We start from the raw sequence: 562,341 nt of genomic DNA on the forward strand, positions 1-562,341 counted from the left end.
CAGCAGCGGCGCAGGAACCAGCCCTGGAGGTCCCAGCAGGGCTGTTGGGTGACCCCATAGCTGGGAGCACAGGGAGACACAAGGACAGGCAAGCTCATAGGCAGCAGGCTTGGTGGCCACCCCAAACTGCCCCTGCCCAGGCAGCGAGATGGGGCAGAGGCAGCTGCCGTGCTCCCCAGGAGGTCCTCATGTGGCAAACATTAGTGTCAGCATCCCACAGGACTCACAGCATTTAGTGCTGATACAGCAGGTGGTGGTGATAGCAGTGCCCCAGCCCCGTGGCCGTGGGTCTCGGATCCCCATCCTGCATCACTCACAGCACGGGGCAGCAGGCTTTGGCTGGGGCAGCCCCACAACGCTCCAACAGCAGATCCCTGAACCAGCACTCACCTCCACAGTTGTGCCACCGAGTGCAGCAAAGGCAGGGGGGTGCCTTCGGGAAGCCCCCACCAGCCACCTTCCCGCTGAGCATCTCTTCTCTTCCACTCCCTGCACAGCAGGACCCGCAGCATCATCCTGCCCTGTGCACCACTGGACACGCACAGAGGTTCTAACCCCATCCATCTCTGCCCCCCACCCCGGCTCCCTTTTCTGCCCCCCACCACAAGCCAGCGGGTTGAGGGGGCCACACGTGTGCTTGATGCCTCCTCTGGGAAAACCAGATGATAAAGGGCACGGGAAGAACAAGGCCCCAGTGGGTGCCTTCCAACGGGGTGAGGACGTGAGATGTGCGGAAGAGGGGATGCGCAAAAGAGAGCTGAACGTGGGTCTCCAGCCCCGGGGACACGGCTGGCGTGGCGTGGCGTGGCACGGCGTGGCGTGGCACAGCGTGGCAGCCCCCTCCCTCCCGCCCCATCCCCTCTGCCCCTGCGCTAAGCGATCTCTTTGATTCTGCGGATGTAGTTGTGAAGCTCTTCAGGGTCTTGCAGCCCCATGTCCTGGCAGACCCACTCCAAGTCCTCCTCATCAGCGATGGGGATGGAGTTGTAGGCCAGCTCGTCGGAGGGCAGCGTGGCGAAGGTGGTGAACTTCACCCGCTTCCGTTTGGAGGTGGGGGAGTTGAGCGGGTCCTCGCTCTGGTCCCGTGTGGAGCCCCCCGAGGAGCCGTCCCCACGGCCATGGACCTGGCTCTGCACGCTGGTCTGTGAGCTCCCGCTGCTGTGGTGGTCCCCGTGGCAGCAGGTCTGGACGTTTTCCAGCGGGTTCCCAGGGCTTTCGGGCTGGGGGGAGAGGTCATTGTGAGCCCGCAAGGGCTGCCCGTTGCCCAGGAAGACCCAGTGGTGGGAATGGTCCATGTTGGTCTGGCCTTCAGGCGGGATACGTTTGTGCCGGTATTTCAGCACAAAGACAATGCAGTTGATGAGGAAGACCAAGATGGCCAGGCAGAAGACACCCAGGAGGGCGTACATGCCTATCTCCAGGTCTGTGAGCCCCCTGGTCACCTGGACAAAGCCCGTGGGGATGGTGGGGAAGTCCTCGGTGGGATGGGATGCGCTGGACATCCTACTGTCCTCGCTCGGCTCCGCTTTCCTCTCCACCTCTGCCCGCAGGGGTGGTGCTTGCCCCCGTCTCCGCCAGCCCTGGCTTGCTGGGGACGTGGTCATAGTCATAGGTTGGGTCCTCCTCGGACCCAAAGTGGACCCGCACGTTGGCCAAGGCTGTGAAGAGGACGCTCTTGCGCTTGGTCTTCTGGCAGCTCTCGCAGATGACCAGCTCAACCCGCAGCAGCTCCCCTGCGCCCTCGCTCTGTGCCACCACCAAAGGGAACGCGCGGTCCTGGGTCACCGAGACCACCTTCTCATCCAGGCTGCTCACCACCAGGTTGTAGTCCTTGGGGTCGTAGAGGGACAGGGGGGCCGTGGTGCCGTCGCTGTAGGAAATCCACAGGCTCAGGAGCGCTTCCTGCGGGACCAACACAGGCACCGGTTGCCCAGCAGGATGCCAGTCCCACCTGCACCCATTTGTCCATCCCTCCATCAATCTCTCCTCCTTTTCATCCTTCTCCCGGTCCAATTCACCCTTTATCCCTCCATCATCCATCTTATTCCTACCAAACATCACCTAGGTTTCCCTTTTTACATCTTCTTTCCTCAGTGTTCCCCATGTTTGCCCAGGCTCACTCCAAATCCCAGCCCCGGAGGTGCCAGATGTGGCTACCGAAGCTATAGGATTTGTTCCAAGCCCCTTTGTCCCCACGGTTGCATCCTGCCCTTGGGGCAGGGTTGGTTCACAAGTGTGTGAAGGTTTCTGGGGTGCTCTGAGGGTCCGGGATGACCGTGAGCAGGATTTGGGAGGGGAGGTTTACAGGTGGAGCCCTCACCCAACCCAAGCTCCCCACCAAGCCCACGTGCACCCTCCTGGCCTCACCTGCTTGAAGAAGCTGAGGTTCTGCTGCACGGACGTCCGGGCAATGATGGTGTGGCTATTGCCAGGGCTGGGGTGGAGGGACAGCGAGAGGCTGGAGACCACCTGGGCCTTCAGGTCCGTGATGCTCACCTTCTCCTCCGCCACCGTCACCAGCGTCTCACCCAGCACCGCTTCCATGAGCGGGGACACAACCTGCAGGGGACCAGGGTACCCATCACCTCCTGCCACCCCAAGCCAAGCTGGCAGAGGTGGGGAGATGGGGTACCTTGAAGAGCGTGGTGCCGGGCTCCCTGCCGGCCAGCGTGAAGCTGTCCACCATGTGGGCCACCCGTGGGTCATCCACACGCATGAAGTCGCTGACCAGGTCGGTGACCTCCACCAGCCAGTCGGGCCCTAGCATGGTGACCACTTGCTCCGTGCCCTCCGCCGCCGTGGTGTGGAACTGGGTGAAGACCTGCAGCGTGGTGTGCTGGTACTGCAGGGCACAGCCCCGGCTCTGCCTCCGCTCCTCCTCATCCTCCTCGTGTTCGCTGTCCCGCACCAACCTGCGGGATGGGGCAGTGGTGGTGGGCAGTGCTACCGAGCTCCTCATTGCCCTCACAGGAAGGGAGAAGGGGGGCCAGGCAGGGACAAACACCAGGTCACCAAAAGATGCCTGTTGCCCATAAGGTTTTAGCAGCACATGGTAACAGGGTCACCAGCATCTCTGCCCCCTAACCAGCTGAGAGGAGCAGACATCTCATCTGGAGGGCAACGAGGATGCTCGGGGGCTGGAGCACCCTATGGAGACAGGCTGAGAAAGTTGGGGCTGTTCAGCCTGGAGAAGAGAAGCTGCGTGGAGACCTCAGAGCAGCTTCCAGTGTCTGAAGGGGGCCTATAGGGATGCTGGGGAGGGACTCTTCATTAGGGACTGTGGTGACAGGACAAGGGGTAACGGGTTAAAACTTAAACAGGGGAAGTTTAGATTGGATATAAGGAGGAAATTCTTTCCTGTTAGGGTGGTGAGGCACTGGAATGGGTTGCCCAGGGAGGTTGTGAATGCTCCATCCCTGGCAGTGTTCAAGGCCAGGTTGGACAGAGCCTTGGGTGAAATGGTTTAGTGTGAGGTGTCCCTGCCCATGGCAGGGGGGTTGGAACTGGATGATCTCAAGGTCCTTTCCAACCCAAACCATTCTGATTCTATGATCTCAAGTTGGGATGGGCAACTGGAGGTCTCTAGACCTCAAAGCAGGGCTAACTTTGGAGCTTGGTTGTTCCTGGCCTCCTCCAGGGACGTTTTGACCATTGCCAAGGATGGATGCTCCCAACCAGCTCCAGCTGTTGTGCTGGTCCCTGGGTGTTATAATTCTCCCAATATAATGTATTTATTGGTCAATATAATTGACCAACCTCACTGTGAGGTTTTCCTCCTTCCATACAAACACGCAACCTGTAGCCACGCTCTCTCACCACTTCATAGGGCTCCTGAGACAACGCTGGCCCCATCACCCTCAACCCCCCCTCATTAAAGATCCAAACAAGGCAACTCGACCACTACCACCACCTTCACTGTGCCTCCTTCAGGCTGGACAGACCCCCCGGCACGGTGACTCCGCAGCACCCACCTCCTGTCCGGCAGGATGGGCACCCTCCAGCCCTTCACTTGGCTCAAGCGGGCGTCTGAGAGCTCGATGTGCAGCGGCAGCTTGGGCACCCACACTGTCATCTCCAGCGGGGCAGAGAGGTGCTCGTAGGTGAAGGTGACCCGGGCGCTCATGGAGCCCCGCGACTCCTTCCCACTGACAAAGACGTAGTCACAGCTGCTGGAGACCTGGGGGAGAAGGGAGGATGGAGGGTTACAGCAGCCCTACAGACACACCGGAGATCCCGGAAGGAGCCTGCCCAGAGGATGGGAAGTGCTGAAACAAGAGAATTTCACCACCATGTACCCAGAAAAAGGTGGCCCCGGGAGCAAAGATGCTCTCTGCTCCTGGAGATCCTTGCTCAGAAGCACGGACCCACACACACCATGTCCATAATGCAAATTTCCCTCTTGCCCCCTCAACCAGACACCATCATTTGATGCCTCAGTCTCTTTGGCACTGAATTGTATCCTTATTCTGCTCTCAAGCTGGAGGCACCCATGGGTGCTTCACAGGGGTTACACGTTGCTCATGCTGGACATCTGCCCCAAAGTCTCCTCCACCCATACCCAGAGGGCACAGGCAGCAAGCACAGACCCACTGCGTGTCCATGTGCAGGTACCCCCCAGTGCCTTGTCCCCGTCCCTCCTGCTAACACCACAGAGAGCTTCCTGCAGCTCATCTGAATCCTCATCTTCATCTTCTCGCCCTTTCTCTTTTAATTCCCATCTATGCAAATGCCATTGGTTAAATTTGCTATAAAACAAATACATGCCACAGGGGACCACTTATTACTGATCAACCTGACCCGCTGAGAGGATGCCAATGCAGCATCACCTGTGTTTCAGCTTAGGCAATCAGAGTCAACAGCTCCTTCCCAGCAAGGCAGACTACAACCGGGCCAAGGGAACTCCAACCTCTCATCTGCAGTGGCCCCATGGCTCAATACTGACTCCCTTTTTCCCCTCCTACACCATCAGGAATTGCATCCAAGTCGTTTGCTGCTGGAGAAGATTAAAACCCATTGGCCCAGCCAGCAGCGCAGATGCACCAAGCATCTCACAACAGCACAGAAGGACTTATTTCCAACAAGCCGTTCTCCCACGTGGATTCTCCGATGGCTGATAAGGGGCTGAGTCTGTGCTGCACGGTAGCTGACAGCAGAGGTGCAAGCGTCGCTGCCACTCTCCCCACCTTATCTTTGGGCACCTGTGGTCATTCAGCTGCAGGAGCTTTGCATCTCCAAGCCAGCAAGCCTGACTCCTGCAGAGGCTCCACGTGTTGGCTGCAGGAGCCTCCTGCAAGGTGCCTGTGCTCCCCAGGCAGAGCCCAGGACCCAAAGCCTTGGGAAGCTCCTGCTCCGCGGGCACGGGAGGGAAGTGCAATGCAGGAGGGGCTGTTCCTTGTCTTCCTATCGGATACCAGCTCAGCACGTCCGAAAAGACAATCTCATCTCTGTCGGGGCAGCGTCTGAATAAAGATGAGCTCCTGGGTGAACCCTCCAGCAAAGGAGGGCTCTGGATATTGTGCCATTTATCACAATACATACGGTGGGTTGCTGCTTGCGTTACCTTAGCTAATAAACCCTCCCCCTGCAACTTCTGGGGGACCGCTTGCTTTGCAATTGGGAAAGGCGGGGAGGGTTACAGCTATGACAACAAAATATCCCAGCCCATCAGGGCTGTCCTGACGATGGAGTGACTGCAGATGAGGTTCTAAATGAAGCGCACGCTTGTTCAGAGAAACTTCCCGGATCTGCAGCGCGGCGTCGGGAAGCGAGAGGCTGAGGTCTGCCTGGGCTCCGAGCCAAGGCACTGCTGGCTCCGCTTCTGTGGCCAGGAGCTTCCCCCTTGGCACAGCCTCAGGCATGCAATCAAGCTGCAATATCTGCTCCAAGGGCCTGGGGAGTGGGAAGAGGCACCACAGCTGATGGCGCCCAGGGGGTCCTGGTGGTGGCTGTGGGTCACGGAGGCTCAGTCCCACTTGCTCCTAGTGCGTCCTCAAGCAGGTGTGGATGGTGGGCTCCCGAGAAAAGTTCACAGAGCAAATGATGGTGAGCATCTCCCATTGAGCATTGCTGGCAACAGAGGTGGGCTTGTGGCTTGTGCATCCCTTAGCGCATACAGAGCCCCCAAGGCCGCCGCATGGGCAGGCAACGGGGGCTATTTCTACACTACCGCAAGTGACGAGGTCCTCCTCTATGGGCCGAGCACGGGCATTCACCCTGTGTCATCACAGAGGGGGTGAGGATGACAACTGCCACCCACGCTCACCCACCGCCCTTCGTGAGCAGCCCTGCCAACTTCACAGCCACATCCAGAACACGTTCCCTCCACGTTCCACATGAGAGCGAGCGGCACCAAGCCACAGGCAGCGTGGGGAGAAGCGTCTCCCCAGCCCTCATTCATGCTAAATTATTTACGGTAACAGATAGCACATCCCACTATGTAAGCTCTGATTTATGTAACAGGTTTATAGCCCTGACACCGCAATCATACTCCCCGATCTCAGCAGGTAACCGAGAGCTCCCTCAGAAGCGAAGCTCCAGCACAAACACAAAATAACTCAGCAAGCAATTGCACGGGGCTCCGAGCAGCGAGCGGGAGGCGAGCCGGGGCCGGAGGGCTGCTCCATGCATTATTCATCCCGGCTCGTGTGCATGTGTCTGCTCCCCCCCCCACACCCTGGGCTGGGGACAGTGCGTAAATAGATTTATGAGTAGAAAGGCAGCACATTAAACAGTTTAAGTGTCTTGGAGTCCATCCTGAAGTGTATTATTGCTCCAGTGTTTTATCACACTGCAGAGGAGCGGGCTCCATAAATTAGGGCCGGGGCTGTAAATCGCACAGATTGGAGTTTCAGTCAAGAACTTGGGTAAACACTTTGTGACACTGCCTGTCACCCAGCCAGGGACCAACAGGGAGAGAAAGTCCCAATGGAGCTGGGGTTCTGCTCATCACCCCTGGCTTGGCCACTGGCTGCTGGCGAACAAGGGGAGAAGGGGCTATGAACCCCCAGCACGGCTCTCTGCCCAGTCCAGCAGAGACATGGAGAGGGTGGGCTGGGAGGGTGCGTGCAGGGAGAGGGGCAGGAGGTGTTTGGGAGAAGGTAATGATGTCTAGGGGTGGATGGGTGGGGGGAAATGGTGACAGAATAATGCAGGCAGGTGGAGAGATGGATACATACAAGGGAAGGAAAATGCATATGGATGGATGGGTCTGGTGATGGAAAAATCATGGCTGGATTTGAGGACAGTGCTGCCTCAGCTGCTGCTGCAACAGCGAGCCCTTTGCACTCACCTGATCAGCATCTCTCCCATGCAGCCCATGGTGCTCCTCTCTCTCAGCCCCCCTTTTCCCTCCATCCTCCCCAACTGCCCAGCTCATTCCCACATCCCTCTCTGGGGCCAGCCTGGTACCCAATCCGAACATGAGATAAACGTCACCTGGAGGCACGAGTGAAGCTGCTGATGGAAACCTGCAGCTTACACCGCGAGGTGACAATATTTCACCTTATCAGCACTAAGTGCTCTGATAACCCGTAGTTATTGCTGCTGCCTGGTGCCAGCCTGCACAGTGCCAGCATCCCACAGCCTCTCTGGAGACAGTGACAAAGCATCTTGTCCTTCTCCCAGCAGATCCCAGGGAGAGGCACGCATGGACTGAAGCCACTGCGGGGATGATGTTTTGGATGCTGTGGGGTTGTGCAGCCCGTCAGCTCAGCCGCCAGTCCCAGTTAGCATCACTATTGGGCTCAGCACCCCTGGAAGAGGCTCAGCCCCTCATGAGGGTCACAGGAGCCCCCAACCCACACCCACCTTGATGATGTCTTCGTTGTTGGACTTGCACTCAACCATAGCAGAGACATCCACGATGACACCGCTCAGCTCAATGGCGATGACCTTCACGGGGATGGCCACCGTCCGCCCCGTCAGGATGGCCGTGTTGATGATTTCCGTGTCCTGGGGTGCAAAGGGGACTGTCACGTTAGAGGGCAGCCTCAACATCCTGGCTGGCCCCTCTCCTGCTCCAGCCCTGGGGCAGAGAAGGACCTGTGGGTGGGAGGCGGGGTGGGATGTACGGATGTATAGGTGCTAGGGGGCAGATGGGCTGAGGGAGGTCCCTCAGGGGGGATGCAACCCATCCCCAGCATAAGCTCAGCAGAGGACCTGGACCCGCTCACCATGGCCAGGGGCACGATGGCCCTGATGTCCCTCTGGATGACCGTCAGCTCCGTCACCACCTTCTCCAGGTCGGGCGGCGGGTTGCGGCCCCGGTAGTCGATGTGCCACATGATGCGGCGCGTCACCGACTGGCTGGTGAAGTTCTCCATCTCGAAATCCAGCTGCATGATCTCCGAGGAGTCCCCGTCCCTGGGCAGGAGACAGGAGGGGACACAGTGAGCCGGGTGCCCCAGGTCCCATAGGCTCCCGGGGACCAGGACCCTCTATGGATGCAGAGCATGCAAGGCTGCTGGGTGATAGCTTATCACGGGGTGAGTGTGTGGCCATGGCCCTGGGGACAGTGGGTGGCTGCAGGTGCTTCCCTGCCTCTCCAGCTCCATCTTCCCAGCAGCAGAGCTGTATTTCCCATCAGCAGAACTGGATTTACCACCCCACACTGCTCCTGCCTCCATGCTCATCTCTGCAGGGGCCCCCTGCACCCAGGAGGGCAGCATGCTCAAGGACACGACATAAAGTCTCTATACAAGAGCCCAGTCCAAGCCACTGACTTTACAGCACTTTCCAAGGGGATCATATGGGGAAACTGAGGCACGGGAGAAAGAGATTCAATCACAGACAGCAGGTGAGAGAACACCAAGCTGTGACACGGTGCAGGGCTGTCCCTCAGCCTGTATGGACAGCCGTGGGGATGCAGAGGGCAGATGGGCAGGGGATGGGTGAGGTAAGACAGGAGCAGCAGGTGGTAACAGCTCCAGTACCATCAGCTCATCAAACCCCCCCACATTTAATGGACAGGGAATGAACTGTGGGGCAATCCCAAGGCAGGACGGGCTGGAGAGGCTGGGTGCTGCCAAACCCAGCACATAGTGCCTAAGGGGACAGGGAACTCAGGAGCTGGTGTCCCTTGTCCTCTGCATCCTAGCTTGGACACGGTCTGACAGCAGCATAAATCATCACTCTCACACCTCACCCCTATGAGCAAACATCCCCAGATGCGACCCTGCCCTCCTATCTCTTGTGTCCAACCTGCAAATCCCTTAAGGGGACCCAGGGATCAACCCCTCCCCAGGTTAAACTTCTCCACTGCTCCCCCAAACCAGAGCATCCTCAGGGGACACCCCAGAGCCCCCACAAACTGCAGAGCCAACAAAAGCCCTCCCAGAGCTGGAGGAGGGAGTGGGGTGAGGAAAGGTGAAATCCCTATGGATTGGGAAGCCGGGATCGGCTCCGCTCTCATCTCACAGCACAGCAGCCGTTAAGGAGGTCCCAGCGATCCGGGGATGCAGGATGCACTTGCGTTTCTCTCTGATAAATATCTAATGAGTGAAAGGGAGCAGAGATAGAGGAGGGCAAAACTACTGGGCTGCCCCAGGGCACGGCAAGCCCTGCTCTGTGCTCCCACAGCAGGGACAATGGGCTTTGCATTGGCTGGTGAGGTCCTGATGGGACTTTGTGCCCCTAGGGTTGTCACCCTATGGGAGTGCAAGGGAATCGCCAAAGGCCACCCAGTCTGGAGAAGGGGATTGGGCTGCTCTCTACCTCTTTCAGTGCATAAGTATTAAGTACAGCCAGGAAGAGCCAGGTTCAAAGGCAAACCAGAGCTGCAGCTGCATGTCAGAGGTGACTCCTTGACATGGGGTGCCCACGGGATGCCACCATCTTCTGCCCTCCCCGAGCATCATCTGCCCTCAGCCACGGCAGAGACAAGAGCAGGGCTGCTCAGGCTGGTGGAATAACTTAGGATGCAGCCGGGGTGCAACAGAACACCCCAAATTAGCTATTATCACCCCAAAGCTCAGGGCTTTCTCTGCACAGCCAAAAGCCCCCAGAGCCCCAGCAAGGCAACCTCCTCCGGCAGCGCAGCCCGCAGGGCAACACGGCTTCGAGTCATTCCTACTTGCCATTGCGTTAATATTTGATGGAGTTGTTTGTCTGAAAGGTGATTGTAATCACTTTAAATTCATCCTCCGTCTCTAACCTTTCCTGCCTGATGTGAAGCAGCGGTGGCAGGCAGGGAGAGGGGGAAGGGACAGGGGAGAGGAGCTCGCTGCTGGCAGCATGCATAGGGCTGGCCATGCAGAGGAGGGGGGGGCTCATGGCTCTGGGGACACTCTGGTGTCCGTCATCATCCCCCAGAGGACATCACATCCCGGAGCTGCGGGCTGGGATGCTGCGGCTGCGTTTTGGAAGCAATGGAAAATCCACCCTCCGGGTAAGCCCTTTGGAGGGGGGCCTGCAGATGGGTTTTGAGCTCACGTTCAAAGCGGTCAGAGCTGAGCTTCTCCTTTCTGCAGGAGGTCAGCCCCTGCTTCCCTCAGTGTGGGGCAGATATCAGGAGATTCCCTATGCAGAGAGCGGGGATCACATCAACTCACTTAACCCAGCTCCCGGAGGTACTTGCCTCCCTTTTCCCATAGGCACAGTGATGGAGAACTATTGCTTTCCAGCACTTCAGAGACTCCTGTTAATGGTTTTGACACTGCGCCCATCCCCTGCCCTTGCTCACCGCGTCCTACCCACATGGATGCAAGGAGCAAAGCTGCCCCTTGCTCTTGCAGCCTCCACAGCCTCCCCTTCTCCAGACTGAACAACCTCTGGGTTTTCACCTTGGCTTTGTGGGTCCTTGCTCCTTTGGACCATCTCATTTCTCTTCCCCGGACTCTACTCAAACGACCCGAGCCTTTCCTGGTGCCCCATCAATGAGCATCATCCTTGTGTTAAGCAGGGCAGAACTTGCTCTGCCCATCTCAGGTGCTGCCTTGGTTCAAGCTCCCCCTCTGACACTCATCCATCATCCAGAGAGACGTTGACTGGGGACTGCTCCTCTTCCTTCCCAGAGGAGACACCAGGATAGTCAACAAAGAGCTGCTGCCTCTCATGGTATTAGACCTTCTTTTAAACCCACAACACTTCCACTCCAAACTGGGGATGCTCCATGGCTTCACAATTCAGCCTCCAAATCCACCGCCTATATCCTCCAGCATCCAGGTAATCCCAGCTCAGAGCCAGGGATGCAGCTGCTCAATGGTACCCATGACTTAGGAGCACTTGCTTGAGCCCCAGCTTGGCTCCCTGTGTTGACCATGGAGCAGATCCCACCTGAATGCACCACCAGCCCTTGGGCAGCTGCCTGCCTGACCGCAAACCTGCCCACCTTGGGCCATGAATCCCACCTTCACCTTCCCCCTAGCCTGCTACATGGTGCCGGATGGTTAAAAACCACACACGACATCAAGCCCCTTCCCAAACCAGTGCAAGGCCTGCCCCAACCTCAGCTGGCTTTGAGGGCTTGACCTCAACACTGCTCACAGTCCAAGCCGTGCCTCAGTTTCCCCTACCAGCACCCACTTGGCACTGCAGCCAGCCGGACACCCGGCGCGAGGGCAAAGGGAGACCCGCTCCATGTCAAACCCCAGCCATTTCCCCCCAGTCCCCTGGTTATGGGGGGCAGGCACAGGGGGGCCCTTACCTGGGCCCAGCACCGTCCACCCTGGAGACATCCACAGTGGCAGTGGAGTGCTTGCCACCCGTCAGCAGCTCCGAGCTCACCAGCCACTGCCCACTCCTTGACTTGGTGCTGAGCAGGTTGACACCCTTCTTGGCCTTCACCCTGTGGAGAGCGATGGTCAGGGATGGATCCTCACCCCCGGCACCCCTGGACCCTCCCCTAGGGGGATTTTTGCCCTTGATCCCTCCTGGCTGTAGGAAACACCATCCAGGCTGTCAGCAGCAGCCATGGGGCTCAGCCCACCCCAGCCCCTCGTTCCCATAGGATTTTGCCTCACACCATCCAGCAGTTTTGTCCCCCATCCCAGTGCTGCCCCACAGAACAGTAGCAGCAGCCCCCTTGTCATTCCACACCTTGTTCCCAAAGTGCCTGTGAACAAACCCACATCTGTTGGTGGGGCCCTAATCCCAGTGCAACTGGGCAAAGGCAGCAGTCCATAGTGGCAACGCAGAGATGGAAACCCTGGACGGACAGCCCTTCCCTTCAACAAGGTCCTACTGCAAAGCCCCAGAACATTGCTGGGTGCATCTCTGGCCTCCCTCAGCTTCCCAAAGCCCTGCCAGCAGGTTCCATACACGCAATATGCCGTTCCATCCCCTCCTTCCTGCCCGCAGCTGCCTTTGCACAGCACTGCCAAAACAACCCCATCATTGAAAGGATGGAGTGGGGACAGCCCCAGCACCTTACCTGAGGGTGAAGTGCTCCACGGTGGAGTTGGACATCAGGTAGAGGAGGATGCTGAGCACCTCGCCTGGCTTGAGGGGCTTGTCGGGCAGGCGGATGAAGACGTTGCCATCCAGCCGATGCTCCTGCATGGGCTGCCCCGGGCCGGGCTGCAGGAGGCTGACGCTGCCGATGCGCAGCAGCGGGTGCTGGGTGGGACCCTCAGTCCTGGCTCCCCCAGCCCCACGGCGGGGAACCATCTCCCCAAGGCACTGTCCGGCCCCATCGGGGGCATGCAGGGTGTAGTAGAGCTCGGCTTGCTGGCTCTCACCCGGCACCTCCAGGCTCTCGGGGCTCTTCCGCCTGCCCAGCGGCACAGCCGGGGGTCCGAACCAGGCGTGGGGCAGCTCTGCCTGCACCAGGCACATGGCCAGGCTGCCCCGCAGGCGACACGAGCTCTTGATCTCACGGGCATCCCGGAAAGCGTGGAGCCGCACGCAGGGCAGCCGGTCCGTGACATCGAAATCGTCCCAATCCCGGCCGGAGACGTAGAAGAGCACTTGGACCACGGGCTGGCTGGCCACCAGCCGGGGCTGGACGATGAAGGCGCGCACCTTCCAGTTGACGGTGAGGCGGTCGGGGACCTCCAAGGTGCTGGAGGGCTGCAACTGCTCCTTGGGCAGCACCAGCCCCGTGCTGAAGGGCCCCAGGGTGACGTTGAGGACGGGCAGCTCCTTGGTCTGGAAGACGACGAAGGGCTCTGCCCGTTGCAGCGGGGTGCTGCTGTTGCCCACCGGGCTGGCTCCCAGCTCCTTGAGGAAGAAGGCCAAGCGGGTGTTGGACAGGCGGTAGCTCACGGGCAGTGTGATAGCACCGGGGGGCTCGGCGGGCTCCGGGCTGGGGGGTGGCCCCTTGGCGTGGGCTGTGAAGGGAATGGAGAGTGCGGGTTAGTGTGGGGCATCCACCTCCAGAGCATCTCCTGAGCCCCAGAGCAGGGAGAGTGGACCCAGGCAGTGGTCCAGGCCTGCAGCAAGGAGTGGGGGCTTCAGCCCCCAGACCCATCACAAAGGCAGCAAGAGCCCTTCTCCCCTGCAACCCAAAGCCTCACAAGATGTTCCCAGGACCTCAGGCATCATTGTGCTTCCCGGGGGGTGGCTTCAGCCTCACCGAACCCACCCTGAGCATGGAATGCGGTGTCCAGCGAGGAGGGATGCTCAGGGGCTGCCCGAGGCTGGGTCAGGCTGTGTTGAAGCTGCATCCAACCTCAGTGTTGCCACTGGGGTGCCCACAGCACTGGTCTCCCACCCCACATCCATGCCAAGGTACCAGTTTGAAACAGCACAAACACACTCACAGAAATAAGGCATAACCAGCTACATCCCTGCTTCCAGCTGTGCAGGGAAAAGGATGCTGAGCTTCTCCAGAGGCTCACTACCAAAAATTAGGCAGGTCCAGGCTAATTTCTGGCTGGCAGTTCCCATGAAGTATCTATGATCAAGGCTTTCCTCCTGCTTTGAGCTCCCAGATCACACAAGCAAGGTGGCTAAATCAGTTCCTTCACCCCAGACCCACTCCATCCCCACGGGATCCTTGTAAGGGTGGTGTCATGGCCAGTCTGTCACCCATCATCCAACCAGGGGTGCAGTTGGGTAACATCCCTGGGTGCCAAAGCTGGCCTAGCCCCAAATTTTCCAGGCATGGACATGACCTGGTGGAAAAGTGCCGAAGATGACGTTGGTGCCACCTTGCACTAACCCCAGTAGCACCCAGACCTCATTTTGGTCCTTCTTTTTGACCGTTTTGCCTTAAAACCAAAGCAGAACAACCAGCAGGCAGGCGGAGCAGGCAGCCACTGCCAGCCACTGCCTCCCGAGGGATGGAGCTGCCCAAGCCCCTCGGAGGGAGCCGCTTATCCCTATGCCACAGGCAGCAAGAGGACAGAAACCCACGAGCATCTTCCTGCTGAAGCAGATGCTGCGGAAGGCGGCCGGAGCGGAGCCGAGCCGACGGCACGCACTGTGCCAGCAGCTGCGGGAGCCTGGAAGACATCTCAAGGTCTTTGCATCCACCAGCGGCTGCCAGCAATTCCCAGGAGCCCCGGGTCCCCCCCCCCGCCCTCCGCCAGCCCCATTCCCTGCACTGATTGTAATCGTTCCCAAGCGGCTCCCGAGCAGGAGAGCCCAAATTACCCGTGTCAAACAGCGGTGAAAGGTGCAGATGTGATGGCTCGGCTCCTGGGAACGGCTCAGCCCCATTCCCAGCCAGGGATGAGTATGTCGGGACAGCAAGGCTTTCCCCAGCAAGGACCATAGCCCGGGGCTGACGGAGAAGCAGGACCCCGCAGCCCACCCAGGGAACTCTGCTGCGGGGAGTTAAGCAGCTTAAAGGGCTCATAAAAGGATTAGCACTCGATAAGGAGCGGGGGGGCAGCATCCGCTGCTGAGCTGCCTGGGATGGAACTTGTCTGCGAGCCAGGCACAGAATTCCCTGGGGCAGGATGGATGCTGGGGATGCACGGCCAGCATCACCGGCACCACCGTGGGCACCGCTCCGGTGCCTGCCACGCTAACCCTGCCTGCTGCTGAGCGCATCCTGCTCTCCCGCTGTTTTCCCACCTCCTGGGGAGCCGGGAGCTGTAGGAGAGATGCCGAGCCTCAGGAAGCTCCCATGGGTGCCTCTCTGCTCAGAAATAACCATCAGCAAGGGGCTTTCTGCTCCTCTGGCTCGTGGAGGGTGTTTTCTGCTGCGGCATGTGAAGGTTCGCATCCTCCCTGCATCCCGGCTGGCACGGGCACGGCTGCTCCCGCCGTCCCTATCCATTAGAGAAGGATTTTTCCCAAGGCACCACGTTATTTGTGGAGTAAGATTTACCACCTGGAGCAACGCGAACCTGACCCCTTCATGAGGTACCGGCAGGACCGGAGGAGGCGGCGGCAGCCGGGGAAAGAGGCTTTGAAATAGCACCAGGTTTTAACCCTTAGAACCAGACCTGCAGCCATCAGCTCTTTCCTCCTTGCCGTGAGGATTCTCTGATGGCAAATAAGGGTTGTGCACCAGGAGGGGCAAGGAAAGGGACTCTCAGCTGGGGACCCTGTTCAACTCAGATAAAGCACCGCGGTGCCATGGGGAAACCCGGGTGGCTCCATCACCTAGCCCATGCACAGACCTGCACCCTGGCCATGCCAGACAGGGAAAAGCAGCAGGGACAAGCTGGGACGGAGATTAATGTGATGGTCATCATGAGTTCAGTGCAGGAGGATCGCTGGCACCCAGAGAAGCTATTTCGTTCCACAGACAAAATGCATTTAAACGATGCTATAATCTGTCGCCAGAAGGGGGACAGGACCGGCGCCTCCGTTCCTTGGCCATAAACTAATCCTGCCAGGAGAAGGGCCAATCCAGCCGCATCCAGCCCAGGGGGGATGCCAGGATCACAGCCCAGCCCGAGCCTCTGCGCCACAATGGGACAGAGGGAGGAGAGGGAGGGAGAAGGAAGGAGATGCACACATGTATGGATGCATGGCTGCTGCCTAGGTAGCAAGGAAGAAGGGTGGATAAGGATATTTGAACCAGCAGAGAGAACAGAGTATGTGTGGATGGATGGATGGATGGAAGGAGACAGGCAGATCAGGAATGGCTGGACAGCAAGAGAATAGCTCTAGGAAGAGGGAGAAGAAGGGATGGATAGGAGGACGGATGGAAGGTTATCACAATGGCTCAGGAGGTGGATGGATGGATGAACAGATGAATGGACAGTACAACAGTTTAGGAGATGGAAGGAAAATGAATGGAAGGAGAAGGATAGATGGAAATATGGGCAGACAAGCAAAACAGCTCAGGGGACTCCAGTGCCCACACCACTGTCCCCAGCCCCTGCCCTGGTTTCTAGCAGCCCCCAGGAGGGAACATGGCCCTCATTGCCCCCACTTCTGGGTGGATGTGGGGGACAGAAGGGTTAAACCCTGATCTCTGGCTCCAGTTAATGGGATTTGCAGTGCCTGACCTGCATCCCGTGTTTATTAGACCGGCGCAGACAGGACCATATGGTCCTTCCACCCTCGTAGCTTGGTACTGCAAGCAACAAAGCAGATCTCCATCCTGGGCCAGGCTCTGACCAGCCCGGGGCTGCCTGGATCCCCCTGGGGCTAAGGGACCACCCCAGCCCCATGGTGGGATGGGACCCATGTGTGTCCCCTCCTTCCCACCCCACAGCAGCACACTGGGGAGCTGGGATGACCTACAAGCCATTGTGGGAAGTGGGGAGAAGAGAGATGGAAACACGCAACTGCTGTGACCCCCTCACCAAGCCCCACATCTGCCCGGCCAGATGTGCCCCGTGCTGGCCACAGCCATGTGGCCAGATGTGCCAAACTGCTCTCCCTGGCCATGAGGGCACATGGAGACAGCAGCAGCACCTTCCTGCCCTGCCTTCAAATCAAGACCACCCTCCCCAGGCCAAGGGGTCCTGCTTGGCAAGGGCCCCACCATGGGGTTGTGGTCCCCAGCGGTCACCAGTGACCACCCCGGCCTGGAGATGCTGGGGTCGGACAGACTGATGGACACAAGGGAAGAGAGGCTGATGGACAGACTGGACATAGCTATGGCTGGTGGGAGGCACCAGCTCATTCGCTTGTCCCCTCCATCCTGCCCCTGCTGCAGCCTCACCAGCCCCATCCCTGCTCCCACCTACTGCTCCAAGGCCAAAGAGCCTCCTCCCCTTTCCCTTATCCATCATGGATAGCCAGTGCTGAGCTCCAGCTTAGCCCCAGCCCCAGCTGTCTGCCATAGGGATCACTTTAGCGATGCTCTGGGGGTGGATATTTATCCCAGCTTATCCCTTGGGACACAGCAGGGGATTCCCAGCACATATATCCCCACTTAGCAGAGGAAAAGCATATAGGAAAAGCACTGGAGAAGAGGGAAAGGAGGTTTGAGGTTGTGCCAGGAAGGTTAAAACTTCTCATGATGTTAGCAGGCAGCACTGGGGCTTGTGCATCAATGGACCAAACACAGCTCTGAGGGAGATACTGAAACACTGATGATGCAAGACCCCAGCCCCTTGTCTCCATAGATAACACCATAGATAACACCAGCCCATCTCCGCTGGGCTTCCAGGGTGGTTCCTCCTTGGAGCAAGCCAGGAAAGTTGTCCCTAAAGCAATGGTTGCATAGAATCCGAGATGGGTTGGAAGGGACCTTAAAGCTCATCCAGTTCCAGGGACCCCTCCCACTGGAGCAGCTTGCTCCAAGCCCCTGTGTCCAACCTGGCCTTGAACACTGCCAGGGATGGGGCAGCCACAGCTTCTCTGGGCACCCTGTGCCAGCGCCTCAGCACCCTCACAGGGAAGAGCTTCTGCCTAAGAGCTCATCTCAGTCTCCCCTCTGGCAGGTTAAAGCCATTCCCATTGTCCTGTCCCTACATCCCTTGTCCAAAGCCCCTCTCCAGGTTTCCTGTTCAAACCCAGCTCCTGAACAGAGTGACCAGGTGAAGATCCTGCCCTGAATCAGGGACATGAGGGCAGGACGTGCTGCTGCCTGTTTACCCGCATTGGTCAGCACCCAAATGAGACAATGGGGGGATGGATTCATCCGAAACACTCAGAGCCCCACAGCCCCTAAGAAGCAGGCCCACCCTGCTATTCCCCACCAAGCCACCGGCACAGATGTCCCAGTTGCCACTTCATTTCAAGCCTGCATAAAATCACCATGCTCTCCTGAGCATCCCACAGATTTTTGCCCCACAGCCACCAGGTCCCAGAGCGAAGGAGAAACACGGGCAGCAACAGTCCCAGATTCCAGGGATGTGGCACATCTGCAGCTCCCAGGGATGCTCCCAACATCTGGATGACCCAACAGCTGGCTGCTCCAGCTTGAGGCAGCCCCAGACTCACTCAGCATCTCCCCACTCAAACCAGAAGCAGGCCCCACACCCATCCCTTTCCCTCCCCACCACATTACACTCCCAGCAACGGGGTCAGCACCTCCAAACACCTTAAAAGCCAACAGAAAGGGGAAACAGAGGCCTCCATCCCTCCACGCAGAATTCAGTCAGTCCCAACGTGAGCCCCCCTCTGTTCTTCCACACGGAAAAGAAGCAGCCAGTAATAAAACCCAGGCCAAAATTAGAACACAGCCGGGCCCCTTGTGGAACCTCCAAAACGCTTCCCAGCAGCCAGAGCCTGGAAAACTCTTTGCAGCGCCATAAAAGACAAGCAGCTCTCCCTGCCCTCCCATGCGCCCAGAGCCTCTGTCTCCAATCCCAGCTAATTGGAACTCAATTAAGTGAATAATTGTTACAAATGTAAAATTACCTTCCCCCAGTGCACAGCAGGGAGATGCCCTGGCTGTGACCGCAGGGAAGGGAGGGACATCGGGATGCTCCCGGCTCCCAGCTCTGCTCATGGCCACAGCCATGAAGCCCCATGGTGCCAAGGACCACAGCACTCAACCAGGAGGTTAAACTGGTCCAAGGCTTCCCAAAACCAGCCTAGGGCAGGAACCGAGTGGGTGCTGGCAAGGAAAAGCGGATCAAGCCTTCCCCTGAGCAGCAGTGCAGGCTCGAAAGTGGATTCTCTAGTGTCTAATACAGGGCTGTGCTTATGCCTGGTGGGCCATTGCTAGATTCTCTTTTCTTTTAGGTCCTTAAGACTTCTCCCCATCCAAAAGGTCCAGCCTGGCTTCATCAGTAGAAGAAATATGATAAGAACTCCTAGTGGCACTCAGCCCCGGGCTAGCACACAGCCTGTATTGCAGCGCCAGCAGCAAAAGCAAAAGGGACCCATCCCAGCTCCACAACAGGCTGTGGTGCTGAGGTCTGCATTTCCTCCAGGAAATTATTAAAAGGAGGGGAAGCAAGGAACCTAAAAGAATAAATAAATATGGCCTAAATGGGATGTGCTGTGCAGAGGCACAGCCTGCCATAAATTCCTGGAGCCGGGAAGGCTTTTACGTGGCAGCTACTTTAGAGCAATTTCCACAAATCACAGCAAGGGACAGGCTGGGGGACAGGGAGGAGAAGGCCTTTATGGAGGAGGAAGAAAAATGAAGGAATTAATTAAAGGGAGAAGAAGGAGGACAAGGAAGGGCCTGACTGTGAATGTCCATAGGGATGCCCGGGGGCTCAGAAAGGCAGCAAGGGGGGAGCTGCCCTGGGATAAAGTGGTTCCCCCAGCACATGCTGCGGTGGGTCACCCCACATGCCAGCAGCAAGTAGGCATAGATGGTTACCAAATACATACCCTGGGGAGCCAAAACTGGGGGGAAAGGCAGCAAAGGAGAGCCCTGGGGAAGCAGAGACAGGGAGAAGCCGCCAGAAGAGACCCAGTGATGCTCCCAAAGCCAAGTGTCCCACTTGGATCCTCCTTGTGCCCTCTCCATCCCCTCCCAGGAACATCCTCCCAGCACCCTTTCATGTGAACACCAACCGTGCCCCCCCCGCTGCCACAGCCTGGGCTGTGCAGAGCCACACGTCTCAGCCTGATTAGATCCTGGTTAATTTTCACCCCTGGTGACGTGTGTCAGGCTGCGTTCAGCGCCACAGCGGGATTCGATCCCAAAGGCACCCGAGGAGCTGTGGATAAACCCAAGCAACTGGGGCAGCATCACCCCCAGAGCTCACCCAGCACCCCCAGCATCAGGGCTGGGGACAGGCATTGAGCCAAGGACTTCACCAGCTCAGGACTTTGCCACCCAGCATTAAACACACACAGCTCGAATGCATCCCCTTCCTTTCTTTGATTTACCTGGTACCCAGAGAGGAGCACATCCAGCAGCTGCACCGAGCTGGCAGCAGAGGGTATTGCATTTTCAATCTGATTTATGTTCTAGGTGGAAAACTCAGGTTTTCCTCGAGGAAAAATGGATTAAAAGTGAATTCATTCTCAACTTTTGGCAGTCCTGGGGAAGAGCCCAACATGCCAGAGCCCGTTTAACCAGGGCAAAACCTGCCCCCTTAATTCTTGAATCAGGGAGATGAAGGCAGGACCCAGATGAGACAACGGGGTGATGGGTTCATTGCAGGGGCCCTGAGGTGGCAGCGCCTGCAAGCAGGGGTAAAGCCACGCCAGCACCTTTAGCAGAGCTAGTGGAACATCAAGGGCAGCAAACATTGTGTAAGTGATGGGGAAACGCTCTCCAGCAGGAGATGGCAGCTTCAGAACATTGGGAATTGCCTTCATTATGGTATCCTTCTGGAAGGCCAGAGCTGCAAGCGAGGGGCTCAGCACCCAGCCAGCATCAAGGGACGTATGATCCTGTGCAACAGGTCAGGCAACAGCCTAAGGAAAATGAAGGGAATGGTCCCCAGCAGAGCCACATCCCAAGGAGCAGCCTCTGCATCCCAACCCCAGGGTGTCTGCAGGAGAGGTGACAGCCCATGAACCCCCCAGCCTGGCTGGTGCCTCCCCCAGGGTGGGAACCACTGAGCCACCATCAGTTGTGGCTGGAGGACCCCATGTCTCCCAGTTTGCATGGAAGCAGTGAGCTCCAACCTCCTCTTCCCTTGGCGAGGAGCACCAGGAGCTGCCTCACTTCACACCATTGAACTATTTCTCTTTCTGGCATCACACATGGACAAACTCCCTGTCCCCAAAGGCACTGCTGGGGTCCCCATCACAGCGCATCCCACCCCAAGGAGCAGCCACCTCCCTCCCTTCCCGGAGGCTGTTCGTTAGCAGAGCCATGTATTTAATAATAGGAGACTCTGATTAGATTAGCAAGAGTGACCTTTTCCAGATGGATGGGATGCAACCACGGGCACTACGCAGGAGGGGATCACACCGGAACATTCCTCCATGCACATCAGGGGCTATTTTGGACAAGGAATTGCAGGAGGCAAATAAAATCAGGTTGTGCCATGTAAGGACCCTTTCCCTCACCCATCATCTCCTGGGATCAGGCCATGTCCAGCTGCCCACCCCCCTGTTAGTGTCTGGGGGGCTACAGGAGGGCATGGAGCTGGGATGTGCCAGTGCAATGTTAGGGATGCTCTGCAGGGACCCCACAGCTTGGTTGGTTTTTTGCTTTCCTGCTCTGTTTAAGATGCAGAGAAGCTGGGTGAGGAGGGACCTCAGCAGCCAGACTTGGTGAGGGCAGTTCATAGCAGCACTTAGAGTAAGAGACAAAAAGGCAGGTTTCCAAAAATCCCTGTGCAATCCCAAGCCAGGGGGTTGCTGCCATCCAATTCCCTGCCTCAGTTTCCCCAGTGATGCAGCAGGGCTGAGCCTGGGGTGCAGCATCATGACACAGAGAAGTGCACACACAAAAGGATGGTTCTGGCCAAGAGTATCGAGGCACTTAATGCATCTTGAAATCCCCCAAAGCCAAAGCCTGCAACAGATGCTCACCAAAATCATCACTCAGAGGATTTCCATCATGCCACTGACAGCATCCCTCATCCTCTTCTCTTCCCTCAGCAACACCAAGAGGACAAAAGGGGTAGAAGAAGCATCACCACATCCCAGCATGAGCATCCTGCTGGGATTGCAAGGTATCAGGGTTGGGGGACAGAGTGGGCCCTGTGGGACATGCAAGGACACCCCAGAGCTGAAAGCCTTTTCTGTGGCACCAAAGGCAGAACTTGTGCCAGGTTTTACCCAGCTCAGAAGCTGGATCCTGTCCTCTCACCTGCCCATCAGGATGAGCAATGATCCTATTGCCCCTTCTGTGCTCCTGGCTGGAGCTGAGGCTGCTCGGCTGCTCTGACCCCACCAGCACGGCCGGGATGGGGGCTGTTAAATGAGCAAACGCCAGGTGCACGGTCCCGATTCAGGCATTAAAAGAGCAAAGGCTGGGTGCACGTTCCGGGCTCAGCAGCGAGTTATTGCACATCTCCACCTGCTGGCCTGAGAACCGCGGAGCTGGGAGATGCTCTGCGCCGGAACAAGGGATGGGGATGGTCCATATCTGTCCATATCCCCCGCTCCTTGCTGGGGTTGGGATGCGCTGGCTGGAGCCCTCCACCAGGGATGGAGCCATGGCCACAGCATCATCCTTCACCCCCACCCCAGGGCCTGCGACTTGCCCATGGTGGGAGATACGGGGAGAGCAGCACAGCCCCATCCCCGCCAGCAGCAGGATGGAGGTGCCGGGACCAGCACAGGACCCAAAGCCTGGCTTTTACACTGGGACAGACGCTGAACAACCCCAGCACCCCTGGACCACTGCCTCTGGGCAAGAGCTGCCTCTGGGAGAGGGTAGAATGAGGCACGCTGTGGGGACAAGGCTCAGCAGGCAGCAGAGGGAAGGTGCAGGAATCCAGGCTCAGCCCCATGGGCAGCACAAGGTATTTTGCAAGTGGGTGGCTAAATCCCCCTGTGCCACATCCCAACACGTCCCTCGCAGATTTGCAGTACAAGCACACGAAGCACATCCCATCACACCCCAGCCACAGGGCCCAGCCATCCATCCCGCAATCCCTGCGAGCATCCCACTCTGGAGATGCTGAAAAAGCCCCTTTCTGGAAGCAGCTGATCCAGGGCCGATGGCAAAGTGGCTCCCGGTGCAGGCAAAGCAGTGCAACAGGGGCAAGGCTGGGGCTGAGGGCTGCTCTTGGATAAAACACAAGGGAAAAGGGAGTGAAACACCCCAGACAGGCAGGAGAGGAGGGCGCTGCTTTGCCGCCGTTTGATCCCCACCACCATCCCAAGTGGTTTGTCAGAAGCACTGGGAGAACAATCTGTTCCCACTCTCTGCTTCCCTCCAAGACTTTCATTTGCCCAGGGAAGGCCACAGAGGCAGCTGCACATCCTAAAGGAGCCTAAAAACTCCTGGCAGAGGCTTCTCTCTCCACCAGCACAAGAATCCTCCCCAGCAGCACAGCGAGCCCCAGCCCCGCACCCAGCACAGTCACCCCATTGCCTGCTTCATGCCGGCATCGCCACCATGGGGACTCCCAAACCCATCACACTCCCATTCAAGGGGCCAGATCCTGCCCTGGCACAAACCCGAGGCCTGACCCACAGGGGTGTTCGTGTCCCAGCAGCAACAGGGGGTCTAAGAAATGCGCGGGGAGGAGATGGGGAGCAGGGGCCGCAGCCAGCCCCTGCACCAGAGGCGATTCCCGATGGATCGCTTGCACAGGGATGTTTCCCGTCGCCCGCCAGCGCAGCCGCCAGCCGCCGTGGGGAAGCGCCGACCCAGACGGCTGAATCTCATGCAGGCAAACTGAGGAGAGGAAGGAGATGGCAATCCCTTACCGGCTCCAGTCTCCCGGACCTGGTGGTCCCAAGGAGAGCTCTGCAGCAATCCCTGCCCGGGCAGCACCCCAGGAAACACCCAGTGCTGGGGTACCGGGGGGGCAGCATTTGCATCCCCAAAGGATGCTGTGTGAAGTTGCAGTGCTCACCAGTCTGGAGCATCTCTACTCCTGCTCCTCTGTTGAGGTCAGAGGCTCTGAAGGGTGGACCCCCTCACCAGCTCCCTGCAAGGCCCCCAATGTCCCCCTCCTCTTCATTTCATCGCTGTGGGTGAGCAGCTTCCCAAGCTCCTCAAAGAACTTGGGGGGCTGCAGATGCCTGAGAAAGCCCTGCTTGAACCCCAGAGTGCTTTAGCCATGGGCTGCTGGGGTGAAATGGAGCTGGGCACGGTCCAGAGACCGTGGCTTCTGGGGGGGGGGGTCTCAGTTGAGCTGGGCACCCCAGCCCTCAGCCCCCAGGACATTCCGAACCCACAGCCAGAGCTGGGCTGGCAGGAGGAATCCGGATGGTCCCCCCCAAACTGGAAGCAGCCCCCGCTTTCTGCCCAGCCAAGCAGCTCTGACGGGGCATTGTGGTTTGACAATGAACCCACCCGAACACAACGCCCGTGGAATCCAGCCCCTTGTCCCCCAGGCTGTGCGGCCCCTCTTGCCGGTAAGACTCCCCCCAGCAGCAGGTGCCGGTGCCCCCAGGGCTGGATGTCACCGCAGCTCGCCCATGGCACGGCAGTGATTTGGATGCAACTCAGGGCAAGTGAAGCGCAGGCAGCGGGGGCCCTCCCTGCCCAGGCCGCGGGCAGGGGCAGCACCACCAGCCCCAAACCCTCACCCTAAAACCCATGGTGAGGGGGGATCAGGAAGCAGCAGAGGGATGGCAGGGGCTGCACCCGCATCCCCGCACCCCAAAGTGATGCTCCCTCGTAACTCAGCGCAGGCTGGGAAAGTGCCTGGGTGCGGGTCTGGGGGATCAGCGAGTGGATAATAGCGGATAAAGCCCCTGATCCTCCTGCTAAAGCAGCTCTGCATTAAGGCGACAAGGGGCAGGGGGGAGGACGACCGCATCCTCCTCACCCCATGTTCCCCCCCGCCCCGCCGCCGCTCCCTGCTCGGGAAACAGCCCCCGGCAAGCGCTCGCATAGCACAAGCTGTCATTTTATTAAGCCAGGAATAAACTCTAATCTTCACCCATTTCACTGGGGGGGGGCACAGAAAACCGGCTGCGGGAGGATGGGGGGATCCCAGGCAGGCACAACGGGGCAGCGGCTGGCCCTGGATGGGGGGTAGATGGGGCTGGAAGGGGAATATGGGTGCAAGTCCCCCCAAGTATTGCAGACACACACACACAGAGCACACAGATCGGCCCCCCCCTCCCGGTGCCGGCGGCACTTACCGGGGAGCAGCAGGGAGCAGAGGCAGCAGAGCAGGGCGGCCGGCCCTGGGTGCATCTTCTCCGGAGAGGCCATTGCGAAGTGGGGGGGGGGAAGGGAGCGGGGCGAACCCCGAGACACCCCCGTAACCAAAAATAGTTAAAAATAATAGAAGAAATCCAAACCAAGCACCAAAAAGCCGCAGAAATCCCTAAATCCAACCACGTGCGAGACAGGAGCAGCAGCCAACGGCGGCGGGGGGGGGGGGAAGGAGAAGCCGGATCGGGTTGGGGGGCTCTCGGCTTTGCTCCCCCAGCTCAGCGAGCAGAGCACCCTATCTCCGGCCCCCCACCCGCACCCCAAACCTGCCGCAATTCCCCCCCCCCCCCCCCCAGGTGCCTGCAGGGCGACCGGGGAGCGCCCAGCCGGTGGGGGTGGGTCCCCCTCCTCTTCCTCCTCCTCAAAGCGGGGTGGGAAAGGGGGAGCAGAGCACGTGTAACCCCTCCCGGGGTAGAACCCCGATGTGCTGCTGGAGGATGATGCTGCAGGGCGCCGGCCCCCCTCGCACGGGGATGAGCATCAGATTTCCAAGAGCGGTTCTTCAGGAAGAAATCAGACTAAAAACCCGAATTAAAGCGCTCCCCCCCCCCCACCCCCTCCAGGAAAACACAAACAACCGTAACGAAAACCACAACCCGAAGCAGGCGGGTGAATAATTAATCCCAGGCAGATGCAATTAATCAGCGGCTGGAGCAGCTCAACGGCGGAGTCCCCGCATCCGAAGGCAAAGTTTGGGGGGAGCGGGGCCTCGGCTCAGCCGCTGCCTCCCTGCGACGGCTGGAAGCGGGGGGATCGGGCCATAAGCAAGCAAAGGAAGGGGGTCCCCGCTTCCTCTGCTCCCTCCGTCGGATTAAAGCCGGGGGTGCACCCCCTTCTGCTCGCAAAGGGAATTAAGGAGGGGGTGCAGGAGGCTTGAGGGAAGCTGCAGGGTTGGGGGGCTCTGCTCCTTGCCCCCTATCCGGGCCGCCCCCCCCCCCGCCTGCCGCCGGGGGGGCCCCGCAGCCGGGCGCTCCCGTGGCCGCTCTCCCGGCCGGAGCCGCATCGGGCTCCGGTGGGTGCCAGCGAGGGGAGGGCGGCAGAGGGAGGCGCCTTCCTCCTCCTCCTCTTCCTCCTCCTCCTCCTTCTGCCCCCCCTCCTCTTCGGGAGAGGAGATGGAAGCGGAGCAGAGCCCCGCTCCCCTCCGGTGCTGTGCGATGTGATGCGATGGCAATGGATGCTGTGCAATGCAGTGCAGCCCCGGACCGCCCTCCCTGCCCAAGCAGATTCCCAGTTGATCCCCCCCCAACCCAGCACCCCTGGGGTGCGGCGGGGGGGTTACACTGCCGGCCCTGCCCTCCCCTGCGTGCCGTGTGCCACCAGCAGCACTGCAATGTAAGGGGGTAAAAAAAATGGGGGTTGAGGGCCCCCCAGGGTGGCTGGGGGGAGCTGAGAGGTGAGGAGCATGGGGAGCACACCCTTTGTCCCCCCCGGGATGAAGACATCCAGCTGGGATTGGTCACTTCTCACCATCCGGGGGGGCTTGGGTCCTTCCCCCATCCCCACTGCAGCCAGGGTGCCCCTTGTCTCCCTGGCCCCCTCTGCAAGTGCCACCCAGGGGGTTCAGCCTTGTCACCCCACTCCCTGCAGCACTGTGCATACAAGGCTGCAGCCCCCACACATGGCTGCAGGTGGCTGGGGACCCCCTGTGTCCTCACTGGGAATGGGGGATCAGCCACTGCATTGCCCCTGTCCCTTATGGGCTGCCCGGTCCCCTCCACACCACACATCCAGGGACCCTGTAGCAGGGCTGCGCAGGGATTTTCTTTGTCCTGGCTTCTCACTGACCATACGGAGCCATGGGAGAGATGGGGTTTGGGGAGCAGCACCGACTTCACACCCTGGGAATGAGGGGAATACTCCCCTCAACTGCACGGCGCACAGTGGAGATGCCAGTATTTGGGGACCGAGTCCCCGTTGCACCCATTCCCTACATGGTTCACACATCCCTGTGAACACGCTCTGGGGTCTGGTGCCCAAGCCCAAGGGTGGGTTTTCCTGCCCCCACCAGCCCCAGGAGCACCCTGGGTGCCTTCACCCTTCTTGCTCTCCTGCTGTATATTCCCCCATCTCCCTTCACCAGGAAATATTGGCCAGCACGTTCATCCTGGCAGCCTCATTTACAGTGGAAGTGCATAAGACATCTCCATTAATGCCAAAATAATTCACAGCAATTAATGGGATTGACCTTGAGCAGTGACAGGAGCTGAAGATACCCCAAGAAGCTGCAGCCTGGTAGTGCTGAGGAGGGGGAACAGACCCTGGACTGAGCCCCTGTGTATCCCCAACACCTTTGGGTGCTGCTGGGAGGTCTTTGCAAATGATGCTGGAGGGTGGCAGAGGCCAAGATGAGGAGGGAGATGGGGTCTGCCCCAAAACCCACCTCCCGGAGCCCTGTGGGAAGGGCAGAGCATCATTTTAGGCAGACAGAAAAGGTCCATTTGCAGCAGGAGCAGCCCTGTGCCACCACCCAGTGACCGCCGCCTGTGTACATAAACCCCCATGATTTATAAGCCAATTTCCCGATTGCTTTGGGGACGGGAGGGCTGACTCACGGGCCTGAATCCCCAGGGATGCTGGAGCAGCAAACAGAGGGAAGCAGCGGCCGGGCCGTGATTCATTCCTCCCCAGAGAGCAAAGGCGCAGAGCCTCAGTTTCCCCACTCCAAAACAGGGATTTGGATGACGTTGGGACCATGCTGCATCCTGCCCTGTCATGGGAGCCTTTTCCTGCTGATGGATGAGGGCTTTTAAAGCCGGGTGTTTGGGTGCCATCCCTCCCGCCTTCCCGTACCGCCGCTGGCAGGTTCTTGGCACCACTGTTGGGATATTTTTCAACTCTTACAGAAATAAGTATTTTTACCCCAGTTGGATTTTATTTATGGCTCCTGCTTTGGCAGACAGAGGGGCTGGGGTGGGAAGGAAGCTGTAATCTCTCTTTCTCAAGCGAGGACCGAAGCTGGGGTTGCCGCTTGTACTGGGGAGATGCCGGAGACAAATCCTGTTGTTGCAGTGGGAGCCTGGGCAGGGAAGGTCAAAATGTGACTCCAGGGAAGGGTCCTGTCTGTCTTTGCGGGGACCCACCTGAGCATCTCCTGCTGTTTCAGACGTACAAAGCACTGGAAAACCCAAGGACGGATTTCCCACTACACATCCTGCTCATCCCCAACGGCACTGGATTCACTCTCAGTGGCATTGCGTCCACTCCCATCACATCCACTTCCATCACAACATCACCCTACATGGGGAAGGATTCTGGGGTGCAAACCCTATGGGCTGGGGGCACTTTGAAGGCATCAACCTCCATGTGGGTAAATCCTGGCTGTGGGAGCAAACCCCAATCAACAGCACTTGTGAGGAAAGCATCCACAGTGCCGGGACAGCCCGGCCTCCCCTCGTAATCCCTGGCCTGCATTTCACCTGCCTGTAATCCCGGGGCAGCACTAATCACTGGGATAACAGTGCCTGGTAGGTGGTAATCACCAAATCCAGCCCTAATCCCTGCGGGAGCCTTTATGGAGGTGTCATGGGGGAGACGAGCTGCTGAGGCAGAGGGCGCAGGGGCTGCTGTGAAGGGACCACAAGTGATGGACAAGGGGTCCAGGGGGGTGCATCTTTCCCCTCACACTGGGGAAACTGAGGCACCCACAAGGATGATGCCCACCACGGCTCATCAAAGCTTTCCCCAGCTCCACTGCATCTCCCACTGTGATGACGATGGAGCCATGAAAGGCATGGAGCACCCGTGGGGTGCAACGGGGAATGGGGCATGGGAAAACACAGCACCGAATCCCACATTTTGGGGGGGTTTAAAGCCAAGAGCCAGGGGGTTGCACCAGGAAGGGACAACCTGGGCTGTTATTTTTCACTCCATAACCTCCAAAGACAATAAACAGCCTATAAACCAGCAGGAAACAAACTGTAAAAGGCCTGGGAACGCCCCAGGACAGTGAAACCCTCAGCCCAAGCCTCCGGCTTTCCCATTATTTTCCAATAAGGATTAATACAGGCAAGGAAGTTCCTTGCCCACAAGCAGCTCTCTCCGACAGCAGCTGCCTTGTTAGCGACTGGAGCACTCACACCCTGGCCCCACAGCTAATTCTGCTTGGACTGGCTGATCCTGGAACGTGATTAAATATATATATATCAATTCCCTCCCCTTCAAAGCAGCACCCGAAATACATTTGTATCATCTGCCTTTCCTTACAGAGCTCGGATAATGACACAAATATAGAAATCCTATAATTGCCATCAATTAATATTATATTATTATAAAATAAGGGGGGGGGGAAGCCTGTTATTGCAATTAATTGTCCAGCTGGTTTCTTCGTGAGGCTCATGGCTTGTTATGTGGCTCCATGGTTCTGTCCTGCTCTTCCCTTCTATCTCGACCCACTTGGGGACTGTCCCTACCCCAGGGCCTCCCCATGGGTCTTTTCTCCTCCTGGGGTGATGCTGGCAGAGGGCAACGGGTGGGAGAAGCAAGAAGCAGGCTGATATCTCAGCGCTGAGATGCTGGAGGTCCAGAGCACACCCCACGACACCCGTGACCACAAATTGTTTTGACTTTCCAGTGCCCCAAACAGTGTAATGGTGCATTAGATATCGAATGCAATATTTATAATATTAAAATGAATATTTTAATAGCGTATAAAAGTAATGGAAGGGTGAATCAAAGCAGTAGCACCAAAGCCCTTTCCTGCTTGCGAGATAAAAACGTTTCATTTCAATTTTACTGTTTGGATTCGTCTTTGCCTCGAATTTTACATTCTATTAAAATATTAATTCCAGGCTATATCATAGGCCTTTAATATTTTATCTGCTATAACAAGTCAACATTATCAAAGTTGTTGGGGCTCAGCATGGGGGAATGGGGGAATGAAAGGGTCCCCTGAGCAGGAAACCCTGCAGGCCCAGCGGTTCAGAGGGGAACATCTCAATAGAGCAGCAGTGATTTTCTTTTCCCCTTTTCCTTACAAAAAAATCTCTACTCCATGAGGAAATTTCTCCATTTCCATCTTTTCCCCCTGTATTTCCAAGCCAAAAAGGAAAAGATGCTGATGCCAAAGCTCTGCTGCGGCCGGGTACCAGGCTGTGCTCCGGGCGCAGGGTGGGAGCATCCATCGCACACTGGCACATCCCGCGTTACAACGGAGCATCCCAGCATCCCCACAGAAACGTGACGAACGCATTCCCCCAGCGCTGGGGATTCAAAGCAGCTAATTACAGCAGCTCGTTAGGAGGGGGCGGTTATCTTGGCAGCCAGGGATGCCAGCAATAGCGTTTCCTTTCTCGCCTTGCTGTTTGCTTGCTGGGTGGGTTTTTTGTGTGTGTGTGTCCCCAAAAATACAAAGCCCGGTGGAGATTCGGGGGAGGATTTAGCCCTTTGGATGAGCTCACAAAGCAGCTTCTTCGAAATCAGCAGTGGGCTGACGGCAGCACTGAGGCCACGAGCAGCTGATGCTGGGTGCTGTTAGATGCGGGGAGCAGCATGGGGAGGGCCAGCCTGTCGTTTTGTTGTTCTTTTGGAGGGGATGAGAGGATTTGCAGCACTTAAATGCCAAACCATTGAGCGAGGCATCATCAGACGCCGGGAAATCAAAGGCAACAGGTTCTGCCTTAAGCAAAAGCACATTTAGCATCCCCAGCCTTGGGATTTTGGTGACGGCTGGATCCTGACCTGCACATCTCCAAAGCCCCTGTGGTGCCTGGAGGTGCAGGAATGCTGATGGGAAAGGTGGGAGCACTGGTAGGCTCAGTGCCCACAGCCCTATAGCCCCTATGCATACATACCCATATGGGGCAGGCTGGAGGGCAGCAAGGAGGTGAGGGGTAGGTGTCTGCAAGCCCCTGCCTGCAAAGGGACTCTGCTCTTGGAGGAGTTACCTCCACCCAGACCTCACCAACACCTCTGCCTATATACAAGACATATGAAAAGAGCAGAATTGCTTCTTTTCCTGCCTCACTGCACATACTGTGGCTTTCTGAGTCCTAGCAAGGGTGCAGGAGAGCCCACAGGGATCATGTCCCCAGGATGGGTCCCCATCAGCATCCCTGCCCTCTCACCAGGGGACACTGAACTGCCCGGGTGCATCTTTCCACCCCTGTCTCCACCCTCTTCCCTGTCTCTCTGGCCAAGATGGAAAGACAGGGAAAAGCACTTAGGTGAATGAGAACAGCCCCTTTGCTTTGGTTTCCCAGTCACCCCCTCTCAGGCAGTTAAGGGACCACTGTTGCAGGGAGGATTTGGGGCTGCAGAGCCCTTCATGGTGCTGCAGGGATGAGCTCACTGTGGGGCACAGCACTGGTGTGGGCTCATGCCTGGCCCAAGGTTGACAGCCTGGCAGTGGCCAAGCAGGATGAGATCCCACCAGCTCTCTGCAGCTGGGGAACTTACCAGGGGAGCATGAAAATGGCCAGTTCAGATGAGAGCAAAGGTCTGTTTGAATCTGGTTGCTGGGACGGTCAGCTCTTACCTGTCTAGCCAGCAGCCATTCCCTCCTGTATATCCTCTCTCTGTCCCTCCATCTACCTACCCATCCATCCATGCATCCATCCCTATGTACCATCGTTTTGTCTGCCCATCCATCCATCCATCCATCCCTTTCCATCCTTTTCCTGCCTGTCCACCCCTATCCCTTCATCCTTCCATCTCTCCATCCCACACCCTGTCCCTCCACACATCTCTTCACCCATGTCTTCATCCCCTTCTCCCCCTATTCATCCATCCATCCATCCATCCATCCATCCATCCATCCATCCATCCATCCATCCATCCATCTATCCATCCATCCATTCATCCATCCATCCATCCATCCATCCATCCATCCATCCATCCATCCACCCATCCATCCATCCATCCATCCATCCATCCATCCATCCATCCATCCATCTATCCATCCATCCATTCATCCATCCATCCATCCATCCATCCATCCATCCATCCATCCATCCACCCATCCATCCATCCATCCATCCATCCATCCATCCATCCATCCATCCATCCATCCATCCATCCTTCCATCCATCCATCCACCCCAGCCAAGCAGCAGCCAGGCCTCCCTTTCCCCTTTACTGGACCTGTCACAACAGCACCCATGAGGATGGAGATGGCTCCAGGGGGAGGTGCTGGGAGAAGGGCTGATGCCAGCTGAACATCCCACAGCCTGTCTTGGTTTTGGAGGCACTGCAGTGCATTGGGATGAGTTTACTCCCGGGCATGGGGTGATGGCACCTCCAGGGTCTCACCCCCACCAGCATCTCCTACAGGACCCCCATTGCAGAATGGCCCCAAGCTGGGCAATCACTGCAGCCCAAAAGGCACCTGAACATCTCCAGAGTGTCAGACCCCAGCAGCAGGAGGGGGGGGTTCCCCCATGCCCCCTCCATGCCTCCTCCCATGGGATATGGTTCAACACCAGCAGACACTTCCCTGGGGGATCTCCCTTCAAGTGCTGGAGCACTAATTGCAAGCAAGGAGACATCAGCACAGCCCTCATTTCCCCCAGAGGCTCGCTACTGGGGCTCTGCTATGGGTAGATGGGCATCTGCCCACCCCAACTAATGGAAACCACCCCTGGCCACCACGCTGGGAGGCGAAACTGGAGCCAGGCTTTTACCCCGCAGCTCGGAGCCTCATTCCCGGCTGGCGTGTTCAGTGGGATAATGATGGAGCAGCTGCTAATTCATCTGGGTCAGCCCCAGCTCTGCTAATGGCCATCCCAGTAATGGCCAAGGTGTCCTGGGGTTACAGATTCCATCTGGAGCAAGGCCCACTGAAGCTCTTTCCTTCCTGCCATTAGTAGCTCCCAGCTGGGATTTGGGCTGCTCCCATCCCTCCTGGGGTAGGAGAACCCCCTGGAAGACCATTTAGGGCCATGAATTTTTCAGGAGCTCATTTAGCAGCAAATGTTTTCCCATCTGGTTTTGTGCCAAGGGGATTAACCCCTTCCAGAGCCCCGGGTGAGGATGGAGGAGGCAGAGCCCGAGTGGGAATGGGCTGCTGTGATTTGGGGGGTGGTACAGGGGGAAGGCAGAGGTAGGAGCTCTTGGGTTCAGCTCCTCACTTTGCTCTCTGGGACCTACAGCAACATGCTGCCTGCATCAGCGTGGACTCAAGCTGGCAGGGAGCAGGCAGCAGCAATTTGGTTTCACCTTAAATATGCCCCAAACCAGCAGGAAAATCATTCATTTTGCATCGGGGCATTCACAGGGTGCAAAAACCTACCACGAAACCCATGCAAAGGCCTTTGCCTGCATCCCCCATCACCCACGCTGAGCCTTTGGGACAGCAGGCTATCCTGTATCCAACAGAAAGCATCTGCAGGCCAGGGCTGGGAAGCATCAACAGCATTTGAACCCTATGCATTGTTGGAGCCTGAATAATTATAGAGCTGGGGTCAAAAGAGCTTCCTTCAACGTCATTTCTCTGCTCACTATGCAGCAGCCGTTCCAAATAGAATAAAGCCCCTAGAAAGTCCACACGTGGAAGGGAAGGATGGGGAATGGTCAGGGGAGAGGGATGATCTTCCAGTGGGATAGCTGCTGGGCTGCCTCCGAAGCAGGCAGGGAAAGGGTCACAATTCTGTGGCAAAAACCAGTGTCTGAGGCTTCTAGCAATCATTTCTATCAGCTCAGCACTATTTTGAACAAAACACTCCTGACCTTGATGGTATCTGGCCAAAGATGATGCAGTATTTGGCTACAGGTGGTCACATCTCAATTAAAGCCCTTGATGTCTTCAGTGACTTCTCTAATGCATCTTCGACATCGACCTTGCTAATGGGGCTGGATGGGGGGGGGGTGTTTTTTATGACACCTGCAGCCCTTTTTGAGCCTTCTTGGGGTGTCCGAGAGATGATCACATCCCACCACAGTGGGGTGTGGAGGGTGAGCAACCAGGCTGCTTGCTCCCATGGGAAAGCATTTCTCCATCCTCAATGAGGGCAGATGCTCAAGTGCCCCTGTATCACGGAGCACAGATGCATGAGAGGCTGAACCCTATTTGCAGGCTTCTCTCTGCCTTCCCTCTGGCATCCCCCAGGGTTTTGGTGATGCCATTTTACCACCACAGCATCCTTTTAGCACAGATCTCAGCCATCAGGAGAGCTGTGCTCATCCTTAGAAGAGTGCCCATGAGGGGAACCCCAGGCTGGCCCATGGGATGCCACAACACTGCTGCTGCCCAGGTTTCCTCTCTATCATCAGGCATCATTCTGGCACACACGGAACCCTCCCAAACCAGGCAGTGAGAAAAACAGGAGTTGCAAAGGCAAAGGGAGGCAGCGGGTTTCTGCTTGTCTGCACAAACAGCATCGCTCCCATCTCTCTGTACCAGTGACATTAAAAGGAGTTGAAAAAACCCTCATTTTCTTCACCCAGAATAGAAAAAAAACTAAAAAGACATTTGCAGCCTTGAAAGATTTATGGTCCCCCTCCAGAAACCAGTGTGGGCTCCCTGGAGGTGCTCAACGCCAGCCCTCCCAGTGGCTTGATTCCCATGGGAAAAGCCAGGCCAGTGGGTATGTGAGCACCTGCCCAATCCTGCTCCATCCATTAGTGATCTTAATTAGTTCTTGCACTACCTGCACTTAGTTATAAGCCTCTGAGACCCATAAGCAGCAGCAAGGGCTGCAGCTGAGCAGAGGGACCCCAATATGAGTTTGTCTGCACTGCAGAGCTGTGATTTGAGCACTGGCTCCCTGTGGATGCGCTGGTCCTGGATGAACCCAGAGGAAAGCCCTTCCTAAACCCCAAAAGCAGAGCTCAGCGAGAGTGGAAAGGACCCAACCACCCCTCAGCCCCCATCCTCCTTATGGGCTATAGGACCCCCAGACCAGGACCAGGACCAGCCCAGCATCTCTAGTAGTAATTAGTGGTGACCCCTGATCAGTTCTGGTCCTGGGCCCGAGGCTCACCTCTCCATTGTGGTGAGCTCTGCTTCCTTCAGGACCACAAGGCTCGCTGTCTCCCCATCTGCCTCCCCAGAGCTCTCTGGAAAACACACCGGCGCCAGCGTTATCAGCCCAGCCGCGAGCCAGATCTGCCGGAGCGTTAGTGCCATCCCAGGAGCCCGCTCTCTGTTTTTAATCCCACTAAAAAGCAGGCAATTTGTTACTGAAGTCTCCATCCCAGACTCCCACTTACCCGGGCAGGAGGTGAACAGCAGATCCGGCAGCATCCCCTGCATATGCAGCCCTAAAACCTGCCTATGAGGAGGATGCTTTCCTGTTCAGGATGGTCCCAGTCCATGGGGCTGGGATAGGACCCTGTTCTAGTCCTCATCCCTTATTCCTTATTCCTCATCCCTTATTCCTCAACCCTTATTCTTTATTCCTTATTCTTTATTCCTTATCCCTTATTCCTCATTCTTTATTCCTTATTCCTCATTCCTTATTCTTTATTCCTTATATTCCTCATCCCTTATTCCTTATCCCTTATTCCTTATTTCTAATTTCTCATTCTTCATTCCTTATTGATTTTCTCATTTCTCCTCATGTCCATCAGGCCATAATTTGAGGAAGGGGGGACAAGCAGTGATTTCCAACCATCCCAAAGCAGATTTTTCCTCTCCCTTTTCTAACACTGGCAAAAACTTGGGCAAGAAACCCCATTTCCCATCACTCTGCTGTTGGCCCATCTCAGGGGTGCAGCTTGGACCCCTCTAAAGCTGCTGGAACCACCTCCAAAACACATCGGGTTTCCTTAGCAAACCCAATCTGATCACGGTGCAGCCTGTCCAGGCGGGCAATGGCAGATAAGGGCCCGGTGCTGCAGAGAAGGGGAAGCTCTCCAGAAGGAATATTAAACCTCAGGACGGATGCATTGCAGGTTTATCAGCGGCTTTTGATGGTAATAGATTTTTGTAATAACCCAGCTTTATTACTGGAAGCAATGTGAGGATGCAGAGTTGCTTTAAGGCTTTGCTAAAATCATTTTCCAGCCACTTTAACTCCCTTCACCCATCTCTAGTGCTTCATCTGAGGATGTTGAAAGGGCTGGGCAGAGGATGGGGAGGTGAAGAAATCCCAGCCCAGTAAAGCCATTGCTTCAGTGGACTGGGATGCACTGGTGAAGGAATGTGTCCCCAAGCAGCGGGTACACATTTGGGTGGCACAGGGACAGGATGGGTGCATCCCACTGGGGCAGCTTTTGGACCCTGCCCTCACACGGCACTGCGAGTATCAGGGAATACGCTCTGACAAATAACTGGATGCCCTTTCCTCTTGTCCACATCCCAGGTTATGTGCTTGACAGGAGGCATTTGTCCTCTTTTAGTCAGTAAACTGCAGCCTCCAGCCATCCCCAAGGGATGCTCCATCCCGCAGCACCCTCAGACCCGCCTCAATCCTTGTGATGGAGGAGGGAAGAGGAGGCTCGAGAGCAGCACTGCAGAGCGGGGCAACAGCCAAAATACTGGAAACTGGGAATGGGGTGAGAAAAAAGAGCAGAAAGCCAGGCAAGAGCCAAGCAGTGAGTGTGGGGCATCAGAGTCCCGCAGGAACATGTGGCTCCGTGACTGCAACCGGCTTCTGGCTCTGGGTTTGGGCAAAGAGATGAAAGAAAATCCCCCTCTGGGACCATGAGGTTGGATGATTTTAATCACCCACATAGGGTTGTTTTTCTGGGTTTTTGGCTAAAGCCCCTGGAGCTTGACCTTGAACCAGTGTCTTGTTTCCAACCCAAAACTGCAGGTTTTCAGCAAAACAGAAATAGCAGCCGGATGAGTGCTGTTCTTCTCCAGTACTGGAGCAAAGGCAGCTTTACTGGTACCCAAAGCACTCTAAATTGCCTCTATGGCCCCAGACTTGGGGGGAGATTCGCGTGTGCCACATCTGGCTGGGGACACCCAGGAGCAGTGGAAGCAGAGCACCCACACCCATTCCATCACCACCAATGTCCCACATCCATCCCTTTAACGCTGACACCGCATTTGGAGCCTAATCATGATGGGGAATGAGGAATCAAGGACCCCCTTTGGTGTGTCCCAAGTGGCTCCAAGCGGTCCAAGCCTGGCTCCAGCACAGCAGCATCACATAAGTGCTATTGACTTTTTTCCCCACCGTTTCTGGGAATTGCCAGTTAAGGCTCTTAGATAGTGCACACACAGCCCCTAATCTTATTCACCTGCCATTTACCCTGGGAGCAGAGCATGAAGCAGCAGCCCTTCCGGGGTGTACACATATGGGGTATCACATTGTTAGTGAGAGGGAATAATTCATATTAATAAGAGGCGCTGCAAAGGGGAAAATGCGTCTTTGCACCCCAAAGTAACTCAAAGGAAAGGGAAAAGCAGAAGCCGAGCTGTGTTGTGCACAAGGATCAATCTGCTGCCTGGCTTGTAAACATCATTCCCCAGACACCCATTCAAGCACCAAAATACCTGTCTGGCACCTGGGAGGTGATGTGTCTCCTGGAGATAACACTGAGGTGAAATATTCCCTGTTCCCCAGTATTTCTGGCCCCAAAAGACAGATCTGGTGACACCAGAAGCATCCCCACACTTGACTGAACTTCTCCGAGTTGCTTGTGAAAGTAAGTAAGAAGGGAGGAAAGCTCAGATTTGGGTTTTGCATCAGCAGAGAGAGATGCTCTGCCTTGCAATCACTTCTTCTCTTTGAAGTGGCCTTCAGGGATGCTGGAAATACCCTGAAATCCAAGCAGCCCCCACCAAAGGGTTTCCTTTCAGCCCCTAAAAAGTTATCATTTAATTAAATCCAAACCAAAATGCTTTGATTAGAGCCCAAGACAGAAGATTCTCTTTCTTTTAAAACCTTCCTATTAACAAAAAAACCCAAAGGGCATGGGGGTGTGGGAGCTCCTGCTGGGTTCCAGGCAGAACAGTGATGAAGCAGCATCAGCGATGGATTGATGTGGTACCCAGCCGGGCATCATCCTCCAGGGGCAGATGGAGGAGAGGTTTGTAAGTGAAATCCTCTCTGCCACATTCTACCTTTTGCTAACTTTCCTTTCTTTTTTGGCTGGAAAGCTTCAAACACAGACCCAGGTCCTGTCATTCCCATCCATCTCCTTTCGGTGGGGGTGGCAACCCTCTGTGGGCCGCGCTCTGCCCACACGGATGGCAAACCAGGGCTGTAGATCCCTGCAGTAATAGCAGGGAAGGTGCTGACACCCACTTCACAACTTCTCCTGACCCCAGCTCCTGGGTTTTCCCTATTGATACGATTTTCCTCCTGGCTCATTTCAAGCCTGAGTTCCCCAGACGCTCCCTGACATCTGCTGATATCCCTGAAACTGGAGCCCGAAGCAGCTGGGAGGCTCTGAAACCACAAATGATGCTATTTTCAGGCCATGATGGGATCAGGAGGGGTTTTCCCACCCTGAGCTCGACGCCTCACAGCGGGATGCTCGCAGCAACCCAAGGGATCCGGAGCATCATCCGGGTGAGTTTCCCACTTCCATTTTGTACAGGGACAGCACGGTCCCATCACAGGCTTAGGGCTGGCAGGATCCCCTCCAATCCATGTACCCAATGAATCTAGGCTTGTGTTTGCAGGCAGGAGAGAAGCTCCTGAAACAGGGTTTGTGGGTGAAACACACCTTATCCCAAACTGCAGGGCTGGCCTGTGCTAGATGAAACCAGTGGTCCCATGCCTCACCATTCAGAGATGCAGCCAATGAGGGGAAGAGGAGACACCGGCACCCAGCACATCCCACAGGTCTGCCACCTTCTCCACTTGCCTCCTCACCCTGCTAATTTCAATCATGGAAAACTCCACCCAGGTAAAACAGAAAGTCAGCAATAATATTAAATAATATTAGTTTTTGGTTTCCCCTTTTTTTCCCCTCCCTGTGTGCATGTTGAGTGTGCAGTGGATGTAAACTGCGTTACGTGGATGGCTTGCTGGCTTAGCACAGCCTGCGTTTCACCGTACTAATGACTTTTTACACTCCAGGTAAAATCAGAACAAGACAAGAAGGTTTTAGAAAGCTCGTTCTGACAAATTCCTCACTGTAATTACTGGAGCAGAAAGAACTCATCAGCAGTACATGCCATTGCTCCGGGCACTGAAAGTCTCGAGTGGTGAATGGCCCAGATATGGAAACTGCAGCCGCCGCATCGCCGCGCGGCACAGGGCCCGGCAGGTCTCTACGCCGAGGCAGCGAGCGGAGCTCATCCCGGCTTTCCCTGCTGACAGGCTCCTCCATGGACCAGGAGCAATTTTATACATGAGTGATCCGGCGTAATCCCCGTCCTCCCGGGGCCAGGGAATGCTGGGCGGTGTGCAGGGGTGTCGGGTCCCACGCTGGCTTTGTTGGTGGTTAAAGACACCGAGATGGGCTTGGGGAGGATGGTTTTATTCTCTGGGTACCACTCATTGCTGCAGGGGATGGAGAATGGGGACCCCCCGTGCCTGCTCCCACTGCTCACCCAGGCTCCAGCTCTGCTGCAGAGGGGAGGAAAGGCATGGAGGGCTTTTGCTGCAAATACATCACAAACAAGAGGGAGGGGAACAGATAAATTCCCCTTCTGGCTGGCGGGAAAGTGTCTGGCAAAGCAGTTTGATGGCTGCAGGTTGCCAGCAGCCATCAGCAGGCATGAAATGCCCTCCCGGGTTCACAGCATCCCTGGCTCGGGAGGTGCTGGAGGACCAGGTTGGCCACAAAACCTTGGCTGGGAGGGTAAAGCCACTCGGATGTCCCTGGCTGCAAGAGGACAGGGCACACCACAGCTCGTCGGCCTGCTGGCATAGGCTGTTGGGATGGAGAGAGGGGATGAAGCAGTGCAGGGCATCCCTGGCATCACGCCCAACCCCAGCATCGCATCCTCACCTCCAAGACCTGATCCAGACCCAGTGGCCACATCCAGACAGCAGATCCAGCACAAGCAATAGTTTGCCTGAGGAAGGGGTCAGGAGGCGTTTTGGGGGGCTGCGAACATACTGCAAATGTGCCTGTCCCGCACCCCCCAGGTCCTGCCAGCGCCTGGCCCAGCAGGCGAGGAAAACCCATCACGGCTTGGCATTTACCGCCCTCTCCAGTCCCCCTCCAGCTAATGCAGCCCCCAGAGAGGGAAAGAACCTCAAAGCACGGTAAAGAGGGGCTCAAAGCCCAGGGCTGAGCTGTGCTGGGACCCCCAGCTCTGTCTCCAGCCCCAGGGATGGCCAAGACGAGCCCTCCCCATCCTTACCCTCTCCCCGCGCCCATCCCCGTGCTGGGGACCGCGGTGGCAAAGGATGAGCCTTGCACAAAGGGTGGGAGCCGTGTGGTCAGGCTGGAGGCTGGGGATGTCCCCCAGCACAGGGGACATGGGGACATGGTCTAGGAGTGGACCACAGTGGCACACGAGTGCCCATCCCCTCCCCTCCTGCCACCCCTGGCCATTGCTGTCACCTGGAAGTCATTGGGGATTAATAGTGGATTAAACTCTCAGGCACATGTGGCTTTAAACACCGAGGGTGAAGCATTAGCACACAGAGCCCCACATATTAGAGCAGTGTGGGGCAGGTCCGGGGGGAGGTCGGGGGCAGGCAGGCAGCTTTCTGCCCCACTGCCTGCAGCCAAGAGGGTTTCACAGGCACCAGGGCAGGAGGGCGATTTCCAGCCCAGAGGAGGGCGAGCATGGACCAAAAGCTGGATGGATGCGGGGCTCCGTTTGCTGCCCTCGGTGGCCAATTCATCAGAACGTGGTGGGGAGGCCGCGGTGCTAATGGGCAAAGATGCTCTTTTTGGAGCATCCTGAATCTCCAGAAAGAATTTCTTGGAGATTCTCTTGGATCGCTGGTTTGGAGATGCAGCCCTTGGGCCAAGCACAAGTTATCCCTCCCCTCTCCCTCCCAGCTCCACAGCAGAGGGATAGGGAAGCAGAGCCTCTCCTTTCAGGGGGTTCCTTCCCTTCTTTCAGTGTCCCAGCACCCCAGTCTTGGTACTGAGCCCTGCTGCAGGCAGCACCGTGCCCCCCACGAGCCCCCATGTACCCACAGCGCAGCGCTGGAGCCCACGTGGAGGATGGATCCCTTTGCTCTTAATCTCTCTCTATCTGCTAATTAAATATTGATGGCACTTAAATATTCATAGAACATTTTGGCTCCGGGTTTTTATCTGTCTTCAGGCATACGCGAGGTCTTTGATGTGTTATTTTTCTGGTCACCCCAGGTCCCCAAAGCCTCCAGACAAGTCAACACTCTCTTGACGTTCCCCCCACCCTCGTTCCACGTGTGGCTGATAAGAGTTTCAGTTCTTTCACGCCCAGCTTCTTTTCCCTCTGTATCCCCTCTTCTATTCTGTTTTCCCCCAGCATGGAGCATCTCGTCTCCCCTCGAGGGATGCTGGCGCCAGGAGAGCTGCTCTTCATCCCCTGCACACCACGGCGATGGAGAGGATGGCCAGTGGCAGTGATGGTGGTGCTATAGGATGTGGGGAATGGATCTGATCCCCCTCCGTCTTCCTCTCCCATCTGGATTTCTCCCCAGATGACTCCTATGCGGCTGGGGGTGTCTTGAGAGCATTGTGGGGTCTCCAAAGGAGAAGGACCCGAGGCCATGGGGCTGGCTGAGCCCTGCTGCTCTTGGTGCATCTCCATGGTAGGTCCCTGACAGCGATGCGGGCACGTCCGGACCCCGAGAGCACCCCGGCAGCCCCCCATGCTGGGGACCCCGAGGTGATGGAGCCGGAGCACCCATGCACTGGGACGGCACCGGCTGCTGTTCCTTGTGCAGCACTGACATCTTGCGCCAACCGGAGGAAAAACATCACCAAGGCTCGGAGGGATGCGGGAGCCCTTCCAGCGATGCTGTGCTCCAGGCCAGCCCCGCAAACCCTGCTCTGCCCTCCCATGCCCAGCCCGGCAGAGCCAGCACATCCATCCGGCAGGAGCATGGGCTGGAGCCTCACCCAGACCATGGTCAGGCCGCTGGTGGAGCCGAACCTCACACAGCCAATGCTCATCTCCATCACCGCTGTCACATCCAGTGCTCCTCGCTTTCAGTTTCCCTCAGCTCCCCCAGCTCAGGGATGCGCAAGGGAAATACCCCAGCCTGGTCCCAAGGGAAATGAGTTCATCTTCCACTGAGTGTCTTTTCCTCCCCCGGGAGGTGGTTTCACAACGTATATGTGTGAAAATACCAGCCACCAACACCACAGATTGAAGCTGCTGATAGCTGCAGCCCACGGAGCTGGGGCTGGGTCATGATTGGAACTGGGGTGCTGCAGCAGAGCCCTCACGTCCTGGTGATGCTGATTCCATTGCCCATCACCACCTCCCCACATCCCACCAGCACTGCCCAGCCTTCAGCCTTGTGCCTGCAGAGAACCCAGAGCTCAACAGGTCCCTAACCTGATTTCTTATTGGTTTTGCCTCCAGCTCCTGGGTGCAGATGATTTTATGAGCATTTACTTGCTCTTTTAGGGTTTCTTTTCTTTTTTTTTCCACCATTAAATGCCACTTCTTGCCTTTCAGGCTGTTGGGGAATGGTGAGGCGTGTGCAGCCTGCAGAGTGGTGCTTTGGGTTTATTTCAGTTTTACCCTTTGGGTTTCAAAGGCCAAGGTTGGGAGCAGGGGAAGGGATCGCTCACACCGAGCAGCGCGGCCCCGACCGCAATGGCAAGCAGAGGAGTTTGGTGTGAAATCAGCTTTCCAGCCAGGGCTGCTCCTGGTGCGGAGGCAGCAGCCAGGATACCAGGGCCAAAGCCACAGGAAATGAGTCAGGCAGCACACGGGGGATGCTGAGGAAGGGGGAAAGTTCAGCTTGGGACACCCAAGTGATGATGGAACATGATGATGGAACGCCGGGAGATGAGCCTCGTGACCGGTACCACAGGGCTCCTTCCTCCCATGATGTGGACAGGAACCATTGTCCCAAATGAAAGCTTTTAGTCCTTGGGATCAGCCCTGCCATGGATGCTCTGAGCCCCTCATCCACTGCTTTAGGTTAAAAACTTCACCTTTGGGGCTGCTATCCCCATTATGGGGCTGTTGGGACATAGGACAACCTGGCACCGTCAGGAAAGGGCGGCTGCCCCAGCACAGCCACCACATTCCAAACTCAAGAGAGGGCTCCAAAACCCCAGAGATCTACGTCATAGCCACACAATCCCACTGGGTTCACTGGGTTCCTGCAGCCATTGAACATCATAGCCTTTCCTCCTGCCCGGGTGAGGCAGGAGAGCTTCTTCCAGCAGTGCCTGCTCCTAAGGGATTCATGTGTCTGAAATCGGTGCTTGGCCCTGATTTTCCTGGTGAAACCTCTCCTGCACAAGGATGCAGCATCCCATTCACCTTATTTCTATAGCCTGCATCTTCTGACAGCAGGAGATGGGCCCATCCCCGCAGCCCCAGGGCAGCCAGGTACCAGGTGATGCCTCAGCACAACCCACTCCATCCCAGCGAGCAGCTCTGGGGGTGAGATGCAGATTCCCAGCCTGAGGCACACAAATAAAACCCCAAAGCCCTCTGCTGCTTTCTGGGGAAGGTGATGGCACCTGGGCAGGATCCAGCTCCACAGGGGTAGGAGGTGGTGGCAGGGGAGGACATTGAGCCACCTCTTCCTGGGGCCAGATGAGGGCAGACCCATCACCCATCGCAGCATGAACCGTCTCTGCAAGCAGCTGGGGCCAGGCAAGGACCTTACAGAGGGAAACAGCACACATGGGGTGTGTATTTAGTGATTACCTCACCATCAGCCCCCGCGAGGTAATGGAAAGGCTGATCTGACAGAGACATAAACCAAACAATCCTGCCTGGAAAGCAGACCTGACCTGGAAAAGCTGCTTTGATCCTGTTCATGGCTTTGGCTGCCCCAGCGGCAGCAACCGTCCCGTCATGAGGATGCTGCACTTCGGTCTTCACACCCGCCCCGGGGTTATCGATCAGCTGAAGTGCCCCAGAACCAACAACACACCTGCACATCCATCTGGAAGTGCAGCTCTCACCCAAGGCAAGCGGCATTCCCATGGGAGCTGTGCCACCAGGCGGGTATCCTGGAGTTTCCAGCAGCTGCCCCTGGCAGCCCCAGCAGTGCCCTGTGAGATGGGGCTGGTTGTGAGCACGGAGGGTGGTTAATCACTGAGAGGCTCCTGGAGGAGGTGGTGGTCATCCCAGGAGCTGCTTTTGCTTTCCGTTCAGGAGTGCAGAGGAGCCGTGTGGAGCAGCAGCCATGTGGGGTGCCCATGCGAGGCTGGGGCCACAGCATCCACCAGCGCCCAGTGGGGTCAAGGGCCCAGTCAGGGCTGAAAATCCCCTGTGCTCCAAAATCCCCTGTCCACAGGGTTCACCTGCCCTATGGGACAGATGCTGGTGCCTGGGAGCAGGTCAGAGGGATGCTGCAGGTGCTTGGGAAGTCATCCCTGGACTTCCCCAGCCCGATGCATCCCAGCATTTTGCCTGGGAGTCTTTAACAAGGGCCTTTCCCAGTCCAATGGAACCTTTTTGCTTGAGCTCCTGTTTCATTTTCTTATTGCAGGGAATATTTGCTGCCCTTAAAGGGACACATTTATCCCAGTCGGGCCAGGACCTCCTCTGTGCAAGGGGATGAGAAAGGGGGTAAGAGGAAAGAATGGATCCAGGAAGAGAAAGACGAGCCAGGCAGCTGCGCCAGACCATGACCAGAGTCATCCACATTCCTCCACTTCCTACAGTCTCCCCAGGGAGAGATTAAATGGGATTTGGGATGATGACGTGTCTGTGCTTCGCTCCACCAGCCAAGCATGGAAACACAACCTCGTCTGCACCCCCAAGCCCTGGGGAATCACCCAGCCCCACTTGCTCTATCCCACTGTTATCCCACGTGCGCCCAAACAGAAAGAGAGGCTGATTTCTGGGAAGTGGCTTTGGAGAGCAACACATGGAAGCACACTCATGACCCCACCATTCCCACCTTTCCCTGCTTGGACCAGCACCCCATGCCCTCCCCAGCCAAGTCTCTACAATAGGGGTGCACTGCAGCCCAGGGTACCTACAAGGCCATCGGGATGCCAGCAGCATCCCCATCCTCATGCAGCACAGCCGGGCTGGCGGGGATGCATATCTGCATCTTCCCATTGCTTCCCACCACTCACCAGCTGCCGGCAGCTGGGATGCGCTTGGGATTTGCCGGGGCTGGGGGGGAGAGGGGGCTCTGTGGACAGCTGCAGCCAGGCCAAATCCACTGAGGAAGCCCCAGCCTGGCCCCTGCCTTTCCCAGCTCAGCGTGGCCAAGAACATGAGCTGCTGCTTCGGCGCCGGGGGGAGAGAAGAGGAACCACCTGCACGGCCTCTCCCAGCCCTGCCAAACAGCCCCAAACCCAGCACGGAGCTGTGTACATGCCTGCTGCAACCAGGCAGGAACTGGTTTCTATGAGGTTTTTTTTGGGGGGGATATTTAGGTGTTTGTCCCAGGGCCAGAGTGCAAAGCAATCGGATGTAAACCTTTGTGGTGCAAGGGGAGGACATGGACCATTGTGGGGGGGGTGTGGCTGCTGGGGACCCTGCAGGATGCTGAATCTGGCCTGGCCCCATCCAAAAGGAGATCTCTGTACCCTCTGCCCATCCTGGGGCTCCTACCATGGGGCATTCAGCCTGGCAAGGGAACGGGGATGTGGAGCCAAACCTTGGGAGCAGCCTGGTCACCAGCCTGCACACTGCTAAGGGAAAATCCCACTCGGGGGGGGGGGGAAAGCATGGTCTGGGAGCAGATTCCCCCCTTCTTGGGGCTGTGCAGGGAGGGGATGAACGTTGCTCACCCTCTGTGCTTTGGGACGTGGCCGGGGACCAGGTCCTCCCCCTGCACACGTAACTGCGGGCCCTGGGGGAAGCCGGCCCCGCTGTTGCTCCATAAAGGCAGCCCCTTGGCCCTGACCCCGCTCACAGCAGCCTCCCGCAGCCCAGCATGGCGAAGGCAGCCGCGGGGCTCTGCGCCCTCCTCCTCCTCCTCCTCCTCGCTTGTCTCTGCTGCCAGAGCCCGGCACAGAGTGAGCGCTCTGGGGACGTGGGTTTGCTTTGTGCATGGGGGACGGGGGGGTCTCCCTAAGGAGCTGCAGTGGGGATTGGAGGGATGAGATGGAGAGGGGGGTGTCTGAGCTAAGCTGAGCTTGTGCTGTGTCCCCAGGAGCCCCGGCCGTGCCGGACAAGTGCTGCTTCAACTTCCAGATGAGAAGGATCAAGAGGGACAACATTGTCGCTTGCTACCCCACCAGCCCCGAGTGCCCGCACAAGGCAGTGATGTGAGTACCCTAAACCCAGCCCAGGGGGTGAAACGCCTCTAGACCCGGTGCCTTGCTTTGGGGGGTTCAATCCTGAGCCCCTCAGAGACTCAGTGCTGGGGTCCCTGTACCAGCACCCTGCTAACCGCGTCTTCTCTCTGCCCCAGCTTCAGGGTGAGGAGTGGGAAGGAGATCTGCACCCAGGCGAGCAGGGCCTGGGTAAAGAAGTACCAGCAGAGCTTCCCGGTCAGCTCCTTCTCCATTCCCAGCTAGCGGGGCGGCCGGAGGCAGCACAAGGAGTCCCCTCCATGGGGAACAGGACACTGCAAAGGTCACCCCTTAGCAGAGGTGGCTGCAGGGACCCCATGTTTGGGTATAGCAGCTCATCGGGGATATCCTTCCCATCACGTTATGACAACCACCGCCACCTTCCCAAAGGCAAAGGGCAGCATCGCACTGGGATGAGGTGTGCTGGCCCCATGGGGCGCTGGGGTCCAGCCCTGCTGTCAGCCCCATGCTTTCAGCCTTGCTTTCCATGCAGGCAGCTGCCTGCACCTCTCACAGGCAGCAGTGGCATGTCAAGGCTGTGCTCGCTGGCCTGGCAGCAGCAGGGGGGTTAAGGGGAAGCAGCTCCATGGTTCTCTGTTGTACAACACACAGAAGGGAATTAAATGTCATCTCATGCATGCAAACATCTGGCTGTGCAAGTGTCTTGGGAGCAGGCAGGTCCTGCTGCTGGGTTTCCTACCTGGTATTAAGCCATATATGTAAAGTGCTGGAGTCAGTAAGGAGCTGGGAAGAGCTGAAGTGAGGGAAATGGGGGGGTGCATGGAGCCAAATCACATCCACGTGGGCTCTGGGGAAGCCACCAGTGAGAGGGGCAAGAGGCACAGCCCATGCTCCTTGTCAGGCACCTTAATGAGTACAGACTCCTCTACCAGGATTGCCTGCTTGGTCCCCAGTGAGAGCTCCTGGGATGCCACAAGGAGATGTGATGGGCGCTGACACTGTGATGGGTGCCATCATGATGGGCACAGCCACCACAATGGGGAGACAGCGATGGGTCTCACGGTGAGCTGGGCTAAAGCCCAGCCATTGCCAAGCCATTCACCCAGTGTAGAATTACAGTAGAGGCATTGCAGTCGAGCTGACAAGGGCTGCGTTGGAAACATGAACTCACCCGGGGCTTTGGCAGGCATGAGCATCATCCTGTGTGGTTTAACCAACCCCAAAATAGACTGCTGGCCCCGGCGCATCACCCACTGCTGCTGCTGCTCATCGCACTTTGCAGCAGCCCTCAGGTACCGCGGGGATGGAGGCGCTGGGACAAGGAATTTCCATTCACTGCTTGCCCTTTATCAATACCTCGGGGCGGTTCTTTCCCCAGGGAGAGTCCAGAGCTGTCATGGAAAGCCAGGCCGGGGGTATATCATGTCGAAGCGCAGGCAGCAGAGGCAGGTAGCTCTCGGTGGCCCTGAGTCAGCAAGAGCTGCTAGCTTGTTGGAGCTGACCGAGCCCCGGGTTGAACATGAAGCTCTCCTCCTTGGCCCTGCTCTCCCTGCTGCTGGCAGCTCTCTGGACTGGAAGCCTGGGTGTATCCTGTAAGTAGGGATGTTGAACCGTTCCCCACGGGTGCCCCAGCATCATTCCTGACTCCTCCACTGATGTGGGGCTGGGACTTCAGGGAGGGGGATGAGAGCTTCAGCTCCTGCTTCTGCCATGGGTCTGGGGGGGCTGAGGGGCCTCACCAGTGACTCAAGCACAGGGGTGACCTGGTCTTGTTCCAAATGAGCAAAACCAGGCTTGGGGATGGCTTCAGACCCAGCACCCAGGCTGGGGAGATCAGTAATAAGCCCTCCATGGGCAGGGAAACAGGAGGGTCCTACCCTGGAGCAAAGCAGCACTGCCAGGGATGTGAGAGGGGACCCCTTGTAGCAGAAGGGAGCAAGAGAGTCCCAGGGGGACCCCCCCATCCCTTGTGCAAAGGGTGGGAAAGCATCAACCCCTTTCGCCTCCTCTCAGTCCGCAGCTCCTATAGCACTTGCTGCTACAAGGACATGTTCATCTGGAAGAAAATCCCTGCCCTCCTCATCAAGAGCTACCAGGAGACACCTACCCACTGCTCCCACAGGGCTGTGCGGTGAGTGCCCCAACCCAGCCTTCCTCCCTGGCTCCCCGCTCCTCACCCTCACTCACCCACCTTCCCTATTGCTTGCGCTGCGTTTGAGGATGCCCCAAGACAAGCAACCCCCAAAGGGTGCCATGCTGGGAGGACTGCTTTGGCTCTTCCCATGCACTTCCCTTCTCACCGCTCTATCCCAAATACCCCCAAAATTCCCCATTTCAGCTGTCAGCAAGAAAAGCAGGAAGGAAGCCAAGGCTCCAGACTGCTTAAAGTCAGACCTTTGGGGGGATGTGGGGAAAGGATGCTGCAGGGAACCCCAGGGCATGGCTGGACCCCACATTCCCCCATCTAACGCAGCCCCTCTCTCCCCACAGCGTGGAGCTGCGGAATGGGAAGAGGTTCTGCATGGACCAGCACTGGTTCCAGCAGCACCAGCGGCAGCAGCAGTCAACCCAGACCTCCAAGTGAAGCTCTCTTCCCCATAAGCTCTATTTATTTGCATCCCAAGGTTAGCTCTATGTTCTTGTGAAATTATGGAGCTGGCTCTGTTCCCTTCCCTGCTCACACCCACTGCACACTACTGTACATTGCTCAATAGGTTTAATAAAACATCTCATGCACATCTGCTGCTGGAGTGAGACTGGATAAATCCTGTGGGATAAATGGGTCACATCAGCGTTTGTTATCACCACGGGGACCCAGGAATAGTCCAGGAGCCCCTGGAAGGGCAGGGAAACCCAAAGGGCCACGGCTGATCCCCTCCAAGGTGAAGCAGGCCGTGCCCAGGTGAGGTTCACCAAGGCTCAGGGCTGATGCTGCACCTGGGTCACAGCAACACCGTGCAGCAGGGAAAAGAGCCTGGTGGAAATGACTTGGGGTGGTGGTCAAAAGGCAGCTAAAGCCGAGCCAAGTCTGGGCCCAGGTGGCCAAGAAGGCCAATGGGATCCTGGTTTGTATCAGCAAGAGTGCAGCAGCAGGGCCAGGGAAGTGATCATCCCCCTGTGCTGCTGGGTCCGGTGCCGGTGGGTCCAGCGCTGGGGCTGGCTGCAATGCGGGCACTGCGAGGGGCAGGGGGATGATGAACACAGCCAGCCCGTGCCACGCTCCCTCCCTCCCTCCCTGTACCACATCCCTGCGCCTGTCCCCGCATTCCAGATGCCCCTTGCGGAACCGTCGTGCGGTGCCGCGTCGCAAACCCCACACACTGCAAGGGTTCCCCACCAACAGCCCCAGAGCAGGAGGGTCTTTGAGCGAACCAACATCCCCAGGCGCAGCCATCTCCTTGGCTGCAGCCACTTGCACAGCACCCTGCCAGAGGGCATTGTGGATGCAAGCGCCGTAGGAAGGCGGTGGGGTGTCCGCCCCATCCCGCTCCCAGCATTACGCTGGGACCCTGTCACAGGGCAGGGGTGATGCTGCTGTCCCCCTGCAGCGTGCGGGTTCTGCCAGCGGGCAGATTGCAGCCCCGAGGTGCTGGGGCAGCTTTGCCGTCAGGGTGGGCTCTGCGCCCATGAGAACTGCCTGGTGAGTGCCTGCTCCTGGCACCCGCCGCTCCCCGGCCCCGCACTGCCGGCAGCCCCTGGCACATCCCCTCTTCTCCCCTCTTGCAGTACCACGCCAGCAGGCCGAGCCAGAGAGGGGCCGATGAAGAGGGCTTCTATGGCTTCCTCTGCCCTGACAGCCAGAACAAGCTGAAGTGGGTGGCACAGAAGGTGAGGCCTGAAAGCATCACGGTCCCCGTTCCCTATGTCCAGCACTGCACAGGTCAGCAATCCCCCAGGGATGCTCTGGCAGCTGCCTGCAAGCAACCACCCAGATGGCACTTCATCCAAAAAGTCTTGTTTTCTGGAAATGGGCACTGGGAGAGACAAAGTGGATTTATCAGTGCTCCGGTGTCACTGGAACGTGGTGGGGTTGTGCTGGATGAGGGCAAACAGGAGCCCCCAGCTGCACGGGTCCAGAAAGGGCAATTGTTGGAAAGATTGGACTGGGTGAGCTTAAAGGGCTTTCCCAAGCTGGTTGATTCCAGGCTCTATGGTTCTATGCGGCACTGACACCATTCAGCTCCTGTTATCCCCAGAGGTGCTGCATCTGCCGATGGGGTCACCGGCAGAGCCCGGTGCTGTCCCAGCGCCTTCCACTCCCCCTGCGGCAGCGAGCGGGGCTGCGTCTCCCAGTTGTGGGGAGTTCAAGTGAGTGCCCCCGCCCCGGGGCACCAGAGCCAGGGCCGGGATGGAGGAGAGCTGGGGCTGAAGCATCACCTCCGTCCGCAGGTCCTCCTGCGGGCAGCACCGGCCGGTGCAGCAGGACCAGACCCTGTGCCTCACCTACCAGGAGGCGGTGGCGGACACCCTGCTCTGTCCCACCTGCACCAGCGCCTGCTTCCACCGCCGCTGTATTCAGGGAGGCAGCAGCACCCGCGGTCCCCAATGTCATCACCCCCGCGGTCACCCCGGCACCAAGCTGCGGGGGGGTGAACGGGACCCATTGCCTCCCCCCCAGGCATGGCGACTGCTGCTTTGCCACTCCTGTGGCTCCCGCAGGACCCACCAGCGCTGCTCCAACCTGGGAGAAGAGGTGCATTCCTGGGAATGTTGTGGCTGCAGCGACACGGGCACTGGTGAGGGCTGCAGTTGTCCCGGTGGTGGGGGACACACACACAAGGTCCCAAGGGCCATGCGGCCACCACCGCTATTTGGGACACGGGGACAGGCTCAGGGCTGTGATCCAGGGATGGAGGGAGGGAGCGCGGCACGGGCTGGCTGTGCTCATCATCCCCCTGCCCCTTGCAGCCAGCCCAGGAGCTGGACCCACTGGCACAGGGACCCTCGTACAGTGTCCCAGCTCCTGACGCCTGCCCTGGGGACGAAGAGGCCAGGATCCCTGCAGGACACCCCAATACCAACCTGCCCTCCCAGGCCCTGCCCTAGAGATGGGCAGGTTCTCGCTAAGAAAACTTGGAGCTTCACAGACGTGGCTTTTCTGGTTGTGCCTGAGCACTGCAGGGCAAGAGCCGCTGCCGTGGCCCCAACCTCCTCCTGGCATCACAGGGGATGCCGGGCTGCTTCCCAAACAGGAGCTGAAACTGGTCACCCAGTTGAGATGCTGGTGGCACCCCATGGGTGGCACCGCAGCTGAACCCAGGCTGGGCAGGGGGAGGCACCGTGGGGGATGCTGTGGGGCTGAGGCTGCTCTGTTCCAGAGAGAGCAGTGACCCCAGGATGCATGGAGAGCAATGGGGTCACCATGGCTCTTGTCTCTCGTGTCGGGGCTCCAGCAGGGACTTCAGAGACACACAAAGGGGTTGATAACACAAACACTTTATTCAGGCATTGAAACTCCTGACTCCTTATTAACAAGCAAATTGATCTGGTTTAAATTATTTTCAGTTTAAATTAGGACTTTGATATAATTTATTTTGGGGATTTTTTCCCTTTTTTAGCAAAAAATACTTTGTTTAAATAAGTTAAATAGAATAAGTTTTCCCACTGAGAAAGGCTGCAGTCCAAGTGCTCTCTTGTGTACCCAGGGCTGCGGAAGCACCAGGGACATCACGGGTGGCAGTGGGGAGGGATCAGTTCTTCAGGCTCTGGAAGTGCTGCAGATGTGCCTGCACCCAGGCCGCCCGGGGGTCTGTGCACAGCTCCTTCTTCTTGGTGACCATGCTGCCAGGACAAGTCCCACGTTAGAGTGCTCAGCCGGGGCAGCAGGGTGCCCGCAATAGGTCCCCAGCCACGTCCCCATCCCTCTGCCCCAGCCATCGCCCCCTTAGTCCCCAGTGGTACTCACATCACTCCTGGCTGGCTGCAGCTGCTGCTGGTGATATAGGCAGAGGTGATGAGGCGCCGTGGGATGGGGCGTTGGTGGTAGGTGAAGCAGCACGTGGTGGGGACACCATCTGTGAGGGCAGAGACAGAGAGCCTTGGTGAGAGCCCAGGCACACAGGTTCCCGGGGGATTTGCCATCTCCTCTCCTGTGTCCTGTTCCCTGGGTGCCAGCGTTGGCCTCCTGCTCCCAGCCCTCCCCCTGCTGATGGGGTTGGAGCTCCCAGTCTGCCCCGGCAGCTCCTACGGCACAGTGAGCCCCAGGGAGGATGCAGCGGTGCCGGACTCACCAAGATGGGCCTCGGATGGGGAGCAGGCGGCCACGAGGAGGAGAGCGACCAGAGCAGCTGCAGAGAACTTCATGGTGCTGTTGAGCTGAGGGATCTGCGAGCAGGGCTGGAGCTGGGCTCTGCAGGGCTCTGCACTGTGCTCGGCCCTGTGGCCGTGCCCTCCTTTTATCCCCGGCCGCGGGGCGGGCGCAGGGTTTCAAGGAAGGAAAATGAGTCCATGGTAGCAGGGAAATGCTGTCAGAGCACCCAGATTTGCTGAGCTGGAGATGGAAACCGCAAAGAGGGAAGCTGCAACTTTCAGATTCTATTTGGGTGCCCCAAACCCCACAGCACCAACGCTGCCACTGCCGCAAGGATGCCCCAGCAGCCATGAGCCAGGCTGGGGCACAAAGCTCCATGGCCAGAGCCCCAGTGGCACTCCCAAGCAGGCAGCAAGCACCAGGCAGGGATTTGCTTTGCAGCATCGCTGCACTGGGGGGCTGAGGAGCTAACTCTGTGCATGGACACCCCCAGGCTCTGCTGCTGGTGCTGGCAGAAAACCACTGCCAGGAGAAAGCTCCCAGCTTAGGCCCCATTTTGGCACAAACAGCCCTTCTCACCCTGCTCCCAGCAGGGATACAGAGTTAGCTCCATAGTGATGCATTGCACACACAGTTATTTCCCCTGAAAGCCCTCATGCTTGGTTGGACACATGTGCAAGGGAAGATCACGTAGGACTGAGGTTGTGTTGACCTGGAAGTCATTGGAGGTGGGGGGGTGTCTCACATTTACCCCCTTTTTTGCTGGTAATATGGTCAAAAGCTTTATCCTCAGGCTGCAGAGGTTGCAGAGACATGGAGGATCAGATGACCTGTAGGGAATGGGCTCAGGCCCCACTCCAGGGCTGGAGCAGTAGGCTCAGGCTGCAGCCTAGCCTGCCACCCTCTGTCCCCAGGTTGAACAGAGGATTTACACCTCCCTAGGCATCTCAGTTTTAGGCTGCAGTCTGCAACCGCCTGACAGTCAAGTTATTGCAGTTACTGCTTGCCCACGTCCTCCCATGCAGGAGAATTTCCTCCAATTTAAGCTCTCTCTAGTGGCTTAGCCCCCCACAAAGCAGATACATGTGTGTCAGGAGACAGGGAGTTAAAACCAGGAGCTGGAGGAGAGGATCCTGGTGGTGCCCCCTGAGATCAGCTCATTGCAGCCTTGCAGATGAAACCTCCAGGAGATCGCAGCATGACTGAAAAGGGGCAGCATTTGCAATCCCGGAGGATAATTCCCAAGCATCCCACTGGTGCGCATCCAGAAAGAGCTGCTCAACTTGTTCCTTCCTCCTTTTTCCCCCCCTCTTTACTGGCTTTGTCCTGATGCTGCTCTGTGGTGCCACAAAGGGTTTGCTGCCCAGCTCCCAGGCAAACCCCTGCCTCCTGACCCTTGCTCTGGCATGATTAGTTCCTGATGCCCTGACTCAGTGGAAAAGTCTAACTCCTGGAGATGCTGAGCAATAGTTGTACCCATCCTCTCATCCTCACTCCATGGCAGCGACAATGCTCCCTGTTCACGTGCAGGGATAAACTTCCTGCTTTCAGAGGGTCTCTGTCTGAAGAATGCATCATGCTGAGCATCTCTTGTATGAGAGGAGGTGTAGGATTAGGTTTTCTCCTAATCATGATTGCTTCTTTTAGGCAAGATGAATCAGAGATGAGAATGGGTGTAAATCATCTCACTGGAGACCTTCAGGAGGAGGTGGGCAGTGGAAGGAACAGAAACAACCCCTCCAGCTCCCTTCTCCAACTGGCCATGTTTCAGCTCTTTCTGCTTAAGCCACCCTGTACCTAGGGCTACAAATGAATAAATCCTTTGGTGACCTGTGTCTTCACCTGAGGCATTTGAGAAGGGCTTGCAGGAGAGGTAGTACCTGCTGTAAATACGTCTGCTTGTCAAATGCCGCTGGATACACAAGAGCAGAAGGAAAAGGCTCAGTTTCTCAGAGGACTGAAGATCTGCATGAGTTTTTCTAGTTTAATGCCACTGCATTAAATTAATGCCCTTTTGTCTCCCACAGAGACCTGCCCCAGACCTCTGCCCTCCAACCACCCCATTCTGGCATCAATCCTGCACTCACCAGAGCCAGCTTTGCTTTGTTTAACAAGGAGAAGTGTGAGGGAGAACATCAGCATGCAACAGGCTGTTACAATGAAGGCAACCAGCAATTGCTGTCTGGGTCCACTGTAGGAACAAGGTGCTGAGCTACCCAAACCCCATGGGATACTACTGGGGAGAGCAGCCCTGAGGCAGGGGTGAGCTGGGCTTGGGCAGGAGAACCAAGTCACAGGGTCACAGGCAGGGATGAGCTATGACAGTAGGCAATGCTTGGTGGGAGCCCCTTTGCCTGCCCAAGCAGAGAGAAAAGGGCTGGGATGGGATATGCAAGAGAGTAGCAATGGGAAACAACAAATGCCAGGATGTAAGGAATATCTCACACCCTGAGATCACTGCAATGACAAGGAGAAGCGTGATGACCTGTGGGCATCAGCTTTAGCAGTTACCAGAGGAAAGTCTGTCATCCGGTAGGAACCACAGATGAAACCTCACAATTGCACAGATTATTTCTGCTGGAAATGACAGAAATATTTCCTTTTTGGTGCAGAAGTGGTTGGTCAAGCTTTCAGTTCTCCATTTAGATGAGAGCCGGATGGGACTTCTTCCTAGATGCTGATGAAATACTTTTCATTGTAACTGGAATCCAGGATATTTCAACAAATTCTACGAAATTGCAGTTCAGCAAAAGCAGACAGTTTGCATTTGAGTGTGTTTAAGGAATTAAATATAAGGAACTGATGTAAAGGGAGAGTGAAGAAATGACTTACGGTTTTTATTTCTCCTGCCATGGAAGATCTCTGTAAGGAGATGACTTTCTAATCCAGCAGAGAACCACAAGAGAGGAGGAAACCCAGGAGACCAGAAACCCCAGCTTTGAAAACCAGAAGAAAGTAAAAACCCAGTAGCTAGGAAGGGGAGCAAGCAGTCAAAGATGCCAACTCTTTTGGGCTTGTCTTTGAATGAACAAAACAACAGATTATGGTCAAGTACTCAACACAATAAACTGTGCACACAGGTGAGAAAAGGTAAAAGAACAAGTAAGGAAGGAAGGGGTGGATAAGGCAGGGGTAGTCAAACATAAAGACCCCAAAGACTCCCCTAACTTTCTCCCAAGCCAGGCTGTGGCCATCTCTGAATCACTGGTGATTAGTAGGGCAAACTCACGTGGAGCGGGAGAGGTACCAGAAAGCCAGTGATAATCAAACACGGCACTAGACTTGCATTATCAGGTGCTTTTGGCACTGCCTTACATGGGTCTCCTTAAGATGAGGGAATTAAAGTCTAAAAACCACATTACCTCAGGGGCTGCGAGCATGATTAAAAGAGCAGAGTGGTCACAGAGCTGCTGGCAAGGCAGAGGGGGACAAGCTGAGGCATGGTAACATGTGAAGGGCTGCACTGAGAGCGCAGCCGGGAACAGCATGGACAGTGTGTAATCACACACCCAGATTTGCTCAGTCTTGGGGTGGGGAACTCGCCTCTTAGGGCCTCTCATTTCAAGAAGTAAGTGATACAAGAGTGAGAAGAGAGCAGCAAGAAAGTCCTGTGTCCAGACAGGGCAGCCAGCCAATGTCACAAGATTCATTTGGACCAGAGGAGAAGACAAAGGCCAATCTCTACCATTGGAAGAGGGAGCATTGCTTCTGGCCCCCAGGCCTAAGGAAAGCTGAGACAACTGCCTCAGTCTGCAGCCTCCCTTAGGAAAGCCTCCCCAGCTCTGCAGAGGGTTTACCCTCAGGCCAAAGCCCTGTTAGCTGGCAGAAGCAGGCTGATTTCTGCCCCTGGGTCAGGGCAGAGGGATGCTGTCCGCATCTCCTCAGGAGAGGCTGCCAGACACGTGGGGCCCTGCGCTGTGCAGCACTAAAAGGATCACAGCAGCCCTTCTGCCTTCACCATGCACCAGCAGGAAGGAAACCACAGGCAGAAAGAAGCTGCCAACAACACAGTCCTAAGCAAGGGTAGAGAAAACCACAGGGCATTATGCAACCCCAGTCTGGGAAGTGACACTCACCACTGATAAAAATTATGCAAAGGAATCCCATGGCTAAAGGTTACAGGGAAAGCACAGATGAGCCACCAGCCTCACCCTGCAGTGAGCTGGCACTGACCCTTGTTTTATGAGAGTAAGTCCGCACTCAAAGTGGAATTCCTAAATCAGTCCCTGCTGATAGCTTGCCATTCAAATTCCTGAACATCCCTTGCCCTTCAGAGGATCCTGCACAAAGACCCACAGGCTGGGACAGGGATGTTTCTATGGCATCAAAGACAGAGTTCTTCTTCCCCCAGCTTGATTGGCTTCTACCCTAGGAAAGAGAGTGGCAAGTGCAAAACTAGATGATCTTTAAGGTCCCTTCCAACTCAAACCATCCTGTGGAAAAGAAACTCTCCCCAAGAAAGAGGTTGCAGAAAAACATCAGGGAATTAGCGAGGTCCAACAAAAGGAGGGCAACTTGACACTGCAGGTCCTGCAGCCACCCAGCACAGCTCTACCAAACCTCAAGGACCCTCAGCTCTATAGCTGAGAGCTTAGAGACCAGCCCAGGGGATGTACTTCACCCAGAGATAGCTGCAGCCTCTGCTTCTCTCACCTTCTCCACACTCCCCATATTAACTCCAAGGCCTCAAGCACCCCTTGCTCCTTAAGGCAAGATTTTGTGGTCTCTGTGAAGAAAACCAGGGAAGAGAAATACTGTATGAGCTGAGCAGGACTCGGGGCTCAAGGCTAATTCTCACTAGGGCTGGGTCTGGTTTTGCAAGAGCACATGGACTTACCTCCAGAGGTACTGACCTACAGCCCACCTGTGCAATCTGGTAGAGCCAGTGGCTCTGCCTCTGCAGAGATCTGTGCTTGCCCACATGTACACATTGATGGGGCTTTAAAAAGATGTTGTGTGACTGCAAGAAGTGATTTCAGTTTTGAGTTTGCAGACACCAGCTCTCATTACCTCCTGCACCCAGACAGCAGATTGCATAACACTTATTTCCATGAAAACAGGCTAAAAATAAAAGAATTATCTAAACTCACATATCTGGGGTTATCTCATAGCAATTACTTCTTTCTTCTCCACTTTTTGCCCTTCATGAGACCTTATGGCAGAGAGTTTCACATGTTGATTATGCCTCTTGTCAAAACATTGCTCTCTATTAATATTTCTCTCTTTAAATGGAGATGTGCCCTTCTTCTGCATGAAAGGGTAAAATATCAATATTGAATGCTTATTTTTAAGTTCCCTTCATCTATTTGCCCCACTCTTATCAATCTTTCACCTCCACATCACTTAATGCTTTCATCATCTCACTCGAAGCCTCCTGTGTCAGTTCTATCCACTTCTGACTCAGAATTAGCAGAGCTGACTGTGGCATTTCAGATCATCATGATGGTTTCTACAACATTTAGGCATTTGGAGAATTAGCTTCCATTCCATCCTTCGTGCACTCCAATACTCTGCTTAATCCATGGCATTCCATGGCATTGCAGCACCAAAAATCAACTCTAGAACATAAGATGGTAAGTCTCATTTTCTGAAGAAAATGACACTGGGGGACCTGAATGTGATTGAAGAGGAACAGAACAGAGACTTCTCATCACATAGGCAAAATACTCGGGACCCAAGTACCTTTAAAATCTGGCCTTAAACTCAGAAACATTAGCACAGGTCTTCTTCTACCCCAAGTAGCTGCAGTTTCTTTGATCTTAGAAACAGAAATGGGTATTTCACGTTACTCCTGAAGGAATATCATCCACTAGCATGTTGTTCCATCAACCCACTCTGTTAAACCCCTGTCGCCTCCAACCCCCATTAATGTAAATAACCTCACATTTTGCAGAGACATGCCTCCCACTGATGTCCCCTCTCCTGATCCTCAGGTATCACACAAGATACAGCATCACATAGTGGTCCTGACACACACCAACGCAAACCTAATAGCTTCCTTTCATAATTTCACAGATATTTGCAGTGAAGGAAATGCAGTAGTTCTCACTCGTCTGGGCTTCAGTAAGACATTTGAAATGGTGCCACACAGTAAATTATTAGCTAAGACACAGAAGACATGAAGATGTGCCTGGCATATGAAATGTAAAGTGGGTAAAGAGCTGCCTGAAAGGGGCATGGTAATTGCTTTAGCTGAAGTGGGGGGGGGGGAGTGTAGACTGAAGGGGTTTTACCAGTCCAGTTCCTTGAGTTTCTGCCTCAAAAACTATCCTGCTTAACATCTGCATTAACGGTCTTGGCACAAGAAGCAGGAGAATGCGAAGGGAATTTGCTGATGAGGCAAAATGAGATGCTGTCATCAATCTAGAAGAGGCCAGGATATCACACAGAAGAATTATCATGACCTTGAGGACTGGAGTAATGGAGAAGGGATTTGATTCAGCAGTGCAGACTGTGCTATCATGCTGCTGGGGACAAGTGAAAACAGGAGCAGTCATTCCAGTTTGGGAGGCTGTCAGCTGGAAACAGCTGGGGCAGGGAAAGACCCATGCAACAAAACACAAGACTGTTGACAAGACCTTGGTGTTATACAACATGAGAAGAGTTAGAAGCAAAGAGTTTGGGTTGACGGGTTAGGAAAATGAAGGAGTGATGTGTGTGAATGTATCAGAGCCAACACCAGGGGTGGAAAAGAGTGGACTCTGCTGGTATAATGGCTAGAAACTGGCTGGGAATACAAGTTAAACGGGAAATGACATTTCTGTATGAAAGGAAAGTTTCTTGTGCAGGTTTCTGACACAAGCAGGGCAGATAAAACACAACCATCACTCAGGTGTGTCTCAGTCCTCTTGTGCAAACAGCATGTTTGAGAAGTCAGATGAGAGGTGCAAGCTTCCTTCTGAATTTGAACTGGTTTGTCTTTACAGGAGCCAATTCCCAGAGGCATTTCAGTCCAGTTTAAAAGGTGTCACTAACCACAATGCTGTTTTGGGATTAAATGCTCTACAAGGCTGGACAAACACCTTCAGCCCGGGTGGGTGGCAGCTGCCTGCTCTCTTATTCCCAGGACAAATGCTGGATTCACTTGTTCCCCTCCAGGACTGAAAGTGATCTCAGCAGTTGTGGGGTTTGGTACATGATTAACTGCTTCACTCTGAACCCCTCAGCCTGCTCAGCTCAAGCATTCAGTCTGCAATCACTGAGTAACAGCACTGCTTACCAATTTCCTTGAGTATCCTTTCTGGATGTGTCCTTGCTGCCACATCCCAGGAACATGGTCACCTTAAGCGTAGTATTTAAGCACATCCAATCTCCTTTGGGATTATCATGAGTTTCCATTTCTTTTTTCAGTTTCCTCTGTGTCCTGGGCTCTGATCACTGCTTCCTGGGCTGCCTCTGCTGAGTCAAAAGATTTTTATAATGCTATTTTAAGTTTCCAGGCTTTATCTATTACTTCCTCTTTCTCTGGAATCTCCCTTTCGAATTTACTGGCACCAGCCTATTTCTGGGATCAGCTTGTATCCCTTTTGCCTTGCTCCTTTCAGCTACAGGACATAGGACTGAATCATAGAATAGTTAAGAGTTGGAAAGGACCTTAAAATCATTTGGTTCCAACCCCCCTGCCATGGGCAGGGATGCCTCACTTTAGACCATGTCACCCAAGTCTCTGTCCAGCCTGGCCTTGAACACTGCCAGGGATGGAGCATTCACAGCTTCTCTAGGCAACCTGTTCCAGGGCCTCAGCACCCTCACAGTAAAGAATTTCTTCCTTATATCCAACCGGAACTTCCCCTGTTTAAACCCCTTACCCTTTATCCTACCACTACAGTCGATGATGAAGAGGAATCACACTCTAGGCAGGATTTTGAAGGGTCCCTCCAGACCTCTCATTTCTATTCTATCATATCTTGGCTTTGCTTTTAGGACCAAGCCTGGAGTAATGGCAACCATTAATTAGCCCTTCACCATCCTTCTAAGAGATGGCTCTTTCCTGCAGACTCCACATATGACAAAGCCTTCTCCCAGGAGAGGTACCACTCCTGATTCAAATCGCTCTTTGGTGTGAAAACGATTTTCTACCCCATTCTAAATGCCTCAGTGCAATCCCAAGGGTGGGCTCCCTTGTGTGCTCAGAGCCCCTCCACAAAACTGACCCTGCTAGCCCTGAAAATGCCTTGCAGGAAGGTGGAAAGAAGTTCAAAGAGCACAGAGAACCAGAAATAACAACCCAGAGCCAAGTCTTGCATCTGAGTCTGTCTTTTGCCCATAATACTGAGTAAAAACAGTTTGACTGGTGATGTTTGCCAACAAGGATTTATCAGAGCTATCCCCATCCTAGGACTGTGTCCCATCACCATGAGCAGCAGGCTGGGAGCACATGTAACAGTGACCCTCCCAAGGTTTGAGCACAAGTGCCAGGGATGCTCTGGGAAGGACACAGGAAGCTGGCAGCTGCCACCAGTAACAGAGAACAAGTATCTTGGCACAAGAGACAACAGCAGACCTTGCTGGTTCAGACTACATGAGGCTACAGAGAAGTGAGGCAGTGACACAGAGAGATGCAGGGATGACACCCTGCTTCCAAAGAAGAAGAGGAAGAAGCTTGCTTGTGGGTAATTCTGCAACAGCAGTCCATGAAGGCAAGATGTGAACCCATCATGCTGCTGGTGACTGGACTCCTTAACAGCAAGCAGTGCAGGGAGGAACAGGTCAAGAGCAGCTGTCTTGGGGATGAGCCACATGCACTGCAGTGCCTGCCTTCCAGGGCCAGGTTAACCCTGGATCCAGGCTTGGTGAATATCAAGTGGCTGGTCTCTAAGAGACAGGTCCCTGGAGAGGACATGCTGCCTCTAAGGCCTCAACAGCATCTGCCCACTCCCACAGCTCAGCTCAGGAGCACCTTGCTGAGCAAGGTTTGTATGAGGGCAAAGAGAGCCCCTTGGGGCAAGTAGGTTTTCAGAGAAACACAGAAAATAGGGCTGGGGAGAGTCACCAACTTCCACATGGAAGCTCAGCACTCACTGTTTCACGCCAGGAACTTATTTCCTTGCTCTCCAGGTGATCCATTAGCACTTCCTCATGGCTGCAGTATTTTTCCTTCTGTTCCTTGCTGTAGTTTGAGACCAGAACACTGTGTCTTACCCAGCATGAAAACAAAGGATGAATTTGTTCTTTCCTCCTTGCAACGACCCTTGCAGACTGTTCTCAGGCCTCTCCCACCCTCTTTACACTGACACACCACAATTCTTCCATGCTCTGCAAATTTAACAAGCCTATGCTTGTTTCAAATAGCATTAAGGAAAATATCACATAGCACTGGACCTGTGGGGTCCCACATGCTTTTGGCAGTCACGGATGAAATCCACTCAAGCAGCCATTGGCCATTTTCACAGTCTGATGGTGACAATGACGTGTCAGAACTATTACAGGATTGTTGCTGTAATACAGGGAGCCAGCTCATTCCCATGGGATTAAGCTGTTCGTGCAGTAATCACTTCCCAGAGCATGCTGCTTGCACATTCTGAATCCCCCATCAAAAATCCTGTCAGTTTAAACACCAGGAAGAGAATACGAGCAAGTTCAGGCTAGTGTGGGAACTTACAAATTGGCAGAGATTCCCAAGGAGCGATGCAGGGTTTCCAAGCCAGGTCTTTCCGCTCTGTGGTAGAGGCAGTTTAAACTGTGCTGCAGAACGGCATTGCAGCACCATCTGCTGACTGCTGGTCCACAGCTCTTCACCGCAGTCAGCTCTCTGTTTGGCTTCGAATGTTCTAATGTGCTAACAGCGTCATCAGGTAAATAAATCGCTCTTTAGGGTGACAAACCTTGCAGTTACTGATTAGAACAAGCTATCTGAGTTCTCTTCCCTACTCTGGGGCAACCAGGGTTCACACTTCTCATGCTTGGTTCAACTGAAAGACAATCTTACATCATCCTCAGCACATCTGTAGCTGCCTGTTGTAAGTGGTCAATTCTGCAACTGAGTATGAGCATCAGAAGCACTAACATATAAAGTTTAATTGTAGCAAATATTTCTTTAGGTTTTAAGCAAACTAATACCCAGGTGGCACTTCTCTTTGCCTCCCAGCAACAGCCCAGTACATCTGACTTCACCTGTGGCTGTAACAAGCAACCTTCCAGTAGATACCAGCTCTTTCAAACACGCATCCACGTATGCAGGAACATGGTGCACATGAGCAATGCACAGCAAGAAGGGCTGGGAGCCAGCAGGCTGAGAACAGCTTGTGCACATAGACTTAATTTTTAAGCTTTCAGTGTGACCTTGTCCTTTCTTTCATTGTGGTATACTGGACCAAGTCCAAAGAAATAAATCGTCCTGCTTGTGGGGCAGTTCTCTTTCTCTGTGCCCGATGCCATGATGCAGCTCAGCTACAACAGCAAAAGAAAGCCCCAGCATATATGGCTGAAGAAAGGTACAAGTTTAGTTACCGGTGGCAAGACACCCACACACACAAAAAGGAAACAGGAAAATAAGGACCAGGGAAATTCCAGCGCTCCTCCCCAACCCCAGATCTAAGAATGCCATGTTCAGAGTTGGTTTGTACTGGTTTCCTCTAGGACCATTTCCTATCTCATCACTTTCCAGAGTCTGGCTAATGTTACCTACCCAACCCCCGAGACCTTGACCGGATCTGCCTCTTCAGCCTGACACCTCTGACAGCTTCTCCACCTCACACACAAGGCTTTTCCCAGATGGATCTGAAGATGTATATGTAATAGCCAATAGTCTGCAAACATCTCGCATCAGACAGAGCTGTGAAGAGAATTAACACACCCCACACCCCACCAGCAACTACTCTCAGGGCTGAGAAAATTGACAACAGGACACCACTGCAGTTGGATGTTATGTGCATCCTGCCATGTAACTGTCACAACTGGCAGAGGTCTGAGAACAGAGCAGGCTACAGATACTATCCCCCACCGTGCTCTCAGTCTGTTGCAGATGTGTACATGGGAGATTTGTGTGTTTGTTCTTGGAACTTGCCTTGTTAATGCTGTTGCAATAGTGACACAACATTTACCTCAAAGCTCTTACTAGCAGGTGGAAATGGGAGCTTTTTATTGAATGTATTTTTTTAATCTTAGCTTTTAGAACAAGCTATTTAACAACATTACCATTCATTTTTACAACACATGCTCAACAGTGCTACTACTTCAGCTACAGCTGCTTACTGTCTGCTTCCCCAGGCTGAAGATTTATGGTGAAACAGACAGTTAAACACACACAAAACCAGAAAATGCAAGTAGGTTTTACTAATGAGGCAGACATTTTGCTGCATGCACCTCTCCATCAGAGACAAGTCCAACTTTAGCAGACACCAAGAGCATCTTTTGTCTCTGTCTAATTTGCAAGCTGCGTTACACAGAACTGGGGAAACAAGTTAATGTATGCAAAGTTTGCTGGAGCGGCAAAAGCAACAGCAAGTGCTTGATGGAGTCAGAAACCGTAGAGAGAAGAGAAGCTTTGCATTTCAAACAAAGGATTCCCCCAGGAATGAGAGGTATTTGAAGATGTCCACCTCTACATCTGGAACTGAAAGCTGAGATTTCTCACAGAGAAATGCAAATCAATTAAGTAAACCAAGAAGTGTTTGGGGAGGAAAAGAAAGGATTTGGCAGGCAGACACCAACATGCTGAGCAGCTCTGTGGGACTCCTGTCCCATGGACCTGACTGAAAACATAATTAGTCTATTGTGTAGGTAAACACCAAGCTCGTGGACAATTTTCTTCTCATCCCAAACATCTCCTGGCCACTTGCTGCCTAGCATCCTTTCTACATAAGTACAGTACCATACTGGGAAGTCAGGGCGCAAAAACACCTGGGGGAGGAAGGTTTACTGAAGTATAAAGTGTTTCTTCAAAGTGCATAAGTAGTAAACAACACTCCTCTGGGTTTGTATGTTTACCATTGTACCCAAAGACTCCATGTTACACTGGCAGTTTCAGTGCTCCCAGCTTACATTACCTGCTTGGAAGCTGAATGGCACCTCTCTAGCTAAAGTACCGTGTCTCTTAAGCTGCTGCCTGTCAGGAGACAGAGCTGTGCAAGTGTCCTCATATAGGTGCAGTTTGCAGCAGCCAAAAAAGATGGCCACAATGCCCTACCAGCCTGGTAAGGAAATGAGAGGCTTCAAATGTAGATCACATCCGAGTCGTGCTGCTGAACCTACAGACAAATCAAATAGGAAGAATTAGTTCCATCTTGAACTCCTGCGTAAAACAAAGTAATTCCCTTTGGTCCTGTACTTGCTTTACCTCCAACCCTGAAGCCTTTTGCAAGATGCCCTGCAATAACTTTTTCTTCTTTCTCAAAACCAAGCACCCCTACTATTGGATAGGTTAGGCTTAAAAAGTTGCTTGTAACTTGCATTAGAAAGAGCTGCTTCCTAATCTGTTGCTACACTCAGTTGCTCCTAGTTCTAAGCACACAACCCTGAAGATTCAGGTCTTGAAGGTTATACACTAGAGCCTCTAAATAATCCTAAAACCCCTCAGTTTTGTTAATATAGAACAACAACAAAATACATCAAGCTTTCCTTATTGCCAACACCTTGCACAATTAGCTATTGCCAAGAGAAAGGTGACTTCCTTCCCACTGTTCCAAGACTGCATGTCCTTACAGTTCTTTTCATTCATTAGTGCTTCAGTACTCTTTGACAGGGAACACATTGGAAGAGAACTGAACTTTTGGAAGTCTAGGCACTTACCGGTATCTTATTCCCTGTGCTTAAAAGAGGGATTACCTGGTTTAAGATACCAATAAACCTGATATACAGGCACAATATGTTTTAAGCTCTCTGTACCTTGGAGTGTATTCTCATTTCCAAGCCTGGATGATACAAATAAAATTTAACACAGATCTTTGTACTATGGAGTAGGGCATTTCTGGTTCAGTTACCAACACAGCTTTGCATTCCATCTTAGATCATGCAAAAAACCAGATGGCCTTAAGTTATCAACAGTCCCAAATGGTGCACACCAGTGCAGGGTCTCCAAACTCATTCAACAGCCATGCCTTGACACATCATTTCAGAGGCTGTGACAAAACAGGTCCCTAAAGCCAGGCATTATTGACCTCTCTGAACAATACACTTTCAGTGAGCATTTGGGAATTTACTTACAAAGCTGATTACCTTTATAATCTGTTTTCTAGTTCCTGTGCCCACACTGCTGGCAACCAAGGAATTGGCTTGGAAAGAGGACTTTTCCACTGGCACCGTGTGCTGAATTTTGTTGGTACAAGGCCAGCTGCTTGTAGTATTTAACAAGTAAGCAGGGAAAGGTCTTCGAAGATTTATATCCAATGAATCTCCAGTTTCAAAGGTTTTCATCCACAATGGGGTCTTTAAAAGAGCACATAGAAATTTAATACCCTCTCTATCTCAACTCTTATTAAGCCCAAAAGAACATCAGATACAGAGAGAAAATAAAGGCCATCTTCCCTCATTTTTCCAAGCCTCCATTCTCTCCCTAAAACCACTGACTTGGAGCCATTTTGCTACATGTGGAACAATCTGGAAAGACAAATCCAGCCCTATTCTTGCACTGGCTCAGGAAGAGGCTGGAATGTTTATATAAATAACAAGAAACTTCCAACAGAAATCTGGGTTTAGTTCCTCACTGCCTTGAGAAAAAAAAAAACCACACACCAAGACTCATGACTTTGAGCAACCACAAAGCACGTGAATGAGAATGTGATGCAAACGATGAGGAAACACACCTAAATGTGTTATTAAGTTACAACAATTTAGGCTGCTCCAAGACCTTAAGCCCTTACTGTGATTGCATAATCTGTAAAATAAGGTATTTCTTGCTTATGGTACTGGTATCCTGCCCAGGAAAAACTTCTTGGATGTTTTGACATGAAATTTTCCTTGTCTTTGTTCACACTTTTACTACTTTACTATCAAGGGTACTACAGCATCTGCCTTGAACTGAAACACAGCAATTATATTTGGCACACACATACTATTCTCTTTAATGGCTCATGCTGAAAAGGTGGCAGGTATTTGGGGTATACATACATTTCCTAAGGAGCGATCCAATGATCCCAGGACTTCATTCCAGTGAGAGCAAAGCCCAGACTGTTTTTCTTCTAGTTTCAAAGCATGAATTTCAGATTTCAGTTCTTTCAGTCGATCTTCAAACTTTCTGCTCTTTTCTAAGTAGTCTAGCCTGCAGTCCACATGTTAGAGACAAAAAGCTTATTGGCATGACATAGCTCAAGAACTGGTGTATGTGGAAGGAGGACAGAGGAAGGTCTTAGTTACATTTTGGGGCTTTGATAGGCAGCCCCCTGAACCAGGGAGAAGGGGGTTCACTTCCACCCTTCAGCATTCACACACTTACTTTTTATCAAGCATGTCCTTCCAGACCAAAAGAGGGAAAACAACCTCCATGTATGAGATCAAAGCAATACCATATTTTAACACTAGAGGGAAACTTCTGTCCTCTAACGTGCTGTTAAACGAGCAAAGTTTGCCCCTGACATGAAGCTCTCCAAGCCAGAAGGGTTCTGGACTTAGGGCTTGATGCCACCAGAACACTCTTTGTCTGTGTAAACAGCTAGTCTTACACAGACATGATCCACACCAGCCCAGTGAAAGGCTCCAGACGTATGTGCAAGTAGGAGGCCATCCTGAAACATTAAAAGGGTGAACTGTGATTCCCAGATACTACTTTTTTTTTCCTTTCTGTACTTTCCATGATGAGCATACTCCTTTATTTACACCACAAGCATAATGATACCTTTCTCTCTCTATCTCAAAGGATAGTCTCTTGAGGTCAATGTCCTTCAAATCCAGCTTTATGGATCCTTTGTCAAAGTTGGCATCTCTGGTGTCAACTGGCGAGTATTGTGGGTACTTGACCATGTGCTGAAAGAGGTGACACAATCACTGTCAATGAAATCTGATTGCTCAATTTGGGGTTTATCTCCCCAGTTTCCGCAAGAATGCCATGCTGAGCTACTCCATAAGTTACCTATAGATTCTGAGACACACGGATGCTCCTGCAGCCCTTCCCCTCTACCTGAGTGGCCCCAGATGAACTGCTGAAGTCCGTAACACACAGATACAAGGGCTGAGAAGTATCCTGACTGCAGTGTTCTTATGTATTTCAGCAGACAATGGAAACCCATTCTCAGCAACACTGGAGCAGAGGAGGGAGTTGGGGCATGCAGCTGCCTTCTTGCTGGTGACAGCTTCATCTGCTTTGCCTAAAGACACTCATGGGCTATGTCCAAGCCAGGACAGCTGGCTCAGAACAACAACCTCCACAAGGTATTGCCCAACTGAGGTGGCACAAAGTCAATACTGGGTATGAATGAAGGCAAGACAATCTCTGCTCCCTGAGTCCAAACAGCAGTCCTGCATCTAACTTTTGTCTTGCCTTTCTTCTCATCCTGACTCACTGCCCTGAACAAATACAATTTCCATCCTAGCTACACTGTGTTTAAGTACCACTTGGTCCTTTAGGTCTTTGTCCCCCAGCCGGATGCAGACATGCCACTACTCAGCTTGATGGGGGCTATAAAAATGCAATCTCTGAAGATGAAGTGGTACCCAATAGAGCAGGAACTTACAGGATAATTAATCCTGGTTATGTCTAAGAGTTTCTGCTTTGCTTTCCGTTCAGCCTCTCTGGCTTCATGCAGATCTTGTTTCAGATGCTCTGCTTCCTTGGCTCTGTAAAACAAATACCCTGTCATGAAAGGTTGATGATTTCCAGTATAAAGCAAGACATGGATTTCAGAGCTAGGCACCTCACTAGCTTCCAGAGAACAAGATCCATTATTGTGAGTTATTCCTTTACCCAAACATACTTGCAGTGGGTTGCTCAGATGGAGAACTAAGTGGACACAGCAGGATTGCTTTCAAAGACAATCCTGCTCAAACTGGCTGAAGGAACATGTTTTTCCTACTCCTAATTTCCATGGGCTCAGTTATGACCTGCTGATACAGATGCTCCAGGGTGTCAGAAATCCTTCCCAAGGTGGGGAGAGGTGCAACATAATCTGCTCTTTATTTTGGCAAACTTTTTGGCAGTATCCTAAAAACAAGCAGAAGGCCTTTAATAGCAAGTTAAACATCCTCTGTCAACAGGAGTCTGCTCTGAATCATCAGGCATTATATGGAACACACAAACTCCAAGTGGTTTATGTTCCACAGGAATTTACCTGATTTACAGTTCTCAGAGATCTTAAAAGGATATAAGAGACCACCACTTGGTACTAATAAATGAGAACAGCCTCCTAACTCACAGAGTATACAGACTGGTAAAGGCAGATAGCTAGGCAGCCAGTGCTCTTTTGATAACACTCCACAGCAAATGCATCTGCATTCTGGACCTGTAATACTAAACATCTCTAAAGCTTTGTATCTGATCCTCTGGAAGCTTCTCAATCTGCACCACAACCACCCTGTACCAGGTAAAACAAATAAGATGCAGGAAGGCTTAGTCACTCTTCCTCCAAGGCTTAGCTGAGAAAAGCAGCACATTCTCCACCCAAGCATCCCTGTACAGCCACACAACCTCACTCAAGCAAACCTAACCTCCGGTCAGACTCCTTCACCAGCTTCACTGCTATCAGCTCTGCCTCCCGCATCTTTTGCTCCATCAGGCGTTTCTCCTCCTTGGTTTTCAGAGCTGTGATCTCCAGCCTCTGTCGCTCTTGCTCAGCTTCTGCAGCATTCTGGGCCAGCAATTTTGCCTCTTCTTCTGCAATCTGAGCTTTCTCAGCCAGCAACTCTGCTGCCTCCTGGGATCGGAGCTAAGAAGAAACCATTTTTCTTAGTCACCCTGTCTAGCATCTACAAAACCAGCCCTGAAACAGTCAGAAGAGGATATCCTTTCCCAAAAGATCAAGTGATAAAAATATTATTCCTTAAAACTATAGTAAACATAACTATAGGGTCTGGTGTTCCTCCTCCCATCCAGAATTGCCTCACTTCCTTCCTGCTGCTCACCTCTACAAAGCAAGGAGCTGGACAACGACATCAACCAAAAACTGAAGTTGGCCCCTTCAGTTGCCAGTACACCATGCCCCTTTCTCATAATTTCAGCTTCAAGGTTGCTTCCTTTCTTCCCTCTTTGCATGAAGAAAGCACTCTGAACCAAATACAGGGAGCAAATGGCTCCCAGCAAATGGAGATTATGGCAGATCAAGACTTCCCAGGAATTCCAGCATGCCTTCTCCACCAGCGGTCAGAAACTCTCCAGCCTTGTCCGAGCCATAATTCCTGGTGTCTCACAGGAATCATAAGGAAAAGAAGCTCCTAAACCAAGAAAGGCTGTCAAGCATGAGAATATTCAGACTAATGTGCTACTCACCAGGGCCTCATTGGCCTGCCTGGCTTCATCTTCCAGCTGGAAAAGACGCCTTTCCAGCTCTTCTTTGGCTCGCTCAGCTTCTTCTCGGAGCTGCTTCTCCCTGGCCAGCCTTTGATTCTCCATCTGGAAATAGAATGAGCAATACCACGTCTGTGGGTTCGCAGCAGAATCTCATCTTGGCCAGAGGCAGCACAGCAAATGAATCTAATGAAGAAGGGGCTGCTCTCTAGCTGGTGGACTGATACTCACCAGAGATGCAGTGCTGAAGCTGCTTGCACTTTGCAGCACTGAACTCCTTTAACAGGTAATACTGGTTATTTCAGACCTCTGGAAGAGCACCTGGATCAATCTGTTACATACCCCACATCTTTGCGATCACCGATTCGGTTTCACAAACATCACTTACATCCTCAGATGTTGTATACACACCAGAGCTGTTCCCACATCCAATCCTGCTGCACTTGCTAACCTCCCACACATATTGATGCAGTGCATGGACAGAAAGGGCACCAGCTGGAAAAATAATCAGTATTTTCAACAATAGAGGAGGAGAAAGAACCTACCTTTTTCCTAGCTTTTTCTTCCCTGGCTTGTGCTTTCATTTGCTGGATCTCTATTGAGTCCACTTTTCTTCTCCTCATAAACAGATCATGGTTTCCAATGCACAACTGCAAAATCTGAATATGAAAAGCAAAGCAAATGTGATTTTGACGTACTTGTGCCCCAGCCAGAGATATGAAGAGCCCCACATTGGCCTCACAGGACAGAAGCTCCCTATTCTGACTTCAGCCCTAGTACTGGCAGTTGCTTCCCTTCAAAGCAAATCAGCACGCAGGGCACGCATACCCACGTACATAACAGCTCAGAAAAGTTCATAACAGGAGGTAGAGTTCCTTCTGTCCTTCTTCCATTTCCTGAATAAGAACAGGCAATAGATCTAGGCCATAAGTACAAAAGATGTAGCTGTGGGAACAGTCACCTGCAATGGCCCCTCCACAAGCTCACTGAGAAGTGCCCCAGCCCCTGTGGTTGTGTTAGGAAGCAATCAGTGCTGATGCCAGCTGATTAGGTCCCTTCCTTGTTGCAGCAAAGGAGAAGCAGTAGCTGATTAAGAACCTACAGCAGCCAGACAGGCAGATGCTAGAGTGGCTTTGCACCTTTCCATATGCTACACCCTGTGCTTACAGTATCTGGATTTCCTTTTGTGATTTGGACCTTCTTCCACATCTTGCTTTCCACCCATCATCTCTCCTTCCCAGAGAAGACAAATGTATGCACCCTGACTTCCTGGACAAAACAATCCTCAGGAAAAAAATGCTGAAGCTCAATAGATTTTACAAACACTATTTCTTACTCAGATATCAGTCAGTATTACCAGACTCAGTTTTAAAGAAGGAAAGCAGGACACTTACCAATTTGTTTACTTTGAGTTGAGAGGAAAAGAACTTGAAGACTTCTGCTTTTTTGTCAAGAGGTTTAATAGTTAACTATACAGGCAAAAGAGAAAAAGAAAACACAGTGAGGAGGAAGAAAAACAAAGCTGAAACTATTAATACTAAAGCAAACTTTAGGCCATCTCCACTTCTCTCCAGGGAAGCAGTGATTTATGGCACAAGTGTGGAGAGAGTGATGCAGAAATGTTTTTGCTCAAAAGAATCAGAACCTGGGCTGCTGTTACCCAGGTTCCTTATCTCCTCACACAGCTGGCTATGTTAGAAGATACAGCCTCCCACAGACCCACCCTGGTGCCAGTTTGGATGGTGGTTTTCATAATAAACCCACCTGCACACTTGCACTCTATACTGAGAACATTGGAACAAGCACAGGTTATCAGGAAAACAGAATACATTTAAACCCCAGAAGCAGTCATACACTTAAAAGGGAGAAAACAAACATCTCTGAATAGCAATCACTGCAGGTGTAAACAAATGTATCAAGGCCTGAAGGATGACTTCTTCTGACCGTAACAGTCCTGGAGCTCCTGCTTCCTCACATTTCAGCCCTATCTCCCAAGCTGTTTCCAGAGGACATGAAGAGCTTTCACGCTGCCAGGTCAGCACACAGTTTCACTGATAGATGTGCACAGTTTGGCTGCATAACAAATACAGCTCCATACTTTAAGATCCTGTTTGCCGTGACTCATGGGTTAGCTAGCACTCGATTCCTACAATTCATTTACAATGCAATGTATAATTTCAGGCCAGCTGAGTCACCAAGATCATAATGTCCTACAGCTTGTTTCACCTCGTAGGTAACAACTGGTTGAATATGTTGCCTGGTGAGGAACAGGCTGTGAATGTGTCACCGAGTATAGTGGAGCTTTGATATAGGGCTGTGCAACTTCCCAGCAGTAGGGAGCTAAAGCAGTTCATTTAAAGACCAGAGGGGAAGTTTAATGTCATGTATGGATCAAACTTTTTGGAGGCAGAACTCCTGCCTGATTTAATGTGTGCACATCTAACTCCAGACAGCAAACCTCATCCTCACTGTTTTTCGAAAGGCCTGCAGAAAATGGAACAGGCTGTGCTGTCCTTAGGCTGATGAATTCCAGTACCAGTGTAGTTTTCCTGGCTTTGTTTTTCTGATTATAGCCTTCCATGTAGCCACATGATTTGCAATGAGCCTAAATTTCACCCGCTCCCCACAGTACTTCCTACAAGTAAAAGACAGACTCTGAAATGACAGTGGAATTGCAATGGTAGGGTTGTGCTGACGACCGAAATCATTCACTGACAATCTGACAGAATTCAGGCAGGAAAACATGTGGATCTCCCTGCATGTCTCCTCTTGCCACTGTGCTTCAAAAACCTCATCTACAAGGACAGCTTCTGCATGTGAAAATGGCATTAAGTTTTAACAGATCATCTCATTCCTGCTGAGATAACTGAGGAAGGTGGCATTCATAACATCTATCTTTTTTTAGACAGCAACACACTTGTTTTCAAAGGACAAGCAGCAGGGAGGGAACCAGAACAGAGGGCTCTGCAAGTTTGGAAAGCTCAGAGAAGCCTCTGTCTCCTGGGGGAGCAGAGGATAAACACAGCACATCAGAAAGGCAGGTCTGTTATTTCTAGTGTTGTAACAAAGCTCCCCAGGCTTTCCCCCTTCTCTCCCAGTTTCTTTAAACAGAGACAGCTTTCAGCCTGTTCCAAGAATCCCAGTCCACACCCATGCCCATATAAAAAGAATAATATATCAAAGCCATCATACCTCTTTCTCACTATAGGAAATGTTTCTGATAGCACTCCACTCAAACGACTTATTTGGAGAGAACCTGTTATTAATGCTGTAGATATGAATACCTTTGGCATCAACTCCAAGTAAGAGATCTGTGTGATTTTTATTTTGCTAAAAAAAGCAACAGATACCAGTAAATGCCATTTACAGTGACATTAAACAACCACACACAAGAACCACACTCTAATACACTGAGATTTATCAGGATTTTTAGGAAATTATGTTTCCACAGACTATTGTGAATAATGTCACTGCTAGCTAATAAACCCAGTCTTCCAGGTTGCCTAAAGCAGCTCAAACTTTTAGTCTGCTTCTCCTTCTTCCCCTTTACATACCCAGAGCTACTCAAGACCTCTGTCAGATTGTAAAACATTAACTGGTTTATTCACCTCCTCACTTAGCAGGCAAGTCAACCAAGCCAGGACAATCAGTAGACAACCCACTATCACCACAGAAAACCAGAAGTCAGAATCCCAGATCCAAACTCACTGGAGGGTTTTCACAGGACAGTACCATCATCTACAGCAATTGAAAACTGCTAAAATAAAGCACTTACAGCAATTGGGAAATAATTGACCCCATACATTTCCAAGTCTTGGGCAATTTTCAGGTAGTTCATCTCAGCTTCATCCCTAGCGAATAAGGTCATGGTTATACTTGGAGATTCCTTTCCAACCTTCCTCTCCTAGCTGACTCTAGGTTTCCCATTTAGAAAAGAAGAGGCAATCTGCTCCTTTGTACTTTCTTTAGTTTTCCCATTTTACTTTCAATAATAGAAAAAAGGATAATAAAATGAGCATCGCTAAGGAATACAGTCAAGCTGTACCTATTTTGAATATATATATATATATATGGTGTAATCTTTATTAAAATGCAAGTCCAGTCTTATCCTCATGTTAATGTTGCCACTCCATCATTATTATATCTTGGAAACCTACCCTACCATTGTTTTCCATGACGTGAGGGTATTTCTTTCAGGAAATAGAGTTCATTGAGAAATGAGTCTTGAACAAACTCTAAACAGAGCTTTGGGCAGAGGCCAAAGAAGGGTGAGAATCTCTCCACCCACCGTTCTTCTCCCTTTGAGGTGAGGCATCAGTAAGTCTTGAGGAAAATATTCAATGAAAACAGTGCTAAGAAGTATCTAGAACAGCCAAAGAGAAACTGAACCGAAATGCTAGGAAAGGCTGTCTCTGGGAGCCAGCAGTTCCTACTTCTTGTTTAATTGAATTTCCAGACATGCTGAATGTCTCAAAGTAGCTGTATGTCCACACGGAGTAGCACTAAAACTCAGTCCTGGAACTATGATGCTGTGTCTTTACTGTTTTGATTCCCTGCTAAGTACACTTCCAACTTTTGAGCCACAGTTTTCACAAGGTATAAAATATATCAGATTCATTCTTTTTATCCTAAGGGAAGACTGGTGTGATAAGGCTCCAGAAAGGCAGCTGCTGCATAGGACAGACACACCAGCAACTCCAGGCAGCTAATGGCCTTAAATGAAACTCTTAGGGCTAATTGCAAATTCAACACAACTCGGACCTTCTGCAGGAACTTCCCTCTGCTGGCATACATGGACTCTGATGAGACAGGACTCTTGGTTTCGGTATGTTAGGTCATGAAGCTCTGCAAGAGCCCTCAGCTTCTCTGTTCACTTCAAAGCAAACCCAGTTTACAAGCATCTGGAGCCCTACACAAGATACTTTTTACACCAGATGATGTAAAGATGCTTTTTACCCCAGAATGGTGCGGGTTTTCATCCTTAGTTATAAATTAACCTATTAATATCACAGCTTTGAAACCACAATGCCTTCGCTCATTCTACAAAAGCCAATCTTCACTGAAGACAGCAAGTAACCAGTTACTGAAATGCATGGGATTTACAAAGAGTGAAATAATTTCAGTACCTGGCGATACCCCTGTGCTCAGCATACCAAGCAGTAATCTTTTCTTCCCACATCTCTGCTGTCAGCTGATACTGCCTGAGGACCTACATAGAAAAAGAGGAGTTTGGTTTCCTTTGAAGATACATATACATGTGGTGCCTCTCCCAAGCAACATGAATGCAGCAATGCAGTTCACAGCGTGGTCATTTTACCAAGCTCGGGGCAGATGCAAACATTTTCTAATGCTCTGGTTAATTCCACAGCAATAGCTGTGTTGCAAAGAGTAGACTTAAAGATTTGGCTTTATAAAGAATAAAGACTTACCCTTTTGGGTAAAAGCTCATCATGGGCTAGAAAGCCTGGCTCATGAAAATTTGGGTCATAGTCACCATACTGTCCCAAGAAAAGAAAACATACTTTAGTTTGTCAGATTGAGAATGCTGAAGAACTTGTCACTTGCACAGTTTAATGCAATTCCTTGAGACAAATTTTGATTTATTTCTTTTGTAGACAGGGTAACACCTAATAAACAGGTCCATGGAAGTTCCTTCCAAACTTTGTGTTGTGCATGTGGCTCCATGCATAGGTGGTCTGTAACCTTAGACTTCAGCCTTAGATTGCTGCTCTTGGTAACTGCAGATACGAAGGAATCTTCCATGACTTCATACCCTCCTCTGAACTACAGGCTACGTTCAGGAGTGTAAATTCCCCTACTCATTCTTATAGCTACTCTACATAGATTGGGATGCTAAGAATTTGTGTTCACCTCCTGTCACTGTGCAAGTTTGGCTCTCGGTGGCACGAAGTGAGCTATGTACTGAGAGATCCTAAATCCTTCTATATTGAGATCTGATGTCAGCACCTGCTGTATCCATGGACAGTTTTTAAACCAACAGGAAATAATTCTAGCTGAGAGAAAGATTACTTCACACCATTAGGTCCAAAGAAATCCCTTAAGTTGCAAAAGCATAGTATATATTAGCAAAATCCTTGTAGTGGCATCTAATGCTTATTTTTCTAGCTGAGCCGGTGCCTCCCAGGATGACCAACTTCTTTAACAGCAAATTTTAGCACTGTTGTGTTTTACACACCACCATGTAAATGTGCTGATTAAAAAAGGACAAAAAAAATCTATTTTAAAAAGAGCACTTCTATGCACAAACCTTGGCCTGAACAGCATAAGAAGCCAGCAAAACTGTTGCTTCCGGAGAACAATAGATTTCCTCATCCAGTATTTGTTTCTTAACCTGAATCAAGAGAAAAAGGGAGCAAGTTAAAGAAGCTCAAAGTTGGAACTTAATGTGAGGCTTGAAATGAAACTGGACATGCCCAGACTATAACTTGGCAAACATCACCATTATAAATTAATAACAGTAACAAAATGGCATTCAGAAACACAGGAAGCTTTTATTTAGTATTGCATTTAATGGGGAAAAAAAATCCCACCTTCTGAAAAAGAATGGATTATAAAATTGTTAATTATTATTAATTTAAGTCACTTCAACGATTCTTTCTCTTCCTGCTTTGAAAAAGTTACCTGTACCACATGTAAAACATCAGCTTCTAGACTGGAAGGGACCATCTAGTCAAAGCAGGTCCAACTAGACCAGATTATCCAGGGCCGTCCACCTGACTAATGCTGCCAAGGCCAGAGACATACTGAAAACCATAACCATAGAAAGGTTTGGGTTGGAGGGGCCTTAAGATCATCAGTTCCAACCCACCTGCCATGGACAGGGACACCTCACCCTAGACCATGGCACCCAAGGCTCTGTCCAACCTGGCCTTAAACACTGCCAGGGAGGGAGCATTTACCACTTCTCTGAGCAACCTGTTGCAGTGCCTCAGCATCGTCATAGTAAAGAGCTTTTACTTATCTCCAACCTGAATTTCCCCTGTTTAAGTTTAAACCCATTCCCCCTTGTCATATCACTACAGTTTTCAGTATGTCATATGTTCTCAAGCTTTTCAGATTGAGAGAATAAAGGAGACCCCACAACAGACCAGTTACAGTGGCCTAAGCACAACAAAAACATATGGGCTTAAAACCAAAAGCCCAGTATAAATGGTGGAGTCTATTAACATTCATTTCATTTTAATACACCATGGTGCTACCAAGATCAGAGGTGTAAAAGCTTGGAAGATCCTGCTTGATTTTAAATCAGCTGTGTAATATTTACTTGAAAACCTAGAGGGGAAGGAGAAATTAATCTTCACAAATCCTCCTCTCAGGTGTGATGTATTCAGCCTACTAACAAGCACAAGACTAGGAAATTCTGCATAATACACAGTCTTAAACATTTCCAAGAAGAAAAATCACTTGCGATAGCACGGAGCTCTCTTTACAAATGCACTTTGGCACTGTAGGTATTGTGAACCGAAATGAACCATCAAGAAAGCTTTTCTTTTAAATGTAGTCTCTTGTGAGCACAGTATATGAACCTGAGTAATAGTACAGGGAAAATTCTTTGTAAGCTGTTAAAATGGAAAGAATGAAAAGATTGAAACAAGTTTTCTTCCAAATTGGAAAGCTCCAACTTTCATACTCCATGGTGCAAATCATACTTTGAGAATTCAGAACAACTTCAGATAAATCAGTTCTTACAAGGGCATTTTGTTACGCTTCTTTATGAAGAAGCAAATTACCTGATGTAGAGACAGACAATGTTTAGCTTTAGTCATTTACATTTATTCACACCTTTTTGCAAAAAGCTGTTATGCCACATTAATTTGTAAAGGTCTCAATAGTCAGGAAGAGCCAAAATGTGGAGGCATCCAGATGTCTGTACATGTTTTTCCTATTAGCATCCAGGTGTGATCTGAAGTTCTTATAGTCAGGAAACGCTGCAAGTTCAAATTTGTTTCGGTCTTGTTTTCCTCCTTTGGAATGAGAGGAATTTGCTAATTGCATATCTGCTAGTCAAGGCAGGTTTGAGGAGAAGAAAGTGAACAAAATCAGGATTAAAAGGCTAGGAAAAGAGTTCTGCCCCTCATTCTTTTCCAAAATTAGCTTTAGAAGCAAACTTCCAAGTGGTTAAGGGCTCTGGATGAAGTTCTAGATAGTATAGAACAACAGCATTTTCCCATTACTTCATTAACACATCCTCCTCAGGGAAGAAGTGTGTTTACTGTGTTTATTTACAGATGCAAACCGATTTTACACTCCATCTACTTGCACAAGCACATACTGCTGAAAGCTATCAGAATAAAGCAACACACCAGGAGGCTGTAACTGGCAGAGGGACCACAGCAACTCAGCAGAGAAGCTGGATGTCACAGACATGGGAACAAACAGCTAACCAAGAGGTGACCATCCAAAACTCAATGCCTGGTTATCTATTGCTACAGATACAGCCTCTTTCTGCAGCTATAGAGCCACAGCATGGCTTTTTGTCATTGATGCATCTTAATTCTGATAACAAAGCACCACACACCAAGAATTTGCTCCTTCATCTGCTTTTTAAATGGAGATCCCTAACAGTTTCTGGCACAAAAGAAAACAAGTGGCAAATAAAAAAGCTGCCTCTGCAAAGCTACTACCATCAATGCATGTGTGGGGTTAATTACTGGTTTTACTGGCTTTCATCTTGTGCAAATTTGTAAGAACCACCACAGCCTACAGACCAAGCTGTGTTCACACAGCAGCAGCTCTGCTCTTGAGGACAACACTGTTGTCATGCAGCTCCCCAGTAGATGCCCCTATGGCAGAGCTGAAATGGGTTATCTGTAATGAGGATTTCTCAGAGCTAGGGATTTATCTTGCTAGCATGGGTAGCATGCATCCAGTTCAATGGGGTAGGGAGGACAACTCAAACTGGCTAATGTCACTGACAACAACTAAGTGTGTGCAAGTCTGGATGTTCAGAATACCAACCCTATACCCCTATACCAAGGGAAGAGCATTTCTCATCCAGGGGCTATCAGACAATATGATGATGCCTCCGTACTTTGTCTTTCAAAGGATCACACACTATGGTCAGTCTTGTGGTTTGAGTCCTAGCTGTGTGTGCTGCTTCACTCCTTTTGAAACTTGCTACATGAATCTGCATTTCAGAATGGCTATCAAATTCTATGCTCTTTTTTCCCCCCAGTCCTAAATGAAAGTTGGAGGACAGGTGAGGAGTTCTTGTTTTCTAGTGATTGTGCCGTCTACAGTCATACACAAGATCTCCCAGTAATCCCCTGGGCTATTTTTAGGAACTGGCAAGTTTTATTTTCAGGGATAGGCTGTAGTCACAGGTCTTGCTCTATCTGCAGCTGATATGGGTGAAAAAGTTTCTCACGCCCAACTGCTTACCACCATTCCTTCCCCCTGCTCCACCTTCACATCTGCCACCATGACTGCTTGTGTAGTCACCCCCCCACACTGTGTACATCTAATAACAGGTCTCTTCTAATCCTGCTCATTTTGAAAGAACTAGGTTAGGGAATGGTTTCATGAGAGGTTATACCAGCAGGGCTAAGGCAACAATGACAGGGAGCTGTTGAGACTCTCTTCATCCAATTTAGCTGCAGCCAGAGCAGACCAGATGACACAGTCTTCAAGATAACTTCTGGAGCTGATAAAAATGATGGCTTCATCCTTTCCCAGCACTGACCAGTTAGTGCAGAAGCCACACAGCTCTTCAGAGCCAACCTTGCATGGCTTTTCTTTTTAAATATATACTACAGGAGCAAAACAAGTCTGGAATGTCCATCTGGGGAATTATCACCCAAAAAGCAACGTGTAAAAGTCATTTTACATGAAACTACAGGTCTCGGCAATTTAACTCCCATTCCTAGTACAAACAGTAAGAGAAGCCATCAAGAGAACAAAAACCTGAAGAAGGAGAGCAACATTCAGCTTTACCAGGACACAACAGCACAGCAGTCAGGAGAGATGTTTGTATTCATAAAAACAAGATCTTTACAGAGACACTGATACCGCTGAAGCCAGCAAAATCGTTGAGACTACAGCTGCCGACAAGACCAAAGACCATACAAAAGCATTGGGGTAAATACAGAAGGAATTCATGTTTAAAAATTGTTTCTGACCTGAAGGAAGAACAAATGCTGGGTAATTTCCTGTAATAGTTCCTCTTCTACCTTCTCTGGGTAGAATTTAGCCAAAAAATGAAAGCTAATGGGATCTTCCTTGGGGATTTCTTGATCTAAAACCTGTTTACAGATAAAATAAAATCAGCAGCAAAAATAGTACATAAGTGTCTCAAAATAATATTCCAGTGGAAAATCAGAAAGCAGACAATAACCCACTCAATGCAACCTTTACATATTTTAGAAGAGAGGGCAATGCTGAGCTTTAATCTACTAGCAATCAGAACATCTAATGGTGATTGCTCTGTGATCCTTCAGGTCACATATAACAAAAGCAATCAGACCAGAACAAACTTCACTCTTAAAATAATGATACCATCTAAAATGGAGCTTTCGTGTAACACATTCCCCTTCAGCTCCTGTGCTTAAATAAGTAAATCTTTTTATAAGAAGAAAACTGCTACGTTGATATTTTGTTTCCTATACCTTTTTGTCCATCTTTAACCAGGTGCACATTCCTTTTATTGTGTACTGCAAGCCAAAGAACCACGTCTCCCTTAAACCAAGTGCTCGGCACACCAGGTCAAACAAGTCCTTTCCCTTCCACTTCATCTAAAAGAGAAAAGAAAATTCAGAAAAACAGGTATGTCTTGAATTTGCTTCATTTTAGTCAGGCCAAATAGGCTACCATTTGCCTTTCTCCTATGAACTCTTATTTGACCTTTAGCTTTTCAATGAAATATGCCTACTGCTGTCTACAAAGATGCAACAGCTACCACGCTCCACCTCTCCTCTTCCTCTCCTCCACAGAAACATTCATAGAGCAGCTATAGTCCTTTAACCACAGCATCAAGGACTTTCCGAGCATGGGGAATGACAACTGTACTACTGATGTCCTAGGACATGGCAAGGCTTCATTAGTATTTGTAAAATCTCATTCAATAGTTTATACAAATTGGAGAGACTGAGAGGGGGCCAGGGGAAATCAAAGGAGTGTCAGGGCACAGGGAAGAAATGCCAAACAGTGAAAGAAAATCCACCTTTCACATACCTTAGTTATTTCTGTGGCACCAAGCCAAGCCTTTATGCTACTCTGATTTAAATGAACAGAAGTCTCTCTTCTAGAGTAATTTAGTAGCCAGGCTCCACCCACAGCAAACTTTGCTTAAAGGCTCCAGAATTCACACATGGATGAGGCCTCATTTTTGCACTGAGGAGGCTGCACATCTGTTTCTTCTATTTGGCTACATGTTAAAAAGATGATTTTGTCTATTTGCTTTGGTCCACCATGAAAACTTGGGGGGGGGGGAACGGGACAGGACAATTTTTAGGTAATATCTGGATGGAAAGCAGAAAATCATCCCAGAAGAACAATACTTGGGGAGAAGGGAGAGATAGCAAAGGAAGGAATACATTAAGCTGGATTTGTTAACAAGAACTTTGATCTCTAAATCAAGTTTTCCAAACCCTTTATTTTCACTGATCTAGAATACTTGCAGGGAGAGCTGTAGGTCACATCAGTGAGCTGCTTGTGAGTAATCTGTTCTGTCTCTGAGGGACATAGTAAATGAAAATACTAAATGCCCCACAAGACAGTCAAGTGTCTTACTAGAATTGCCAGTCCCATTGGACCTCAGTTTTCAAAATCCTCTTCTCCCAGTAACTGTGTGTCTTCTTGCTTTTGCTGGATGATTAGGAATTAATCAGGCACAGTTCTGTCTCCTCAACAGCGCAGCCCAATTCATTTAGCAATTCCTCACTTGCTGCATTTATTTTCTTCCGTATTTTCCTGCAGTCATGGTTTGTCTATCCAATTTACTAGGGTGCCATAACTACCAGAAGAAAAGCTAGCTTTTTCATTTGATCATTTTTGCCTTCTGCCCAGAGATACAAAACAGCCATAGTAGTTAAATAAACTGGAGTTTACAAATGGGAAATTTGAAGAGAACATCCCATATCAGCTGAGTGTAAAAGTACCATTTTATAACTTACTTTACAAGCAACATCTTAGGTTCAGCTCTGACCAGAGTTCTCTGTCAAAGCTGCTCAAGGATGCTGTGAATGCTCCATCCCTGGCAGTGTTCAAGGCCACGCTGGACGGAGTCTTGGGTGACACGGTTTAATGTGAGGTGTCCCTGTCCATGGCAGGGGGGTTGGAACTGGGTGATCTTAAGGTCCTTTCCAACCCAAACCATTCTATGATTCAAAGTATATACACAAAGTATATACACAAACAAGTCCTGCATCATGTGCTGGAACGCTTATGAAGAAAGCGGGCTTACTGCTAACTTAGCAGTGTCACAGTCAAATGAATTTCATGGAACTGCTTTAAATCCTGACCAGTGCTGTTTAAAAGAATGCATCTCAGCCTGAGTAATCCATTGCTTCTAAAAATAACAGATCAGTTTTAAGGCCATCCAGAACTGATAACCTGAACATTTCAAATGTATGTCTTGCTCATACAAAGGTCAGTTTCCATCTTTCTGGCATACTGCTGAGGACTCTTACCTCACAGCTGAACTCCATTTCAGCATCCACTGTTACAACTTTGACTTTAAAAGTCTTTGGTTGTTTCTTCTTCAGGCCTCGGATGGACATATTTTTTAGTTTATGAGGACAGCCACACCTGAAATCAAACATGCATTACCTTTAGGGCTGGAAATCCAGTAACATTTTCTTGGCTAGATTCCACAGCAGGACAAATCCAAACTTGCAGAATAAAGTCACCTCTAAATATGCATTTAAAATTCAGTTTGATCTTTAAATTTAGCTTGCACCTGAAAATAAATTGCTCCAAAATGTCATTCCAGCCTTTCCTCAGACCCTGGCAAACACTGGGTTCCTACAGTACTAGAAAGAACATCATTCAGACCTCATATTGCAAGATCCAGGGGCTTGCCTCTCATTACGGCTGAAGACATCTAGGGAACCTTCAGTCCAGTCCTCATGCTCCATGCAAGCACCCCCATCCATGCAATTCAGCAGTCTCTTACAACAAGACTCTGCAATGGATACAATACTTGGCTTTTGAATAATGCCAACAGAAATATGACATTCCTCATCCCTTTTATGTATCTAAGCACAATTTCCTTTCTCAAAGGTCTGTGTGGCATGTACCAGCGGAAGCTCCACTTGTAAAACAGTAAAGTGCTACATCACACAGCAAAACCTTATGATGCCAAACCCAACTCAGTCCTTTTCCATTAGTTATGGCACCTTGAGCCACTAACCTACTGAGTTTCTTTACAATATGAGATCTTCACTCCCCGACATGATACAAATGCCAAGAATAACTGCAGTGACATTAAGCTGAATTTACCATGTTCTCTTGAGCATACTAACTCATTGTGACAAAAGTTAATTTTCCCAGTGGGCTTCTAGTGAAATGAATTTAATTTTGCAGAAGCCTACAGAATATGCCTTCACAAATCTAATATTCTAAGAGCTACTGACTGCATGCCATCAAGAAAACTGATATGTGCTATTTCCACAGCCACAAGGGTTTTGTGGATACCATTCAAACCAAATGTTAAAAGCTGAGGTTAAATGACAGTGACAATCTGCACTATGCAGGTCTCAGGTGTTTATTTCTGAGCACATGAAATCAGCCTGCAAAGTTTTCTTCTTTTTACTTTATAAAAAGAACAGCTCAGACTTGCACAACCCAGTTAATATCTGTGAACTATATAGGTCAAGAAGAGGCTGAGGCATTCTTGGTTTCCTACAATGTAAGACTATTACCCTGTGGCAGACTTCCAGTCTCTCCTTAAGGAATTCCAAAATAAAGTTCTAGCTTAAACTGAAAGGTTCCATTTGTCTGAACCTGTCAGGATTTTATACATTATCTTGTCCCCTTCTTTGCTTCTGCTGATCTCAAAACTGGATTCCAAATGTACCGATTATTTTCAGCTTACCCTTGTATGTGCCCCTCAACCAGGAATTTGAAGTAGCTAAAGAGGAGGTAAAAGGTATATGGAAGTTTTTCTTTTCAAATTGTAAGGAAGCTGAGGCAGAGAACAGATGAGTCAGTTACCAAATCATATGGACATCCGCAGTAGAGTTCAGAACAAGTACTGGAGACAACTCAGAGCAGGGAAGAAAGGCTCAGGTGGAAATCCATCTTCCTGACACCACTGAGACCAGTTGAGGAGTCCTCTCCCTCCAGTCAGCTGTGGTAAAGCTTCTGCTGAAGTCTTGTCCAGCTGTGGGGCAACACACTTGGGAAAGATAATGGGTGAACTGGAGAAAATCCAAAGGAGAGGTCCAAGGGCTACAAAATAATCTGTGGTAAAATGAAAGTCGTGGTTAGTAGAGAGCAAAGGGAAAGGCGTGATAAAACACTGTAACATCTGCTCTTCCTGACCACAATGGTTAGAACAAGGAATAATAGGCTTAATTAAGTTGCAGACAGGTTGAGGGAAATTCACTAATAACAGTATGATGATGCTGGGAAAGCGTAGGATGGAATTTCTATCTTTCTGAACTTCTATCCAAACAGTATGACAGTATCTGCTCCCCACCTCAAGATGCAGGCAACCACATGCCCCTAAAGCACTCTCCCCAACTTCAAGTGTTCTCAATTAAGGGAAAAGGAATATTTAAAACCCAGAAAATTACCATGGTAGAATGGTGTGATGTGGCCACAGTAATATTAACAAGGAGAGCATCACGTGAAGGCACCCAAAAGCAGTAATTATTCCAGTAATGTCATTTGATCTCTGATCTGCAAGCTGCAGCACAGCTACCAGGAAAAATCCATGTTAACCTGTGACATTCCAAAGGTCTTTCCTGACCAGTTTTCCTCAAAACCAGGGATTTACTGTAAATAACTGTACCACTGGATACAGCAGTTGAAGCACGAGAACGACAAACTACAACGCTGGAAACAACTCCTTCTGTGAGTTCTAGAAGAAACACTAATGGATGATGACAAAGAAGAAAAAAGCTTCACAATTCATTATTAAGATGTAATTTGAAACAGGATTTAAACAGGAACTTAGGTTTAGGGCCAGTACAGAACATTCTCAAAGAGTTTCATATGGAAAATGCTGAACCGATAAAATTGAACTGCAAAAGAATGTACTCATTTTCTCAAAATATGACAAAAATACTGGAGCCCTTCACTTTCCCTTTGAAGTACTTCCTTTTTCTTCTATAACCTGGTTGAAATGACAATATAATTTGTTCAACATTTCCAATAGCTTTTTTTTTTCCTTTCCAGAATTTTTATTCCATGGAAAAGTACATTCTGACTCACAGTGAAAAGACATTTTTGAATATCAAATTTTCCCAAGAAATGTAAACTGCATTTTAATCAATAGCACTGGTAAAGAAATAGAAAATGTTTTCACACTGAATAGCTTAAATGAGCGTCAGATACTGTCAACATAAGCAAAAGCACTTAAAAGTCAAGTTTTTTTGGAAAATAACTTTTTCCTAAGTTACTTCCTAAGATTCCAAGTAAGAGGAATCTTGCCGAATAAGACAATCTGGGTATGCAATCTTTTGTTAAAGTGCAAAAGCAATCTACCCTCTAGATCCCTGCTAATAACAACACTTAACTGTGAATCATGTGCAACGTGTTTTCAAGATAGAGTTTCTGTCACTGAGCTCCAAGTGATTTATTTCTGCAGTTGCCTCAGGGACCTAAGCTCAAGACCCAGAAGCAGTGAAATGCGATAGATCAGAGCGTGCCATAACCTTACCAAGTAACACATTAATCCAAAATAGGGTGGGATGATAAAAAGATTCCTGTCCAGCCAGAATCTGGGAACAGTTCAGAAGCTGTGAACGTCCACAGCTTCTCCTGCACCTCATGAAAACCAGCAGAAAGATGATAAAAGCTTTGCTTGATGAGGGGAACAGAAGTGCAGTGCTGAGGAATATAATTTGCAGGAGCTAAACAGTCCTGACTCTGCCTTTTAGGGTGTTCATATCAAGATGAAAGAGCTGCCATCCACCAGCTCTGACTCGATTACAGTCTTCTTCAGTCTTGACGATGACAAACTAATGCCTGAGCAAAACATGGGGGTGCAAGGGAAACTGGGAACAGCAGGCAATAGCTGGAAGAACTGGCAAGGCGACTCTTGCAAGGACTGATGCTTATCTATCACAGCACTAGATGGGCAGTGGTATTACATCACTGTGCTGCATTCTATCAATATGGGCAATAACCCACACATCAGCTGCCACTTCCAGTATTAAAATGACAAAGAAGGAAAAAAATAAATCAGCACATGCACACACAGAGGCCAAGCTCAATGAATTCACCAGAATTCAGTACATTAGAGACAGGTAAATACACCAGTGAGCAAGCTGCAATTAACCTTCCCAAGAGTAAAAGTACTATTTACTTTCAGTTTAACATTCCCAAGGATGCTTTCCAGGGCTCTCTATAGGGTATAAACATTTCCCTTCACATGGCACTTGCTGTCAGTGACAACAGTGAGCTATTACCATCCAATCACACTTGGGTCAGCCACACTCTGTTCCCACACCAACAGAAAAGCCAACCACACTTTTTAAGGTGAGACCTCCTTAGTCTCAGCTGCAGACATGTTAAGAATTAATAGCAATTGTGAAACCCCTCTGTTACCCCCTCCAAAAGCAGTCTGCCCTTAAAGACCAGTACTGCACAGGGGCAGCAACTGTACCAGCTGCTAGCAAAGTCCTTACACAAGCTAGAAATACAAAAAAACCCTTTGGAGTGCAGCATGGTTTAGAGAAACAAGGTTTGAGAAGTGTTTTAAGAGGCACCAACAGAAGATGCTTGAAGCCTCAACTGCAAAAGTACATTAACACAGCTCCTACTACAATTTGGAAGTCTCCTGTCATCGCTGAGGTGTTTACTGCTCCTCTTCATCCCAAATTCCCCTGACTCACTCTCCCAGCTCCTGAATTTTGATACTTAAGCTCAGAAATTAATGCAAGCCATTTGAATGCAGACAATACAGGAAAGCTCTGTGGGCTTTTTACCATTGTTGACTCACACTTCTGCCTGCGCTCCCTGCCCTGCCCAAGTAGCAATTTAAGCAAAGAATTTGCTGCTTTAAAATGGGTCAACGACATAAAGGTTTTTCCTTAGTTCCCAATCTACAAAAGAAGTTATCTGAAGTCACCAGCTGGAATCAGAACTTACCTCACAGATCATTTTCGGAAAGCAGATAAGGAAAAATCAGTTCTTTTGAATCCAAATGTCCATCTTTTCCAGCAGGCATCAGTATCCAGCCCTCACAAGTTCTGCCACTGAAAATAAAACCCAGGAATAACTTTTATACTTGATCCCCTTTCCTTTGTTTCCTATGAACTGCAGCATGTTAGCGCCCTCTGAAAAATCAAAGGATTGCTTTCCCAGGTGATATGAAAGGCTCTTAACCATTTCCTGCCTGGGCCAGCAAGACTCCTCCCAACTTCTCGCCACTGCAATTCACCCAGTAAGGCACTAAAATAAGAGAAACCCACGAGTCTTGCCTTGGAGAGCTGCAAGAACTGATAATGAGCTTCCAAATAACTCCTTTGAGCGTATCTGAACAAAGGATTTCAGCAGTGTCTCCCCCCATACAAAGAACAGCCTGGTCGCACCATACCCAACCACCTTAAAAAGGGAAGGAAGCCGCACAGTGCTGTCCTGCGAAGTAAACACGCTTCCCTACCTGCCCTCTTCTATGGTGAGTGCTGATGGGACAGTACCACCCAAGGAACCTGAAAAGTGAGGGGCGAAGTACTTGCCCGAAGGGATGGTCGTAGCCTGAAGTCACAGGAAGAGAAACCACCAGCCCCATGAGCTGCCAGGGCACATTACCTCAAATGCAACAGCAGAGTAAAGACCTTTTCTTTGCCATTATTTAGTTTGTAAGGTGGGGGGGGTGTTCCCTTATTTAGTGATTTTTTTGGTGGGTTTTTCCCCCCTTCCATTTTTAGATACAGACGCTGAATTGGGTACACATGATCAAGGACAGCAGGCCAGCTGTCCCTTCATAGAGGCTACAATCATTCTGTATTTACATGGCAAAACCTCAAGATTTGGCTCATCTATGTAACAGCAGGGGGAGGAGCACAAATCTGCCTCCTGAGGTGCCTGTTGGCACCTCCACACAGGGACTGTGCTGGGGACCAGCTTCACCCTGAGGGTGAACAACAGCACCTCAGCTCTCACAGCTCAGCCTCCTCTCCTCCTCCTTCCACCACCCCCAGTCCTGCTGCAAGCTGTGTCCGGCCCTGCAGCACAACCGCTGCTGAACGTACACCCACATCAGTCATTTATAGCAGAAACCAGGCTGGATTGAGCTGTGCGAACCCAAAGACCAGGTGCAGGGCAAGTCTCTCTACAGGCAGCAGCTGCCTAAGGCAGCAGAGCCCGCAGCCAGCACCCTCTACAGCGGTCTCCCCTAGCTATAAGCTCAGGCAGGTTCCCCTCTGCCTAGGGCATGATAAAGCCCTCGTTTCTATCATCTTTAAGCTCCCACTGATCGATCACACAGCCCCACTCACACACAGCCCCACTCACACACAGCCCCACTCACACACAGCCCCACTCACACACAGCCCCACTCACACACAGCCCCACTCACACACAGCCCCACTCACACACAGCCCCACTCACACACAGCCCCACTCACACACAGCCCCACTCACACACAGCCCCACTCACACACAGCCCCACTCACACACAGCCCCACTCACACACAGCCCCACTCACACACAGCCCCACTCACACACAGCCACCTCAGTCCCTATCACTCCACTGATGAGGCCCGCTGCCGCCTGCGCCTTTAAATGCTCCCAGGAGGCCCCGCCCCTTCCTTCCGCTGGCCCCGCCCCGCTGCCGCGCGGCTCTTCCGGGTCTGCCGCTTCCGGCTCCGGTTCCGTAGGGCCTCTGAGGCGCAGCGGCGGCGGTGAGGGGTTGTGTGGTGCCGGGCTATGGGGTGCCGTGGTGTGGGGCGGTCGTCGGGCTGGAGCCGCGCTCTAGAGGGTGCTGAGGCACAGCCCGGCATCCGCGGGACAGCGCCGGTCTCTCAGCCGTGATGGCGGGGGGTAGCTGAGGCAGGGCCTGGTGCGGAGCGCTGTGGAGAGCCGGGGGGCGGAACGCTCCAGACCTGTTCGAACTCCCTCTGCTGTGGAGATGTTGTCTGTCTCTTGGCGGCCCGGCAGCTCCCTTGTGTTCTGAGGGTGTTGTATAGGGCTTTGCCTCTCCCCGGCCTGGCCACTGTGACTGGGGGTGCTTAGCCCTGTTGTACAGGAGGGCCTCTCACTCCCTGCTCCAGCCCTGTGAGTCACACAACTGAGTCAAGGATGATAAAAGTTACCCTGAGTGTTGCTGCTTGTAGCATTTCATTCTATGCGAGTGTTTTTGTGTCCCTAAACTTTGCTTTTGATGTGTTGTGACATCAAAGCAAGTGTCATATAATCTTAGAAATTGGATAGAAGGAGATTGAACAGGTCAGTTGTGTTTAACAGGACACAGCTGGGTGGGTCATTAGTCTCTGTCAGTTTTAATATTGGTTCTAGTCTTATAATGTTTAGCAATCTATTTTGCCCATGACTCTTGCAAAAGTGATATAGAAAGCTCACCCTAATTAAATCAAATAAGGTAATGGAGTGTAATTACTTAGAGGAGTGAACTAGCTCAAAAGTGGTTACACTTACTGTAGGTCAGGCAACTCTTTGATATGTCATTTATGCCTTGAGAAGCTTATTAACTTCCTTAGGTTTCATCAGCTCAGATAATAGTGAGACACACAGGAGCAAATTGCTTGCTGGACCAGAATTGCAGAGTGTTCCCTGTTTGGGTTAACTTTGGTTATACCCAGACCTGATACATAGGTCTCCAGCAAAAACAGCTGCTGGAGTGAGAGTTAAATTCCTAGCTTCCCCAGCTACACATTTCTGTATTGTGCATGTGGCAATTGGCACATTCCGAAGGAGTTCTGTGGAATCTGTGGGATAAGATCCATCTTTATGTTACATCCATTTTTACTGTCATCCTGAAGTAATTTTCCCTGGTAATGGAAACATATTGATAACCCTTCTTATACTGTAAAGGCAGAGGTAGTGCAATATATGAAGTTTTGAGCTGCATGTATCTATCCTGGTTTTCCAACAAAATGACCTAATTAAGCTGTTAGTCTGAAATGGAAATCATAATTTTGATATTGATCAGAAACTGATTTTGGGGAGGATTTTGGCTAAAATAACACGTCTGCTTGCTTGTTGCCAGGCGCTGGATGACCATACCTAAACAATGTCTGTACCACGTGGAGCTGTCCATGCAAAATGGATAGTAGGGAGAGTAATAGGAACTAAAATGCAGAAAACTGCCAAAGTGAGAGTGACAAGGCTTGTGCTAGATCCGTACTTCCTGAAGGTAAAAGATGGTTAACAACTTGTCTTGCATGTTAATATTTGTTCTGTCTGGAGGAATGTTTCATTGATTTTGATGTGGATTTTTGATAGCTCTTTACAAGGCAAACTCCTTAAGGAACATGCCTAATGATTGTCAGTTGTGGGGATGACTGCAAACGGTGACAAGCAGTGTGTTGTGAGGGCACTTCCTTACAAATTACTGCTAAATGTATTTATTTGAAGTGCTTTGTTAATGCACTTCATTTGATCTCAGTTGAGAAGGTAAGTTTTTGTTGTTTCACACTTTGATTTAATTTTTCATATTGGAGCATGCTTTGATTTGGAAAGTTGACATTAGTCACTTTTACAGTGAATTTTGTAGCAGTTTTCCTTGTATGCATAATCCTAGGCATAGCTACTATTTGAATCTATACTGTGATGTGTTATGTCAGCTTTGTGTTTATCACTTCTTGTTAATGCATTTCAAACAGGGAGGTTAAAATTATTATTTTCTCCATTTTTAGATACAGAAACCTTGGTACATGTGGGTGGAATAAGTTGCCTTTGCTGACCAGAAGGTTAAGGGTAGAGTCAGGATTAGATAATCAGCCTGCTACTTTATGCAGCAGAAGAACCTGTTAATTTCTTTCTTAAAAGAAAGGTTCTGAATTCTGCCACTCCAGTAAGAATAAATACTGAATTTTTATATGAAAGAAAACTAACTGAACAAAAAAACTCAAATGACAAACATCAGAATACTGATTTCAGGACTGGTGAACTTTAAACATAGTAGGATGAATAAAAATTAACATTACTTCTTGAATTGTGGACTGCACAGGGAAATCATTCAGCTTGGAAGAGCCAAGGCAACTGTCTTGCTGAAGCAGTGCTGATGTGAAGTGTCCTTAGGAGAGGAAGAGTTAACACAGCAGAACAAGAGAGCATCTAATTTTAAAAACTATATAAAGCTTTACTCCTTAGTGAAATATAGTTTGTTTTATATTAACTATATATTTGCCAATTGCTTAATTTTGAAATCTAATGCCACTGTTTCTTTTTTTCCTTCTACAGTTCTTTAACAAACGAAAAACCTATTTTGCCCATGATCCGTTGCAGCAGTGTGTTGTTGGAGACATTGTTCTTCTGAAGGCTTTGCCTGAGCGAAGGAGCAAACACGTGAAACATGAACTGGCTGAAATTGTTTTCAAGGTTGGAAAAGTCATAGATCCAATAACAGGGAAACCCTGTGCAGGAACGAGATTCCTTGAAAATCTGTCAGATTCAGAAAATCTGACCGAGGCAGATACTACGTATCTCAGTGAAAAACTTCAGGAACTTAAAGTTTGCTCAACAGACAAATAGGGGAGAAGTATTTAAACCGAGAGCCCTGCTGTTGTATGTTACATGTTTCAGTGAGATCTGTAGCCCAAATAAATAGTAAACATAGTTGCTTATAACAAGAGATATCAATCTTAGACAGATTGATAGGCACCTCAAATCTTTAAATTAAAATAAGAGAAAACAGTTTAGTGTTAACAGTTCATTTTGTTGCATGTAGTTTTTCCCCAAGCCTTGACAGGTCTAAAAGCCAACTGCTCACCTGGAATGACTCTTCTGTATGGAGAAAGACAAGAATATAACTGTATAATGTTTAGGTTTGGTGGGAGGGTTATACTATTTGATCTGTATTTCAGACAGTTTTTTGTGGTTTCTGGGATTACTTAAGATAATGCTATTAAACCTTTTAAAAGGAAGTGTAGAATTATAAAACAAGCTACCTGCATGTGTCCTCATTTCCTCTTACAGTTGCTCATACCACGTAGCAGTATCTTCTGCATTCCAAAATCTCTGACTCTCAGGATCACTGTCATTTGCCTTTATAATGGCAGTAAGGTGAGAATAAAAACTTTGAATAGCTTAGCATGCTTACCTTTGTAACCTGCCCAAAGCAAGTATTTAGTTCTGCAAGAGATTGGTCTCTTTGAGCTGCCATCAGGAAAGAGAAGCTGATGGGAATACAAAGCCGAAAAAGCAGACGTAAAGATGGTTAGATTTAGTCTTGCCAGAAAAGCTAATTGAAACAACACATTTTGGGAGAGGTACAGGTGCTGATTTGTTGCATACTTTAACATAAAACTAGAAGGCCTTAGCAGTTAATGATTAAAGATAACTTTATCCTGCTACAGTTCAGGGAGTCTTGTGTCCCGTCTTCCAGGTCCTAAAGCAAACCAAGAGTGTGTGTCTGTTCCAGCAGCTTTGTGTTGCCAGCTCTTTGTTCAGATCTAAAGGGGCATCTGCCTCAAAATGCAGCACTGTGGGGACAGCATTCCATGTCCCTCTATGGAGGGGAGAGTGGTATATCAAAGCTATGAGAAAGCCTTTTTGAAGCATCTGGCTGTGGAATTGGTCTTTGTTTAAGATCAGAAGCTAAACAAGGTTTATCTGAACAGACTTCCTCTGACCTAAAATAATCTTTCTTTAAGAAACTGAGCCATATTATGCTGGTAATTGTGTTCTCTTTTATTATTTGCCCTTCAGTTTCTTTCACCTGTATGAAATCAGTTTCAGCTGCCTGCAGTCTGCTACCAAAGTCCAGTTGAACTCAGCAGATTATCTGGGCCAAAAACTTGCATTTCCTTCAGTGCTTCAAACCAGAAAGTCCCACTCTTTGAATGCCAGTCCTCACATCCTGTCCCAGGATGACAAGACACTTCAAATTAAGTAAATCAATAATGTGAACATGGTCTCTGACTTTGAAGAAGTGTCTTAAACATATGGCTGTAGGTTATTCTTGTTGGTATGTATGTTGAAGTGGTTTAGGTTGATGCAAATGACTCAGTAACTGTAGCTGGCTGATTAAGGTGCTTGTGGAAGTGGAAGGAAATCTGGGCTCTGACTTCAGCTCCAGCGAATGTAAAATGTGAAACTCCATCCCTAGCAGAGATTGAGAGAAATGTGAGCCAGGCTGGAGGGCAGCCCTGGGCTGTGGGAAATACACTGAAGTTGTATCTGAGCAGGCAGTAAAGGCACTTAAAACCCTCAGAACTTGGGATGTGACTGTTCTAATAGCTAGATGTGTAATGCTTGTAAGAAATAGAAATAGTTTCCTGTTTAGTTTATGAGTTACATTTACATATAGTTGGGGAAGTAAATCTTTCCCTGTATCTCCTGTGATTTTTCTTCATTAGCTGTTGAAATACTACTCTTTTGTTTGAAGATTGCTCAATCACAGAAGGTTGCATGTGGTTTCCACTTTACAGGTGGGCTCTTGGAGGGCTGCTCTGGAGCTCAACGTGTGGTTAAATGTACTTAGCCTTAACTTGTTTTTTAAAAGAATGATGGCAACTGTCGGTTAAACTGGCTTTTAAAGTCACCACAAGCATTGTATGTCACTGATGTTAAAGGACATCACAGGTGCCTCTGAGTGCTGATAATGGAAACAGTGATGTGATTGATGTGGGTGCTCTGCAGGAAGGCAAGGTTTGCTCATTAACTTTTCGGTGTTTATTGGCTAGTTACTTTTAGAACTGACCTTTATTAGCCTAATTACAAGTTTGTGTTTAAAGCTATTTAAAGGTTTGAGCTAGTACCAATTTACGCGCCACCAATTTAACCAGGTGAAACACGGCTGTGGCTGAGCACAGGGCAAGGACAACACTTCAGCCGCACCCGGGTGAAAGACGCGTTTGGTGCGTCATATGAATCTAACTCATATGGAAGCGTTTCCATATGATTCTAAACCCGTTTTATCGGGACGCATCCCGAACGCCGCCCTCCGCTCACCCCAACGCGGGGTCCTGCGCTGGGGCGGCCCGCGCATGCGCGCAGGCGGGTGGTGCGCCCCTCGCGTCCGGCGGCGGCGCTGCAGCGCCCAGACCCCCAAACCACCCCCCCCCACCCCGGCGCAGGAGGGAGGCGGCCGGAGCAAGATGGCGGCGAGAGTGCTGCTGCGGCGGAGCCTGGCGGGAGCCAGCGCCGTGCCGTGCCTCCCGCCCAGCGGCGGCCTGGCCCTCAGGTGAGCCTGAGGGGGTGAGGCGGGCGGGAGCGGGCCGCCGAGGGAGGATGGAGACGGAGCTGACACCGCCCGCGCCTCCCCTCGCCCCGCCGCGTAGGCTTCCCCCCACCCCCTTTCCTGACTGGAAATGGCGCCCCGCTCGCCAGGGCAGCTGACGGGCCGGGCCCGCGGCCCTCCCGTGGGGCGGGGAGTGCGGTCCGCTCGGGGTGTCCTTCAAGGTCATGGGCCCCAGGGCCAGCCCCTTCTCCTCCCGAGTCCGCCCCTGTCCCGCCCCACTCCACCCGTGCCCCCCGTTCTGGCTGCACCGGCACCGCGCCCCTGCAAGGGATGGGGTGCACCCTGCGGCCGCGTATGGCCGGGTGTCGGGGGCCGTAGCACCCTGCCCACATGTGTTCCTGGTGCTCAGGTGTAGGGATGCTCTGCACCCAGACATCCCTCCAGGGTCAGGGTGTGCACCTACTCTGCATCCCAGCTCCAGAAAGTAACAGGGTGCGTGGGCACCCTGCATCTCATGTCCTCTGGTGTTGGGGTGCATGGCCACACTCAACAACAAAACCCCTCGGTGCTGGCATGCACAGCTGCTGCACATGGTGCCAGGCTGCACCCCTGCCCAACAGTCATGTTTCCCCCAGTGTCAGGGTGCATGGCACCAGAATCTTGCCTTGACCACAGCTACACAAGGACTTCTGCATGTGTGTGTGTACCCCTTGGGTGTGAGGGAACGTGTGTTCATACTGCCCTTAGGAGCTGGGCTGTGTGTGCAGGTGCATACACCCCGCAGGTGCCAGGGCACACACGCAGACACATCATCATGTTTGGGGTGCAGATATTTGCATGCCCACGTGCCTGCTGTGTGCAGGGTCAGACACATGCGCACCTCCTGGGTGGCAGGGGTACACACAGAGCTCTCAGGGCACAGATGTGCACACGTGTTGGGTGTAGGATGCAGACACACATGCTCCCTGGGCACCGGAGGCAGAAGCGCCAAAGCTGGGATGGATCTACATGCATTCTCCCTCCCTGCTGTCTCAAACCTCAGTATGGGCAGCAGCCCCTGTGCAAGGCTAAAGGCATCACTGCAAGCAGCTGTTTATAACAAGAACGGGGAGAATTGTGGAGTGTGTATGTGGTGAGGTGTTACATGCATGTCTTAGTTTCAAATAAACATTGTGTAGACCACAGATCAAAACCTGCCAATTACAGACAAGTTGTTTTCTCTTCCAGGCAGACATGGGTTATTACAAAATCTAAGTAATTCTCCAGATACCTCCCACCCAGTTTGTGCTAAAGCAGAAGCTAAGGGGGATAGAAGTGTTTTCACCGTTGTTTTTAATCTAAGCAAGTTATCCAGCATTACCCTTTTGTGTTCACAGCCCCAGATCTTTGTAGCAAAAAAGCTAAGCCCATAGTTGACATTTGTAGGGTAAGAACATGTTAGCAAGTCAAGCAGTGCCTTTAATCAGTATTGTTCCCAGAAAGTAAAACAACTGTGAAGTGTGATGGTAATTCCATATAGAGTCTCTACATGCATTCTGTGTGTATATTCACATTTTCAATAGTGGTTTTTGGGTTTTGGAAAACAATTTGATTCTAATATCTGTTTATTTGGTACAGGTATTATAATACTGTGGGGCATAATATGTTGACTAAAAGTAGATCTTTTGGATGATGGATTAGTTTTGAACTCATCTGTGGTTGATGCTTACAACTAGGAGTCCAGTTGCTAATCTTGGGTACATGCTGCCCACACAAATGAATCAGCAGTCAGTGCAGGACTTCTTGATTTGTGGGTGTCTAGAAGGAGGCTGGTAGTGTAGGACTTCTCTAGGGATATGCATTAAAAATAGAGCCCTAGCATCTCAGGTTGGATGCAGTGAATATTTCATAAATATAATAAACTGAATAAATTTATATATCTATAAATACCATTCTTTATTGTAAATAAAGTGTATATTTAGGTGGGTAGTCATGATTTGTTAGTCCTTGTTCATCAGGAACTTTACAGTTGCTAGGTGAAAGATTTTATATAAATGTAAAGTATTACTTCATAGTATTGAAAATTAAATATACCTCTAGATTTAGGTTCAGTTGGACATCCAAGACATGAGACTCTCCCAGTTTCCGTATTATCCCCATAAGTCCAGCTTATTCTTGCTGCTGCTGAAGGTGGTTCACAAAAGGAAGCATCATGATTATTTGTCTCTTTCATCCTCAAAGGTTGCTGCAAACAATAATCCTCGTAGAAGAGCATTCTAAATCTTAGTCTGCTAATTCTGTTTAATCAAGGGGAGGAAATGGTGATCATTTACAGATCTGAGTTGGAAAAAACCAAACACTGCAGGACTGGGATTGAGTTCTGTCTCTGAGAGCCCTGTTTGCTATCCAGTGAGCACTAATGCTTACTGTAAGGAAGATTGGATTTATTGGGTAGGGTTTGCCCCCCATCATCTGGGACAGCTTGTGTTCCTGTGACACCTGTGACAACACTACTGCAGGCAACAGCCTTATCATGGAATGCCCTTTTAAATGCTTGTACTAGGGAATAGCTGCTCAGCTTTCAGCACGGTAACATGTTTGTGTGTTTGCCTAGGGCCAAACATTTTCAATAAGTGCACCAATAAGGTATCTACCCATTATTTCTTAGCATTGAAGGTCAGCTCAGCTGCAGTTGTTCTGACTGTTACGGTTTCTCTGCTATGAAATAGCTTGTTTCCTCCATCCTGCACCCACAGGGTGAACCAGTTCTTCATGTTCTTTTCAGGCATTGAGACTAAAAGGTTGATTGTTGAAAAACAGGGCTCTTGTGAGCTATTCCTATGTAATACAGACAAGCAGGTTCATGAAGGTTTTTTTCCTAAAGGAAGTTGAGATTTTCTTTCCCTATATTTTACACCCCCCTCAAATGATTGTCACAAGCTTTTGCTATCTGGAAGACAGTTTTACAGCTGAAGATTGAATTGATAGCTACCTTCTGGAGCTATTAGTAATTAACAGTGAAACAGTGAGGTGGGAAGAGGTTTAAATTTCCAGCTGTGGTGCTACGGTTTTAGTATGTCAGAGAAATATTTCAGCATTTCAGGAGAAACCCCATATCCAAAAGAGGCAAATTGAAGGAGGTGCTTCTTATGAAAAGCAGAGAAGACATTTGAGCTTGGGGTCCCCTGTCATACATTGTAGAGAAGCAGTTGAATACATCAGCTTTCTTGTCCTCCTGCACACAGGTTTTGGTGAATGAGGGTTTTTCTGTCAGCTGGAAAAAAGCGTAATTCCGTTAACACGTTATTTAGAAAAAGCACAGTTAATGGTAATGTTTTGTGTACTGTGGTGTGAAGAAAAGTGGTGCTATTTTGGAGGTGAATAGAAACTGCATAAAGTGTATGTAGAAAAAGAGTGAAATTTTGCTTCAAAGGATGGGAAATTGTAAATGTTGCACAAAGAATGGGATGTGTACCCCTACATAGTACATACACTTGCCAAGATTTGGAATTGGAATATTTGCAGGCTGTTTCCTGCCACTTGTAATTTTTCCCAAATTAAACTTGCATTAGATTTTTTGTCTTGAAAGATGTGCTATTCAACTCTTCATTTTTGGAGCTATGTTTAAAGAACATATGGCAGTTACTTTCCTATTTACACTGTACGCATTCTCCCTTACGTACACTGTCTTCTTGCTCTTTTTCACTTTTGTCTGTGTACATCAGAGCAGACCCAGCCTTCTTGAGTAAAGACGTGGGATTAAAAAGAAGATGAATAGGCAGCAAAAGCAGCCATCCACCCATTCCCTGCTGCACACACAGAGAATAATTGTGGATGGTGGATGGTTAACTGTTTGGCTCTTCCTCTACTAAAATGGTGTGAAAGAGGGTGAATCTCAGCAGGGAAAGAGCTGCCCTTACCTTTATAGGAAGTGGCTCCATGGCAAGTTTTAGTAACAGATGTATGTAACTGTGTGTTATGATCCTGTTTGCATTAAACTTGATTGTGGGCATTTTCAGTGACAGTCTCATGTACTTGTTAACATGTAGGGGGCTGGCATCTTCAGCTAGCAGACCTCGTGAAGACAGTTGGTTAAAGTCGCTATTTGTTCGCAAAGTCGATCCAAGGAAAGATGCTCACTCCAACCTTCTAGCCAAAAGAGAGACCAGCAGTCTGTATAAACTACAGAGTGAGTGATACCTTTGTATTTCCCATTCCCATTTCTTCATTCTGTTCCTGCATTCCTCACGTAATGTTGTTGTTTCAGTTCACAATGTAAAACCAGAATATCTAGACGCCTACAACAAGCTTTGGTAAGTGTGTGTGTTATGTTTTCATGGTTTAGACACGTTGATTTGATCATAAACTGTATTGGCAAATATAATTATTTAGAGGGGAGGTGGAAGAATTCTGCTTTTACTTTCAGGGTGTGGGGTTAAATAGATCATATTTTTCTTGGCGAGAAATGGCAATAGATACTTTACTCATTTCACCCCCTGCCTTCCCTCTTGGAGGTATCATTTTCTAAGCTGCAATTTAGGATGATGCCTGTTGTGAGCACACTGGTGGCATTTGTTGGAACAGCTCTGCCCCTTCCCTTAGTTGTCTTACAGTTGCTGGTCCATGCAGGTAGATCCTGATATGTTAGGATGTCCCACTCCAGCTGCCATGTAGGAATGTGTTCAGAGTGGTTGTCTGCATACAGGAAGGAAAGGGAGAGGTCAGTGGTAAGTAAAACTACATGCTAGTATGAAACTGAAGTATAACTTTGAGGAGATTTTAAAAACCATGGGGCTGACTTTTTCTCAGCTCATCTATGTCCTTTTATAAAAGTAGTGCTGCTGAGATCTGCTCCTAAAGAGCTATGCAAATCCTTGAATAGGATCTTGGTATTGGGGTCATATCTTCAAAGGGAGCAGTAGTTAATGGCTTTTCCAGAAAGCTACAGCTTTATTTTAGTAAAATTTTAAATTCACTATTCAAGGATGAAAGCGCAGAAATCTTGGTCCTGTTCTGCCTTTATAATCACTGCTCTGGAGCCAGCACAACTGCCTGTTCAAGAGCTGTGTGTTTAGATTTGGAAATGCAGTGAGCCTCATGTTTCTAAACAGCAGTGCTGTCTCACTGACAGGGATCATCTTGTCAGTTAAACAAAACATTCTTACCATAATGATACCCTACTGCAACCAATGTTTTTAAGTGTGCTATATCAGTGAGAACACCATCTGGGCTGGAGGGTGGGGAAGGAGTTCACAACTCCTAGTTTAGGTCCTTTACTCTGTTACTGGTTGGCTGTACTAGCCTTTGGCTAGATAACCCAAAACTCTTTTCCTTCCTATACAAACATAGAAATCCACTAGAATAACACTCAGTCATAAGGTATATTTAGCTTTTTTGTTTAAAAACAAAATACAGAGAGAAACGAAATTAGCATTCAGCCAGCTTTCTGTCTAAAAGCTTAATATAAACATGTCCAGTTACACAGGATGGAACCATTTCTCTGTGTTATCTCATGAGCTACCTAAATAATGAGTGAAAGCAGAGGCTTTTATTTTCAAGGAAAGAGACAGTAGCAAAGAAGGAAGTTACTGACAGCAATCAGATGAAGTACATGTGGTTAGATTCATCCTAATCCAGAGCAAATTTAAGTATTCCAGGGAAGGAGAAAAGAATAGAGGAATAAAAAACCCAAAGCCTGTCCGAACTTCCCTCCCTCCTCTCCCTAAAGGAAAGATGAACAGATTACTTCTTTATAGCAAATCAGAATACAGATTGGTCATTATGTTTTAATAAAGAAATAATTTAATGAAGACAGTTATGAGAGTGCTGGATGAATGACTGTGAGTAAGGACCCCTCCAGAAAAATGAAGAACAGTTATTTTTAAAAAAGAAAAAGGTGGCATCTTTTTTAAAAAAGTTTTAAGGTATTATGTGGTGGGTTTTTTTCCTATAATTTGCAATAAAATATATTTTAGGGTTATTGTAATAATCTAACATTGCTGTTGAAAGCTGCCTTTCTAGGACCTCACTATGCTTTGCAAAAATGAACCGATGGTGAAACAGCCTTGGAGAGTCATTCTATCTTATTTACACTGTGTAGTGAAAAATGGTGAGGTACAAATTGATATGAGAGTTGCTCAAGGTTGTCTAAAAAGTCAGTGCCAGAATCAAGAGGAAAACTCCTATCTAATACTCTCAGCCCAAGGCCAGCCTTTTATTTGATATTGTGCAGAGACTCATTGCCTATGAGCCAAACTGAGTAAGAGGGGTAATTATTCAGGGGAAAATAGGAAAAGGTGAAGTTCAACCAGGCTAATTGCCTTATTCATCAAAGTACAGTGCAAGGAAAGCTGTCTTCAGTGAGTCAGCAATCAGTGAAGCTTCTCCTGAAGCTAATGTAGGTCACTTTTAAAGTTTGAAAAAGCCATTAGGAATACTGGCAATAGTCAAACAGAAATGTTGCGTGGGGGTATTTGGAAGGCAGTTCCACCGGATGCTTCAACGGGTGAGTTGCCTCAAATGAAAACCACTTTCTGAAATGGTAGAAAGGAGCAAGGCGGTATACTATGAAGTACAATAGTTATTTGATCTGTCAAAATACTTGGTTTTATTCATTCACCTCCACAGTTAATAGCATTGTAACTGATACAGAAGACTGTCCTTTGCTATTGTTGTGTGTTCTGCCTCCCTTGATAAAGGAAAGCTTTTCCCAAAGCATATCACCCATGTAGTTAATCTGTGTTTTCTGTAACTGAGACATCCTGATATTTATTTTCCTAATGTTGGATAACCTTTTAGGTGACAGACATAATGTATTGCATCGAAAGAATTCTACTATGTTGTGTATGTGTCATACAGTCTTAAGAAATGGTAACATTTCCCTTAATTTTCCATAGTGTTGTAGCTGTCTTTCCCCTGTGTAGCAGATCTTTGTATTTCAGCTTTCTCTTCTGAAAAGTAGAGCTTATGAATTTTCATACCATAATATAAACATGTGGTGATTTGTTATACATATCAACTGTAGCCTCCCTGAAGGAAATGCAATATAGTGTCTGTATTCCTTGTTTTCAAGTCAAGAGGTGCTGCCAAAGATTCATGAAGAAAAACACTACCCATGTGCACTGGTGGGGACTTGGAACACGTGGTACGGAGAGCAAGATCAGGCTGGTAGGAGATAGAAGTACAACAGAATGTAAAACCATACAAGTGAAACGTGTGCTTGGCAGGTTTCTTCTCTTTAAATCATCTCTGTTGACAGTAAACCTTTAGCAATGTATACAGCAAGGGTGTGTGTGCATCACTTATCAATAGTCATAACATTTACAGTGCTTGCTTTTTGTCTTGTTGAGTTTGACAGTAAAGCATTAATTCCTAAAATTTGTTCTATCGTTAATACACTTTCATGTTTTCCAGGTGGTAGATTAACAGATCTGGGGAATGCTTGTGAAATGTGGTCCTCTAATATGTTGTGGGCACAGATCATGTTCCTGAATATTTAGGGTAAAGGCAAAGGCTTACAAGGACAGAGTTTATCATGCACTGGCCAGCATGAAAAGCTTTACTCTGACTTTCATACTGTAATTGCTGTATGATACCAAAGTACAAATCATTCACGTCATCTGAAAAAGAAATGATTGCATTGTAGATTCAACAATAAGCTAGGCCTTTACTGGTAGAAAGTAAGAATATTTCTGTTCATGCTCATAGAAGGATACTGCCTAAGTGTGCAGACTGAAAGTATGTTGGAACTATTAATGACTGAAGAGCTGCTACAGAGGTAAATACAAAGAGTCTAGTGTAAAGAGAAAACCTGAAAAACTCCCTAGGCTCTTGGAAATGGAAGGAATGGGAAACCACAGAGTGGTATACTGATATTTGTTACCTAGTTTGTTATGTAGCTCCATTGTTAGAGCTATGCTAATATCGATGTAATTGCTTCGTTATTAAAACTACACTCATGTACACATGAATTCGTCCTGCATTCACAGCATATTGCAATATTGGCACTGAACAAATGCAAAGAAGTAGCAGTAGATAAACCAACCAATGTCTGAGAAACAAGGCTAAAAGTTGAGGGGAAATTGGGGAATAAAGACAGTTGAAATGAGAATATTTTAGCCAAGTCTCATCTGTTGCTTCTGTAACATATTAACACTGACTGTATCTGTAATTGCATCCATAGCTTGCCTTGAAAATGTTATTGCAGCAGTTCTAGCGGTGTAATGAAGCAGAGTATTGGGTTTTGATTTGTTCAGTATTTGTGCCCAGGCTATGTTAGTATTAGGTGGATAAATCAAATTTGCCCTGGGGATGAGACAGCAGAAGCAGACGCACTGCATGAATCTGCTATCATAGTGAAGTGCCTTACATTAGTCTCCAGTTTGCTCTCCTGGAGAGAACAGGCACAGGACTGCTTTAGAGGAGAGAAAACAGCTTTTGTGACTCTTTGAGGTGAAATATTGTTGCCTTGCTATATTAAGTGCTTGTAAATACATCTTGTTATAATTTATTAAAGACATCTATTATGATTTATTAAAGAGAGAATGCTTTGAAAAAAACATAAATGTGGATATGTGTTCTCAATATGTTTTTATGGGGAAGATCCTAGCAAATGTAACAATTCTGGCATGTTCAGATACCTTCTGCCTTTTTTAATGTAATGTTTACTGCAAAACCATCATTTGCATCATTTTTCGTGTCCTACAGAAAGTGTATTGCTTTTTGTGCTTACTGAATTAACAAGTCTACCCCTCTATTGCTCTGAGATGAAATTGGTATAAAGCACATTTCTGAACTTAAATTATCTTCTGAAATTGAGGATACTTGAAACTCCAGTCACATAAAGTTATCCCAAAGCATGGCAACAAAAAGCCCTTTCAGAAATTGCCCTGTTATCTTCGGAGTAGATGGCAAAATTTGCCAAGAGAACCTTTTTCCAAAAGCAGATGATTCCAATATTCTTAAAATGCTCCCAATTCACAAAGAAAGCATGTGTAGTGCTTTCTTTAATGCCATTTACTTTGAAACATGTTACCTGATTTCTGGGTTTTGTATAATTCTGTAGTATGAACAGCATTTTATACTGTGACATTCCATAACATTTAGCACAGGTCTGTGACATCCCGGAAAAAGCTTCCTTTTGTCTGTTTCAGTTCATCTGTGGAGATATGAGGGAGGGTATCCAGCTCTCAATGAGGTCATGAATAAACTTCGTCAAAATAAGGTAAAATGTGTTCATTTTGTTAAAGTTGGTTATTTTACTCAGAAGAGAACAAATAATAGTTAAAGCGAGAAGCTGCACATTTGGGTACCTGCGTTTGCTTCAGTATCTCATCCCTTCCTGAAAGAAACCTCTTTGGAAAAGGGTCTATTCTCATATTTAGGAATACTGAGGTTTAATGCCTGAATACTTTCTGAAACAAGTTCACCTAGTGCTATGGAAACATACCAGTTGAAATCTTCAAATATGCCAGGGGAATTTAGATGCCTTTGCAATTTAAAGGATTTCCATGTCCCAGAATCCCAAGACAGCATTAAAAACCCCTATGCCACCACATGGTAGACTGCTTTTTGTTGTTGAAACAGAACACACACGTTGACAGTGATCCCATTGGTTTTTAGGAATTCACAGAGTTCCGCAAAGAAAGAGGTAACATGCTCCTGTCCCGCAAGAACCAGTTGTTGTTGGAGTTTAGTTTCTGGAATGAACCTGTTCCCAGAGCGGGGCCTAATATTTATGAACTGAGATCCTATCAACTTAGAGTAAGTTTAATTGTTTTCTGTTTCTTTTTTAAGCTCTATGCTATTGCAAAAGGTTCAAAGCATGTTTATACAATATAGATGGAATACAGACCTCATCTTAGAAATGTGGTTCTTATCAAAGCTGGTGTCTGAGTTGGTCTCAAAGTGGGGGGTCCAAAATGAAGGCAGGCTCCAACAAGATACTAATATCTGCAGGGCTGAAACCCCTGTGTTTTCATTTGAAGGAAACTTCAGGCAGAAGGAAGTAATACAGTAAGTAAACAGAATAATTACAGATGATTATACTATGTTTATCACTCGAAGTGATTTTGTTAATACATAGTGTTTTCCATATGTAAATGTTGTGAAAACTGTCCAAGTATTCTAACTTTCTTTCAACTACAGTTTAACAGTTTGTTTTGGTTTTTGTAGCCTGGAACAATGATTGAGTGGGGAAATTACTGGTAAGTGTCACTTTAGCGCTTGTTTTCTCCTATTTGGGAGCCTTATGTTAAAAAATCATGAAGTGGAGGTGGCAGGATGGTACCAGTGCATTTCAGTCACCCAGTTAATGGCCTGCTTCTGTACTTAAGCAACTTGTAGGACAGTTCTTTGACCCTTAATTTATCCTTCAAGGAAAGAAAGGGGAATTCTGTGTGCAAACAACACTAAGGGCTTTATAGTTTAGCTTTCCTTCATATAACCCTTTTAGTTTGCTGTAACATAGCAGAAACCATTTATTTTCATCAAAAAGCATAGTGAAGGTTGCAGTTAACTCCTTAAGACAGTGTTGATCTTTCACAAACCACAAGAAGCTGACATACTTTTGGTTTGAATGGGCTAAATCTTTGCTCTTTTAATCTTTAAAAGTCAAGTTGCTTCTTGAAAAGCTGATGGGCAGCACATTTCCATTTTAATATCTAGGTTAAAATCATTTGAGACAGCCTTCTGTTGAGTATATGCTGCTGATTTTGTCTTACTGAAAACCAATGTAAGTTTTGTTCAGTTTGCATTCACTGTCCTTGCAATTCTAATGGTTGATAGAGACACCATTTGAAGTATTTTCAAGTAGTTTGACAAAGGTGAGGACTTGGATTTTCAGACGTGTCATTGTAATTGATGCAATTTATGTCTATAGTAGTAGCCAGTCTGTTTCAGAAGTTGCAGCAGATTAATACTTAAGTATTGATCTTACTTACACAACAAATGGAGTGTTGCATAGGACAGCTGCATTCAAAGGTCTGTGTGAATTAAAGAGTTGTATTTCACTTCCCCAAAATCTGTGGTAAATGAGGGTGATATGACTGAAACTCAAGGATTTTGTTTTAGAAGAACCTGCTATAACAATGACATGCCACTTTCTGCTGGCCCAGCAGTTATCTTCATACTGAATCTAACCTTGAAGAATGACTAATGCACAGTCTAGTAAAACCATGGGCCTGCAATTTTCACTCATTGTAACAAGATACTTAGGTATACTTTAAATACTTAGTGCTGAGGAGCAGTGTATTGCAGAGGTTTTTCTTATTTTTAATTGTGGATACTGCAGATGCTGTTTAACACCTCACGTGCTTTTCAATGCTGTTTTCCTTTTGGCTATCGCCTATTTCCTACCCAGATCTGCTGGTTTTAATGGCTGCTTTGCTCTTCTCTAGGGCTCGTGCAATTCGTTTCCGACAGGATAATAATGAAGCAGTTGGAGGCTTTTTCTCACAAATTGGACAGCTGTATATGGTTCATCACCTCTGGGGTAAATCTGTGTTCTCTGCTTTTATCTCACTGAATCAGCCCCCAGCAGACTGTTGCCTTTGCCCAGAAGACAAGGTTTTTACAAAAGGCAAAGGAGTATCTTTAAAGGTTGTTGGGATTTTTTTGTTTTGCATTGACAGTGCTGATGGTTTTGTGTAGGTAACTTTATTCTTCAAACAAGCAAGCAGAAGCGAACATTTCGTGTTTCATTGTCTTTCCATCCACAGTTTCTCATGGCCCTTTCTTATTAGGGACTTACTTGTTTGCTTTCAATAACATAAGCATGACAAGCAATATCCTGCCATCTCTTCTCCATCCCCGTTCATGCTGAAGTCAGGTTTTTACAGTTTAGTTTCAAGCATCACATATACCACACCTACAAAAAGGAAAGTCAAGCGTTTATTTACATTACTACATCAAGGTGTTTTGGCTTTCTCTGTATGTCAGTCTCCACAAATGCTTTACCTGCTTCTACCATTGTTTGAACTTGAAGAAACTCATCATCTAATATTTAGTTTAGGAAATACACAGTATTATCTTCACATCTCAACAATTCAGAGTATTATATTCCAGCATTAGAAATCTGACAGCACTCGTGTAAGCTCTAGCTTTATCTGTCTTACCTGTGTCTAAGGCATTCCCTCCTTTCCCCAGTTCCTTCTGTTTGTGTGACTTTGGGAGCTCTTCGTTTTTGTGGAGAAGAACTTCTGGCTTTATTCCTTCCCAGTGTTTGCAGCCTCCTACTTATGCACTAGAATACTTTTAAGGGAGCTATTCATGTGTAGACAGAAAAAGAGTTACTTCTAAGCTTTGTGCTTGTTGTTTTCCCTCACCAGCTTACAAAGATCTCCAAACCAGAGAAGATATAAGGAATGCTGCATGGCATAAACCAGGCTGGGATGAGCTAGTCTACTACACAGGTAACCTATTAACTTCACTGGAATGCTGGAGGTAGACTTTTGTGCATGCCATCGTTTTTCTTCTTTAGTGCATTGCACAGTGCTAACTTTTGCATCTCTGGTGCTTGTGTCTGTGTCCAAAATGCAGGGAGCCCCTAGTGAAATTTATATTGAATTATTCTTTATAATATTTATGCAGTACAGGAGCCTTGTTAAAGGCATTCCTTTGAAAGGGGAATTTCAACTTTGGAACTAGAAGCCAGGAGATCTTTGAGATCAAAGATAGCTTTCATAACAAACCTCACCAAAGTGTGCTCAGCACCACACATTTGGGTACCACAGGGTGCATTTCAAAGGAAGTATACCAGAAAAATATAAGCTAACTTTCATTATGGTGAAAGGGACTAGAACTGAAATGCTTCAGTTACAGGAATGTCAGTGGCTGCTGATGACTTGGCATGCACTAGCTAGGAGAGTAACTTGAGGGTAACAATAGCAGTTCAAACCGAGTGTGCAGAGCTGCTCATGATCTTTGTTAGTGACGTTCAACCCTGTCTCCCTTTTTTTTCAGTGCCCCTTATTCAGGAAATGGAGTCCAGAATCATGATACCATTGAAGATATCTCCGCTTCAGTAAAGTCACTGATTTACTTGTGCCTACATAGATAAAGTGACAAGTATTTGTCTTAAATTAATTTATGGTATACATTGTATATCATAGTCTGAAATATAAAAGTACTGTATTAAGCTTATAAAAGAGACCTCTTTTCTTCAGAATCTAATGACTTTTTGCCCTTAGGATTGTACCAAGAAAGCAAGAAATACAGGACTGGAATTAAGTGTTGGTTAATTGAAAACAAGTACAAAGACATACATGAGTTCCTCTGTGAGACAGCTCCTCAGGTTAAGTATGGCATACAGTATTTAATATCTTCTGTTACATAGACAATGCCCAGTGTTCACTAACAGCAACAGAGTTAAGTGTTACAGTTGTTGTGGCCTTTGTCTAGCATTATGTGACTGCAGATTCTAAAAGCAAACGTGGAAGTTCTGAGACTTGAAGCTCTGAAGCCCTCGGGCAGCTCTGAAATACACCTTCACTGTTCTAGCAGGCCTGAGTCAGTAAGTAGCTCTAAGTTTACCAATAGGCAGTCATGAACTGAGGATAGTACTCTCTGCCAGGTGATAGCTTATGGACAGAGAACAGGGCATTCTGTTTTGCCAGGGCTCTGAAGCCTGTTGACAATAACCACAGCTTTGTGTAGATCTCTACACCCGCAATGAATCTAGTGAAGTGTAACCCACGGTTTTCAAAGAGATACTGGCCAGGCGTAGTTGTCTGAGTGTTCTGCAGGGAATCAAGTTCAGTTAAACACATTTGTCTCTGCAGCTAAGGTGGAAGTCTAGGAAAAGGGGTTTAATTTAATAAGCAATCATGACTTCAGACATTTGCTTGGTCGGGTGTTTCACTAAGTGTACAGTAGGTACTTAACAAATCGATGTGTGAAACTGCCGCATGTTGAGTCAATAGGATTGGCATATAGCGGTGTACCATTATGTCCAGTTCTATTTTGGTTTCACTTTTAGACTAGAATGTATCAACCTTTTTGGTGTCTGCAATGATGTGAACATCCTGTAAGTGAAAATAATATTCTCTCTTTCAAGTGGCTGCAAGAATCAGTGTAACTTACAGAATGTACAAATCAGTTACTCGATGTCCAGTTTGTACATTTCAATGAGTTTTCAGGAAGAACATACCAGTCAATAAAATCCTTTTACTTTTCACATTTTACTGGCACCTTGTATGTATTGCACCACCCATGTCTCCTCTCATCTTGCAGTGCTAATTATGGAAAATGTGAATAATTGTGGAGAATATTCCAGCTCAGTTAGCCACTGTCACTTCTCTGGGTTAGGGACAGCATTTCCCAGTATCCTGCTCTCTTTCCCCAAAACAAACGTACAAGATCTCCATTGCTGTTTTGCTGAGGTTCTAGAGATCGTAAGTGCTGTGGTGTTAAATACAAAATAGGTTTTCCTTTTGATTTGTCTCCACAAATTATACTTCATATTTCAGGTCTGATTTCTTCTGTATTCCCATGTGAATTTCTCTGCACTCTTGCCTATGCTTGAATTTCATCTTGTACAAAGTCAATATTTGATGTGATTCTTGCCTGTTTTCCGGTTTTCCTCCTGCTGCCAACTGATGATGGGATTTTACTGACTCAAATTCTGTACTAAATTAGCTTCCAGTTCTCAGCTTGGCTTACACATGGGCCACGTACATCAATGCAGCTGTTCCCTCTTGTAAATCAGCCCTGAGCAGTACTATCATCTGGGGCTATCATTTTTCCAGGCTTTTGGGTCTACTGTTTAGCTGCAAAAGGAAAAAGAGATGACAATATCAGCTTCCAGTCCTGGTTATTTCTCCCCTTGTCCTCCTGTTTCTAGTTCCTAGAGAATTCCTTGTAACTTACCCCTCACAACCAGCAATCTCAGTCAGAGACAAAAGGTGAAGACCATTTTTGGAGTTAAAGGATTTTGTGGGTTCTGATGCAATCCATGTTTCTTACCTTCAGCTGGGAGCACTAGGAATTCCAGTCAGGTAGAGCTCTTGTTGTTTGAGGATCACCAAGTTTTTCATGAATAAGGAATCCAAGGAATAACTGGATGTTCTGCAGGGTAACATCACACAAGTCTCTTCAGTCTTTATACACTCTAAGATCTGAATTCCCACTAGTGGTATTGTTATGTATTATGGAAGTGCCTCCTGTCATTCTGAGCTCTAAACTCGTGCTCTGGCTGTCATCAGAGAGAGACTGGTTCCTGTTATTTAGTTACAGATAACTATGTAAACTGGAATGTACCACAGTAGATAAATAAGTAATGCTGATCTTTCTTGCTTCCCTTTGCCTGAGCCCTCTCTGAAGTTGGGTTTTGCCCTGTTGTAAACACTATGGTGATTTTCCCTTCTTAATTTCATGGCTGATTCTGCCTTTTTCCTTTGTGAGCAATATGTCAGCATTTCTTAGAGCAGAGTTTGTAGAGTGCGGAACTGAAGTCACTTTCTAGTGCTTAGGGAGTAGGGGACGATGCCTGGAAGGGTCTCTTGTTCCACTGTAACAAAGACACAGTTAAAACTCAGGTTTAGTTGTGCTGTAGTCTTCCTAGAAAAGCTGCAAATTACAAGTCCCCTCATACAAATTGAATATATAATTTAAAGCTGGATAATAAATAAATGAAAGGCTTTATATGAAGTGGTGTGTCAGGAGACCCACCTGCAGACTAGGTACTACTGGCCTGACATGTGCTGCTCTCCTCATGTTCAGGTGAATCAGTAGCTTGGATGTAGCATTGGAATTTCCCTCATGCTGCTTTATTCCCCCCTCGTTTTTCCCAGTGTTTTACAGACAAAAGAGCTCAGCCACTCAAAGCCAAGTAATCCTTGTGGTGCCTCCTGCTCTAGAGGTCAGGCTTGATATTTGCCCAGTGGAAGGGGGGTGGTATTCTTTTCAAGCCAGTCAGACCTAAAGAGCTCTTGTGAAATCACTGGCACGACACCATGTTTCCATAGCACTCCGACTGGCAGAAGATCCCGCTGTGAATGTTAACATCTCTGTGGCACAGAGCCTGGGCACGGTCTTCTGCCTGTGCCATTAGTGAAATGACACACCAAAGTACGTCGGGGTGTTTGTCAGAGCAGGGCCGGTAGCTATAGCTGACGGGCTGGATGTTAGCTTGTTTTATTTGCAGCTAACAGACCCCACTTGTGCTTCCTAACTGTGGAATTGCAGAGGAGCACACTGAGTGAGAGCCAAAGGAGTTGATACTTGTTCTACTCATGCAGTCTTGACTAAACAAAAGCATGATTGTACATGAGCTGCCCTCGAAGCTGGCTGAGGGTTTTCTCAGGAAGAATTCAAAAGAGATCATGGTTGATACTCCCAGCAGCATTCTGTGAGCTGCCTGCCAGCTATTGTCTGCCTTGGCTTTGTGGAGTTCTTTACACTTGGAATACTCAGTACTGCTCTTGATATGTCTGTCTGCCTCCAAAAAGCAGTGTGTTCCTGGATTTGCTTCTTTTAACCCTTCCACTTCTCTCATATGTAAGTGCTGTTGTAACTTCAAGGGGTTATTGCTTCATACTTGTCACCAAAAATGTTAGGTGACATCACTAATAGCTGCCATTCCTCACTCCCTGGGGCTCTGTTGATGCTGCTTTCAACTATATCCATCCTAATGATGGTGCAGAATGGACAGAATTGGGATTTGGTTTAACTGTTGGTGATGCTCAGACAAGGAGCTCTCACTACACCTTGATTTGACCTTATTAATGAAGGAAATCTAGTGCAAGTTGTGCAAACCTGGGATTATCTTGTGGAGACAGTGTGAGATTTTGAAAGGCAGGCACAGCACTTGTTTCTCATCTATGAAATATGTGGTGGGATGAAAGAGAATTGGCACACTCAGCCTAATCTTCAGTTCCCAGAAAAATCCTGGCACTATTTGTAAGCACCCAGAAGATTGGAGCATGCATAGATATATTTTTTCCAGCACAAATTTTGTCATATCTACCGATCTTTCTCCTGTGATGGTATTAGGTAAATGAAGGACGTGGGAGATGTGACATACATTTTAACATTAGTAAAGCTTTTCACATTATCTGAGGTGAGATTCGTCTAAGTCAGGGAAATAAAAGTGCCACATCATCTCAGCCAAGCTGCTTATAAAGGCATACGCAGAAGAGCTGTAGGGAACTTGCTGGAAAAAAGCATTTATTAAGTCTGCTCTGTGTAAGGATGCTCTTGGATCAGACAGTGCAGCCACAAAGGGCAAATCCTTAAGAAACTGGGATTTGTTAGGTGAAGCTCAGATGGTACCTACTTAGAACAGGTGAGACTTCCTTCTAGCACAAGCAGTTCAAGCGTGGTCGATCCACGTTGAGGCAGAGGAAGAGGGTAAGTGTCACAGTGTTTTCTGAATCAGTAGACCATGTTTTTAAAGGTTGATGAATTAGCTTCCACCCAGTTACAGGCTGATGGGGATGGGTTGTTAAATTAATAAAACAGTGAAGTAAATGGTGTGTGTCCATGTTAACAAGATCACCCTTTTGAAGTTTAGTGATGTTGAGTCACAGATGACATCTCACGTTCTCCCGTAGGTGTATTTTAATGAAATCAGAGATACTTAGTAATGTTTCCTATCTGTCTGTTCACTGTTCAGCCTAGTTCTGAAAGCCTTTGGAATGGAAAGTACTATTTTGTTTTCCTTTTAGACTGTATTACTGTTAATTATTTAAACTTCTTGTTTGTGGCCCCTCTTCTGTGAGGGTGGTGAGGTGCTGGAACAGGGTGCCCAAAGAAGTGGTAGATGCTCCATCCAGTGTTCAAGGGCAGGCTGGACAGAGCCTTGGGTGACATGGTCTAGTGTGAGGCATCCCTGATGAGTTTCTACCTTTGCTTTCACTCTGAGTGAATAATCAACTGAATTCTTTCACCTTGGAAAAGATACTTCAAAAATCTGACCATTTTCATGACAAAAGATTTGAGTAGAATGGTGCCAATTGCAACACAAGTTTCAGGGCAGAGATGAGGGTACCCAAACCCCAGAATCATTACAAAATCCAGAACAAAACTTTGCAAACAAATAAATGTTTAATTGCATTGTATAATGGATGTAGATTGGTTAAATATATTATTTTACTGTATAATTTATCGCTCTTCCAGTTCCTTTAGCAGTTCGTCAAAGTGAGTGATGTACCATTTAGCTTTCTCCTTTACTTGCTTTCTGATTACGTTTCCTCCAAATCCAATGAAACAGTCCTGGCAAAACAGAAAGAAAAGGCACATAAATCACTGCAGTCCCGTGTACTGGGAATGGAATGGAGCTTCTCAGCAATTCAGTTTGATTTTAAAATGCCACTGTTCCTCCCTGCCTCTTCTCCTGCTTTACTCTGCATATTCATTTTTCAAATTCATTAACAAGAACTTCATTACATTTGATTTTGCACCACGTTGGTTACTGCAGTTTTGTTCCAGTAGGAAAGTTGTGTTTCAGTGGCTTCAAGATTGTTCAGATTTGAGATTTTACTGAAGATCTGATGTGAACCGTGATGCAGCATAAGGCCTTACTACTCAAGAATGAGTTAACATCCCAACATGCATGCAGCATCTCACAATTATCCTTATACTGTTTACCTTAACTCTGTTTACCTCATTTGATAGATACCCAGAGTACACATTAACCATGGCTTCAATCATTAACCAGGAGCAATCATCATTTCTACATCTTAGAAAACCATCTGCAGTGAAAGTGGGGTGTGTAAAATTTCCACTGCTGCTGGTTTGTCCTTAGGTAGAAAGCATGAAGCACACACTGAGAAGCTTTGGTCATGCTCATGTTTAACAGTAAGGGACCAGCTGTCATGACTTGCAGCAGCAGCAGCTCTCTCAGAGTTTGCCCCTGTGCATTTCCATGCACTGGGGGATCTGTCCCTCAGAAGGGGTGTCAGGGTGCTTTTACACAGAAAAAGGCACTAGAGGGGAGATGGAATTAAGATCTCTTCTGCAAAATGATCATTTATAAAAGTTGTCTATTGATTTTGTTGTTATTTCACCCTGTTAGGGCTGTCATCCTGTCAAAGGTGTCATCACTATACAGTGACATGAACTCACTTGCTAAGCCAGTGTTGGGTAAATGTGCACCAGATCTGTGCCAGACCTTCATGCTAAGCACCGTTAATCAGTGTTCAGAACTAGGACCTTGGCAGGGTATGACCTCTGCACCAAAGTGAGCACTTGCTGTGGAGACACAGGGGAGAAGGAGAACGTGATAATATCACCTTGATTTAGGATAGGTTGCTTGGCTACTAAACAGTCCTGCTAGACCCAGGAGCATCCTGCCTTAGAGGGTAATACTTACTGAGATTATCTGAATGGAGAGAAATGAACCATTGCATGATGCAGGCTTTCTAGAGGAAAACTACCTACACAGGTCACTTTTAGGTTGTGGGATGTGCTAAAGATCTTCCCTGAAGTCCTGTAAAGAATTCAAACCACAGTTTTCATCTGCCTCTGTGTGTGTGTGTGTGTGTGTGTGTGTGTCCCGCAAAGGATTTGCTCAGAAGGAATTTAGAATTCTAGTTCTTTAATACTTACAGCAGGGGGACAGGCTTCCATGTCTGTAGCTCCATCTCCAATCATAACTACTTTCTTAAAGTGGAACTGTTCCTTCAGATGAGAAATAACCTTTCCTTTCCCCCCTGATTCAGCTGTTGGTTGTGTTTCATCAAACCCTGCGTATTCTCCTAGAGCACAGTAGAAGAACAAGTTAGAGACACAGCAGTTTCTCTTGTAAGTGAAGAAAGATTAAATCCCTATGGTCTTTACTTCAGAAAATGGCCAGTTACATGCAGTTGTGTAAGCCTCACAATATCAGCATCCCAAAAAAGTAATTAGAAGGTAAGCTGGTAAAATCCTAGTGAAGACGAGGATTTTACTCCAGTCTTCAGTGGGGATATTTTTAAAGACCCAAAATGCTAAGACAAAAGTAGAAACCCTGTATGGGTGCTGTTACAAATTCACTCCCGGTCACCATGGTGTAAACATTCCAAAAGCAGCATCTAGTATGATGTATAGATTGTATGAAACACTGAGTAAGAAACAAGCCACTAACTATAGCTCTGCTTGATTACACTAGCTTAAAGACCAGAGCAGCTCTACTAAAGTGCATCGGTCTCCACACGTACCTCAAAGTCACCAAAAGTGAAGTTTGCCTCTGAAAGCAGGTAAGTGGAAAAGACTCTTTTAACTTGAAGGAGCAAGAGAAAATGAAACTCTGCTGTCAGCAAATGTAAGGTTCTTTACCTTTGGCACAGCTTGCAATTAAAAAGTTAACTACAGCTCTGTTTTATATGACTGGAAAGTGGCCTAACTCATGTTTTTGGTAAGGTCTTGAAGTTTTCCTACTTGAAGCTACTGGATTGGTAGCAAGTAGGTCTAGGCTGGGCAGTATCTATAGCCCAATATCTGGCAGTTTGAACCAAAAAAGTGGCATTAATGAGCAGAGAAAAGAGACTTTATGGGAATCTCACCATTAAAGTAAAACTTCAGCCTGTTGGCAAAGACGTTTGCTGTAGGAATGTTCAGCTGCAAGGCCACGTGCTCCACGATGCTCTGAAACCCTCCAGAGACCAGGAATACCTGGACCCCTCGTTGATGAAGCCTGCTTACCAGCTCCCTGGACAGAAAGAGCATCACAAGTGTGAGTGCCTGGCAGCATGTAGGGATAACAGGAAAGGTAAAATACATCTGTCCTAAACAAGGTTGTCCTTACGTAGTGTTATTCCAGTTTAGTTCAGATGTGTGCTGCTTCCATCTCTGCTGCCCAAAGCTTTTCCTTTTTTCCCTCGGCTTTGTGCATAGACTTGCTTGAAAAGAGTTAAACAAACCCATCTCATCTAGAGACATATAGATGTTAGTTGCTCAGAAACAAGCACTTCCTAGAAGTGGTCTCTTTACACTTTCATGCTGTTTGCCTTTGTTCAAATGAGTGTGGATCCAATTTACGGTATTTTTTGCTGAAGTAAAACAACACCAAGACAATGAATCTACAATGCAGGAAAAAGATAGGGAATGGGGAGAGAAAGCCACTGCATCACAGTGCTGAAGTGGGCTGAGAAGTGTGCAGAACGCACACCCTGGAGTTGGTTCCCCAGACACTGGACATTGGTGCCATCTTTAGAAGAGGGCACCAGCAACACAAAAGGAATCAGAAAAAGAAGCTTTTGGACCAAGTTAATGTCAACAGGGCTTGAAGGTGGTTAAAAGTTTTATGGGCTTTGGCTCATAAGCAGGAGGATCAGCATGCAGCTGTGCTGAGCTGGAGAAGCAGCAGGAACAGCAGAAATGCTGAATGCTATAAAGCAAAGTGAAGGCTTAAAGCAGGCTCCACAGAAAAGGAGGAAGAAAGGGAAGGAATGAAAAGGGAAATCATGTGATTCCAAACAAGCAATCAATGTTCTCTTTGTAGTTGCATTCTAGCTATGCCTTCTACAGAAAAAGCTGAGCATGTGCTTAATTTCAAGGAGAAAATACAAGCACATTATCACCTCAAACTACTGTATGTGCTAACTGTGTTTTAGACTCAGAGCTTTGGGCAGGCTTTGTAGTGAAGAAATCCTTTTCAATTGTTTGAAACAATTTGAATAGGAAAAAAAACCCCAAACTTTTCAGTTTAAATAGTTAATTCCAAACCCAAAGATGGATGAATATGCACATATATGTCTATTTCCCCTTAATGACTGTTTAATAGTTTTTAGGGACTTCAGTGCATGGGTAGCTCTGAACAGTGGATCTCCTAAGCTGAGTCCAGAGATGTGACTGCACATGGAAGTGTAAGAAAGAGGTAATGCAATTGCAGAACAGACCAAACCAGTAGTTCATACTGGGTATTAAATCTCCATCACCTGTCAAAAAACAGACCTGACTGAACAGATTGTTTTCCATACTGTTTAATCCTCAAGCCAGCATTTGAGCTTGCTAGCCAAAATGATAGTTAATACAGAAAACAGTTTTCTTTTTACATGGATGCTCAGCCACTTGACATGGACTCAAGCCATTATAAGCTCCTGATACAAGTTTTGGACACAAACAACATGGAAATGGAGCAGGAAGTGAACCTAAACCAGCTCTGTGGTCTTACAGCCTCACCAGTGTCACTGAATTTTACTGATTTATGCCCTTTTGTGCTTTTGGAAGTGAGCTCATTTGAAATTCTCCTTACCGTATTCCTGGTGTTAGCTGAGGTGGGTTGTCCGATATTAGTTTCTGCACTTGCTCATAGGAGGGACGTATGAGACCGAGTCGTGCTGTTAAAGCTGCTTTGAATGTCACAGTGCCACCCATAGCTCTGCGGGTCCTATGTCGTGAGCCAGAAGAAGCAAGATCAACACTTAAGTTGAGCTTTCTCCCAAGAACAGTTAGTTAAAGCATGACAAGGAACAAGGTCAGAGACCATAGGTTCTAGGTTATACTGTACAGAACATTGGTACACTGAAAAGACTGGTAGCAACCACAGGGGGAAGGTCTCCACAGATCTGAGCTCTTGTGAGAACCAGAGAGGCAAGGGAAAACTGCTTCATTCTCTAAGTGCATATGAGCCACTGGGACCAGTATTCCTGAACTGCAGCTGAGGTGCCTTTCTCTGAATTTAACAGAACTTTTGCTAAAAGCATCAATAGAAACGACATCAGTCTCAGGGAAATCATAAGAGAGTTGTCCCCTCTCCACTGTCTCATATTACAGTTCCCTAGGGCTTACAAAGTTTAATGGTGAGAGCTGATCTTAAGTCTGTCAAAGAAATATACATTAGAGAGTTTCTCAATATAGTTTTGTTGAGTGGCTTCACAGTTCCAAAAGAAGTTATTCCATTTTATGCATTCATTCCACTTACTATTCCTAAAATCCTTTTTAAACTATGATAATCTATGACAGAATTAATCCCTATTGTAAACTCGTTGTCACAGATTACCCTTACCCATGCTCATTTTTTACCACTACTTTGAAGTTAACAGCAAACACACATACATCTCTGCGACGGCATCTCCGACTCCACAGAACTTCGCGAGCTCATCGATGCCTTCTTCCCTGATGACTGTACTGTCCACATCAAAGCAGACTGCGTCAGCATTCCGGAAGATCTCTTTCATCTCCAAGAGGGATGCCATCCTTTTAGGAACCTTCTTACTGTGAGGGGACAAGATAAAGTCTTTCTCTGAGTGGCAGCACTGCACTCCGTCTTGAGCCATTGGTGCAACTGCTCTGGTTCTTGCGAGAAGGGACGAGCACAGCCTGGTGGGCAACTTATATCAAAGGGGGAGCAGTGGTGGAGGTCTGGCTCAGTTGCTGATTTGCTCTCTGCTGTTGCTGCCTACTGATGTTCAAATTACGTTACAGATGGGCCGTGGAGCTTTGGTCAGTTGCTGATTTGCTCTCTGCAGGCTCGGCCCATTGATGTTCACATGGGGTTCAAGGTTGTAATACTTGGCATTTGCTGAACCATCTGACTGCCAACTGCTGTGTGGGACATGCAATTGTCTGTCTCATCTTGCCCTTATCGCTCAATTTGATCTTGATTTCTCATCAGACCCAGTCTAGTCCGTCAAATTAGTTTCCCCAGGAGACAGTAAAAGACACCCAGCCCTTAAGGATTTGCTTGATCACAACAGACATAATTATCTTAAACCTATCAGTGTGTGGTTGTCCCTAAATCATGAAGGTTTAGATTCTTTTATCTGTCCTTATTAATGCAAACTAAATATTTTCATCATCCATGAATGCATTTGGCCATTAGCATTGGGAATTAGTCTAAAATCCATTAAAGTCTTGGGCTTTGGTAATTTCACTCAACCCACTCAGACACCACATCATCATGCCAACTTTTTCCATTACAATGCCTGACAGAAGTTTATGTTCTTCCTTTTTTTATCTGTCCTCTCAAATATGTTGAGCACTTCTGCAGATCAGAAGCATGAGGTGTTAATCAACTATTTCCTTATTCTACCCCGCTCATCTTGTGCTTCCCTCTTTTCACGAGGGAATTCAGTGCGGACTTCACTATTTATCAGGGTGTACATTTAGAGAGAAAGCTGTTATTTATCTCACTTCCCAGATGTTTGTGTAAGTTTTTGGTTGTTTCTTCTACTCTCTTAGATGTCCCTCAGGACACATCTTGTGTAACTGATCTGGGTAGCAGATTCTCTCCTTTTCTGGGATAGGGGAAAAATACCATCTATCAGCATGTTATCTACCTTCCTTGTGCTCTATACCTTCATCTTTTGTTTCACCTTACTGAGCTCATATATTTTCCTCCTACATGTCACATGAATTCTGATGGTGAGAAGTCTTATACACACAAGTTCCCCCAAAACCACCAATTTTTTGCCTTTTTTGGAAAACTTTACAGTTCATGGCCAGGCAGGAGTCATCCAGGGATCCATATGGTAAGCACCAGCGCTGCTTCCTGAGGTGAATTCTGTGTGCTCACTGAGAGATCACAGCTAAATAGTTACTGCTCAAAGCAGGAATAGGAACCTTTGGGTTTATTGTAATGGCTAGTAACTGGTGAATATTGGGAGACAAAAGGCTTTCTGAAAAATTACCATAATCACTGCAAAAAATGGATAGAACACAAGAACACACACTCATCTTTGATCTGTTCAGGTACAGAATAAAAGAGACTACTCCAGTCCTTCACTGAAAACTAAAAGTTTATAAATGAAGCCACCAAACCTAAGCGGTGAAACCTGTTGTGAACAGCTAAGAGCCATATTTGTAAGAGATAATCTCTGTTTCACAAATGGGTGATATGAAATAGCAAGAAACAGAGAGAGCAAGTCACATTAAAGGCAAAGCTATCCAACAGCAGCCATGAAACTGCCCTCAGAGGGTCATTCTAGCTATTCTTGAGTTTTTGGTGTGAACATATTACTGTAATAACCAAAGTGGGCTCATGGCTTTTGCACAAGGCTGAGGTGCCAAAGTAGCTTCCTCAGTGCTCATTTGTATTGCAGGTGTGAGGATGGGCGAGCAGGTATCACCCAGCCCACACTTTTCTCCTGTGCATTCAGTTTAGGTGTGGGAAGGTAGGACAGAGCCTGGGCTCAACCTCCCCACTGTGCCAGCAAGGAAAGGTGAGTGGCTATGCAGCAAATAGGAGATACTCCAGGAAAGGGCTTTTACAACCCCAGGCTCTGGGAAGGGCAGGCACAAGGACTGAACCAGAGTTTGACAGGTCTCTGCTCTTCGTACATCAGGGCTGTTCTGTGCATGGATATAGTATAAAGATCTGTTCCAGCCTTAGAAGCATCACTAAAGAATTATTTGCTGCAGAGAGCATCTTGGGTTTTATGCTTTTCTATAAAGACTGCACTATACATGTAAGAATCACGGTTATAGGCCAGCAGCATGGCACGTCACAGAAACCTCTCTCTCTGAAGTGGCCATGGACATAAAGAGACTGGTTGTGAGCTAAGAGTTGGCAGTGAGTGGACAGGTGACATGTGAATTCAAGTATGCTTTGTGTTAGCCTTGACTTGACATTGGCTCCATGGCACTGTGTCTGTATTTGAAGTGGCAGGTTTTGACTTCTGAGCAGGAGGGCTTTGACTTCAGGGCAAGACTTGGCAGCATTTGCTAGATATATTTGTGCAGTGGGATCAAAAAGAAACCAAACACCCACTAACATATTTTAAGTGGCAGGGCATTAATTTTTTCCAGCCTCTTGGACATTGTAACATCCACCAAAACTTCAGCCATTGGTTTGGAGCCAGTTACAGAGATTTGCTCTACTGGACAAACTTGTTGCATCACTGTGGTGTAACATCTGCGTCACAGTGTTCCAACACTGACTCCTTATTATGCAAAGCCATCACATTGCCTCATACTAACCTGAGGCTGCACTGCAACAGTGCCACATTATGATGCAATGTCACTGTGTGGGGACACTGCACTGGGATTGTTTTTTCTTGGGAAAAAACTGAAATGTATTTCTGGATACATCAGAATTTTAATCACTCTCAGAAAAATGTTATCACTGGAAACACACAATGGGAACAGGAAGGAAGAGACATTCACTTTTCCTTCTCTCTGGTATCCGCATTTCCCATACTCCTTTTGCTTCTGCATACTCCTTACAATGACTAGGCCACTGTTGTGGTGGACTTTGATGGACAAATAGAGAAGTTAATGGAAGAACTATGGATCCCAGTTGTGGAATGGTTGGAATTAACCCTGTCCTCTCTTTCTTCCGTGCGGTAACTCTTTCAGAAGAGTTTCAAGCTGTGGTTTATGGTGCCTAAAAATGACAAGTTGGAAAGGTTGTGTTTTGAAATGCAGCAACCATCAGTAGCTCCTGATCTCCCTTGGCCTGTGACCTGCTAAAATCTTTCCACTTTCTCCTACAGCTGGGCACTGGGTCCTGGAAAACAGACCTGGGTTTGGCTAAGGTACCGTCACACCTGTGATGAACTGTGAAGTAGGGAAGCTCACGCAGGAGCAAAGAGAAGAACCTATGAAGGAAGCTTCAACTATTGTAGGGAATCTTGATGGTGGGAAAATCAAATCTTAGGAGTTCAAGGTGGCTCACTTGGAGTGAAATAAAGTTCTTCTGTCCTTGATGGCAGAGCTCCAGTAGTCACCAGCAGCTCCACAGGCTGGCAGATGCCATTCCAAATGGTAACATGCCAATTTCAGTCACTTGTGATTTATTTTTTCCCAGCCCTAAATCTAGATGAGAACAACTTTCACTTGGAAATATACTTCAATGTTTTAATGAACTGGTAAGAAAAAAGAAATTCCCACAAATAAGGAGCTCTGTCTCCATGAGAAAAACATGGGTAGAAAATTTCTCATCTTTCTGCCACTGAATTTCAGGTAAATAATCTATTCCTATCCTATTTCCGTGCTGGAAAAGCATCCGAGCAGCAGACATTTTGACAGGTTTGATAATCAAATATTCTGGGGAAAAGCTGAAAATAAGAAAATGGGGAAAAGAAGAAACAGTGGCCAAAGAAGTGACTACAGAAAGCATAAGAAGAGACTGACAGAAGGGAGAAACAGGATGAAACTTGAGCTAAGGATGGGGAAAAAGGAAATCACGAGAGAAAAGTGGAATTCCCATGAGATCTGCTTGCCTCCAGGCTATGAAGTACTTCATTAGGGTACTCAGGAAAAACCCTAACCCTGTCCTTTCTACAAGAAATAGTTCTATTTCGTAACAGAGAGGGAGGAGTCACAGAAGCAAGCACAGGAATTATGTAAGGCCACATGTCAAAGGAAAACAACTGAAATCTTCTCTGTTTGCTGAGAAGGGCACTTGCTGCACTGTGAAAAACTGAAACATCCACAGCATCTGCTACCTATAATGCAAAAGAAACAAGCAAATGGTACTTGGATCTCCAGGTGTTCTGGGCTGGTGTATTTTGATGAGATCTTGATGAGATCTCAAAATCCTCACTGTGGCTAGACTTCACGTGGTGGTGTGTTTCAGCTCCCAGAAGTGCTGCCACACTGCTATTTTGCATTATGTTGAGGTTTATTGCTGTGTAAAAATGAAGATTAAGTGAATCTTAATGAAATATTAACTATTTTTTGAAATAGATCACTCAGGACTATCCTGGTTTGCAAACAGTTTCTGGTGTTCCTGATTGACTTTCCCATTTAGCAAGGTGAGGGTGAGCACTGAGATACACTCTGAGATAGAGAGTAACGCTGTGCTGAACGTGTGTGAGGTTAACAAAAACACAACCACGTTAAAGGGTTTCTGTTGCATTGAAGGGAAACTGCTGCTTAGAGTAAGGGATTTGGAGAAAACAGTTCTTCAAACCTTTCTCAGGACCTGTTCCCCCTCCAGGAGTGATCCTGCTTGTAAGATGCTCTCAGAAGTGCTCCCATGGTGTTAAACAAACCACTTAATCCTCGTTGGTTTTAGTTCTATGTCTGTAAAATGGGAGTAATACAGATACAGCTTTTCTGTGCTGAGGTTTAATTCAGTATTAGCAATATGTTTTGTAAGCTTTAGAGGAAAGAGGATATGTTTAAACAGACTAGTTATATTTAAGCAAATTGTGACTGATGTTCATATCCCTGCAAGTAGTACTACTACTCTTTACAAGTTTAACCCAACCAATTATAATTGTGAGTTTCTGTGGGTTTCAGCGTGAGAATGGAACAATTCAGTCCTTAACCTCACTGAGGTTGCTTCACACTTCCTGGTTTTCTGTTCAGTTTTTAAAGGTAGTAATTCAAACCTATATGCAAGCCAAGAGATGAACTGTTTGCAGCTATACACTAATACCTGAACAGCAGTGCCTACCTGAACTTATTTAAGCGCCTTTTAAAAAGTACTTGGAAAGGGACAGAAGGAACCTGATGGATGTTGACATACGCCTCCCAACTCTCCAATCCCCTCTTGCCTGTGCTGACAAAATGATGATGCTTCCCCCCTGCACGATTGCATCATTCATTCATGCTGCTGCTATAAAACAGGCACCACACCACTGCTGCATCTCGCAGGGCAGCACATTCACAGCCCCAGCAGAAGTTATTCTGTGTTTTCTATGCTAGAAACATAGAGTGTTACACCAAACACCAACCCCTTCGAAACTGAGAGAAGAAAACGTTCCCGGTGACTTACAGTATTGTACTGGCCGTGGCTGCTGCTGCTGCTGCTCCTCACTGCACAAGAAAAGAAGGGATGAGCTGAGACCTTCAGTCACATAAACACAACGGCACGGGCTGATCTGGAAGGAAGCCGCATTTTGTCAATCACTCTTTTATAATGTGCTGAGTAAGCCAGGCTGCGTGTTTTTTAAAGGGCTGCACACATGTAACCAGAGAAGTCCAGCTGTGCGCTGACAGGCGCACGGACGAGAGGTGTAACCTTGCCTGGTAAGGGGAGGAGCCGCTCGGGCCCCGTTTGGGGCGCTCCCGGCTTGGCCCCGCGGAACGCGAGGGACGGGAGCCTGCCCGCCTGCAGCCAGCCTGTGCCACAGGCGTGAGGAGCAGGACGGGGCTTGGCAAACTCACCTCGCTCTGTGCCAGCAGAGCAGGGCTGACCATCAGGGGGTTCTCCGGGAGAGCAGGCAGGGACACTTGTTTCCTTTCTCTGGGTTTGAGATGAAAGGGTTTGTGAGTTAAGATTGCATTATTGCATTTTGGCTTACGCTGTCGGTGCATCAGAGTGTGTTACACACACACAAAATCAACATTCAGCATAAGTTTTGAGGGTAAAATTAAGCTTGTGCCTATGGGAAGGCTCAGGTTTGCTTCCCCAAAGGCAATGGGAAAACTGCAAAACCTGTCCGTGCTGTGTTTTGGTATCCCACAGAAGAGCTTCCCTCGGACATTACTGTGGACATTGGTTAGGAAATGGGAGACTGCCAACCCAGACCTATGAAGCTGGTTGGTTGGTTCAAGGTCAAGAAAGCCTGATTTAGCTGATTTAGCGTCTTTCATTCACTTGTGATGGGAGTCTTATGACTGCTGCTCATCGTGAAAGATTGTCTTGCACCACTGGGTGCACCAGTCACATTCTGTGCATGATCTCTTTTGCCATTCTGGCAGTATCACCCCTCAAAACTGCATGCATTAGTTAAAATCAATAGCTTCACGTGCCTCTCCTCCCATGTCTTCCTTTCTGTTTTTTCAGACGGTCTCACTACATGACCATTTGTCACCACGAGCATCTATTAGTAACTTCTTTTGTTGGGATAGATGGTACAGAGCCCCTTTGCTGCAAAGCTGGTGACACAGTTCCCTGCTCAGCCTGGTCCTGTTTGTTAGTTTTATCATGGCAGGGGAGGATGTTTTTAAAGAGGATTTAGAAATCATTTCTGTGAATAAGGTTGAATGGAAACAGATCTTGATAAAGATGAAAGAAAACAGCTTTTACTGAGAATCTCAGAGGGGTTTTTTTGCCAAGATAAGCAGTGCATGATTTGACTGAGAGAGTCGCTGCTGAATATTTCATGACGGATATTCCCTTTACTTGGCTTAGTTTAACAGACACGTTGCTTTTAATTCAGTTAAATATTTTGATCCTAGTCTGGTGTAATTTGTTGTAAATCCATTGATTTCAAGGGACAATTCAGGCCTGGTAAGCATCTGCTCTGTGTTTTTACTAAGCGTTAAAAACAAATATGCAGAACAGTTTAACAACTACAGCTACGACTGAAAATGGAGGAAAGCTTGTCCTGATGTCTGAAAAATGCTGCAAAATGGGGATTTCATGTGAAAACACCAATGAGAAATATCACTTTACCATAAAATAACTATTCTCGGATCCAGCAAAGAAACACAGAGAAGTCTTCCTGGAAGCTTTAAGAGGATGTTTAAGAGTGAAAAGCACGGCTCATGTGGATGTGTGATAGCTGATACAAGCACAGACCTAACTCTTGTACATCACTACACATCCTCTCTGTTTGTACAAAAAGCAGAGGACTAGAATATCTTTGAAAATGGCTTTTTCCTCACAAAAAAAAACATCTCAAAGTAAATTTTCCCAGAACTTCTATTTTGCTACAGTAATAATTGCCCTCACAAACCTGAATGTGCTGGGGCAATGGCCATAGCACTGTCAGCAGCCAGCTCCAAGCATCGCAGGTGTTTAGGATGGGTAATTCCACAGGACATCACCCACACAGGTCACAACAGCAGCAAGGAAAACATACAAGGTGCCCGCTGGTGTGCGGATGGGTTTGACAAGGCTGCCCTCTACTGAGAACAGCCCCGAGAGAGAGCATCGAGGTAGAACCATTACAAAGCAGGGAATCAAGATCAGCAAAGTATTTCTGTGTGACTTTGGGGCTATGGAATCGAGGGTAGAGCTGGGGATTCTGCTGTTTTAACCAGGCATTGCATCTAGGAACCTCAGATATTAGCACTGCAGCCTCTTGGGGCTGGGTTGGTGTTATGGTTTCAGCAGGTTGGAAGCATCACAACAAGAGTGAAGACTAAACCTTAACAGGGTTTCAGAGGCAATTTTGAAAGGCCAAGCGTAATTTCCTGCATTTTGCAATGCTTAATGTATACTTCTAATGATTACAGTAACAGAACAGAAAGCCCAGCCACTACACTAACAGTATTTCACACAGCAGATGCACTGCTCAGCTAAACAAAAGGCCTCCAAACTTGTGTCATGTTCAAACACCGACTCCATCTAAAACGTTTCAAACCAGAAACCCAAGTGTATTGGCAGCTATCTGAGTCACTCTGCCTGGCCATGCAGGGCAGTCCTCCTGCACAGCATGGTGTTTTGCCCAGAAACCTGAGCTCCTCACCCAATTCCCTCACTGGATTCCCAGCCTATAGCCAAAACCTGCCCTAACAGTTGTTTCAGTCAGGCTCTTCCAAAACAACGTTGTACCCACAGCACGCTTAGGCTTTGCTACTGGAAGAGGCACGAAAACATTTTCATCTCTCTGCATCGCTGCTCAGTGCCAAACCCAGCATCCAGGGCTGCATCCAGAGCTCCCTGCTGCAACAAGCGGGATGAGATTTACCCTGCTCCATCCCCATGCCTGGTGGATGAGGATGGACCGAATCCTGGGTACCAGTCGCTCCTATTTGCGGGGGGTTAGCACGCCCTCGAGCTGATAGAGGTTTTTAACACCAACAAACGCTTAGCCTGGATGTCCGTGGCACACCCCTGCTACCACAGGCCATGGTTACTGCGGGAGCAGGCACTTTCTTTATGCAATACCTGAAATAAGCAGCAGGCTGTGCCACACCTTATACTGCCACTTGCTCAGAGGTAGCAGATGGCTGTCTGGGGATACAAGCCCAAGTTCGCAGCCAAACTCGGAGCACTCTGTGCCTGCGGGGTGTGTTAGGAGCCAGGGCCGGAGCTCCCTTCCCAAGGGAAAATCCACTTCGGAGCCCAAATCCAGTAAGACATAAATGGGCTGCGCCCTGGCAGACCAAATGCCAAATGCTTCCAGCACCCGTCAAAGTTGCACTGATCTCCACATTTTCATTAACGTCAACTCTGAATCTTTCCAAGAATCATTTTGATTATTAATCCGGGCCGCTTAACTATTAATTCTATCCCTCTAACGTTAAATCCCCGGGTTTAATTATTTATTCTCACAGTTCCGCGAACCTGCCGGCGGGGGGGGGGGGGGGTGTCTCCAGTCACATTAAGGCTCGGATCCCCGACCGACCATGCCCGCTCCAAGGCCCCGCCTCACGGCGCTCAGCGCCGGCCCCTCCGCCTGCGGCCGCCCCGCCTCAGGAGTCCCGTCAGGCACCGCGCCCGCCTCCCGACTGGCTCAGCGACGGGGCGGGCCGGGCCAGCGCTGGAGCGACAGGAGCTGCAGCCAATAGGAACGCGGCTGTCGTGCCGGCGGGCCAATGGGCGTGAGCGCGCCTCGGAGTGTTCTAGAAGGGGCGGGGAGGGAGGCCAGGTCTGCCCCGCCCGGCTTGGCCCATAGCGGAGCCGTGTGGTGTGGTGACTATGGCGGTGAAGAGCCTTAACCCCAAGGCGGAGGTGGCCCGCGCCCAGGCAGCGCTGGCGGTGAACATCAGCGCGGCCCGCGGTCTCCAGGATGTGCTGAGGACCAACCTGGGCCCTAAGGGCACCATAAAGATGTGAGGGGACCCCCCCTCCCCCGCGCCTCCTTCTGGGGTCTGGGGGGAAGGTTCCTCCGAGCGGCCCTTAGGGCGTGAGGGGAGAGGCAGGGGGAGCCCGGGCGCCGCTGCCGCATGGCGGGGGACAAAGGAGGAGGCCGCGGGGCTGGTGGAGCGGGATGAATGGAGGGGGAGCGGTGCGGGCCCTGGGGCAGGCACGGGTGGTGGGGCCGGGGCCGGGGCGCTGCTCACCCGCCTCGTGTCGCCCACAGGCTGGTGTCGGCCTCGGGGGACATCAAACTGACCAAAGATGGCAACGTGCTGCTGCAGGAAATGGTGAGCTGGAGCTGGTGCTCGAGGGGGAGGGAGCCTTGGGGTGCCTGGGGCTGAGGGGGGACCTCGTCCTGCATAGCCCCCGGTCCGCGTTTCCGTGGTGGTCGCTGAGGGCTTAGTGCTCCTTGGGCGGAAGATAAGGGCAGCGTGATAGGCGTTGAATGGAGTTTGTGTGCTAATTTGGCAGGTTAAAAGCAAACGTGAGCTGTTAAAATAATGAAATTGGCACTTATGTGTCTTCCGTTTTGCTTACAGAAAGCATACTTTGGTGCTGCTTGAGCAGCTTTAAGACAGCAGAGTTTGCCATGGTGTTTAAAACTGAGTGATAGATGCAGCCCATAGCTCTTGCATGTTGAGACCATAGGGGTGATGCCCCCCTGCCACTCACTGCACTGGGTCTCAAGCTGGGGGCCTCATGTTGAGCCCATGGTGGGTCCTGGTGCTGTTAGGGTGCGGTGTGCTGCCAGCTGAGCGGCGCCTGTAAGTGCCTGTGGAGTATTGCACTCTATTAGCTATTGTAATTCAGCGTGAAGTGTTGAAGTTAATGTACACAGTGATCTGGGAGACAGGAAAAACATTGTTAAATCACTTCTTTCATACTAGAGGTAGTACTTTAAAGATAATAATAAAAAGCTAAATGACAGAATAAATGGTCCCATTGAATTCTGTCTACTCACCCACCTGGACTGCTGTGTTCAGCTCTAGGGCCCCAACGTAAGAAGCATGTGGACCTGCTTGAGCGAGTCCAGAGGAGGCCACAAAGATGCTCAGAGGCCGGAGGACTTCTGCTACGGGGAAACGGGCTGAGTTGGGCTTGTTCACCCTGCAGATGAGAAGGCTCTGGGAGACCTTTGAGCAGGTTCCAGTGCCTGAAGGGGCCAACAAGAAACTTGGAGAGGGGCTTTTTATAAGGGCAAGTAGGGACAGGACAAGGGAGAACAGCTTTAAACAGAGGGGATATTTAGATTAGATATTAGGAAAAAGCTTTTCACAATGAGGGTGCTGAGGCACTAGCACAGGCTGCCCAGTGACTCTGTGGCTGCCCCATCCCTGGCACTGTTTAAGGCCAGGTTGGACGGGGCTTGGAGCTTCCTGTGGAAGGTGTCCCTGCCTGTGCAGGGGGTTGAAACTGGATGAGCTTTAAGGTCCTTTCCAACCCAGGACTCTAGTACAGTTACGGAGCACCAATCTTTTCAGCTGTAGGTACCTTTCTGTAGGTTCATAGGCTCCAACCTATGTTAAGATACACTTCAGGCAACCATTGGAGATGCTAAGTGATGTTTGTGTTCTCTGTAAGTAACGCAAGGTCACATATGGTGGTTGTGAAGTCTGGCTGGGCAGGCATGATGCTCATAACTGGAACACCAAGTGTACTGTTTAGCAGAGCAACTGGCAAGAAACAAAGTATTTGAATGTTCTTTAGTTTCATAAGTAAACTGCCAAAGGAATAGCAAACCAGTGAGAGCATGTACACCACTGGTCATGCAGAGATTCCTGAATTAGCTCTAAACATGCTGGGTTTAGTGCCAGCAGCAGTCCAGTTGTGATGGTGCATCCTTTGCCTAAAGGAGAGAGGGGCTTTGCCAAGCTAATTGGGAATGGTTGACTAGTTTGGCCCTTAGCACTCAAAGTTTTTGTGTATAGATGCATAATCTGAGGGGGGATTAATGTTACACGGGTTAATTCCATCCACTTATTGTCAAAGTTATTGGTGTTAACTTGTTGAAACCTGCTGAATAGACATGAATCATGAAAACATCAACTAGTTCTTACAGATTTTGTTTAGCTGGTTGCAAATTACTTGCTTCCTGTACCAGTACAGGAAGACTTAAGGTCAGCTTCTTGTTTTTGTTTAGCAAATACAACACCCTACAGCCTCTTTGATAGCAAAAGCAGCAACAGCACAAGATGACATCACTGGAGATGGCACCACTTCGAATGTCTTGATCATTGGTGAGCTCCTAAAGCAGGCAGACCTGTATATCTCTGAGGTATGTATGCCATGTTTCTTTGGTAGGTGGACAAGTTAGACGCTTCATCTGAGACCATTCAGCTTGTTTTGTTTGATGCTTAATACTCTTAAGTCAAACATGAAAGTGAATCTGTGTTTCTGCTTTTAAAATGAGTGACTTGTTCAAAACTAAACCCACTGATTACTGATACTGTAGCTTTTGATAAGGTTTTGTCTGATACCTGCCGTTACTTCTGTCTGTGTTGTGTGAGTTAAAATGCTTTTACTTCCATGTTAACAAGGAGAACTTCCCTGATAGTAGGTATTTTAGATGTTGTAGTTACAGAACACGCATTTGTACTGCACAGTGAACACCCAAGTGTGCTTTGTAGTTCCCTTGGTTTCAATTCTGTGCTAGAAGAATCTGTACTTTTCCTCTGCATTGGAAGGATTTGCATTCCTTTTACATGTATTCAGAAGGACAGTACATTTTCTTGGTTTTGTAGGATGTTTTGACATGGAGTGTTGAAACTGCAGGTTCTATTTCAGGAAAAAATACTACTTTGTCTACTGATTTCATTTCTTTCCTTGTTCTAGGGTTTGCACCCTAGAATAGTAGCAGAAGGGTTTGAGTTCGCAAAGGAAAAAGCACTCGAAGTTTTGGAGCAGGTGAAAGTAACCAAGGAAATGGACAGGGAGACCCTCATAGATGTTGCCAGAACATCCCTCCGTACTAAAGTTCATGCAGAGCTTGCTGACATCCTAACGGAGGTAGGTCTGTGTGTGTCTTCTGCCTCTTTTTAGTGTGAAGAGGTTTTACAGAGCTGTGATTATTACTTGAGTGAAAGGTGGATGGAAAGATGTGAACTTGTACTTTGGAAGACTTAATAGTTGTTTTGTGTTTGTTTTTTTTTTTTTTTACCCCCTTCCCTCATTTCCAGGCTATAGTAGATTCTGTTTTGATAATTAGAAAACCAAATGAGCCTATTGACCTCCACATGGTAGAGATTATGGAGATGAAGCACAAATCAGAAACTGACACAACGTAAGTAATAATTATCTTTGAGCTTCAGTTTAATGGTGCCCTGATCTTAGTTTGTGGAGTTTTGTTTTCTTTTTAGGAGAGTTTGGATTTTTGAATAGCAAAGAGTAACACTGGCTCAGGCTTTTACACAACAGCTTGAATAAATACTTTTTCTCAGTAATAGTGTCTGTAGTTCTGTTATGCTTTAGGCTCATATGTGTCCAAGTACAAAATAGCATTTGATGAATGGAAACTGGATTGTAGTCATCTAGTTGGAAATTCCATAGGCATGGATGAATTCTGCACTAGCTTTCCTAAGTAGCTAATGCAGTCAGACGCTATGCCAGAATAAATTCCTTTTTCACACTGCCTGGTATGCTTTTTACATGAGTGGGCATGCCTTTGGAAGTGGAATACATGGTTGTTAACTCCCAACACAGGCAGTTTGTATTTGACAGTGCAGCTGGTCAATTTTCTGACTTGCCTGCACTTCCATGAAATACATGTCTCCTGTATGTGTATGTTGACACACAAAATGCTTTCTAATCTTTCAGGCTGATTAGGGGGCTGGTTTTGGACCATGGTGCTCGTCATCCTGACATGAAGAAAAGAATGGAAGATGCTTATGTTCTTACTTGCAATGTATCTCTAGAATATGAGAAAACGTAAGTACACAGCAGCAAGGTAAGGAGCAGAAAATGCTCCTGTCTTTTAAGACTTGTTTAAGGTGTGCTTAAATAAGAACCTGAAAGACTGCATAGGCTTTTCCACAGCAAGGCGGGTAGTGTAGAAGGTGGAATAGAAGAGGTAGTGCTCCTGCTGTCCCCTTTTGGGAAGGGGAAGCTGGTGGCTGAGAAAATGCCTTTGAGGGGCAGAGCTTCGTAGTGGGGTTTGGTTTCATTATTTCGTTGGAGAAAAAAAGGATGGAAGTTCTTCCTTTCTTGAGTATAATTTTATATTCTAAAGAAACATCTGAATACATAATCTGGAGTTTGCTCAGTTTCAGGTGTGTGCCTTATTTCTTGCAATGGAGAAGCTCTGAAGCAGAGAACAGAACAGCTGTATTCTGCATGCTGGTCTGGGGCAGGGGAGTGGCTTGGTTGTTCTATTTTGATTTCTTTAAAATGTTGCTGAAAGGACTGATATTTATTTCTACAGCATAGAGGAGAGGGTTTTTTACTGCTTTTTCATTATCGTTGTGGGGTGTTTTCCTCCTTTAGAGAGGTGAGCTCTGGATTCTTCTATAAAAGTGCTGAAGAGAGAGAGAAGCTTGTGAAAGCAGAAAGAAAATTCATTGAAGACAGAGTGAAAAAAATCACAGACTTCAAAAGAAGAGTCTGTGGCAATTCAGATAAAGGATTTATTGTGATCAACCAGAAGGTGAGATGAAGGCTATAACTAACTAGAAAAATGAATTTGTAATGCTGGCTCTCTTGGCCAGCCGTGTGCTATTTGACTCCCTTTGTGTACCATTCTGCAGACAGAAATAGCTGAATTTAGGCTGATGTACTTTTGCATATATGCATACGTTTCTTATTTGAGATCTTTGAGCCCTGGGGGAGAACTTACTCATTAGTGTCAGATTGAGAGAGGGTGTGTTTAGCTTTTTCTTTATCCTGATGGTCTCTTCCTTTATTTCTAGGGAATTGACCCAGTTTCCTTGGATGCACTTGCAAAAGAAGGAATAGTTGCTTTGCGGAGAGCTAAAAGGAGGAACATGGAAAGGTCAGTTTCTGTGGAGAGGAGAAGGTTAAATAACATGCTTTTCCAAATCTGAGCAGTGAGCCAAGTCTGGTTTGAATCCACTTTTAAAGGACTTGCACTAAAAAGTCCATTTCAGTCTCACCAGCTTTTGCTGCTGTTACTTAGGATAGTTTGTATAAACTGCAGGAATATCAGTTTGGCACACAGGGTGATGCAGGAATTGCAGCTGTCTGACTCTTCACTTCTAGATGCCTGTAGAGGAGACTTGATTCTACAAGCTTATTTTTGTGAAGAGTTCTTTTCATGAATAGAAGCAAACTGCTCCTGTGTGTGGTGTTCTGCATGCTGAAATACTGCTGTTACATTAGTGACTTCAGATAGTGCTTAACACAAAGCAAGTGCTAAGCTGTACACATTCTTTCTCAGATTGACCCTTGCATGTGGTGGTACTGCCATGAATTCCTTGGACGATCTCACTGTTGACTGTCTGGGACACGCAGGGCTTGTCTATGAATATACATTGGTGAGTATGACACAGCCTTCAGCTGAAGGCAGGTTGGATACACCTAATTTGGTGCCACCTTTTCTTTTGTCTTGATATATCTGTGCATGGATTTTTCTTAAGTGTTTTAACAGCTTCAGTGGGATGCGGGTAGAGGCTGCTGGCATTTCACATCCCAGTGTCCCACTTGTATGTGAACACCTACCTGGATGTTTACTGTTATTGTAGTGTACTTTCCTGTTATTTGCATATTATGCTTTTAATATCTGTAGAGTTCAAAAAACCGAAATAAGGTTCTTGTGCTTCTCATCACTTTCTGAAACGCTTTGAGTGCAGAACTGAATGTGAAAGTGTTCAATTTTTCTGACTAGGTGTATACATTGAGCAAATAATGACATGAGTATGTAACCCTATGGTTTTTCACAGGGTGAAGAGAAATACACCTTTATTGAGAAATGTGACAACCCCCGCTCTGTCACCCTGTTGATCAGGGGACCAAATAAGCATACACTCACACAGATCAAGGATGCAGTAAGAGATGGGCTGCGTGCTGTTAAAAATGCTATTGAGGATGGTAAGGCTCTGCTCTGTTTAGGGATATTAAGGATCTTCTGTTGAAACCTTGAAATCAGTAAATTTTATATCGGTTTCATTGGTATGCCATGCAGTCAGACACCAAGCTTGGTGTATTTCAGTGTGAAGTGCTTTCAGTTACCATTACTGTTCTTATCCCTTGTATTTACAAGTAGTTAACCATGTAAGTATTCACCTGATCAGACACAAGCTGTCTTTCAAAAGATAAAGGAAGAGGTCAAACTACACTGAAAATTAGCTGTTCAAACTGGGATAGGTACTGATTGTAAAGTCTCACCATCGAGTTTTCCCTTGCAGGATGTGTGGTTCCAGGAGCAGGTGCCCTGGAAGTGGCAGTAGCTAGTGCTCTTCTTAAGCATAAACCTAATGTAAAAGGAAGAGTGCAGCTTGGAGTTCAGGCTTTTGCTGATGCTCTGCTCATCGTTCCTAAGGTACGAGGAACTCTGAATAAAGCGGCTTTAAAGCATGCCAAGACCCATTGCTTTGCCTGCTGAAGATCTCTTTTAATTAATACGAACTAATATCTCTGTTCTCTTGCAGGTTCTCGCTCAGAACGCTGGTTATGATCCCCAGGAAACGCTAGTGAAGGTTCAGACAGAGCATGCAGAGTCGGGGCAGCTCACTGGGGTTGATCTGAACACTGGTAAGAACTGCCTCAAATAATGCTCTAGTAGGAACTTGTCATGGCTGAGCTGCAGGAAGAGTAAAGTTGCTCTGAGTGCAGACAGGTATCCCTCTTTCCATAAATAGCTCTGCAGGTTTCCTGGTGCTTCAGGCTTGGTGCAGTGGGGTATTTCATTGCATTCTGTTAAGCTCCTTGTGAAGATAAAGCACATGGTAACACTGTTGAATGTACCAATATCACATATTAGACAGTGGAAAGTCTTTGAATTCTATGAGTCGGTTATTTAAAAACCATTATACATCTTTCACAGGTGAGCCAATGGTCGCTGCAGCAGCTGGAATCTGGGATAATTACAATGTCAAAAAGCAACTGCTTCATTCATGGTAAATGTTAACACTATTTTCACTTCAAATAGTTAACGTTTTGTTTTATCATTGCAATTGATAATGTGGAATGGAGCCATCTGTTGTAGGGGAAGCTGTCTGGAAAGGCAGAAATGAAGCTGAGTTGTCTTTGAACTCTGTCAGGTGGCTCTTCTAACACTGTTTGTCCTATGTCCAGCACGGAGATCGCTAGCAACATTCTCTTGGTGGATGAGATCATGCGCGCCGGACTCTCTTCTCTTAAAGGCTGACTTGGATCTGTTGTTGCGGGTGGTGGTCAGCTCCAGAAGTGCCCCATGGAATGTTTGTAAGAAATCCACCCAAAGATGCGTTTTCCTTGGCTGTGGTGGATTGTCCTAGCAACAGAAGCTCCTCTGCTGTCACAAGCAGCCCCTCTTTGGTAAACATGTGGCCAGTCAAAATAATAGCAACTTGATCAGACATTTGGCTCTAAAACTCAGTTATTTATTTTTCATTTCACTGATGTGTACAACTGAAGTTGCTTTTCTTTTTACCCAATAAACTCTTACATTCTGTGCTTTAGCCTTTTGCTTATTTAAAACTTCACCTCCTGGTTCCAGTGGGCTGCAGGCCTTGACTTGTGCTGTCTGGCTCTCAAGGGCAGTGTTAAAACCAGTAAATTTCCACTACATGTATTGTGTACGTTTGACTTCATCTGTATCTATAGATGCATTCCCAGCCTCTGGCCTACAATAGATCATCTCTGCAGTGGCTGATTCCCTCAGATAACTGAATGCCTTTCTCTCTTGTGCTCCAGTTGGCCAAATGACTCAAAACATCATCCCTGTACAAAAACCTTTCTTTCACAGCTGCCCAAAAAGCCTGCAGCAGCTAGGATTCCCAGGCGGTCTCCTATCCAGGTACTAACTGAGCCTGACCCTGCTTAGCTTCCATCAATCAGACCAGATCGGTGTTCTCAGGGTGGTTACACCGTAGGCAAAACATGGAAAAAGGAGGCTCTGCTGCTGGGGGAGCCTGGGCTCAGAGCTGGAGTCTGCTCTCTTTATGTTGTAAAACTGGGTTGCATTGATCACTTCATGGCTTTGTACTTCCTTACAAATGGAACTGAGCGAGTTAACTTGTTTGGAGGAGTGGTGAAAGACCCAGTATGTGTCATCAGCCTTGTTACACAACATGGTGGCTGGTTTTTAACACTACTACATTAAAGTATTAATGGACAACTAGGGCTATAAACTGGCTTAGGGCAGAGCTGCAGCTCCAGCTCAAGCCTGTGCAGGCAAGCTGCTGGGGTAAAAAGGAGGAGTGGGTTCCTACCCTCCTAAATGATCTTTCTTAACCCCTGTTTTGCTTTGTTAGCAGCCACGCTTCCCTGCTCACGTGCAGCTGCTATACCACCATGAAAACATCCTTAAACAACAACCACTAACCCTAACCCCTCTAACACCCCCTTTAGCCGGTGCCACGCCGGTGGCTCGGGATGGCGGTGGCTGTGTTGGTGTCCCCAGCACCAGGAAGGGGGTCGGTACCCGCTTCTCACACCCGACCACGCGGTCCCTATCCCGGAAGCCCCGCGGGCTCCCGCCGTGGGGCAGGTCCCGGAAGCGCTTCCCGACTCCCGTAGCTCTTCCGTGTCATTGCGGTTGGATCGCGGTGCGATGGCCGCTGCGGCGCTGGCGCTGCTGGCGTGCGGCTGGGCGCTGCGCGGTGAGCCCGGGGACCACAGCGCTCCTTTAAAGGTGCTGCCGGGGTGATTGCACCCGGTTGGAGCCATTCCCTGCCCCGAGACACATGGAAAATGTGGCTTGAAGCGTTCTAAAGCTTGTTACCAAATACAAATCGTAGTCGCTAACGTATCCCTACAGTTACGTGTGTAGGAGACAACCCGATCTCCAGTACATCAAGGGCTTTTACTGCAAATACTTCTTGCTGTCCTGTGTGGTCGTGTTTAGCAATGAAAGTTCTCACCCCGAGTTTCTTCCCTTTTCAGCGTTTGCCCAGGATGACAGCATGGTGCAGCTGCCTGGTGGGAAGTTCCAGATGGGATCCAGCTCTCTGGAGAAGAGGAATGAAGAGGGGCCCGTCAGGGAGGTGACAGTGAAGCCGTTTGCTGTTGACAGATACCCAGTCACAAACAAGGATTTCAGGTAAGGGTGAAGGGTTGCAGAGGTTTGGCTCTGTGTGGGTTACAGGGTCCTGGTAGCCTGGAGGGCGCTGGGTCTTCTGGGGCTGATTCCCAGGTCTGAGAACCAGCCCTGGGATGCTGCCACAAGGACAAAAGAATGTGTTTGTCAGTAGTAAATCATCTCTAGAGGTGAAAGCTGAAGCATCTTACCAGTATAGCTCACGAAAATGCTTCCTTTCCCCCTCTGTTTCTCCTTCTTTTTCTTCGCTTCTTCTTTTCCTTTTCTCCTTCTTCTCATCCCTTTTTTCTTATCCCTTTCTTTTTTCTTTTCCCTTTCTTTTTTCTTTTCCCTTTCTTTTTTCCTTTCCCTTGCAAACACACTTGTGTGTGTGTGTGTTCTTATGTACAGGGCTGTGCTGCTTCAGATTGTAGGTTCCTATAAGTTCCATTTCCATTCTCAAACACCGGATCACTCCACGTATTTTACAGGAGCCCTTGTACAGAGCACTAATAAATGCACTGGGGGAAATGCCTTTATTTGCCTGGCTGAGCCCTTGTTGCTTAAGAAGAGCCAATGCTTCCATGCACCACTGAGCACTCAGCAACACTTAGTAATGGCTGTTACTGCAACTTAGGCAGTGAGGAAGTAAATGGGGCAGAAGCAGGGTGAGATTATTCAGCAGCATGTGACATATGTTTCTGCATTGTAGGGCTGCTTCATTAACAGCAGCTGTGGGTTTAGTGGCCTTTAAGGGATTTTTGGTCTGTGAAGTCATTATCTTTTATGGAAGAGCAGAGTGCAGGGTGAGTTTACCTGCACAGGTAACAGAAACGCCTGTCACATCTGGGAACAGATGTAATTGGGCTGCTTTATCTGTTCAGTCTGTATCAAACTGGCCTGAGCTGTGCTGGGGAGGAGGCGGGATGCTCTGCAGATGGGGTGTCTGTAGGTTGGGTATGTTTTGCCTTGCTCTGATCTTGCTGCGTGTGCAGGTGGCTCTATTTGGTGGTGTGACTCTTGAAGAGCTCTCCCCCAGCCACCTGAGTGTGTTGTGTTTGTGCCAGGGAGTTTGTTAGAGAAAAGAAGTACAAAACAGAAGCAGAAGCGTTTGGCTGGAGCTTTGTCTTTGAGGATTTCGTACCCGAAGAGCTGAAGAAAAAGGTCACCCAAAAACTAGAGGTAAACCTAAACCCCATGGGGATGAGTTTCAGTGATGGGGATGGAGGTGGCATTCCTGATCTCTCTGGTTTAAGTGGAATAAAACCACAGGAGGGGACACCCTTGCTGGTATTGCTTTTCCATTGAGTAGCAGCTGCCTCTCAGTGCAGAGCCTGGCCATTCTCAGTGGTTTGTCTTCAGGTTTGGGTTGTTTTGCTTCTGAACCTAACAGCAGGGTTGAGCCTGAGTAGATTTATGGTGCTTCTGTGTTCACATCCTCTCCAAACACTGTCAAATTGGGCTCATGATTTGCTCCAGTGAGCTGGGAGAAAAGAACGTTTCAAAGTACTTTATTAATCAAACCTTGAAATAGAAACTGTAACCAGCATGGGCTTCTTCATCTGGTTTCCCTTTTGAAAGCAGACACCTCTCTTGGAAAGCACGATCAAAATGCCTGTGATAACCCAGCTCCAACTGCAGCATTGAACCATTTCCAGGCTAAACCAAGTGCTCTTGTTAACATCCACACTGCGGGGTGGTGGTCACCAGCTCAGCTTTCATCCGGTGTCATTTCTTTTCCCAGTCTGCCCCTTGGTGGCTGCCCATTGAGAAGGCGTTTTGGCGACAAGTAAGTAAAGACCTGGGGTGCTGAGTCTTCTCCATGCTGGAAGCATGCATGTATTAGTGTGTGCTGAACCTTGCTGGCCAAAGCCAGGGAAACAGTAGCATCTCTGGATGCTGCATGTTCCATGCCCTGTTCTGTCCTTTGTTCCCTTTTGAATTGAAAAATGTAGAAAATCAATTAAAATCTGTTTGATGCAATTCTTGCCAGCCCTCAGGTCCTGGCTCCAGCATAAAGGACAGGCTGCACTACCCGGTGCTGCATGTGAGCTGGAATGATGCGCAAGTGTACTGTGCCTGGAAAGGGAAGAGGCTCCTGGCAGAGGAGGAATGGGAATTTGCTGCCAGGGGAGGACTGGAGCGTACGTACCCCAGGCTCTGTTCCCAAACTGAGGCATTGAGCAGTGTTCATTGTGTCAGATCCAAACCTCCATCAGGGGTGCTTCCGGAGGTTAATCTGTGGGGCTGAACCACCTCTTCTGGCCTGGGAGTCAAATTGTTTTATGGAAGAAGTGGCTTATATATGGTCTTAATATATGTTCCTAAACAAAGGAATGGGGCAAGGAGTGAGCCACCTGCCCCCACACACTGAGGGTGGCATAAAGCAGCCACTGGGATTGCTTGAGGGGATTGCAGGACTCCCTGATGCAAGTGATGGTTTGTGAATGGGAAGCTGTTGCTGATTCCCATCTCTCCTTGGCACTGTCTGGAGGGATGACACTGACAAGCCCCATCCAGAAAACCCTTCTCCATGTCCCAAGCTGAGCAGGAAATGGTGGACATGAAAGCCTGGTTAAAAACAGGCAGATAGAGATGTTGGCATGGCCCGGGGTAACGCATGGCTCTTCCTCCTTGCAGAAAGGGTGTATCCCTGGGGAAACAAGTTTCAGCCGAACCGTACAAATCTGTGGCAGGTAAGAGCTTTAAAATCATCCCATCTACACTGAGCTCATCTGAGGGGGGTGTTTAACTTGAGCAGACTCTGCGTGGCTGCCTAAAGTGGCTGCATGGTCCTGGGAAGCAATGCAGGGTACCAGAATTGAGCTCCGGATGGGGTATCCAAAATACCATTGGAGGGGGCAGGCTCAGCCCAGCTTCCCTGGAAAACCAGGATTCCAGGTTCCAAAAATCCATACATGGATTTGTTTGGAAAGGGGGTTGTCCTGGGAGAAGCTGAGTGAACTCTCTCAGCCAGAAATGCTGTGTAGAGTTAATTTGCAATGGGGAGTTACTTCCATGGTTCAGGTGTAACACAGTCCTGTGAAGAGTGGAGCAATGGTAGTCTTTGGAATGATCTCTCTTCCCACAGGGAGATTTCCCAAGGGTCGACACGGCTGAAGATGGTTATCACGGCGTCTCGCCGGTGACGGCGTTCCCTCCTCAGAACAGCTATGGTACGGAACAGGCATCCCTGCTTTGGGGAATGGCACCTGCTTCCTAAATTAACTCTGCTTACAAAATCCTGTAGTTGTGGCAGAGTTTCAGGTATGATGCGGGACCACATCAGCATCTTGATAGAGTAACCAAGCCCAGCAGAAGCAGTGATGCCACGTCCTCACACAGATGGGACACGTTAAGGGTCCAGATGTAACCTGGGACCAGTTTGAAGTACAGTGAAGAGCTGCTGCTTTCCAGTCTCACCATTAACTCGTGCTCTTGCAGCAACGATGGGCCCACTTCTGTGCACCAAAGGGCTTTTGCAGCCCATACAGATGGGCTCTCAGAATTCAAACCCTCCCATGTCTCACTCAGGGCTCTATGACCTGCTGGGGAACACCTGGGAGTGGACCGCATCCGAGTACCTGACTCCGGGGCTGGCATCAAGGCAGCGCGCTCAGAACATGCGGGTCCTGAGAGGAGCCTCCTGGATTGACACCGCCGATGGGTCTGCAAACCATAAAGCTCGTGTTACTACCAGGTAGGTCTGGGCAGTGCCCCAGGATGGAAGCGTTCACTAGGAAGGATCCCTGATTTCGGTCTCTTCTTTTTCCCTGGGAGAATGGGGAACACACCAGACTCAGCCTCTGACAACCTCAGCTTCCGATGCGCTGCCGATGTTCCGCCTCTCGTGGCCAAGGAAAGCTGGACCAAACCTGAGCTCTGAGCAGGTCACTCACTCAGGAAGAGCTGAGGGCATTTTCTCCTGTGGAGATGAACAGCAACCCCCAGCAGTCGCTTTTATTAAACCCCAGTTTAAAACATTAAATACTTCCAGCTAGAACTGCTTTCCGCACCGGGATGCTGGGGCACCAGCAGGGATTGGGAATGGCAGGCTGGGTGCTTCGTCTGTAACATCCTTTTGGTGTGGTTGATATTACAGCTCTCCTCTTGGTGTCCGTTCTAAGCGAGCTGAGGGGTGCATGTGTGCAGGACCAAGGTCTGCTCCACCCTGGGCATGGGGCTGTCCTGAGGGGCTGCTGACGGGGTAAACCAATGGGGGCACATCTCTGGAAGGGGGACATCTCAGGAATTCCCAGCTCTGTACCATCTGCAGAGCCATCCCAGGAACAGAACAAGGCACCTTTACTGACTGTTGAGCAATGGCAAAATGATGCCTGTGCTCATTTCTAAGTGCACAGAGCAGTGACCTACCTCTCCTAGGTCTTGCAACCAGCACAAACTCTGCCACCAAACCTGATGGCACCAGGAGCCCTGAGCACATTGGTGGGTGAAGACAGTGCCCAGGGCACTGCTCATCCCTCCTCTACCTACGAGTGTCCCACAGTGGTCCCACTTCAGTGCCCATGGCTGAGCCTTCCCCATCAGGAGCTGATTACAGCTCTGTTAGAGCATCTCCTCCAAACCCATCCCTGGGGCACCCACCCGCCCCCCAGGGGCAAATCACTGCACCTGATTTGAGGCCGGTGCAAAGAGCAAAAGCAAAAGCCATCACCCTTTGGCTTTCAAAGGTTTTATTCCTTGTGAGGAAGCTCGCTGCTCACAGCGTGATCAGAACAGCTCCTCCTCGGCCGCCAGGGTCAGCAGGATGGCCTTGCAGGTGTTCTCGAAGAGGGCAGCTCTGTTCTGCGCCTCCCCCTTCTTCACCCAGTGCCGGTAGGTCCTGAAGGCGCAGGCGTCGATCAGCTTGCGGACGGGCTTCAGGGCGTACGGGTCCCGCACCACCAGCTCCCTGGTGACGGCCTTGACGAGCCGGTACTGGTAGTAGATGCGGACCGATGCCAGGACGGTCAGGCAGATCACCTGCGGCACAGCGGGCACAGGCGGGGGGGTGAGCACAGTCCTACAGCAGGACCAGATCAGTCCCCATACATCCCATGTGGCTGCTGCCTGTGTGGAGGAGTCGGGAGGCAGCCTGGCTCCCGGCACAGGTTTAGTCCCGTGTGTGTGGAGTGAGCTTTTTCCTTAATGGCAAAACTACAGCTCAGTCCTAAACGTGTCACCTAATGCCCTTCTGGGTGCCTTAGCACTGCCCTATCGACTGGCTGTAAGGAAGTGAAAGGATTCCTCTCTTCTGTCAGCTTCTGCATCATTTGATGCACCCGTGGGATGTCAGCTTCATTGATTCTCCTTTAGAACTGATCTTGTGCACCTGTGGGATGTCAGCTTCATCGATTCCCCCTTAGAACTGATCTTATTTCTTCATAGAACCCTATGGTAGCGGGAGCCAGGTTTATCCCTTCTCTTATTCCCTTCTGTGAAAAAGCCCTTAGGAAGTACCACAAAGCAAGCACAATAGTGCTGGGGAGAAGCATCTCCTCCCAGACCGCCGCATCCTGCCAAAGCCCAGGTCCATCAGCCGTCCTGACTCCCAGTTTCCTGCAGCTCAGCTGGGAAATCCATCCCACCTCTTGGCTCCAGGTCACCGCATCCCCATCCTCACCTTGAACTTGCGGAAGGGGCTGAAGTGCCGGACCTCCTCTGTATCGTACTGCTGGAAGAAGGGGTGTGCGAGCGCCTCTTCGGCCGTGTACCGCTGCCGCGGGTCCACCACCAGGAACCGGGAGATCTGCAGCAGCACAATGGCTCCATCCGGGCTATCCCAGGTGTCCACAACTTCCCCACACCAAGGCTTTCCCATCCCCAAGCTCCTACCAGGTCCTTGACGGTGTCCGAGCGGTCGTCCCACTCCGGGGAGCCGAACTGGTAATCCCCATTCATGATCATCCGCAGCATCAGCATCTGCTTGCGGTGCCAGAAGGGAGGCGAGCCGGCCAGCAAGGTGTACATGATCACCCCGGTGCTCCACCTGCAGGTAACCCACATGGATCCCAAAGCCCTCCCTGGCGCCCATGGGGCACCCAGCAGCATAGCTCAGGCTCCCCTCAACGTGGCTTTGCCTCCCTGGGACACCAGGAGGAGCCTGCCCTGCCTGGTGCGTGCTGCTGGGGCTCATCAGCCCTGATGGGTAATGGGGAGCAGGGGCTGCCCCACTTCTGGGGAGGGATTTGGGGTTTCCGAGCTGAGCTGATGTGGAGCTGCTGCCCCGGATGCTGCAGGAGGAAACTGGAGGTCGAAGGTATTTGTCTTGTGTTTTATAGGGTAGGGAGAGGGTGCAGGAGGGTGGGATGTGATGGGACACAATGGCACAGCAAGGCTGGAAGCTCTGGCGCTGTCTCAGCTCAGGCTGTGGTGTGTTAAGTGTCCTGTTTAAGCTGAAAAGGGGCTGTAATGCTCCAGTGTGTTTTGAGTGCATGGTTACACCTCTGACCCCTGCACACCTGAGCCTGAAGCCACCAGAGATGGTGGCAAAGTCCTTGCAGGGCCCTGAGCTGGCTGCTCTCTCCGGTCTTACTATGGGGGATATTTAAAAGGCCCCTGTGTCTTGGAGCCAATCCTGAGCTGATTGTTATGAACACAAAGTGTTGCTTTCAACCCTACCTGAGAGGGTAAAGCAGGGGGACAGGCTTGACCCCAGCCTGCTTCTCCCCCAGCCCTGTAACAGAGCCTCCTAGTCACCAGCACAGCCCCTCGCAACCCCTGAGGTTGCCTTTTGATGCCTCATTTAACTCTTTCTGACACTCAAATGGGAGTCCATGTGCCCAGTGTCACTCTGCTCTGGGGACTGGGGTCTCACTCACATATCCACCTCCTTCCCGTAGCCTTGGTGCTCGTCGTCCATGGAGCACTGCAGGATCTCAGGGGCCAGGTAGCCAGGAGTGCCACAGATCTCTGTCAGGACAGGACACAGCATCCACATGAGCCACCCCGGAGGGATTGTGCCATTCCCACCCAGGATGGGTGCTCAGGGGCTGGATCCCAGCTGGGATCAGTGATGGGGCTCGTGTGAATCTCACTGGTGACCCTTCTTGGTGTGCTACAATGGCTTAAAGCAAGTGAAGAGAGCAATGGGGAAGGCAGTGGAGGGGATGCCCATTGTTGGATAGCTGGCTCTATGCAGGGTGGGAGCTGGGGGGAAAAAGCCTTGCTGTTGGGCAGTAAATGGATGGTGTGATGAGGATTGACTGGAGGGGAAGAGAAGTGGAAAGAACAGGATGGGTTTGTACCTCCTCGTGGCAAGGAGTGTGGCGTGGGGGCCGTGTGCGGGCAGAGCCAGGCTCGTGTGTGAGCAGGAGCGCACCCTAAGCCGAGAGGCACCAATCTGCACCCATGGCAGCGAGACTGGCTCCAAGGGGAGAGTGGGGCTGGAGAGACCACACTGACTTAGTGGTGGCCTTGGCAGTGCTGGGGGAAAGGCTGGACTTGATGATCTTAAAGGTCTTTTCCAGTCTGGTTGATTCTATGACTTGTGGTGGCATCATCCCTACCTCCCCGTCCTCCTACCTTTGAGCTTCTCATTCTCCTGCAGCTGGCAGGAGAAGCCGAAGTCCGTCAGCTTGATGTTCATGTCGTCATCCAGGAGGATGTTCTCCGGCTTCAGGTCCCGGTGGACGATGTTGATGGAGTGCAGGTACTGGATCACCTCCAGCAGCGCGTGCATGATCTTCCTGGGGATGGGTGACAGCAGCTCTCCCAGCTCGAATGCCCACGAGCACCGTGCTCCCGGGGGTGGGAACAGGGAGCGCTCAGCCCCGGGGCCGGTTTTGCCCATGGGTGCTTTGAACGCACCCTCTGCTTCTGCAAAGGGGTTTTCAGCATCTGGCCCTACCTCGTCTCCTTCTCGCTCAAGGTGACTTTCTCAGTGAGGTAGTCAAAGAGCTCCCCTCTCCTCATCCTGCGGGAGGGAGGGAGGGAAAAGGGAGACAGTGGCTGAGCTGCAATGGAAAACTGGCCCCTGGGGAGGGTCAGTGCCCCTTAGCAACCCATGGCACAACAGGACAAGCTGGCTCCTTAATAAGAAGGGGGCAAAAATGCCTTTATATGCTGCGAAACATCAGGCAGCAGGGGAAAGGCTGTCCCTGGAGAGGGCAGGTTTGGGATGGGGCTCTCCCAGTGTCATCATCCTCCACTGATGTCCCTCCTGCTGCCCTGGCATCAGGGGTTGTGGTGTCACATACACCCTAGTGCCACTGAGCATATAAATAACCTGTGGGGATGCACAGCAGCTCCCACCAAAGGTTACAGGGAAACCTGAGCAGCGCTGACAGAAGGGAAACACTGCTCGGAGCAATCGAGGCTCCTTTCTACCCTAGCAAGAGCTAGTTGTCCCTCCACTGAGCACTGTTTGGGCCATAAGAAGCTGGTCCAGTGCTGGCTGTCTACAGAGTGGGAATGGACTTGGGGTGATGGCGAGCTGGTACTTACAGGTCAAACACCAAGAAGAAGAAGGTGCTGGATTCGTAGCTGTCCTTCAGCTGGACTGCAATAAAGCACAGGGAGGATGAGCACGGTGTAGAGCATCTTCCTGCCCATTAAGAGACTAAAACCTGGTGATCTAATTGCTAATTCAATTAATGAGGAGTTGATTTGGTGGGGAGACAACCTGGGCACTGCTGGTCTGTGTGCAGGGGCAGAGCAGACGCTGCTCAGAGCAGGTGCCCCGCATCACTTCAGGACCATCAGTCTGACCCTCAAGGATTTCATCCCAAAACCCCTTCCTGGGCTAAATGGGGCAGACACCCCCCCTTGCCCTGATGCTCGGAGCCAGACTTACTGACATTGGGGTGGCCCGAGACCTTCCGGAGGATGTCGATCTCTTTGGTGGTGGCCTCTCGCAGCTCCTGCACCTCCTTGGGGGAGATGTTCCCCGCGGTGATGTCGATGATCTTCACAGCGTACTCCTGCCGCGTGGTCTTGTGGATGCACCGACGGACCACGCTGCTCACCCCCCTGCCAGGGACAGCACCAATGGGGGCTCCCATTGCCCCCCCCGCCAGCCCATTGCCACCGGGGCTGGTCGGTGTTTTCAAGCCCAAGAGGTTTCCCTCCCTTGGGATGGAAGATTTCGAGCCGATGGAAAATGCTGCTTCATGCTATTTTTAACCCCCTGCTGCCACGGGCCCTGTTCCTATCGGATTCCCAGGGAACACTGTACTGGGGCACACAGGAAAACAAACCCAAGCTTTACCTGCCCAAAACCTCCTTCGGCTCATATTTTTCATAGAACTCCTTGGATGAGTTCCAGTCGGGCAGATCTTCTTCCTTGGTCATCTCTGGCTCCTGTCCGGTGGCACTCTGGGCTTTGCTGGTGGAAAGGAGCTGCAAGGAGAAAAGAGCAAGGATGGGCACTCGCTGCATTGAGGCAGAGCCCCTTGATCCCCTCCGGAGGAGAAAAGACTGAGGATCAGATCCCGGACCAGAAACCAAAGGAAGATCTCACTGGGGACAGAAGCAGCCTGGCTGGGACCAAGGCTTCGGGAAGCGCTGCAGCACCTCAAAACCCCATCCCTTCCTGTGGAGCATCCGCACCCAGCTCACGGGGCATCATCCTCCGGCTCCTACCGTGTGCCAAGGGCTTTGCCACGCTCCTCCTGGTTCCTCCAACCCGGCAAAAGGACTGAGGAGGGAAATGGGTGCGAGGGGCGGTGAAGCAGCGTGAGGAGCTGAGGGGGGGGGGGGGGGGGTGAGGTGCTGCTGGGGGCAGGGTGCCTGGGGACAGCCGGTGCTGCGGGGTCAGCTGGGGCCGAGGGCAGGGCTGGGTGAGGAGACAAGCCAGAATCAGTGAGCTCCCTCGCATGCTCAGCTGCCAGCAGCCAACAGGGCTCCCGACGGGCTCCTGTCCCATTCCTTCTTCCCGGAGGAGGAATGCCGTGACAGTGCTTTGGCAGAGGAGGGGGAATAACCAGTCCTCCCCATCCCTGGTGTTCACTGCCGTTCCCCTTTAAACCCTGGGAACAGCTTCTTCCTGTGCCCAGCATTGCTGAAATCCCAATTGTCCAGGTCCAGCTGCTCCGCAAGCACACGGAGACCAAGCAGTGCGCGTGGGAAGCAGCAAAACTGCCCCCTTGGGGTGACAGCAGGAGGGCAAAGAGCCCCAGTAGCGCAGGTTTCCCTTTGCCTTCATCTCCGAGGGGGGGGAAAGCTCTGCCAGGAGGCAGCCAGGCAGGTTCGCACCTCTGAGTTCAAATCTTCTTATCGGTGCCCTGACCCGGTTAAGGACCGAAGCTATGGACGATGCCTAACGCGGGCTGGAGCGTTTCTGAACAGCCCGGGGTTTGCTCTAATAACGTTTTAGGTGCTGGTAGCAACGCCAGAGCAATCGGGGCTAAAACCAACAGGGTTTAGGCAGGAGCCGGGAGAAGAAAAGATCTCCGAGGTGGGGGGAAAACATCAGCTTCGATTGGGTTTGAAGCTGAAAACTCCAAGTCCTGGAGTTGGTGTTTGGGGAAGGGCTGGAGGCTGGGGAGCACCTGCGGGTGCTGCCGGATGGGAGGAGAGAGCCAGGAGCTTGTTTATAATACCCTGATATTATATATATCCCGATATATATACCCTGATAGGAGAGCAGCTGCTCCGGGCGCTACCAGGATAAGCCGGTTCTATTATCAGAGCTTTCGAGCTCCATGGGAGTGGAAAGGGGGAATAAAGGAGGTTGGGGGGGGCACAGAGAGGTTTCTCTCTTAAGGCGGTGATGGAGGAACGCAAATGGAGGCGGCGCTGGCCATGCCCGCCCCGCTGCTGTGGATTCGCGTCTTTGCCTCGGTGAATCCTCAATAACACACAAATACCCATTGGGATCCCGCCGGAGAGCTCGGGCTAAGGCAGGGTTTAGGCCGGAACGGGAGTGCCTCCCCCCCCACCCCGACCCCTTCATTTCCCCCTCCAGATCCCCCCCAGCACCGGGCCCCGGAACCGGCCGGAGCTCAGCAAACACGGGCAGAAAGCGCTCAAGGTAACGCCGGGATCCACGTCCCCGGGCTCCCCCCGGGCCCCCGCCCCGCCGCCGCTGCGCTCACCTCGCCGCGGGCAGCCCGGGTCCGCCGCCGCCGCGGAGCGCCCCGTTCCCGGCCCCGTTCCGCGGGCGGGCGAAGGGCAGCGGCCGGGGCGGGCCGAGGAGCGGCCGCCGAGCCAAAAATACAGCGGGGGGGGGGGGACGGGGACCGGGCCGGGCACCAGCGGCGGCGCCGCGGATGGGGCTCCCCCCCCCCCGCCGGCCCGGGGTCTAAACCCCGCGTTGAGCCGGCCCCGAGCCGCTCCTCGGCGGTGCAAGGGAAGCCTCGGCTCGCCCGGCACCTGCGTGTCCGGGTGCCTCCTCCCCGCTGTCCGCCGCGGGCGCTCCTGCTCTTCGCTTTCCCCTTCCCTTCTTTTCCTCAGCGCGGTGAACACCGAGCAGCCGGGGTGGGAGCTTGAGCAGCGGGAGGCAAGCGGCTCCTGCCGCAGGGAAAGGTGGGTTTGTCCTTATCCCCCTTCCCAACACTGATGTTATTCTTCCAGGAACGGCAGATCCGAGATGGAGGAAGGTTTTCAGGAGCAGCTCGGGAAGACCAGGCCACGCCGTTTTAAGTGTTTTTAGCAGGAATCTCAAGGTCATTCCCCCCGCACTCCCCAGCGAGGGTCCCTCCTCCGTGCACCTTCCAGCCCAGCTGAGGTACTGGAGTGTTTTACTCCATAGGTTGCAGGGGCTCAGCAGGGCATGAGCTGCCTGCTCCCTCCGACGGGAAAAGGAGGGCTCGCACCCTGCATCGATAAATACCCTTTATGTGGAGATGGTTTGTTCTCTTCCTGCAGCAGCTTTGTTGCCTACACGAGGAGCAAAGAGAAGGCTGGAGCACCCCGTCGTGTTTCAGGCTCCTATCACAACATGGAGGAAGAGAAAACCTCAGCTGGTATCATCAGGAACTGCAGCTCTTGGAGCATACAGCTGCATGGCAGCCTATGGGCTACCTAGGTAATCCTACCAGGGATCTTGGCCAAGGGGAGGGATTTGTCAGAACCTCTTGAATGGAGGAGCAACAGGAGGCTACTGGGGAGTCAAGGCCCACCACATGAGGAACAACATACGTGGGGCCACACGTCACCTCCCTGTCACTACACATTTTAAGCAGTAGAAGCTGCCTGCGGGGTTCAAGTGTTCACAGCAGAACAAAGAGCAGTTTATTTACACACGGTGTCACATTCAACACAACAATCAGCAAACCAGTAACACAAATCAGCTCATTCCACTTTATTCATTCTTCCATTTTGTGCTAAATCAATTTGCAGCTGTAAGTCGTAGCACATCTGTAGCGGCTATGGCAGGAATCAAGCCACAAGGAGGACAAGAGTGTGAATACATCAACTAGTAAAGTTTCAACTTTAGGCTTTATTACTGAAGCTTTTTCTTCATTCACAGATCAGTTCTTGCAAGATGACATTCAGCAGCCTTGTTCTGAAGGCTTAGGCTAAACCTGAAAGGTAAGGAGTTGGCAAAGTTAACAGTAGTAAGGTTTGGATCCCTGAGAGATCTGTTGGGGTGTTCCTTCTCCCTCATGCTAAGCTGGCCACACACCAGCAGTGCCAATTCTCCCCCAAGTGTGCTGCCACCGCTCTCTCACACTGTCAACTTCAGTCCATGCATAAAAGCTTTGGGAATTCATCTTCCCCACACCACCCCACCTCCAACTATATGGATGGGACCAAAACAGGACAGCAGCTTGCTGTAACAGACTCCACTGTACATGTACTCTAAGTATTCCCACTGTGTACTGCATGGACTGAAAAAAAACAGGACATTATTCCCACATTCATTTTACTGATCAACTCCTTCAGTAGTTGCCTGGAGCACTGCTCGCTTACCATTAGCAAACCTGCATTGCTTCAGCACCTCACTGAAGCCCTCACACAGCTTGAGGTCAGTCTGGTTCTGGGCACACTCCAGGAATTGCTTCATTTCATACTGGCAAGGAGCAAACTGCTGCTGCTGCTGGTAGGCAGGCTGGGCTGCCTGCGGCTCCTGAAACAGCAGAGACCCCCATAAGCACCCTTCAACAGCTCCAGCCTCCGAGGCCAAACTACCCTGGTGCTGCTGGGTGTTTCTTCCCTGCATTTCAGTCAAAATGCTGTGTTGCCTTTTAAATGGAAAACAGATAATGGGGTGAAGGACAAAACAGGCTTCCAGCAGTGGCTTGGCACATTCTGAACAGTTTCCTACATTACAGACACTCGGGTAACTTTGGATACACTCGGGTAACATCATTATCTTAATGACTGAGCAGCACAAGACGATCTCACATTAGATCTTGCCATTGTAAGATCTGGTACATTAAAGTCCTGCTTGAATCAGAATACTACAGCAGAAAACAACTGTTAACACCCTGCCACAAGCATGTTATCACCCCTGGATCCCTTGGGGCTAGTTTTAGGAGATGGTGATTGTAGCAACCACCTTGGAGAGTTGAGTCTCCATGGAAAGATATGACTTGTGTAGGCTTTATGTCTACAGCAGTTCCCTGAGCCTATATGTAACTGCTTTGCCAAGTTACCTGCACTTCATTAGTGGGTGTCCCGTTGTGCTTTCTCTTACCTGATAAGTAATATCAGGCCGCGCAGCTTCAGAGCTGCTTCCTCCACCAAATCCTCCTGTCAGCGCATGGCCTATGGTATGGCCCACAGCAGAGCCCACGGCCACTCCAGCAGCAGTTGTAGCCATCTGTGCCATCAGACCAGGCTGCTTCGGCGCGGGAGCAGCCACAGCAGAAGCCGGAGCCGCTGCGGGGACAGGCGCCTGTGCCGGAGCTGGAGCTCTCATCTGTGGCGCTCGACTGCAAGGACATGAAGAGAAAGCTCAGCTCATGGCTCCAAACACAGCGGGCAGAGGCACAAGCTCCTCCTCATCACACCCTGCACACTGACGGCAAGAACTCAGTGTCCTGGCGAGTGATTTATGCACATCAAAGTCAGGCTTTCGAGCTTCTTTTTGCGTGTTTTAAAGGCCACCAGCACCCCGCCACCCAGAGCGCTGCGCTATTCTGCGGTTAACGAGATACAACCCGAAAGGAGCCGATTAAATCGGGCCTTAACGCCCAGGCCCCGCGCCGAGCGGCCGCTGAGGAGCTCCACATCCACCCCCGTGCCCCGCTAACCGAGCCCAGAGCGCCCGGGGCCCGCTCCCCGCCCAACCCCGCAATGGCGGAGAGGCCTTCGCCGCCCGCGGCCTACACGAGGGGGCGGCTGAGGAGGAAACGGGCCCAGCGGGCCTCACCTGGCGGGGGGCGCCACGCGGGACGTGCGGCTGCGGCCGCCCCTCGGCATCGCGGCGGTGCGGGGAGGGCTGAGGCGAGGAACGGAGCGCGGAGGACAGGAGAGGAGAGGAGCGGGACCGGACCGCGTCCAACCGCCGCTGAAGGTCACCCGGCACTGCCCGTGCGTGCTTACGTCACGCCGCAACGCCGCGCGGGGAGGTGGGGCTTGCGCAGGCCACGCCCCCTTCCCCGATGGGTTGGCGGGAAACGGAGCAGTGGCGGTGAACGGTTAAACGGTGTCAGAACGGTTTCTGAAGGGTTAAACGGCGTCTGAACGGTTTCTGGACCGTTAAATGGTGTCTGAACGGTTTCTGGACCGTTAAACGGCGTCTGAACGGTTTCTGGACCGTTAAATGGTGTCTGAACGGTTTCTGGACCGTTAAACGGCGTCTGAACGGTTTCTGAACGGTTAAACGGCGTCTGAACAGTTTCTGGACCGTTAAACGGTGTCTGAACGGTTTCTGAAGGGTTAAACGGTGTCTGGACGGTTTCTGAAGGGTTAAACGGTGTCTGGACGGTTTCTGAAGGGTTAAACGGCGTCTGAACGGTTTCTGGACCGTTAAACGGTGTCTGAACGGTTTCTGAAGGGTTAAACGGTGTCTGGACGGTTTCTGAAGGGTTAAACGGTGTCTGGACGGTTTCTGAAGGGTTAAACGGTGTCTGAACGGTTTCTGGACCGTTAAACGGTGTCTGAACGGTTTCTGAATGGTTAAACGGTGTCTGAACGGTTTCTGGACCGTTAAACAGCGTCTGAACGGTTTCTGAAGGGTTAAACAGCGTCTGAACGGTTTCTGGACCGTTAAACGGTGTCTGAACGGTTTCTGGACCATTAAACGGTGTCTGAACGGTTTCTGGACCGTTAAACGGTGTCTGAACGGTTTCTGAATGGTTAAACGGCGTCTGAACGGTTTCTGAAGGGTTAAACGGCGTCTGAACAGTTTCTGGACCGTTAAACAGCATCTCAGTGTGTGCCTATGGAGGATCGGTCCCTATGGAGAAACCCGGGGACACCGGGAAGGAGCTCGTAGAAATAAGAGGTCTTCCTTCCACAGTGTAGCCATGGAGTTAGATCCCGAGCTGCTAACACTGAGGTAAACACTGCACTCCCTTAAATGGAGTCAATGGAACGCTGCTTAGATGGAGTTCTCTAGACAAAACACGATGGGGTTTGGAACCCGGTGTTAATGATGGGCCTGAGAGATTTATAAAGGAGTGAGTTATTTAATAAGGGTAGGGGGAAAATGCAAGTTATGCCCTATAACTTGCAATACAATCAAGTTACATTCCAGGCAGGGTTCACTGCCTCAATCCCCAGGTAAAATTGATCTGAATAGCTGCTTATTCAGTTAATATAGCACACAAGTTTGGTTTCTCATGATCTAAACCTCATTGAAAAGATATACATAGGATTAGACCCAATTAGTTAATAATCTCACCAATAGATTGGAACTGGGTGATCTTACAGTCCTTTCCAACCCAAAGCTTTCTGTGATTCTAAGACATGGAACAAGTCTGTTTCCTGTTATAAGCAAGCGTTTTGCTTCTTGTTCTGGGAGCACATATAGACACGTTCATCCACAAAATGACACTATAATGTTGTCACTCGGTTATAAAGCCGTTACCGTGATAAAACATCTCTTGTTCATCATCTCTTCAGCTGTAAGGGTGTTGTGCAAGACCAGCCGTTTCAACCTCATTCAACAGGCAGTAGTTACATCCCCTTACACGAATGAAGCATTAATACTGTGAGTTTATATAGCAATGGCAATTTGCAAGCATGGAAAAGCAGTTGCTGTTAATGCCAAAATTATTAGGAGATAAATATAAATCAATCATGAACAGCAGTATCCACCAGTTCCAGCTGCTGGTGCCAACGCAGGAGCTCATCTCTGCATGCATCCCCTCTCTGGTTCTGTCACTCTTGGCCTCTCTCCATCCTGGCTGTTCCCCGGGCAGCTCTGCCTCTGGGCGTTGGTCAGATGCCCTGAGGCTCTGTGAGCTTTGCGCTCCACTCCAGTCATTAATTCACTTCAGACCTAGCGCTTCCAGACATCCCATGGTGTCCGGTTGGTGTCCAGAGAGGGAAATGTGGCAGTGTTCAGGGCCAGGTTGGACAGAGCCTTGGGCTGACATGGTCTATTGCGAGGCATCCCTGCCAATGGCAGGGGGATTGGAGATCGATGATCTTAAGGTCCTTTCCAACTCCAACTCTTCTATGATTTTATGCCCAGACCTCATCTTATTTAAGGCCCAAGCCACAAACATCTGAGATTGGGTGATTGATTTCCCTGCTGCTTTAGCGCATCTCTTGGTTGCCCCCTTCTATGTCGGTCGTCTGCTCCTTCCTGTTGTCCCCCTCCTTGGCTTGCACAGGTATCAGCACACAGTGTAGCGAGCAGGTTTTTACTGTAGTTTATACATCAGCTAGAGTTCAAACAACTCATTTCTTAATGAGTGGTTTTCTCAGCTCCTTTTTATTAATATTTATTAATATTTATAATTATTAACTCCTTTTTAATGAATAGTTTTCATTTTCCCTTTGCTGGCAGAGGGATTCTTGTGGCTTGAAGTGATTTTGCAACTGTCTCTCTCTGAATGGGTTTTGTTTGGGAGAACAATGCATGCAGGGATGGCGTGACGGGCAGTGTGAATGCTGCCATTGTGTTTCCTCCTCTTGCCTTCCTTGGGAAAAGGAGCAGAGCTTCTGTCTGAACTTGCTCTGGGATCTGCTGATGCCCAGCAATACAATGGAAACAGGGAAGGGATGGAGTGCAAGGAGCCACCCCAAAGTAAAACCATAACAGTGGTGATGGGGGGTCAGAGCAAGCAAAGATCCGTTTCCATCCACTTTTGTGTTGGTAGACCAGAGACACTCGCTGGTTCTTAAACTACAGGCAGACGGGTGTTGGTGCTAGTGCTGATAGAGAGGTATAAAGGAAAGAAGATCCAGCCTGATTGCTGTTGGTTGTATCCATCTAATTCCAAGCAGCACTATTGGGTCTGCTGGCTGCATTTAGAGGTGGGATACCTGGATGATCCTAGGTCTGTGAAACAGATGATGAAATCTTTTTGCTCAACGATGGAGCATATTCTTCCCAAGACAAGGCCTGGGAGGATGCATTGACACCTGCTCCAGAGCCAGGCAGAGCACGAGGCTGTGGTGTACGCTGAGAAAACCAAACTTCGTGTGCTTTGGATGCTTCTTGCCCAAATTCCATGTCCCAGGAAGCGTCCTGGTAAACTCTGGGACCACAACAGGCCCTCAGCAAGGTCCCTCTGCACCGGGGGCACCAGATGGGCATTGTCTGTCTGCAGGCTGTGAGGTTTGGCTTATTGTCTCTCGAGTCACGGCCAAACCCTGTGGCTCAGAGACCGACCCCGCCTTGCTTAGAGGGAATGGGACATCACCCCCTCAGCCGTGCGGGGTTTGCGCTGCCCGGAACGGCCCAGACCTAAGGAAAAAGGGTGGAAACCCTCCTTTTCCTGCTCAAACGCAAAGGAGAGGGGAGCCGCCGGGGCTCTCTGCAGGGCGCCCTGCAGTGCTGCCTGACGGCCGCCAGGCGGCGCCACACCCCCCCTCTCCCCCCCCCCCCGCCCCCGGGGCTGACGTGACGTCGTCGCGGAGCGCCACGTCCGGCGCGAGCGAGTGTGGGCGGGGCGAGAGGGGCGCGCCCGCCCATCTGAGCCAATCGGGTGCGTGCGCGCGTGCGCGGCTGGCCGGCGCCGGAGGGAGGGGGTAAGATGGCGGCGCCCGTCCTGCTGCGAGTGTCGGTGCCGCGCTGGGAGCGGGTGGCCCGCTCCGCCGTGTGCGCGGCCGGCATCCTGCTCTCCCTGTACGCCTGCCACCTGGAGCGGGAGAAGGGCCACGACATCCACTACCAGGCGCTGTGCGACTTCAGCGAGCGGGTCCGCTGCTCCGCCGCCATCACCTCCAGGTGAGGCGGGCATGGGACCCGTGGCCGCCTCATGCTGCCCCGCGGGGAAAGGGCTGGGAGCGGCGGGAGCGCTGCCTCCGGAACCCTGCGGGCTATGGCCTGGGGGGTGCTGGGAGGCCGGGTCGGCTCTGTGAGGGGCGGCTGGAGCGGGCGGCAGGAGCCGGCGGCTGCGGGCCGGGACCCGTCATTGGAAGCGCTTCCCTGAGGCGTTGAGGGGCGGGCGGGCGGCTGGGCCTGTGCTGGGGACCGCAGGGCGGGCAGGCCGAGGAGGAGGGTGTCGGGGCTGCGGGTTCAGGCAGCGCCTTCGCTGGAGGGCTGGTGTGGGAGCGGCGTTTTGTCGGGATCCCCGCGGGCCGGAGGGCGAGGCGCCCGCAATTCGCGTGTTGTAATGACCGGTGATTAGCCGGAGCGACGGGCGGTTTGGTGGTGAGCCTGTGCACCAGTGAAGTGCTGCAGGTGTGGCTGGCGGGTAAGGCCCACGTAAACGCGGGCGGCTGTCGATGGTTGGGTTTGTGTTGCTTTAATTGAAGTACCTGAATGCGGGTTTGATGGGAGTGTCGCCCGGCAGCACTGAAGATTGGCTGTGTGATGCCGAGGAAGTGTTAACTGGTAGAGCTGCAAAAGGCCAGTCCAAACCCTGGTTTATTTGACAGGCTTCCTGTCAATAATTACTTCAGCACTTGCTTTCTAAAGGCCAGTGGCTCTTATTTCTATTAGGAGAGTCAATGTATAAGTTCTGATATGCTGGTGGCTTGGCCTGTTGTCAGGTCACTAGTTGGGTGAGTTGCAGTAATGAAAAGACTTAACCTGCTGTATAGCTACAAGTGCTACCAGGGTGAACGTGGTACAGGAAATACGTTCAGATGTAATTTGGCCAAGAAACAGCGTATCCTAACAGCATATTCTCAAGTATTTCAACTAAAGAAGATGAGTTGTTCAGCAATATCGGCGCTGCTCTGTGCATATATATGTGTATATATATATATAGGCATATAAAGACATACACAAAGGCATCTACAGGTAGGGAGCTGGGAAGGGGAGGGGTTTGGTTCTTCAACAAATGCTTCATTTTTTTAATTAGAATTTAGTTATTATCATGTTTGATGCTTTCAGCTGAATGAGTGCTTCAGATGCTTCCCCCTTGTGTCGTGTCCCCCCCCCCAGTGTAACCTGCATCAAATCTGTCACTGCTTTTATAGAGGTACTTGCTGTATCATCATAACAAGGCAGTGAGGGGGGACATGCCCCTTGTCCATCAAGGTGGGGGCCAGTTAAATTGTTTAGGTAAAACATACAGGGAACTCTTATTAAAACCATTTCTGTGGTGGCAGAAATGGGGTTGTGTTACGCTACAAAGAGATGTGTGTGTCTGAATGCCTGAAAGGAGGCTCTTGTGATTGAATAAGGGCCTTAACTCTGCTTTTCTCTCTGCCATCAGGTAATCAGTTTGTGAAGGTGCTTGTTCATGGCTCTATATGAGAAGTGTCCTGAAATGGGAAGTTTCAATCTAAACAGGAAGAAGACTTCAGTTAGCTTGCCAGATAACTTAAAAGTTAAAATTGAGCATAGATTACTGAGATTAAACCAAGTGAGTACCATCAGTAAGTTGTAAATGAGTAAATTTTACCACAGCTATCAAGGTAAAAAGAGAGTAACAGGGATTTAAGCACCTAAGTAGTCTCTATAGTTGCCTGTTCTTGTGTAAGTTGTTTCTTCATTAGCTTTGTATTGTTATTGTAATGCTACTATTGAGATAGGGAATTTGAAGTAATAGTTTTAACGGCTGTTTACTGAATGCTTTGAAGAAGTGAAACAATTCCAATTGTATCTTTAGATTTTTAATTATGGAATGCTGCTTGGTAATTATAGTGTTCATTAGTGACACTGCAGCTGAGATGTTGAGTATGCCATGGTAAGACCTGTAAAATCTTTACTGTAGGAATTCTGTGTAGTAATACGAACAGTGAGGGATAAAATCAGCTAAAACCTCGCTAGCTGTTGCTAGGAGAGTCATGCTTAAAGACTGAAGTATTGCAGCTTGTGATAACTACAGCGAGTGGGAAAAGGACTGTGTGGAAAAGGAGCGTGCGAGTTCTGTTCAGTCAAACCTTATTTGGAGAGGAAGAACGTGCTCTCAGTGCTCTACAGGCCAGACAGAAAAGGATTATTGCTGTAAAAGTAAGTCAAAGGGGCAAGCTATGAAACTTTGAAGCAAGAATAACACTGAAAGAAATGAATCTTACTTTCCACGTTGCCACAGCTCCCCATCCATCAGTCATTCTGTCTCCAACAGAGTATTCCTGGTTACCACGTCACTGGAGTTTCTCTGAAACTCAGTTACTGACAGGAACTTGTAACTGCAGTGTAGTAGAGTTGCAAATACTGTGTTCCAGCATTTTCACATGTAATGCAGATTTAACTTTCATCTGTTTCTTTTCTCATTAAACTATTACACTGGCAGTCAGAAATCAGTTGGTTTTTGATTGGCAGGGTTAACTACAGACTTCAATGGGTGACAGACTTGGACTTTGTGGCTTTTACCAGGCTTCTAGAGCGTTCTTCTGGTTGTGGGACTTTTTAAGCTAGACTTGGTGATGGAACTTGTAATATAACAGTGTTATTTTGCATGTTGACTCCAACAGCGGAACTTTAAAAAGCACCTCATGGTGTTGGAACTAATTTTAACTGTATAGAATAATTAGGATAAATTAGTGTACTCCTGCCTGGGCTGAGTTACTTTGGAATCAAGTTCTGGCCTTTAGGGAGGGCTTTTTTTTTTTCCACTAATAAACTGTTAACATTTCCAAATCTTGCTTTTAAGCCAAATCTGGTATTGGCACAACAACAAGAACAGAAATGTTGTAAAGATTACCAGCATGCAAAGGGAGGAGCGCAGAAAAATCTTGTAGGAGAGTCTGACTCATGCAGAAGATTGTGTTGGAGAGATACCTCCCTAGTATTCCTTATTCAAAATACTCAGGGTCAGCATATTTCAAGCTGTTATCATGGAGAAAGTTCATGAAATGGTTTAAAACCAGCTAAGGGCTGTATATAAAGGAAGGTATGAGGGAAACACGTATCTTCATTTGGCAGTTGTGTAGCTCTTTTAAGTGAGTTGCTGTCTCATAATTGGGAGTGATGAAGTGGCAAGCATGGCTTTATTTGTAATGAAACTGGCTAACAGCAGTTCATGACAGATAAATACCCTTGGTCTTGTTGTTAACAATAGTTTCACAGAGGGAATTAAGCTAATAGACAAGTTTCAAGTAATATGGATAGCGGTGTGGCTTGAAAGAAAACGTGACATTGAAGTAGTAATGGAGAGACCCAGAGCTAGGGAGACTTTTAGGCCTTCTGCTATGTTTCTGCTTTCTGTCCTGATTAATTTCAGGTTCCTGCAGAGCAGTTTAGTGAATGGCTCTGTTTGAAGCAAGTTTTGTAGCGTGGCATGTGTTAATGCTGTAACAACTTCAGTGCAGACTGAAGACAGATGGCATGAATGAGCAAAGGGCACAAGCCACTGTCTATCTTCGGCAATACTGGGAGCTGTGTAAGGGAAGAGGTTTGGAAACGGTCAGTACTGCTCTAGGTTAGCATCTTTAGCTGACTTACTGAAGAAGTTCTAGAGTCTGTTAAGGTTCTGTGTTCATCTGGGTATAATGTGGTAGATGATGTATTTTAGGGGTTCCTTCTTCTGAACTTTAGGCTAACGTGCAGGGTCTTGGATTGCCATTGTGCACTTGAGCCACTCTGAAACGCCTGTTTTGAAAGTCTGATATGCATGTTTGCATTATGTCTTCCAGGGGGTGCACCAAAATAATCATCTGGTGCTTCTTGGAAATGCCTCTCTGTAACATTTTGCATGCATCGGGGACTGCTCTGTGCAGACGTGCACTCGTTCTGCTGGTTTCGCCCTGCGCAGCCTGTGTCAACTGTAGCATTACTGTATTGTTCTGCTCACCGTCATCAATCACTTCAAGCAGTGAGTTTAGACCTGAGTGTAAATGATGTATTTGAACTGCTTGTCCTTGCAACACCGTACTTCAGTGCTATGTTGTGTGAGTAGAAGTACGCTGGGGTGGAGATCACTTCTCTACACCATGGGCATGGAATATACGATGTTTATATCCCCTTCAGTTCTGTTGTGGGGCAGTTCCTGTAAACTTTGTCATGTAAAGTTTGCTTGATTCCAGGTTAAGAACAGTATTTAGTGGTTATCTTTTGTATTAATGGTAAGTTCCCAGCTGTTTTTTATTGCTGTACCTGCAAGCCAGCATTCAGATTCATTTGAGGTTGACAACTACAATTGTTAGTGACTGGGGAGAAAGGTGAGAAAGGGTGAAAGTAGCTTTATGCAGGAAGTGGGAAAAGCATGTGTAGTCACTTTTTGTGAACCAGTGGGCACAAATGAGACCTGTGTGCTTTTTAAGCTTCCCTGGTTTTGCAAGTCTCTGCTCTTTTTTAGTCAGCATTGTCTTTAACCTGAGCCAGGTTGTTTTTGTTGGGCATCTTCCATTAGGAAAAGGTAGAAGTTTGATTAAACTGCTGAAGGGCAGCATGTGGAGCAGCTGGTGTTACATTCAACAGGAATCGTATTTGTGGTTCTTAGGCTACTGAAATAGTTTACATGAAAATGTGGCCTCCTGAGACTCAGCTATAATCTGTCCTGTCATATAAAATGAGGATTGCAGTGGTTAGAGAGCAGCTGTAATGATGCTGCTTCAGTTATTCTGGAGCAAGGGTTCATTGTCTGTGCTGTCTGAGGGAAGGTTTGAAGATCTCTAGCTTGTTGCTTGGGCAGAGGGAAATCAGTGTAGGCAGAATCCATCTAGGATGTCAGGCCTTTGTTTCAGCAGCATTTGTTTCATCACCATTCAGGGTGATGGTGAACTGGTATAGCTGATACAAATTTTACAGCTAAGGATGGTGAGCCAAATAGTGCAAACAACTTGAGGCCAAGGTAGGCTGTGTTATTCTGCTTTTTTTAGCCTGGTTTCCAGAGGAGGTTTTACCTTTGCACTGTATTAATAATTTATTGTTTATTTTTTAATCTTTTAATGGCAAAACTTAAAGGAGATATTGAAAAGATGTGCAGGTGAGGCACTTAATGACGTGGTTTAGTGGTGGACTTGGCAGTGCTGGGTTAACGGTTGCACTCAATCATAAAGGTCTTTTTCCAACCTAAATGATTCTCAGTTAGTAAAGTTTCATAGAAACAGATTCAGTGCTAAAAGGGCAGGGGGAGAGACTCAAAGTAGTAACTTTGGAGGGAAAACCCTGCCATGAACTGAGGCTGGCTGTCCCATTTGGTCTGCCAGCCAGGCAGGCAGCACATGTGCAAACAGGACTGGGACAGAGCTGATAGCTGATGGACTTGATTGTGGAGGATGTGAGCTGGGAGGGATCCAGAGGTTATTCCATGTGCTGGGGGGGAGGAAGGCGTTTCAGGAACTCTTACAGAAAACCAGTTTCATTGGCTCTAAAGGAGGCTGTTCCCAAAGCAGCAGGAGCTGATGGTTCAAGTGAGTTTTGCCTTATCTTTTTAACAGGAAATTGATAACTTAACACTTCAGGCTGCTGGAATGCATAGTGGCTGAGGTCCAGGTTTTATATAATACAGCAGTACCCTCACTACCCGTCTTTCCAACCTTACAGTGTCTACATGAACTTGTGTATTCTGGCTTTTCATCAATCCATCATTTCCAGCTTGACTGGAATTTGCAGTAGGGCTGAGAATTATTTTGCCTGTTGCAAAGTAAATTTAACAAAGTGCCTATAGTTCAAATTCAGGCTTCATTTATGATAGCTTAATAGATGAGGTTATGTAGAACAGTGCTGTTGGCTTGCAGCTTGAGTAACCAGTGTGTCTATGAAAACTGCTATAAAATAATTAACCACTTTCTGCTTGAGACTTCCTGATCTAGACACTGAGAGGTTTTTGGTCTGTTTCTGAGGTAGAGCTGGAAGAGATACAGAGCAAAATCCTATTTGTTTAGGGTAAATCCTGTGCATAGATTGAAACATGAAATGGACCACAACTTTTCAGCACTCTTGGCAAGTTTACAAGTGGGAGTTCTTAATCTCCTTTCTTTCTTATGGTTCTAATCGAAGGCTTTTACTTAATTTATTAAAACTCTTAGAATGGCCTGAGCAACCCCGTAACCGTGATCTAGGTTTAAGCCACAAGCCTCTAATGAAGTTGTAAAGAAGCTGCAGCCAGTTTCTTAACATTGCTCCAGCTCCTTTGACCTTTATATGAGCCTTTCACTGAGTGTGATGATGTGTGAGTATAGGCCAGCTCTACTTCCCTCCTGAGAGCTTCCATTCTGTGCTGTAACTTATCTCAGAAGTCAAATGACACTTCAGGAAATGGGCACATCGCTTGCCAGATGTAGGCTTATTTTAGGAAATGATATTTATTGTTTCCTCAGGGTTACAAAGTGGTAAATGGTGCTTGCTGTCGATAACAAAAGAATTCTAATGGGATGAAAAGCAATCTTGAAATGAGGGGCTTTAAGTAATGTTACTGTGAAAACAAAACTTGAGTTCTTTAGTTCTTTTGAATCATCCATGCCATTTAATAACCTGGTCTCCTGAAGGACTTGAGAGCATTTTCAACTAGATGTTCAGGAGACTAGAATGTGAACTGGGAAGTGCGTGTGCTTTGTTCAAGGCATCTGCTGCTGGCTGGTGTCAGGGACGTGGTTCTGAAGCTGGCTGGCCTCAACCTGATCCAGTATGGTTATTTTCATGTTAAAATGAATATACAGTGGTTAGTTCTTTTCTTGACAGGAGAGCTATGGACTGCCAAGTGAAACTGAGCTGATGTGATCCTGGCATCACTGGAGGTTGTTGCGGAGGTCAAGTGGGTGTTCAGAAAGCGTCGAGGTGCACTCAGGAAAGCTTCAGCATAGGCATGACAAAAAGTCACTGTAGTATTTGATTTTGGGCGTTAGGAAATTACATGAACAGTTCTAAACACTTTGTCTTGGATTTCTTGAATCACTGTTCTGAAAATGTTTGTAAAGAGCATTCAGAGTTGTACCTGCAGATGAGGAGTGAATGAGTAGGGGAAACCCCAGTGCAGAAGTTTCTTAAGCTGATTCTTAATGATGATTGAGGTTAAGAAGAGCATCTTGGGGAATGATCTCTTTGTAAAAGCCCTTAAAAACACCTCCTGCAGGTAAGTGTAAGCACTGAAGTGGTTGGCTAGAGCAAACAGTATAGCATTTCTTACAGAGACAGGATGAAACAATAATCTGACTCATGGCTACATGCATACTTTGTTTGTTTGACTTGCTGTGTTCGGCAGGCTTGGAATTCTGTTGCTTTCTGAGCTAAGACTGATAACTAACAGCTTTTAACATAAAGATGGAGCTTGTTTACTTAGTCTTTAAAATGACCAAGAGACTGTGTGCTTCATGTGGTTCTCTTGGTTGCCTTTCTGCAGTTACAGTAACATGTTTAGAGTTTAAGTGTACTCCCACAATCCGTTGTTCTGGAACATGGAGGATGTTCATAATTGTTCAGAGGAGGTGAAGATTTAACAGAGTAGGATTTTATTTGAGAGATGTCACTTGTGGACCAAAATGACCTCAGTTCTTCCTGTTAACAGGTGTCAAGTGCATGCAAATGCTGCTTGAAACTTCTGAGAACGCAATGCTTCTGATTGTGGTTAAATAGCACAGCCCAAAAGGGACACTGTTTAGTGCCTGGGTGATCATTTTCAGTGCATTTCCTCCTCTTGATAGAGTGAGATGCACACTGGACTAGAAGTCACTGACTGCAGTATAGCGAATAGTACAGTGAATAGTATTTGATTTTAGGCATTGGAAAACTGCATGAACACTTTGCCTTGGATTTCTTGAAGCGTTTGTAAAGCACTTTCCAAGCTGTACCTGCACACGGGGAGCGTCATCTTGAACAGACAGGAATGGAGTTACTTCAGCCATGCAGGAAGATGGCTCAAAGGTTTACTTTAAAACTTCCTTGTAGTTAGTTTGCTTTTTTCTCACTAGGAGTGAGATTGGGGTGCGGCAGAATTAGTCTTGCCACTTGTGTTGTCATAGTGCTCTGAATCACGCAAGGGTGGCTTCAGCAAGAGTTTCACAACAGAGCACTTGAAAGGGACAGGGAGCCAAAGTCAGTACCAGGAAAGAGCGGTGTTGGGCTAAGCTTTCATCGTGCTGCAGAGGCAGCTCTTGAATTGGTGCAGCTCGTTTTACTTAGCGTTCTGTGGCCAGCAAACTGATCCCAGTTAACAATAGGTCTTGTAAATCATAATCCTTATGAGACACACAAGAACTTCTGAGCTGTTTCTAGTCCTTTTTACTAATCTGTTACTTGGAATTCGTGGTTAGGACTGCAGTCTTCTCGCTATTTCTTTCCATATGTTTAGACTTTCAGTTACAACTTGGGTGTGATTTGCATGATTCAGGTGGGAGAAGGAAGATTCCTGTACTCGGTGTTCTACCTTCTTTCAATTGCTTGCAAAGTACTTGGCTTGTTGTGCCAAGTGGGTTTTGGGACCTCCTTGACAGAATTAGGAGATGATTTAGCCTCTTCAGGAAAGAAATTAGATAGAAATGGAAATACACAAAGTCTAAATATTTTGCTTTTCAGATTGATGCAGAAAACTTCCACTTCAAACCTTGCAAGGTTGGAAAAAGTGCTTCCTCTCAAACCCCAGGCTTCTCGACTGTCTTCAAGTGTGTGGAATAAGATGCGAGATCAGAGCTGTTGTACTCCATGGACTGAAATTTAATACTCCGTGTTCTTAACACTGCTGCAAAGCCAAGGAGATATTTAATGAACTATTGTATGTGGAGAAAGCTTTCACCTTCTCGCAGCTGTGAGCAGTTCACCTGGGGACCCTGACCACAGGAAGGGCTCAGACTCATTATCTTTCCATTAGCAGCATTTTATTCACTTGTAGAATAACTGAAGGCTCAGATTCTGCAGTCTGAAGTTTCTGATGTTTTAAGCTTGAGTTTGCTCTGGAGCATGACAGGATCTTAGGAGCACACAGTAGAGGTGAGAGCACACAGCTAGAGCAGGGAGAGGGTAGGAATTCTGCATCCTGCAGTTACTTTGAGCTTGGCTAATGTGAACCACAGACTTAGGCACACTTAGAATCATAGAATAGTTAGGGTTGGAAAGGACCTTAAGATCATCCAGTTCCAACCCCTGCCATGAGCAAGGACACCTCACACTAAACCATGTCACCCAAGGCTCTGTCCAGCCTGGCCTTGAACACCGCCAGGGATGGAGCATTCACAACCTTCCTGGGCAACCCATCCCAGTGCCTCACCATCCTAACAGTAAAGAACTTATTCCTTATATCCAGTCTAAACTTCCCCTGTTTAAGTTTTAACCCGTTACCCCTTGTCCTGTCACTACAGTCCCTAATGAAGAGTCCCTCCCCGGCATCCCTATAGCCCCCCTTCAGATACTGGAAGGCTGCTATGAGGTCTCCATGCAGCCTTCTCTTCTCCAGGCTGAACAGCCCCAACTTCCTCAGCCTGTCTTCATACAGGAGGTGCTCCAGCCCCTGATCATCCTCGTGGCCTCCTCTGGACTTGTTCCAACAGTTCCATGTCCTTTTTATGTTAAGGACACCAGAACTGCACACGATGCTCCAGGTGAGGTCTCACGAGAGCAGAGCAGAGGGGCAGGATCACCTCCTTCGACCTGCTGGTCACACTCCTTTTGATGCAGCCCAGGATATGGTTGGTTTCTGGGCTGCAAGCGCACACTGAAGCTGGCTCACGTTCATTTTCTCATGGACCAGCACCCCCAAGTCCTTCTCCACAGGGCTGCTCTGTATCTCTCTTCTCTGCCCAACCTGTAGCTGTGCCTGGGACCTTGCACTTGACATGGTTGTCAAAGAACACTTTGTGTTCTGCTGTTTAGTCTCTCAGTAGGGAAGGCCTGAGTGTGTTCAAATAGAGTTTAAAGTCACCCTGCAGAGAAGTCTCACTTGGAGACAAGAAGAAATTGCACCTGTGGATAGTAACCTGAAGCACCTATAAATGTGGTAATAGAGAACAGTAAAAACAATGCAAAATGATGATGCCTTTAATGTATTTGGCTCCTTAATACTGCATTTGGTAGCTGGACAGATGATGCAGTTGTCATGTGCTGTGGCCATCTTACCAAAGTTCTCACTGAAGATCCAGATAACCTCCAGTGTGTGCGAGGAAAGTCTTGTCATAGCGAAGATTCTTTGGAACTTGCATATTTCTTTATGATGTTTGCTTATCTGTTGTTGCATGGTGTTTGGTCTGCTTTGAAATCCCTCCCTCTTGGAAGCATGGCTTCCTTAGCTGTCAAGTGCTGCACTCGCATCTCTACAGCTGCTTTCCCAGATCTTTGATGCTGCTTCACTCACAAACTACACTGGATGCTAAGCGGGACTGTTTGCCATCGTATACTGGAGGGAGGATGTGCACTCAGCCTTGTGCAGCCCCAGACTTCCACTGGGATGGCTGCAGGGAGCGAGGCCACACAACACTGCTCACCCCAGCAATTGACTTGGTGCCTTTCTGAGCCTTTGAGGCTCCGGGATACAAGACGTTGTCCTGTGGTAAAGCAGTGTCAGTCTTCTCTGTGCTGGCTTAAAGCTTTATATTCGCACCGAGGTTTCACTTCAGTCAGTTATGAGATTTGAGACCAAACTGGTTGAAAGCAGGTTTGGTTTTTTACTGTTTATGCAGTAAACGTGCTTTGTAGGGGCAAAGTTTCTGCTCAGTTTCTAGGTGAGAAGAGCACAAGACTTGGGTGTCATAGTTAAATCCAGGCAGTTACTAAGGTTGAACTAAAATGATCGATTTGAAGACGTTTTGAAAATACTCTGCTAATGGCTGTGAGATCATGAAGTGTTTTGGAGACCATCTTAAACTGGACTAATTGGTACCTTTCTCACGTGAGGAAACTGCTTGTAATGTGGTGGTAGCCTTTCACTGGTCTCAGATGTATGGCAAAGTATATCAGCAATGTTCCTGTAGCACACAGAGCAAACCTGTGCAGTGCCTTGGTTTAGCGCTGTTGCCTCTAACTAGTACAAGAAGCTCTTTGGGAATGGCACTTGTGTGAGCATACATGGAGCACGCAGGTGTTCACTACTCCAACAGCAGGGAGGGATTGTGCTTTTATTTACATAGATACATGACAGTTCACCTGATAATGTGAACCTAGCCTTTTATGCAGTACTTAACTTGGTGCTCCAGAGACGTGTTGGCGGATATCCTAACGTTCAGTTGCATGTTGAAGCACTAATAGATACAGTCCTCTTTGCTTCTAACAAATAATGGCATGATCTGCCTTATGGCATTGAATTAATGGTTTCTTGCACATTTGCTCATTTAATCTCTTATCCCCTTCCTGCTGCAGCAGTTTCATAGGGCTTGTGTCACTTTCTGTCTTATCACTAAAAAGTTGAAAGTCACTCTGTGGTTAAGGTACTGGTTCAAGATGTCACACTGTGCCAGGGCTCTGACAAATGAGGTCTGTGAATCCTGTATGGTACCATCTCCAGCTTGTCTGCTTGACGGATTTGGGTTCCTCCTAAGGTGTTAGGCTGATCAGGAACAGCTAAATGCAAACACATACTCTGCTTTTCTTGGTCTGGGGCCAGTTAGAGGAGTGCTGGTAGAGTGGTAACAACCAGTTACCAAGTACTGTTTTCCCTCAGCTGTATGGTGAGCAGTGTCCAACTTACTATGCTGGTATGAACTGCTAAGGCTGTTGTTGGAGGAAGCAAGTGTTTATTTGATGAAAGAGCTTTAAACTCCAACCCCAGGCAGCAGACGTGGCATTCGGTGAAGTCGCAACCATATGATTTGGGTAGTTTCTGGTGTGTCAAATAACTTCGGCCAGCAGCGTGCAGGATGAAGTTCTACGTAGTGCACCCCATGTTGCAAGCTGCTTGGTTTTCCAGGATAACTGAACCTCGCATAGGACTGTGGTTGTCATGTCAGAATATATGGTGTGTGTGAGGGGTGGGTTTTCTTGATTCCTCAACAGTGCTGAACTGAAAATACTGATGTAAAGCAACAGGTACCCGAATACGAGTTAATTAGTTTCACTGTTTTACAGATGGGGTCGAGGATTCGGTCTGTTGGGTTCCATCTTTGGAAAGGACAGTGCAATAAATCAGTCAAACAGTGTTTTTGGACTCGTGTTTTATATACTACAAATGCTGCTTGGTAAGTATTAATTCAGTTTTGAGGCTAAAGTGAAGCTCTGTGGCCATGAGTGTATTACACATTGTGTAATCTGCAGGAGACCAGACAAATGCATGTGATTTTTATCTATTTTAGCACCAGTCTAATGACACATCTCTCCAAAGGGCTTAAAACCCCAACTGATAACCAAAGCAATTGCATTTTTCTCCTGTTATACTATTATTATAAGCATCAAGAGAGTTGCTGCACTGGTATTCTCACTTCAGTGTATTTAGCGTTGTCTTGCATGACAGAAAAGAGAGGAAATAAAAATGGAATTCACGAGTTTTGTAGGAGTAATAGGGATAGGAAAAAAGTGCATGAAATTAATAACTTGCATACTTCTTTGTGACTATATGGTCTGCTATAAAGCTGTTGACAGACATAACTTGACCAACCTGTAACTTTCCCATAACTCAGGAATACAGAAGATGGTTAATACACATACTTCTTATCAAAGGACTGTCGTACAGAACCTAGAAGCTCCCCTCCAAATAGCAATTTGGGAGCTCATGGTATTTTAAACAGGCTTCTATGTAATACCAACTTGCTGAGTAGCCTTCCGTTCGAATTAGAGTGCTTAGGCTTTTTGCTCTGTGTGGAAGGGGGGGAATGAGAGCAACGGTAGTAACTTTCTCTCTCTTGTTGCAGGTATGACAGCAAGTGCAGTAGCAGCTCTAATCCTCATGACATCCTCCATAGTGTCTGTAGTAGGGTCATTGTACTTGGCATACATTCTGTACTTCGTGCTGAAGGAATTTTGCATTGTCTGCGTCATCACATATTTGCTGAACTTCATTCTCTTTATCATCAACTACAAACGACTAGTTTATTTGAACGAGGCCTGGAAACGGCAACTCCAACCCAAACAGGACTAAGGCCTGTTTGAACTCTTGACTGACAGTCTGAAGACCCAACTTCCATTAAGTTTATTTTGCAGTAATTTTTTATTCTCCATATCAGACACTTTCCCAGAGAATCATAACAGAATTTTTAATTATCAATTTGAAGGGGCCCTAGATAATTGCTTTTTCCTTTGTGCTAATCTTCAATGTGGTTATGAAAGAAAGCTCTAATACAATCAAAGACAAGCTTTAACTTTACTTTGAAGGAGTTTTAGCCACAGCAAAACCTAGACTCTCTTCCCCCCTCCACTTGTGAAGTGGGTAACACTTGCTATAAAATATCCTGTATATAAATTCAGGTATAACAAGATGTGATCATGACATTAAATATTCTAGACTAGGATTTACCATATTTAATGTTGCCATGTTTACAGTATGTGTATTACTTTTCTTTTTTTAGCTGATGGACTTAGATTTGACTAGGACTTATGCTGTAAATAAAACTAGAGATTCTGGTTTCATCCCTGGAGAACTCACTGTACAATCAGTTTTGCTAGCCTAGGAGCTGTCAGTGTTCAGCTAATACTCGACTGACGTGATGGAAGAAGTGACCTGTGTAGAACACTGAGTTGCTGCACTCGCTGCTAGTGCTGTCGTGAGAATGATGGTTGGGTTTTGTTCCATTCCTTTTTGTCCGTGTCTTCAGTAACAAGCAATGGAATTAAAGCTGAAACCTGAAGTACGTTTGTTAAACCACAACGTCATTAATTTCTGTACAGAATGAAATAGCTTAATGTGGTCAATAGAAAGCTGCCACTGGGATATTACATGGAGATTGGGGGTTGGTGTACCAGAGTTCTTTGGAAGGACTTAATTTCCATGCAAAGCTGTTTCATTTTTAACCTGTGGTCAGCCAGCCAGTGTTACTAATGCTTGATGTTATATGAATGCTGCAGTATAGAATTGCAATTTGCAGTGGAAACCACTGACTGAATAGGATAACCAAGAAGCAGTTCCTTAATTGATCTTCGTCGGGATCTTTGGTTTGTGCTATATTAGGAAATGAACTTTAGGCCTGACATACATAAGATCCCTTGGAAGGGCACGCTGTTTAGTGAGATAAGTAAGTAAATGTGCTCCTGAAAATGAAATGTGATCCAGTGCTATCATTGCTCTTTCTAATAACTAACTGGGAATAAAACAAAATTAAACTGCAGATTTAAACAGAGGAACAAAATCGTAAATATTGTTTCTGCACTCAGTATTCTAAGGCTGAATGTTAAAAGTGCCTTCTGTCTTAAAATCCTAAACCAAATACTTTGTGTTGAACTTGGCAGGCAGAAGTGTCCTTGCTTTAAAAATGAACAAACCAACCAATTCCCAGGCAAACTTGCTGGGGATAGAAGAGTATTAAGAGATCTGTTTTAGTTTTTAGACTGAGAAGTGGTAGCAATATTGTTTCAGTTAAATCAATGCGATTGAAGGTTGATGATGCAATTTGGGAAAGTAAAGTACTTGTGTTTCAGACTCTGTGACACCAAAATGTATTGGTTCAGCTACTTTCTGTAATTGGTGCTGTGCTGCTTTTTGCCCTTGTCAGCTTCTAAATATGAAGAACTCCAACTGCGTACCCATTTATTTAAAGAATGAGCTTAACTAATTTTAGGATGTTTTTGCTTAAACATGAAAGAGAGACACTTATGTTGTCTGGCTAGGTGGATTCTAAACACTAAGTTGTTGAGGATAAACTTGACTGTGAAACATGCAGTGTTCCATAGAGAAAAGTAGACTTTTTAGATTGAATTCACAAAATACTATTTAAATTACTAAAGTAATTTTCTGGTTTGTATCAAGGATGTAGGTGGAAACTGCTTTTATGTATAGAGTTCTGTGGTATGAGTAACATCTGTTGCATGTAACACTAAACTACTTGTCCCTCTTGTCTAACAGTTTTAGACAATTCATTAAATGCGTTTTGTATTGACCAGAGTATAGTTAAAGCTTGTCTTGATGTTTAGTTCTGTCTCTCAAATGCCTTGAGCTTTGCTATGAGGGGAGTGAATGATGTTAAACTGATCAAACTGATCCTTCAAGGCTTTACTTCGTTCTCTTACAAGCCTTGAGGCTCTATCACTGTTTAATACATTGTATAGATTTATTTTGATGCAGTCCTGTGATCTACTCTAAGGCATCTTTTTCATCCGAGGAAGAGGTGAACATGTGCTGCCTGCAGTGCTTAGTCGCAGCGCTGATCCCTCAGAACAAGCAGCAGTGGAGACAAGTATTACCAGTGATTACTTGGTCCAATTTCTGGGTGTAGTGCACACCAAAAACAAAGGAGAAAAGCCCCATCAGCTGAAAGTATAGGTGTTGACTAACTTCACTGTGTCTTGTGCTTGTCTGTGTGGGCATAGTCTGTTGATTCAGTTTGCTTAGTAAACTTGTTTAGGGCCAGATTTTGTGCAGTCGTGTCTGCAGTCCTTGTGTGTGTGTGGCCATAGGGATCAAATGGAAACCGAGTTTGGTCTCTGGAAGAATTTGCAGCTACACTTTGTGCACAAACTTGCCAGTCTGATCCTCAATTGTGAACTCTTGTCTTGTGTTCTCTTGCAGTTACTTTTTACTGGAAGTGATTTGCTAGAAATGGCCCTAACTCTTCTACTTCCTCCCTTGTGCTTCGGAAATGCAGTTGGCCTGAATAAAGGGCAAAATAATGTTAGCAGTAGAAATCTGGACCTTTCTGCTTCCAGTTCTTTGACTCTTTCCTTGTTGCTCCCAACGATAGGACCAGCATATTTCTTCCAGTAAAATGGCTCAGGTTATGATTAGTTAATGTGATGGAAATCAGAGGAGTGCTTCATGCAACTCCCCCCCCACCTGCCCCCAGCCAAAACTAATGCTGTGGCAAATATTTAACATGTAGTTGATATTAATTTGACCCTTACAAATCTGAAGGCAAATTCTTGAGGAATCTTGGGGATACTATGGGGAAAAGCCAGTAACTTAATACCTGGTCTGGCAGGACAGGGGGGCATTACACAGATTCTGGTTATGTTTCAACACTCAAAGAGAATGGGGGGGTTAAGGGGGGGGGAGAGAAATCATAATATACAAACAGTGGTTCTGAATTTGGGCTTCTCCTCACCCTCATTGGCTCTTAGAAGTTCTATGGTGGGGTGGAGGATTGGAAAGGCAAAAAACCCAAAAACTTCTTAGGAATTGAACATTCCTGAAATCCTCTTACTGTAAGGTACTTGCTACTCTGAAGGCCAACGAAGCATTCAAGTCTCGTTTCAGAAATGAATGTTCTTGGAAGTTTCCTACTGTCAAGTGTTTGCAATGCTAAGGCCAATGAAACATTCCCTACCACCTTCGCTATCTAAAGTGACAACAAATCTCTTTCTTAGGTTTCTGCATACCATAGGATGCGTTTGTCTCTGCTGTACAGATCTCTCAATGGTTCCAAAAGATTGGTGAGGTGCTTCGGGCAGCACTTGATGCTCCTAATTTATATGGGCTAAAGTTAAAGAGATCTACTAGCTTTGGTTCTGCCAACTTCGTTTAAATGTGATCTAGACAAAACTGGTCCAGAAAAGATGAAGTATTCTGCTACCATAAAACTGTATTAAGCATGGCCTAAATACTAGGTGTTTGTTCTGTATAGTATGTTCCATCGACTATTTATTACTAGTGCTTTAAGCTCCAAATTAAACATCCCTTGAAATGGAGTCATTGGGCAGATGTTCCTTTTATCAATATAGGTTGAGAGATTCTCTATTGGAGGTTTAGGATCCAATTTTGCTAACAGGTAAACCAATGTAAATATGTATGAATTCTATTTGTTGCACATAACTTTTTTTGGTATAAAAAAAGAATAAATGTAGAAATTACCTGTGGATGTCTTGCTGCAATCATTCTTATGCTGCATTCATTCCAAACATAAGAGCTTGAATGAACCCAATTGGAGGCCTTTTTGGACTCAGTCTGAGCCTTAGAAACTGTTTTTAAAGTCAGTACTGTAATTCTGTTTGTAGACATGTACTAAGCTGTGATTGTTTTCGGAGATACTGTCTCTTAGCAGCAGAACATTTAAAGCACTCGGGTGCCCAGTGATACCAGTTCAGAGCATTTCTGCAGCTTCATCGTGTCTTGCTGACTGTTGTGTGCACACGGGTGTGTAAAGGGTGAGCAGCATTGACTTGAGGCTTTAACTGTTTATAGTTCTTTAAGCATTGTGCAAACCCCCCCGTGTTCAGTGTGTTATTGTTATCCCTTCCTGCTTTCCTTGGTTCTGTAGTTCTGCTTTACCTCTGCCCCAGCAAGATGACCAAGTATCTGAACAGTGCTGTGTTCTTCTGGACTTGGGGAGGGAGGAGCTGCTGGGAAGGGTTAGATAGGCGGCTTGGGCTTCCGATTGCACTGAGTTCTTGAGCACAAGCAGGAGCTAAGACTGAAATGTGTGCTTACTGTACGTGTGGGTATTAAACTTTGCATCCGTTGTGTTGGACTGAAAGTATAATAGAGTTCCTTCTGCAACCGCAAGCCCTGTGTGTAACCACAGCGATCTGGGCCCTAGTTTGTAATGAGTTAACAGTGTCAGACCTTTATCTGTGTTCTGATGTGGCAGTTGTTGGTGTGTCACGTCTGTTGAAATGGGGAAGAAAATGATTTAAAGGAAATTATGTCTAGAGAGCGAAAAGTCACAATGACTTTCATTGTTGGCTGAAGTATGGTATTTGCTCTTTTCCCATGGTACCTTTTGAGCAAGTTTCTTTACACTGTGGATGGACTTCTATATTCTGGAGTTTTAGTTATATAGAAAATGTGTAGACCTAACACAGTAGAGAGTGCTGATATTATGCTGCTGCTTTTCCCTTAAAAGCAAAATTGTTCTGAAGTCTGCAGTAAACATGTACATCCTTATTCTGCCTGTAGCAGTGTGGACAGTGGAGCTGGTATCTAACGTACTGCATCTAAAGGAAAGAGAATATGGGAGAAGAGCCAGTTGCAGGAACAGTCATAGCAACAGTTTCACAAAGTATCTGTGCTTCAGAATAAAACAACTACATAATTGTACCAGCTTCCAAAGCGCAGCAGGCAGCCTCCAGTCTGGCATTCTGCTGTGGGTGACACTGCTCTTGGGACAGCCCTGGCATGTTGCAATAAGAAGTTTGCAGAATGTTCTGAGCTTTTCTGAGTGTTGGCATCATCTATTGCAGTCTGAAGCCTGGTCTTTAGGGTCCTCTAAGCCTGTTGGGCAGTGTGAAAGAGATGGTTCTACACTGCGTCACTGTCTAATGTAGCATGTGCACATTAATTTACACATCGCCCTACCCCACAAGGCTTCAGGCTACTATCAAAAAGGTTTAGAACAAACTTACCCTCTAGACTACTATTACTGTAACACGTAGTGACAATTTAACATGAAGGACCTCCTTCCAAGCTGGAAGATAAAACACATCTACTAATGGCTGTTCTGGTACTGTGAGTAAAAGAAATAGCTTTAGGCAAAGTTCAGTTGATGTAGTACCTATCTAACATATTCCACCTTGCTGCTGTAGTGTGAATTCTGTACTGTTTTGGAGTATGTTGGGTATCCTCACAGTAGTACTTTCTACAATGCCTGAATGCTGTGAACTCTCAGAATTTCTCAGCCAGCTGCGTATGTTCTGTTCCACAAGGGAAACTAATATATATATATAAAATATATATATATATAATATATATGTATGTATATATATATAGTGCTCTTTGGTAATCCTGCAGACAGCCTGCTGTGATCTGAGTAGTGTAACTGTTAGGGGAGTATAACTGGAGACCCTCATTTCCGTTGGAGGGATGTGATGTTCATTTATAGTAACTTGGATTTAAGTCCTCAGCATTGACTTGTATCATTTAATACATGTAATGCTTTTTTTTTGCCATAACCAGATACCTCAGTCAGGATCTCTAACTTCAGCTCCTTGAAACTCCGAATAATCATTTTACTACCTGGAAAGAAGAAGCCTACAGACATGGTTAAAGCATAGGAAACTAGTGTTTCTGATCTGCTTTGTAGCACAGTAACTACTTCAGGTGGACTAGAAATTGCTTTAGACTTGCAAGACTTGAGTCAGGCATAAATATTACTTAAACAGAAGTTTAATGAACAAGTTCAGCATAGTACTCAGCCACTATACCTTTTGATGTCATTCTAGAAAGAGAGTATGTGATTTTATTACAGGAGGAAGACAGCTTGATTCATTTGCAATCTTCCAGTATCTTTCTCTAAGAACAAATGCAGCTGATTTGGGCTGTCTTTGGCGGGTAAATATTCCTTTTTTGTTCCCCAAAACACGTGTGGTCCCTGTAGAGAAGTTATAAAATTAAGCAAGTGTACATAAAATACTCTTATCCCCTACTGTGAACTGTTACAGTGTATGTACTAAATCAGGTTAAATGGAAGAGATGTATGCACTTTCTTCCACACAGTCAGGTACAACAGGGAACCTGGCAGATGTAACTTGTGTTATCTTGGCAAGAGTAATGGTGTAACTGAGCAATGCAGCTGCAGTTTATTGTAGTTACAACTGGTAAGTCGATGACAGTTAATTCAGGTGTACCCATTAACTTGATCAGTGTTGTATTTACAGCAGATACTCCTTCTGCCATTGGTTCCACCTTGAATTTGACAGTGAAAATGTTGAGTGCTGTTTGACTGTGCTGTCTTTAGTAGTGTTTGTGTCCTTTTTGCCTCTTTTTTTCATGGGAAACTAGAAAATACAACTGCAACATGCAGAAAGCCTGGAACTGCCTATGTGTATGTGAACTTGTCTGTGTTTTCTCCACCCTGTTTGAAACAGCACTTTTCTAATTGCTGCTCTGTGCTGATTGAGCTTTCTAATATCTACATTGGTGCTCTACAGGTTGTTATGAATGGCGTTTCTCTGCCTGAAATTAACACTGACTGTTCACCACCCTAACTCAGTGCAGGTGGCATATGCATAACTAGTTCCTTCTTACTAGGTCTCCTTCTGAGCTGTAATTGTTTAATTTCTCTGTGTCTGCACTGTAATGCCCCATACTTTGTGAATGCACATTAATAGTGGGATGGAGAATCATGATAGACAGTTGTCTACCAGAATGGCATCTGGTCCTCTAGTGCTAAACCTCTACCAAGTTAATAATACATTATTTAAGGTGCTCTGTTACCAAGGGCAGTTGTAGATGAAATATGAAGCAAGTGAGGCATATCCCTAACAGCTGACTGAAGTTCTGAATTGAGGATAGCCAAGAAATAGCAGTAATCTGGGTCTGCTCACAAGCTTCCTTGGCATTCTGCCCTAGCATGTTGTCTCTTGTTTTGGGGAGCATCTCTGCAGAGGGAACACCTAAGAGCTTGAGATGTGGAGGGAGGATGCATTAAGTACAGGCAGGACCTTCCCTCTTGGCTTTGTCACAGAAACCAGCTTGATAAGCAGAGGGCCCTTTTGTCCTACCCTACAGCACAATATTCTTTGTGTGTCATAAACCATTTTAAGCTTGCATGGAGGCTGGAGAGTTGGTTAGAATATAAATACAAGCTTACCTTGATTGGTCATGAAGTCTGCAAAGTTCCAGATGAGCTCCCCAATCACATACTCTTTCCTCTTCTTGTCAAAAACTGAATGGTACTCCCTTAGCATTGCTTTCTGGTACTCCTCACTGAACATCAGAGGTGGATCCTACAGCCAGGGAAAAGAGGTGGCCTTGAATGAAGTGACAGTTAATCTCAGCAAAAGCTCTGTATGTTTACTCCCTGTTTGTTTGGGACCTGCTTCCTCAAGACAACCTTAACAACTGCTTGGCCTTTCCATTGCAGCTGCATTAACTGTGACAATTAGCAACTACTGAAATCACTAGGGGAAGCACAGTACAAACATAATGTCAGGGATGCCTGGGGGGGAAGTTGTGGTTTTACTTGGTGCTTTGTGATAGGTGTAGGAGTGCCACCCCTTCACAGTGGGACAGCCTCATGAAGTGAATGTCCACTCTCCAGTGTCCTGTTTTCCAAGTAAGCATTTTCTGTGAATGCTGAAGTGCAGATTTTGGTGCTCAGTGCTTTTAGTCAAAGCTAAAAACTTTTCTCTAGGTAGAATCTAATCTTTGCTAGTAGCACAGTGGAGCAGTGATTTCAGTGGAGCAGGATTACAATCCTGGAGTCTTTCAAACGCTTGTGAACTCTCAAAGCTAAGTCAGGCTCAGTGGTACCCACCTCTTCTAATTAAACTTTGCTGCCCCTGTAAGAAGAGCAGTGCTTTTTTCCATCTTGAGCATCTATAACACTTACACTGTGAAGTCCAGGGACTGAGTCTGCTCCATATTCACTCTGGATAATGGGTTTTTGGTAGGTTTTATACCAGTTCTCAAACTGTGCTGTGAGTTGTAGTGGAATAACCTCCAGATGGCCTGGGTCATGATACCAGGAGAAGTAGCTATTTACACAAATGACATCCACATAAGGAGCCTATAAAAAAGAAAAGGGTGAGAGTGTTTTATCACAGAGCTCAAAGTAGACAACCTTCACTTGTAAAGCTAAATCCTCCTTTTGGTTCATTTAGTGGAATCCAGTTTTATTACATGTAGAATAAAGTCTTCCCCCCATCACTCAGGCCTTCTCGACATAAAACCTTTCCCTGGAAAAAAGCAGTTATTAAATTTAATAATAGCATACTAATTTGGCATTTTTCTTACAGCACAGCAAAAAGTTAGACAAGATCAACCCATTTCATCCTCAGGTTTGTTAGAAGTTTTTGAGTTTCCAAGATGTCTCTGGCTTGCTGGTACATTTAGATGTACTTCTTGAGTATTGGAATGTGATTATCAAGTTAGTGGTCAAATATTTTGACTAGCAACTAAATCTGTGCATCAATGGTGCAATACTAGGACTAAGCATTCTGCAAGTTATATGCCATTTCTACCACATGGACAGTACGATAAAAAGGGCACGAAGCCCACTAAAGATAAAGTGATGTTGTATGTAACTTGTTCAATGTTCTCTTAACATGTTTTGTAATAAAAGCAAAAAAGTTCTAATATCACATCAGTGTATGAGATCTATTCTTTGCTTTTGTTTTCCTGTGTCCTTAAGCTATTCAGAACACGGTCCTGGGGATGGGATGTCAGGAATTGGCACGTGTGTGCCTGATGCAGCAGCAATATCCAAGAGCAGATCCCTGCTGGGCTCCTTCAATACTAAGGCCACCAGGTTTTATCCTGGGGTGGGGAGGAAGAGAGCTCTTGGCTCTACAGGAGGCCATGTCAGGACAGCCTGAAAGAAATACAGTGTGTAACCTGTAGCAGGGATGTGGTGGAATCACATCCCTACAGACTTGCCTGCTAGAAGCGTTCATTGTACAGTAGTGACAAGTAGTATAAAGCCATCTTAAAAATGACATGGGAATGACCCCAGAAACAAACTGATGAGTGTTAAAGATCCTTGGTTCATGTTGTGGCCAGCTTAAGGCACAGACATCCAAGAAAAGTGCCTTTTGGATATTTATACAGCTCTAAGACTTTTATAATGAAGCTGGAAGAGCTTATAGATCATTCAATGTTAATAGATATCTGCCAAAGAAGATCTAGAGCAGTTTAAAGCAGGAATTAAGGCAAAGCTGCCTTCCTTTAGGCTTCCACAAGGCCTGTTAAGCATTTTAAAGAGGTTTAAGCTTTGGTTTAATTGCAAGTGAATGCAATAAATGGAATAGCAAAGCATGACAATGTTAATGGAATCCAGGGGTCTGATCATGCACACTTCACTCAAGACAAAGATCTGTTCTTTCTTACAGATTTCTTTTTCCCCAGCTGGACTACACCTACAGGATAAGGTGCTTTATACTAGAAACAAAAAATGTAAGTTCTCATCTGCCTCTCCCTATTAAGTATCTCCAGTAAACTTGGGGAGGAAGGGGGGGAAAGGAGAGTAATAGAAATGACAAGAGGAGGAAATTTAATACATCAATTAAAAAAAAGGCTAGAAAATAAAGGGAACTTACACCATGATCGAGAGCGTAATGAGCTTCTGTCACATAGGTTACTGGTCTGGAGGGATCGAGAGCTTTAGTGTGAGCTATCACTGTCCTGTTTGCAAACAGTAAAGCAAGAGTTCAGCAACAGCATGGAGAAGCACAGCCCCATTTCCCCAAGCTCTCTGTCCTTCCACTCTCACAGATGTTTGGAGCTGGGTCTGACTTAGCAGACAGAGTATTGTTAATTCAATACCAGAGGATACTTAGTGATCATCTATCAAGTGCCTGTAATGTAGCCCATTCTATAGGAGCATAAACCTCATGTCACAAAGCTGGCTGCCATCCCACCTGAAAAAAGACCAGAGTGGAAGTGTACCAGGCACGGGTAGCTCTGGAGTTGGAGATGGGACAGTGAGTTTGAAGACAAAACCGTAAGAAGGGTAATGGGAAGATCCTCAACAGCTCTGCTCCTGCTAAAGCACAAGGCCACAGCAGACACAGCAGTTAAAGGTTGGCAGCCTTTGAGGAAACCCTGAGTGAGGGAAATAGAGGAATGGGGAGATGACAATGAATGGGAGGGTCAAGCTCTGCTGCTGCCTTGCTATTGCAGGAGGGTGGTGTGTCATTGCGAAGAATGAAACTTCATGGTTACTTCTTAAAGCACTTAACACTACTAGGGACAGTCTGCTGTCCCATTAGAGAGGTGACTCTTGGCTAGCCAAAGCTTAAATCTCTGCAAAGGGGGGAGGAGGAGGAGGAGGGAAAAGCTGTAGGGACTCAATGCAGTGGCTTTGAAGGGGGTATCATGATCCCCAGCAGAACAAATAACCAGCACTAACTGAAGAACCTTTAGAATTAAAGGCTAATTATTTTACAGCTCTTCTGTAATCCTCTAAGAATTCAGCACATGTCTTCCACTGGTATTAAGGAATATGCTGTTCCCAGCAGGTTTGCTTTAGCTTAAACCAAATGGACCCTTCTTAATTCTGCAGAGCCTTACGTTTTCCACAGCAGCAGGCTGACTGTTATGTCGTGCTGAACATCAGTTCAGCACATGCAGCAGTTACACTGTCAACTTGTGGGTACTGCTTCGGGGTTGCCAAGAAATGCTTGTCCTCTCTTTACTACTTCTCTGTGCCACCCCAAAGGAAGAAGATGCACCATGTGCCAAGAGCCAAGCCTCACCTCTCTGTACAAGCAGATGCACTTACTTAAAGTAATACGCTGCTGGGGCCAGCTCTGACGCTGGCTCGTTGGCTACTGACCACATCACAACGGATGGCCTGTTCTTATCCCTGCGGATCAGCTCCTCCATCACAACCAGATGATGCTGCAAGGACTTGTTCCCAAAGCTCTCACTGAAAGACAAAAGGAAGCAAGACCTGGTGAGGTGAGGCTGCAAAATCCATCCCTTCCGCCCTTCCCTGTGGAAACTCGAGCTCCTGGGATGTACAAGCACAACCGAGCCTTGATGTTGGGTATGGCTTCTGCCCTATCTCCCCAAAGCCCGTTGCACGGTTCAGGGCCGTGGTTTGGGCTCATTCATGCAGGTGACGTGCTGGCCGTGTGGCAGAACGCCCTCCGCTTGCCCAACCCCACCGGGCACACGTGGCACAAGGGGCTGATTGCTACACAGAGCAAAGTACTTCCATTATCAGGCCAACGGGCGCTGTGGGACGGGAGGGGGGTGCTTTTGAAGGCACACACACAACCAACCAAGGGGAAGGGTCTCCGGAGCACACTCTTACGGCAGTTTAATGCCCACGGCCGGGCACTCGTCGATGACCACGATGCCGTAGGCATCGCACAGGTCCATGATCTCCTCGGCGTAGGGGTAGTGGCTGGTGCGGAAGGAGTTTGCCCCCAGCCAGCGCAGCAGGTTGAAGTCCTTCACAACCAGCGGCCAGTCCAGCCCTTTGCCACGGATCTGCGGGAGGGAGAGAAGACATCGCGGCCCATCGCACTGCTGCTGCCGTGTCCGCCAGGCCCCGCTGCTCGCTCCCAGAGCGCCTCCAGCGCCGGGTGCCGTTTGCAGCTGCCCGCCCCGCCGGCTCCTTCCCTCCCCGCCGCGGGTCTCACCCCTGAGGCGGGCCCGGCAGGGCGGGAAGAGCGCTCCTGAGGGGAGCGGCGAGGGCGGGAGCGGAGCCTCCGGCGCTGCTGTGGCGCCATCCCGTGGCCGGGCCGCGCCTCGCAGCCCCTTGCTCCCGCCGTTATCCCGGCGCTCCAGCCATGGGGAACCGCTGCTCGTGACTGGAAGCCGTGGCCGGGACCTGGTTTCGCTTCCCTGCCAGCGCAGAGCGGTGTCACAGCCATGGCGTCGCCTCACCCACGGCCTGCGCGCAGGCTGTGAGGACGCGGCCCCTTTGAGCAGCCAGGGGAGGCGAGGGCGGCCGCCGGCTCAGCAGCACGACGCGAGGTGCCCACGGCCCACACTTACATCGGCGTCTTCGTGCTTGTTCACGCCGTGGAAGTAGAAGGGCCGGCCGTTGATGAGGAACCGCGTGCCGGTGACGTGCACCGTGCGGATGCCGACCGGGAGCGGGTACACGTCCTCCAGCATCGCCCCGTTCACCTGCGCCTGCATTTTCACCTGGAGTTCAGAGGAGACGACACAAGTGACGTGGTGGGCTCCGCAGGGATGCCCCGTCCTCCCTGCCCTTCACTATCAGCGCTACCTCGACCTCCCGTCCTTTCCTTTCTCCCATCCTGCTCCTCGCTGCTGCTTCAGCCACCTCTTGTGGTCCTCAGCGATGGAGCAAGGTCTGACTAAACAGACAACAGAAATCCAACCTGGGGAAGCTGAAGGATGAACCCTGGATGATCCTCCTGGGGCTTGTTCACTCCAAGAGATTCAGTTCCTTTTCCCCTTACCCATCTGGCCTGTTTTGTCCCCCAAGGCAAGGCAGCAGCAGCACTAGGGCAGCACTGCAGCTCCTCTGTCCTCACACTTTGACGCCAGGCAGTGACTGAAGTGTCATCTGCTCACAAGAGATACGGACCTGAGCCCCTGGAAACTCATCTGCCCCAGTTCCTGTACCTCAATGTCACTACTGATCCTTGTGCTGTTGAAACTGAACTCTTGTCTTGCAGAGCGGAAAGAAAGCTCATTGCATGGCAAAGCATGGGGAAGAGGTCAGCAGCCTGCTCCTCACACACTCAGCTTTCACAGTATCTCAAGCATCCCTGTTGCAATGAATGGACTGGGCCCTAAATGTGAAGGGCAAGTATCTCAGAGTGCACACATGCCCTTCTCACCAACAGACCTTTCACTTCAGCATCCAGAAGCTGGCAGAGCTTGATTTGATTACTGCATAATCAGCAACGCCACTCTGGCTACATGAACAGCACCCGTGTGAGAAGATGGGTGCAGAAGATGGGCCACGTGGCAGTTTTTAACCCTATGAGGCAGTCAGAGTGAATGCACGTGGAAAGGAGGACACATCACGTTACCTCTAAGGAGTAGCGGTATCCAGGGGTCTCGTGCATCAGGTAAGGCCACCAAAGGTTTGGGTTCAGGACTTTTAGCTCTCCAGCTGGCCCATCGCCTGTAGCAACCACTTTCCCCTCTTGGTCATATAAACTCAGGGATAAGGAATAGAGGGTGCTGCCAACAACAGACACCTGATACTGCACCATTGCTGGTTCAAAGGAAACAAAAGACAATCAGAAACTGCCATAAAAGGAAAAATACATGCAGCAAATGTTGGAGGGGTTTCACACAGAGCAGCATTAAAAGAGGGAGGTGCAGAGCAACAACAGAGTGACATGAATTGGCTGTAAAGTCTCAAGACTGTCTGTCTTGAGGTCCCCAATCCAGCAAGATTTGTGTATCACACAATTCTGTCAGTGATAATCCTGCTTTAACAGCAGGAAGCCTGCCCCTACAGAGAAATTCCACTTCAAGAAACACCCGACCATCCTTTCACTTTAACAGTTGTCTCTTGCAAGTAATTCTTTTCTTACTGTTTCTGAACTCTTTACCATATCCTTGCAGCTGCTGAGCTGTGCAATGGATGACCTCAGCTTCAAGAGAAAGCCACTATGAAACAAACTGAATCGAACTTTTGCAGGGTATTTTCTTCTGCTGCCCCTGTCATGTCCATTTGGAGCCTCAGGTAGCTGCTGTAATTGTTTTGGACCTACCAACACTGTCTGATGAAGTAGTTGTCACAGTAATATCATCTATGTAGACAGAAGGAGTGGTGTAAAGCACAACTGGGCGATGGATTCCAGCGTAATTAAAGAAATCAAACCTGGTGTTCTGTACAAAATAGTTCTTGGGATACCTGAGTGAGGAAGACAGGAGAAATGGCTACATTATGTTTCATTACAGGAACTGAAGGCAGCCTATGGATGCTAGCAATGTAAATTGTCATGTAATAACAAATGCTAGCTGGTAAAATAGTCTTTACAGCAGGATGGATCTATCTTTCAGTAGTGCTGCTGCTGCACTGAAGGGGACTCCCAGGTAACAAGTATCCAATGCACTGAACAAGTTTGGTCCTTCAGGATAGCTGGTACTTGTATATTCCAGCTGAATTCAAGCTTCTCAAATCTGCCATTTATTCAACTTGGCAAATCACTTTATCTCAGTTCCTTGTGTATAAAACAGGTGCAAAAACTCACTGCAGATTCCTCGTAACAGCAAAGCTTTAAACGCCTCCCTGCTCAACTGATGAATTTCGGCATAAATACAATCCCATGCTTTCCTAAGGTGCTTGGAAGGTCTTGTGAACCAGCAGCTGAATCAAGTCCCATTCTCTCAGTCCTGGGATAAGCTCAGCAGTACAGTAAGTAACTCACCTTGTTGTGTCATTCATGTACAGAATTGACCCTGGAGGCAGAGTATGGGGTGTGAGAGTGTTGTTGAGTGCAACAGTGATGCGGCAGGGGATCCCTGGGCTATCCTGGATGATGCTGCTTATATCTGCTTCAAAAGGGAGGTGGCCCCCTTCATGCTCCACCACTTGCACTCCATTGACCCACTGCAAGAGAAGACACCCATGAGCCCAAGAAGCAGGTTATTGGGTTTTTGTGGCAAGTGTAGAAGGGCAAAGGGAAGGAGCCCAGCAAAAGGCAGTTGGGATTCCCAGTAACACTGAACCTTGTTCTGGGCTCATACTCCTTAAGGGATCAGTTTAGCAGCCCTTCGTTTGGTGGGTGCTAGGCCTGGGTCATGTACAAGCAAGGGTCACTGAGATGACAGTGGCTGATCCTGTAGCAAGGAAATAGTTTAATTACTACTCCTGATACTGGAGAATCAGAGAAGAGGGACGTGGAAACAGGGCCAAGTTCTCAGCTGGAGGAAAACAGGCCAGAGTTAAGATATAAAATCTAGGCAGAGGTGTAGCTGCTGAACAAGCCATGAGACAGGTTTTAGTGCAGCATAATTCTGGAAACACAGGGACCATCTCCCATGCAACGTACCACAATGGAGTAGTAATGGGCACTGCCGAAGCGGAGCACCACCCTGGTGTTGAGGTCGTCCTGAAGCCAGCGGAGAGGGAGCAGCACCTCTTTCTCATACCAAACCCAGCCAATGTAGTTCTCCAAGCTGGGGTCTTGAGTGATATCGTTGAAGCTGGCAGGCACTGGCATGTCAATCACAGGGCCAGTCTGGCAGGAATGGAACAGAAAGGGAGGAAACAGATCAGTTAAAGAAATTTTACCCCTTGGGTGTCCAACCTGTACTGCTGCAGGTGTCCCCTTCCACTGACAGCCTTACAATCCCTTTGTCCAGTGGAAATACTTGGGAAGACCTGTTTAGAAACTGGTGTGCTCTGTCACAGGTCCTATACAAGTCCTACTTAGTACCAGGCCCAGGTACCTGCTTGTTCCTAAAGGAAGAAGCTGCTCATATCTCTTCCCCTGATGATATATAATGAAATGCTTTCATTAATGACTCTGGTATTGCAGAATCAGAGAAGTGAGGGGAAAAAGAACACCCAGGTCACTGTTTCAGCTTGAAACTTGGCACAAGCAGTAGTTTCTCTTGCACAGCTCTGGGTGTTTGGTGAGCAAGGCTGGTAGCGTGGTCCAGGTCACTGGTGTAGGTTGCTGCTTGTTGGGCTAAGAGTTGTTGTAGAAGGGTGACAAGAGGATATTGTGAGTCAGATTCCCCATGGAAGGTTTGTGGAGACTGGTATGAGTCCAGCCTTTCTCATTCCCTGAAAGCAAAATAGATTCCTTGGGATTACAATGGAGTGAATTCACTCATTATACTTCATGTAAGGATCACAGGCAGGCAGTGTTGGAATACATTTAACATTGAGGTAACCAGATGCTATTGTGACATAGAGCTGTTAATTTTTAGCACCTGCTGTGCTCATGATGTTGCACAGAAGAGTGCTGCTGCAGCAGCTTCCCCTTTCCTCAGGAAGCCCTTCCATGGAGAACAGAACAAGGAAGGTCTGGTTGCCCAGGGGTGAGCATCATGTGTGCAGCTGACTCAGCACTGAACCGTACCAGCGCTGCAGAGAAACTCAGCGCCCTTATCAGCCATCAGAAAATCCTAGCAGGAGAATCCCTGGATGGTGAAGTGGATTTTCCTGTATGATACAGGAAATCCTTTGACTGGAATGGCCATAATGTGCATCTCCTTCAGGGAGAGTCTCTGCTGTCTCAGGCAGGTTGACCGTACATGGCTAAGCCTCCCTCTGGGGCAGGGTCACAGTAAAGGATCCCTCTCCTCTGGCTGCCTCGTTTCACTGTGCTTCCAGCAGCACAGTGCCTTTCAGCTCCTCTTTCCACCACTGGGTAAAAAGGCTGGCCAAAGGGCTAAAAGAGAAATGATGGACATGCACATTTTACACATAGACTACTTATTCCTTTTAGGTCATGGTGTTAATTCCATACCTGATTTCAGTTACACTGGAATTGTTATCAGCACTCGGGTACTTTGGAATAAAATCACTCGAGTGCCCTTTCCAGGCGTTTTTGTTTATCCGATGCTGTTGATCATAGATAAACGTTGTGCAAGGCAGCGCTAAGGGTGCCTATAGTTCATTCAAATGCTTTCTGGCCTCTGAGCCGAAGCGGGGTAATCAGAGGCGGTCGGTTATTAGCAGGTCTATGAAGAGAACCCTCTGCACAGCGGCAAGGCGCCCGCACAGAGCAGCCGCTCCGCAGGTCCGCTGGGGAGGGAAAGAGGAACCGGCGCTCCCGGCGGAGCAGCTGGCCCTGCCCTGCGGATTGCCCCGGGGCAGCCCCCGCCCGCACCCCGCGGTACCTGCCGGAGCGGCTGCCGGTACCAGCGCTGCACGAAGCCGGCGTCCCTGCTCGGCGAGAGGTCGGCGCGGAAGCTCCAGAGGCCGCCGAGCTCCTTCCGCTCGCGGGACGGGGTGTCCCGGGGGTACAACATGCCGCGGGGCAGCGCGGCCGCCCGCCACACCGCCAGCAGCAGCAGCAGGCGGCGGCAGCCCCCCGCTAGCCCGGCTCCAGCACCACCGCCGCACGCTGCTGCAGCCGCCGCCATCTCCGCTATGGGCAGGGCCCGGCCGCGGGGCGGTACCAGCGGATGCAGGCGGGCCTGCTGAGGAGCCCGAGCGCATCCCCCGAGCCGTCGGTCGGGGCTGCAGCCGCCTGTAGGCAAAGCGTGGCGTTAAAACGCTGGGGTGCGGGCAGGCTCTCTGGGTTCCCGCGGGGAGGATGGTTTTGTGCCTTTATTGATGTGCTGCCAGCCTCCCTCTGTTCTCAGAGTCGCTTTATTTTCGGAGTCACTTTTCTTTATTCTCAGAGTCACTTGTTGAAGCGGGAGGGCAAGAAGTTGTTGGAAACGGCACAGAAGAGCGCTGATGACCGGATGGAATCGTGGGGACAGGCGGGAGGATGATCGCTGCGTTAGAAAACCACGTCAGGGCTCGGCTGTGAAGCACGGTAACACTTCCCTATTCAGACCAGGACCCCCAGAACTTCATTAGGAATAAAGAGAAAAGTATAGGGGCAAGGGAGGGAGGCAATGCCATCAGATTGGTTTTAGTTTTGTAGGATATTTATTTGTAGCCTGTGTTTGCTTCCTGGATGACAACATGTACCTCCATGCACAGTAAGCAGCCGTCGGTCATGCTGTATTTGGTTCAGTTACAGAAGCACAAACATCTTCGTTTATTGCAGATCAAAGAACGGTTTGGTGACACATAAGAGTATCAGAAAGGTGGATGGTCAAATGGGAGTACCAGTGGTGATGAACTGTTAATTTAAGCAATAGATCGAGGTGTGATAATCTGCTAAAATCACCTCCTTTTTTTTCAAACAGCACTGCCCCTCAAGGTGCTGAACAGTGGCAGCTGGGAACAAGGGAAAGCTGAGTTGGCTGAGACATGTGAAATGAAACAATGAGGAGAAAGCTTAATTTTAATTGTCATTGCCCTAAAATGATACTCACTTGGGTGGCTTCCTACATGTGAGAAAGGGAAAGAACCATGAGCTGGGAAGGAGGAGATAATCCCTCTTCTGAGTCTTGGTGTTGGCTGTTGCTGTCACCTTTCCACCTGACTTAAACATATATAATCGATTTCCCTGCCACAGCTAACTTAGCTGGAAGGTGAAACACGTACTAAATCAGAGAGAAGTGTCAGTAAGCAGGAGAGGACCTGGGGATGTCCTGGCAGTTCATACCTCAAGTAAGGCTGTTCCTGCTCTTAGTTCTGGTTTTACTTCTGTAAGGGCAAAAGGTGTTAAATGACCTCAGTAAGAGGCAACAGCAATGCAATGCCAGGGATTATTTAAATTTCTTTTTAAAGCACTCTGTCCCAATTTAGCTCGAAGGCAAATTCGGGCATGTGGCACACACAGAAAAGAAGTACAGGTAGTTCTGTGATGGGCTGAGATGACCTGGGGGTTGGCACAACCTGCCTAAGGCCATACAAGCTCTAGTGCCAGGGGGTGAGGAGATTTTATTTTCCTGCCAGAACGAAGGCAGGGGAACATAATCCTAGCAGGAGAGCAGAGATAGCTGGAGATGAGGTGGGTGTTGCAGATGTTACACCAAGCATCCCTCTTTGTGGACACACACAGTCCACCTGCAAAACATGTGCTGACACTCCTGCTACTCTCTGCCTATCAGAAGCCCAACTCAGTCATACTTCTAAGAAGGAAGACACAAGACAGGAGTCTCAGTGAACGACAATACAGCACAGTGTTTATTAACTCCAGGTTAGTGATACAGGCACAACGTTACATCCATGGGATCCCTACCCACACTCTAAGCCTGTTCCTTCAGCCTCTTGAGCTGCTCCCTCAGGTGATCGATCTGGGCACTCACGCTGCTCTTGGCAGTGCCACCCATGGCCGTGTACTGCTCCACACTGTTGAGGAAGTTGAAGACCTGGGAGACATCGCTGCCAAACAGGGGGCTGAGGAGGCAAAGAGAAGAGTGTCAATGGAGAGCACTGGGTGCTGGTGCCTGCTTTAAGTGCTCAGTGCCTGTGGAGATGGTGAAGGAGTGGACATGGAGCCTTTTTGGCAGGGGAAAGGCTTCCTGCAGCCCAGGCACTTCTGCACTTCTGGTGCCTGACAGTAGCTGCTTGTGGGAGACCCAAGAGTCAGCTCCACAGGCAGAAGTCTGGAGCCAAAGTCTTCTGGAGGGCTGGTGCCTCCATGTCAGGGCATGAGTTTCATCCAGTCCCTCTCAGTAGCTGCTGCCCATGGCCTGCTGGAGCAGAGTGGTAGTCATGTTGTCCCCATTCTCCCAGCAGTATTTGGGGTGCTGTCTGGCCCAGGTGATTTGGAGGAGGGCACCCTGTTGAGGGAATTCAAGGTAAAAGTGATACAAACCTGATGGTCTTCAGCTCATCAAGGTTGAGTTTATTGATGGGGATGCCTTTAGTCTCAGCAAGGTGGACAGCCTTTCCAGAGGCAATGTGGGCTTGTCTGAATGGCATCTGCAGTGAGAAGTAGAGGCTGCAATCAGTGACCAGGCAATGGGGATGTTTTCCAAAGGACACAAAAGACATGTTTTCTGTTTTGCTTGGCTTGTTTTCATCTAGTAAAATGCCATGTGAATCCAGGTTTGTTCATCGCCTCAGAACAGAACACAAGGCCTCATCTCAGGCCCTCGCTAAGCAGTATTCTGCATCCAAAGGAATTGGAGTTCTGAGTTTCCCCTGATACTTACCCCTTTACGGACCAAGTAGAGAGCCAGGTCAGTAGACAGCATGTCAGGGCTCAGAGCCCTCTCCATGTTCTCCTTGTTGATCTGCAGAAAGGGCAAGAGGGAGGCATCATCACCTCTTCCTTAGGGATGTCAGTGGTCACATTGAGGGGACTTTATCTGGAAGGGACCTTGCTCTAAAAGAACCCTCTGATCCTTGAGCAGCTGACAGTGGTGGCCATAGTGAGCCATATGGGTGAGCTACTGAAGAGCCTTCATCTTAGGACACATATAGAGCTCATTTACCCATGTTATCTGTGTGATGTTCACCCCAAACATGTTCAGTAGTGAGAGCCTGAAGCCTTACCTGGAGGGTAGAAATCACTCCAGTGGCCACCTGGAGCACAGCGTTCAGGGTTTCCACAACATCAAAGACAGCCTCCTTGTCCTCCTGCATTAGAACAAGGATGAAAACTGCTGTGAGTCAACACGGTGTGGCCCAAAAGCCCAACCAAGAGCCTGAGCAGCCAGGCCAGCAGAGCAGGGGCTCCTCTATGGCCGTGGTGCCAAGTGCATTGTGCTGAGCCTCAGCCCCTTCCTCACCCCCTACACACAACCAGGGCCTGTGCAGGGACAGGGACTGGCAAAGTACTCCAGAATAGAAGAGATCTGTGTGTTTGAGAGACCCTGTGAAAGCCAACATGTGTTTTACCTGCAGATCCTTGTTGTAGGTGCTTGGAAGGCCTTTGAGAACCATGAGAATGGCAGCCAGCTGCAGAGAGAAGCAGGCGAGGTGGTTAGGTACAAGAGGAGAAGCACATTGTCCCAGCAGAGGTGAAGAGCCCAGACTGGGCACATCTCTTTAAGCAGAGATAAGAAGGAGGAACATTCCTCAGCCCTGGATGAGCAGTTTCCCCATCCCCTTCCCTCCGGAGCCCGCTCACCCGTCCGAACACTCGTCCAGCTTTGCTGCGGATCAGTTCCAGGCTATCAGGGTTCTTCTTCTGAGGCATCAGGCTGCTGCCAGTGCTGGAACAAAGGTGTGTGGAGTGTAATGGTGAGCAGGACCCCAGCCCATACAGACACAGGTCATGCAGCAACCTGTTAGCCCTCGAAAAGCAACACATCTGTCCCTTTTTCTTTCTAGGCTTCAGGAAAGCAGTGAACTGAGTGTGCCAACTTTCTCATGTTTCCCACAGCAAAGCCTTCGGTTTTGCAGTCCTGCCTGGAGCTACCATGCAGTTCCACCTCTCAAAGAGGCAGCAAACAGGAGATTTGTCCACAAGCCCCCCCATGGCTGCTATCACCAGGTCAGCTCTCCTGTGACAACAGAGAGGGAGGGCTGTGTTGTGCTGCCCCAAGAGGCAGGAAATCCGTTAGGATTGCAAAGCCGGCCAGGCAGGGAAGGCTTTGGCAGGCAGTGGCAGCAGAGGAGGAAGTTGTGTGTGCCAGCAGTTGCTGGGGAGGAGCGAGTGCTGCATGCAGACTTAGTGGAGTTGCCAGAATCAGAAAGAAGTGTCCAGTACTGAGGGGTATTCACCCTACGGCTGCCTTTCTGCCAGCCTTTTCATGCTGGGGCAGCAGGGAGACCCCAAACACTGTCTTACTCTTTCAGGTGAGGATAGCTGAGGAGGAGAGGCTGAGGGATTGGTTCTTTGTACAGAGACCTACCTATAAGCATCAGAGAGGGTCACAAAGCCAAACTCGCTGGTGCTGTAGATGATGAGATCTTCAGCCATCTTGCTCAGGTGGATCATCAGCAGGGTGGCAAAAGAGAGGAATTCCACTGCAGAGAAGGCAGGAAATCAGGACATGAAAAAGGTGCTTGTTTGCTTGATAACCCAGGGAACCCCTACTGGAATTTAAACACTATCAAACACGTCTTCTGTATAATTACTTCCTAGTGGAGGATTTCAGTCCTTTATGAAGGGAAGTTGACTAGAAAGGTCCCAGGAGGCTACTTCTAGAATGGTGTTGGGAAGAAGTGATTGAGTTGTGCTTACCCACAAAGTCTCTCTCACTAATGGCATCCATGCTGTTCAGGCTGATGGAGGCAAAGTCCAGCTCTGTGAGGAAGGTGATGGACAAAGGAAGTCAGTTTTGATATGAATGGAGCTAGAACATAGCAGTTTGCCCCAGCATGCAGGTAACTGTGAGCCCTTGAGAAGTCCCAGAAACACAAACATGCTTTGTTATTAGCCCAGGCAGGCAGCGTGCAGCAGAGTTGGTTCTGTTTATGGCCCTACCTTACAAACACCTGCTGCCTCACTGCAGTAAAAAGTCTTCTGTCTTACCGAGTCAATAGGAGCTGCCTCCCTCCTCTTTCACTGAGCATCAGATAACACTTATTTCTTTTTAGTTAACACTCTCCATGTCCATGTTTAAGATATTGCAACTTCAGGACAATGTGTCAAAGCTTCCCCATCTCCCAGGGATTATGAGCAAACCTGTGCTCTCAGTCATATGGAGACATTTACCATTACGTAGAAGCTCTCTGTCAATGTCCAGTGGGTGACCAGCCAGAGCACCACTGCCAGGGGAGAAAGAAACAGAAGTCATGTATGACATCCTGCACGCTCAAACCAAAGCTGAGCTCTGGCACCCAGGGGTGACACCTCTCTGAATATTTCCCTCTCACAGTTCATTTTGGTGTCATACAATGTGGCCTGAACCTTGGCAAACTTTGACCTCTGGAATTAGAGGAAGGTTTATTTGATAAAAGATTGTATTTCCTAATTTTGGAAAGTGAGAAGAACAGTCTGTGGTGACAATCTTCTATTTGGCAAGAGAAGCAAGGATTGCAGCCTTGCAGATCTTTAGTGAATAGATTATACAAACCCCAGTGGTTCAGGGATGCAAAGATCTGCCTCAGCCATTTCACAGAGCAAAGTGAGACCCAAGGACTACACACGAAGTAAACTTTATACCTTCCCAAAGGCAAGACATTCATCCTCCTCTTCACATCTCCCAGGCGCTCAGAGTCACGGGTCAGAGCAACAGCGTGGCTGGGAAAGGACACGAGAGGTGAAGCACCTGATGTCAGAAAGTGTCACACAACCCAAGAGGTGAGAGTGGCCAAAGGATGGAGCATGCAGGAGCCAGCCTCCACTGCCCCCTCAGTGCTTGGATCAGAGCCACATGGGGAGCTCCTCTTCCAGTCTGCAAGGTTATCTGTGGTTTGTCACCAGCCCTGTCTGCCCCCTCAGAGGATGATGCCCTTCTAGGCTCCAGCTGAGCATGGCCCCAAGGGTGGAGAAGGGTCCCTGCAGCCAAGTGTAAAGGTGGTTACCTGAGCAAGAACTGGCTCCATCTGATGGGCTGAGCTTTCTGCAGGTGGGTGTAGCCAGGCAAGATAACATCAATTTCTCTGCATGTGAAAGGAGAGAAAGAGGTGAGCAGCAGCTGTGAGGATACCAGCAGTGGCAGGTACACTCCAGGGTTTCTGGCAAGAGAAAATCTTTAGCTTGTGCTGAAGCTGGTCTATCTCCCTGTTACCTGCTACCTAAGCACGTGGGGTTTAGATTTCCCAGTCTTCCAGAGTGGTGCATCTGCCATAGGCCTTTCTGTTAAAACTGCCTGGTACACTAATCCCTCTGGCAGGCAAATGTTCCCCCTTGTACCGCTGGCTTGCAGTGTGGTGTGTAAGAAGGAGTTAGACTTGGAGTACATACAGCTGAGCTTTTCTCATATTTAGCAACCTGAAACAAGTTCCCCACTCCTTCAGATGGATTTGGTCCTTCTGAAGTCTTGTCTGCACTTCCCACCTCAATTCCTTTGCCTGGATACACTGTGAACTATGGGGAAAGAGGGTCCATTACCTTTCCCTGTGCTACCACACAGTGCATGTCTGTCTGTAACTTCCTCTGCAGGAGACCCTCCTGCTGCCCTCATGGGGGCCAGCCAAAGAGCAAGCCTGGAAGTCTCCTGGTCCTGCAAGGCAAAGGTCATGGGTTTGGAAAGGACTTACATGGCAGCACGTTCCACCAGGGTCTTAATGAGCTGCAGGAGGTGACTGGAAATGACAGAGAGGGAATTCCTCATGAACAGCTTCAAGTCAGTCACAACCTGTATGAGATTGGCCACAGTCAGACAAAGCAGAATGTGACATAAGAGGAAATACTGTTCAGCAGGAGTCCCTGGCAGAGTTATCCCCTCCTTGTTCTGTGTGATGGGAAGGGATCACTGATTTGTGAAAAACACTGCATCTTGCTTTCCATAAACAGAACCAAAGCCCATTCTTTTCAGTAGCTCCTCGGGTATTGTCAACTTTGACTAAGAAAATCCCAAACCAAGTCAGTATTCATTAGAAGGACTGATCCTGCAAGTTGCACCCAGCCAGTAACATCATGGTTTCTGCAGGCTTTCAAAGCAATGTCAGTGGAAGTCTGTGGGCTTTTACCACCAGGAAGCAACTCTGCAGTGCCCATTCTCCTATGCAGATGAGTCACTAGTTTAAAGCCTTAGGGAGTACATGCTGGAGAGTGTCAGGTCATGTAAAAGATAGCATAGAGAAATATGATTAAGGAACTGAGGTGGGGGAGGAATACAGAAGGAGAAAAAACAACCAGCTCTGTACAAACCTGATCATTCCTGCTTCTTCCAGTGTGCAGCTTTCCAGCTATGTCTCCAATCAGCTCCTGAAAACAAGAAGAGGATTTCTATCAGTATCTTTGTACTCTAAGCAGGCGACTCCACATGAGCACACCTCATCCCTGCCTGGAAGGGGTTCTGGAGGATCCTGTGAGTAGCCATGGGATCCCTTCTGGGGAAGGGCACGTTTGGGTTCTATACTTATACAGTGCCTCTTCCACAAAAGGGTTCTTGGAGCCACTTGATTGTGCAGCAGGGATCTAGTGGAATTTCCCAGTGGAACAGAGGTACAAGCACTTCAGGTCAGGCAGATCCAGCTCCAGAGGAGCAGGAGCAAGAGGTGAGAGGACCCAAACCTTTAGTCTGCGTTCGTTGGCAGTGTGGATATCCTCATCGGTGTGTTTCACCACAAAGGCTCCTTTAGACCATTCCTCAGAGATCTATAAACATCAGCAGAAACACCAGTCAGCCTCTACAGTTACCCTGATGCTGTGCATGGGTGTCCTCAGGAAATACCAATTTCTGCCATCCCAGTGGATATCAAAGTGTTAAGTCTCACATGAGCTCTGCATTCCTGTTCTTTCAGGCCAAGGCTGGCTGCTTGCTCTCTCCCACTATTCTATACTGCGCTTGGTGGGATTCCTCTCCCTCCCCATGATGATTCTGCAGTGTTATGGCTATAGGAGGATTTAAGCTTTGCAGCAAAAAGGGAGCTCATTGTCCACCAGGATTTTCCTATACAAACATTGTATAGAGTCACCATTGTCCATGGTGGGTGAGCAAGAACAATGGGATATTTTCTATGCAGGCTATGCATTGCCTGCTTCTGACTCGGGCAGCCAGACTCAGTGGGATCCCAACTGCCAGCAGCAAAATAATATTCCTAGTTCATAGGGAACAATTCCTGGTGACTGCAGTGTGAAGAGGCTGGGCAGGTCACACTGAGCACACCTCACTGTGGCACTGGGGCTGTCACGATGAGCATTGGCAATGTGCTCCTCAGGGCTTCAGGCTCTCACTGGGGGCTTCTCAGCTGGTTCACATCCCACTGTTGGGCTTTGGTGCATTTAGTGGGATGCAGTTTGGGCATCCATCTCCTGCCCAGAATGTGTCCAAGAGACCTGAGTGCAGTACACATGGGCCCGTCATGTCTGTGACTTAGGGCAGCATTCCCTTTCAGGAAAGCATTTCAGCACATGCCTAGCTCCAAGGAATAGAACACGAGAACATGCAAAGGTTCTCTTTAGAACAGCAGCTCAGGGATGCTACTAGAGATGCTGTCAGAGAAGGAGCCATTCATTCCAGCACACAGGACAGTGAGGGAAATAAATACCTTTTCCAGGCCACTCAGGATCTTCTCCATCTCACTTTTAGGTAGGATTCCAGTCTTCTCCAAGGCTTTGGCATAAGCTATGCTTCCCTGGATATCAACTTCAGCCAGTCTCTGATCATAGCTGATGGAAGCATTGAGCATCTCCATGACTGGATCTGTGCTCCCACTGAATCTTCCTCCCCAAAGTTTATCTCCCTGAGACAAAGGAAGCAGCATATTAAAGAGGCCAAATAACTTCAGTGAAGGTCCTATGCACCATGTAACATCCAGTGATCTGTTCATGCAGTATGAGGCCATGCTCATCTATATTCTTGCAGGGTGGCAGCCCTGACCAGGAACATCCTGGACTTCAGGATCTTTGGCAAAGCAATGGAGAACATGTCATTGTCACTAGTGTTTAGCTCCCAGGCTGTGAGGCCTGGCTCAGGAATCCTCTAGGACATTTTGTCTCTGCAGGGAGTCCATGAAATTATTATCATGGCATATGGTGCAAGATCAGCATGGATTTCTCTTTTAAGGCAGCTGCAGGTCAACAACACTCTTACAGCCTTTTAAAGGGGGAAAAAAGGAAAGCAGTGACTAACAAATAGAGTGAAAGCCAGTGTCATCAAAGGCCTTTTTGTTCTGTTGAGCTAACAGATATGTTTCTTTGATTGACAAAGAGCTGGAGGCCAGCACAAACCACATTATGACGTGTTTGGGGCATCTCCAGAGTCCACGATGTGCTTGCAAGCTTTGGCCTAGAATTAGCATAAAACTGGTTGAGGTCCAGACTCCAGAAAGGGAGTCAAGCATCAGGGATGTTCAGGAAAATCAATCAAGAAGAAGGTTTGAAAATGCATAGAAATGAAAGTTGGTTTTCTACCCATAACCAAGAGTCATAGAGTAACCTGACACACTTGAACGTGTCATCTACCTAACTACTGCACTGGGTGACCAAAGACAGGTACATAATTCTATCTATGCAGCACAGCTGGTTGTGTGTAAGCTTTTTCACCAGTGAATCAGCAACTGAAGGGATTCACCAGCTAAGAGACATATATGTCACTTTTTGCTTGCCTGGGTAGGACCCCCCAAAACTCTAGCAAACTTACACTGAAATGGAATTTCACTTGTGCAGAGGCCTTACAAATTATCCAAGATTTCAGAAGCAACTCTCTACTGCTAACAGGCACAAAAAAGAAACTGGAGTCATTTAAAGGAAGGGCTGAAATCCAGTCACCACCACAGAGCAGGTAATAATTACTGATCTATCTGATTTTCTTTCAGACACCCCTGTCCAGTCTCTTCTCACACTGTAACTACCATGGACAGCAAGAAGCTGGTGGGACAGTTGCAAGCTAGTCTGTGTCAGGGCTTTATCAGTCAAAGCACTGTTGAGTAACCTCAGAAACTTGATTCCTAGTGATTGTCTCCATGTCTCTGCTGATTCCTGCTGAAACAACGTGACTGAGAGGGCAGCAGCAGAAAGCCTACACAGGTAAGGGTGTAAGCATCTTGAAGGCAGGTTTGTCAGAAAGCTGAGGGAAGGCAGATGGGGAATCAGAATTAAGCAAGAAAAGTGTTAGAGACCTCAGTGTGCATCTGGTGCCCACAGGAGCATGGCACAGGGGGTGCTGAATTAAAGGCCAGTATCAGAGGCCGAGTGCTTCAGTAGGGAACAGGACTGCTCAGATATAACTTCAGTATTATGGGTTTCCATCAAAGTGAGAAGTGGGTCAGCAGAAGCATTGCAACACATACATTTGCAATCAGGAAATTAAAACTGAAAGATTAACTTTAGCTGGCTGCAGGACTCTGATTTGAGAGGTGGCTATTACAGTCCAAGAATTGACAGACACTCATCTGCAACCCAGAGCAGAGGAGGCCAGGGCTGTAGTAGCCATTTGAAGGTAGAGTGTGACTCACGGAGATGACTGCTCCCGTCTCACCTACCAAGCACAGAAACTGAAAACGCAGCTATTGTACAGAGAAACGTTTGCAGGACCTGCCGTGCAGTACCTCCTGCCTCAACACAAGTCATCAGGAATGAACTGCACGGGTTATTAGTCCTTCCCTGCGAGAAGGAAGAACCTGCAGGCAATGGCAGGCTGCTCGGCCTGCGACTTACACTTTAACTCAGCTGAATTTGTGTTTGCCAGAGCACCCCGAGACCACCCCGCCAGAGAAGCAAAGTTCACCCTCACCTCGCCAGCCATTGCGGACGATGTTCTGCTTGTTCCTGCAGCGATCCCGCAACTGGTGCGACCTGTGGGACAGCGCGGTGAGGTGAGGGACCCAGTCCTGGTACTGGTACTGGTACTGCTCCCAGTGGCCGGTCCCGACGCTGGCCCCGCTCACCTGCTCCACAGCTCAGCCCCGATCGCTCGCTGTCCCCCGGCCCCGCCGCCCGCTTTTACCCGCTTGTGCGCGGGGCTGGCGGCTCGTCCCGCCCCGGCGGGGCGGGGTGTCCCCGGGGCCGGCCTCGCTCCGGTCCCCCCTCCCTTCGTACCACCCCGCGGCACCGGGGGGCTCGGCTTTGTCTGTGCTGCTATGGCATTTTCTCCCCTGTGTCCGCTGCCGGAGGCCTCGGAGGGTTGCAGGAAGTGCATCCCACTTTTCTTGTCCCCTTTTGGGTTTCCTGCCCTTTATCCAGCCCTGTTGGCACAGGGCCGTAGGATAATTCAGGTAGGAAGGGACCGGTCCAGCTGTCTTTCCTATGTTCTTCTCTGTCCTACTGTTCATCCCCTTTCTGAGCTGAAGTCTAGGGCACAGTAGGATTGCTTGACTGGGGGGTGCTGCATTCTGTAGCAGAGAGGGCACGGTCAGAGTGACATGGCTACCACCAGGCTGCCTCTGGCTACCAGATCGGAATGAGCAAGTACCTTTTGCAGCTGGATTTCCAGTGTGCCACCTTCAGTATCAGTCCAGAACATGCTCGAAGTCTGGATCTGGATCAAAGTATTAATTCACTGCTTCTCAAACATTTCCACTTATATTTTTGGGAATGGGGGGATGACCCTGTTCCCTTTCAGACTTCCAGGCTTGTGGCAGCACAGAGCATCACACTGACTACACGGAGGGAACCTCTTTAGACCATTTTGTTGTCAGGTTCCTTCCTCTTCTGAGGTCCCTCATTTTTAATGCTTCTCTTGTAATGCTCCTCTATTAAGAATGTCTGAGTCCTTATTCTGAGCTTTGACAAGAGGTTGCTGAGGATTTGGAAAACCAGTAAGCACTAGAGTTACATCTAGAATGAAGCATGTACAGGGAGAGGCTTTACCTCGGGGTGTTTGTGATCTGGGCTCAGGGCTGGCTATATGGAACATGTACAACCTGTTCAAAGACTGGTCTCCAGAGACCAGTTGTGACCCCCAGAGCTAAGAAATGGAAGATGGAATCTCTGTGGCACTTTCAGAGTTGCCCTGTATCTATTCTGAGAGTTGTGTTTTCACATTATTAACCCTTTGTATGTTTGCTACATGATAGCTTTGATTTCTAAATGCTACCTGTATTTAAGCAGTTCCATGGTTAAATATACCAGTGAAAGCTCCACTTTCGGTTCTATTAGTTCCAGGCCTCTGTGTCATTTCTTCCACGTATGTGTATGTGCATCCCTCTGTAATGCAAGGAGTAGAAATGGTTGAAGAATCCCAATGAAACTAGTTTGTGTTGCCTGGCAAAGAGGAGTCCAGTGTAGATGGACACGTTTGGATGTTGCTGTCTCAAATTCACCCATGGTGCCTGCAGGGGACGTTGCTGTCACGCAGTGCATCTGTTCTCACAGTTCTCTTGTTGTGGCAGGGAAATATGGCTAGCTCAGCTTCTTCCATAGAGAGCTAGGGGACAAAAGGACCAGGCATAGGAATTTGTTTAGGAGACAAAATATTCAGCAGGGTTTTTCCCAAGTGTAAAAGCAGGTTAGAGCTCTTTTCCTTGGGGGGCGGGAGGAGGCAGAGAAGAGTTCACTACTTCTTGGAATGTCTCAAGAGCCCTTCTGTAGGTTTGTTATCTACTTGGGTGTCAGATCAGAGTTACATAGCCATCTGCTGAGAGTTTCAGTACTTCATGATCAGCCTACGTGAATTCTTGGTTTAAGTGCCTTCCTGTGGTCTGTAATGGAGCAGACCAGAGCAAGTCCAAAGTAGTGTCCAAGCTGCTGAGCCTTCTGTCTATACAGATCTTCCTGTGGTAAGGGTCAGGGCTTTAAAAACCCAAATCACAATGGGTTGTAATAGGATGACGGTGAAAGTCTGAAGACATTGTGGGCCAAACACTCCTGTAATCATAGGATCCCAGACTGTTTTGGGTTGGAAGGGACCTTGAAGCTCATCCAGTTCCAACCCCTGCCACGGGCAGGGACACCTTCCACTGGAGCAGCTTGCTCCAAGCCCCTGTGTGCAACCTGGCCTTGAACACTGCCAGGGATGGGGCAGCCACAGCTTCTCTGGGCACCCTGTGCCAGTGCCTCAGCACCCTTACAGGGAAGAATTTCCTCCTAAAAGCTCATTTCAGTCTCCCCTCTTTTAACTTAAAGCCATTCCCCCTTGTCTTGTCCCTACAGGCCCTTGTAAAAAGGGCTTCGGAGCCCTCCACAGGTCCCTTCCAACCTAAATTATTTCACAGTCTTAAGGAAAAGGTGGATGGGTGGGAAGTGCCAGTGATTGTGAGCTGCTCATTTAAGTAGGAAACCGAGATGTGATAATCTGCTGATACCTCCCTTTCTCTTTCAGTTTGGCAGAACTCTGCGTCACTCAGCACTGGCCCTGAGGAGCAATGCCAGACGTTTGCTGCTGTGAGCAAATGAAAATCTATTCAGCTGAGGCTTCTGAAGGTTTTGAGAAAGAGGTAGAAGGTACAAATAGGGACAAAGAGTGGGGGATGGCACAGGTCAAGAAAACTTATGGGAGGGAAAAGAACTATGAAGTGGAAATGAGGAGATACCCCTTCTTCTGCCTCTGTCGGTGTCCCGTGTTGGTGTCACCTCTCCCTTTGTTGCTCCTTTCCTCTATCAGCTAAGAGGGCATAAGTGATTTCCTGGCCACAGCTAGCCTATCTGGGGAGTGAAACACAAGTGCAGAAACAGAAACACAGCAGGAAGTAACAGAGCAAACACAAGGGAATTTTATGGAGTGGTGGTTGAAATGTGCTGTTCTTTAAATGCCAGGAGAACAGATCAGGTTCAGGATCAGAATAAGGGGACACTGAGGGTGAAGTGTTGAAGAAAGGGAAGTTTTCAGGTGCTGGTTTTTCCCTTTAAGCACAAGGGAGAAGAATGTCCTGGGGTACTTCGTTAATGGCAGGAGGTTTAGCTCGTGGCAGTTTGTAGTGTTTGTGCTGTAGCCCTTAACCTAAATATGGTGAGGCAATGCTTGCATTACTGCCATTACCTGTTTGTGCTACAGTCTTGCAGTCCTAATGCATTGCTGCATCAGCAGAGTGCAGGGTGCTGAGCAAAACACCTTTAAAATGCTGTGACAGCAAAGAAATTGTCCATGACAAAACTGATACTACTGTGCTGTGGGTCCCAGGTTCAGGTTGGTTTAGTGTTTAAAGAAAACTGCACCACTTTCCCTCTAGACAGCTGTTCTTTCTCTGCCTTTCAAGTCAAGTTGCAGGCATATTTCTTCCAGAAATCACTGCAGAACAATAGTGGGGAATGATGTTTCAGGTGTTTAATCAAATATTTAATTCCCCAAGTAAGGCTTTTCCTGGCCTTTATTCTGATCATGTTTCTATAAGGACAGAAGGAAAATAGCATTAAGATTCTTAAGAGGCAGCCAGCCATGCCAGTGTCTTTCCAAGCACTCTGCCACAGATAGCTTGGCCAAGTCACACAGAAAAAAAGCTTGACCTGGGCCCATGCAACCCCCGTGATTTAGAGGAAACTGGGGCCAAAGGAGGCTTTGCGTTGGGCTGGAATGACCTCTGTGTTGATGTGCTGGCCACGTCCTACCTAACACTATGCAAGTTTGGCCCCAGGTGGTGAGAAGACTTCTTTTGGCCACTTCATCTCCCCTGTTGGCAGGCAGGCAGAACGCATAGTCCTGTGAGGAGGGCAGTGACAGCTGGAGCTGTGGCATGTGTTATAAATGCAGTATCAGGTGCACGTTGTGCACACCACAAACCTCCCTCAGCACATTATGTGGCCTGCTCTGGACTGCTGGGTCCAGCCTTGTGCTGCATAGAATCATGGAATCATTTAGGTTGGAAATGACCTTTAATATCATTGAGCCTTAACCATGAGCCTAACACTGCCAAGTTGGCCAGTAAACCATGTCCCTAAGCATCACACCTATATGTCTGTCAGATACCTCCAGGGGCTCCACCACTTTTCAAGTCTTATGAGGAATGGCTGAGGGACCTGGGGGGTTTAGTCTGGAGAAGAGAAGGGTCAGGGGGAACCTTATCGCTTCCTACAACTGCCTGACAGGAGATTGTAGTGAGATGGGGTCAGTCTCTTCTCTCAAGTAACAAGCAATAGGACAAGAGGAAATGGCCTCAAGCTGCACAAGGGGGGGGTTAAACTGGATATTAGGAACAATGTATTCACAGAGAGGGTGCTCAGGCATTGGAACAGGCTGCCCAGGGTGTAATCTCCATCCCTGGAAGTGTTCATAAACCGTGCAGATGGGGCCCTCAGTGCCATGGGTTAGTGGTGGCCTTGGCAGTGCTGGGGCAATGGTTGGACTTGATGATCTTCAAGATCTTTTACGGCCCAGCTGAATCTATGTTCCTATGATTCCCTGAGCAGCCTTGTCATGGTTTAAACACAGCCAGTAACTAAATACCAGCAGCCCCTCACTCACCCCCCTTATCCCCACACTGGGTGGGATGGGGAAGAGAATGGAAAGAATGAAAACCTCATGGGCTGAGATAAGAACAATTTAATAACTAAAGTACAGTTTAATACTACTACGACTAATAGTTATAATGATAAAGGAAATAACAAGGGGAGAGGATATAAAACTAAAAGGGAAAAGTTAAAACAACAATAAACACAAGTGATACACAATACAATTGCTCACCACCTGCTGACCCATACCCAGCCCGACCCAAGCAGCTACCTGGGCCTTCTGGGTGACTCCCCCCAGTTTCTATCCTGGGCATGACATGCTGAGGTATGGAATATCCCTTTGGGTAGTTTGGGTCTGGTGCCGTCTCTGCTCCGTCCCGGCTCCTTGTGCCCCTCCTCACTTGCAGAGCAGGAGAAACTGAAAAGTCCTTTATTGGGGTAAGCATTACTTAGCAACAACTAAAACATCGGTGTGTTACCAGCATTGTTCTCAGACTAGAGCTGAAACGCAGCTCTCTACCAGCTACTAGGAAGGAAATTAACCCCATCCCAGCTGAAACCAGGACAGGCCTGCTTGACAGCTCTTCTGGTGAAGAGATTTTTCCCAGTACCCTCCCCTAGTGCAGCTTGAGACCATTTCCTTTTGTTCTATCGCTTGTTACTTGCGAGAAGAGTCCAACCCCCACCTCACTACAACCTCCTGTCAGGCAGTTGTAGGGAGCGGTGAGGTCCCCCCTGAGCCTCCTCTTCTCCACACTGAACCCCCCCAGGTCCCTCAGCCATTCCCCATCACACTTGTGCTCCAGGGCTTGCACCAGCTCCATTGCCTTTCTCTGGCCCCCCTCCAGCACCTCAATGTCTCTCTTGCAGTGAGGAGCCCAGAACTGAACACAGGATTCGAGGTGCAGCATCACCAATGTCAGGTGCAAAGGAACAACAGATTCCCTAGTTCACCACCCTCCATTCCAGGAGACTTCAGGTCTCGGGACACTCCTGCTGCTCCCAACATACCAGACCCTGACATACTGAACACCCCATACCCAGCTCCACTGCCAGGGGGGAGGGCACAAGCCCATGTTCTTTCACACCAGGCCTCACACAAGCTAAGAAAGCCCAACTCAGTCATGCCTCTAAGAAGGAAGACACAAGACAGGAGTTTCAGTGAGCTACATACACCACAGTGTTTATTAACTCCAGGTTAGTGATACAGGCACAACGTTACATCCATGGGATCTCTCCCCACACTCTAAGCCTGTTCCTTCAGCCTCTTGAGCTGCTCCCTCAGGTGATCGATCTGGGCACTCACGCTGCTCTTGGCAGTGCCACCCATGGCCGTGTACTGCTCCACACTGTTGAGGAAGTTGAAGACCTGGGAGACATCGCTGCCAAACAGGGGGCTGAGGAGGCAAAGAGAAGAGTGTCAATGGAGAGCACTGGGTGCTGGTGCCTGCTTTAAGTGCTCAGTGCCTGTGGAGATGGTGAAGGAGTGGACATGGAGCCTTTTTGGCAGGGGAAAGGCTTCCTGCAGCCCAGGCACTTCTGCACTTCTGGTGCCTGACAGTAGCTGCTTGTGGGAGACCCAAGAGTCAGCTCCACAGGCAGAAGTCTGGAGCCAAAGTCTTCTGGAGGGCTGGTGCCTCCATGTCAGGGCATGAGTTTCATCCAGTCCCTCTCAGTAGCTGCTGCCCATGGCCTGCTGGAGCTGAGTGGTTGTCATGTTGTCCCCATTCTGTGTTGTGAGGGCATTGGTTTTGTGGTATTGTCTGGCACAGGTGATTTGGGAAAGGGCATCATAAGGAAGCCCATATGACGAGAGGCTGATACCTGCCTGTTGAGGGAAGTCAAGCGATACAAACCTGATACTCTTCAGGTCATCCAGGCTGAGATTATTGATAGGGATGCCTTTAGACTCAGCAAGGTGGACGGCCTTTCCAGTGTCAATGTGGGCTTGTCTGAATGGCATCTGCAGTGAGAAGCAGAGGCCACAGTCAGTGACCAGGCAATGGGGGTGTTTTCCAATGGAAAAAAAATGGATGTGCTCTGTTTTGGTTGGCTTGTTTTCACCTAGGGCAATGCAATCTCAGTCCGGGTTTTCTGGGGTGTGAAGAGGGAAGGAGTTAGTAGGTAAAACTCCACCTGTAAATTACTATCAAGTCCACCCGGCAGCAGTTCCACTACTCGGGATACATGTAAAGAATAGGTTTCCAGCTTTCGTTTTTGTTCACCCAGACTGACCATCACCTGGGAACAGAACACAAGGCCTCATCTCAGGCCTTCGCTGAGCAGTATTCTGCATCCCAAGAAATCACAGCTTCCAGTCTCCCCCTGACACTTACTCCTTTATGAACCAAGTAGAGGGCCAGGTCAGAAGACAGGATCTCGGGGCTCAGAGCCTTCTCCATGTTCTCCTTGTTGATCTGCAGAAGGAGGGTCAGAAGGAGACATTACCATTAACTCTTCCTTGGGGCCATAATTAGCTGACAGTGGTGGCCACAGTGAGCCATATGGGTGAGTTACTGAAGAGCCTTCATCTTAGGACACATATAGAGCTCATTTACCCATGTTATCTGTGTGATGTTCACCCCAAACATGTTCAGTAGTGAGAGCCTGAAGCCTTACCTGGAGGGTAGAAATCACTCCAGTGGCCACCTGGAGCACAGCGTTCAGGGTGTCCACAACATCAAAGACAGCCTCCTTGTCCTCCTGCATTAGAACAAGGATGAAAACTGCTGTGAGTCAACGCGGTGTGGCCCAAAAGCCCAACCAAGAGCCTGAGCAGCCAGGCCAGCAGAGCAGGGGCTCCTCTATGGCCGTGGTGCCAAGTGCATTGTGCTGAGCCTCAGCCCCTTCCTCACCCCCTACACACAAGCAGGGCCTGTGCAGGGACAGGGACTGGCAAAGTACTCCAGAATAGAAGAGATCTGTGTGTTTGAGAGGCTCTCTGAAAGCCAACATGTGTTTTACCTGCAGATCCTTGTTGTAGGTGCTTGGAAGGCCTTTGAGAACCATGAGAATGGCAGCCAGCTGCAGAGAGAAGCAGGCGAGGTGGTTAGGTACAAGAGGAGAAGCACATTGTCCCAGCAGAGGTGAAGAGCCCAGACTGGGCACATCTCTTTAAGCAGAGATAAGAAGGAGGAACATTCCTCAGCCCTGGATGAGCAGTTTCCCCATCCCCTTCCCTCCGGAGCCCGCTCACCCGTCCGAACACTCGTCCAGCTTTGCTGCGGATCAGTTCCAGGCTATCAGGGTTCTTCTTCTGAGGCATCAGGCTGCTGCCAGTGCTGGAACAAAGGTGTGTGGAGTGTAATGGTGAGCAGGACCCCAGCCCATACAGACACAGGTCATGCAGCAACCTGTTAGCCCTCGAAAAGCAACACATCTGTCCCTTTTTCTTTCTAGACTTCAGGAAAGCAGTGAACTGAGTGTGCCAACTTTCTCATGTTTCCCACAGCCAAGCCTTCGGTTTTGCAGTCCTGCCTGGAGCTACCATGCAGTTCCACCTCTCAAAGAGGCAGCAAAGAGGAGATTTGTCCACAAGCCCCCCCATGGCTGCTATCACCAGGTCAGCTCTCCTGTGACAACAGAGAGGGAGGGCTGTGTTGTGCTGCCCCAAGAGGCAGGAAATCCGTTAGGATTGCAAAGCCGGCCAGGCAGGGAAGGCTTTGGCAGGCAGTGGCAGCAGAGGAGGAAGTTGTGTGTGCCAGCAGTTGCTGGGGAGGAGCGAGTGCTGCATGCAGACTTAGTGGAGTTGCCAGAATCAGAAAGAAGTGTTCAGTACTGAGGGGTATTCACCCTACGGCTGCCTTTCTGCCAGCCTTTTCATGCTGGGGCAGCAGGGAGACCCCAAACACTGTCTTACTCTTTCAGGTGAGGATAGAAGAAGAGAATTATTCTCCAGAGACCAAAAACTTACCAGTAGGTATCAGAGAGGGTCACAAAGCCAAACTCGCTGGTGCTGTAGATGATGAGATCTTCAGCCATCTTGCTCAGGTGGATCATCAGCAGGGTGGCAAAAGAGAGGAATTCCACTGCAGAGAAGGCAGGAAATCAGGACATGAAAAAGGTGCTTGTTTGCTTGATAACCCAGGGAACCCCTACTGGAATTTAAACACTATCAAACACGTCTTCTGTATAATTACTTCCTAGTGGAGGATTTCAGTCCTTTATGAAGGGAAGTTGACTGGAAAGGTCTCAGGAGGCTACTTCTAGAATGGTGTTGGGAAGAAGTGATTGAGTTGTGCTTACCCACAAAGTCTCTCTCACTAACAGCATCCATACTGTTCAGGCTGATGGAGGCAAAGTCCAGCTCTGTGAGGAAGGTGATGGACAAAGGAAGTCAGTTTTGATATGAATGGAGCTAGAACATAGCAGTTTGCCCCAGCATGCAGGTAACTGTGAGCCCTTGAGAAGTCCCAGAAACAGACATTTTAAACTCTTCACTGACTGGGGTCTTTGTTATTAGCCCAGGCAGCCAGTGTGCAGCAGAGTTAGCTCTTCCTGCTCTCAGCTAACAGGCATTGTCTCTCTTTGCAGTAAAAAGCCTTATGAAAGAAAAGCTTTGGCTCCAACACAGTGTATTATGGTCCCATTGTAAGCCATACATCAATGCTTCCCTCCCTTCTAGACATTATAGGTAGGCAAGTGTCACTCAGCCATATGGAGACATTTACCACTACGCAGTAGCTCTCTATCGATTTCCAGTGGGTTGCCAGCCAAAGCACCGCTGCCAGGGAAGAAAGAAACAGAAGTCATGCAAGGTATTCAACCAAAACTGAGCTCTAGGAAGCAGAGAAGGCAGAGCAAAGCAATGCGCAGTGAGAACACAAACTTACCTTCCCAAAGGCAAGACATTCATCCTCCTCTTCACATCTCCCAGGCGCTCAGAGTCACGGGTCAGAGCAACAGCGTGGCTGGGAAAGGACACAAGAGGTGAAGCACCTGATGTCAGAAAGTGTCACACAACCCAAGAGGTGAGAGTGGCCAACGGATGGAGCATGCAGGAGTCAGCCACCACTGCCCCCTCAGTGCTTGGATCAGAGCCACATGGGGAGCTCCTCTTCCAGTCTGCAAGGCTATCTGTGGTTTGTCACCAGCCCTGTCTGCCCCCTCAGAGGATGATGCCCTTCTAGGCTCCAGCTGAGCATGCCCCCAAGGGTGGAGAAGGGTCCCTGCAGCCAAGTGTAAAGGTGGTTACCTGAGCAAGAACTGGCTCCATCTGATGGGCTGAGCTTTCTGCAGGTGGGTGTAGCCAGGCAAGATAACATCAATTTCTCTGCATGTGAAAGGAGAGAAAGAGGTGAGCAGCAGCTGTGAGGATACCAGCAGTGGCAGGTACACTCCAGGGTTTCTGGCAAGAGAAAATCTTTAGCTTGTGCTGAAGCTGGTCTATCTCCCTGTTACCTGCTACCTAAGCACGTGGGGTTTAGATTTCCCAGTCTTCCAGAATGGTCAATCTGCCATAGACCTCTCTGGAAAACTACAGACACAGATTCCCCAGTCCACCACCAGTTTGGAACGTGGTGTGTAAGGAGCAGAGTTAAACAGGGAGTTTACACAGCTGAGCTTTTCTCCTGTTTAGCAACCTGAAACATGTTCCCCACTCCTTCAGATGGATTTGGTCCTTCTAAAGTCTTGTCTACACTTCCCACTTCAATTCCTTTGCCTGGATACAGTGGGGGAGGAGGAAAGTCTTTGTGACATGAACTGTGGGGAAAGAGTGCCCGTTGCCTTTCCCTGTGCTACCACAGAGTGCCGGTCTGTAACTTCCTCTGCAGGAGACCCTCCTGCTGCCCTCATGGGGGCCAGCCAAAGAGCAAGCCTGGAAGTCTCCTGATCCTGCAAGGCAAACGTCATGGGTTTGGAAAGGACTTACATGGCAGCACGTTCCACCAGGGTCTTAATGAGCTGCAGGAGGTGACTGGAGATGACAGAGAGGGAATTCCTCATGAACAGCTTCAAGTCAGTCACAACCTGTATGAGATTGGCCACAGTCAGACAAAGCAGAATGTGACATATATAGTGACCAGCCACTTTTACAGCAATCCCCTCCTTGTTCTGTGTGATGGGCAGGTTCATCTTCCTGTCATCATTTGATCATTTTGATGTGGTAATGTCAGGATACCTTGCTCCTCAGGAAAAGAACCAAAAGCAGTTCTGGTCTCAGGTCTCCTGAAGTGATGTTGGGAAGGAGAAGAAAGGATTCAAAATAGATTCTGTACAAACCTGATCATTCCTGCTTCTTCCAGTGTGCAGCTTTCCAGCTATGTCTCCAATCAGCTCCTGAAGACAAGAAGAGGATTTCTATCAGTATCTTTGTACTCTAAGCAGGAGACTCCACATGAGCACACCTCATCCCTGCCTGGAAGAGGTTCTGGAGGATCCTGTGAGTAGCCATGGGATCCCTTCTGGGGAAGGGCACGTTTGGGTTCTATAATTATACAGTGCCTCTTCCACAAAAGGGTTCTTGGAGCCACTTGATTGTGCAGCAGGGATCTAGTGGAATTTCCCAGTGGAAGTGGAACAGAGGTACAAGCACTTCAGGTCAGGCAGATCCAGCTCCAGAGGAGCAGGAGCAAGAGGTGAGAGGACCCAAACCTTTAGTCTGCGTTCGTTGGCAGTGTGGATATCCTCATCGGTGTGTTTCACCACAAAGGCTCCTTTAGACCATTCCTCAGAGATCTACAAACATCAGCAGAAACACCAGTCAGCCTCTACAGTTACCCTGATGCTGTGCATGGGTGTCCTCAGGAAATACCAATTTCTGCCATCCCAGTGGATATCAAAGTGTTAAGTCTCACATGAGCTCTGCATTCCTGTTCTTTTAGGCCAAGGCTGGCTGCTTGCTCTCTCCCACTATTCTATACTGCGCTTGGTGGGATTCCTCTCCCTCCCCATGATGATTCTGCAGTGTTATGGCTATAGGAGGATTTAAGCTTTGCAGCAAAAAGGGAGCTCATTGTCCACCAGGATTTTCCTATACAAACATTGTATAGAGTCACCATTGTCCATGGTGGGTGAGCAAGAACAATGGGATATTTTCTATGCAGGCTATGCATTGCCTGCTTCTGACTCGGGCAGCCAGACTCAGTGGGATCCCAACTGCCAGCAGCAAAATAATATTCCTAGTTCATAGGGAACAATTCCTGGTGACTGCAGTGTGAAGAGGCTGGGCAGGTCACACTGAGCACACCTCACTGTGGCACTGGGGCTGTCACGATGAGCATTGGCAATGTGCTCCTCAGGGCTTCAGGCTCTCACTGGGGGCTTCTCAGCTGGTTCACATCCCACTGTTGGGCTTTGGTGCATTTAGTGGGATGCAGTTTGGGCATCCATCTCCTGCCCAGAATGTGTCCAAGAGACCTGAGTGCAGTACATATCGGCCCGTCATGGCTGTGATTTAGGGCAGCATTCCCTTTCAGGAAAGCATTTCAGCACACGCCTAGCCCCAAGAAATAGAACACGAGAACATGCAAAGATTCTCTTTAGAACAGCAGCTCAGGGATGCTACTAGAGATGCTGTCAGAGAAGGAGCCATTAATTCCAGCACACAGGACAGTGAGGGAAATAAATACCTTTTCCAGGCCACTCAGGATCTTCTCCATCTCACTTTTAGGTAGGATTCCAGTCTTCTCCAAGGCTTTGGCATAAGCTATGCTCCCCTGGATATCAACTTCAGCCAGTCTCTGATCATAGGTAATGGAAGCGCTGAGCATCTCCATGACTGGATCTCTGCTTCCAACAAACCTTCCTGCCATCATTTTATCCCCCTAGAAGTAATAGTTCAGAGACATTTTTAGTATACTTTCTGATCTATCCCCTATAAATTGGTCAATGTCCATGCTACTCCTTTTCCAGCTATAACTGAGGACATACTCAGGAATGTTTTCAGTTTGTACCATTAACCAGAAAAGTCCTAGACTTTATGACCTATCAGGTCTGGCTCAGGAATCCTCCCAGTTGCTTTACTTCTGTAGGAGTCTGGAGAGAGTGTATCCTGTCCATGATCCTATGAAGAAGAGTATCAGGGCATATATTGCAGCACCAGCAGGGATCTCTTTTAAGGCAGCTGCTGATCACTGACCCTTTGATAGTCTCCTGACACAGAATAAAGTATGGCATCCAGGGATATAGTGAAAGCTGTATAGTGAAACCTACTGTTACTTGAAATAATAATTCTTAAACCCCTACTCTTTGAGAGAGACTATAACGAAACAGTTGACAAAGAGCTGTGGGCCAGCACAAGCCACATCCTCTAAAACACTCCTGTATCTATGAGGTGCTTGAAGTTATCGTCTGAAGCATCTCCAGTCTCCATGAGGTGCTTGCAAACTTTGGCATAAAATTAACAGCAGACTGGTTAAGGTGCAGACTGCAGAAAGGGAGGTCTGGGTCCCTTTTGGTGTTAGAAATGTTCGAGGAAAGAGGAAAGAACCGCCCACCCTCCAGCCCCAATACCCTGCATAAGCTCTGTGGAGCAGGGCGGAGCTGTGCTACCATGGACAGCGGCGGAGGCGGGGACCGGAGCCCCGAGCAGCCCCTTCCCCAGGGACTGAGCCAAGGACGGGAGGAGAACCCGAGAGGAGAGCAGGAGAGAGCCCGTGGGTGTCAGGGCTCAGGCATAGGGTGCTGATGATCCCGGTTTTGAAGCGGCTTTGTCAGTAGGAGCTGTGAGGAACTGGAATTCGGTTGGAATTGAAAAAGCAAAGTTCTGCAGTTCCTAGCTGAGAAACCAGCCCCTGGGGTGAATGGCAGAGGGGATGGGGTGTGAAAGACGAGTGCTGGGAGCTGAGTGCTGTATGGGGAAGAGGTACCCAAGTATATCCCAACTACTGTGGGTTGTCGCCGGAATCAGAGGTGAATCATTGCAGCTATAGCAACAAATACGTTTGCTGTCCCCTTCTCCGTTTAAAACCCAGGAAAACAAATCAAGAAGAGAATCACCCAGGTCAGCAGGGCAGGTTGCAGTGCTGGGGTTATCATGCAGCTGAGCCTGTTTGCCAGAGCACCCCGAGACCACCCCGCCAGAGAAGCAAAGTTCACCCTTACCTCGCCAGCCATTGCGGACGATGTTCTGCTTGTTCCTGCAGCGATCCCGCAACTGGTGCGACCTGTGGGACAGCGCGGTGAGGTGAGGTGAGATGGGGGACCCGGTGCCCGGTCTCCGTGCCGGTGCCGGTGCCAGTCCTGGTCCCGGTGCCCGACGCTGACCCCGCTCACCTGCTCCGCAGCTCAGCCCCGGTCGCTCGCTGTTCCCTGTCCCCGCCGCCCGCTTTTACCCGCTTGTGCGCGGGGCTGGCGGCTCGTCCCGCCCCGGCGGGGCGGGGTGTCCCCCGGGCCGGCCCCACTCTGGTCCCCCCCCGAGGCCCCTTTCGCCCTTCCTACCCCCTCGTTGCCTCCGGCCCCTGTTCGGTGATGAGCGAGTCAGGGAGAGAAGCGTCTTTGGAGGCAGGGTGGCCGCAAGGAGAAGGGTTGGGAGAGATGCTTTCATATTGCTTGTTACTGACGTTACTGGTGTATCTTGAGGCAGTGCTCTGGCAGTGCCAGAGTGTCTTGTACATGGATAGGTCGGCTCCTTTTCTGTGAATATCATTAACCTGAAGGAATCACATCACTCCTTGTCATAGCCCTCTCATGAGCAGCCTTTGACAGGAATTGATATGATGGTGGATCATTGTTGCTCTATCCCCATTGCCACCTCAGCAAACACAGAAGAACAGAATAGTTGGGAGCTAGTTTCTCTTTCCCATTTTCATGCAGATGAGGCTTTTCACCCCACCTGCAAGGATGCTGCAGCTCCAGCTGTGGGACTCCCCTTGCTGTCACTAGTTGCATGGGGTCACTCTTGCCAAGAGGTTCCTGTGAGCCTCAGGCTGTAGCTGTGGGGGTGTAAGGTTCTGCTCTGAAGCCTTGGCAAGCAGCCTGTCTCTTAAACTCATCAAACCTCAACTATCATGGAAGTAAAGAACTAGTTTAAAGTACAACAGAGCTTTGGGAGCAGCAACTTGCAAAGCTACGGCTCAGCACCATTTCCTCATGAGCACCTCTCACACTGAGCACTGTTTTGCTTGCAGGTTTGCCATACTGAGTACACTAATATGGTATAGTATTTTTTCATCTGCGTGCTCCAAACCTTTCACAGAGCTCAGGAAACATATTCCAGCTTTCTCATCCACGTTTTATTGGGTTCTTTTCATTCCTTTAACTCACCCTCTTGTCCTTTTCTGCTGTTCTCAGTTTTGCAACTCACCTGCTTTTCCTTTTTCACACTTGGATCCTTCATCATTAGGAAAGATCATTTGTGACTGTGTTCCTTGAAACCCCCCATTTTTACCACTTTTCTTGCCTTATTCACCCTTTAGGAGTGTCCTCGTACTTTCTCTGGGCATTGACAAGAGATTGCTGATGTGTTGGGAGAATAGTAACACTGTATTTGTAACCAGAGCACATCAATGTCAGTAAGATCTTATTAATCTGTGTCTGATATTACATGTGGCAAGGACGTGTGCTTTCACATGGGATCTGTCAGCACTATCCCAGTGTGTTCAGCAAACTTCAGAGGGATTAGTTTGCTTATAGTATGCTGCTTAACTCCTGTCCTAGTTTGTAGCTAGGAGATTATTCAGTCTCCCTTTTCCCATTTTTAGATGAAACAGGCAATAACTATCCTTTCTGTAAAATAAGCAATGTAGAATACAGAGGAATGTATTTTTATAATAAGAATGGAAATGAAACTTCCAAGCAGAAGTCATTAATGTAAATTGAACACTGAAGAAATAGCACTTCTTAAAGATGCTTGGAACTGGAGAGCTGGACTTTTTTGCGGGTCAGACAGTGAAATGGCATTGCAAAATAGGTTTTCTAATGCACACTGGAATGGACTCTCGTTACTGACTTCTCAATTTGATTTGGTTTGGATGGCTCTCCACTTCCCATCATCTTCTTTCAACATTTGATTTAGTGAAATAGGAAGATTAACCCCCAAATCTCCACCCCATGGTTCAAAACCGAGGAAGGCCGGAGAGAAAGGTTTTCCACTTATTTTCCCTTGTGGCGCATCATTCATACATCAATATTCCCAGCTACAATATTCCTTTTCTAATCTGAGATACAATGAGGTAGCACTAGAGAGTAAAATGCCCATTTTGCAGCATGAAGAAGTTTAATTAAATGTATTTGAGTGTCCTCAAAGTTTTGAACTTTATTTGTGCCTGCTTTTATCATCAGTCACAGCCTTACTATTCCTTTCCGAGTGCACTTGTTGCTGGAAGAGCACTATGCCTGGGGAGTGCAGCTCCAAAGAGCGCTTTGGTGGTTTCTAGAAGTGCATTTTTCATATTAGGACTCATTTCCATAACTGAGTCCAGGGAAGAAAAAGGATGCAGACCCTGCTGCAGTGCACCTGCTTTAAAAACCTTCCTTTTTTTAATTGTCTTTTTGGTTTAGGACAAGAATAAAAGCTCTGTGGGCTGAAAGCGCTGCTCAAACGCACCGTCAGCTGCACTGGTGTGGAGCAGTGCTGACATTTTCTGTTGGGAAAAAAAACCCAACTTTTTTTAATGAATTTTGAATGTAAAAGAAAAAAAAAAGACACTAAATGGTGCTCAGCGAAATGCTGAATCCAGTAAACATCTTTCATGACAAAGAACACAAATACCCCGCAGATCTGCTTTCAATAGCAATTACTAGGCCCCCTGCTTTCAATAGTTAATACCGAGGCCCCTCTCTCACCAAGCCTTAGTGGTAACAATCACAAGCCAATGCTTAAAATGTTGACATGCTAAGCACATTTAGTAAAACCTATGTCTGCATTCCCTATGGATGGTGTAGCATAACTGTCTAACACCTAAAATGCAGCAATTCAAAACAAAGGGAACTGAGCTCATTGCCATCTCCTGAAAAGTTGTGTGTAAAGATAATGAGTTCTCTCTTAGATATTCCCCTTCTCCCTCGCATGGACCTGTAGCTGCTCCATATATATATATTTGCACCCTAACATATATGTCTCCATTGGAAAATACTTGGGAAGAATATCTCTATTTAAATACCTAGCTGTGGAGAGAGGCATTTGTGGTTTGCTGATTTATTCCAGCTGCTGGGTTCAGGCATCATCATCATCATGGATTGTAAAACACTACAGCAGCAAAGGTCTGGAATGAAACTTTTGGAGAAACAGTTAAAATAAAGATGATAAATCGGTAATGGGGGAGAGCTATAAAGAGGGGATGCAAAAGAAAAATGAAAGTCATATGCTGAAGATTCTGAAGCTGTATCTAGGGAGAGTGATGAGAGGCAGGCAAGGATTAGCAGATTTCTGGAACAAAACTCTGAAATTTGATAATCTTGGAAAATGCCATCTTTTCAAATGAAAGCTGACATCCTTTATTCCCTTTAGCCTGGCTGGGAGCTGGTGTGCAGGCAGTTTCACGTGTGGGGTTTGAAACATGGCAGAGAAGTTACAGAGCATTTGCTGTGCAGGTTTTGGCCAATTTACAATGTTGGTTAATCCTGACATGGAAAAGGTCAGCATCTGTTACATCCTGTCCACTGAGTCAGACCAACAGCTTTCAGTCTGCAGTTTGAAGACCTTCCCGTGGCTCTTTTTTCCGTAGGACTCCATGACAAATGATTCTGGAGTGTAGCTGATTTCTACCTGTACCACAGTCTGTGCATGATGGGGTCCACATGTCCACTGAAGCCTTTTTAAGGCTCTTCAGCAGAAAAGGGCTAAAAAAGCTTTGCAGGAGGCTTTCAGACTTTGCCTAGCACTTAGGGATTTGATGACAATGGTTCCTGCAGAGCTCGGAGTAGTTTGTTACCTGCTGTCCTGCCTGTTTCTGAAGCACTGCAGTTTGTTCACATTAATCAGAATTGATTTAGGATTTGCAACATCCCAAGGAGAAGTCAAATCCCAAAAGCGGGAGTGGACTTTCTTGTGGTGTGACTGGAGAGAATTAGATGGCTGGTGGATTTTGTGCGGGTATTGCAAGAGGGAGGTTGTGACCACAAGTCTAACCCACTTGGTTCCCTAGTTTGCTCTTACAGCCCAGCTGCAAACAAGTGAATGGGACTCCTTAGGCAGTGTTTCTGGCATTGCAAATAAACTTGAAACTGAGAGATAATGGCAAAATTAAGTAATTAATTAAGTAATTAATTAATTCTGGCTCTCAATTGCTGTAGCCAATTGGATTTTCAGCTATTTGCATTGAATGAAGTATCTTCAGTTTTCTTGAGAATGAAAAGGGCTCTTGAATAACTTAACAGCACCTAAATTGAATGTGGAAGAAGCGATGGTAGGAAAAGGCATATGACACTGATGCCCTTAATAAGGTTATGTACAGGTGCTTTAAAAGATGATGGGAGCATTCTACACCTAGTTCAGCCTTACTGTATTGCGCATGGCTAGATTTGATTCGGAAGGGCCTCTTAGGATACTGTTTCCCCCTTGTCATACTTGGGGGGTAATTGCCAGGATCGGGGTGTTTTAACAGAGCTCACGTCTGTCCGCGCTAGGTACAAGTTATGGCGTGCACACCTTTCTCCCATCACCGGCATTGGTGGTTCAGTGGTAGAATTCTCGCCTGCCACGCGGGAGGCCCGGGTTCGATTCCCGGCCAATGCAGTTGAGGGTTTTTTTTTCCCTCCCCTCGCACCCTTTATTTCTCCTTCCTTTTCCGCTTCCGTTCCGGCAGCCAAAACTTCCTGCAGCTCACCCCGGTTTCTCCCGCACTCCCCTCGCCGTCTCCGGGCGGGCTCCGGGTGTCTGTGGCAGCGCAAGGGGAAGTCCTCAGCGCGGCGGCCGGGCCCGACAAGATGGAGGTGTAAGGAGCGGCGGGGGAGGGCGAGGGGCCGGGCCGCCGTCTGTCGTGGCGGCAGCGGGGACCCCAGGGCTGGGGTTGTGTGTGGGTACATCCATATGGGCCTGCCTGTGCTGTGTGAGGGTTATACATATGTATATATATGTGCTTGCCTTGATGTGCGTGTTGGGGTGCATGTGTATATACTGCCTGTGGGGTGTGTGGTATCGCTGGATCATAGAACCCCAGACTGGTTTGGGTTCAAGGCACCTTAAAGCTCATCCACTTACAATCCCCTGCCACGGGCAGGGACCCCTTCCACTAGAGCAGCTTGCTCCAAGCCCCTGTGTCCAACCTGGCCTTGAACACTGCCAGGGATGGGGCAGCCACAGCTTCTCTGGGCACCCTGTGCCAGCGCCTCAGCGCCCTCCCAGGGAGCAACTTCCTAATGTCAAACCAAAATCTCTCCTCTGCCAGTTGGAAACGATTCCCCCGTGTCCCGCCGCTACATGCCCTTGTAAAAAGTCACTCCGTGTAGCAGTATGGACGTACCAGCAGTGTGTTTGTGTGTGGGTGTTTCTATGGGCCTGCCTGTGGTGTTACAGGGCCTCTAACACCCCCGTGTTATTGGTGTTATTGGGCCTCTAACACCCCCGTGAGCAGCAGTGTGTTCAGGCGTCCTGCTGAGAAACTGAGGGGGTTTCACCCTAAATAGGGTGCCGAAGCACCTGTTTGTTGGGGCAAAAGGCACCTTGGCTCAGCTTGACCCCTGCTCTCAGTTCCTGTCTCCCTTCCCCTCCTGTCTCCTTGTGCTCCCTTCTCTGCCCTGCTCTGGAGAGGTGAAACGTGGATCCTCAGCTTTGGGGAGAGCGTTATTCCTGTGAGCATTGGGTGAACAGCTTGATGTGGGAGCTGAATATGCTGGGGAAGGAGAAAACCTAATGGGGGGGGGGTGATAAGATGATCTCCAAAGGTCACTTCCAACCTCATGATGTGGTTGTGTGTGCATCAGCAGACAAGAGAGGCGAGTCAAAGTGTTGGCTAGCTGATAGTTGAGGTAGTTACCCCAGCCAGAGGCATATGCAGAAGCATAGAAACTCACGAGTTCTGTGGAGCTCGTTACATTGTGTGGTTCTATATGCATACGTGGTACTTGTTTCTAATGAATAGGAGCACAGAGGGTATGAGTCCCAAGGGATGTCTGTCAGCATCCACCAAAGTCAGCTGAGCTGTTGCAGTTCGTGTTATCCACGGGTGTTTCATTATCATTAAATCTTGTGTATTATTATAATCAAATCTTTACATAAAATGCAGAAATAGATAAAAAATAGGAAATACCAATTGAAATACAGGTTCGTATTATGTTAGTCTTAGCATGAGGAACAGCCTGCAGGGAAATGAGCTGTTCTTGTCGTTGCATACTGAAAAATGCGGTGAAACATGGACAGGCCAGAAGTTGCTTTTGCATGTGAAGAAGGGTAGGATTTGCCCTGCTCAGAAAGACGCTCTTGATACGCTGATGTTTATACATCCATTTGTGTTTTATTACCTTGAGTAGCCCAACTTATTTTACTGGTGCAGCTTCTTTTAGTACCAATAAGAAGGCTCATCAGAGTAGAAGACATGGGGGCTGTATTCCTGAGCTTTGGGTGAATGTCCCTTGCATTGGAATGGAACAGTTTAGTCCATTTTGCACTTGAGTTACTTTTGGCATTTAATCTTCCTAATCTTTTGCCTCCTTCCTGATGGCCCTCATAGAGAGAAGCCTTGCAACTAAGGAAACCTCTCTTAAGTTCATACCATGTCAGAAGCATCTGCTACTAGAGGAAAGAACCCTCCAAAAAACATTGTGATTTAAATGTGCAGCGTATTTTCCGTAGTAGATTTAAAACCATGAAGGGGCAGTGATGCTTGAGAGGTGTGATGCCATATTCTGGGATACTTTTCCTAGCATTTTTACCTTCTCAGCAATATCTTGGTTTGGACTCGGATTTGGGCAAATATTACTTAGTTAAAGATTCTGTAAAGAGTTTATACATTTGGTATTAACATGACTTTTTTTCCCTTCTGCTTTATATTAAGTCTTATATTTATTATTGCTTAATGTTAAGTCTTATGTTTATTATAGCTTAATAGTAAGGCTTAATATCATAAAAATGAAGCAGACTGCTTAGCTGACTATTTAAAAACACACACTAGAATGCATCATTTATAATTTCTCATTTTCTGAATGGATAAAACTGGCAGCTGCTTCAGCGGAGTTAGCACTGAAGAAAAGGGTGTTTCTACTTGTAAGTCCTGCAGACGTTTTGGAAGCTGAATGCAAGGTCTTGTTGACCAGTTTATAACTGCGGTAATGCAGCACAAGAAAAAGATTTGAGACTGATTCACTTGCTGTCCATTGTTAGAAGAAAAAATAAGTGGGTTTCTCTATGATAATGATTTTGGATTAAAAAGGAAGCAATTGTCTGAATTACTTACCTTCAGATAGCTTTCACAGCCTCACTGGTATACTAATGTATTTATATGGCCCTTTCAGTTAACTGAGTAATTCCCTATATCATCCTTCTATGGCGTTATTTTTTCTAACAAAGAATGTCTTTGATCCATAGGGATTTCTGTAGTGATAGCCTGAATGCAGACATTCTGGAGGACTGCATTTACCTAACAACAAAAGCTATATGGTTTGTAAAACATGAATGAAAGCTAATGCGTGTGTGAGCTCACTGGCTGAAGTTTCACTCGAGTCAGCGGAATGGAAGTTGAACTTCATCTCAGCGTATTTCAGAAGGTCCTTTTCATTTAAAAACAATGATGGAACCTGTGGAAGTTTGTGGATGCATTGAACTCGTTTGAAAGTGATGAACGTGACAGTTCTATTCAAACAGTTGATGGTGCTTAACAATACATGGTACCTTTTTTTTTTCAGAAGCTGCTGCACAGACCTGAGAAAGGCCTTTTTTTCCTTTTGTATGGAGGCTGTCTGTTGTTGTGACTGCTGACTGCTCAGCAGAACGGGTTGTTCGGGGAATATAGGATGTTCTGGGGCCGGTGTTCTCCCTTTTATTGAGTTTAAAAATATAAAATTACAAGGTGCAGTAGTAATTGAGGCACGATGAGTCTAAATACGTGCTTGACTCGGTGCAGGCAGCCTACCAGCAGTGGATAAGGATTCTTGCTTAACTGGGACAGAATTAGTGGGGAATTGTTTGGCTGGTGGAAAATAGGAAACTCTCAGCATTGCCTAATGCTAATAAAGGAGTAGGCACAAGAGGAAACAGCCTCAAGCTGCACCAGCGGACATTTAGATTGGATATTAGGAACAATTCCTTCCTAGGTTGGATATTAGGAGCAATTCCTTCCCCAAAGGATGCTCAGGCATTGGAACAGGCTGCCCAGGGCAGTGCTGGAGTCACCAGCCCTGCAAGTGTTCACACAGTGTGTAGATGAGGCCCTCAGTGCCATGGGTTAGTGGTGGCCTTGGCAGTGCTGGGGAACAGTTGGACTGGATGAGCTTAAAGGGCTTTTCCAACCTGGTTGATTCTGTGGTTCTATAATAAAGAGGAAACAGAGTGAGTTTTTTTTTACTCAAAGCAATATGTTGTAAGTACAGTGCCGTATTTATACACACACATATGTCTGTGTTACTAAAATAGTAAGTATCTGTGTTCTTGACAGATAAATAGCATGTTTAATCTGGATTATATTTTCCATTAGTCTTTATTCAAATAAAACTAGAGGCCTTTGGGTTTTTTTGTAAGGAAGAAGCAAGGCAGTTTGGTTTTAGTGTGTAAAACTGGGCGAGTGAACAAAATAGAGTGACTGAGTAAACAGATTATGTTGTACAAGTGTATTATGATTTAGGGGGCATAGTGTGCAAAATATATTTATGCAATATGTATGGAAAACTATTTTCAGAGAGGGCACCACTTCATGGAAACAGCATCTGTTCTTTTAGAATGTGTGACTAGCCAAGAAAACCTTTAAACAGTTTCATTTGGAATATAAGTAATTGTTTTTATTATTCCTTTTAGGAAGGATGCAAATGCCGCATTGCTCAGTAACTTTGAGGTAAGTTTGGCTGCGTTCTGGGTTTGAACCAACACTTTAAAGCTGTCATCAGTCACTTGGATACTCCTGTAGTAGCTGAAAGTTGCCAGTGGCAGTCAGCGAGACTGGTGTGTGATTTCCACCCCCCTGCATTTGATCTGGTTTTAAGAAAAAAAGCTTTTTAAAGAAGATCTGGAAATGTATTTACCAGTAATAAGCTGTATTATTATTAGTTTGGTCCCAAGTCTATAAAACCAGATATAAACATGGATGAGAAGCATATATGTAGAATGTCAGTAGCTTGAACTTCAGCCTTGTTGTGTTTACACAGTTGCTGTGTGGTTACTTTGCTGAATCCTCTTGTTTATGGTAGGTTGTCATTTAGAATTTGATTCTCCACATCTTTAAACAGTTGCACAGTTGGGCAAGTGCGCTAGATTCAGTGGTTCCCAAATGGGGCGTGTTGACCCTCATGTGACTGAGCAGCAATATCCAAGTTCTCTTTTAGTTTTTAGTTTAATCTTATGCCAAAGCAGCATAGCACCGAGTGAGTGACACACTGATGACTGGAGTGTCTTTAACATTGCAAATAAAAACTCTTGCAGAAAACTTTTCACAGATGGCTGCTGATAGAATCACTGTTTCGTATTTAACTTTAAGCTTGTGATGTGCAGCATCATCCAAGAGCCTGCAACTTATTAATGCATAGTTGTATGAAAGCCAGTGCTACTCGAAATGCAGTCTTACAGCCCTGAATGCTTGTAGTCTTGTAAAGGTCTTCCAAAGCAGGTTAGATTATAGGAAGGGTGAAGCAGTTGGCTCATCTGACATGTGTTATTCAGGATAAACACTCCTAAGAGCCAGTGATGTCCCTTAGTCCCTGTTGTAACAAACAATGTATATTGGCATACATGAAACAAATAGCAGTGTAGTGTTCTTGCTGGTTTAACCTCAGTCAGGTATTGGAGAGCTTTCAGTGCTTTGTTCATGAATGTAATTTTTTGGCATGGTTTTCATAAGCCAAGTGCTTTGTATTATTTTGTTACTGAAGCTTGAGTGTTGCACAGCTCTTTCCATCTCTTCTGAAATAAATCTTGAAATGTGTTATCGTGAGCTGCATCTGTCTGTGTACAGCAGAGCAACCATCTGGGGACTGTTAGAAGGGCTTTAATGACTCACTTGGAAAGAACTGTCTTGCCTGAGAAACAGATGATATTTTGTCAGCCAAACTAGTATTAGGTGGCTGTTTGTTAAAAACAACTACTATTGAAGGAAAATAGCAAGTATTTCAGAGATTATTTACTGCAAAATCTTCTCTGCCTCCTTCTTCATGTGCTGGGATATTGTTGGAATATAGATATTATTGTCTGCTGAGGTTCAAGTGATGGCAGCTACTTTATGTAAAATCTATATGTGTCCTAAAGGTATGGTCCAGAACAGAGAGAACTGCAGAATCCATTCTTCATGCTCTTCAGTCAGAACTTTCTTCAGCTGAGTCCTTTTGTTGGTGAATGTATCATGTGTGTTGGAAAAGAGCAAAAGGAAGTGGAAAATGAAGTTATACTGATGAGAGTGCTTATTTCTCATTTCCCTTTCACAGCAGAGTTGTCACATATGCAGCTTTTCATTCTTTACGGGAAGGGATTTGCAGTGTCTGCAGCTATAGGCTTTTGGGGCATGGCTTTTCACTGCTCTTCAAAGTACTGATTCCCCTGAAACTAGTGATATCTTTCTGTTTGCTCCTCTTTTCAGTTGCAATTTGACTGGCATACCTAACATTCTCTGTATCGAGGTAATATTTTGCTCAGAAGGTGATGTTTGAAAGAAGTATTCAGGATTGACATGTTTTATGTTCCATGCCTACATTTCTTGTGTGACTTTTGAGGTGTTATGTTGTGTTTTGGTGTCACAGGCTACATTTTCTTCAAATATATATTAGGTAAAAGTTCCTCACTTGAGTTTTGGCTTTCAAGTCAGGATCGATGGGTGTTGCTGTTTCACAGAAGATGCAGTATGAAGGGATTGCAGGTTATGTTCTTATTTCTCACTGTCTAGAAATGTTTGTGTTCTTATTTCTATGGACTTGTCAGTTTATCATGGATCTTGATATGATCAAGATATCTTATATGATCCAGAGATCTTATCCTGATCTTGAATGAAGCTAGTTAAAAGTTAAGGGATGAACAGAAAGAAGTGGTCTGTTACTTTGCTGTGGGTATCGGCTCCTGATATGCTGTAAAGCCTGAAGCAAAACATCTGAAGAAATTTCAACCTAACGTGATTTAATATGGGAATAAAAGAATAATTGTGATGCTGTCTCAACATGTTACTGTGGATGTAGCTATGATGAGTAAAGATGTTGTGGTGTTGCAACGAAGTTGACAAAGGACAGTTGCAAAAATCAGAACATCTTCCTTGCCTTCAGACTTTGAATCTCGTTCCTACGTTAATAATCACTGTATCATAAATGTGAAGATAACTTTATTACATTCTTTTCAGGAATGTCTGCTTATATTACATTGCTATGATGAAATGGGGAGCTAATTTAATCTTTGTGGCTTAACATACCATAACACTGTGCTGGTCACTGTAACGTTTACTGTTATGAATAACTCCGCTAGAATTTACAATGGGATCACTAATCTCTGGAGCATCTATAGGTCAAGCCTTTAGTTGGTTCCTGGCAGTTTGACAGTTGTAGAGTTTACTTTTTTTGCAGATAAAGTAAAATTGCATCTCTGTGAGACGGGATACATATCCCTTTTAATATTATAGGTTCATCTCTTGTAACAAATCCAGTAAGGCTGTAAACTTGTGTGACATTTTGCTTCAAGCATCACTCACATTTAAATGGGAGCTCTGTGCCAGTACAGCAGGGTTCAGAACATAAGATAAGCAAGTAGGGTGGATTCATCCTGGCAACTTTTCCTTTGGAGCTCTTGGATAACACTTAAAAAGTGCTGAAAATCTGTTATTAAAAATCAGTTTACATACCTTTTCATCGTGCCGTAACATTTTTCACTTCAGTTGCTGGTGCATTCTTCACCAAAGAAGCCACATTACTTTTGTTTGGTTGACAGGATTTTGCATTGTTCATTTCTGTTTTCCTGGGAAAATGCTCTCAAATGGTCTAAAATACTTTAATTTTTTCCCTCAGGTGTTCCAGTTACTCACTGATCTTAAGCAGCAGCGCAAAGAGAGTGGGAAAAACAAGCAGAGCTCTGGTCAGCAGAATCTGAACACGATCATGTATGAAGTGAGTAGCACTGTGACATTCCTTTGCAAAATGACCTGACTGGAGTAGGTCACATCCTTAGGTCTGTATATTAATAATTTTGTATCAGATCTCCCCTGTAAAAACCACAGTTAAATGCTGTATTTGCCACTTTTCTGTGGTCACTTTGCTCAGGTTGTGGCTGCCTGCACTATCGGAGCAGACACTGCTCTTACTAAAATCTGTCACAACAGTTTTTTAACAGTTTTAGTTTTGTGACTTCTTTTCTTATTCCAAGTATTCTCTCCTTTTAAGACGCAAAGCAGAACTTTCTTTCATCTGATGAATTGGTGGTACCATGTAATCATGATTCCAAAGCTGAGGCACAGATCACATATGGTATTTTCTGTATTAACAGAAATATACCGCTGATTTCCAACTATTTTTCTTCTTTTTATCAAAAGAATAACCAAATCATTTATTCAGATGGCAACATGAGTTGGATGTCAGACTGGTAATGAGTGTTTAATCTGTTGCTAGGAAGAACTTCTAAAATTCTATGATACAAGTAGGAACATTTGAAATCTCAAATGAGCAACTTCAATACAGACTTGCAGTGTGACCTGTTCTGTCTGTGTTGGGGAATTGCGTGAGTAGCACCATGATTAGCAGCGAGTTGAAAGCAGTTTGCCTTGCTTGTATGAGTAATCCTGTTGAGCAGCAAAACTACTCATGTGAATAAGATTTGGCCTCGGCTTTGTTTTGTTTTAGTTCTGCCTTTGTTTGAAAAGGTACAGGGTTGTAATTCCTAAGCCTCATATTCAACAAAATAGGGGCTTACATAAAGTCTAATTTAAATCTTCATGGAGACAAACAGTCTCTTCCTGTACTGCTTTGAAACAGCTGAGAAAGACCCTGTAAGTATATGCTGTCAGAAGGTACCTTAAAGCTTTAATCGCTTTGTTACATTGCTATGTGTTAAGTACCTATAGGAAGCTTGCTTTTGTGCATGGAGTGAAGCTGGTGTACACTCTAGGTATATTTGCTTTATATCTGACTGAAAGAAAACCAGAATTTGATTGTCTTTGTTCATGCTGAGTATGTCTTCATGAGCTGTGGACAGGCTTGTATCCCCTGGTAGTGAAATAACTAGGTGAAGCTTGCTAAACTGGAGCTCTGTTTTGCTGTATGCCCAGCACTTTAATTGATTTGAAATTGCTAAAGAAAGACTAAACTGGAAAAGAAAATGACTCCTATTAAGCAATTTTATTACATGACAATATGATGATTTAGTGTCGGTCATTATTGATGAGTAACAGCTTCATTTTGTCTGAAAAGGTCAGGCAGGGCTTGTAGAAAGGAGGGGTATCTAACACCTTATTGTGCTTTTAAATATATTTTTTTAACAGTCCAATGAACCTTGTGCTTAAGAATACCAGTGATTCATATTTCATCAGTTCTCTACCTGTATAATAGGATGATTTATCCTGTGATGTTGAAGTCTGTTTTCTTTTACCTAGCATTTTAAAATGATAACGGATTTGAATGGAAATACACTGGAAATACATTTACCTATTTTCTGATTTGCCTTAGTTGATCTTATAGCTCACTTTTAACCAGTGTCTGTTGTTTTCTGCTTTCAGAATACTGATGCTGCTTTTTTGGCCTCTGACTTTCCAATATAAATATATAACATTTTCTAAGAAAGAAACTCAGATTACCATGTAGAATTGTAGAGGGTTTTATTATTGTTATAGACAATCTGTGCATGTGGTGTCCTACTACACATGTCTCTCTATTTGCCATCCAGTAAGTGCACCAGGAGTCAGTTGTATTGGTACTTTTAAGCTTTATGTATAGCTATGTGGTATCAACAGGTGAAGATTTTCTTCCTTAATGCAAACCAAACATTGACAATAGTCTTAAATCCTTCAGTTGCTGATGCACACAATGCAGACAATGCAAGGATTTCCTTGCCTTTGCCATTGATGGGCATTATTTTCAACTTTCATTTTGGGGTCTAATCCCAGCAACAAGCAACATTCAGCAAGATTCTAAGCTATTTCCACTGAAAAGACAGCTGTGAATTGGAATTTCTGTGGGGTTTTTATCAACAGATGTTTGGTTCTTACTCCTGTCACGTTACATTATGTATTATCTGTCTGCTGCGTGTCCCGTTGTTTTAAACAAAGCAAGCAGATGTAACATCTGCTGCAACAGTTAGCTGAGGTTGGTGGGTGTTACATGCAAAAGGTGGAGCAAAGATAAATTGTCTTGTCACATAAGCATTTCTCATAGTTCTTGCAGATGTTCATGACAACCCATCTAACCTGCTTCGATGAACTTTCGCAAAGTATTGCCAAATAGCATATGAAGGATGAAAACAGCCATAGATTGGAGAGCTTACTGAGTTGTTTATGGGTTGGCAGTGAGAGTATCCCTGGCAATGAGCATGTGAAAGCTTGGCAGAGGATAACATGGTTTTAAGGATGAATAGTATCAAACTTGTCTGAAGTGTTACTGCCTGAAAACAAGAACCCCTCGCACCCCCAAACCAACAACAAAGAAATAAACACCACAAAACTGGTAACTTTTTAATCTAGGTTTGACAGTAAATGTTTGTTGGTTTTAAAAGAAGTAAATGTGAGTGATACTATTCAGCACAGCTGTAAGTATGTCTTGATCACAGTCTTAGCCAAGAAAGCAAGTGTCTGCTGTCACCACAGCAGGTGGGTTTTTAGTAGACAGAGCTAAAACTTGATCCTTTCCTGTGGTCTTCTTCAACATGTGACTTTGGGCTTTGAAGAGATGAGAGGAATGGCCTCCAGGGCCACGGAGGGAATAGTCAAAGCTGTAGTCCTCACCTGGATGTGTAATGAGCTGGTTGGTTCATGTCATTACAGAATAAATTCACTGGGGCTTTCTGGATAAGTACTAATGTCATTTCCATCACGTAAAGTTGTAGTTAGGTGTTGCCTGTTTCTTACTCCCTCAGCACATATCAGTATAGGCTTATTGAAGGTAAAATGTGAGTGATCTGTGTCATCTATGACAGCGCTTCCCACTGTTAAATAAGAAACCAAACCCCAAGCACTGGAATCAACTTTTCCAGTTTTTCTCAGTAACACTGAGGAGACTTTCCAAAATCAACTTGTTCCATACACAGCCGGTAAACCAAAGAGTAACTGTGATATAACAAATTCTTTCTGTCTGTTGCAGACCCTGAAGTACATTTCCAAAACACCCTGTAGATACCAGAGTCCTGAGACGGTGAGAAATTTCCTCATAGCAATGAAAGGCCATAAGCTAACCAAGTAAGTTGTGCCTTTGATTAGAAGTGTAAACTCATGGTAATGTTGAAAAACTGATCCCCAAGTGTACAGTATGATAACCTGTCGGGTTTTGATCAACCTATATTCTACCATTATTTAAATACTCATTCAAACATCTTTTCCTTCAGTCATTAACACCTACATGGATGAATATTTCCTTAAGTGGGCCTGTGGTTACCACTGTATATCTCAGGCAGGTTCTTCTCAGTGTGCTGGGTTTTTGCATGTTTTCACATGGTCCAAGTGCAAAATAGAGTCCACAAAATGTTTTCTGAGGATGAAGTTGTAAGTTGTAAATGGGTTTTGAACACAGAGAACTGCAAAGAACCCCCCAACCCAACTCCCCCTCTATTTTTATGAACTTTCTAAAGGAAAAATGCTTTCATTCTAAAGAGGTGATTAAAAAAAAGGTGACTGTGCTGCAGGGAGGTAATAAGTAAATAAATTTCTAATATAAATGTAAGGGGAAAATGTTATTCTGAAGTTAATTTTCAGATGAATCTGTCAAACCCAGCTGCTACAGAGCAGGGTTATGCTCTCTACTTACCGTAGAGCAAACTAAGATGTTCAGCTTCTCTTTTTGTGCTGTGTCCACCAGGATTTCTGAGATGTACATTTCAGTTACCTAAATACTGTGTCAGTCAGCCTCCCTCCCCTGCAGTTTCCAGTAAAGCTGAACCTGGAGTTCATTCTTTTTATTTTGGGAAGTCCTGTGTAGAAAAGAAAATACTTCCTTTGTAGTTACAAGAAGACTCAAAAGGGCATTTTTCCTCTTTGGCAGTGATGCAAATACCTGTTCACAGTGCTTGGAATGCATAATCCTCTTGAACCTCTCTGCAGAGTGTGAGCAAAGCCCGTTGTAAATAGTCAGATCCAGAAAGAAATTGCATCAGTTGGCTACTTGCTTGGATAGCTCTAATCAGTCATCTGATTCTTAAAGCAGAGAGAACAAAGATTTGGTTGCTTCTAAATGCCTCCTCCTTCACCACGAAGGGGTAGTTTATGCTGTATAGACACTGACTGCATTCTTTTTCCCTGCTGGAAGGACTCCCAGAGAGTTCATGTTCTGGGAAGGAGAGCTACTAATAATTTGGTTGTGTCACAAAAAGAAATGCAAAGTGAAAGCATCCTGGAGAGAGCAGTGCTACGAGGCAAGTTTTTACCCTGTCCAAAGCACAGTAAGTTGTGTAGAAAGCAGATTGTCAGCTATTTTGTTGGCTTTCAGTGCCCCCTCTCTACAAACAGTCATGCTCACATCCAGTCTGTCAGCAGCTCTGATCACAGTATTGCTGTCTCTGCAGACACAGGGGTGCTAGTACTTGGAAGCTTTGTCATGGGTATTGTAACTTTGCTTGTAGTGCTTTCTTTTGTGGAACTAAAGTTGCAAGGTCAGTACGTCAGTGTCCTGCCATAGCTCATTTTATATAGTGGGATGCTAGTTTATATAGTGGGCTTGTTGAAGCATGGAGAAAATACTCTTGACTATAAAGACCTGGTAGTATGGAAACAAAGTGTATTAAATTGGCAGCAAACTATTTCTTGAGTAAATGATGAACATCCTCTTCATTTCTGGTAGTGTGAAACAGTCATCCTTTTTGAAGAGAAATAAGCTGGCTCAGTGTGTACAGGACGCCAGTTTAGGAAAGCACGAGGAGAATGCTACATCACAGCAAAAAGCCAGTGGGAGTTAAAAAGGCAGAAGAGTATTTTTCAGAAGTAACTGAATGAGTCCCATTAAAAGCCAAGGGTTTTGGTTTTTTTTTTGTTGTTGTTGCCTTAAAGCTCATTTTTAAACTTCTTTCAGGTAGAATTTGACCAGGACCTCATGATTACCTCTTACAAAAAAGGCAGGGCACATATGACGTTAGATGACTTGATTGCATCTGCTCCCCTGTATGGGGTCTCCAAGAGTGAAACTAAGTCATGTTGAGTCGTAAGGATGAAAATTCTTCCTAGAATCTCTTGGTCTCCCATAGTGCCTACCTGTTTTGTGAAGATCTACCCAAATATTCCCCTTCTCATACCTGCCTGTTCTGTGAGCTTGAATATAGCACTACTGCAAAAGTTGAAGTAATTGCAAGCTTGAAATGAGATTTCTGACTATTTCTTATGGATGCTAGGAAGTGCCTTTGGTTTTATGTGTCATCCTCTCTGTCCTTTTTTTCTGAATCAGTCTATGAGGTAATCAAGAGAATTATTCCAAAGTCGTTTCCTTCTGCTTTGTGGCAGAAGGATGGGAGTGTGAACAGCCAACCACTAATTTAGGTTCCAAATTTACTGCATTTATGCCTTATCTTAACCCAGATTGGACTGTGACGCCTTAGTTTCTTGAGCATCCTGCACAACTTTGTTAATATCTTTGTCACCTGGTAAAGAGCGTGGCAGCTCTGCATTTGCCACATACTTCACAAAAGAAGAAACAGAATTATTTAGTGTGATCTTGGCAGTTCTTCTTTCTTCTAATCTTTTCCATTCAGACACTTGAAGCTAGAAGTGTCAAAGCCCATCTGGCAGCCTCTTCACAGCAAAACACAGAAAGCATGTGGTGTGCAATTACTATATAATGCATTTTATGTTAAACCACTTAAAATAGTAATGCCTCCAAGGAAATTCTGAACTACCCTTTGGTTCATAACCAGGATCATTTCAACACTGCTCTGTTGTTAAATAAATGAGAAACTGAAGGCTTTAATCGTTTCCATTCTGTGGTATTTGTATAAAAGACTCCACTAGAGATTTTGTTCTGGTTACCTGTGTAACATTATCTAGGTGTTCCTGCTCCGGCAGGGGGATTGGACTAGATGATCTTTCGAGGTCCCTTCCAATCTCTAACATACTGTGATACTGTGATACTGTGATACCTGGTAGAGAGCTTTCTCCCCCTTTGGGAGGAAGGATGTTTGCTTCAATGCTTCGATGTTTGCTGTCCCAGGACCTTGCTTACATGATTTTGCTGTAATGACCTTTCCTCCCACGAAGGGTAATAAACTTCAGAGTCTGTCTTTGCCACTTCTTTTCTGGGCAAGGCTTTCAAAGATGTGCTGTCTCCCTTAATTCCATAGCTGGTCATATGCTGTCTCTGCTGGTAACAGCTTTCTGAAAGTAGGTGATTTGATTTAAGGTATGTGTTAGTTGGTGTCTGTCCTCGGTGAGGGCACAGCAGTGTTTTCTGTTTTCCTGTTGCAAGGGGGTTAGAGGATCTGGTTAAAAGATTGGTCGCAAACACCCCATCATCTTAGACTGCTTCCTCTGCTCTTTCAGTTCCTTGTTACGACTCTGCCTCTTCCTCAGGGAGGAAACACTTAAGCAGTGCATTTGTGCTGTTAGGCTCAGCATCTTTTCTAATACAGGGGCTTCAGGGCTTTGAATGGAAGGATTTGCAGCTGTATCTAAAAACCTGATGGAGGTAGGTAGTGTGCTGAGCTCGCTGTCTCTGCTCAGCATGTTATTGCAGCACTCAAGCACTAGGTTGTGCTACTGCATGTGAGAATTTCAAGGTAGCGAGGAAGGAGCCGGCAAGAATTGAAGCGCCATTCATTTAAAGAGCGGAGCTCTTCATCAAGTGAATTTTCATTTCTCCTGCACTCTTTCCACAAACCTGAAGGCTCTGAAACGTTCTGGCTCCAGTTTGCTGATAGCCTTGTGTTGGCACATGGTGTGGTTCCTGTAAAATCACCCTAAGCCTTTCCTGTCTGTTACTGCTGCTATTTACTACTCAGGCTACCAGACCAGCATATCTTTTCTGCTGACAGCATCAGTTTTCTGGGATTTTCTCATTTAAAATACACTAACGTGTACAAACAACCCATTCCAAGTCATCTCAGATAGCTGCCTTGCTAAATGGAGCAAATTCAATGACATCTAAAGGTAGATTTCACTCATATTGTCAGTAACATGTGGTTAAGCACAGTTTTTAACTTGTCATCAATTATTTTGGTAGAATCCAAACTGTAGAACTGAGCTTTTTATACAATGAAAAGCTCTGAACTGATCTCGTACTGAGGTTTATTATTACCTTGTGGAGGCCTCAAGCTTTGGCTAATGCATTACAGTAAGCCATGTTGTACTTGGAAATACACTATGCCACTGGCAGCTAATTTTCCAGTTTTAGTCCCTGGAATGGCTTCATATTTTCTAAGGTGGTGTGAATGGCACTGCCTGAAAAGAGCATTTATTAAACTTGCGCTCTGTAATCGCCATCAAACGAAAGTTGGCTCTGCTTGTACTTCTTCCTGTTCCTGATAGCCTATCTTGGATTGAATTTTGGAATAATCACATTTCCAATCACTGCTTATTATTATACATCTTTCAAAAATGGACATAAACATTGCCCTTTTTGTCCTTATGTTAACACATCCAAGGAAGGGTTGAGCTGAAAATCAGCAGTACTTCTAGAAAGTATTTTCCCTCATTATTGCCAAAAACTACAACAGATATAAGCCTCTGCAATATTAAACACTGAATGATTTCCTTTGTAATTTTTGTCTCCTCCAGAGCTTTGAAATGAATATTCAACACTAAAGCCAGTTTAACAATAGCATCATTGAATAATCTTTAAAAAGGCTGTTGTGTTTCCCTCTAAATGGGTTAGAAATTAACCCTTCAGTTTGTAGCAGTGTTGCTCAATTCTTCGTATTCAGATGCCATTATCAGCCCTCAGATTTCATCCTAGACAAATGTCCTGACACTGAAGTCCAGTGGTAACCCCACAGGAGAATACAGCCCATGGGCAGACTGGTACTGTGATTTCACAGGCCACAGCTCATCCCTAAGCCAGATCTTGTGTGACCTTGATTCAGACAATTTGTGCAAGTTGCTGTGGCTGACTCAAGACCACAGCATTTGACTCTTAAGTATTTTCAGCTAGTAATGAAAGCCGTGGTTGTCTGATGTTAGTTTATGGTTTTCCTAGCAACTAAAAAGCATATATTCCTGAGGATAAATTTGCCTCTGCACAGTCACAGATGTTTTGGAGGATTTTTTTTTAGCTCTGTATGCTATATCTTGGCACTGATACCATTCTTACCCATGCCTATAGATCTCTTGCTAGAGAAACAAAATGTGCATACATATATATTTGCATACAGTCTAGGAGTTCAGTAGCTAAAAACATACAATACCAAGTTTTGCTTCAAACAAAATGCTGTAAATATTTGGCTCACTGCTGACAGAATATGATACATTTTGTCTTAATTTACACAACAGTATGTGACTGGTTTTATTCCTATTTTTAATCTGTGAATTGATTATCATAGAATCATAGAATGGTTTGGGTTGGAAAGGACCTTGAGATCATCCAGTTCCAACCCCCTGCCATGGGCAGGGACACCTCACCCTCGACCATGTTGCCCAAGGCTCTGTCCAGCCTGGCCTTGAACACTGCCAGGGATGGAGCATTTACCACTTCTTTGGGCAGCCTGTTCCAGGGCCTCAGCACCCTCACAGTAAAGAACTTCTTCCTTATATCTAACCCAACTTCCCCTGTTTAAGTTTGAACCCATCACCCCTTGTCCTATCACTACAGTCCATGATGAAAAGCAATGCACTAAGTACTACAGCAGTGTACAGTCCGTTTTGCTACCCAGATATAGTGTGATCTTGAACACCAGACAGTGCTTTTTTTGTCTTCTAGAAGAACTTAGTTTTTACTGTAAAGGATTCCAGCACTGTAATCTCCATCCTCACCTCCTACATTCTCCCCTCAAACAGACCTCAGACCCGTTTTCTTCTCCCATAACTGCGCACATTTTTGTCTCCCGCAGCCTGAGCTTTGTATGTCCTGACGCCATCTCCACATCATTTTGCCCTCAGCTGGAAATGCTGATCTTGGCTCTAGCTGAGTCTCAGCTGCTGCTGGATGTGGCCTAGAAGTGGGAAATTGTCATTTTGGGATTTCTCCCTAGGCAGGTCCCATAAGAGTCTGCACAACGGCCAATTAACTCTGATTAGTGGAATCTTGCTTTTATGTGAGAAAATGGCTTGCAGCCGTCACTCATCTTTTGTGTGCATTCTCTTGAATGAGCAGCTTTCATGTCCCAAACAGTGTTAATGCAAATCCAGGCAGTCTAGAGAAAATACAAATACAGACTTTGGGGTGGTCAATTAAGCTGAAAATGTTCTTCACCCTCTGTTTAGACGAATGGGGCAGTTATCCTTTTTATTTAATGAGCACAAGGATAAGCACACATGCTGTAGAAGTGTGAAGATGTTTTTTTCTGAGTTGGCAGAAGTTTGGTTTATTTCTTAGATGTAATGGAGCATGAACTAAATTCAGGCTTATTGCGTCTTGTGCCCAAGCAAAATACTGCAGTCAACAGTGATATTGATGCGTGTTGAGGCTTGCAGCATTTGCCTGCCTTAATGCTTATTTTTGGCAGAATTGTGGGTATTCAGGTTCTACTTTGTGTATGTGCTTGCAAGAAATACCAGGTACAGAGAGATTCTGATGCTAATAGCCAGTTTGTGTATCGGTGTTGGAAAAAGTCAGTGCAGTTGGTACTAAGCTCCAGCTTAAAGTGCATGCAGTGCTACACTGCTATTGTTGAGGGCTGAATAATCCACTTCTCTATTGCAGCATTGAACTTCAGCAGCATTTTTGTATTTGCCTCAAGGGGATGCCAGGAGCAGTAACCTTCTCATCACCCCTCTTGTTAAGAGTAAGAAGGTTAGAAATTACACACAGGAGGAAGAGGTGGGATAAAGACATCAAAAGGGTCCCCTGAGCTGGTCTCAGTTCACTTGGGGTAAGTCACTTACAAGAAGCAGGAAGAGCTGCTAAGGTGGCCCTCCGTGTAAGCAGGGGTAACTCTTCATGTCTTGCAGACACACATGCTTGGTATTTCTTGATTAATCTTAGCAGCTGGCTATTTACTAAACAGAAAAGAGAAAAGGTTACTGTTCTCTATTGCAGGAGAAGCATATCTACCCATACTAGTACTCATTGCACCCACACTACTGTCAGCGTGTCTGTCCAGTTGTCTTCAGTTATAGTCAGTTATCCCTTTCCCATCTTGCAGTATTTTGCCAAAATACAGTAACTTTCATCTTCATTATCAAAATGATCTTTAGGTTGATCAGCAAATAACTGGATAGGTACCAATTTTCAGATGCCAGTTACTGAATAGTTGGTCACTTCTCAGTGTCTTTGGATCCCAGCTCTATGTAAATAAAACAAATGCATTGCTTAAGTCATACTTCTATAATGTTAACATGTCTAAAGATTATTATTTTTCAGTGTTAATTGGTGTTTATGATTTCTAAACCCCTGTAACACTACACAAGCACCTTCAGAGGAAGTATGTCATTTATGCAGCTTTTGTTTTCTTGCACCCTGGTGCTAATTCCTTTTTGATGTTCTGAGTCATTTTTCCAGTAGGGAGCTTGGCAGATCAAAACCAGGCATGAAATGTTTCAGCTAACACATTCTAATTACTTACTTGCAAATTATCTCTCATTCTTCTTCTTTTACACATTTTAGGAACAGCAAACACTGTGAAGGATATGATCTTTGCTGAAATAATGCTTCAGCATTATTCCTTTTGTCCCATCTGTAACACTTCTGTCTGTTCCCTAATGAGTTACAGAAATGCTAATGGCTTTATAAGCAAAAAGTATTTGACAGGTGACCTTTATTGTGTCCTGTATTTCTTGTCTTAAGCAAACATGAACAGTTGCGCTGATTGGTTGGTTTATTGGTTGGTTTAAACCCAATGACACATCATGTGTGTCATTTGGTTTAACTTATTTCTGTTATTTACTGCTCTGCCAGTAGTCTTTCAGCGCTAAACATGATGGAGTTCTATGTGTTGTAAAATAGCTGTGCATAAGTAAGATTTGCATTCTTCAGCAGAGGCATGATATGGCTCTTTGAGCCTGTTTATTTGGCTCTGAAGTTTTGTTGGAAATAAACTTCAAAGGTACTGCTTTGGAAAACAAGAATAAGAGAATCTCTCTCTTATGTGTGGTTCAGTAAAAGTCAAATAATATGTTTTATCTGGAGAGGCAGTGGAGCTATAGGATAGGATTGGGATATGGCTTGCTGCAGAAGTGAAGAATGACTTGTTTGAAAAGGCTCTGATGTGAGAAGTGGCATGTGAGTGTGCAGTGCAGTGAGAAACTTGTATACAGTTATGAATTCATTAAACAGTGGATGTGAAAGTCTATAAATAGGGCTTTGGGAGGAGGGGGAGGTGTTTTACAAGGAGATATCTTCCTGGCTCTCCTGTGAGAGCTGAAAATAGTGTCTCTGTTTTAGCTGTCTGGAAACTGAGGCATGGACATATGCCTGGCCAGGGACCATAAAACAAATAACATTGAAAGCCAGCACCTGAGAGGCAGCTTCTGTGCCTCTGTCAAGTGCTCCAGGCACAGAACCAGGCAGTTTCCAAGCTCTTGGGGAAAAAACATTAAACCTTTCATGCCTTCATTCAGATGAATTGGCCAGGAGATCTTTAATAGTCTTCACCCAGCTCTATTAGGACTTCTGCTTTTATGGCAGTGATGTCTTTTGCTACAGTTTCACAAAGGTGTGTTTCTTTCTCTCATTAATTCCTTAAATGACCTCTCAATTTTAGTTCTAGTGTAAAGGATTTCAGTACTTTGTCTCCTGTCAACATTAAGGTTTTCTTTCTGTCCTTCATTACTTCTGACAGTAGGAAATGGCAGCAGTTACCCATACCTTATCTTTCCGACAATAAACCAGCCAACAGTGGTGCTCTTGGTTCAGTGTTAAACTCAGCCATGCTTTTAGTAGTGTCTTGCTGTAATGGTCAAGCTGCCGAATAGATAGAAGTGGTTAGCATGAGAAAACAGAGGAGGTGTATTCGCTGCTTCCTACCAATGGAAACATATTTGGCATTCATGCTTGATTCTCCAGATCCAAAGCAATCTAATAAATTTGGCTCTCCGAGCTAATTCTGATTCCTTTGTGATGTCTGTAAAATCACAGGATTCAGAAGTTAAGACCGAACCCTGTGTTGCCAGGGGGCTGTTAACAGGAGGGTGAGGAAAATGTAAACAGTTTCTCAGGAGGGAATAGAGAATGTAGTCACTACAGTCACTGCCTTTAAATACTGGTTTATACTATAATTGACACAAAGAACCTTCTCCCCGGCATCTTCCTGTATTTTTGCACCTTACAGTTCATGAGTGCAAGGACAGATCCTTTTTGGGGTACTGCAAGATCCCCAAGATGAAGGAGGAGGTCTGGAGAGAGGCCATGAGCATGCATTCCTTCACAGCATGAGTTAGTGGAGGCCTCAAAGAACATAGAAACATCTGGCGCCCTGTACTCTCTTAAGGGGCTTCCTTTTCCTTCTCCCACACCACATTTCTTCTCCGCTCTTACACCTCCAAAACCCAACACCTTTAAAGCACTTACCACTTAATTGTTCTCCCTTAGTCTTACTGTCAGTAAAATGGGGATAAATGGGAATCATGATCCTTCCTACTTTGTACAATGCACACAAGTAAATGAGGGCAAACTCAATGTCCAAGTAGTCTTTTAACTGTGAAATCTGAAATTGAGGTGAAATCTGCATTTATCCACATGCCAGATGTCACTTCACTGCAGGCTTTTTATGAAGACTGAGAAACATCTTCTGTTGTGGTTCTGTAGAAGCAGGAAAGAAGATTCAAAGGATCGGGTGGTACCCAGAATATTAGAGCTCATTTTTAAACAGGCATTTTGAACTGTTCTGTGGTTTATCACAATGGAGGTTTTCTCCCTTTTTCCCTCCTTTGTGCAAGTTTTAATTCTTTACCCCCCTCTCCAGTTTTGAAATGTAGAGAGTAAAAATATAGGTACATTTGTAAAGTAAATGTAAATCGAAGATGTTCAATTATGTACACTTTTTAATGGCAAGTGAATATATAGGGGGAATCCTTGGAGCTCTCTCTTCTGAGTTGTTAATATTTCACAAATGTTGCATTAAAAAATGACAAGCTTTTCTTTTGAAGCTGAACATCACGATCAAAATGATTTCCCAGCATTTATACAAATGGTGGCAATGGCTCAGGGATTAGGTGGAACAATTACAAACTCTTCTTTTATTAGGATTTTGGGTTTGTTACCCGCAGGCTGGATCTAAAACCAAGTCATCTCTTTGGAGCTGTTTCCTGTTCTTAAGGGCTCTGAATACACATCACAAAACCCTCTGGTGTAACAAAGCCCATCAGCAGAGCAGTTGTCTTCCCTGAGCCACAGTCCCCCATAGTCCTGTTCCCATCACTTGAAATCATGGACATTTTAGCTGAAGAGGGCCTGTTAAATCATCCAGTCTGTGGTAATACAGGATTTTTCCTTCAGGAGACATCAGCCAGGAAAATGTGAGTGCTGCTCGTTCAGTGTGGTGAGTGGATAAATGAAGGGCCTTATTCTTTGGGTGTCAGCCTGGTGCCTTCTGAAGTATTACGTTCGGTCTCAACACGTACACGTGTGCTTGGCAAAGGCCTCTCCTGAGGAGTGCAAGCACCTTGGTCTTTGAGCATGCACCACTGTGCATACATGAATGATAAAGCATTGATGTGCCTGACGGCGTTACAAGCTGTGAGCTGGAATTAGGTTTCAAGGGCAGCCAGTGTCGGAGGCCACATGAGATGGGACAGTACGTCTGAAGTGTCTCCAGACACACAGGCATTGACCTGTGGGTTGTAAACGCCTGCGTGGGAGAGATCTGTGTTCTCTTGAAAGCTGTGCAGTTTCCTTTCTAAACCACCCACAGGTCCAATAAACCAGGGTAATGCTCTTCAGAAACAGTTTAAATGTGCATTAAAGATGCCCTTTAAATAATAATAAATTCCAAGCTTTAGTTCTTCAGAATGGTAACTTACTACTGTACCAGAGACAGTTCAGGCATGCTGTCTGTCACTTCTCACTTCAACGTGTGAATGTGTGCAATAAAGATGTGCTGCATAAAAAATAGATGACTGCTAGGAAAGGCTGTATATCAAGTAATAATAATTCAAGATTCCCTATCCCCCAGTATCCTTTCAAGTTTCCTCTTACCTCTTCTTATTGTACTTTAATTGTATGTTTTTATTATAAGACTGCATTTCTTACTGTTTCATACACCCTTTTACACATCTGTTGTAGCTTTAGCAGTGTTGTATTGTGCTTCTCTGTACTGAAACACAAAGATCAGCTTCCAGCATTAGACATGCTGCTATTATGTGGTCAGTGTTTTGAGCTTCTGAACTGAATGAAATATGCATTACTGGCATATGACAGCTGGTTTTTTACTTTGGTTTTAGACTTATTTGTATTTAAGTAGGGTTTAAGATTAATAATTCAGAGCTATTGCCTGAATGTTGTGGTTTGAATTTAATGAACATACTTGTTTGATCATGTCTTCAAAATAAAAATGAAAAAAGAAGAGAGCTTTTTAAATGTCAATGAAATATTTTCTCTCATACCCATTCTTTTAATTTCTTTGAATGATCAAAGTGTTTAAATGGACTTGTGAGTCATGATTTCTTGATGAGAAAGTAGAGCTAATAGCTGCTTGGTTAAAATGAATCCAGTAAAACAGTGAGGATGGGTGAGCTTAATGATGGTTCTGAATGTACCAGGAGTTTTGCCACTGGCTTCAGCGGTGCTACCCTGTCTGTCTCTCTGGAGTATTGGAATGTTTTGTGTTTTAACTACCAAAGTCAGACAAGTTTTACTGACTTCTCCCCCTTGCAGGCAGAGGAGAATGGAATTTGAGCTATTAAAAAGAGATGCGACATGGTTCATACCTAAGTCAAAACAAAAGTTAATATTGATTGAAAGGCTTTTGTGCTAAAGGCACGGGACTGCAAATCTGAATTGCTTTTCGTCTGCCTTAGGGTATGGACAGGAGATCAGAAGTGTCTGAGTTACTGTAAATGGACAGGTAAAGAGAAGTGTTTGAATTATTGTCAATCAATGAATTGTCACTTGTATGTTAAACCAGCAAAAGAGTGTGACATTTTAACAAGTTGTTTAGTGTTTCCATACAGCTTTTAACAAAGCAACAGTGCATGTTAGTTAATGCTCGTACAGTAATGATCTTGCCACCTTAGACTAGAGGCAGAAGTAGCAGTATGTCTAAACACATAAGAAAGTAGTGTATTTAAAATACCCAAATTATCATGGCAATGAAACCACACTGCAAACCCAGTCAGAATTATTCTTGGCAGTGGTGTTTCACCCCTAAGTTATCAGGAATGTGTTTGCATCTTCCCAGTCATTTGAGGGGATCCTCAAATTACATAGTAATGCGGATTGTTTTACGCTTTGCTTTTAAACAGGGCAGAAAAGCTCCAGTTGCTTAACCACAGGCCTGTGACAGCAGTTGAAATACAGCTGGTAAGTAACAATGCTCCTGACTGTTCAGAGCTTAAATGAAAGCAGCTTTAACCTTGAAGATCAATTGAATAATTACTTTCTTACGGTCAGTGATTGAATGTATCCCTTTATGCACATCTTTACATTCATGGCTGCAAATCCACTCTGCCTCTTCTCAGAGACCTCCTTAGAGACTTGCCCATCTTTCTCTCAGACAGATTCTCCACCTCTGTTTGCTTTAGTGTCACATAGTGAAAATGCCCAGTGCAGTCATTAAAGGTTAGTTAGGGTATTATAACTAAGAATGTATTTAGCCTGAGTCTTTTTGCTGCTGCTCTGTAATCAAGTACTTGATTTTTTGACAACTGTGATAACCTGATTGTTTTGATGGCAGGCTTTTATGTTACAGTAAAACCAAATGCACTAAAAAGGATCAAATAATGACTGATATGGAGCTTTGAGCAGTGGTGCAGATTGAGAAATGGATATAAACAGACTTTTGGATGGAAAATAGCCATTGTCAATCTGTTAAGCACAATTCTGATGTAAAGAGGGATTGTTGCTAGATAAAAATAGCTGATTATATTTTCTGAAGTATCTCCTTAGGAAAACAAAATCCTGTGGTAATAGGTTATTATAATAAGGATATTCTTTTAGTAAATATCTCTTCCATTAAGACCATCTGTTTACAATCTTATTCTGAAACCAAACTGTGTAGCAACAGGATCAAATTTTGCTGCAAAAAAGGGAAGGATTAAAGCGGTACCAGTAGGACTATTTTTCTTTCATAGCCAGGGAGTAGAAATTATAATGCTGAAGGCATCTCATAAAAGAATGCTTCTAGCTGAGGAGTTAATACTGTGTTTTGTGATTGAGGAGATCAGTGTCAATCATCAGCCCAACCAAGAGCATTAAGGCTTCATGAGTTTTGCTTAGGAAGTTAGTCAAGAGCGATGATCGAGAGCCTGTCTCATACCTTTGTATATGCTGAGACAAATTTATTACGTTCCCATATAGGCCATATATGGTCTATTTTCCCCTTCTTTCAATTCAGTGGTCTTTAGCTGCTTTCAGGTGACTCTGTGGTTTTGTCTGTCTTTTCCCTCCTCTCCTCATCATCCTGCCTTGTTCCTGATAATCTTACCTAGCCATAAAATACTGAAAGTAGTTTTGTTCTTGTGTCACATTTGGAGTCCAGGAAGCAAGCGTAAGAAAATTTGGGCCTTTATGTTGGAAATCAGGTTTCCGTGGAGTGTCGTACTTCAGATATTCCAAGGTTTGTAATGTCAAGCAAGGTTAGATAAAATTCATTGCTGAAAACCTGCAGGATACAGATAAGAGATTTAAGTTTGATGTCCGTTACTTATATGTAACCCTTCTCTAAAGATCAGAAGCAGCTTATAATATTCATACATTTGAGGACCAACCTGAATTTGTATCGTCATGGAAGTATTAGGGATGCAGTTACTTCTGTTCCATTGTGATGCCCCTGTAATTGCCATGGCAACTTTCTCCAGAACTAGTGTTACAGTAATCTCGGTTGACTGGACTGTTAGCACTGTGTTAAATGAAGCCTCCCCAGAAGTGCTGTACGTTTACTCTTTCATCAAAGCACATCAAAGTCTTTTGAGTGCAGTAACTGCTAGGAAACTGCAGGCCATTTTTGTTAGTGAAATACAGAGACTAGGAGCAAGGAAATGGTTTTGCTGTTTGATTGCTGCCTTGAATGATTTTGGGGTTTGGTAAGGACTGAGGAAAGAGATTATAGCAGTGCAGCTTCTTTTGAACACACAAACCCTGTCTTCTCTGAGCATCTTTGAGTATAAAATAATGCAGAGCACTGGAGGCTACCAGTGTTTTCTTCTTTGGTGTCAATAGAGAGAAGATTACCCATTCACATATTTCATGCAGGCAAGTCAATTCACTGCAGTTGATGAATGAGAGACAGCTTACAGAGAAGTGAATACTAGGTCTCAAATCACCTTGATTCTCTTTTGATCAAACTTTCCCCTGCCACTGAAAAGCTTTGAGTCGCTCCTGGGATTGAATCAGAAATACATGATGATGAAGGCTTCTGACCACTTCATCTAATGTAGGCAAATCAGTCTTAAAAGCTTTAAACAAAATGCTACACAAGCTGTATCTCTGTCTCTCACTTACTTTAATAGTTTTGATGTCTCAAACTTTTACTCAGTGCTGCCTGTCCATGGAACGGAGTCAGGTTTATCTCATGGGCTTTTAATAGCTGATGTGAGAGGATAGTTATATTTACTACTGCTTGTTGCTTTTTTGCCTTTCCAGCTATTTGTGGTTTTATTCCCTTCTATAAAATTCTCTGTCTTTTGTTGCATGCAAACTATAAATCAGTTTTGATAAAATTGTATTTGAGTTAAAAGGCAAATTTATGTTGTGATCTTTTGATCTCAAGTTCCTTTGTAAATCTTTATGCATAAATCGCTGTAATTGCTCATATTTGTCTTTTCTGGACTGTGTGTGAGGATTTATTTTCAAACAACAATAGCAACAAAAGGAGCATGAAATTCTAATTCATACCCCACAGGGTAAAACACTGTACACATTGCAGCTATCTTGACCTCCTGTTTTAATCTTCAACATATGTTGTTCCCAGCGCAGTGATTCAATTCACAAAGGAGGAACAACAAACGAAACAGTGGCGCTCATCTAACCATGACAGTGGGCCAGCTTTACTTAATGCTGAACCGTGATGGGTTTGAAGATTAAACATCATCTTTTCTAATGAACAAATTGCTCCACATTCTCCTCTCTGAATGGAAAAGTGGATTTCAATTCTGTGCTTTTGAAAACTCGATTTCCATCTCGGAGAGCTTGGTACCACATCTTACGTGCTCTGCATAACCAGCCTGACAAATGGTCTTTTATTGTTGAATGAAAAATAAGAATGTAAAGTATCCTTGTGGAAACGAAAGACGTTAAGGGGATTTAATCATTTTACGTTCTCGACAATATATTTTGCTCCCCACTTTGCATACTTGGTTAATTATCTCTGAGGGACATTAATCCAATCATTCAGTCTTTAACTTGAGTTCTTTTTTTCTGTGCCTTTTTTTCTACGAGCATGTTCCTGCTGAACAATTTCAAATTACTGCTCAAAGGAGGAAATAGCAGTCATTTTCTCATAAAATACCTATCTCCTACACTGGAGTTCAATTATGTGCTTGATAGCTTTGGAAGGGATCAGAACCCTCTTTTTCACCGATTATTTTTTGAATAGAGCTTTTAGCTTAGCATTCAAATAAACAATAGCTCTTAACCCACAGGTTGTTCTCTTCTGTAATGCTGAGGTTTGTTACCCATCAAATATTACTTATCCTTGAGACAGTTTCTCAGTTCTGAAAGAACTTTGCAGGGTTCTTTAGTGTGGCTTTATTTATGCTTCTTAATTAGCAGTGCATTGTCATGTCTCAAGAGACTAAAAGTTAGCAATGAAAGCTGAAAAGGAGCACAGGGAGGATGGGGGAGTCTTTTTGCTTGTATTTGGGTAAGCAGAAAAGACAAGGGATGGCTATAATTAGTGAAAGCATGTTCCTAAGATGATTGTCCTTGTTTCACTGGTAAAAAAGGAGCAAGTATGCATGGTTGTCTGTCTGTGTTCATGTTTTGTGCTTACATATGTACAGGGCACTACTAACATGCAGATTTGCACATTTATTTTAGGAACAAACATTTTAATGTTTGGAATTAGCTTGGTAGTCAGGCGAGCTGGGCTTTTCTGATTTACCTGCTCCATAAATGAAGTCTTCCAAAGCTTCTGAGAACTAGCAGAGAATGTATCAGCAGGTTTTAATGGGACTTACTGCTTAATGGAATTCTATTACTGCGTTCTGATTTGGTAATTATGGTTGTTTTGTTCCTCTGAGAAACTCATACATAGTGCTCCATTAAAAAAAGCTACTCTTAAAATGTGCAGCTGGGAAAGGCTGTGTGGTACTAAAATATTCCACATACACATTTCTTTAATAAGCCCAGCTCTGGTTCCCAGTAGCGGTTATGTTACTGTGCAAGGCATCTGCCAGTGTTTAATTCCACACTTGGCAAGTGATTTGTCTTTTCATTCTCATGTAGCAACATTCAGTGATGGATGTTGGATGCGTGTTTCATTTTGCTGTGTTAGGAAGCCCATCCGTAGATGACTGTGGAGAGAACAGAATTGGCATCGTTTTCTTGCTGTATTCTCCATTTAATAAATGTTTGCCTGATTTTAAGCTTTAAGTCCAGTGAAGTTAGTTGGACTTCCTGAATACTTGAAATTAAATCAATACATAAGCTATGGCTTAACACTTGTAGCTATGAGGTGCTTAAGCAGGTGGAAAATTGGTTATTAGACTTTTAAATACAGGTATCATTGCTCTCAAAGGTGAGCAGTACTGGGGCTTCAGCTGCCTTATGAGTGTGTTGTGTATATTCCACAGTTCTGAAGATCTGGCTGTTTTTGTCAATACATTCATTGATAAAGAAGCAACTTTAGGTACTCAGGCTTGAGAAGTGTGTCTTAGCTGCAGGGGGATGTGCCTCCCTTTTTTAGCTGTAAGGATTGTGTGCCAATTACTAGCAAAGCTTTCCTGTTTCCTTCTGTAGTTGTCTTGTCGATTATATTGTTTAGAGCATTAGCTGGAGGGGAAATGAAATGGGAAAATTGCGTAGTGTAGTAATACATTGCAGTGATAGCTTAATAACTGTTACAAGTTTGAGTGAAATAAGAAGTCATGGAGGTCTCACTTGACTGAGTTGATCTTGACCACATAGTTCCATTTCCTAGCAAACACTGTGTATATGTATGAATGGCATTGGTATGCTATAGCATTCGCTACAAAAACACTGCAGTTATTTTGGGATAGTATAGACTTGAATGCTGAAAAGCTGTAACAGCTCAGGAATTATTTATTACAAGCAGCAGCATAGCTGACATGGCTTACTGCCTGTCTCTTGTGATCATTTCAAGCAAATCCTTGCTCTCAGCCATGAGGAGACACGCTTGTCTTGCAGCACCTCATGCTGCAAGACAAGCATTTATCTATAATAAGTGCTTTTTATCTATCAACTGTGTTACTATAACACTGTCCAATTCTGCTACTTGCACAAATCCCTGCATCTTGCAAACTCACAGTTCGGTGGAGCTTTGGTTGACGATACCCTACACTTAGCACATGGCATCATCTGTGAGGATAATCTGTTTCCATTTGGTGCCTGTGGCACTGCCAATATAAACATCTTATGTCATACACTTACTAAAAACATTAGCATTTTTGTTTTCCTTAGTATAAACTTTGCATTCCTGACTGCTCATGGTTTGAAGCTGTTGCTTGAGCGCTGTCAGCCAATTGCAAGTTAGAGCTCAGCAAGGCTTTTTGATAGATTTTTTTTCCTCTGCTGGTTAAGATTCTTGCTGGAAAAGCAGGTACTTGAATACAGTTGTTTCTTTTTGCCTCCTAGGCTTTTTTATACACTTAATTTCTCTTCTGAGTATCATTATTTCCTAGTACTATCAATAGGAAAGGTATTTTGTCTTATAAATCAGAAGACTGAATATCTGTTGAATCTAGAATAAGCTTCTGAGTGACCTTCTTTTTCCCTTGATCTGTTTTCCTTTTGGGCAGTTTCATTTGCCCCTATCTACGTGCTCTTTGTGCTTAACTTTGTGTTTTTCCTTTTGGCATCTTGCTTTGCTGCTTCCTAATTGCTCAAGTTTCATAAATCACTGCTCAGGCTGTTTCCCTGAGGAGTGAAAGAAATTGATTTTTATAGCTTATGCGTTTGATCCTTTGAACTCTTGACTAGTATCACAGCAGAATAGTGCTGAAGCATCAACTGGAATAATAAGTTGTCCATCCTGCCTAATACAGAGTTTTGACTATTGGTAGTTCCTGGTGTGGGAGCTGGTAGTGAGGATGCGTGGCTCGGAGGCCCCGAGAGGTGAGCCCCTGATGAGTTTGCTGCAGTAGTTTAAGGAATTACCACTTCCCTCTGGCAGAGGCTGTGGATCTGTCAACAGAAGGAAATTTGGAGCTACATTACCCACTCCTCAGTGCAATATCTGGCATCTTTCTTTAAAGATGCTTTTCACAACAGTTTAATGAGACATCAGCGTCAAAGCATCTGAAACATGTGAGACTGTTTCCTTTCATCAACTTTCTGGTAAAGTATGGTTTCTTAAATTGTCACAGCAACCACCAGAGCTCATCTGTTGATGTCCTGAGTCGTATCCGCTGTTTGTCAGTCTTGCAGGCTTCTGTGTTCAGCCAGTACAAATGACACCAACATGGTTGTTCATACTGGGAGCTGGGGTATTACTCATTTGGCACTGAGGAGCACATCAGAAGCAGTTATTAGACACTCATATAAGTGTCCTTAAATGCAGGAGTTGAGAGAGTTGATGCTGATCTAGAAATCACTCTCTATTCTCAATCTGAGTTCTGATTAAGTTCCTTGTGGCTACTAGGTACCTGAAGCAAGCACCTAAAGGAGAAAGTGTTTGGAGGAGAAATGGGAAGGAGATATATAGGGAAGGATAAAATTTAAATGGGGAAGAGGGTCTGACTTCATGTGATCCAATAAATCAAACCTAAACCAGGCAAAGGGCCATTTTTCTGAAGATCAGAAACCAGTGGGACGGTAATAAATGTGGGAGACATTGGCCACTAAGAGAAAAAGCATCCTGCCTTAAGTGATATTGCCTGTCCAAAGGATGTGGGCTTTTTCCTTGTATGGCTCCTGCTGCTATGGGACTGTGACCTTTCAAATTCAATGGAACAATAATTAATAACCCAGTCCAAAAATCAGGCTGATAATCCTTTACAGAACTTAATAGCATGGATCATCTACAGAGTAGAGGCTTTGTCAGCAGTGCTGGCAACGGGGAGTGTATGCACACACTGCAGCGTACTGGATTGTATATTGTTGATGCTCCAAGGTATGCTAGTCAAGCTGCTGAGATGACCACTTCTGAAATGCAGCCTAGCAGGCAATTACCTGATAGCACTTCAGTAGCTGCAGCAGTTGCTTACACAGAAGGGTAATACTAGGAGGATTTTTAGTATATTCTAATGCACAATGTATAGTATAGCAGCTGGTGGTAATGAGAGCCAGGGCTGCTTTTCAAGCCAGGGTCCTACAGTAGTTCTTGAACTAACAGTACTTGGAAAGCCACTCCACAGAGAATTTCATCCTTTGATCGGGATAGACCCCAGAAACAGTCATTTGCAAATGGATATTCACTCTCTGCCTGTGCTACATGAGTGGATTCTAGTATCTGTGGATAATGGCTGATGAAAGATGATCAGATTGTGCAAAGAGGGCTCATAGGACATTGAAGAGGAAAAAAAAAAGTTAATTGAATATACCACTCTGCTTTTTACAAGGCAAAGATGTGTCTGAATAGCTGACAATTTATAGCTAGAACTGATTAAAACTGCATTGACTTAGAATCATAATTTAATATAAATCACTGTGCTTCAAAGGACATTCTAAAGGACTTTGTATAAAAAAGAAAATCTCAAACCCCACAATCCTAATTGGTTTCATTTGCGTTTGAAGAGTTCTTTTGGCTTGCTTTTCCAGGCCTCTGACAAGCTTTTCCTTTTAACAGCTGCCTATAAATTAGGGCACTTGTTTTAACTGGTAGCAGTGATATAAGAGTTCCCACAGCTCCACAGTGAGAGTAGGGCCCTAATTAATTGTAGGGAATTTCACTGTTGATTCGTGACAGCATGTTTTGTGTTTCTCAGAGCTTTTCTATGCCTTTATCTTCAGGAATCTCACAATCTAAGCACATTCCAATAAAGCATAGCTGCTTAGGATGAGGTGGTTTCTTTTATGGCCTGATTGCTTATAGTCTAGGTGCAGGATAAGATAGAAAGGTTCAGTTAACCACTCTCTGTCATCTCCTTTCAGTTCATACATGAAAGCACAGGAACTTAGGAGAATCAGCCTGGAAGGTAGGTTTGCACATGAGCTAAATGAAAAGCCTGACTCAAGGTATGGATGTGTATGGATGAGAGAAGCTTTAGAAGAAACCAGGGAGGAAAGTCTGTTCTCAGTGTGTCATTCTGCTTGCTGTAAAGCCAGCAGGGTCTCATTATGGAGTGCCAATTGTAGCAGTTTACAATGGAGCTCTTCCGTCTTTATTTTTGAATATTGTAAGAGTTCCACTTTGTAAAATGCTTTGGCAATGAGTTCAGACTATGTCTTGCATCCATTGAGAAGTCTCTTTCCCAATTAGTTGAATCCTTCTGTTTGGATTCAGAACAAGGAAGGAAGTATGGATTTAATGATTACAATACATTGCTTTTTTTAACCTGCAGATGGTAGAAGAAAGCGAGGAAAGGCTCACAGAAGAGCAGATTGAGTCACTTCTGCAGACAGTCACCAGTATTCTTCCAGGGGATCCTGAAGAACAGCAGAGAGACTCAGCAATGGCAACTGAAGACAAAAGTGACCAAGCTTAGGAGGCATCTAGACCAAAGCTGGCAGGAATTTCAGCAAAAGAAAATCAGCTAATATTTTTCTGGTTTTTACTTGATACCAGTTTCATCTTGTATTGGACATCATTATAAAATATGTTACAATTTTTATGACTCGGAGGTGATGAGGGAACCAATTGTTTACCAGAAAGCATGGAAAAGGACACTATTGTTTTGGCGTTCTGTCATAAACAGGGGTGGTAATAACGGAGTTTGTAACGTCTGAGAAATTATGGGGCACAGAATCTGAAGCTTTTGTATTTTTTCCATTACCCGTGTAACAGCTGTACATTTGAATAGGCTCATGTACAGCTGGCACTGTTTTAATTATCGCAGCAGTGCTAAAATTATAATTGCTTTCATATGTTTTTGAATTGCCCAACTGGTTTTCAGAATGCATTCTACAATACAAAGCCAACTTGTGGAGCTGTTTGTGAAGAGGGCTCTTTTCAGTGACCAGAACAGAGAATAATGTACAAAAACTGCTTGGTATCTAGCCAGACAATTTCATGTAGGCTGTTGGCGTCGTGCAAGTGAGAAGATCTGTTGGAAGGGTAGCTGTTCTCAAGTATGTCTGGCATTTCTTGATAAAAGAATTACCCAGATCATCAGCTAAATCAGCGTATTGCCACCATAATCAGCTGCATTGGACCAGTTTACAGCAGCTGAGGCTCTGGACTCAGATGTTAAGGCTCTTAGAAGAGCATTTAGGTGAGGTGTGTATTTTCCCTTCAAACGTTTGTTTCAGTAGTTATATATAGACAAGTCACAGTCTTGTGAACATGCTCGTGACCATGGAATAAATGAATGAGTCAACACTGGAGTCCTAAGCTGGTTTGGAAGAATGGGAATCAGTCCTGGTTAAAGCAGAATTTTCTGTGTACTGAGCTTTTGTCTGACTGAAGGTTTCAGGATCAAGTATTTAATGTTGAAAGCATAGATGATTATAATAAATCATTTGGGTAGTATACATATATATACATAAAGTCATGAGTTATACATGGCACTGGTTTTATACGATGACTGCAGACCATTCTTTTATAATTATAACGTACTGGAAATAGAAATAAAGCTTAAAGTGTATCCTGGGAATTTTAAATCTTATAGACAAGATATAAGAGTTTGGATCAGGATATCTCACTTCTTTGCTTCTGTCATGGTTTTATTTTGTGGTTTTAGACAAAGAATTTATGCTTTCTGAGCTGTGTGTGAAAGGGAGAGATAACTTCCAGTGTCTGGGGGATTTGTGATACACATTTCCACGGTATTTTAAGCTGCTTTGATGTTTGGAGAGGAGAGTAAATAATTGGAAAATATATTTGTTACCTCTTAAAGATAATTTATCTGAAATGCATTCCAAGGCTGGAGACTAAAGCTGTGTTTTCACTGGGGAAGTGTATTAGTATTAGAGGGAGAAGTCCTTGCTGAGTTTTATGATACATCATTATGCGTTTTTCTCTCTAAATGTGCAGCAAAACAAAAGAGATAAGTAGATCAGAGCACAGACTGACGTGCAATTAATTCCAAAAGTAGCATTTTTACCCATAGCAGTCATGGTTTGACATGCTCTGGCCTTGGGCTGCATGTATTTACATTTTTTGCTGTCTTCTTCTAAAATGAAGTTACTGAAGCACATTCTAAGCTTACAAAAAGCAGATGGACCCAGATTGCAAGTGCCTTTAGCCAGCAAGAATATTTTAACAGATCTCTGAAGCTGGATGTTCCATCTTGGGAGTTGCTGATTTGTTATCGGGATGGATTTTTGCCAGCATCCATGTTGTCCTCTGCTCTGTGTGTGTGTTGTATAAGATACAAGAACTTGCTGTTGTATTTAACCTTGTCATCAAAATCAGTTCCAGATGGATACGTGTATTAAACTTGTGCAAACGCATGGGCAGCTCGTTCAGGCTCAGTTCAGGGACGTAAACTCTAAGTTCCCTATAAATGCAATTCTAAGGAACATTTAAAGGGTTCTGGGATTTTGACATCTGCATTACATCAAGAAATCATTTTTAAACGTGCTGTCTGTGCTCTCTGCTCCTGTAAGCGCAGGTGAGGAATTGCTGTGGTGCTGAGAGGGGGTTCATGTTGTGCTGCTTACCCTAAGGTGTGTTTTTTGGAAAGCCAAGACTCAAAAATGGTTTATGGGAAGCAAATGTCTCATCTTGCTTATGTGATGCCATCTTTCCAGTGTCCTGGGTCTTACATGACAGATCTGCCTCTCTCCAGGGCTGCTTTCTGTTAACTAATCAGTTACCTAACACAGTAAATATACTCTTCTAATTCTCTTGAAGGAGAGAAGATGACATGAAGAGATGGTGGCCTTCTGATGTGTCATGGGTACAAGAAAGCATACGTGTGTATTGGGCGCTTCAAAGGTTGGTCCCTAGTATCAAGAACAGAGGGGCAGAGTACTCCTCCCTTTCTGATATTTAAGAAGCTTATATTGCTTTTAGCTTATTTCTTACGTGTTCCTCATGTTTGTTCTCTATTGCATGTTTGGCTCTTGGCTCATTGACAGCTCTGCTTAGGGCAGCTCCTGTGCTCTCAGCACTGCTCTGAGAGAAAGAGGGAATGAGCTGCCAGAATTCCTCTCCTGTTTTGATACTTCTAAATACCCAGGGTTCCTCTTCTCATAAATTCAAGCCCAAGAAGGGCAGCTTGCCCTAGGCTTTGTTTGGCAGCCCTTGCTGGAGAAGTTTTATTACAGCATTTGTTTTATGGGAGGAGAAGGAGCTCCTACCTGGCTGTGCTCCGGAGCTGGGAAATGGATATACTGGGAACAGAAATGTCCATGGGGAATCTTGTAGAAGATCCAGGAAATCCCTACCAATGAGCCAAGCAGCTTTGGTGGTGGTCAGACCATGTCAGGGCTGCACAGGGGCTGCTGCCCGCCATTGAAGTGCAGAATTTGACAAGCTCTCCTTGTCTCACAGGGAGCAAAAGGCATTTTGTTTCTATCTGTGTGGTGTGTTCACTAGGTAAGGGTGTGTGGTCTTCTTTAGAAAAAGCAAACCCCCAACATTTGGAGGTTTGGCTTGCTTCTGAAGCAGGTTTTCTTCTGAAGCATGCCTTTAAACAACATTAAAGCAGGACATTGGAGCGGCATTCAAGCCGAACGTCTCAGTGTGCTGAAGGGGTTAAGCAACATCTACAGAGTGTCTAAAAGTGTTTATACAAATGTTTTTAAGGAGGTTCTGTCATAAACAGCTCCGTAGATAACTTTACTTACTAAAGGCTCTACTGGTCATAGACAAGCTCTTGTTTTAGAGGTCGACCAAGCCAGGCTGGTTTGCACCGTTTGAGAATCATGCCCTAAAATGATAAACCAGCCACATCCGAGTCCATGAGGGGTGGATGGCTGCACTGCTGTAATCCTGGCAGACCCTGACACAGGGCGAATAACCAATCTGGACATGGTTTTGAAGCTATTACACCATAGAAGAAATAAGAAATGTAACTAGAGCACAGCTGAGTTGTAGCAGAGCAGTCAGCACATGTCCTGGAGCAAATTCCTGCTGGTCCCAGACCTGTCTTGGAGGCTGCTTGGGGAGAGCTGCAGGCTGCTTGAGTCATACTTTGCTCTTCATCCTGCTGGAAATGTGTTTCTTCCACCTGATGGTTGAAGGGGAAAGACCTGGTTGACCCTGTGTGAGCGGGGAGGTTGAACTGGGTGATCTCCAACTTCAGTGTTGCTGGCTGGCTGGTTTCCCTGCCCCTGTGCACTTGGAATGTTTTCGGTTGCTTGCTCAGCACAGAGGCAAAGGCTGCTCTCCTTAAGATCTGAAAGGCAGCAAGTTGGGGGTTTCTCCCTTGTCCCCTTTTCCAGTGGCCTCTTTGCTGGTGGGTGCTTTGGGGCTCTGGCACGGTGCAAATACTTCATTTCTGGGACGTGGCAAAGGGAAAGGGACAGTCTTGCCAGGATGGCAGCAGGGTTTTATGTCGTGCCTGTCATTTCATCCGTTGCTGGAGCCTGAAATCGGAGTTTCTGAAGTTGCTCTGTGTTAGGGGTGCATCCTGCACATTGCAGCTATGGCAGTGAGTTGAGTCTGTTCCAAACGAGGGTCGTGTAGTGTAAAGGATGCGTCCCAGGATGCTGCTGGGATAAGGTGGTCTTTCAGTGTGATCTTAATAACAGTTTTCTCTTGAGTTTTGCTTAATGCTGTTCCACAGGCCAAATTAATCCACAGAGCCTCTTCACTGCCTTACATTTGACCTGAGATACAGAACCATTCGCTCACTCATGCTGGCTGTGCTCGGCCCCTCGAGTCAAGCCACGGGTGAGTTAACCCAACCGCAGCTGAGGTTATCCTGGTTTTGAAATGCACAAATCTCCCTGTACTGCATTGTCTATGACTAAATATTTTACTGCCTCTGCCTCCCTGGGGTGGCAGCTCTGCCATGGCAATGCACAAACAGCACGTTCTGCATCCCAGAAAATGCTTTGCTTCTAGGCATGAAGGCTGCTTCTCTGCGCTTGGACACCGGCTTTGAAAGCATCAGTCTTGACAGGGAAGCTACTGTTGTTGAGTGACTTCTGAAATGCTTTGGGCTTTGACAGGGGAAGGGGAGGTGGGGGAACCTGTGTGCACCTCAGCCTGGCTGAGATGGGGCTTTTCCCACTTTTCTTACTTCATTTTCCATCTGCTACCCATAACCAGCCTATTCCAGCCTGTTCCTGCTACCGGTTCCCAGAGCAAGGGGATGCCAGGCTCTTCCAAAAGACAGACTGCAGAAGATCTTTCATGCCTGAAAACTTGTTGGATTATTTGCTTGTAGCACTTGGTCTAAATAACAGAGAGCCTCTTCCCCCGTGAGCTTTGCCTCACTGATACACTGAGCATGTGTGGTTATGAAATGCTCCTGTAATCAAGAAGGACTTATGCTCACAGGGTAACCACCCCACAGAAATACAGCCTTACATTAAATGTGAGCGACAGCCATTGTCCTTTCTGGGTGACACAGTGACCAGGCAGGCAGTAACACTCAGCTCCTGCTGTTCCCAAAGGTCAGTTCTTTGTCCTTAATGAAGTATTTCCTTCCCTGCAGATGGGCAGTGCTGGGGTGGAAGATGCAGAGCGAGGAGCTGGTGTGGCAGGATGGACGGTGTCTGTCTGGAGGGTTACATAGTGCCTTTGGAGCTGGGATCAGTCAGCAAATGCCAGCTCTGCCACTGTCCTCTGGCCTTAGGGAGGTTGTTTCTCTTCTTTCTTCTCTCTTTCTCAGGGCTTGCAGCCAGGCTGACACCAGGAGCAGTGCCCAAGGCCTTGTTCAGTCCTTTTGTGCATCCTGACAGGTAAAGGAGTCTTTTTACTAGGCTGCAGCCCTCAGCTTTCCCTGTGCTTTGAGACCAGCGTGTGGGTGCCCATAACACTGCTGTGATGTGCTCCTGTCCCACTGGACTTGCGTGTGTCCACCATGCTCACAGGCTCTGCTCCCAGCCCCGACAGGACCATGTGCTTGTATATCTGTGAATGCTTGGAGCTTGTTACACAGAGTCAAGTGAGGAATTCCACAGGACGAGTTGCCAGACATCACAGCCTTGCACCCCTGGGAGTTACCCCACCACGAAGGCATGTCCTGCATACACTGCACATCCTTCCCATCGCTTGCAGCAGAGGTAAGGGGGAGCTGAGCTGTGAGGAGGTGACTTTCTAATGAAAACATCTGTGCTCGTGAATTGGGCGCAAGATCAAATCTGAGGATGGGGCCGAGCCATGGAGCCAAAGGGAAGTGTTCCCTTGTGGGTGGGCTGCCAAGCACCGGCATGCCGGCATCCCTTCAGCAGGGACAGGTCATGCTTTGCAGAGCAGCAGTTTAAGTTATTTAATGGCAATCAGAGGGTCATGTTTGTAAGGAAATCTGAACTACACAGGTTCCTCTTGAGTTTAAAACACAATGGTGGGAGCAGATCCTGAACTGGCATACATGGGTATTGCTCTCCTGACAGGCACATGTGGTGGGAGCATCCTGTGGCTCAAGGGAAACATGGAGAGGGCAGCGCCTGGTGCTATCCCAGTGCGAGCGTGCAAAGGGCAACATGGGGACACCAAACCCAGCCTTTCTGCATCAGTAAGGTGTTAGTGTCATTAGGCAAGACCCAAGTTGTGTTCCAAAGTGAATGCCATGGTAGAGCTGATGTTGGGGACATGGGAGGAGTGGGACAGGGAGCAGGCAGCTGGAAAGCCATCAAGAGATGAATGAGCTTTGAGCGTCAAGATGAGCATCGCACCTCTTCCTCACCCATGAGAGCGATGTCTTCAGCTGGGTGGTGACATCCTGCCCTAAGGGCACTGCTTCCTCACCACCGATTTGATAACCCAGTGCTGCAGTGTGAAATCAGGGATTGGGATCCCTGTTCCCGGGTGCTATCCTGTAAAAGGGGAGGAGGCTTGGGTCAAGGCAAGCAGGGAACTAGTTCTCCTTGGGATGTTAAAGATCTTTAAAATACTCCAACAGCAGCTTGGATGCATCCAGCCCCCTCACACTCCCCCAGACGAGCCCAGGGGATCTCTATAAAGAAGCCCAAAGTACCCTTTAAAACCATGATATTTTATAACCTTCCCAGAGAGAGGAAGGTCACATTACCCCCCTTTCCAAAGGGCTGCTCTATGGAGGCGCAGATTGGGATCCAGCCAGCATCCTGGAGGGAGGCGATGGCAGCGTTGTTTAGGTTGGAGCTGCTGAAGACGTTGACAGAGAAAATGTTTTGTGTTCCCACAGAAAGAATCCTGCTGCAAAGCTTTTATTGAGCAAAAAGAAAGGCTTGTGCTGAAAAAAAAGACGGGGCTGCAGCCAAAGCACAACTGAAATGCAGCGAGCAGTTAGGAAACAGTTCAAGGCCCAAGAACTTTTGCTTGCCACAGGCAGGAGTCTCCGTGCACATGTTGCTTGAATTCATTTCCTTCTGCATTAAGGATCTTTATTTTATTAACTTTAATGTTTATAGAAACAACCATCAAAGGTAGCGGGGAGGCTGTTCAACTTTAAAGATAATTAGAATGAAGCTGGCCTGAGAACCAGCCAAGTGGGGTGAGAGAACGTCTGAGAAGAGATGGGGAAGCCAGGAGTCATGGGGAAGGATTTGGTGTGCATAGTGAAGCTGGGAAGGGAGCTGCAGGGAGCGCTCAGGGATGCTGCAAACAGTCCCAACAGGACCAAGTGCTTTCAGGAGCTGTGGCTGGTGTTAAGGAGCATCCTCTGGCCAGCTCTTCACCAGCATCTCAGCCTGGGGAGGCAGAAGGGTGATGCTTCATAGGAGCATGGGAGGGTGGCAGAGGTGGCACCAGTGCCCTCGGTCCCCTCAGCTGAGCTTCAGCACCGAGCACAAAGGCTCGCTGTGGTTTAAAGCCCTTATTTGTGTCTTGCACCCCTTCTGCTCCTCCTAAGGAGCAGCTTCACTGCCCGACTGCTGCTTGCAATTAGTGCTCAGCCCTGCGGGGCTCCTGCTTGGTGCCTGCTGGGCTGTGAGAGAGGAGCTGGCAAGAACCACCCGGCCTCTGCTTTATGTGGCCAGGCAGAAACTTCATTGCTCATTTACAACAGAACAACCCCCAAAAGCTGCACTCAAACCCCCTCAACCCCGCTGTGTGCCGAGCCCTCCACCTCTCACCCCTAAATGGGTGCCCCATCGCTTCCCAGCCGCAGGGTGGTGATGTTTAACGTGAGCGGGGGCAGCCATGGAGCAGGGCTTTAACCTGGAGTATCAGTGCAGGAGGAAGGGGATGAGCTCAAACCGTCAGTCCCAGCTGGAAACGAGTAACCAAGCACCTTCACGCTGCTCCCAGCAGAGGCTCACCTTGCCCCGTGCTGGTCCCTGGGGGCTCCTGTGTCGCTGGATGTCAGTTTGGGGAGGCAAATCCCTTTTGTTACAGACCAGATGCTGGCAAGTAAAAGACATCCCAAAATAGAAAGCCTGAGCAGTTGAAATTACCCAGCTCAGTGGTGAGCATGGGAGGGGGTTCTGCTTCCCCACCCCTTCCCACAGTTTATACATGCATGTATTTTTATATCTAGTGGAAGTTAACCCCTGGGGCCATGCCAAAGGCTTTACAAGCGTGCTCTGTTGGACTAGAGGGATTCTTGCCCTGTCTAAAAGGGCTTTCAAGGGCTTTGCCAAAGCAACAACTGTGCTGTCTGTCCAGAGGAGAGCATCAGCTGAGGTGAACCTGGGGTCTTCTATCAGCAGCAGGGCTGAGAGGGTTCATCACCTGATTCAGATTGCTGTTTCTTTGTTATTTAGATGTGTTCAGCTATCTGACGGGCTCGGGATGGACAGGGATACACAGCAGGACATGGTGAGCTCTGAAATGCCCCAGTGGGCAGAAAGGAGGTGGGGTTCGGGGGAAACCAGCAGCACGAACACCTTGATGCCTCCCCAGTCCCCATCCTGATGTGCTGGGCACCTGGTGTCCCTTGTCCCATGGGGAAAGTGGTTGGGGCTACCACAGTGGGGCTCCCATCACGGGGTACTTGGCTGAAGTACCTCCATCCCAGGCCAGCTCCATCCCAGCCCCTTCCCAGCCTCACCGGCTGCAGCTTTAAATGTCCATCCTCTACTTAACATCTCAAGACGTGGTTGAGGGGTTTTATACTCTTCAGCTTCATCTGCAAAGACTTTGTTTTCCCCTTTTGAATTGCTGATGGGTTTCCTTAGAGGAGACTGTGGCCAAAGGCTTCCAGGGATGCAGCAGCCAGAGGGCGGCTGTGAGGGAGGGAAAAGGAAGCGCTGAAAACACCCACTCGAAACCTACTGGGATCCAAGTGCTTCCTCCCAGCAGGTTTGCTCCTTCATCGCCTATCAAAGCCCATAGAACCCCCCAGACGCTGCTGCTCTGAGCTGCCCACACCTCAGCATCCGTGAGTGGGAAATGGGCCGTTTCAGGCCAATTTAAACATCTTCCCTTTTCCTGTGCAACGCCCTGTCCCCGGGTGTGGGCTCCGCACAAAGTTGCCTCTTTCCCAAGCCCTGTGGGGCTGCTCTGAGTGGGGCAGGACACCCTGCCCGTGTGTCACCACCTCACCAGAACACTGCAGCGTTGAGCTGGAAATGGCCCTAAAATGTTCCTTGTGCATCCACATGGAACTCATCCCCACGTGGGGCTGTCCCATCCGTGCCGGGTGTCCGCAGTGAGATGGTTGCTGCCCATCTTGGAAACCAGCAGGTTTGGTGGGATGAGATGGGGTGAGCAGCATATGAGTGGTCAATGTTATGCTGGTAGAATACAACTGATCCTGTTTGGGCTTGTTGCATGGGGCTGATGTGCTTTGGGTGGCTTGGGAAGGGGTCTTGGGTGATAAGGACCACTGGGATAGTGAGGACAAGCAATTGCTGCTGGTTTATGCACTTTCCTTGTGCGCAGATGCTGGGAGTAGCTCCAAAGGTGAATCCAGTCCTGGATTGTGCTGCTGCTGGATTGAGAAGTGGGAATGTGTGTGAGGAAATGCCCAGGGCAAGGAATGCACTAACCCTGACTTCTGTCTCAGGTAACCTGCGGCATCTTGCTGGGATTCATCAGGGCAATGGAGAGTGAGGTCAGACCATGGGTCCCAGCCCATCTCTAGCACCAGTGTACTGAGAAAGCCTGCGATTCAGCCCCCAAACCTACAATTTATTCTACAAACGCTGCCTCTTCATGATTTAACCTCTCAAAGCTACTGCTGCTGCTCCGGGTGCTGGGTTTTGGGCTTTTCCCAGCCTTTTTCCTGGCCTTTTGCAGCTCCAGGAGCCGGAGCCTTCCCTCCAGTGCCAGCTGAGCTGGTTGTATCAGGACAGGAGCAGAGGCTCTAAGGAAAGCCATAAATATTGTGGGGCTGGTGATGAAGCAGGGAGCTGGCAGGAGCGGAAGGACAGGCAGAGGGAGGCTGCGGATCCTGCATATTTGCTGGGGCCTCAGCAGAGCCCAATAGTTAATCATTAAAATATGCTTATATGTAACTAATCTCTGCAGGACAATGAACTGAGGAATTATTTAATGCTGTTTAAATGGGTCATAGTAGTCACTATAATAAGTGTGCCTCGAGCCAATGGGAGCTATCAGGCTCCTATAAAAGCGGGTGGGGAAGAAATAGCAGCTGGTAGGAAGAGATTGCGGAAGATCCCATGCGTGTCCTGAGCTGCATCTCGGAGCCCTCCCGACCTGCCTGAAACCAGGCTCCGGGCTGAGCCCTTCTTCAAACACTGCTGATCCCACTGGGGTCAGTGGCTGCGGTGGGAGGGACGGGGTCCGCCTGGAGCCAGCACTCTCTGCCACTCAGCACGGCCCATAGGGACCAGCATCGCCTATTTAAGGCTAAAAAGGTGAAGTTCAGCAGTGCTGTGAGTTGGGGGTTGCACCGCTGGGGCAGGGGTGAGAGGGATGCTCTTCCATGGGGCTGGTTTTGGTGAAACCCCATTTGGGTTTGCACGTTTGGAGCTGTGGTGGTGGTAGCAGCGTTATCGGGGTGTTATCCTGTGGGGACAGGGACACGCAGCAGCGGGGGGTGCTGCTGCCAGGGTTTTGCAGTAGCTTTGTAAAGGAATGGGATGGGGGGAATGAATGGAAATGGGTTTTAGTGGACTTTGATCGGCTTGTGAGAAGGATTCTATCAGCAGGGTGCTCTGTGAGCTGCTCCCAATGGCTTCTCAAGTCCTGTTCTTCAAGCACAGTGCTTGGCTCCCAGCATTCCCACTGGGATGTTTTGGCTTTATCCCTGGTATGGTTCGCAGCCCCCCAGGACCGATGCATCAGGTGCTGTTGGTGAGCACAGCTCAGACCCTCCAGCATAGCACTGACCACGGCTGGGTGAGGATGTACCTGCTGGAGGGAGAAGTGACACTGAGCTCTCTGCAGCCTTGTTGCCTGCCTTGCAATACCCAGAGAGGTGTGAGCTGCAGTGATTTGTAGCCCCACAGTACAGGCATTTACCCCTGTGGCGATGCACGCCGCTGCCCTGGCTGCCAGCCCTTGGATAAGCAGTAAATCCCAGCATCTCCAGACATCAGTTTCATCACTTTGGGGCTGGACCAAGTGACCTTTGAAGGTCCCTTCCAACCCAAACTATTCTCTGATTCTATGATACTTGGTTTTTCTCCCTTCTTTTAGTTTCATCATATTTCATCTGCCTCTTTCAGGGAATTTTCTGTCCTTTGTCCAATTTGAAGTCATGTACAGTTGATTTACACCAAACCTCACATTACATGAAACTAGCTTTCAGCTGCCTTTTCCCTGCTTGCAAGTAACCAAATGGGTGCAAAGAGTTTCAGAGGTAATCTTGGCTGCTCCAGCTGCTCTCCCATCCAGAAAATAAGGAGCACAGCCTGTTTCCTGTTAAATTTTGCTGGTCACATTGATTTACATTGTTTGTCTCGTGTTTTATGGCTTCCAAACTGATGTTGTGTTAAGCTGGCTGGAGTTTAGGCAAGAAATCAAATGCAGGCACTGGCAGGCTTCCTCACATGCGTTCATGAGGGTTGATCACATCATAGTCACATTTTCTTAGTCACTGGAGGACAAACAGCAGTGCTGCCTCGCTTGTGTCCTTTCTGGTTTGTATCGGGGCAGTGCTGGTAAAAGGAGCTTGGCATTCAAACTATGGGGCAATGCAGGCTGCAGAGGGGCTGCATCCCCCCTGTGCCATGGCTGGGTGCTCCTCTGGTGCTGGTTTGATGCCATGGGGTGTCCCCTGCCTTTATCTTAGCCCATGAGCTGTATCTTATATTCTGCCTGTTGAGGAGGGGAGTGAGTGTGGCTGATGGGCACCCAGCAGCCAGCCAAGTCCATCACACCAAACCTATGCTTTGGGGCATTAATTCATATATATGTCTATATCTATCTATATATATCTCTGTGTGTGTGTGTAGGATAACAGAATACCTCAAGTTGGAAGAGACCCATAGAATCATCAAGTCCAACTCCCTGCTCCTCACAGGGCTACCTAAAACTAAACCATATGACTAAGAGCATCATCCAGATGCTCCTTGAACTCTGACAGGCTTGGTGCCATCAGTTCCAGTGTATGTATCTGCATACTATGCATATGTGCAAATGCATTTCAAGCAAAGCAGGATGAGTTTCTTCTTGCACAGGGTGAGCTGTTGGGACTCTGTGCAGGTGAATGGGACTGTGTATTGCTGCTGCTGGTGGTGCAGGTCAGTGCATGGATGGCTTTCACCCCAGGCTGGCATGGGGAGGTTGTTCACACAGACACAGCTGATCTGAGGGGATCTGGATCCCCAGTGGGTCGCTAGCATCGTCCTTGCTGCCTCTCAGCAAGTCTGTGGAATGGGCTGTGGATGTGGCCACAAGGAACCCCGACAAAACCAACTGCTCCATCTGCTGCGGGTCAGTCAGAGGCTGTCTGCAGAGCAAGGCAGGGATTTCAGCCCAAAGGAGCCCAAAGTGTTTGGAATCCGAAGGACTGGATCTAAGGGAAAAAGCTTCTCACTGTTCACATGAGTGAGGAAAGGTTCTTGTTTCGTTTTACAAGTGTCAGCAGCACGTTGGATTGGGAATTCTGCCGTTTCTGCACCATTTTTGGCAGAGGAAGTCTCACTCTTTTCCTTAGGAAAACAAGAAATAGAATATTCCTGTCGGATGGAATGTGAGAGAATGTGCAGGAGTTAAGATTAGGGAAGGCATCCACAGAAATCCGCAGGTTCCTATGGCGATAGGTCGGACAGCATTCAGCATTAACTAGAAATCATCTCTGTATGTGTGTGTATTTGGGAATAGCGGAGGAGCCACATGGGGGGTGTTGGAGCTGGAGGGGTTGAGCGAGTCCTGATTTTGCCATTTCTATTCCCTGTCTCTCCATTGCAGCTGGAAAACCCCTGTATTGACGCTGCTCTCTGATTGACTTACAAGTGCTGCTGCAGGGACACAGGTACATTATTTGCCTTTGCTGGTGCACATTTGGGTTTCCTAAGGCAAACCGAAGGGGTTGTTTCTTGTTGTGCTCTGGGGTTTTCACACCAAGGGGCAGAGCTTCAGGAGGTCATTTCTTTGGTGCGTTTCACTCTTCTCTGTGCTGCTTTTTGAATGTAACATCTGGTTTATGGTTGAGGGGGATGTTATCCGGTGGCTCGAGCTGGGAACAGGGAGAAAGGAGGTCTGAGTTTCATAGCTTGTCTACAGTGAATTTACAGTCCCATGCAGTGGGTGAAGGTTTCAGATGTCTTCGTGCCTTCAGGTTCTCTGCTCGGCTCTCCTGGCTCCCGTCACCTCTCTGATGAAGGTGCCACCTCTGTTTTTTACGGGGGCTATTTCCCTCCTTGTAGCAAACGCAGCAGCACCTGAGCGAGCCCAGAGGGAGCGTTCAATGCCGAGTTCCCCTTTTGAAAGGCCACCGTAAAAATCAATGATTGATGGAAACCAAACAAGAGTGAGCTCTGCACGAGGGCCTCCCTCCCTATTGACTGCTCTCCCAGACTTTGGCCTGGGGGCTCCATTTCACAACGTGCCTCGGGATGCAGCCTTGGGAATGAAAAATGGGGCTAAACCAGGATGTTTTCAAGCAACATCACGGTTCTGAGCTGTTCAGCCACTGCAAACAGGGGGGTCCACGGCCAGGGTAGGGTTCTGGATCCAGGAAATGAGCCTGCCCCCAAGAGCAAAGGGGTTTTATTTATCCTATTTTTAGGGTGTTGTGTTTCCCTCCTTGTGTGCCCCCAGGAAAGGAGCCAAACTGGGGTTGCTGGACTGATGCTGCCTGGTGAAGAGCCTGAGAGCAGCCCTTGTGGAGGGAGACTTGGGGTTTGATTCAGTTTGGTTTAGCTGACAAATCCAGCCCACCCATAGAGGGGTGATGGAAACAACTGCACGTCCAGAACAGCCAGCCATGGTGGGGATGGGATTTACATGGAATCATAGAATGGTTTGGGTTGGAAAGGACCTTAAGATCATCCAGTTCCAACCCCCTGCTGTGGGCAGGGACACCTCACACTAAACCATGTAACCCAAGGCTCTGTCCAACCTGGTCTTGAACACCACCAGGGATGGAGCATTCACAACCTCCCTGGGCAACCCATTCCAGTGCCTCAGCACCCTTACAGTAAAGAACTTCCTTATATCTAAATTATGCAAATATATATATATAATATGGATATATATATATAATTTGGAGATATATATATCCAAATTACACACTGTGCTTTGTCTCATCTTTAATAGTCTCACCTTTAAAAGAAAAAGGCTGCTCCGTGCCTGGTTTCACTGGCAGCATTAACAGTGTTCTTTATGCAGTTTAAAAGCTGCTTACACTTCCATATCCCATTGCAAGCTCCCCAGACAGTGAAGGGACGAGTGACAGACTCGCTGCTTTCCCCTCAAGCACTCACTGCTCTCAAAAGGCCCGTGCCTTGCACTGGATGGAGATGCCAATGTATTTAGGTGATGGGATGGTTTTGCTTCCAGACCTAGTGGCTGCAAGAGCCAAGTCCTGCGAGAGCAGCCAAGCTGGCTGCACTGCACTCATTGCAGACTGCAGCCAACGGCCTGGGCATGGAGTGTTGTGGCCAAGGTGAATTCACTGATGTCTCACTGCCACCATCACAACCAGAGGTTGTGAAAGGCTTTGAGCGGATGCAAGCGGAGCTGTGTCTGTGGCAGTGGGGTTTTAGGGGGGTTTAGGGCTTTTGGGGTTGGTTTTGTTTAGATGTTGGGGGTTGTGAGCTGCTCTTTCACTTCCTTGTGCTGTTCTCCAGACACAGATGAGATCATTTCTTGTATCACTGGCATTATAAATAAGCTAATGGGTATTTAGCTCATTAAGTCAGCACCACATTTGCTACTGCTTTACAAACTCAGGACTTAAGCCTGCAAGCTGCTGAGCATCTCAGCCATTCAGACTTCATGGGACAAGAAATAGCTTATCCCTCTTCTGTTGAGGCCTGCCGTGCTGCTAGCGGTGCTTTCCCAGGCAGACACCAGTGGATGGGATGGATGAAGGTGCTGTGCTGAGGATGGGCTATGCAGGCACAGTGGGGCTGTGAGGAGCATCCCTCCTCTCTAGTAGATGAAAGCCCAGTGCTTTGCTCCCTGCCTCCTTGTCCAGCCATGCAGAGCAGCTCGGCGATAGCCACCAAGAGCATCGCACGTCACTCAAAGCAAACACCTTCAGCAGCGTGGGAGGGCTCATGTGAGACTCTAAGAGCTCCAGCTTAGTGAATCCCTGTGATGCTGGATTCCACCCCCCCCTTTTTTAGGGAAACCTGAAGAAAGGGAAGGAATTGGGCTTGTTCTCGGATGTTCCCGTGCCGGAGACAAGCGCTCTGCCTGCGCACGTCCATTGTGCCACATAGGCAACTGTCTGCAAGCCAAGGACAGGGGGAGATGCCTAGAAATGTAAGGGAGGAGAGCATTCACTGCTGCTCTGTGAGTGGAAAAACAGCTCCTTCTGTATTTACTGGATAGCGAGGACTGCCTGGAAAATCCCAGGAACTCTGCACCTCCAGAGGCTCCTGCAGCTGGGGAAAAACAGTCTCCCCATGAAATAATACATCTGATGCCTAAACCGCCTGTGAGAGCAGGGGTGAGCACTGCGTGGAGGTGTTCCCAGCTCCAGAATCGTTTCTCCAGGCACATGGAAAGAACAGTTCTCAGCTGCCTCATTTAGAAAGCAGCAGACACGAGATCAGACAGAGGTGGGGGAATATGGAGCCATTCATCACAAAGCGCCGCTTTATGGGGTCAGAGCGGAAACCACCTTGCTCCTCTCTGAGCCACAAGCGGGTTGCAGTTGGGTCACAGCTACTTGATAGGAAGTCCCTGTTCTCCTGACTTTGATAATGGCAGTTTAAATCCTCCTGAACTGGTGCTTGCAGCAGAAAAGCCAGCCCTGCTTGATGATGAGCGCGGCCCTGCTGAGGTTATGCACAAGGGTGATGCTGTGTGTGCAGGTTGATGGATCCCTGCGCTGATCCAGAGGCTTTTTGTGGGTGAACACTGAGAATGGGACCTTCCAGGTCCTGCAGTGATCCCCAGGGCTTGGTTTTGCTGGGTTTGGCTGTGCAACAAAATTGTATGGCTATCAAAAGTGCCCCAGCCCCTGAGCCCATACTCCATGTCCGCTCCTCCATCCCCCGGGGCAAACCTTGCACTGCCAACATGATCGATACAGGAGGCAGGCAGGCCAGGAAAATAATACCAGTAGCAGAGAAAAGCAATAAAGATGAGTGTGCCCCTGGGAACCACAGACAGACACCAGCATCCTTCCAAGTTAAACTGCATCCTCACTGGGCTCGCAGCTGACAGCTCTGCTCTGCTCCTAAGACAGACTGTGGTAGGGGCAAGGCATGATTCTAGGTGGAGAAACATCTATTCAGCAGAAACATCTTCTTCTCCTGCTGTGAAGGGATGCGGAGGAATGTCATCAGCTTAATGGCTTGTGGGACCTGTTTTCCCTGTACTTGTGAACACAGTCCTTGGATGCTCTCCTCCTCTAGGGATCATGAGTCTTCCCTGGTTGGGTCGTTTTGGGTCTGTCTGCAGTTACAGACACTGCTGTGATCCATCTGCAGTGGTGGGTGCCAGCTGCCCCCATTGCTCCCCATCCTGCCATGGTGTGCAGCCAGGAGTGGGGTATTCCCATCCCTTGCCCCTGCTTCTGGGGGCTGGAGTAACCCTCAGCCCAAGATCAATTTAGGGCATCACAGAGGCTGGGATGTGGGGGATGCAGCCCCGTGGTCCTCTCCTGGCCAAGGACCCCACTGAGGACTTGAAGGTTGTGCTGATTTAAGAGCTGGCAGTTTACTTTGTCGGTGAGGTGTTACATCCATCCTTTCGCCCCTACCAGAGGGCAGTTTGTCCATATTCATAAAGACAGTGATAACAGGATTGACTTAAGCATGGCTTTGACACAGAGCCAACTAAGCACTTAGGGAAGAATGGATGCTCAGTTGTGCTCTGGGCTGTGAGACAGCACAGGCACACGTGGGGCTTGGGAGTTCTGAACTACCTCTACCTAAAGCCGGATGAATTTCCCAGAGGCACAGGACAAGCTGAAATCCAACCCCCTTGCGCTGTGCTTCATCGTATCAGCTTCCTCCTCCAAATCCCTCTTTCCCCTCAGTTCACTCTAGAATGGATCTATCCATAGAAAACCTTCTATAACAGAGGTAACGGAGATGTTTTGAGGCAGAAGCAACAGCTGAGCCTCTCTCCTGGCTTTCCAAACTCCTTTAGTGAGTGTGGGGCTGAAAGCCATGAGCCTGCTCCATCTGCCTCTCACTGTGACAGCCAGCCAGCAATGAGCAGGGTTGTGCAATCCCTGCCGAGGCATTCAAGGAAAAGGAATAATATTTAACAGTCCTGGCAGGAACATGCCCAAGGCAGAAAGTGCAGCTGGGCAGGGCCAGAGGGAAATTCTTTGCCTTCTTAAGGTTGGGAAGGTGGAATTAAGGTAAAATACTCTTGCATGAGGTCCAAGATACCGAAATGAGCAAACTTCCTCTTGCTTTTAAACATCTCACCTGAGCTGAGTTCAGGAATACTCTTGGGATGGAATTGGTGTGAGGAAAAGCATTGGAAGTTCAGGGAGGAAAAAGGAAAGAGACCTGGTTCTGACTCTGAATGTGCTAGACCTCCAGCTAGCGGAGGTCAGGGCAGCGCTGCTGGGGACTGCGCTCGCTCAGGCGCTGGTCCAGCAGTGACTTGGATGCTGTGTTTGGAAAGATGCTGCTCATCAGGCAGCCCTTGGTACCGGTGTACCTTGGTACCAGCAGCACAGTCTGTCACTGCTGATGGAGCTGTGACAGTCTGCATTGCCCAAGGCTCTGCCACCAGGCACCGCACCCCTGTGTGTCCTGGACCCAACAAGTGGAGGGAGCAGGGATGCAGCCGCCAGGCTCTGTCCCTCCAGGCAGTGATGTCCAGCTGGTCTCTGATTTGAAGCTGTTGCTCACATTTGGAACTAACATGAAAAAAAGGCTTAATGGGAAGCTCCTAAATGGCTCCAGCTTTCAGGAGTCGGGACTACTCTTCATTCCTCCTCCTCCCACCAGCAGTCCCAGAGCCGCTGGGTAGCACTGCTTTAAAGCATGGGAACAATGGGAAACCATGCCACTGCTAAAGGAAAATTGGACACAAAGCAGGAGCAGCCACCAGGACCCACTCCTGTTCCTGGTAGAGCTCAGCAGACCCTGAATGTGGCCCTGCAGCATCGCCCAAGCTCCCCCTGACTGAAGCTGCAGCTTCACTCCTGGGCTCATCCTTCATCCCGTGCGTGCAGCTGAGCCCCAGCAACGAGGAATTATTCCTGAGCTTCAAGGAACAAACCAGGAGCAAGGCAGCAAGGAGCAGCCAATGGAAGTGTCAAACAAACCATGAGCAATTAAGTGCTATAGCTTCTTGTTTATCCACCTGCAACAGCAGCTTCATGGCTGGGACTTCAGCTCTGTCTCCAGTGAGACTCCACATGATGCAGTATTTGATGGGTTATTTGATCCATGGCTCCCTGGGTGAGTGATGATTAAAGGGCCCAGCATGGGGCACCCTCTACTTACAGTAGCTCTGTCTGCTTTGTGCATCCTTTCCCTTGGAGAATGGCATTTTTTCCTCCCTGGAGGCCCTGTTTGATTGCCACAGATTGGAAGCCTTTAAAAGGGACTATCTGTGTGAGTCACAGTTAAAGCCACAAAAGAAAAACCAATAAAGCAATCTGAAAAGTGCTGTTTAATGGATTGAGGCAAACTGACTGGAAACAGGATACAGACTTTCATCTTTAAATGGTTAGCTCAAATCCAGCTGCATTCGGGAGCAAACGACATTTATTCCTTATCAACAGCTCAGAGAAAAGACATTTGAAAGGAATTTTACCACCTGAAAGGAGCTGCTGCTCTCTCTGTGCTCCCAGCACCTCCCTGAACACGTCTGAAAGCCTTACGGGTGTTAGGTACCCTTGAAACTCAGTCTTTACAGGGCAGAGCTTTTCCCACCATGAAAATACAGTCCTGAATGTAGGTATCTGCTCATACATCTGCCTTTGCTTCATTTTCATAGCAAATAAGTGCATTCACCCCTCTCAATAGCGATGCTTCTCCATCACCTCAGTGAAGCAGGAGCCATGGACTAAGTGCTCATCCATATCAGCTCTCCGGGCAGCACTGGCAGCGAGTGTTGGCTCATCAGTATCAGTGAAAACCACATCTTGACAGGCTCATAAAAGCCTTATGACACTGCAGGGGCTGTGAGACACGGGGTAATGGGCTGTGATTAATTCTCTCATCCTGATGGCATCGCTGTCAGCTCAGGGCTGGGATGATGGCAAAGCCCAGCTGGTTATCTCCCCAGCTGCGCAGGATCCGTCCCGTCTCTCCGGGAGATGGGTCAATGAGTCAGACCTGACCCTAGAGCTTTCGGGATGAAAAGGGATCTCTTCCTGTACAGTGGTTTCCATCAAGGCCTCACTGCTGGTGCTGTCTCCCAGCCCTGGTGTCCCCAGCCAGCCAAGCCCTCACTGAGTCTTGTGGCTCCCATGCTTCACTGTCCTGCTGCAGTGACACAGAGATGGCTTTTCCCAGGCTGAACTTTGGGCTGGCATCATGTTAAATCCCTTTGGCTGACTTTCTTCCCCTATTTGGCAAGCAGAACAGATCTGGGGAATATCCCATGGGATTGTTCCCTTTGATCGACCCTGCAGCTGCCCTGACTTCTCTGCAGGGTGTTTGTCTGCATGCAGTGATGGCAGCTGGGCCAGGGCTCCTGTGTGTAAAGAAGAAATATGTTTTCTGTTTAATTCAGCCTTTACATATCACTATGTTAATGTTAACAAGTCAAATTCAACCTATTTTCCCACTTTTTAGGGGAAAAAGGAATAAAAGGTCTCTTTCTGCATAGAGCACTGAGAAGGAAGGAGTTAGGCTGACCTAAGGCCAGTGTTCATTAGAGGTGAGTTAATGTGTAGATGAGTCTCTTCATATGGCTACACCTCCAGGGGCAAAGTGCTGGTGTGAATCATCCCCCCCCTTGCCTGGCTGCTCACCCAGCTGTGGGGCAGGGGAGTTGTGAGATGTGCTGCAGCTGGCTCAAGCTTGTGCTCCGGCCTGATGCTTTTCCAGATGTGTGTGCAGCTGTGCACGTGGTTGGCACATGGCTGGCGCTTCCCCACTGCTGCAGAACAGGTGTGTAACAGCAGAGGAGACCTGAGCTGCGGGCCAGGCAGTGCTCCCTGCCGTCCTGCACTGCCTCGTGCCTGTTAAAATGTGTAACTGTGGCTTTTCTCCATTTCTGGGACATTTGTAGTGCTGCACTTAACACCCAGGACAGAGGGATCATGGGGTTTGGATGGTTTCCAGGCAGCCAAGAAAGCCGATGCCATCCTGGCCTGTACCAGCACCAGTGTGACCAGCAGGGCCAGGGCGGTGATCATCCCCCTGTACTGGGCACTGGTGAGGCTGCATCTTGAATTCTGTGTTCTGGGTCCCTCACCACAAGAGAGACATTGAAGTGCTGGAGTGGGGCCAGAGAAGGGCACAGAGCCGGTGCAGGGCCTGGAGCACAAGTGTGATGGGGAACGGCTGAGGGACCTGGGGGGGGTTCAGTCTGGAGAAGAGGAGGCTCAGGGGGGACCTTATTGCTCCCTACAAGTGCCTGACAGGAGGATGGAGCCAGGAGGGGCTGGGCTCTGCTCCCAAGGAACAAGGGATGGGACAAGAGGAAACGGCCTCAAGCTGCACCAGGGCAGGTTTAGATGGAGCTGAGGAACAATTCCTGCCCCAGAGGGTGCTCAGGCATTGGAACAGGCTGCCCAGGACAGGGCTGCAGTCACCGACCCTGCAAGTGGAGACGAGGCCTCAGTGCCATGGGTCAGTGGTGGCCTTGGCAGTGCTGGGGAGCGGTTGGACGGGATGAGCTTACAGGGCTTTCCCAACCCGGTTCCAGACCGGGCTCTGCAGCCCCTGCCCGCGGGCAGCGCTGGGGGAGGGAGGCGTTTCCCTGTCCCAGCTCTCCGACGTTCAAACCTTCGCTGTCCCCCCCCCCCAGCTGTTCCCCGCTGTGCACATCTGCCCGGCACCGCTCCGCGCCCGCGGGGCTCCTCCAGATGCTCACGTGGCGCCACCGCCCAGATGTGCGCCCCGCCCGCCCCAGCTGTGCGACACAGCTGTTTCCCGCCACGCCCCGCCCCCGCCGATAGGCCCCGCCCCCTCACCTGTCAATCTTCTGCTCGGGCCCAACCGCGTCCCGCGACATATCGAGGCCCTCGACCAATCAGGGCGTGGTTGTGATTTCCATGGCAGCCGCAGCCGCGCGGCTCAGGGCAGGCGGCGGTGCGGCCGCTCCGGGTCTGGGTCCCCGGTCCCCGTCTCCCGTCCCCTGCGATGGTGCCCGAGCGGAGCCACGGCGGAGGACGGGCGGCAGCGCCGCTGCTGCTGCGCGGCTCTATCCCGGCCCTGGCAGCGCGGGGCCGGCGGCAGCGCAGGTGAGGAGCCGCTGCCCGCAGCGCACCTGAGGCGGGAGGCTCCGACGGGGCAGGCCCCGGGCACGGCCGTTCCCCCCCCCCCCCAACCTCGCAGCCCCGACGGCAGCCGCCGTGCTCCGCCCTGCCCCGCCCGGCGCTGGGGCGGCCCCGGTGCCGCCGGAGCCGTTGCCTTTGTCGGCCGGGGTTGGACGGCCGCGGCCTGAGGCGGCGGTTGCGAGCGGGTCGGCGCTGTGGCCGTGTCCCTTCAGCGGCCCGAGTGGCGGGGACCGGAGCGGGGCGCTCCGCTGTGCGGGCATCGCAGCCGGGAGCGCCCGAGGATGCGCGGCGGGGTCGGGGAGCTGCTTCCCGCCGGTGCCGTGGCGGGGTTCAGTGCGGATCCGAGCCGGGTAAAGGGGAAAGTTTCCGTGCGGGCGGGAGAACCCGCGCGGCTCACGGCTTTGTTCGGCGGCGGGGGAGGCTGTAGGCACCGCGGCGGGGCAGGGGGGGCACGGAAATAGACCCACAGCGCTGCGTGTGTATCTGCGAACAGCGGAGAGCGGTCGTAGTGTGCGAGCGGCTCAGCGGCAGATCTAACGTCTGAGCTGGAAGGGGTTTTCCTGGTGCTGTCGCTGGAAGAAGCCATTTGCATGTGATGGTGTGAGCGCCGTTTTGTAGGTCTGTATCTTTACCGTTAAGCAGTTTGATTCAGTGGAGTACCCTGTATAATAATAGAGTGCTGGAATCCGCCTGAGGAGGCACAGTACAGGTAAAAGTGCACGGAAGAGGAGCTCATCTGTTCATCAGTGCGTGCTACTCTCTGGTTTTCCCCTCTTTTAGTTAAAACCCAGTCCATCCCTTTAAAGAGCTATAAGCCTGTGTGTTGCCAATAAAATTCCTCTTGTTGAATTGTTCTCCAGTAGTAACTGTAGTGCTTAACAGATACTGTGTATTCTTGCGTAACTGGGAGCATGTTGGTAACTCTCTTTTGACCATTCAATATGCAAATCCAGATCATTTACTGGAGGTATTATATATGCGGCTGCAGTAGAATGTTCTTTGTTTTAATTAGCTGTACTTTTAAACTCGTTTTAGATGGCTTAAATGTTGAAAAACCTGAAAGTGCTGAATTTTGAGTCAGCTTGGCATCAATTTCGGGTCTGCTATGGTTTCCTTCTCTGTAAAGCTTATGAGTGTTAGTAGGTCCAGAGAAAGCACAAGTGCTTCTGACTTTCTTTACACACACACGTACATATATACGTGTGTATGTCTGTATATCTAGTGGAAGATCATGAAGAAAGCGTCTTTTGGGGGGTGTAACTGGTAAATGGAAGGGTTACAGCTTGCTGCATCTTTTACTATTGATTATATGAGAGAAAGGCATAAATGTGAGCACTTGTTTTTTTACTCCTTGTAATATGATTGCACTTGAAACTGTGGGGTTATTACACCGTTGTATGTGGTCTCCCCCAGTACGGAAACTTGGGATTCATCAAGCTTGAGGTTAAAAAACAACCCCCCAAAGTAGGTTCAAGGGGAATGCAAATCTGTGAACAGCATTCCTACTTATGAACGGTAAGGGAATGTTGTTCACACATCTGCATTCCCCTACACTAATTCTGTCCAACTTTGTCCTATCTGCTTGTTGAACTACTCTGCGTGAAGACGGGCTTCACGAGGTCGAGTTGGCTCTTTCATCTCAGCTGCTTTCTGGCAGATGACTTACTGCTTAGTCCTTTGTGGAAATGAGTGAAAGCTGCTGGTTCTGTTTTATCAGCCTTTTCTACCGTATAACTGATGGGAGAAGAAACCTAGAGAAAACAAATGCAGGGCTTGATAGCCATGATGGTTGAAAAGCTAAAGATGGACTTGGTACTCAAGGCTGCTTGATTTTTATTTCTAGCTTTGCTGTTTTGCTTGGGGTTTGCTTTCTTGTGCTGTAATCTGGCATTCCTCTCAGATGCTGTTATGGGACTGGCAGTAACATATGATATCCGGTCTTGGGGAAGTCATTAAGGTGATTGTGCAAACACCACTTTAAAGGCGTAAAAGTGCTTCCTGGATACTTAAATGACTTTTGGAACAATGTTCTAGATGAGCCTGCGACGGCTTGGATAGCTTCTTGAAGTGGTATGCAGTGAATATTTCAGTCGTGTTCCTTGGTGGTGTGCTATACCATTATCATGTAACTGTCAGCTTTCCTATGCAATCTTCTTTGTGGTGAGCAAACACCAACGACCAGAAACAAACCAGTTCAGTGAAGGAAAGGCTTTATGGAATTCCTTGCTGTCAGTTTTATTTAGGAATGTTGAAAGAATGACGTTGTATGCAAGGGCTTCTTACTGGGACTGTTTAATACAGAACTTTCTCGAAGAAATATATTGTCTCCACTTTTCTGAATGTACATTGTTTTGAAGGTGATTCCTGAGAATTCTCAGTACCTGCTGCCTCTCCAGTATTCAGGTTTATAGAGGGAAAGTGAAGGTGCAAGGAGAGGCAAGGAAGGTACTGATGTGAGTGACAGTTGCTTCTTTTAAGTCCTGGTAGCATTTTCATTTCTCTTTCTACTTTCACGAGCAGAGAACAGAGTGACCATAGAGAACGACAGGCTAGGATTTTTTTCCCATTCACTTTAGCAATCTTGCCACTGTAAAATGAATATCCTCTGCAGATTTATACCATGAGCCTTGGGTGGAGTAGTCAGGCTGTGGCTGTGCATCTGAAAGCGTTTCTGACTTGTGAGGATCTTCTGGTTCTAAAGTCTATAAAGCCTCGTGGGGGGAATCATAGCCCCAGAGACTAAGGGATGGAATAAACCTCCTGAGTAGGAAAAGAAAATCGTATGAACACGATAGGAGGACAAGGGTAAACTGTAGAGGGAATGTGAGGGGGATCACAACTTTCCAGCAGTGTGAACTCCAGCATTCCTGCTCCTGCTTTCCAGCAGAGGTGGGAGGGCACAGCATTTTGGGAAGGATGCCCATGAAGCACGATAGCCCATTGACACATAGCTGAGTGTGATCTTTCCTCCCAGCAAAGCTCTCCAGGTGTGTTGAGGGCAAACACGGTGGTGAACACTTGGGCAGATGCAGGGACAAGATACACTCACAAAACTCCAAGCAGTACTGCTGTATTTGCTCTTCCTAGAAAGAGATCTGGGTGCCAGAGTCTGAGCCAGAAGTCCAAGAGGTGGAAGCAGAGCCCAAGGGCAAGCTAATCACTGAGAAATGCTTTCATTGGCGGGGTTGGCAGGGGTTTGGTTGGGTTTTTGCTTGTTGATATTGATAGTTCCAGTGTTGCTTTGCTTCAGTTTAGCCTTGGAAGAAGCTGCCTGCTTGAACATGAGAAGTGAGGTGGTCATCACTCTTTCCAGCCTCGAAAGTGCAAGTCTGAGCTCTAGAGCTTATGAGGCTTGTTTATTACTGGGTGGTAGTTAGTGGATCATCTTTTTTCCTGCTGGCAGGGAATGCTTTCAACAACACCAGACCCCAAACCGTTCTAACATCACACACGAATGAATGATTTGCCTCTTGACTATGCTAAAAATCTGCAATGCTTTTTGGGTGAACTTGAGGAAAAAGGTCTTGACCTGCTGCATGCAGGGAGAGGGATTAGTGCGTGCAGAAGGAGGAAACAAAGCAGGCATTTTTGCTTTGCTAACATCATCTTGTGGCTGACTCATAGGCCTGACTTTTCTGGGAATAAAATTCAGCTACATACGCTTCTGCTTAGCTGCACTTTCTCATAGTGAAACGTGGAGATCTTTTTTTCTTGGTGTTACACTTATTTTCCTCGGAATTGGGTTTAGTCTCTCGTTTGAAATTGAAGGCTAAAGGCCTTCCCTACCGTTGTAGCCATCTTCAGCTTCCTCAGTGTATGACTGTGTTGGGTGTGTTGTTTTGGGTGCTTTGTTTCTCTCAGTTCTTTTGGGGTATCTTTATTAACATGTGCTTTTAGGTGGAGCTTCGCTTGGCTTTCCTCAGCTCACGGTGGGTAGAAATGCCGCAGTTTCCAAAGCTCTGCTTAAATGCTGACAAGGGATTGCTTTTGCCTCCTTGTGATTTTTAAATGCTCTCAGTTGAGTGTCTGTTAGCAGCAGGACATTGAAGACTTGTAATAATCCTTCAGGCTGGCAGATGCGATCCAGAGCCCTTCCTCATGCAGAGGAGGGAGAAGGTGGGGTTTATTTGCAAGCTGCTAGCAGGGCAGTAACTTCCATACGTCATACTTTGTCCCAGAGAGCCTTCTGTGTAACATCAGGCCCAGAAGGGAGGTTGCTGGCTTGGAGGGTAGCTTAGCTTGCTGAGAGGTGCTGTTTCTGACTGCTCTTCTGTTGGTTTCCTGACATACAAAGTCCTGGTCTTGCCGCAGTTCACGGCAGTTGCACACAGCAGGTATTGCTTCCAGGCAGAACAACCCCGTTTGTGCAGAAGCTCTTTATGGTCTTCCAGCCTTTGGCATCTTTGAACTTACCAAGAAAAGTTCCTGCATCAAATGGAAGTATTTGTGGTTGACTGGTATGGGGGTTCTTTGTCGTGTGGATGGGGTTTTGTTTCGTGGGCGAGTGGGCAATACTTGGAGTAGGTTTAGGGAACCTACTGGCAGACCACAAGGCTTGTTTGCCTTCCCAGCTGGAATTACATTGAGAGTCATCATTCTGCTTTACCCAGCCTGTGAGATGAGGATTTCAGCCTTCCGTCAAAAGGCTTCTGCTTGTTGGTTCTGAAAGCTGATGCTGGTTTTCTGTTGTTTGATTTAAGTGATATATATCCTCTTATAAATGGGCAGAGGAAAACAGTTGATGCACTCAGTCTTGACGTGTTTTTCTTGTAGTAATCAGCTACCTACCTGCTGCATTTAGGGAATGTTTGTGTCATCTTCTTTTTTTTCTTTGAGGAAATGAGGTTTATGGGATTTATTCGAACTTGAATAATGTCAGGGATTGTGTGAACTATAAATATTTGCAGGTCTGGTGTGCTCTGTGGCAAAATACTGTTCCTGTTGTGGTAACTCTTCTCTCAGATGAGTACTGACTTTGAACTAAATCTTTACTGCATCTAAAGCATTTAAAGATACTCTATGTACTTTTTGCTAGTGTTAAGCAGAACAGTTTCCCCTTCCCTCATTGAAGGTTGGGTGCACCTACTGAATCTGTTCTGATTTGTCTTTCTTTCTTTCTGAGTACTGTACTGAGCTGACCTCCACTTACGTTTTGGGAGTGTGTTTCTTTTAATGGCCAGATTTTTAAGGTGCAGTTGAAGCCAGCTCTTTAGCAAGGAGAGGTATGTAAAGGAGAATTAAACCTCTGATGGAGGATGGATTGATTATGAGAGTGATGTTCTGGCAAGAGAGTGTGGGAGAGCTCCATGGCCATTTCATATAGGAAGAAGCGAGTTAATCCTTAAGCTATGATTCCAGTTTAATTTTGGTAAGAAAGACTGAACTTTGAGTGTAATCATAATCATTGATTGGAACAAGCTTTGTTAGTGTGAAGAAGCAAGACGTTCTCTCACAGCTTGGCAACTGGCTCTCCTGGATGCACTGCAAGAGGAAAAATATACTGTGACAGATGCCTGCATGAGGAATTCCCTTCCTTCCTCCCTTCTTCTGCCCCTGCACTGCTATGGTGTGAAGTGGGAGTTCTGTCCTCTGCCTATTGCCATCTGGTTGCACAGCCTCATAGAGCAGGGGCTGCAGAGTGCAAGGTGCTTACCTGTTAAAAGCTGCAGCAGCATCTGCAAGGCTGCTTGCCTGCTGCTGCTGACCATGAGGGCAGTGGTCTGGTGGGGAGCAGCTCTCCAGTCTTGCTCAGGTGGTGACTTCAGAACCTCTTGAGTTAATGGCTGGGTTGGTGTGGAAGAAAAGGTGACTTGGGTGATGTTTTGGAGAGAGGGCAGAGTAGGCATATGGATGTTCTTCATTCAGGGCTGTGTCGTGCCTTGCTGCCAGAGATGGAAAAGCCTTGAGGAAGCCAGTCATTGAAAATGTTGGCGGTACCTCAGTACTTGGAGGTCCTCACAATTAGGAGCATCTGTGATTCATACTGTGCAGTGAGTTATTTAGAGTACTGATTTCATTTGGGTTTTGAGAGGAAGAGTCAGTTTTCAGCCTACCTTCTCTGAAAATCCAAAGCTGATGAACTGCAGACTACAGGTGAAACATCTGTCTGTGTATTAGCTGTTATGAACAGAAAAAATAGAGATGCAGTGTACAGATTGTCACGAACAGATCTAGTCATCCGGGCAGCAGAGTACCAGTTTTATCTCAGCTAGTTGGATATAACCCACTGCTATTCATTTTAAGACGTGGAATAATCTTAGTCCTTCTTGTGTCTGTATTGGAATTCAGCAGACAGGTCTTTTAAGTCTTTTGTTTTTATCTAAAAGCTTTGTTCAGACCCATGCTTGTCCAGGCATCATCTCGCACAGCCTTTGTTTTCATCTCATCTGTGAAAATGAAAATTGCTTTTAAATAATGCAGTATTAAAAATCCTACATGAAAAGGGGGGGAAAAGGAAAACCTTGGGTTTATTTGGTGTCTCTTGGGGTTTCAGCCTTCATCTCCTTGGAAAAATAACTTTTAGAATTTCAAAAAGGGGCTATATAGTATATTTAGTAATAGGTGTGCTGGCTGTGCAAACCCTGAATTCCAGTGCAAGTCTAACTTGTTTTTGAATACTGGGCTCTACTGTCACTGTAGAGAACAGTACCATTCCTATTTGAAGAAAACTTGCAGGAGAAAAGCAGTGGCTTTTGGTGTGGTAAAATTGACTTGATTCTAAGAAGTCATATAATAGTCATATTGAGAAATGGCTCTGTCACAGACAGAGCTATTCTTCATTGCCTAAAGGCCTCCATCGAAAATTGGACACTGTCAGTGTTGGTAGGTAACTGTGCAATGGCTTTTGCTAACTTCTTGTATCCAGTGAAGGAAATGGAGTATTTCAAGCAAAACAGGAGATCATGTAGTTATGTGAAAATGTGATGATGAGCAGGATACTGCTACCATCCGTGCAGCAAGCCAGAGGTATTCTAATACTTACATTTGTCTATCGTTTCTCATGTGATCTGTGTGGGGTATCTTGTTCTTTTTGGTTATATCTTGGTGACTGGCTTCTTTAATGTGTAGAGTCCCATATAAATGATGTCTTTTCTTGACTGTTAGCGGTGGCTATCCAGTAGAAGAATCCTTTCAAGTCCGTTAAGATGTGCCAGAGAACTTGCATGTAAATGGTAACTGTAGTCCTGAATCCTATGCTTTGTGTTGGGTCTATGGGTTAACAAAAAAGCTTTTTATTATGGGGTGGTCATGATTAGACTTTGCATTTACTGGTCTTAGTGCAACACCAGGAAATAATAGATTTATTGGACAGAGCCTTGGGTGACGTGGTTTGGTGTGAGGTGTCTCTGCCCATGGCAGGGGGGTTGGAACGGGATGATCTTAAGGTCCTTTGCAACCCAAACCGTTCTATGATTCTGTGATTTCTGTTGTTGATTCATCACAGTAGATCTTAACAAAGTTCTAAATACGTATTTTCTTTTTCCCCTCTCACCAGACCTTAATTTATTTTGGATTAGGATTCCCATGGCATGTGAACTAGAAGATACTTTGAAGTAGAAGCTTTCTTTCTTTTGAAGTGACAGTCTTTTATCAAAATGGTTGGGAAACTCAAACAGAACTTGCTACTGGCATGTCTGGTGATCAGTTCGGTGACGGTGTTTTATTTGGGCCAACACGCCATGGAGTGTCACCATCGAATAGAAGAACGCAGCCAGCCTGTGAGGGTGGAGAGTGTGAGAAGCACAGTAAGAACTGCTTCCAATGTGAATGCAAACAAAACCTTTGCTTACAACAAAGACATGCCTTTAATATTTATTGGAGGAGTCCCTCGAAGTGGCACTACCTTAATGCGTGCTATGCTTGATGCCCATCCGGATATTCGATGTGGAGAAGAGACAAGGGTGATCCCAAGAATTCTGGCAGTTAAGCAGATGTGGGCTAGGTCAAGCAAAGAGAAGATCCGACTGGATGAAGCTGGAGTGACAGATGAGGTTCTGGACTCAGCCATGCAAGCGTTTTTGTTGGAAATCATTGTGAAACATGGGGAGCCTGCTCCGTATTTGTGTAACAAAGATCCCTTTGCTTTAAAATCCTTAACTTATCTTGCCAGAATTTTCCCCAATGCCAAATTTCTTCTGATGGTACGGGATGGTCGTGCATCTGTGCATTCCATGATATCTAGAAAAGTCACAATAGCTGGATTTGACCTTAACAGCTACAGGGACTGCTTGACCAAATGGAATCGTGCTATAGAAACTATGTATAACCAGTGTATGGAGGTTGGTTTTGAAAGGTGTATGCTCGTGCATTATGAACAACTCGTATTGCATCCTGAAAGATGGATGAGAACTCTCTTAAAGTTTCTTCGCATCCCATGGAACCAAGCTGTGCTGCACCATGAAGAAATGATTGGAAAAGCAGGGGGTGTTTCTCTTTCAAAGTGAGTATGAGCATTCCTCCTTTACCTTGTATTGTTCTAAGAGCTAAAATAGTACATTTTGCATAGAAAAGACTAGTCATAACTTGGATTCAGTTTTTAAGTAGCTAATGATGTTTTGGGAAACTGGTTTATGATGCATGTTAGCTGGGAAGTAAGAATCCCTGTTACCTAATGATTTGCAGTCTCTGATTGCTCCCATTAAACAACTGTCCCACTAATGTGTATGGAGCATGTGAGTGAATTTTTAACTAATGATCAGTCTAACTTGAATTTAGATGTCTCGTGCCGGCCTTACCTCCAGTATAACTTTGCTTTTCTCCATGCCCCAAAATGAAGCTGGCTTATTTTATCTAGGCTGGTGTTACTTACCCTGGCGAGATCACCCCTTTGATTTCAGGAACTTAAGGCCTGTCAATGCCAGAATGGCTGTTGAGTTACGTTTGCCAAGGACATACTCTTCCAGGAAACTTGAGAAAGTGTTCCAACAAAATAGAGAGCAGAATTGGCGTGCTGTTCTGTTGGCATGTGCTCCAAAAAGAGCAAGCATTTTGAATAAAATTAACCTTGTTGTGAGCAAATCTCTCAGTATTACTGCCGTGCCATCTGTGCACCTGATTTAGCCTCTTTCAGAAACCAATCTCCTGAGAAAACCTAGATGGGTGTTGTGAAGAGGAAAAAGGGTAGATAATTCTCCAGTTAAACTACTCTGGTTTCTTTGCCACTATTTACAGCTGAACATCCAAAATGCTGCTAGGCTTGCCATTGAAGGGGGAGGATGTGAGTGTTTGAATCTCTCTTCCTATTTTTGCAATGGCAGATACATCTCCCAGGTTGTCTTAAGTTTCTAAAATATTGATTAAGAAGCCCTGTTCCAGCAGCAAGGCATGCCCAGTTTAATTCCTTGGCTTCTGGTTATAGAATATTCATCACTAGCCAAATGCTTCTGAGTAACAGAGGCCTTGCCCAGCCTGGAGTGTGGGCTGAGTAGAGACATGTCAGGCTGTTGGATACTGAGTGATTCCAGTGTCTGTAAAAACTACAGGCTTGAGAAATAAATATTGGGAGATTTGGTTTATTTAATGCCTGGGGAAGGGGCTGTGTGGGTTTTCTAACACTTTGTAGGGGAAGAAGATTTAGAGCAAATCATACCATTATTAGTCAGTGGCTACAAAGAGAGCTTGAAACTCGGATAATGGTCATATATTTACAGCCTGGAGGTTTTGCATCACTGTTCCCACCGAAGAAACACAGCCACCACCACTGTTCACTGTTCATTCTCAGGGCATCTCAACCCCCTTTTTTTGCTGTATTGTTTGTTGTTAACAGATTGAAGACATCTGATAATGTTAACCTGAAGCAGGGCACTGTTGTATGTCTCTGCAAGCTGGATCTGCGTGTGAACTCTTCAGTTGCCTGCATCATGTTACTGCTTCACAGTGGCAGCTGAGGGGGGGAGTAAAACTGAGTGATATAAATAGGTGGTTGCCAAGTTCTGTTAAGTGTCCTGTAAAACTAACTATGCAGAATGTCATTCCTTCTAAATTAGCACTACCTTACAGCTTCCAGATCAGCATTTTTGGAAGTTAATGGACCTCTATGTTATACAACTGTAGTAGTCTTACCGAATTCACACAGTTTCAAGTGATATTTCTGGTTAAATCTGGTGGAATGGGATGTGAGGAGCTGAGAACACTTGTTCGTGTCTCTAAAAATTAAGGCACTGGATTGTTGGAAGTAGAATGTTTACTCTCATGTTTATTTTTGACTCAAACTTTCAAATTCAGGATTGGCAAGTATGAACATGTTCTTTTGAGCTTCAGTTCAATCTGTTCATGGACTTCTGCATGGTTTTATCAGCTCTCATCTGATATGGGAAAGTGATCTGTTATTTTAGAAGGCTCTGGCAGTAGTGGAAAAAGAAAGGGTTTTATTAGTGTTATGTCTGATGTTTTTCATCTAATCAATTACCCTTGAAATAGGTGATGAGATTTGTTTTTCAGTTGCAAGAGACCTCTATAATCTGATAATGATTATATTATTATATATTATATATTATTTATTAAATAATAGTAGAATATTAATTAAATGATATAATAATATTATATGACTCAGGCTTTTGAAGGCTGCAAGAAAAACAGTGAATATGACATTCTCTTCAATGTCTGTTTTGTGTATTTAAATGATTCTAATTGAAATTATGGAGGAGGAGCTTGAGATTCCCAGTTTGATTTCTTTGTACCAGTTAAAACTGCCTGCTTTTAGCATCCCAGCTTCCCACTGCCCTCCTGTGTGCAGCCAGGTGCTGTGAACAGGGACTGCTGCCTGTGTAGGGCTTCCTTGCCCAGAGCAGGGGGTGACTGCCCAGAAGAAATTACCCTTTGAGGAGCAGCTTGCCAGGGATTTCACTCCGACCTTTAGAGTCTGCCACAGCTGAACAAGCTTTGACAGCTGAACAAAACACACCTTGCATATTAGACTTAGTTTTCCCTCTATCAAGTTGCATTTAGCTTGTTCCCAGCTGCAGCTGAGTTCTTCATGGCCTTGGGTGTGCATGGCTACCTTCTGGGGCAGGTTTTAAGCAGCATTGTTCTCTTATGACTTTGACTTTCTCTCTGAGCTTGCTTGGGGAGTGCTCTTTGCTTCAGTGTGAATACCGTAATCTCTCAGCTGAAAGAATCAGGACCAGCAGAGCTCTGTATTCTGATGGCTTTCTCCCACCTGATTTTCCAAAGGGATGATGCTGAAGATCACTTCAGACGTGATTTAAGGAAATTTGAAACACTGCTGCCTATTGCAACTCTGTCTTCTACTCTGCTTTCTTACAGAGCTTTAATTTGCCACATGCCTGCTGCCAAGTGCTTCAGGCTGGTTCATAGTAGTATATTAAAATCGGAACACTCAAATGATATTACAGTTTTTACTGGCAGAAGGAGAATATCACAAGTACTAAATCATCTGTGTTGAAATCTCTTGTAGAAGAGATTCAGAGCAGCCCTGCGGAGAAGGGCTTGGGGGTGTTGGTTGATGAGAAAATGAACATGAGCCGGCTTCAGTGTGTGCTCGCAGCCCAGAAACCAACCGTGTCCTGGGCTGCATCAAAAGGAGCGTGACCAGCAGGTCGAAGGAGGTGATCCTGCCCCTTTGCTCTGCTCTTGTGAGACCTCACCTGGAGCATTGTGTGCAGTTCTGGTGTCCTCAACATAAAAAGGACATGGAACTGTTGGAACAAGTCCAGAGAAGGGCCATGAGGATGATCAGGGACTGGAGCACCTCCTGCATGAAGACAGGTTGAGGAAGTTGGGGCTGTTCAGCCTGGAGAAGAGAAGGCTGCATGGAGACCTCAGAGCAGCCTTCCAGTATCTGAAGGGGGGCTATAGGGATGCTGGGGAGGGACTCTTCATTAGGGACTGTAGTGACAGGACAAGGGGTAACGGGTTAAAACTTAAACAGGGGAAGTTTAGATTGGATCTAAGGAAGAAGTTCTTTACTGTAAGGGTGGTGAGGCACTGGGATGGGTTGCCCAGGGAGGTTGTGAATGCTCCATCGCTGGTGGTGTTCAAGGCCAGGTTGGACAGAGCCTTGAGTGGCATGGTTTAGTGTGAGGTGGGGGGCTGGAACTGGATGATCTTAAGGTCCTTTCCAACCCTAACTATTCTATGATTCTGTGATTCTATGAAATGTGATGTTCATTTTAAAGATCCCACCACATAAGCTTAGCCTGCCTAGTGTGGCAGGGACAGTATGAAGATAAAATCAGTTCCCTGGTTGTCAGCAAGGTAGAAAACCTCAAAGTGAGAGAATGATCTACTACTACAATCTGCAAAGGCTGTGATACTGTGTAAAGAAAAGGAGCAGAGAAGCCTGCCTTAATCACCTTCCACTCACTCTAAAGGCTTTCAGACCTTTCACACAGGCTCAGCATCTGCATGGATACCTGGGGGTGGCTTAACTGTTGGAGGGTTTTTGAAAAGAAATCTGACAAGAATTTGTTGTCTTGAAATGTTAAAAAGAAAAAAAGAAGATAGCAGTGTTTTTAAAAGCCCTTTATAATGACGATAATCCCTGGTGACAGAACGTACATGTCTGAGAATATGGTTTTCACTCATCCGCAATCCAACGCTGTCAAATGAAATCTGTATCAGATGGAATGAGGCTCTACGGGCACTGTAAGATGTTTTATGTGCAGCTGTGTGTAGAATCAGATTGTGCATGCAGGTTGTTTCTGTGCCAGGGATGAGCCAGCCACCTGGCTTGTGGAATTCTTCAGGCACTGAGCTGACTCTGTTCTTCTCTTCTTGCAAACTCAAGCTCTTATGCAACAGTCTGTTAACAGCAATATTAGGTACCAGACAGCCTGTGTTTAAGATTCTGACTTCATCTGTTCCCCTGGCTGCTTGGTTTGAGGAAACTCTTGGCTGCCTTACTCTCTTTTCCTGCATTTGCTTAGTAATCCCTGTTACTGATGCAGCCCTAGTCTCACTGTTCTGTTTTACTTAGTGTTTTTGCTTCTTGTTTTGGTTTTATCCAGCTGCAAGGAGAAACACGGCAAGGGTTTTAAGGATGTGCACTGCAGCATTTGTAGTAGTGGGAAGCCTTCTGTGGTTTGAAGTAATTGCCAGCGTGGCTGTTGAAGGAATGTACTATGGCTGGACTACATGCTATAACTAGCATTGTTAATATAGCTCTGGCATTTGCCTCCTAACTGAAACCAGCTGTGGTGACCACGGACGTGAAGAAATGTCAACCCTTTTATAGCGATTTTTTATTAGGCTGGTTATGAAAATAGCTGTCTAAGCAAAATTACTTCAGAATATACTATTTTTAATGCATACCTTTCAGTTGATTCTAGTATGGATGTGGAAGTGTTTGGGGTTACTCGTGTCTTCCACGCTACCAGCTGCTTTCAAAGCTGAAACCGTGCCTGTGTTTTTGCAGTGGAGCCTGGCAGCACTTGCCATAAGCATGCATAATCAAATTTGTCAAGACCTGCAATGTTTCCTTGTTTTGATCTGTTTGATGCATTTTTGGGGGGGGGGGGGGTGTGGGGTGTGGTGTGTGTGCTTCTTTCCTCTTGTCCCCAGTCTGTCTTCCCCCATGCTCCTCAGGTGTTCTTTGCTCTTGAAGAATCTTTCCCCCAAACTGTGTTTTACTTTTCTTCCCACCTTAACTAAAAGGGCAGAAAAGGATTCATGCTGAAGACCAAATGTGGTACAGTGTATTTTTGAATCCGTGCCTCGGAGGAGCTAAATGTAGCTCCCTGCTTATCTCTCGCCAGTGATTAATCACCAGGAAGTGTTTCATGCTGAGCTTATGTTTACCAAAGACTAAAATGAGAGTGGGGCAAAACATACACGTTTTAAATGTGCTCTTACTTCAGGGCGAGTTAGCCACATGCGTACCAATTTAGGTCCTAACTGATGTATAACACCCATTGGTTTGGGGTTTCAGTAAGCTCTTAGCCAAGGCTGTTGCCTGGTTCTCACAGTATCACCCTTATTTTAAATGGTCCAATCAATCTACAGCTTTGGTGATGGGCTCTGAGAGGGAAAGGTCTGTAAATCAAAGCCTCTTCACAGACCTAGGGATATATTTTTCTTGACAGTCCCAATCAGCATGGTTCTGAGGACTCCTGACTTGTGGTGCCTTGTCCTCTGCCAGGCCACTTTGACCTTCAGAAACTCAGCTCCTAACAGCTATTTTCTTGCTAATGTGATGTGAAGTTAGAAGCTCATCTTCTAATTAGAAGGCTCAAAAAAGCAATGCCCAGGCTTTTTACTTTGCTCTACAGGCTTGTGACCTCAGGGCAATAGCCTTCAGGAGGGCTGAAATTAGGTTGTGACTCCCCGGTCCCAAAATCCCATTCTGACTTCCTGCCTTTGGTTTGAGCTCCTGGTTGAAGAGAGCAAGGCTGAATGTTCTGGGAGCTGTCTTGCATCGTTTTGGTCATCAGGTGCTTACTCATCAGCTTCCATTAAACACCTTTTGCAGCCATCTGTGAAGGCTCAGCTTGCCAAGATGCTTTCCCCATACGTGACCATTTCCCTGTCTGGTTTGTTCTGTGTTGATTGTGTTTAAAGTACGTCAGGTACTGACCTTCCAGCATTGTATGGTTAACTTCCTTCCTCTGTCCTGGAAACACTCGAACTATGATGACAAGTGAAAAAGAGCAACACGGTAAAGACTGATGACTGGAAGACGTGCATGCATGGGTTATAAGGCTTTCGTTGCACAGTCCAGGGTGCATCTAAATGGGATGCTTCTTGCTATTGATTTAATGTTTGTCTGCTCTGCAACAATTCTTTAGCCTCTTCGTGGAGGTTGATTAGGTAACTGTAATCAAACTCGTTCCTCTTGCAAGTTGAGTGATGTCAGTCTTGAGAGCAATCCGACTTTAACTCAGGCTTCTGAGTTCTGAAACTGTCAGGAGCATTTCTGGATATTCCATTTATTTTTTGTAGAAGATACTTTCTCATCTCCTGCCTGCTGTAGAACTGGAGCATTGGCTGCTTGAGAAATAACTCGATCTCAGCTTTCTCATTCTTTATCATGAGTAGAAAAGCTACTGCTGTTATACTTCATACTGTTACTTTCACATATATCACTTCCATTTCTGAGCAGTAGAGCTTTTTGAGATGGAAAACTCCTCATGGTGTAAATAAGGCATGGGAAGAATGGTAGTTGCAAGTGGATGTGAGAGCTGTATGCTTAGCATCAGGTTTGAGGCAGGTATAGCCATCCAGCAGGAATTACTGATACTGTGGCATACCTAGGGTCTTACTTGCAATGCAGATGCAAATATTCCTTTGGGCAACTTGTATATACAGACCTGATTATTAATCTGCCTCAGAAGAAAGATAAACCTTGACCTCCAAAACACTTGTGCACTTTTACTCCTCAGCCTGTTCCGAGTCCTGCTGGCCTGTTTCAGAAGTAACATGGTAAAGGTGTATGTTTGCTAACCTAAAAGAAGCAAGGAATGTGGGGGAAAACAAAGTGATGACAGATTTCTTCCCTTGGAAAAAACCCAACCCAACAAGCACACAGCAAAACTAGGGTGCAAGAACAAACATGGGGCCTTAGGAGTGTTGACTAAATAAGCAGCAAATCAACTGTCTTCTAAACACAGTACATAAGACACTATGGTTATTCACTTGCCTTAAGGAACTGTGTAATGGCCAAGCAATCAGTAAAAGGAATGGTTATGAATAATATTATTGAAGTCCATGGATTTCTGTCATTCCCATAGAGATGTCCTACTGGAAAAGTCACAGTATGTAGGGGGGAAGAAATGGCACCTGGACTTTAAACTTCGAATACGACTTCCAAGAGCATTTAAGACAATGAAAGAGCAAGTGTGGGAATATGCCAGCGGGAAAACAGCTTTATATGTAGGTGTGTGCATACTTTTCACTTAACAGCTCTTTGGCTTTCACTGCTGTCTTTAGGCAAAGAACTTGCCTCAGGACATTCTGTATGAAAGCCTAAGCCATGAATGTTGTGCTTGTTATTCTCGTTTTAGCCTCCTGTAGTAAAACTTCACTTCCCATCAGCTCTGTAGAAACATGACATTTGGAAAGGGGAAGATGAAAACCCAGACAAAGCAAGCGAAAGGCCTTAATGCCAGTGAAGAAGCAGGTATTGGTTGGGATGCAAAATGTAATCTGTCTTTCTTCCTCCACAGGGTTGAAAGATCTACTGACCAAGTAATCAAGCCAGTCAATGTGGAAGCACTGTCAAAGTGGGTTGGGAAGATACCTGCTGATGTTCTGCAAGATATGCCTGTGATTGCACCCATGCTAGCAAAACTGGGCTACGATCCGTATGCCAATCCACCAAATTATGGAAAGCCAGATCAAAAAGTTGTGGAAAACACAAGGAGGGTAAGGCGTTTTTGTGTGTTTAGTGACTGACTAAATGGATGTGAGCTGTGGAGCTGAAGAGTCTCGTGTTTCATTTGTTGGGGGATTTTAAAGTCTGTTTCTAATACCTTTTGAAACTTAGCAATGTGGTTTCCTTGCCATGGGGATGAAAAGGAAGAATTCTATGGGACCTTGAGCACCGAAAGTCTTTCTCCTGCTGTTTGTCTTCAATTTGGTTTATGTTCCTTTACCCCAACCCCAGGCTTGAGCTGTGTTCTTTGGTGTAGGTAACTAAACCTCTTGAGAGCTGTCCAGATAGTTGGGGAACTAGTTAGTAGTGGAAAAAGCAGCTTTCTCACCCGAGCATCAAACTTGCCTGATGAGCTCAGCTTTTTATACATGAGGGCTGGCAGAAGCTCTTTCACAAAATTACACCCCAAATACTTGGTAGAATTGGAAAAGTGACCCATGGAAAATGGCTCAAGATGATCAAAATGGCACATTTTTCCAATTCTTTGCTGTCCTTTGTAGAAGCAAACGAAAGATGGAGGGAAGTCTGGTGCTGATTAACCTAAACTTGAGGATTTGAGCCTGAACTTAATCTTGGAATGTGAGTAGTTAGGCTATAGAGCTGTTTATCCCCGGAGGTATCCATTGGAAAGCTCGTTACCATTGTTTGAAATAAAAGTAATTAATTCCTATGTTCTTTGGAGAATGTATACTTGATTAAAAGAAGGTGCCTTTTGCTGCTGCGGCAAAGTAATCATTGGAAAAATTGAATTAAACCATTAAAAAGGACTGTCTTCCACTAGCCTCCAGTATTAAACCCCCCTGGTTCGTATGCTGCTGAGCTAAATACTGATGGAGGGGGGGAAAAAAGGCTTTTGGGGAAGTCTCCAAACACTTTTGCATGCTTTCTTCTTAGAAGCCTGAGTACCCGATTGTGCGTATTAAGGGAAGACAGGTCGGCTGTTTTAATAGTTGTTAGCTCAGCATGGAAAAGGTAACCCACCTTTTCTGGCAGGGGTAGTGGTTAGCATTGTGTGGGTTTCCTGATGCTACTTCTTTTAAAGAAGCTCACAAACTAACTTTTCTGTACCCAATTCAACCCCCTTAAAACAAAAAAAAGAAGTCTTCAGTGCTACTTCATGGAGCCTTGAAAATGAAATCCTCGTGCACCTACCTGTATGTGGTATAGAACAGTGACAGGGTCCAGATTTGTATTCTGTTGCAGTGGTTTAAGGTTGGTTATCTCTTCCTGACACAATTAAAGTACATTTCTGCAGTAGGGTGACCTTTCTTATGCCTCTAATGCCATGCCTTCTATGCATGGCAAGCTCAGTCTGAGGTGTAAAAGTCTGGATCTCAGTTGCTTACTGTTGGGTGGCTTCTTGAAACCTGTTTCAGTTCAAAAATGCAAGAGAGAAATTCAGGTAATAAAGCCACAAACACCTTTAAACAAGTTGAAACCTAATTTGGAAGGCTAAAGTGCATCGTTTGCATTGAAGCATGATCAGTTTATTTACTCATGTTAAACCAGCTGTGGAAAAACTGGAGGTTACTGTTACGATAGCTGGTCCAAATAGTGCAATGCTTCCTTTGACTGATATTCTAATTCAATAGTTTTACAGCCCAAGGTAGCATTTTAATTTTGGTATTTATTTTTACCCAGTATGTATTTTCCTGGTCTCTTGTTTCTTTACAAAATTCCTTTTGCATATATGGTTTGTAGAGCTAAAGTGAGGGTGATGTCCTGAATTAAGACTAAAACCCAAAACTCCCAAAGGACTAAGGATGGCTAACCTTCAAAACTGGCACTCTTACTTTTGAAAATGGAGAAACAAGATGTCATGTACCCCAAGGAGCCTGTGACAGCTTGAATTAGTGTTGGAGCTTTCATTTGGATGGCTTGAATTCCCCCCCCAAGTCACTTTGCTTTGTTTCCTCCCAGCTGGTTCCCAGCAAATCCCTGCTCAGACCATCCTCTTTCCCTGTGACTACGGAAACGCTGATGGCCTCACTTCCTAGGGTTTCAAGATTTAAGGCTTCCCAGCTCCCAGAGCAGTTTGTTGCTTAGGTTACTTAATAGGGCAGCAGGCTCATCACCCTCTCTACAAGTGCCAGGCTCTCTGGCCAGCATGCAGCTCACGTAGTCAATGGCCAAAATGCTGGCTGCTGAGCTTGATCTCAGACCAAGTGCGTTTTGACATAACTGATCCTCTGGCTGGTGATCAGTGGGAGCTGACTCGTGTCTCAAACACACTTTGGTTTGTTTTCCCCACAGCTTTATTTGGTTTTATCTGCCCCCCATTCCCAAATGTTTCAAAACACTTTAAGGTGTTTGGGGTAAAGGGGGGTGAGAGGGAAGGGAGAAGAGGGCGAGAGGGAACTGGGATGTGTTGGTTTTGCCTATCAGGGATAGCATGTGCTGCATGTGGATTTGCCCCTTTTTGTTCATGAATCCATACTGGTTTATTGCTTGCTGCTGCCTCTTGATGAAGAGGGCATTTACTTTAAGGTTTTTCAGCATTTATTGGTCTGGATTTTTCCAGCCTTTATGAAGTGGCACTTGGGAAGTGCGTTACTGCATGCTCTGAGCTGGTGACTTTGTGCATTAATATAGCCCTACTTTTGTTCTTGCTTTCTTCTTACATTTCTTCACCTTGGATAGTCTTGCACAGAGTTTTGTGCAGAGTTTGTGGTATGTTGAAGATGAAGCTGTCCAAATAAAATCTTTCCAAAGTTCCTCTTCAGTGCATAATAAGTACATATAAACCTTGCTTGTAAGCATTTATTGCTTCACTTTGTGTTTGGAAGCTGTCCTGTTGTATTCTTGTTTGTGGTCTCGGAGAACTTTTAAATTTAACACAGAACTTGAATTTTATGCATTGAAAACAGAGAAAGTTTCAACTTCTGAAACTGAGCTGTATTGTGGTAGCACAGTAACCCTTGCAGTGACTCACGGGGGATAACATTGAGTTATCTGACACTTGCTGCTCTGATACCATCATAGTTTCTTAGTCCCTTTCAAATGGCTTGAGCTAGCACTTCAGATGATCAGGGGACTGGAGCACCTCCTGTATGAAGACAGGCTGAGGAAGTTGGGGCTGTTCAGCCTGGAGAAGAGAAGGCTGCGTGGAGACCTCAGAGCAGCTTCCAGTATCTGAAGGGGGCCTATAGGGATGCTGGGGAGGGACTCTTCATTAGGGACTGTAGTGACAGGACAAGGGGTAACGGGTTAAAACTGAAACAGGGGAAGTTTAGATTGGATATAAGGAAAAAGTTTTTTCCTGTTAGGGTGGTGAGGCACTGGAATGGGCTGCCCAGGGAGGTTGTGAATGCTCCATCCCTGGTGGTGTTCACGGCCAGGTTATATGAAGCCTTAGGTGGCATGGTTTAGTGTGAGGTGTCCCTGCCCATGGCAGGGGGGTTGGAAGTGGGTGAACTTAAGGTCGTTTCCAACCCAAACCATTCTGTGATTCTGTGAAGGGAATTGGTTTTGTCTGGCACACAAAGTAGCTTTAAGGGGGAAAGACTGATGGGTTGGTTTGGTGTGTGTGGGGGGTGTTCAGTTTTGTGGGGGTTACGTAAATGCTGGCTTAAATTGATTGTGGAAGTTGCAACAACAGGGTGGAAGGCCAGCACCACTGAAATTACTGGCAAGGGAGATTCCGGCTCCACCTAAAGATGGAACAACGTTGTGTCATCTAGTGCATTGCATAAAGATAAGGAGAACATGAAATTCATTTTCAGGCTGCAAAACAGATTCTATTGAGTGCAGAGGGGTCAGTATTTTATGAGCAGAAGCCTGTGCATTGCCCAGTTGTAGAAGATAACTTAAGAAAATTACAAGCTTTAAACTGCCCCATGTCTGTTCTGAAATGTGCTTAAATGCTGTGTCTAGAGCTGCACCGACTGCACTGAGCAAAGTCGATGGCTTCTTTGTAAAGACTGCAAATCAGACTTAACAGTGAAAATACTGCTCAGCAATGACAAGAGGCTGCTGTTAGTCCTGAAGTTAAGAACTGACAATGTAAAGGTGCCTAAATCAAGGGCTAATAATGAAGAAAACCAGAAAGGAATGGCTACTGTGATGCAGAACATTAGCTTCCCCATACCTTTCCAAGCAGTTCAGTCCCGTTCTTGTTTCTTCTTCTTTTCTCCTTTGCTGTCCCTCTGCTGGTGACTGTACAGGTTAATGTACAGGTTATGTATGGGTTAAACAATCCTTTTTGTTCAGTCTGGAAGCAAAATGACGATCCTCACCAGCTCCAGTACAGGGCTTGAGTTAGAATTTCTATGTGCTCCTAGGTAATGCAATGAAAACAGTGCTCTCTGCTAAGTTTTGGGTTTTTCACTTGAGTGCTACCTGCCTGGGGCACCGGAATGGTTAGGTTGGGTTTCCATGCCACTGTAGCACAGCACAGAAAAAGATGCAACCACTGTGTGTGTTTCTGTCACCTTAGTTCTGCTTTTGTTTCAGGAAATACCAGTGTTTGAAGCTAACCTCATCTCTTCTTACACTGCTCTCCAAGTGCTGTGTGGTGTTATGAAATAAGACTCTGGCAGTATCTGCACTGGTGGAGTACAAATCCAACATGAGTATAACAGAATTTCCTGATGTTTTCAATAACAAAGCCATTAACTTCTTGTTTATCTGCTTTATGTTAACCCTGGCAATATCCTCTTTTATGGCATGTAACTTTATCTTGTCTCGGTTTAAGGAACGCAGAGCAGAGAGAACAAGGTCTGAATAGTATTGCACGATGCAGCAGATCTCTGCATGCAACCTCCTCAAGAGGCAACTTTTAGTTATTCAATGACTGCAGAATCGGGTCATCTTGTGTTTTCCTTCTAAGCCTGTTGCTGGTCTCTTCATTGTATTGTAGTGATTGCAGGAGTCCCTTCCTTACAGATACACAACTGACCACTTTTCTTCCTCCCCTAGAGTTTTAACATATTCTACATCCTGAACATAAAGGAGAACACCATCCTGTAACTACGGCGTTTCCATCTGCAAGTGATGCAGAAAATTATTAAGCTTTCTGCACTGGTAGCCCCATCACTATATGATGAATTACATAAGTAGAATCACTCCCATGTTAGACGTGCCCGATATGTCCTTATCAATATTGTGAGTCAGTAAAAGCGTATGTCAGCAGTTTAACAGCATGTACCAAAAGTGGAGAACAGCTCATAACTGGAAGACTCTGACTTATGCCCAGTAGAAACTGGCTTATTGTTATGTTATGATTGGCTAAGTGGTTTCCTCTCACATCTGTAACATATTACATCAGATTTTCTTTGGCGCGTACTTCCCCCACTAAATGAATTTGTATGCCTGGAATACGTATTCTAGTCATTTCTTTTAACTTCTTCATGAAGTTCCTTGCCCTGGAGAGGTTGAGGGACGGAAGTGTATAGAACCGTGTAGAAAAAGCTATGGTTTTCATCATGACTGTTTAAATATGTGTGGCTGCTTCTAATCACATCCAAAAGCTGTTCTCTATCTCTGGTTATAGTCTGTTGATGGTATCCTCTGCAGTAACATCCAGAGGAATAAACCAGCTCTACTGACTCCTGTTCCGTGCCTGTTTTAAATTGTGAGGAAATGTCTCCTGCTGTTAAGACTAGAGACATCCATGACAGTCCTGATGTCGGGATTTTATATTTGGGGTTTTGGAGACAGAAACAATCTATGGTAAAGAGTGTGAAGTATATTTATACCGATGCATGAGAATCATTACTTGCGCTGTCAAAGATGCATAATTGAGGTATGCTGTAATGACAGGCTGCTCGAGGCCGTGCATCTCTGCTTACACTGCATAAGTTAAGCATAAAAGCATTGGGCTTCATGGGCATTTTCTGATATTGCAGGGTTTATTTCGTCTCTGTCATTTCCACCAACAGCACAGACTTCCTCAGTGTCCTTTAGATTTGTTTAACACCCTCTTCAGTGGGCTTTTCATATACGATCAATGTGGCAAATAGGATTATTAACAAACAAAACACAAAGGTATGGTTGCAAGCTGCCTTTTGGCGGACATTCATAGCCCAGTCTAAAATCTTGCTGTCTGTGTTAGATTTACATCTCAGAAGTCCCCTTGCTTGGCAGTTACAACAAAGAGGTGAGGAATCGTGTAAGCCTTGTGAGCTGCCTTAAAAGCCAAGGGAAGTCTGAAAGAGCAGGATGTACCTGCAGGTACTGTGTGGTAAAGGGCTGTTTCTAGAAGGGGCTCTGCTCTCTTTTTGCCAGTGTTCCCTTTCTTTCCCTTTAACAATTAAACACTTCTGGCCTTGTACTCTGCCATTTGATGTTTTGAAAGTCTGCCAAGCCCACGTACCTGCAAGAAAACTTGCAGACAAAAAGACCCATAATCTCCACATACTACAACTGACCCAGTATGATGTGACCCTATCTAAACCAGGCTTGAAAGTGGGTGAAAAGGAGTGCTTTGATCTTCTATGAAGCTGAATTCTAGGTTACACTTCTGAGTTACACTTTTGCTCCAAAGTTTTCCTTGAGAAACCCCTTTAGAAGGGTTTTCTCAGCCAGCTGCATGTGGGACTTGTTTTCTGATCTCTCTCTGCAAATACTATGCGTTTAGTTTGGCTTATACGAATGTGCTTTGTTGTTTGAATAGAACACTGCCAGCACTGAACAACAAACTGACACAGGCTTAAGATTCCTCCTCCCTCTAGAAATCCCTTTGGACTCGCAAAATAATTCCCTTAGCAATGGTAAACACCATTTCTGCTCTATTTTAACGAATTCTTGCTTAGACTGGAAATCATTCCAATGTCCTGCTTCTGCCTCTGCTCCTGCTCTCTGGATAACGGGGTTTCGACTTAGGAATTGGTCAGGAAAGAATTCTGAATCTGAAACCTCTCAATTGCTTTGGCTGCTGCTGGAGTCATTGTTTTTGGAATTTCTGGATTGCAGTTGATGGCTGGGTTTTGATTCCAAAGGACCACTTGCTGGGTTTGGAACTGCTTTAAGCCAGTTTGCATGCAGTCTCAATCTCGACAAAACCAGTGTTCTAGGTAATGTCAGTTCTGAACCAAAATCAGTGTGTTAAACCTGATCTTGGTGGGCCTGCCACTGGTTAGGTTTGCCTTTGTAAACTGTGGTGTGTAAATTGTGATGTTTCATGTGACGATAATAGCAAGTGCCCCCGAAACATTTTCTTTCCAGGCTATGACATTAGCATTGCTGATGGATGAATACCCTTGGCCAACCGCTCTTAGGTAGATGTCTATTAGGAGTAAATGCTGTTCTTGCAGAGGGCATCACAGTGGGTAAAGCTTCTAGAGCAGACACACATACAGGTCTGAATGTATGTGTGTGAAAGCTAGAGCATGTCGTAGTTGCAGGAGAAGGAAAGGAGGAGGCTTCCAGAGAGACAACCATGGGTTTTGTCACTCTGGTTCTGAATCAGTCACGACGTACCCACCATCATCATCAGTGTTAGCTCCTTTGGAGAATTCCCAGATACTGACTGTAGTGGTTTGCTAGGAATGGTGAGGAAGGCTATCTCTTTCTTCCAATATCAGCACCAGTCTCATAAAGATAATAAAATGGTGGGGTTTTCTTCTGGTGAGCCTTGTCTAGGTTGTTCTGCAGCATTTGTTTCGGTGCTGATATTGCTGATTTGTAAGCTCCATTTCTGCTCTCTAGAACACAGCCTGCATTTGAATGGCTTGGTTAAGAGCTGAAAACATGAAATACTTGCCTTTATGTATAAATACTGATGGTATATCCAGGCTCCAGTGAGCCACACACTGAAGTCCTGACTGGTGTGGCTTTCATTAGGGTTTCCATGGGAATGACAGTCCCCTCTGGCTAAATATAAATGAGAGCTGTGCCTATCAGTTTGAATCAGCCTTTCTCTTTGATCTAAACCACAGCCTATCGGAAGGAGCGGGGTTCTGCAGTGTGGAGTCGTTCCTACTCTCATGTTGGGACTTAGTGAAGCCTTGTTGTTTGGATGTGTTTAGCCTAGTGATGAAGAGCAGTGAGGACTGCCAGCTCCTCAGTCCACTGCACATGAGTCACAGGTTTAATGCTGCAGCCTGTTGTGGGGCGAGACAGGAAATCCAGAGCTGACTCAGCTGCAGGCCAAGGCCATGGCTGTAGGTGGACAAAACGTCCTCATGTTCTGGTCATCTCTTCGTAGGGAAGTGGGGAAAATGGAGATTGCTAACCAGCATCCCTTGACTTCCTGAACCATCTTCCTTTGGTGCCGTTTGCAAGCCAGGGAGTGCAACTGTGAGCGAGGCTTTAGAGCAGCCCCATTTCCATTGTGTGTACTTGTTTTCCCCCCCGTTTGGAATGTCTTCCAGTTTGATCTCGGAAGCAAACAGCTCTTAAGAAGTATCCTCTAGAGAGAAGACAGCAGCTTGCCAATTTGTTGCCTGGTTGGCCAGGTAGTGGGAAGCTTGCTGTGCCTGTTGGGGTGTTTGAGGGCATTTCTCACTTGCTCTGTCTCCAAACAGCGTTGGTTCAGGATTAATGTTATGCTGTGTAAGACTGGAAGTTGTGGAGCGACAAACTCTGAGGTGAGGCAGTAGTGAGGGGGCAGTCATTGCAGAAATTCACAATCATCACAGTGACAGCCCTGCTGAGTGGTGGGGCTCTTCTGCACTCATATATGAAGACATAAAGTCTGTATGTATATTAGTATGGAATAGAATAGTCTCTTCCAGTTGGAAGGGACCCACACCAATCACCAAGTCCAAATAGGAAAGGATTATCCCACTGATTTTATTCATTTATATATATCTTTTTTCCCCAGTGCAATAGATGAAAAGCAAATTAATGGCTAAATGGTATGAAAATAATAAAGCAACCTGGAGGCTTATCCATCCCTCCAGGAGCTGGGGATTGTGGATGTGTGTGTACAGCTGTGTGGGAAGGATTTGGGCGTCTGATCTCACACAGTGTCTGTGCTGAGTGACTCAAGGTCTGACACACAGTGCTTGGGGGAAATTGCTAGTAATACAGCTGTACTGTTATAATATATATATATCTGAGATGATATATAATACATCTGATACCGTTATAGTGGTATCTGTGTGTCTTGAAGATGAAAGCAAATGTATGAACTTCCCTGTTACCTGAAAATCACACCAAATTGTATGTGGAACAAAGGGATCGGTATGTGTAAGACAGGGTAAGAAGGAGATGCTGACGCTCCCGAGTGGCCATTTCAGCATCACTGCAAGGTAAGTTGTTAACATTCTCACACCGACTGTAGTCGCGTTGTCTCGATGAACTGTATCACATCTGACAGAGCTTTCCTTCGACAGCACAGCACCGTGGGATCAGTTGTTCAAGTGGGATGCTCCTGTTTGTGGCATTGATACATGTTTTGTATGTAATTAATACGGTAGCAGGTCAGAAAAATTGCGTTATGGGGCATTTGTTGAGTTGAATTGTAGTTAAAGGGATTTTATATAGTATATATTATATAAGTGAGGGTGCTAAAATGCGAAACAACAGATTTATCACATGTAAGCCTCAAGTTTGACGTGGTAGCGAGTGACTCCCGGTGTAGTTCATCATCCTGTTTTTCTAAAAGCATAGTGAATGGCTTACACAGGACTTACTTAAGCTTGAAATGTATGAGTTACATAGTTTTACCTTTTAATGCAAACAAGGTGGGAGTGTTGAGCACAGAGCAAGCTCGGTACTAGTCATACAGCTTCAGCCGGCCAAGCCTCGTCAATAAAGTCAGCTTTTAGAACCAGATTGTGCTCAGTTCAGGTAGATCTGGTTAGATCCTAATTACCCAATTACCCTAATTACTCAATTAGATCCTAATGACCCAAAAGAATCTTTCCCCCTTAACAAGTTCTTTACCGTTTCAAACAGCACTGAATGCTGGCTTTAAGTTACCTCTTGTTTCCTGTTTTCCAGGTCTATAAAGGTGAATTTCAGCTCCCTGACTTTCTTAAAGAAGTGCCACAGGTACAGTATTGGGTTAATTTGCTTTTTGCAGGTGTAGTGGCAAGTTAGTGTGCAACCAGTCTGTATAAAGCACTCCTTCATACATGTGATTGTGATTGATCACAGAATAGCTCACCCGTGAGATGGCATCTGCAGTGCTCTTGCACCAGCAGCCCCAACCCTGTTGTGAGTTCAAGTGTAACTCCTGTGTGCTTATAAACCTGAGCTGAATAAATACTGCTGTGAAACTCAAGGACTCTCTTTTGTGTAGACCAGACCACAAAGTTTGTTCTTTGTAGAGAAGCTTTATCTTTTGTTGCCTTGCATGGAAAGGCTTAAAGCAAATACAGACCAGGCAGCAGTCTTTAAAGAAAGAAATGCTACTGTAGGAGACAAACCAAGCAAAACCAGTTCAGCCATGGCTAGTGATGGTGTAATAATCAAGTGAACTGTTGAACTTTGGATTCCAGGGGTGCCCCATCCCTGGCAGTGTTCAAGGCCAGGTTGGACACAGGGGCTTGGAGCAAGCTGCTCTAGTGGAAGGTGTCCCTGCACATGGCAGGGGGTTTGGAACTGGATGAGCTTTAAGGTGCCCTCCAACCCAGACCACTCTGTGAAGGTATTTACAGTTCCTAATCTGGCACCTTTCAAATGCTCTGAATTGTCACCAGCTCCCTAAGGGACCTTTGCAACAGCGGCTGACAAAGCAAAATCCTTACCATGGAGCTCTCCAGCTGCAGGATCCCCTGATGCCTTCCCCCAGCTGTGTGAGTGCGGGAGGCGTGCTTCCAGCCTCATGCCCTTCCCTCATGTAGCATCATGGAAGGGTTTGGGGCTGTAATCACAAACCCATTTACAGGCACAGGTACTGGAAGGTACTGGAGCACAGGAGATGGACTTGTTCTGCGGAGCTGCCTGGTGGAGCGCTCCCCTTCAGTGTACTGAGGGGTTTCTCTGTGCGTTTCATTTTATTCCCCTCTTCAGTTTGTAATGACATCAGTGCTCCCTCCCTTGCAGATGTAAGCTCCACTAATCCAGCCGTGAAAAATCAGAGCAGATGATCCAGACAAGGAGCAAATCCTTTCACTTCCCTTGTCAGGGAAATAACAAGTATTTGTGTTTTATTGCTTAAAGGAACCATTTTATAGGAATAAGAAACAATTGGTTTTGTTTTCTTGGGTAAGAGCTGCTCAACGAGCCTCATAAAAATACCAGTTTTTGTAGGCTGTATAATTGATGGTAAATGTCTAAATGCCATCTAAAGCGCTCTCCACATTGTGCTTGGATAGAAGCAGCAGGAAGTGGTTCATCTGTCACTGTCTCATATAAAGCTGAGTAGAAAAATACTTGGGTTTTTTTTGTTGTTTTGGGGTTTTTTCAACTCCTTGTGCATATACAGGAGCACCACAGGTGCTGCAATTAGGAGAGAAAGCATTGCTAGGGGCACTCTGCCTCCAGCCTTGTCTCTCTGCTTGCAGTACTTTGTATTTCCACTTGATTTCCCATCCTTTCTCATAGCCCACAAGTTTATTTCAAATGTAGGTGTAAGCAGCCTATCAAAACTAAAAAGATTTGCAATGCCTTTGCTTTACAAAGGAACAAACCCCCCCAACAATAAAGCCACCTGATGGGCTTCCAATCCCCAGTGTTAGGAAAGGGTTCTTTGACTGGTGTGAGCTGTAGGGATTGAAGAACACACAGGAGCACCTACCACATGCAAAGAGGTTTTTACTTACTCAGTTCATTAAAACGAAACTGAATTGATTAAAAAGGAAAATTGGTTTCTTCTGTTCCAGCCAAAGAAGACAGTAGAAGGGAAGTCTCGTGGCAAGATAAAATGAACATGGATCAGTGAAGTCGAATAGCTGTAGTGTCTGTCTCATGTTTTCAGAATGTAACTTTATGCTGTGGACACCAGTTCTTTCTGATAAAGCTTTGTGTGATCTCTTACGTGGGCTTTGCTCTTTATACTGGATGTTTGCCTGCTCTCACCCTTTGAACAGTCAGTGCTCATGCTTTGCAAGCCGTGCTCAGCTAATAGAAAACCATTAAGAACCTGGCACCACGCAGCTAAATGTGCTGTTGCTCACAGCGTTGTTCACTCTCCACTCTGTGCAGCTTAACGGCAAGGCAGCTGTTTAAATGTGTGCTGCTTGGAAGTGATGGTTGTCAGCAAATTGTACTGGGAAAGCGGGCTGCAGTCATTTGTAATGCTTCCAAATGCAGTCATCGTGGTTGGTTGAAGGTTATCCACCTACAGCGTTGCAGCTGAAGTTGCAGCAGGCCGGCTGCAAGGACAGGCTATGCCAGAACAGGAGATGAAGTATTGCTGAGGAGTTGGGGGCAGTCAGGGAGATGAGCTGTCTTTAACGTTGAGCACACTGTTCAGATAGTGTGCGAGCAAAATAAAAGAGCTTATGGGCTGCCTACAGGATCCATTGGTTAAATTACACTGTTTGTATTTGCCACTTATCTTGTGATACAGCACAAGAACTTGGTCCACTGCTAGTAGTGAACGTCCTCTTCCAATCCGTATGCGAGGGAGGCTTCAAAACGGGACTCGGCTACATTTCAGGAGGTGGATTTTTACAGTTGGCTGGGTGTGCTTGCAGCACTGACCAAGCTCTGAGCAGATTTATCCAAAGGTCATCTAAAGAGCAAAAATAAGCTTTGTAAAATAGGAAGAGAGTAGTGCTTAAGCCATAAAACTCGACACTGGAACTGATGCTGACAGTGACGCTCTTTACTATTATACTAAAGATCAAATTAACTAAAGCTCAAATGTAACTAAAGAGCCAGAGGGTTTTGAGTACAAACACTGGTGCTGGTGATAATATTTTTTTCCTCTAATATAAAATAGCTAATTTCATGTTATTATTTACCTGACAGACTGAACCTATGGAATAGAAGCTACCATGGATGTTCCTTGCACAGCAGGTAATAAGAGCTTGCAGTCCTGCTCATTTGCTGCTCTTGATGCAGTTCAGGTGATTTTCTTTAAGCTGTGTAGCTCCATATAAGCTGCTGGGGTACAGAACCCAGAGATACGGATCTTGGTTCAGAACTGGGGAGAGTAACATTAAGGTAAGTTCAGGTGGTGAGAGCTACAGCAGCATAGCCTGTGTGCTTTATGCTTCACACTGCAGTTCTACACGGCTCATCACAACACAGTGGTGAAACCTTCAAGGTGCCTCTTAACCAGCTTTGGCTTTCATTTTTAAATTGTCCTTTATGGATAGAGGAAGCTGCTAAAGAGGAGCTGATTTGTGTAAGGTGCTTTCAGAATGTCCCAGAGCCAGCATTGGCAATAACCTGCATTTTCGTTGCTGAAATAAAGGCAGCAAGATTGGGCAGAGCACGTGGGAGATTCCAGGCTAGTTAGTGACTGAATGGTGCAAGAGTCACTGTATTAAAGCAGGGTTTTTACTTGTCCACTGTGCTACCAAATGTTTGAACTTGACAACAAAAGGTGGTAAAATGGGCACAATGCATCCAGTTTTAAGTATAGCCAAAAGCAACATGCCATGCAGATACCATCCAGCATTGATATTTAATAGGTGGCCATAAATATAGCAGTCTATAGACCTAAATATAGCCCAAAGCATCATCCCAATTAGAAATAATGGATATAAAAGTTCTCTAAAGCCTAACTGCAGGCATTCATTCTGGAATCAATAGAGAACCCATAGGCTTGTTGTGTAATCAATGTTAAAATGACTAAACCATCTACTTCACTTTGCCACTTTGCTCTTTGACAAATGTATTTAGAACTACAATATTCCCATCTAAAGCTGCTGTGCAGTTTCCAAGAAACCACTTTAACTTCCCAGCAGTAACTACCAGTGGTACATTCTCATGAGAGACACACTTTCAGCCTGTAGATGCAGCCCACTTCCACATGTATTTTGAGTGTAAGTGCAAATTCATGAGATATATTCATATATATACATGAATATATTATATCTAAATATGCTTGAAAAGCAGCCAGATTCCTTACAGGAACGTTTTAGTGGCTGTGACTTTACCTACTGAAAGAGCAGCGATTACTCATAAAGCTGCAGCCTTTCTAATTAGGGAAGGGTGTCAGGGATATAAACCAGACTATCAATCTATCCTCTATCAATCACACTGAAAGCTCAAACATAACTTTCTTTCTCTTTAGAAAAGACGCAGCCTTTGCACTGGAGGTGCTGCCACCAGGACGGTCCCGCTGCCATCAGGGACACGCGCTGCTCGGGGCCTGCTTTCCTCTCGGTGTTCTCCTCCCTTTCTTTCATACTGTTTTTGTTCAAGATGTTGCTGTTGTGGCCCATGTAAACCTGCTCCACAGAACTCACCAATGGTAAAGTAGAACCGTGTTACAGTCACACCACTCGGGGGTTTTCGGTTGAGAAGATTCCAAGCAATGCTTGTCTCAAGTTGCTATTGTCTTCATGACAAACCTTCGGCTTCAGCTGTTTGCTTTCCTGCATCAATTTGGTTTTTCATGTGTGAAGCTTTCAAAAGAGTGGTCTGTGCTTGTCCTAACACGTTTCTGGTGGAACTGTTGTTTTATTCACGTGTGGAAACTGTTAAATATCTTTTATTTAAAACAAAGGAGTTGATAATTCCCTGTACAATTATAATTCAATGATCTTTTGTATTTTATTTTTCAAAATAAATGCTTTAAATGTGATTTTGTTTGCCTCAGAATACAGAATATTGGTGCATTACTCAGATGCAAGATACGCTCGAAGGGCCTGGGTTTGGATTTAAGGTTTGCGGTTGAATGTGGATGTTTGCTTTTAGTGGATGGGAGATGAGGAAAAAGTAAATTAGAGTATCCAATGGAGAAGTGTAATGTGAGACCTGGTTATTACAGGAAAAATCAGGTCAGTTTTAGCTTCCCGAGTTTGTTCCTCAAAGGCAAATCAGTTCAGACAGGTGGTGCTGGTGTGAAGCAGCTGCTGCAACCCTGCTGTGGCACGTGTACCCTAAAGGGATGACTGACAGATGCTCAGTGTGGAACAGGATTAAGCAAAGTAAGGTTTTGGGAAGGGTTTTTGAGTCTCAGTTTCTGCTCACCTCAGTGGCTCTTGGCATCGTGAAGGTGGCCTTGTCCTCCTGCACGCATTGGTAAGAGTTCTCTCCACCGTGCTTGCGTTTCCACACATTTTGCCTGTTACAAATTCGAGCAGGTTTTGGTTTTCTCTCGTTTGTTGCCACAGCTGCCGTTTGAGCTCGTTAACCTCTGCTTTAACACCAGCACTGCCTGAGAGAGACCTGTAAGTGCGTGCCTAGAGGGGGTAAATTCGTTTTACGCTCGGTACAGAGTCACCTCATCTCCACCACCCACAGATGATGCTCGCAAAAGCAAACCCGGAGCCTCCCCTGGTGCCGGCAGCGGGAAGCGCTGCCCATCGCTCTCCCCCTCGAAAACGCTCCGCCGCTGCCCCCCGGCGGCCCTAGTGGGATCTGCCAAAGCACCTTAACCCTGGGCCAGGCTCACGCAGAAGCTTCGAGCTCGCGTTGTTGGGGGGAGAGGGGAAATAAGTGCGTTTGTCAGTGCGAAATAACTCACTGGTAGCAGCGACTGTCTTAATTCAGTTTGTCATCAAGCCCCCAGCACGGTGCAGGCTGCACACTCCTCCTGCTTGCTGCATAGTGACTCAAATCACGTATTAACTACAGCAAACCACAGGGAGAGGTCTGCGTGTTCCCCAGGCCACATTTACTCACCATACACTTACCTCCGTGGCGTCACGCAGCCTGCAGCCACAGCATCGCACCAGAAGGAGCCTGAACTGCTGCAGGAGTGTGGAAAGTAGAAACATGAACACCAGCTTTTACTATGCATATTAATAAATATTCTTTATTTAAATTTTGCACATTGCGCTTTAACATATTACATCCAAAACATCTTGCAAATGGATGTCTACTTTGTAAAATCTTATATTCAGCTCATTGTCATTCTGTACAGAATTATAGGTACAACATTACTTTGCCACTAGTTTGCTTCTTGTAAGTCTCACAGTAAGAGAAACATTGACTGAAAAGAGATGGCTTTAAATTATAAGAGAGGCTTGCACAGCTACTCAACTAAAGAGACAAGCCTGAAGAAAGAACAGAATTAATGAAACCACCTCCACCAGCCTCCCCAAAAAAAACAGAAAAAAAAAAATCACATTAATTTAAGATAAAATTTGCCATAAGTCACAAAATTAAGTTTTTGAAAGAGAAGACGCAGTAGTCATCGAGAGGTTCAGTGAAAGACAGAGCTACTTTATTGGCTTTAGTTCACTCCAGCCGTTGTCAACCAACTGTTACAAATGGGCCCCTTGTGATCGTTTAAGCGGCAGTACTTATTAAATTTCTCCTTCAGATGCTGTCGGTATTGTTCTCTATTGCTGTAAAAAGACTTGTTGTTTGCCATAAAGGACTGGATTTCATCTTGTGAGATGAAGATTTCCTCATCAGAAGTGCATTCAGACTCATCCTGCAAAGGAAAGCAGGCCTTTAAGAACTCGAGCATCACCCTTCCTGTGCAGCTCACCTCTCGCAATTGTACTCAGGGTCTACCCTTGCCCTGATGACACCACAAGCTGTACCTGGCTACTGCAGCCACCTGATTGACACACCATACTCTGCTAGATTGTGGTAAGAGTCATGAAGAACCAGAACATGCTTCAGAGTCTTAGCATATTCCCATTGCAAGAGCATTAAATTAAGCAATGGAGAAAAGGAAGAAGAATGGAGCAAGAAGCAGCTGCCCAAGGAGTGTGTAGTGGGAAAGTAATATTTGAGGCATGAAGGCAGCAAAAAACCACATTTCATTTTATGGAATAACGCAATCCTTGCTAATGAGCAGTTACAATACAAGTTCTGTCACTTGCACTCCAGTGACAGGCAATTTCTCCTCCTCTGCAAAGCGTCTGAGTTACACATACTTTACAGAGAACATGCAAAAGCTAACAAAGCACCAGAATCTTCAGTTACGTTCTCTCTTGTAACAGTTCTTCAGTGAGGTTTCCCTTCTAAACCCCATCCTCAATCCTGAGGGTTTAAAGCAGTATGCTACAGCCTAGAATTCAAAGGAAGCCGTTACTTACAAGGAGTTCCACTAAGCTTTTGGCACCTTTTCCAGTATCAGGAACAAGTGACATGTCTGTAGGTTCTGCAAACTGTGACACGTTTTTCATATGCTCAAACCAAGGCAACTGCTGCCCACTTTTTTCTGAGCTACAGCAGCTTTCAGCATGTGTGTCTTTGGTCTTGTCGCGATGAAACTCTGTGTGCATGAGATTTCCTGAGGTCTCTCTGTTACCTGGATCTGCCATACAGCTTCCAAGCTTCTGAATCTAGAATGGAAAAGAGCCTGTAATGAAGGACCAGCAGCGTTCAACCTGAATCATTCAAGTTTCAGATGGAGGTAGGGAGAAAGAGGAAAGCAGGAAGTTCAAAAAGAGAACATGGACATGTATTTTTACACGTGTGTGCCTAGGGAGGAGGGGGGCATGGCATGTCAATTCCCTGAGTGACACAATGTCTTGAGTGGACATGCTTAGCAACACAGGAGAGATTCCTCCCAACCCAACCTATTGTAGGAAGGATCTTGATTTCAAAACGTGGATGGAAAGGCAGCGGCAGATCCTTGTTATCCCACTTACAGCGTTAGTCACAACTGAAATACTTTTGTAACTACTATAAAACACATGCATTTAAATAAGCACTCTGGAACAGCTGTGCTCCTTACGTGTTCATTCTCACACTTCAAGGTTTTACTTTTCTTTTTCTTCTTTTTGTTTTTGCCTTTTGTGTTACTCTCTTCTGAATTAGCCCAACATTCCACACAGCTATCTCCATCCTCCTCTTTGTCTTCACAGCGATGGACACACGGATCATCTCCTGCAAAAGACAAGGCCATTTGCACTTCAGATACTTAAGTTCAGTGGATACCAAACCGATGTTGTACTCATACCAAACCTACCGTTCTCGTCGTGGTTGCAAATGCCTTCAGTGCAGGCCACATCTGACCCCTCTCGAGATCCTGTTTCGCTGCCCTCCATGCTAGATGAATAGCCGCAATCACTGCCATTACAATGTGGAGATAAACCTGAGATGAAGTGAAAGGTCACAGTGATGTAGAGGAGCTGTTGCATACTCTTTAGTTATGCCTCTAAGATGAAAGAAATCTTTAAAAGAAGTGATTTCTAAAAACAGCTGAGTGCTGTTCAGCCCAGACATGGTCACTGTTTGTACAATGCAAAGCAATGACCTTCAACATACCTTTCTTGATTTTAGGTGAACCTAATAGGGTACCACTACTAGGACAGGTGCAAGAAGTGCTTTCATTAGTAACAATTACTTCTACACAATTGTTAGCTTCTTCAGTGCTACCACAGGCTTTGCAACTGCTTTCCGTGAAGTTTGAATTCTCCTTGAAACAAAACCAAAAGTTACTTGCAAGTACTGAAAGGAGCTCAGCCAACATCTCCATAGAGGATACTCGTACACAAGAGAAAACAACTGACACTGACTGGCAACAGCCACAGCGTTGCTTGTAGTTCTTCACAAGTATAAACAACTAAAACCACCCCCTCTACCAACCACTTTCCCCACAATAACATGAATAAGTTCAGTCAGGAGATCCAGGATAATGATTGCATTTATGCAGTGTAAAATTACTCAAAGCCCCCCCCCCATCCAATTCGATGCAGACTGCCTGCAACCACAAATTCCCATGCTCTAAGTGATCTTTAAGAAATGAGAGTTGAAAACAATAGTCTCAGGATAACCTGAACCCCTGGAGATTCAGGATTTAAAAACAACCCAAAGCTAAGGAGTTCCAGGCAACTACTTTACAAAAAGGCTGTACTAATCCGGAAAAGTATTCAGTTCCTCAGTGAGCAGATACAGTAAAACCCCTCAGGAATTCTAACCCAAACCAGTGAGCTGATGAATGAAGCTCTGAATTACAAATGCAGTTATGTAGCTGTGAGTGTTTACCTTTGTTTGATTTACCTCCTTCTCCTCTGGTGCCTGCGAAGGAGCAGGGATCTCACACACACACTTGTTTTTCCGCCGGTTCTTCCGTTTTTGGCGCTTCTTCTCTTGCTTCAGCTCTCGCACCCTTTCTTCTTCTGAAAACTCTTCACAGAGCTGCTCCAATCGACTAATACCCTGCACTTTTTCCACGGCCATCTGTTTGTAAGAGGTTAGATCTATTTATAGATGTTAACACAATTCAAGCTTTTACATGATAAACAAGGAAAACAGCTGGTAAGTACTTACAAAGTCACCGCAACACAACTACTGACCCTTACAGAAAAATGCCTACCCAGACCTAGGCACTCCCTTTAGAGTGCTGCAGGAGATCCATGTATGTGGGGAGCGCTGTGTCTAACTTACGGCCCAGATTTGCAATTTTCAGGGAGAAGTTGTGGATTTGAATGCATTTTTGGATCTCTTTCCCACGCTTACTGTTCACGCTGATTATTTAACACAAAAAGCCACATTAGAACTACTGCTACAGAATTCCTGCAGCTCTTTGTCTAGGATAACCAGTGAAAAATGTAGCTGATTTTTCTAAGCAGCCTAAATGTATCTCAAGATGCAGCAGTATCTAAATATGTTCTTTAACATTAAGTTCAGAGCAAGTATCATAATGGCACATCCGCATACAGTTACAAGGATACAGTTAAACCAGTCAGCTATTCTGGACCAATGCTCCTACAGAGGTAAAAATACATTCCCTTTTCTTTCCCAGATCACTCTGAGAGCTCCTTAAGCCAAACTGAGACATCACCAATCCCACTCACGTCAGAAAAGGACCCTATATAGAGATGGAACAGTTCTGCATTTCAAGTCCATTACCAACATCACATAGCAGTGTATCTACCTGAATGTAACAATGCCAATGCATTTTCAACTCCACACCAAGACAAAACCTGCCAGGAATGCTACCGTGCACCCAGTCAATGCTACTGCCACAGCATTGTAAGTCTTAGAAAAGGTACTTGTAAAAACCTCCAAGAACCAGGCGAGGGTTCCACTATGACCCTTCCCAACCTGTTTTGTTCCTCCTCCTCTGATGTTTTAGACATTTTTAGAGACAACAATCATTAAGAATAGAAGACAAACATAAAAAAGACTTATGTCATACAAAAGGGGAAGTGTACTACTGGCATATGCTGAAGGAACTGCATGGAGTTCAAGATCCCAGAGGATTACAGACTGCATTTGGTACACACTGAATGCAAGAGTTAGCAGTTGTGTCTCTAATCCAAAAGCACATCCTCCATTTTTACTATTAAGCCAAACCTGTTGTGGCCAGAGCTACTTTTAAATGCTATCAGGTAGAAAAACCTTCACTGTGAATTAAAGACACAGCAGATTCCAAGCTGCACATTACAGTGTGCTGTAAGTACAAGCAAGCCTCAACCTTTTGTGGTCCAGGAGACTTCACATTGGAAGGCGACTCAGTTGTGCTATGCATCGATGTTACACAACTGCTGCCCACTGTGAGCCAGGGATCGAATGCACCACCCTTGAAGCTCCTTCCAGCCCAATGTTAGTAGAAAGCAGAAAAATCATTTTAGTGAGATGCATGCAGTTCCTACAGCAACTGGGGTTAGATCAAACTCGGGGTTTACCTCAAAGCTTTTGCGTAAAGCATCGACACCCAGGTAAAAAAGCATCTGCCACGTTTGCTCTTCAGCCCGCAGCTTCTGCCAGATTCGGTGTAATCTTTCATAAAGATGAATACCCAGGCAGGTCAACACTTCTTCTTGGGCTATGTCTATTGTCTTAGCATGCCTTTCTCTTCGTCTACAGGAAGAGTTGAACCAAAGTACAGTATTGTTAAAGGAGCTGGAAGTCTACCAAGAGATCAAAGCAGCTCAATGACGTATTTTCTTGATGTTCAACTAAAGATAATGTTTGCATGAACAGCTTTTTAAACCCAGTTCTGCTGTGCTGCATGCAGATGCAAAATAGAAAGGACCAGGTCAAAACCACCACAACATTCCTCACAGGTTAATCTGCGCACAGGGCTGTTAAGCTGCACTATGCCTTCCCACCTGTGACTTCAGAAGGCAGTGTCCCACCAGTCTCTGCTCACTCCTAATAACAGGGATCAGCAGAGTTTTAATGCCAGGGATGCAGCCACTCTCTCATTTAATGCAATCTGTATTTAGTTTATAGCAAATATTTCACCTTCCTACACATTTATGTGTCAGTTAACTGAAGCTGAATAAACACACACAGGAGTTCATACACTACTTACCGTACCAAGTAAAAACATTTCAGCATTAATCTGTATTCTATTAAGGAAAAACCATTATGAAAGGATTTACCATCCTCATTAAACAGCTATGACTGAGCTTTAATTGAGCTCAGACTTGCACTTTTCACTGTAGGAGTTTAAGATGCTAAAACAGGTTCAGGAATTGCTACAATATACAAGTGGTGACAGAACTAAATTGAACACTTGGCATTTGGTAAACCTGCCAAGCAAGGATCTCTTTCTATTTCGCATATTCTGAACACCTCAACGGAAAAGCAGGCAGTCCTGTGAGTAAACACATCAACTAGCACACATCTGGCAATTTCTTTCAGGCTTGCCTTCAGAGTTAAATGCATTCTAAAGTCAAAAGCACGCATGAAATGTTTGCTGCACTGAAGCGCTACCTTGAAAACCTGCTTTACCGTGACTATTCCACACAGACATTGACATTATTCTGCAGCAAGGAGGCAATAAACCACTTTTGCAAAACACAGTCAGTAATAAAATAAAGAAGCAAAGCGCTAGATAGCCCACTCTAGCAAATTACATACTCATACCCTCCTGCGAACTCGGGTTCGGCCCGGCCCAAGAGGTGTGCGATGAAATCTGTCTCGCAGCACACGTGGATGTGGCGCTCGTGGGGACAGCAGCGCAGGCCCTCGTACAGAGCAGCACAGTAGCCCTTCTCCTTGCTGCAGTCCAGCTCGCCAATGAGAATGTTGTACGCCCGAAGGACTTTGTTTTTGCAGTCAGTGCAAAACCTGTGTTGGAACAGAACAGAACAGAACAGGACTGAGTTCTTATTCAAGCAGAGTAAGTTACAATATACTGAGCAAAGTGCAGATAAGTCTAAGTTATAACGTACAGAGCTATTTAATAGTGCATGCTATATTTAAACTAGGTCACATAAGGTTTATGTTACTTCAAAAGTAAGACTTTGGCTGTAAGCCACTGTAAGTTTACTGTATGTATTATACTACCTATCATATCTTACACGTCTGGATATCAACTTTTCATGCTGCAAGGTATAAATCAGGCTAACTGTTAATATGAAGAAACTCCTAGATGGACATGCAAATCCACTTGTTTAAAGATCAGAAATCTAATAGCAAACAAAATGGATCATTAGTATAAGCCAGGACAAAATTCCCCCCAAGTAACACCCTCCATGTTACTTTATGGCAATTATTTGAAGTACAATCGAGTGATAAGCAGTAAGAAGAAAAAGAAATTCCTCTGTTGCCTGCTCTATGTGAGTGATGTTTCCACTACAAGCACCTTTAAACATATTTTGAATTACTAGATAACTGCACAGATAGCCAAACAAGGTTTCAATTTAAACATAGCTCAGATAACTCATCTGAGAAGAGCATAGTTATGAAGCCTGTTACAATTAAAATACAACCAAATTCAGCTCTTTCTATTTTATAACAGGAGTCATCTTCAAGAAGCTACAAAACCTCTGGCTGTATGAATTTAACAATGCAAGTCAGACAAGCTGCTCACATTTCAGGTTTCAGCTTGAAAAGCTGGCTCTTCATGCCATCCCTGGATGGTGTTTTTCCCTTTCCTAGTTTGTCCACTCACTTGACAACACTAAGTCAAAACATACTTTGATGTTTGATAGAACTATGATAACTGGCTAGTTTCTGCGATGAAAGGAAAGAAAACAGTAATATTATTGCAGGTTAGCATCAGGAATGCTGCCAGCACCATGTTTAATGTCACAGGAGATTAAAGCTATTTTGTTTCCAAAGTGTTATTTCCACACCACCACCACCCCCGCGCCCATCTGTGGTCCCACTGTGTGGTATCAGAACCTTGAGACTACTGGAAAATAAAGCGTTTTAATCAGCATGGTAGCTCCCATACACATGCAGCAATGATTTAGTGGCCTATTTTTACCTTGCAAGAGAGACCTAATAGTACTAACAGTACTAAGTCATAAATAACTGTTTTAAAGCAGTGATTTAAAAGCAACACCAAGCCTAAAACCTGCTTTCATTAGTTTAGCTCACATTAGTTTGAATTTGCACATACTCCCTGAAAGCCTAAATGAAAAGTATAGTCCCAGACACAGTAGGCTACTTGTGAAAGAATACAGACGGCTTTAATACATCAAACTGTAAATCAACTTAATCCTAACAAAACAGGTATTAAGACAAGCAGCTATGACTTCACCTGAGCTCTCTGCACTACCATAACCCGGAACAATAGGTAAAACACAAGGAGTATTTCAGTCTTAGTCTGTTACAATCCAATCTGCCAAAGTTCCCCATCACCACGAAGCTTAGATGGAAGGTATAAGAAGAATCCTTTATACTTTTAAGCACTGAGTGAACTCCACGTACATTTTGACTCTCAAAACAACACAGCACGTATTCCTCACGATGAAGGGGCGCCTTTGTTCTTTTAACATACCTGTGTTTCCGTAGATAGGTTTCTAACGTTTCTAAAAGACAACTAGAGTCAATTAAAACTACTTCATCCCTGCATTCCTGGGACATGAGCTCCCACACATCCATCCAACAACCCCTGCAAAAGAAGATCATAAGAAACAAAAGACTGTCCATCATCCTGGGAGGGGTTCAGAAAAGAAGCAAAATAAAGCATTGTTAGTTTACCTGACTGCTCCCTGGAAAGACCCACAGTGGCAAATGATGCTACACTTGCTCTCCTCCTTCCTCATGTCTTCACTGCTTTCCTTATCTGCGCTGAATTTCTGTGTACTGAGTGTGCTAACGCTCCCTTCAGTGTCACACAGCATTAAAAAAAACATTTTTAAACCTATACTATATATATATATATAGTGCACTACTTATTTTTCCTAAACAAATGCTATGAAAATGCATGGCCCTTAATTTACTTTGAATCCCTTACAGGCTGAGCCTTAGCCTCCAGTAAAGTCAGGGTCAGACGTGAGATACAAACTGTGCTGTCCGTGTTTGAAAACCAAGATTCATGAGGACTTTTAGAAGTCCCAGCTGAAAGCCAGCAGCATTTCTTCAGGATATTGTCTCTATTACACACACAAGTTTTAATACTTCCGGAGGATAAAGTTTCATGGGAGAACTTACTAAACCAAATCAAAACCATGAAATAAAAAGCCAAAGAAACCCCCTAGATTTCCACACATCTACCACTGTCAGAAACCATAGAACACACAACATTTCATTTCCGGAATTCATTAAAAAAAACCCCAAACTCTAAGTCTGGATATGCTAAAAGTACATGTATAGAGCAAAGAACAAACTGCAAACAGCAGTCATGCTTACTTACAGGCTTGCCTACACTTGACATTTTATCAGAACGGTCAGTTCTGTTTAAGCTCATGTATGGGTACAACAGAGCAGGAAAACAGGGGAAGAAGCACTCCCATTTAATAATTAGCTCCTCAAGGGTATCTGTGTGTGCTATTATCTAGCCTGCCACATCATATGGCTTGCATTTTATGAGAGGTTAAAATGCTCCTTAGCCTCAAATGGACCCAAGTAGCCATAAACCAGGCACACAAAGAGAGGACATCAAGTAACTCAAGTGGTATTAGATAGTTATGTAACTTGTCCAATTAAGCAACACAATTACAACTCAAAGCCTCTTCTGTGTGTCCCAAATGCCCAGGAGATGCAACTCAGCTGAAGAGGTTTCTTGCAATAAGCAGCTCTAAATTGATAAATAGAATTTGTTCTGTAGAACAGTTCTATTTGATGCCTCTGTACCTCGGCTGCTAGCACACTTGCTTCCACTCAAGGCAGCACATTTATCTGGAGAAACAGCAGTACTGATTCACCCTGATCACTTCTGAAGCATAATAAATGGCTATGGACTGAGCAAGCAGAGTGCAAGCCGTGTTTCTTTAGCAAACTACACTGATTGTGCACAAGCTAAGTTATCACATAAAGCAGAAGGCTTTACCTGTAGTGTACTAAATACTGCTCTTCCATATATTCCCTATTAACCTGCCAGCATTCAGAACACTAAGGAGATTTATTCCAGCCTGACTTGAGGAAACAAAGGCAGCATTTTCCTCTCTATTCATTCAGTTTCAGAATTGTTCTCCTTTGCCAAAATGGTCACTGCAGGTTCCACAATACACGTTCTTACACAGAAAAGATTAATCTTATTAAAAACAAAAGTAAAGAAAAAATTAACACTTTCATAATGCTTTGGATTTGCTTTATGTTAACATAACCCTACAACTCTTATGACCTTTTGCTTGTGTAACATAAGCTTTAAACTAATTGTATGAAAAGCCTGTAACCAAAATAAAAAAATGGAGATAATGATTAGCTACCACTGCTCTCAAGCAGCCCAAGTGAAAAGCAAGTGTCAAATTCCACATGCCTACCAGCTCAGGGGATTTACCTAAACCCAAAGCGACTCAAGTCTGCGTAGAAAAACATACATCCTGTAACTGGAAACCATGAGCAAGGCTTTCACACAGCTTTCACAGGTTGCATGCTTAACCAGAAGGAGAACGCAACCGACTAAACCAGGTCGTGGACACTTCAGCTAAGCACAGCAGTCCAACTGGTCATGATAAAAATAATAATAAACACCCCCCAAACAACAAAATGCCCCCGAAGCCACAACAGATTTGCAGGGAGTGTTTTTCTGGTTAGCCAGCTGGAATAACCTATTTCAACTTCAAGACACAGAGGTGTGTATATATATATATATATATATATATATATATATATATACATACATATTATCTTTTTCACTGGTGCATTCAAAACATGCTGTTGTATTTTGAGAAAATACAGTTCAGTTTTAACCCTGCAGCCCCACCACAATAAAGGCCTTTATTTATTCACAGTTGTGCAAGGCATTTTTAATAACCCCCAAGCAAGATGTTTATTCATTTAGCATGTACTCTCTTTCACTGCAGTGAGAAAAACTGCTGATCAATCATTGAGGTGTAGAGCATAAAACCCTGTTGTCTTTTGAGAGCACTGTGCAGAAGCCATCTATGCCCTGAGCAGGCTATAGTCCAAGTTACGTCAGACAGATATGAAAAACACATCAGAAAGCACTGTGCCAAGCTGCATTTTGGCACCTGGCTTTGAAATCAAACATGGATATTTTTATACCAAAAAACAAAAATCCCAAACAAAACAGACCCAAAAGCAAAGAGACAAAAATGAAATGACCAGAACCAATAAGCAAGTCTTGGGGAACAGCTCATTTCTTATTGCAGCCTTAAATTTGGTATGAAAGCATCACCAGTTGCCTTCGGTAGGTCCGACAAAGGGCAGAGGGACAACTCACACTGAGGAACGACCACAGAGCTTATTTTGGGAGGGCAGAAGAGCTCATAGCACTAGTTTTGTCCAGTCAAAGCATGAGCAAGGAAAGAATTAAACACCTCACTGACAAAACTCACTCTTACTGCACAAAAAAGGGTTAACTACTGTTTTACAAAGCCTATGGAGAAGGGCTCATGCCCTGCAACACACACTGCCCAGAACTCCTGGGTGCTTCTGTTCCTCTCCCCCACAACTATCTGAGTCAGCTATAAACACCAAATAGTCTAGAGATTACTACTCTGGGAAACAGATAACAGCATAAGAATTTTACCACAATGCTTACACATAAGGTACTATCAATAGTCTGGTTTCTTAACATATTTTCATTGGAACTGTGGATGTTAAAGGAACTTACCCCAAAGGTTTTGGTTTGTGTGTGTCCAGGGAGTGCAACTGACATCTCTTGTTCTTCTTACTTTTGGGAATTGCATCAATCATATCATTCAGTTTGGACCTATGGAAAAAAAATTGAATTAATATTCCGAAAACATGGTCATCCAGAGAAATTTTAAAGGGATTAATTCAGCTCATGTACCAGAAACAAGTGCACTAATGAATTCTACCTAAAACTTCCTCCTGTCCCCCATTTTAACTTGTTCTGACAGACAATCCTGCAGTACACAAGGATTTTCCAGACAAATCCTAGCAAGCAAGATAAAGAGAACTCACATCTAAAAAGCTATTGCATAACTTTAAGTAACAGACCTCGAGCAATGATGCCTATTTCAGAAGTGTGGGGAACCACTATGACCACTTTATTTACCTCACCCTCCAAATCTCGACTGCCCCAGCTCTGCATTAACCTTTCCTACTTCTCACTAGCCTGCTAACTGCAGAAAGAAGAATGAGCTGAAGCCAGCTGGAAGGCCAAGGCACACTGTGGTGAGCAGTCACTGTTTGGTCTGCTGACAGCTGAGAAACAAATGGCACCAAGGCTATTTATTGTGGTAGCCAAACCCAGAAGGTTTCACTTTCTCAGTGTCACCTTTATACTCAAGGAGTACAAAGTTTTTTAGGGCCAGGTGCTAGTTAATAGTTGCAAAGTAGCAGGGTGAAGAAACATGCTTCTTCCAGAGACCATGAAAAACCCACAGCACCTATTCCAGATTGATAACTGAACTTTTAAATATCAGTATCTTTCAACTGCAATCATGGCATCTCAACTGATGATATGACAGATTAGTTGGGTTTGGTTTTTCCCAGTTTAGGTGATAACTAGTTTAAAATGGCTCTAAAAGGCAAGTATGCACTAGAAGATCTAAACTTGTGACGTTTTAGTATCACCACGGCAGCTATAAAGTCAAATGCACAGAAGCTAGATTTGCTCTTCCCCAGGTAAGAATAATCTGGGCATTTCTAAGACACCTACCCATGTACATAAAACAGTGTATACAGCTTCTTTGCATCAGTCATACAGCTTCGAGTTACAGACAGAACCCCTTTTGGCCCTACTGTCAGGGGCTCAAGTGCTGGATTTCCAGACTCGACAAGCTGAGAAAACAGACGTTCCACACTGCGACGGCAGCCAACACATGGGACCAGCTGAGAGAGCGCGCTCAGCACTTCACGCGATGTCACCATCATGGCAATGTTCAGATCCTGCTGTTTAAGCATGCTATGCCTCTAAAAGAGAACAAGAAATTAAATCATTAAAACCAAAAGGAACAGTTCAAGATGTGTGTTTAAGATTTCTTCCTTTTCAACAGCCTTTCCGTACCAAAATACACTCATGGAAGCTGTCTGCAGTGCTCAGTTTCAGGTCACTGTTTTAATGCAGACATTTCAAATACTTACTATATGAACAAAACCACACTTGCTAATAGCATAGGAGCAATTCAGCTTCAAGTCTTACCATCTACCCTCTGCAAGGAAGCTAATATTTTTCTGCTCTTGTTTCCTCCTTCTGTCTCACGTATCAGCAAACGCTGCTTCCAAACAAATGGAACATTCCCTGTCCCTGTCAGGAAGCTCTTTTTAGCCCCACCTCAGCACAGATGCATTAGTAAAGGGTCTCACGCACAACTCTGCATAGAAAGTAAATTCCTGGATGCTCACTGGAATATACAGAAACCTCATTTACAAGAAGCTTATTCTGTTCAGACAAGACAATTTTGCAATATTTTTCCTTGAAGGCTAAATGCCATTTGCCAGTATAATTCCAACAGCTGAAATGAAAAGCCAGCATGTATTACTTACTATTCAGGGTGACACAGTTTACTTTGCTAGTGAACATTCAATGCGTGCTTGTAACAGAACATTAAAGAGAACACCTTCAATGTTTCTTACATCAATAAACAAATTCAGGAGTTTCTCCTTGTTCCTCTGTCAAATACATCCAGGCACACACACAAAGAACATACCCTTCTGTTCCTTCTGCTAAATTACTGGCTTGAACTTCATCAACACTGAACTGCCACTAGCAGAGCTGTGCAGAAGAGAGTCCCTTCCTCCCACACATCTACACTTAGAATATCAGCACTGCTGATATCAGCACAGTATCATCTGTAAAAGTAGAGTCCTGTCAGTATATTAATTGTGAGCAGCATTTTCCCCAGTTCTACAAAGCACAGCTTTGTAAGCACAGTTGTATCCACACAGGAAATGTTGCCACAACAGTATTTTCTGTATCACTGTCATACCACACCACTTAAACACTCCTAATGGAGAAATGACTTGTCACAACTTCTGAGGAAAGAAATAAAGCAGTTCTACATAGTGAAACTAATCAATCCCATGGAGCATGTAAATACATCAGTTGAAAAGAGAAAATATTTTCAGCTCACTTTATGCAATACATGTTATGAAAAGGAAAGCCTGTATCAGATAACATTTAAGATTTATGCTCTTAAAGGCAGGCACGTTAAGTCACCTGACAAGTGGTATCACTCTGCAATAATCCTCTTTCCTGTAATTAATAGTACTAGTCATGGCAACAGGAGGGATGCGCTATTTTCACAACACAGCTATGCTTTACATGCAGCATATGTCTGAACTGCTGCTACCACTAGTGAAGAAGTACAAGCTGCACATCAGCAAACCGGCCTGTTCCTCTGCATATCAAGTGGCACAATTTTTTAGTTGCTATAGGTGTTAGAGTGCCAGTTACTTGCCAGAGTGTTGGCAGATATGTTTCTATTTAGTGAAGCTTCAGGGATAAGTAAGGCTCCTTTAGTAAGGAGAGACAATACAGTCTCTCACTATTCAACTATATATATAATTTATAAACTGGCACATTAATTCTATCTTGGTATGGTACTAATCATAAGAACTCAGTCCTAAGCAATTCACACTTCCACTTGAAAAAGAAGCTCAAAAGCATTTAGGAAAAAAAGAAAATAATCAAAATGTATTTAGAAACTGTAGTTTCCATTATGTATAAACTGGCAGCGAGCAGAAGATGCATTGCTTTTACAGGCATTCTATTCTAACAGGCAGCAATTGCTTCCTGACACAGCCAACAGTCTATAAATGCTGTAAAACATAGAAAACAAATGTATCCAGTGTGCTTTGGTACCAATATGTAATTGTATATAGGTGCTGATTTGTCTTTTAAGGCAGTCCTGGAGCGACAGCCTCCTAGAGAAACAAAAGCATGAGTCTAAGGAAAGCAAGACTTGATGCGTGGCCTTAAAACCCAGTAGGGTACATTTACCTGGATGAACTGTTTCAGCTGTGCACCGTTACTCTGATGTCCATCAAGGTTTAGCACATTATCAGGAAATTCCATCACCATCTATACAAAAGAGAGAGGGAAAAAAAATGCTTTCAGAAAAAAAGTCCAAAAGAGCATTAATTTATTTTAGTTTCTCAGAGGAAACAAGATGGAATTTATGCTGAATGCCCATTCTGCCCACCTAACTATTGGAAGCTTGGGAAAAAAGTATTAGTTTAAGACAGCGGATGTTTCAAAGTAACTTTCACTAACAGAATGCTCTAGAGGCAGTTTATAAATGGCAACTCCTCAATAGCTGTTACAGAGAAAGCAAAAATTGCTAAAGGAGTCATCAGCATTTATATTACATTACTACACGACTTGAGACCCCCATTTCAGTTTAGAAACAACATATTGTACTTTAACACACTGAGATGCCAATTGATTCAACAGCCCAACTCCGTTTATAAAGCTATGAAGAAACAGTCACAACAGCTTAATGACTGAGTCCACTTCTTCAAAGGCTAATTTAAAACCATATTAACCCGAGAAGGTACTCCAAGGGATACTTTGTTTTGCATGACTGCAACTGCAGCTCCCAAGAGGCTCCAAGTAAAAAGTTAAGCCTTCAGAACAATGTGATTACTTGTAAGTAATTAATCATATTTCTTTTCAAATTACTATGCAACAAAGAGGGCAATTTCTAACACTCTTCAGCCACAAATCCAACTGAACAAGCATGGAGTAAAATAAAACCAACTAGATAAACATGTAAAGACTGGTTCAGTTGATCTTCTTTGTCCAACCGAAGAAATACAGAAATTCATGAATACCAGTGATAAAAGTTCACTTTAAAATCTGAAAGATAAAGTAACAACTTTGGTTAATAACCCTAATACCAATCAACACCAAATCAAGTTGGAGGGAGGAAAAAGGATGAATAGGACACCTTCCCTCAATTGTCTAGTAAAGATACAATTCCCCGCTGTCTCCGCAAACTGCTGACACTGCCCCCAGAGAACTCATACATCTACTTTTACAGGCACTAGACACTGCTCCAAAATAAACACCTACTCTCTGAGGCCTTAAAGCAAGGCAATATTTCACTCTCACATGTGCTAAATTGGAGCATTAGCACAGCTGCCTTATCTTTACGCAGAACAGTGCCAATCCTAACCTCTCATGCATCTTTTCTCCAGTCTCCCTTGCTCCTGACCCATACACACAAGGACCTCCTTCAGTTTTTGCTGCAGAATTACAGGTTTCCTACATTGATCATTTGATGTTTCTGTGGGGAACAAGCTAATGCAAAGATAAAAGCTCTATCTGCTAATAACAAAGAGAAGATACAACCTGCATATTCCCCCCTCCCAATCTCCCATTATCAGAGAATACCCTTAGGTATTTTGTACAACAGTGAAATTACCAAAGGCTAAATGAATTCATGTGTCTGACAATATTTTATTAAGTGGTTAAAAATCTGCAACCATCACACCCTGAACTGGAAGAAAAAATTCCCATACCATCACATAGAATCCCAACCTCATTTGTGTTGGAAGGCACCTTAAAGCTCATCCAGTTTGGGACACCTTCTATTAGAACAGGCTGCTCCAAGCCCTGTCCAACCTGGCCTTGAACACTGCCAGGGATGGTACACTCACAACTTCCTTACATCAAATGGAATGCCTTCTAGAAATCATAAAAGCTGCTTAAGAAATTAAACGGGTTAAATATTTAGACCTCCTTGAAGTTCTAGCTGAGCCATAAGAAACAGAAAAGTGTGGTAGTGAACAATTCATATAGGAGAGCAGCACCACAAGGAACCTAAACAGCTCTCTATGCTATTACAAAGCAATGTCACACACTTCAGAGCATGATAGGCCATTCATTCACTAATTTGTAATCACCAATACATTGTTTCCAGATTTAAGGCACAGATTAAGTCTTCCAGCTTCCCACTGTCTTCCAGCAATCCCATTATTTTTAAAACCCCAGTTTTAAAAGTGGTCTACAGAAACCAGTTACTAAACACCACTGTTGCAAAGGTAATGCTGCAGATGTAGAATTATGTGTCAAAGACAACTGCATGCCTCACAATAGCTCTCAAAGAATTTATACACAACTGAGATGAGGAAGGTGAGAGTTCATTCACTTGCTTTTGCAAATTCATTTAATAATAGCCTCCAGAAGCCACCCACAAACACCAGTACCTTGCAATAACAGTAACAGAATGAACAAGGGGGAAAAAAAAAGGACCTGAGATAAGTCATGCTGAGGATGACTTGCACTTCACCCAGAAGGAAACAAATCTGATTTAGAGCTATAGGAACCTCTCCAATCATGAGGATGGCTTGCCTCTGGCATAAAAAGTAGAAGGACAGCAACAACACGGTGCAATTGCACAAAGTTTGGGCCTGGTGTTAAATGCTGGAGCAAAACCAGAAATGAAATTTTAGGTCAGTTGAAGTCATCTACCTGACACCTGGTACAGCTGAATTTTCAAATTTTCACTCTCATTAAACACAGCAAACTTAACAAGAGCATGGTAAGGTGCCTACCTGACACAATCTAATGCGTGATTTTTACTAGGGAGTCGGAGGGCAGGGGGAAGAGAGTGAGAAATCCAAGATCTTAAAACTACCTGGGAATGGAGGGGCAAAACAACTTTCAAGGCATGACGGAGGACTGACACCTCCCCCCCCCCCCAATAATTACACACAATCATTGAATCAGTCAGGTTGGAAAAGACATTTAAGATCATCAAGCCCAACCTTTTCCCCAGCACTGCCATGTCCAGCACTAAACCATGACACTATTCTTACACAGCGCTGGGTTTCCCAGGTAACCAGCCACTCTAGGAGAGCTAGATATTGCTTTGGACCACTTAAGGGGAAACTATGCCTAATGTATAAGCACAATTAACCAGAGCTGACAGACCATATAAAGTCAAAACCACTGATGATAGTTGGTATATTAATAATACATCATCATTTAAAACGATCAAAACTAAAATACTGCAAAGACCTTTCCTTCAAAGGTAGCAAAACGAGATGGGATTGAGACAGATAATCCTTAACAGTGGGATGGAGGGTTAAGAGACTCTCTCAAGATACTCAATTGTTTTGTTCTGGAAGGTGGAAGAAATTACACTAGGAGGTTGACAGAGTTAGCTGATGCAAGTCAGGCATTCTCCTGTGCTAAACCACGAGATCAGGAATTTAAAGCACGTAAATTTTACACTATTTAAAGTAACAGCATTTACTGTCATGCCACTGACAGCAACAGAAATCAAATGCAGAAATCAAGATACCCCATTACACTAAGTACAATTTTATTTTCCACCCAGCCTCTTCACACCCTAAGAATCAAAGCAAACAACAACAGGCTAGTCACGTATTTCCCCCCCCCCCCCCATTTGCTGTGTTCACCTAGGATGCAATTTCTGAGCCTACCTCTAAACACGTGAGCAGGAGACACTAGAGAGCCTCCAAGCTCCATTTCACTCATTTTTCCACTGAATCTTCTGGAAATGGCAACCCCCCCATGTTTTTTAATTCAGAACAACACACTGAAACAGAAACTCTCTCAGATTTGTTACTTCAGACACATTATTATAGACTCAGTAACTCTTACTTGAAGCCAAAGCTTTCAAAAACACCTTTACCCTTTTCTTGCCTATCTGACAGCATATTCATTACCTCGTTGTAAACCTGGGGTTTAACCTTAATATGGCTCCCTTCCTGATTAACTGAAAAACGGCTTTGCTCCACGTTTGGGCTTGGACACTGAGACATGCTTGTCACTTGAAAACAACGAGCCAGTACAGCAATAACTTTCTCATTACGCGGTCTGCATGTTTTTAGAGCTGGGAATCAGATAAAAAAGTTGCCACATTAAGCGCTGTTAACCCGAAGTGTTGCAAAGTCCCAAAGATTAACGCTGCAGGAGCAAAGGAGGAGCCTGGGAGGCCTGTCTAGAGGAAAGGCCTCGCCTGGGCATTGCAACACGCCGCCCGCACACGTTGGGAGCGGGAGGTGCGGGGACACCCCGCGCTCCGCAGGCACTCACCGTGAGGGTGTCATCGATGTAGAGGGGGATCTGCCTCTTCTCGAAAGGGAATTCCTCCTCCCCGTCCCTGCACACCGCCACCAGCCGCGCCATCGCTGCTGCTGCTGCTGCCGCTTCCTCCCCGCTCCAGCCTGCGAGCAGCCAAACCCCGCGGAGGTAAATACCCGCCGCGCTTCCCCGGCACACTTTCACCACCCCGGGAACAAGCCTGCTTTACCCCATCGCCTGATTCACCACGCCGGGCGCCGGCCCCGCCGCCCAGCCCACGCCCGGGCGCGCAGCCTGCCCGCCGCTTCGGCCTTGGAAGGGACTCAAAAAGGCTACGGACCGGGAACGGGAGAGGTGGGGAGGTTGGGAAATGCGACATAACATGGAAGAAAGGGAGGGGACGGCGGGGAGGAGCGTACCGGGCCCTCGGCTGGGCACCGCCGGGGGAGGAAGGCCGGAGGGATGGAGCCCACCGCGCTGCGGGCCGCTCCCGCTCTCCCCGCCCGCCACCGGCCCAGACAGGCCGCCGGGGACCCACCCAGCCCCGAGCGCGGCTCGCGGCTCTCCGGCACCCCCCGTCCCGCCCCGCGGCTGCTGCGGAGGGCGAGGAGCAGCGGCGGGGCGAGGGGGGCGCCTCCACCTGCGAGGCGGAGCCGCCCCTGCCCCCGGGCCACCCGCTGCCGGGCCGCGCCCGCGGGGAGGGGGCCCGCGGCCCTCCCGCTCCGCAGCACCGGCCGCGGACACCTCCCTCGTGCAGGCTGGGGACAGGGGCGAACCGCGGGGATGCAGCCCGGGCGACGCGGCGGGCAGACCCAGCCCTTCCCTCCCTGTCCTCTCCCGGCCTCCAGCCGGCGCGGCGCAGGCTCCCCGCCCGGGGCGCCGATGGCGTGGAAGCAGCCTGCGGGCCGCTCCCGGCCTCCCCTTCCTCCCGCCTTCCCCTCAGCCCCACCGGGGCCGTTACCCTGCCCTGCGGCCCACCGCCGCCTCGCCCCCCCTCGGGCCTTTACCGGCTCCTCCGCGAGTCGGCGGCCCAGGCGCTCTGACAGGCGGGCGGACACCCCGGGCTCCGCCACAGAGCCGCCTCCTTCCTCTCCCCCTCCCCGGGCCCTCCCCACAGGCGGCGGCCCCGGGCTGCCCCGCCCTCCTCTCGCGAGAGACCGCAGCCCGGCCGCTCAACCGTTACCTGCCGGCCCCCTCCCGCGGGCTCGGGGCCTCAGGCGCTGTCCGGCGGCGCCGTGGGGCCTCGGGCGCCGGGCGGGAGGCTGAGGTAGGGGCGGGGGCGCACGTTAGAGGCCTGGCCCGGGGCGGGGGCTCCTCGGGCCTCTCCCTGCGGTGGGGCGGCCGCTGCTGTCGCGTCTCCGCCCCGGGGCGCGGCGCCGAGGAGCCGGCGGGATGCGGGGCGCTGTGCCCGGGCTCTCGCCGTGCCCGTGGTGCGGTGGAAGGAGCTGGGCCCCGTGAGGTGGGGGCGAAGGGGAGCGCGTGGGGTTGAACCCCAAAGCGTTGGTGGGTGGGAGCCCGTGCTGTCTCGGGTGGGACAGGGCCGGAGGGTGCCCAGGCCCGCGTGTGGAAGCGCCTCCGTGCTGGTGTTGCTGTAGGTGCAGCCGAGCGCAGACCGACTGGGAGCGTAAAGTGGGCAAAATGCATCCGGACACAGCCCAGGCATCAAAGTGCAGCCCCAGACCTCGCTGAGCTGATCACATGCCAGGTAAAGCAGGCTTTAGTTGCACTTACGGGCTCTTAAGGCTGTTGGCTTCTGCAGCACCCTAATGCAACCAGCTGCTTAACTTAGGCAGCCAAAAAAACCCCATAGACTTTCTTGAGCTATAAAATACGATAGAGATACTAAAGTCCTCACAAGAAAATGCAGGGGAGCAGTATTTCTTTTCCCCCTTGTTTCTGCATTAAAAATATCCTTAGTGGAGGAGTTAATTTACTTTAGCTCATCATGCAGCACCTCTAACAAACACAGCGCAGAGCCACATCGCTGCAGTTTGCTGTTTATGGGTTTCTTCAGCAAAACGGAAAGCTGGCGTTTACAGCAAGGGGTGGTTCCATCACCGAGCTGTGATGAGCACCCAGGGTGCATTCAGCATTCAGTGTGCAGGCTCCTGTATCACTTCTGCCCTTCTGCTCCCAGAGTGCGGTTGGATCACATCAACCCGTGCCACAGATGTCGTATTCTCAGGGTACATACTGGTAAACTATACCCGAGAAGTACCATTACATTTCAGGTCGGGTTTACCCACGGTTGCTGGAAGATGCAGCTTGCTTGTTATCTACAAAATCACTACACAGCAGCCAGCCCCTTCCTGCCGTGCATTTGCATGCCCCTCTCTCCTGGAAGAAATACCTGTTCTTTGGGACATAGCGGCTTTGAAGTAGGATACAGCTTGAGGTCTTTCTTCTAACATTGGACTTTAAAAGAGACGCTGCTGGGTTGTAAAGAAGGCTGCTACTGAGCTGACCCTTAAAACCAGTGAAATTTGGTAAGAATGCGTAACAAATAACAAGGTTAAGGATAAATTGCATCAGACACAAAATCACATGTTGGAATTACAGCAGCAAGGACAAAAGAATTTGTTTTCCCACTCCTCTGCTTTCCTAGTATTCCTGAAGTTGGTGCCATGCTATAGTTGAACTCTTTTATTTGTACTAGTTGAAATACCTTAAACTTGTACCAATTATGTAACAGCTAAATAAAAGTTTCTGATTTTTTTAAATGTATCTTTGATCTGCACAATGCATCTTTGATCTTCCTCGTCTAAACACACCCCAAAGCCAAATGAAATGCAGTGTTCTTGTTCCTACCAAGCACTGAGCTAACAGCTACAAGGTGCATGTGGAGAAAGTGTCTACAGTAGTACCATAGCATTAACTTCTCTCACATCTCTCCCAACCCATTACAGTGCCGTACACTCATACAGACTTGGTGATCAAAGAACGTGTGCTTGTGTTTCTTGGTTCTTTCAGAGGCATGGTTAATCATCTGTATCTATTCACAGTTTAAACAGCATTAATAACTTGCTTCAGGGCAGAGCTTGCCACATTCGTTATCGACAATAAGCAGGGAGAATTAATTGCCTCTCATTAAGTCAGTGGTGAACAACTTACTTCATATGGCTTTAAAAGCAGCAGACGGCTTCACGATGAGCTACTGTGGCACTGCATGGGTTGTCCCCACTCTTCTGGTCACTTGTCTGGGGCTGCAAACCACAGCTCCAGTCCTGGAGCAGGTGCCCAGCACCCTGCTGTGTGTGTGGAGCTAACAGGGCTCGGTGCAGACACCACAGACCTCCCACATCATCTCTGCTTCACAAACTGGAGTTGGTATCTAGTTTGCTGCTTGTCCAGACATAACTCTGCTTTGTCACACCCAATTAATGCCTTCATTCTGAATCATGTTGATAGACATGTGCTCACAGGCAGAGCTCACTGCAGGTCTTGGGCTTCAGATACTTCAAAAGTTAATATCCATCAGTAATTCTGCATGAGCGCGTTGTGCCGTTCAGCTCATGCTGGAGACCCTTCTTCCCTAGCAAGGCTAGGAAATGTTTTAAATCAATACGTACACAAGTTACCAGAAACCTGCTATAAACCGTGACAGCTGTTTATAAGACATAGTTGGCAATTGATTGCATTTGTCCCCAGGATAATACAGGGTGGTTTTCTTTCATTCTGAAGACTATATGGCTATAATTTGGAAGTAAACAAGCATGAAATCAGCATGGCCACAGCCTGTAATCCTCAGACTTAACCTTTCCATTGGCCAGCAGCTAAGAGAACCTCATAAATTTCAGATTATTCCACAGCACGTCTGCCTTAAGGAATCTGATTTAGAAGCTTAATCTCCATGGGTTTTATGATTCATTACATTCGATCGACAAGGAGAAATACAAAATGCAGCCCCATGTGCACTGCTTGGAGCTCCACTGACATTACACATCGCCAATTACCACTTGTATTCTACTTCTTAAGTATTTGTATCTCCCATTAAATTCCTCACAATGTTTAAATGTATTTCTCTTACCAACAAACTTAACAAGGTCAGGAGGAACTGTCACACTCTGGAAAGTGAACAAAGAGGGTGCTGTGACAGAAACTGAGCACATCTGCTGGTACCCTGCCCCACTGCATCGTGCTGCTTTCCATTTGCATACTGTGTTTGCTAATAAAAATTAATACAGAATGTTCCCACTTGAAGACATCTCAGCTGTCAAGACACAGTACTAAATGAGCTGCTGCTTAAAATGACTTTATAGACAAGTAGGTGGGCCTTTGAGTACTTTCAAAGTAGAGCTGAAGACCATAGTTTACAATGTTCCTAAAGATGAGCTGTCACAACACGCTGGTATGCAGGCTGGGGGTGAATTAGTTTTGGATCTTTGTACTTTCTTACAAAAGGCTGTGCTGCTCTTATTATCAAATTCCAACAACTGCTTTATGAATTCATCCGCAGTTGAGTTTATCCTTTGGAGCATCACACTTTATCTGAGGTCTTTGTTTATAGTCATCAGTGAGTATGAAAATAAAGCTCAGCCTTACTTCAAAGGCTCACTTAGATTTCAGTATAGGATTAACATTGCACATACAATTACTGCTATCAAAGTCAAGCATATGCATAAATCTTTGCAGGACTGGGGCCAAAACTGTTTTAAGTATCCACTTACTGAATACATTTCATATCAAGAATTATTCTTAGCTGTTATTTATGCAAGGGCCTCAACTAGGTAAATCCTGACTCAGGTAAGTCTCTATAATTACTCATTCTTCTACTTCTCATCTGATTTCTACTCTATACATTGCTACCTCGTTCCACCAGTACTTCACTGTTCACTACCTGTAAATGCAACATCACTCTTCTGCATGAGTTCTTACAGGAGCAGCAGGAGTATTTGGCAAACAATCTCAAAGCCTAGGTGTTCAGAAGAATGTGTACCAGCTCCAGCAGGTAACAGCACTGACTGCATGTGTTTGGTAAAACAAACCACTGAAAAACTAATCAATGCTAAATCATAAAAAGCTGTACTAAATTATAACTTAACTGCAATAAGTACAGAAAAAGTACCAATTTTCCCCTTTAAATACCATCCTCCAACTACAGCAAAGTTCAACTAGTCCACTGAAGACAGAGTGGAATCACCAAAACTTGAACACTATATTTCTGGCATGCATTACATACATAACTAAACAGTTAAAAAACATATACAAGTGTAGTATACATAATGTAAAGGCAGTCTTGCTGTGGATTGTATCTATAAGAATATTCACAGCACCAGTCATAATATTTGCTAGCAAGAAAAACAGTAATTGATTTTTATTGATAGCACTGATCAGGCACATGTGCTTGCCTTCCCTTCTGACAGGCACAGCCTCCAGTTCATGCTTTTTACTGGTACTGGGGGCCTGTACAACATCCCAGCAACAGGGCACGCTGGACCCCCTCACAAGCAGCTTTGTGAACACCAATGCGAGGTCAGTCACCACTAAGCAGATAAAGAACATCAGGCAGTGAGCAACCACCCATATGCAGTAGGAGAGGTTGGCCATCCGGCGGGACACGGGCTCCACGTACACTTGTGAGACGTGAAGAAAGAGGAAGAGCACAAGAACTGTGAGCAGTAAGAGACACACTGCCTCAGCCCAGCCTCTCACCGAGCTCCTGCGCTTCAGCAGCCATAGTCCCACCTGGACACTTGCCATGTATATAGCTAAATACCCAAAAAGAGAGAGCAGCCCTTCCCTGTTGGCATTTAAAAAGCCAACCCTCGTGTCTCTGCCATTGCTGCCATGCAAGATGAACATCTTCAGAGAGGTAGTGTTCAGAATAAGCTGATAAAGCACAGCGAGATTTACAGCAACAATCCAAGAGTTATATTTGGGGAATACAGACAAAAGTAGAGATGCTGCAAGCCTCACAAATGCTAAGGTAAAGAAAAAATTCCAGTGCACTCCATACTCTGAAGTATGTTCATGGTAGTCTATAGATTTAACACTGAGCAGTCGCCCAACGCCAAGGAAAATCAGTGGCCAAATGGATGAGAACTGCCTGGCCACATTGGAAAACTTTGGTTGTGTGACAGAAGACTTCTGTCTAACTTCAGGACAAACAAGAGCATTCCCAAAAACAAAAGCTCCAACCCCAAAATCCATAATTCCTGTTCCATAGGTCTCGGTTTTGGCGTATCGCCGCGGATACTGCGGGAAATCCACTGCTAAAATGCTGATGGATGTCAAGATGTTGATATAAACGCGGAAGACGGTTATTGCTGGAATGTATTCTGGATCCAAGGACATCTTCTGGAAGCCTTTCACCATTTGCTTAAAAGCCACCCTGGGCTCCTGCTTTCTTTGGCTGTATATGTTGGAAAATATTCCGGCACAGAAGGCTGCAATGATAATTGGTATGAAAAAGATGACTGGAGACAAGACTGTGCAGGAGAACAGGAGAGGAGACACCAGCACAAGGAAGTCCAGCAGCAGGCTGTATGGCCTGGAACTTAGAGGTTTCCCATAGTGTAAGTAATACAAAATCAAGAGGAGTCCTCTGCTGAGCAGGCAGAGTGGGGCTAGAGACAAACCTATAGAAATTTCCAGCAAGCTGGTTCCATTTAAGTCCCTGATAAAGGCTTCTTTCAGATGCTTTTGGGACATTCTTCTTGCTTTTCCTGAAAACACAAACATAAACCTGAGTTAGTTTTGTCAAACAGGGAGCTTGGAACTTCACCAAAATGCCCCTTGTGTTCCAGTTCATTAAAACAAGCACCGATTTCACAAGTCATCTGGTTTTCAGTTCCTCTTCAGTTTAAAGAACAAGGGAAAGCAAAAATGCTGAGGCTTGGTGGCTGGTGACACCGTGCAGCCACACAAGCACCTGCAAGGCCCAGCAATACAAGATCCTTAACATGGTTTTGCTGAAGATCTCTGAATACCAGACGCTCTGTTGAACTGTGAACACTCCTCCTGTATGTCCTGCTCTGCAGAACATAGTCGTGTTCTCTATGGTGTAAATGAAACAGGGATGTAAAAACGTGACCCCGGTGAAGCTCCTGCTCCCGGCCTGCAGAGCGGGTGACAAAAGCAGCAGCTAAAAACCCCACTTGTGACACAGGTGCCCTTTTACAAAGGCCCCAGCCCCACTGTGACCCCCAGCCAGGCTCCTCCGTTCCTAGAGAACGGAAGTTAAATGTCAGAAGCATTCATCAGGAGACCAGCTCTGCTCCCGCGCTAGCCGGACCCGCGCTGCCGGGACACACAGCGTGCGGGAACACCGGGGCTGGGGGGCAGCAAACCCGCGCCTCCCCCGGCACAGGCCGAGGCGACAAAGCAGCCATGGGTAACCGCGGTGTAACCGACCCCCGGCCCATAACCCGGGCCCCTGCCCCGCCGCACGCCGGGGCCCACCGCGCTTACCCCGCTGCCGGCCGCAGGTAAACGCGGGCCGCGCCGCCCGGCCGCACTTTCGCCACGGGAAGCTGCAGCCTGCTCTTCCGCAGCGCCCGATTCACCACCGCCCGGCCCGGCCCCGGCTCCGCCTCCTCCGGCCGCCTCGCAGCGCAGCACCGCACCGCCCCGCGCCGCTCTGCCGGTGACCGCTGCCCTCCGCCTCGACCCGCGCAGCGCCCGCGGTAAGTGCGCCCTGCCCGGGGACAGCGCGGGCACCACCGAGGGCCTCAGCGGAGTCCCGGAGCCCGCCCGCCTTTAACCCCGTGGGGGGAGTCCTGCCATGGCCATGGCGGGGCCCTGAGGGGCCCGGCCCTACCGAGCACCGGCGGGCAGTGTCCCTGGGGGAGCCCCGGCGGTGGGAGGGACGGCCGGCCACACACGGAGACACACGGCAGGGACCTTGGGGCCCGGCGAATGTCGGATCCCGCCCCGGCAAAGCCTGTGGGAGGCGGGTTCGGCTGGGAGCTGGGGTAGGCAGCCCGGGCCCCGGGAGCGGGTCCGGCTGGCACCGAGAGCTCCGCCGCCCGCCATAAGCGACGCTTGTCCCGGGGGAGAGCAGCGCAGCGAGATTAGGAACCCTTCAAAGGCAGGGAGGGTGTTGGTGGTGGTTGTGTGCACCCTGAGCTCTGTGCGCCTCAGGTCGGGGGGCAAAGTAGTCTCTAAATGGTGTTTTTATGCCAGGTGGGAATGGAACAGGAATGGAATAGAATAGGAGCAGAATAAGAGAACTCGATAGAATAGGATCTTGGTAATGGCAGTTTCAGCCGCTGGCAGAAGGTGGAATTCTTCTTGGCTGTGTGACCGGAATATCACAGAAAATCAGGGGTGAGCCTGACTCACCTTGCGTTGGCTCCCAGAGCTGCAGAGGGAACAGGGAGAGGACAGCAAGTGTATCTCGCTTCTGCTGCGGCACAGAGCTTCCCTGAGTCACTCCCTTTCTCAAAAGCACTGGCTTCTCCAGCGCCGTCAGACCCACACATCTCTTCCATTTGTCCTAGCAGGAGGAATTCAACAAAGAAAAAGTTGCAATTTAATGGCAAGAAACCTTGCTTTATTCACTGAATAGAAACAAAGCACTCCTGATGCAAGGGAAGAGGTATTATTCCCTCCAAACAAGCTTTGTCTGCAGGCTGTACGACTGTTACTCTGATAGTGTGGGTAGGCTTTCTAGCTCCAGCATTGCTTGAGGCCCCTGGGATCAGTACTTCTGTCTTTGGGCTCTGCTTGTGTCCATGTTCTAAATGCCTTTGTGTGTATTTATTTAGGCATTGTTCAGTCTGGTTTGAATGAGACACTCTACGGTAAAGGCCCTCTCCAGCATTCCCATCGATAGGGCTGGACAAGATGCCAAAGCAGGTAAAAGGAAAAACAGGAATTGCATGTGCTAACTAAATTCTAGTGTCAGGAAAGAAATCCTGGCTTGTTTCCCTGCGATCAAGATTAGGTAACTAGCATGCATTCACTCCTACTTCATTAATTGACTGTGTGGTTTTGAGCTGTATTACACCAAGCGAGTGATATTTGTTATGCCGTTGCCTTTAACGGGGCAGCTTACATGTTGCAAGCCCATCCTCAAGGCTATCTTTTCAGTGAAGTTAATGGACACCTGAGCTCTGCAGCATAGGTATCAGACGTGGTTGTACTTTTCCGTTTTCGTTGTGTTTTACTTTTGCCTCAGCAGTCACCACCTCTTCTTAAATGAAGTGGTGTTGAGCAGGGGTGCCCTTTCTCAGGGCTTGCAATGTCAGCTGCACCGTGGATTTAACTTGGCTGGTGCCAGTGTAATACAGTGGATACATGGGTGAAAAGGGCAACTGGCAGAAGAGGAGGGCAATTGGCAGAAGCTCATCTTGTCCACAGAGTATTTCATAATTACACATGTCTGCTCTCTGTGAAAGTAGCAGGCAGAGTAGAGTAACAGAAATCACTTTGATGGCAATGCTTAACTGTTGCTAAGCTTTTGTTTTTCCTTTGCTGTGTACAATTGTATATTACTGGAAATGAACTACTCATGCTGTCTGCAAGAGATAATAATGCTCCTAAATAAGTATACTATTGTAGCTGTGATAATTTGGTTTTGGTAATGTGTTAAAGGGGTTTTACAGTATATGTCCTCCTTTATTAGCTTAGCTCATGTAGTAGGAATGCTGCTAAGTAAATTTAGCACTTTTCCTGTATAAACAAGGTGATTCTGTTCATTGACTTTGTTAACCTGTAAAGAATTGCAGATTTGTGCTACTAAATACAAATGAGTAGGGCTACATTGGAGAACTTTCTGGCAAGGAGAAGGGGAGAACAGAAAAGGAATATCTAAAATGCAGAAAGCAGGACTGGCATCTTTTTCCTTCTTCATTTTCCCTTCTAGCCTCTCTCTTCTTCTCCCTCAGAAGTGACAAACAGGACCTGAAGTGTCTCTTCTGGATAAGTTTTCCATTACCTTTGTACAACAAAGGTGTCCTTCCAACTAATATTGTCAAGGACACAGGAGCCTGGAGGCTAAGATTTAAATACTTGAAGTGATTCAGAGGGGACAAATCTTCACCTAATGCAGGCCAGCTCTTACAGCACCACTGTTTCTGTCCCCTGGCTTCGATGTGTGCACTCTGATTTCATTCTTGGGGCCCTCAGTCTCTGCTCTAACAGTGAAAGTCTCTGCTAGGAAAACTGCATTTCTGTTGGACCACAGCAGCTTTCAGCTCTACTTCAGCCTCTGCAGCCAGTCCTTCCTGCTTCCCTTTGCCTAAGGCAGTGTTTGCATTGGATGCATGACATTCACAGGCCTAGAAGTATTCCAGTTAAGAACATTGTGTCTGCTGAACAACCTGCAGAATTGCAAGCACCAGGTAGTGTGAGTCTAAGGACACATTCCTTCCGAGCGCCTTTGCTTACAGCCAAAATTGCCAGCAATGAATTCAGTTTACAGTGTTGTCAGCCTGCCATTTCTTATATGCTAGATAATACCTTTCTAAAAACAGAGCACCCCATGGGAACCATTGATGCAGGGGGAGGGCAACTGGGAGGAAGAATATCTCCAACATGCTAAGTTATGACTCCTGCTGAGACTGAATTTCAGTTACATGGAAGCAGTAGAAGAGCTGTAGTGGATGAGTTGAAAATCCAGCTGTTTTCAGCCTTTGACTGGTGCTGATCTGACATCCTTTCCAGAAAAATGGCCCGAAAGAAGATTCTGCTATCCAGAATGACCTCAGTGAATCGTTTGAGGAAGAAGTTAGAGCATTCCTCAGTGATGAAGAGAAACTGCATCTTTTTGACGACCTCACAAAGGTTAATCCGGTGACAACTACAACAGGTAAGCGGCCAGCCAGGCTAAAGAGTCACATTCCCTGAGGAGTCACTTTCCCTGGTGGCCACTAATATGTGGTAGTTACTGTTCTCATTGCATTAATACTATCATGACCACAGTACTTAAAGACTCAAAGCCTAATAAAGCTTATTCAAAGCCTTAGAAAGTCACATTTGGCTTGGCTGTATTTCTTTTGTCCCAAATACTTTTATTGTAGCTTTGGCCCTGCTCTTATCAAGCTCTGCAGGCAGAGCTCACATTTGTATTGTTGGTTCAGGTAGCCAGGGTGTGGTTGAGATTTAATGCTATTTGAAGGACTCCTGCATGACCTTGTGGGATAAGAACGTATCAGAAATCAAGGCTCTAACTTTGATTCAAAATATAGCCATGGAATTGGTTTTGAAAATTAAATTGCTTGCAAGACTTTTAAGGATGATCCTGTTAAGAGAAGCTAAAGTCTGTTCCTAGTGCAGATGGGGAATTCTTGCCTCTGGTTGTCTGCAAGTCAGCAGATTCGGTTTTTAGAACTATATGAAGCCTTATAAAAGCACAGGATTTATTGAGTGGAATAGTTAGCAGATCTTTTAAGGGCAACTCTTAGAGATTGTTATATATGTTAGTCCTATATCACTCTTGATCACCTCATTCTCTGTTAAACCTGATAGGTAACAAATCTGAAGATTTTTGTTACAAACAGACACAGGAAGAGTTGAATACACTTTGCAAAAGATGCTAACAGAAGGTGTGTCTTTCAGTTCTGAAATGTCTTCAAGCAAGATATACAGTAAACTTGTTTTATACAAATGCTGGCTGCAGCCTGGTGGCTTTAAATCCGTTTCAGCCTGTCTCCTACCTCTATTCACCAGAGCTTATGAGAGAGTACCATGTTGCACTTCATCCTCAGGTAATCCTTGTATTTGAAATAACTGTCCTTCTGCAGAACCCAGATGTCAAGTTCTTCAAAATCTCTACGAGCAAAATAATCCTAAAGGATGACCCCCATGTCTAGTGGAACATGAGTTCCATTAAAAGAGCTCTGTTACCTGTTTTCAGATAAATTTGATAAGGCCTGTGCTATCCAGTGCTGTTGAACTGTGTAATTACAGTTCTCTTAAATGTGAATATTCTCTTTTACTGCCAGGATTTAAAACCTCACATCTTTGCAGTGGCTGAGCAAACCTACCGAAACGTCCAAAGCCAGATAGCCCCTGTAAACCAGTCTATAATTGTAAGTGGAGAAAGTGGTGCTGGGAAGGTAAGCAGATATTTTTCTGACATTGCTGTTCAGTTTTGAGCTTTGCCAGTGATTTGTAGTGTGCAGTATTTCAGCAAACGAGCAAAGAGGAAGAAAAAACCCGTCTGACAGAGCACATAGCCAATGTGCTCTAGCACAGCTCATTTGAAATATGCCTAAAGCATTAAGTGATTGCAGCTGTAAAATAGGCTCTCCTTAATAGAGCTGCTCTCTAGGTGACATTTGTGATTTCTTGGAGGGCTGCATTTGAATCATTCAACAGGGATCGCATCTGAGTTAATTGCTCAGCCTAGTCCATTAGGGAGCTTAGTGTGAGTCTCAGCAAACCCTGTGTAGGCACAAGCAGCGGAGAGTTCAGATCTGATCTTGGGCCCTTCTGTAACAATTCATCCCTGTTCAGGAAGATATTGAGGATATTTTAAAGGCTGAGAACAAAGGATTTCCTGAGTGTTAATGACTCAAAGTCCACTTATATTCAGTTCATCTAGGTGGGTACGCCTTGATAAAACTGCCATTCTCAAAGCACTCCAGCCAATAGTGCTTAAATGTGTCTGTTGCACATAAGTATATACACCGAAAATTTCCACTGAACTAGAGCAGAACTGGCACAATCACTCTCTTCAGCATCATCGCCAGCTGCATACTGTGTTTACAGAAGCTAGTGCTGCTTCACTAAGTGACATAACTAATAACATGGTACAAACTAAGACCTATTATCAAACCTCTCCCTTGCAGACCTGGACATCTCGCTGCCTTATGAAATTCTATGCTTCTGTTGCTGCTCCGGTTATCTCCCCTAAAGGCAATGAAACTGTGGAAAGGATAGAGAAAAGAGTGTTGGATTCAAACCCTGTCATGGAAGCATTCGGTAAATAAGGCTTAACAGCAGGAAGTAGTGGCTAAGTCTAAACTAGCTCTTGGTCCTCTCCTTAAAAGTCAAACTCTTCAAATACTGGAGCTATGACCAAATCACCCGTAATGCCTGAATGTCCTACATGGAAGAGTGGAATCACTCTGATTATTCTCTGTCACTGGCAATTTCACAGGAAACGCGTGTACCCTGCGGAATAACAACAGCAGCCGTTTTGGAAAGTATATCCAGCTTCAGTTAGACAGGTAATAACAATCACTGTGGAAAAACCTTTTGTCTTGAAATCCTGTCCAAGCCTATTACTTCTGAAGTCTGCCTCATTGCAGCCTTCCAGGATCTGAAGGGGGACTACAAGATGCTGGGGAGGGACTCTTTTATCAGGGACTGCAGTGATAGGACAAGGGGTAATGGGTTCAAACTGAAACAGGGGAAGTTTAGAGTAAGTATAAGGAAGAAGTTCTTTCCTGTAAGGGTGGTGAGGCACTGGCACAGGGTGCCCAGAGAAGTGGTAAATGCTCCATCCCTGGCAGTGTTCAAGGCCAGGTTGGACAGAGCCTTGGGTGCCATGGTTTAGTGTGAGGTGTCCCTGCCCATAGCAGGGGATTGGAACTGGATGATCTTAAGGTCCTTTCCAACTTTTCTTTTTTTTTTTTTCCTTGCAAGCTCTCACCCTGATCTCTAAAAGGGCACAACAGAAAAACAGAGATGCAGTTAAGAACTCTGAATAAAATATATTAGGCTTGCACCAAACTGAAGGTGAAGTGCAAAGTGTTCATAGTCAGTCAGTATCATAATAACACATCACCTACGGGATTCTGTGAGGAAGCTTTGTTGAAATCTTTGCTATTTCCCCCCATTCTAGGTGTCACCATCTGACTAGTGCTTCCATTCAGACTTTCCTTTTGGAGAAGACCAGAGTTGCTTATCAGGCCCCCAATGAAAGAAACTTCCATATTTTTTATCAGGTTTGCCTTCAGTTAATCTTGCTAGATGTTTCTGACAAACAGTGGGGATGAAATCAGCTTTTAATATTTAACAGTCTCCCTGTTTGCCATGTATCCAAATTAAATCCTGCTCCCAGCATGTTACTCTTCATTGTCTGTGAGCTGTAAATACCAAAGGCAGATTTCAGTCATTACCTTGTTTTCTGTCTCCAGATCACAAAAGGTGCTACTGCAGAGGAGAGGTTGGAATGGAACCTTCCAGAAGGGGCTGAGTATTGTTGGCTGCCAAATTCTGAAAGGAACTTAGATGGTAAAGATTAATTTCAGAGACTGTCCATTAATAACGGCTGTGACCTTAAAGGCAGGAAGGCAAAAATGTGTCTGTCCTATTAAATCTCATGACCCAGGTTGGGCAGCCAGCAGCAGATGTTGCAAAGCCACTTGCATTAAAGGGATTCTTTTTAAGTTTCAGTTTGCACTTATTAAGAGTCTTCATCTGGCTTAAAAGAGCAGTTTCTGGCCTTGTGAATTTGCATCTCTCTGTGGCTCTGTTTAGAAACTGTCTTGGCTTTGGATGTGCTTCTAACCACTGCCTAACTTCAGAGCCCCACAGTGCCCAATGACTTGGTTCTCCAGCTTATACTCTGGGGTTTACCAAAAGCACATATGGCTTCCTTGGATCTCCTTCGACAATTCCAGCTAGCCTGGATGTGGTGTGGAGTGTTGTGGTTGCCTGTGTTTGTGTGCCTGGCTTTCTCTTAAACAGCACTTGTTTGGCTTTTCAGAGGACTGCTTCGAGGTGACCAGAGATGCAATGTTTCACTTGGGCATTGACCACTCCACACAGAACAATATTTTCAAGGTCAGGTACAAAGCATGGTCACCATGAGGCTGCTAATGGTGTCTGGAATGTCTCTGTAGTGTGGGATTTCTGCAGAAGTAAATCTGTATCAGTGTACAGACGATGGCTTGTTTGGTGCTGCTGACTGGTGGGTCTACACCTACACATTAAGTTGCATAGCTAAATATTAGATGCTGGCTAAAAGCCTGCACCTGTGAACTTTAGTTTTCCTTCAGTAATTGCAGCTTTAGGAATTAACATAGAAGCTTGGAATCTGCTTGCTTTTTTTTGTGTGTGGAAGTGTTTTGGTTTGTCCTGTTCATGTGACTAAAGGGAGGTTAAGAGCTCTGTTTTAGAAAGCTGAATGACTGGTTATATTTCAGGTACTTTCAGGCCTTCTTCATCTTGGGAATGTTCAATTCTCTAATCCAGTGGATGAATCTCAGCCTTGTGAACTAGAAGACAAAACCAAAGGTGAGGCAACAGCATGTCATGCTCCAGAGAGTCTTGTTATTTTAGTGCAGGTGCCTGATGGACAGGATTTACTGTGCTTCTCTGCTTGATAGGAGGAGACTCAAGGTCATGGGCAACCCAAAATCTTGGTTTCAAAGTACTGAACAAACAAAAACCTAATGCTCCCCTGCTCTGAGAGACAATATCCTTCCGTTGTAGGGCAAGGCAGCTGCAACATTAGACAGTCATTTCAGAAGGATTATTGGCAGAACTGTTACTCCTGATTGTAATCTTACACTGACATCACAAGACATCCAGAAATCTGACCCAGAGTGGAGAGCAGGGCTTGTAAAATGGAAGCTTTGGAGTTTTCATGATTAAAACTTAGTAACAGCAAATCTGTCAAATTGCAGTGGATGACACAGGTTGTTCTACTAGTGTGGATCTAGTTTTCCTTCAGAAATAAAACACTGTCCTGAGTAGTGAAGTTTCCTACTGTTAATTCACATGCTCTGAATTCACACTACCTAATATTCAAATAGTTTTGCCTACAGTTCTGGTTAGCAGGATCTTAAATGCTTTGTTAGCAAATACTCATTCTTCTGTATTTCCCTACTATCCCCAAAATCCCTGTTTTTTTCTGGTCATGACTGTCTGTCTGGATTTAGAGGTGTCTGCTCACAAAAGGTGAAAACAAATACCTACCTAGAGAGTAAAATGCCTGAAATGCCTGCTTCAGTGCAGCAAACATCAAACTTTTTTGGTACTATTGTTTCATTTCAAATAGAGCACCTGAAACTCCACAGGTCCTGTACATCCAAATTAAGAGTCGGGTCTTGCAAAACTTTCTCCCAAGTTTGGGTAAAAAGATCCTAAATCCACATTTCAGTTGGCAAGCTTATGGAAGTGTCATTTTTCTGTACTATCTCTAGACCTTCCATAACCTTAAAGGGGGCTGCATTCATTTGACACTCCAGATAACCTTGCCATGTTTTTTTTCCCCAAACAAGACTCTGTGAAGACTGCTGGAGCTTTGCTGCACATCCCTGTTGAGGAGCTCCTGGAGTCGCTAAGGATTCGAATAATAACTGCTGGAAAACAACAACAGGTCTTCAAGAAGCCATGCTCCAGAGCCGAGTGTGAGACCAGGAGGGACTGCCTTGCCAAAGTGATTTATGCCAAGTAAGGACACGTAGGTCAGGCTGCTGTGCTAATCCGTGCAACTTTGTGAGGGAGTAGGGAGGCCAGAAAGATTTACTTTCCCTGCCCTTCTGCTTGGATTCAGTAATGGTGTAACCCTCCCTTCCCCTCTCAACATCCCCTTGATTCATTCATAGATAGGACATAGCTGCAGACCTCCTAGAGAGATCTTCAGAGAACTGCTGTTCCATGTCAGCAAGCAGTATGTCAGTGTTTTGTTTCTTCCATGTGATACTGGTATAAACAGCAGTAAAAGAACACTACTCTTGACTGTAGTAAGCAAAGGTTTTCCAACTAATCCAGTTGTCAATGTCTGCAGATTGTTTGAGTGGCTCGTTTTGGTCATAAATGAAAGCATCTATGCAGATCCATCAGCATGGACCAACTTCATAGGTATGGTTATTCAACCCTAGTTTAACTGAGTAACCGTAAGTCCTTCAAGCTACTCCTAGAATAAAATGCACTGCCTTCCCCTGCTGCTTCTAGGTTTGTTGGATGTTTACGGTTTTGAAGCCTTCCCTGAAAACAACTTGGAACAGCTGTGTATTAACTATGCCAATGAGAAACTGCAGCAGCACTTTGTAGCGCACTATCTGAAAGCACAACAGGTAATACCCCACTAAGATCAAATGTTAAATATCTAATTTTAAAGCAGCATCTTTTGTCCATTTAATTATGTTCCTGTGCCTCTGGTCAGATTGCAGCCTTCAGTCAAGTAAGTAATGTCACAGACATCAGTAGGTTGTGAGTAACAATTGCTTTGTTAAAGAGAGTGTGGGGCAGTTAATGGAATGAGACAGCTTTCTCCCCTGGGCACTGGAAATCTGTTCCCTCTTACGCAGCTGCATTGGCTTTGTGGCTTTTTAAACCGTTTGCTTTCCCTCAAAGAGCTGAACACTTTAAATTCTTGAGGTAAGTGTACCTAAGTTGAGAGTCTTTTGGAAGCTGCTGCTTATAAACATGTTAATTCTCTTCATCAAGTATAAAGCACCTAAATGGGTGGGGAGCTTCTAGACCTGACCTTAGTGGGAAGGCACGGTCCAACAGAACCTTGTAATCTAATCATCAACAGGACGTGGTACCTGATGGAGGCCTTTTGCCACAGGAGAACAGCTTCATAAACCCAGTTGTCATGCCAGTACCTTGAAAGACAGAAACACACTGTTCATCAGCTTTTATGTTTGAAAGAGAAGGTACACAGATTGTGTTGTTTTGCAGTAGAGAAGGTATTTCCACTGTCCTAAGTACACTGCAGTCACTTGCCTAACTGGTCACACGCTGTTCGTTCCATTTCTCATCTGAGTGCTCTGAAAGCTGCAGAGTTCCTGTTTGGACTGCTACTCTAATAGATGTACTTCAGTCCTCATTGAATTTCTCCACATTACAGATACATTACCACAATGCTCTTAGCCATTAACTGGAATTGGGGAAATTGCTTTCCTTATGGCACCAGCATGCTGGCACCTTCTGCCTCGTGGTATAGTTTTGTCAATTTATCCAGGAGATAAGTAGCTCTTTGAGCTTAATTAATGCTTTCATATAACCAGCCTTTTTTCCTGCCTGTCTTCCCCAGTATGCCAGGGGTTAATGGTCAGTGAAGATGGAAAGCAAGTTCAAGCCCACAATTATTTTCCTTATATCTGATTCATGGCCTCTGTTTATAGTATCATTCCCTGTCTGCCCTCTTACCTCTCTTGACCTGACTGTATCCCAGACCACTTAAACACCATTAGTGGCTGTGCTGAGCAAGCTTTTGGCAGGAGACTTTTAAAATAACTGGCCAGAGCCTGTGCTTGTTAAACACTCCTGCCAGTTTGTTCTGTAGTTCAGCATAAATATTGCATGAATTATGTCAACCAGTATCTTTCTGCACTACCTTTTGGATCAGGCTTTGTGTTAAATGAAGCCCAGCTCCATAGTAAAGTCACAATGGTTGGTTTAAGGCTATATCCTAATCTAAGGAAGGAGTTCCACAAATTCTTTGCCCTTCAGGGAAAAACCCAGTATAGCCAGGAGAGGCTTAGTGTGACTGTAGCCTCTGTTTACTCTGGAAAGCAGCCATGCTGTGCTCTCTGATAAAGCTACCTGGGGTAGAATAACCTCCTTTGCTTGCTTCCCCTCAAGACTGCTGTTGAGCACGAGCTGAGTTTTGGATGAGCTGGCTGAGCCTGGGATGAACTCGTTAAACAGTAACTGCATCAGACTGCAAAAAGGCATCCAGTTCCTTGGGCTCTAGTGCCCTCTGCTGCAGAATAACCGGGCTTTCTCTTAACTGCAGGAAGAATATGCAGCTGAAGGCTTACAGTGGTCTTTCATCGACTACCAGGATAACCAAAAGTGCCTTGATCTGATAGAGGGCAATCCCCTCAGCATTTTTTCTTTGCTGAATGAGGTAAGTGTGGATCTAAACCCCTAATACCTTTGTCCTAGTTGCCTGCCTTCCATCCCATGCCGCCAAAGAAAATACAAACACTTTGTAGTAGAAAGCTTGTCAGCTATGGAATTTCTGCAGAGCCTATTTTTTAGAAGCATTGTGATGCTGATTCTTCCTAGTCCAAGTTGTCTTTTTCCCTTTCTTCCGAATATTCTGATTCAAATATGAAGCCTCTATTACATTTTTTGGGGGGGTTTTCTCCCCAGTATTTCAGGGCTTGCATACTCAAAGCAACTCTAAAAGTAAAATGTCTGATGTTAAAGTGGTTTAGCTTTTAAAGACAGCTCTTTACGATGAATAAGAGATGTTGCAATTTTGTGTCGTTTGCCATGCAGGAGTGCCGTCTGAATAGATCCTCTAACACTGACCTCTTTCAAACTCGGATTGAGAAGGCCTTGTCTAATAATCAATGTTTAAGTCGAAACAAGTTTAGTAAGAAGCCTAACTTTATTATTTCACATTATGCTGGCAAAGTCTGTTACCAGTTGGCAGCAATGGTGGAGAAAAATAAGGTAGGTATTTTCAGGAAGAGCTGTTAAAAACCAAAATAAAACAATCTTACAGACCTAAGGCAATGTAAACCAAAGCACCTCTAACAAGTATATTCAGTGATGCTTATTGGATAGACATACCTCCTTGATTCGGAAATAAATCCTTCAGGCCATGTAAAACTGGGTGACATTCTTGCTCTGGTTTTCAGTGAACTATCAGTGGCACCAGCAAATGCTTTGGCAGCAGAACTTTCAGCTGAGCATTAAGTGAACCATGTATCACCAAAGCAGGGCTTCTTCCATGCCTGAGAGTGTAGAAAAGTTGATGACATCAGGGCATTTCTATAACCATAAATTAGCACTTCCATAAATGTAGCACTTCCCCCCCCAAATTCAGGCAAATTTATGAGCAACAAGAGCATGGACTCAACTACTGAAAGTTCTGCTATACCAGGAAACCCAACTTGTGGCCTCATTGTGCCATCAGGGAATAAGTGAAACAGTCTGCAGACATGAGGGTCCCTTGTCAGTTCTGACACTGCCAGCAATTACAGCAAGTGGTATTAGGTCATGCAATCAAATATCTCTTGATTAAAAGGAAGACTGCTGCAGACTGTCCTGCAGGGATTAAACTAGTCCTGAGACTTCCAGCTCACTTCAGCTGTATGAGAACAACATTAGGAGCAGTCATACACTGGACTAGATTTGCTAAATGTTCCTGGACCTGACTGTGAATGAATGTATGTAGTCAGGTTTGAAACCACAGCCATCACAGCTGGCATCAGAAATACTGTTCCACTTAGATGTGCAGATTTTTGTGTCATTTTCAAAGGTGGCAGGTTTCTGCCTAAGTCCCCATCCTAATGAGTGACGTTTGTGTTTGCAGGACCCCATTGCACCAGAACTGGTCCAGGTTCTGCAGAATTCGAAGGACCCTTTGCTTCAGAAATTATTTCCTGTGACAGAAAGGAACCAGAATAACATCAAACCCCAGAACAGAGCAGCTGTGGTGACAGTGGTGGCCAAGTTCAAGGTACACCCTATTGAAGATTCTGCTTTCTGTTGCTATCTTCATAACTAGATGAGGAAACAGCATAGTTGGGCCAAGATCAGTAAATATTATTAAAACAAAACAGGTGTAAACCAGAACTAGCTTCAGATTTCTGATATTCTCTGGGTTTTAACTCACTCCAGTTTTACCTTTAACAGCTGGGCATCTGCCTTTGTGAGGCTGCTTCCTGCCTCTTCCTTGAGGAGTTTCAGCTGATGCCCTGCTAGAATTTTGGAAACTTTCTGAATTTACCATCAACAGTGTTACAGAGGAACTCAGTGATTTTTTTGCTCAATCTGCCCCTACAGCAGAGCTCTGCTAATGCTGTGCCTGTAAAGCCAGCCTTGCAAAATACTGCTTCATGGTTTTTACAGCAGAGCACTGATCAGCTCAGCTACCTGTGGAGGGGGAGTCCCTGGTTAAACCTGTATTTGTTTTCTACAGGGTTCACTTGAGCATCTCATGGAGATTCTGAATAGCACCACACCACATTACATCCGATGCATCAAGCCTAACGCCGACTGCAAGGCAATGACTTTTAAAAGAGAAGAGGTAACTTTTCAAAAGCCTTTCCTCACAGGTTCAATGAGAAGCTTCCCAGAGAGATTGTGTAGGGCTTTGCGTTGGGTCTTTCATGATCTTGAGTTACTCGCAAAGCTCTTCTCACAGCACATTTTTAAATAGCTTTTTCTCCTTTGGAGCTTCCAAGATAAATGTCCTTTCAGAATCACTGATGATGCTTGTCTAAAATGGGACTAGTAAGCACAACAGCACTTCCAGATGCAGCTTAACTCATTGCTGTATGAGTTCTCCTACCAGAGTGCTCCTGGGTTGTTTAGGGTGCTGCCATCTGAGCCATCAAAACACGTAAAGGTGATCTGACTGCTCAGCAGTGCTGGTCAAACAGATACCTTCATGGTGAATGCCCACAACAAAACTTTGCTTGTTCCTGGAGTCTGGTCTAGGACAAGTTAGATGAGATCAGCCAACAAGCATGCCTTTGGGAGCAGAGCAGCAGATGCTGAAGCTATAACTAGAGAACCTCGTCTGACGCAAAGACAAGCAGCTAGAGTAGTGCTGCCTTAATTTCAAACACTTGAAGAATCTGCTGATGGCATGCGAGTAGTATTAAAATACCAACACTGGCTTTTCATATTGTGCTGCATTCAGTCAGTGCAGGGTGTGTGGGTACTGCAAGAGAGGGCACATGAGGACTGTCCCGCTGTGTTAGCACTGCTTTGACCCCGCTTTGGGTGTTGCTGGCAGGCTCTGAGCTCAGCTGCACATGGCTTGGGTTGAGCACACACTGGGCAGACCTTAGCAGCAGCTTCCACAGTGGTTACCTAACCCATCTCCAATTTATGCCTCAGGTTCTCAGCCAGCTTCAGGCGTGTGGAATTGTTGAAGCCATCACCATCAGTGCAGCAGGCTTCCCTGTTAGGTAAGTCCAAACTTCTTGAGCAATGTGTTCCATAATGCATTTGTATAGCAATTAGTGACATGTTAGTGTTTCAGAGGATCCTATAAGCACAAAATCCAAATAGTTTGCGTTCTGTCTCTTTCTGAAGCTGATTCTTTCAAAGGTGTCTGAAATGTTCTGCTCACTGCTTACATTTAAGCTTATTTGAGCACCTCTTTCACATTTTGGAGACAAAAATACCCATTGCAAATCTGGACTGTTGTTCTGCACTTTGGATTATGAAACTCTGCTCATTCAGCAAGTCCAGAAGTGCAGTAACAGTCTAAAAAGCAGTGCTAGCACAACTTGCACTCAAAGCAATGGGATTCTTAAAAATACACTAAATACTAACGAAGTCCAGATGTGTCTATAACACACCCCTGGTCCAAGAGCTCACTGTGCCCTTCCAGTCTAAGAAGCTGGGGAAGAGATGTTTTGATGTGGACTATTATGTACTAAAACTTTCTAATGGAATGTAGCTTCACAGTAACATTTTCAGCAACTAAACCAAAATGATAAATGGCATTCACCTAAAGGTAGTCATCTCCAAGCTGAGCAGCTCACTGCAGCCAGTGCCCTTGCTGGGCTTTTGTGACCACATTCAGAGGATGGAGAGAATGAGGCCCGAGCTACTGACATTTTTGACAGCTCAGGATCGATGGGGTGAAGCTCACTGTTACCATAAACAAGCACAATTCCCACCCAGTCTTTGTTACAGTCAGAAGTCACCGTTACTGGGCAATAGGCAGTCCCTGAATTCCTTCAGAAAGTCTGTATTTTCTTGCATGTTGGCGACTACAAAAGCAGTGGTGCATTTGTATTTTACCTTTGAAGCCATTCTGCAACATCTCCCCCTCAACAGGTCAGTTGTTTACTCTCTAGCAAATGATACTTGCCTAGGATTAACTGTATGTTTGTCTGTCAGAATCCCTCTCCAGAGTTTCACTGAGCGCTATGGAATACTGAGAACATCACGTGGATGCAGTAAAAACAGAGGCTGTGATAAAAGCAACTATCATACTGCTGAGCAAAATGGTATGTTTCTTTAGATAATCCCTCTGCCGTCAAGTAAAATGATCACTGCGCCAATTCGATATCGCATAGGTCAGACACAGTCACTGTATTCACCACTAAGGGCACCACTGTTCTCAAGGTATTTTTCTAATCTGTCACCAACTTGAGTTTCTAATTTGCCTTACAGCAGGCTCTTAAAAAGTGTAAATCTTTCATCTTACTGCTGTTTCTTTGTGTTCCTCTTGGGAAGAACAGCTACAGTTACGATGGCGTTTCGGGTCCCCCCCCAGTATAATTTGATTTACAGTTGGTTCTTGAGTAGATGTGAAAACCACTTACCTTTTTGCTTATATTCCTTCTCTTTCCTTCTCTTTTCCCCCACCTTGTTTTCTTGCCGAACACACTGACCTTCTACCTTACCTGGACTCTGCTGCTTCTTCTACCTTTTGCAAACTTCTGTATGCGATTCTTTTTAATAAGCAAGAGTGAGGATGGACTTTAAAAAACACAATCCAGTCTACAAGGTAACATCTTTGGTATGAATCCCTGAAAAGAGCTCATCAGGTGGATACAGTCAATACTGAAAGTTACTGCAACCCCCTTCCCTCTCCCAGATTAATCCTATCTTCACCCAACGGGTTTAGTAACCAGCAGATGTGGGAAGCAGGATCAGTGAGTACCAGCCTGTGTCAGATGGGTAAAATGGCTGGAAATCCATGCACCTTGCAGAAATGGAATGAAGTAATGAAGTACAGGCTGGAAAATGACTTACACACCATATCCTTGCCCCTCAATTACAAACCCATTAGCTGAAATGCCTCACTGAGATAGGTTACTAGTGCTTTTTATCTTTAACAGGTTGTAAGCTACAAACAAAAGCAAAACCATTTCCTAAACATGGGGATAAGCTTTTGATTCCTTTATCAGCCCAGCCCCATGAACACCACCATAGTCACCAGATGTCTTCCTGTAAGCTAGAGTTGCTTATATTTGTTTTCAGTACCTTAAAATGCTCTCATCTCCTTAGAAACATTTATATCAGAAAAGCAAACAGTATCCAGGATGGAAAGATACAAAGACCATCAAGTTCCGGCATTGGGCATGCAGAAACTCATGCAACATTGCCTTGAACAACACAATCTCTTTCAAGGACAGGTCTGAATTAAGTCTACCTCTATTTCCAAATAGATTAATCTGGCTAACCTGTTTGTCCCATAACATAAAGAATTGTGTGCTATGTCCCCAAAATGGTTTTAATAACCTCTTACTGCTGCAATAAAATCCTGCTTAGTACTTGCCCCTGTAGCTGCTTCTGATGCCCTGTGAAAGCTGTAGAGTTGTGTAGAATTTGTTTTCCATTTCACATCTTTCAGTACATTAAGGCTAGGAGTCTAATTTCTTGCTTTTTGTTCTGTTCCCAATAGCTTTGAGATTTGGCTATTCCATCAGATTTTCTTAGGACTTAGCTGCTTAGATCTATTCTTAATTGCATTGCTGTTGCTTTCGAATGTTTCCATGTAGGAGGCTTTAAACAACGTGAGAACAGCTGAGCCCTCCATTTGTTACATTTGAGACTTGATTTGACATTTGTTACCTATGGATAGGTTATAACTTAGGCAATAAGACAGCACCTAAACTACATCCTAATTAAAACACACCGTGCTGGTTTTCTCCTTGCTAGCACATGGTAAAACCTACCCTGTCACATTCTTCCCATAAGCCCAAATAGATCTACTGATATATCAGCCATCACCTCCTCCCCTCTTGTAGGTGTATCCCCCCTTGATGGTCAAGAAGTCTCAGTGTAAAGACAATTACTCAGTCCCGATTCCCAAGTTTGGTGATACCTTCTCTTCAATGCTGCATTTGCAGGCAAGCCTCCAGTGGCAGATGATGCCAGAGCATCACGCTCTCTGGTTTTTGAGATCCTTCAGAATGTGACTGGACAAAGTGCTGCTGAGCAGACAGGGAACAGAGCAGAAAACACGTCAGTGTACTGCGGCAAAACCAAAGTATTTATGGCAAATTCTGTGGTAAGAGTGCTATTGCCTTGGCTAACAGTTCCGGAGTGTACTTCTGTAATGGGGATTCTGGCACAGAGCATCATGGGTTAGGTGATACTCTTAATGCCAGCGTGACCACAGGCTTAAGCAGTTTCTTTGTAAAAGAGGTGAAGGAGATAAAGTCACTTTGCAAAGTTTATATACTGGAGGATGCAGCCATAAAAGAACCCCTTTCAATGGAGCTAATTTTAAGCCAGCCGCTACTATGTAACTGGGAGTCTCCACTTCTTCCTACCACACTGTGCCCCCCCTCAGATACTTATATTTCTATCTGACATGTTATCCAGTAAGCACTAATGAAGTGCTCTCACTTCTAAACCCTAATCCAGAAGTCTTAAGATACTGACACATGCACGTGGTTTTCTGACAACCACCAAGAGGCTGTAGAAGAGAGCGGAGTTGTGAGCACAACTCTGTCCCTAAGTATTAACTGCAGGCTCGTATCCCCTGATGCAGCTGGAGCAGCTGGAAGCTAGAAGAGCAGAGGTGCTAAATGAGAAAGCATTTTGCATTCAGTGTTGCTGGAGAAGATTTAAGCAGAGGAAACTAGCAAAGGAGAGGTGGTCTGCAACTGTCATCCAAGCAGGTAATTTGGTAAGAGTGTGGCTGAACATAACGAGTAACATTTCCAGTTACACTGAGTGTTGGAAGTGGCAGGAGTGATTCTGGTAACTGAGTATGGAAAAGCTGAAGCACCATCACTTATATTGTGTGTAGGAGCTTCTGAGATTCTTTGTACTCAGGTTTCTTTTAATTCAATCTTCAGCTGTTCGTTCCTGGTTAGCCAAGAATCGCTTCCAAAGGATGCGCAGGGCTGCTCGTGTCATTAAGCGTGGCTGGAGGAAATGGAAAGTAAGTACATTGGTACAGGAAAACATTGAGTGACTGAGGCTTTTTTGTGTCTGAGAAAGACTGCTTCTGTCAAGGAATTGCACAAAACCGGTACTCTCACTGCTTCAGAACACTGTTCTCAAGCTGAAGATGGATGCCAGGTCTTGCACAGCTGCTTCTCCTGGGTAGCAGCATAGACTGCAGAATCAATTCATTCCTTCCTTCATGGAATGGGAAGACCCCAGGGGGTGTCCTGCCCTTTAAGATGCCCTCTCTTTTAGACTCTTAAGTTTTGCAGTTTAAGATGTTGTTGAAGTTGTTTGAGAATCTTGGTCAAGAATATTTTTCTGCATCTCTTCATCAGGCAAAAATGGCTGCGTTAGCAGCAGCAGAATTGGATGAGGGTGAGGAAAAGGGGTTCTCTGTTCCTGGAGCTACGCTGATCTCAGCCAAACCACCTTGCTCTTTGGAAACAACTTGGCCTCTGCAGGCAATAATTCAATTCTGGCCTCTTGGCCTTGTCCTGGCTGCTGCACCCGTTACTGTAACAGGGCCTCGGAGGGACCTGTCCTTGCTGGCATGTCTCAGAGTGCTTCAGGAGAATGACTGCTACAAGGTGGAAAGCTGTTTCTTTGGCTGTGGCATCACCTCCATTAGAGCTCTCCCACAGGTAATAAACCTCATGCACTCAAGTCAGCAGCATGGTGAAGCTGCCATGAGTGCAGGAACCTGAACTCTGCTATGGAGCAGGGCAACTGTGAAATCTGCTCTTGAGCTGCACCTTTCTTCTCCCACTGGCCTCGATACACCCAAAGATGACTCTAACATCAGTGGGTCAAGATGGACATGGGCCTGAGTTCAGACTTTCAGCTAAGCATGAAAACTTATCTCTGCATCAGGAACAAACTGATCAAAGCTGTGCTTTAGACATGGAGAGAACAGGATCCTAATACAGGCTCTGCTATTAAGTACTGGGTTTTCTGCTTAGGGGATTCAAGTTGCACAACAGGTGAACCCATGAAAATGAATCCACCTGGGGAAAAGCCACTGGGTGTATTAATAATATCCCAGTGCTTCTGTATTAAGAAATAACTGCACAGAGTGATTCACACAGAGGATTTTCATGGCAGAAAGTGAGGAGCAAACCTCAAGTAAACTCCTATGCACATGCAGAATAGTCTTAGACACCACTTACTACAAATGAACCACAGCCCACACACTGGCTTCTCTTGGAAATTGCACTGGTTACAAATCACCTTGTGCTTGCTTTTTGTTGGTAAATTGTTGAAGTTACATAAAATTATGTGTGCAAGAATGTAGCCTGTGCTTGGTCACAGTTACAAGCAGAAAGAAGCAGTACTAAGTTCAGTACTAACTCCTCAAATCCTCAGAGTTTGTTAGTTTAGGTTCAAATTACAGTATTGGTACTCTTTGTAATACTCATTTATCTTAAATCCATTTGTACTAGGGCTCCTGTGGAGGTCTTCCTCTACCCTTATTCACTAGTTGTGTACATATTGAAGCACTGCTTAGTCTGAATAGCAAAATTAGCTCAAAATGGGGCAGGAACATCAGCTGACCTCTCCTCTTCTTCTTGCAGGGCTCTGTCAAGTTCCACTGTAAGAAGTCTCCCCTGCATTACGCAGATGTCAGCCCCCACACGGATGCCCACTCCATCACTGGATTTAACCAGATTTTATTGGACAGAAAAAATCTCCTTCCAACATAGCTTTTGGCCATCTTATTGGACTTTTTCCTTCAGGGAAGGGCTGTCTGCAAGCTGCTGCTTTCAAATTACTCAACGTCCATATCTGCTGCTACCTCAGAGCTTTCTGTATCAATGCATTGTATGTATAATATGCTTCAAATTTAAAATGGGGGGACATTCCTCCTCTCACACACATGCACATATTAGAGGAAATATCAGTACTATGAGAATATTCAACATAATTAAAAGAAATCAAATGCTTTAAGCAGTAAATACTTGAAGTGAACACTTCTGGCACCACCTGGGAGAAGTAAGAGGCTGATAATGAGCGAGCAAATAAGGCAAACATTTCTGATACATGCTGGATTCCTGTTGGGGGTCAGTAACATAACACTTCTGACTGTGACTGAAGGATGAGTAGCAGCCAACTGTAACACTAAATGCAGATGTCTCAGGGAAAAGCAAGACTGAACATTTGTTTTTTATCTATACAACCAAAATACATGTACCCTCCCAGCTGCCATGCATTTCTAGGATGCCCTTGTCAACAGCATGGCCTCTGCCACAGGGCCAGGGTTTTCCCCAGAGATGCTCTACACCACCTTTGCTGCTTGTATCAGCCTTGAAAGTGTTCAGCTCTCCTGTGTATATGCCACTTTTAAATAAACCATTGAATACCTTATAAAGGTGCCTGGCCATCTGCAACAAGGTTTAGTTAACAAAAACACATTAGTTTGTGGATTAAAATAAATGCAAATATATTTAATGTTGCCATTGGAAAGCAATGTTTCCCAGGGTTGACAGTGTTTCTGTACCATCAGAAAGCACATCCATCAAGTTTAATTCCTAGCATCTAAAAATCTGTCCAATACGACCATGTCCCTGTTTAAATTGGAGCACTGACACCCATGAGCAAAGCACGAGCAAGCCTTGAGGAAGTGCCCAGCACAGTGCACCACACCAGCACGGGTGCTGCTGGTCTCTCTGTCACAAGGCAAAAATCTCAAGGAAAGGGAAGTGTTCCCAAAGGCAGCTCACTCAGGAAGAACATTCTCCTTCTCTGGAGGCTCAACGATTCCCAAGCAGCAGTCTGCAAACTCAACGAATAACGGCTCCTGCATGTACTTCTTCATGAGGGAGCTTTTGTCTACTCCTTGATCGAGGGTCAGCAGGAGCTGCCGGAGATGTGGATTCAGCAGCAGGGTTCTCAGTTCTTCCGACTCCCCTTTAGAAAGAGATGAACAGTGCTTGTCTATAATCTCAAACAGTTACAAACTCGGTTGAGATCACGCTTATTTTGAAAAACGAGCTTTCAAAAAGACACAGGACCAGGGACCTGACATTTGCATCTTTAAGATCCTGCTACAAGGCGCCCGACCGGGATAAACCGCAGCTCTCCACAGAGTTCCTGGGAACCAGGAGCACCGCAGCTCTCTGTGCTGAAGGTCCCGTCCACCCCCCGCCCCGGGTCGTGTCTGACCGCTCGAGGTTACCGAGGAGCTTGAGCTTCTGCAGCGGGACGCGGTCCCGTTCGTCGTCTTCGCTCAGGATGTCGTCCACCGACCAGGGGCTGTCTGCGGGCGGGGCGGGCAGCGCTGCAGAGGCCTCTGGCTCCCGCTTCGGCTCCGGCGTGCAGCGCTCTGCGGGAAAGAACGGCGTTAACGGCGTTAACGGCCCGGCCGGCCCCACCGTCACCCGTCACTCACCCCTGTGTGTCCTGCAGCACGACACGGAGCAGCTGCGGGGCGAGAGACACCGTTAAAAGCGGAGGTAAGAGCGGGAGGCGACCCGCTCCCGGGACCCCGCGCCGCCGCTCCCCCACACACCGCCCCCGGTCCGCCCCTCCCTCCCTCCCGGTGCCGGTGCTCACTAGGCCGCGGCGCAGCGCGGGCAGCGGTACTTGGCCGCCCCGGCCGCCCCGCACACAGCGCACTGCCGCGGGGCCCGCATGGCGCCCGCGCTGCGGCACTTCCGGCAGGCAGAGCGCAGAGCGCCGAGCGCCTCCACCCAGGCTCGCTAGGCCAGCGCCGAGCAGGGGATGGAAGGCGGGGGGGTGACACGGACCGAGCGCCCCATATATAGAAATATATATGTAAATAAAATAATAAATTAATAAATTAATAAATAAAATTAATAAATTAATAACGAAATAATAAATTAATAATATACGTAAATGAAATAAAAATATATATGTAAATATATATATAAATAGATATATTTACATTTATTTATGTAAATATCTATTTATCCATATTATTTATATATATTATATATATCTTATAATATATAAAATAATTATATATCTATATTTATATATTAGTATATATCTATTATGACATATATTCATTTAAACATATGTTTATTTAAACACACATATACTTATTTGAACGTATATTTATTTAAATATATAGGCAAATATCCATGCCCTCTTGAGGAGGGGTTCTGGCTGGATTGCGGCTGTCACTTTTTGAAACAACAATCACAGCGACAGTGAATATGCGTTACATATTCAGGTCGCTTTGCCAATGTCGATACAGAGATGAATCAAAACCATATCATATCATAAATATCACGCAACAAACCCGCCCCAGGCTGACCCGTACCATCTGCCCCGTGGTAAGCTGTGGTTGGCTCTCCCGTTCCTAAGTTCGGAGGCAGATGCTCAGGTTCCAGACAGACTCTTCCCAGGTTAGTGGTGCAGAGCCCAAAGCATAAGGGAAGCAGAGCCAGTGTGATCTGCCTGAGTTACAGTATCCATTTAAATCATTCATTTTAATTACACATGCTTTAGTTCCATCCATTTCCTTAAGTGTCAGAAGTTTAATTCAGATGAAAGAATTTCTCCCCGAGTTCTCCAATGTAAAGCAGCCCAGAGGAGGGGGTTTACAACCACCACTACAACCACCACTACCACTGAGTGGTGGCTTCATTACTGTGGTGGCACCTGCCCGGTTCTGACACTGGGGGTGAACCATCTCATACACAGAACATGCCCGTTTCTCACACCCGCTCAGAAGCAGGTTGATGGGATTTTGTTCTTGGTATAACCAAGAATATGCATTCATCTGGACTAGGACCTGACAGATTGACTATTCAATAGCCAATTTCTATTTTTTGGAGACAAAGGGGGTAAAACCTTCTCCTTTTAAAGAATCCCTGGTCTTGACACTTCCATTTTTGTACCGGCAACTCAACTGCAATTCTAATACTGAAGAATTCAAGTGAGGTTTTCTCCTAGAACAACACGAATTTTAAAAGCCATGGACTTGAGCGTGCCTCTGTTTATAACCAGAAATACCATAGAATCCTGAAGAGAACTTAAGATCATCCAGGTCCAACCCCTGCCATGGGCAGGGACACATTCCACTAGAGCAGCTTGCTCCAAGCCCCTGTGTCCAACCTGGCCTTGAACACTGCCAGGGATGGGGCAGCCACGGCTTCTCTGGGCACCCTGTGCCAGCGCCTCAGCACCCTCACAGGAAGGAACTTCTTCACAATATCTCATCTCGATCTCCCCTCTGTGAGGTTAAAGTCATTCCCCTTTGTCCAGTCACTACTTGCTCTTATAAAAGAAAAGCATAGTCACAAGTGTCCCATAAAACCATGTAATCCAGCTACATACTGCAGTTAAAATTACAACAGTGAAACAGTGCTGAGTGCCCCCGTTAAGAGAGAGCTCCATCAAATATCCAAAGATACAATTGGACTGACTGTGAGAAGGTAAAATTACGTTTTCACCCAGATTACTGCAGATCTTTCAGCCATCTTCAAAACCATACAGATAACACCAAGGATGTGAATGTCAGCAGCGAAGCAAGCCCGGCAGGAGCTTCTTTCCAAACACAAAGTAAACGTGGTTAATGGAGTTATCTCTGAGTGAAGGAGTTCTCTGCTCCACTCTGCAGCAAGGCAAGCGGACACGCGCCATGCAGCACTTCACAAGGGGCTGCTGCAAGTCACCACGCTGCCCAGCACCAGGCTGCAGCTCATCCTCTCCCTCCCAAAGGTGATGGATGCTGCTGCGAGAAGCCATGGAGCTCCAATGGCCCTTCCACAGGGACCATGTGGCACTCAGAGCTGCTGCAGTGCCTGGACATGGGCAGGGATTGCTGTGATTTCAGGTCCTTGACTACACCAGCCAGGCACATCAGCAGTCCCAGACCAAAGGCAGTGCTGGACCAAGGGCAGTCCCAGCTAGATGTTCTCAAGGGTGCAGGCTCGGACACGGGTGGTGAAGAGGCATTTCAAAGCCTTGAGCTTAGCCCCCAGAGTTTTGGCTTTCAGGGTATATATGATGGGGTTCCCCAAACAGTTCATGGTCATCAACATAGCCGTGCAGTTTCGGAAGATATAGACTCCTGGGTAGAGGTCAGTGTGGCACTGCTTGTTAATTGCATCAAATAAGACTCCTGCGAATACAGGAGCATAGGAGATCAATGCCAGGAGCCAAATGAAAATACTGGTTCTGGCAACCTGGGTTTCAGCAGATTTGTAGGTGCCAGTGGCTTGTCCACATGCTTTCATTCTCAGCTTTCTTTTCCTCAAGATGATAATGATTCTAAGGTAAGTGAACAGAGGTATAAGGAACGCCACCACAACATTGGGAATGGTGATGAAGATAAGGTAGTCAACGCAAAAAGGACTGTAGAGGACAGAGAGATTTTTTCCCGTGCTCAAGCAGTTCCACCCCATCAATGGCAAGCAGCCCAGAAAGAAAGCCAGGACCCAGCTAATTAAAACTGCAGCTACGGAATGGTTTCTAGCAACCCTGAACCTTGTCCTCATGCTTTCAGCCACAGCCAAGTAGCGTTCAATTGCAATGCTTACCAAGTTATAGATGGTGGATAAAATAGACATGGTGTAAAAGGCGTAAGGTGCAAGCATGTCCTCGGATCCAAAGATTGTAATGTCAGGATTGGTGATGAACAGCATCGAAATCCAAAAGCCAGAAAAGCTGGTGAAGAGGTCAGAAAAGGCCAAATTGCAGAAAAGTATAGAGATAGGCTTGTGCAGATCCTTTGTTGCAATCCTGGTGAAGATGACTATGCAGTTGAAGATCACAGATGCTATGTTAATGGTCAGTTGAGGGATGCCCAGTGCAAGTACTAAATAATGACTCCAAATTTGAGTGTGATTAGTTGAGCAGTTTGGGTACCTGTTCATGGTGGAAAATCCTACTTTTAAGCATTAAAGAGGTCTGTTGTAGCCATCCCGTGTTCCCTCAGAGACCCTACTATGTTCTCCAGGTGAAGAATGAATCCTGACACACGGTTTCTATCGCCACATTATCATCGTGGATTAAACTTTAACCACTCCTGGTTTTAAATGCTTGAGTTACCAACTCTGAGCATCACCAATTACCTTTAAGTTGCTAGGATAGCTACAGCTGGAAAACATATTTACTACTATACAGATGACTTGCTTAAATAAACCTTTATCAAGAACAAAACCTGTCCAGATCTTGTGAAGATGAATGACCACATCAGTAGTTTCAAATTCTTTAAGGATATTCTAAAGTGGAACAAATGTGAATTGAGCTTTAACTCACCAATAAATCAGATGGATAAAGGACTAGAGAATCAGAAAATGAAGAGCAGTATTCCTTTTTCTTTTGGAGGAAAAGTGACTCAAAAGTGATGGAACTCCAAGCAGAACAGCACTGCTGTGTCACCAACCTCCCCCAGTTCAGCAAGGATGCAAGTCCTAATTTCAGATAAGCTCTAGCGACAGCACAACATTTCATCTTGCTCAAGACAGAACAAGAAACAACAGAATCTACTCGTTCACTGTCTCTTGCTTACAATGGCAAATGGATGGAGCCAAAAGCGTCTGGGTTTTTAAGCTCTCTTAGATCATTTCTACAGAACAAACCCCAAACTTGTACAAAACGATACAATGAACTGTAGCACTTGAAGGGGGATCCAGAAAGGTGAGAGTCTCTGTCTCACAGATGCTCTGTGCTTGGGCCCACAGAAATGTCTCTGTACTGACTACTGAAGTACCCAGAAGTTGTCAGAATACACCTGAAATTGCATGGCCTTTCTCTCTCTTGTGTAAATTAGGGGTACTGATGCCTCACAAGGAAACACAAGAGACTGGCTTAGACCTTTAGTAGACTTGCATCGGAGTAAGTATTGGAGACTTAAAATGCCTAAGGAGTTCTGACAATGCCATTTTTTCGACCTTAATTCTTGGATGAGAATGTAGCTAGAAAATGACAGGCATCTACTCATACCTTTGTACAGGCTATTTTGTATTTGCTTATTTAATGTGTAACTTGTGTGTAATAAAACTTATCATTATATCTTTTCTTCCTCTTTTTAAAAGCAAATGGTTTTTGAGAACTGGATTTAAAACACTTGCGACTTGGGGACACGAGCTCTTTGGACACAACTAATGCTATCAGACAGTAGAGGGCACTGCTGGAGCAAACAATACAGGGTGCAGTGGGGAGGCTGGGGATTTTGGGCAGCTCAGGAGCAGTTTAGGTGAGCAGTACATCAGTCCATCTCCATGTCACCACGAACAGCACCATGCATGGTTTTTTCTATGCAGAACTGGCTGGGTTTGTTTGCTACTGCTGAGTGTGGGTCACATCTGTGCCACCCCACGCTTTATTCGCAATGCCCCCAGCCAAGGAGAGATCTCCATTGTGCTCTGGCTGCTACTTGGCACCCATATGCAGCTGAGCAGCTTTCCTTTAGCAAAATTACCCAGGTAAAGCCGTGTCACTCACAAATTTATTCTGATTTAATGTATTTTTACTGTTGTCTTGACAAAGGATTAATTTGCATCGGTAACAATTTTATACCATGCTATTGCAAAGCAGCTCAGCTAAGTTTATGGGCTTTCCATATTCAGTGCTGACATCTGAGCATTGTAGCAGCAATTGCAGCTCTAGAACTGTAAATCTGCCAGGATTTACAACATGAGAAAATCGTGCTAAAATGTTGAGCTTAAAAAGAAATTCTACAGCTTCTTTTTGAAGTTGAAGTGTATGAAAGTATGTCCAGGTTAGTGTGCAGCTACCAGTGCATAATTATTTTATATGTATATTGGAAATACTTTATGCAACAAGTAAAAGGTATTTTTGATGGTCACAAGAAGTGCAAAGAACTATTATATAGAAATAAGGGCTGGGAATTGATTAATGAAGTCTGCTGATGTATTCCTGTTCTATAAAACACTGGAGTGTCACAGATAAACCATTCTTTGGGCATGCCATAACCCACCTCACACAGGCTTGTCAGCCACACCTTTGGTGTGAGGTTGCTGCTGAGCATGGGCTCAACTGTTTCTGTCCCCTTGTCAGTGCCAGCACCAGGAGTCAGCAAGTCCTTTAAGTGAGTGTGTCAGCAGGTAGCATCCAGCCCAGGTGAGCTTCAGGCAGGTACAGCAGAGGACACCAGACTGAGCCACACGTGCTCCTCCTCTCTTCTTCTGGGGCTTCCTGTGGCTCTGTGAGCTGAGGGCTGGGATGAACAGCAGATACCCACAAAGTCAAACATCTTCAAGAGTATCCTAGTTTTAAGAAGGGTATAGGTGTGAACTTGGACTCCCAAAGTGCCCTAGGTATTCCTGAAAATGCTACTTGAGATTTCCCTAATTTGAAAGTCTGGTGTTCAAACGTGAAACACTAAATAATATGAGATCAGGATGTAATTAAAAATAATATCAAGTAGCATAAATAGCTCTTCACGAAAGCTTTGAAATCTCACTTCACTAATATAATTGCATAAAAATTAGCATAATGGTGACAGATTAAAGGAAAAAATATCTTTGTGGAAACTGTTGTTTTAGTGGGCTTCTGTATAGAGAGCGCCCAGATTTGTATATTCCAACCCTCTGTAAGAATGTTTGAGCTCTCAAAAGCAGATGAAAAGTAGCTTGAATTGAAAACGTGGTGTGAGACAGAGGGCTGTTACATAGCCAGATGTCGACATAGAGCAATCTCAATTCAAGGGCATCGTTACACTCCCTTATTCTGGGAACTTTGCGGTCGTTATTGTACTTACAACACACCCATGAGGGAAAAGTGTTATTTACATTTCATGGGAAGAGTGGGAAGAGAACAATCATGTTATTTGCTTAAGATCACTCGAAGTCCTGCACGGAGGGAACTGAATCTAATCTCCTCTATCTCAGGCTAACACTTCAGATGCTGGCTGGACCTTGCAGTTGGTTGAGATTTCCATTCGTGCAGCATTCTGTAGTTCTATAATTGTTCTATATTTCTTTATCTGAATGTACAGATTGCTACTGCTTCGTTATTTGTCATGCAGAAGAAATGGCATTGTTTTGCATTGAATCTCCAAGTTCAATAATACTTATCTGATGATTGTCCCTCTGGAGAAAACAATAACCACTGAACATGCTGAAAGGACTGAGAAAGAGACAGGAGAGGCCTCAGGTTGCGTTTTTAATGACCATTCATTCCAGTGGCTGTTGTGGACAATCCAACCTCACCCAGCTGAGCTTGCCGTTTCAGAAGTAGCCATAACCTGCAGCTCTCAGCCTTCGTGAGGGATCACAAGTGCTCAGCAGCAATCAGAACAACAGGCCCCAGCCAAAGTTGGTTTCAAAGCAGGAAATGAAGTTCAGGGGTTGCAAGTCTTAGTCCTGTGCAGTAACCCTTGGACAACATGCACTTCTACCTTAGCATGATGTAGGGGCAATTTTCTCTGTCTTTCATGCTGATAATACAACAAGAAGCAGGAGTTACGCCTGAAACTGCAGGACAAAAAGCTGCATCTATGTAATTAAAATAACAGCTCCACAGCACAGCTAAGCTACAGATGACACGGTGTTACTTCCAAAGCCACGAACATACACTGTATAGGCAAGAAAAACAAGGCACTGAAAAGATCAGGGATTTTACTGTTCTGGTTTCTTTCCTGTCGCACTCTCCCTCGAACTCACGTCCAACTCCAACTCCCATTCTTGGAACACTAGCCACTTTGTTGTGCAATGCAGTGGTTCAGCTCACTCCTTAGCTGTCCCTGCTCTCCAGGTATACACTGTACCCAGCTGCAGATCGTACCCAACCTGAGCCAGAAAGGGGCAAGGGACATGTAGCTTGGCTAAGTACTGAGGAAGAGTAATTCCTGCTTGCCACGACCTTCATCAAAGCCCTGAGACAAGAATATCCGTTTGCTCCATCTTTCAACGGGCATTACAAGGCTTGCAAGGAAAGACTCCAGGAAAGGGAGTCATACAAATAAGGAGCCTATTTATGCAATTTATGTTTTAATTTATGCAGATTAAAGTCTTCCTCTTTGGAGAGGGAGACACAAATGGAATGTATGATCTCCTTCCAAGGTTCTTCTGACACGTATTCAAAACAGAGCTCTGACTCCTCCTCCGCCCAGTCTCTTTGAGGAACTCACAGGTCTGGAGTTATCTGACATCCCAGCTATGCTTTCACAGCCCTCACCAGGTACATAAAGCAAAGACAGCCCCCAGGCTTGAAGGATTATGTTAGCCCCAACCACAAAGTAATGCAAGCACCAGCTTGTTGCAAGAACACCCCAAAACACCAGGGCCTCTGTGCAGAGCCAGAATGGTTCTCTGAGATGCCAGGACTGTTATTTTCACCTCTGAGGAACTTGTATTAAGCTGTCTAAAGGGAGACAAACATTGATAAATAACTGAAAGGAAGTTTGTGTGGTAAAGAAAGCCTCCCAAAGACAATTGTTGGATATAAAGAAGAAGCTCTTCCCTGTGAGGGTGCTGAGGTGCTGGCACAGGGTGCCCAGAGAAGCTGTGGCTGCCCCATCCCTGGCAGTGTTCAAGGCCAGGTTGGACACAGGGGCTTGGAACAAGCTGCTCCAGTGGAAGGTGTCCCTGCCCGTGGCACGGGGTTGGAGCTGGGTGACCTTAAGGTCCCTTCCAACCCAAACCATTCTATGGTTCTCTGTATACCTGAAGAAGCCAGAACGTACCTTATCCCTTTAGACCTGCAATGGTCAACATAAAGGGAGTCTTCCTGCGGAGCTAAACAACTACAGACACTTGGCAAGGACTGCTGCTACAAGAAAGCAACAGTCAGAAACGTGTGTGCTTCAAAACAAGGCAAAGCAACCAGGCAGGCTGTGAACGTACAGAGCTGGATACACAGCTTAGAGGCACGTGTCCTTCGGAATCCACCTTCAGAATTCAGGGGAATGGTTGAGTTTCACACTGCTAGTGTCTCATTGCTCACCAAAGGAAGGCTGTTCAGCCACATAAAGGATGCTGCTTCACATAAGAAGTGAGGAGAGAAATTCAGCTTTACTAATGATGACACCATGTAACACAGGGTTTAATCCTCAGGTACAGCCTAAATTAGATAGTGAGCAGCTAATGCACCAGAGCTGAGCAGAAGGCCAAATAAAGAGCCATCGGAAATGCTACTATTCCATGGAAGCGACCTTGTATTAGAACAATTCAAGCAGAATCATGACCAGCCCACATTTTCATGTGAAAGATGAAGACTTCGTATTTCATAGCTATGAAATTCCAGATTTCTGGTTCAGGGGTGAGGGAGCTCTAATGAAGAAAACTACAATGCATAACTAAATGAAGAGCACTTAGTGTGTTCTCTCACTCTGAAGGTCAGGTTTCCCAATCATCATGAAACCAACCTGTGTTTCAAGTCTCTTGGAAGTGCAGGGTCAATTCCTCCCAGGTCAGCTCATCTACAGACAGCATTTAGACTCAAGTCAGACTCTCCCTCCCAGGCCTCAGATCTTCCTTCTCAGAGCAACAACTTGGTCTCCCAGCACAAAGAGCTGTGCCACTGCCTTGACTTTGCCTGGGACTCTCATGCATTTGTACCACGGAGTCAGACCCAGGCTGCTCTCACCCCCTCCTGCCTGCACTGCTGGGGCAGGGGGGACTGCAGCAGTCCAGCTGGAAGGTTAGGAACAGCTCTGCACTTCCTCCCTTCGGCACATGGTAGGCTCATTCGGCTCAAACACATGCAAGCTTTATCAGCCACCACGTCAGTCCCTTCGAACTTCCCGTGAAGCTCTTTTGGTAGCAGCAGGCTAATGTCAGATCTCATGCATTTCAGGAACCAAGCTGGAGGGGACAGCTCCAAAACCATTGCTGCTTGGGCTCTCAAGGCCCCAAAGTAAGTGCAGTTTTCACTGGGTTTGACATTCTTTCCTGTTCTTACCTATCCTGTAGCTATGAACACAACTGCCATCGTTACGCCAGACAAAAAGTAGCTTTGGGTTCAATGACCTGCAACAGACTCCCTGCATAGCTTTGCCTCTTATCTTCTCTGACCAAGATGTTCATATGTATTTAAGTTCAGTGTCAAAAGTCCTTTATGTAAATGCACCCAGAGTGCGTTTCCTTACAAAAGTGTCCCTAGGTGCAAAGACGTCATTGAGAACTGATGATAACCAAGCACCTGTCAGGTAAGTTTCTTTAGAAGAAATAATGGAGATCAGATGATGTCTGCGCCCTGCTTATTTAGATAACAGGCTTTATAAGGGAAGGGAATGTCTTTCCCTGAGTCTGCCTTCACTTCCTAACACAAATAAAGACTTACTTAATATGACTGCAGGGCAGTTGGTTACTGCTTTAATAATGCCAGGCTGGAAGGTCTGCTGAAAGCCCCAAAACAAAGCCAAAAACCCAAACAAGAACCCCCGACCCCAAACCGAGAATGCTCAATTTCAAGATCAAACTTGTAACTCTCAGATTTTTCAGTCCTAAACTGCGGGTTTCTAGCAAGCTTTTATCTTGCAAAGAACCAACCCGTTTGGTGTTCAGCTTTGGTTCAGCTCCCCCGCTGAAAAGCCCAAGAACAAAATGTCTGGCTGATGTCCCTGAAGGCTGGCACCACCTGCCATGGCCCCGTTCATGCCCCCGTCCCTCTGTACGTGCTCAGCATGCACCTTGCTTAGATAACCCCACCGAGGCTGCCAGACTAGGAAGTGAAAAAGTGCAACGAATTCCCTTATTGTTCTTGTCACTGCAGCAACTGTTTATCTTAGCACCATGTGCTAGGCAAATCATCTTCTGTTCATGCTTTAATCTACCTAATCCAGGATGGAAAAACACTACCCAGCAAATCTTCATTGTTGGAATGTTATTTATAGCCATCCTTTTTATGAATAAAAGACCTGCTCATAAGTCAGCTGTCAGATTTCCCATTGTTATTACAGGTCCCGGTCCTGTGCGACCCTACTACTAGCAGCAGAAGGGCCATACTCCTCACCTGGGAGCCCGCGGCTCTTCCTAAAGGCAAGAAACACTTTCTTGGCTCTTCTTCCTAACTCAGCCCTCGCTGGATGACTTAGCAGGCTCAATGCAGCCAGCATAATGCTGCTTCACTCTGTCCAGCCCATCATGCGGGAGCACTGGGTCAAGCATCCTCCTCTTCTTGCACCCACCCAAGCATGTGGGTTGCACCCCCATGGATGGAGAGGCACATGGGGAAAGGGAAGAAGAAGCTGCACTCCCTCCTTTGCTTTCCTCAGCTGTGTCAAAACCCAGCCCCAAATGGAAAGATGAAAATGTGTCTATGACCACGAGCAAGAAGCGGTAGTGTCACTTTCCTGTACACACCTTTGTTTGTGGAACATGAAGCCTGAATTGCCACTGAATCATACACATGGAATTAAAATATTCAGATAGGAAAGCAAAGGTGACAGGAAAAAAATTTGTATACCAGATATAATATGTATAACTATAAAAATTTATATCTATTTTATCTGATACACAGATGTATATCAGATATATCTGTATATGATACTATAATATCAGAAGCAGGAAAGTTAAAGTATCATTAAAAAATAAAGAGAAAAGAAGCCAAACCAACCAAGCAAACAGCAGAAAAAGGTGTCCTTTCTGTTAATTCACAAAGGGCAAAAGCATATATGAGGAAGGTGCTGGTTTGTCACCTAAGAAACATTCCCTGTTACTGCACACAGCAGTCCCCTTTTCCAGTCTCCAATCGCCTCCATCGCTGAGCTGCTGTTTGGAGGGTGGTGGGGTAGGGAGTGGGGGCGAGGGAGCTGGGGTTTTGTTTGTTTCATTGGAGTTTTTTGGAGCCAAACAGTAACCTTAAAGCACGCATTAATCAAATGTCCTGTGGGCTGGCAGGAAAAAAGCTGGCAGTACATAAAAATGTAGCATTTGAAGTTCCTAAAGGTGCCTAGGTTGCAGAGTATCAGGTATTCACTCCGGGCTACTTGCTTAGTGCTAGAAAACCTTATTCCTTTTGCCACTAGTTTTGTAGAAATGAATACATTTAGGCAAATCAGGAGCAGGGTAAATCTGGAGAAATTACAAAGGGGAGGAGTTCACCTTCCTGGCTATGGCTTTCAGGTCTGTCCAGGACTCCTTACTCCAGTATAAAACTGAGAGCAGAAATATGATCACATACTAAGAAGTCTAATCAATTCTGGTTTCAACACTGAGCCTATTTAAAATAGATAATGGAATTGCTGTTCCTTGTTCTGTTCTCCCTGCACCTTCTCAAGACAGAGGCAGTAGGTAAGTCCTTGTCTGCTCTTTCTAACCCCATGTACCAAGGTTACTCTTATTTATGATTTGTTTCTGAGTATCAGTACACAGCGTACAGACTCTCTAATTCTTCTATATGTCGAAGGAAGATTGTTTCATTTATTTCTCTGCCTTTTATTATTTGTGCTAAAATATCAAGCACAGATTTCTCATGAATGAACGAGTGGGTTTGGGTTTTTTCACCTTTAGAGAGTCTAGTTGCCTTCCTCCTCTAAGAAAAATCAATGAGGTTTGACTTGATCTCTATAGTGAACTACATCTGTACATTTAAAAAATCAAACTTCTATGAACCTCTTAAACCTTCAAGTAGCTTGGTTTAGTTTTCTGCTCATATTGCTTTGCTGTTTATGATAGAAGATGAAAATCTTACGGTTGCCCACTGAGAGAAAAAGAACAACATGTCTTTGCTGCTGCATTAGCTCAGCACATCCATCTATTTTTGCAGCCTGTGCACTATGTACATAAGTGCACTATGCACTTACGATGCCTGGATTAAATAACGGTCTATAATTAGTATTGAAAAATGCAGAGGGTATTTTTATGCTTCTATTTGATCAGCAATGCTATAACATAGACTAAATCCCCTTTCCTATGTAAATATCAGCACACAGCCTCAAAATTAAAGATAAACACTGCAGTTCCTAAAGGTAATGAAGGATCTATTGTTTGCACTAAAATAGACTAGACTGCATTAAGGAAAAAAAAGAGATACAATATTATCAGTGGTATCAGAGGGAAGCACTGCACCAAGAGCCTATTAAAGAGACACAGTTTTAAAGCAGATCAAGATTCAGTTGTCAGACTTAAAGTAACAGTGGTCTGAGGTGCTCAGAAAGCGCCTTAAGGAGCACAGCCTCAGCCCTGGGGAAGCAGGGGTGGGGGGTCCCTTCCATGTTCTATTTCTCTGGTTTCAGTTAACTTGCCATACCCATGACACTGTAGCTTGCCTTTTCCAGGTTCTTACCTGATGGTTCAAATACCTCCCCTCTTCTTCAGTCTGTATGCTGTAGGTATTCTCTCCCCAGAGGCTTCCCCCATGGGGGACAGGTAAACAGAAACACAACGAACCTTTGCTTTTCCAAAGTCCACAACTAGTGTTTGCTTGTTATTGATTACTGACTGATTAACACTTTGCTCAGTTTACTGCTCTAGGAAGGGATTTATTACAGGGTCTCGAAAGGCTTATTTAGAAATCCTTTATGGGCTTTATTGGATTAGCGGTGATAATTAATGCCCGAGCAGACGGAAGTGAGATAAGGAATGGATATAACAAGTTTTTGTTGCTTTTTTCCCCCAACCATGATTATTTCCACTTTCTCCCCTGAATGCAGAGGAAACAACACAGTCATTAATACGCATGAAACCGGCTCTCGCCCCAGCCTTCTTATGCAAACCTTTTCCTGAGGCAGAAGTTTCACAGGATACATTATGCTGAGTTAAAGGCTAAGCAGTTTTCAAGAAACCTCAACTTTTGCGAATCAGCCTAACTGATTTTTTGTCATACTTGGACGGGATCCTGTTTGAAAGCAAGCCTTTCGTTTCTATCTTGTCACTTCTCAGAGCTAGCTTGAGCAATATCCCCTTACCAGCTCATCTAACAGACCTCCACCAGGGCTGGTTTTCCAATCTGGGCAGCCTCATAATTCACTGCACTTAAATAGTAAATATAACTGTTTATCTTTCAAATCGCTTTCAGCTTTGATCTGTCTCACTATCACAGCTCCTCTGTGATAAAATTATTACTGATAGTCCTTACAGGGCTTTATAAGGAAGCAAGCTTCATTATCCCCATTCCATAGAAGGGAAACTGAGGCACATTGCTGCAGCCACCTGCCCAGAGATCAAGCAGCAGCAGGAAGAGAAACCATCTAGCTTGAACCCTCTACCAGCATCTCATCCATTGACTTATACGGATCTCAGCATATTCCATTAATAGCTGCACTGATGCACCTCAAATGGCTTGCTTGATTCCTTTAAGAGATCAATGACCCGCTGGTACTGCTATTAGAAGAGAGGCAGAATGTCTGCAATATTCCAAACCTTTTGAGAAAGAGGTTTTCTTAATGGCAGATTCAGTCTAGGGCCATTCAGAGAACAACAGTTGCAGAGGACAGTAATAAATCTCCATCTAGAAGCCTTGTGGTAGGGTGACAGCAAGCTCCAAGTGTTACTGATAAAAACCTTCTTTAAGAGGAACAGGATGAACTCCAGCATGTTTGAACCTTTTTCATAGCCATGATAAGGCATTTTCCCACAGTCCTTGCTCTTCTGCTCCAAGGACTGATGCATGATAGAACATGATTCCTTCGATTTTCTGTATTTTTACTGACATACTTCTAACTTTCACAAACCAAATATTCACATCCCCGTGCTGACATTGACATTGTCAGCATCAATTCTCAGTCTGATGTTTGCTCAGGGCCATTCAGACACAAGGTATAACTGGTACCTCCTTAAGTAGCGTAAAACAAGATGCTGCAACTTCTTCCACTTCCAGTTCTAATGGCATAGGCTGTACACATAGTTGTATTTCAGATTAATTTTAGGGTTGGCAAAAGTGGGATGCTGGTCTCCTTAGATGCACTCTAGGATGAAAAGTTGCTTTTTCAGTTTAAGAAAGACGAAGAAGAGCGGCAAGGCAAGACCTAGCACATAGAAAGGGCAGTAATCCATAGGTGCTTTAGGAGCTACGGATTGCCTGAATTTCACTCCCTCCACCCACATAATCTGGCACATGATTAAATATAACTGACAACCTATCACTGACATTATCTCACAGCAGTTACCTCAGTTATCTCAGCTTGATCTCAAGTTATGATCTTTGTGCAGGATACTTTGCTTTGGGCTTCCTCCTTTTCCTTCCTTGTAATAATTCAAGCTGCAGAAATAGATTTAGAGGCTTATCTGAGTCTGCCTGCCATCGTCCATACATACCAGTGAATGCCACCCTTGGCAGATCCACTGTATGCAAAAGAAACAAGAGCTCACATTCGTCAGGCTGCTGAGTGTGCACGGAGAGCAAGAGACATCCACTGACACTGCTCTGTGCTCTCCCCTCTCCATATAGCTGTGTAAACTGCACAAGCAGGCTCCAGGTAGCAGAGTTTTCTATCTGCATCATCTGTGCTGAACCTGTAGCAGCACTGAGTACTTAATATCTTTGAAACTCTGAGGTTTTTCTCCTTTCCCATTAAACACTGATCCTGCAATCAAATTTTAGCAAGCAAACTCTGTAAGAGGGCCAGTTACGGTGAGCTGGGGTTTATTCACAGTCTTGCAATTGGAGGGGTTTTAAGCCTGAGAGAAGAATGGACAGAGTGCTTGCCCAGGATATCTAAAGATGAAAGTCCTGTAATCTCAGAGTACACTTACTTCTTCTCCCAGTTTGTGATAACTGCACAAAGTGGTAAGGCATTGTAACAATTTCACTCTCTCTTTGACACTAAAATTCAGCAAAAGACAGCAAAGTGCTTGTGGCAAAGCAGCAGGTGAGACAGGGAGCAGCTCTTCAGCTAGCTCTAACTGCCTGTTTCATTCTGTGGGACAGAACCAAGCCCAGCAGGCAAAGAAACAACATGGTATATCACTGGAAGACTCCTGAAAGGCAGCTGAAAGACAGTATTAAAGTCATATATGGAATAAGCTTTGAAATGTTTTTAACATCTTACATTTCTGCAGCCTGCCAGGGGTGGCATTCGGATACAGCTGCACAAATGGGTGAATTTGTGTCATACAAGGAATGCCTCAATCCTCTTCACATTAGTCTGTATGTGAAGTTATTGAAGAAAATGTACTGTGCAGACACATCTTGCTGTAATCTGCATTCACCTGCAGATCCTGACTTCCTCTTAGAGAATTACACATACCTGTGTTACAAGCCCACCTCCACCACGTATGAATCCAGTGCAGGGGCATGAGATGTGCCTCCTCCCTGCATGGCTTCTGAACTGCTGAAGAGTGCATATAGTGTGCAGAGGTGAATGGCTGATGCCCCAGGGGAGATGACCCCTGCTTTGTGTTTCTATGCTGCGCCTAAGGCAGCATACATCGGTGCGATGCTTCAACAAGCATCAGGGTTCTTGAGCAGACCAAGGCTGATGCACCCAAGGATATCACAGCTCCCAAGTTCAAAAATCATTGTTCACTGGTTTGCAGCCTGCTTTGGTGACAAGCAGTGAGGGGGCAATTTTCCACGTACACGGTGGACCCAATCACATTACGAAAGCTCCATCTAAGGATCAGCCTGAGTAGCATGAGTACACTCCGCTGTCATCAATTTGTATTAACTCACTGTTTAGCTGAGCTCATGCAGAACTGCAATGTGCTGCATCACCTCGTCCTTCTCCAGCTTCCAAGCCAAGGTGCTTTCCTGCTGCAAGGTCCAGCTCTTCAGCTGGGTGCCTGTCTCCATGCGAACAGGCTTTTTTCCCTGTTAATGGCATTGCAGGAGAAGCTTTGTTATGTTGCACGATATATCTAATGGCCTGTTACTAGCTTTTTAGTTGCATTTGCAGCCATAGGATCAGTTGTCATAAACCCAGCACAAAAGAGTACAAAAGGAAAGCCAAAAATAGCGTGAATTACACTTTAAAAATACTTAAAAAGAAGAGAAATATTTTTGAATTTTATTCTTATTAAACAAAGCAAAGCAAAATACTCCACAGAAGCAAATCACCTTAGCCCTGGATACTCAGTTTGTATTAAAAGCCAGCTTCCTGCTTTGATACAGCAAATTTATGAGGACGCATATATATGACAGAGGCTACAACAGTACCACAGGTCACAGCTGAGAACATTTCCCTCACTCTCTGACACAGAGGAAGTAGTTTGCAAATGTTTATAGGGCATACCTAGAATCCTCCGATCTCTGGGTTTTTCCTTCAGTTTATATGTATTACAGAGAGCTCAATTCAGCATGTGATTCATGGCTACACGTGCAGATTATAAACACTGGGCTCTAATCAGGTACGTTTACTTGTAATGCTGCACTCCTGCAATAAAGCTTATTTTCAAGGTCAGCTCCCAATAATACCTTGGAATACATACAGATGTGTGTCATTATTAGAAGTTCCAGGTAAAAGTGACTAGAAGAGACGTGAATGATCACAAACACTTGTTTTGACATGGTTTGAGATACATCAATCCAGAAGCAGACATTTGGAACTGCATTCGCCTATCAAAGTAGTTGATCAGGACTTCCTGAGGATGCATAATACTTAAGAACGTATAAATAGACTTTTATGTATATATGTTCATTGTGTTCAGCAAGCTCAATTAGAAAGACAGAGCCCACTTGTTTTGAAGTTGCTTTGTCTTTTGTACTAAAGATAGTAAGTTTTACACAGCAAGCTAAAAATAGAGTGAACCCAACACAAACTGAAGCTAAAAATATACCACAAGCAAAACTAGGTTTTGCCATTTTCATAGAAAAGGCCAGGCTGCAGAGCCAGTGGTTACAGGGGATTTTTGGGGTGGATTGGAAACGGGTGGGCAGTAGAGCTGTAATGAGAGCTATGGCATTCGGGGCAGCCTGGGCTTTCTGAAAAGCAGCAGTGCAGCGGGAGCGCTATCAGCTGTGTGCCTCAGAAAACAATGGATTGTCAGTGAGGACATGGCTGAAAGAGGGTGACAAGAGATCTAAAGGGACGAACAAAGGAGGCAGTCAGGGACAGAGAAGGGGTTGTCAGTAAAACGTAACAGAGGATATTCTTACTGCCTCTACTTCAGGCTATTAGCGGCATAAAGGTCATTCACACTTCAGGAGATTAAATATAGTTAATAAAAACAGCTAACCATCAACATACAAAATCAATATGTTTCAAACCGCTTTATTGGGCAGGACAAAACCTGGTTCAGTAAGTTTTTGTGTGTAAATGGACAAATAAAAAGGGCAATTTTCAGCTAGCCTGAGTACCACCTGTCCAATGGCACCGAGTCGGAGATGAGGGCTTCCAAGCAGCAACTCAGTAGGTCCAAGTAGGGCAGTAAGCGGGGAACAAGTAGGACAAAGAAGATTTAGGAACTTTTATGGAATTCAGGCAATGTAACCATGATCCAAAAAGGCTTAAGGGTCTTTTCCTAGATCACACAATAGCACATCGGCAAATTGCCAACAGCCTGGCTTCCAGCCAGAAGCACTGTCCTCCATCCAGCTGCGTAAGTGAACAGAAGAGGGAGTTCTCAGCTGAAGGAATTCTTTTGCCTCAAGTTCCCGAGCTAGGCTTGATAGCTAAAACAATTGAAAACATTCACAATAAAATGAAAACAAGACGTAATAGCATTGTTTTCCAGCTATTCTGGTGCTAAAAACCAGCTTTGGTCAGGAAACCAGTTGTAAATTTGACAAGGAAGAAACAGAGATAAGTAGGACTGCTTACTTGCCAAGAGAGACTCCCTAAATTTAACTGTCTTGAACCTTGGGAAGGAAGAGGAGGCCTTCAGCCTAGTTCAGCCCTACTCTAAACTAAACCCCAGTAAAGTCAAGGTGCATCACCACTTACATTGTATTATGGGTTCTTGATTTCATAGCCAGATACAGTTGATAATATAGCAATTGTTAAGGCCAGGTATATATATATATATATACACATATATACTGAATTATATTACTTCCAATAGTAACAACAGTGCAAATGTCTCTATTTAATGCCAATTAGGCAAGGAGCTTTTGGAACTCTTGTCTAGTATCTAATACTATGCTGAGCAAGGTATGAATGCTCATGGCTCGATTCACACATACCAGCAAGGAGTAAGCTATGAAACTCTCCAGGGCAGCTCATATCACAGCAGTGGTTTCAGCAACTCAACTACAGACTGAACAAAAAACCTCAAACCACAAAACCCTCCCCTTTCTGCTGCTTTTTTTCCAGGCAATAAAAGAAACAACAGGAAAAAGAATGGGGGAGCTGAGGTTTGATGGGAAGAACAGCCAGGTGAGAGGACTGCAGGGATCAGAGATGTGCAGGGTCCCCGTAAGAAATGGGTTTCAGAGAAAGAGAGATGAGGAGCTCTGGGGTGGAAACGGTGGAAAGGTGAAGGGCATATCAAGAGGTGGGGCAGAGGATGGATGAAGGAAGAACAGAAATTACAGATTATGAAGGAAATATTTGAACGCTGTAAACATCGAGGGAAAAGAATTGCTTAGGGTGGTTCAGTGATATTTCTAGGAGCGATGGGATGCAGATAAGCAAGTGGAAAATATAAGCTATTCAACAGGAAGCATTTCCTGACAGTGGAGGCTAATAGACTGTGGAGAAGTCTCCTAAGGGAAGTGGTAGGAGCCGCTCAGACAATTAAAACTAGACTAGACAACATACCTTGGGGCATAATCATGCCTAAGACCACAGACAACTGACTGGATGTGACAAGTACCTTTCCTTCGTGCTTCAGAAATAAAGCTATAAAGCCCAGGGGGGAAAAGGAGCACTGTAAATACAAGCTCTCTATATGCACGGAGGAATCGCACCTGACTCAAACAAATCCAAATCCTTGCAAGTGAAACAGTTTGATTCCTCCTGAGCAGCATCTGCAGAGAAGATCCTGCTCTCTAATGTTATATTACCACCAATCAGAAGAAAAATCCCATCCCCAATGAACATTAAACCATTGTTTGCATTCTGCAATGTTTAATTAGCTTACTTATTAAAATTTAACCTTTTTCTTATGAACTGCTGAATTTATAACCTGTTCTACTTCACTGATACCATCCCACCTTCTAAACCACAACTGTGGTAAGTGCTTGATAGAAAAACACTTCATTTTTGTTAGTTTGTAGACATTAGGAACTTTGCAGGAAGCTCACGGAGATCAGACACCAATCATTGGGTGCACGCTGCATTTGACAGAAGGGAAGAATACTCCCAGTGCTGGGTGCAAGGCAGCAGCGGCCACCTGAAGGCTGGATTCTTTATCTTTAATTTTTTAAACTCTTTCTCCCCATCGTCTTGCCGTTCAGGCTGAAGCATTTTGAGCGTGGTTATGCTTCAGTCTCCTGAGGCATGAGCCTGCTGAACACCTACCAGCTAGTAAAAAGTCAGCTTTGCTTTGTTTGAGAAGGGCTGGACCCAGACACAGCAATGAAAGGCTCCATAACCCACTTCCATTTCATTCCTCTGGTACAGAGACACCACGTCAGGACCACTAACAATGTGATTTGGTGGTATTTACCTTCCCTCGGTGGTTCCTGTGGTTGTCTTTGATTTTCAGGGTTCTGTGGTCATGGTCCAAGAGCTCCACAACCTTGCACCCAATGAACTCGTTGCACTTACTCCTAACTGTGAATCATATTGACCGGGAAATCTGATTTGCATTACAGTAATGCTTTGATGTCTAAGTCACGATCACACTCCCATTGTGCAAGGCACTGTACAAGCCCAGAACAGCAGACCTTGTTCCAAGAAGTTATAGTAAACAGACCAGAATACCTCCATCGACCTTGATTCCTCACCTGAGGACTTTCGTCCCTGGTTTAACTCACACCCCAGCAACTTTGAGACCAGATCTTTGCTGGTAACTCTCCTCTCATGCTGCATATATGCTACCACCTTCCAATATTTGCATCCAGGTTGCTCCTGCAGAGCAGCACTTTTGTTCCTGAAGGTTCATGCACATATAACTCACAAAGAAAGAGCACTCCCAATCACAGGGTGCTGGTGCAGCTATTGTTAAAGCACACACTGACCACTCGTCTAGAGCAGTTGCCAAAAACATGTCTGTAGTCATTCACCCATGCAAACACTAACACGTATGAAACAGAACCAAGCGCTGTGAAGATTGGCTTACCTGGCATTTGTTAGGCATTTATGGATTAGAACAGTGACTTGGTGACATTCTGTGCTTGGAACTTGTGGTCGTTCCCCAGTGGAGATGAGAAACTGCTCCGCTCCGTGCTGCTGGAGGTCTGGCCTCTGTCTTGTGTACCCAGGCCTGAGAAAATGCAACAATCCATTTGAGAAATGGCAGGTCCGAAGGCTGAGTTTTGAGTGTGTTTAGAAGTGAGTCAAAAACTAAATCCTTGTCAAAACCAGTTTTCTGGTCATTACAAAACATTAATGGCCCAACAACGTAGAAATCAGTGCACTTACATCACAAATGTAGCGATGCTCTTTACCTTTCTTCTCAGTAGCGCTAGATGTTTGCTAAACCAGAAAGAGTCAACATTATTCAGAGTTTTCAGCATAAATTTTTGTGAGAGATGAACTGAAACAGCATTATTTTATATATTTATTTAGAATTAAAATATTAAAACAGTAAAACTATAAATTAAATTTAATATATTATTATATTAGATATATTAATTTTATATATTTAATATATTATATTCAGGCTACAAGCTCACCCAAGTGTCCCTCAGATGTTAAAGCTAGTCACATTTGCTATCTACTTATAGCTGCTGAATACTGACCAGATGGATGGTATTGCCGTGCTACTGATATGAAGGCGTTAGAAGCAGTTATGAACCTTCCAGCAGATGTGTTATAAAAGATCACAAATTATGGCAATTAGCAATCAAATGACAGGTCTTCTCCATAATAACCCCTAGAATTGATTAGCCATTGGTTAAAATGTCTATAATTCACAAACCATAGGCCAACAGAATCTGTAGTATTAATCATGATTAAAAGAGGTTTTGAATTGTTATGGATTAAACAGAAAAGAGGACTGCTCCTGTTAAAGTCCGTTTAAACGTTGTAACTGTCATGAACAGCCACTGAAGCATAGATCTAATAGTCCTTACTTTCCTGACCAGATACTTCAGTTAAATCAGCTCTTCCTCTGAATTTCCTTTTCTTCTGACAATGAAGAAGTAAGATTAAGATGTTCTATTGAAGAATTCTGCAGGCATCAGTGTGGGATCACAGCTCAGCTGAATTAAAGATTCTTCATGTCTTTTGGGAAATGAGACCCTGCATTCCCCAAAATTCCTTATTGCACCAAGTCGTTTTTAAAATAGTTTTTGGAACAGTGAGGGAAGTCATCCTGCATACGTGAATTTACAAGTATGCGGAAGGATGGCAAGTGCAGAGCTGATGTAAGGAAATTTATTTAACACTGCATATATTCAGATGTGGAACTTTTGGCTCAAGGAGCTACCAAAGCCAAGGTTTCAAACCCACATTATTCAGAACTGCAACCTAGATAGCGTTCTAACACTTCCTGCTAGTTTTTGGAAGGAATACTAACAGGTATACACTGATGCATTAAAGACAGGAGATCCAGAGAGAGGCCAGAGCTACTCACTGCAGGATTCTGATGCTTTCATCTGGATTATTTGATGCTAAAACCCAGCTAGACTCACCGGATGGTGTGCTTCATACTGCTAAGAAATCTCTAGCAACTGAAGATGTCTTTCCAGCTGAAGCACTCACCTCTTACCAGCCATTGGTTATGTATTTATGAAATGAAACATCTTTCTCTAATAGAATCGGGCAGAAAATACCAAGACATTGTCAAAGCTGTGTGCCCGGTCATCACTGTGTCAGCATCACAAGTTACAAATCCATTCCCATCTGCAGCTTTCCATTCATCTGATTTTTAACACCTGATGGTTCTATTTTCTTTGTAGTTGGACACCACTGGTGCTATCAGTCACAGAAGTGCGCACAGCCATCCTGCGAAGGTACTGCTCAACAGTTCACTTTCCCAGTCCCGTTAGTGCTTGGATTCTTCTCTTTTGCAAAGGGCTTCTTGATAGAAATAATGCAAAAATTCACGCAACTCCTCATTTAACGCTGCATGATCATGTTAAATGTAAATGTAAGTGCTATAGAGGGTACCTAAAGAATGGCATTTTGAAGATAGCGGTGTTTGGGGCTAAATATTAATTTTGTTTCAACCACGGATGATGCTACAAAGTATTTCTATTTTAAAACCCTATGACCTATGAGTATTTTAAATCCACAAAAATAACATGCTAAGAAAGGTGCTGGATTGCATTCCAACATAAAGACCTTTTCTTCAAAGATGTTCCCAATTTCCCAAGCAAGAACAAATTGACTGTTGGGTGATTTGGGGTTATCAAGGATTTGCTGTCTACAGAAAGAAATTCTTTTCTTCATCCTTACACAGCTCCTCAAGAATGGTATCTAACAGATGCCGTCTGCAAAGGGAACAAACAGTCACCTGTCAATATTGTCACCAAAAATGTCACCTATGACAAAAACCTTAAGCCACTGAATTTTGAAGGGTATGATGTGAAGGGGTCTTCGAAATGGAACATAGAAAACAACGGACATACAGGCAAGTACTGTCAAATATGTTGTTATGGGATTTATTTGTTCCTCTTCTTGGGACCATGCATTCACCGTGGGCAAGGTTAGATATAACTACTGCTACTTAGAAGCAAGTAAGCCGAATTAAGAGAGCACCCCTGTATTTCAGAAGTTAAACATTCAGAATACCTTCTGATCCAAGGCTTTCTGGGAACTTTGTGGGAATTACCTAGTTTTTGGGGTTCCGGACATGGTCCTTGAGTATCTCAGCAGAAAGCGGCTCTGTGCATGTGCAGAAACAGAACTCAAGATGTTTAGGGAACCTCTAAATCAAACAACCTCTAGGAACAGAGGTGGGTAGGTGTAGGGGTTCAGGACAACGGGTTTGGCAGAGCTTTCTACTGAATGCTCCTATAGGTTTCATTTCTGTGCTTGACCTGTTTGACCCTTGCTTCCACACAAAGGAGAGCTCTGCTGAAGAACACGATCTGGGAAGGCCATTCAACTAGTGGCTCGCAACATGTGTGTCCTGCTAGGTCTTTAATAACGAGCTCAAATCTCCTTAGATTTCACCCCGTTTTCTCTGCACTCAAAGTAATCCAATGGGAGTTTGCTGATCAGCTCCTTGCTGATTCAATAAACAGTGATTCAGTGAACAGCATATCAGTAAACAGTGAATCAGTGAACAGTGATTTAGAGCTGTTTTACTTCCTCCACTTCTCTTCAGTAAAAGCAATACTAATGATGGCACTTCAACAATATTATACTGAATTACTTCAACTTTAGAAATAAATCTGTTATCCTTTTTTTTTTCTTTTTTAACATTATCTATATATAACATCTACCTGTGCCCCATCCTGGAAATGTTTAAGGCCAGGTTGGACGGGCTTGGAGCTACCTAGCCTAGTGGAAGGTGTCCCTGCCCGGGGCAGGGAGTGGGAACTGGATGAGCTTTAAGGTCTCTCTCAACCCAAATCAGTCTGGGATTCTGGGATGCTATGATTCTATAAGTGTTCTTAAGATCTTTGATGGTTTGGGGTTTTTAACTGCTAAATCCCTAAAATGGAAAGCTGCAAATGGCAAATATTTCCTTATTATAAAATAGAAAGGGAAGAAGGCAAAGAGCTGGGTAGGTTTTCAGGGCCAGAGATTCTAGTTTAAAACATCAGTAGTTTGACAGACCATAAGAAAAATACATATCTTGACTTTTCACTAGTGTATGGGTTAGTGGCTTTTCCATTATAGAATGATATTCTAGAATCTCCCCATTACAGTGGCTGTGCATAGAAATCTCTTTCACACAACACTTCGCATTCATAAGGATGGGTCAGATCTCTCGTCTTTTACAGCCATGCAAAAGAATTAGTTTTTCAGTCTGGGCTTTTAAAATTTCTTCCTTTTGAGGGCAACCAATTCCTGTGCTAAAATGAGTACAAAACTGGAATTGCTATTGCTTAAACTACAGCTGCAATTAGAAGCTCTGCGTGAGATTAGACTACCATTATGGTCTGTGATGTGCAGACAGCAAAGGTCAGTGTCTCCAAGGTCTACAATCTAAATAAACAAAGCCCACAAAGATATGTTACTCATCCATTTACAGATAAAAAAGAAAACTGACTCACACAGGCTTCCAGTTCATTTGGAATTCAGAACAGAAATGAAATCTCTGGGGCTTCGATCCAGGTTAAAGCAGTCTTTCCTATGGAAAGAGAAGTACTGTGCTTAATGTAGAAGTCTAAACATTACAAAATACATCACAAATGTCGCAAGCGCAGGAAGTGATGGCAATTTATAACTAGAAAATTAGCTCCTAAGAAAATGTGTTTTGCTGTTAACAACAGATCAAGCATTACATCAAATAGATGTAATGACTTAGATGCTTAGGCTGAAGTTGCAACACTACTCTAAAACAGATGAGAGTATCTTTAAACCTTGACTAGAACAAATGTTACAGTGCAGACAATAGAAGATAAGAAGATGCTTAAAAATCAAATAAACCATGGTCAAGATGACTTTTAAGAATACTTTGACATAGGGTGTTCCCCTAGACAATAAAATGAAAGAATATAGGGTCTTCTGAAAGGTCTGAGTAGTTCTTACTCCTGGGGTTATAATGACAGTGAACAAATCCCTACAAATCCCCTCAGTGCAATCAAGCAAAGACAGTCCATTACCCTGGTTTCTTCCAAATGCGATTAGCTGATGATATATGCCAAAGGATATGCCAAAGGATGCTGTAAAATCCTACAAATCCCTTCCCCTGGAACAACCCAAAGAAGCTCTCTGTCCTTTTCCTCCATTTTATAAAGGGAAACAAGTATCATCAAATTTATTGTATTTATTCAAATGAAGTAATGGGTAGCTCAGCTCTCCAGCAAGTAAGGCTCTACACGGGTCATTCAGGTCCACAGGGCTAATCCTAGGTAGAAGTGGGAACAGAAGCTCCAAGTCCTATGCTATAAAGGGATGCCCAAATGCTGTTGCATGTTACTGGGAAGTGGACTATGATATTTCTCCTTTTCATCTCAAATTAATCTCAGCCAGCCTTTTGTCAGTGCTCAGCTTCTGGTGCACTCAGGACTTCAGGAGACGTTTGAATCTCAAGATCATACATCCCTCTACTCTCCTGTACTATTAATGTATGATCTCTTTGGGTTTTTTTTAACAACTTATTTGTTTTCCCCAGTTAAAGTAACATTAAGCACATCCCCTAAAATTGGAGGTGGAGGTCTGGGAAGAAAATACAAGGCGATAGAATTTCATTTGCACTGGGGAGCCCCCGGTGTGCAGCGATACCTTCCTGGGTCAGAGCACAGCATAGATGGAGAAAAACAAGCCATGGAGGTAGGTGAGACTGGTTTTGGATTGTTGCTTTTACTCAAGAACTTTGGCTATGTAAGATACTGGTGCACAAAAACCATTGGCTAGCTCTCCTATGAAACCCCAACAGTAGAAATAAAGAACTGAGGACACCTTGTTTGCTAAACAAGTGACAACATCAGGACTCACGCTACTTTTGCATAGCAAAGGCACAGGACACATGATAAATCTGGAGTTATATTGCCTTTTGGGAGGAGAAACATTTCAAAGTCTATACAGTCTGATTACACTCTCAGGCTGCTTATCCAGATTATATATTAATTTCTGGGACTGCAGCCATGAGTTGACCTGTGCAACCAAAAAAATATATTCTCTTCGAGGCAAGACAAAGTGCCAGTGCCGATACACATGGATTAGTGGAAGAAAACGATCCCCTTTCAAACCATGATGTAAAAATCCATGAAGCCATTGTTGATGAATGCTGGCTTCAAATTACATTTACTGCTAGCTCCTGCCTCAGGCCAAGGACTTTGAGCTGCTGGTTCCCAGCCTGTGACCAGCCAAGCAGCTTGGGCCCTGCTGCAGCACAGGTGCAAAGAAGCAGCCAGGCTGCCTTTCCACCACTGAACTGTAGAGGAAAATGAACAATAAATGGCCTTTACTGTTGGGTTACAGCTTCATATTGTCCACATACGAGAAGATGTTGCAGATGTAACAGAAGCGAAGAAAACCGAGGATGGTGTGGCTGTGCTGGCCTTCTTTGTAAAGGTATGTCGCCAGTTTTGTAATTGCCCATCTCAAATACACCAGCGATTTGGCTGAGTCATCAATTGTGTTAACGTTATGGTAATCCAAAACCTTGGTCTCTCTATCTTCTGCAGGCATTTAGGACAAGCACTTAATTCCTTTACCCTTTTCTGCATTCATCTTGCTGTTATCTTTCAGCTTCATGGTTCTTTTCTGTCTTATTCACAATTCAAAGCAACCAGTTGTTGAGAAATGCGTGATTTGGAATCAACATATTTCCATTTCAGGTTGAAGAAGAAAATAAAAACTATGAAACTCTAGTAAATGAATTAGAGAATATTAAATACAAAGGTAAGACACTTCTGTTTGTTGGTCAAAACACAACAGGTATTTATTTTGAGCAGTTCATGGTCCAATCCTGTCATACCTACAGTAGATATTGCTACTTGAAAGTCACAGCCAAAAGACAGAAGTTTGTCAAGCACTCAGAGCATCACAGATGGAGAAAATCTCTTTCTCCATGTTTGCAGTGAAGAACCACCCCCCCTCCCCGCACTGGGCCAGAATGAGTCCTCCTGCTTCTGCAGAAGGAAACAAAGTGAGAAGCGAATCACGCAGAGTGCTGACAGAGCTGTGTGTGACATGTGCTCCTGCAGCGGGCACTCGGGGATTTCAGCTCGGTGCGGCTGCCCCTGGTCTCGTGGGGAGCACGTGTGGGGATGGGGCTTTACGCAGCGGTAAGTGCCAGCCACAGGTGAAGACAAAGATGAACAACAGCCGGAGCTGTGCTTGTTACAAGAGACATTTCCATGTGGTTTGTCTAGGGCAAACGGCACAGATGGACCCTTTGCCACTGAGCTCTCTTCTCCCACCTGAGAAAGACCTTGGCAGGTACTATCGGTATGAGGGCTCCCTCACCACTCCTGACTGCTATGAGGGTGTCATCTGGACCATATTTGAGAAGCCAGTTGAGCTCAGTGTTTCTCAGGTAAGGCACAGAAGGGTAGCCTGGAAGATCTGCTGATGGTTGGTTGCCCTTTGGCTGCCTGCTCAGTCACACAATTTAACCCAGACTTGTTAGCTGCTCCACTGCTTTCTTCCTATGACACACACACACGTGCTTGACATTAGCCAAAACGTAGTCCCTCGTGACAGCTTTTTGACCCTATTAAATCATCCCTCAAAAAATGGCAGGAAAGGGGAAGGAAGGGGAAATGACGATGTGAAAAGAAAGCCAAAGAAATCCCACAGGTAAACACCTAGCCGAGTGCTTCAGCAGCAGCACTTCCACTGCTGTCATCTGCTCACTCCCAAGTCCCACTTCTTTTCTCCTAGTGGGGTAAATATCAGAACAGAATACTTCAAAATGCAAACTTTGAGTCTATCAGCATCAGCTTTAATCAATCCGTGTTTGTCCTAGAGGTTGGAACAGGAGACTGAATCGTGACTGTCTCGAAAATACAGTACAGGATTAAGAAATTCGGATGTCCTGGAGTGGACTCGCAGCAGTACTACAGCCAGCACAGCCTGGCCAACAGCCAGCAGCTGTGGTTTAGTTCCTACCTGCAGTGTGCTCATAGTCACTTCAGTCACACAGCAATGCTCAGCCACACACAGCCAGAAGAGCACAGTGCACAAGAGTGAGCACCTGCTCGCTCTGGGCCAGCACCATGATGCAACAGGCAGAAATTTGAGGCAAAGAAAGAAACCCTAATTCTCTTGGTGTCACTGGGATATGACGGACAAGGACAGGACTATGTGCGTCACGAGGACTGGTGTAACCAGCTCCTTGAGCTGGACAAAGCATTTGGCTCACACAGAAAGGAAGTGCCCGTGATTTCCAAGAAGTCAAGTGTTGGTGACGTCTGGCAGTAGCCTCCATCACCTTGTTTCCTGCAAGGTTCATGCATCCATACAGTTCAAAACCAGACTAAGGCACTATAGATTTATAGCGTTCTATGGAAAGAGGATTTAACAATCTTTTTCTTTGATGCCTGCAGATTTCTCAGTTCTCAACACTCCACTTTGATGGGAGGAACTCAACTTACATGACTGAAAACTTCCGGCCTGTTCAGCTCCTGAACGAGCGCAAGGTGTACTGGTCCAGTGCCAGCATGCTCCTGCCTGCTGCTAAGGTTTTAATGTTGGTCCTGATGCTTACGTACATCCTGAGTTCTCTTTCCCAATGAACACTTCTTACCTCATTTTTGGAGTTGTGTTTTTTTTGTTGTTACTGTTGTTGGTTCTTTGCATCAAGTAGCCTGTCAACTCATGAATCATATCTCAATACAGAATTTAACCTTGTCTTCCTCCAGACACTAACCAAGGACTTCTGCTGCTGCTCTTACACACAGTGAAACCCATTGCACTAAATCACAAGAATTCAAAGGAACTGTAAGATAAAGCTATGAAGATTCAAATTTAAAACAAAGAAAGATTTAAAGAAAACATTAGGATGGATTATCTGCAAGCCTGCAGCTCTAACACAATACTGGAAGGACACTTTACAAGCTACACAGAGGACCTTCAAGAGGAATCTGCTCTGAAGTGCCTATGAAGGATTTTGGTTGGAGCACGTTTACATTCAGCACTGCAAACCAGGAAGACGGTAACATGTGGAGTAATTCTTACAATCCCTACATTGTCCTGTGTGAAGGTACAATACAGAGGAAAGAAAAAGTGCTCACACATAATTGAGCAACATCTTGTCATCCTGCCTAGTGAAGGATATGGGACAAATCTCATCTGTACTAACACAATTTCCCCCTCTTCTTCCTTCAGAATATCTAAAGTTAATTTTTAGATAAGGATACTGGATTCCTTTCACCTAATCTGCTGATTCTGGATTTCAGGTTTCTCTATTAAGCTTATTTATTCAGCCTAGTACAGCATCCTTCTCTGCGATGCCCGTGGCCAATATGATGTGCTAGAAAGAGAAAGGGAAGCTCAACCCTTGCACATCTGTGGAAATTCCTTCTCTTTGGAGGACTGCGTTTGAAGCATGAGACTTTGATGATCCTTTACAGCTTTCATTTGCCTAAAAATGGGACAGTGCAAGAAATGCCTCTTTGCAGTGCCACATTTTGGAAGTTTTGAACTGCTAGTTTGAACATTTCAGTGTGAACATTTCCTTCTTGATTTTATTTTTTTTCAATAATAACATACCTGCAATATTGACATATGGTTGAGATCCGGAGATTTCCCAAGAAGATTGCGATTTGAACTGTTTTCTTCAGGCCTTACTCATTTACTTACAGAAAACCTCAGTATATTGGGAAATGGGGTTTCCTTATATTGTTCCAGTTTTCTCTCTGAAGACAGACATAACAGTTTTCTTTGGCTAATGCCATATAACATGTTACAGCTTCCTTTAGAGTGATAGATTTTGGCCACACCAAAGTAGGATTTCATTAGCAGACTTGTGTTTTTTAATTCAGGGCCATGTTTGCAGAGATGACTTTATGCTGCAGCTCTATGGCTGTGTTCAGGAAAATCACAGCAGTGAGGCTAACCACAGCTCACCAAAGAAGAAAAAGCAGGGAGGGAATTATTTTCATATTTAACAATCAATAATACATGCTTAAAAAACTATATGGGAAAGAAAATTCACCTTTAAAGTTCAGAGGAATGATTAAGACTTTAACTGTATTTTTAGCTAACTGAAAACCTTTTGAGAAGCAAAGATAGATGCAAGATTAAAGTTGAACAGAGACCTATATTTTCATTGCCTTGAGTTTTTATTTATTGTTTCCTTCATCCTTGCTGAAAAGGAATGCACAAAACACTCACCCAGAAAAGAAATGTGACTTTCTCCCCTATTTTCTTTATAATGCTTAGGGTTGAGTTCGCATTTTGGGGAGGGGCAGGAACTGAGGGATTTGCAGGACCTTGGGCTATTTCTGATGGCAGCAGGCTCCTGGAGATTTCCTTTCACACGTGGCATAGGGGTATTATCTGCACACAGCCCAATTGCTCTGAGTGTGGCACCTTGCTCAGCAGAGCTGGTGCACGCATGCAGCCCAGCAGGCAGACTGCGATGGGTGCTATGGATTTACCCAGTGTAACTTCACCCCTGCACAAACACTTGACTAGGTAGTTAACCAGGATAAATGGTTGCATACTTACCCACTCATTGAACACCTCTGTTCAATGTTCACTATTTTCATTACATCCCCATTCCCACAAGTGGAGAATGCAGCAAGAAATTAAGAGCAAAGATGCTTGCTTTTCATGCTGTTGTACAAGATGTAATGAATGCAAATACTCTGAAAGGCTCGTGTTTTAGCGCTCTCTAAAGGTTTACATGCAATATAGTAAACTGCACAGCCACGTAAAAAAGCCCTGTAGGAATGGTATCTCCTGTTTTAAAGACCAGTGATGTGCATACTCCTCAGGACGCCTCCACTGAGAACAATGCCTTTTGCACTACAAACGTTTCTTGTATCTGCTGGGAGTATGTATAAGGGAGACCACCATCCCTCGTTGTTCAGATTATTTACTAAATTCTGGAAGTGATTCTCATTTCATAGGCAGCTCTCTTAAGGATGATTGGAAGAAACTATGGAGGAGCTGGGTCAACTATTTATTCTTGTTAGTGATAAATGGTAAATCATGGAGGACACTTCTTAGTAGGTTGTGACTCAGTAGTAATGTTATATAGGCAGTAATTAGTTATGATGTGGAAGAGTCTTATTTATCATGCACTATATTAAAACATAACTATGATGAAGAAGAAAAAAGCTGAAGAGATAGATGGTCCTCTGTAAGCACTCTTCTGCACAAATGTCATGGTTTAACCCATGGGTGGCATGGTTTAGTGTGAGGTGTCCCTTCCCATCGCAGGGGGGCTGGAACTAGATGACCTTAAGGTCCTTTCCACCCGTAACTGATCTATGATTCTAAGCCCAGCAGGCAACCCAGAACCACACAGTTGCTTGCTCACTCCCCCCCTTCCTCCCCCTGCTCCCAGAGGGAGGGGGATGAGAATGGAAAGAATGTGACTCCCACGGGTTGAGATAAGAGCAGTCCGGTAACTAAGGTAGAACACAAACCACTGCTGCTGCCACCAAGAATAATAATGATAAGGGAAATAACAAGGGAAGAGAATACAACCGCTCACCACCCACCGACCGATACCCAGCCCGACCCAGCAGTGATCCCACCCTCCCGGGTAACTGCCCCCAGTTTCTATACTGGGCATGACGTGCTGGGGTATGGAATACCTCTTTGGGTCAGGTGTCCTGCCTCTGCTTCCTCCCGGCTTCCCCTCCTCCCTGGCAGAGCGTGAGGCTCACAAAGTCCTTGGTCAGAGTAAACATTACTGAGCAGCAACTGAAACCATCGGTGGTATCAGTGCTGTTCCCAGGCTGAAAGTCCAAAACACAGCACTGCACCAGCTACTAAGCAGGAGAGAAATGACTGCTCCTGCTGAGGCCAGGACACCAAACCTCAGCACGGATAACATCTGAATAGACAAGTATGACTATTTTTACACAGTGAATCTGAATTTTACTCCGGTGAGGAGAACAGAAACACCACAACCTGCATCCGTGTCAGTGATCTAGTTCAGTCTGTTCTCTGTCAGAGGCACCCCTTTGCAGGCACACAGACACATTCTGTTCTAGCGCAGGACATGGCAATTACAGGACGTTAATGCAGTGAATGAATACAGATCTACAGCAAAAGCTATTCAATTTAAAAGCCGGTAAAAGACAGGAAGGCTTCAAGTGGGACCTTTGGTTTTGTTTTGGGAAGATAGCTATGGAAAAGCAATTTGCTGTTCCAGAGGGTAGCTTCAGGCACCGATTTTCGAGATTTTTTTCTGTGCTACATTTGGCATGAAACTTCTTAATACTGCAAAGACCCTAGGAAACAACAGTAGCTGCTGAAGGACAAATAACCAGTCCGTGTGTGATAATACAGGGAAAGGGTGGGGAAAGGGACAGAGATATTTAGAAAGACCCAGAAAGAACGGTATTTTCCCACGTACAGAAAAGGTAACCCAGGACTTTGCTAATACGTTTCACATATGTTGGAGCCAGAGGTGAAGAGAGCTTAGCTTCTGTGACTGAAAACCAGAGTACAATAGAAAATGAAACAATACCGGAAACTAAAAGTCACTAGAGATGTATTGTCAGGTCTACAACAAAAAGGACAGGCAGGGGCTTTGTCAGTTTGCATCAAGTCAGAGGTAAATTAGCATCTGGATTGCAGAAAAACAGACCTAAGAACTGATCCCTTTCAAGAGTGCGAAGACATTTTAAGAGATTATCAACATTTGGATGTAGCTTTGCTTAAGAGAGCTCTGTCCTTTGGAAGCAGCAGGCATTTTGGTTTAGGGCTTGCCTGCAATGGCTGTCAGGGTAGAGCCCATTCACCTTACGTAAGGTTGAACAGCAAGCAAGGGCTCACCAGACTTCAGTGGGTCTTCCCCATTTCTGAAAGCCCACCAAGCTGAGCTGACATTACAAGGTTTTGTATAACACATCCAAAAAGCAGTCCTTTTCCGGCTGCGGGCTGGACCTTGATTTGAGTGCAAGCCTTCAGAGGTTTGAGAGGTGAAGGAGCACATATAGCATATGAACACAGGCCCAGCTTCACTCTTTCACAACAATGGACAGGGGAGCAGGAGGGGTGACAGGAGGGACAGGCACAAAAATAATTCCTAATACAATATGTTTTCAGCAAAACATCTTCTCAGGAAGCAGAAAGAGACAAGGAAACCCAGCCATTACTCACAAGAATTGTATTTACATTATCCACACGGGGTTTTAACAAACTTGCCGGGTTCATTGCATGGTCAGCTCCTCCTGCTGACAAACACAGCCTCAAAATGCACTTTTCTTCTGTACGGAACGAACTTGCCACGACTGCTTGGAGCAAAGGATGAAGCTTTTCGCTTCCTTGCGTGTCCAGAAGTGAATTTCACAGTGAAGACAACATTTGCCAGCACAGCCACATAGAATATCCCTCCATCTCCTTGTAGCCTGTGGAGCCCGCTGCAGGGAATAGGGGTGACATTTCCAGACCCCGCTGGAGGAGCTGGAGGCTCCCAGCATGGACTCAAGGATGTCCCTGCCCATGGCAGGGGGGTCGGAACTGGATGACCTTAATGTTCTTTCCAACCCTAACTATTCTATGACTCTATGATGTTGGGGGCACAAGTGATGGAGCAGTGTCGGCAGCATCAGCAGGGACCACAGTGGTCTCCTCAGCCGGGGCAGTTTGCCTTCTTGATGCCTTCCATGTTCTTTCTGAACACAAACAACTCATCCAAGCAAACTGGTGAGAATGGGAACGCGCGGTTTTCATGGTGAAGTTCAAGGATTTCCTACAAACAACCTGCTGTCTGGGGCTTTTGGGCTGGGGAATAAATCCATATACACCCATAACACCTGACTGGAATTAGTTACACAAGTAAAATTATGAGTGTAATTAACTACAGCAATTAACTCAAATGCTTCTGGGACATGAATTCCCTTTTTGCAGTTGAATGCAATTTGCATTTAAAGTTACTTTATAAAAGGTAGAAGACTGTAATCAATTTAGGTTATTTCGTTCTTTTACTTATTACTATCCTCTGAGACGATTTAGCCATCTCCTACTCAAACATATTCTGATCAAAACCAACACTATTTAATAACTGCAGTCTTTGTTTTCCTATAATTTAGCTCCTTGCAGCTAATTCTTTCCTTTTTATCATGCAAAGAGAACCTTAAAGCATATATTAGTTTTCATCGACTGAAAATACCTTCAGAATGTCAACACCCATTCACTTCCCACATTACTAAGACTACTCCTTGTTCCCAGCACGTAGGAGAATGATCTTGATTGGTTGGCTTCCAGATACGTGTGGTTATGAAGAATTTATGAGAAAGGAAGGCAGAAGTGTTACATTTTGCTGCTGTTGAGGTTAAACCCTAAATAAGTCATTTTCTGTCAAGACCGCTGTACCTGAAAACCTCAAGTCCTTTGGAGTCTGTTGTGTATGAAACTCTCCCCATTACACAAAGCACCTTCTTACACGCAGTGAAACATCATGTTTTATGTCCCGGAAGCCAGCAGCCACTGCTGAACCTAGGAATAATCCTGGGAGAAAACCAGTGACCTCCCCAGGGCAGAAGAAAGCTGCTGCTTGAAAGAGCAGGATAAAGGCACAAAGTCAAGCACCGAGGTGCTGATGTCTTCCTCCAGCCCCTTCAGCTGAAACCTATGGCAACTGATGGCTACCCAGCTCTGTTCAGCACAGGGCTCCAAACCACAGGCAAACAGGAGGGTTCACCATTCATTTGCGTGTCCTCAGAGAACTTTGGTGTTCCAAAATGTTGATGTAGCTCAGACATTTTGGGCAGTGGGTGTTTGGGTGTTGGGACAGTCCCAGTCCAAGGAGCGTCCCTGTGGATGGAGAGCTCAGATGAAGCCCACCATGCAGGTTGTAAGCAGAAAGGTTTCTCCAGCCTCATTTACTTCTATGCTTTCACAATAGCTTGATTGACAGAGACCATGGCGTCTTATCAAGGGGACAAAGGACTGCAGTGTCACTCACATAAACCTGAAATGGGTTTCCATTGTCCTCGTTGTTAATACTGCAGGGCCAGAGCATAAACGGGAAGTTTGGGTTTATGATCTCACCGATATGAATGCACATGTTATGGAACAAGATTGATTTGTTTTAAAAACCAGCTCTAACCACAGACAGCCCATAAACCACAAACATTCAGATTCCATCCAAGTAGATATTGAGAGCCAGTGCAACTTCTAGTGCCACCATAGGAATGTATTGAGATTGAGACAGAGGAGGTGACGACAGGAAACCACAGTTCCTGGTTTACAAATGCACCACATAAAGCCTATTCAAAAGACAAATCACAGCTGACCATCCCTCAGCAATGACCTGGGTGACAGATCCCACCTCAAGAAAGAGATGTCAGTCCAGTGAAACCTGGTGGCTTGCTCTGCTGACACAAGGCAACAGGCAGCGGGAGCTCATAGCAGAGCTGGGCAGCAGAAGCACCTTGGATAGCAAGAATCCATTTACAAAAGAAAAAGAGCATGTGCAGTAAGCTATAGAAGATGGAATTAACTCTTCCATGAGCTCACGGCCCCCACTTTGACTAACACATACAGCTAAGTCACTCGTAACTTCTCCAGAGACAGAGCTGTCCAGAACTTTCAGCTTTCTGCCTCAAGAGACTAAATCCCAACACATGAGAAAGTTTACTTTACAAAGGTAATTTCGTTATAGCTGCCCCAGCAGAGCCTATAGAAGTGACAGTGTAACTTGCTTCTCCAGTTGGAAAATCAGGAAGAACAGTACAATAACAAAACCCACTGGTTGCATGGGCAGCAGCAATAAAAACTTCAGTATCGGTACCTGCTTTACTGTATCTTCCTGCCAAGTTCCTGCCAGGAAAGCTGAAATGGAATGATTAACACATCCTGTGCCCTCATTATAGAGCATTCAATTATGCCAGGGTACTCCGTGGCAAATAGATCATTTTCGATACCACACTGCACCATGCTTTCTATGCCACACACCCCGTCAAAGCCCGGCCAGTGCGCTCTGCTTTTCTGCACCTCCTCCTGGGGGTTTGTGTGTTTGGCTTTCTTGTCTCCAAACTTACCTGAAGGGGAATTTGAGCAGAAGCAGTGCTTTTAGAGCAGTGCTGCTAGCAGCGCTGGGCTAGAATCTGTATTCTGCAACGGGTGCAAGAAGCTCCTTGCAGCATGTGCTCAATCGACAGCACCATTTGTTCTTATTAAGAGGAATCTGATCATCACCGATGCCTTCAAAGAGCACTCTACCACCAGTAACATGATTTCTAATACTGGCAGGACAGCACTTCCCTCTGCCCCCACCCCTTGCTCCTTTTTTCCCTTGAAATTCCTAACAGAAGATGCAGTATTACCAGTCTTCCAACGTCATACAACCCCTGGCTTTGAGACTGATGCCTTCCCTGACAGATTGGATGAGTTCTGGGAACTCAGATTAAATGGACAGAAGACTCCAGACTTCTGCATGCACCTATGCATGAACAGACACGCATGCATATATACATCAATGGAAGTAGTAACACATGAAGTTAGAGGAAATGGCAAGCACATTCCTAAAATGTGGTAAGATAGAAGAGATAGGGAGGATATTGCAATATACAGCCACATTGTACACAAGAAGGAAAGGTTAAGGTTTAGGAGTAGGTGGCTGCCATTACTTATAGCTGACAGACTCGATCACATGTAAATATTCTTTTTATAATAGCATTCAGTAGATATAAATGGCAAATGGAAATGCTGGCAGCATTCCACAAAGCCAGCCAACTGCTCCTGCGTGTCACAGCATGGCACTGGAACAGGGGTTCATCAGTTACCAGTTCACTGGCTCCCTGCAATATGTTCTGGGACAGGGAGTTAGAGAAGTGGGGCAAAACTGATCGAATCACATTTCTGTTCAAAAAGACAAAGGTAAGGTGCAAGCCAGCCTGGAAGACATTGTCCTCTATGCAAAGTGCTATAACAGTAATATTAACAACTGCTCTGTAACAGTTTCCATTAGAAATGATTGCAAGTTCATACTTAAGTCAATCTTCATGGGGGCAGATGGCAGGGAATCCGAACACCGACAGCCAGTAAGACTTAGTGTTGCGATGGGAGTTTGACTTTTTACCAGTCTGCAGTAAGCCGTGCTGAAGGTGGGCTCCTACAGCCTCTGCCCCAGAACCAAGGAATTCAGGGGTAGCTTTGGAAACCACAGCAAATGGCACTGCTCCCCCCAGACCATCAGCCCTAGAAAGCTGCTGTCCACCGTTTGCGTTTCCAAAGTCAGGCATTTGGGCTCAAGGCATCGACACCGTTTTAACCTGAATCAACCCGGAACACTATTTGTTAAAGCAGGGGTTCTTTTATGGATTAAATCAAAGTGATTCATGGTGTGAAGCTGTAACCCAGGCAGGATCACCTGTGTAAAAACCAAAGGCCCTAAGCTGATAGACTGAAGTGCAGAGGCAGGGAATAACCGGCCACATGAGGGTCTCTCCAGCAGGTAACTGCAAAGACTGCATGAAAATACTGTTCTGAAACAAAACTTCAATTAGGGCCCTAACAAAAGCAGTAAAGTCCCACACGGGGGACAGCAGAGCAGCCAGAAGCTAACACAGCCGTGGAGCATATGAAGAGTATGAACTCCTGCAAAGCAGAGAGCAGAGCTTTACAGCCACGCTGCTAGCAGCTGCATCATGTGCTGTGACAAGCATCAAATCCATTTTCAGACTGACCTTACATGTATCAGAGCGCTGTGGCTTCGAGGAGAACCACACACGAATCACAAGGCTTTCAGTTAAACGGTGAGAATAGATAGTACCAACTGTGTGAAGAACCCCAGCAGAAGTAAAGGCTGCCAGGACACTCGGAAACTGCTTCCCTCTGGACCTGTTCACTCCGAGCTAGGATGTACAACTGTGGGTGTGGAAAACCCACAAAGAGGACAAGTGACCTGCCCGTAACATGCTTAGTTTTGGGTATTGCAATAAGTTGGGGAATGTTTGGTAGCACTTCCAAGGGATTGTCAGCACAAGTCAGTTCAGCTAGGACAGGTATGCTAAAATCAGCTGGGGTAAAGCCAACTGTGAGCAGGCTGAAGGTCTCTGTAAATTGTGCAGGCTATTCTCTAGCTGATAGGGCAGAACAGCAGCCAAAATAAAGCCGGCCTCCCTCTGCAAGCCTTCTTCCTCAAATACCTTCCTTTAGAGTAATCTTTTGTTTTAAGCAAAATACATAAACAAAAGAAAATGTTAGTGTTTGACTATTGTATAAACGAATCCAAAATACCCGTTCTAATCACCACCCAAATAAATCATTGCACCGGCTTGAAACGGTGGGAAACTTCAGTTTTCCTTTCATTCAGATGGAGAACATTTCAGAGTAAGACATTCCTTTGGGATAAGATACATTTTCATGGATTCAGCTGGAAGTTAGCACATATTCTTTCATACCAAACCTTCATGCGTTAAATTTGGCACTGTGGAAAACAGCAATTTCCAATGGCTCTTGCTCGAGCCCCTTAAAACAACAGCTTTCCACAGACTTCCTAAAATATTTGTGCAACCTCCCCCTATTTTCATATTTAAATGACTGTGGCCCCTTTCTTTAGGCTAGTAACTGGGCAGCAGCTTTCCAGTGAGCACTTTGGAGCTACATTAGAAGACACAGAACCCAGCTAAGGAAACACTCCCCTGTCCCCCTTTTCCTTCTGTTTTTCCCAACCACAAAGCAAAGAAAAAGCAGTTTTGTTTCACAGACTGAAGCAATCTGAAAAATCAGAGCTCAGGTTGCGGACGTGTCAGCTCTTCCATCGCTGATTCTGTTTCCTTCAGCTACTCTGCATTTAGTTTTAAAAGGTCATTAAGCAAGATACAAAAGGTGAAGTGCAGTGTTACAGATTTATAACCTGCCTGAGCACTTGTTAGACAAAGGGTCAATGCTGCCTCTAACACAAAAGCTGAGGTAAAACAGGCATCTGCTTTCTACCCTGCAACATCAAAGCCCAGCAGTTAAAGGAGGCAAGACCAAACCCAGCTAAGAGTGAAATATATTAGGAGGGGATATTCACATCTGTGTTCGATCCCTTACCTTCCTTTAATCAGCTGTTAATAAATGTTATTGACTTAGTTGAACTCTACCCTTCTTCACACTCAACTTGTCTTTTGCTGCCTGCCACTCACATGAAAGGGAAGGCAACTTTAAAATATAGCTTTGAATTTTGGCCAACTTAAATCAAATAGGTCAAACAACAGCTCAAGCTGCCTGTCCCTGCAGATTTCGTGCTAAAAGCTAGTAATTTTTCAGGTCAGTCGTAGTTCTTACTACTTTAAACTGCTGCTAGTTTGCCTCCTGTCTCATTAAGCAGTCAAACCTTTGGATAATACTAAAAGCAAGATTTAATGACTTCTTTAATTGAGTTGCCACTTGAAAACATCACATACATGAAGGCAACCACATCCTAGCTTAGACTTCATTCATAATCGGTTAAAGATACGTAACTGGGGGGAAAGGTAAAAAGTTGAAACACGCAGCGTGATGTCTTTGTTCCTATCTTGTGGTCAAATGGATCCTCTGATACTCTGCCAACTGCTTATCAAAAAGCTTCCACTGCAATTCTCTTTGTTACAAGTTAAGCCTGTGGGCCCACAGATTTATTCCCTTGTGTGTGTCTTTTAAACAGGAACAATTTTGTAGTCAAAACTGAAGATAAAAAGGCAAGAATTCACTTGCTTGTGAGCAAGGTCATAAACATGAGTGTGCACTAATGGTGAACATGCGTCATTTGGGTCTTCCTATGTGGAATCTGTTCCTGCCCTTGAAGAAGCATGCAAAGGGGTTTTACTGTTTTACTCCAACAGAAAACACTATCTAACAGAAAGTCATCTTTGTGCCCTGTTTGCTGGTGGGTCACAAACCCTCCAGCATCGAGACTGAGGCATGATTTCAATTGCTGCACAAACACTGAATCATCAGAGCTTGAAAACTCAGCCAGATCTGCCCTTGGGAGTCTGGAAATGAGTTCAAATCAGAGGACTCGGGCTGAAGGGCCCTTGGAGGTCTCTAATCCAACCACCTGCCCAGAGCAGGGTCCTTGTGCAGACCAGGCATATGAGGGTTTCATCCAGGGGGTGCTGGAAGCCTGTCCCACGCTGCACTGCCCTCCTGGAGAACAACTTCCTCCTTGTACCAGGTCAGAACCACTCTTCCATGAATTTCTCTGTTGTCTCCATCCTCCTGCCTTGCACCACTGAAGAGGCTGGCAGCATCTTTGCAGTTGCCCTGTCTGTCCTGAACTGGGAAAGTCCCAGGGAAGCACACACTGTGTTCTACAAGCATTGAGCAGAGGAAGATCATCACTGCCCTCAATCCAGTGCCTCTGCTCCTGCTAACAAGGCTCCGGGTGTTCTTCGCCTTCCTTCCTGCTGAGTTTCTCTTGTTCGCTTCCAGGCTCCATTTTATCAGTGTGTGTTCATCCAATCTCCACTGCTGAGCTCTTCCTCCCTACCTTGGGTAAGCCTTGATGCACAAATCCCGTACAGTTTGTTCCCCCTGTAGCACACCAGTGGCACTGGCACTGAGCGTGGTCCATGGAGCAACTGTCAAGTGTTGATGGAGAGCTTTGGAGGAGGGATCTGCCTAACAATGTAAGGTCTAGATCTCTGTAATCACATTGTTCCTTGCATTGTCTCCCTACTCCAAACATCGTAATACAAACATTGGTTGTAAGGCTTTCTTAATTTGCCACTGGTGGCGTTGGATCCTGTTCCTGGCTCTGAAGCAGCGGCTTTCCTTTGTTGCTATCCAGTCCTTAAATAACATGCACTCTTCAGTTTTCCTGCAGTTTCTCATTGGGAGGCCAAGGTTTATTTATAACACATATAAATATTTTCTCCAACAAAATACTGCATTAAGAGGAGGGACAACATTAAACCTGCAAACCACCTCAGCCACTGTATGCTGAACATCAAGAAGGGTTGCAATGAACGCTGTGCTTTCTAGATCCCAAGTCAGCAAATTCGAAACACGACTACCCACACACCCAGAGCTACTGAAACACCGCGCAAATGTCTCTCTGATGTTAAGACTGAGTTAAGGCTGTTGCCTCAAAACTATTTCTTTAACTCCAAAGCTAGCCAGCACACAGGCCACCACCTTTCCAATGAATCAATCAAATTAGTTTCTTCCTGCTATCCCCATTTGGCCAAAACCCCTCTCAAATGGTTGGTGTAAATACAATGTAAGTTGCATGATGCTTTCAGGAAATACAAAGCTAGAGAAGAGTCGCTAAGAAAACCTGCACTTGCAGCCAGGCTCTGAAAGTCCAGGTAAGAGACCTGGCTGTGAGGGAATACCAACAAACCAAAGGTATTTCAGAAAAGAAAATGCATTTAGCTTCATTATTTATTACATTGATATATTTTTTAATCCACTGTATCCGCAAGCCTTAGGGCATGCCCAGATTCAGTGATGACACAGTGGAAGGCCGGACTGGATCACCTCCTGTTCTCTCCAACCTGAATGATTTTGATTCTACAGTTCTATAAAGATTATACACCCTGATACTATTGATTTCTATTAAGCCCCTGTTACACACTGCAGAAAAGGCAGTTGGTATAAACCAACCCCAGGCCCTTCAGTGTGAGTGGAAGGGAAACGTATCTGTTTCATTCATGAGAGAAAATGCCATCTGCCCTGGTGATGGGCTCCCCATGCTTCCCTCTTTCTGAAGCAGCACAGTATTTCAGCATGTGACACACAAATGAGAAACAGCTCACTGAGACATGCTGGGAGCAGCTTGGGTACACTCTTCCCAAACCCCAGACAGCACTGCCATCACACACAGGAGCTCTATGAGCTCACTCCTTGGTACTCTGCCCCTGGTAAAACTAAGGCTGAAAAGAACACCATCAGCACTACTAAGATAAATAATAACTGCTGAATGCAGTAGTAGGGGTTGTGTATTTTCAGAGAACACACACTTTAATATAAGCTGTGGAGCATCTGCTGCTATACTGAGTTTTGCAGGGGATGGACCTACATGAATTCTGATAAACAAAAGCAGTGAGCAACCTGCCAAGGGATGTCTCTTTGCTCTCTGGTCATGACTGTTAAATATAGTGTTAAAAGCTGGAAGGCTTTTGCAGGTTCAGTAAGGCAGGTAATGTGGGAGAGGAGATTCAGCTGCCTTAGCTCTGGTTTTACACTTTTATATTGACAAGAGACATAGATGGCCACAGCCAGCACTGAGGGGATGGTTTATGCCTAAAGGCCAAGGAGAACACCAGAACCTGAGTTTTCAAGACCCGTGGGTAGGTGGCACACTGCATCACAAGCCAGAAAAACCACACTGCTCCTTGAAACCATGGGGTCCCTTCACCTCTCTCCAGACACCAACAGGACAGTCAGGAATTACTTTGATGGAAGCCTGCACAGTGGCAATTGTACTTGTAACAAGAGGCAGGATGGCAGCTTCAAATCCAGCAAAAGGAAGCATTGAACCTGTCTGCAATTACCCTCTATCAAAATTAAAGCTGTGTTTTGCCATTATTTCTCCTCATTTGTTCTCTACACCAACAGCGAGTGCCTGCTGGCCTTTGTACCAATGGATGTTCTTTGCATACTTGTTTAAGTCTCAAAATGAGCATCCATCCATCCATCCATGTGTTTGTTGTCTCTGCACTTCCCACAAGCTTGTGCAAACACAGGAAAGCAGCTCGGGTTGGTTTTATCCCCATGCCTGTTCTGGGGGCATCCCCACACCCCCACCACATGAGACGCAAACGCTGCCAGCAACCAGTTGTATTAAGGCACAATGATTAACAGAGACAGAAATTGTCCTTGGGATTTGCAGTCTTGATGTAACTTTTCATGAAATCCGAATAAAACACAAAACTTGATTTTCCACTGTCCTTCCAACTATGCTTTTAGGTGAACAATTACATGAGCCTATGACATGTCCTACTGATGCTCTGATGTCCCGCTCCGTTATCTTTCCTCAAAGCCTACCTACAGAGTAAAGCACTGAATTGCAGGAAGTGGGAAAACTGCTAAAGTCTGGCTCACTGATAATGATTATTTAATCCCCAAAAGGCAAGAATCTTGAGTTTGGGTGTCTATAGGATAAACCAGCCAGGATGTCACCCATCTGTTTGAGTTCCTTAGCGACCTAGTAAGACTCAAAGTGAGCAACTGTCCCAACTGAGAGCAGCATTCCTACATTCTATAAATATGCTTAGAATTTTTGATTTCTATTAAAACCAGAAACACCATTAATATATTTTCAAGTTTGTGCCTCATTTTGCTGACAGGACTTTATCAAACATTGCTTTTAATTTTCACAAACAGGGAATCTTTTACACATGGACAAGGAAGCCGGAGGTTTGTCCCAAACAAAAGGCACAATCTTCCGAGCTTCTGTCGGGTTTTTATTTTCCTGAAACCATAAATCAGCAAGCATGGATGGCTCCATTTTAGTAACTTCTTGCTTCAAGAATTGCAATTTAGTGGACCTAAGGGAAAAACATAACAAAAGCTGCAATTACTACAGACGCTGATCCTCTGGGCCCTCGGCCAGCCGTGCCCGCAGCCCATGGGCTTTCTCAGGACACTTAATGGCCTCAATCTGTAGATAATGGATAAATCTATGATACAGAGACAAGCAGTGATGCAATGTCCTGCGCCAGCTAAAGGGAGAGTAGGGAACAGGAGGATACACTCTGGCCATAACCAGCAACCCCAGATCAGATGAGAACAATGGGATGAAAATGAAAAACACTTCTGGAGTTGGGCTTTTAAGATGTAAGGGGAAGCGAGAGTGGGCAACTCCTTTTGGTAGCAGGACGCTGGCAGGAGGTGGTGCAGCCATGCCTCCTGTCACACTGGGGGAAATATGAGGGCCTTGCACAGAAAGGTACTTTCCCCCTCTCCTAGGAGAGAAGCCAAAACCCATTCAGTTGATGGACTTTACTCAAGGTTTAAAGGAAGGCTACCTACCTACCTACCTTCAAGTCTAGGCTATGTATTTTTAACACTTTTGACACACATAAAGGTACGTGGGCAGATTTCCAGCACAGCTCATTCACAATTGCTCCTATCTTACAAAACAGGCCCTGCAAATTTCAGGGTCTCCTCATGTGAGCCTTGAGCAGTTTTGATCTGGGAAGTAAAAGGCATTCAAGAGCACAAAATAGCTGCAATGTTTTTTGGCAGCGGTACGATCCTTCATTTATTTAATGGCCCTTGGCTCGCTTGGGAAGCAATGAACACCTTACCCCTGAAAACGGCACCTGGGAACGGGTATGGTAACTGTAGTTTCTAATTTTTTTAGATCGCACTTTCAATACCCAAAAGCCTGAACAGAGGAAATTCATGACAGGAACAACTATAGATCATATTATAGAGTCACAGAATGGTTAGGGTTGGAAAGGACCTTAAGATCATCCAGTTCCAACCCTACTTAAACACCACTGTGGAATTCTCACACTTGTGAAGAATGACAACCACGAACGCTCTGAAAATTTATCACTAGGGAGTAAAGATGATGCATTGAGCAAGTGTCCTCATTTAATGCTGCATGAATGCTCCAATTGCAGCTGATAAGGATAGCAAGAGATAGCTTCCTTTCCAAAGCGTAATCCCTCGTGATACTGATGCATCCTCAATATCCATTTAGCACCTTCAAGGGCCATAAAATAAGAACAATAGTCCATTTCCATGCTGCTTTGGGAAACATTCAGAAAACAAACAACCCCAAGTGACAGGTGGCTCCTGCCAGACCAGCTCTTACTGTGGACTTTGGTCCAGCTGCCAACTCAACCAGATTCACTTCCTTTTTGGAAGAGAGCGTGACTCTACTTGCAGTAGGTCTCTCATAGTCAGTGTCTGCTCACAGGAAACGTCTCAACACAGTATACAATCAAGAAGAAAATACGTGAGCAAACGCTCATAGACGTAAAGCAGCAACAGGAATGCATCAGTACACCAAGACTGTACATGAAGTACCTTCGGATCCTTGTTTCAAAAGCATTGCTTCCGAGAGCAAAACCTTCATGTACGTAAGGGATCATTTCACTTTTGCAATGCATTGTGGAACTGGATGATCTTAAGGTCCTTTCCAACCCTAACTATTCTATGATTCTATGATTCTGGTTAACAGCAATAGTGGACAAGGGATTCAACTGAGAAAACATCAGACTTACCTTTTGTAAACAACTGAAGGGTTTCAGATTAAAATGTAGTTGAGGTACAGTTTGCTTATCAGTTATTGGAGATAGGGTTTCCTTCCTTTTCCATGAACCAACAACCCAGTGATTCACCTGCAGAAGTTATATTTCCCTTCTAAACTGCAATCTACCTGCAAGAGCACACATCCAAGCAGCAGCAAGACCAATTCTGACCTGACTCCTGTGTGCTTGTCTCTGAGCTGTTACTCCTCTACTGACTAAGATTTCTGCCTTGAACGTTCCAGTTTGTCAGCCTTACGTCTTGCAGCAACTCATAAACGGGATACACTGGCATGCACTGAAATAATACCCACAAACATGAGCATCATGGGTGAAAATTATTCTAGATGGAGTCTCATATTCAACTTGCAGTAAAAAGGCCAAATGGTTTCTGAAATAGAACATTCTTCCTTTCCTTTTTCAGTCTCAGTGTTAAGACCAGACACGTGCAGGGAGTGCTTCCTCTAGCAGTAACATTATCAGATGAGAAAGATCTCCAGCAGAATTTGCCTTGCTAAACTCAGTACGTATCCTGTGCAACATGTTCTAAGGACCATTAGCATTACCCTCACAGTTGTTTGGGTTCAGGAAGTCTGCCACTGTTATGTCTGTGTTTAATATGAAACTCCATCTTCTTTCTGCAGGTGGTACCAGAAACCAGGCTTCAGGATTTTTCCTTCTTAAAGAAACCCAGTGGCCATGGTGGCAAGAAACCACATTTGCCACGACTTGTAAAGAAAACCAAAACATAACCAAACACATTGCCCTCTGTGCTGACCACGGCCACAGTACAGGGACCTGCTGTGTGAAGCTTCCAGCAGTCAGACGGAGCTGATGACTTCCTTTTTCCCAGCCCAAGTCATTCTGTGATTCTACAGACTTAGGAGGTTACAAACCACCACTGAAGGAAGCGATGACCGCCTGTGCCACAGCGTGGGGCTCTTCCTTCAGCTACAGGGAGGAATTTCCTTTGCTGCTGTGCAGCAGTTTCGTTCTCCACCTGTGCAAACTGCAGTCTGGAGAGGAGCAGGCATCTGCACTGAGGACACACACATTATTTCTTGGCCTGTTCTTCTGAAGAGTGCTTATTTTAACTTGCATCTTTCCTTGTGCATCTGTGTCTTGTATGAATCACATATCAAGAGAAGGGTTTTCATCTCACAAAACCAGGTACCCTCCTTGACCCAAAATGCCTACCGATCAATTACACAAGCACTATGAAATGCTTACATGCAGAATTGCTAAGCGTCATTTAATTCACACTCATTTGCACGCAAAGAACTTCGGACACTGCTCCTCCTGGTGAGGCAAATCCCTCTGTGCCACTGCAGGTAGAATTGAGTGCATTATGAAACATGGGTTCAGGTTTCTGGTCACAGAGGGGAGCGGGCAGGCAGTGCTGCACTGCCCCTGGTCCAGCTGAGAGCAGAAGTTCAGCACACACCATTAAACGGTTCTCATCAAACCCTCCGATGATGGAATCTGATTTTCTCATCATCCCATTATTTCTGGAACATTCTGAAGACAAGGGTTTTTATATCTGATTCCTGTTCAACTCAGAAGGTGCCTTATTTACCACAGCATGAGAACCTGGAATGAAATCATTACAGTTCAAATTTTAATAGTCCATGTACACATCCAAAAATGAAGGAATTAAATGTAGAAAGAGACATTTCATTCCCCCCCCCCCTTTAATAACCTGCAGAGGGATTCTCAAGAGTAGGTAAGAATATGTGCAGCCAGTGTGCTTCTAAGCCATCACTGATCTTACTTCAGATCTAGGAGAATCACACCACAGATGAGAAAACATGAGAACCACTGACAATGTGCTTTAGTGTGCTAGTTCTTAAGGCTTACTTGTAAGAAGGAAGGTCTCATTCTCTCTCATGTATACAGGCACGTATTTTAAATGATTAAATGTATTCTTTAAAATAAGAACAGAATGTTCTCAAAAGGAAACCTAAAATAACTTAAACCCAAAACTCAGAGGAGCTGAACTATCCTGGTAACTCAGAACTAAGGGCTGTGCAGGACAAACTGCAAAGAATTGCTCTATGCTTACTCACACGCTTCAGTTTTCTGGATTGACAGATACATTTAAGCTTAATGAACAGTACAGCAACTTCAAAGCAGGCAAACAGCTCTTAAAAACCATCTGACAAGAAGTGACACTTCATCTGCATCCACAGTGTTTAATTTGCTTGAATAATATAGTTACAGATAAACAGGTTCACTCCATATACAATTACCGATACCTTTTTTTTAATACAGTTCATATTCCAGTACATCAACACTATTTTATTTACAAGGTATTTATGTACATTAACATCTTTCTAAAGTCAGTGCATTGTCAATAAGTTTTATACAATAATTTACAAAGTGAATGTAGTTAATAGTTAACTTAATAAATTTACTACTAATTCATGAATTAATTTAATTTAAAAAAATTAATTACAACCAATGTAACAAACACAGAAGATCAAATAACATTAGTAGATTGTGCTACCTGCTTAAATTAAACATCTCAAAATAAATCAGCTGAAAATCTTTCACTTTTCATGGAGTTTGCAGAGGGAGGAGTAGACAAATGGGTACTGAAAAAGCTTCTAACCTAGAAATTCACAAGTCATGTTCGCTTGTCTTCAGTCTCAACGTTTAGACCACTTTAAAGATAAAAGACCATATAGGATAGGGAGCAACACTTTACAAGAAAGACAATACTTATTTTGGAACTGATCTGCTTCCCTTTAAAAGAGGTGCAACCTCCAGGGAAGACAGGGAGGTATTTGCCCGCCTAAAGACAGCAAGATCAGTTGGTATCATTTCTTAACTGGATAAAACTCAGCTCCTTCTGGAAATGATAAACTTACTGGTAGGTCTGGCATTCCTGTAAAACACATTAAAATGAATCCAAACATTTATTTCAGGTCAACCGGATAAGGATCGATGTTGTTAGTGAAGATACAAAACCTAAAGAACTTGATAGATGATATATGACAGAATTAGTAAGCTGCTTAGACTCAGCTGAAGAACAGAAGGCTAAAAGAGTGAAACGTTTATCTTCATTCAGATATGCAAACAATTTAACACTGAAAATGTTTAAAGAAATGCCTACTCAAAAAATAACCATCTCTCTTCCAGTCTCTGCTAAGACTTAAGTCATGCTTTCCTTCATGCAATAAGCCCGTTGACTTGAAAGAGCATGTTGCAAGGGCACGGAAAGCAATCCTGGTTTCACTGCAAGTATACGCATAACCTGTTGCAAAAAAACAACCAAAATTTGAAAAGGCAACCAAATTTTGACAAAAAAGAAGACTCCATTAAATTATGAAACCAAGAAAGAAAATCCATCCATGAATGCTACGACAGCTACCTGGACAGCCACAGCTTCTTCTCTGTTTGAAATACACAGTGGATAATTCACAGCCATTCACTCCAGAGCCCTTACAACAACAAAAACAAACTATGTTTTTGAATTTAATTATACGAATCTTTAAAAGTGCAAATTTAAAAGCAACACCAGTCATGAAACATAAGCTCAAGCATCTCTTTCCTTCCAAAAGCTGGGAACATTCTGTGCAATGTGCACATTTTAAGACGCCACACGTGTAATCGTCGCAACTACTCTCTCCAACCTGAAGTTGCTTCTCGAGGCATCTCAAGAGTCTGAGATTGCACTCTCCAGGCAGAAAAGCCATTCCTGAAACATGTTGATCCGCACAGCCAACATGTGGAGAAAAGACAACTATAATAAACCATTCAAGTGTAGGAATTAATCTCTCCTCAAATTATCATTTGGTTGTGCTCCCAACATACAGAAAGAAAGCAACTGACACGCATCGGTGGCGGCAAAACTGGAAACTTCTCTTACTCTTGATGATAATCCTTCATGTCTGTGCACGTTTCATTCTCTTGCTTTCCCTGTTTTGCCAATAAAATGCAATAAAACTGCAGGAAAAAGGAGGTAGCAATATCATGTTGTCCAAAGACAACACTACAATTTTTTTTCCCCCATTATCTTAAACCTAAAGAGAGCCTTGGGGGCTTGTTAGAACAGTTGGTAAACTCTACACTACTTTGTTTAGCTCTTATTTGGACTGTTTAATTTAGCTCTTATTTGGTCCTAGTTGGCTTTTCTCAAACCATTTTACTTAAAGGCCAATGGCAGTCTCAGCCTGATGTCTAACATCAGAAATGTTTAGAGCATGTAGTGAGATAACAGAACAAAACAATACTATCTTTATATTAACTGCTATTTAATTAGGGGTTTCTTCTTGTGCTTTCAGGTCACAGGGTACAACAACTACACTTACGTTATCTGGTTCAACAACATTTTCACCAAATGTAAGTTTCAGGATGTTATCCCTCACATTCTGGGACCAGTCCATGGAAGATCACCTGCTTACTGTAAAACACAGTACTTCTTATAATCGGACTCAAAATCTTCGTCCATGCTGCTCGTGTCTGCCATCTTTTTGCCGTCTATCTTTGGCAGAAATTGTGCATAGTCTACCCCCTGCTGCTCATAGAAAAGAATGTAGGCAGAGTCCGTGTCGATTTCATCGGGATGCAATTCCTGAGAAAGAGAAAGGCATGCTCTCAAATATGCAGGGGGACTATCGCTTTACAGTTACTGGACTTAAAATACACCCAATTGCCCTGGAAACCATATTTTTAACTGTCTATTTACAACAAGAGGAAATCCATTTTCCTTCTCCCTTATTACAGTTATCAGGCTCCATTATTTACTTGAAAAGTGTGACAAATTTTATAGTGACAACTGGAAATGCTTAGAAATATCGGAACTTAATTATTCAGTAATTGAATACAAAACTGCCAGCATCATGAAGAAGTATTCTTGGCCTTCCATTTTTAGTAAGCTTTCCATCAGTGTATAAAATAAGCATCTTTCCTTAACCATAGCAGCAGCTGATGAACAGATGTTAACTCGGTGAAAACAAATCTCATATACAGTTTCAGTTAATTTTCATATTAATCTGATGTGACTTTTGAGATGCTCCTGATTGCAAAGAGCAGTTCTCACCAAATGTAAATTCCTCTGGCTCTAGGTAACCAAGACAAAAAGACATGATTTACCTTACAGCTACTGTCATTGTAGCAGTACCACTTGTTGTTCGGGTTTTTGGCATACGTGACATAATGACCCCCTCCCATAATTCCTGAATGGCACTGAGGAAGACGAAAAAGAAAAGAAAAGAAAAGAAATTCTTTTCTTAACCCCCAGAATTCACAGAATAAATGATTCATGATATTTAAGTGAGTGACAATAGTTCGTGACAAGCTGTACATCTAGAGCTGACTAACTTTATACACCCAAGCAGAAAAACCAGCGTGCAGAGACACATTTTCAGTTGTACTCAGTTTCATGACAAATTAAGTTTTGCTGACAATGGCTCTACTTTGTTCTCCTCCTCAAAACATCCCTACTTTCTGTGATGAAAACGATGGAGTAAATGACTTATTCAAACCAATGCCACATGAAGACAGTTTATCTGCATAAAAGAAGTCAACTTACCGAAATTGCATATAGATTGTAAATTGGGTTAACACATACTTCTTCTCTTTGGTCATCTGTAATATCATCCTCACTGTGGTTATCAATTTGACCGTTGATGCTGCCATTACTATATGCATTCTGCTCACAGATGTATCCGTTGGCTAGAGTCATGTCATTGTCCTGAGCAGTATACAGTTCACTCTGGCTGCCACCTAAAATACGCCCTCTAGTAAGAGTATCACCTTGATCAGAAGTAAATCTCTGTTCCTGGTCAGTACCGTTCTCTTTACTTGCATCCAGATTTTCTTTGCTACTTGAAAGTTTGTTTTTACCCAGCTGTGGCAGCCGCAGACGCCCTTTACCCCTTCCTAAAGTCCTTGGGCTACTATTTGGGCTACTGTTTTTACTTGAAGGACAGCTGGTTCCACTTTTCCTCCCCAAGGATGGAGATGCTGAAACAGAAAACACGTGGACTACTAAGATAAGAGATTTTTTTGGAGTGTTTTCTTCTTTTTTTAATAACCAAACATTGACAAACACTGTTTCACTACAACTAATGAGTAGTATATAAAAGTAAGATTATCCTTGCACACACATACACCTATGAACTCAAATTTAACCCTTTTAAGGAGCACATTCATCACCACTTACAAAAGCAGACAGGTGCAATCTCTTGTGACCAGGGCAAAACCCAACAGAAATGCATGTTTCAAAATACAGTGCTTTGGACAAAGAAACATTAAAATTTTGTTCGTAATATAATTCCTCCCCCCCCAGATATCAGTACTGACCGGAATTTTCTCTAATTGTTACTTACCTTTGATATTATTCAAGACAGTAGTATTAAGAGAGGATGGACTTCTGTTCAGTACATCTTCTGCCGGCGTATAAGTGATCGGCACATCTGTTTTCTTGGCCTCCCCCTGGAGAGTCCGTGGTTCTGGAAGGCTGTCAACCTGGAGAGTTAGCTGCTTCCTTTGGAAATGACTTGGATCCCTTTGTACCAAAAAGGCACTTGGGTCAAAGCTTTCTCTGGGAAATTTAACAATTTTCTGAGACTTTATCCAGCGGCCATTTACGAACTGAAATCTTTTCAGGTGAATGATCTAAGAAGAAACACATTAGAGAACATTAAAGGAGGACGATTCCATCACCGTGAGTAATTCCACTGTTTAAAAACAGCGCTTTTACAAACCATAAATTTCATCATGTGCTAATAAAACCCAGGAAGCATTGCTGCATGTGACAGTTTGCATTTTGGGATCCAGGGGTAAACTAAGGAACTACTATTTTCACAGGGAAATGGTGAAAAAGGTTGAACAGATTCAGTGATTAGCACTATGGGTTTTGAGTAACCCACCAAATCTGAAAAGCAACAAATGCAGGGCTTGCACAACTAGACAGATCATGTTCCTGGAATCACTGCCTAAGCATGAATTCTATGTTACAACAGATGACACTGAATGCAAAATACCGCCATTTCCTGCAATCTATCAGCTAAAAAGATTCAAAAGGATCCGAGGTTCGTTTTATTTGCCTGCATTACAGAAATGCATGATGCAAAGTCAATGTCCCTCATGAGACTGGGAATAAAGCTAATCTTCTTATTCAGAGCAAGGGGACACAAGCAGCAATTTGTGATCAATGCACTTTGGTTTGGTTGCCGTAGAGGAAAATTACACAAGGTCATACCAAAATAGGGGGAAGTCTCCAAAGATCCAGTTTTTTGGTGGCCAAACAATGGGTCTTGCATTTGGAACAGTAGTACATCTCATCCTCCCCCAGTTCTTCCTCACTGGTGAAGGCTCTAAGACAGCTGTCCAGATTGATGGGCTCTGCTTGAGCTCGTCGGCTTTGTTCAACACTTTCATGTTCTTCTACAATCTAAAGTGAGATAAAACTGTATCTGACTTGGAAACACGCACAAACTGCTCAGAGGAAGGCTCTACTCACAATATCATAAACGTAACATCACATAGTTATTTAAGATTAAAGATAAAAACTAGATGCCCTGAGTTTTAGCAGGCATTTTATTTCAATTAAGAAGAGGCAGACATACGAATACCACACTGTCCTTATTCTTGAGTTCTACTTGCATAACTATCCATAAAGCAAAAGTTTATAGATTCAACCCACAAGTCTGAACATCTATTTTAGATTATTTCTGCTATAGGCTTACTTTCAGATATGCTTTGTTGACTCAAATTGGAAACGGGTTTACTCACATGCATAACTGGTTCATAGCACTGCTGTGCTTAGAAAATGTATCAAATTAACATACCATGGAGGCTAGATCAAAAGCAACTCACAACAGATAGAAAATACACTGCTGTGGTTTCTTAAGAGCTGCCCTTCCACGTTATGGTCACATAAGAGGTCTGACATTAAGACATTAATTTATCCAGAATATACTGTTCGATGGTTACGGACTTCAGTGTAACAGAAAATGGACAAAAGCAGCATCAAATGAAACAAAAATGGTGAAATGGGGTGGGCTTCAGAGCTATGAACAAACAGCAAAGGGTTTACATGGCAATTTTACCCGTTCTTGCGACGTCTGGTAGCGCAGATGGAGTGCTGTTGGATCCCAGTCTACAGCAATATAAGCATTCCCAACACAAGCTCTATCTTCTGTGCACTCAATTTTACAGCCACGGCAAAATCTAAATCAAGAAGTTCAATAGTTATTGGACAGTTTACATACCACAAGTTTTACATTGCTTCACACTCTAATTCTGCTCCTTACTCTATCATCAAAGTCTCAAGCCTTGCTTTCAGTGTAAAAGAGAGGCATTTCTATAAAACAATGTGTCAGTTTGCTATTTTACTGCAAAACTTTAACAGAGATGAGAAATGGAACCTCTCTACCTGTGTATAATGCTGGCAAAGCTTACCTATGCCACAAAAGAGCTACAGGTACTTTACAGCATGATAGCTCATGTAAAGCTGTGAGTATATGGTCAGAATACCTTCCAGCAAGCATCTGGAATTTTCAGTAGTATGTTTTTATTTAGGGAAAATTCCAAGCCTGCTTCCAGAGTGGATTTCTTATCATCCAGCTTAGTTCTTACTCTTCAGATGGCACAGGAACTAGTGACATCTGAAAATGGACAACAGGTAGATGGGTAGATGATTTGCATCTAACGTTTGGGTTTGTATGAAATGCCCACAGATCTTCCATGTATGTACACATATGGGCCTGCATATATAGACACATGCACACAGAATATTGTAAGGGGTTAAGAGTTTTGGATAATCTCACATCTGCCTCCTAATTTAAAGTTTCTGTGTCAGCAGAGCTTTCTGCTCTCCAAGTCATAAAAAGCTACTGCCATGTGAGCTTGGGTTAAATTAGATTCCAGATTCTTGTTGTTTAGTATCACCTCTGAAATGTATCACAAATCCATTACCATAAATCACCTTTCTGCTGGAGTGATCCCCTTTCTTAAATCTAAAAAGGACAATTTACCTGTACCAAGGACACCAAGCACAAGAATTTCCATCCTTCTGTACTACCCTGAGGGTGAATGGATACTGGTACCCCATGCTATCATCACTGAAACAGAAGAGAAGACAACATGAAACATGAGCACGCATTCAGACTGCCAAGCACCTTCCTTCACTGTGCTTGCTATGTTTACTTTATCAATCCCCCAATTATAATTTGTATTAATGCAGCTTGCCTTTATATTGCCTAAATTGGTCAGATAGATAGAATTAATTATCAGTCACTGGATGAGAAGGCATCAACCGATTTGTGTAAAACCACCTCTTGAGTGCAGCTACAGGTTATACTACATTTAACTGCAAGAATGTCTAATTCTTTAACTGCAAATGCAGTTAAAGAATTAGAAGTTATTTTTAATGACTGCCATTATTATGAGAAGTCAAAACTAATAAAGATGTAGCTCAATATAGTTCTACACCTTGTAAGCAAGTCCAAGCCACTGTATTATGTCATCCAAGGCAAAGACCGAGATGCCAGACTCACCAGTCTTGTGCATGATTACTGGCTTCCTGAGGCGGGAGAGGGCTGGCAAGCCTGGAAACCTGAATCCACACAGCATCATAGAGGTCTCTCTTCCGTGTATGAACTGTACAAGGAACAATGAGTGGCATTCCAAAGAGACTGGGACGATTCTTCTGAGATGAAAGAAAATACAATTCTGTCCGCATCTGCATAGGTGAAATAAAAGAATCACTCAGATGTAAGTATGCATGAACTCACGTTACCGTCATTACGAGGACACTGACCTTGTTACTTAGTTCAGGCTTTGGCAATTAAAATAAAGCACAAATTCTATTAAAAGCACTTTATTTCAACCATTTTTCCCCCAATATAATTACCACGCACCAACCTGAAAACCTTTTGCTGTTTTACGGTACTATGGCAACGTTATCTAGGCATCAGAACACAAACATAAATCTGCATTTCAACCATGTTTGGTATTTTTTATGATGTGTATTTCTTACTTTTCCTACCACATGGTAATACTGTAATGCAGACACGCACCCCATGATGCTAATACCTGTCCCAAAATGACCTCAACACTAGGCATGCTAATGCCTGCCAGAGAAAGAATACCTTTCTGTCTAAAGGGGGCACTTGTACTGAATTTATTCCAAGCAGACAAACTAACCTTCACGCTACATCTCCCATTTATAAGAAAGATTTAATACACTGACTTAATGACACAGGAACAGCCAACTGCTACTGCCCTGCATAAGACTTCCACCCCTTCGTTTTGTTAAGATTTTGACAATGACAAGCATGGATTCCTGGAATAGCTTCCACAAAGAACTTTCCCTAGTTTTTAAGCTGTATATTTAGCAGCTTATAATGGCTCAGAAGTCCTACACCAATCACCTGCGAGAGTCTGCAAAATCTGACTCAAGGCAACAGTGATAACAGCGGTTAGCAGCCAGTACTTGTGTGAATAAAGCAAAGAAACCTCACACAAACACAGTGGAAAGGGAAGTTAAAGGCCTCCTGCGCAACATCCACCAGGCTCTAAACATCAGACTTTCAAGTGTGGACACAGTACATGCTTGATGTGTGCTACCTGAGGTGTTCAGTCATCCAGCTTTGACATTTAGAGCTCAACTTTACAAGACGCTTTCATGAAGAGCATGCCAACAGAATGACCCAGGAATGTACTATATATCTTCACACTCTTTCCATGTGAGAAATAAAGACTTCCACATAATGGATAAGAAATGCTTTCCTAGCAGCTCCTTTAGTTAGAAATTTTTCTCCTCAAAGAGTCTGGAACATTTAATCAGGGAGTCAGCGAACGCCCAAGTATGCATCTCAGCATTAAAGAGCTGGGAAGCATGCCAGTACTCAGGGAAGAAAAATACACCAACATCAGACATTATGATTTAAATTCACAAGAGTTGTGTTTCCATAGAACTGGGTGCTCACTTACAAGGGAAACGTATTCATGCTCCCTCTTCTTAAGAAATAGGGATTAATTCATCATATGGGCATTAAGAAAAAGCCTCGCTGGCTTTCCTTCAAAGTGTGTTACGCCAGCAATTTGTAACAAATGAATTAGCTACTAACCATTTACTAACCAATAGCTACTAACCATTTTTCTGTGGACTGCAATGATATACCCTGTACATGGACTATCAGAAAGCAGGGGCACGTGACCGTTGAGAGTCCAGTTGGCAAGGTTATGCTCTGTTCCACATGGCACTACAGTATTTGGCATTCCGTTTGGAATTAGAGTTGGTTTAGGAATGTCCCCATTCATCATTATGTTGGGTGCTCCATTAGCTGAGGGTCCAGTTGAGACATCTGCAGATAGACAATTACATTCTCAATTATCTACAGTGACCAGAACTGATCGTGTGATTTTTATCCTTTCAATTCTATTCAATGCATTTCATGAAATATCTTCTACTCTCCTAAGACCAACATAGAATAGTTAGGGTTGGAAAGGATATTAAGATCATCCAGTTCCAAGCCGCCTGCCACGAGCAGGGACACCTCAAACTAAACCATGTGTCCCAAGGCTTTGTCCAACCTGGACTTGAACACTGCCAGGGATGGAGCATTCAAAACTTCCTTGGGCAACCCATTCCAGTGCCTCACCACCCTAACAGTAAAGAACTTCTTCCTCATATCCAATCTAAACTTCCCCTGTTTAAGTTTGAACCTGTTACCCCTTGTCATTTGCCTACAACTCTGCAAATCGGAGCATGCAAGAGCAAAGAGTACCCGAGGTGTTTATGACCCACAGACAAAACCACAAACAACAAAACCAGAACCAAAACTGGACACCATGCTTCCAATTTTTCCCATGTCCAGCCTTGGAGCCAATCCACAATAAATAAAGTATTTTATGTGTTTCTTGTGTCTTTAACTACAGTAAGCACACAGTGATCTTCAGACTGCTATCCTGGGCATGATTCTAAGGAGGATGTAGGCAATGAGATTGCTCATAGCTTCTTTTTGGATCAGAATCCTTAATTTATTTGTCTTTTCTTTAACCCTCACTGTTTACTTAGTAATAAGAAGTAAGGTTTTCTCCTGAATTTCTCCAGTACCTAAGCACAGTGCATTTGAAATGAACAGGAAAATGAGTATGTTTACTTTTACCTGTCTGCACAGGACTCGATGCTGACGTAGGGGATCCTGGAATTGGTATTTCAAATGCACACAAAAACCCACTCACTGATAACCGGACTTTCTGGTTGTCTTGAGGAAAGTTCTTCAGTAAGAAAGAGTAAGTTAGTCAGACATGTACATACTTCTACCTGTGACTCTGAACATGCTTTGCTCTTTTGAAAACATCTATCAGTTCAGCTCTTCCCTCCCATATGCTTTCTTATGCCTTTCTAGAAGGAAAATAGGAAGCCAACAAGGAGACCCTTTGCAGATCTCTGCAACAAGACCTGAGAGAGTTACAAATGGTTCTCTAACCAGACTGAGAGCACCTAGTTTCAAGCAGTTTTAATCCTATTCAATGACAGCAAAATAATCTATACACACAAACACACTACAGAGAACTAAGTCAGTCATTACTTATGCCTCTGACGTGTTGACAGCGTTTAAACTCATCACAGAACTCTAAGTTGAGATTTATTACAAGATGATTTTATCCTTTTTTTTCCCTAAAAATATCATTAGTAATCAATTCAATTAAGCTTCTCCAAGCTTCTGCATTGCTATTAATTCTGTTTGCAAGTGGTTTATTTTGGTTCAGCTTACTCTGATTTAAAATCTATTCAAAGCAAGCCAAATTACAGTTTAAGAACAAAATCAAAGTTCATCTGGAGATATAACTATGCTGACTTTTCATTCACACTTTTAGTTAAATTATTTCACAGTTCCTGTAAGCAAAGCTTAATGTCAAAAAGAATGAAGAATTATGCCACTGTACACAAATAACAAAGAAAAATACCAAAAGTATGGTACAGTAATAACTACTTTCTTTTCTTCTTACCTTTATATTGGAGCTATGCACCTCTGCAAGTAGAATCTGTTCTGGTTTTAGCCCACAGAGTTCACTTAACTGTTTTTTCAAACCTGTATACTTTTCATCCATGTTTAATCTCAGGCCGTATCGAACAGGAGTAGTACCATCTAATTTAATTACTTTAAAGGGCAAAAGAAACACACTGGTCAGCAAACCATGAAAGTTTTAATGAGAATATTACATTACAGCTACTTACTTATTAGAAAGCACTTTTTGCCCCCGATTGAAGATACAATTTTTTTCTACCAGTCTATTTCCAAGGTCTGCAGACAAGTGTCAGAAAATCTCTTGCTACACAGGCAGTAGTAAATGGTTTCAAATTTGGTGTCACTGTTTCAATCATCTTTCTTTTTGCCTTCTTTCCAACAATACATGGGGTTCTTCATAGTATAGCTCATGACCCATTAAGTATTCCTTGTTTATGCAGTCCCCCCCCCAACCCTTCTTTTTCTCTCTCGGGAGATTTAGGACAACCTCCACAACACAGTGAACACAAGGATATTTCTCTGAATCTCCCATTTTCCATGGTTTTGTATTAAGTCCTATAGTTAAGACTGAAAATGGGTTATCTGTGCTGTTTTAAAGGATTTATTTTAGTTTAACTGTATTACAATGCAAATTATTTTATTCTAGTCCATTAAAATGGTTATACTATTTTCCAAGCGTAAATACTAGCACAAAATATAAATGTTTTATAGATGTTCCCCATATAAAAATGTTTATTTTAGCAATGACAAGTTTACAGGCAGTTAAACACTACTACTCACCTGTAATTTCTAAGTGCATGTAGCTATCCATTGGCAAGGGCAAGGATAAAAAATTAAAAGGGTCAAACCTAACACTTATATGTCCACAAGTTTTACATTTTACTTGGGACTTCAGTTGCCCATGAAACAAATCGACAACAATGGATCTGTTTCTTCTCAGGTGGTTTTCCCAGGCCTAAAATGAAGCACAAAAACCCAACACAGAGTTAGAAACTGAAGACCGTTCGCTTGAACTACCAGAAGCGGGATATGCTGGAAAACCTCCAAAGTTTCAGTGGCTGTGGAAGTCAAAGTATTTCCACAGAAGTTCTCTGCCAATTTCTAAGAAATACAAGTATTTAGTTTCAACATGAGTAAATAAAAGTTATTTCAATTAACAAGTTACAACTTAAAATACTTCTGAAAGGATCATCAGGATCTTGAAACGTTCTGATACTTCATGAGTTGTTCAAAATAATCAGGAATTATCATCTTTATGCCTTTATTTTAGTATTTAAAGCTCATTTTCAGCTCAAAGGTGAAACTGACTCCCGAAATCACAGCTCTAACAAGTTACAAAAGGTTCTACAGTCCTGACAGTATTGCACAGACAGCCCCATCAGCAACTTAGCAGCACAGTACTATAAGGGGTGGAGGGAAGCAAACAAATCCCAAGCCCAACATTTTTAACCCATACCTCTGCTGCTACTTCCCAGTCTGGTCGACCATCACTGTCTTTCAGTTCAACATATGGCTTATCATGAACTCTGTTCAAATCCTCATGAAGACCATCCAAAAGAAAAGCCAAAAGCTCCTGTGAGTCTTGCTGTTGAAAGCCATTAAATCTCGGGGCATATTTTGCTATTGTCCACTAGAAAAAAAGCAGCCAGAAAGTTGTTCAACATCATGTAACAAAAGTTTTTACAATAGATCAGACTATTGTAGGCAAGATGCATGCTGTCTATGAGCACAAATTCAATTACCAAGGGTTAAAGGTAACACCTCATGATCTCAGAACAAAAAAACATTTACAGCCAAATGCATTATCTGCTGTCCCTAACAAGGGCTATAAAAGTCATATCTTATACCACAACCTCTCATTTGTATCACATAACTCCTTTGATCTTACAACCACTGAACCATGATTACATTCCACAGAAAGCTGCTCAGGTCCTGAGCACCAGGACTCATGAACCCTGGCCTCCTCCAGGAGGAGATGCACAAGACTGCACATCTTGCCCCTGCATGGTCCCTTCCTGAACATCTCCCCAGCGGTGCCTACAGGCTGTGACTAGTTTAGAGTAACATACGTGATCACTGACTGCCCAGGGTATACAGTCACTGGCTTCACAGCCAACTTCTAACACGTGAAATACATGTCCGAGTCTCCTCTCCCTTCTCTAGAGGAGATAGACTGAAGTCCCAGAACCATTACAATACAGGTAACATCAATTAAAAGTGTATTACAACCTTTCTGAAGAAATTCTTGCTTTCTGCCTTTAAATAGCATGTCACAGACTTACCCGCAGCTTTAATGGTGCTATATTCTTCTGAGTTCCACTCCACAGCTCCTGAACCAAATCCCCATAGCATTTGGCCATGTGTCCTTTCATTCCTATTGGATTTGTCCTAGAAATCATAAAGTAATTAATACCACACTAAAATTAAAACAAAGTTCAAGCATGGGGATAAATAAGGAAGTGCAAAGGCTTCTTGCTGAACTGTTTCAAGTCTCCCAGAAACAAATGTTGTATTTTTCATGTAAATAATCAGGAACCTGCTGTAGAGCTGATGCTTGGTAACACTGAACTTAAGGTTTATTCACACTGTCTGCTTCTGAAGACCTGAAACTCATTTTAAAGAAATGATACAACACTGAAAATGCCAACGGTCTCAAACAGAAAATTACCTGTTAAGCTCATAAAGATGTCTTCCTGAGATGAAATACCGTGTTAGAGGTTGTGTGTTACTGACACACTGGATACTGGAGTTCATGAAGCACGTGTTACCCAGGTTGCTTAATCCAGTAGCACCCTTTTCAGTAGGAACTGAGAAAAAGAAAACATAATTATAGCAATTGCGCAGATGTGAGAAACTCAGAATGGTCTGTCAGTGAAGTGAAGAATGTGACCTTTTCACAGTAACTAATTCAATTTAACCTGCTCCCAATTATGAGACTACAGCCGCACAGATGCAACAAAGGACCAGCCTGTTCAAAATACCTGCTCTCTCAACTCCACTTAACAGAAATTGAAGTATTCTGTTTGATCTGATCCACCATGGCCATCAGTACAATCTATACAAACTATTTTCAGCTAAATAATTATGGTACTGAAATTTCTGGATTAATTGGTTAAAATCTTACCTTACTCCTTACCTTAAAAACAGATAACAGACACAAAAGACAGGATCTGCTACATACCATTTGCTACTGTTGCATCTGAACACCTACAAATTTATCTGCCTGTACATCCAACCCTCCCATATTTCCAGCATCTCAGTTAATACAACAGAAAGAACAAACAAAGCAGCAGAGGCATAAAAGACCTCTTCCAGTGTTAAGAGCACATATATTAAAAAGAACTGTTTCAACACAATATAGCCTCTTGGATTTTTCTTCTCATCATAATTCAATTACTATGGTGAAACACTTACCTTTATGTCTGTCTATTTTACTGCTGTTTGCTATAAAAGACATCTCTTCTGGCCAGCTCATGTCTTTGTTTCGAACTAGAAAGAGATATGGCATGAGGATTTGTTTAAATGGTTTGCTACTCACTCTAGAGAGCTCACACAGCTCAAGAGGCTGAACTCACATTTTCTAATATTCAATACTTTGCTTATTTTTAGTTATTATTTTTGCTGTTTTCATTTCAATGTTTCCAATCATTATTGGAAAACATTCTAATACTGCCATCATTCCAACAAAGCCACTCATGTCTTTAGAAAGTAGCCCTGAGATTTCTTTCCTGTCAGATGATAAATTTTTCAGTACTTATTCTAATATTTAATAAGCATCCCCCATTAAACAACTTGGGCAGAAACAATGCGAGACCCAGATTTCTATATGACCTCTGGGATGTAAGGACAACAGTGAAGTGCATTATGTATGTACTCTTCTGTCTCCCATGTTAAAAACTTAGCCAAAAAGATCAAACCAGTTGAAAACTCGGCTGATCTGTGCACCCTGATACCTCTGACAACGGCTTAATGTGTTTGTGACAGACAGCACTGCGTCATAGCACATGGCAAGAGGATGTGACACGAGAGACTGGAACAAGAAATGCTGAGATTGCTGATGATGCCTTTACACCACAACAAGAGCCAGTCAAGCAGCCAAGTCCAAATGTGCTAGGTTCTCTCCAGATGTGCAAATAAAAGCAGCTTGTAATGAACATCCTAGAAACAAACCCAACGTTGACTGACCCATGCAGTTTTCTTCACCTTTTGCTTTGTGAGAATGTGCTCATGCAAATAACATAACCTGAACTCTTGTAAAATTAGTGAAAGAAGAATCAGGTAATGAAAAAGCTTCAGATGCCTCGCACTGCTTTTGTTAAATCGGGTATTTTGGTTACTAAAGTGGTTTATTTGAAGTTTTTGTATTTCTTCCTGTACTTCTTTCAGTACATACATATATAGACAGAGATCTATTTACACATACCCTTGGTCCCAAAACAGTTACATGATTAAAGTATTAGGGCATTATGCCTATGTATTTGTATAGTTTGGGCAATTACAGAAACCGGTACTATACACAATTCATTAACCATACATATATCGCTCATATAAAACTATTATTAGTTTTTAGTGTGTAAACCAATTACAGGCCTTTTTTAGTACCTTCTATTACTAAATGCTGCTCATCTTGTATTTTAAGATACTCCAGTCTGTGATCTTCATCATCCAGCAAGGTAAGATAGTTCTGCAGGAGAAAAAATGCTTTATATAGTTACTGCTTCCAGATTTAAAATTCTCTGAGGATATTTTAATCTCAAAGTAATGAAATTAAAATAGTGTTAACAATTTCTTCACAAAAGCGAGAACACCAGTTCCCTAATCATGTCCATTAAATACAGGAGTTCACTGATCTCCACAAGCATCTAGTTCCATGCTTTAATTTTATGTGGTTTTTCGCTAGAATGGAGAGAATTACAGGCATGATTCCAAGGAATACATTCTGCTTGTTTACTGTGATTTGGTCACATACACGTTTGAAAAAGATCCTGGATAGCTGCTGGCTTTTGTGCCAAGAAAAACATGCAGCATCATTCGTGTCAATGAAATAATACACTTTTATTTCCATTTAAAACAGTTTTTATGAAGCTTCATACCTTTTAGCCGATTGTTAAATACATGACAGGATAATTAAATGTTTACCAGGCTAAGAGGGAGAAAAGAGGTGTTTTCTGGGTCACTAACACCACTGCTTGGAGTGCACAAAAACCTCCAGAGAACAAGTGGCAAGAGCTTTTCAACCTGGGCAATTAAACTGCAAAGCAAAGCTACGTCTTTATTCTTTTCCCCCTCTGCATGTGTATGTAATAGCTTCTAGAAAAAAGGGAGATATACAGTATCCAACAGATGACTGAAAAGGAAAAGGGACTGACATTACCTCACTGTTGTACAACCAGAGGCGCATATCTTCTTCCTTTATTCGTAACCTCTGGGAGAGATATTCGTGTATCTCTTTAATCGTTTGCATTCGACTAAAGCAGCCGGTGTAAGCCAACACTCGCTTTAAAGGAGCATTTGGTGAAGGTACGTTCCCTGGATTCACAAGCATAAGAAAAGGGGAAAAGGTAACATATACACCCATAGCCAGCTGAGATCAGATCAGTGACAACTTATACACTACCTATACTAAAAGCATTCCTAGGTACGCTGTTCTACTACTTTTGTTTATGGATAAAACGTGTTAGATTGAAAGCTATTTGTTACTAGCCCTTTGAGACAACAAACTTACTATAACAAAGCAGAAAAATTTACTTCCCTTCATACCAAAACCCATTAAAAACCTGCTCCCCTAAGGTTCTCATAGGAAATAATAACTTAAAAGAAGTTTTAAAAGACTGGACTATTCTTTCTCTTCAAAGCATTAAATTTCAAGAGAATTTCCTTTTTGAGAGAACACTGTAAATAAAACATGTCAAAAAAGACAATCTGACTATTCTTGGCAGCAGCATGACTTTGCTTCAGCTCTGCTACGGAGATGAATGCTGAGCTGTGAAGATGAAATCAGCCTGGCACTTCCACAATAGAAGTATTCTTAATAACTAAATTCCTCTCCACATATTCTTTCTGTGACGATGGCTGGGATTTTCACCAGAACTGCTCAACATTCTCATGTTTGCAACACTGATGAATTCCATCAGTGAAGATTACTGCTCTTTTGTGTAATACGAGCTCATCTTTAAATACAAGATTTGCACAAGGGATGAGACCAACTTTACATGCTTTATTTGTTGAGCTTCCTTAGTTTTAACTTAGGAAGTTCCCCACTCCTCACAGAGACAAGTCTGTAACATATTCATCAAAAGCTTTTATTATACAGCCAACCTTCACTGGGCAACTGCATTACTTAAGTAACCAGAGAAGGGAGTGTTCTACTTTCACTGTCAAGAGATTAAGATAAAATAAATAATACCATATGAAAAGATGCAATATTCCATGCACTTTGACAAGAGAGTAAAACTCTACTATAGTAAAGGCAGCAAAGCATCAGTTTTGCTTCAGTATACCAAGCAAAGTATTCATTTTTTTAAAAAGAAAACATAAAAAGCATTTTCTGAGATTAGGTATCAGAGGATTAGTTGTAAGATTACAGCAAGAAAGCATATCTGAAACCCCAAAAGATTAATCACTGATTGGACAAATAAATTAGTGCAGAGCAAAATTATTCCAAATCAAGATCAAATCTGGCACATTGAAAGATTCTCTTTATTTGAATTTTGGCATTTTAGGATGTCCAAACAAAGCAGTTTCCATTTTATTAGGTCAAGAAGGAAAAATGAATTTGGGTAGCAGGCAGTTTCTGCAGCGGAACTCGATTAAGCAGGCAGCTGCATCCACACATCATGTTTTAGATTCTACCAAAGCAGTGAAGAATTGAGCATCTGCATGAGATTTTTAAACAAAGGCTAACACTAGCAAGGCTAAAGGATTTAATTAGTCAGGAGAGCCTATTTCTGGGCATGGGTTACTGTGGATGCATATGAATACCTGTGTGCATCCAAAAGCACATGCATGTGAGTGTCAGGGATTTCTTCAACCCTATTGTGCAAGGCATGTATGCAACTGTGCAAACAAACTGGTAACTGCCAACAAACCCTGCAACACTTTTCAGCTGAAACGTGAAGCTGCAATCTAAGGACTACCCTTATATTGTACCATCTTTTTGGTGATTATCAGGGCAACTATGGCACATGTATTTCACTTTCTTCTGAACTGTCTTTCAAAACCTCATCCAATAGTAGGCTTCACATTCCATTAACTCAATTGCTTGCTAAAGATTATTAAGTAATTTTGGGCACTAAAGCCTGGCTGCCCAAGTAACTCAGAACTCACTGGCTGAACAGGGCTCGTCCGGCCACACCTGGAATAAAATGTTCTGTTTTGGTCCTGGCTGTATAAAAAAGACATGGACAGGCTGGAGAGGGTCCAGAGAAGGGCCACAATGATGCAAGGACTGGGCAGCCATGTGAGGAAAAGCTGAGTGAACCGGGTTTGTTCAGCCTAGAGAAAAGAAGGCTCAGGGGAAACCTTTTCACCATGTTCCGGTATTTAAAGCATAGCTAGAAAGAAGGAGGCTCCCCATTTACACGGAATCACATGGAAAAGATGAGGGGTAACGGGCACAAGTTACTCCAGGGGAGACTCCAACTGGACACAAGAGGAAAATTTTTCACAGTGAGAACAATCAGCCCTTGGAACAATCTCTCTGGGAAGTGGTGGATTCTCCAATGCTGGACACTTTTAAGATTCAGCTGGACAGGGTGCTGGGATATCTAGTCTAGGCCCTGTTTTGCCAAGAAAGGCTGGACCAGAAGATCCTTCAGGTCCCTTCCAACTCGATATGCTATGATTTACTATACACCAGATACACCCACCCACCCCAATGCTCAGCTGCATCTATCCTATGGCTACAAAATTAACTACCACCAGGACTAACCAGACCTGCCCTTCTCAGCTGTTCATTTATGCAGTGCTCATTTTTCACTTTCATCTCACATCTATTTGCAGTAACTAGGCGACTGAACTCGCTTCCCTGAAAATGCTCCCTCATGCCTCTTCCTTTCAAGAGAAGATAGGAGGAAAGCCTTTAAATCTTTACCAAATGCTGATTGTGCCTTTCAGTTGATTAGCTGGTGCACAAGCACAGTGGCAGCAAGCTTCTATACAGCTGTGGGTCTCGCTTTCTTAGAAACTGCGCACTTGTATTCTTGCTGCATTCTTAAGTTACCTCTAGGTAAATGCTGAGGAAACATTCTCAGGCTCATCATACCCATATTCACCCAGATGTTTGACTGCTGCGTTCGAGTGGCAGGCTGCTGTCTCAGGAAGAGCAGGTAGCGAGGAAATAGCTCTAGTTCAGGCACATTTGTTTTGCTGTTTTTGATCACCTAGTAGAGATTTTAAAGCACAGTTTAGAGGCTGCTGTTCAAACGGGTAGGAGATGCCAACAGGAACAGGAAACAACGATGAAAGCAGATGGTTAAAAATATCAACTCTGTTTTATTATTATGAGAAATCTTCTGATTTTCTTATGGGGTCTTAGGCAAATACCCACAGCAATAGCAATTTACTCAATTCCAAGCACTTACTGAAACTTATTAGTTGCAGATTTTTCAAAGCAAACATCTTATTTAGTGGAGCACAGATTCCTGTGCCACACCATGGAGAGCACAGCTTTATAATTCCTGAAATACATGGGAATCTACAATGAAGCCCATTAATTCTACTCAGTGCGTATTTCCACATAAAAGTTTCACAACTGTTGAAAAACCACACATGCTGAAGGCATTTGTTCTGAACTTTAAGGATAGCATTGAATTAAAACCTTCGTTTTGTAAGAACAGACTGAAACTTACTTCTGCTCCATTTTTATACATTGACAGAAAAAACTCTTCAGTCACCATTTCTACGATGATTTTGCTGTCTACATCCAAATGCAGACATCCATAAACAGCAGTAATGTTCCCTATTTTTGTTTTAATTCTGCTCTATGTGAAGCAGAAGAAAACAGCGTCACTTGTGAGAAGCACTGTAATGCACTGAAGTGCATTAAGCTTCAGTTCCAATAACAACAAGGGTGACATTTTCTGGAAAGAAGCAACATAATAGTCCCTACTGTGGGGTGGGAGACAGGGACTGTGAGTGCCTGTATATGTGGTTGCAAGTAACTAAATGTCAAGCTATTCCTTAATTATGGACTGAAAAGCTACAGTTTATACATACATTACTTATAATCTTTTACAGACAGGATTCTCGAATCCTCTCATCATTCTGAACAGAATTCTCTTTTCCAAATGACCCCATCATAAAAACCACATCAGTTCTTGTATAAAGAGATATGCCCTTTTCTGGATCATGAAAGGTGTTTGTTTCCATGGAGAAGATGTGGGAGGAGGGTAACAGAAGCCAGTGATTTTTCACTGTAAAATAATTGCCAGTATTACAGCTAACAGACCAAATCATCAAAAATCACACAGCTAATTCCCTCCCATTTGTGACACTGAATATTTGTAACATCAACCACTTAATCTCCACTGTTACCATCAAAAAATCCCTTCACTTCCTTTTTTCTTTTAGTGTAGCTCCTGTAAGAGGCTACCTGACACAGAATACACCAACCACTACATGGAATCAATACCCTCAACAGAAACTGAAGGAAGTTTCCAGTGTTTTCAAGTGAACAGACCAAATTACTTCATCTTTCCTGCCTCTAAGATCAGCCTGGCTTTGATAAATTCAACATTAATAATTCAAGACATGCCAGGTTTAGCTCCAAATGATTATGACCTGTTAATCGTTTTGCAATATAACACACAGAGAAACAGAGAGAAAGCTCAACAAGTTGAGTAAATGGTATGATTCAACATTGGCTATTGCTGTGTAATTACTGCTTCTCCATCAGAAATCTTGTTACTGTTTTAACTGCACTCAAAAAAAAAAAGAAAAAAAGAAACTCACTGGGATAACACAGACTGATTATGAGCCCACTTGGTCAATTCCACTTCATATACAGCACTTTAACATCTGAACATTATAATCTGCAATACATTCTGCATTGTGCCTAAAATTAATTGTTAACTAAAGATATTACAGCTTGAACATAGGAAACACCAGTGTCAGTCACAAAAAGCAATTTCAGTTCAAGGGTTTTTTCTTTTTTTAACTAAACTTTCCTGCAAACAATTGTTGCTTCTGAACAACATTTCTGACAAGGAATAACTCTTGCCTGGTTTTGGTCACTAGGATCACCTATTGCTTTCTGCTTTTTAGCTTTCTGCTTCACCAAATCTCACTCATTGTGCTTTCTATGACACTGCATACAAAGGGCAGCAACTGTTCCCTTCCCCCCCCAGTTCATGAAATTTAAGAGAGAAGAGGTGCATTTTCAATGCTGCAGGGGTCCCACTTTTCATTTCAGCGGTTTTGCAGGCCTTAGCTTTTAAAGATGAGTGTTTTGATGCCAACTCTTTTAATCTGATCTCAAGCTTACTTTTGCCTGCTTTAGTAATCATGATCAGTTGAGTACCACTTCTGCCTTACTGCAGTATCTCCTGAGGATTGTGGTACAAACCTTGTGGTACACATCCACAGCTTTCTATCCATCTCCATTTCTGAGACTGCTTTTCCCCAGCTTGCTCTTCAAGGCTTTTCATTTACACTATCCATTTTGGATGATGTAGGAGATGACCATAAAAGACTACCTTGTGCAACTGGCAGACCTCAGGCACATCAGGCTGTTTACATTATCCTGATGGTTATGGCAAGTAAACTGTGTCTACGCTCACAACTTACCGGCCTGGGCAAGGACAGATTCGCTCCATACCAATGGTAAAGTGCTCTCCAAACTGGTTCTGGTACCATTACATAGTCCTTTCCTTCAATCAATTGTGGAGATCGTTTTAGTCTTCCACCCTCCATTGTTAATGACGCAGCCTTGAAACAAGAAGGGATGCTGTCACATCTTAAGTGGAAAAACCAGTACATAGCTACAGTGATTTTAGTTCACAAACACACAGCACTTTGTAATTATTAAAACAACTTTTAAGTAGTAATTAGCAACTGCTCTTCACACTGAACGCTGGTATAGAAATGTAACAATAATTAACTCTCAGGTTTCACTATTTACTTTCTCTAAAAAGCTGCCCAGTATAAAACCTGTAATACGTTTCTCTCTCGTGTCACTTACACTGACAACTGCACACAGAAATGCAAGCCTGCTCATCACTGATGGTGCTGGTCTGTGTTTTACATTCTGCTTGCATGAATACTGGAACAAGTGTCAGTTTTGCTTTACTATTTTGTTACCTATATTTTGGGCTTTTGCAACAGCAATAAACTCAGATTGAAAGCACTGAAGTGTTCAATTATTAAAATATTTAAATCCTGAAAGTTGTGTTTAATTTTTGAGTTTCATTTAAGAACATTTTTAATGATTCTCTTCTTACAAAGCACTTTCTTGTAGCCTCAGAAGTAAAACACATTAAGAAACCCAAATTTTGTTACATGACAAAGCAGTATTAATTCAGAATTAGGCTGCTAGCTGAAAACAAGAAAGAAATAAAAGGCTGTGATGAAAGGATGCTAAAAGGTATTTTTCCTATATTCACATCACTCCGATGCATTTACCTTCACTGGTTCTTGTGTTACTAGGGGTTGGTTATCAATCGCTCCTGGCTTCTGAGGATTAAGCTGTAGCAAATTATTCCCATTGGTTCCAAGGAAACACTGGTTATTATTGTCTGAAGTATTATGCTGCCTAGCAAAATCAGTCCCTGGTGTGCCAGGGTGAAGATTATCTGTAATGCAATACAGGAGAAAAAAAACAAACCCAAAAAAACCTCAATTTCAGTTCATGATTCCATAAACCATAAAGGAATGAGTTAAACACTTGTACCCTTTTCTGTTTGTTTTTAAAGAAGGTTGTTGATGAAGCTTTTATCCTTCATACTTCAGTAAAACATGCAACTCTTCCAAACTACAGTGACAAATATGCTGTTACTCTCAGAAAAGAAGTGGATGTACAAAATCCAAATACCAAAGCAAATACTTACACAAATATTGGTTTGATACAGCCTAACTAGGTTTGTGTGAGTAAATGTGTTTAGCATTTGCTTGTTGTCTGGATGTTTGAGTATCAAGCTCCTGAAAATCTTACATCATAACCAAATATATATATCTATATACATATATATATATGCAATAACAACTTATTTTTAGTTTTTCTCCTGGAAAAGGCAAATGTTTTTATCTCACAGAATCTCCTTTGGTTATGACGCAGAACACTAAACAGAAGAAAAAAGAACCTTTAACCTAAACCTTGTTTCCCTTCCTGCCCTTTGTCCATCTCCCCTCACCCCCACACCAGAAACAGCCACAGTAATCTATCTACTTAAAATGGACATTCAGCTGCCTCATAAAGATAAATCTCAAATTCTCACAAGAGCTGCCTGAAAATTATCACTAAAATCTCTTCTTTCACAAAGATGGCTCCAAATGTCTGCACACACATTTGGATCACATCCTGTTAAACTCTAAGGGTGCTTTTCCTAACTTTTTTTCCTGCTTCTTTCCTCTATTACCTGAGGTCATCCCATTGCAAGACACCACAATGCCAGTGGGGTATGACCTAGAAACAACTTTATGTGAAGAGGGGACAAAAAGTCCACTCAGAAAATAAATGCTAGGACAAAAACCTGTAAATCTTGAAACAATTCTGGAAACTAATCATAAGGTAACAGACGAATTGCTGTTTAAACAAGGCTGTTTCTTATCCACCACAAACTGAAAAACCCTGTAGTTCACCAATGTCCATGCATAAGCCACTTCTGCAATCTAAACTGTGATGTTCACCTGGAGGAATCCATGCAGTATGTAGTTTTCTCAAAACCTGCTCTACATTAAACCTCCAAGGAAATAAGATGTTATGCTTACTGCTGCTAGTAGTCTCTGAGGCTTCTGATGCAGTAGAAATATTATCTGAACACTTTTCTTCTGTTGCACTGAAGTAATTAAGACCTCCCATTTTGTCTTCTCCCTGTTCTGAAGCATTGGCAGCAGCAGCTATGAGTGAATTCTTACCTCCACTCAAGACAGATGAAGGCTCTATCACAACAGGGTTTGCATCCTAAAATTGGTAGGCAAGTAGAAAAATGATAAGCCAGTATCAAAGACATTTAAGCATCAGCCAAACCAAGCACCAAAATTCACAGCCTGCATGACCACTCCTGCATGTCCCAAATGAGCTTTATAGGAAAAACAAAGTAAAATTCTACATGTGCAGAAGCAAACAGCCAAAATGGTTAAACCAGTGGAATCAACTCTTCCGTAGAATATAAAAATTGCAAAATACCAGAATTATTTCCTCTATCTCAATCCATGAAAAGACAACCATTTTAGACAGCTGTAATTACTGTCTATAAATACATGAAGATTTGTCCTTGTTGAATTTCATATGGTTAAATGAGAACACCAGCACAACAACAACAAAAACATTCTTTCCTCAAACCTGCAACAATTCAGTCCTCCCTAACTTTGTTTTGAAACAAAGTTCCCTTGTTTCCTTTGGAGAAACAGCACTGCAAGGGCAATCTGGCTCAAAATGAGGCAAGATAAAGGGGGAGAAAAAGACCTGCATGCCTCTAAAAGTGTAACTTAACCAGTACAGACAAGATGCAAGAAGAATCTTAATCAATTTACAGCACCAGTCACAACATGAAATGGCAATAAATGAGAAAACAGAAGAAAAAGGGAGCCTCACTGAGCTTTAGAGAGGAAAAAAGAAAATCCATGTAATGAACATCACTGGAAAAAGGGATTTTTCCTGTCTTATGTTGTGCCCTATTTACCCCATCACTAAAGAATATTCTGTCAAATGACAAACTGTGCAGTACAGCTAAAAGTATAAAAATGAGACTGAAATATATGTTGGAATTACAGTAATCATTTATAAAGTTTCATGGAAATTCCAAGTGTTCTCTTTGCTGAGAGGCTGACAGGATGACTAATGGCATCGTGCTATTATGCAAAGGATTCGGTATGAGATCTTGTGCACCTCTGAGCACTTATACTATGACAAGGATCATCTTATCTATTATTTCAGGCATTTAAGCCATCATTAGTCCAATTCATTGAGCATAAAGAACAACTGTAATCGCATTGTTATTTAATGCATACGTTGCATTTTCTGACTATTTTTAGTTATTTGTATTTATAAAACAACTCAAATACTTTGATGATTATCACTATATCAAACTTTTCTGAGAAACAGTTTATTTTTGTGTAACCTGCAAAGAATATTTATCTCCACCTCAACTGTTACTAAATTTATTGAATATGATTTCTTTTGAAAAAAAATCAGAGTGATGCTTTAACTTGAAAGTTTAAGTTGGAGAGTATTTAAAGAGCACTCTGTGCCTACATGGTTTTAGTAGGACCCCCCTGATCACCACCAGGTCCTGGGCTACTTTTCATCATTGCCTATAAACCAAAGAGGTCAATTCCCTCCTCTGTTTGTCCAGAAAATGCACAAGTGTGTATCTGTGGCCCAAGCGAAGTCAGAACCAATACAGGCAGCTTTATTATCAAATGGATCCAATAACTTAAGGGAAGTACTATCGTAAGAGTATGTTTTTAATCAAACAATATTTTGACATGCAGGAATGATGAAGGCAAGCACAAAAAGAGATGACAGGTTAACAAAATCACAGCGAAAATCTCACCACGTGGCAGTGATTCAGTAAAACAATTCTTTGCCACTAACAGACAGAAGATGCTTAATTTCAAGCATTATTGGTTAAGCAGTCATTTGCTCCACGCTGTTTTTTCCATCCACACATTCACAGGTTTAAAGAAACCACTTATTCAGTACACTATTATTATTATACTTACATATTTGACATATTCTTTCCACTGGTGCCACCATGGCATTGCAATAAGAAACCAGTTGTGCCCTGGTTGAAGGCCATACCTGCTTTCTCTTTCTAACCAGCCCCTGCACATTAAGAAGGAACAACATGAAGCACCAGCTGGAACAGGGAAATTGCAATCCTTTTGAAAAGTACTAAAAGGTGATTCTGAAACTCATTAAAAATTCTAAGCAAAACATGTACCTAATAATCTGCCCTTCCTCCTCTGGAGTGGCAGGTCGTAGCCCCAGAACTATATGACACACCTGGAAGAAGAAAGTAATTGTTATTAAGAACCAAACCAGTATGAAACAAGCATTGGGCAAATGAAAGAACAGCTTTAATGGGACTTTTCTGAAAATTCTTTTGAATCATGTAGCAAGACTACCTAAAATCAAACGAATCACTAAAAAAGCAGTATTGTGAGCTGTGAGATTCACAACCTGCTCCCACTGTTAAGATGAAGATACCAAGAATGACAAATGCCCCACGACAAATTAAGGTGAACAGAAAATGAATTTTCAGGACTTTAAGGGCTGAAGCGCATGCTACAAAAGATCACAGGAACTGACATGGATCAGATATACAACAAGTTAAGGTGTCTGTATGTACTGGAGAGAGGGAATGAGGAAAGGGAGGAATGCAAGTGGTTGGAAGAAGCTAAGTGAAAGGTTAAAAAAAAAGCAAAATGGAAAGTGGGATTTTATCCCAAGGACAAGACAGCAGCCCCAGATGGCTAATATTTTACTCCTCTCTTCCTAGGAAAACCATCCCGGCCTTGCTGCAGTGAGTACATCTCTGTTGGGCTCTCCCAGCAGCTCCCTGCCACAGGGCATGCGGCTGGGAGCGCTGAGCAGAGAGGAGCAGACTCTGCAGGAGCCTTTGTTTCCCATTGCAGGAGGAGGGTCAGCTGTCTCATCTGCGAGACAGTTCTCAAATTGGTTGCTGCTCATAACATGATTTATAGTCTTTTCCTTATGTCTCTTTGGAGGGTATCAATTTGCGTCTCAGCTGGAGATTTCTAATGACTGGTGAGATATCTTATTTAAATTTATACTACAGTGTGAGAGACCATTTCACATTCTGAGTACAACAAAGGCCATTCGCTGCTGGGAAGCAACAGATTTTCCAGCACACACAACACAGCTGGTTCCAGTGTTTTCTTTTTAAACTCATGGAGCACTGTGCCAGTATCAGATTCTTCCTCTAAACTAACCCTGCTACAAACAAACCAATTTGTTGACAAGCTTTCCAGGGCGCTCCACTCAGACTACTCAGCTTTTCTGTCTGCAGATGAGACACACAAGCTCATGACAGCTTAAATAGATGCCCAGACAAATCAATGGCAGACTCTGTCCCCCGTGTGAGTGTGTTACGGAGCCCGCAGCATGAGATGGGGGTGCCTCATAGGATAAAGTTTATCAAAAGATGCTACACTTAATATATTTCTTTTAATTATGATTATCATGAAGTGTTCGTTATTTCTATTTCAGTCTTGCTCAGATATTTGTTAGTTCATGAATATAAACTTATGATAGGATATTTAATGCTAGACAGTCCAAAAATAAAGACAGCCCTTCTTGAGAAGGCTGCGATGTAAGCAAAACCCGATGCAATCAGAAATAGAAAGAATCTGCAGAACTTTCTGATTTTGTTCTTTTCAGCTGTGATGGTGTTGATGGCCTCAGAATACTCTCCCTCAGCTGCTCTGAAGTTCTTGGAAAAGTATAGTTCGAAATACAGTATATAAAGTAGTCTGTGGCCATAACCAGGAGAATGAGTTGCGTGCAACCATACTTACTGTAAAAGCCACACAGCTTCTCTCTGATAAAATACGTTTCTGCTACAATTTGACCCTGTAACCATCTAAGCTTCACTGGTAAGATGAGAACAGAGCCCACTGGTCTTCCCTGATATTCCTGGGAAGAGGTGAGACTGCCATATGGGCTGGAGGTGAATGCTAAATTGGGGCAAATCTTCAAGGCTCCATTCGGAGTATTATTACTTAAAGTATCAATATCAACAGCAAACGGGTAAGGAACAAACTGCAGGGAATGAAAATACTCTTAGGGGTGTGTTTTCTGCACAAAGTGAGCCAGTGCTAAAACATGAATAAATTATGAAAATCCAATTCAAGCTCAATTAAAACCAAACTCAGCACACAATCCTCAGCTTTGGCAACACAATACTGATATGATATCACAGCTTTCAAGGACTGCTTCATTAAGAAAACAATGAAAGGTTTCTTAGAAGGCCTTAAGAGAAAACATAAAGGGAAAGTGGTTGCAAAGAGTCAGCAATACCTTTTCTCATGTCTTGGGTCCATTTCTCAGCAAAGATTTGCAAGAACTGGTCAAGAACAGCCTTTTTCTAATGGGAAACGTAACTGCTGATACACTTGAAATTTCACTGCATAAACAGTAGCCTATGTTCACTTTAACAAATTAGGCATCTCCATACACTAAAAAGAATAATAATCAAGTAGAGAATCATTCTGTCAAGGTAATGCACAATTGCAAACCCACATGACTTACTGCAAGAGAGGAAACAGTAAGCATGGTGACACAAATGCTGCCACTGCACTTTGTGGCCACACATAAAGCTCATGAATTATTTGCCATAATTTTCGAGTTTAAATTGACTCTAAACATACCTGAAAAAGCAGATTTAGAAATTCATTGGCAAGTGCACTCTTCACACTCCATATCTGGTAGTCCTCCAGAGTGAGGTGTCCAAGCTTAGATAAAGGCAGGAGAAGGAAATGGGAAGGAAAAACCATCAAACCATTAACCTATTTCTGTCACACTCCTCATTAAATGTGTCATAACAGGCAAAAGCCAGTGAGTTGATAAAAAGTAGCATCTACCACTCTGCTAACAAAATTTGATGCAATCAAAGAAAAAAAATGCAGTTTTAGCATAATGTAGGCAACCTGTTACAGAGAGAACCAAAAAGCTTTGAGAGTCCAGAGGATGAACTGTGCGCAGCATGTAACCTCTGCTCCTCCTCTCCACTTTTCAGAGTTAGTATTCATGCTCTACTGCAGTAGTCATATTTTCTCAAACCACAAAACCACTAGCAGCAGTATGTGACTGGTTTTGTGTCCTACGACGTGATTGCCCTGACAAGATTAAGACAAGCTAGGACTCTGATAGTCCAAATAACCTCTGCACATAGAGATATTTGCATCTATTCAGAACCCCATCCTACTTTATGGCTTGGGAAAAACTATTTTGGATTATCAAGTCCTTATGACCTTACCTTACAACACGAGTCCTATTAATTCTTAACCACTTGCAAAGTTACAGTAGCATAACACTGACCAATGTCAGCGGAACTTCTGATTTTCATCAGTTCAGTGATAGGATCAATCTGAATTTCTTATATTGTACTATCATTCAGAGCCACTTTTACAGCAGTGGCAGTTACTCTGCCTCTTCTTACAGACCATTTCCTCCAGAGTTCATATAGGTCAAATCTAACATATGAAAAGAGGTTAAATAATTTATGTAATTACTGCACCATCAGCTCTTTCAGCACTACATCCATGATGCAACTATTAAAGATATACTGAAGACTTAGGGAGTTTCTTTAACTCTTTGTGGAAACAAGACTGCAATACACTTGCTTACAAAGCACCCCTCTGAAAAAAGCAGACACTAAAGCCTTTAAAGCATGAAAGAAAGAGCTCAGTGAAGCTGCAATTTCTACTGCTTTGGTAACAGAAGAATGAAAACATTTGCCTAGCACTTTGTTGGAGTACAAGCAAGCAAGGCGAATATTAAAACAAGTAATTAAATATTTCTAGGCATTCTTTATGGGTTTTATTGAATTATTTATAGCTTCCAGACACTCTTCCTAATTAGTGAAGCGAAAGATGAAATAATGGAAACTACTTCCTCTCTATTGTTTGCAGATGATAGTGCTCAAAAAAGCAAGAACATAATTAAAGATTTACACACAGCCAACTCTAAAGCACAATATAAACTACTCAGGCTTTTTGCTCTGTGTCATGCCAGTCATGATGGATGCCTCCACAGTTTCATGAATACTTAGCTCTGAAACAATACCACTGGTATATAGCTCACTGGTTGTATACAATATTATTGCAAGCAAAGTAGTCTGATAATGATAATGCATAACATTATTAATATAACTCTGTCCTAGCACAGGAAGATAATGTGTCTTCCACAGCATAAAATATAAGATACATTAATGCACTGCCCCCCTTTTTTCACAAGATCATTTCTAACATGAAAACAAAGAACAGTTTCTCCAGAACAAAAGTCGAGCATCAGATTTAAAACTGGTATTAATTTTTCACAGCAAAGCCTTGCAAACAGAACGGGTATGCTTCAAATTGATTTTGTTGGTGATGTGTTTTCGGTTGAGCTTCATATATAAAAGACGGTTTACAAAATTCAAACATGTTCTTTCTCTCACAGAACAATGTGGAAAATTTAATGGAAAAGTGACATTTCTTGAAAGTGTCTTTTATTGACACGTCTCTGCTTTAAAGAAAGCATAAGATTTTACTTTCTTTCCTGTAAATAAACTGAAGAAGCCACGGTATAAAAACAACAAGGGAAGAACTGCAAATTCCTACCTTTGTGTTATCATGCATATTCAAAATATCTTCTACAATTTCAGACAAATCCATGTTCAATTCCTTAACAAACAAAAGGATTACAAAAGAAAGTTAAATTCCCACAGCAATCCCTGGAGCTGCATGTGCTCAGAACAAAAATACAACTGAGAAATATTGATGATTCCTCCATGTAATTCACAACTGAGTGCTTCCAGACAGTTGTACTTCTGTACCTAAGGCTTCTTTATATGAAACAATGTACATTATAGTCACACCATTCTGCTTTGGTCAAAGTTACACAGGGTAAGTTACACCCAATAATCAATACCCCTCCGCTAAGGTAAGTAGTTCAAGGATGCCTGTGTTTCCCTGAAACCATGTTCAAACAACATTCCCATTCCTACTTTTGGAGGATGACTTTAAGAAAGAGAAGCAACTGAATGAAACCCCCAAATAGAACTTACGGGTATTTTATCAGTACGGTTATCCTTCCAAACCTCTAACAGTGCAACCACCATTTCTTTAAGTTCAGTGCGGGACAACACACCATCTCGGTCAATGTCAAAAACCTTGAAGCAAACTGAGAGAAAAGGAAATTACTTTTCTATGTTAGAACTACTCAACAACTATTATTTTCTAGGCCTCCCTTGCAGAATGTAAGTCTGCAGAGTCACAAGAACCTGATTTAGTGCTGACAGTTTTGATGAGGCAGGATGCATGTGTGGTAGTGAGGAAATGGAGCAGCTGTGTTTAATAAACTGAAATCTAGATTCTTGCAATTCTGTGCTGTGTTTTCTGATGTGACATAGAAGGGAACATATGTGCGTCCAGAAATGTCCAGGGAACAACAGCCTTTAAGCTGCAGCAAGAGGGCTTTGGAAAAGTATGGAACAAAGGTATTTCAAAACACAAGAACCTTGCAGGGAGGCAGCCTAAAACCGGACAGTCAATAAGCCAGAACATGCTATTTACCACAAAACAATCAAATAGGAGAATCAGTTTATATTGTATCTGATGAATATGTGTTTGCATTTTCTTTACTGAGATTCACATTTCTGCATCATAACGCAGAACACTGAAAAATAACTTGTGAATTTTAATCTCTTCCCCCCAAACAGGTTGATAATTTATATGAAGTTATGGGTAAGCGATAAAATACACAGAATCAGGTTTAATCATCCTTTATAAAATAAAGTCTTAATAATTACAATTCCTTTCATTTTTTAACTTCTGCAGCCTGCCTCACACTTATCCAATGGAAAAATTCTAAACACGTGGAAACAACCAAACTTCAGTGTTCAAACTGAAAAGCTTCTCTAAAATAAACAGTTAACACTTTGCATACTTACACTTCTGTCTTTCTGCCAAGGGTCCCCTGCAACATGCTGAGAGCCCACAGGAAATTTCTTTAAAATCTATGTGATTGTCTCGGTTTTCATCAAAAGCATTAAATAAACCTGCAAACCGCAAAAGCATCTCCTGTTACAGCAGGTGGCTGGCAGAGCTGACAGTCATACTTAGCATTTACATGGAGGGTTAATGGTTAACATTTGCAAGGAGAAATACAAATGCTTCTGATTATAACTCTAAGCATAATAAAGGTAATTAAGCCCTACTAAGACCATCTGAATGGTGAATCAGATCACTCTGGTATCAAGAATTCTGAACTGTAGCCTTATTCTCACACCTTCCCTGTAATGATTGATTTATAGAGCGTCCACCTACACGGGCAGGACAAGCAAGGAACAAGATGGCAAAGGTACTCAGATGCAAGATGCTTTCACCTTTCACAGCGCCTGATAGAAACGAGACATGCTAACGTTGCATATTTTGCCATAAGTGAGATAGGAGTTTCAGTTACCAGCCTTCAAATGATTTGAGAGTTCTGTTCATTTCAGCACATATAACTTTTTTTTGTCCAATAATCTTTTTTTCTCTTTGTGCAAATGACTCAGTTGCATTATCCACAAAAGACATATTAAATGACCAGAAACCATTTGAGTTTCCCCATAGCAGCTGCATAAATTTATATCACTAAGCAGATAAAACACACTTCCGAGCAAAAGGATGTGGGGAAATATCCCTACTGAATTGAACATAAATTCTGGTGTTTTAACAGCTTGCAGCCACTCCAGATGAATTTCCCATTTTCTACTTAGTGTGGCCACTTGTCAGTAAAGCTGACCATTTGGTGGTAAAAAATTGTCACTCTAGGACTGCAGACAAGTACTAGCACACAAGTAGAACGTTACTTTAAGGCCTTATATTGTGCAGTAAATGGCAATTAGACAGTTGCAACCTCCACTCATTACCAGAGTGGCTTCAATCTGAAAGCCCAGCTTGGTTATTAATGGCTAAGTTGCAACACACAAATCTCCTGACCAGCTCTTCTGAACAAAATCTTCCTTCACTTCCAGTGTTTGGGTAGACTGTTTCATTGACTGCATGATACAGCTTCTGACCTGCACGCTGAATTCTCATTTAACAGACAAAATTCACATTTATCGGTTTAAGAATGGTCTTCTATTTTATCTCATTCAGGGGCAAGAGTATATCTTGTCATTAAGGAGCACAGTGAAAAATTTTAAGCAATCACAGGGCAAATTCTACATAAAGTTTGACATATTTCCTGACAACTAAGAAGAATGCAACACGCATTGCTTCGTCATTCCAGATTTCCCGACAAATAAGAGATTTCTCAGGCATCTTTTCTGCTCTTCAAACATTCAGAATTCAGCAGAACAAATCTCTCTAAGCTTAAAATACATCTTTAAGTAGGTCCACTTTTAAAGCCATAAAATGTACATGTCAGTAGACAATCAGGTACTGAACACCTCAGCAACATCAGCTCCTCACAGGTTAGATCGAATTCCATACCTTCACTCAGAGATGGATGAATAGGAGGGGAAACTAAGGGGGCAAACGTTTCTAAATCAAAACGTCCAGTTCTTGATTGAGCTTTTAGCAGCCAGTATCGTTTTTCGAGATCAATGATGTCAGATTCTTCCACTGTATAAGCAAGAAAAATAAAAGGAATTGTTGGCAATATCTAGACCATGTTAGAATTCAGCACCAAATAAAAATGCAGCATTATTTTGTCACAACAAGAAATAATGTTCATTTTTTTATGCCCAACTCCTGCTTACAAACATTAAAAATATGAGCAACAGAGAAATAAAAAAACAATTTTACCTTCTTTATCTACAGAATCATGTCACCATCTAGGAATTCCCATCAATAACACACAAGTGTTCAGAGATATAGAAATGAACTTTTCCCACTGCTAAAGGTTACAGCAGTCTCTTCATTTTCACTTATTTCTTCTTGGTGAATTGAACAGGCAGATTACATATGCAGTACCTTATTTTCCATGGTATCTAGTATTTAAATCCTCTAAAAGGATGCAAAGCAGCATATAAAAAAAAAATTCCACACTTTAAAATATATATATATATAAATAGTACTTGTCTGCTCTTGAAAAATTCCTGTTTGCAAGTTTTAGTCTTCTGAGACAGTAACAATGCTAAATTTTAATGTGACTTTTAACCACTGCATCTCATCATTAACTTTTTCTAAATATAAACCACATTTGTTTCACTTTATTTTTACACTACAGAGGCACTCGGGAACCCAGTCAACACTGGGGAGTGAAATACAAACCTAGAAGATACTTTAAAGGGAGGAATTTACAAGCTAATTTACAGAAGGGAGGACAAAAAGCCAAACTCCCGAACTAACAGTGAGTAAAGCAAGGTGCTAGGCAAAGGAGAATAAAAACAGGCAGAGGAAGAACTTGTGTTTTCTTTCAAAACCTTCTATACAAATTTTGGTCTCTATGTTTTATCCTTGGAAATAAAAAATATAGATAGAGAAACATTCAGTTTCTGCTCAACAATGGTTTTAACCTTTCTACATATGCAAGTGTGTCACAACACTGCTTTAGGTCACTACAAATTAATTGGTTCTCAAATAGATATGTAATGACAAAGCTGTCTATATTAAGAACCACTACGTGTGATCCCATTCCCAGATGGTTCTGAGCCTTTAAATCCACGCCAGCTTTCTAATAGGTTTAACTTGAGCTATTTGGCCTGGTTTAGTCAACAGAAACAATAATAATCCTGTAAGGCTTAAGAACAGAAGAGAACCCAAAGAAGTTATATGCCAAATTGAAACTTTATTGATTTTTTTTTCCTATTTCTGTCCTAAGTAGTAGTAACTCGCTCAGAATAGTAACTTACGTAACCTATAATAAGCATGAATTAGTAGTAACTACCCAGCAGGCACATCACACAATGCATCAAAACTTACACAGTATCTTACTCTCAGCAGCAGAAAGTTTGGGAAAATTCTAACAAAAGAGTCATGTCTGAATAAATTTTTCCATGCTGCTTGAAGAGTGCACAGGATTTACACCTTCCTGTAACGTATTTTTGGACAGGCTAACTAGAAAAGTAAGATTAGTAAAAACATGTCCTCCTTTTTCTTTATACAGTCAGTACAAACACTAGACAGGCCATACAGTAGCATACAGAACATCCACACCAAAGCTACAGTCCCAGGGCCACATTAAACTAAGTCAACTTCAGGCTGAAAAGAAAAAGTTTACCTTCCCCCTTAACCCCCAGTATGGGTGCAGCACCCTCACTTGCATCGTTATCAGCTACTCTGCATCTATACAGTAAGTGAGATAACAGAACTGATCCAAAAATCAAACTAAACTGATTGTTTAGTTTGTGCATCTACACAGTAAGTCCATCTATACAGTAAGTGAGATAATAGAACTGATCCAAAAATCAAACTAAACTGATTTTTTCCTTCTCTTCTCCCTCTCCTTCCTATATGGATCAATTCCTTTATCTGGCTTACCATCTCTTGGTTGTGTTGTAATCATAAACTCATTTGGGTGTGAAGGGACCTCAAAGATCATCTGGTTCCAACCCCCTGCAGTGAACAGGGACATCTTCAATTAGATCAGGTTTCTCAAACTCCATCCAACCTGATCTTGAACACGTCCAGGGATGGGGCATCTACTGCCTCTCTGGACAACCTGGTCCGGTGTTGCACCACCCTCATCATCTAGTTTCAATCTACCTTCTTTTAGTTAAAACTATTACCCCTCATCCTATCACTACAGGCCCTATTAAGAGGTCTGTACCAAATCCATAAGGGAGCAGTAATCTAGAAATACAAAGGAATATTATTCTACTAGAAATCAAGGAAGAGAAATGGAGTAGTTATTTCTTTGAAGATCAGCACACAGAAATATCATAGGTGCTTTGGACTGGCAGAGATGTAAGCAGCTTCGCAATCCTAAGCTGAGCAGTCAGGTGATGTTTGAATTGCACTGCATCTGGTATGTTCCAAGACATAGAGGGATGTCATGATGTAACAACATACATGCCCCAAAATGGCCAATGTATCAACAGATGGGGGCAAATCTACCAAATTAAATGCACTTTCCCCTCAATCTTGTTGCCTCTGCAGGTACCAGGGTGCTACAGTACTGATAAGAGTGAGCTCACAAGACATGACATTAGGACTAGAGCACCAGTATTCTGCAGGAAATCCAAGAAAAAGTATATTTGTGGAGTTCCAAGAACAGAAATAAACAAAAAGTAAAATAATAAAGGCATAAGCCACTTTATGAGACAGAACCATAAGAACATGAAGAGAATCACTGTACTATTGTACTACCTAAACAACTGCACATAAAGGGCAAGTTTGTACTGGCATTTAGAGGAATTGCACATACACATCATTGCTGTCATCAGCAAACACAAAAGCCTTATGCTAACTCTCTTGAACATACGCATGTAAATCAGTTTCCTTTTAATCTACCTTTGTGACTGGGAAGAATAACAAATGTACTAGTTTGCTACAAGTGAAATAATGCAACACTAAGAATATCCAGAACAACAGAAGCTCACATTGTCTTTACTGATGAGTAAATCTGCAGAAACCAGCTTTAATGGCAGGTGCATTATTTCTTTTTAGTAATGAAGAACTGCAAGCCATGGTCTCTGGCCACAGAAAACATTCTCTGAATCTACAGGAGAAGCTGTTCGTGCTCCAGTTTTTAAATTGCACTTCACAGATGGTTTTCACAGTGCTAACTTTATTGGTTTATTATTTCAATCTCAGACAAGAAAGGTTATCAGAAAGCATCTTATCTGCAGTTCTGGCCAGCAGTGGTTGAAATAACAGGGTCATTTAAAAGACAAAGAATAGCTGGTCAATGCTACATTGACGTTATAGCCAAGGCAGGTCCAGGCTATTTATTTTCTGCATAAGAGCTGAACATTTTAGAAAGTGAAACTGAGAAAGTGGTAAATAACGTTGTTTATACTGATGAGACACAAGTAAGGTGGAATCCAAGTAAAAATGTGACAAAAGAATACTTTTCACTCATAGTAACAACTAACTGAATTGCAGCTCACTGCAATAGTTCCACTTACATAAAATACAGAAGGATTTATTGGATTACAGCACACATGAAAGAGTAATTCTACAGCTGAAAAGCCAGCTCTTACAGAATTGATTTCTCCAGAGTGATTTTTGGCACATAATCTTGTAAATCAGTCTTGGGATATGTTGTGCACCATCTATTCCTCCATAAAAGTAGACTAAAAGAAATCTCTTGCAATTTATGATGTATACATATAATCATATTTGGTAGCGAAGTTTAAATGAAGCCTGATAAAAGCAGACTGCACTTACTATCCAAACATACTGATGTGTATGAAAAAAAATGGTGTGTTCTAAAGAGCTTTCACAAAAAGGATTTTACCTTTTCAAAGTACGGGTTTTTTCTCCTCATTCCTGCTCAAATCCCATCAGAAGTGTGAACTGGGCTCCCATTCAGCAGTCCAAATCTTAAATAACCTCTGATTATATCTAGAAATGTACCTCATACATCTATACAACGTAGTCCAAACCATCAGAACAGCCTGGCTTTCTAGGCAAGTAAGCACTCATTTTTGTCAATTAGCAACACGATCTGATTATTTCAGCTCACGCAGAGGTATTACACATCTGTGAAACTTCATCATATACTACCACATTGCTACCATGTGCTATTTTATATATCACTCATCCCTTGTCCATTAAAAATATGAAAGCCTTTCAGAGCTGACCATGAATAATCATGAACAGTGTTTCTTAGCTCAATCCTCTAAAATGAGACAAGCATAATTCGAAGAATGATAATGTCAAGCGCACCACAAGTTTCCTGTTGTAAAGGAAGGACAAGTAAACACCCTCAGTAAAAAGAGGCAGCTGAGAAACTGTAAATATACTAAGAATGTGTTAATTTAAACCCAGCTGCCACACTGAGATGGACAGTCAGGACGCACAACAGTGATAAACGCTGGAAAAAGCATTCTTCATTTCAATGCCATTCCCAAGGAATGTATGCCCTTAAGCACTACAGAGGTAGCAAGCCACGAATACCCTTCTGTCAGGAAAAAATTAAAAGCCTGTTTTCATTTCAAGCACTATTTATGATAATTCTTTATACAACCAGAATTACGGATTTCAGTATATACAAAACTTTAATTTTTACCCACCTATTGGCACAATCCTCTCTGGTTCACAGCAGTAGAAGCATACCATATTCCCAGCATTTTAACTGAAACTGGGTTTGCTTTACTGTTTACCATGATATCCTCCACACAAAACCCAGTCCCTGGTCACGGAGAGCACTCTTCATCACGCAGCAACAGAGCCAGAGCCCCCGAATGACTGAACACCAAACTCTTTCTGCCTGACCACACCTGTTTATTGCTTTCAGATTAACACATGGAAGGCTCCAGGACCTGGGCACAGAGAGCTGATTTGCAAGACACAAAATAGCCTGGGAACTAAGAGGATAACTAAGTGACAAGATGCAGATTAAGTGAGACTGAGGCTTTTTCTTATTGGCCTGGTCTTCTGGAATACTTCCATCTTTTTCCCTTTTAATTTGAAATATGGACACACATTAGAGAAGGGAATATTATAACTTCAGCCAAAATCCTTGTCAGACACACATTCCATGCGGTCATCTAGCAGAATATAGATTATCAGTGCCTTAATACAAGAACACATACAGAACAGGTATTAAACATGCTCTTAAAGGCACCTTTCACAAATCTGAAATCTTCAGAATTTTCTTCCAGTGGCCTTCCACATATCGAAATGAGATGGTGTTTCAAGAGTGGGTACCACAACTGAAGTGGGCTACCTACAGAGCGTATATTTTATATCCAGCCTTTTAACGTGAGCAACGTTAAGCGATCACTTCACTTTCCTTTTATTTTATAGACTCACATCTTCATCTTATCATAAAGCTCTACAGGTTTATAAACCCATCTCTGACAGAAGAGGTTACTTCTACCACATTCAGTTTCAACCTCATGGTGTTTCAAAACCTCACTCTTCCATTTCACCCATGCTGCCTGGTTAGCCAGGGTTTCTCTCATTATTATGCTAAATTAGCAGTAACTGCATGTTCTAAAATACAATTATTATACTGATTGCACACTGTCTTAACTGCATCAGAACATAAGAGCTGTCAGAAAAAACAGGAGCATTTTGATGAATATTTCTGATGACAGAAGAGAGTGCCTTCAATATGAAGGAGAATTAGGGTGCTACTGAGTAAGAACTCAGTGGCACAAGAACCAGGTAACAAAGAAGTACAAATTACAGTCTTCTAGTTTGAAACCAGTAACCCCCCGATAAATAGAAGTATTCTCCCCCTGAAAAAGGACTGAAAACCTAAGTATATAAGCACATCACATGCCACTGAGACACACCAAAATGAAACAGTCATAAAAGAAGGCAACCACCACCTATGTTACACCAGAAGAAATCTCTCCAGCCAAGTGAAGGCAAGCAAGGAGGACTCACCCAGAGTACGATAGCTATGTGTCATCTGAGTCCGAGATGGAACAGGGGATGGAGCACCTGGTCTGAAATAGACTCAAACTGTGCCCATTTTACTTTCACAAAAAGGTCAAGAAGAAACACAGCAGTCACTTGCATTTATAGCAAAGAGTAAAAAGGAAAAAGAGCAGAGACTGTCTGAAACCAAGGACATTACTGATGGAAAATGAAGATAAACTGCCCACAAATACATGTAGAAGATACACTGGCATCATTTTCCCCTACGGGACAAAAAAACCCAACAAAACAAATAAGCCTCAGTATCTCAGAAAGAAATAACACAGTGACCCCCAGGGTCTGCACTGGGGGGGGGGGCAGAGGAGATCTTTCCACTTCTCATGTGCCTGTACATCACTGTGACAAACCAAGCCACAGAAAGCTGCACTTTGCAGGTACGATGGAGTCTGTTCCATTCTGATACCTACAGGAATAAACTAGTCAGAGTAGGCAGAAAAATGACATCCACCAGTGGCCAAGGATTGTTGTATTATTGAATCACTGCATTTGGACTTAGAGCACTGGAGAAGATGTTTAATTTGTAATTATTTAGGATGCATAATGATCTGGGAGAATATTCCCCTACAGACGCTTTTTGTATTAGTGGCAGTCCCTGAAAAGATTTACCTTTGATTTGCATGCTCCACCACAGTGCTATTCAAGATGGCGTTTAATAACAATAAGTAAGAAAATCCAAATTCCTGCTACTTGGTCAGTACTCAGTGGTAGTCAACACCCACATCCCTGAAGTGATTTTTTTAGGAATAAAGGTCTAAGAGAAACTTAAATTATTTTGGCAGTTTTCAAATAAAGTGATTTATATTTATGATATAAGTGAAATGGAACAAAATTTGATTAAAAGCAGCAAGTGTGTGCAACTTCCTGTAACTTTAAAATTTCATTTCTAATTACGTGTTGAGGAATATAATTAAAGTCATCTGCATACCAAAATAAATGTTATTTACAAGCAAAACATTAGAATTCCTTTGTTTCGCTGGTAGCTTGGCTCATTAAGCAAATTTAAATGGAGTTACTGGTGCTTTGCAATAAAATGTTTGCTGTCTGTTTCTAAATCAATGTTAATAACTTCCAGTGTTTTTATCGCTGTGATTTTTCACGTCTCTGACATGTTAGTCAAGACCCTGAATGGGAAGCACGCTGCTGTGAGAGGAGGCAGGGTTTGGCAGGAGGGGTTGAAGCGGGAGCCAGGAGAGGGCGCGCTGCAATCCCAGCTGGAGCCCAGCCGCCAGGTGAGACATTCCCAATGGCACTGCGGAGTTTCACGTATTGCTTTTCTCTTTTTACAGGAGAAGAAACTGTAAAAGCTTTTCCTCTCACTGTATTCTGAGAAGTGTTTGCCTGGATCCACTAAACATTATTGCGGGTACTTTGTTTCCTAAAAGGCAACTGTTTTATCCTAGGAAAAGTATTACAAACAACCTTCACTTCGAGAAAAGGAAGTGTCGTCACAGCTCTTCCTGTTTTACACATTAAATGTGTACACATTAATAAAACTTCTGTACTAAACTTTTTATTTTAGACTGACCCAATTAGACCGCAATTCCCCCCAAGTGCTCAAGCATTGATACTTCCCTTACTTCTGCATCTGTTGTGTGGATTCCTGTACTGCCTGAAATCATAAGGGAAATCATCCAATACATTTTAAAGAACTGTATTTGTCCAGACCAGGGGAAGGCTGGTCAGTTCACCTGCAGGTTAGTTCAACAGTTCACCTGCCTATTATCTTAAATTCCTGTCAGTTTTCCGTATCTATCATCTGAAAGATCCCAGGCTTCAGACATCCTAACATAGACAACCTCTTTCTGTTGTACTTCACTGGGAAATCAAAAATACAGTAACATTTCATTTTATCTAGAAGTCCAAACTGAACTGTCATATGATCTTTCCGAGACTGGTAAAGTATATTGAGCCTGCAGACAGCGTGCGGTTTGAAACATGCTTTACCCATTCAAAAATACATGGAAGCTACAGTTTTCTGGAACACAATGAAAAGCTTGTCCCCAGATCTGACATGCACTTGGAGATCCAATAATCACTTCAAACCGTCTCAAATATTTTATCTTTTTAATCCTAACAACAGAAAACTTACTTTTTCACTCAGTTCTACCATCATTATACTCAGCCAACAGCTTATAGAAGCTGTCAGTAAAGAAGCAGAGATCATCACCAGCTACTAGAAAACACTGGATTTCTCAGCAATCTGACACAACTTAAAGCAACAGAAGTTAAATAAGAACTTCAGAAGAAGTTTTAATTTCAAAGCATGGAAAAAAAATCAAAGCAAGCTCTGAGGTAGCATTCAGAGGCATGGGGTAAAGCTTTCTTTGAACACTTAGGGCAACAGGCACTTGACAAGGATGGAGGCACAGCACATCTCCATTTGATACAGCTTGAGAGGCTTTTTCCCAGGGCTGAAATCTAGAAAATTCAAAGAGTTGGTTTGTTTGGGGCTTTTTAGCATACTTCTTTCGCAACCTTGTCTATTAGACCTCAGAGTCTTCTATAACCTCAGTGTCTACTGCAGTCTCATGCAACGCAAATAAATTACCTGTCTATAAACTTATAACTTTACTATGCATTTTCATTTCAGATGGTCAGAACAGAATTTTAATGCTCACATTTGAAACCAAGAGAAAAACCCGCACGTTGCTTTACTCAAGTCACCCATCCATTAAAGAGATTAAATGCCACACTGACACCAACAAAGAAAATCTAGGAGAGCACAACCAGATTGCTCAAATCCCTGACATCTCAACAGCGAACACCCTTCTCCAAGGGGTACCAAAGTCCCTTAGATGCTTTACTGTAATGTATGCTTACATTACACTTGCACATCAAGTATAATTTATCAGCCTTCTGGTTTTACATTTAATTTAAAAAACAGCTGCTCCTTCTTTTATATCAATATAGACATAAGGAAGCACTTGTTCTTTGGAGATTATTCCTAAATGCAAATGCTGAGGACGTTTCTCTTTAGAGAATTTAGCTCCCTGACTGTATCACATGACAGGAATATTACTTATTTTACTGCAGAACACAAATTAAGAGGTAAAACTTGTTTTTGAAACAAGCATTATTTTCAGAACTGCCTCCACAGTTTTATGATTCACTACATCTGGAAGACCAAATATAAACCCAGTATTAATATCAACTCACTTTAAATAGATGTTTTTGTCAAAAGAGAAGATATTTCTGCCCCCCTTTCTTTCTCTAAGAAGTATTGTAATCTCAGTATTATCTCTTAAAAACAATGACCCCCAGTGTCCCTCTTCCTTAACGTTTTACAGGTTACAGCACAAAAAGCAGAGTACAAATTAACACAGAGAAGAAATTTCTCTCGCTGACCATGTATCTCATCAGCATAGTGATATTTCCTGAACAGCTACACAAGGCAACAGTTTCTGTCTCTGGAACAGCTTTGACAACCACATGTACTACCACCAAGCTTCGTTTACTTACAGTGTGTGACTCCAGCCAGGGTTTGATAGAAGGTAGGGGTGTCGCTGTCATCCGTGAGTGTCACATACACACCTCCAGACAGCAGCCAGCGGGAAAACGTGAAAGCATCTTTGTTGTGCAATAGCCAAACCCTGAACTTCTCATAGTTTACTTTTTCACCCTGTGAGGAAAATAAGAAACCAGGAGCTGTTTTTCTCCGCTTTCTCAGTGCCAGTAAACAGGAACTGGGACAATCTCCTATAAAAGTAAGTACTAAAATAATGCTTTTCTTTGGAGCCATGCCTGGTTTTCCATTTCATTCTGAAATCCAGCACTGGGAAGGAAATTGAGACTCCTCAGCACTCTCCGTATTTCAACCACCTACTCAATGTGGTCTTTGGAAAGTCACTTACTCTAAACCTCAGGTTAAAAGGATTAAAAGAAAAACAGTTACGTACAACTCAAAGTAACAGAGGTTATTTTTATGAATTTAAATTTATTATGATAGATAAAAGCTCTTCTGTGCCAAGTAACAGGTGCTATAAAATCACAAACATTCTGTTCTATCTGCATGAGTATACAAACACTTAGCACAGAAAAAACTGATTTTTGAATAGCTAACACTATGATTAACCACAGCAGTTGCATGTCAATTTTCTGCCTCTATTGACCAAACCCCACTTTGAAGCATACATGTAAACATGACATTCACAGTATCTCCTGAGTCTCACCTGCTGAATGCCTCATGGAACTGCCTGCTCAGGAATACATAAAAACTGAAGACTCACAAAGTTTAACTGCTGGAGAGGCTGTTTAAACCATTTAGTTGAGTGGTTTCCAAGCTGTGGCCATGAAACCATAGGGATCAACACACTAATTTCTACAAGACCCACAAAACTAACTAAAATAAAAGCAAACCTATTATCAGTAGACAAACTCATTATGTGGAGATCCTCGTCTCTATGGGAAATAAAGAGGGGTCTGCAAAGTGAAAGAGGTTTCAAGTCATTGATTATTTAAACTTCCCTAATATCACAGACCATTAAACTTCACTGAATTACACCTCTATAGAATTCAGTAATTTGCATTTGGCCACAGACTATCTGCAACTGCCAACTATGGAAAACTGAAAATCCACTACTGCCTTTGCCAGGTTGCTCAAATGGTTAATCACCATCATCACTAAAGTATTTGCTTCATATCTCAACTGCAGTGGATTACTTCAGGTTTCAGGTATTCATTCATTCCTCTTTTTCCTAGACTAAAGAGTGTTACATTTTTCACCAACAAATACACGTAGAAATACCCAATCCTTAAATCTACTATCACAGACTTCCACATTGTTCTAATTCAAGGAAGTCAAGATGCTACACTGCTGTTCCATCACCAGTTTAATCTGTACGTACCCACACCAGTAACTGACAGCACGGCCCTAACCTTCCTCTTACCAACAATTTCTGATCCTTCATCCCCTCTCTTATGTGACTGCAATCACATTAATGGCAGTCAGGTGGCAAAACAGATCTAGCTGAGAAATAACCTACAGGACTAGAAGCTACAGGAAAAGGGCTTACTTCTCAACCAGATCAGTTTCCCAATCCAGTTCACCAAGGCATCACATAAATACTTGAGCCAGCACAAAGGCAGGAGAATGAATGACAGACAGGAAAAGGGTAACTCAACATTGTGGACTTTGCAGGATTTAACCCTGGCTAAACAAAAAACCAACAAACCTCTACTGGGAAGTTAGTAGAGAAAAAACAAAGCAGGTTTTTATTTGAAATTGCTCTAACAGTTTGGATTTGAGAGAAAATCATTTTCTTCCTACCTGTTCCACTCTACTTTCCCTCTACTTTTTGCACTGCCTTCTGTAAACACAGCAAGAGCTGTGTCACAGTTCAGACTCTGCACTGTTCCAGCTGATCAGAGCAAGGACAAGGAAGGAGCAGGACAGGAAAATTTTGGACAGGGGGCAGAAAGCATTTGAAACAAGTAATGTTTACAGCTGAGCCATGATGGAACTAGAGCAATACAGGTATCACTGAATCCTCTTCCTGTATTTCAGAAACAAGAGTGAGGAAAAACTCAGATATATTTTAAAGCTAGCATTTCTAGATGAGTACATGCAATAATTCCGAAGAACAGAAGTAGCTACAAACCTCATCCTTGAAAGCATAAACTCATCCACCATACGGCAGGCAGGAAGGCCCACAGCAGGAACATTAAACTTTCTCACTCTCCAGCAATGACCTAGTATGGTTAACAGGCCAGTAAATCCTGCTGAGTGACTTATTATACTGTTTTGATTTTAAAAGAGAAATCAAGATACAGCATTTTCTTGAACAGAACGGTACAAAGGCTGCCTGATGCCTCTCTTCCTGCAAATCTTCATTAAGTATTTCTGGATTTCTTGGACAGCTTGCAATTAACTGTTAGGGTGTAATTTATCACACAATATTGGTAAGAAATTATAAATAGGAAACACTGAAGTGGGCCAGCTCCAGAAACTGGACTGCAGTGTACATACGATTTATGATTCCAGCCAAGACTGAAGAACGTAATCATTCCCTACAAAGCCAACATGATACCACTGACAGATTAAATGATCTGCCTCAGCCAATGCCCATAACCAAGGTTATCTTCAATACACAATAAAATTTAGGTAATTGAGTAATCTGATATCCGCAAATAAAGCTTCTAGTCAACCAATGGAATGTATGACAACTAGGTTTTGCTGCTCTATAGTCCTTCAACAAAAAATGAAGCAATCAAAGCACAAACCTCTGACAGTTCAACAGGATCACTAGTGCCAGTGAAGTATCTGTGAATATTTAAAAGTAACAATAGTCTGGTTTAGAGGAGGACTTCAGCAAGCCTCGTAAAGATTGCATCTCTCAACCAACCCAAGCATAAATAAATGTTAAAGCTCCGGGAAGGCACAGCGAGACAAAACTAATACTATAAAACTATTCTTTTTAAGCAACCAGTGCTGACAGGCATTTTTAAATCCAGGATGAAGATTTTCTTCTCCCTCTCAGATCTGTGTTCTAGATTTCTTCCCCACTTGCTGTAAAATGTCCACACCAACAAATAAATTCCCACTAGTGACACTAGTATTCAAATTTACTCAATAACATGATTACCCTTGGGAAATGACATCTTTCAAACTATCACAGTAAGTAAAGCAGCATGGAGAATGCCTACATTTACATACTAAGCTGCTATTCACATCAATACAAATCACACATAATATCACAACATAAAAAACTATGAGCTTTTATCCAATTTAGACCAGGTCAATTTGCTTCCATACATGCATGAACATATTTATGTCAGAGGAAAACAAACTACCCAATCTAATTTTCACATTTGTGTAAATGCAGTAGGCTAAAACCTGTATGACATACCTCAGAGAAACATTTCTTGAGTGACTCTGGGACTTTCCCATCCACCACATGCAGCATCTTCTCCATCTCTTCACGGACAACATAACTCCCAGATTCATTAGAAAAGAGACTGAAAATGTCTGAGGAAGCAGAGATTTGTTTAAGCAATAGTTCTCAAACATCAAATTTACAGCTGGCTGAGAATGCTGGAGCTGGCTCTCCAGCAACTAAAGGACTAAAAATTTAGGTTGATTCAATGTCAATGTAGCTCAACAAGGTTTAGGTCAAGAAGTATCTCCTTTTTCTTTTATCACTGTCTGCTAATCAAAAGGAAAATGAATACTATCACATCAGATTAACACAGAAGACAAAACAACAGAAGTCAGTAGTCACATGCCTTCCTTTGTTTTGAAAAGCATCAATGCCGTCCTCCTTCCTCTGCCCACATACAGTTATCACCAGTCTTCCTGTAGGATCCTAACATTTATATTCATGATGACTTATCAAATATTTCATTTGGTGAGTAAAAAAATGAAAAATGCAGCAAATTTCAAAATATACAGCTAAAAATGTCTACAAATACTACATTTATTGGCAAATATATGCCCCGGTTACATATAAAAATAGGGACTCAGTATATCCCAATTTATGTTTGCTTTACATAGTGTATTTTACACTCACTATCCATTGTCCTGTTGTTATTGTTGTAAAAGACATAACTTACATTTTGCTTTCTCTTCCTCCCTGCCTCTTGTAAGTAGAACTAATCCGACTATCAAGTTATTGAAGTGCAGCCCTTTGGATATTCCTCCAAATGAACAGTAGATAACCTAGAAGAATAAAATAGAGAAGTTAATCAAGAAGTTAACATGGAGACCAGAGATGTCAGAACTAAAAACAACAACTTATACTGAGGCTCCACCATATGTGGTTTTTAGGCTCATTGCCTCACATTCAGCTAACCACACTTTCAATATTAATTCTGTTACACTTCTGCAGCTCTTCCAGTACCTATAAAATAGCCTTTCCAGGGTCTTTTATTTAGGGAAATGCAGATACTTTTCATGAACAGCAATATAAAAAACATAGCTAGAATCCTCCAATGAAGAGGGCTTCTGGCTTGTTCATTGGTGCTACTTCCCCAGACTTCTTTATCAAGGTAATAAAAATGAAGTCTCCTCCAGACTACGCTTTGATAGTCTCAACACCATCAAGAAGTTGTTGGAGCATCAAGTGTTTCATTGCCCCAAACACAGGAAATGCATTTCCAGTGAGTCATCAGAAACTACAGCTTTGAAAAGATGTGGCACACACAAAAAACCTCACAACTTTTCATCAGCTATACCATAACTATCTCACCACACAACTGCTGGTAGCATGACCATTCCAGCTTAGCACCTCCCTCTAACAACAGGATTTAAATCTTTCTTTCAATACAATCAAGACTTCAAATGAGAAATTACTCAAAGATCCACAGTCAGTGGAAGGGCTGAAGCATTCACCTTTCACATGGAAAGTCTGGACACTGCAGCTTGCCTTAATAGCATCTTAACAGTGATTCAACACTGATATACGAGATACGAAGTTAACAGCAAGTGCTTTTAGTGAACAAGAATTACCAACTTGCTTACTGCAATATATCGCTTCACCTTGCCTCTAATACTACAGAGCACAAGTGAAAAGATGTATGCTGTACTGCACTTAAAACATGGACTCCAGCAATCCCAAATCTATTCCTACAAGCACCAGCACTTTATCAGCATGACACGAGCGAAATCTGCATTAGGTGTTAGAATTTACATCAGACAGAACTTATCAATTATTCTTACATAGAAGAATTATTTCACTGTCTGTCTTATAATTCGATTTTCTTGCAAGTATCACACTGAGCATCTAACCATAAAAAGAAAGTATTAGGTCTAGTTGATGGGGAACTATTACTGTGAAAGACCAGAACAAAGTGATTTATCACTGATCATGGTCTGGATAGCAGACTTGTTTGTTGAACTTGTTTCTTAAATATAACTTCTTCAGGAGGGAAGATAAAGAGATCAACTTCTATGAGGAAAAGTATTGTGCACATTTAAAACAGTATTTTCTTTGCTGGCATCTGAATTACGTTCTAAACATGCAACATTAAAACCAGGATGAGTAAGACAGTTATGCACTGCTTTTCATTTTTCTCCAGTAAAGCTTTAAGTATATTCTTTATACAAGATGTAGCCAAATAGCAATAGCAGACTTCAGAGGTCAGCAGAGCTTCACAATTATAGTGGACAGATTCATTATTTTGCGTGTTACCATTCATTAGGAGAATGAATCATTAGTAAACCCAGGATGAAACCCACAGATCTTAACTGCAACACCTGTGTCCTTTCCCCCTGCCTTTTGTTGTTTTTTAAACATCTGAACTCCAACCACACACAATTCTAAAGAGCTAAAGCAACATTTTTAACTTTTCTGTACCTCCCAAGCTCTGTTTGGGTTCCCCCCCGCTTTGAAATTACAAATGCTTGCATAATGAATTTCATCTTTTTTGAATGACACCTTAGGGCCCACAGACAAAAATCCACCAACCTAGAGAATTAAAACCCTCCTTTCCTTCCAATAACAGCAACCACAGTGCTGCAGTCAGAACCCTCAAGCAGAAGGCAAAGGTGGAGGAGGAGCGCCGAATACCAGCCATGTGCATGACTCGCTGCTCTCACTATCTCAGGTGTGGTTTTTCAAGTAACAATTAAGCCAAGACTGGGAGTGACCAAACAAAACAGCCATGGACTCGTCAAGGGCACTGGACAGGTCTGGCTAAGCCACACAGTGGCAAAAAGAAGGGGAAATATCTAACAGTGGCTAGCTACATTAGGTTTACTACTGCAACTGCCCTTTATGCTCTGTGTATAACATGGTGTGGAAAACGCATTGCTGTTGCCTTTCCAACAGTAGGAAGCAGACCAGCAGATTTCATTTGCTGGATGTGCTCCTGACAACCTCCAAAGAGGTACTGGGCAACAAGGTAGTAAAAACTGCTAGAATTTTGTTCACTTCTCTATCACAGTTATTACCAGACGTAATGCTGAAGCAGACAAACTCCCTGAAGACACTCTATATAGTTCTGTGCATTATCTTCAGCAAATCCTCTCCTTGTTCACCCATCAAGCTATCCCTTTTCATTGCTATCCTCTTATTAAAAGATGTCTGAAGGCAAGTACATGCAAATGAGGCCAATAATACCAAAGGACCCAATTCTACAGAAAACATTATGCAGAACCTGCAGCTTCATTCCACTACGAGACACAGCGCTACCCAAATACATTAACTTCCCATAGGGTGCTGAGATCATTCTCTTCTATTACTCAAGTGTAATCCATTTAGATATGCTTGCAGGGCTAAATTATCAAAACTAAATTTGTGCTCTATTTGGGCACAATGATTGTATATGCTTTATGGACAAAGTCATGGCAGAAATTTCAGTGCCACACTTTCTACATCTAATCATTCTGATTTCACAAAATGCCTTTGAGGCTACACTGTGTGTGTAAGCAATTTACCTTTATATGTGCATTGGAATCATTACTTTTTTAAAAATATGCAGTTAGCTCTGCTGAATGCTACAGTTTAAGTCCCAAAATAACTATTTTTGATTTAAAAAAACACAAAGAGCTCACACAAAAAAAGAATTCTTCTGTTTCAGATTAACAGCACTTCCAAAACAAAAACAAACACATGTATGAACAAACACATGAGCAATCATTTGTTTTCTTTCACAAATTTTAGTAGAACATGATCTTTTCTTTATACTCTATTCTCCATCACTCCACGGTAACTTTCCTTTTAGACTAAGAACAGCTATGTTATAAATTACCTCAAATAAAGCTATCTCCTATCTTCATCCAACTGAAAGCATATTTCTAATTCACACCCATTTCTGAGCCTTTTCCATCGATTTCTGTTGAGCTTTGTATATCTCAGTTCTGACTTCAGCTGAATGCCAAATATTACATTTCATAGAATCACAGAACAGTTGGGGTTGGAAAGGGCCTTAAGATATCTAGTTCCAACCCCCGACAGGGGCCACACTATGGAAAAAAAGACCCTTTTAAACATGCACAAGTGCGGGAAGGTAACTATTTTTTACAGGTATTTAGACACACATAGGATTTATATCCATGTAGCATTTAGATATTATTTCAACATAACACATTGACTGTTCATGATATAAACACGGAAAAGGAATTCTATAGATAATACCCAATGTATTAGTATTTGTCTTGGGTTCAGCAGTAGCAGTCATTTTTCCCCTTCTTGGTAGCTGGTGCAGTGCAGTGTTTTGACTTTCGGCCTGGGAACAGAGCTGATAGTAATGTTTTGGTTTGGCCAAGGACTTTGTGAGGCTCATGCTCTGCCAGGGAGGAGGGGAAGCCAGGAGGAAGCAGAGAGAGGACACCTGACCCAAGCTAGCCAAAGAGGTATTCCATACCACAGCACATCATGCCCGGGATGTAACTGGGAGTTAGCCGGATGGGCTGGGAGACTGCAGGGTTGGAGGAGGTATCGGTCAGTGCTTGGTCGGGCTGAGGGGGGCGAGTTATTGGTCGGCTGGTGCTGAGGTGTTGTATTCTCTTCCCTTGTTATTTCCTTTATCATTATCATCATTGGTGGCAGCAGTAGTGATTTGTGTTATACCTTAGTTACTAAACTGTTCTTATCTCAACCTGTGGGAGTTGCATTCTTTTTGACTCTCCTCTCCATCCCTCTGGGAGCAGGGGGAGGGCAAGAAGGGGGGGAGTGAGTGAACAAATTGCCTGACTGGGTTTAAACCACGACAGTATTATACATAATTACACCCATGACAGTGGCACTACTTTCAGTTTAGCTGCTTAATCATTCTTTGAGATGAGTTTATAAACACTGCCTCGTTACCTAACAATACATAACAGAAATTAGTTCACATTTCTAAGGAAGGCGCTCCACAATTTTTCACATTAATGTGCTGTTTGGAAAACTTCTAATAAGATGGCCCATCAAATTATGATGCTATGTTGTATTTCCCAAAATTCCTTAAGACTGTTGCAGCTTTACTTAAAATAGCCACACCCGGGTAGCATCATAGCAATTTACATTGCAGAATGTAAAATTTAGTATAATTACACAGTACATAGGCATAGTTTTTTGCTAACTTAAGTCTGACATGTTATGTTTCATGGATAATGTCTTTAAAAAATAAAGCAGAAAGGAGCCAGCAGACATTTGAAACCTACAGTCTCTATTTGCGACCAAGTTTACTTCACTCAGATCAGTAATTTCATCCTTAATACTTGCATAATAGGGATAAGAAAAGTACAAGTTAACTAAAGTTCTTCACATTTCACATTATTTCAAACCAAGCCTAAACAATGTAGGATACATTTTTTGTTTAATCTTACGGTATATTAACAGTCAGAGTGTCCAGACAACATAATCAGAAATTAATACTGAAGACATGCTTTAAGCTAGAGGTAAATCATAGCTTTTCTTTAAATTTCATGGTGCTAACACACACTGCATTTTTTCCTGTTAGGTGCTTGAATACCCACAAGAAAAATAAAAATAAAACTGTTCATTATACTACAAGAAGTAAGTAATGTGCATGCCTCTTTGGCAATACTTAGGAAAAACAGACAAAAAAAGAACACAGAAAAGATTAAGCTTAGGATAAAAGTAACTACCACAGCGTTAAACCTTTTGCAATGCACACTTCACTACTCACATTATCTAAATAGAACTGGAAGCCTTGTATGCTGCCTGTGAGGTCAGTAACACTGAAGATACCAGAAATAGAAGCTGTGATTAGAAATGACATGGAGCAAGATACCATTCGAAAGGTCTGGCTAATCTTTTTTTCTTCACCAAGAGTATTTTAATTTCTCTCTCGGAACAGGGGCAACACTATGAAAGAATATAGTCTTTTAAACATGTGTGCAGAAAGGTAACTTTTTTTATAGATATATACACACATACCATATTTATATAGCATATAAAATATGCTGGATTCTGGCCATTTTTCAGTTCACTTATATGTTTATTATACATAAAATTTTTTAAGAGCCTGTAAAGATTAATCTGCACTTTAGAAAGCAAAGTAAAAGCTAATGGAATCTCACAGAAACCAACAGCAAGTGCATCTCCAAAGTAAATTAAATCCTCTGTTATAATGGCTACATATAGTGTTAAATCTTCCCAACCTTTCATCTAGCCAAATCTACATCTGGATATTCACTATTACTTTAAAGTCATCTACCACCTATTAGTTGTGCTGGAAAAAGACACTCAATCAAGCACATATCCCTGACAAGCCATGACCCAATTCTGGAACATTACTGTCAGACAGAGAATGTACATTGTGGTATTGTATGAAAAATGGGACAAAAATCAAACGAGTTGGTGTATGAGTATAGGCAACTGTGTGTATGCCTCCCCAGAAAACCAGCGAGTTCATAGATTACCTCAGCAACTTTTGGAGGAACTCCATCACCGAGAACTTCCCTGATGAAGCACTGCTGAGTCATATAATATGAGAGGCCACAAGTTCTCTTGAATGCATCTTTCAGTCGCTTTAGCTCTATGTCTGTAACTGTGTTGAGTGAGGGGAGAAAAAAAAAGAGTTGGTCAGTAAAGGTGGTGTAGAAATATCATAGCTTCCGGACCCTCAAAATCCCGTATGCCTTATATTTATCTTAGCAATGAAGAGATTGGAAGAAATTAAATGCACAATTTCACCTAAATAGTGGGAAAACCTGACTACTAGAAAATGAGCTCTAGTAATCTAATTCTTCCAAAAAGAAAGAGGCAGACCTAAAGTTAAAATCAATGATTACAACAGTTCACTGCCTAAGTTTTCTCTGCCTACAATAGCGCATTATTATTTGTTCTAAATTAAGCACCATTATTGTCACACGAAAAGCAAACAAGCTAGCTTTATGATCAATTTTACACTGCATGTAAGCCAGAGAAATGATCTGTAACCAACAGTGATGAACATTACATTATTAAGAGCAGCTCCAGCAGCACACTTCAAGCACTTTCATCAAGTAACCAGTCTTCTTTTCTGGATTAAAAGAGAAAACTATTTAAGCACCACTTATGTGCTCATAAGACAGTTCAGCAAATCATGAATTTAACAGGAATTCTACAGTTAAACTTTGCACTAAATGTAATTCCTCATGTAAGATTTTCTTGCACAGTCAACATCTGCTCACCAGCTAAAACCTGTTCAAACTTGTTTCCAATCTGTAAATGTTAAGTTTGATGACAGACATCCTGTTCATACATGAGCTTCCTGAAAAGCAGCCCCTGCTTCCAGATTTCACAAGCATAAAGCAACTTTCTAATGAAGTGCTGAAGTATCTTGCTGAACAAAACAAGTGACCTGGATCACATGTAAGTACCACGTAGTGCGAAAAGAGCCATCTACCATCTAGAAGCCAAAAGCAATGATGCTGTACATGATAGCTGCTTTACTGTATTTATAGTAAGGCATTTTCCATGCCCTGATATAACAAGCCAGACAGAAACAATACTGACATGGCCAAAAGCTTGTCAAGCTTTTTGTCAGCCAAAATAAAACAGGATATTTGAGAGCTTAATCCAGCACTCTCTTCAAAGCTTCCACACTTCAATTCATTCATCAAAAGAAAAATCACTCCTTAATCACATTGAAACATTCCTCCCTAATTCTAATCCTAGTCAACACCGAAACAGAGCAGTGACTTCCCGAGCAACTGTGGATAAAAACAGATATCAGGTTATGTTTCTTTTCAAACTTTATTACAGGTTCTGAGGACTTTTGACCAAAAAAAAAAAAAAACAATCAAAGGATCTAAGAAATAAACCTAAAATGTGACATCCCACCACCACTGGCGCTACCAGTTAACATGGATGTGGCAAAAGACATACTCAAGTTATCATCATCACACACCTTGTTTTAACCAAACAAGCATACTCCATATGGCAGATAAATGTTGGTATAATATTATTACCTGGCTTATATGGTTTATAATTTCACCGTTTCATATTAGCATCTTCCCATAGAGTCATTTTCTTTGTGTCTTTACATGTGATGCTTTAATGAATGCTCAAACACTGTTGGGCACACCAGTTAAAGCTTTCTTCCCTAGCTAAGTAGAAACAGACTCTCGGATATGACATTTACAACCTGAAGCACCGTTCTCCACCTCCCCAGCTCTTCTGAATTACAGCCACAGGAAGCAAAAGAACTCTGCAAAGAAACCGACCCCCAGGCCACAGCCTTGCCTCCAAACACGCGCAAGGAATTAGAAGTGCTTCCCATCAGAGATGCTTCACCTCTGCTCCTCCTCGCCTCTTCTGCACGATGTAACTACAGCAAGTTTCCAGCCAACAGAGACAACTCCCCACCACATGTTTAATGGGTAAAAGCTTGGGATTGCTGAGGGGACATAAAAAGGGGAAGCAACCAGCTTTGTTATTTTGGCAAGGTAAAGCCAACAACCCAGATCCTGAACAGACTCTAGCAACAGTTCTTTGAGGAAGATACTTTAATTCACTGTATTTTTTAATACGCACACACACTTAATAAAAACAGACCCTGCATTCTGCTTCTTTTCTCCCCTTTGTCAATTGCTGTAACTCCTCACCAGCTAATTCCATCTAGTTTGTGGTCATTTGGCAAAAGAAATACACATACAAACAAAGCCTTAACTCACCAGATGCTTACAGCTTTACACCTATTACAGCAGACTTTCAAGGAACATAATTACTGCTTACTGCTAAAATAAGGTTGAAACATACACAACATATACAGCCACTTTATACAGCATTGCGTCACTATTGATGGTTACAGGTTTAGCTTCCTGGCTGCAGAGACAAGTCAAATAATTTCCATCAGAAATCATGACAGAAGTATTTTTTCCTGCCATTCATTTATAACCACTGACTTTGTGTCCCTTGATCTAATTCCTAAAGGTTTCTCGCCAGGATGGCAGCAAGATGGGGAGGAGCGAAGGAGGCTCCATATGAACTCAGCTGCATACCAGTTCCACACAGCTCTGGTTACCTTCCAGCTACTGTCACTGCTGAGCCCACATCCTGCAAAAGCACTTCTCAATGGGAACACAAGTATAATCTTGCTGTCTTACTCTTCTGCACTATGCTGTTGCTGGGATTAATTAAAAGAAATGCAGCAGCCCATAGCCATGTAAACTTCCAATTACTGGTTTAATGGAAAATTTTATTTATCCAATAAATGTGAACTGACTACACTTAACAGGCCAGAGTATCGAGTGATTTTAGTCAGTCAGGTACTTTCCTAATCATAAAATTTACTGGCCATTCCTTTATGAGATTTACCTGTATTAACAGAAATCAAAGTAATTTCTAATACGACAACCTTAACTGCAGACCATGTTACTACTCCATTCCTAAGTGCACAAAACAAGTTACATGTTTGCAGTAGTCACTGAAACGGAACCACCTCTCTGGTGACAAAACAGCATAGAGCCAAACTCTGGCGCAACTAAGAGCAGTGAATTAGTTCAGCCCTGGTAGAGTTGCAGTTTTCCAGTTTCATAGGGCAGTGAAGGCCTCTACTCCAAGCAAATAGGTCTCACTGTATTGAGTAAAGATGACAAGCAGAGTGAGGAAACTTGGACCAACTACATCCTGGGAACACACAGCAGGCAGCAGCCATCGGTACTTCCTTCCAGCTACGACTGCCAAGTGTGTACTTCAGGCAGTGTTCAAGAATAGGAAAATTCCATACCTACATATCTACCACAGAAGGGACTGGACTGCTGCTGAAGGTGAGGAGAAGGTTGGGAAGGCTTGTCAACCGAAACTTCAAGAAGAACTGTCAGTATATCATTTAATAGTGGATGATAAACCACTAGTCCATGTTACATTCCAAAAGCAAGTTATCAGTGCTACAGACCACTTAATATCATTGCTTGCTGGCAGAATCTACAAAACAGGTCATGGAATTACAGGAAAGGTAATTACTTCCATTCTTTCCCCAGGACATATTAAAATGACTGATGCTGGCCATTTAAAATTATCTGTAAAGCTTTGTAAAAATAAGTTCATTATACATTTTAGATCCAGGCACATGAAAGTACTACTAAAATGAGCAGAGTATAAATTAAAGATATTATCAATGTTTAATATGAGTCTGGAAGACAAATAAAATATTTGAATGCAGAATCCCAACATCAAAGCACCAATTATTCAACAGAGACAGAACATGACAGCGCGGTGAGAGAAAAATAAAACCAACTCTTAAATTAGGAAAGTAACATTTCTAGAAGCAATACATCTATGACTATAATGATATTAAAAAAATGGAGCACTGATATACCCACAAGCTACATTTTTTTTCTCTCAATTCCGTAAGTTCTACACCTGTGGAGGTATTTTTAATGCCACCTTTAGAGGTAAATGTAGCTAACAGCCCCGTTTCCTCCACTGACTTAAGTTCCTTCATCAAGTATATTCACTTTTTCCAAAGCAATAGTTTTACTAAAGACTTTCAGGAGCCAGTTGTCCACAAATGCTTCAGAGAAGACCTTTCACAAGCTGCTTTCACTACACATACAAGCAGACACTACGCTATTGGATGCGCTGTTGCTGCATTCATACCCTGACAGTGAAAAACAGAACACGTAAGACTTCCCAAAATAAGTTTATAGTAGTCAACAGAGCGAAAACCATCTCCACATCACTCCTACCAGTAACAGGTGGCACAACCTCAGTATTACTGCAGAGAAAGCAGCACAATTGGAACTGCACACCTAATTCTTCACACTTCAAGACTACGGAAGCTAACTTTTTACTGTAAGGTTCTAATTCAAAAGAATAAAAACAAGCTTCAGTATTTAGCTACTGTATTGCAATTCTTCAAAACATACCTTCCTAATTCCAAGAACCATCACTGAAACAAATGGTCTTTTCCATAAAAGGAGCAGTCACAGACTGTGCCATTCTGTCTAGGTAACAGTACTTACACAAACCTCCTCAATGCTATGTTAGGTGGATGGTTTCCAGTAAAGTTAAAGACAGTTTAACTGAAGATTAGTGCTGCATCCAACTCTCCAGAGAATATCTAAGCCCCAGTTTGTTTAATAATGTTTAAATGAAACCATGCAACCTCAGCTAAAAATGTCACCACCACTGAAAGTAACTGTAATAAACCTTCAGCTCATCCAACTGCTGAGGGTGCTTTTGGTTTAATGGTGTTACTTACACTTAATACTGTTTATATGGATTTATGACTCTACTATTTCTTTTAAATTCATATCTGTCCAAGTAATGGTTTGCATAGTGCCTTTTCCAAAACAGTCCTGTGCTGGGAGCCGCCCTCTCTGCACCGCTTTCACTCCACATGTTTATCACCAAGTCATGCCAGAATTTTCCCATTAGGATAAAACTGTACTGAAGCTCAAATTATGCATGCTTGGATGCCTAACTCTAGACTTGAACCTTATTTTGCCACACGTATAAAACTGACCTGAATTTTAGAGGGGATCCCCACCAGCTGTGTCACTGGTATAATAAATGAGAGCTGCAGGGAACCTGTCTCTGAAAAAAAAAAAGATGCTACATTTATGTAGAAGCCTAACGTTAGATACCCACATTCTGGGCTTTAGATAGCGTGTTCCACTTGAAAAGAGAGGCAGGCAACACCCCTGAAGTTACTGCCCTCCGCCTCCTTAAAACTAAGAGGGGTGTGTAAAACCAGGGTTAATGATCTGCAGAATTTACTGTCTACTACTCTGCAGTGTTTACACGTGCTCAGTCAGCTACGCTCAGATATGAAGTTTTGTATAAAAATTGTAGCTCAAAGAGCATACATAAAACCATAACTGATGTATCACAGTTTCCCTTCAAGCAGCAGATACTATTATTTTTGCTTAGCCGTTCTGTAATTGTGAAGTAACAGCTTTAGAAGTACCTCAAGTTCTGTTTAACTAAACCTAAGCTGGAGGAAATCAACCCTTACAATGGAGTTTTGGCAAGTTCTGTAGACATATTCTCTATTCATTTTATCTTCTTTTCACATCCTGTAGCACTAATCCCACCCCACCTTCGTGTCTTTAGCTTGGAAAGTTTTAAAATGCATTGTGAGTAATGTATGGTTCAAGGTACGACACAACCTCTGTCACTTCAAGACAAAGGTCATACTGAAAAGCCCAGGACAACCTTATACAACAAACCCATGCAAAACTCAGCAAGCTGGGAAGCAAATACCTGTCTCAGCAAAAGTTACTCTGCTGTTACAAGACTACTAGCAAAATTTATTAAGAGTCATCATAAAAATATGACTACGTAACTAAATACACCTAATATTGGTACTTTTGCTTGTTCACTTCCTGATTTAGAAAAATAGAGAGGAGAATTGTTACATCTAAGCCAATTCGTCACTAATCGAAGTACCTACATTGCATACTGTGTCATAAATCCTTAGAGACTAATGAATCTAAGCTCAGGTTTGTACAGATCACCCCAATACCACGCTTTATTCAAATACTGCAAGAAAGTAGTTTAAAACTTCCTTAATTTACTCTCTTTTTTTAATGATGCAGCACTAGAAACACTATTGAGGCCAAGAACGTACCTGCCATGCACTACAGTCTCTGCTTGGCACCAGTAACTAACCTGCACCTGAAGCGAGGACCAACAAAGAAACTTATCTTCCTATCTTTCAGCATATGGCTGCTCTCCAATGCCCTTGCAAAAGAAGTGTAAAGATTTACAGAGGCACTGAAGAGAAGCAACACCTTCTTAAAAGTGCTTTAAGATGCGACAGTCCACACGTGAATGTTGAGCATTGCAAGAAACATACTCATTTTTACGGGAACTTGTCTGAAGGTTAAAAGAGGTGGTTAGTCAGGTTTAATGGCTTGATTACAGCTTATATAACATAACTACAATATACCTTCCCTGTGACATGCACAGTGAGAGCAAGCACAACGAATGCATTTTAAATTCCTATTTACTATTTATCAGGAAGGTCAGACCAGCCACAAAAATACATTCCTTTACAATGCTTCTTCCTCTACTCACCAAAATGCAGGCACAACTATTGTAAAATGCTGTGGTGATACAGAATGAGATAACAAACTGCAGCTTTCAAAAGCATACAGCTGTCTGTTGCAGGAAAAGGTCAGAATAAAAGCACAGCACTTGAACTCTTAATACTGCCCAAGACATTCAGGAGAGAGACACTTAAACCTCTCCATTTCTTAATTGTCTCAACCCTAAAATGAATATAAATTCTAGTCTACATCAGACAGATGTTTGATAAATGATCTAAGCTACTCTGTAAAAGTACCATAAGTAACTGCTAAGAAGCTGCTCTAACCAGTAAAAAGAACAGAATCCCAATAGTTTAACTGAGGGTAGGTGGAGCTAATCTGCCAGGGCTACTATAAATTGAGACCCAGTTTACATAACCTAACTGGACATAGACACAATGCACATACCCATTTTCTTTCTTTTCACCTTATTAGAGAAGGCAGTGACTGCTGAAAACAAATGACTGGTTTCATAGCCTCTGTTTACATCAGAATCACAAAAGAAACATGCATATCATCACTCCCATTAGTATGAGTAGCAGTAATAGCACTGAAAAGCTGATAAAATCTTTGTCTCAAAAGCTTAAAATATTTTATTTGGCTACATGAAATCATTTATTCTGATATAAAGGTGGCCAGCCAAAAAACAAAGAGAAAAGCCAAGGTAAAAGACCACAGTGTAGTGACAATGCTGGAAATCAAAACAGGAAACTAATTACTGCATAAGCAGGAAGCAAAAAAAACAGAGGATAAGAAGTTCATTTAAGGTAAAGGGTCAATAAACTTGGAGCTCATCTGACTAAAGTATCTTATCTAGTAGGCTGGTACTTTTCCCCAGAATTGGAAGCATTCGAATGCCCACAACACTCTACAAACACACACACAATTCAAATTTTCAATGTCACTACTGGATGCAAACCAGCTTGCTATATCAGGCCCCTAAAAACACCATAAAACTGAAACCAAAAGGACACCATCAGCCCTGCAAATCTCAAGTCTACAAAGCAAGCGGTAGTTTGCCACCCTGAGCATAGCGTTGCACTTACTCTTCGCTAAAAATAACCAACCCTGAATTTTAATAGAACAGACAACTTGACCATCCTTCGGAAAACAAACCTCACGCACCCCAAAGCCCTCCTGATTTCAGCTCAGGTTTGAAGAATTCTAATATTTGGATTTCGAAGTGACAGGTTTACAGGTTCAATATCAAACTCAAAGGGCATATAATTCTCTATCCAGACAATTATCTTCCCTGTAATCACTCGCTCAATATTTCCCCCAGGAATCTTCATCCTAGTTATACATGGAAATTTTATTACTTTTTTCATTAGTCTTTATTGTGACTTAATGGCTGCGGTTCTGCAGTTGTCAAGAACCAAAGCAATTACTAAAAAGCTTCAAAGAGGCAAAAAATGTGCAAGAGAACGTAAAGCATGCTTGGGAACAACCCCGAATAGGAACAACGAATTGCAAAGTACAACTGAGATAAATGAACCAGCTCTGACTAAAAAGAAAACCTCCACACCCACCCCTGGCTGCCAAAAAGGGATCCACTGGAGAATATTTTGGGGGAAAGCAGAGCCAAAAAAATCCTGCCTCCCCTAATGAAAAAAGGTAATCCACTCTTAAGGAGTCTTTCATAAGCAGGGTATCAAAAATGGCAGCATACAAATTACACAGCTCATCCCGCTAAAGACTTAAGTCTTAACATGACATTTACCAGTAACAGGAAGTTAAGGATAACAGCAACACAGTTTTGGTATGTTGAAGAAAAAAAAAAACAACAAAAACCACCAAACCCAAAATAAAACAAATCTGATTTATTCAATCCAGTGGTATTTTTTTCCTGCTATCTATTCTTTGGGGTTTGGTAGTAATGGCTCATCCTCATATTCAACCAAACTACAATGCATATCAAAGGTTTAACATCTTGTATGCAGAGACAGAAGAAGATTTAGTTACTACAATAGGATTTGCCAATTTTCTGTAACATGAATACTTAGCACTTATGTGATGATTTTAATCTTCAAAGAGCTTACTTCTCACAGTTACCATCCTCAAAAAGAATGCCAGTAAGCATCACTAGCCTGTTTTATCCCTTTATAAAGTCCATCAGGGCACACACACATTGCTATTTGGATTGTGTTTGCTTCAAGCAAAGCTAATCAGTACAGGTTCTGTGACAGAACAACCCTTCCCATAAGACTAGTGTGGAAAGGAATTGCTCCATAATAGCCCCAACAGTGAAATAATCCTCCCACCATCTGAACACTTAAATCTTATTGGCTATATTTTATATCCTGAGGAATTAAAGGAGCCTGGTTTTATACGCTTACCAGAGCAACCCTGTGAGCCACAGAAGCAGCCTGAAAGATCCTGAAAATTCAGAAACCTCTGCAGATCATTAAAATAACTTTTACCATGTGTACAATCGCAAACGTAAGTGCAACAGACAGCAGTATTAAGGACAAAAGTAACTGCTCTTATCAATTAAAGAACTGGTAAGCTCATTCTCAATGACAGCGATTTCTAGCCCTGATTAATCACAGCGTGCCACCTTTCCTGCCCACGGAGCTCTGCCAGAGCACTTAGCTCTTCTGCCAAGACGAGGTGCTGCTACTGCTGTAGATGCACTGAATAAATTATTGCTGACCCTGGAGAACACAGCTAGCTGACCAGCACAGCCAGGCGTGAAACGGTACAGAAAGTCACAGGAAAGGCACAAGCTTTCAGTGGCTTTAAACACAGAGCATAAGCCATCCTGCAGCAACAGCACCAAGAACCCTGAGCTCTCGTCAAAAGAGATGCGAATGCGAATTTAGGGAAGCTCCAAAAGCAAGCAACCCAGCCCAGGATGCGTGCCTTCACCTTATCACAGCCATCGCTCTTTGCCCAGATCCAAACCTCTTCATTCCTTATTTTTCATTTCTATTTTCCACTACTGTGTTCTTCTGATGCTTCTTCCTAGTCTACATATTCGTACATTATTTCCCAGGATGATGGGTTTATTCTAAATACTGAGACGATTGAGAGCTAGATATTTAGTCCCATTTAGATTAGAAACAAAAATCTGCTCTTCTGAGCTGTCCTTTCATCAGTTTTCCTGGCAAATATCAGGAAAGTTTGTACTGTCATAGGTGAGCAGAATAGCTTCTGTCACAACTTGGAAAAGCTGCTTCCACTCTATTACCACCATGCAAATCATCCAGACGTTTATGCTGTTAAGATACACAAAATTACATTATCTAACTCATTTCCAAGAAATAAACAGCCTATTAAAATAAAAGGCAATGGCGAATGCCAACATGTAAATGCAACCACTACATATGGACCTTGCTACAAAATAAACTGTAATACAACAAATATTTCATATCCTGTCTCCCAAAAGTGCCAAAAATACTAAATGTAGCTACACTATGAATTGTTCTTTAACTAAAAAAATATAGTCTAAGCCTGAAAGTTGAATACAATCTGAAACTTCCACACAGGAAGGCTGTGTTTCCCACAGCCTGTACTGAGGACAAAGTCCAGGAGTTCTAATTCACAATTGCTGTAGAGGTTTGATCAAGTATTTACTCAAGTGTTAGTCTCTGGCAGCCAAAAGAGCAACTCTAGTTAAGCATAGTACGTAAATACCATGATAAGTAAAGAATAATAATAAAATCAGATAATATTTGTACACTGCTAAATCTTAATTCCTGAAGTTGAGAGGGCTGGTCTCTGCTCCCAAGGAACAAGTGACTGGACAAGAGGAAATGGCCTCAAGCTGTATCAGGGGAGGTTTAGATGGAGATGAGGAACAATTCCTTCCCCAAAGGATGCTCAGGCATTGGAACAGGCTGCCCAGGGCAGGGCGGCAGTCACCATCCCTGCAAGCGTTCACACACTGTGTAGATGTGGCCCTCAGTGCCATGGGTTAGTGGTGGCCTTGGCAGTGCTGGGAATGGCTGGACTGGATGAGCTTAAAGGGCTTTTCTAACCTGGCTGATTCTGTGAAGTTAGAAGAAAAATATTACTCACTTGCAAGTCAAGTGTTCTGGCACAAACACATTGCACATATGTACATATACACACAGCTGATGGACAACAAAAGGCTCTGGATTCCAAGTCTTCCTAGTCTCAATACATTTGTTTATATAATCTCAAACACAAATGCAACGTGAAGTATTTTTGTGTCAGGTCACAAATTAATGTCTTCTGTTAGGCTGTTACAAACACATAATCACCACTCTGCTGCACAATCTGTAAATGGCTTACAACTCAATGCAGAATCACAAATAGAGACAGCAGTCTATATGGTCAAGAATAAAACAAAAACATGTAGCTCATCTCAGGACCCTATTCCATGGTCAGCAGAACACCAAGAACTGAATCAGAGAGTTATTTAACAGACAACAGCAAACAATCAGCAGCATTATTTCCAAACTCCATTTCCACTGCTGCACCTACAACTAAGAGAAATCTCCACTAACATCCAAGGACTAACATTTTGAAGCACTATCCTGAAGGACACCACACTAGCTTTAAGTATATTTGTGCTCTGTTCAAAAATTTGTCTCTAGAAACATTCATCATTGGTGTATACTATTCCTAAGGTCCTACATTCAGAAGAATAAACCAGACAATTTAGATACACCATGAAACAGCTGCCTGGGAAACAGCCTTCCAGTCATTTTACTGCTGCTGACCAGCTTAGGTTGAGGTGATGACTCAAACTGCTGCAGAGCTTCATATAAACGCACTGTCCATTGTTTCACAGAAACTGAAAAGGTATCAAACCAACTTAACACTAAAGAGCTACACAGCGTCAGCAGTTGGAATCTCTCCTTGAATTCCTGAAGAGACTCACAAGATATCCTCAAGGACATTACAGCCTCTACTAGAGGCAGGACATCTAGATAATAAACTATAAACCTTTTGCATGAAGAGATATTTATGAAATATTTTATATTCTGCTTCTTAACCTCTGTTTTTGTAATACTCATGCTTCTGCAGATATTTAGCCCCTGTTCTACATTAGAATTAGTGTAAATTATGGCTCCTTCCTCCTTTAACCTGTCTGCATTGCAATCTATTCATTATCAAAAGAATAAGATCAGTTTACACAAAATAGTTACACAACTGTTCTTTAGGCAAGGTGATGAGAAGACAATGCTGAACTGCAGGTAACAGAAAGAAGTGGGGCATTTGTTAGTGGTGAAAAGAGTGATTCTAATTCTTTAGGAAAAGAAAAATGACGCTGTTAGCCGGAGGACTGGAAAACCGGGATGAAAAAGTTCTTCTATTATTTTTCCACTGATAACAACCTTAGTTCACATCCTCACAGAAGGCAGAGCAGGCTACACTGACTGCACTAACCGCTGCTTCTTCTTAAAGCAATGCTGCTTCAGCTACGTGAAGGACAAATCCACTTTTCTAACTTTTAAACCAAAATCCAGGATTTAACTGTATCACATGGTTAAGGAAAAAGTGGTAAAAGTCTTTTGGACAAGACTAGGAAATTTCCAGTGCAAAGTTAGATTTTGTTTCTGGATAACACCTAACAATGAGAAACATGGATTGAAAGGAAGTGCTTCTTCAGCCCGAAATAGAGTCATGATACCATATTCAAGTTCATTTTTAGAACAAATTCAATCTCCAAAACTGAAGTTCTCATAATTACTCTTCCAACACTTTCAGTTCATTTTCTCTACAGCCACAGCCATTAAATCTGGCACCTCCTGCTCTGCTCAGGTTTCTGAGTTTCTCCCACATTTTTTCCATTCAAGGTTTCAGAATTTTAAAAGAAAAAGTCCAAATTAAAGTGGTAAAATTAATCGTTTAAGACAACTATTTGTTGTAGAGTTCCACTGAGACTGTAGCGTACACCTGTTAAAGCATTTCAGTTCATGATTTGCTGCCAAAGCTGCCTGCCACAGGACAAAACCTGAGCATTTCCACTACCACTATAAATTAAGATAAGGAATATCAATTCAAAACACAAAAGAAATATAAGTACCCATTCTATATTAAGTACTTGACATGAAATTAAATCATACAAGTAGATGACAACTGAAAGACCGGCTCACAAAAAGACAAGACACAATGAATAAGAAACACAGCTTGTGAGAAAGAATTCCAAAGGGCTTTAATAGGTTTTATTGTTAAAGAATGAAGAATACATTTTTCTACAGAATGTAATTATCCCTTCTTCTGGCCTGGTGACACTGTCTCTCATAACTTCTTGGTCCAATTCAGACTCTAAGAGAAACTTTAAAGGGTTTCTCCTTTATAATAATCATCAAAATAAGTATTTTACAAGACACTGAAAGGTATCATTGTGTTTTCTTTTGTAGTTACTGGTTAGAAGCATGTGTGGCACTGATGACTGAGTGGCTGCCTCACTCCAGATTAGTTCTATGCTGCCTTTTCCTGCGGCTCATGGCATGTACCTGTGGAGAGCCTGACTAGAAGAGAACTCAAATCCCTTTTAAGGTACAGGATGTCTCACTGGCTGTTTAAAAACAAGTGTATGGTAATGTGTAAAGCCAGATGATATTTCTGCCCATTTCCTCAGTTTGTCCAGAGATACCCATTATGAGTAGCAGGCTGTCCTGGTAGTTTCAACAGCATCCAAGTACCAGAATCTCTGGATGGCTTTCAGTGCATTGCACCTTAATGCATTAGTGAATGCATTAACCTATGCAGCTTATGAATACCATTCCAGAAAAGAGAGCATTATTTTGCCCCAAATCCACCACAAGCCAAGCACAATAAGCTTCTAGCCTTATCAGCATATATCCACGTGATACAAGAGGCTCATTATTGTTGAGATAGACTAAAAGGAGAAAGGGAGAGAAGGGTGTAAACACGCTAGAGATCATGGCATGTCACTGGATATGCTAAGTCACCCTACCTGTGATAGCTAATCACTTCAGTGGCAGCAATGATTCACATAAGTAACTATTTCAGCACTTGCACCATTTTAACTTAAGTTATGAATACAATGGGAAAGAAACCCTGGCCTTTCCAAACTGTCTTGACTATCATTTGTCCAAACCTTTCTCAGACACGTCCTATTTTGCATCAAAACTATATGAAAACCTTGCTGTAAATCATAACAAAATTACTTTTCTAAAATATACTAATTTATTAGATTATTTAACCAAGAAACACAGTCCTCTAGTCCCTAAAGCTCAGCCACGTGTCTGTAGTACACTAAAATAATGAAGGATATTTTTTGTATTGTCATTACAGTGAATGATTTACTGGTCTACACAGGAAAATGCTGTGGCTGCAGCAGTTTTTAAACAGATTTGGTGAACCACTACAAAGTGTATGCAGACACATTTCGTTTCAAACCAAGACCTGAACCCAGCTCATATCCATTAAGACTCAGAAATCCAGAAGAGCTTTTACACCAATTTCATAAAATTGCAGTTAAAAGAGATGCACTCTTTCCAAAAGCATCCCTACCTATAAGGATTACCCAACCCTGCTCAACCGTAAACATAAGCTCATTAAAAAAACACTTCAGAGGTGTTAAAATTCATATGTAAAAAAGATATTCTAAGTATTATACACAGCTAAGCTGAAAACACTGAAGCTATACAGACACAGTCCTCACTAGCAAAAGTAAGATGTCCCTGAAGAAATCACAGAAGAGAAAGTGCATGAGGATTTTGCCACTCTTTAGGCAAGCAGGGTATTTTTATTCCACTAAGTGCTAGCAATAACATAGTATTCAAAGTTTTGTGAATTAGACCCTTTCAAACTCTTAGGCAGAATTTACCTTAATGGCTTTTTCTTTTACATTCATCTTTGCCCAAAGGCTTCATTGTCTCATTATGTAAATGACTTTTTCATATGAAAATCAGATGTTAAAGATGCTTTTTGTAGTTCTTCAATACTGCAAAATATCACATGGACATTCACAGTAATTCAGACTACTTAGAATTAACCTCCAGAACTTTCTTCCTATAAAGAAGCTTTAACTAGGAAATCATCAGTTTTACTATGAACAATATCAAAGACTAGATTGTAAAATGCAGTTCTAAAAACACACATGCAGAACTTGAAGACCTGAATGTATACCTTCAGCACACTTTCCACTGCATGTCCTTGCAGAACATAGCTAGCAGTTAATAACACTCAACTGGAGCTCACCTGAAGAGAAGTTGGGCAGTTCAAATCATATGCTGTGTGCTCCTGAGTCGCCTCCACTGAACACCAAATCCCACATGTTATTCAAAATAATTCTGTAAGTTACCACCAAACAGTTCAGTACTGATAGATACCAAGGTCACAGCAACAGAGTGGGCAGCAAACACCAGACTCGTTACGAAGGCAAAAACTTATCAGTCAAGAGCAGGCAGAAAAAGTCTCACTCTTATATTAGTGTGGAATACCACTTCACAGGTGTCCGTAAATACCCAACTCCAAGGTTCCACAGTAAGACACCAAGCATTTCTTGGTGCAATCCCTCAGTCAGTGACAGTAAAATAAGACCACAGCTCCCAACCCAAGGAGGAACATAGCACCTACCTGGCCCTGCAGGACTCAAGTGGGTGCACAGCTCCTCAATGAGCAAGTCTTTACATTTAATACACTACTGTTAAATAACCCAGGAGACCTTAAAAACCCCAACTGAGTAGCTCTGGCTTACAACAGTCCTTGCAATAACTAAGTCAGTGGACAAAAACAGTTATGGTATTTGAAAATGCAACACTTGCTCTATCCTCTCCTCCCTCCCTTTTCTGTATGCTCACTGTATTCGGAACTACCAGGATGAAAAAAAGAAAGCAGGATTATATTAAAAATAATTAGTAGCTAAGTCATACAGATGCCATAAGAGCTCAAGGACATACAACTCATTAGACCTACTTGGCACTTCCCATATACCAAATTATTCAGAATCAATGTAGAAATTCACAACCTAACCAAAAATATACTCAACTTTGAGAAGATACTCTGTTAAATCACAGACATTAGTAACATCTGGGGTTGTTTTTTTCCAAATACAGAAACATAATAATCAGCCCTATCACAAAGCAGCAGTTTTATAATAATCTTGATTTATAGAATTAAATAGACCTATCATGCCTCACCTAATCACATCACTTGCTAATGCTATGTTCTTTTCTGTTTTCACAAAGCTTGTCATCCCTTCACAGGCCCATTTTTTGACTGTGATTTTTGTTTAAGTCTTAAGGAACCGAATGCTTTACTGATTTTCTGAAGTGAGACAGCAGGCTGACTTCCCTTTGAGGAGAAGAAAGGGGTTGAGGGTTGTTTTACTCATTTCTCCCACAGCGCCAGCAGCCAGAAAGTCTGATGCTGTTATAAGTCAAGTACAACAGGACTCAAGCAGTCCCCTCTTTCTTCCCCCCGCCTTTCATATTTCATTAGAGATGCTCCACATCATTTTGAAAAGCTTCCTAGTTTCTATTTTTGTCTTATTTTATTTTCTCTGTAGAACACTGTCAGGTAGATTTAGGACCCTGATGTTGTATTTCACAAAAACAAGGCTTTACAAAATTCAAGATGAACAGAAACATCTCACAGAATCTATATGGTTGGAAAGAATCTCAGGAAGTTACCCAGTCAACCTTGTGCTTGAAACTGGGCCAACAGTGAACTCAAACCAGTATGGGCATTTAATAAAAACAAAAAGCCAGGAGTGAAAACTAGAAAGTGATCAGAAAGAGGTGCCCATGAAAATAATGACTTCAGTGATTGAAATACAAGAAATAAAGCAGGACAAGCAACAGTTGTATAAGCTATGAGATATATAGGCATATAATCTATAAAACAAATACATGTTTTGAGTACTCAGTTTTAGTCTACATCAATAGAAGAAAATAGATTGTGTCTAAAACAGCCTGATAGTGTACTTTTAGCCTCTATCAAGATGTGTAACACTCAAAATCAGGATTTGTTTGGCTTACCCTTTAACTGGTGGCTGGAATATTATATATTTACACTCATTTGGCAGCTTTCCTGACCACTTTGATTCAAATCTCTAGTACCATGCTGACATGACAAAAATGCATCTAATACTATGAAACTACTATTATGTAGAGCCACAATTCACCTGCTGAAGTGAGAATCCACAGGACTCCCAAAATTTACTGAACCGTATTTCAAGGTTTTAAGGTCTTTTCACTCTAAGATATTCAACTGTTTCTTGTTTACGAGATACCTACATTCTTAAACCCCCTTTTATTGCTGCACATACAGCATTTGAGCACTTACCAAGTTACTGCCCCACTTGGTACAGAGGGACTTGGCCACTACCCAAGAATTACTGAAAACCTACTAGAAAGCATGCAGTCAGCTCCGTCAGGACCACAGCACTCACAGAAGCCTAAGCAGGAGACAACGTTTCCCTCCAATTTGTAAGTTTTCAACTGGTATTTCATAAAGAACTTCTAAAGACCATAAAAGGCATCTCAGGAAACTTACTGTTCATTAACTTAAGTTCACTATACAAATGTTCCTCATTCCAATAGGAAATAACTTGAACAGTTATAAGAAGAGGTTGAAAACCACTGAGTACACTTCTCTAAACTTGGAACCTGAAGTGAAAGAAGAGAAAGCAGTCACTGCAACTTAACAGATGAAGAATTACAGATAAGTATCTCTCCTCTTACAGCAACCTCTTTTCATCAGTTCATGGAAGCAGAATTCCCCGAGTCATTTGTGCATTGCAGCACATGCTCAACCGAGACTACAGAGGTATCCTCCCGAAACAAGTATCAGAAGTGAATGCCAGAGTTGTGAAATAATTACTGCTCTGTGAATTTGAACAGCTACTTGCAGCTCTACATATTTATAAACAGGAAGCGTGAAGCTATGCATTCATACCTGCTTTAATTGCAAGACAGAGACCTCAAGCCGTCAAATACTGGCTGACATAAATCTTGCTGTATAATCTACGCTGTCTCAACAGTGGATCCTATTCATTGTGAGAGCTAAAAAAGTGGCTGACAGAGACCAACATGTCCTGAAGAACCTTCACCTGCCTATGGCATCCAAGTACTGCTTTTCAGATGTGAAGGAAAAGCAAGTAGAATGATTGCCTTCATGGGACAGAGAAAGAAAAGAATAAACCACTAAAATGGTTCCCTGACCATTTTTCCTGAAAATACCATCTGGGATTTAAAAAGTTAATTTCATAATCAGGAGCAATAAAAAGTGATTTTCTCTGGGCTCAAGGGCTGAGTCCATGGATTTTGTCACCAGGTTGAGATTAAGACAACCTCAAATACGTGATTATATATTTGCACAAGTTCTCCATCATCCTTTTGTCAGATTTATTATACCTGTACGTTTGGGGACGTTAATGACCAGACACCACATATATATGCCTTGATTTAAATAAAACAAATGTAGCTATTTTTCAAATTCAACCAAGACACGAAAGGTCATTAGCAAGATTTATCCTCTGCCCATCACAGAACATCAGTCATTTTGGGAAGCACACTAACTAACCTTTTTTTGGATTAAAGCAGGTTTTCATTGCTTTGACAGGCTTGATGTTCCAATTGGTGGTGGCATCTTTGAGATGCACACACATGAAAGAAAACTGTCTTCACAAATGACTGTTTCATGACCTCTCCAGAGGAAAATCCTGTGAAATTGATATACCTGCAAGTTTTCCCTCAGTATTAGTCAGTCTTTAATTGAATGTACATTTTTAAAAGATGGCACCGTTTTTGTTCTTTCTTTTTGCTCTTTTTCTCAGCGATCACTGCACACAAAACACAGTGAAATGGATCTGCAGCCACACATTTCTCCAAACAGTATACTCACTGAGCACACTAACACTGTGGCAGCTCTCCCTTCTTTACCTTGATTTAAGCAGAAAGAAAACCTCACCATCCTCTCTGGTGCAAATCTGACAGATCTATGATTATTCACTGACATTTCTTCTTAAGTGGTTACCTGACTATTTAGCATACATAAACTGAAAATGGTGTGAATTAACATGATCTGGTTTAGGTAGCATTCACAGAAACTGAATATAGATTCTGTAATCTCCTAATTTCCAAGTACCTTCATAAATTTACACTGCGATTATATTCTGAATGTTCCTTAACGCATTAAGAGTCACTGAAAAAATGCAGTCCTTCGGGGTGTGGAATAAATTGGCCATCAATACCACACAGCCATCTCTTTCCTAGGGAATCCTTAATGAAATACTCTGTACACAACACAGCTCAGAAGCTGTTGTGCTGGAGCTAATACAACAGTAACAGCAAGCTCTTCCTTTTATAAAGTTTTATTGGCCTAAACATAGCTCTTTAAGGAATGGGGTGTCAAGGCTGCCAGCAGAACAAGCAAAAGATAAGGCAGACTTTAGAGTGCTACCCCCTTGGTGTAAGGCAAGGCCTAACACTGAGCATCTCTCAGAAAGAATGAAGACTCAAATCAGAGACAAACATTGGAAAAGGCACCAAACCAAAAAGGAAAGTCTGCCTGACCTGAGGCACTGCCCGAGGAAACAACTGCTGTTGGAGCTGAGGGCTAAGAAAGAAAAGCAACAAGCTCTAGAGCCACATTTCCAGTTTATGCCATCACAGACTTAAGCTTGATAAAATAACAAATAATCTCATGCCCATTTTGGAATGAAGCACTTCTTTTACTTGACCTACAATGACCTGTCCAGGAATTTCACCTCCTTACAGAGGAGTCATCCTCAGGAGGAGGTCTAAAAGGTTAGGAAGAGCTCTCACCACCAGTTCAAAACCCATGGCTTTTCTACAGCAACAGGCAAAGTAGTGCCTCTGGCTACTATAAATAAGATGACAATAACCTGGCAGTGTTCATAACGAGAGAAGAGATGTCTAAAATAGCACCCCTTACTTTTCACTCCCAAACTATGCAACTGGACAGAGATTTTACAGAACATAAGGAAAAAGGGAGACTGACGAGACCCGGTGTGACCTGCACTGGTGGACACAAGACAACTCCATCATACCCATGCACACAGCCACGTCATCCCCAGGGCAGTCAGCTGTCTGTGCCAACAAGGAGCAAAAAAATATATAACTGCAGTACTGTCTCATGCTGAAGGGTGAAAAAGGCCATTAACACAAGACTGCTCTCACATTTTTTCATCTCCTTGAATAGAAGTTATATTTTAGCCATGGTTATTTATATTGTGAGCATTTAACCACAAAAAGTCTCCTCACCTTCACAACCTTTGGTTACTCCCAAAATGGAATTGCAATAAATCAAATTGCAGCCATTCACAGCTTAAAAGTCAGCCTTGTTTTCTGAAGCTTACAGAACCAGCAGCACTTACTGCATTCTTCCAGGCATTGCGAACAACTGAACTTGAAATTAGCAAAACTCAAAAATATGACCACAACACTCTGAATGCTCACAATTCCACAGGTCCAGTTAACCACTACTGATTACATGTGAGGAATTCACAGTTGAAGAATTTGCACAACATGACTTCATATAAAGCTTTCTGAGCACTTAACGGTGAGGACGCAACGTTACAGAAGGTGGATCTAACTGGACATAAAGATGTTTGGCTTTCTTTTGTTGATGTTTATGTTTATCCACCAAGGCTGTTTGTGTCCACTCTAACACCACAAGTACCAGCATGGTTCTGTGCAAGTAAGAATGGCCTAACAAATAATGTTTTGATAACTAGCCCGTTTTATAGGTACAGTGATTCACTGGTTAAGTAAACAACATAGTTATTTAGCAAAACATCAATTTATATTAGAGAGCCTAAAACAACCTTTCTGTTCTCCTACAGAAAAACAGTATTAAATGCCTCATACGGATAGAATAACATCAAAGAAAAATATTCCATTCACTGTGGAAGAAATAATTTTAAGTAACTTTTTAAAAATCAACCTTATAACTTCAAAAAAGAAAAAACCAGTATTATTTTCATTATGAAAAGTTTACTTCACATGAAACACCCAGATCGAGGCAGAATGAGAGTTTAAATATAAGTATAAAATTCAAAACACTTGATTTTTCTTATTTATGACCTTTGAAATATACATCTTGACCAAATGAAGGTATTTTCCACCACAGAGCTTATTTCAACCACTTCTTGTTATATTCAACTTCATACCTCTACCAAGCTACATTTATAGCTCCAGTTGCTCTAAAAAAATACATACACTGGTGCTTTTAAAGACTTTCTATACTTTCACTAGAAGGGAAATTCTTCAAGGCTGTTAAGTTTAACATCTGCAAGGAAAGGGGGTTTGCATCTCACATTTGTTTTTCCTGCTTGACAGTACGTTACTCCATTTCCTACGGCATCCCTCAGAGAATTACTCCATTTCCAGGGCATCCCTCAGAGAATTCTCCATAAAAAAATAAAGATTTAATTTAAAAAGACTTTAAATTCCATTTCGCATTTATTTGCTTCTTCTTCAATGAACACTCAGTATCTCCTCACACTTTTCCCCTATCAATCACTGCGTGCTTCTCAGATGTAAGTAGACATAAAAAGGGCAGCCATGTAGTCGTTTGAGCTTTACAAATGTTAGCAATGCTTTAAATATCAAACAGGTGAACTGTTTTAACTGTACTACACCACACCAGTGCACAATTGAGCAACAACTATTAAAATAACCCCCTGTCCTCCCTGCGAACCCTTTACTGTGAAAATTACTGTCCCTCTTTGTCCTTGGACTTGGACATCAGTTCTTGGCAAGGTAGCTGCTAGGGTTTAGCTTGCCTGTCGCCTTGGAGCCCTGCAGCTGCAGGCACTCCGCTTGTTTACGTTTCCCCTTCACTAGTTCCTCTTTAAATTCTCCAGGAGGCAGCTAGAAAACGGACTAAACCGGCAACACACAAAATAAACCACTCAAGCTACATCCATCTTCCAGCCCTGAGACGCCGGATGCGTGCTCCCTATCGCGGGCAGCAGTAGGTAAACACGAGGTGCCGGCAGGTGAGGGAGAGCCGTGAGGTGACAGGAGCGCGGCGAGGAGCAGCGCGGCACGTCCCGTCACAGCGGGATGGCAGGATTTCCCAACGCCGTTTTCCACGGGAGCCGGGAGAGCCGGCAAACGGCGGGCGACGGCAGGGCCGAGGGCTGCGAGGCGGCGGGAGGGTCTGAGGTACCAGCGCCCGCCGGGTGCCTCGGCCCGTCACCTCCCTCCCCAGGAAGGCACCGGCGAGCGCTGCCAAGGCGTGGAGGCGGCCGGGAAAGGGAAGATCCTGCCCGCGGCCGGGAAAGGGAAGATCCTGCCCGCGGCTGCTGCCCAGGCCCCACGGCTGAGGCAGGGGGGAGAAATAAATAAATAAGGGGAGGGGAGGAAGGGGGCGGGGAAGGAGCCTGAGGTGGAGGAAAGGCGCAAGTGCCTCCGCGCCGGGTTTGTCATGGTGGTGCGAGGAGCCGCCTCACGCCGCCCGCTGACAGCGGCAGAGCGGGGCCCCCTCTCCGCCCCACCGCGGCTCGCTCCGCACATCCCCCCCTCCTCCCCACCCCACCACCACCACCACCACCACCACCACCACCACCACCACCACCACCACCACCACCCCCCCCCGCTCCCTCACCCCTTCGCAGGGCCTCGTCGTAGCTGAGGAAGCCGATGCGGGACTCCTTGGCGCCCATGGTGCCCCTCAGTCCATGGCCTCCCCGCCGGCCGCTCGGCGCCGCGGACCCGGGCTGCGCCGCTACCGCCTCGGGAGCGCAGGGCGCGGGCGGGGGGGGGCGGGGCGGGCCGGCGGGAGGAGGTGGCCGCGCGCCCTCCCCGCCGCCGCCTCCTCTTCCATGGCGGGTCACGTGAGGAGGAGCGAGCCCGCCCGCCCGCCCTCTACGGGCCGCCGCGTCACGTGACGGGGGAGGGCTGTTATGGCTTCCCCTCCCTCGGCACCACCTGACCTGCCTCCCCCCCTCCCCTCGCCGCCACAGGGCAGCGCCCGCGTCACGTGACGCGGCGGCACCCGCCTCCCCCTAGCGGCCCGCCTAGCTGCTTTACCTCAGCGGCGGCGGCGGCACTTGGCGGCCCCTGTCCCCGTAAGGGTGTGCGGGCACCCCGGGGGCCGCCGTTTGGCCTGGTAACGGGCAGCGGAAGAGGCCGGCTGGGGCTGGCATCTCGGGCCCTGTCTGAGGGCCGTGCCGCACGGGGTACAGAGCGGGAGGGCCTGTGGGGATGAGCGCTCCCCACTTCACGGTTTGGCGCTTGCGGAGCGGGCCGCGCTCCGCGGGTGCGCACACACGCACCGGGGGAAAGGCGCAGCGGAGCCCCGGGGGAAAGGGCCGGTCTGACTATGGCAGAACCAGGGTCGCGGGTCTCTTGTGTGTGCTTCGGGACTTAGCCCTGTCTCGTACCTCACAGGCGACCGCGGCTCTCCTCGAGGAGTGCCTTGAGGAGAAGTACTATAAGCGCGGGGTGACGGTAGGGAGTTCCTGTCCCACTAAAAATGGCTTTTCTGAAACAGAAACACGGACTGAGCTGTAAAAGGATCAAAAATACCCCTGTCCTCTGCTGTTCTGAAGCATATTTGCTTTTAGTGTTCACATGCAACGAGAGGGTTTCTCAGCTGGCTTTGTTACATTAAGCCTGGTGACATACCCTGGGTCCCTCCCTAGCAGAAAAGAAAGAGTTTGAAAGAAAACACTGATTCCTAAGGGCAGCTCGTTCCAAGGTTAGTTCCTGCACAGAAACAAAGCCTATGAAAACACCAGTTGCGAGTCATTCCCTAAGTTCTGGTTTCCCTACTGAATGATCTTAGAGCTGGAGGAAGGTCAGGCCCAAGTTACTTTCTCGCTGATGTAAGTTCACACGTAGGTATTTTTATAGCAAACATTCCAAACAAATTTCATCGCTGATATGCAAAACCAGGAATGCTGCTTACGGAGAAGCTTAGCTTGAAGGCCACATTTCTCCTCATGCAACGTTACTTGAGTGCAAAGATGCTACGAATGAATTAGCTCCTAGAGTGTCTTTACATTGTTTGAAATGTTGGAAACATACTTTACCCACCAGCCACTTGTTACATATTTATGTCTTAAAGAGAATTCAAGTTCCTTTATATCCTCTTACTACTGTGCTACCATTGCATGCCTCTTCTCCATATAGTCCCTCACCCAAGCAGCTTTTGATATAATGTAAACTCTTCAAAATATTCGAATGAATTCAACAGAATTGGCAGTATCAGTCAAAATCATAAGTTGGCAGTATTAGAAACAGCCAGAGAAGTCAGTTTTATCTTGTGATTCAATGAAGTATTCCAACCCCTAATGATAGCATTCCTTGTGACATGCTCCATTTGTGATGGATCCATTTTTTAAAGTGTTAATTTGCAGCTGAGGAGACATGGTTTAATCCCCAACTTCCCTGTGGTATTGATGTGTCACCTTATGTCTAGTGGTAACCGTTTTGGCTCCTCTGAATTACAGAGATAACGATACATGGAGAGTCCTGTTTTGCTTGGGATAGGCTGCACGGGGATGCAGTCACACACCCAAACTGTCAGAGCAGTTACAGAAAGCAACTAGAGCAGGAAGCAAACACCATGGTGTTGTAAGACAACTTCACACCAATTTCTTCTCATTTTCACACTGATTTCTCCATGACTACGTATCCTTGCCTCACCTCCCTCAAGCCTCTTACTTTCAGTAAGTTATGTTATTAAAGAGCAACAGCAAAGTAGCAAGGCTCACTGTAAAACTGCCGTAACACTCCCAGGCCTGTTTCATCTAGAGACACAGGAGCAAAGGAACCTGCTGGGACAACAGTTCCCATCCAGTGCTATCGCAGCCACTGCGGTTTAGCTGCCGTCGTGCATCCATCCAATTCGGTATTGCAGCATGGATGAATTACCAATACCCCTTTCTGTATATTTACAGAACCAATTCTGTTTCTTTTCAGCTTAAAAAAAAAGATAAACCCTCAACAAATTAAGCTGTAATTGCCCCCCTCTGAAGTACATCATCCCACCGGTTCTTACCAGACTCCGTCTGTGCTGCTTTGAGATCACTGTTTCAAGACTTTTATTCTATTTTCACAAGGCCTCACCAGCGTTTCGCAAAACATTCCATTTTTATCTGTTTTGTCTTGACAGAATCTCTACTTGTAGCACACAGAACTGTTCACTGGAGATTATTAAGCAGAACAGGGGCTTTAATGACAACTGGTTCACTTGCTAAATCATGAAAAAAAATGTCTAAAATTATAATTACAAGTCAGATCCTGCCACCAGCTTCAAGTATAGTCACAAATGGCTGACTTGGTATTTGATGCAAATGAGGAAGCAGAATTCTCTAGTGAGGAGTTCTTCTAGAGGAAGGAAAATGGATTGGAATGATGGTTAATAATGATGGTTAACACTTCATATTTTAAAAACCACACTCTTTCCAAACTGGTTAAAAATACGTATTGCATTCAGGCTTGCTGCTTTTCACAGCTAAGTTGTTTAGACTTACACTGCATTTTTGTGACATTTAAAAAAAATCCAAACTAAAGTGACATCTCTCTTATGTCCCAGAGATACAAATGATGTCTAACAAGCAGTAGAATTTTGTTTGAAGAGTGCTTTAAAATAATTTACTTGGTCCATTGTATGTACCATGGCTTGCACCAAATTTAATAACACACATATTCTAGATTGGAAAATCAGACTGGAGTCTTATGATGGCAATGTCTTTGTTCAGATTAAATTAAGCATGTTCTCAAAGGCATTGAAGCAGGAACCTAGAGATAAGACTTTTTATGCTAACTGTGGATTAGATCTGGCAGTAAGTTTTTAATGAAGCCTTGTTGGGGAGCATAAGATAATAGATGTTGCTACTATTTAAATGTTATGTCAAAGGTAAATCAAATTAAGATACAGTGAATTTAGACTTGTATTAGATGAATGGAGCTCCCGTCTTCTGGCAGAAGAGTGCTCTATATGCAAATCTAACTGGCCACGTGCCCTTTTGATTGCTGGTATTTATTTAATTAATCACTAATCACAAATTAATTCATAAGCACTTAGCGAACATCTTTAAGTGTCTTTGCATCATTGTCAAGTATCTGTAGAAAAACAGATGTTTACTGCTGCACAGAAGCTGCAGGAGGCTTGCAGCAATGTGGCAATCAAAAACAATTCTTAAGAGAGCAGTGTAAGTCCCTAGGATTTCCTGATTTTAAAGTAACGAAAAACAAAAGCCAAAAATGCAAGTTCTAGGCCCTGCTTTGTTATTTTCTCTAAATCTCTGCCTCTCTTTCCCCAGTATCTGTATCCTGCCCCGGGATATCATTAATTTTTTAGGGATCAGTTGATTTTTGCAAACTACTTCGGAATACATAAATATATGATGCTATTCTATGTAAACGCTACACTCTGTTCTCCAGAATAGTGGCAGTCTTTATGCTGAGTATGATATTAGAAAAAAAAAAAAAACAAAACCCATGAGGCTACTCTTTAATATTAGTACTTACTTAAAACAAGATTAGGAAGTAGGGCTGAAGGGGATTTTCAGTGCAAGGATGAAAAAGCATCCAGAGAGCTAAAACTAAAGCTGAGACGTCCATAAGTGGTGTGTAGAAACTGATGGCCCAAGAAACAATACAAAATGGCACAAGGGAATGAGGAATTGGTAGAATAAGAGGAAAACTCATGTGAAAGGCCAAGGCCAAATAGAGCTGAAGGGGTCTCAAATTTTGTGCTTCCACAGAACGTGCCCATAGCACTAAAGATTCTCTGACTCTCCATATCTCGTGAGTATTTCCCTATAATTATTACTTAGTTGTAATATTTTTGTAAAGTAGCTTCATATTATTATTAGGGATTATTTACAAGAAGGAGAAATCTGCTAAAACATGCTGTGGGATGGGTCATCCTTAGGAATTTATGTATCAGGAACGCAGTAAAGGAGTTTTGGGTTTTATTATTTTAGCAAGTGAGCTTCCGGCCATCAAAATAAAATCTGTGAATACATGAGCATGTAAAAACTCAAACAATCATTTAGGGCTTAAATTTGTTACAGGTCAAAGGTCAGCACTTCAGTCCACCCTCTATTTAAGAAACCCATCCTTTTCTGTCCTGGGCTGCTCCGAGCAACTGGAGGCAGGGAAGGGAAGTCCATTCCAGGTATTTAAACGTGATCGGGTTTTTTTGTTCTCTTGGGGTTTTTAAGGAAAACCCCCAAACCTGAAGAAAATCATGGTCCCACTCTGCAAGCACGTAGAAAACTTTGTTTTCTGAAATGGTCACAGAGCAGAAACATAAGAGCAGAATTTATTATCACGTGTAATGAATGGATTCTGGCCAGGCAAGTCCTACTCACTACACTAGGATTTGTTCTTTTAAGACATTTAAGTGCTTTTGAAATGTGTATCCCAGCTCTCCAGCACAGACACAACTGAGAGAGCTATCTTCACCCCTCAGTCTCGAAGGAGACTTGGTACAGGACTGGAAGAACTGATTATCATCTGTAATTTGCATTTCTCGTCACCAGTGAGGATTTGAGACACACTGTGCCAGGCACTGTGCAAACATGAGGCAACTTCACTCCTCCTTGCTTCCCAGACAGTGCTGAATGGAGCGCAGCAGAGCACACCTCAAACGTTTGAAAAGAGCAGAAGGTGGGAGGGAGATGAAGGTGCAGTTAAGGGTATTCGGTCACTGCAGGCCTGCAGTGTTCATAGCAAAATGGTTTCGTATCTTTCTAATTATAGTGAGCTGATGAATGAGAAAAATACCTCGAATCATTCTCTGCCAGTCTAATTGTGGTGTTACTAGAGGGAGAGGGGAAGATACAAAAGGCTTCCTCAAAGAACAACAGAACTATGCTATCGTCAGCATGAACTTTGTAGCAAAACACTGCAGGGGAAAAGGCCATGGCTGTTATGGTTAAAGATTTAAAACAAACCCCAGAACAAAACAGATGTAATACGTACAGAATTCAGTTTTAATAAGCCCATTTGTAACTACCAGAAGCAGATAAGAAAATGGAGTCTTAATGCTATCTTAACAGTAACACTTTCTTAGGAACCCCACCCTATTTTTAATCATTTTTGTGGTGTTTTTTTTTAGCCACAGTTATTCAAAAGGGATTTCTGCAAACCCAGTTATCATCCCACCCATTCAAGGGACATGTTAGTGAATGCAGTGCTCACCAGGGCTGTGGTGTGGTGTCTCCAGGGGACTCTCAGAGTGAGATGGTTTGGACTTTTCACCCTAATTTTCAGTCTGAGGGCACTTCTCTTTTTACATCTGCCCTACAGATCCCCACTTCCCAGCACTCTCATGACTGGTTCAAGCAGGGGCCCTTCCCCACCCGCACTGACACCCTAACAGCCAGGCTGTGTACCCCTGCCTGGCAGTCAGCCCCTGCTACTTCCCAGCAGCAGCAGATGACACTTCATACCTTCCTCCCTCCTGATGAGTCAATACCACGTAAGCAGGGTGGGGAGGCAGGAGGGAACAGCATGTCCCTCCCCCTGCCCCAAAGGGCTGAACTCTAGTGACAGTACAGCCTGGAGGTGTCAACTGCTGCTACGCAGGCAGTAGTGACAGGAGACCTGCGATGCACACCCACGTCTGGCAAACACCATACCTGTATATCAGGTTGTGGCAGATACGGGAAGAGGGGTTTGGACAGGAGTGCCCAGTCCTACAGACTGAAAAGACAGCAGGTAAAAGCATCCCACAGGTTCTGAGCTGTGGAGTACCTCTGTTTAATTTTACCAGCCCTTTAGATGGCAATGAATTAATATTTTTGCTGAGCTGATGGTTTTCTTCAGGGAGTTTATGACACGTTTAAAGCCACTCAGGATTGCTGCTCAAATTACTACTCAATAGATGATTTCAGCTTATGTTATTAATAGTGTTATCTACACAACCAAGGAAAATGAGGCACGTCACACGCATTCTTAGCTATTTTAAGATTTGTGGGTAAGCAGTGCTCCACTTCTACTGCAGTTGCCTTTGAAACCCACAGAAGAAAACACCATAAGGCACCCTCCACTCTTGATGTTCTCTTAAGTAAAGCTTCCCTGTGTGTGGAAGTGTGACATAATCACACTTGAGGCCCAAAAAGAACAGTAAAAACACCCTTTTTTTTTTCACCCTGGCAGACTTTGCTGATGTTCTTCCAACCGAGAAGTAGCAAGGTGCCACAGCTAATGAAAGTCACAAGGTGAGTGGAATGCATTAGAAATTTTTATAAATATCACATCCTTCCTGATTTCCTATCGACCTGTTTGATTATGCCATATAGAGGGAAAAGTGTGACAGAATTAATCAGCCTGCTGGAGTGAACGCTGAAGGAACAGAGAAGCTTTTGCAAGGCTGTTGTTAGCATTGGAAAAGAGAATCTGTGACAAAATAAAAAGGCAGACCTCAATCCAGAAGCACGTCAGTCAGAAAGTGAGACATGCTATGATTTATCAACGTAACACAAATTGATGGGAGCGTAGCTCTCCCACCTCAAAGTGTGGTATCTGTGCAGATTAAGAGTAGCATCTGTCATCAGGAAACAATGGGAAAGAAAAATGTTTGATAAAAGCTATTCTGTACTCTCTTGTAGGCAGAAAACCACTGTGTCATTGGAATGGAAGGAAAGATGCCTCTGCAGTTACATCCTCAGCAGCAAAAAAGACAAGTGTTGTGACAAGAGGAAGTGCAAATAATTAAATAGCAAAAGATCAAATGAAAGGAGTGACTTAATGTTTACCCCGTTTCAGAAGGTCCAAATCACACTGTAGAAAAAGGATGCTTGCATCACCCCCAGAACACAGCAGCAAACCGGGGCCACAGCATGTGGTGGCTTACCACTGTGGCACGACAGGGCAGCTTTCCCTTTCAAAGAAAGGGCTTCTTTCTTCTCAGCTCAACAGCTGCTGCACACAGGGTCTCCAACATCTTAGCAGTTTGATTGTTGTACATAGAAAAAGCAATACCGAAGCATAAGACATGTAACAACTTCATGAATGTTTTGCCAGCAGTTGATACAATGGAAAGCACATCTCAAAACAGCAGGGCAGCAGAGTAAAACAAAAACCATGGAGCCAGTAGTGTCACGTCATTTGGCACATCCTTGCACTTCCCTTAATGCGGTTTCAGATCTTGGAAGGGAAGGCCAGAGCATCTTATTTGCTAATTAAGGTTTCACATGATTCAAACACTGAACAAACAAGGGACATCCCCAACTAGAGAGACCTGCCAGCCTTCATGACCTTGCCAATAGACTGATATCTCAGTTCAGTGCTTTCATGACACAGATAGTGAAAGAACTTTGGACAACTGCATAAACAAGTGTGTATGCACATGCACACGTTTTTATGCTGGTATGCACGCACTACCTCTGATCGTGATCCAAAAGTTACACCTCCCTGTTTGAGTTAAGGACGCTCCAGACACCCTGCAGACACAGGCGTAACAAATAGAAGACATGAAAATAACAGACTTCTATTCTATGGTGCCAAATGGCTAATGATAGTAATTAAGGATTTTAAAGTTCTTTACCAAGTGGTATTATCAAAGATAGCATCATGCTTGTAATCTGGCCAGAGCCAATGAGGAACTGCTGATCAAGCCACCGAGGCAACACAAACAGTCCAGTGGCTTGCCATCTGCTCAGAGCTCTGCATTACACCTCATCCCCATCCGTACAGCAGTGAGCCACAACAGGATGCAGATGACCAGACTGTTTAGCTGTCATTTCAGCTGAACACGCACTGTATGTTGATGTGTTACAGTGGACTCTCAAAACCAAACATGGCATATCGCTGCTGGACAAATAGCTCCTTCAGCATCTTGCCTTGCCATTTTTGTGGGTTGATTGTACCCACACAGCAAGGTAAGTATCAGGGGTTGATCAAAATTTTGCCTACTATATTAAGTATTTGCATGTGGTTTTATTATGTAGAACACACTGCTAAATGATCCATGAAAGCCTTTGGCACTCACTCTCCCTTTGGTTAGAAGCCCAGTTACTCCTAGAAGAGCTTTTGGCCTAACAGCTCCTTTCAGCTACTCCACTAAAAATTAGGCCTGTAATATTGAGTAGATTCTTGAGCAGGTTCTTAGCAATAAAAGTAAAGTTCAGGGTAGCTGGAGATTCCCAAATGGTTGCAGCTTGAAAATCGGTTCATTCAAGGAAGGGAGCAATCTGAAGTTCATATAAAACACTTGGACACCTCAATGATGGACAAGAGTTTCTCCACTCATTTCTCTGTTTCTTACCACTTCCCCACTGTTTTTTCCACTTTCAGTTTCAATTTATCCCTCCATTTGTACCACACACTTAACTAACAGCCTTCTAGTTGTGATTCTGGTGGTTTTAGTGATGAGGTACCAGCTGTGCAGCCCTGCAAGCTGGTACATGTATGACCTTGAAATTTTCTGTGTAGCCAATCAGAAAAATGCCTTTAAACAGTGTTTTCTATCTCCCAGAGAGCATCTCTCAATTTTCAGCATTAGCTATATATCACTTTATAGCATCCAAAGCATTGTGCAAACATTAGCCAGCTAATACCAACAAAAATCACTCCCCTCCCAGCCTAGAGACAATAACAGGGTAAGTAACAGTGCCTCCATTTAACTGAAGCCAGCCTAGGGAGTTTTTGGCTTGCTTCTCTGCAGGAATATTAAAAGGGAATGAGAATGAAGATAGCTGTTAATTTAATGTCACAGCTAGGAAACCGAAGGTCTTCAGATCACACTTTCTCCTCAGTCTTTTAATTGCAAAATTATACTTCAGGATTTGACACAAGTTTCTCACCTCCCTATTTTCAAGCTACTAGGAAGCAAAACCAGACAAAAAAAGTACATTTTCCCTCCCTAATCTGCAGAGCCTGCACAATGCTTTAATTTCAAACAGGAGAAATCCTGCTAACTACCAGCATATTCTAACAGTCCTTGTGATTTCACAGGAAGCTGTGTCAAAGTAAACCAAATTATAGGTCAGAATGTGCCAATCTTTTTATCATTATCACTAATTCCCCTTGTGACTTATGCCCTTCCCCCCCCCCCCCCCCCCCCCCCCATGTGTCTTACCAGGTTCTTTGAGCCTCTGGCTCCATAATTATTCATCACACTAGATTCAGCAACAAGACATTAACAGAGTGTTCTTCTCACGTTTTCTTTAAGCGTTAGGTCTAATAGCAGATAATAGAAGATTGAGATTTTGAGGCAAGAGACACGGGAATTTGGGTGGAATCAAATGACTAACAGAATTTTTGCTAAATAAAAATATAAGAAACGGGGTAAAAATAAGATTCTTGAGAAGACTAATTCCTGCCTTTTTTTTTTCTGGATAAGCACTAATCCAGACCCTACAATACTCCCACTTCTAGATATGATGCTTAGTAAATCATTCCTAATTTCACATGAAATTTTCATTAAAATAGTGGGAATGTTCCCCAAATAAGTTAAATCATTATTTCCTGTGAGCCTCTTCCAGATCCCACACTTTTTTGCCTTTGCCATCATGACCAATGGTATCCCAAGACCCTTTGCACTGGCACCCTGACTGGTTCAGCCCCACCGTTCTGTGTCACCATCCCACAGCCTCTTCCCCTGCAATTAGACTCCACCTTCTGAGTAAGAAATGTATGCCCTGCGTCTGCCTAGCACCTAGCACAACAGGATCTTATCAACTAGAGCCCTGGCTGTGAATTATACAAGCCATAAATCAGGAAAGCCAATTTTTTTTTGCAGGTTAATGTTATATAAGTTATGCCTGCCAGAAAGTACAAACAGCAAGAAAACACACCTCTTTGCATTCCAGCATGTTGTGGAAGATCGTAAAAGCACTTAATATGTTATTTAAGCCAGTTAAGCTGGATAGCACAACTGCTGTAATTACCAACAATTCTCCAGATCCCCATATGCCAGACAAAGGATCACGTTTTGCATTTTCAGGCTGGTAGGAGGGAATCAGAACACTGCAGAAATGAAATGGCATGCACTGCTTTTTTTTCCTCCCTTCTGCCTCTCCCAGCAGAGCCTACCTTTCACTACAGCTACCCCACGGCCCTGTCAATACAAGAGACTGAAACCCATCACATAAAAAAAGCTGGCCTTTTATTGGGTTATTAGTTTAAGCATAAAAGGTGTTGAATGCTTTAAGAAAGAGAAATGAAGCTACTTCTCTTGATAGCTACGTTCTGTAGGGGGGAAATTTTCTTTTTTCTTATTTTTTTTTAAATAATAAAACCAAAATTAAAAAAAAAATGCCCCAAAATCTGACTTCCTCTGGAAAATCCATGAACTGAAATAAATGTGAAGTGGAAATGTAGAAATACTCCTGAGCACTTGCATCCTTCTTGCACACAGGGTCAGGCACAGGGCAGCGTGATGTGAGGGACAGGTATGGGAGCAGGAGAGAGATATGCAACACAAGGCAGAATGTGCATGAAAAGGGCATCAATGACAACAGAGGGAGGAGACCTAAATACTACCAGGAGCATGAACTTCATTACCCCTTGTAACCCTGGGACACATCACATGCCCAGAAGCCTCACCACGCTGGGTGCCAGCAGGCAGCCAGCCCAGCAGCACTGACTGCACTGGAACCTGAGCCAGCCCGACACTCCTGTGCAAAGAACAAGATCACTGGAGGCAGATACTAAAGTCTTCTAAAGGAGCAGGGAAAGAAGATACAGATTTGAGAGCCTCTGCCATAAAAGAAGGCTTTGAAGTTGAGGGTACCATGACTCAGAGAGAAAAGACCTGATGCAGATGGTCTTGTGGCTCTGAGCCCCAATTGCTCCAACCAGTTGTTATTTTCCATCCTCTCCATATGTGCAGATACGACACTGCAAAAGTTTTTCTCCATTGAGCTGTTCACAGAAAAGCCTCCAGACTGGGAACAAAAACCAAGACAGGAGAACCCCTTCTGAAGGCCTGACATTTTATTTCTCTACAGTAGAGAGAGGAAAATCCCTTTTTATTCCTCTCCAGGTTTTATTATTTTATTTCTCTCCATTGCAAAGAGAGGAAAGAATTTAATGGAAGAGCAGCTGTTTGCTGAGGAGGGCTCACAGCATACCCAGGGTAGAGCTGTGAACGTAGGGCACAGGACACACACTGAAGGAGATCTACAAGCTCCTCGCTTCACCTCCCCAGCACAGCTGTGTGCAAGGGAGCTGGCACTTTGCTCTCTGACCAGGAGTTCATTTTCTTTAACAGAAGAAAGCATCACCAAGTTCTGCACAGCCTCCCTAAAGGCATCCTTTCCTTGATGGGCATTTCTCTGTTAGGTCGTCTCCTTCTCTCTCTGTTTCAGGCTGTTTTCTTCCATTTTGAGACTAGGAGAGCTCTTTCCCTAGGTCCCAGAGCAATTGGGTTTCCCACTTGGTTGTGCTCTGCTGTTGCTTTTCAAGCCCTCTCTTCCCTCCCAAGCAGTGCTTAGTTCTCGCATCTCTCCCTCAGTTACTTATTTATGTATTTATGTATTTATGTATTTATTAATTACTCCCTACCTCTAGGTTCTGGGCTCCTCTTTGGTTTATGCATTTGATGCATCTCTGCATATGTTGCTAATCCCATTGCAACCCCTGCCACATTCCCCAGGCAGAGCTGACCTTTTGGCACAGGGGTACCGGTCTCATCATTCTCCAGGCTTCTCCAATTCATTGCTAAGATTGGTCAATTTGTTAGGGAGGGGAAGCAAGCCAGGCAGATACCACGTAGGGCAGTTAATGATCCAAAAGATTTAAGGAAAGTTAAACTATTTTCAATAAAGCGATAGCCAGCTTGTCACAGAATTGATTTTAGAAGGAGCACCAAAGGGACAGTCTTATTAACATCTCATTAACAGTGTCCATTTCAGTTTGTATTAAAACCTGAACACTTGTGAAGCACAGCAAGAAGGAAAGCCTTTAACTATTCTGTTTCTCACAGGCTGCAACTTGCGAAGTACGGAGGAAGCTGATAATGCTCTTTCAGTTCCTGAGGACTTCGGGCAGCTTAGAAAAGTTACATGACATTAGCAAACACCATTAATAAGCTGAAAACCTAAAGACAAACATCTACAAAACTATTGAAGCATAAAATAACATAGGAACACCTGAAGATACGTCTACTGACAAGGAGGTGTCCAGCACCAGATGTTAGTCACTGGTAGCTTTGGGCACTGTGGAAGATTTGGCTAGCTGTGTCTTCCAGTGTGGGAATGCTTGGAACACACCTGATCAGATTTTGCAAGAAATGGATAAAAGATGCAGATGTATTTATGGCTTTTACACACACCTGGTTACAAATCATGTTTGGGTTTCGTAAGGAACCATTAATAAAAACAAGTGGTGAGATGAGCAGCTCCCAACACTTAACTATAGCCTGTGGTGTATTACAGTGCCTCTAATAATGCCACGCAGAAACCATTAACTAAGCCCAAATTCTCTTTCAGGTCTCTTCCCCTAATAAAAGATTTTCTTAACTTGAGCAGAGAGAAGTCTCCATTTGGCTGTGAAAGTTTTCATCATCCTTAAGCACCAGGAAAGGAATTTCCACATCCAATTAGCGGAGCCTCCACCCCTGCAGCCTGAGCAGTTGTGCCCAGTATCATTAATCACTCTGTCAAATGAAGCGTTCACCACCTTCCTGGTAAGAACAGGTTACTGAAAAACATTCCTCATTACAATTCCATTCCACATTACAATAACCTTCTTTAGTATTACATTGCAATACATCTGGCAATGATGTTTGATTTTGTGTTTAACTAAACCACGTGTACAGGTTTAAGTATAATGTAAAATACCTGTGTATTTATCTGTGTTTATCAGCTCTCCTTCCCTGTGGCCCACAGTAAATAAATATTGCATCAGATGCCTGCATGTATTATATGCAACCTGACTCATCACATCACATGTGGTATTCATGCTAAATCTGCCTAAACCAGCAAATAACAAACAGCAGCATGAACAGAGCATCTTCACAACTGTGTCTTTTTCTGGCTACATGCCTACTCTTGCACTGGAAGAGCTGCTGTAATAGAGAAGTCTGTTAGTATTTGCAATTGCACAGCTCCTGGAATACTAAGACACTCAAATATTAGAAATTGATATTCACAAAAGAGCTGTCAGGGAAGCAGTTTTCCCTAAGGTGCAGTGTTACAGTACAGTGTGTTTCATTGGCACTTAGGCTTCCTTTCCTTCAAGGGGAGAAATCCGAGATACATGATCTGTTTGTACTCCTGACTTTTCCCCATCCAGTCAGAACATTGTTTCAAAGGACTCTTGCCCTTAAGTAGGCAATGTAATCCGACAGATTTACATTGATGTGGTCTGGGTTATGCCATCTTCTGACATGATAAGCTTCAGAGGAAAAAGCAGCTTTGTCCTCTAGAGGGGCACGTGGAGGGGAAACACCCGCAGACTTCAAGGACTCAAAGGCACATCTCATGCCTGGTCTCACAGCAGCTGACTTGTCCACCAGACAAACATGATGAAGAGAATGAACTGAAATCTGACTCAGTGCTACCCAAAAAAAGTTCAGGTTCAGACAGGGAAGGTTTGTAGCTGTTTGGTAAAAGTATAGCTTTGAACATTACTGTGCAGTTCAACCATGAAAAAAGGCATTTTGCAACCTCAGCAGTCTAGTCTTCTGCTCTGCCACTACACCAGCTAATCTGGAGAGGACTACTAAGATCATTGCTCCACTGTGAGCCAGGTTAATGGACAACTCCTAAAGACAGTGAGATCCTCAGATGTAGACTGGCCAGGAAACTCCAACTCTACCTTCTGTTTGTACGTTTGTGGCTTTGGCTGAACTCTGAGTGGAGCATACACTGAAAGGTAGAAGAACAAAGACTGGGATTTTCAAGGGGAACTCAAGGCCTTCTTTGTCCTCTGAAACAGTGAAGTGTACACATGATAAGCCAAGAGAGTCACTCCATGCAGCGGTCACATGCTGTGTGGAAGCTGTAATCTCACAAGGACACAGATATGGCCATGCAAATATGGGTTATGCCTATGCTAACAACTGATGTACGTCCCTAGGGCTCCTAAAGGGCTTTTAATCTAGCTGCTAATGTGTGTGAAAGCTTGTGCTGAAGAAGCTTCATTTCTCTTGTGCTACTGTAAGCCTGAAACATGCTACCCTTCAATACGCTGTCTTGAGGGGTGAGAACATAAGCTGGCAACTTCTTTGTTAAACCTTTAGAGGTATAAAGGAGGGGAGGTGTGTGCCATGCTGGGGACAGATGTCATGACTGCAGGCAGCAAACACAAAAAGAGGGTGGTTGTTAACAAGTGGTGTTGGTAACAAGCTGCATTCCCAACATCCCTTTCAACCAAACCATCTCCAACATAGTCCTCCCAACAATCAGGCTGAAGCAGCATAGGTACATTTACGTGCACTGCTTTGTTCTGCATAGCTTACCTTATGTTAAATAATACATAACATACTGTAAAATCCTAGTGCAGGTTAAACAAGTTGTAACATACCTCAGGTGGTCAAAGCAAACCTAACTGCAAAGCATTAGAAGTTAATTGTCTTTGCATCAGCTCAGCTCCTGCCTGTGTAAGGCTCCTGCGTCAGAGAGCTGACAGCAAAACTTCAGATGTGGGGGAGGAAGTAAAGCAGACACAGGAGGGAAAATGCTGCAGACATCTTTAGGTGAGGGCTTGTCGTACTAGACTTTTGTCATTATTGAATTCAGTCATGGGGAAAGGTCAAACTTACCTAAGGCAGCCTGAGAACAAGAACCTGTCTCTGTTTCAAGGCCCATCAATAGGTGCTTTCCCAAGGCTACAGCCTGCACCAGGCATTTGGCTCAGGAGGTGCTCAGCATCTCTGGCTGCACAGAGAAATGCTTGACCAAAAAGCATCCGAACTTCTGCCAGGAGCAGTGCTGGTCCCTCCACACAGCCATGCCTGGGAGGGAGGCTCAGAGAGAGGGGGCCTTTGTACAGCCCTTGAGATGACTCCCGGTGCCAGAAGCGACGTGGCACAGGAGTACAGCTGAATCACAGCTGCAGCACTTACAGTAATTGTCCAAGGGACAGAACAATCGCACTTGTCTGACTGGTCAGGGCACGATGGGAGCCCAGCACATTTTTCTTTGTGAAAGCATTTCTCCTTGAAGTAAATTTCCAAATCAAAGTCCTTTTAACTCCAAAGCCTTTCCAGACTTCTTCCTGGCAAGTGCAATTTGTTCTAAGGGGAGCTTTAAAAGAGATGTTACCCAGGAGAGTGAGATCTCCCTGCTGCTGGCTTTCACTGCCATCTGTGAAGAAAGTAACCCTGAATTTCCATTACACTGTAATGAGAACTGAGGTCTCAACTCCAACCAGTGCCCTGAAAAACACCTAGGATGCAGCCTGAAGTCCCTTTTCCTGGTTGCAACTCTTCACCTCCTCAAATAGGGCTGCTTCTGTGACAGAAATCATCCCCAGCCCCGTGTAAGCCTGGCTTTCTCTTGGGGCTGGTGCTTCCCTGCAGCTCAGCAGATGCAGTAGAAGAGTTGGAGAAAGGCCTGCATTGAACTTGGTAGTGGCACAAGCCATAAAGGAAAACTGATTGCTCACACCAGGAGCTGCACCCTTTCTCATGCACAGCTGATGCAGCACACACAGCCACGTGTGTGACTCAAAGAGAAGCACTCTGTGCCACGTTTAGAGGCCAAAACAGTCTCCACTGATGCACAGTTACAGGTGCTGGGCTCATGGCAGGGGCGAACCCAGCACCAACCAAGAGCCTCAGAGATGCCACCAAGCTCCCACATACGCAAACAAAGAAAGCAAGGGACATTTCTCTCCCATTGCCTACAGGAGCCATTGACAGCATTGAATATCCTGACCACTACCACCAAGGGGAAAATCCAGGGGGTTCTGCCTATTTTCTTAAGACCAGAAATCAGTGGCAAAACTGGGGAGCAGGGGAGAGGTGACTTTGCCCCAGAGGGCCGTGGTGGTGTGGGGTTGGCGGGTCTCAGCAGTTGCCATTGTTGATGGAACTTAGAACCGGTGTCCGGGTACCCTGGTTACCCCAGCACATCTTGGTGCAAACATGGTTCTCCTTCTACGTGGCACAAGTGAGGTCCCAGGGAAGGGAGAGGAGGTCTGCGTGCCATGGAGGAGACAGGCTTTAAGGATGAAGTGGATGGAGCCATGGCCAGGGACTGCAGCAGGGACAGCACAGCTGGCCAGGTGAGCAGGGGCATGGAGACTGGCACATAGTGGGAGCAAAGCAGAGCCCAGCTTCAGTCTCACCTCTGAAATGTGGTTTGGGATGCAAGTTGCAGAGAAGTAATCTTCCAGTGGAGCAGAGCATGTCAGAGAGGAAAGGACTTACCTTCATACACACTTCAGCATGTTTTATAAGGCAACGCAAACTTGTGTTTAAGTCAGTTATGTAGGAGTTGCTTTCCAAAAGATGAGTGGAGGAGCTACCTACACAAATGGTGACACAAAGGAAACAGCCATCGCCCCTTGCAAGAGAAAATATCCCCCTTCCCAGACTGGGAGATGCAAGTTCAGTGGCTGAGGACTTTTGTTTCCAGTCTGGCTTTGCAGCAGGTTGGCCACAGTACCTTTGCCATCAATACAGCTGTGCTTGGAGCAGTGTGGCATTTCAATGAGCCCATTGTAACCACGTATTTCCACTTAACAAGTGGCTCTCAGCCCATGTTTGATTAATGCCATTAGAAACCAGTGGCCATTGTTTACCTTGTAATTTATCAGAGGTAGGATTTCCAAAAGGGATTTCAAGTAGGCACCTTGAAAAGTCTTACGGACTTTTAATTACAATAGAATACCTAGCTTCATTAAGCACCTTTGAAAACCCAATCTGAAATGATCTGGCAGGAAGAGAAATGCTTCTGAGTCCTAGGACAGGGGTTGTCCTTGGCAGCTTTCAGAGAGAGGATGCAAGATGTGTATGAACTGGAAAACTAACCTATGCCTTTGGCAATTTGCAGACCGCAGAGGAGGACCTGTGTGGCGCAGCGAAGGAGGCAGCCCTTGGAACAGGCAGCGAGAGTGCCCCACCACTCAAGGCCCCGCTCATCTGTTGCGCAGAGGGCCTTGATAAGGACACCTTTAAAGTTGTGAGATACTGGGTAGCTTTAGCTGTAGAAAAAGTCAGTGGAATCCCAGGGTTTTGAGAGGGAGGGAGCAAGTGGAACGCAGGAGCCTGGCAGAGGGAGATAAAAAAGAACACGAGACTTCATTCCGTAGCTTTCTTCCATGTCTAAAACCTTTTACCTCCTCATTGTTTTCCAGTCTTGGGCACACTGCAGCACTTTTAGTTTAAAAACAAAAAAACAAACCCCAAACACACAACCTCCCCCCAGAAAACCCCAACCAACCAACAAATAATCCCATTTCATAAACACAGCTTGGTTTATGGGAACAAGTACTGCTATGTTATCACTTCTCATGACACCATGTGCTTCCTTGGCTAAAGTGGTTTGGTTCCTCTGCATCACTTACACTGCAGCTACCAAAGCTCCATCCCATCCCATCCTCCCCCAGCATGGCAGATAACCTTCCTGTTCCTGGTATATGGCATAACCACACATGGCCCCATTCATGGTCTAGTGCATACAACAGACAAAAAGACACACAAAAGGGAGGGCATCCAGGCACAGGGTTTGCTCTTGCATCACGTGTGAATGTTTGCACCAGGTCCCAGGTTTGGCCACAGGAAGAAGCAGCATGAGAAGAAGCAGGAAAGCAGTTTCCTTTCCCCCTCCTTGCAGAACAGCAGCTAGTTTGTAGCCTGAAATTTATACCTTTCACCCCACAATGTTAAAAAGGAATTCCCAGTCTTGGAAATCACTCAATTCGCTTTCGCATCACCTTTGGCATGCTTTGCCTACGGCATCACCAACCTTGGGATGTGCAGGAGCAACTCCTGCAGAGCAGTGGGAGTGCTTGACGGAGGTCCTGCTGAAGACTCATGTCAGGTCCCCCATGTCTATACAGGAGACACTTAAACACAACACTCCTTCAGGGCTTCCTGCCCAGCTATTTAATCAGTTTATTTAGTGAAAGGGAACGCCTGACACCTGCATTTGAAGTGCTGAACACCTATGCCAACAATTTATATAGAGTGTTTTTTTGCAGTGCAAGGAGGTTTTGAGACCCTTTAAGTCATCCCTTCGGAAACTGAATTTGTCCCAGCACCACCTCATGAAGAAAAGACTGAAGCACGTCCAGGAAAGTTTGGCCATAACTGGGAACTGCATCGATCAGTTTCTCCACAAGTTCTGCAGAGCCTCAGAAGTCGCACGCTGGCAGAAGTAAGGGTCTCCTCTTACCTGGCATGGTGGTACCCCACTGCGATGCTCCCACCGTGGTCGGCTCCTGCCCCTGCTGCTCCCTGCGGGTGTTTAGAGGCTTGCTTTGACCATGTATTTGCAGGCACTGGAAATCAGGTTGGGTGTCTACAGGATGCTTGTAGAGCTGCTCCAACTGCCAAATACTCACAGATCTAGCAGGTGATTTTAGCACAGGCCATGTGGTAACTAGTCCTGCCCAGCACAAGGCCAATTTTAATGTGCTGCCCATCAGCAACATCCCTTTGCAAGTAAAGGGGCTCCTACGTAGCCACCTGAGTTAGTAGGTAACCCTTCCCATGCTTAGGGAAGCAGTTCTTTGAAAGTTTATATGCTTGTGGGGGGGAAGGAAATAGGGCAAAAATCTGTGCAAAGGGTATGTCAGTGGCTACACTTGCCAAGCCAGAACTAGGGAGCAGGCAAGGAAGAGGATGAAGTTTGTACTCACACAGTCCACATGTCTTTCTTTTCCCAAGGAAGTTATGGCAGTTTGTCTCCCTCTTCTCAGAGCTGGAAGCAGATCAGTTGGAGAAGATGTACGTGTGCATCAAGAAAAACCAAATGGATAAGTTTCAAGTAAGCAAATAGAAAAGTTAATACAGCCATAAGGTGTTCCTGCTGTGATAACTTTAAGGGATAACTTCCATGCAGCTTACACAGATTGATCCATGTCAAAGGAGAAGGCCACAGATCCTGAAGATATTGCCAGTTCCTAGCATAACACACGCACTGAGCTATCACAGGCACCAGTTGCCTTCCCTGGCTGGCACTGGGAAGCAGAGCTGGTGGCCTCAGCACAGTGGATTACAATTTTGGGAGCTGTTTCTGATGCCACGTTTCTAGTCAGGCTTTACAGACCAGATTTGATCCATAGTTTTATCTAATGGTGTAATAGTTAAACTTTGAAACAAGCGACTAGTTCAGGTGCAGCCTGTGTTAGCCAAAGCTGATTTCTGTGTCTGAGCCTCAGCTATAAAGGGAAACTGCAACCAGTGGCTTCCCAAGAACACTGACTCCAAAGGGTTAACCCATGTGAGCAGTCTCATAACCAACCATAAACATATCTGCTGAGCAAAGGCTGAGTACACCAGGAGGTTCAAAGGTCCACGAGAAACACACACTTTCAGAAATTTATTAAGAAATAATGAAGACCAGATCTACAATGAGGAACAGAAAGAGAGGAATCAACTGGGAAATTGCTCCGAGTAAATCAGAAACGAGCAGTAGGCGAGAGCTTGTTGGGTCACTAGGACACTGCTTGCTTCGTGTTAAAAAGGGAGCTGTGGTCATCTGATAGCTGGCAGTGATAAGGCCATAAATAAGTTTGAGGCCACAGGTAAACAGCTCTCTCCTGCAGTCAGAGAGCAAGGAGGAAGCCAGCCGTGCAGGTTTTGCTTTTAGTTTACGGGGAAACAGAACTATTTATTTATTTCTAAGGCTCCATAAAGATGTTCCAACGCTGAGGAAATCAAACCGATCATAAAGAAACAAAAATGCCCAACAAATGCCTGTTGCTGGCACAAGACGCAAGAGATTAATTGGGAGATATTAAAAAAGCAACTGGCAGTCCCAGGAGGGAACAGGCATTCCTGCTCCCTTCCACTTGTGAGTGCTGGGGAGGGGGAAATTGGGCTCCATTTCCAGCACGGCCCTTCTCAGAGGCTCTGCTGAGCCCAGGACATGACCTGGCTAAGGACAAGCCCCACTGCTCCTGCAGCACACAGAACTGATGGTAGCTCCCCACTGCCACCTTGGAACAAGTATTAAAGAGCCAGGACCCCCCCCCCCCAACACCTTCCCATCCTTTTTGCTCCCCTAAATAAAAACCACAACCAAATGACACATCTTAGTGTCCAAGGAGGAGGGGGGGAAGAAAAACCCAAACAGTGGGTGACAAGCATTAGTCACGCTGCATTGTGCGCTATTGGGACGCTCCGGCGTGTACCGAGGAGCCATGGCTGTGCCACGCTGGGGACCAGGCTGCCTCCTAAAAGAAGTGACAAATCCTGCCGTTATGTAAGGGTTGACAAATGCCTTTTGTTATGCAAGACAAGTGGGAGAAAAATAAGCATCTTTCGCCCTTTGTGGGAAGGGAACAGCAGTCGGCTCCCTGCTAGAGCATAAACAACAGGCTGTGGATCCAGGGGGGATCGGCATGCTCGGCACAACAGAAATAGGTTGTTTGGAAATGCCTCGTTCTTTAGATGAGTGAGCATAAGAATACAGAAACAATATTTAATTAGCAAGCGATTGAGGTTGTCAGTGTGGTGATTTGACAACGTTGTGAGGTTTGGTCCAGGAGAGAGGCAAGCGAGCAGCCATCTGTTAGTCTTGCTCACCAGTCCTCTTGAAATTAGGGAGCTGAGTCCCCTTGCCTCACATTTGGGCTTTTAGGCTTCTGTTTGTTTGCTTGTTTTTAATTAGAACCAAACCAATCAACCACGTCTGAATTCAAACACTGGTCCCAAGTCCCTGCCTTCAGACTTGGTGAAAATACCAGGGCTGCTTCTCAGAGCTAGAAGAGAGCATCGTTTCCCTTTGCAACCCGCTGGTGCCTGTACGCTGCTCAAAGCTGTAGAAATCAGCCCCATGTCTCAGCCTAAGAGAGTAAAGAACGAAGTCTTGTGGGCTCTCTGAGGCTTTGGAAGCATTGCTTGTTTTTTTAAAGCAAGTCAAACAGCACGAACACTGGCACTGCAAAAACCCTTCTCTCTGGGATTGCCTCTGGGAAGGAGGCGCAGCGCAGCAGCTGCTCTGCACCCAGCTCCATGCTACCCTCCCACCACCCTTAGGATGCCCAGGGCAGGGACCCATCGCCGCCCGTCTGCCGCCCTCCCAGCATACAGTGCCATAAAGCGACAGTGACATCCAGCGGCAGCGCACACCCGTCCACAGCAGCCCCCGCCCGGGCTGAGCGGGGCTGAGCAGTGCCCGTGTCCCATCGCACACACTCGAGCCTTTGTTCAGATGCAGCCACCCAGGAGCGCTCGCAGCCACTGACGAGCCGCCCGAAGCGCCTGAAGAAGGACAGTGCTGTCCCTACCGTGTGAGAAGGGTTCTTGTGTCGAAACACACATCTTTAGGTGCTTGGGTAGCCTGGGCTGTGTGAGCCAAGCTGCAAAGAGAGCTGAGCTGAGCTGAGCTGGGCACCAACGCAGGGGACCAGTGACAGCACAGAGAACACAGCTCTGCAGTGGCTACACCAGCACTGGCTGCTGGGTCGGATGGGGTCTCAGATCTCAACTGCAAGGAACAAACCCTGTCAGGTGAGGATTTGTGCGGTCAGTACAGTCATTTCTCAGCTGGCCACGCAACAGGACCACGGTTAAGCAAGAGTTATTGCTCAAGCATGAGTCAGTGTGTGGTGGTTGCTCATATAAATATCTTTTAAAGTGTTCTTTGTGGTTGCTCCCTTCTTGTTTTTAAGCAATTATGCTGCCCTTCGGAAACCCCATATTCAGAAGAGGAACTGAATTGGCTTTACACCAGACGGGGTCTCCAAGGAGGGACAGAGAGACCTGCAGGAGCAGCCAGGTCAAAGAGACAGTCACCATCAGCACAACTGCCAAGTCAACGCCCAGCGGCAGGAATGGCAGGTGAGCTCAGGCAGTGGCATCGGCACCAAGCAGGGAAAGCATCTTCCTGCCCCAGGAGAGGCATTGAAACTTGGCATTTTTGCCAGAGGCCCAGGAGGTGAAGAGCAGTCAGTGGTGGAGCTGGAGGAGCCGGGCAGGTTGAACTGCTACTCAGAGAAGAGACATGGGAGTAGGGAAGACAGCAGTAAGAGAAGCTACTATAGCACAAGGCAGTAGTAAGGAAGAAGATGCCTCTTTGTTGGCGCATGTCAGTCGGCATTCATTAGCGTGTCTTTACATAGCAGCCTGGATGCTCAGAGCATAGTTGTGGTTTGCCTTTGGGCCCACCCAGCAAAGCCACACACTTTGTCTTCCAGAGCAAAAATGCAGACCAACCTGTAGGAAGGGTGTTTGCAAAGCAGTCACTGGGAGCCTGTTGACTCCAGCCAGGACTCCGCCACACGCAAACCCTCAAGGGGGGATGGAGAAAGGGACATTAGAAGCAATTGCTGACAAGATCAGCTTTGCCACAAACAGGTGCCACGGTCTGCCTGTGGAAGGAGGATTTGTCCCACATAAGCCTATTTTCAAGCTGCTAAAATGCAATCACATGTCCTGTGGGAGTTCTCATGCACTCATAAGCATCTTGCTTTTCATCTCTTTCCTCCCCAGTCTATTTACTTCTAAAAAGAGTCCAATCTGGTGTGTAACAGCTCTGAGGGAGCACCTCACATCCAAACTCATAAACCAAGTCAGAAAAGCAAGAGCTAGACGGCCTGATGCAGGAGGCTGAGTAGGAGTCCCACAGTAACCTGCTGGCTGTGTGACTCCAGGCAATCCTCCTCTGCTTGTCTGCTCCACTGTAGGGATGGAGAAAATACCACCCCACCGACCCCTACGCTGGTGAATGCATCGCGGACACACAGCGCGTGGAACACCAGAAATTAGCACAGCTGAAGCGCAACGACCACAGCAAGGGTTTGGGGCTGGGGGCTGCTCGCCAGCAGGAGCAGCCCAGTGGGATTGAAGGGATTGGGATTGAAGCACGTGCAGGCTCCAAGCAGTAAAGCCCCAGGGGACGGCCGGGGCACAGCCGAACCAGCTCCTGTGGGAGACAAGGCTGCCCAGAGGAGTTACACCTTCCATTTACTTTGTGTCTTTCCTGTTGTTTTTAAGGTTCCCAGAGCACTGCAGAGGGAAGGGGAGCACAGGAGCTGGTTACTGCAGCCTCAGCACTGGAATAAAGAGCAGGGAATAAAAACAGTCTCCATGGTTCCCTGAATCCACCAAATACTGAAACACCCGCAGCGTCGTAGCAACAAGCCTGGACCCAAGCGCAATGAAAAACAGGTTGTTTTAAACCATGTGATCTTATTTATTCTTATCCTGGAGGTTCCTAACAGCGCATCAGCACTGAGGCTCAACAGGGGATGTGTGAAGTATCAGATCTACCTTTCCTACATCGTTCTTTTTGCATAAACCCCAGTAATGGAAGAGCAGTGCTTGTCAGGAAGCAAACAGCTGCTTCTTTCCTTACCATGGCAGAAACCCTTTCCTGAGGAGAGCAGGATCTGTTCCCTGCTCATTTCTGCTCACACACACACACAAACCCTACACATGGTCAGCAGTCACTGACTGGGGAGCAGGGAATGAAAGAGGGAAAGAGACCAGTATGGAAAATACCCTGGTTAAAAGAAGTTTCATAACTGCTCCACACACACTTGCCATTTGTAACTGTTCAGGGCAAACAACAGCCACGCGTTTGGCCTGTACTCACACCGGTGTCCTTGGCACATCTGCAGCTGGCACCCATTGATCCACACTGGGGTGGCTGTAGCCCTGTTTGCCTGCTGCCGCTGCTGCAGAGACTTATCTGAGAGCTGATGCTTCAGGACAGGAATAGCGAGAAAATAGCAACAGAACTGGTTGGTTGGGGCTTCAGGGTTGGCTAGGTTTGATTTACAGCGGAACCCAGGACTTAAGGAAGCATCAGAGAGATCAAGAGCTTGGCATAGAAATCCTACAGTGTGACCAGTCAAAAACCCCAGAGATCCTTCCTTCCTGCGTGCCAAAGCAGGGATGGGTGGGCAGGGGCTTAGTTACTGGCCTCAACTCTGAGCCCAAGCAAGAAGAATCCCCCCTAGCTCCCAGTGGAAGGGCAGACGACGCAGGCCATTTTTAGAACCAAAACAACAGATTTCCTTCTGAAAAGGCATCTTGGCTCGCACCCACAGGCCTTGGCAGGAGCTCTGCCACGGAGGCACCGCTGCCAAGGGCGCACTTGAGGCTGGGAAGGAGGATGGCACAGGGCGCCTTCACCGGGCAGCGGGTTCAGCTTCTCCCAGACCTGGCTCAGCAGCAGCACACGAGGAGTCTCCTTCAGGTAATGGAATGCTTCTTCCAGCTGCAGGTTGTGACCTTCCTCCGGAGCACACGCTGTGACCCAAACACAGAGGTGCACGTGGCCGCTTCAGAAACATACTGCGTGCCCTCGAAGTGCCACCGTGGGTTAAGACAGAGCTGAGCAAGATTAAAGCCTGCTCAGGACTTGGATGTGTAACTTTTCCAGTAGGACTTGAGGTGACTTAGACACGATGGGAAAGCTCTCACGGAAAACTGAGCTCTGCCAGCAATGACCTCAGTTTCCTGACCAGATGACAGAGGGAAAGGGAAAAGGTTTCACCTTCGGAGCTCCCTGCTCTAAGTGCACGGTAAGAAAACCTTTGGTGTCAACTAAAGGATGCACCAGTGCTACTCACGGATACTACAGGGATTGCTTTTTCCTGCTGTTTAATCGTGGAAGTCGGCAGCAGGGGTGCTACCAAGGCAGTAGTGCTCCATGCACGTTTCCTAACTCGGGCTGCTTGCTCTCTTCCATTGAAACGGAGCACCGGGGAATTCAAGGAAGCGTTGCACAACCCTGGCTCAAAGAGTAACGCAGAACCAAGGGAAAAGAGACACAAACCCCCCCCCCCCCCAAACCACAGCCTGAAGAGATGCCAGCAGAGGCCACGGCTGGCAGTTAAATCCGGAACAGTAAAGCCCACATTTTGTGCCATAGGAAGCTCTGTTCAGTGGGGAACCAGAGCTATCAGGCACAAGCAGAAGCCCGCAGCCGTGGCGCCTGGTGGCAGGCTGTCACCCTGCAGGGACACCCCCGGAACAGGAGCTGCTCCTGTCCGGGATGCACCAGACCTTCTGCCAGCCAGGAGGAGCTTCCTGTGCTTTGGGACAGCCAAGGGAGCATAACCCCAAGGCCACCCCACCTGCAAGCAGCCGGCCTGCCCCAGCGGCTCGCTGCAGCCTGGCTTAGGGGGAATTATGGTGAATTCTGTTGGCACGCGGAAGAGCCTGATCCTTGCCCATGGCAGGGTTTGGGACTCTGCTCCAACTGACCCAGGGAACAAAGTCATTGCTGGGAGGCAGCTTCGCTTAACTCCACAGGCAGCAGTAGGACGGCCTCGTACCTCCATGTGTTCAACACCAGGTCCCTTGTGCCTGGGCAGAAGCAGTTTTGGGGTTGCTGTTGTTGATTCTTCCTTCTTAGTGGCTGAAGCAAAGACGCTTTTGTTGTCTGCTTTTGTTGGTTTGTGCCGGGCAGTTTGGCTTCAGCACTCCCCAAATATCAGCGTTTCCCTGGGGAAGAGGGAAAGCGTTGAGGAAGCTGCAGGAACACACGGAGATGCCCCAGGCCTGGCATCCTTCACCCATTTCCATTTGCATGGACCCTACAGACGGGCTGCACAGCCGCAAAGGGCAAGGCCACAGCCCTGAGGATGTCAGCACGGCTGCCTCTGGAGCCAGCCTTGCTTCACAAGAGCTGAACCTGGCACAGACCTCACCTGGGCTCCTCAGGGTGCAGCATCTCTGGGCTGCACTCGGGCTGGGTGTTCGGAGGCGTTTTTGGAATGGAAATGGCAGACCTGTGCCAGGAGCCCCCGCACGGCTGGGGGGTTACCGCTCATTTACCACCAACACACACCTCTCACACCTGAGGGGTTCACAACAAAAGCTCCAGAAACGCTGCCTCCAACCCGTCCTGTGCTCAGGCAGACACAGAAAATGCTTTTGCCCTGTGCCTGCTCACCTGGATGAAAGACTCCGCATCCCCGTGGCCACCTCAGGGGAAAGCATTAGTACCAGAAGGTCCTCGGTGACAAGGCAGCCACGTTTACAACTCAGTATAAAGGGTATCAAACACAAAACAAAGGGGACAGCTACAATGGAAGTACCCCCAAAGCTGCGTGGTCAGAGAGCTATGGAAACCCAGACATCTTGCTCAAGAAAGCTTGGCCAGCACAGCCACAGGCCAGGACAAAGCTAACGTGGGCAACAGAGCCCAAAGGAGACAACAAAGGCAGCCCCAGGAGCTGGATCAGCTCAACTCAACTCCTAACCTCGCTCTGGCTTACTGTGACAAGGCAGAAACAGCCAAACACCCACTCTTAGACACGTTGCGGCAAGTGGCAGCTGTTTGTTGGAAGCAAAGTTTTAAGCAGATTCAATGCAGATACTTGGAGATGCGGGAAACACTCCATTTATTAGGTCAATATTTCATTTTAGCAATACAGTTACAGAATATCACAATGCTGGTTACAAACATAGTGTGGTTTGATGGGTACAAAGAATGCTGGGCACTGCAGTCCAGGAGGAGGAGGATACGGAACGTTAAGTCTTGACACGACAAGTAAGGTGGTCTCCAAGGTCTAGTAATGATGGAGATACTTTCCTATCAATGAATGTGGCACTACAGGCAGAGATGGTGGTTTAGAGGAGGGGGTTGTATAAGTAGTTTGATTTATTCAATGATACAGTTCAAGCAACATCTTTTTTTAAAATGCTATTAAATTAAAATCCCCTGTAGTTCAATAAGGTATAAAAATAGTACTGAACCCGGTAATATTCAATCAAATGTAGAGTTCATTCACATCGTTGAGTCATAAAGAAATTGTAAAGTTGTAGTTACCATGGCAACATCGCTTCCCATCACGGGATATACATCAAAGAAAGGAAGTTACACATATGGTACCTGCGACAATTACTGAGCGATCCAACACTGAACTTGTGCACCACAAACCAAGTCTCTAAATAGCTCTATATATTTATATAGTATATATCTTTGTCATCTTTAAACTTTACTTCTGAAGAAAGGAAAACAAAAATGTGCACTTCAACAAACTCACTAAGGCCACTCATGCTATAGATACTGAGGATTGCAAGGACAGATTGGTACACAAGACCCTAGAGCACGCGCCTTTCCATCACAGAAGGGAAACCGGTTTCACTGCCTAAAACATTCCTGAGATTTAGGGACAAAAGCGTTACCAGTGCTGCCAATTCCTCACACGCAGTTTGAGTTTGTTTCCAGGTCAAGGAAGTTTCCTCCCTGCTACTCAAGAGGGGTCCTTGCAGGGCCACGACAAACAGCGCGCCACGGGCCAGTTGCGGTGAATGGGGAGAGACCCACACCGAGGAGTCGGATCCGCAACTGGCGTTTGGGCAGTCACTGGTGTTATAGAACAGAAAGGAAAAGAGAAGGGGGAACCACAACCTTTAGAGGAAATAAAGTGTTTTCTGCACAGGCAGCAGAGGGGAGAATCTCTGCTTAAAGACTGGTAATGGCAACATCTCCACTGGGCTACCCGCTGCTGGCCTGCGGCCTCAAACCCCACCAGATCAAGTGAAGGTTTTGTCAACAGCTTCAATCATGTTTTAGGCACGATGCATTCTCCTGTCTGCACTCTCCCCATATGTAGGACTACAAAAAGGAAACCAAGTTAAATGTGCATTTGTTGTACCATGAGAAGCAGCGCAATGGCACCTGGAGCAAACTTCACACTGCAGCGCATTGAGAGAAAAACTTCATTCTTTCAACTTACAAAAGAACATCTTTGTCCTATAAATCAGAACTCGACAACAAAACCCTTTCAACATTACTTAACAAGAACTGTGTGCAAAAGGAAGAGCCCCAAACAGCACGTACCGCTGCAGGGCGCCTGTGCGGGCAGGGACACTGTGGCAGACACTTTGCAGGTTGTTATTTGGAGGCTGGGGAGGGACTCTTCATCAGGGACTGTAGTGACAGGACAAGAGGTGACGGGTTCAAACTGAAACGGGAAGTTCAGGCTGGATATAAGGAAGAAGTTCTTTACTGTGAGGATGGTGAGGCCCTGGAACAGGTTGCCCAAGGAAGTGGTAAATGCTCCATCCCTGGCAGTGTTCAAGGCCAGGCTGCACAGCGCCTTGGGTGACATGGTTTAGTGTGAGGCGTCCCTGCCCATGGCAGGGGTTTGAAACTAGATGACCTTAAGGTCCCTTCCAACCCAAACCATTCTATGACTCTATAATACTGTGCCATCAAAGTGACCAAACACCCGTTAGGGACCAACGGTCACGGTTGTTTTACTTCAAGTAGCTGAGGGATACACTGATTTTCAAATCTTCCTGCAACTTTTGTCAGCTCTTAAAGCCTTCGTGTACTTCTTCCCTTCCCCAAACCACACACAGCAGCCCCAGTCCCAAGAACAGTGGAGAAACCCTGATACCAGCTTCCTCCCTCCCTCCAACTGCAGCGTCTGCGTAAAGGAGCATAGAGATCATTCACTCAAATGACACTGTACTGAAAACGAAATGTTGTTTAATTTAAACAACAGTTACAATCATTTACTTTAGGTGACCCCTGTCCTCACCACTTGCATCCCATGACTCTGGTGTGATTACATGACTTACCTTCAAGATGCATGCCCCTGGATTTCCACTCTCGGCTCTCCCCTGTCAATGCAACCCCAACCAGCCTCTGTGCAATGCCAACAGCTCATTAACTTCCTCTAGCACCTGGAGTCGCAGGGGCAGGAGCTCTGGGGGCTGTCACACAGCTCCCTCCCCAGTACTCGGATGTACATGGAAAGCCTGCTCTGGGGCACGGTAGGAGGGGAACGCCCCAGCTCTGCTCCCAAGGGAAAGCATGGGGATTGCACCCTCTGCTCCCATACTCTGCCTGGTGCCCGTGCCATGGAATCCTGCAGTAACACCAGATCTACTCCAACCACACTGGCACGGAAGGACAGGCATTTACCTTCCTCTGAAGTCACCCAGCTGGACTCCTACTTTCTTAAAGGTATCAAACTGTAACAGCAGATACAGCAATCACTGACCAACGGCACCACGTTTCAGTCACCAGATGCTGATACAAACGTGTTCACAGACCTCAATTTCGGAGGCACAGAACCAAGAACTAGAAAGGTTGCATTTAGGTTATTACATGGAGAAACAGCACACCCGCAGCAAGGACAGCATCAGGGGAAGGTTCCATGCTCTGCAGAGCAGCAACAGAGCATTTTGGAGGCAACTGCAAAGTTGTTCCACAAACCCACGCTTGAACAGCTTTAGCTACTGGCCACTGCCACCCTTCTGCATCATTTACATGCCTTGGTGTGACTGGAGTTGTGGACATGCTACAATGAGGTCAACTCAAGAGTACAGTCAGGATTTAATGCAGCCCCACGAAGAGCATGCTACAGGTCTTATAAGGATTGCTGCCAGCTACTCTTGACCAAGTCACGTCTCTTAGAGTCTGCTACCAAGGAGATCCTGGGTGACATTTAGGACCTTAGCTCCTTCCAGACAAGCCAACGCACCAAGGTATTAATGTGCTGGTGAAGGAGCTCAGGGAAAGAAAGAGAAGTCTACCAAACCCAGCAAGGCTGGAGAGCAAAGCTACAGTTAAACCAACTGAACTGAGGCGTTTGGTTGTCAGAGACAAGCACGACACCTCCCTGTCCTGCCCCGTGCTGGACACTGTCCTGGCTGCCTTAACTTGAAGGCAAACAGTGAAAGGCAAACACAAAGCAGAGGTGAAACAACAGCAGTGGTTCATGTAGGCCACTGCCACTGGTGTCAGGCAAGCAACACCCCTCACCCCAAACACAGAACCTTGAGGTCTTTGAGATCCCTCAGTCAATAGCTGGAAATGGAGAGCCAGGACTGGAAACCCCAAGCAAAGAAACAGTCTGCAGATAAAGGAAGCACAAATCCACGCACCCAGCCTGAAGCTTTTGAACACTTCTGCAGTACAGGAGATACAACACAGCTCCTTGAGGACAATTCTAGGCACGCCGTCCCTGCCCAAGTTCTGACACCAGTCATACACGCTTCATCCAAGCAGTTTTAATAGGACATAGGAATTTGTAAGAACTTTGTAATTCATCATTCAGGGATAAAAACATTCTGCCTTGAAGACAGCTGCATGTTTGTAGCACCTCACACAGTCATAAACAAAATTCCTAGAAATACATTAGAGGTTAAATCCACACATAACTAAGTTGGATTTTCACTGAAGAGCCACTGAGGTTATACTGCAGTCTTAATACCGTGGGGATGTTTTGTAATGCAAATACTTCTTTTCACATCAGTGAAGATATTCCAAGCATTCAATAATCCTTAACTCTGCATTCACTAATCACGTAACTGCATTTTAAAGATGGTATTATTCAGCCTTTTCCCACAAAAATATACTTGAAGGCACCAGGATATGAACCATCGGTCTGTTCAAGTTCAGTTCTTAAGAGTCATGGCTGAGATTCCTATTTCTGCTCTGCACTCTGCCTTGAAGGCCACCACACAGCTTCCCCTGTCCCAGACTTCATAAGGGAATTAAAAGCCAGACCCCAAAGATGCTGTTCGGACCAAGCCCTGGAGGAAGCGTGCTCAGAGCCCCAGCACAGACTGGCCTTTGACAGCCCGGACACAAACCCCTGAAAATAGGGGCTGTGGGGAAGGAGAAAACCCAGAACTGACAGAATGTGAACTACAGGAGCATGGTTTGTGCTGCTCTGAGAGGAACTGAGGTAACAGCAGTGAGTTGTTCCTAGTTAGCTACGTTACACAGACCTTCAAATGAGATTTACCTCAACATTAAAAAGAACAAAGAAAGCCAAACCCAACACCCAAACCAAAAAGCCACACAACCAAGCACCCCCCCCCCCCCAACAGCAGAAAAATTAAGACAAGCTAGTGAGATAGGCATTATAAGAGGATCTTTACAGCTCTTTACAGCTCTTCTGCTTTTTCAATTAATATAAAGGAATCGGTTTCTGGTTGTACTCTTGTTTAATGTAGAAATGAAGCATCACAAGAAAATAAAAAGAAAAGACCTGTTTGTGCTTTTTGGCATTTTCCACTGACCCCTGCGGACTGTACAAGGAGTTGTGTTCTCCAGAAACACAGGTTGAACTGGATTGGAATACAAAACTATTAACTGGTATAAACAAGTTACTGCCTCAATTATTAGAGTAAGCCCATTCAAAAAGGAGAGAAAGAAAAGAGATGGCTGCAGGAAATAGTTAAAGCATTTCTAGTTTTTGCTTGTGGCATCGACATTAATATTTGTATAAGCTCACTAGGTAAAGACATGCCATCGCAACCGCTAAAGAACGTTCACTTCCTAGGTTTGTATCTATTACATGAATATAATTTTGCACTGATCATACATCTAAATGAAATAATCCTACTGTAAAAGTGAATGCAGGGGCAGAAATATTAAATTAAAGCCACTGGTCCAAAAACTGTTTCTAGCAGGCTGGTCCACTTTCAATTTTCCTGGTCCTGTTCAGAAGATGAGCACTCTCGGTTGGTACCAAAGAAAACTACGACTGCTGGTCTACTGGATCCTCTATCACTGACCGATGAACACTGGTCCAGTTCAGGGTGTTCACAACAACACATGGTGGTGACTGGCTTAACCCCCTGGCATGGTTCACAAAGAGTGTGTTGCTCTCCAGAGTGGTTCTTTGCCACTTTTCTTCATAAGGCAGACCCAAGGCTAGGGCATCCTCCCTTCTCTTGATATTTACGATTAACTTTGCTATGTGTACAGTAGAAAGACCCTTCTCCTGTAACTTCTTATCGTACTGCATTTATTCTTTCTATGTAACAGCAGAAAGCTCTTGATGAAACCTTCCATTCATAATAAGAATGCAACTCTTTTGAGCTCAAACAGTTTTATTTAAGGTTTTCTTGCAGACTTTCTGCAAAGTAGCTTCTTTTGAAAGAAGAGAGAAAGAAGGGGTTTTCTGGAATACCAAGTTCAAAATGTGAGCCGAACTAAACATGCCATACACATGCTGATAAGAATTTAACACACATTCATCCGTATGGGCACTCTTCAGTAGACTGGACCAGTGTTTCAATGCAAATTCCAGCCCCCAGAGAACTACATGGTTTAGATTTCACAGTATGACTTTTCCCCCTGTAACCTGGGGGGAAAAAACCTTAACTGGTTTATTGACCAAGTTCTTAACTACTCTGTCCATCAACGTTCTGAGACATCAGAAAAGACTGGACCACTTCTTCAGTGGATTGAGGGCTGGTGCTTACGTCCTCCAGAGCATCTGTAACCGAGAACTGCCGATCCCGCAACCGGTTCCAATTGGCCAAAATATTGTGGTATTCAAAGACTTTCTCGTAATTGCCAATGGAATTGTACAGTTTAATGAGACCTCTGTAATCGTATTCAAGTCCACTGTATCCTTCCCCAAAAAGCTTCTTTCCTAAAGAAATCCAAAAGAAAACAAAATTAAAAGGTTTCATCTTATTTCTGGTGTCATTTTTTAACCGACACCACAAACCTTTGTTATGGTCAATCAAGAACCCCAATAACATGCAAGCTTCCTGGAGGATGCTTTGAATTCTATCTATCTCCTACTTTCAGGATATTGGAATTTGTCCTCAGGGACTCTGTGACTGGATCATTAATTGCGCTGTAGCTTTACATGCACAGTCACATAAAGGCTCTTCTGTAACGCACTGTACAGAACTGCACAAAGACAGACAGTCTCCAAGCTGAGCCACAGCATGGCCTAAAAATGCATTTGATTTGGAATTATAAGTTTACTGCAAATGATAACAGGCAACAAAAATATTGAATGAGAACACAGGCTGATGGGCACAATAGAATAGCTCTCCATTCCTTTCACAATTTAACTACATTCTGCACTTCCAGCCACAGCTCCAAAATGTAACCTAAAGACAAACATCCAAGCTTCTGATTACTCTGTTTCCAGATGCTTTCAAGAACAAATTCTGATGAAGCACTGAAAATAATACAATTCCAGAATTCAATCCCTGGGAGAACATTCAAGAAAAAGCATTATATTTAGATTGCAACCACATACAAAATAAACCAGGCTGCATTGCAGTTAAGTTGTACTAAACACTTGAATACATGACTTAACAATGTTTCCTGCAGTACTAAACCTTCTATACAGTCATACATTTTAAGAATCACCTACCAATTGCTATGGACCTCAAATAGAGCTTTTCAGCATTTTCATACTGGTTCATATCATAGTTATAGAGAGAAGCTAGATGGCCCACTGACAGGGCAACTTCATAATCTTCTTGACCTAGAAGCTGCTCCTTAATCTGAATTGCCTTGATGTGCATTTCTTCTGCTTCCTATGAGGATCAAATTCACAGAGGTCAGTCAGACACCACACAGCACCATAACAGAGGAGGAAAACAAGGCAGGTTCAAAGAAATGTAACTATGGAGAAGCTAAATAGTCGGTAAGTATTTTATAAAAGGAAAGAAGCAAGAAAGCCAAAACTTCTTCAAGCTCTTAGTCAAGTGGATCAGCAAGCAGTACTGCTATTTCTGTCATAAAGATTGCTGTCACCCTGTCTCTGAAGGCATCATGCATCTCAGTGGATTCTTTTTGTGCAAAGCTTTAGGGAGATGAATTATAAAGCACAAGTTTTCCAGTTGTAAAGCTACCAACTGACGTTATGAATCATGGACACTGAAAATCATCATTTGTTGTGACAGATTTATAGATGTCTGCAGATTTTAAGACCTTAAGGTCAGTATAATCTTACCTTAAACTTTCTCATGGACTGATACAGTCTTCCAAGGTTGCCATAGTGTTTTGCTGTTTGTACATTAAACTCCCCAAAGGCTTTTTTAGCTAACTGGAGTGAGGACAGATGTAAGTCATGAGCTTCCTGAAGTAACCTCTGCTCAGTTTCCTTGTTGTGACAGTCTATTGCAATCTCCTCCAAGATAAGTGCTGAATGTGGGAGAGGAAAACCAACGTTACTGTGGCCCAAACACAAAGAGGTGTTAACTGTAGGCAGCAGGAAGCCTTCTATCCAAGACATCTCATCAGACTTTGTGTTTATTACAAACTGTTTTCAAACAGGTTACACCAGATATCAAGCTCCCAACACATTTTTATACTCTCTGGTCCCTCAAAGGTGAAGTTTTAAAGAAAGGATTTATGTATTTTACAAGTGTGTTGGCAGAGGACACTGAGGGCTACAAATATTCCAGAATGACATCCATTTGAGGAAAAAACAACTCAAGTGACATTGCCTCTGTTTGGGAACCAAATAAACACACCTGAGCGAGTGATTTCAAACCATCCCTGTAACACAGTGAAGGGTCCTACCTTTAACTCGCTTTGAAGATGCCAAGAGAAGATGGTCTTCTGGAAGAATGTGAGTTATAATGCCAATAGCACGTTCAGCATGGAATCTGAAAGGTTAAGTAACTCATTCAAGATACATATATACAAGTTAACAGCTGACTGATAAAATATTAGAACACTAATGCAATTAACTGAAGCAGTTAAGTTCTAACTGGACAGTCCGTATCATTTAAGAACATTTTTCTCCCCTTACAGGACTAACTTTGCTGCCAGTGCCTCAAACACTTGTACTCACAGTGCATTGTCAAATTTTCCAGAGCTGTACTGGTGAACATATGAAGAGTAAGCCAAGTCTTCATGAGCTGTAGCTACATGGATGTTTTTACCTCCAAATACCGACTGCCGGATATCAAGAGCTGTCTGAAAGAGTTACAAGAAAAGCATTTAATCTGTCAACACACAACAAACCCCCTCAAATCAATCACACTTGTTAAAAAGGGGGGAAAATAATCAACTGGTTCTGAAATTCTGTGGGCCTATGTACTTGAGACACTGCATATATAAAAGCCACTTTAGAGTCAGGGGGGTAAAAAGCAAAACCCCCCATTTGAGGGTACTTTGGTGTTTTGTTTTTAAAGAAAAAGTATTGCAGTCACTTAATCAACTACTATTTATCTCCACAAATTAATGCATGTGAATTTCAGCAGAAACATTTCAGAGACTATGAGGATTAAGGGAAACTGAAGACACACACTTAGTCCTGCTGCATACCTGATAGATGGCAACAGACTGGCATATATTGTCTACATTGAGCAGGTAAAATCCGTAGTCTAGTAGCGTATCGGAGTATTTGGGGTGCTTGGCTCCGAAATGCTCCCTGTAGGAATATATTTCTATTACAAGCTGAAGCAAGAGAAAAGTAAGTTTGAAAGGTTTGGGTTTTTTTTGGAATGCCACTTACCTGGCAAGGTATACTGCATGCTTTATCAGCTGCTCAGCCTTCTTAAATTCACGTTTTACAACACAAGCCTAAACAGGTTGAAATGAAGCGTGTGAAGAGCTGCACACTCCCAACTCATCTCCTCCAGACACTGGTGCAGTTCCTAACTACTATTTGTAATTTCAAAATATGGTTACTAAAAGACTTCTCAGTTATTGATGAAAAGGTTGACAGATAACATTCATAAACTTCAATGTTATCCTGACTAAAGGGCTGGTGATGTACCTAGTCTAGATCAAAGAGGGAACGGAGCACCTTTCCAGGGAATGCTCTCAGATTAACTTTGTCATGATGTTCATTTGAAGAGCTGAAGCTCAAAACCAACCCTCCCCCAGGTCTGAGACAGAGGTGGACCAATGAAACACAACTAACAAGCCCTAAGGCTCATGAAATGAGCCTGGTTACCCAGCTATATTGGAGGTACCTATGCTCACCCATTCTTGGTAGCAATTTAGTTACAAAAGAAACATGGAAGAGTTTTAATTCACCTTTGAAGCTTGTCGTAAAACATCCACTACTACTTTTACAGGCAGGCCAACTGTGATCTCCTTCATGGCTTCTATGCACCATTTATAAGCCTGTTGAACAAAGTTATCAGCAAAATGAAGCTGGAACTTCACACGGTTGCAATATTAAGAAAAAACATTACTTGGCTGTGAACAGTACAACGGTCATTTACAGCACAAAAGGTAAATACTGTTGATTACTTCTATGTAACGAAACTTGTTCAGAGATGTGTTACAGGACGGACTTAAAAAGCACTCTTACGGTTAATACTGAATGCTTAAGTATTTTATGCTAGCCTAAGGCATGTATTATAACAACTTGCACTGACAAAAAGGGGTATTTTATAAACTTCCAAGTAATCCTCATGATTCCTATTGTGTAGGACAACTTCCTGGTCAGTGTACCTAAGAGCTAAAGGAAAACCACAGTTTATACAGCGGTTACACTTCAGGCAGTTTTTACAAGATAGGTGCAAAGAATTGTTAGCTGTGTTCAGCTGTTCAGTTTTACCTATTAAAATCAGCTTTTTAATGTAGTATTTCCTTTACAGATGGCCAACACATACCACTAATTATCACACATCATTTCTTAATGTTGGTCAAAGTACTCAGAACAGCATATAGAAAAACGTCAGTACATCAAGTATTCCTCAGGCACTGCCGCACAGGGACCAAAAACAAGGCTCAGGAGCTCCAGCTAGAGAGATTAAGTGAATACTGAGCCAGTCATGGAACATCCAAGCAGATTTCATGACCAGTTTTCTGAAGCAAAACAAAACCAAAATCCCACTCACCTCATCGTAGTGGCTCTTGGCAAAGAGCAGTGCACACAGCTCCCCGTAGAGCGCCGCTTTGTTCGCCTGCTGACCATGCTTTGCAAGTTTGTCCATGTAAGACTGAGCCAGTTTGAATGTTTCCTCTCCCAAGTGATATTTACAGTTACCATTTCGAACGTGCAGCAACCTTAGGGATATGTAAAGAGATCATCTAAATGGTGTCTGAATAAACCACCTCAATGTACAGTAGTGCCACGGAGCTGCAATTTGTACTATACATACCATAGAACCAGGCTGTCATCCCAACAAAGCTGCACCGAGTTCAGTACAGCAGAACTATTTACTGTGTAACATTTCAGTACTCCCCAGGCTTTGTCTCTTGCATGGCAAGAGCTGCTACTGCTGGAGATGTCAACTGATTTTACATATTGATGCAGTTCTACATATTCAGAGCTTTAATCACTTTGGTGTGGTGGGTTTGTGTTTTATTTCTCCTAAAACAGTCTTCTCAACACTGATAAAATTCCACTTCCAAACCCCTGTAATATACAGTATTAAAACCCTTCTACCTCCTTTCCACAGTAAACTGAAACAGACACTGGGTAAGCACAGACACTGCTAGCTCTTACACGTCTCTGCACTTCTCCCTCCGACCTCAAGTAGCCCAGCACTTCACAAGGGGGCATTTGTTGTTTAGGGGGGTGTCTTCACAACAGGTTCAGTCACATCTATTTAAGACGATGTCCAGCACTGGCTCAGCACCACCAGAGAAGACTATTTTATTGAACCAGGTCACAGCAACTCTAAAACCCCTCTCCCCCACCTTGGCCCATCTTCCAGCCTGCTGCCTTCCCATTTGAAGGATTAACAGAAGCTTCATGAAAAGCAACAGCCAAATGCACACAATAAAACACAGCACTACTGAAACACACTCTTGTTTCTGGAGAGAAATAACAACTTCAGCTTCTGGCACTGATTTAAAGCAAAAGTAAAGACTTTTTTCTTCTCCCTTAGTGTAGGCTGATGCTTATTTACTTTAAAGAGATACATTCAAAATGTGTGTGTTATCATATTCCAAGCCTAAAGGGCAGAACTCTATTCCCACCCATTGCAGGCTAAGAAGAGACAGCTGTTCCTTCTCCATTGCAAATGCCTGCCATTTAGCACACATGAAATGTTGGTAAATTAACCTCCATTGTCCCTCCTGCAAATCTGTTATTAGACAATGAGTAATAGAGACTGAAAAACATCAGGCAGGCCCTCACAGACTGAAGACAACAGGACACAGGGAGAGAAATACAGAGTGAAGCAGACCTAAAGCTGTACTGCAGAGGCTACAACTCAAAGTGGGAGCTCATACATAGGTACAGCATTTTTTTTCCTTTTATGATACATTATGATAGATCTTCCAACAAACTGGTAAGGGAGAAGAAGGAACAGTGAGGTTTTTGATCAAATGCTTCTCTTCTCTAAACCCATTTCCTGTTAGCATTTGCTCCAAGCAGAGATTTAAGCTATTGTAGCCGAGCCTCCTGCAGTAGCAAAACAACACATTGAAGCTTGCCTTCTGAGTTCAGCCTGCCTCTAACTTAGTCTCTCCCTACACCTTCCTAAGGAAACATATCATGAAACTCAACCGCTAACAGGAAAGGAAATCAAGTTCATGTTTTCACAAGAAGGGAGCACACAGCAGATGTGTGAGCCATGCAAGAGAACATCAAAAGAAATGACAAGACCTTCAAAACCCCCCTGAAACAAGCTACATAAACACCAGCTTTTCAATGAGAAATGCAGCAACACAGCTCAAAAACAGGAAAAAAGCAAGAGCCACATTTTTCCTTAAGTTAGGTCTGAGAACTAAACACGATGTAGAAGTGCACCATGTTCTGAGTCACAGGCAGCAGAACACTGTCTAGCATTCATGCAATGAGAAAGGAATATGAAAAGAACTTGAGAGCAAAACTAAGCAATTACAGTTTCCCTAAAGAAGGAAACTATTTTGTCTACAGCATTCAGTTGGGAGCTGCTATGCAACGTCAAAAATAAGCAGCCCAAATCCCATGTAATGGTATAAGCCAGTAGGGATGGTGCTGCAATTTCGATAAGCGCCTTCGAAAGATAATATCCAGTATCTGGATGCTGCAGTGATAGGGTCTAAAAACAAAGAAATCAACCAAGAAAACCAGGCTAAGCCTAACCCAATCCTCTAGGATAAGCAGAGTTTATGTGATCCAGTTTAGAGTCACAAGAAATCCTTTATTAATCCAAAGGAATTTTAGAAGATAAAGCCAAGAGGAAGAAAAAAATGCCTTAGGACATTTATGCTAATAGCTATGAATCATTTTGCTGTCTGCCATAATAGGTTTTGGGGAATAGCTCCCCCCCCTCCCTTCTCTAAGAGCATACAAACATAGCAAACAATGTTACACAGCAGTTTAGAGAGCCACATATTTGTAATATATATTTTACCCTCTCGTTTAACATCTAATAATGAGGGAAAGGAAACCAAAAGGAGCACACACATGCAGGGAAGTAGTATACAGGCTCATAGAAATCTCAGACCTTCACATTTTCTCAAGTTTCTCCATACAATTTACTACTGCTAGTACAAACAAGCACCAAATTCCATATACATAACACTAAACTTTGCATGTTTCTAAACTTCATTCTATCATTAATGCAATGCATTCGTTTCCCAGAGATCAGACTTTCGAGCTTTTAGAGTAAGAGCAGCCACTTGTTTTTTTAAAGAGTGTCATATTTTTAAAAGCTGGACTTGGACTTATTCTCTGGAAATTCCACCTACCTCTGGTGCAAGCACAGTGGTAAGGACAAGATATTCCACAGCAAGGATTAGACAGCAACAACAAAAAGATTATCTTCCTGCCTCATGACTTCAAAGCTGAGTATAATGACCGTGCTCTCCCAAAAGAAGAGTGTTCTAAATTCCTTCTATTATCATTTCCAAATAAATGATGCTGTTATTTGACTGTTTGGGAGAGGCCTGAAAATAAAGCAGTGTCTCCTCATTCACAGTGCTGCCCAGAGGGACTTGACATTACAAGGCCAGCCATCAGCTGCTCAAACTGAATTAGCATCCCCAGTTCATCCTAATATCAGATGGTTTTTCCTAGCACAAAGTGAAAATCATCACCCCACAGCCGGGTGGGCTGTACACAGCTGTCCAACAGAGTCACCTTTTTGACTTCATTTACCTTCTCCTCATTCCCCCCGCCCCATTTGGAGAAAGGGAGGGAGTTCATTTTTCAGGCACCTTCTCCAGCTTGTCAAGCAGCCTGATACAACTTTTAGATTAATTAGAGAATGAAAGACTGAGTACTAACAGTGCTACTATATGTATCATCCCCCAGCTCTAGGAAGGTGTGCATGTGCCCAGTCTTTCCCTGGCATCATCTTATTTCTGGAAGAAGACCCAGTGGTAGCTGGCAGGGCAGAACAAGGCAGAGCAGCAGCCACTGTCAAGGCCCTCTGGTTGGCACATAAAATAAGTAGCTACTGGCAAAGCCTATTTATCCTTCATATTTGTCCAATCATAACACGATGCATGGATTTTCTTTTTGAGCAGCTTCCCAAAACAAGCTTTGCCCTATATTCAGATAAATACAGTACATACTTTGTTGCTCATTACAACAGCTAAAAAGAAATAATCCTATTTTAACTAGGCTCACTAGCACACACCTATTCAAACATATACCTGGAGCATGCAAAAGAGGTCAGTCATGGTGTTAGCAACAAAAACAAGCCAGCTACTTACTGCTGGCTGCAGCAGGGCAGCACACACTGCGGTACAACTAAAAACTCAATGACAATTTGAGGCCTCTGTGAATGGAAGCAGAAGCTCCAGGGACAAGACAACAGCCTTAAGAAACAAGGTACAAATGCCAAACACCTCCAAAAAGCAAAAATTCTTTTCCAAATGTTTAAGCTGTGGCTAAAGGCGTCCACAAGAACTGGACATTTAAACATCTACCCCATCACACAGTTCAGTAGCACAGTTATAGAGCAAGAGAACTCACTGGATCTGCAATTAGGAAAGGTGTGGTTTTCTTTTATTTCTGTCTCAACTGTGTTTACATCACTTCTGTTTGGATTTGCCAAATTCTCCTTGTAGTAAACATAATTTCAGCAAACACCAACACATAACACTCCTTCATATGCAACCCCCCTTGAAAACACCAAGGTGCTGGACCACTCTCACCACCCAGCATCTGTTACCCATGACACATTAAGCAGAAAGGCAAAATGGCTTTATTTTTTCACCCCCACTGAACTGTGCTGGCAGTTTACAATCAGAAAACCAAGGGATTAGCACAAAATAAGCACCTCCTGAGCTTCAGCTCTAGCCAGGAAAGTATTCTAGTGCAGCAGAATACTAAAGAGAACACCTGAAGCTTGATGGCTCCAAAGCCATATTAATGGCTTTGTCCAAAGACAAAGACATCTTTGGACAATTAATGTCCAAAGACATATTAATGTGTATTTCACAGTAAGATATACATGAATTAAAGGTGAACTCACCTTACACAGCATTCTACGGCACGAAACCAGTGAAGGATTTCATCGTGAAGGGTGCATAACTGAAGGCAGGAGAGAAATACCTTCTCAGCATCACTGTACCAGCCTGCATCTGATAGGAACCCCCCTGGAAAAAAAAAAAAACAAAACAACAATATAAATCAAGAAAAAAGAGAAATCTGAACAGCAAAACACCTTTTTAAGAGAAAAAGGGGTTGCCCAAGTCTTGTAAGGAAACATTACTTATTCCACAGAACTGCATATATGTAAGAATCCTGTCAATGTTAAACCCTCCAGTCATGAATTGAAAAGGATAAAATGTAAGAGTAGAAGAATTCTCCTTCAGTTGGAAATGACTTTTTGGTATTATACAGCCTTCCTACAGTTTTCTGTCAAGAAATATTTACCAATACTAAAGTTATTCAAAGTCTTAATGTTAAGACTTCACATCAGCAAACAAATTTTAAATCTAAAACATCTGAAATAACAAACATGAGCCTAAATATTCTTAGATATAAAAATCCAAGACATTTTTCTTAAGACACCAAGTAGTTTTCTAAAAATGACATTCCAAAACCACGTGTGCTCTTTAAAAGGAAGCCACAGACATTAACAGGAAAAAAGATAAGCATTAGCTTAACTGAAGCTTGCATGAAAGAAAGGATCACACTTTAAACAGCCTATCATCACCAGTTACCTAAAACAAAACCAATCTGGATTGCTTTCTCTTTTACAGCAGAATCCGATTCTGCAATGTAGGAGCACCGTCTACTGAAAGAATAGGCCAGTACAGAAGCAACTTTTACTCCATGGTCCATCAAAGCCTGGAAGCAGTGATGAAGCAGATGCCTGAAACAAAAGAAAACAGAATTTGATTACAGACAAAGTTTTTAAAGCATTGCAGCCAGTTGGCTCTTGAGTGCCATGAATTCAAATGAACAGTGATTCAGAGAAATAACTCCAACCCTCTCTCAAACCAAAACCAGATGAATACAAGCATAGTTGTCAATCTCAAGGCTAATGGACTACAGTTGTTGGATTACCCAACAAATAAAGTGAGCGTACACGACGTTCTTTACTAGGACACCCTCCACTATAAGCAAAACACAAGCTAACCACACAATACTAAAACTGGAAAACAACATTTTCAGCTAAAGCTTCGTGGGGGGAAGCCTCAAATCCACCCTCACCCCACAAGTCCCACTGAAATTGCAAACAGACTAGCAATGACGAACCCATGAACATCACACACACACACACAATGGGAAGGAGGCATGTCTAACAACTCAAAAATTATTCCAGTTACAAAGAATGTCAAGTTCTGAGCATAACACTACAAATTCAAATACTGAACGACAGGAAAACTCTTTAAACTGGGGCGATTCCATCAGCTTGATAACCCTTCACTTAGGATTTGGTACAACAGCTAACAAGTACTTCGGCACTGCTCAGGACTGGCTGAGTATTGATCAGTTGGTGGTGAGCAACCGGCATCTTTATGCATTGCTTGTTTTTCTTGTTTGTGCTTTTTTCCTCTGTTGTTTTCTTCCCCCCTCCCTCCCCTTTTAACAAAAATTTATTATTAAATTAACTTTATGTCAACCCACGAGTTTTCACACTGTAACCCTTTCAATTCTCTCCCCATCCCACTGGTGGGTGAGTGAGCAGCTGTGTGGCTCTCAGCTGCCTACCAGGGTTAAACCATGGCACAGCAACAACAAAGAAAGCACTCTGGGGACCAAGTACCACAGATGACTTCACACATTTACATAGAGGTTCTAATTGTTTTATTTTTTGGAACAGAGAGAGAGAAAGACTTTGTAAGTTAAAAGCTCATCTGTAAATCTAAAGAAATATTCTTATGGTTAACAGACGGGCTAGTAAGACCAAGAAAATTAGAGATCTTCCGAATGCAAAACCTAGATCAAGAAAGAGCTGAAATAAGATTTATCAGTATATACAGATACTTACCTTTTATCTAAAGCTCGAAGCACCTTTGCAAAAACTTCTAGTTCACAAAATTCACTACCCAGCTGACATAAGCGGCCCTGCTGGTAAAGCTGAAAGAAAAAGACAAATACATTTTACAGTTTAAGAGTGAGTTCTTTCTACAGTTTAATAGAATCATAGAATCGTTAGGGTTGGAAAGGACCTTAAGATCATCTAGTTCCAACCCCCCTGCCGTGGGCAGGGACACCTCACACTAAACCATGTCATGCAAGCCTCTGTCCAACCTGTACTTGACCACCACCAGGGATGGAGCATTCAAAACTTTCCTGGACAACCCATCCCAGTGCCTCACCGCCCTTACAGTAAATAATTTCTTCCTTATATCCAATCTAAACTTCCCCTGTTTAAGTTTGAACCCGTTACCCCTTGTCCTGTCACTACAGTCCCTAATGAATAGTCCATCCTCGGCATCCCTATAGCCCCCCTTCAGATACTGGAAGGCTGCTATGAGGTCTCCACGCAGCCTTATCTTCTCCAGGCTGAACAGCCCCAACTTCCTCAGCCTGTCTTCATACAGGAGGTGCTCCAGCCCCTGATCATCCTCGTGGCCTCCTCTGGACTTGTTCCAACAGTTCCATGTCCTTTTTATGTTAAGGACACCAGAACTGCACACAATGCTCCAGGTGAGGTCTCACAAGAGCAGAGTAGAGGGGCAGGATCACCTCCTTCGACCTGCTGGTCACGCTCCTTTTGATGCGGCCCAGGATACGGTTGGTTTCTGGGCTGCAAGTGCACACTGAAGCTGGCTCATGTTCATTTCCTCATTGGCCAACACCCCCAAGTCCTTCTCTGCAGAGCTGCTCTGAATCTCTTTTCTGCCCAACCTGTAGCTGTGCCTGGGATTGCTCCGACCCAGGTGTAGGACCTTGCACTTGGCATGGTTAACCTTCATGAGGTTGGCATCAGCCCACCTCACAAGCGTGTCAAGGTCCCTCTGGATGGCATTCCTTCCCTCCAGCTATCAACCCAACCACACAGCTCGGTGTCATCGGCAAACTTGCTGAGGGTGCACTCAATCCCACTGTCCATGGCAGGGACGAAGATGTAAAACAAGACCGGTCCCAACACCGATCCCTGAGGGACCCCACTCGTTACTGGTCTCCATCCAGACACTGAGCCATTGACCACAACTCTTTGTGTGTGGCCATCCAGGCAGTTCTTTATCCACCGAGTGGTCCATCCATCGAATTGATGTCTCTCCAATTTAGAGACAAGGATGTCGTGTGGGACAGTGTCGAACGCTTTGCACAAGTCCAGGTAGATGACACCAACTGCTCTACCCCAGTCCATCAGTTCCATAGCCCCATCATAGTAAAGACTTATGATGAAATCCAGATTTCAAAGTCTTGAAATACAGCAGACGTGTATTTGCTGTATTTCAAGTTTTGCTGTGGCTCGCAGACAGTGGAAGTAACAGTCCCGCTTTCTCCATACAGGAGCACAACTTTGATGTTTAAACACTGAGCACACAAGCTATTATAGCTCCATAGGCAGTTTCAAGGGGGGGGGGAGAGGGTTATCTATGAATGTATTTAAGTGTCTATGTTCACCTCCATCATCAAAACAGTAGATGACATACACTAGAAAGCCAAGATAAAAATCAAGAAACCTCTAAAGTCAGCAAAAAATACAACAAACAGCTCGTTTCATACCAAGTTCTTTGGAGACATTTTAAAATTACATAGAATCTAGCATACAGGGGTACAAATAGATTTTTTTTTTGTATATGTGTGTGTCTGTATGTACGTAAATTCCAAAAACACAAGTTCTACAAGGAGTGAATCACGAATACCCAGAGCTAAAGCCAGACATGCGCCCACACCCATTAATACCTGAGCTCACACACATAAAGCCTGCCTCAGTAAATAGGAGAACTCAAGTGAATCTGTGCATCCATTTACTAAAAGCAGTGGCTAGTTTTATGCCCAAGCTGATTTGTGTCTACAGATAAGCAAATATATCAGTTGACTTACTCATAAAAAACAAACTGTGGAGACAGTTCTTTATGCAAAGCACAGTTAACTTGCAGAACTATCTGCCACATTATGCTATAAATACTGAGAATTTACCTAGGTACAAAAGCAACAGTACAAATATATGTCAAAAATCCACTGTAGGCTAGTAATTCCTGATGTCTTGAAGCCCCTGAACCACAAATGACTGCAAGTGGGGTATGTAACTGAAGGTGGTTCCACTATACACCTGCCATAGTTATGCATGGCATCACCAGCCACTGCTAGAGGTACAGTCCTGGGTCATACAGGAATGGTGCAGTACAACTGTTATTTTAGCCGTTCTAGTAAAAAAAGCCCACAAACATCACACACACCCTTTTAAAATTCAAAAAGAGGAATAAAAGGGAGAAGCTGGTAGCTCACGTCTCTCAGACACTTCTCTATGAGATCCTTTTGTGTTCCTCTGTGGTATGTGCTACATGATGCTACATGAGAAGTACGGCTACCCTTATGTAACCAAAGGTAAGGCCAAGAGAACACATTAGAGACGCTCAATTATAAACATATTAACTGAGAGGAATATTAACACTTTCAGTATTAATAATTTATAATAAAACATTTTATTGTTGAGGATCTTGTGGCTGGTTCACCTTTTTCTCCAACGAAATTGGAAGCAGATGAATTGGGTATTCAACACACAGCATGTGAGAAAATCTCCTCCAGCCAGAAACTTAGTTTTGGTCAACTCTTACAAAAGCACATGACACTGATTCTACAGCACAGCAAGTTTGTTATTTTAACAACAGATCCTACAAAAAAGACTTTAAAAATACTGTGACCTAATAATGTCAATTGCCAGAAATGAATGTTTTCCTTTCAGTGCCCTATTTTGCTGGGAAGAGGAAAAAAAAAAGGAAGTTTTTCAAAAAAACAGTGCAAGTTTGCATGCAAAGTTACTATTCAGATAAAACAGTGCCATGTCCCTATACTTCAAAGGGATCAGTTTCTTCTGAAGCCATATTCTCTCTGGCAGCAAAAGAACATCCAGTCTAGTGTATTTAAAAACTACAGGCATGGTTAAGTGTCCTCATTTTCTTCAGCACAGCTGTCTAACGGTAACTGTTCTATAAAACCTAGGACATATTTTCCACAGTCAAAAAGATGATTAAATCCTGCCTGGCATTCCATGCCCAAAACATCAATAATTGATGAGATCATTTCTGGAAGAAAATAAGACTCAACCTAAGCTATTTTACCAGGACTTAGGACAACTGGAAGTACTATCGCAGGTTCAACAATTAGGCTTTCAATCAAGTAAATCATCATTTCCTCTTATCACCTCACAGCACTAACTAAAAATCCCAGAGGTTACTCTGATACTAGTTTACCAAATAGTAACTGCAGTAAAAGGTTTCAGAATGAATGTATTTATGAGGTTACATAACGTTATGTGCACACTGCTACATGTGATCCTTAAATTGCTAACAAATAAATGCCCTGGCTGGGTGGGAAGGAGGGGAAGGTCCCAAACTACAGGCTCAATTTCGACACATCAATTATTTTCATGTAAAATTTGCCTTATGGCCCAAAGGTCCAAGCCTGCTATCTGCACATATCCCAGTTCAAAGATAACCACTTGCACTATTCTGGCATACAAAAATCCTAACCTACTTTTCACTGGTACAACCAGAAATACAGTAGCCCTGGGACACTTACCATGCTATTCACCCCTTCCCTTGACACACTGGCAAGCATTTCTAAGGAACTAACTCAGCTTGAAGTCTCTTGAAACCACTGGAGATGTTACAGCAATGTTTTCAAGCAAAATATGGCACGGAAATAGCGAGTATACGTCAAACTGTGAAGCAATTCCAGGAGATGCAGCAACACTCATTTGTTCATTGAGAAGCAGTTGCAAGCACTGAGGAAAACAGATCTCTCGTTAAAGCTCTAGAGAGACAAAATTCCTGACCACAAGCCTTGCTACAGAACATGAAAAACAAAACAAAATAGTGATTAAAGAAAAACATGTCCTGACAAGAATGGCAGAGGTTTGGACTTCTGAAGAACTATTTTTTGGGGGAGAAACAGATGCCTTTTAGACACAAAATTAACCTATTTGGAGCTTATGAGATTCATTTTTCTTTAACTATGGAAAAATGAATAAAAGCCTTCTAATTTTGTCAGCTCACCCTGACACATTAATTCTGGCACTCAAGACAGGAACCAAGGGATAAATTTAATATACAGGCTTATTACATACATGCACAATCAAGCTGTTTTGCATAGAGTGAGAGAAAACCACTGCGTTTCTCCTCCAGGATCTGAGGCTTAGTATTTGACTAGTAACACATCCACCTAAACATGCAAAGCTGCATATAGTGTTATCCCCAATCAAGTATATTAATAATGCCAACCTGCAATTTATCTATTATTATATCATCACACGTATAATTCTAACAAAGTACTTGTCAGATTTCTCTCTCTGGAGAGATTAAGCTGAGCTCAAACTGCATCCTAGCAAACCCCTGGAAATAAAAGGCAAAGATGTGTTAAACTGCGAGCAAAAGCAAACCCTAACACAAAGAAAAGGTAACAGGACAGTCGTAGCACCAGGATTCTGGGCTGTTTCACTGTGCACAAGAGAAAAGACTTTCCAAACCTTAGGAAAAATATTAATAGTAATTTCTTAAAGCAGCTGGAGGTTAATTCTAACCAGTTGTAGAATGACCCTCAAGAAGAGGAACTGTAGCATACACAACTTGAAAAATATGTTCCTGTTGCTCCAGTCTGGAAGAAATAATATGGAGATTTCAGTAAGAATGAAAGATACAAGGAATTCCAAGTAGCTCCCAGCATGTTTAGTCATATCTAATTCTAATGGGGAATTTTATGCCAAATTCAGGAAGGACTGTATACATAATCAACAAACATCAGTATCTGGGAAAAGAGGCTTGGCTGTAAACACAATCTTCTTCCCCTACTCAACAAGGAAGGAAAAAGTTTCCCCAAGAGTCAACAGTGGAATGAATCAATCTGTTGACAAATGACTCTATAGATGGGGTGTGGGGGAACAGCCTTAGAAAATAATCAGAAATTTAAGGACATCTGATTCTTTTCAATCAAATTCAAAACCATCTGCAAAGCTTCTGGACAAGCACTAGTTCTACTGGATACTGTTTGGGGCGTAAGAAATGCAAGCTTCACAGCTCTGAGAAAACACTGCTAAATACTGGGCTTTATGAACCTCCCTCAAATAATAATCAGGAAAAAAAAACCAAACAAAACAACCTTCTTGAATAAGCCTAACTTCTGAAACAACTTTTGAGCCTACTGCTTTCACACACAGCACACTTCCTCTCATCTTCCCACTCACTCTTCCTTCTGTACATCAGCAAAGCTTTTTGCATCACATGTACACAGAGTCCAGCACAAGCAGTATGAAGCCTGAGCCTTAGTCACACACACGATTCTCTGCAGCAGTAAATGGGAAACCCAGCTTGCTTTGAAGTTAAATCAGTACAAAGGAAATGAAGTGGAAATTGGAATTACTGTTTCAGCAGGAGCTGAGCACCTCTGTTCAGATGTGACCTCATTATCTGAATTATGATGAGTTCTGGTGTTTAAGACTCAACAACAAGGATACTGAAAATATGGGGGAGCTAGCACATATCAGGGTAAGAAAACACGCCCTATAGTTAGAGGTTCAAAGAGGAAAAAAGGAAAAGAAAACCGAGTAATAGGAGTTAGAAGATGTGACAAGGAAAGATGGTTCGGTTCTAACCTAAATTTAGACTACAGAACTAAGGCACGTGTTAAAATTAAGAGCAGTAACTGGAAAAAACACTCATGAAGTGACAATTCTCCTTCACTATGAGGCTTGAATTTAAAAAGGTGATACAAGGACATCATTTAATTCAAGCAGGAGTTGGTGAAGTCCTACTGCACACACCACTCAGAGTCTAACCAGATCACCAAAATGGTTGGACGTGTGGGCACACATGAGGAAATCATGATCATTTCCCACATATACAGTTCATTTCTGACCCCTGAGAATCCAGCAGCATGACTGCAATCAGGTCTGTGTGAAGTCACACTGGTCAATCACAGCAGAAGTCATACAAAATATGACCTATTTGCTCTGGGATTTTTTTCCTCCCTCCTGCATCACTTGTACCCTCTGATCAGAAAGCCTCAGAACTAAAGCAGCAAAGCTACACTTTATTTCATGGGCAGTTTATCCTCTTCATTCTCATCAAATACCCAAGAGATTGGACAAACTGGTTTTAATCTAATTTAGAGAAATTATGCTTATAATGAACCTTCATCAGTAAAAACACCAAACCCCAACTCTCTACTGCAATGCAGAGAATGGATGTTCTATTGCTTGTTGTGAACAGTCAGCAAATTCCTGTTTATTCATTTTATTTGGTTCAGAGAATATCTAGATGCGACCCAAGAGCTTTTATTAGCCATGCTTGGGCTTTTTTGTCTTGGCAGGATACAGTGAAAAGACGTGATACAGGAGCTACACTCATTGTTACAGACTTTGGAGCTATCAGGATGTAAACTCAGAATCTGATGTTTTGATTCACATCGAGGTAGGAGCACTTCAGAAGTTTAATCTGCCACTTCAAAGAGACAGCATAATTATAGTCTTTTGGATTTTGCCTAAAAATTAAATGCAAAACAAGTTAGAGTGCAATTACTAAAGGTTACAGGTCTGCACTAACTAACAACAAATTAATGGAATCTCCAATTGTTCCTGTGGTTGATGATCTCATCACAAAACATGCAAAGAACATTAAAAACGATTTTCAAGGAAAATCAGTGTAAAAAGAGAAAAACATGATCCGGAAAAGACATTCCAAAAGGAAAATAAACACTTCATGAAACTCTTTGTTAGCCAATATTAGACCAAGGCCATTTGGCTAGCGTGTAACTGCAATAAATATCTATGAACCAAAGAAATGAGATCATTACACAAAATCGAATGTAAAGCTGAGGCACAGGGGAAAGAACTGAATTCTGTATAAAAGGGTAACTGAACAGTCATCAGACTGGATAGATCTTATTTCTATCACCAGAAACAAGATTCTTTACATTACCTCCCTCAAAACACTATCCTCTCCCCAACAAACGACAAAATATTTAATTTTATTTTCCTCATTTTTTATTTCTTGAGGATTTACAGTTTATTCCACCTGTCACCTGCTTTTTAATACGGAATTTTGGCATTTGCAAGTGCTGCCTGCTAGGCATATCCTATTTAACATGAGATCCAGCATATTTTTTCTTTGGCTTCTAAAAACTACACCTTCTCTCTCTCTCTTTACCCCCAAAGGACAAGAAAGAGAACCTAACTAGTTCTACCAGGAAACAACACAAGCAGGATATACACAAGCCTGGCAAAGACACAAAGGAAACAAAATATGATATGTTTGCATATCTGTATTCCCCCCCCCCCGATGCAGGTGTGACTTGTAACAATACTACTTATCAAGATCTTCAAAATGCAGCTGAGATTAATAAGACATTTACATATTTTTAGCACAAATGTAGACTTGAAAATTTCCAATATATATATATGTATATTTCCCAAATTCCAAGCATCCTGCCCTGTCTCTATTCTTTTTCTAATGGTTGCAAAAAAAAGTTAAATCCAGTACCACCCTTCTGGACCACTAAAGCTGTGTTGTTTTACTACAATCATGATTATTTGATCCTGCCTCATTTTAAACTTCAGTCACTGCTCAAGAAAACTACAGAAAGATAAATACACTTACTACGAGGAACCTGCCCGCTTCCATCACCTCACAGCAGGGCCCATTTCTTAACAAGTCCACAACAAAGAACATTCTGCAACTATGCCACATCTGATTCCTTGTTAACCGCACAGGCTTATGAAGCAAGCCCTGGAAGTTAACAATTCTGGAATTTTAGAATTAAAAGCAATTGCATTTCTTAGGGAATGGGAAATAAAGGCAACGCATCATGACAACAGAGCCAACGACTGCATTAGAGGGTGCCCTGGGGAAAAAACAATGACCAAAGACACGCTGATAGCACTTTTCTCCCTTTGAAATAATAACACATTGATTATCCCTGCTGTGGGAACAGCCATGTAGCTTACCTTGTCAATCAATGGGAACAGGCTGGCAAACTGTGCAAGACTGGCAAATGTTAAGTTTGAGTGTTCATACCAATATGTATTAATAAAAGAAAAATATGAGCATGATAAAAGTAAGTTTTGTATTGCCACTTTCAATGAACATCTGCGTTACCAAAATAAAATCTGACTGATAAGACCTTTGATTTCTTACAAAATCAGCAGCAGTTTCTCCAATAGCCCAAGCTATGATTAACACTTGGATAACAAACTATTACTTAAAAGTTGTTTCTAGTCTTGAACATACATTTTTCTTCCTTTTATTAATCACAGAAAGTGATTCTCTGCTTTTTTTTAAGGTCTAAATGCAAGTGTATTAATACAAATCCTCAATTACAAGTCACTTTTCCTCAGCTGTATTTAAAGAATAATTACTATTCCATATGATACTAACAACTAACACCCCCTCAACACAGCAGCAACCACTACCACTTAAGTCTTTTGGCTTGTCTAACTTGAAAAACTATTGGTGAGTTTGGAAATTCTACTTCTGTTTTAAATAACTTGCTGGTCAGGATGAAGTGAACACAGCTCAAGAACCTGAAATGGTGTTTAATATTCACAGGTTTTCGAAAATAACTATATCCAGATCCAAAACAATGAAACAAGCACCACACACAACACTGTCCAAAGGTGTGATGCTGTCCTCATCCTAACCTAACTCACTATGTCATTTGTATTTCTGTAGCCATCCAAATATAGACATCAAGAACCAGCCACTAAGCATTGTATAGGTGCATATAAAATGCAAACACTGTTCCAAAAGACTTGTAATCTGGGCTAGGCTTCAAGCTACTCATTGCAGGCAGACATCTCTGCATATAGAACACCATTTAGTAAGGGCAGAAGACTTCCTGTCAGCATCCCATCAAAGATTAAGTTACATTTGGTATAAACTAACTTGAACGTGACTATTGGAGAGGACAGGTCACCTACACTGGAAAAGTGTTAGACCCAAGCAGTGAAGACATGGAAGACCAGCCTCCCATTGGCAGCAGTGGCAAAACACCTGCACTGGGTAGCCAGGTTTTATTTACTCTGCACGGGGACATCTCACAGACGTGTATTTGTAACAGGAACATGGGTGCACCTCACACATTTCAGATTACCAAAGATTGTCCTGTTGTAAACCACAGAAATAATAGGAAAAGCAATGCAAATTGCTGTCATTAACAGAGATTATACTGGCTAGTGATTAGTACAATGAAACATTATTTTGAGGATTTAGCATGTTTATCACCTGCCCAACGAGACGATATACCAATGCACGCAAGCAGAACAAACAGATTAGAACGTCTTTAAAAGTCAGATATACTGCTGGTTCATTTTTCATCACAGAAAAGCTCCACATGATTCTGATTCAACACAACCACTGAAGAGTGCGAATAAAAGGATAAGAAATCAATGATCTATTATGCTCATACAGAGATGAGGTTTTAAACAATCTGGGAATAATACATACTTGGATATACCAATACATGCCAAGTATGTATTGGGGTGTTTTTGTTTTATGCTTTTAAAAGCCACCAAGTGCCATCCTTTCATCTGAATGAACACCAGGACAGGCAATGCCAATAAAGTTTATTTGTCAATGGTGGTACGTACCAACAGTTAAAATTAAATCCCCAAATATCCTTCCACATTATTAGCTCCATATCTTTAGTCTTGGATAATTGCTATATGTGAACCACATAATTATCCGTGAACATGCTTGTATGTGGTAAAAAGGAGTTATGGTCCATGTTTCTCAACATATAAAGCAGACAAATAATAGCTAGTTTACAGAAAACATACATGCCTCTTTCAGTGCTACAGAAACAATTCCTGCCTCTAGTGAAGATCAGCCTTCCTTGTAAATACTACTATTACTCTGCATGTGAGGGGCCAGTACGCCCAGTCATAAAGATTCATCTAAAGAACCACTTCATTCAGCATATCCTGTGTTTTTTTAGAAATTTGCTGACAGAGGAAAGAAGGGTTATCCCCCATCTTAGGGGTTTCCTTTGTCCAGGGTCATTTGGTGTGTTTGGTTTGGGGTTTTCTGTTTCTCTCCTGGTGAATGCTCATTTCCAGCTGTTCCTGCACACGGATGAAATGCCCGTTTAGTGGACAATAGAAATTAATGGACCATCTCAGTGTACCTTTAACTCGGGATATTTTAAAGGCAGCTGAATGAGAAACAGCTCTTTCAGGAAAGTATGATTTAACGCTAATAAACTGTATCATTAAATGCGTCTCAATTCTTTTCATCTGGTTCCTACCGTATCATTAAAGAAGATATAAGAGCACGGCAAACTCCGCTCCTTCTACCACTGACATCACCTTCTCCAATACATTAAAAGGAAAATATATATTCCGGCACAGACAACGCGGCCCCATTCTGCCCATACCCGATCTCCGGCTCCAAACGCGAGGAGGTCGAGGAGGCATCTTCCCCTGCCCCCAGGCCTCACCCCCGGCCCCCAAGGGCAGGCCCCTTCCCCATGTCCTCGGCAACGGCGCTGCCCCAGCCTCCGTCCCGCGGCCCAACGCTCTCCAGCAACGCAGGCACCCACAACCGGAGGGGGAAGCCGCAGGCCCCCGGCCCTGCCCGAGCCTCCTCCGGCGCCTCCCCTCCTTCAGCCGCAGCACAGGCGGCCCCACATAGGCCCTCGCTCCCCCAGCCCGTCCTTCGGGCCCTGCTCCGCTCCGGCGTGCCAGCAGAGCCGACGTGGGGACGCGGCCCGGCGCCCCCTCACCACTCAACCCCCCGGGGCAAGGCCTGCAGCAGGCCGGGCGCGGAACTCTCCTCCCTCCTCCTCCCCCGGCCCACTTCTCCTTCCATCTCCCCCAGGCCCCGCCGGGCCCGGCCGCGCTCGGCCCCCCGCCACCTCCCCGTACCTTGTAGTACACGTCGAACTGGATGTTCTCGGGCAGCGAACGGATGTCCCTGCGCCTGGCCCGCCCGTAACTATCCACCACGGCCGAGATCGCCGTGTTATAGAGCGTCTCGGGCACCCACTCCAGCTCCACCGCCGCCATCTTGGGTGTGCGGAGCCGCCTTCCCCCCACCCACCGCCCCCCCGCTCCTCCTCTCGCGCCTCACGCCCCGGGGCTCCCGCCGCCCTGCCCGGGGAGGGAGCGGCGGCGGCGGCTGAAGCCTGGGGGACGTGGGGGAAGAACGGAAGGGATTCATCCGCCTGAACGCGGGGCAGAAGGGGAACCCCAGAACAGCAATAAGCTAATGTAGTGCTATGGGGTTGTGTCGAGGGGCTGAGGGAGAATACCGGGGAGGAGGGCATGGGGGTGAGGCAAGAAGCGAGGTGTTGTGGTAGGGCTGCGACTTGTGGCAGGATGTGGCCTAGCCTTCAGATGACTGCCACGGTCAGGAATGGTGTCTTCCCCACATCCGACGTGGGGCTTGGGGCTGGGCTGCTCTGGGGGCTTTGTTTGCACGGGGAGAATGGGGTGGCCACCCCCGGAGGCCTCAAGATGGGGGCCTTGAGTTATCCCCTCTCCAGAGCCTGCCCAGCCCCAGACCAAGCTGAAGTGTGGTAATTACAGCTTAACTTGTGGTAATACACTGCTAATATTGGGCCTTCTGTGGCTTTCAGGTGTGTTGGCAGCTCAAGGTGAGCGTTATTTGGGAGCCCGGCGTTTGAGGGGAGTTGCTAATGTACCTGAAGTGCACCCGCATCATCTGGTGTTCCTCGTTGGCTGCTGTGTGGTAAAAACACCCTTTTACCCGTGTGAATAGACTCTGTGACCCAATGTGGAAATGGCACTCTATTTTGTCAATATCTCGTTTTTATCAAGCGGTCTCAGGCATGTTTTTCTTCCTAATTTGCTTTCCGTGCGGGGCTTGCACACACCACTAGGAACATATTGGGTAGCTCTCAGACACAGATGGTAGATTTTTAGGCAGAGGCAATTAGGATCATTTGGTCTAAGCCAGACTTGTGCTGTGTTTAGCCAGTGATTTAGCCACCCCAGAACAACACAGGCAAGGACACTGAGACTACTGCTTAGTGTAGATTTTGGCATTGTAATAAAGTAGTATCACTCAACTTTGACTGCTCTATTATGGCCTTAAATAAAGCTTTTATTGAGAGTTAAATATTTTTCATTTTTCAAGCTTGTTATCATGCACTGGATAGAAAAAACAACCCCAAACCTAGGTGCACTAAGTATACGGGGAGCTTTTTCACCTTCTATCAAGTCTTATTTTGGTTTTCTTAGCTAATACAGGACTGCTACTGTGATATCTTGTTCTTACTTTTAAAACTATAGGAGGCAGAGCTTCTGCTTTTCATTTTGGGGACTGCTTTAAATAAATTGTTATTCTTTGCTCTCCCCATTTTGCGAGAGGACATTATTCTTTGTCTTTTACTTAGAGAAAGAAATGTTATGGGGTGGGAAGAAAGGAATGTGACATAAACAGACCATGGAAGATTGCTTTGTCCTCTTTGCTTTTGCCTATTGCTGGCTTCAGTTTTTTCTTGTATTTTCTGAGGCAGTGGGGATTTTCTTCAGTTGGGGAAAGGCAGCTGGTTTCTATTGGCAATTAGCCCCTCAAGAGGCAGAGGCTATTTACTTCAGTTACTTTGTAGTGAGTTGGTTTGGAAGGGTTAGCATTGGAGGCCTGTTAGGAGGGACAGACAAAGCGGTTTTCCAGTGTCTGAAGTGAAAAGTACTGATAATATGTAGAAAGTGATAATTCTTGAACTTACAGTGTTCTTTATTTTGTTTTAAAAGAAAGTCTCCAGTGAGAATTCTGACAATAACAGCTAAGGTAAATAGACCTTTAAAGACAGTGCTGTGGCAATGAGCTTTGTGATAAAGAAAACCTTTTGTCTTGGAAAACCTTTTACTGGCTTGTATTTTTTTTGTAGACAAAACTATGGGATACATATTAAAGGAGACGAAATAAGCATATCTATGAAAGAAGGACATGGTGCAAGCTCTCTCTGAAGTATATTGTGTTATGTATTCAGTCTGTAACTCATGTTGGTAAATTTTGAAGCATAATCTTTATGGCAAAAGTGTTTAATCTCTAGGTGGAAATAAAATTTAGCTATAGTAGCATTTGGTATTAGTACTGTATGGTTTGGTATATTTGTGTATCGAACAGCTTGGTGATCTTGTAGACACATATTTTGATTTTAAAGGTATTATTAGAGAGTTGGTGGAGTCTTTGACTCAGGGTATGTGTGTTTAATGTTAAAGTAATAGGTAACTGTTCAGAGTAATAGCAAAACAGACTTAGAAAAGTCTGGTTTTTTTTCAAGTAATTGGTTAGTTCTCCGAATACATTTAAATTTAAGGGGTATCCTGTTTGAATGGATTCTTTTTCTTTAAGCTGTATTGGCAAAATAGCTTCATTTAATGATGTGCTTTTCACATCCGTAAATTATTTTAATGCAATTACTTGTTAATAGTTGCAGATGTTGGAAAGTCTCTCTGATTTCCAGCATTGTTGGCAGAAGTTCTGATGGTTATTCTTATCTTTGTTGGTATCTTTCTCTTTTGTCTTCTTTATATAGGGAAATATTTAAAGGATATTTACAAATGCTGCTGTGTCTGAAAGCAAAGTGGTACTGTATGTTGTTTAGGCAAAAGCATTTGGTCAGTCTGTCTTCTGTAATCTTAGCTTTTGAAGATGCATCTGGGTATCTGAACTACTCACATGTAAAGCGTATGGAGTGCAATGGCTCTCTACATCTGTGTATCATTGCAGTGGATGGGGATGCAGACAAGCCTCATAATGGGTGAGTGTATAAAGAAAATCTAATCATAGACTTTCATTGTAAAAAAACTGCCCCTAGAGATCAAACAGCCTTTTGGTTGTCAAAATTCCCTTTGTTGAAGAAGGCCATATAGAAGAGATTTTACATCTGCAAAGAAAGATGGTTGTGTAATTTCAGTAGAATATGGTTAGAGCCTGATGTTGTTCTGCACCACAAAAAACATTCTCAAAACTCTTTAAAAGGAAACAAAAATCCCAACCAGATATTGGTATTACCAAGTTACTATTTCTGGACAATGGTGAACTGCTGAAGCTCACCTCTGCTTTAGGAGGTAGTTCACGTAACTTTTCCAAATCTGTATGCAAAACCATGGTTTCGTGACTAACAAGTCAGTTTGGTCTGCAAATTACTGCAGAAAGTATCAGTGTTGTCCTTGTCTCACAACTTTTGACTCCATGGCTAAGCTGCAAGCTGAGAATGTGTGGTGTGGTTTTTTTTGTTTGCGTTTTTTTCAGTTGTACGTAGATTTATATTTCAGTGAGATTTCGAGCTGTACATTTTTCAGAGGCTATGCAAGAAGCAGAAAGATTGCCTCTTTTACTGGTATGTTCTTAGGTCACATTAAGTCAGCAGCAGTTTCACCTGACTCATTTTGAAGTGAAATTAATCAGAAAGTGCTCGCATAAAGAGTGTGTTTGGTGGATAGGTGTAGATGCTGATTTTTGTCAGAAAGGTGATGATTAGCATTTGTAAGTCCTTTCACTGACTCAGTGAAGAACTGAGGTGGGATGCCTGCAGATGCTCTGCCTTTTTATACACTTAAATGATTTTGAATATGTGATGTAACAGCATAACTACTGCAACTGTTATATCATTTCCTAGTCAAAAGAATAAGCAGTGCAACATAGTTTGAGATGTATAAGTAAAAAGTCCTGAATAAATACTGTGTCTGCTTTGCAGGAATATTGATCTAGGAAGCCTGGCTGAAAAAGATGGAATCTGTTTCATATGCCAACAGTGCAAGATTGTTTTTTGCCTGCTTTCATTAAAGGTAAGGTACTTGTCAAAAAGCATTTAATGTGTTTGTGAAATGGATGTGTTAACATAGATGAAGTTTGGTATGAATGTAGTTGAAGATTCAAGCTAACTCATCAATGGAAAAATTGGATTTGGGTCATAATCTATCCTAGTTTAGGCTATTTCAGACCAGAGGTTCTCATTTTCTCCTGGCTTAAATCTGAGCTCGTGTATGTGAAAGTTTTATGTTTTTAATTACTATAACTGGACGTACTTAGCGTGGGGGGAGAAAAAGCTCTAAGTAGACAATAAAAAACCTGCTGAATTTTCCTGCAATGTGCTTATTTTGAAGTGGGAAGGAAGTGAACTGACATGGGTAACATATGAACCTACTATAACTCCTTGATGTGGATATTAAAGGAACCTTGAAAATAGTTTATGGGGAAGTTGTTGGAGGCTTCTAATTTTAAATTCTTAACAGGAAATCATTAAACTGTAGAGGAGCCAACATAACAGACTGTTGCTCTAAAACAAGAGCTAAATGCAGAGCATTCACATGAACTTGACAGATCTTTTTCTAATGATGGTATTTTTTTTTTTCCTTTCATGTTTACTGCAACCCAGATAAATACATTTTCTTTTTTGTATTTTTCCCTATGCATTGCTTCAGTAGTCACATTCTGGATGAAATGTTAAAGCAATGCCATTATGGTCATACCTCAGGGAATATGAGGAAACTGAGATTATACTCCATCATTCCCAGAGGGTGTTAACTCCTTGTGTGGTCAGGTCCTGCACTCCTTCGTTGGCCAGAGAAAATCCTTTAAAGATGCGAATTCTGTTCAGTTGTAGTTTCTTCTTTTAGGTGAGATTCTCGTGTTTTATCTCAGATGATCAATACATATCATATAGATTATCAGGAGCTGTAAGAGGTAAATAACCTTTGGGTCACTATGTGCTTGGCTTGTTGAAGCTTACTCAGGGGCTGGAGGAAGGAGAAGAATCATTATGTGGCTGTAAGCAGTAACACATGAAGGTGAGTCACCAAAATCTGCTGAGGTGCTTTACAAATGAAGGTTTCAGGAACTTAGGTTTGCCAAAGCCAGATGAGCAGTGCTGCTTTTTTCTGTGCTGGGATTCCTGAGGTTATGAGCTTTTTATGTACCTGGAGCTATTGAGAACTTGGTATTTTTCATCCATCAGACAAAACCATGGCTTTTACAAAGTAGAACTCTTGTGTAACTTTAAAGCATGCTGCTAGAAAAGAAAGGGCAGGAATCTGCCCATCCACTGGCCTGTGGTGAGGAATTCAGCTGAAGTTGAAGGTATCTGTCTCAGTCCTTTTTGTTGCCTGATGCATGAGAGCGCGGCTGTGAAAAATACTAGTGTCTGTGTAAGCCTTCTCCCCTGCTGCTCCTGCTGAGGAGGTAGTTTTTGATTCACCTGCTTGAGTGTAGACCTGTAGAATGTTTAATTTCTGACTCATAGGAGCTGTCATTTGAGGAGCAATGTGGTGTGTTGGTGCACAGCGCGGTGTTCTGTCTCTGCTATACTGTGCTTCTCCTTTCTGCAGTGTTGGGATACCTTGTGCATCTTGTTCCCTTTTGTATGTTTCTCTGCGTCTTCTTATTGCTTCTCAGTTGTTGAGCCTGTGGATGTGTAATGCTCAAAGGTACCCTGGTGAGATGGCTGAATGTTAGATCTCACAGACTGTAGGATGTGTAGCCAAGTCAGAAAGTAAGAGAATTGCTGGAAGTTGTGGCACTTTGCTGATGCTGCCAGCAAACCTAACAGCTTCATCTGGGTTTAAACCATGGCTGCTTAATCTATTTTGGCCAAAGATGGGGTCATTCTTTTTTTTTGGAAATGTAACTAATTTTATTTAGCTTCAGCCTATTTGAGAACTGTTTTAAACTAAAGTTAAAAGCAAAACTAAAAACTTCCCATCCATAAAAGAATTTGTGGCCTTTAATTTTGAGAAACTATTTTAATTAGTTAAACCAGCCCAAGCAATAATAATGCCTGTGCAGCCACTTTGAAATGGATTTATTTCAGTAATTGTTAGCCAAAAAAGAGAATAAGCTGTCATCAAAGTCAAGTAAATATCTGCTTGTGGTTGTTTTACGAACATTTTGCATTAAATGATTGTACCTCTACTTATATAAAAAAAGCTTTTAATTTTGATGAGCCATTTAAGCTAACTTCTCTGTATGGAATTGCTGAGGGTCCATGGGTATTTTTTGCTTAGCATGTCATTCCTTTAAGTATAAAACCAAGAAAAGCACTCCCCATTTTAATACACAAGCGAGAAGCACATGAGAAAATGCCAAACTGCCCTTCAGTTATTGTCTGGTATTTGTCCTGGAGTAGAGAAACTGCAGTGGCACACTCCATCAAGCATCATCTTTATTTAAAGCTTTTCTCCCCACGTCCTCAACTTTCATATACATGTTCCTATTTCTGCAAGTGTCTGGTTTAGTTGAGTTGAAGTTTCTTGTGAGCTCAAGGACTTCGGGAGAAAATGAGGAAATATGGTTTTAGTTGCTGGGGGATCTGCTGGTTGTGTGCACTTTGAATCTTGAAGTACTTTTGTTTTCCAGCAGTGGTTTGGGGAATGCAGTTCTTGCATGTGAAAACATCTTTAATGTGTTTTAATTTGGTTAAATTGTGAGTGTAGGTATGTTTTATAGATGATGGTATTGTCTTGATTTTAAAACTCATGACAAAAATGAGGTGCTGTATTCTAATTGTAAAAGCAAAAGGAATACTTGGATGTGAAAAGGAGGTACAGAAATACCTTGGAGTTGGAAGAAGAGTTTCTTCCATTATAACTAGTATTTTTTCCCCTTTTCTTCCTTAACCTCTTTACAAACACCAGACTACTGAGAATATGTCTACATGAAGTGTAGGGGCAGGAAGTGGTCTGGTTGTTTCTGTTCCTGGAGTAGGCTGTGATTTTTCTACTCAAAATCGTTTAGGAAAGCATTACCTCTGTGGAATAGCACTGATCCCGATGTAATGATACCTCTAGCTGCATTTATTTATTCAGCTATGTAATAGGGATATTGTACTTCCCAGAAGTAGTGGGCTTCAGTTGTCCCTATGATGATGTAGATCTGGTAATATTATTTTGTCCTTTTTTTTTTGTTAATAGTTTCAAGTTGGTTTCTTTGTTTTCCGGCTGCTTTGTACTAAAAAGGAGTTGAACAAAATCTGTTCGCCCCCTTTTGTGTGCGTGGGACTGCTGCAGCCTGGTAAGTGCTGAGCTTCATGTGTCAGTGGAATGGGAAGTGGTGATTTGGGTTGTATGAAGCTCAAGTTAGTCTTGGTCTTCTTTATGCATATTTCATCATTCGTGGGGCAAATATATAAAATAGTTATGAAACTGAATGGACAGAGAGTTAAAGCAATTCTGTGTTGAGCTGATGATCTGATGATTGATCTGATGGTCTCAGCAGCTGTAACCTAGGAAGGGATCGCTATCTTATCGGATTAGAGCGGATTAATTCATTAATGTTTGTAACAGGTTTCCAAATCCCCTGGTGCTCTAGAAATTCAAAGCTCTGTGGATGCTTTTCTTATTTTTTTAAGTACTGTTGACTTTAATGTGGTTAATGGCAGGAAATCCAAAGTACTTGCTGTACTTGAGCCAAACAATTACCTTCCTTCTACTGACAGTGTCGGTGCTTTTGCAAGACTCAAGTCATGGTTTTAGCTGGCTGGAGCTTGTAGTGGGAAGGGACTCGGGGAGTTGAGAGTAGTAGTAGATCACAAAGAAAAACAATGTCGGGGACTTCACCTAGAAAAATGAAATGCACAAACCTTCCACTATGGAGGGAAGGTCTTAAATAGACGCAAGCGTAAACAGTGCATCAGCGTGTCCCAGAATTACACATCCCACAGGAAATCACTGTTGGGAAATCACAGCTGGTTATCCTCATTGGCCAAGCAGGACAGCAGGGTGTTGCGGCCAGGAGCAGGGAAGGATGGGGTGGAGGAACGTGCTGGGGTTTCTGGAGCAGCGCGGGGAGTCCCACTCGGTAGCTGACACCTTACTGAGAGCTAGTGACCTGTGAACGTAGCCTAAAGCAGAGCGGTAGGGCTGCCCCGCCCCGCCCCGCCGGCTGGCGCTACCTGCGTGCCCTCCGGCCGCCGACAGGGGTCGCCGTGGTGCCCGCGGACGCGCCCGGCCGCCCCTTCCGCCGCGGCGGGGGCCTGGCGAGGCGGGGGCGCGGCAGGGGGCGCTGCGGCGCGGCAGGCTGCGCGCCCGCCGATCCCGCGGGGGCTGTCGGAGGCGGCGCGGGGCCGCGGACATGCCCGAGCGGCGCCGCCGGCAGCAACAATAGTGCGCGGCGGGCGGGGAGCCATCGCGGGCGGGGAGCGGCGGGCGCCGCCGCGCCGAGCCTCTCCCCCCCCCATGGAGGGGTATTCGCTGGGGGTGAGCGTGTACTCCGACCAGGGCGGCAGGAAATACATGGAGGACGTGACCCAGATCGTGGTGGAGCCCGAGCCGCCGGCCGAAGCGGAGCGCGGTCCCCCGCACAAAGGCGGAGCGGCGCCCGGAGGCCCGCGCGCCACCGAGCCCCTCGCCGAGAGCGGCCGGCGTAGGGGAGGGAGCCCGCGGGCGCCGGAGGAGGCAGCGCTGCCGCCCGGCCCCGGCTTCGGCCGGTGCCCACGCCGATCCGTGGCCTTCTTCGCCGTGTGCGACGGGCACGGCGGCCGGGAGGCGGCCCAGTTCGCCCGGGAGAACCTGTGGGGCTTCATCAAGAAGCAGAAGGGCTTCTGCTCGGCGGAGCCGGCCGAGGTGTGCGCGGCCCTGCGCAAGGGCTTCATCGCTTGCCACCGGGCCATGTGGAAAAAGCTGCGTAAGTTACGAACGGTTGGCGCCCTCCAGCACCCCGCTCCGCCGGGCCTTTTGCCCACCCGCCTCAGGCCCCGTAACGCCGCCGGCTCACGGCCATTTCCCCCGGCCGTGCTTCCCCTTCAGGTCTCGCTTCCGAGACCCGAGGGCACGGCGGACCCCCTTGTCCGCCTCCCGTTCCCCGTTTGCCGGTATCCCTTGAGCGCGGGACATCCCGCTTTTAGCCGCCTTTTCCTCCCCCCGTCCGCCCCCTCCGCACTATTCTGAGCTGAGTGTTTCAAAGCCTCCCTCTTATCTCCGTTTAGGAGCGGGGCACCCGCGCTGTTGGCGGCATCGTCTCCGTCTGCAGGGAGCGGGGAGGGGAGAGCGGGATGTGATCCGAGGTGTTGAGTCAAGTAATTCGGTATAACAAGAAAAACTGGAGAGCATACTGTGGGAGGACACGTTGTAGGATCAATGTGCTGTGTAGTGTGATGTGGTTATAGAGCTGCAGTGTGTTCTCGGGGTGTTGCAAGCCGGATCGCTAAATTCGGTTTACTGGGAGGTCTTCATCTCGTTACCTTGATGGAGCTCGCCCTTAGATTTCCCTTGCCCAAAGTATCATGAAAAAAGGTAATTTTAGCAAACTGAAATGGGCTGAGACAGTGTTTTTTATCTTGTACCTTCATTCCAACTGTTTTCTGTAGAGTTCTGTTGGAAGGGTTCAAAATCTGGCTGTTGCAGAAAGGGTAATCGTTTGCTCATTCTATATTGTTTGAGCATTAGGAGGTATGTAGTGTACCTGCCAAAATAGGAAACGGTCAGTATCCTAAAGATTTATAGACTGTTTACTTAACTGTAGTAGGATAGAAGTTGCGGTCCTAAATAGGTAAGGGTAAAGGAGAAGAGAGTGACAAGACAGTTGTTCTTGTAGCCTTCCTCCTCCCTGAGATAGAGTGAGATTGCAGAGTTGAGTTTTTGAAAGGAATTACTTTTTTCCTCGGTAAGGGAAAGATTATGGTTTAGAGTATGGTGGTTGTTCGTATATACTGTGCAAAGTATGTGTTGTGTATGCATTTATGTCTTCGGAGGTCCCAGAAAGAGAAAATACAAGAACAGTGAACAAATGGCATTTGAAAACAGGCAGGCAGGAGCGGGACACAGTACCACTGGGTCAGAAACATAGTGCTGCTGACAGTGGGCTTGGAAGGTGAACATAAAAAGCAAGAATTGCACTTAGCTCACGGTGGGGTTTCAGCGAAGTGATGGGGCGGGGACACACATTACAGTGTCAAACCAGTTTCATTTTCTTCCTTTTTCTTGAATAGCCACACAGAGAAGTTGTGCGAATGTCTGGTTCTTGAAAAGATACGGGAGACGGCTGAGGGTGCCCTGATACTGGGCAGATAGGAAAGGGCGTAACGTTTAGAAGCACCAGAACTTGACCACAGCCTTGAGTGGTGTGTCATCCCTCGGGGCTGCAGGATTGCATGGGGAGGAGAAAGATGTGTGAATAGGGGAAGATGGTATGGGGGGGGGAAGGAAGGAGTTTCATTTTCTGGGTGCAGTTCCTTGCTCTGTTATTTGTCACTGTAACTATATGTGAATACAAGATGCAGAGAGTTGGAGTGGAATGACAGAATACAGGAAGTACTATTTTAGTAATGAGTGTTTAGCAAACAGTACCTGGGTCGTGGAACCAATTTAAATTGTTGTGGGAAACAGCACAGCTCTGGCTGTGAGCACTTGATGATGGGTTTAGGTAGGCTGTATGGTAAACTTCTACGTAGCATGCTTGGGCTTACTGGTTTCTGCTGCATGTGCCTGACAGCTAGAGTTTTAGTGGACAAAAGCATCACTATATCTAGTTTATAACTTCTCATGCAAGTTTTACTTAAGGTAAATAGTGCTCCATATCATCAGCTGTAAGGCACATCTTTTACCATAATTTGGCAACTCTATGAACTTGAAAGGGAGACTGGGGATTTTGGTGTCTGGAAACAGGGGTGGGAAAACGGTTTGGATTTTTGGTGTAAAGGATGAAGTTTTTATTGCTTCCAGTTGATGGCTGCTGGAAAAGCTCATACTCTGCTGCTTTGTCAGTTCTTGGAACCTGTGGGTCAACCCAGTGGCCATCTCTTGTGAAAAGAAACATTCTTGTGTAGAAAAGAAACACTGATCATGAGAGTACCAGAAAAATACCCCTTTGTCATTGCTGATAATTTTTGCCCTTAATTATATAGTAATAAATTTCTCTGTATGTGAAAGGGCTTCCGGAGTAAAAGTTCATGTTTGAAGCCTGTTCCTACAATTGGCAGTGGTAGGAAAGGTGTTTACGAGAAGTGTTCTCAGGAGGTCCCAGATTTTGAAGTGACTCTTCCGATGATTGTGCAGGTTTATATTTCTTTGGTACTCAATTATTTGTATAGCTTGATACTATTAAAAACATTTATTTCAGCGTGACTACTTATAGTTTAGAGCTGTGTGATTCTGCTTTGGTTATAACTCTTCCCATTAAATTTAATCAAAGCAATAGAAGTTCAATAGTATTTTCATCTCTCATGAAATAGCAAGGGTGGGTTGTAAATTTTCACTGCAAAATAATGTCAGGATTATTCGTAGACATACTGAAGTTTCTGTAATGTATTGTAATCTGTAAAGGGCCTGAACCACTTCAGGCAATGCAGATTTCCAGGATAATGTAAAGTTTTTAGGGTCTGTTGCTGTATTAAAAGTTCATATAGCATTTATTTTTTTGAAAGTTTAACAAGAATTTTAGAACAAGCTAACGTAACTAAGGTATTGTAGTTAACCTGTATAAAACCAGGGAGATCAGAATGAAATGTATTCCCTAGCAGGTTTTGATTCCCGGAATAATTTTGAATCATTCTCAAAAAGGAACTGGGAACTTCCGCATGCCTGTTTTGAAGCAGTCTGTATGTTTCAGATCACACACCAACCATCATAAGGGAATTTGCTTTTTAGACTGCCAGAGTATTTCTTTTTCCATTACAGATGTGGTATCCAGGTGTAGGATCCATATTCTGGTGTAACAGATACTGTTTGGGATGGGTTGTTTTAAACCAGTTACTACCCCTCTCTCCAGCCCCTCCACCAGAAGAAGGGTGAATAAAGTAAGAAGTAATTGCAAGTTGTGTATAAACAATTTACGGTCCTGGAAGCTGCGCGGATTTGCCTCTTGAAACTGTTTACTGTTGTAAAGGACAAATTGGATTATAAATCTGATAGCTTTAGATATCTTGAACACTTAATGTGCCTTTTCTCTTTTTCCTTTAATCCTCTTTCCTTGGAAGAGTGGGGAGTACATCTGCAGAACTGGAAGGTGTGGTATTTTGTGGGCAGGTATTGTGACAATCTGTAACAGGCAGTGCTGCTGGTACCCAGCTAGACACAGATGGGATTTACCTCCTGCTCTCGTTTCGCATCAGCTGGGTCAGCGTGTGCTGCACTGTTTCATAACGATGGGATTTTTGGATGGAAAGCTTCCCAGCTGCAGTGGAGTTGTGCCCACTTGTCTTATAAAAGATCTTGTAAAAGAAATATGGGGCCTTGATGGTAGTTTCCTGTGCATGTTTGTTCTTAGGGGTTCCATTTAGTTTGCACTAAATGTTTTTAAATGCAATCAAGTCAAATTTTATGAAGCAAATCCCTTTGTACTTCTGTCCTAGGCAGCAGGTGACAATTTCATTTTCGTCAGCTACAAAGGCAGCTCAGTTTACCAATTCCAAGTTACAAAGCTGAGTGAAGGGCAGTGTTTTTCAAGTGGAGGGGACAAATTGTGTTAGAATATGTCCCATTGCTGGTTGTATGATTGATAAAAACATGCTGTGTGGAGGAGTCTGGTAGGAGACTTCAGTTTTAATGCTTGTGCTCAGAGGAAAGCTTAGCAGTTCTGACACTTTTGTTAATTTCTGACGAGATGAAATCTCTAAAGAAAGGAATATGCTGTGCTATATATAATACTTCTCTCTAAACAGGAGCAAGGCATAAACTAAAATCCCTTGGTGATAGGCATATCTAATTTCTGTTCTGTTGGAGCCTAAAACCTGAGGCTGCTGTATCATTCTTTTTCTCGTAAGTGGGTGATTTCACTCTGCTCTTCACTCCCATAAAGACTGATTTGACTCTCTAATATATTTTACTGCTATTGAGGGGTTGTTGTACTGACAGAAACTCATTAGTTGCAGCTTGTTTTCTGTTAAGTGCATGGTTGAAGTCCTCATTACCACTTGGCTTCCTCCCTCATTTGCTTTCCATTTGAAATGTGTTAGATTTAATATCCACAGCTAAAATTGCCAGACAAAGTACTTCAATAAGCTGATTGAATGTTTGTGTTCTTGAAATAAAGCTTCTCCTAGGGAGAAAGTGTAGTTTAGTATTTAGAACACAAAGCTAGAACTCTGTTAGATCTTAAATGTTTGAATTACACTGTGTTTCTTGGTAGCTAACACTGAGGAAATGAGCTTTCATCATCATACTGCACAATTCTGCTTCTCCTTCATCATGTCTTCCATGCCTTCTCGTCTTGAGCTTCTGCACATCATTCAGTGGCCCTAGAACCTAAGTTCCTAATCTTTTGCTTCTCTTTGAAACTTCTGAAGTTTAAAATACCTGTTTCTACAGAGGAAAAGGCCTTAAATTATTTCCTTCCTTCCTTCCCCCCCCCCCCCCCCCCGTGTTTGTTGTGCTATAGGAAAATAAGTAATACAGTGCTTTAGCAGTCTAGCTTGGGTATTTCCTGCAAACAGAATGTGTATCATAGTGGAATTTTTATGTTGTGCTGTGTGAGCGTGACTTGTGAAGTGCAGAAGATAGAATGTGACAAGGAGATGAGTCTCCCTTCTGAGTTTGAAGACAGGAGTGGGTGCAGTGAGGAAGAAACATGAGGTTGCTGTTGACAGTTGAAATCAGCCCATAACTGGGAACTTGAGTTCTGTTTTCTGAGGGTGCTGAAGTAGGGAGGAGGACTGGTATGGCTAATCTGGCTTAATTAGGATGTCGTCTCAGTCATTTGGTGGGGTTTTGGAAGAAGATGAACTTGGGTGTGTAGACACAAAAATAGACAAGAAAAGGCATGAAAGAGAAATTTGGATTGGACATAAATGGGGAGAGAGTGTTACGTGTTTTGAGGGCAAAACAGTGGGGAAAGATTTCTGTAACCATGTGTAGTTCACACTAGTACAGGTATTTTGCTGTTCTGAAATTAAGGGATAATTTTTGCAGATTCGAAGTTGGGTTTTGAGTAGTGTACTTAAATCATCTGCTTCGTTCAGTCCTCCAGAAGGAAATGTGGCTAAGGCTGTTGAGAAGTTACTCAACTTAAAATGTTCTTCAGCATATCAAAGTAAAATAGCATTTTCTTTCCTTCTGAGGGCTTCAGGAATGTCCAGAAAACCTTCCTGCCACTAAAACGTCCAGAAAAATGACCTAATCTGTAACATTGGTACCTCTTCATCCAGGGAAGTGAACAGCAGAGCTTAACAAAACACTTGATTGATCCCCTTCAGCACTCCAGGAGCACATCTTGCCCCATACTCTTCTAGTAGTGCTTAGAACATGAAACCAGAAGAGACAGCTTTTTGACTCCTCTCTTGGTGCTTTGACACTGGCTTTATCTGTGTTAATTGAAGCTCTAGGTAGGGGAGTGATGTTATGAAAGTGGGGGGGATCTGAGGGCACTGGTTTGCCTGGCGGTACTATAGTTAAACACACCCTGTGTTGTAATGTTACACAAGGCTCTGTGGCACACCCTCCTCTTGAGCCTCAAAACGTTACCAGTTCCACAGAATTGAAACCGAAGGTATTCTTACTTGTTTGTTTTAATCTCATTGCAGCAGAGTGGCCAAAGACCATGACAGGCCTCCCTAGCACGTCGGGAACCACTGCCAGCGTGGTAATTATCCGCGGGTCAAAGATGTATGTTGCTCATGTTGGTGACTCAGGAGTGGTGCTGGGAGTCCAGGATGACCCCAAAGATGACTTTGTGAGAGCTGTGGAGGTGACGCAGGACCACAAGCCAGAACTTCCCAAAGAAAGGGAGAGAATTGAAGGCCTTGGGGGCAGGTAAGTGTCTCTGTGCTTTTTACTTCAGTTTTGGTCTCTGGTGCTATTTCTGTCTTTGCACTAGGCTTAAGCGTGCTTGTTTTGGGGGGGGGGAAGCAAGCAAGCTGGTGAATCTCGTGGTCTATTTATATTCCTTCCCTGTCTGTGCTCTGTGTTTTTTTTTCCTAGCTTGTTGAGGGATAGGTTAGTGTGATCTGTTGTTGCGCTGTTGTGCTTTTTGCCGGTGATTTATGGTGTAAGCAAACTCTTCATTTCCTGGTGGATCAGGCAGCTGAGGTGCTGTTCTAAATGAGATGCTGTTCTAAACTACAGTTCTAAATGTTCACTGAAAACTTTGGAAGTGGAGATATTGCTATTTGACCTATTTTTCATTAAATTCTGAGGAACCTGGGGGGAGAGGATTGCCTTGCCATAAAGATAATGAGATGAGCTCTGGCGTATCTGGTTTGTCAAAGGGTGGAAATGCAGCAGTTTTGACACAAAATACTCTGTAATGTCTCCTGCATTCTGCATTGTTCCTGAGGTGACAATGGCAGCTGTTGAGTAGGCTCTCCAAAGCTTCTGTTTAAAGAATATAAAATAATCTTAGATTTGAAACAAGATACTGTATTTGCCATGTTTAAATATATGCTGAAAATGTTAGAATACCATGTTTTAACGCATATTAGTAATTTCTTCACTGTCAGGAGCTGGCAGATGTTGGAACATCTCTGAGTTGTGGTTGATGTGTGCTCTTGTGACTGAGGAGGAAGGCTGGCAGGTTTGTCAGATGGCACTAATGTTTTGAGACAAACCTCAGGGCTCGCATTTGGCGTAGCTTCACAGGAGCTCTGTGTTCTTTTGCTCCGCAGTACGGCACCAGATGGATGGGCATGGTTTCCTTCTCTTGCTGTTCAGAGACAGATCACTGAAGGTTTTCCTGTTGACATCATCCATACGAGAACCCTGTCAGCTCATTAACCTTCAGACATTTGTATCTCTAGCAGGTGGAAGTTGATCAGTTAGCTCTGTTGTAGCTTTTCAGGAAGGGTAATGTGCAGTTTTGCTAGGTTAGTACTTGCAAGTATATGGGTTCCCAAGTTCTGTATCTCAGAGACTGAAAGTCTCTGAAGCTTCAAAGAAGCACTCCCTGGAACTTTGCATCAACAGGAATTGTTAAATCTTATTTTATTCTTTTTTAAATCTTTATTTTTACTGGTCCTTCTTCTGTGTTTCCAAGGCTGGCTGCTGCAGGCTATTGTGAAGCAAATGGTAGGAGTGAGGTGGAACATTGCAGCTCTGCTTATTAATGTCCTCTCTTCCATGAAAGCAAATTGGGAAAAGTTAATGGGAGAGCATAATTGAATCTTGCATTAAAAATGCTATTTTCCTAGTGACAGTGTATGAGCGTGGGATGAGGTGTTTCTGATGGTGGCTGAGGTTAGCTTTGTGAGGTTATTCTTGTACAAGTGGATGAGATGGCTTTCTAGGATGTGATGTTTGTGACTTTGCTGCACTGTGCATGCGAAGGATGGAGCTAAACATGCCCTTGTTGTTAAGGCCTTTGAAGTCTCAGGAAGTGAATCTCGAATAGCTTCAGTATGAGGAAACTTGAGGCTGTTCCAGAGCTTTTCAGTTTCTAATTACCAATGGCTGTTCCTTGGATAAAAGCTAGCTTTTAAGTATCTAGTTCTTAACTTTTTGGGACCAGGCTTTGCTAGTTCCTTGTTCCGTTGCCTTTTCTTCCTCAATCATAGAATCATAGAAAGTTAGGGTTGGAAAGGACCTTAAGATCATCCAGTTCCAGCCCCCCCCCCCCCCCGCCATGGGCAAGGGCACCTCACACTAAACCATGTCACCCAAGGCTCTGTCCAGCCTGGCCTTGAACACCGCCAGGGATGGAACATTCACAGCTTCCCTGGGCAACCCATTCCAGTGCCTCACCACCCTAACAGTAAAGAATTTCTTCCTTATATCCAATCTAAACTTCCCCTGTTTAAGTTTTAACCCGTTACCCCTTGTCCTGTCACTACAGTTCCTAAAGAAGAGTCCCCCCCCAGCATCCTTACAGGCCCATACTGTCCTGTAGCTTCTCCTTCTAATGTCATTTGTAAGAACTAAAACCAGTGCTGGGTGCCTTAGGGCAGGTGTTAACATTCAAATGCAGAGCTGTTTCTTCCTATCTCCTGGTTTCAGCAGATAGCAGCTATGAACAATTCTTCTTTTATATCTGCCTCACGTTGATGCACCTTTAAGGAAATCCCTACAGAAGGCTGTGCTCTGCTCTCTTTTGTTTTTTTTCAACTGCACTGTGCTGCTCCTCACTGCCAAACTTTGGCAGATGGAGAAAACTGAAGGAAGAACTACATGATTATTTCCACCCAAGTGAGTTGACGTTGATGCTCCTCATCTGAGGAAAGCAAATTCAGATCTGTTGTTTCTCTGACAGATTGAAAAGATACTCTTACTTCTGGTTGTTGCAGCCAGCCAGAATTTCTTCCAGGTTTTCATTCCCTTGCTTTTTCTTCTGCCCTTCATGTTCCACTTTTCCATTTGGCTTAATACGGAATGAAACTATCTAAGTGATACCGTGTGTTTTGAAATATTTAATTGTGCTGTGGACTTCCCTGAGGGTGCTGTCATTACTGACTCCATATTTGCATATTAAACCGGTTTTGTGTCATTGAAACCAACTTCCATGCTTTCATTTCCATTCCTTTTTAACCCCTCCTTCTTTCTGATGGATTTAGTGTGATCAACAAGTCTGGTGTGAATCGTGTTGTTTGGAAGAGGCCTCGCCTGACTCACAATGGCCCTGTGCGCCGCAGCACCGTCATCGACCAGATTCCCTTCCTGGCAGTTGCCAGAGCGCTCGGTAAGTTGAGCCTGTGTCTGGGAAGTGAGACACTGCTGCATACAGAACTGGATTATACCCTGTTTGCCAAACCATCCAGTTTAGAAGGGGCTTGCTTGCCTTGATTACAAGGCCTTCTGAAAGTGTGGCCCTTTCAAAAGTGTTTTTAATAGAATATGGATTTCATTTTTCAAATAAAGCTGTAGAAGGTGTCATTGGTGAGTGAAGGACTTGCCCTACAACGTGCTGTCAGACTCACAAGGATGGTACTTCATCCCTGGGCAAACAAAAATGTACAAAGCAGAATGTGTCTTCAAGTTGGAGATCACATTTGTGTTTTACTGAAGTAATAAGACTGTATTTTTTGACTAGATGGTGGTAAGAGTAAGTTTTGCTGTGTAGCATATGAAATACTTTGGTCTTCTTTTTGTGGTGGATCTGTTTTCTTTCAAGGCTTAGCATAGAATGAACAAAGCGATGAAAGTCAAGTCTGTGTTACATCTATAACTTGCCGGTGCAAGAGTATAAGTAATGAGAAGCTATCTTTGAGGAACACTTTATTCAAAGGTCAAAAAGGCATGTTACAGTACCTAGGAAACTTGCTAGAAAGTGGTTTTGGGAAATACTTCATAATTAAATCTCTGGCTGGTTCTTGCCCATGAGCGCTAGTGTTTTCTGGTCAGATTTTTCCTTCAGTTTCCTTGCAGAATTCCAGTCTTGTGCAGTTCATCTTGTTTCCCTTTCCCCGGTGAAGAATTTTCTATCCAGACATACCCAATGTAGGTTTGATTTTTTTTTTTTTTTTTTTTTTTTCATCATGTTTTTTACCTGTGAAAACTCTCCTGTGACTTAATTTCTTCTTGGCAAGCTTGACAGTTATGCGATAGTGTTGTCAGCGTTCCGGGGTCAGTTGGCAGCATGTCATGGGGACAGTCTGTTCTGGGACCACGATCATCTTGATAATTGCATAGCATTACTGTGTCTCATTTCAAAGGCAGTGATATCCGTTTCACATGGCTTTATCCAGTGTTATGAAGAACGTTGCAGTGGTAACTAATGTTGTAAAATATGGCTATGTATGAAGGAAAGAGTCAAAGGCTAAAGAGGCTGAATAGAGATCTATCAATAACAAAAAAGTTTGAATTTGATGGAAATTTTTCTCTGTATCTTTAAAGTCTTAATTCTGTCATATTTTAGGCAAGATGCTTGTTTTATGGTTAGTAAAACTGACTTGAATAAATCCTTTGGAGTCAATAGGATCTTCATCTGCTGAGCTATGTACCCCTCTTTTCTCCTTTTCTGCATAAGGGTGTGTGTTCCTCATAGAGTACAAAACGTCTGTGCTTAATTATGATGAATCTTTACTCCTATGATTGCGAGTTTGTTGTTTGTCTAAACAGCTCAGTGACTTTTGATCTGACTCCTCTCGGCAAGTTGAACAAAAGGATTTGGCTGGGGTTTGTGTGCAGATGGGAATTCAAGGAATGATGCATCTGTTAGCCCCCTATTGCATTCTTTGCCCTATTGCATGTGGATGAAGAGGATTACTGGAGAGTTTCAGGTCCAAGAAACGAGAACACTTATCTTTTAACAATTCAGAAAGCAGATTTGAAAGCTTGAAAGAGTGCTTTGGCATCTTCAAATCACAGAGAAATGGGTTTACGATGTGACAGTGTTGTGGTGTTTGCTTGCTCAAGGAGCCTCCTTGGCCTTTTTGCATCCCCTTCTGAGGAGGTATGACAAACCTCCTGGAAAAGGGAACACAGCTGCTTCGCTCCCTAGGACCCAGATGGTGCACAGACGCTCACAGTTTGGAAACAGGATTTAACTTCTTTCTGAGGCCAGCATGCCCCTTACGCTGCTTACAAAAGACCTACCACGACTAAAGCCATTTGCATTCATGCTGCTGAGGCCTGCTCGACCCCTTGGCTGGCTCCCAGGCTGCTACCCGGGTTGGCACAGAGCAGTCACACTGGAGCCTGGCCAAGCGGGGTAATGTCAGTGGTGACACATACTGGTTCCCAATACTCCAGTCAATCCCACAGAGATCTAGCACAGTGATTCTTTTTGCTAAGTCCAAAATGGGTTGTTATTCTTGCAGAAATCCCAGACAGATCCCAGACTGGACAATAATTACACAGTAATTTTTAGCAGGAAAAAGAGTCTCTTTGCACTGTGGAGAGGAGCCTGGAGTTGTGAATTTACTGCCTTTAGAGTGGGAAGATTGATTAAAAAGGCTAAAATTTAGAACACAGATGTTTTGTTGTTTTTTTTTTCTTTTAAGTTTGACTTTCTCTAACAAAACTGTACAATATTTTTGACTCAGTCTAATCCTTCATCCAGTCCTGAAGTCTGTCACTCCTCGTAAGGAGTACATCAAATGCTTTGGAAATAACAGGACTAAAACACTGTGGAAAAGCTTTGCATTGGTTAAATAGTTGGTCAGCAGACAGAATACTGGTGCAACAGAAGTCCTGCTCAGATTACTTCTGTTGCCATTCCTTTTACTGTTCTGATTGTATGCAGTGTCTTTCTGCCCTAAAATAAGCATGTGTGGTATGCACTTTTTATTACCACTGCTTCTCATGACAGTATTGGCTGCACTTAAGTCACATTTAATTTAAGTAACATTTAATTTACCTCTAGCTCTATAACAAGTCAGGATATTTAGGCTTCATGCTGTCTCTGTAAAGTATCTGTGTGCTGCTTGTAGTGTATACAGATTTTTAAGTCTTCTAATGAAATAGTTTATAGTGTAGCGGAGTATTCTGCATTTTCAGGGTAGCTACTTCTGCTGACCTCTGTTGGGCAATGGAAATGCAAAATTACAATTTGCCTTGTAATAGATACTTAGGAACCCTGTGCAGTCTCAGAATTGTTCAGCTCGGGACTTGCTACCTGTTCTGATCAGAAGAGCATTTTTGTTTCCTTAGAGTATAATCACTTGAGTAAGCTTCCTGGCACTCGCAATTTCATGGTAACTGTCCATTTATCTGCCTATGCCTAAACCAAGTGTGAGGTGACTCAAATTACTTGAATCCCCTTGTGTAAGGCAAAGCTCTGAGTGTGCAGATTGCCAGATACTGTAGAGCAGATGCTCAGGGGCAACAAGCCGTCATGTAAGTTGCTGTGTGTTTTGGAGAGTCCATGTGTATCATTGCATCATCTATTAGTTATCGTCTTCCTGTGGAGACAGCATCTCCCTCTTGCAGTCAGGAGGGCATTGTAGATCCCCGTGAGTGTGCTTACACATACGTGTCTTGGGGGAAGAATGCTGAGAGGTGAAATAACCTGCTCTATGTGTAACATAATGGCCAGATACGTGCTAGGAGGAAGATTACATTTCAGGTACGCCATCTGTCCAAATACATTAACTTGGACCTACTTCTGGGATGATAAGCAGAAAGCTGTAAGTGTACAAGATTGCGTGTTTTCTTCCCATGTGTTGAACCCATTATAGAAATATGGAGTGAAAAATTTAGATCTCTGGAACCCAGTTTTGAAGTAAAATCTGGCCATGTGTGTAACTTTAAAAGGTTGTATACCAAGCAGGGAAAGCACAGAAAAGCTACGGTCCAAGCTCTGAGTATCTTGTGATAACAACTTGAAACAAGAACAGAATGGAAAAGCAAGTAGGCAAATGGTGTGATTGATCACTGAGCTCTGTGGATTGTCTGTAAGTGCAACTTAAACACACTGTGGCTTCCTTAATTTGCTGTTTAAGTTGACATCCTCAGCTGTCTCCCAGACCAGTCAAGTTGACTGGTAATGCCTGGTGGGATGGCAGCAATGGCTCTTGGTTGGTTTTTAAATCATATGGAATCTCTTGATGGTAAATCAGGTCTAAATCCGGTAAATCTTTTATGGATCTTTTTTCCCTCCTCCTCCCCTTTTCTTGGGAACTAATACAGAGCCAAGCTCTGCAGCTGTCGAAAGGGTTATGTAGTAAGGGATTGCCTAACAGTATTGTAGCTGTTTGTGTGTGTGTGAGGGGTTTAAATTAATGAATGATGAAACCTGAACCAAGAACCTGTTACTTAAATACTTCATGTAGCAACATGAAGGATTTTTTTCCTTTCTTTATGTAGAAATGTAATAGATTCACCCCCATATTTTAGATGGAGTGGCCTCTACCACACGGGCTTGACTTTTTATAAGAACATGAGTTTCCTACTGACCCCTGTACCGGACCAGTAAATACTCGGTGCATGGCTCCTGCAGGCATGGGGGCTCTGTCAGTGACAGGGAAGCTGTTTCCCAGAGCAGCTTACTGGATGCCAGAATAGTTTGTGAAGCTTTTGAACATGCATACTGTGAGACCCCAGAGAAGAGGGTATGGCTGACCTCAGATGATCTAAGTAGATCCTGTATAAGCATTTTGGATTTCCTTACATGATTCAGTTTCTGTAAGTTAACCAAATGAAATGGGCAGAGTCGCTGCGCAGTGTCTGCTGCTTAGTTCTTCCTTCCTGCTCCTTAGGAAGGAATGAAGATCAATCAGATTGAATTGCATGAGCTAGGAAGTTGTGTTGAAGTACTGTACAGCATTTTCCAGGTTATATTGGTAATAGCTTTTTTTAATCTGTATAAACCCAGGCAAACTGCAGTGCAAAGTGAGGTGCATTTGGGATTCTAGTCTTGTCCTGGGATGTCTGGCTCTAGCTTGTATAATTTTTTTTATCCCCCAAGACAATATATGTATGTCTGCCTGTATAAAATGCAGAGCGTGTGCTTTAGTTTTCGGGTCTGTGCGTTACACTGGTCATGTGAAGCACATGTGGATCCATGTAGCTCAAATGAGAGAGCCTGGGGCTCTCCCCTCCTTGGCAGACTGGAGGTGTCTCTGTGTGCCTCTTCCTCTGTCTTCTCTAGCAGTGTAGAATAGCAATAATAAAGCTTTTCTCCTAAAGGTAGAACTTTATCTAGGTTTAGTCAGTTCATTCTTCCAGTTTATCCCATGTCTTTAGCTAAGCAAATGCTGTCTAGGATTGTCTTTCAAAGCTTGAAATTCCACCTTAGTGTTCATTTGAAGGATTTCATGCAAGGCCAGAAATTGCAGAGCTTTCTGCGTGCCAATTTAGTTCTTCCCCTCTACTTTTGCATACTAGTTCTTGCAGGCTTTTCTCACGCTGTGGTGTAGCCCGAGGCAGACACCTTTCTTTCTCTCTTGCCTGTGATTTTTGCCAACATGCAAGCAGAGATGAGCAGTCATGGTGCAGACTGCCTTATAATCGGCTTTTAATTCACCATTCATTTTAAATGCATTGATTTGTTTAATTTTCTGCTGAAGTGCTGCTCTCTTGCCTGGGCTTTCCTTTTCTGTGTAACATTGAGGGTGGCATTCATTCAGCTGATTTGACTGAAATGGTATGTAAAAGAAGCTCCTGAAGGAGTAGTGAAAGTGCTTCTGTGCAACTTTTCTGCTTCAGTTCTGTCACCATCCCTCTGGTCTTTAATCATTCCTGGGTTGTATAAATGACATTGCCTTGCAGTCGTCCTTAGACTGCTGTGAAGATGCCCTCTCGTGGCTATAGGACTGGGTTGTCAGTCAGCTGGCTTCTGGTGAAAACATTTTCCACCACAGCTCAGCCTGCATGGTTTTAAGTGGTTACTGTCTCTATCTTTGCTGAGATTTGTCTCACTTCCTAGCAGCACTGCCTCATTGGCAGTGAAGAAAGGAAGTTCTGCAAGGCTTCTCTTTGTACTAACAGACCTTTTAGATAAAACTTTGATTTAAAAAGATCTGGCATTAATCAAACTGAGTTTTTGTTTAGGACTGACTTATAAAAGTGAACTTTTCTTTCCTCTATTAAAACCAAAAGATATTTTTGTATTTAAAACAGCATGCTCCAGAAACACAAATTAAAGATTTGATTTATATATGACTTCTGGACACGCTTTTGCCATAAGCAGGCTTTGGGCTTAATCCAGTCCAGTTTACTTACACAGTGGATGTTTTTGTTTGTAACATCAGTTACTTTCCTGGAAGCAGCTGAGTTACAAGTAGGGTTTGGGTTTTTTTCTCCTTTTATTTTAAAAGGTAATAGTAAGGAGGTAAGATAGACAACACATTTGGATATAATTCTTACAGGTAGCTAAATCGGTTTCCTGCTCCTTTAGTGTAATGATTTCAAGCATCTGTTTTTCATTTTATAAGCTGCAGTGTCATTTTTGTCTAGATCCCTGTACACTGTTTCGGTTCGAGTCATGACTACGAAACCAGTGTGGTTTTTCTTCAAGAAAGGGAAGGAGGTATATTAATGTCTTTTTTTTTTTTTTTTTTTTGTTTGTTTGGAAAACGAATACCCAAGCTTCACACTAAAAGAAAAGTTCCTGGTCTGTAAGTTTTTAGAGAAGAAGGTTGTTAAATGTTTGGGTTTTCATCTGGAACAAAAATAGTATGGTTCTCCAAGTGAAGTCTGAGAACCTGGCATTCCCGTCTGTAATAGTAGCCTCTGGCATATCACATCATCTTGCTATCTTGGCTTCCCAGTCTGCTCAGGGGTCACTGGTCCGTCTGCTTCCTTTGGGACAGAATTAAAGATTTCCAAGCCCTTTGAAATGCTCAGGGAAAGGTATACTCTGCTTTCTGGCTTACTTGCATCTCCCTTTTTCCTTCCCAGAATCATGCCAGAAGGTTCCAGGTAGAGTGACTCTTCCTCAGTTTGTCATCTCTTTCTCAGCCACTGTGGTGCTGCGCTTTCCAGTTGGCCAGGGGAAGATAGATGGGTGACAGGAGTGTTCTATCTGTGTAGCAGTCCTAAAAAGCATTGACTTAATTTGTGGTGCTCTGCCCTTTAGGAGAGAAAAAACCTACTAAAATATAGTACCTCACCCCAGTGACAAGGGTTGGCGTTTGCTGGTTAGTTGAAGAGTCTATGAGAATTACTCTTAAAGTACTCTTCATACAGTCCTGTGCCAGCACGGTTCACCTGCCTGCTGGGTCTGTAGGTCTGTGGGAGCAGACTCACAGCAGCTTCACACTGAAGACATTTTACCCTGTTCTTTAGGGCAAGTTTTGGTTGTTGCCTTCTAGGCTGAGAAAGGAAGAATGTGGATTTTTCTGTGTGCCTCTGGCTTCACATAAAGTTTGAGGAATTCTTCCTGGGTGAAAGAACAAAAGCGTTTATCTTTTTTATTTATTTATTTCAGTTTGTGACATTCAGAGCTCCATTTGGCTTTCAGCAACTCCAGCCAAGTCTGGAATTGGTCTCACTGTGCTTTAGTGCCACTCCATCATACAACTTTAACTAAGTTTTTGTCTATTCTAAGAGATTTTTGAGCTTGAATAGGTGATGAGTACATTTGAATTTAAAACACGTGGAGATACAGTTCTTGCTGTACATTTGCAGCAGCCTTGGAATGCTGCTTTGAGAGAGGTGATGCTATGGGGGATTATTTGGAAGAATGCATTTTGCCAAAATAATGCATGTTTAATAAATTTAGTCTTGAAGCTCAGTCCTTGGACTAGTCTAGCTCCTCTTCACTATTTGCTTTCAGGAAAACTTACTTTCCTCTTGTGGTGTCTGATTTCCTCTCTTTCTGATCTCTCCTGCCCCCAGTTAAAAATGATGGTAGTGCTGTAGGGATGTTGCTGCATTGCAGATTTCATGGAATCACAGACTGGCTTGTTTTGGAAGGGACCTTAGAGCTCGTCCAGTTCCAGCCCCCTGCCACGGCTAGAGCAGGTTGCTCCAAGCCCCATCCAGTCTGGCCTTGAACATGGATTTGCACATGGATTCTGCCAAGTACATGGACTGTTACTAACAAGTGGAGCAGCAGCTTTTCTAATGCAAGTCACACCGTGCCATCTCTTAATACCAGTGTCAAGCCCACACCTCATTGTGTAGTTCCCCCATGGCCTTCAGAAAGCAGCTCACTGTGGAGTGGAGGGACTGAGGTTGGAAGGCTTTCAACTGCAACCAGGACAGCTGGGCTCTTGGTCTGGGGTTTGGCCTGTAATTTGGGAGGCATGGCTTCATCCTGGGTGTTCCCAGAATCTCTTGTGTGCCCTTCAGCATGTATATAATCCTCAGAATCCTCTTATAACCAGTGAGATATTCCCAATGATGCCCATGAGGAGCCTTCTTCCTCTTGGAGGAAGATTCACTGAAATCAGTGCACGGATTACTCAGCTGTCTTCTCAGGAAGAGCAGCAGATGGGCAGTGACATGTATGAAGATGAACCAAAATTAAATAGCATCAGGTTATTTTTATCGCACAGCACAGCTAATAACATCTGTCACTTCTCCTAAATGAATATGAACAAACTAGCAAATCAAAGCATAAAACCATGATGCATGTTGGCAATTCATGCTGCTGCTGATTCCAAGGTCTGGTTGCTGTAAGATCCCAAGCTCTTGTCTGTTTTACCTGCTGTGTCCCCAACAGGGATGATGTGAAGAACTCTCAGCGCATGAAGACTTTTTATGGCAATTTCTATACAATAATTGTGCTGGAGCTCAGCTCTTCTGGTACACTATTTATTTTGATCTCCTTGCCAGCTGCTGGCTTTGTTGTGAGCCTGGGGAGCAGAGTGCTCCTTTAGCCAAGCAGGCTGGGCTTTTAATTAGCACTTATTAGAAGCATGTGTTTCTGTCTGCTGCTGCTGCACTGAAGGTGAATTGAGGCTTTAATAAGGATGGACCCTCCATGCGTGCTGCGGTGAAGTGGAGTAATTGAGTTGAAGTATTCCCTTTCCCCATTCTGGAAGAGTCTTTTCAACTGGTTGATAGCTTAAGGCAAACCTAATGGAAGGAAGTAGGAAGACAAAAAGCTTATTTATTATTATCTTTGAAAGGGTGGTGATGGACGTGGAAGAAGGCTGCAGCATGCTTTCTGAAACCAGCAGAAAGGAAAGGAAAAGTACCCTGACAAAACCTTACTCTTAAACTGAAGTTCTTAAGCTTCTGTGTGCTTTTCAACTCGGACATTTTAATTAATGTCTACTTCTAAAGCCATGTGTTCTGCACAGAAAAAACATAGCCAGTGCTTGCTAATAGTAATGTTGCTTTTTGTTGCTTTTTAATACAGGAAGCGAAGGTGTTAGTGCAAATTAACACTGTTCCTGTTTGAAAGGCCCAACCTTAGAATGAGTTTTGTTGTTTGTTTTTTTCCAGGTATCCTTGATAAATGAAATTAAAATAAATTGATATGGGAATGCTTTCTTCTGATGGAGTGTTTTTTATCAAAGGAGGGTTTGGAAGAAGCACTTGAACCAGTAGATTTTGGATTTGAATGTGTTACTCAGATTCAGTTCAGGCCATCCTTACTGGTGAGGTGACCCCAAACTCATTTGCACAGCAGGAAGGCTGTAAAAATAGAAAGGTCCACTCATGAGGCCTTGCAAAGGAGAGGCTTTAGCTCTCATTTTCTGCTTTCCTGCTGGAACCCAGGCACCACTTGTGTTCTGTGGCTTCTTTCCAACTCCCAAAATTTGGCACATGGTGTTCAGCTGGACAGACACTCTAACACAGCACTGCGTGGCTTTGGAAGGGATGCTGATGCTGTGGAAGGAGGAAGAAAGGGCAATTAATAGGGGAAAGGCTTCAGTCTCTTCTCCTTTGCCCTCTTCCTTTGTTCCCTCTCTGTGGCACCTGTGGGTACAAATACATACACAGCAAGACATAACCATGTAGTCCTGTGTTGTTTGGATGGCTATGGAGGATATTGGGGTTAAAAGTAAAAGGCATGAAAAGGTGGGGTTTGGGGGTTTGTTCTCTCCTATAAGCAGGACTTATTAGGGTGTGCAGGGCAGCACACCATCGCGATGCAGGCTGATCTCTAATGTTGTATATGATGTTGGGGAGAAAATAGGTATTAAGTGATCCTCCCCCTCAGACCCTGGCCCTGTTCTGTTAACTGTACCATTCCCAGTGCAAGAGGTGGGAGTTTCCTGTCCACTATTTAAAGTGTCCCAGTAACTGGAAAGGCAGATTTTTGAAGATTTGGTGTGGGTTCAACAGAGTAAGGATTTAGGGTTGTTGTGTTTAAGAGGAACTTTAGTTGTTCAAACAGGTTTTAGCTTGGATATTGAGGTTTCACTGTTTCCTAGGTATTGATCTCTTGTGTTTTCCCTTTTTCTGAAGGCATTAGTTTTAAGAGGGCAGAAGACCTCCTATAAACATGGGTTGGGTTGAGTTGTTATTTGATTCTTTTTAAATTTTCTTTTTTTTTTAATTTAAATTGCTGTGTATTAATAAATACAATCAGAAAGTGACAGCAGCAGAACAGGAACTGTGCTGAAATTACTGTGTTGGTAGCTTGAGACTGGTGGTAATTGCTTGCGTGAGAACATTTTTCCATATTTTCCAAGATTCATACTCCCATGTGTAGCACAACAGCTCAAACCCACTTTCTTCTTTGCTAGGTGATCTTTGGAGCTACGACTTCTACAGTGGTGAGTTTGTTGTGTCTCCTGAGCCTGACACTAGTGTGCACACCATTGATCCCCAGAAGCACAAATACATCATCCTTGGCAGTGATGGGCTGTGGAACATGATCCCACCTCAGGATGCTATCTCCATGTGCCAGGATCACGAGGAGAAAAAATACTTGATGGTGAGAGCAGTGGCTATAAGTTGTCGTGGAAATTTAATACTTATTTCCTCTAAAAACTGCTTGGTCTCCCACGTATGGAAAGTACCTACCATAGCTTTGCCACACCATATTCGTTGGCTGATACTGTGGTGGCATATACTGTCAGATATCATGGATGTCAGCATTGTTTAAATTACTTGGTTGTCATCTTAGGGGTGGTATCTGAGTAATAAAGCTGATAACATGTCCCTTCTCAAAGGAAGTTAAATAAATGTCTGAAAATGAAATTTATGTCACATTACAATGCAGACAGTTGTTTATTGGCTTTTATGTGACTTGTACGAAGTCGGAGTTAAGTTTGGTTTATTTTGCAAACCAGTCAAGGATTTATATAGTGGAGCGTCTGGGCATCAGACTGTGAATACTCTGTAAACCTCTTGAGAGACTTCAGGAAAGACTGTAGGATGTGTTACAACCAGGCTATTTATGCAAGTCATTGCATCAGTTCTGTGGTTTAAAGCACTCATGTGTACGTGGATTCTACAGTAAACTGATTCTAAAGTGAAGATACATTTCAGTTAATATTTCCTCTTGTGTTTCTGAATCAAGCTTCAGCACGTGATAAGTAGGAATATATAACTGAGGCTGTGGCATGTAAACTGTCCATCTTCCATTTATAATGTCAAGTGGGTCTGATTGCTTTCTCTGTCCCTTTCTGTGAACATGAAGGGAGAGCACCGACAGTCCTGTGCCAAAATGCTGGTGAACAGAGCACTGGGCCGGTGGAGGCAGCGTATGCTGCGAGCAGATAACACCAGCGCCATCGTCATCTGCATCTCGCCACTGCAGGGGAGCAAAAGCAACTTGGAAAATGAAGAAGAATTGTATCTTAACTTGGCAGAGAGTCCCTGCTACAGCAGCCCTGATGTGAACAGCATGACGCCCTCCCGCTGCTGCACCCCACCCATCAAGGTAACAGCTTTATTTAGATGTTTTCAGTGTTCCACTTTTGAGCATGGAGCTCACTAAATAGAGAGCAGTCTCCTCTTTCTCCCCTTAGGAGTAATTTCTTCCTACACAGCTTACTTTGATGTGTAGGATTGGGGCAATGGTGTAGGCAGACCACTGCCAGTGATGGAAGTAGTACTGCTGGGAGCTACGGGCCTGTCAACTTAAACCACTATTTGATGTCAGTTTTAGTTTGGGGCTGTATTTTGTTTGGTGGGATTTTTTTGGTTTTCTTCTGGTTTGGGTTTGTTTTTCTTTTTGTTTTTGTGTTCCCCCCCTTCCCCCGTGGGTTGTTGTTTTTTTTTCTCTTTTCCCCTTTTTACCTTTTTCTAAACTTGTATTTTTATTTAACTGCAAAGGCCTGGGCAGTACCTATGTCCGGATAACACATTTCATTTGCAGGGCAGTCATTTGAGAGCAGTCACCTGGCTGTAGCCTCAGTACTTCCCTGTACAAAGCCCTGGAGAAAGGAATGGACTTCTAATAATGTTTCTTGAAAGACTTTGGGACACCAGAGGCAGAGTATTATAGTCTTAACTTCTCAGAATTGCTGGGTTTAGGGATACAATGTTTTTATGACTGGATATCTGTTAGTAGCTGTTGATCTGTATTTCCTCCTTAATGTAGAAGAAATTCTTACTGTAACTTCATGCATATAATTCACACAACTTTAAATGCTCTGTTTCTTTAAAGTAAGTTTTCCAGGATCCCCCCAAAATCAAGTAGGCTGTTGAGAGAGGAATGGGACTGTAGGGCTCAGAGATTTAAGAGAGAAATACACCAAACACATCCCCTTAGAGAATAAGGTCAGGCTGCAGTTTCTTTTCCTGCCTTGCCATGCTCAGCTGATGGGTTGCAGGCTGCTTGTGGACAGGTTCTTAATCTCAGTGTAGTTTGTTCAGTTTTGTTGTGGCGTGTTCTTTTGGCATTTGTTTTTTGAAGGTAACCCGTGGGTTAATGTATTCAAGAACACTTGTAAAGAATGCTTTCTTTCTGGATTGAGACATCATGTTATCATCTTCTGGTTGATCTAATGGTCTTTGTTAGAGGAGAAGTTGTTATAATACAAGGTCTTTCTTCAGGTTATAAGCTTTAACCCTTAACATAAGGCAGAGTTGTTCAGAAAAAAATGCTGGTTTTGGTGTTTTCCTCCCACTTCTAAGAACTGGAGTGTAGTTGGGAGTGGATGTTTGTTCAGTAATTACCAGCTGCTCCTGATTTAAGTAACTGTCCTTTGATGTTGTGCAGTATCTTTGGATAACTGTCCTTTGGGTAAAGTAAAAAGCAAGCAAAAATTGGAAAGGGAATTCTTAACAATCTCTTGCTAGAAACAAGCTGCTAATAAAATGGCAAGCTGAAACTGTCCCCTTCCGTTCAGTGTAGCAAAATATGTGGAATTTCAATTCTAAATACTTCTGTACTTTTAAATTGTGCCATAAGCTTTGTGTGTGATCTATTATCAGTATTGAATAAGCGTTGAGCTACATTGGCTTCAACAAACCAAGGAAGCAGAATTTCTGCATTAGGACTTGGTGAAAATATTGGGCTTTTCTTTAGGATTTCCCCTTCCCTTCAAAGTAGATTCAGTGAATTGTGTTGTGTGACTCTTGATAAATTGCAGCAGGCAGTCGCAAAGAGTTAAAGAGATCCAAACTTACAGGTTTGGTGTTTGGAGTTAGGGCCTTATTTTATTTTTATTGCTTAATGTGCAAAGCCCAAAAGCAATTTATGACTGGCTACAGGTCTTTGTTGATAATATATATATAAAATCTATTCTAAAGCAAAAGTTTTCTCCTCTTGGATTAAAATAGAACTGGTGTCGCCAATTTAAAAACACAGATCCCATTTTCTTATTACTTTTTTATTACAAATACTCATGTCATAAAGGTTTGTGCTTTAACAACAGGCATCCAGCTGTCCTCACAGAGTACCTGTGACTGCAGAGGAAAGCAGAGAAGGAAGCTGGAAATAAAAGAGACAGAAAAAGACCACTGCACTGTCAGAACAGTTTTGAAATACTTGAGATAAAACCCCATGTCTCCAGGCAGATGCTGATGAATGAAATGTCTTACAGTGGTGTCTCGTTTTTTGCAGAACAAGAACTTTGTGTAGTTACTTGTTAAGTATATTTGGTAACTACACCATCCTGAGCAACAGTATATTTTTCATAGTACAGAGATGTTCATCAGCCACAAGGGAAGGAAAGACCTATTTCCATAAATTCTGGTTATGTGATGGCTGTAGGCTTTTCCTTTACACAGCAGTTGGACTTTGTGTGAGCCTTCTGGGTGACAGTGGTGCAGGAGTGCTGTTGGCTCAGCATTTTCTTTAAAATGAACATTGACATGACACAGCATTTGAAGCATTTGGGACCCTCCCTTAAAATGGTTGAATATGTGGTTTCTTATGCCTTGCCTCAGAACGTAAACCAGTAGCCTTCTTGCAAGGTGGCAGTTTCCCTACGGAGTACAGCCACACAGGTCCTTCAGGAGATGCGTTTTGGAATTCTTTTCTGATGGTGATAACTTGAGGGATTCAGGAAATGCCCTTATTTCATGATCCTGTTTGATCCTAGTGTCAGCCTTGCAGGAGGGAAAAACCCCAGTTTGCTGATTGCACAAAAGTAAGTAGGGCAGTGCATAAAACCCTTGATACATAAAGCTGCAGATAAAGATATGATCTAATTTAGGTCTGTAATTAATTCATCTTCTTACAAAATTACCACTGAGTTTTCCTGAGCAAGGATCATGGTAGTTTCTGTAAGTACATGAGAGGTGGTTCCCCAGATCAGCCTCAGCTCCTGGAGGATCATAGCCCAGAGGGGACAGGTCAGCCAAACCAAGAGGTGGCAACAGGTGGTTCCCTTGGGAGAGCTGAAGGAGGCACGGATGGGCTTGCTGTGTAACAGCTGCTGCATTCCCAAACAAGAGATTTGGAAATAGATGGAGACCAAGTCAGAGTTTCTCAATTAAACTGAAATATTTCTTGTTTGCATATCCTTCTGGCAGCAATTCCTAATACCAGATTAATTCAGGTATTGCTGAGGCCAGTGATCCAATTTGAGTAATGAGGATGTTGAGGAATGAAATTGATGATTCACATTTTATTTTCCTTGTTCTGTTACATCATGCTTTAGCAGTTCATCCGCTGGCTTCATATGGCTTCCTAAAGCCTTATCCAGTCATGCCAAGCAGATGATGTTGCCAGTAAGCATCTTGCACAGTTGTGGCTGGAGTCACAATTTCAGAAATGAAAATGAGCAGATTGAGTACCATTGCCAGGGCTGCTCTGTGTGTCATCTCAGTCCCTTATGAGTCCTGAAGAACAGAGTTGGGTAACCTCTAACACACCATCCATCAAGGTCTTCCCTCCTGTGTTGCTATATGTAGTAGAAGAATATTATTGAAATGGTTTTATCTACACCAGGGCAACGACAGGGAAGTAGAGGGGAGTAGAAAACCAAATCTAGATGCTAGAAACAGTTGCGATTGTTTTCTCTTTTGGGGTGTGTGTTTTATTAAACCTCAGTACTAGCTTTTTCAAAAGGGCTAAGCAGTTGAGGACCTCTTCGTGAAGGTGAACTGAAGTTCTGGGTTTAGACTGTAAAGTGCCTGTTTATTTGTCTGAGATGTTCCACTGACTGACTCTGATCCAGCTGTGTATGCATGTGAGCTTCCAGCACACTGTTTTCTTCAGTTACTGTCATTTGCCTTACATTGATGGTATGCAGAGTAATGTGGCCTTGAAATTTATTTTTGAAGGGCTTGCTGAGTGACTGGGGATTTCTTCACAATTAAATCTATATTAAGGTCATAATTCATCTCTTAAGGGCACTGCATAAATACTAATTCCCAAAAGCTCCCTGTGGATAGTGCAAGCAAGTACTGTCCCCATTTTCCTGTTGGTAGAACTGAGAATGAGGCAGAAACACTTCTCAAAGGCTGCAGAAGAGATGAGTAGCTGAAAGTAGGATTAGGATTTAGGAAGTCCCTGGTTCTCAGGACATCAGATTAACCACGTCTCTTCAACAGATAGAATGACTGTGCTTTATAGAGAGTGGATAGATGTGCTGCGAGGAATGGAGTTGCTTTCTTTGTAAGTTGTAGAGCATAAAACCAGGCAGTAAAATGTGTTACTCTGCACGGCAGGCAGGAACTGCTTTTAGAATAGCTTTGTCCGATGCTCCACCTTTCTGTGTGCAGTCAGGGCACTGATGAGGAGTTTGTCAGTCTCCATCATAATCTGGATATGCAGTAACCAAAAAACCTAAATGTAACGAAGGTCAGAAGACTCTTTCTGCTGTTTGTGTTTGTTTGACTTCGTGGTGCTTGGCCATCTGACAGCGTGTAACATCTTCAGATGGCAGTACGGGTGCACTTATCACAGTGTCTGAGGGAGGGAAGTTATGTCCACATGTTGCAAAATGCTCCTGCTGAAAATCAGAGAGTGCAGGCACTGCTTTCTGCATGGCTAAGTCAACATCAGATGTGTGCATCCTCCTGAGCAGTTTATAGAATCAAAGAGACAGGTACATGGGCTGAGTAAGTCTGCATTCTGACTGCAGAGGTGGCACATCTGCTGTTGTGAGACGCTTGTAGGCTGGGGGGCTGAAATAAATGGTTTTATGAAGCTACTGTGCACAGAGTACCAAGTTCACATCTGTGTTCTGAATTTGGTTTTGCCTTTCCACGTGAAGAATAACTAACTCTGTTTTGGAGTAGGATTTGTACGTCTCTGATAAGGTTTAGACAAGTTCTGTCACACACTTGTCTCTGCTCTCAAAGGGTAACATGGGTGAAATAATTATATTTATGCCTAAATATGTTTTATTTCCTCTCAGCTTTTAGAAGATGATCCGTGGCCACGGCTGAATGCTTCTGAGCCCATCCCTCCCCTCACACATAGCAACATGATTTCAGAAAAGTATTTAGAGCTGCCAAACGAGATTGCCAAAAGCAATTTACCTCCATCAGGAGCGACGCTGAAGGATTCAGGCCCACAGGAGGAGAAGTGCAGCAAAGCGTTGGCTTTGAGGATACAGGAATCCTACAGCAACGGTTTGTCAGTCAGCCTCTCCCCTTCCAACTCTGCCAATTCAGGCACGGACCAAAAAGGATTCAAGGTGTCCCCTAATGGCCAGACAAAAGCCCAGGATGCCGAGCGGACACCCACGGCAAACTTTAAAAGGACACTGGAAGAATCCAACTCGGGCCCAGCGATGAAGAAGCCGAGGCGCGGCCTGAGCCGGAGCCTGAGCGTGCCGCCGGAGGGCATGTCCACCACGGCGCAGCGCAGAAACTCCAGGCTGGCCATGCGCCGCAGCCTGCGCGGCCAGAAGAAGCTCAGCACCTCGCTCTTCCACCCGCCCCGGAAAGCAGTGTGCGTGTGCTGAGGGGCTGCTCCGGGGGAAGTGGATTCTGGTCAGGTTAGAATGGGCAAGTCGGTGCAGAAGTTTGAAACTCTTCCTGTTTTATCGTTTTTTAAAGTAGAAACGTTTTTTGGTATCCAACAGCTTTATCCCAGCCTTGTACTTGCTTGTATTATAACTGTGAATTTTGTAGATGTGTAGGGTATAAGTTGCTGTAAAATGTGTGTAAATTTGTATTCCTTCATATAAATGTAGTCAGTTTTCTTCCTTGTATAATTGTTACAGCAGGGCTAAACCTTGTTTTAAAAGAATAATTAATAATCCTTTTTGTTAATTTACTAAAGTGATGAATTTGTATACGCTTCTGGTGAGGAGAATTTCACAACTTTTTAACTAAAGTAAATTATTAAACAGAATGGCAGATATGTATTTTCGTAGTACTTACACGTTCCACCTAAAGTGTGTCTTTTAGAGAATACACTAGGTCTATATTTTGGTTTTAAACTTTAGATTTCTCTACTCAGAAATGAAATGTATGTGGAAGCAGAGGTGTTGAGCCTGGCTTTACCCAGCTCAATGTCCAGTCATTTATGTTAATTAAAATACTATGCAGTATCTTATTTAGTTGTATTTTTTGTAACATTAATCGTCAAAAGTATTTAGCAAAAAAAAGTGTGTGTTTTAAAATGCCAACTCCTGAGAGCATCCTATAAAGCCATTCCCATCCACTGTTACAAATGATGGCATTTTTAGCCAGGCATAAACGCGTGCCCTATGGAGGCTTGATTTTTCTGCTATTCCAATACTGATGGTGCTGCTAATACCTTTCCACATAAGTTCTTAAATTATTTTATGAGTATTTTCATTGATCTGTGGACCATGTGTATGTTCACCTAAATAAAACACGTGAAAGTTTGATGGGGGTGCCTTTTGGTTTTAATTTCAAGCTGAAGTTGCCTGGAGCACATTCGTAGTTATTTTCTATTTATTAAAAATCCAGTACTCTCTCCCCTTCCACACTGTGGCTTATGAAACAAGACATCCCACGTAGTTTTATTACAGAGTTGATCATGGCACTTTATACGGAATGTTTAACTGTAGCAATGTATAACCTGCATTATTTTTACTAATGGGGAAGTAAAAGGCCGGTGTTTTATGCTGATGGGTGGTTATTTATAGCATCTAATTCTTTACTGCTGGAACAATAAAACACGGGTTGAAATCAGGGCTGCTCTCTCTCTGTGTTACCATGGTTACAGAAATCCTAGGGGGAAGCATGAGCCTTCTGAAAATGTGGATTTCTCTTTCACCCATCCTGTGAACGCAGCACCATCGTGCAGGGTGGGAGGAACAGTCTGTGCAGGTAAGATCCTTCAGGGATTTCATTCTTGGTCTATGGGATGTACCTCACAGCTCAGTGTAAGTTTTGCTATAAGTGATGTTGAAATGATACACCATAAACGTGGGGAGGCCACAGGGATAAGACAGCTGTATGTGCTTACCTTGCAGTGGTCTTTGCAATGAACTCAGTATTGTCTGATTGCAGTTTGATGACATTCAACCTTTTAAAGATGACTGGTCACAATAAAGATGTGAGTATAATGCAGTGATTAGGTACCTGTATTGCTGCTTAGGATGTCCATAAAAGACTATAGCAAATTTCCCAGGTTTATTGCTCTGCGTAGAAGCAAAATACAAATCTCCATCAAGTTCTGCTGCACTTAAACGTGTGCCTCATCCTCCTGCATTTCTCACCACAGTTCTAGTCTTGGGCTCCTCTGACCCTAACTGTTCTATGATTCTGTAGTGAATGCTCCATCCCTGGTGGTGTTCAAGGCCAGGTTGGACAGAGCCTTGGGTGGCATGGTTTAGTGTGAGGTGTCGGGGGTTGGAACTGGATGATCTTAAGGTCCTTTCCAACCCTTACTATTCTATGATTCTACGTTGTTTTTTCCTCCCCTTTTAATAAACCAAAACCCTACAGCGTCCCTGTAGTAAAACCAGTCTGAGTTACACCAGCTTTCTACTTGATCCTTGTGAAGTGAAGCTCCAACATGTGCAGTTCTCCATCATCGAGACGCTGGCAGTGCATGGCCTCCAAAAGTAATACGTAAATAAAAATCACTATTGTTGGTTGGTTTGTTGGGGTTTGTTTTCCTGTGGGGCAACAACAGTGGGGACTTCTCTTCCTGTTTCATGTTTTCTTCAGTCTAAAGGAGTGAGTAGCAGTTCCTGTGTTCTGAAAGCAGGCACATTGGGAAGCAGTGTGCCATGCTATGCTCCTCAGGTGTTCATTTTAGACATCATTCATTCATGGCTTGACTTCGCAAACGAAGATTTGGGAAGGGCTTTACCCACACTTACTACAAGGGCGCTGATGACTAAAAAGGCCAATGTGAGGTAGGCAAATCCGGCTGGAAAAAGCACAGTGAAAGGTCTCCTTGGGTGGTACAGGCGGGGCGTGATTCTTTCTGTGTTGTCTTTTCTCCTTGAGACTAGTTCTGCCTGAGTTCTCAAAGGAGCCAGCGGCATTATGTATGGTGTGTCTCCAAGCCTCCCCATTGGAGGCCAAGGTGGACCACTGAGGGTAGTCAATATGGCCAAGGCTAAGGTGGTGTTTCAGGGAGTCCTTATATCTTTGGGGCACTTCTCTTGCGGCAACCGGTGGCAAGTTCACTGTAAAACACGATCTTAGGGAGGCGGTGATCCTTCATCCTAGAGACATGCCCTGCCCAGTGCAGCTGCAATTTCAGCAATGTGGCCTCCATGCTGGTGACTCCTGCCTGTTTGAGGACAGTAACATTTGACACGTAGTCAGTCCAATGGATGTTTAGAATTGTATGGAGGCAGTGCTGATGAAAGCGTTCAAGGAGTCATAGAATAGGGTTGGAAAGGACCTTAAGATCATCAAGTTTCAACCCCCCTGCAATGGGCAGGGACACCTCACACTAAATCATATCACCCAAGGCCTCATCCAACCTGGCCTTGAACTGCCAGGGATGGAGCATTCACAACCTCCCTGGGCAACCCATCCCAGTGCCTCACCACCCTTACAGTAAAGAATTTCTTCCTTATATCCAATCTAAACTTCCCCTGTTTAAGTTTTAACCCGTTACCCCTTGTCCTGTCACTACAGTTCCTAATGAAGAGTCCATCCTCAGCATCCCTATAGCCCCCCTTCAGATACTGGAAGGCTGCTATGAGGTCTCCATCAGCTTTTCTTCTCCAGGCTGAACAGCCCCAACTTTCTCAGCCTGTCTTCATACAGGAGGTGCTCCAGTCCCTGAGCATCCTCATGGCCTCCTCTGGACTTGTTCCAACAGTTCCATGTCCTTTTTATGTTAAGGACACCAGAACTGCACACGATGCTCCAGGTGAGGTCTCACAAGAGCAGAGTGGAGGGGCAGGATCACCTCCTTTGACCTGCTGGTCACGCTCCTTTTGATGCAGCCCAGGACACGGTTGGTTTCTGGGCTGCAAGTGCACACTGAAGCTGGCTCATGTTCATTTCCTCATTGGCCAGCACCCCCAAGTCCTTCTCCACAGGGCTGCTCTGAATCTCTTCTCTGCCCAACCTGTAGCTGTGCCTGGGATGGCCCCGACCCAGGTGTAGGACCTTGCACTTGGCATGGTTAACCTTCATGAGGTTGGCATCAGCCCACCTCACAAGCGTGTCAGGGTCCCTCCGGATGGCATGAGTAGCAGGTGATGACAGTAGATGACCCATGATTCAGACCCATGTAAAAGAGTAGACAGTACAATAGCTCTATAGACACTAATCTTTGTACTTTTCTTCAGGTGTTTACTGCACCAGACTCTTACAGAGTTTTCCCAAGGCTCTGTATGCCTTTGCTGTTCTGTTGTCTATCAATCGTGTCATCTGTGGTTACAGGATGGTTTGGGTTGGAAGGGACCTTAGAGCTCATCCAGTTCCAGGGACCCCTTCCACTAGAGCAGCTTGCTCCAAGCCCCTGTGTCCAACCTGGCCTTGAACACTGCCAGGGATGGGGCAGCCACAGCTTCTCTGGGCACCCTGTGCCAGCGCCTCAGCACCCTCACAGGGAAGAGCTTCTGCCTAAGAGCTCATCTCAGTCTCCCCTCTGGCAGGTTAAAGCCATTCCCCTTGGCCTGTCCCTACAGGCCCCGCCCCCGCCGCTGCGTCACCGCGCACGGCGGCGCGCGGGAAGTAAACACCGCGCGCTGGGCGGGGCCTTCCCCGCCAAATCTGCGCGTGACTGCGCATCGGCCCGCGGCCCCGCCCCCGCCCACGTGCGCGGGACCGGCGCGGAGGCTCTCGCGAGATCCGGATGTAAACAAAGCTGCGGGGCGGGCTCGGGGGGGGGGGGGGGGGGTGTGTGTGTAGCGCCCGCCGCCTTCGGCCGCCTCAGCCGAGCTTAGAGCGCAGCCGCCGCCGTGTCCTCTGCGTCCCGCCCACCGCTGTGGGAGCGGAGCCGGGGATTGGCCGGCAGCCGGCAGCAGCCCGCCTTCGGGGCTGTCTGATTGGCTATCCGCGCGCCGTGCGCTGGGTGTCATTCCCCGTGGGGACCCCAAACACTGTCAGTGCGGCGCCGGGCGGAGGGCAGCGGCGGCAGGTGAGGGCGCGCTGGGCGGGAGCGCGGCCCGCGCCCCTTGCGCTGAGCCCGGGGCCGGGAGCGCTGAGGCGGGGCCGCGCTCCAGGGGCGCTCTGCGGCCGGCTCTGAGGGGGAGCGCGGGGATGAGAGGCCGGGCAGTGGCCGGGGCGCTGAGGGGAGGAGGCGGGGGGGGAGGCAGCGCGGGCCCTGAGGGAGCCCCCGGCAGCGGGCGGGGAGCGTCCGTCGGGTCTCGGCGCCTGCCC

General features: G+C 45.2%; 29 protein-coding genes, 4 long non-coding RNA genes, 3 other non-coding genes and 1 pseudogene across 81 annotated transcripts in view; 20 read left to right on the plus strand and 17 right to left on the minus strand.

Annotated features, from left to right (window-relative positions):
- Window positions 1-232: 232 nt before the first annotated feature.
- Window positions 233-25,166, minus strand: TMEM132E (transmembrane protein 132E). Its single transcript, XM_061470480.1, is given in 10 exon segments — window positions 233-1,575; window positions 1,577-1,902; window positions 2,368-2,559; window positions 2,633-2,912; window positions 3,972-4,177; window positions 7,807-7,950; window positions 8,172-8,361; window positions 11,642-11,782; window positions 12,368-13,265; window positions 24,928-25,166. Coding segments are annotated over 10 exon segments (3,153 nt in total). The 5' UTR covers window positions 25,001-25,166; the 3' UTR covers window positions 233-872.
- A 20,643-nt stretch (window positions 25,167-45,809) lies between these two features.
- Window positions 45,810-46,831, plus strand: LOC133278050 (C-C motif chemokine 4-like). Its single transcript, XM_061470474.1, has 3 exons — window positions 45,810-45,906; window positions 46,044-46,158; window positions 46,305-46,831. Exons 1-3 carry the CDS (start codon window positions 45,825-45,827, stop codon window positions 46,408-46,410), a joined length of 303 nt encoding a protein of 100 aa, XP_061326458.1. The 5' UTR covers window positions 45,810-45,824; the 3' UTR covers window positions 46,411-46,831.
- A 595-nt stretch (window positions 46,832-47,426) lies between these two features.
- Window positions 47,427-48,837, plus strand: LOC133278051 (C-C motif chemokine 26-like). The gene is made up of 3 exons (XM_061470475.1): window positions 47,427-47,738; window positions 48,160-48,277; window positions 48,637-48,837. The coding sequence occupies exons 1-3, from the start codon at window positions 47,666-47,668 to the stop codon at window positions 48,728-48,730; spliced, it is 285 nt and encodes a 94-aa protein (XP_061326459.1). The 5' UTR covers window positions 47,427-47,665; the 3' UTR covers window positions 48,731-48,837.
- A 292-nt stretch (window positions 48,838-49,129) lies between these two features.
- Window positions 49,130-51,677, plus strand: LOC133278207 (PHD finger protein 7-like; annotated as a pseudogene).
- Window positions 51,678-51,694: 17 nt separating this feature from the next.
- On the minus strand, window positions 51,695-52,589 carry LOC133277764 (C-C motif chemokine 4-like). The gene is made up of 3 exons (XM_061469857.1): window positions 52,377-52,589; window positions 52,052-52,160; window positions 51,695-51,927 (listed from the first exon to the last, which is right to left on the minus strand). The coding sequence occupies exons 1-3, from the start codon at window positions 52,447-52,449 to the stop codon at window positions 51,837-51,839; spliced, it is 273 nt and encodes a 90-aa protein (XP_061325841.1). The 5' UTR covers window positions 52,450-52,589; the 3' UTR covers window positions 51,695-51,836.
- A 10,870-nt stretch (window positions 52,590-63,459) lies between these two features.
- Window positions 63,460-87,511, minus strand: LOC133278052 (merlin-like). Of its 3 annotated transcripts, XM_061470476.1 has the most exons (19): window positions 87,045-87,511; window positions 83,940-84,188; window positions 82,415-82,532; window positions 80,393-80,518; window positions 79,907-80,029; window positions 76,036-76,119; window positions 75,197-75,265; window positions 74,894-74,976; window positions 73,543-73,618; window positions 72,960-73,097; window positions 71,162-71,236; window positions 70,313-70,426; window positions 69,750-69,872; window positions 68,972-69,189; window positions 68,002-68,104; window positions 67,167-67,294; window positions 66,443-66,593; window positions 65,552-65,761; window positions 63,460-64,584 (listed from the first exon to the last, which is right to left on the minus strand). In XM_061470476.1, exons 2-19 carry the CDS (start codon window positions 83,945-83,947, stop codon window positions 64,549-64,551), a joined length of 1,983 nt encoding a protein of 660 aa, XP_061326460.1. In that variant the 5' UTR covers window positions 83,948-84,188; window positions 87,045-87,511; the 3' UTR covers window positions 63,460-64,548. The 3 variants fall into 3 exon arrangements, with proteins under 3 accessions (XP_061326460.1, XP_061326461.1, XP_061326462.1); XM_061470477.1 differs by lacking the exons at window positions 79,907-80,029; window positions 80,393-80,518 and having other exon boundaries at window positions 87,045-87,510; XM_061470478.1 differs by lacking the exons at window positions 79,907-80,029; window positions 80,393-80,518; window positions 82,415-82,532; window positions 83,940-84,188; window positions 87,045-87,511 and adding an exon at window positions 77,519-78,105.
- Window positions 87,512-89,957: 2,446 nt separating this feature from the next.
- On the plus strand, window positions 89,958-92,018 carry MRPS17 (mitochondrial ribosomal protein S17). Its single transcript, XM_061470479.1, has 2 exons — window positions 89,958-90,269; window positions 91,319-92,018. Exons 1-2 carry the CDS (start codon window positions 90,147-90,149, stop codon window positions 91,607-91,609), a joined length of 414 nt encoding a protein of 137 aa, XP_061326463.1. The 5' UTR covers window positions 89,958-90,146; the 3' UTR covers window positions 91,610-92,018.
- A 2,094-nt stretch (window positions 92,019-94,112) lies between these two features.
- On the plus strand, window positions 94,113-108,411 carry NIPSNAP2 (nipsnap homolog 2). 2 transcript variants are annotated; one of them, XM_061470481.1, is made up of 10 exons: window positions 94,113-94,262; window positions 98,288-98,427; window positions 98,506-98,551; window positions 101,311-101,405; window positions 103,391-103,461; window positions 103,860-104,000; window positions 104,412-104,443; window positions 105,635-105,729; window positions 106,565-106,648; window positions 107,199-108,411. In XM_061470481.1, exons 1-10 carry the CDS (start codon window positions 94,177-94,179, stop codon window positions 107,261-107,263), a joined length of 855 nt encoding a protein of 284 aa, XP_061326465.1. In that variant the 5' UTR covers window positions 94,113-94,176; the 3' UTR covers window positions 107,264-108,411. The 2 variants fall into 2 exon arrangements, with proteins under 2 accessions (XP_061326465.1, XP_061326466.1); XM_061470482.1 differs by lacking the exons at window positions 98,506-98,551; window positions 101,311-101,405.
- LOC133278059 (uncharacterized) lies at window positions 97,265-98,257 on the minus strand. Its single transcript, XR_009746432.1, has 2 exons — window positions 98,159-98,257; window positions 97,265-97,512 (listed from the first exon to the last, which is right to left on the minus strand). It is a non-coding gene; the product is annotated as an uncharacterized LOC133278059 (long non-coding RNA).
- On the minus strand, window positions 103,235-106,570 carry LOC133278058 (uncharacterized). Of its 2 annotated transcripts, XR_009746431.1 has the most exons (4): window positions 106,352-106,570; window positions 105,988-106,104; window positions 104,092-104,228; window positions 103,235-103,498 (listed from the first exon to the last, which is right to left on the minus strand). It is a non-coding gene; the product is annotated as an uncharacterized LOC133278058 (long non-coding RNA). The 2 variants fall into 2 exon arrangements; XR_009746430.1 differs by lacking the exon at window positions 103,235-103,498 and having other exon boundaries at window positions 103,793-104,228.
- Window positions 108,412-112,261: 3,850 nt separating the features above from the next.
- PSPH (phosphoserine phosphatase) lies at window positions 112,262-117,476 on the minus strand. Its single transcript, XM_061470483.1, has 5 exons — window positions 117,213-117,476; window positions 116,410-116,544; window positions 114,719-114,864; window positions 113,784-113,932; window positions 112,262-112,448 (listed from the first exon to the last, which is right to left on the minus strand). Exons 1-5 carry the CDS (start codon window positions 117,431-117,433, stop codon window positions 112,338-112,340), a joined length of 762 nt encoding a protein of 253 aa, XP_061326467.1. The 5' UTR covers window positions 117,434-117,476; the 3' UTR covers window positions 112,262-112,337.
- Window positions 114,802-116,105, plus strand: LOC133278060 (uncharacterized). The gene is made up of 2 exons (XR_009746433.1): window positions 114,802-114,888; window positions 115,946-116,105. It is a non-coding gene; the product is annotated as an uncharacterized LOC133278060 (long non-coding RNA).
- Window positions 117,477-126,580: 9,104 nt separating the features above from the next.
- CCT6A (chaperonin containing TCP1 subunit 6A) lies at window positions 126,581-134,406 on the plus strand. Its single transcript, XM_061470485.1, has 14 exons — window positions 126,581-126,773; window positions 127,025-127,088; window positions 128,942-129,076; window positions 129,634-129,807; window positions 129,978-130,081; window positions 130,615-130,725; window positions 131,281-131,440; window positions 131,703-131,785; window positions 132,191-132,287; window positions 132,693-132,840; window positions 133,158-133,291; window positions 133,401-133,503; window positions 133,796-133,868; window positions 134,047-134,406. The coding sequence occupies exons 1-14, from the start codon at window positions 126,640-126,642 to the stop codon at window positions 134,117-134,119; spliced, it is 1,593 nt and encodes a 530-aa protein (XP_061326469.1). The 5' UTR covers window positions 126,581-126,639; the 3' UTR covers window positions 134,120-134,406.
- Window positions 129,397-129,528, plus strand: LOC133278220 (small nucleolar RNA SNORA22). Its single transcript, XR_009746477.1, has one exon. It is a non-coding gene; the product is annotated as a small nucleolar RNA SNORA22 (small nucleolar RNA).
- Window positions 130,348-130,479, plus strand: LOC133278219 (small nucleolar RNA SNORA15). Its single transcript, XR_009746476.1, has one exon. It is a non-coding gene; the product is annotated as a small nucleolar RNA SNORA15 (small nucleolar RNA).
- Window positions 134,407-135,477: 1,071 nt separating the features above from the next.
- Window positions 135,478-139,973, plus strand: SUMF2 (sulfatase modifying factor 2). 2 transcript variants are annotated; one of them, XM_061470486.1, is made up of 9 exons: window positions 135,478-135,554; window positions 135,838-135,994; window positions 137,038-137,152; window positions 137,715-137,759; window positions 137,964-138,114; window positions 138,611-138,666; window positions 139,062-139,146; window positions 139,505-139,670; window positions 139,751-139,973. In XM_061470486.1, exons 1-9 carry the CDS (start codon window positions 135,506-135,508, stop codon window positions 139,854-139,856), a joined length of 930 nt encoding a protein of 309 aa, XP_061326470.1. In that variant the 5' UTR covers window positions 135,478-135,505; the 3' UTR covers window positions 139,857-139,973. The 2 variants fall into 2 exon arrangements, with proteins under 2 accessions (XP_061326470.1, XP_061326471.1); XM_061470487.1 differs by lacking the exon at window positions 135,478-135,554 and adding an exon at window positions 135,688-135,711.
- Window positions 139,974-140,644: 671 nt separating this feature from the next.
- Window positions 140,645-145,634, minus strand: PHKG1 (phosphorylase kinase catalytic subunit gamma 1). 2 transcript variants are annotated; one of them, XM_061470489.1, is made up of 10 exons: window positions 145,520-145,634; window positions 145,179-145,309; window positions 144,765-144,940; window positions 144,416-144,470; window positions 143,820-143,885; window positions 143,495-143,658; window positions 142,792-142,882; window positions 141,806-141,959; window positions 141,594-141,719; window positions 140,645-140,953 (listed from the first exon to the last, which is right to left on the minus strand). In XM_061470489.1, the coding sequence occupies exons 2-10, from the start codon at window positions 145,259-145,261 to the stop codon at window positions 140,702-140,704; spliced, it is 1,167 nt and encodes a 388-aa protein (XP_061326473.1). In that variant the 5' UTR covers window positions 145,262-145,309; window positions 145,520-145,634; the 3' UTR covers window positions 140,645-140,701. The 2 variants fall into 2 exon arrangements, with proteins under 2 accessions (XP_061326473.1, XP_061326472.1); XM_061470488.1 differs by having other exon boundaries at window positions 145,553-145,577.
- Window positions 145,635-148,196: 2,562 nt separating this feature from the next.
- On the minus strand, window positions 148,197-150,344 carry CHCHD2 (coiled-coil-helix-coiled-coil-helix domain containing 2). The gene is made up of 4 exons (XM_061470490.1): window positions 150,231-150,344; window positions 149,553-149,790; window positions 148,826-148,982; window positions 148,197-148,437 (listed from the first exon to the last, which is right to left on the minus strand). Exons 1-4 carry the CDS (start codon window positions 150,278-150,280, stop codon window positions 148,427-148,429), a joined length of 456 nt encoding a protein of 151 aa, XP_061326474.1. The 5' UTR covers window positions 150,281-150,344; the 3' UTR covers window positions 148,197-148,426.
- Window positions 150,345-153,967: 3,623 nt separating this feature from the next.
- VKORC1L1 (vitamin K epoxide reductase complex subunit 1 like 1) lies at window positions 153,968-171,172 on the plus strand. The gene is made up of 3 exons (XM_061470492.1): window positions 153,968-154,205; window positions 166,302-166,411; window positions 167,081-171,172. The coding sequence occupies exons 1-3, from the start codon at window positions 154,012-154,014 to the stop codon at window positions 167,305-167,307; spliced, it is 531 nt and encodes a 176-aa protein (XP_061326476.1). The 5' UTR covers window positions 153,968-154,011; the 3' UTR covers window positions 167,308-171,172.
- A 2,225-nt stretch (window positions 171,173-173,397) lies between these two features.
- GUSB (glucuronidase beta) lies at window positions 173,398-184,743 on the minus strand. Its single transcript, XM_061470493.1, has 12 exons — window positions 184,489-184,743; window positions 182,688-182,876; window positions 182,064-182,245; window positions 181,404-181,546; window positions 180,711-180,898; window positions 179,698-179,850; window positions 179,009-179,187; window positions 178,472-178,618; window positions 177,288-177,372; window positions 175,583-175,759; window positions 174,842-174,977; window positions 173,398-173,620 (listed from the first exon to the last, which is right to left on the minus strand). Exons 1-12 carry the CDS (start codon window positions 184,732-184,734, stop codon window positions 173,463-173,465), a joined length of 1,983 nt encoding a protein of 660 aa, XP_061326477.1. The 5' UTR covers window positions 184,735-184,743; the 3' UTR covers window positions 173,398-173,462.
- Window positions 184,744-186,373: 1,630 nt separating this feature from the next.
- LOC133278067 (argininosuccinate lyase) lies at window positions 186,374-209,342 on the minus strand. 3 transcript variants are annotated; one of them, XM_061470496.1, is made up of 17 exons: window positions 209,265-209,342; window positions 209,094-209,155; window positions 193,274-193,468; window positions 192,297-192,380; window positions 191,931-191,987; window positions 191,318-191,415; window positions 190,640-190,717; window positions 190,278-190,355; window positions 189,828-189,880; window positions 189,354-189,416; window positions 189,022-189,136; window positions 188,295-188,379; window positions 188,063-188,122; window positions 187,718-187,801; window positions 187,375-187,455; window positions 187,035-187,141; window positions 186,374-186,613 (listed from the first exon to the last, which is right to left on the minus strand). In XM_061470496.1, exons 2-17 carry the CDS (start codon window positions 209,103-209,105, stop codon window positions 186,463-186,465), a joined length of 1,401 nt encoding a protein of 466 aa, XP_061326480.1. In that variant the 5' UTR covers window positions 209,106-209,155; window positions 209,265-209,342; the 3' UTR covers window positions 186,374-186,462. The 3 variants fall into 3 exon arrangements, with proteins under 3 accessions (XP_061326480.1, XP_061326478.1, XP_061326479.1); XM_061470494.1 differs by lacking the exons at window positions 209,094-209,155; window positions 209,265-209,342 and adding exons at window positions 195,460-195,521; window positions 195,673-195,724; XM_061470495.1 differs by lacking the exons at window positions 209,094-209,155; window positions 209,265-209,342 and adding exons at window positions 195,460-195,521; window positions 195,614-195,690.
- On the minus strand, window positions 201,205-209,337 carry LOC133278068 (argininosuccinate lyase). The gene is made up of 17 exons (XM_061470497.1): window positions 209,265-209,337; window positions 209,094-209,155; window positions 207,620-207,814; window positions 206,643-206,726; window positions 206,271-206,327; window positions 205,921-206,018; window positions 205,243-205,320; window positions 204,881-204,958; window positions 204,719-204,771; window positions 204,294-204,356; window positions 203,962-204,076; window positions 203,245-203,329; window positions 203,013-203,072; window positions 202,668-202,751; window positions 202,385-202,465; window positions 201,905-202,011; window positions 201,205-201,445 (listed from the first exon to the last, which is right to left on the minus strand). Exons 2-17 carry the CDS (start codon window positions 209,103-209,105, stop codon window positions 201,295-201,297), a joined length of 1,401 nt encoding a protein of 466 aa, XP_061326481.1. The 5' UTR covers window positions 209,106-209,155; window positions 209,265-209,337; the 3' UTR covers window positions 201,205-201,294.
- A 4,253-nt stretch (window positions 209,343-213,595) lies between the features above and the next one.
- TRNAG-GCC (transfer RNA glycine (anticodon GCC)) lies at window positions 213,596-213,666 on the plus strand. The gene has a single exon. It is a non-coding gene; the product is annotated as a tRNA-Gly (tRNA).
- Window positions 213,667-213,771: 105 nt separating this feature from the next.
- CRCP (CGRP receptor component) lies at window positions 213,772-245,347 on the plus strand. Of its 2 annotated transcripts, none has more exons than XM_061470501.1 (6): window positions 213,772-213,865; window positions 217,876-217,912; window positions 221,049-221,147; window positions 224,325-224,419; window positions 236,708-236,765; window positions 245,084-245,347. In XM_061470501.1, exons 1-6 carry the CDS (start codon window positions 213,858-213,860, stop codon window positions 245,225-245,227), a joined length of 441 nt encoding a protein of 146 aa, XP_061326485.1. In that variant the 5' UTR covers window positions 213,772-213,857; the 3' UTR covers window positions 245,228-245,347. The 2 variants fall into 2 exon arrangements, with proteins under 2 accessions (XP_061326485.1, XP_061326486.1); XM_061470502.1 differs by lacking the exon at window positions 213,772-213,865 and adding an exon at window positions 216,166-216,632.
- Window positions 245,348-247,598: 2,251 nt separating this feature from the next.
- Window positions 247,599-297,597, plus strand: TPST1 (tyrosylprotein sulfotransferase 1). 9 transcript variants are annotated; one of them, XR_009746439.1, is made up of 7 exons: window positions 247,599-247,620; window positions 274,170-275,114; window positions 282,796-282,994; window positions 292,893-292,943; window positions 294,719-294,794; window positions 295,812-295,859; window positions 297,085-297,597. XR_009746439.1 is itself a non-coding variant. In XM_061470499.1 (7 exons), exons 2-6 carry the CDS (start codon window positions 274,270-274,272, stop codon window positions 295,814-295,816), a joined length of 1,119 nt encoding a protein of 372 aa, XP_061326483.1. In that variant the 5' UTR covers window positions 266,500-266,638; window positions 274,170-274,269; the 3' UTR covers window positions 295,817-295,859; window positions 297,085-297,597. The 9 variants fall into 9 exon arrangements, 2 of the variants coding, with proteins under 2 accessions (XP_061326483.1, XP_061326484.1); XR_009746436.1 differs by lacking the exon at window positions 247,599-247,620 and adding an exon at window positions 255,226-255,560; XR_009746437.1 differs by lacking the exon at window positions 247,599-247,620 and adding an exon at window positions 255,226-255,542.
- Window positions 297,598-298,745: 1,148 nt separating this feature from the next.
- Window positions 298,746-318,279, minus strand: GGNBP2 (gametogenetin binding protein 2). Of its 4 annotated transcripts, XM_061470504.1 has the most exons (14): window positions 318,210-318,279; window positions 317,215-317,345; window positions 313,147-313,227; window positions 310,864-311,117; window positions 309,850-309,948; window positions 306,607-306,720; window positions 304,737-304,946; window positions 303,554-303,728; window positions 301,908-302,102; window positions 301,188-301,338; window positions 300,889-301,014; window positions 300,655-300,806; window positions 300,011-300,259; window positions 298,746-299,397 (listed from the first exon to the last, which is right to left on the minus strand). In XM_061470504.1, exons 2-14 carry the CDS (start codon window positions 317,305-317,307, stop codon window positions 299,194-299,196), a joined length of 2,103 nt encoding a protein of 700 aa, XP_061326488.1. In that variant the 5' UTR covers window positions 317,308-317,345; window positions 318,210-318,279; the 3' UTR covers window positions 298,746-299,193. The 4 variants fall into 4 exon arrangements, with proteins under 4 accessions (XP_061326488.1, XP_061326491.1, XP_061326487.1 ...); XM_061470507.1 differs by lacking the exon at window positions 318,210-318,279 and having other exon boundaries at window positions 301,923-302,102; window positions 317,215-317,685; XM_061470503.1 differs by lacking the exon at window positions 318,210-318,279 and having other exon boundaries at window positions 317,215-317,685.
- Window positions 318,280-321,147: 2,868 nt separating this feature from the next.
- PIGW (phosphatidylinositol glycan anchor biosynthesis class W) lies at window positions 321,148-323,965 on the minus strand. The gene has a single exon (XM_061470508.1). The coding sequence runs from the start codon at window positions 323,881-323,883 to the stop codon at window positions 322,339-322,341; it is 1,545 nt and encodes a 514-aa protein (XP_061326492.1). The 5' UTR covers window positions 323,884-323,965; the 3' UTR covers window positions 321,148-322,338.
- Window positions 323,966-325,692: 1,727 nt separating this feature from the next.
- On the plus strand, window positions 325,693-345,577 carry MYO19 (myosin XIX). Of its 8 annotated transcripts, none has more exons than XM_061470509.1 (25): window positions 325,706-325,803; window positions 325,911-326,001; window positions 327,811-327,955; window positions 328,705-328,853; window positions 329,091-329,204; window positions 329,940-330,072; window positions 330,251-330,320; window positions 330,938-331,040; window positions 331,233-331,329; window positions 331,805-331,881; window positions 332,244-332,334; window positions 333,324-333,495; window positions 333,833-333,906; window positions 334,000-334,121; window positions 335,792-335,905; window positions 336,283-336,459; window positions 337,325-337,471; window positions 337,934-338,041; window positions 338,860-338,930; window positions 339,874-339,983; window positions 341,835-341,995; window positions 342,482-342,611; window positions 342,792-342,877; window positions 343,221-343,526; window positions 344,457-345,577. In XM_061470509.1, exons 2-25 carry the CDS (start codon window positions 325,990-325,992, stop codon window positions 344,583-344,585), a joined length of 2,898 nt encoding a protein of 965 aa, XP_061326493.1. In that variant the 5' UTR covers window positions 325,706-325,803; window positions 325,911-325,989; the 3' UTR covers window positions 344,586-345,577. The 8 variants fall into 8 exon arrangements, 7 of the variants coding, with proteins under 7 accessions (XP_061326498.1, XP_061326497.1, XP_061326499.1 ...); XM_061470510.1 differs by having other exon boundaries at window positions 325,711-325,799; XM_061470514.1 differs by lacking the exons at window positions 342,482-342,611; window positions 342,792-342,877; window positions 343,221-343,526; window positions 344,457-345,577 and adding exons at window positions 340,443-340,486; window positions 340,990-341,117 and having other exon boundaries at window positions 325,693-325,803; window positions 341,835-341,989.
- Window positions 345,298-346,545, minus strand: ZNHIT3 (zinc finger HIT-type containing 3). The gene is made up of 4 exons (XM_061470517.1): window positions 346,435-346,545; window positions 346,271-346,302; window positions 346,058-346,204; window positions 345,298-345,789 (listed from the first exon to the last, which is right to left on the minus strand). Exons 1-4 carry the CDS (start codon window positions 346,512-346,514, stop codon window positions 345,599-345,601), a joined length of 450 nt encoding a protein of 149 aa, XP_061326501.1. The 5' UTR covers window positions 346,515-346,545; the 3' UTR covers window positions 345,298-345,598.
- Window positions 346,546-348,430: 1,885 nt separating this feature from the next.
- On the minus strand, window positions 348,431-350,497 carry LOC133278076 (lysophosphatidic acid receptor 1-B-like). The gene has a single exon (XM_061470518.1). The coding sequence runs from the start codon at window positions 349,725-349,727 to the stop codon at window positions 348,759-348,761; it is 969 nt and encodes a 322-aa protein (XP_061326502.1). The 5' UTR covers window positions 349,728-350,497; the 3' UTR covers window positions 348,431-348,758.
- A 7,142-nt stretch (window positions 350,498-357,639) lies between these two features.
- CA4 (carbonic anhydrase 4) lies at window positions 357,640-375,068 on the plus strand. Its single transcript, XM_061470519.1, has 8 exons — window positions 357,640-358,055; window positions 368,650-368,703; window positions 369,153-369,323; window positions 371,982-372,139; window positions 372,791-372,883; window positions 373,150-373,213; window positions 373,687-373,850; window positions 374,863-375,068. Exons 1-8 carry the CDS (start codon window positions 357,998-358,000, stop codon window positions 375,049-375,051), a joined length of 951 nt encoding a protein of 316 aa, XP_061326503.1. The 5' UTR covers window positions 357,640-357,997; the 3' UTR covers window positions 375,052-375,068.
- Window positions 375,069-393,786: 18,718 nt separating this feature from the next.
- Window positions 393,787-468,646, minus strand: USP32 (ubiquitin specific peptidase 32). 6 transcript variants are annotated; one of them, XM_061470529.1, is made up of 34 exons: window positions 468,475-468,646; window positions 446,350-446,477; window positions 440,592-440,697; window positions 439,889-440,007; window positions 436,503-436,662; window positions 426,975-427,106; window positions 425,447-425,554; window positions 424,562-424,677; window positions 424,116-424,178; window positions 422,163-422,246; window positions 419,714-419,775; window positions 419,493-419,595; window positions 417,684-417,729; window positions 416,232-416,401; window positions 415,398-415,538; window positions 412,834-412,993; window positions 409,987-410,141; window positions 409,215-409,296; window positions 408,027-408,101; window positions 407,281-407,419; window positions 406,895-407,000; window positions 406,069-406,242; window positions 405,393-405,567; window positions 404,593-404,744; window positions 403,746-403,857; window positions 402,730-402,941; window positions 401,130-401,314; window positions 400,608-400,694; window positions 399,681-399,801; window positions 398,831-399,022; window positions 397,956-398,244; window positions 397,157-397,590; window positions 396,718-396,810; window positions 393,787-396,196 (listed from the first exon to the last, which is right to left on the minus strand). In XM_061470529.1, the coding sequence occupies exons 1-34, from the start codon at window positions 468,530-468,532 to the stop codon at window positions 396,023-396,025; spliced, it is 4,713 nt and encodes a 1,570-aa protein (XP_061326513.1). In that variant the 5' UTR covers window positions 468,533-468,646; the 3' UTR covers window positions 393,787-396,022. The 6 variants fall into 6 exon arrangements, with proteins under 6 accessions (XP_061326513.1, XP_061326507.1, XP_061326508.1 ...); XM_061470523.1 differs by having other exon boundaries at window positions 417,537-417,729; XM_061470524.1 differs by having other exon boundaries at window positions 412,876-412,993; window positions 417,537-417,729; window positions 468,475-468,645.
- Window positions 468,647-469,278: 632 nt separating this feature from the next.
- On the plus strand, window positions 469,279-475,569 carry LOC133278078 (uncharacterized). Its single transcript, XR_009746442.1, has 3 exons — window positions 469,279-469,708; window positions 474,990-475,051; window positions 475,442-475,569. It is a non-coding gene; the product is annotated as an uncharacterized LOC133278078 (long non-coding RNA).
- Window positions 475,570-484,853: 9,284 nt separating this feature from the next.
- CHCT1 (CHD1 helical C-terminal domain containing 1) lies at window positions 484,854-491,313 on the plus strand. Of its 2 annotated transcripts, none has more exons than XM_061469858.1 (5): window positions 484,854-485,009; window positions 485,780-485,908; window positions 486,930-487,105; window positions 487,618-487,717; window positions 490,569-491,313. In XM_061469858.1, the coding sequence occupies exons 1-5, from the start codon at window positions 484,932-484,934 to the stop codon at window positions 490,836-490,838; spliced, it is 753 nt and encodes a 250-aa protein (XP_061325842.1). In that variant the 5' UTR covers window positions 484,854-484,931; the 3' UTR covers window positions 490,839-491,313. The 2 variants fall into 2 exon arrangements, with proteins under 2 accessions (XP_061325842.1, XP_061325843.1); XM_061469859.1 differs by lacking the exon at window positions 490,569-491,313 and adding an exon at window positions 487,802-487,999.
- Window positions 491,314-500,697: 9,384 nt separating this feature from the next.
- Window positions 500,698-523,160, minus strand: APPBP2 (amyloid beta precursor protein binding protein 2). The gene is made up of 13 exons (XM_061470521.1): window positions 522,973-523,160; window positions 511,930-512,018; window positions 510,656-510,807; window positions 509,962-510,085; window positions 505,441-505,609; window positions 504,629-504,718; window positions 504,102-504,169; window positions 503,912-504,017; window positions 503,436-503,560; window positions 503,162-503,247; window positions 502,590-502,780; window positions 502,005-502,170; window positions 500,698-501,263 (listed from the first exon to the last, which is right to left on the minus strand). Exons 1-13 carry the CDS (start codon window positions 523,111-523,113, stop codon window positions 501,010-501,012), a joined length of 1,761 nt encoding a protein of 586 aa, XP_061326505.1. The 5' UTR covers window positions 523,114-523,160; the 3' UTR covers window positions 500,698-501,009.
- A 7,930-nt stretch (window positions 523,161-531,090) lies between these two features.
- Window positions 531,091-558,425, plus strand: PPM1D (protein phosphatase, Mg2+/Mn2+ dependent 1D). Its single transcript, XM_061470522.1, has 6 exons — window positions 531,091-531,700; window positions 537,531-537,759; window positions 540,489-540,613; window positions 550,962-551,152; window positions 551,861-552,103; window positions 556,980-558,425. Exons 1-6 carry the CDS (start codon window positions 531,253-531,255, stop codon window positions 557,529-557,531), a joined length of 1,788 nt encoding a protein of 595 aa, XP_061326506.1. The 5' UTR covers window positions 531,091-531,252; the 3' UTR covers window positions 557,532-558,425.
- Window positions 558,426-561,957: 3,532 nt separating this feature from the next.
- Window positions 561,958-562,341, plus strand: part of BCAS3 (BCAS3 microtubule associated cell migration factor) — a 361,836-nt gene continuing 361,452 nt past the window's right edge. For 10 of the 13 annotated variants that reach the window (XM_061470535.1, XM_061470530.1, XM_061470533.1 and 7 more), the window contains exon 1: window positions 561,981-562,099. The gene's annotated coding sequence lies outside the window, so the exon portion shown is untranslated. Of the gene's footprint in view, window positions 562,100-562,341 lie in introns of all 13 variants that reach the window. The other 3 variants (XM_061470541.1, XM_061470542.1, XM_061470543.1) reach the window with 2 other exon arrangements.

This window comes from Pezoporus flaviventris, unplaced genomic scaffold, assembly GCF_033815535.1.
Source record: "Pezoporus flaviventris isolate CSIRO_AGI_PZ_B2104156 unplaced genomic scaffold, CSIRO_AGI_Pfla_v1 ptg000063l, whole genome shotgun sequence".
Classification (NCBI taxonomy): Eukaryota; Metazoa; Chordata; class Aves; order Psittaciformes; family Psittacidae; genus Pezoporus; species Pezoporus flaviventris.

What these genes read in the sequence shown, in the direction of transcription:
- LOC133278050 (XM_061470474.1), top strand. Translation starts at nt 45,825, where the DNA reads ATGGCGAAGGCAGCCGCGGGGCTCTGCGCCCTCCTCCTCCTCCTCCTC. An exon ending in CTGCCAGAGCCCGGCACAGA is followed by an intron (nt 45,907 to 46,043) that starts GTGAGCGCTCTG and finishes CTGTGTCCCCAG; the next exon opens with GAGCCCCGGCCGTGCCGGAC. An exon ending in TGCCCGCACAAGGCAGTGAT is followed by an intron (nt 46,159 to 46,304) that starts GTGAGTACCCTA and finishes TCTCTGCCCCAG; the next exon opens with CTTCAGGGTGAGGAGTGGGA.
- LOC133278051 (XM_061470475.1), top strand. Translation starts at nt 47,666, where the DNA reads ATGAAGCTCTCCTCCTTGGCCCTGCTCTCCCTGCTGCTGGCAGCTCTC. An exon ending in TGGAAGCCTGGGTGTATCCT is followed by an intron (nt 47,739 to 48,159) that starts GTAAGTAGGGAT and finishes GCCTCCTCTCAG; the next exon opens with TCCGCAGCTCCTATAGCACT. An exon ending in TGCTCCCACAGGGCTGTGCG is followed by an intron (nt 48,278 to 48,636) that starts GTGAGTGCCCCA and finishes CTCTCCCCACAG; the next exon opens with CGTGGAGCTGCGGAATGGGA.
- LOC133277764 (XM_061469857.1), bottom strand. Translation starts at nt 52,449, where the DNA reads ATGAAGTTCTCTGCAGCTGCTCTGGTCGCTCTCCTCCTCGTGGCCGCC. An exon ending in CCCATCCGAGGCCCATCTTG is followed by an intron (nt 52,161 to 52,376) that starts GTGAGTCCGGCA and finishes CTGCCCTCACAG; the next exon opens with ATGGTGTCCCCACCACGTGC. An exon ending in TGCAGCCAGCCAGGAGTGAT is followed by an intron (nt 51,928 to 52,051) that starts GTGAGTACCACT and finishes TTGTCCTGGCAG; the next exon opens with CATGGTCACCAAGAAGAAGG.
- LOC133278052 (XM_061470476.1), bottom strand. An exon ending in GAGCACAGGGGTATCGCCAG is followed by an intron (nt 73,619 to 74,893) that starts GTACTGAAATTA and finishes CTTATTCGCTAG; the next exon opens with GGATGAAGCTGAGATGAACT. An exon ending in TTTCCTATAGTGAGAAAGAG is followed by an intron (nt 71,237 to 72,959) that starts GTATGATGGCTT and finishes TTGCCTGTATAG; the next exon opens with TTAACTATTAAACCTCTTGA.
- MRPS17 (XM_061470479.1), top strand. Translation starts at nt 90,147, where the DNA reads ATGTCTGTACCACGTGGAGCTGTCCATGCAAAATGGATAGTAGGGAGA. An exon ending in TAGATCCGTACTTCCTGAAG is followed by an intron (nt 90,270 to 91,318) that starts GTAAAAGATGGT and finishes TTCCTTCTACAG; the next exon opens with TTCTTTAACAAACGAAAAAC.
- NIPSNAP2 (XM_061470481.1), top strand. Translation starts at nt 94,177, where the DNA reads ATGGCGGCGAGAGTGCTGCTGCGGCGGAGCCTGGCGGGAGCCAGCGCC. An exon ending in AGCGGCGGCCTGGCCCTCAG is followed by an intron (nt 94,263 to 98,287) that starts GTGAGCCTGAGG and finishes GTTAACATGTAG; the next exon opens with GGGGCTGGCATCTTCAGCTA. An exon ending in CAGTCTGTATAAACTACAGA is followed by an intron (nt 98,428 to 98,505) that starts GTGAGTGATACC and finishes TTGTTGTTTCAG; the next exon opens with TTCACAATGTAAAACCAGAA.
- PSPH (XM_061470483.1), bottom strand. Translation starts at nt 117,433, where the DNA reads ATGGCTCAAGACGGAGTGCAGTGCTGCCACTCAGAGAAAGACTTTATC. An exon ending in GGAGATGCCGTCGCAGAGAT is followed by an intron (nt 116,545 to 117,212) that starts GTATGTGTGTTT and finishes CTCACGACATAG; the next exon opens with GACCCGCAGAGCTATGGGTG. An exon ending in CAGCTAACACCAGGAATACG is followed by an intron (nt 114,865 to 116,409) that starts GTAAGGAGAATT and finishes CTTTCTGTCCAG; the next exon opens with GGAGCTGGTAAGCAGGCTTC.
- CCT6A (XM_061470485.1), top strand. Translation starts at nt 126,640, where the DNA reads ATGGCGGTGAAGAGCCTTAACCCCAAGGCGGAGGTGGCCCGCGCCCAG. An exon ending in CAGACCTGTATATCTCTGAG is followed by an intron (nt 129,077 to 129,633) that starts GTATGTATGCCA and finishes TCCTTGTTCTAG; the next exon opens with GGTTTGCACCCTAGAATAGT. An exon ending in TAAAAATGCTATTGAGGATG is followed by an intron (nt 132,841 to 133,157) that starts GTAAGGCTCTGC and finishes TTTCCCTTGCAG; the next exon opens with GATGTGTGGTTCCAGGAGCA.
- SUMF2 (XM_061470486.1), top strand. Translation starts at nt 135,506, where the DNA reads ATGGCCGCTGCGGCGCTGGCGCTGCTGGCGTGCGGCTGGGCGCTGCGC. An exon ending in GTGCGGCTGGGCGCTGCGCG is followed by an intron (nt 135,555 to 135,837) that starts GTGAGCCCGGGG and finishes TTCCCTTTTCAG; the next exon opens with CGTTTGCCCAGGATGACAGC. An exon ending in TGCCAGGGGAGGACTGGAGC is followed by an intron (nt 138,115 to 138,610) that starts GTACGTACCCCA and finishes TCCTCCTTGCAG; the next exon opens with AAAGGGTGTATCCCTGGGGA.
- PHKG1 (XM_061470489.1), bottom strand. Translation starts at nt 145,261, where the DNA reads ATGACCAAGGAAGAAGATCTGCCCGACTGGAACTCATCCAAGGAGTTC. An exon ending in CTCGGGCCACCCCAATGTCA is followed by an intron (nt 144,471 to 144,764) that starts GTAAGTCTGGCT and finishes GCTTTATTGCAG; the next exon opens with TCCAGCTGAAGGACAGCTAC. An exon ending in TACGGGAAGGAGGTGGATAT is followed by an intron (nt 141,960 to 142,791) that starts GTGAGTGAGACC and finishes GGTTACCTGCAG; the next exon opens with GTGGAGCACCGGGGTGATCA.
- CHCHD2 (XM_061470490.1), bottom strand. Translation starts at nt 150,280, where the DNA reads ATGCCGAGGGGCGGCCGCAGCCGCACGTCCCGCGTGGCGCCCCCCGCC. An exon ending in CGCGTGGCGCCCCCCGCCAG is followed by an intron (nt 149,791 to 150,230) that starts GTGAGGCCCGCT and finishes ATGTCCTTGCAG; the next exon opens with TCGAGCGCCACAGATGAGAG. An exon ending in GGCCTGATATTACTTATCAG is followed by an intron (nt 148,983 to 149,552) that starts GTAAGAGAAAGC and finishes CTGCTGTTTCAG; the next exon opens with GAGCCGCAGGCAGCCCAGCC.
- VKORC1L1 (XM_061470492.1), top strand. Translation starts at nt 154,012, where the DNA reads ATGGCGGCGCCCGTCCTGCTGCGAGTGTCGGTGCCGCGCTGGGAGCGG. An exon ending in TCCGCCGCCATCACCTCCAG is followed by an intron (nt 154,206 to 166,301) that starts GTGAGGCGGGCA and finishes ACTGTTTTACAG; the next exon opens with ATGGGGTCGAGGATTCGGTC. An exon ending in TATACTACAAATGCTGCTTG is followed by an intron (nt 166,412 to 167,080) that starts GTAAGTATTAAT and finishes CTCTTGTTGCAG; the next exon opens with GTATGACAGCAAGTGCAGTA.
- GUSB (XM_061470493.1), bottom strand. Translation starts at nt 184,734, where the DNA reads ATGGCGGCGGCTGCAGCAGCGTGCGGCGGTGGTGCTGGAGCCGGGCTA. An exon ending in CAGTCCCTGGACTTCACAGT is followed by an intron (nt 174,978 to 175,582) that starts GTAAGTGTTATA and finishes CCCTGGCTGTAG; the next exon opens with GATCCACCTCTGATGTTCAG. An exon ending in AGACTTCATGACCAATCAAG is followed by an intron (nt 173,621 to 174,841) that starts GTAAGCTTGTAT and finishes ACTTCTCTACAG; the next exon opens with GGACCACACGTGTTTTGGGG.
- LOC133278067 (XM_061470496.1), bottom strand. An exon ending in GAGTGATTTCTACCCTCCAG is followed by an intron (nt 187,456 to 187,717) that starts GTAAGGCTTCAG and finishes CCCTTTCTGCAG; the next exon opens with ATCAACAAGGAGAACATGGA. An exon ending in GATGAGCTGAAGACCATCAG is followed by an intron (nt 186,614 to 187,034) that starts GTTTGTATCACT and finishes TTGCCTCCTCAG; the next exon opens with CCCCCTGTTTGGCAGCGATG.
- LOC133278068 (XM_061470497.1), bottom strand. An exon ending in TAGAGAGCTACTGCGTAGTG is followed by an intron (nt 204,357 to 204,718) that starts GTAAATGTCTCC and finishes CCTTCCTCACAG; the next exon opens with AGCTGGACTTTGCCTCCATC. An exon ending in TAGTGAGAGAGACTTTGTGG is followed by an intron (nt 204,077 to 204,293) that starts GTAAGCACAACT and finishes CCTTCTCTGCAG; the next exon opens with TGGAATTCCTCTCTTTTGCC.
- CRCP (XM_061470502.1), top strand. Translation starts at nt 216,541, where the DNA reads ATGAAAGCTAATGCGTGTGTGAGCTCACTGGCTGAAGTTTCACTCGAG. An exon ending in CATTGCTCAGTAACTTTGAG is followed by an intron (nt 217,913 to 221,048) that starts GTAAGTTTGGCT and finishes TTTTTCCCTCAG; the next exon opens with GTGTTCCAGTTACTCACTGA. An exon ending in CAGCAGTTGAAATACAGCTG is followed by an intron (nt 236,766 to 245,083) that starts GTAAGTAACAAT and finishes TTTAACCTGCAG; the next exon opens with ATGGTAGAAGAAAGCGAGGA.
- TPST1 (XM_061470499.1), top strand. Translation starts at nt 274,270, where the DNA reads ATGGTTGGGAAACTCAAACAGAACTTGCTACTGGCATGTCTGGTGATC. An exon ending in GGGGGTGTTTCTCTTTCAAA is followed by an intron (nt 275,115 to 282,795) that starts GTGAGTATGAGC and finishes CTTCCTCCACAG; the next exon opens with GGTTGAAAGATCTACTGACC. An exon ending in TTGTGGAAAACACAAGGAGG is followed by an intron (nt 282,995 to 292,892) that starts GTAAGGCGTTTT and finishes CCTGTTTTCCAG; the next exon opens with GTCTATAAAGGTGAATTTCA.
- GGNBP2 (XM_061470504.1), bottom strand. Translation starts at nt 317,307, where the DNA reads ATGGCGCGGCTGGTGGCGGTGTGCAGGGACGGGGAGGAGGAATTCCCT. An exon ending in AGCTGAAACAGTTCATCCAG is followed by an intron (nt 311,118 to 313,146) that starts GTAAATGTACCC and finishes GTTCTCTTTTAG; the next exon opens with AGGCATAGCATGCTTAAACA. An exon ending in TTCACCTAAAATCAAGAAAG is followed by an intron (nt 301,015 to 301,187) that starts GTATGTTGAAGG and finishes ACTTCATCTCAG; the next exon opens with GTTTATCTCCACATTGTAAT.
- PIGW (XM_061470508.1), bottom strand. Translation starts at nt 323,883, where the DNA reads ATGTTTGTGTTTTCAGGAAAAGCAAGAAGAATGTCCCAAAAGCATCTG.
- MYO19 (XM_061470509.1), top strand. An exon ending in ACTTCCATATTTTTTATCAG is followed by an intron (nt 331,041 to 331,232) that starts GTTTGCCTTCAG and finishes TTCTGTCTCCAG; the next exon opens with ATCACAAAAGGTGCTACTGC. An exon ending in TGACTTTTAAAAGAGAAGAG is followed by an intron (nt 338,042 to 338,859) that starts GTAACTTTTCAA and finishes TTTATGCCTCAG; the next exon opens with GTTCTCAGCCAGCTTCAGGC.
- ZNHIT3 (XM_061470517.1), bottom strand. Translation starts at nt 346,514, where the DNA reads ATGCGGGCCCCGCGGCAGTGCGCTGTGTGCGGGGCGGCCGGGGCGGCC. An exon ending in CCGCGCTGCGCCGCGGCCTA is followed by an intron (nt 346,303 to 346,434) that starts GTGAGCACCGGC and finishes CTCGCCCCGCAG; the next exon opens with CTGCTCCGTGTCGTGCTGCA. An exon ending in GCAGAAGCTCAAGCTCCTCG is followed by an intron (nt 345,790 to 346,057) that starts GTAACCTCGAGC and finishes CTCTTTCTAAAG; the next exon opens with GGGAGTCGGAAGAACTGAGA.
- LOC133278076 (XM_061470518.1), bottom strand. Translation starts at nt 349,727, where the DNA reads ATGAACAGGTACCCAAACTGCTCAACTAATCACACTCAAATTTGGAGT.
- CA4 (XM_061470519.1), top strand. Translation starts at nt 357,998, where the DNA reads ATGGAATTGCTGTTCCTTGTTCTGTTCTCCCTGCACCTTCTCAAGACA. An exon ending in TCTCAAGACAGAGGCAGTAG is followed by an intron (nt 358,056 to 368,649) that starts GTAAGTCCTTGT and finishes TTTTCTTTGTAG; the next exon opens with TTGGACACCACTGGTGCTAT. An exon ending in AGAGAATATTAAATACAAAG is followed by an intron (nt 373,214 to 373,686) that starts GTAAGACACTTC and finishes TGGTTTGTCTAG; the next exon opens with GGCAAACGGCACAGATGGAC.
- USP32 (XM_061470523.1), bottom strand. Translation starts at nt 468,532, where the DNA reads ATGGGCGCCAAGGAGTCCCGCATCGGCTTCCTCAGCTACGACGAGGCC. An exon ending in ATATGCATGATAACACAAAG is followed by an intron (nt 422,247 to 424,115) that starts GTAGGAATTTGC and finishes CCTTTATCTAAG; the next exon opens with CTTGGACACCTCACTCTGGA. An exon ending in ACAATCTATATGCAATTTCG is followed by an intron (nt 396,811 to 397,156) that starts GTAAGTTGACTT and finishes CGTCTTCCTCAG; the next exon opens with TGCCATTCAGGAATTATGGG.
- CHCT1 (XM_061469858.1), top strand. Translation starts at nt 484,932, where the DNA reads ATGGAGGAGACAGGCTTTAAGGATGAAGTGGATGGAGCCATGGCCAGG. An exon ending in GAAGTCGCACGCTGGCAGAA is followed by an intron (nt 487,106 to 487,617) that starts GTAAGGGTCTCC and finishes TCTTTTCCCAAG; the next exon opens with GAAGTTATGGCAGTTTGTCT. An exon ending in ACCAAATGGATAAGTTTCAA is followed by an intron (nt 487,718 to 490,568) that starts GTAAGCAAATAG and finishes CTTGTTTTTAAG; the next exon opens with CAATTATGCTGCCCTTCGGA.
- APPBP2 (XM_061470521.1), bottom strand. Translation starts at nt 523,113, where the DNA reads ATGGCGGCGGTGGAGCTGGAGTGGGTGCCCGAGACGCTCTATAACACG. An exon ending in AGTCTGTTGCCATCTATCAG is followed by an intron (nt 503,561 to 503,911) that starts GTATGCAGCAGG and finishes TAACTCTTTCAG; the next exon opens with ACAGCTCTTGATATCCGGCA. An exon ending in TTTGAGGTCCATAGCAATTG is followed by an intron (nt 501,264 to 502,004) that starts GTAGGTGATTCT and finishes GGATTTCTTTAG; the next exon opens with GAAAGAAGCTTTTTGGGGAA.
- PPM1D (XM_061470522.1), top strand. Translation starts at nt 531,253, where the DNA reads ATGGAGGGGTATTCGCTGGGGGTGAGCGTGTACTCCGACCAGGGCGGC. An exon ending in GGCAGTTGCCAGAGCGCTCG is followed by an intron (nt 540,614 to 550,961) that starts GTAAGTTGAGCC and finishes CTTCTTTGCTAG; the next exon opens with GTGATCTTTGGAGCTACGAC. An exon ending in GCTGCACCCCACCCATCAAG is followed by an intron (nt 552,104 to 556,979) that starts GTAACAGCTTTA and finishes ATTTCCTCTCAG; the next exon opens with CTTTTAGAAGATGATCCGTG.